We start from the raw sequence: 576,716 nt of genomic DNA on the forward strand, positions 1-576,716 counted from the left end.
CCTACAGGAAACACCATCGAAGATGATAGTACGGAAATGAAGAACGACTTAAGACAGTGGTCGTATTTGGTGTACTCAGCTCTTTATATAAGGTTAAATACATGACACTGCTCGTAACAAAGGAAAGCCCCACAACAGTACTTGATTTTAAGATCAGTGGTAATCTTATTGAAGCCTGTTCAAATATCCGTCGTTAATGAAATGAAGCGACGTGAATTGCCATAAATATTTGAAATCAGTAGGAGGTGAGGCGAATGTAGATTTAGACTTATGGGCAGCTTTCGGGAAGGTTCTGTTTACCAGACATGGAAACCGAACACAATAATAAAGAGAGACCTAATAATCTAGAGAGATATTTCTGGAGTTTCTTTGTCAGTGTTTGGAGTCTTTGTCAGATAAAGAAAATACCTAACAGAATCAGAGATGCGGTGTCAGAATCGTAAAGGGTCAGTACAGGTTAAGGAACTGAAATGATCTGTTTGTGCAGAAGGCTACGTAACAAGTCGACTACATCCATCACATTTTCCATATAGGGGCCATGAAAATAATCTAAGAGAGATTGTGGCACGTACATGGGCAAAGACACAACCCTTTTCCTTCGCATTTTACGTGTATGAAATACATAGTCAAAGTTGCTAATACCTCCATCATGCATTACATAGTGTATGAAAAACGTATGTTTATTCGAATATCACCTAACTGCACTAAGTGAATTTATCGGCGTGAAGTTAAACAATGCGACATACTGAATGATCATTTGCATATTACAGGTTAATTACTACGAACTTTATATTGACAATTATTTTCTTTTCCTGCCCTAGTGAACACAGTACTTTTCAAGATATAGCCATCTGGATTAAAATTAGAACTGACAGTATTCCAAAGTGGCCTACAGTCGACGAAATTTTAAACATATTTTCTGAAAATTAGTGGAAGTAGCATATTTTTATGCCATTGAACACATGATACGTTCACCACCAACTTCTGTGGGGCTGTATTTACATTTATCCCATGAAAATATAAAAACAATAGTGAAAAATTTGGCAAACCCAATTTATTCACTTTTTTGTGTCTTTTAAAACTGTATCCGTTCCATTAGCGGGTACCGACATAAAGTTAGGCTCAACTCGTCTCTAGAGAAACTGTGCTATAGACTGCAGCCATATTTCCTTTAATTTGTACCAATCTGCTCTTTTTACGAAGTGGGATACGTGCACTAATTGAAACAGAGTTATTAGTTGAGAATTTGTTTTATTAGACGATATGTCATCATGTTCTTGCGTTTGTTAGCGAATAAGACGACGTGTCACTGTTTAGTAGACTCTTCTATTCGTCATTCAACACAGGAAAATATACTTCAACTAAAAGCGGGGTTTAAGGAATTTCTACATTGCGTCATTCCGTGTAGGGTAATAAATGGACTAACGTCTACATTTCGAAACACATTAAAAATTCATTTAGCAGACTGAAAGCTATTTGTCTGTTCAGTATGCTCTAGCAAAAACACAGACGTACTACGAACTAATGTAAACACAGATAGATGTTCGCTTGGTTCCTGTTGGGATCTTGACTTACCACTGCATCACTTTTTATAGCCCAAGGTTTTATAGACAGTGTTTAAGAAACACAGTGAGCGTAAAATTCTTTCCATATGCTTTTTTTTTTTTTTTTCAAGAATAGCGTCAGCCAGAGATGGCTTAATCCAGAGATAACACTCGAACCGCATGTTTGATAAGCATGCTTGCGCAAATGTGCTTGTCAAGCATATAATTACACGTGTCGCCGTTTTTAACAGTTGAACAACTGGGAATGTATTCGCTGGATGAATCTTTTAAAAGAAGACGGAACAAACTAAGAAAAAATAAGCACAGAAGGTCCAGCTGACTAGACAACAACATACGAGAAAGTAACGCTGTAATAGCTTTTCCTGTCTTTTTCATCTTTTTTGTTCTCGTACATGCATCTCATTCCTAAATGAATTCATTCTTTTTTCCGTAAGCTACTCTCTCCATAGCTGCTTCTCACCCTTAAGCTTACATCATCTGATCACTGTCTTCAAGAGTCACATTAACGGCAATTTTTTTAAAAATCCAGAACAGTGCTACTAAAAAACTTAGTATTACATCAGAAGAAAGACTGATTCTACCAAGACGAGATTATATCAAGGATGATTTTATAATTCTTTACTCAATATGTTACTAAATTAAACACAAGAATATCCAGCTGTAGCATTTATTTCGGAATTTGTCTTTTACATTAATATTGGCTACAGCAATTGGAGGGATATGCAGTTCCGGCATTCGCCTTACAACCAAGGAAAACCTCCAAAAAACCTCGGTCGGAACTGAGAGTTCATTCTTGAGTTATAAACTACTTGATGTGCAGAGCTGCCGACGTCCTCGCCATGATGATCGATACTGTATGAACTTCACTTCCAGCAGATTCCATCTGTAGACTTGGAGATGTGTGGACTCACACATGTGTAGACTGAGAAGGCATGTGTGTACGAATCAGGCGTATGTGGACTAAGCAGGTGTGTGTGGACAAAGCTAGCATGTGTGAACTAAGCAGGTATGTGTGGACTAAGCAAGCATATTTGAACTAGGCAGGCATACATAGACTAAGAAGGCACATATGGACTGAGAAGGCATGTGTGGAATTAGCAGACACATGAAGACCAAGAAGGGATGTATAGACTAAGCAGACTTGTGTGAACTAAGCCAACATGTGTGTACTAAGCATAAATGTGTGTACTAAGCAGGCATGTCCAACCAAACAGGCATATGTGGACTAAGCAGGCATGTGTGGACTAAGCAAGCATATGTCGACTTAGCAGATATGTGTGGACTCAGCAGGCATATGAGTACTAAGCAGGCATATGTGTACTAACAGACTTGTGTGTACTAAGCAGGCATGTGTGGACTAAGCAGGCATGTTGGACTAAGCAGGCATGTGTGACTAAGCAGGTGTATGTGAACTATGCAGGCACATGTGGACTATGCAGGCACATGTGGACTATGCAGGCACATGTGGCCTATGCAGGCACATGTGGACTAAGCTGGCATGTTTGGATTAAGCAGGCATATGTGGACTAAGCAGGCATATGTCAACTAAGCAGGCATGTGTGATCTCCCCAGGCATGTGTGTACTAAGCAGGCATGTGTGGACTAAGCAGATATGTGTAGGCTAAGCAGACATGTATCGACTAAGCAGGCATGTTGGACAAAGCAGGCATGTGTGACTAAGCAGGTGTATGTGAACTATGCATGCATATGTGGACTAAGCAGGCATGTTTGGACTAAGCAGGCATATGTCAACTAAGCAGCCATGTGTGATCCTCCCAGGCATGTGTGTACTAAGCAGGCATGTGTGTACTAAGCAGGCATGTGTGGACTAAGCAGGCATGTTTGGACTAAGCAGGCATATGTGGACTAAGCAGGCATATGTCAACTAAGCAGGCATGTGTGATCTCACCAGGCATGTGTGTACTAAGCAGGCATGTGTAAAACATACCAGGTATATGTATACCAAGCAGGCATATGTGAACTAAGCAGGCATGTGTGGACTAAACAGGATGTGTGGACTAAGCAGGCATGTTTGGACTAAGAAGGCATGTGTGGACTAAGCAGGCATGTTTGGACTAAGCAGGCATATGTGGACTAAGCAGGCATATGTCAACTAAGCAGGCATGTGTGATCTTACCAGGCATGTGTGTACTAAGCAGACATGTGTAAAACATACCAGGTATATGTGTACTAAGCAGGCATATGTGTATTAAGCAGGCATGTGTGGACTAAGCAGGCATATGTGAACTAAGCAGGCATGTGTGGACTAAGCAGGCATGCGTGAACATACCAAGAATGTGTGTACTAAGCAGGCATGTGTGTACTAAGCAGGTATATGTAAACTAAGCAGTCATGTGTGGACTAAGCAGGCATGTGTGGACTAAGCAGCATGTGTGGACTAAGTAGGCATATGTGAACTAAGCAGGCATGTGTGGACTAAGCAGACATGTGTGGACTAAGCAGGCATGTGTAGAGTAAGCAGACATGTATGGACTAAGCAGACATGTATGGACTAAGCTGGCATGTTGGACTAAGCAGGCATGTGTGACAAAGCAGGTGTATGTGGACTAAGCAGGCACAGAAGGACTAAGCAGGCATGTTTGGACTAAGCAGGCATATGTGGACTAAGCAGGCATATGTCAACTAAGCAGGCATGTGTGATCTTACCAGGCATGTGTGTACTAAGCAGACATGTGTAAAACATACCAGGTATATGTGTACTAAGCAGGCATATGTGTATTAAGCAGGCATGTGTGGACTAAGCAGGCATATGTGAACTAAGCAGGCATGTGTGGACTAAGCAGGCATGTGTGAACATACCAAGAATGTGTGTACTAAGCAGGCATGTGTGTACTAAGCAGGCATATGTAAACTAAGCAGTCATGTGTGGACTAAGCAGGCATGTGTGGACTAAGCAGCATGTGTGGACTAAGTAGGCATATGTGAACTAAGCAGGCATGTGTGGACTAAGCAGGCATGTGTGGACTAAGCAGGCATGTGTAGAGTAAGCAGACATGTATGGACTAAGCAGACATGTATGGACTAAGCTGGCATGTTGGACTAAGCAGGCATGTGTGACAAAGCAGGTGTATGTGGACTAAGCAGGCACAGGTGGACTAAGCAGGCATGTTTGGACTAAGCAGGCATATGTGGACTAAGCAGGCATATGTCAACTAAGCAGGCATGTGTGATCTTACCAGGCATGTGTGTACTAAGCAGACATGTGTAAAACATACCAGGTATATGTGTACTAAGCAGGCATATGTGTATTAAGCAGGCATGTGTGGACTAAGCAGGCATATGTGAACTAAGCAGGCATGTGTGGACTAAGCAGGCATGTGTGAACATACCAAGAATGTGTGTACTAAGCAGGCATGTGTGTACTAAGCAGGCATATGTAAACTAAGCAGTCATGTGTGGACTAAGCAGGCATGTGTGGACTAAGCAGCATGTGTGGACTAAGTAGGCATATGTGAACTAAGCAGGCATGTGTGGACTAAGCAGGCATGTGTGGACTAAGCAGGCATGTGTAGAGTAAGCAGACATGTATGGACTAAGCAGACATGTATGGACTAAGCTGGCATGTTGGACTAAGCAGGCATGTGTGACAAAGCAGGTGTATGTGGACTAAGCAGGCACAGGTGGACTAAGCAGGCATGTTTGGACTAAGCAGGCATATGTGGACTAAGCAGGCATATGTCAACTAAGCAGGCATGTGTGATCTTACCAGGCATGTCTGTACTAAGCAGGAATGTGTGTACTAAGCAGGCATGTGTAGACTAAGCAGGTATGTGTGGACTAAGCAGGCATGTGTAGACTAAGCAGGCATGTGTGGACTAAGCAGGCATGTGTAGAGTATGCAGACATGTATGGACTAAGCAGGCATGTTGGACTAAGCAGCCATGTGTGATGAAGCAGGTGTATGTGGACTATGCAGGCACATGTGGAGTAAGCAGGCATGTTTGGATTAAGCAGGCATACGTGGACTAAGCAGGCATATGTCAACTAAGCAGGCAAGTGTGATCTTTCCAGGCATGTGTGTATAAGCAGGCATGTGCGGACTAAGCACACATGTGTAGACTAAGCAGGCATGTGTAGACTAAGCAGGCATGTGTGGACTAAGCAGTCATGTGTGGACTAAGCAGGCATGTGTGGACTAAGCAGCATGTGTGGACTAAGTAGGCATATGTGAACTAAGCAGGCATGTGTGGACTAAGCAGGCATGTGTGGACTAAGCAGGCACGTGTAGAGTAATCAGACATGTATGGACTAAGCAGACATGTATGGACTAAGCTGGCATGTTGGACTAAGCAGGCATGTGTGACAAAGCAGGTGTATGTGGACTAAGCAGGCACAGGTGGACTAAGCAGGCATGTTTGGACTAAGCAGGCATATGTGGACTAAGCAGTCATATTTGCACTAAGCAGGCATGTGTGGACTAAGCCACCATATGAGGATTAAGCAGGCATATGTGTACTAAGCAGGCATGTGTGGACTAAGCCAGCATATTTGGACTAAGCAGGCATGTGTTTACTATGCAGGCATATGTGGACTAAGCAGGCATGTATGAACTTACCAGGCATGTGCGTACTAAGTAGGCATGTCTGGACTAAGCAGACTTGTGTGGACCAAGCAGGCATGTGTAGACTCATGTGTGGGCTAAGCAGGCATGTGTAAACTAAGCAGGTGCATGTGGACTAAGCAAGCATATGTAAACTAAGCAAGCATGTCTGAGCTAGGCAAATTTGTGTGAGTGAGCAGGCATATGTGTGAGTGAGCAGGCCTATGTGTGACTAAGCAGGCATATGTGGACTAAGCATGCATGTGTGGACTAAGCATGCATGTGTGAACTAAGCAGGCATGTGTGAACTAAGCAGGCATGTGTGAATTAAGGAGGCATTTGTGAACAAATGAATCAAGTGTGAACTGAGCAGGTATGTGTGGGCTGAGCGCGTGTGTGTAGAGTAAGCAGGCATGTGCAGACCAAGCAGGCATGTGTAGACTAAGCTGGGATGTGTGGACTAAGCAGGCATATGTGGACTAAGCAGGCATGTGTGTACTAAGCAGGCACATATAATAGGGAGCTGTGTAGTTAGCAGGCATTTGTGATGTAAGCTGACACATATGGGCTGAGTCGGCATGTGTAGACTAAACAGGCATCTATAGACTAAGCAAGCATGTGTGAACTAAGCTGGCATGTTTTCACTAAGCACGTACATGTGTACTAAGCAGGCATGAAGACTAAGCATGACTGTGTGTACTAATGAGGTATGTGTGAACTAAGAAGGCATATGTGAACTACCAGGTATGTGTAGGCCAAGCAAACATATGTGGAATAAACAGGTACATGTGAACTAAGCGGGAATATGTGGACTAAGCCGGTATATTTGGACTAAGCAAGCATATGCGAACTACACAGACATATCTGAACTAATCAGGCATGTGTGGACTAAGCAGGCATGATTGGACTAAGCTGGCGTGTTAACACTCGCAGGTGCATCGACTCACCAACATGAGACAGGTATTTCTCTCTTCGCTAGACTGGTCTGAATTTAGTTCCCGCTGCAGTTCTTATATAACCTCTGTGCTCTGTTGAGATGTCATTTCCTAGGAAACCGAACAGTTTATTGTTGTCCCGCCAACCCTAAAATAATAATGGGCAGTACGTTCTGTATGTGTTCATACTACAATTCCTATTTGGTTACACTCTTTGTTATCAGTTCTGTGAACGGCGCTGTGAACTTCAGTCATGTTTTCAAGTAGTGAATGGCAAATGCAGAGTGACGACATACACGTTATCAAATGTTGGTATCGACTCATGTTAACATTACTAGTGCCGCGAAGTTGTCGACGATGAAGACATCTACATCCAAGTCTACAAGCATAATCCGCAATCCACCATATGGTAAATGGCGGAGGGTATCTTGTATCACTGCAAGTCATTACCTTTCCGCCTCCACTCGCAAGTAAAGCGAGGAAATAACAACTGTCTATATGATTCCGTACGATCCCTCATTTCTCTCATCTTGTCTTCGCTGTCCTTGCATGAAATCTATGTTGACGTTAGAAGTGTTCTGCGGCCTCGTGCCAATGCCCCTACTCTAAACTTTCTAAATAATGTTTCGTGAGAATCTCCCAATAAATCAAAGTCGACCATCGCGTTCCCTAAAACGGACCTTATGTGATCGTTACATTTCATATCGCTGTGCACGGATACACCCAAATATAAGTGGCAGTGTCATGCAGAACACAGCTCATACTGTGTTCAAAAATTACATGACTGTCTTCCCTACTCATCGATGTTATCTTACATTTTTCACGTTTCCGGCTAACTGCCATTCATCGCACGAAATAGAACTTCTGTGCAAGTCATCCTATACCCTCTTGCAGTCACCCAACGACGATGCTTTCCTGCACACTACAGCCTATGAGCAACTGTCCCATATTTCTGCTCACCCTATCCTACAGATCGTTGATTTAAATACAGAACAAGGTTGGTTTTATCACATTTCTGTGGACTCTGACGATACCTTTACTTCTGATAAACATTCGTCGTCCAGTACAACATACTGGGTCCCATGACTTAAAAGGTCTTCGAGCCACATATCTGGGAACATTTTACGTATGCTCGGAATTTCTTAACGGACTGTCGCGCGGCATTGTGTCAAACGGTACCCTGAAATTTAGGAATATGGAATCTACCTATTGCTTTTAATCCATCGCAGGATATGGTGCTAGAAAAGGGGAAGCTAGGTTTCTAACTCTGTTTTCATTAATGGACAGAAGCTTCTTTCTCTCAAGGAAGTTTATTATATTTGAATATAGTATATACCCAATAATTCTACAGCACACAGCCGCTAAGGATATTGATCCGTAGTTTTCTGGGTCCGTTCTTTCATCCTTCTTATATACTGAAGTCACCTGACTTTTTTTCCAGTCGCTTTGATACGTGCCTCATCTAAAACTCTTAGCCTTTTTGTGTTTTAAGTGAAAACTGAAGCTACATGAATAGATCAGTAATTTTCGTGATGAAATGCCTCGGTATTACTAAAACTGCTCACGTCTGCTTCAACGTTGTTACACTTGGAACTTGATACTACTTTTATGGTCACATGCATGTTGATATTTCGTTAAACAGCAATCTAACATACAGTATGCAGACACTTTCCTATTACAGGATTTCAGTGCGTGATTTGACGATCGAGTATTCAAAAGTTTACACTCTTATTATAAAATATTAAGGGCTTGACTCTACAATCGAAATCATCTCGTCCGAATCACGTGGAGGATAAGTAACATGGCATGGTATGGAGGGGAATGGAGGGATAGAAGATTTATATTACTTGACGAAGGGCAGAAGGTAATGGCTTCTTGGTAGCACAGTAGCGTTATAGAACGATGAGAATTGTCAGACAATCACTGACGTCTTCTGTATCTTTCGAAAGATGAGCGAAAGGCCCTAAAACCGGTAATGAACAATGTGGCGTTGGATGTCAGCACCTCACCAAAGAACATGGGTGACGTAATCTTGATCGTCGTAAAAGCAGAACAAGCGAGACTATCCAGTCGTATGGACCGCGGGTTAGAAGTAAAAGTCAAAACTATTTAGGATTTACCTGAGCAGATGAATCTGTTACGTCGCATTGATGGCAGCGTGAGAACACGCTGTCATCCCTGAGACAGGCAGTCGTACTTTTTGTATTCCTCAGAGTCGAAGTAGATATCTGGTAAAGGCATTTTGTATATATTATTCTATAAGGACGCCGCTATTTTTGAAGCTTTATATAACAGTCTTAAATTTAGGCTATAGCTGATTTCGGCTGCGTTGCTATTTTCAAGCGATCTGTAATTATATAGCGCTATTAGTACATACAATTTTTACGTTATATATCTCATTGGTTTGTAACAATTCGTCGAGTACAAAAACAAGTTAGTCTGTGCTAAAAATACAATACACAGAAGTATTTGACAGCTACAACGTCAACGATGAGATATGGAAGTAAGTACTCGACACACTACCGGCCGTGGTGGCCCAGCGGTTGTAGGCGCTACAGTCCGGAACCGCGCGTCCGCTACGGTCGCAGGTTCGAATCCTGCCTCGGGCATGGATGTGTGTGATGTCCTTAGGTTAGTCAGGTTTAAGTAGTTCTAAGTTCTAGGGGACTGATGACCTCAGAAGTTGAGTCCCATAGTGCTCAGAGCCATTTGAACCATTTACTCGACACACTGTTACAATCAGATCTAAAATGTAAAAATTGTACATACTAATAGTGCTATATAACGGAAGATCGCTTGAAAATGGCAATGCAGTAGAAATAAGCTTATCGCCTAGACGTACAATTGTTAAATAAAGCTTCAAAAAATAGCAGTCCCGTTAATGCAATATATATGCCTTTACAAGTTACTCGAACGTACCGAGCAAAATGGCGCATTCATAAGACGCTGAACTCGCATTCATGTGAATGGCGGGTCAAAGCGCCGTATAGACATCCAGATACAGTCAAAATGAATTTTCGCTCTGTAACGGAATGTGCTGGATTGAAACTTCCTGGCAGATTAGAGTTGTGTGGACGGATGGGACCTACAACCTAGCACCTTTGCCTTTCGTGGACAAGTGCTCTTAACCGAGTGGCAATCCAAGCACGACACACGACCCGCTCTCAAAGTTTCACTTCCAGCAGTAACTGTTTTCCTATCTTCTAAACTTCACAGAAGTTCTCTTGTATTCCTGGAAGAAAGATGATTCTCATCTGCAGAGAGAAATCATCTCCTCGGTTGTGGTTAAGCCACTTCTCCGCAGTATCCTTTCTTGTAGGAATGCTTGATCGGCATGGTATATAAGAACTTACGTGAAGTTTGGAGGCAGGATAAGAGGTACTGGTGGAAGTAAAGCCAAGAGGGCGGATAGTGAGTCAAGTTTTTGGTTATCTCAACAGGAGGGCAAGGGTCCCAGGTTCGAATTCCAGACCGACATATAGTTTTTATCTGCCAGAGAGTTTCAGGACTTTCTTTAGCATATCGGAGGTGAAAGCGGTTGAAGCAGATCATCATCTGGCTACAAGAAGCAGATTAAAATGAATGTGGGTGGCAATATTTATGCAGAGATAATGAGACTTCAGTCGGACAGATAACAGCTGCATCAAAGCAGTATTCTGACTGACTACCACAACAGCAACTACGGAAAAAAAACTTACGAGTTAAGGAGGGTTTGTTCCTCGGTATTTCCAAATACAGGTACAGTGCGTTTACCACAGCGCCAGAGTATCTGTTCTGTCCTGCATTGTAGCATGTAAAAAAAGGAAGAATACTCTTTTTATGCGATTCCACAGCCACATCAAATTTCCTGAAAGCAATCATTTTGCTGCTTGAAGATATTTTCTATTTGAAAAGAAAACTATGTTTAATTGGAAATTAGCTAAGTTCGATTTCTTGGGTATTAACAAGTAACATCAAGCACAGAAGTTTTGGATGTTAGCTAGACTCCTACCAAAATTATTAGATACAACAGAATATTTTAAGGTGTCACTGGTTGCTACATGCACCTTGATGATGAGCCCATCGTGGTTCTTAAAATTTTTGTTTTACTCTTTTGTTTGTTTTGTGAGCATGCAATGGCCCACACAGAAGTGGGGAAACATCAACATGTAATTGTGTCACTTATTCCCTTCGAATGGCTATACATAGTAAAATTTAAAGTTGTGACGTTCTTACGAAATAAACGCAGCCTATATTCCCATTTATCCACCGTAGCAATACACAAATTACAATAAAACAGGTCAGCGTAAGTCTTCAAATAACACGCATTACCCGTTTAGCATCTTACAGATTTATAAAAAAAAAAGACAGGCAGACAAACTGATAATACAAGGTAATTTTGTATAACGCTGCTTGATAATCTAAAGTAGGGACAGCTAATCCTTAATAAAATAAAGTGTTAGTTTCGTGTAAGAAACTGCACATTGCAAAAAATGATTTATTTCAAAAAATAATAATACATTTTTGGAAAATTCATTCGTCTAATATTCTATTCCGATTTTCCTAATTTTATATTGTTCTATCTGTTGTAATGAAAACAGATCAATTTACTTCTGTTCAACTTTGTAAATTACCTGCTCGTTTCTTAAATTCGGATTACGTGCAAATGGATAACCTTTAATATGCCCTGAATGAAAAGATTCCACGTTGCATGTGAAATGTAGACCCATGAATTTGTATGATAACGCTGAGTGACTGTACCTACACACACATATGACACAATAAGAGGTGACTGTTACTTTGCACTGTTTTTGAGTCATTATTCATCTGACTGGTTTGATGCCGCATGTCACGAATTCCTCTCCTGGGCCAACCTCTACATCTCAAAATAGCACTTGCAACGTACGTCCTCCATTATGTGCTGGATATATTCCAATCTCTGTTTTCCTCTGCAGTTGTTACGCTCTACAGCTCCCTCTAGTATCGTGGAAGTCATTCTGTGATGTCTTAACAGATGTAGTACTATCCTGTCCCTTCTTCTTGTCAGTGTTTTCCATATATTCCTTTCCTCGCCGGTTCTGCGGAGAACCTCCTCATTCCTTACCGTATCAGCCCACCTAACATTCAAAATTCCTCTGTAACACCACAATCAGATGATTCGATTCCCTTCTTTTCCGGTTTTCCCACGATCCATATTTAACTAACATACAATGCTGTGAAACTTCCTGGCAGATTAAAACCGTGTGCCCGACCGAGACTCGAACTCGGGACCTTTGACTTTCGCGGGTAAGTGCTCTACCATCTGAGCTACCGAAGCACGACTCACGCCCGGTACTCACAGCTTTACTTCTGCCAGTACCTCGTCTCCTACCTTCCAAACTTTACGGAAGCTCTCATGCGAACCTTGCAGAACTAGCACTCCTGAAAGAAGAGCTTCTGTAAAGTTTGGAAGGTAGGAGACGAGTTACTGGCAGAAGTAAAGCTGTGAGCACCGGGCGTGAGTCGTGCTTCGGTAGCTCAGATGGTAGAGCACTTGCCCGCGAAAGGCAAAGGTCCCGAGTTCGAGTCTCGGTCGGGCACACAGTTTTAATCTGCCAGGAAGGAAGTTTCGTATCAGCATACACTCCGCTGCAGAGTGAAAATCTCATTCTGGATACAATGCTGTGCTCCAAAAGTACATTCTCAGAGCTTTATTCCTTAAATTTAAGGCCTATATTTGATCCTAGTAGACTTCTCTTGGCCAGGAACGGCCTTTTTGCTAGTGCTAGTCTACTTTTTATGTCCTCATATTTCCATCTGTCATGGGGTACCTTACTGCCTAGGTAGCAGAACTCCTTAACTTCGTGTACTAAAAGTGGGAAAAAATAGACATTTGACTGAATTCTATACCGTATGAAGTATCGGCATTGATGTGCACATAGCCTAACTTTCAGAATGTCTAATACAGCTTATAGCAGAATCACGTGCTACGGGCGTGTCTGCCCAGTCTATTAGCATAGTCTTCCTATTTGGAAATCTGAATGTTCAAAGACACAAGTGAATATATGATTCATAGAACGATGGAACTACCAGCTCCTTCTGGAGCTCCGACTGTTGACTTCCATTTTATTCTGTAAAAATCACGCACAGGTAATATACAAAGCGTGTTGCTCACAGCTGTTTTTGAAGCACATGTTTTCTGGCACAGTGCTAATTCAGGAGAATTACTGTCTCTGCTGAACCAGAATAACCCTCACATAAAATATCTTAATGGCGGTTACAAGGTACAATTCGACCGTAAAGATACCAAAATTGTTAGTGACAAGGAATTATGAGTGAATTCGACAATCTGTTAGTAAGACACTTTATATTTGTATTTAAACCATGAATAAACCCACCCTAATGTACACCACACCCGTGTGCAAAAAATGTAATACAAAGAATCACTGCAGATGAAGTACAATCATAGGGAAACCGATATACATCGGAAAGTATTGAAAAAAATACTCTCTAAAAAGGAATGTGGCTAATTCAACCCTAATGTTCGGATGGATTGATACCGTGATTGTTTACCGTGGTTCGAGGTTCACAAATTTGACCAAGCCACGATGTATTGTCTCAATATAAAAAGCGCCCAGCAAGTTCAGAAATACTGGGAATATCACCACGCCAAGTCTTGCAATACGAATCAGGAAATACGCACGTATTTACAGCACGATATCTGCGAATGTATAACAGACTCTGGCTTCAGTTCCACATAAATTTTACTGAACTGTTCCCTATTGCATCAGCTTCGTGTATATAATTCAAGACTTGCTGAGATTTTTAACAAAATGGAGGTGTGTGACTATTTAACAGCAAACCACGACTTCTTTGTGCAAGAACAATGCTACCAGCGAAGCAGTAATGCTATTCACAATCCATAGGGCTATTGTAACAACAGTTGTAGAACTTTAATGTAACCATAGTTATAGGAGAGGGATGACACTACTTTTATGCACTTTAAGATTGGAAAGACAGAACAATCAGAGAAATGGTGTCAAGACAAAACTGCCGTAGTCCTGTTCCAGTAGGCCATACTGAACCAGAATTAGGCATATCGGGAAAAAAAATTAGCGGGGAAGCGCTGGAAACGATTTACAGGAAATATAAGTAAACCTGTGTCTATGCAATACAAAGCTGGCCGAAGCTGTAATATAGGTCTTTGCTGGGATTTTTTGCAAGTGGATATGTGGGCTGCCTAAAATTAAGCTACCACTTATGTGAGCAATAGGAAGGCTACCAGGGCCGTGGTAATGTTATTCGCAGTCCACACGCGTGTGGTTTAGTGTCTATAAGGGTTCTTTTTGACACTGAGCGCTGTGTGTTGGCGTAAGATTTTCTGGCTGGTGATTTAGTCCGGTTATTCTATATGCACATTAATTTGCATGATACTTTGGAACATGGAGAACATAGATATGAGTTGATAATTTACAGATGCTACACGGTTTACATTGCATTACAGATACAGTTTGTACGTAAAGTACACCAGCGGCATACCTTCACTGAGCGGTAGCAATGGTAATGTTACTAATGACAAGAGTCACTAAAGCAGTTTTCAGAAATTCTTTCACGAAAGAAGAGGAAGTAAATTTACCAGAAATTGAACCAAGACAACTACCAAAATGAGTCATTTACAAATAGATATCCTCGGTGTAGCGAGGTAGCTTACATCATTGAATAAAGGCAAGGCCTCTGGTGCAGATTCTATACCAATTGGGTTCCTTTCGGAGAATGCTGATACAGTAGTTCCATACTGAGCATCGCGTGCTATCGACAGGAGACCTAAAATTGATTTCATATTTTTATACTTCCAGAAGGCTCTTCGCACCGTTCCTCACAAGCGACTTCTAATCAAATTGCGTGCCTGTAGAGTATCGTCTCAGATGTGCGACTAATTTCGTGACTTCCTGTTGGAACGGTCACTGTTCGTAGTAACTGATGGGAAGTCATCGAGTAAAATAAAAGTAACATCTGGAGTTCCACAATGAGGTGTTATAGGCTCCCTGCTGTTCCTGATCTGCATAAATGATTTAGGAGACAAACTGAGCACCGTCTCAAATTGTTTGCCGATGATGTTGTCAGTTACCGCCTTGTAAAGTCATCAGGTGGTGAAAACCACTTGCAAATGATTAGACAGGATGTCTGTATGGTGCAAAACGTGGCAATTGATTCCAAATACTGAAAAGTTTAAGTCATCCACATGAGTACTAAAAGGAAACCTCTAAAATTCGGTTACTAAATAAATCACACAAATCTAAAGGCTGTGAATTTAACTAAATCCTTAGGGATCACAATTACGAATAACTTAAGCTGGAACAATTACCTGGATCATGCGGGCAAAGCGAACCAAAGACGACAATTTGTTGGCAGAGCACGTAGAAAATGTGACAGGTCTACTAAAGAGACTGCTTACACCACACTTGTCCGTCCTCTTGTGGAGTATCGCTGTACAGTGTGGGATCTGCGTTAGTTGAGACTGACGGAGGACTGGGTTGAAAGAAGGGCAGCTCGTTTTGTATTATAGTGAAATAGGGGAGAGAGTGCCACGGACATGATACGTGAACTGAAGTGGCAATCATTAAAGCAAAGGCGTTTTTCGTTGTGGTAGGATCTTCTTTTAAAATTTCAGTCACCAGCTTTCTCCTTCGAATACAGAAATATTTTTTTAGGGCCAACTTACTTATGGAGGAATGGTCATCATAATAAAAAAGAGAAATCAAAGTTCGCACAGGAAGATTTAGGTACTCGTTTTTCCAATGTGCTGTTCAAGAATAGAACGGTGGATAAATAGGTGATTTGCTGAAGCACTCCCCATTTACAGTATAAGCTGCATATCTGACACTACTGTCATTTTGCAAGTTTTTTCTGCTGTGGGGGAGGGGGGGGGGGGGTGTGTAATTCTTTGTCTAGTTATTGCTTCTTACATGTGATACATCTACAAACCAGGAGGAGGAGACTGTTAACAAAGATGACATAGTATAGATAACTGCTATAATAAAGCTCGAGAAAAATATTTTATTCAATCCAGGACATTCTTCTCCATAATACTGTCAAATATATATCTGAGGTTTGTTCATCATGGGGGATGATCCAGTTAATCACTAAACCTTGATTCACGTTATAAAGTAGATCTATTAGACGATAACTAAGCATCATAACGGTTTGTACATAAAGTATCATACGGTTGCAAGACATAGATGGTGACAGAATGGCTCTAATAAGTGTGGATAATTTGAAGTTGTTGATAAATTTGAACTCGGCTTACAAACAGCAGAAGAATTAACTTTTTTTCGTGTGATATAATTTTAAATTTATAATTTTCGGATTTTGTATAGTGAAACCTTCCTTCTTGCTAAATTTCCTCACTGTAGACAAAAGGGAAGTGCACTATGGGTTTTGATCAGTAACTTTGCGTGTATCGAAATACGTGACATAAATGGCTGTACCTTTTGATTACATTGACCTAGAAGCTAACATTCATTATACCAACAAGGGACCTTAGTATGTGACATAAATTTCAACTTGATATGTCTACCTGTTCCTGAGAAAAAAGGCGTCCTAACGTACGAACAGACATGGAGTCACATACCAAACGAGAAATTTTTTTTCGTGGGATATAATTTGAGATTAACAATTTTCAGATTTTTTCCTTTGGGTACAATGTGAAACCTCACTCACTGTCAAATTCCATGATTCTGCGTCGATGTAAAGTAGATTGTAGGTTTTGACGGCTGAGTTTGCGAATATCAAAGTATCTGTAAATGTATGTTATGAGACAAATAAAATACAAATACAAATGAGACCTAACTGGCCATATCTTTAGGTTGCATTGACTGACAAACTTACATTTACTATACTCCCAAGTGCCTATAGACCTTAGTATGTGATATAAATTTCAATTTAATGCATCTACCCATTCCTGAGCAAAAGGGTTTGAACACCCTGACAGACAGACACACAGATGGGTAACAAAGTGACCCTATAACGGTTCCGTTTTTACCAACTGAGGTGCAGAAACGTAAAAAGGGACAAAACCTCATATTTCAACATAGACACCTGTGTAAATGGAAGTGTCTACCATACATTGTTTACTACAGATATTGTGTCTTATTTTCAAAGGCAACAATTGGATCAAGTTTCAACCCCTTGGTTCCCTGTGTAAAAATAAATACTGTACAGCAATTGTAAGAAAGCAATAGAATATTTCGACAAGCACACAACAGATCAGTAGCTAAAAAATTACGTTCTTGATGCAGATCTATTTTTATCTACAAAGAAAGGGAACCTGAGACGTCTGTCAGCAACTTACTTGTAGGGAAAAATTAAGAAGATGCGTAGAAAATAGAATTTAATGCCTATAATTGAAGCTGTTATGTTTTATGCTGGGTAAGAACTTGCTTTAAGGGGAAGGAAGGATTATGGAATAATGCATTCTAAGGAACTACCGATCTATAATGAAGGAAACTTTTGGGCTGTAGTAAGATTTTGTGCAAATTCAGGCAATGAGTTAAAATCAGCTTTACAAATTTGTTGAAGAAGGAATAAGTACACAAGTCATACCATAAGAAATTGACTCATGTGATGTAATAATTCCTTAACTACTTTATGAAAATTAAATAAATCCCAGATCATTTCAGTATTTTTGACGAGACTGCTGATTTCAGTGGGATAGAAAAGGTTTCTTTGCATGACGACAAGGAATTATAATTGCTAAGGAAAGATTCATACAATAAATTCTCTTAGCAAATTTGTCAGGAAAAGTTCTTTGGAGTTTGAAAGGTAGGAGACGAGCCACTGGCAGGACTGAAGCTGTGAGAACGGGTCGTGAGTCGTTCTTGGGTAGCTCAGATGGTAGAGCATTTGCCCGCGAAAGGCAAAGGTCCCAAGATCGAGTCTCGGTCAGGCACACAGTTTTAATCTGCGAGGAAGTTTCAGCATCTTCTCTGTTAGAAAAGCTGAAATAAATTGGTGTAGATACCCCATATCTAAGAAGACAAGATTATGGTGGAAATCGACCTACATCAGGGAATCTGCAAGGAGTGTAAGCTGTAGTTAGAGCAACACATCCTACAGCACTCTACATCCACTGTTCAAACCACTGTCTTAATTAGGTAATATTTGCAGAAGCTGAAATTCAGGCTATTAGGAACTCTTTAGAGAGTAATGAGACAGCTCATTACTTTTTGGGTACTTGGATCGCATAGTGCAGAAACTCTGAAAAGTTTTGCGCAACTCAGACGACTGAAAGATCTGATGCTGTCACTGATTTCTTGTTGCTTCTGGAGCTCTTGATTGAAGCAGTGACTGTCATATCAGCTGGCCAAATGATTCTTTACACACAGCTACAGAGGCAAACTCTTTAATGTGTTCTATTCTGCAGTGTCAATTTGCCATCCTTCTCTTAGTGATAGCTGATGTATTTGCATTTGGTTGTATATTAAGCAAAGTTCTTCAGAAACCAATACCATTTTTGAGAGAAACCATGAAATCTGCTGAAGACACTAGAGAAGAATTGGAAGTTGTGTGGCATGATGCTACAAAAACCTTCGTGACTGTTTCTGAGAGAAGAGATGAAATCCGTCAAAAGGTTGATGTATCAGTCGTGGTTCCCCAAAGGATTAAGATCCAAAAGATCAAACTATTTGATGCAAGGTTCTTAAGAGTACTACAGAGTGGCACTCTTTATCCCATTTTAGATTGTTTTATAATAGAGTTAAGGCTTACAGAATATAAGGAAGCGGAATATAAGAAAGAGCTGTCTGGATTTTCTTCACTGCTCCTGGTTTCAACCAGTGAATTCCCCTTAAGTAGTGAAGAATGAGAAGACTTCAAGGTCTTAACTGAATTCCACATTGAAGATGTCCTTGCTGAATTTTTTTATGGAAAAGAAAGTTTATGAAAAGATTCCAGACCTTCATTTGCCATGGAAGCACTTCAACAAAGACATGTATCCAAATATTAACAAGCTTCTTAAGATACTGGCTGGACTTCCTTTAACTATAGCCACAGCAGAGAGGCCATTCTCCACTTTAAAGAGAGTCGAAATATAACTGTGAAACTCAAGAAGAGATGCTATTTTTTAAAGTTTATTGCCTCACATGAAGTCATATAACAATTACTAGGTCATCAATTATTAATTTTTACAAGTTCTAAAAATATGTAATGTACGCTGCTGTACCCGTTGAATTAAGTTCATGATTGTGTTTTGATCTATCAGAGAAGGCTAAATGGATTAGCACTATTGTCCATTCATCGTTCAGAATCTTTTACACCAATAGAGGTGACAGACAACCTCGTCAAAAGAAAGAAGAAACTGGTTATGTCATTGTGGGGAAAACGCTTCTTATTGCTGGTACCTTTGTTTTACTTTTAAGTATATTAGGCCATGATGTATTTACTTATTAATTCATCTGTATAACAATATACTTTGTATGGATGTCACCAATACTTCGTACTATGCTTCTTATATTTGGTGCTGAAACACTACTAGGAAGAACAGTTTTTAGAAACACTGATCCTCAGGCTGATTAAATATTTGCCCATTTATTCTTCTGCGTGTCACGTTTTGTGAACTGCGTTGTTTCCAGAGAAACTATTCTGAGAAATAAAGCATTTGAGTGGACTGTCATATAACACGCAGCTTATAAGTGTTAAATATCGCGATTTTCGTAAAAACTGATATGCGTCGCAACTTTTCTACTACAGTGTTTTCATTTCCATTCATTTTTATCATAATTTTCAGTAGATGTAACCTGTGTTCCAGTTCTGAATACTGGCAGTCTATGAAAATTCATCTGCTCATATTTTGAGATACTGATCTGAATAAACATCTTGTAATTGAACAGAATTGACCTCCCCTCATTATGTACATAAGTCGCTATCAGTAACTATTACTACTCAAAAGTACCGATGTTAAAATACTGATTTTGCTAAAAACCCGAATTTCTGGCGTCCACCACAGTTAGACCACAGACTGTGGTTAGACTGTGCGTCCACCATGAACATATCTACCGTCATTCATCTGTATACACAAAGTAAACGCTGGTGATATCTTTTCTGCTATTTGGCTTTGGACGTAAACTGTCAGTCTCAGCTGTTTTGTGTTTGTTGTTCGATTTCATCGCGTGGTGAAGCGGATTTAGTGAAACAATGAATGAAGAAATTGACGATCAAGATTTTCATTATGACTTTACGGCAGCATCGGAATGGGAGATGTTTATGTTTCGTTTAGAAGAAATCATTCGCGAATGGAAGATTCCACAACTCAAACGTGGACCTCTGTTAAAGAAGGGAGAACTCAGTACTGGTAAATGGGAAACGAAAACGGAAAACATTAATTTTGCAGGTAAATAACGTTTCACATTTCATTAGGTACAATTTCCAAGTGGTGACTGACTTGCTTATCATCTGAAACTGAATTTTCGATAAATTCACTATTGCTACATTATATTAACGTCCGTGTAAATATTAAACATAAGCTGTTAGAGAACTGTCATAAGCCTTGTGTTTCACAAAAGCTTAGGTACGTGTTTTTATGCAGTCTTATACCTTTCTTCGGAACCATCTCTAATCAAATTGCTTAAATTCGTCCATAGTGTTCCGTAGAGCCTATCAGGTGGAATGTTTAGGGATGTAAAACGATGAATGAAAGACAAGCAAATCATGGGAAATTAATCTGAACACAATATTGATAATGAAATATTACTGTACTCCTTAAGTAAATTAGCAAAAAAAAAAAAAAATGCTGCTACTTCCACAGTTAGTTCTAAAGAGTTGCTGTCTGTAGCCTGTTTGCAGTTTAATTTAATTGATTACACTGGTACTTTTCAATGAAAATAATTACTCCTATCTGTAAACACTGAGTACTGTCTGCGATACAGTGCTGTTTGTTTTGCAGCTTCATAGGGAACACTGCTACTTGCCATATGGCAAACATACCTCTTCTATCCTTGAATCTGCATATTAAAACGAGTTGCAGAAAAAGTGGCTAATGAGTTGTATTTTAATTTTCTTTTGCGTTGGTATGGCTTCGCAGTTTTGCGTCAAATACATTTGATGGTGTGCCTGCAGAACCAGTTAAAGTTTTGTATGAATAGCTACAGTTGACAATTCATGGGCTGCATCAACGAAAATTATTTCCATAATTTTTCTAGCATGCATCTTTTGTGGAAATTATAGAAAATTTGTCCATGATAATTTTGTTTTTGGGAAATCTATGACAGTTTCCAATCTGAAAGTATTAATTTTGTTACCTCTAAGCATTTTTATAATTTACAGATTATTTGAATAGATCATAGGGATGCACTTAAGCATAGCTGTCATAAACAGACAGTATTTTACCCTGTTGTATTCGAATGATCTACCTCAAAAGTATTAACTTTTAATTTTTGGTTAATGAAAGACTTTGTGTTCTTTGATTCAAAACGTTGCTAATTTTGCACAAATGTTTGAGTACTGAAATTGTTCAGTAAACTAAATTTAAAAAGCTGAAAGTTATGTCTTTCTTCTGTGAACAAACTTTTTTTTTATTTTATTTATTTTTTATATGAGGAAATAATCTGCAGATTACCCCCATTGTACACCATACTGTGTGCCACTGTTATGTCTATGTTCTTTTACTGAAATATGAATGCTACTCTCTGGAATAAATGTTTAAGAACACACAAAGACCTTATTTTACTTACACGTATTTTCTTTTTCTGATTTGGGTTTTGTGTGAAATGTTAATTACTTTTTTTCTTATCTCTTTCCATTCTACTTCTGACTCTTTGTCGTCTCTTACTTTTTCATGAGCCCTTTTAACATTTATCTTTTCCGACCACTCTTACTATTCACTTTTAATTTCATCCTTGTCTTGTGTCTTCTATTTCTATTTATGCTTCTTTAATCATGGTTTTTTCCATTTTTTACTCTTATCTGAAACTTACTTAATTATCATTTATTTTCTAATTTGTCCTTTATTGACTTTGTTCATATTCTCTCTTCTGTTCTTTATCCCAGTTTATACCTACTGCTTGTTCTCTGATGCCTGTATTCTGATACTGGTACCTACTGGTTGTCTTCTTTTTTGGGCATTATGAAAGCATCCGATTCCACCCGTAATGTCATTAAGATGGCCGACACCCATACTTTCAGCATGTACAGTATGGTGACTGTAACATCAGTTACATATATATGCTAACAAAAATAAAAAGACTTGAGAATATTTCACTACAGCACAGCAATAAAATGAAACTTAACAGGACAACCTCTGGAAGTAGAGGTTTCAGAACCGGGATGAGCTAAATATACAACAATACAAAAAACAGCATCATCACAGAACAAAAGCTATCCACAAAAAAACCAAAAAATTCGCAGCATATAACATAATGCTACAGATAAGAAAATCACTATATAGCACAAACAAAGCCCTTGATACTAAAAAAATTAGCACATGCAACTCCAAAATGGGTAATTGGAAAATTCCCTTCACTTATGTTGTTAAAACAAAGCCAGCGACTCCAAAACCACACACACAAAGTGAAAACTCAAAATCCCCAGATACATATGCACTTGGCCAATTAAAATAAAAAAAAGCTATACACCAAAACAAACAAATCATAAACAATGCATTAAAACTAATTAAACACACACATAAACCAGTCCTCAGAAAGCAAAAAAATATAACTCGTCGAAGATGTAGAGATGAATGATAACAGAAAAGGTGTGAGTAAAACAGTCTCCATGATGGCCACCTAGATCTTGAACCAGGCCCCCCCCCCATTGGATAGATCGCCAAATATTGTGAAGGTGACACCATCCTGAGTTCCTGGTCTGAGAAGATGGGACTGTAGTCAGCTGCATACTCCCATTACATATGAGACCTGATGTAGTCAGAAATCAGGGCAAACTGCTGAAAAACCTTATGGTCATCATCATATCATTCAACCAGTGCAACTCAGAATGAATAAATATTAAATTTTTCCATTATATCCATCTCTAACAAAAGAAAGCACTATTACATTTCAGTCCATAAAAAATCGCAACACTAATCATACCTATCACCGCACAGGAACCCCCGAAACAATAAATCAGCGTACCTCACTAGCGATATGGGACACTCTTCAACCACAAATTCACATAGTGATTGCACAAAGTGAAATGACTGAATACTGCACGTAAGACATTCATCTTCAGACATGACCATCCACCTTAAGAGTGCGCCACTAAATACAACAACATTCCACCTACAAACATGACCCAACCCAAAAACACAGCAGCACAGTGATGTCACAAAACACAACGTACTTACATCAGGGGTCAAGGCAGATGCGTGGTATCAGATGTTTCTTTTTTCTGCTAAGTGTTAGCAGTTTTCTTGGTGTTGGCTCTCTTCATTAAATCTTTTGATTCAGTTCTGGCCTCACCTTCTGAGTCTCTTGTCCCATTGTGTCTCCCTTGGCAACTTATATCGTCTTTGTGCTGTCTTATCCCCACTTCTTTGTAAAAGTTTCAGTAGCATTTTATGCCAAGCAGACAACTTTTATCTATCTGTGGTTTGATGGCAATAGTACCACTACTGATTAGAGCACATTTAACTATGAGATTAGTAATGTTACTTATTCATTACAGATGTTGAATTCAGACTTACAAGACACCGCCTGCTTGTCGACTCATCTGATGATATTTCCAGTCCATTGGATGAGGAAAATGAGGAATCTAAGTCACAGGTTCTAGAAGACATCATGAGATTTGAGCATGATTTCCCGCCACATTCAATGGATAATGGAACACCTCAACCACATCCTCTTGCTGTGTGGTATGGAATTAGGGATTTCCTCGTTCTTTCAGCTTGGAGTGGAATATCTTCATACTCAGAGAGTAAAGTGAAAATACTCTTGAGTTCCATATATGTGGCAGTAAATAACTCGAACTGGTAAGTTAGTAATTTTGATATAAATATCTTCTTAGGCACTGATAGTAGGACTTACAATTAAAAATATAAAGGAGGTTATGCCTGAACTAATATATTTAGCTTTCACTTCAAAAATACACAAGATACTGTAAATGAAAGAACAAATATTAAAGAAATGTAGTGAGGTGAAGAAAATTGTCAAAATAGGTGATTAAGACTCCAACATAAATAGTGAAAGATAAACGTGTTTCTAAAATATGTAGCAAAGCAGTTTCAGTAGTGATACTCTTTCGCATGTATAACAGTATTGAACATTGCTAGCTCACTAGTTAGAAGTCATGAAAAGTTTTGCTACACTACTTGAGTTGTGCAGGTGTGTGGGAACAGTCAAAATGGCTATCGAGCAACATTCACTCTGGGGTCAAAATTCTCCAGACATCCATGACTGGTCATCTCAAAGATACCAGATGTGTGACTAATAGCATGTGGAACTTAATTATACAGTGTTAACCTTTGGAGAACACCGAAGTTTCAGTTTTTACTAAACAGATTCAGAAAACTGAAGAAAGGTGAATAGTTATTGTCAGGTTCTCTGGTTAACTGATTTGCTGTGAGGACTTCTACGGAAATGAGGGGGTACACACAACCCTTGGCTGGGGACTGGTCAGTGCTGCCAGTCCTATGTAAATTCTAGGCGTATTTCAGTGTTCTCATTAGGCACAACAATGGAGTTGTGTGTGGCACACACGGAGCAGGGATTCTGAGTTGACCACAGAGGTCATGTGGTTGATACCAATCTCTTAAAAAAAAATCTCAACCTGAAGGTGAATTGAGTGTCAATGGAATGGATTGTGGTTGGGGTAGTCATTAGTGGATAGCCTCTGGAACATCTGTCAATCTCATTTGCAGTAGGTTTGTTTATGTTGGACTCTGTATAAGTCAACATGTATTTCCTGTGGTATCAGTGGACCTACTAATCAAAACAATAAAACTCGTTTTGGAGAGATTGAGTCACTGATGAGTAAAAACATACAACCAGTTAAGAGAACAAATCAAAGCTTGCCCGCGAAAGGCAAAGGTCCTGAGTTCGAGTCTCGGTCGGGCACACAGTTTTAATCTGCCAGGAAGTTTCAAATCAAAGCTGTTCCACTGAGAAGTCATCTTAAAAGGACTTTTAAGACTGGAATATGATGTCAGGTATCGTAAAATGTAGTTTAGTCGTAAAGAAACAGAATGGACCATTTGAAAAAGTTTTCACTTTTTCTGTCCAGAAAAATTAAGACAGGCTTGCTGAGAATTTAGGAAACACTTTTAGTTGAAATAACTGTGTATCAACAAACTACTGCCCTTCTTAAAAAGAAAATACTGTGGGAGTATCCTATTGTGTAGATCTACATACACTATGTAATCAAAAGTATCTGGACACCTGGCTGAAAATAATTTACAAGTTCATGGCGCTCTCCATCGATAATGCCGGAATTCAGTATGGTGTTGGCCCACCCTTAACCTTGATGACAGCTTCCACTCTCACAGGCATATGTTCAAACAGGTACTGGAAGGTTTCTTGGGGAATGGCAGCCCATTCTTTATGGAGTGCTGCACTGAGGAGAGGTATCGATGTCAGTTAGTGAGGCCTGGCATGAAGTCGGCATTGCAAAACATCCCCACGGTGTTCTATAGGATTCAGGTCAGGACTCTGTGCAGGCCAGTCCATTCCAAGGATGTTATTGTCATGTAACCACTCCACCACAGGCCATGCATTATGAGCAGGTGCTCGATCGTGTTGAATGATGCAGTCACCATCCCCGAGTTGCTCTTCAACAGTGGGAAGCAAGAAGGTGCTTAAAACATCAATGTAGGCCTGTGCTGCAATAGTGCCATGCAAAACAAGGTGTGTAAGCCCCCTCCATGAAAAACATGACCACACCATAACAGCACTGCCTCCTAATTTTACTGTTGGCACCACACTGCTGGCATATGACGTTCACCAGGCATTCGCCATACCCACACCCTGACATCAGATCGTCATGTTGTGTAGTGTGATTCATCACTCCACACAACATTTTTCCACTGTTCAATTGTCCAATGTTTATGGTCCTTACACCAGGTGAGACAGCATTTTGCATTTACTGGCATGATGTGTGGTTTATGAGTAGCTGCACGACCATGAAATCCAAGTTTTTTCACCTCCTCCCTCGGTAGCTGAGTGGTCAGTGCGACATAATGTCAAGCCTAAGGGCCCGGGTTCGATGCCCGGCTGGGTTGGAGATTTTCTCCACTCAGGGAGTGGGTGTTGTGTTGTCCTAATCATCATCATTTCATCCTCATCGACTCGCAAGTCGCCGAAGCGGCATGAAATTGAAAGGCTTGCACCTGGCAAACAGTCTACCTGACGGGAGGCCCTAGTCACATGACATTACATTTACACCTCCTGCCTAACTGTCATAGTGCTTGCAGTGGACACTGATGCAGTTAGGAATTCCTGTGTGATGGTCTGGATAGATGTTTGCCTATTACACATTACGACCCTCTTCAATTGTCGGTGGTCTAGTCAACAGACGAAGTTGGCCTGTATGCTTTTGTGCTGTATGTGTCTCTTCGCATTTCCACTTCACAATCACATCAGAAACAGTGGACTTAGGGATGTTTTGGAGTGTGGAAATCTCGCGTACAGACATATGACACAAGTGACACCCAATCACCTGACCACATTCGAAGTTTGTGAGTTCTGCGTAGCACCCCATTCTGCTCTCTCATGATGTCTTAATGACTGCTGAGATCGCTGTTATGGAGTACCTGGCAGCAGGTGGCAGCACAATGTACCTAATATGAAAAACATATGTTTTTGGAGTAATGGAAATGAGCGTTTGACGTCATTGGCTGGGAGGCTCCTTGCAGGGCAAGTCCGGCCGCCTTGGTGCAGGTCTTATCACATTTGACGCCACATTGGGCGACCTGGGTGCCAGATGGGGGTGAAATGATGATGAAGACAGTGCAACACCCAGTCCCTGAACAGAGAAAATTCCCGACCCAGCCCGGAATCGAACCCGGGCCTGTAGAACAGCAATCCGTCACACTGACCACTCAGCTATCACGGCGGACTGTTTTTGGAGTGACTGGATACTTTTGAGCACACAGTGTATCATCACCAGTTTTAACAAAGATGATGTATCACGCAAAGATTTTATACACAGCCCAACACCGGAATCCAAGGTGGAGCAGGAAGGAAAAGTAGAATCGGAGATGTGCAACATTACGAAATGAATGAGCAGGAAGAAACAGTGGCTTTCATGTCTATCTTAGACAGTGTAACATTGCCTGAGTACTTTAAAACAGGATTCATCAATTTAAGGATATATCCTGGATCCCATGAATTGCAACTGTTGGCAATGGTTTGGACACACGTCATTTCCACATGGAGACAAAGCTGTATGTGAAAAATGTGACTGATATGTACACAAGTTGTAAATGTTATGCACCTTCCTTCCACTTTCTATCAGTTACTCGGGTGATATGCACCTTCCTTCCACTTTCTGTCAGTTACTCTGGTGACCACACACAATGGGATGATAACTCTCCTGTGTTTACTAACGAGAGGAAAAATTCAAAATGTGAATGTTATCTAATGACAAGGAAACACTGAAGCGAGAAAGGCAGTTACGCAGCTCCCAGTGTTTGCTATATCAACCTGCACAGGCAGAGCAGTGTGCACAATTCTCAGTGAGAAGTTTCAGGTACCATCAGTAAAACAACAGACAGTGTGAAGTAACGATATGCACTCTAGTGACCACCTGCCAGTGGAAGTTAACCTGAAAAAGTAGTACCTGAAAGGAGACAATCCAACTGAATGCTGAGCAGAGATAATTTGACACTTTACACCCACCAGCATTGAGACAGCATACAGAAAATGATGGGTAACATTGTCAGTTGATTCACCAAACTATTGAAGCATTTCTGTCAATATAGTAGGATCACATAAAAAGGTAACCTGCCCTGTGGTGGCCTGAGGAATGCCTAACTGATTAACCTTTGCAAAATTTAAATTTACCCCATTAGCAAAAACTGTGGCACCATTTCTATTTACCATTATCAGACTTCTTGCCACTATAGCAGAACAAACCATACAAAAAATTATGTGCTATGGAGAGATCTTTAATGTGCTGTCATTGAAACTGCATATTTTTGGAATACACAAGTATATATACAAAATCCACCAAATATGGCATGATAGCTTCAGAAACTGTGAAAACGAGACTGCACTGCACGATGTTGTTTTGTTAACCAATCACGGCACAGCATATGTGATCTCGTCAGTCAGTCACAGCACAGAATCAGAGCACTTGACAGGTGATGTAATCAGCAAATCACATTGTCACTGTCTGAACACATGAATGACAAAGGAACATTAAGCATTAAACAGGAATAAAGTAGATGGCCTGAAGTAATGTACAAAGTGTACAGTAAAAATCAAAGTGATGCTATCACATGCCTTTAATGGTGAGGAAAGTGAAGGCACCAGTTTCTCCCTGAAAGGCACAGAATTGTAATTGCCAGTCATGCTTGCAGCAGTGTTTGAAAAAACTACTGTATTACATTTCCGCGGGGTGTGTAAAGTTTACCCACCTCAATTATGAAATATTTCTTTCAAGTGATATGCTTGGTGGAATATGTTTTGAGGTAGATAACCCACAAAATGTTTGATCTTTCTACCATATTATAGTATTGCATCTCTGACGTCCTGCCACATACTCTCCACATGGTTATGAACAGAATGATCTTTAGAATCTACAAATTTCACACTATGATTCACTGTAAGGTGCTGAAAACCTTTAGTACCTAGAGTGTTGTACAAGCTGAAGCAGTCACTAACCGGGAGGATCTTTTCTTTGATTTTTCTACTTAAGACTTCCTTAGTCCAAAATTAATTTTTTTTTTTTTACCTTTGCTGAATCCCACCAAGCACCCAGTTTCCACAGATTTTATGGCCTGTACTGTTTTTCCTGTACCCAAATTTTGCTTTGTCTATTTCAGCGACTTTTCCTGGTTCCCTAACTGTTGAGAATTGTTTATCACCCACTTGAGACATGTTTCGTGATAGAAGGACAAGAAGTCAGTTATCGTATGTGTAGACATACTGAAATTTGTTACAAGTCTCACCATCTTTGGAGAGCACATTGAGTCCCACATGGTACAGAAATTGGAGATTTTTCAAACTATCATTGGTGAATCACTGAACCAAGTACCGATCTCAGCACTCTGCTTGAACATGCATTGCACATTGATCATGTGACTACTCATCTCCTTCTATAAGTGCCAACAATGGAATGAATCCTGATTTGGCAAAAAAAATTGTTGGAACTTGGCATTTTGGGCAATCCACACTGCCTGGCAAAACATGAACCACCATCCATAACATGGCTTGATTCATTCTTTAAAATACCACCTCTTCCAGAAAACATCCATTGCACTCCATTCTCAGATTGAACTACAACTAGGTGAAAGATACTTACTTTCAAATGGGATCAAATTTCGCAATATGTCTCAGTGCTGATACGGTATCAACACTGGTTGAACAATAATATTACATATCAATCGTTAGAGGGAATGTTAAGGATATGCTAAAAACTAGCCACAACAAGCTGTAACTGCTTAAAAGTTGACAGTTTTGGGAAATTGGAAATTTATAATTAAGTTTGTAAGAAACAATTGGCTTCACTAACTGAAGCTGTGCTCCTGGTTTCCTGCCTGAACACACCCTCAGAGATAGTGATGCATTTGGGAAAATAGCTGAATATTGGTGACAAGCAGGCTTATACATTTCACTGCTGCATCCCAACTCACAACCAGGCTGTTGCCTTCCAACATAACCTAAACCTTGGGCTATGGTACAGATCAGTCTGTCACCACAACTAAATTTTTTGCTTTCACGTTGGTTGCCTTTGGAAGCCATGACCTAATTGGAGAACAATAGCCACATTCTTGTGATAATGAATAATATAAATATCACTGCTTTACTCACAGCAGTTTAAGTTGTGCTGTTACATCAAAGCTTAATTATACCCTCAGAAATCATGATTTTGAAATTGCGACTTATTCAGCAAACAGTCAAATATTTCTCACAATCAAGAGTAGAAATGTCGATCCTTCACTTGCAGCAATTTAACCTGTGCTCTTACATCCCTTTCTAACCATATCCATCACAAGAAAGATACAGCAGCATATATCTGTGACAACTAAAATTATATGTGAAGGCATAGTTCTGTTTATTCTTGTTCTACATGCGTATTAATGCATTTGGTGGTAATGAAAAAGCCTTATTGTAATTGGTTCACTAGATCATGTATAGTGAGGAGGGCTATGCGAGAGGCGTTCAATGAATTCGAAAGTAAAGTTCTATGTACTGACTTGGCAGAAAATCCTAAGAAATTTTGGTCTTACGTCAAAGCGGTAGGTGGATCAAAACAAAATGTCCAGACACACTGTGACCAAAATGGTACTGAAACAGAGGATGACAGACTAAAGGCCGAAATACTAAATGTCTTTTTCCAAAGCTGTTTCACAGAGGAAGACTGCACTGTAGTTCCTTCTCTAGATTGTCGCGCAGATGACAAAATGGTAGATATCGAAATAGACGACAGAGGGATAGAGAAACAATTAAAATCGCTCAAAAGAGGAAAGGCTGCTGGACCTGATGGGATACCAGTTCGATTTTACACAGAGTACATAAAGGAACTTGCCCCCCTTCTTGCAGCGGTGTACCGTAGGTCTCTAGAAGTGCGTAGCGTTCCAAAGGATTGGAAAAGGGCACTGGTCATCCAAGTTTTCAAGAAGGGACATCGAACAGATGTGCAGAACTACAGACCTATATCTCTAACGTCGATCAGTTGTAGAATTTTGGAACACGTATTATGTTCGAGTATAATGACTTCTGGAGACTAGAAATCTACTCTGTAGGAATCAACATGGGTTTTGAAAAAGACAGTCGTGTGAAACCCACGTCGCGCTATTCGTCCACGAGACTCAGAGGGCCATAGACACGGGTTCACAGGTAGATGCCGTGTTTCTTGACTTCCGCAAGGCGTTTGATACAGTTCCCCACAGTCGTTTAATGAACAAAGTAAGCGCATATGGACTATCAGACCAATTGTGTGATTGGATTGAAGAGTTCCTAGATAACAGAACACAGCATGTCATTCTCAATGGAGAGACGTCTTCCGAAGTAAGAGTGATTTCAGGTGTGCCGCAGGGGAGTGTCATAGGACCGTTGCTATTCACAATATACATAAATGACCTTGTGGATGACATCGGAAGTTCATTGATGCTTTTTGCAGATGATGCTGTGGTGTATCGAGAGGAGGTAACAATGGAAAATTGTACTGAAATGCAGGAGGATCTGCAGCGAATTGACGCATGGTGCAGGGAATGGCAATTCAATCTCAATGTAGACAAGTGTAAAGTGCTGCGAATACATAGAAAGATAGATCTCTTATCATTTAGCTACAAAATAGCAGGTCACCAACTGGAAACAGTTAATTCCATAAATTATCTGGGAGTACGCATTAGGAGTGATTTAAAATGGAATGATTATGTAAAGTTGATCGTCGGTAAAGCAGATGCCAGACTGAGATTCATTGGAAGAATCCTAAGGAAATGCAATCCGAAAACAAAGGAAGTAGGTTACAGTACGCTTGTTCGCCCACTGCTTGAATACTGCTCAGCAGTGTGGGATCCGTACCAGATAGGGTTGATAGAAGAGATAGAGAAGATCGAACAGAGAGCAGCATGCTTCATTACAGGATCATTTAGTAATCACAAAAGCATTACGGAGATGATAGATAAACTCCAGTGGAAGACTGTGCAGGAGAGACGCTCAGTAGCTCGGTATGGGCTTTTGTTAAAGTTTCGAGAACATACCTTCACCGAAGAGTCAAGCAGTATATTGCTCCCTCCTACGTACATCTCGTGAAGAAACCATGAGGATAAAATCAGAGAGATGAGAGCCCACACAGGAGCATACCGACAATCCTTCTTTCCACGAACAATACGAGACTGGAATAGAAGGGAGAACCGATAGAGGTACTCAGGGTACCCTCCGCCACACACTGTCAGGTGGCTTGCGGAGTATGGATGTAGATGTAGATGTATCCTGTGCACACAGTGATGGCTGACTGTAGCAAATGGAGCAACCATTATCCTAATTTCAGTGTTTCAGAAACTAACATGCTGTATTTGGTAGATACTGTATTTATGCTTGCATAGTCCAAAAATGTGCAGTTTCAATGACACAACACTCCAAAAATCTCACCAAAACCTGTTGTTTGCAATACAGTTTATTGTGCTACAGTAGCAGGCAGTCCAGCAACAGTATATAAAAATTTTATCAAAAGTTTCAGTCTGTTGAATTACAAGAGCAGAAGACCAATGTGTCAGAGGAAACAAGGAAGGTTTCACTCAGCTACAACAGACTGGCAATCAATAAACAGGATTTTTCATAAGTGAAGTACACTTCCTTTCTTGGCTATTTTGGGAAATAGTGTCTTGCTGGGTAACTTTGGAAATGTATATAATATTACCAGCCAAGAAAGATGAGTTGAGTTGCTTCTGCAACAATGAGGAACAACATAGTTACCCGTGTTCTGTGTGGAAGCTAGAATCTTCTCTACTATGGCTCAAGAAACTACTCCATGACCATACTAAATTCGTTCTGGCATGTTGGGCCACTTCTTCTGTGGCACTAAGGACGTACTCCCCTAAGGACTACTCCCCAATTATTTTAATGAAATCTAGTTTCACAAACCATATCCTAACACCTGGGAGGGTGAATAATGATTCCTCTAGGGATAAGCCTGTTAAGGATTGTACAGGTCCAAAAAAACTCTTGAGCATCATTCTCAACAGTTGCAAATGAAAGTTTCTTGAGCAGATGGCTTTGTATAAGTCCTCAAATCCCAAAAAAAAAAAAAAAAAAAAAAAAAAAAAAACCTCCTGAGCCACTTCTTTTGCATAGAGAAAGTTGTATATTGAGTCGTTATTCCACTCCTGATTACGTAATCCTACTGGTTGCACTTATAAAAAAATGTTCACTATTTCAGAGTTATTTAGCTGATATGTTCTTTACCTGGAAAAGGCAAAATCACTGGCTGCTATAACATCCCTTTACTGGGTCAGTATGCTGCTGCTGATTCTTATTCAGTGCTTCCTCGGTGAGCATTACTTCTACTACTGCATCAGAAATGTCCTATCATACAGTTGGTACTGCATACAAGTGCCCCACTTCTCCATTGTTTCACTAAACTGAGTGAAAATCTAAGAGTATTGCTCCCATTTAATTCTCACACCACTGCGCTAGTGTCATCAGTTGAAACTGATATAAAGCTCCATGCTCAAAGGAAGCCCTATCAGATTCATTACCAAATTTTCTGCTAAATTAGCCCCTCTTTTAACCATGACCTACTGTAGACCCTTTGAACAAAAACCATACCCAGTAGTTGGGAGAAAGCACAAGCTATGTCCACCTGCAAGAAGGGTAGCAGAAGTGATCCAAAAAACTACCATGTAGTCATCCTGGACATCTGTTTGTTGTAGAATCTTAGAACACAATCTGAGCTCAAATGTAATGAGGTATCTTGAACAGAATCATCTCCTCCATGCCACCAGTATGGATTCTAAAAATGTGTGAAACCCAACTTGCACATTTCAAGCATGACATGTGGAAGCTATGGGCCATAGTAGTCAGGTAGATGCAGCATTTCTTGATTTCCAAAAAGAATGACTCAGTACCACATCTGCACTTATTACTGGAAGTACAGTCTTCTGGGCTAGTGAGTGAATTTGTGACTATTGAGAATTTTTTGGTGAGGAGGCTGCAGCATATTATATTGGAAGTAGAGCATTTGACAGATGTTCTATGTTAATGATCTTGCCAACAATGCATGTATAGTAATCTCAGACTTTTTGGAGATGATAAAGTTATCCATAATCAAGTAATGTCTGAAAAATAATAGCGTATCTTGATAACATTTCAAAGTGGTGGAGGGTTTGGCATCTAGCTTTAAATGTTCATAAACACAAAATTCTGCACTTCACAAAATAAACATTGTATTCTGTGAGTACAGTACCAATGAGTCATAGCTTGATTCGGTCAACTCCTACAAATATCTTGATTTAACAATTTGTTGGGACTTAAAGTGGAACAATCACAAAGGCTGTCATGAGTAAACCAGGTAGCAGACTTTGGTTCATGGGTAGAATACTAGGGCAAATTGAGTCAGTCTATAAAGCAGATCGCTTACAAAATGCTTGTGCTCCCCATCTTACAATAATGCTCAAGTGTGTGGGACACATACTAAGTAGGACTAACAGGACATACTGAACATTAACAAAGAAGGGCAGTGTGAATAGTCACAGGTTTTCTTGACCGATGAGAGGCTGTCACAGAATTGATGAAGAAAATGAACTGGCAGGCACTTGAATACAGTTCCACACTAACCCAAAAGAGCCTGCTAACAAAGTTTCAACAACCAGCTTTAAGTGATACATTGCTAACTTGACCACAAAGTCAGTATAGAATCTGACTGGGACTCTGCACTTTGTTCAGTTTTAGTGATTTAACTTGTTTCTCAACATCAGTGATACTAACATCTGTATCACTAACCTTCAAAGTGGTGCAAGAATTAAATTATAGCAATACTCTTGAATCTGCCTTTGTAAAGGAATATTTGAAAATGGAGTTAAGCATTTCTGCTTCTGCTTTTGCATTGCTGCCATTGATTTCATTTCCCTTCTCCTCTATGACTGTCTGGAAACTAACATTAATGTCACTGACAGCTTTTGTATATTAACAGAATTTCTGTGGGTCATGTGAGAGATCTTTCAATAACGTTTTCCTGAGGTAGTTATTGAAGGCTTCATGCTTCGCCCTTTTGACAGCCAAACATGTTTCATTTAGCATACCTCTGTCTATAGTCCTATGCTTTGTCTTACACCCACTGTGCCGTAGTTGCTGGTACTTCAGAAATTTGTTTACAGTGATCGTGTACTGCTGAGGTGTCTCTTCTGTCATGAATTGTTTCACTAGGTACTTATCTACCAATGTTTAATCATCTATTTTTAAATACTTTCAGAAATAACCTTCCAACCCATAAGTTTATGTTAGATGTTCACAATCTTATCTTTTCCAGAAAAGTTTTTCTTCTTGTTGCAGGTTCACATTTTATGTGCTCTTCACTTCTGCCATTGTCATTCCCCAAATAGCAAAAATCATTTATTATTTTTAGTGCCTCATTTTTTAATCGAATTCCCTTGGCCTCTCTTGATTTAATTCATCTTCACTCAGTTGTTTTATTTTGTTGATATTCATTTTCTAACATCATTTTAAGATACTATCACTTCGTTTAACTGACCTTCATTTCTCTGGCGCACCTGATAGAATACGCAATGTCTTAGGAAAAACTCAAAAGATTTTATTTCTTCTATCTGAATTGTAATTACCATCCCAAATCTTTTGCTTTGTTTGCTCTACTACTCGTTTAGTGTACAAAATTATAAGATGGGTGATAAACTACTTCCTGTCTCATTCATCTCCTCACTGCTGCCTCCTTTTAACATCCTTTGAGTTGTATAACTGTAGTCTGGTTTCTGTAAAAGAGCTAGACAACCTCTCATTCCTTACTATCTGAACTTCTTATTCCCTACTATGTGTAGAATTTCAAAGGATGAACTTCAGTCAATATAGTAAAAATATTTCTCTAAATCTGCAATTGTTATAATGTAAATTTACCTTCTTTCAGGTTATTAGATGAGTTGTTCAGTGTATAAGTTTTGGGGGTCAATATTACGTCACATGTTCCCATATTAAGCGAATGTCATCTACTCCAGGTGCCTTGTTTCTGTTACATCCTACTTGAAATGGCTTTTAGTCTCCAATGTATTTAGTACTAAGTTTCATAAAAATAAGATTGGGGGGGGGGGGGGGGGGGACAGGTGTTGAGGAGGAGGACGAGATTTTTAATATGGCAAACATATTTTAGTCAAACAGTGGAAAGTCCAGGATAGAACGACAATATGGAAAGAATAGATTGCTAGACATCACATTTAACATGGCCTCTATGTGGTCAATAGAAACATATTTTAGTGTTGCAATCTGTAGTTTAATTGATATGTGTTTTGTATTTTAATCAGGTCCTTTTTTTCCAGCCCAATTCCATTATTCGTGCAAGTGCATGAAACTGCAGAACATTATTATCTTGGTGTATGTGAAGCTAGGGGTCTGCGCACTGAATTTGAGATGATTCACCTGAAGCGAACACCACCTCACTGCAAATATCTTACAGGCAAGAATGACCTTTTTTTTGTTCATTGCTTTTTAAAGTTGCAGAATTTTATTACTTTTTGTGTATTATCCATTGCATCTTAGTTGAAATGTATTTGACAGATATGAACTACCATTCAGAATAAAGTTCAGAGCATTGCCCCCAGCTAAGATTATTGAATTGAAGATCATAATGGTTTTTGAGTGTACATTAATTGATATGAATGCAAATGAATAGAATCTGTTGTTTGGTGTTATTAGTTTTAATATCTCCTTGTTTTCGAGGATGGAAACACTATTTAAAAATTAGGACAAGAGACCACTTGTGAAAATGTGAGTGGTGGTTTTTGCATGGATACACTTAAAGATTAAATAACCTAACTATCTTTTGGCATGATAGATGCCTCTTAGCAGCAGTGGCAAAAATCCAAATGCTCCTCTCTTACAAACTGTGTTCTTCTACTCTATCTAATTTGATTATTTTATTCTGCATTGATACAATGCAGGACTTTATATTCCTAGAATCTTTTGTGAAAACTGTGTTTCATAACTTAAGAGGCCCTTCACAAAATGTTTCATGTTTTTCATGAATCAGTCCGCTGGACTATGCTGTATCACTGCTTTTCTGTGCACTTTTTTACAGGATTGCCAGAATAGTGAAATGAGCATGATTCCTGTGGAGACCAGTAAGTGAACAGTAAATGTACAGGTAGTGAACGTGAAGTTTCATAAGAATATTTCTCATACAAAAACACACAGTCCACATTAAACTAAAACATCCTTCCTCCTCTGTCATTGCTCTTCCCAAGTCCTGTGAATTTCTTGATTTTCTCCTTTTGTTCTGCACTTTTTGTTGAAGTCTCTTTACTAAAAATACTACTTGCACCTTGTCTGAGTTTTGTGTTGATTTTTCACTTGCAAATGCAATTTTCATCTTCAGTTTTAACTGTGTAATTTTATCACTGATGGAGGAGCATGCAATGATAAGCATCTATAGATGTTGGAAAATTAATTTGTTTCTATATTATGAAATGATAATTAAATGGACACCCTAACTGCAAACAGGCATTGATGTACTTCATCGGGGACATGTTGAAAATGTGTGCCCCAACCGGGACTCGAACCCGGGATCTCCTGCTTACACGGCAGACGCTCTATCCATCTGAGCCACCGCGGGCACAGAGGATAGTGTGTCTGCAGGGACTTATCTCTTGCATGCTCCCCGTGAGATCCACATTTCCAAAATGTCCACACCACTACATTCATAGTGCGCCTAATAGATGTTTGCCCATCATACTCATTACTCGTGGCAGATTAATCTACCAAGTCCCGTACGAGTTCGGGCATAGCGTGTGCGTTCGCACAAGAAGGTCAATGGCTGGAAGCCATATTTTAACTATATATGATGGTAGTATCTGTTCCCGAAAGAACAGTTACCAAGGATGACCATGCAGCTTTGCTAGAAATGAAATGATAATTACATCATGGGTGATCACCAATAAGCCTGGGGAAACCCCATATGTGACTTCTCACTAGTCAGAATTATGTCTTCAGACTATATTGATTGAATTACTAAGTACAACTTTCTGCATACTTTTGGCTAGACATGACATTATTCATTGGTTGGCTATATCATCAATCCCATAAAACTTCAATATCCAGGAGAATACTATGATTCACACAGTCATGATAGATGGAAAAGGAGCTCTTTTTTTTTTTTTTTTTTTGCCCACCTCCTTGCCCCACAACCTCCTGACACTGTGCCTGTTGGCATTCTAGTACCTCCACACTCCACCAGACAGCGTTTGTTTCTCTCTCCCCACCCATACACCATTCCTTCCCCTTCCCTGCCCCCTACAGTGTGGCCCGAGCTCCCAGTTGGTGCACATCGACAGCGCAGAAAGATGCGTATATAGCTTCTTTTCTGTGTTTACTTCGTAGATTCTTACTTAAATTGCATGTGAGTTTTGTATAGGAGGTGTAATTTCGAGTTTTAGTTACTGTAATCGTAAATTCAGGCAGATCTTACATAAATTGCGTGAGAGTTTTGTACAGGAGGTGTAATTTCGAGTTTTAATTACTGTAATTGTAAATTCAGGCAGGTTGTAGCGCAGCCATTAGGCATTTGTTTTGTTTTGGTACGTCAGTGGCACTTGTCTGTCTAGTAGGCTCTCAGAGACCAGTGTGGCCTGAGCTCCCAGTTGGTGCACATCGACAGCGCAGAAAGATATGTATATAGCTTCTTTTCTGTGTTTACTATGTAGATTCTTAGTTAAATTGCGTGTGAGTTTTGTATAGCAGGTGTAATTTCGAGTTTTAGTTACTGTAATCATAAATTCAGGCAGATTGTAGCGCAGTCGTTAGGCATTTGTACAGGTTAGTTCATACATTCTTTGCGTGTTTACCTTGCGTTATCTAGGCACAGACTCATGTTTCAGTAACTGTTGTTCAACATCGATTGGAATGGACAGGGACTGTGATTGCTGTGTTCGGATGTGAGCTGAGTTGGCATCCTTTCGCTCAAAGCTGCAGTCGGTGCTGACTTTGGTCGCGCAGCTTGAGGCTGTTGCCAATGGGCACCACTGTGGGGAGCCGGACTTTGGTATCACGGGGATTTCAACCTCGTCCCGTCCATCCCCAGATCGGTCTGCTGTTGTGGTTGCCCCGGTTGCTGCCCGCAGTGGGGCTGAGCCCTCGCCTGTGGTTGATTGGGAGGTCGTTCCAAGGCATGGCAGGCAGCAAAAGACGTCCCCGGAGGCTGATCAGAAAGCCTCCCCGGTACGTCTGACAAACAGGTTTCAGGTACTGTCTCTGGCTGAGCTAGATGCAGCTGCCTGCCCTGTTTCAGAGGATGATTCTCAGCCTTCAAGGTCTGGGCAATCGCAGAGGGTGGGTTTATTGGTAGTTGGGAGCTCCAATGTTAGGCATGTAATGGGGCCCCTTAGGGATATGGCGGCTAAGGAGGGGAAGAAATCCAGTGTGCACTCCGTGTGGAGTCACTCCTGATGTGGAAAGGGTCCTTCCGGATGCCATGAAGAGCACAGGGTGCAGCCAGCTGCAGGTGGTGGCACATGTCGGCACTAATGATGTGTGTCGCTTTGGATCTGAGGAAATTCTCTCTGGATTCCAGCGGCTGTCTGATTTGATGAAGGCTGCCAGTCTTGCTTACAAGATGAAGACAGAGATCACCATCTGCAGCATCGTTGACAGAACCGACTGCGGACCTTTGGTGCAGAACCGGGTGGAGGGTCTGAATCGGAGGCTCAGACGGTTTTGCAACCGTGTTGGCTGCAGATTCCTTGACTTGCGCCATAGGGTGGTGGGGTTTCGGGTTCCGCTGAATAAGTCAGGAGTTCACTACACTCAGCTGGCGGCTACATGGGTAGCGGAGGCTGTGTGGTGTGGACTGGGCGGTTTTTTAGGTTAGAAGGTCTCGGGAAAGTACGGGGTGGACTGCAGTCTCAAAGGGTGCATGGCAAATACAGGACGTGCTTGGATCAAGGAACAGTTGGAATTGTAGTTGTAAATTGTTGTAGTTGTGCTGGGAAAGTCCCTGAGCTTCAAGCACTAATAGAAAGCACAGAAGCTGAAATCCTTATAGGTACAGAAAGCTGGCTAAAGCCTGAAATAAGTTCTGCAGAAATTTTTACGAAGTCTCAGACAGTGTTCAGGAAAGACAGATTAGGCAGAATTGGTGGTGGAGTGTTTGTGTCTGTCAGTAGTGGTTTATCTTGTAGTGAAGTCGAAGTAGATACTCCGTGCGAATTGGTATGGGTGGAGGTTATACTTAACAGCCGAACTAAGTAAATAATTGGCTCCTTCTACCGACCCTCAGACTCCGATGATATAGTTGCTGAACAGTTCAGAGAAAATTTGAGTCTCGTAACAAATAAATATCCCACTCAAACGGTTATAGTTGGTGGGTACTTCAACCTTCCCTCGATATGTTGGCAAAAATACTTGTTCAAAACCGGTGGTAGGCAGAAAACATCTTCCAAGATTGTCCTAAATACTTTCTCCAAAAATTATTTCGAGCAGTTAGTCCACAAACCCACGTGAATTGTAAATGGTTGCGAAAACACACTTGACCTCTTAGCCACAAACAATCGAGAGCTAATAGAGAGCATCATGACTGATACAGGGATTAGTGATCACAAGGTCGTTGTAGCTAGGCTCAATACCGTTTCTTCCAAATCCACCAGAAACAAACGCAAAATAATTTTATTTAAAAAAGCGGATAAAGTGTCACTAGAAGCCTTCCTAAGAGACAATCTCCATTCCTTCCGAACTGACTATGCAAATGTAGATGAGATGTGGCTCAAATTCAGAAATATAGTAGCAACAGCAATTGAGAGATTCATACCTCATAAATTGGTAAGAGATGGAACTGATCCCCCATGGTACACAAAATAGGTCCGAACGCTGTTGCACAGGTAACGGAAAAAGCATGTGAAGTTCAGAAGAACGTGAAATCCCAAAGATTGGCTAAAATTTACAGACGCGCGAAATTTGACACTGACTTCAACGCGAGATGCCTTTAATAGGTTCCACAACGAAACATTGTCTCGAAATTTGGTAGAAAATCTGAAGAAATTCTGGTCGTATGTAAAGTACACAAGTGGCAAGACGCAGTCAATACGTTCGCTGCGCAGTGCCGATGGTACTGTTACCGACGACTGTGCCCCTAAAGCGGAGTTATTTAATGTGGATTTCCGAAATTCCTTCACCAGGGAAGACGAATGGAATATTCCAGAATTTGAAACGCGAACAGCTGCTAGCATGAGTTTCTTAGAAGTAGATACCTTAGGGGTTGCGAAGAAACTGAAATCACTTTATACAGGCAAGTCTTCAGGTCGAGATTGTATACCGATTACGTTCCTTTCAGATTACGCTGATACAATAGCTCCCTACTTAGCAACCATATACAACCGCTCACTCACCGATAGATCTGTACCTACAGATTGGAAAATTGTGCAGGTCGCACCAGTGTTTAAGAAGGGTAGTAGGAGTAATCCATCGAACTACAGACCTATATCATTGACGTCAGTTTGCAGTAGGGTTTTGAAGCATATACTGTATTCAAACATTATGAATCACCTCAAAGGGAACGATCTATTGATACGTAATCAGCATGGTTTCAGAAAACATCATTCTTGTGCAACACAGCTAGCTCTTTATTCGCACGAAGTAATGGCTGCTATCTACAGGGGATCTCAAGTTGATTCCGTATTTCTAGATTACCAGAAAGCTTTTGACACCATCCCTCACAAGCGACTTCTAATCAAGCTGCGTGCCTATGGGGTATTGTCTCAGTTGTGCGACTGGATTCGTGATTTCCTGTCGGGAAGGTCACAGTTCATAGCAATAGACGGCAAATCATCGAGTAAAACATAAGTGATATCAGGTGTTCCCCAGGGAAACGTCCTGGGACCTCTGCTGTTCCTGATCTATATAAATGACCTGGGTTACAATCTGAGCAGTTCTCTTAGGTTGTTCGCAGATGATGCTGTAATTTACCGTCTAGTAAGGTCATCCGAAGACCAGTATCAGTTGCAAAGTGACTTAGAAAAGATTGCTGTATGGTGTGGCAGGTGGCAGTTGACGCTAAATAATGAAAAGTGTGAGGTGATCCATATGAGTTCCAAAAGAAATCTGTTGGAATTCGATTACTCGATAAATAGTACAATTCTCAGGGCTGTCAATTCAACTAAGTACCTGGCTGTTAAAATTACGAACAACTTCAGTTGGAAAGACCACATAGATAATATTGTGGGGAAAGTGAGCCAAAGGTTGCATTTCATTGGCAGGACACTTAGAAGATGCAACAAGTCCACTAAAGAGACAGCTTACACTACACTTGTTCGTCCTCTGTTAGAATATTGCTGCGTGGTGTGGGATCCTTACCAGGTGGGATTGACGGAGGACATCGAAAGGGTGCAAAAAAGGGCAGCTCGTTTTGTATTATCACGTAATAGGGGAGAGAGTGTGGCAGATATGATATGCGAGTTGGGATGGAAGTCATTAAAGCAAAGACGTTTTTTGTCGCGGCGAGATCTATTTACGAAATTTCAGTCACCAACTTTCTCTTCCGAATGCAAAAATATTTTGTTGAACCCAACCTACATAGGTAGGAATGATCATCAAAATAAAATGAGAGAAATCAGAGCTCGAACAGAAAGGTTTAGGTGTTCGTTTTTCCCGCGTGCTGTTCGGGAGTGGAATGGCAGAGAGATAGTATGATGTGGTTCGATGAACCCTCTGCCAAGCACTTAAATGTGAATTGCAAAGTAATCTTGTAGATGTAGATGTACAGATTCCTGCTTGCATCCTGTGTGACAGCTGCATTCCAGCTCAAGATGCTGGAGTTGGTGGTCCTGTATGAGTGAGGTGTGCTTGCTTGTGTGTGTGCCTCTCTCTTTTACTGAGGATGGCTCTGGCCGAAAGCTTTATGTAAGTGTCTTTTAATTGTGCCTGTGCAACTCGACATGTCTTCTTTATGGTAAGTAGCAATCTGTATTTTCCTGCATTTTATTTATGATGATCTTTATATTCCTGGTCTCAGATTGCTTTGCTTTTAAAAACAGCTAAACGAGGTGTCTGTTTAAAATTATCCCTTCTAGTTTTCACTCTTCAAATTATCTCTTAAGCTCATAACCGATACTTCCATCTGTGCATCATAATTTTTTTTATTGGTAATATAATGGGAAACTGCAGTCTGTCTATAAAGGAGATTGTTTAAAAAAACACTTGCATAACCCATCCTAGAATACTGTTCAAGTGCATGGAAACTGTATCATACAGAACCATTGGTAGATATTGAACATATACAAAGCAAGGTAGCACAAAAGGTCACAGGGTTATTTGGCCTATGGGAGAGTACCAAAGAAATGCCGAAAAAACTGAAATGGCAGGCACTCTATGATAGACGGCATCCCCTGAAAAACAGCTTCCAAAATTTCAAGGACCAACGTTGTTGTTGTGGTCTTCAGTCCTGAGACTGGTTTGATGCGGCTTTCCATGCTACTCTATCCCGTGCAAGCTTCTTCATCTCCCAGTACCTGCTGCAACGTACATCCTTCTGAATCTGCTTAGTGTATTCATCTCTTGGTCTCCCTCTACGATTTTTACCCTCCATGCTGCCCTCCAATACTAAATTGGTGATCCCTTGATGCCTCAGAACATGTCCTACCAACCGATCCCTTCTTCTAGTCAAGTTGTCCCACAAACTTCTCTTCTCCGCAGTCCTATTCAACACCTCCTCATTAGTTATGTGATCTACCCATCTAATCTTCAGCATTCTTCTGTAGCACCACATTTCGAAAGCTTCTATCACCCTTCTTGTCTAAACTATTTATCGTCCATGTTTCTCTTCCATACATGGCTACACTCCATACAAAAACTTTCAGAAACGACTTCCTGACACTTAAATCTATATTCAATGTTAACAAATTTCTCTTCTCAATATACAGATTGAATAACATCGGGGAGAGGTTACAACCCTGTCTCACTCCCTTCCCAACCACTGCTTCCCTTTCATGCCCCTCAACTCTTATAACTGCCATTTGGTTTCTATACAAATAGTAAATAGCCTTTCGCTCCCTATATTTTACCCCTGCCACCTTCAGAATTTGAAAGAGAGTATTCCAGTCAACATTGTCAAAAGCGTCCTCTAAGTCTACAAATGCTACAAACGTAGGTTTGCCTTTCCTTAGTCTAGCTTCTAAGATAAGTCGTAGGGTCAGTATTGCCTCATGTGTTCCAGTATTTCTACGGAATCCAAACTGATCTTCCTCTAGGTCGGCTTCTACTAGTTTTTCCATTTGTCTGTAAATAATTCGCGTTAGTATTTTGCAGCCGTGACTTATTAAACTGATAGTTCAGTAATTTTCACGTCTGTCAACTGCTGCTTTCTTTGGGATTGGAATTATTATATTCTTTTTGAAATCTGAGGGTATTTCGCCTGTCTCATACATCTTGCTCACCAGATGGTAGAGTTTTGTCATGACTGGCTCTCCCAAGGCCGCCAGTAGTTCCAATGGAATGTTGTCTGCTCCGGGGGCCTTGTTTCGACTCAGATCTTTCAGTGCTCTGTCAAACTCTTCACGCAGTATCGTATCTCCCATTTCACCTTCATCTACATCCTCTTTCATTTCCATAATATTGTCCTCAAGTACATCGCCCTTGTATAGACCCTCTGTATACTCCTTCCACCTTTCTGCTATCCCTTCTTTGCTTAGAACTGGGTTTCCATCTGAGCTCTTGATGTTCATACAAGTGGTTCTCTTATCTCCAAAGGTCTCTTTAATTTTCCTGTAGGCAGTATCTATCTTACCCCTAGTGAGATAAGCCTCTACATCCTTACATTTGTCCTCTAGCCATCCCTGCTTAGCCATTTTGCACTTCCTGTTGATCTCATTTTTGAGACGTTTGTATTCCTTTTTGCATACTTCATTTACTGCATTTTTATATTTTCTCCTTTCATCAATTAAATTCAATATTTCTTCTGTTACCCAAGGATTTCTACTAGCCCTCGTCTTTTTACCTACTTGATCCTCTGCTGCCTTCACTACTTCATCCCTCAAAGTTACCCATTCTTCTTCTACTGTATTTCTTCCCCCATTCCTGCCATTTGTTCCCTTACGCTCTCCCTGAAAGTCTGTACAACCTCTGGCGTAGTCAGTTTATCCAGATCCCATCTCCTTAAATTCCCACCTTTTTGCAGTTTCTTCAGTTTTAATCTACAGTTCATAACCAATAGATTGTGGTCATAGTCCACATCTGCCCCTGGAAATGTCTTACAATTTAAAACCTGGTTCCTAAATCTCTGTCTTACCATTATATAATCTATCTGAAATCTGTCAGTAAGGACCAATATTGAGTAATATGTCATGGCTCTCGTGAGTATCAGTCCTGTAGGAATTGTTCAGACAACATGGGGTAGTTACAGGGTGCGCAGCGATATTTAATTTGTCATTTTCTGCTTGCTCCATATCGGAAGGAATGAGGAAAAACAGTAATATGTGCTACAATTTGAAGTACCCTCTGTCAGAAACTTCAGAGTGGTTTGCACACTATTGATTTAGGTGTGTGATTTCTGAGAATGTGCATAAATGACCAACAGTTCTTTAAACAATGGCTAAGCTGGGGTGACCTTGAAACAATCACATCACTAGTTTCAGGACTGTTAATAATGGTCACTGATTGAAACACGAACTATTTTGATATCCTTGCTTGCCACAGTTTGTAGTGAACAGTATGATGAGCAACTATGCTGCTCACCAACTACCTGATACTGCTCAGTGGTCTTGTTTCATCATCACTGTTCTCTACAAGCGATATGCAAGCAGTGAGGCTGCATCATGAACATGACCCTAGTGGTGCTAATCTCATATATTTGATGGTAGAACTTCTGATTGCAGTGTTCAGAAATCGTAGGTAGGAATGTCAGTGACAATAAAAGATTGAGTAAGGCATGGAGACATGCTCAGGTAGCATAATCATTAAAGCAACTGCTCATGGAAAGCAGGAAATCTGGGTTCAAGTCCTGGTCTGTTGCAAATTTTCATTAGTTGTGCTATATTCATTTAATCATTTCCTCATTTTCAAGCTGAGGGGAGAGCTGGTGTGGAGTTTCATCAAGAAGACTTAAGGATTCTCATTCTGTTTGATGGTGTCTGATTTATATTCAATATCTCAAAAATCACAGCAGTGACAATATACCATATTTCTAGATTGTAATAAATTTCTCAGTTATTTTCACATGGACTGATTTTCTAAAAAAATAAGAAATTACTTTGTGTAATTCATAACTGAAACTGATGTTATGAATTCCTTTGCCAGGTTTGCTTAATGTCTTCAAATCTAAGATAACAAGTGCCATGTCAACAGAACCAGTGACAATATCAGTTCAGTTCACTTATATTCTGACTGATTGGACTAGTAACAAGTGGACACAAGAACCTCCTGATTTTGATTTCTTAAATGGTCAAACACTTGGTGTCAAGGAATTAGGAAAATTGCCATTTGGGGCAACTTTTGATCCTGTCAGGTAAGGGAAACCAAATTTTTAAGATCAACACATTTCTTTCACATTGTGATGGATTTATTTTATATAATGATTGTCTGTTTTCAGATACAGAAAATAATATTCACCTCTGCATCCTACTGAGTATGAGACTGAACTAATTATGGTTTCCCCTAAAATAAATTTAGTTGCTGACATGTATCTCAAGTTGTTATGGACAGCTCATATTTTTGCATCACTCTCAGTTACTTTCAGTGGTTTTAATTCCAATGTTCTCTTACACTGAAATGTTCTATGTGATCAAAGATTCATTATTATTCATATTCGCATTATTTCACCATCAGCAACATTATATGTATTCTGTACCATACATTTAGCTTAAGTTCTGTTTTCTGGTGAGATATGTTTCAAGTCAAAATACAGTTCTGACTAATCTTAGTGGTCTGAAAGAAAAGAAAAATAGAGAATAGCTATATTTTAATCCTACATGGAGATAATTATGTAACCGGGCAGTTATCCTAAAACGATTAGTTCCTGTGTAAGTCATTGTTCTGTCCAGGCACTCACTGATGACAATGGCACCAAAACAATGTATGATAAAATTAAAATAGAAATACCCAACTCTAACTTCAAATTAATTTCATTGAAGAGAAACACTGTATGTAATCTATTTTCAGTCATCTACATGGATGTAAAGCTGACAGATTTAGAAATAAGTAAGAGTGGAATTGAAAGCAGCAGATGTTGCTTAATGGAGGAAAGGCAGTCTAGAACCCAGACCAAGCTGGATTTACGTAAGGAGAAAGACAACATTCAAAGAAGATCTGTATGATTTGTTACTATGTGGTTTGGCCATCAAAAGAACAATGCAGAAATTCTCATCGAGTTCCTATGGGAGATGCCACAAAAATAACACTGAGTGTCATGGACAGTTTTGCCCTGAAACTTCCAAGAGCTGCTATCATTCCAATGTGACTTAGAAGTGTATTACTTTCTCTGGTTACACCTTACCTGTTATTGTGAGGGTAAAGTTTCATATAGTTGGTCTTCCACAGAGGGATACTGAGAAGTTTTCTTACCATGTACCATTCACAAATTAAGTAGGAAGGAGAAAAAAATTATGGTACATTATGTACCTTCACCACACAATACCAAGTTGTGTGGGATACAGATGTAAATTCATGAATTCATTTGATACATTACAGGAACCTTCAAATAAATTGTCTGTTCCTTTATCATAACTAGTGTTTATTTAGTTCATGATTACATTTATTTACACTTCCTTATTGAATTTAAAACAGTTACGAAAATATGCTTGTTGGTTAGAGGATGTAAAATTACTTTAATGTGCGTCTAACCATTACTCATTTCGTTTCATTTGGCAGTGAACTGCAGTTGTATGCTCGGTGGCCGCAGTTGGCTGAGGCAGCTGTAGTGGACAGTGAAAGCTATTCAGACCTGGAACCATGTCGAGCACCTGAGTGGTCTGTAGGAGTCCGCATGGTGGAACGTCCAAATTGTTTGCTGGGAGAGCACTTTGATGAATTCTTGCAGTTCTGTCTCTGCAAAAGCACAGCGAGAGACCTCTTGGGAGACATGATAGATGTTGCCACTGCAGGTACATTACAATGAATCTCTTTTATGTTGCTTGAATGTATAAACTAATGTAGAAACTAATATAAGCCTAATTCTGTGGTCCTGTTATTTCTTGTTGGCTTCTAGTGCAGTGCATGAAATGCTATGCAGAATGGGAATTTTATTTGTGTTGAATCTTGTCAAAATATATTTTCTGTCATGTTGTCCTTTTTTGCATAAATCTAGAATTATATTAGTGGTTATTAGTACTACTGTATATCATGTATGGAATGAACAAATTTCGTTCAACTGATTCGATCTTAATTCTTATTTTTTAGCTAGTCTAGTATTTGGTTTTATAGTTGTGCATTTTTATGGCCCTCTGTCTTTAAGAAAGTGGATGTTAAATTTCACAGCACACCTACACAGCATTATCACAAATAATTTCTTACTTGCGATGATAACCACTGATTTTTATGTGGAAACAAGCCCAAGGGCAGTTTATGTTGTTTTGATCTTTCCATTAATTCCATTTAGTTTTTAGAGGTATCCCCCCATTCACCCCATCTCCTCTCTGATGATGGCATCATATACAGGAGGAAAGGTACAGGCTGAGGGGTAATAATTTAAGTGATTCTGGACTAAAAACTTTATATGGACATATGCCCTATTGCGAATGGTTTTGTAGATAGAACGTTTGTAATAATACTTTGTTACTTATTTTCTGTGTTATTCAAACATCATTATTATCCACAACGTACGATGGTAGTGTAGAGGAAGCTGAGATGAGTTTGATATGGGACACTTGTGTTTCATCAGGTCGGGAAACTACTGCAAATTGGGCTACAAAGTGTACCTAAGCTACTGCACATCTTGTCATATTTTCAGTATCCTCACACTGTCTTTGCACAAACTGTAAATCCTAGAGAATCATGAATAGGTCCTTTTACTGTAGGAAACTGAATGTAGTTTAAATTTGTACTGTGACATTTTTTCACTGAAGGGTGCAGGTTTCGAGTGATTCCAGAAATCGTACAAAAGTGACATTACATGTGTTCTATCTCAGAAACCATTTACAATAGGACATATGTCCATATGACATTTTTTGTTGCAGTCTACAGTCCAAAGACTAGTTTGGTATAGTTTTGCATGATAGCTTGACCTGTGCAAGATTCTTTCTCTCTGAATAACAGCTGCAACCTACATCTGTTTCAACCTCTCTACTGTAGTCAAGCCTTGGTCCCTCTGCAGTTTTTACCCCACATGTGTACCTCCAATACTAAACTGCAAACTCCCCAACATCTTAGAATGTGTCCCATCAACCTATCCATTCTTTTAGTCATGTTCTGAGATAAATTTCTTTTCTGCCCAGTAACTCCTTGTCAGTCATCCAAACAACCCATCTAATCTTCAGCATTCTTCTGTATGCTCTTTTTGTCAGAACTGTTTTTCATCCATGCACCATTTTCATACACTGCACTTCAGACACCTTCAGAAAAGACTTCATAACACTTTCTGTTAGACATTAACATTTTCCTCTTTCTCAGAAATGCATTTCTTGCTTTTGCCAGCCTGCATTTCGTATCCTTTCTATTTCAGCTAATGTCAGTTTTTCTGCTGTCCAAGTATCAAAACTCTTGAATGCGTTTAGTGTCTCATTTCCTAGTCTGATTCCCATTTCATTGCCTGGCTGAGATTAAATTTCAGTACTCTAGTTTTACTTTTTTTCGTAGTCACCTTATAAACTCTTTTCAAGATTGATGATAAAATCACTAGTTCTGATGTTCCAAGTCCTTTGTGATCTCAGACAGTATTACACTGTCACTTGCAAATCTTGAGGTTTTCATTTCTTCTCCCTGAATTTTAATTCTCCTTCCAAATCTCTCTTTGATTTTCTCCACAAGTCAAATAATGTGGGAGATATGCCGCAATGCTGCTTCACTTCTTTCTCAATGCTTCCCTTTCATATTCTTCAGCTTTCGTAACTTAAGTCTGGTTTTATGTACTAATTGCTGATAACCTTTCACATCCAATGTTTTATCCCTGTTCCCTTCACAGTTTCAAAGAATGTTCTCTAGAAGTATTGTCAAAAGATTTCTGTAAATCTATGGATGCTATTAATGTATTTCTGCTTTACTTTGACCAATTTTCTAAGGTAAGTTGTAAGTTAAGTGTTGCCTCACATGTTACTACATTTGTGTGAAACCCAGACTGATCTTCCCCTAGGTGGCTTCTAGCAAATGTTCCATTCCTCTGTAAATAATTTGTGCCAGTATTTTGCTGTCTCACATATTAAACAGATAACATTGGATATATTCACATCTGTCAACATCTACCTACTTTGGAGTTCGAATTATTACATCCTTCTCGAGGGCTGAGGGAATTTTGGCTGTTGTTAGAGTTGTTGGATGTCCTCCTGAGGAATATCATGCCCTATTTTGTCCAATTGGCTCATTACATCATAAAAATCCTGATCTGGTTTGAAGACCCTGTCCAGAATGTGCCAAACATTCTCTGCTAGGGACAGACATAATTTCCAAGAATGTTTGCCTATTGAAGCCGCTTGCTTTATTGACATTGAATGAGCGATTCTGATTCGATCACGTGAGTGTGATGGCTAGTATTATTATCAGTGTTTGCAGTGGTCACTACAGCAATGACAAAAGAAGAGTGTTGACTAAAATACTTGTAATTACAAAGGAAATGACTCACCTCACTATTCGTAGACATTGTCATCATGAGAAAGTCCATTGATGTGTATGCTATGGGAAGCATTCCCTTCTTGCCATAACCTGGGTAGACTCTGCCTATGTGAAGCAAAAATAGGGGTAGAGTGTCACATGCATGAACTTTTCCTTGCAATCACAAGTTATGGAAATACAGATACTGAAATGAGTAGAGTTGGTCTCTTCCTCATGGATGCCCTCCTCTTTAATGGAAGATTTTGCTGACTTCCACAGCCACTCGATGTTATGCATGTGCCCACTGAATCATCGGAAGACACAAACTCTACACAGTGGTTCACAGACTTGTGGTTGAATCCTTTTGCTTTCAGTGTCTTGTAGGACTGAAAGCCATCTGTAATCACTTTGCTGCTGGGCAGTATAAAGTGCTTTAGCAAACCAACTAAAACCACCTTGACTCTGGAGAATACTCTAACCACAAAGCACTTCCCAGACTCTCGTTCTATACCACCTAATTCCCAGATATGTTTGATTTCATTCTTTAAAGGTTGTCCTCTCTTGTTTCTCCTTTTTTCCATGTGTGACTTGTCCACTTCAACAACTTTATTTGGTCCACTGATTGATACACTGTTGTTCAACACTATTACATAACACACTTCTCTGCAAAACCTGAAATAATCGCATATGGTTCTGCTAGATAAATCAGTTTCCGATGATGTTGCTTGCAGGATGTAGTCTGTAATCCAGCAAGATACAAGGATTATCCTGATCTGGATAGATAATTTTGAATAGTCAGACCATGTATTCTTCCTGATATTCATTCATGTACCACAGTTTCCACAATGAAATTGTAAAGATATTTCACTATCAGAACTCTTTTTATGAACTTTTATAGACTTCGCCACACCCCAGTCTACACAGTCTCTCCTTTTGTCATCTAGTATTAGTCCACATTTACAACAAAAGTTCAAACCATTTTCTACATTACATTAGTGTGGAATTAGATTCTTCCACTTGAGGCAATCGGCTGAAGAAACATCTACGACAGCAGACATCCCAACTCACTACCGACATAAATCATTTAGGTTTCCCTAGCAACTCACAAACAGTTTACCATAATGCCTGCCACCACAGTCGTGTGATCTATTTAGGATAAAACATTCAATATCGTTCGGAGTCTGCCGCTTCAATAGGCAAACATTCTTGGAAATTACTGAGATGGATCTGGTGACCTTGCTGCCAAAGTTAAGGTTTGGCAAGCATGAAGACAAGCAGTAGAAACTATCGCCACGTGTGGGTGGGCATAATCTGCCTGATATGTAAGGCTAGGATGTCTTGCCACTAAGGGAAAAAAAATAGGATTTAGAATATTATTGGTGTACCACTGTGCCGTATGGGTGCCACGGATGACAGCCAAAGGGGTCCTGCTATGAAATGAAATGGCACCCCAGACCATCACTACTGGTTGTCGGGCCATATGGCTGGTCACATTCGGGTGGCATCCAACCTTTGGAGTGTCTCCAGACACGTCTTTGATCTGGAATCTCATTGAGTGGAGTACAGTTGTCTTCATTGGCGAGTCCCAGTCTGAAATGAGCCCTCATAACCAGTGAAGATGCATCTGGAGACAACCTGGACAGTGATGTAGTACCAACCTGACTGTCACCCACCATACAACCTGACAACCAGAGTGATGATCTGTGTGCCATTTCGTTCCATAGCAGGACCACTTTGACTGCCATCCACAGCACAGCGGTACGTCAATGATATTGTACACCACATGTTTTTGCTCTTCTTGGCAAGTCACACTGCACTTAAATTTCAGCAAGATAATGCCCACCCACACATGGTGAGAGCCTCTATTGCTTGTCTTTATGCTTACCAAACCCTACCTTGGACAGCAAGGTTGTCAGATCTCTCCTCAGCATTATGAGCAGGGCCCTGAAGTCAGCTTAGGATTTGGACTGTTTGACACACCAATTGGACAGAATCTGGCATGATATCCCTCAGCAGGACATCAAGCAGCTCCATCAGTGAATGTCAAGGTGCACAACTGCTAGCATAAGCAATTTTTTTCCTTTTTATAGCCCTCCTATTTGTTCCTTTCAACTTTTCTTTACATAATACTGGCTTACCATCTGAGTTCTTAATATTCATACGAATGCTTCTGTTTTCTCCAAAGGTTCCAATGATGTTTCTATAGGTGGCACATACCTTTCTCACAGTCATGAATGTTTCTACAGTTTTTGTTTCTTCTCTAGCCATTCCTGCTTTGACATTTTGCATTTTCTATCAATTTCAAACTTACATGTCTGTTTTTCCCCCCTTTTTCTTCCTTCATTCCCTGTGCTTTATATTTCCTCCTTTTGTCAATTATATTTATTATCTCCACATAATTTCTGCTGAGCTTATTTGATCCTCTGCTGCTTTCTCTGTTTGGTTTTTCAAAGCTACTCCTTTCCTTTGTTTCAACTAATGCTGCTGAGCTGCATAGCTGTCTGTTTTCTGTGTTTTCCGATTAACTGAGGTAGTATAACATGTGCAGAAACCAACTGATGGTTTGGGTGGTCTGTACTTCTGCCTAAGTAGATCACTGTACAAATAAGTCACAGAAATACATTTTTGTGAAAATAAATTTTAATGAATGTCTCAAAACATGATACAGCTGATGGCCATTTTGTCATAGTTCCATTTTTATTCTCTTCTGAATAATTAGTGTGGTAATTGGGGCCTTACACAGAAATAATAAGTGATTTCCCTGTGTAGTAAAATTTTTATTCTCTATAATAACCGTTAACAGGTTCAGGCATGTGAACGAGAAATAACAATGTAGTATTTATATGAAATGGAAATGGTAAACTCGCTGTACTGTTGTTGTACTAGTTGTTGCTGCCTAAATGGAAAAATTCTTATTTTATTTGATTAATTTTTTGATTGCTTCATATGTATTTGGAAGTTTTTCTTTTTTATAAAGAAACAAACTGTATAACTTACTCTGTTCTGTATAGCATTTCTCCTGTATTTTCAGAAAATATCAATTTGAGCTCATCCCTGAGTGCAATAACAGAGTCAAGAGTTCCAACTATTTCTAAAGTAATCCGCAAAGCCAAGGTGCAACACCAACTATCAAAAGGGGGCAATAGGGATGCACCGTTGTCACATGACTACTTATTGCCCATTTTGTACTTCCTGTTTCCTGATGCAGACAGCAAATTGGTAAGAAATAAACAGAATCATCTTACATTCATTGATGTGTTTACACTCAGAATATGGGGTTTCAGCATTTGATTCTGGTCTGTGTGTTTAATGTGAGAGAGCAGGTGCTCCTCACATAACTTTTTGCTATCACTTTCAGTTTATATTTTATTCAATTGATGGATATTCAGATTTCATCCACATATTAATTAACATTGATTCCATTGTATCCCAAACTTGGTGTGGCTTTTTTTCAGTTGGTTTTTAATGTCTTCTGCTTGCATTATTGGTGTTACACAGGCTGGGCCCAATAATAAGTCTACAGTTTTTTTAATTCCGAGCCATCAGAATTCAAGTGTGAGATTTCTTCTTCTATTAAAGTTGGCTTCAATATGCTTGTTTCACCCTTCCAACTGCATGTTATCAAAAGATGTGGAAAGAAAATAATTTAAAATGGGTGTCAGGCACTGCTAAGCTACTCAGTCCATCCAAAAACTCCTGGGGTAAGTGAGAGGGGAACGCAGATCGTAGGGAAAAGCATTCGTAGGATTTCTCAGTGGAGATCTATGTGGCATAGAAGACGCAACAGTATCACCTTTTAGAGGTCTAGAAACATGATCTCTTGAAGGAGAAGACACTATTTAAGCATGGAAGTAGATATAATTACAGACATGAATTATGGCCTGTGCAACAAAAAGAGGAGTTCCATATCCATTTCTTCTTCTTCTTCTCCATCTGTGGTGGCACTCCACATAACGTGACAAAAAATATATTGAATAAATTTGCAAATATACTAAAACTGACTCAATTAATATGATCTGTGAATGTAATTGCAAACTCTGTTCCTTTTGAAAAAGGATTGCGCTCTTCCTTTTTGTTTCTTGGTAGTGTAAGAAGCCATTTTATGACGAGGCACGAAAACATGTAAGTTTCATGTAATATTTAGCCTGAATATAATCAAATATTACCTAAAAATGTCGCTAATGTTTTTCTATAATAACTCCCATATTGATGAAGTGATATATTTCAACACCTTATGCAAATTTTATAGGGAAACATTGGCACAGAGGTCAGTGCCATTGTTGTAAATGATAATGGCCCAGAGTCTTAACAGATATCTGAGTATTCGTTAATTTTGACAAATAAAAATAAATTTAAATGTAGGAGAATTCTCGTGATTAGTGGTTATTCCTTTGAAACAGTAAAAGTAATCAGTTTTTCCAATATTGAATCATATTTGAGTGAAGTGAGTTCAGTGAAATTTTTACAGTCCCCACTTAACAAAATTGTGAGAATCTCCTTAGCATTGCATTTTCATAAAAGTCAAAAAATAATTAACAGAAATCACCTCCAATAATAAATGCAGCTGTATATCTGGAATTTTGTGTGTTGGTGATGTCTTTTAATATAAAAACATCGTGTCAGGCAGACTAACTGCAAGAAGTACCACAACAGAGTTACTGACGTAAATAATTTTTCAGTTGTGAAGCAGCCAGAATGACACTAACTTCAGCTTTCATAACATATAAAAACCAATACATAAAAAGAAACACCACACCTCCTTCCCTCTGGCTACTGACTGGCTCTTCATTTTGTGCTTTTCATACTACAGCTGAAAAAGACTGTCAAATCCTAAATGCTAAAAGATGCCAACTTTGAAATTATTGTAGTCAGCAGACAAAACTGACAAAATATTTTCAGGTAGTTTATTAAGACCAACAGAAATTAAAGTAACTGATTGTCTGATTAGAGTTGTAGTTTATACGAGGGGATACAAAAAAAAGGCAGAATTATTTTTTAAAAGCTATATATTTTCAAATTATTTACAAAACAACTTAATTCTCTTCAAAATACTCTCCATTGCAACTAGTACATTTGTCCCACTGGTGTTTCCAGTGTTTAAAACATTTTTTGTAGTCGTCTTTAGAAATGGCTGATAGTTGCTCCCTCATTTTTTTCTTGACTTCTTCAGTGTTGTCAAATCGGTGTCCTTTCATGAATGGAAATAAGAAAAGGTCGCATGGAGCCAGGTCAGGTGAGTAAGGTACATGGAACCATTGCGGTGGCCCTGTGTAATGTTAAGCTCTCTCTATACAGCTTAAGTGTTTTCGTGGACTTACTTGTTGAAGAATGCTGGTTCTGCTTTCTTGCAGCGCTGATGTCTTCTGCTAGCACTGGACACTTCTCCGAAGATTTCACTGCTAGGAAGGGGAAATTTTCACTCTCTCGCGCTCTCTCTTCTTATTTAAAAAATACGCTACTCTTGGAATATCATTGAATGCACCACAACATATTTATTTCCACTTTGTACAAAAAAACAACTAAACTTTATGACGTAAGCCCACACATTACCGGGCACCCAGAATCAGTTAATTACACATTTTTGAACACAATCAATACATAAGCTTTTATCGTAGCTGACTATCCATGTCCAGTCCACGTACTCTCAACAGCAGTTCAACGTCTAATAAACAGTCACTATTTTGAGTCTCTCCATTTGTTTTTTAACAATACAATGCTACATTACTCTTTGCAGCCGGCCACGGAGCTTCCGCGCCGTATTTGCTTACTCTTGCCAGCGCCGACGAATTATCTCCCTTCCCCGTTTCACCTGCACAAGCAATAAATGGGTGCAGTATCCCATGCTCATTCTTACGCCCTACTTTAAAATAGCATGTGTTCGAAATGGCTGGAACACAAGTGTCTCCAGTCTTTTGTAAAATTCTGGGGGCACTGCATATCCCTCCCCTTAGCTCGAACACTCGTTATTTTACACACAACATATATTTATATATTTTAATAATTGTTTTTCTTGACACTTATCTTGTTACTTTGTACTACATAAAAGCATTAGGTACAAAAACTCTCTTCCATTTCCGGTATTTCATTAAGCTGTTGGTAATATCTTTCATAGACATAATAGTGTGTAGTACAACAAGTATTAGCTATTTCCAATAGATTTATCTACTCTTGCTTCTAGGATTGAGCCAAAATAAATCCCTCCCCTTAGCCAGTTTCAAAGTTCAGGCGTTATTCTGAGTAGAGTCTTTACTTTTTTTTTTAAGAAGCTGTTGCAATGATAACCACCGGTTTTCCGGGTCTGAAAAAAATTAGTTTTACTGGGGGTTTTCTCTTTTTTTCTATCTCCTCTTGCAGGACTTGTCCGTTATATTTTTAAAAAATTTAGAATTCAAATTTACCAGGGGAAACTTTCCACTTCAATCTCAGGTCATTGTACCACCCTTTCCCTTTGGGTTCCAATCTATGTAAGGGTTGATACTATGAAAACATATCCTTGGGTAGGTACACCCCTTCCATTTATACTAAACTATGGTACAGGTCAATCCCCTTCTTGGTGCCGCTGCCCACACAGTATAGGTCAGCCTCCTCTGGGTCTGCCTACCTGCCTCTCTTTCTCTCATTTCATCTATATCAGATGCGCCCTCCCTATCTTCTCTAACAATGATTCGTACTCCTGTGCACACTATTTTATTTAAAATTTCCTGGTAAAATTTCTATCTACCTCTCCTTTCCTCATCCTGAGTCCTTCAGCCTACCTGCTTAAATTCTTCGCTTATTCATTGCTTACAGCTCACTTATATAGCCTTAATAACTAAATATGTTTCATCCATGGTTGTAACTTTATTTCTTTTCTTCGGGCTATTTGGTCTGCACGATCCTATTATTCATCAGAAACTTATTTGATTCGATACCTCTGGCTTAATATCTATTTCGTTTTACCTCTATTCATATTACTTTGTGCTACTATAGCTATGAACACAGGTGGATATACACTTCGTCCCCCCTTGTTCCTGTAGCTTAAGCTTACTATACCATTTCACTTGAGATGTGCAACCGTTATTACTTAGCACACGTGTTCGAGCCCTTCCTGAGCACTACTTCCCCCCTTATCTGTGACGGTTGTTACAGCTCCCTGTGTATTACTTGTCTACGTCTTTGTATTTCATTGTTTGAGCGTGGAAGTGTGTTCGTGCGTCCTGATTCTTCGGCCCACTAAGGTTCTTAGTTGTAGATTTACAGAAATCACGGAAAAGAGAAGGACTTCAGAGATAGAAGTATATGAATGTGGACAGAGGGAAAGATAGATTGGTACTCTTAAGAGAAGTAAGAAAGGAAATAAAAGAATTGGTTGCTAAGATCGAAGGAAGAAAGAAGATAGCCCCAAAGACAGGAAACCCTTCCCACCCTCCTTTCCCAGGATCCCCACTTCGCCAGTACTTAAGTGAAAAGCCGGAGGAGGTATGATGTTCGGCGTCTCCTTCAGTACGGACATTCTCACCATTTGAAGTCCCTGAAGAAAAGATCTTAGCAACTCCTATGGAATGGCAAATGATGAAGAACCAGTCACACTTGTTTGCGAGGGTTATATGGAAGGCGTGGTGTGTAGGTCGTGTCTATGCCTATGCTACCCATCCCTTTCAAAATTAGATGTAAACCCTCCCCAATCATATCACACTTTACAAAAAATATAAAACATTCTATAAAAATAGAAATTATATACACAATAATCAAATAGTTATTCAGTTAGTCACTTCACTCTATATTTCATGCACATGTTCAGTTTATGTCATCTAGGTATCGCTCTTCCTAAACAGTACCATCATATTATATCTCCTGTTAGAATGTTACCCCGTTAGTTTTGTCTCATGCTTAGAGGTTACTATTTATTGGTGAAATAATCAAGATATCATCCACATAAATAACTGGTTCTTTCAATAACTCTTGTCCAATAGCCTTATCAAGTGCTCTTATAAATACTGTTACTGATATATTTAGTCCAAAAGGTAGTACATTAAAGTGGTAAGATTTTCCGTCAAACAAAAAAGCAGTATACTTTTTTGAATCTGGATGTAACCGGATTTGCCAGTACCCATCCGTCAGATCAACGGAGCTAAAATACTGGGCATCCTTAAATTTAGTTAATAATTCATCTATATTAACTGGACGATCTCTTTTGGTTTTAATATGACAGTTGAGAGTGCGTGCATCTAGCACCAATCTCACTACACCTGTAGCTTTTTTTCACTACTACTAAGGGATTATTATAGACACTCATACTCCTTTCTATTATATCTTTATCAATCATCTTATTAATCTCCTCCCTAACCGCTTCTTTAAGACTTATAGGTATAGGGTATGGTTTGCAAAAGACGGAGTCTCGTCTTTAATCTTAAATTTGCAAACATAATTGCTAACGGTAGCTGGATTCTCTGAAAATACTGAATGGTATTTAGTCAAAATTCTCACTAAATCCATTTGCTGTTCAATATTTAACACTTCAGATTCACTTATCTTTTTTGTGAAAGTCGCCTTGTGGACATGCAGTATTAATTAACTCTATCTCTGGAGACAACCGAGCTGACGCAGCTAATAGTAATCTTTGGTGTTCAGATGTTTGTTTATACACATTGCTGTCCATCACAAACTTAATGCAATGTTTATTCTTGGGTTCCCCCACATAAATACAGTTCTCGTCGAAATTTAGTATAGCATTAAAGTCGGTTAACCAGTCTAAACCAAACAATCCATCTCTATTTATGTCTTCCACTACTAGCAAAGGTTGTCGAAACGTCATATCACTTATATGGCAGTGTGCCAAGCTTTTGTATTTAACAACCTTACTCTGCTTTCCAGTTATACCATCTATGTATACCCCAGGTACTGGTAAAACAGGTAAATTACTTTTAGTTTTTAATATATTAAAGTATTCCTTAGAAATAAGTGATACTTCACTACCAGAATCGATGAATGTGTCTACTTTGTGGTTTTCTATCTCTCCTGTTATAATAGGTTGTGGTGACGTAGTTATTTTGTTCATTTCTTCCAGCAAGTGCCACTTCTTGGTAGGTACTTTATGCATAAAGGAAACCTGTACCCTCTTATTTAAGCCTCTCAGTGTATTTCGACAACTTGGGCCCCAGCCCTGGGTCCAGATCGCTCCACGTTTTCCTCATAGGTAGCAACCACGGGACGACTTCCAAACGTTGGAACTGCGTTACCCCCTGTTCCACAACTGTTGCTGGGCACAAATTCCTGCGTAGTTACCAGAGGTTGGACGTTAATGGTCCTCGTGAGCAACCCCCTCTATTTACGTTCCTGCTAGGTCGGTGGACTCGGGCAAGATTGGATTCATAATGCTTTGACTGATTATTATGATTCATATTATTCCACCTAAAATTCGGATTTTCTTGCGCATGCAAGTTCTCGTTCCTGTCTTTATTGATTGCATCAAGTGCATCTACAAAGGGTAACAGTTCCTCCACCATTTTCCACCCACTGCATAGAATATCTTTTCTAGCATAAGTAGGTAGACGTCTTATTAAAATTCTAACTAATCCCTCTTCTTCCATTGGTCGATCTAAATATTTCACCCTTGTCAAATGCCAGTCAAAATACTTGTGCATTGTACCCCAGGCATTACTATAGTATTTAGGATCCCACAAATCTGAGATCAACTTCTCATGTGCACTTGAAGACCAATATTTTTCCTTAAACTTTCTCTGAAAATCTTCCCAAGCTGTGAAGTTTTCAATGTTTACTGTGCCCCATTCAGAAGCTTCACACACCAAATAACCTACCACAGACTCTCTTTTCTTAGCATCCTCCCAACTTTTAGGTATGGCTTGGTTAAACCGTTTTAAGAAATTGGTGGGGTGTACTTCCCCGTCCAGTTTGAATTTAGGAAACTGTCTCGACAAGCCTGAATTTGATCCCCATTGCAAATCGGTTATCATGTCCTTATTTAATATAATATTTTGGGAAACTGTGCCTTTCTCTAGTTTCTCCTGCATAAGCTTGAATTCTTTCCTCAAAGTTTCTAAGTCTTTCTTGGTGTTATCTAAATTGGAAGTTACTATAGGCGAAGAGATATCAACACTTAGTTTCTCTTCAACCTTTCGTCCTATTAATTCTTCTACTTGTTCTTCTAAGCCAGTCAAATTTATAAGCTCTGCAGTCATTAACTTTTCTTTGAAGTTCTGTTCTACGGTTTCCACCCGTGATTTGACCCCTGAAATTTGCGCCTGTACTAGGGGGAGCAACTTATCTTGTTTCTGTACATTGGTTTTTAGCGTAGTTAATTCTCGTTCGACCACATCAAACATTACATACATTTTACATAGAGTCGTATTTTTCGTTAAATTGTGTTTCCAAATTACTACATTTACAGTCTACATCATATTCTGATTTTTGAACTAACCCTTTTAGATGAGCTTCATTTCTTTGTTCTAAATCCTTAAATAAAATACTTGTCTGTTCACACAGGGAATCGGATAATTCTTTTTTCTATTCTTGCATCTGATTACTTAGGATGTTAACTTGAGCTTCTAGTTTTGTGTTTTGCAAATCTAACTTAGAGTTTAATTCTGCCTTCAGTTAGTCCTGTTTTGTGTTCTGTGATTCAAACCGCACTTTGATAAACCTCATTAATTCGCCTAAATCTGGCCCCTGTTTTTCAATTCCCATAGCCCCAACAGGCTGTACAGATTGATGTTCTTTTTCCATTGTCTTTAATCTAGTTATCATTAAAGGTACACTCACTTATTTCCACAACCCCTCACATGTCACAAACAATCAGAGGTCAGTAGTAGCTCACCCGGCGTCGGTGGAAGTCGGCGTCGGCACCAGTGTATGGCGGCGTCAGCGTCGATGGATGGTGGCATCGGCGTAGATGGACGACTGCGTCGGCGTTGGTGTGATGCCGCGTCGGCATTGGTGTGTGGTGGCATGGGCATTGGTGTGCGGTGGCGGCCACATCAACACGATATTTCTGGATAAGTATCGTGGAATCGCTCTTCAGCCTCACTGTCATTGGTTGCTATGGCAACTCCCAACTCTTTTTTTTATAGCTTCTTCCTTAATATTTCCCCTTCTTTCTCAGGTCCTTTCTTTACGGTCACCACGTTCTTGCGGTGGCCCTGTGTAATGTTAAGCTCTCTCCATACAGCTTAAGTGTTTTCGTGGACTTACTTGTTGAAGAATGCTGGTTCTGCTTTCTTGCAGCGCTGATGTCTTCTGCTAGCACTGGACACTTCTCCGAAGATTTCACTGCTAGGAAGCGGAAATTTTCACTCTCTCGCACTCTCTCTTCTTATTTAAAAAATACGCTACTCTTGGAATATCATTGAATGCACCATAACATATTTATTTCCACTTTGTACAAAAAAACAACTAAACTTTATGACGTAAGCCCACACATTACCGGGCACCCAGAATCAGTTAATTACACATTTTTGAACACAATCAATACATAAGCTTTTATCGTAGCTGACTATCCATGTCCAGTCCACGTACTCTCAACAGCAGTTCAACGTCTAATAAACAGTCACTATTTTGAGTCTCTCCATTTGTTTTTTAACAATACAATGCTACATTACTCTTTGCAGTCGGCCACGGAGCTTCCGGGCCGTATTTGCTTATTCTTGCCAGCACCAACGAATTATCTCCCTTCCAGTTTCATCTGCACAAACAATAAATGGGTGCAGTATCCCATGCTCATCCTTACACCCTGCTTTAAAATAACACGTGTTCAAAACGGCTGGAACACAAGTGTCTCCAGACTTTCATAAAATTCTGAGGGCACTACACCATCCCATTTTTAGCCAAAAACTGTCTAATGGAGGTGGCTGTGTGTGCAGATGGCAGATGGTGACAACCCTTTTCATTCCCAAATCTTCTGTTAAAATTTGCTGAACCGAGCTCCATGATAATCCACTAATCTCTGACAGTTGATCAGTTGTCTGTCGGCAGTCTGTGAACACAAGTTCTCGAATTTTTTCAGTGTTTTCATCGATTTGGACAGTTGATGGACATCCAGATCGAGGTTTGTCATCAATTGACATGGCACAATTTTTAAATCCAGCAAACCACTCATACACTATGAGTTTTTCCCATAGTGTCATCTTGGTAAGCTGTTTTCATCATTAAAACAGTTTCAGCAGCATTTTTACCAAGTAGTAAACAAAATTTCAAAGCTGCATGCTATTCACTTAAACTTGCCAGCATAGTAAAAGAAACAAGCAAAAACAATCACTGCAGATGATCAGAACAAGCCAGGCGGCACTGAATTGGCAATGACATGCACTATACATGCTTAACGGCAGAAATGCGTACCACACAAGCACCACCCATGGCAATGTTGTTCTCGTTTTTTTTTGGGGTACCCCCTTGCATGTCAGTGCACAGATCGACATTCGTGACCCTCATAACTTATGCTGACTGAAAGATAGTCAGTTGACCTTTGTGTGAGATACTTCATTAATGGTGTACTTCTGGGTGTACAGTCATGTTGTTGTTTCCATTTTTGCACAATATTTCAATAACTGACCCAGTCTTCAGGTTCTGTGGTTTTGCTGTTATGTATGCTCATTGCCTCGACTCCAGCCAGCCTTGTTCTGCTATTTATAGCAAAGTTCAACTCACGACTCCAGCTCTGTGGAGATGTGATGGCCACCTTGAGCTTGATAAACTGAGTGTTGGACCCCAAGCCTTATTTAAACTGAAACCACCATCCCTCTTTATTATATTTTATGACATGTTTGGTTTGATAGGCTCCATAATTATACTGTCCTAGAAACTTGGCATTTGCACCACAATACTGGTCTTACCATATTTCATTTCTTGATTATAATATTTGAGGCAGTACCCAGTGATGGCTCGGTTGTGTGGTTGCTTTAGTGAGGTGTGTTATTGGTGTTCCTTTCTTCTCTCTTTGTCTATTCTAATAGTCTGCCCTATGTAAGACATGCAACATTTGCATGGAAGGCGGTACACACTCATCTTTCGGAGGCCGGATTCACTTTAACAAAACAAAGAACAGTTTTTATCTCAGTTGACAGAGGCAGATTATGTGGGATACCATGTCTTCTTAGGAATATACCAATCTTCCCAAATATTGGGACAGTGTAAGGCAGATAAGAAATCCTTGGCTTCCCGTTTTCTGTTCGTTACAACCCATTTCTCAGGTGTTCTTGACTTTGACTGCAATACCCGTTTGATTTGGTGATCTTGGGTACCCATTCCTTCAGAAAACTATTTGCAGATATTGTAATTCTTTGGAAAACTCTCCTTGGCGAATTTCCTATGTGATAAATGGTCACAGCTTGAGGCACCAAAGATAGTGTATGTGGATATCCTATGAACCTGTCACCCAGGTATCCATCAGGTTTTCTCTTAATGAACACACCAAGGGAAGGAAGCTGGTCATCTTTTTCAAGTGCCATCATGAATTTTATGTTCCAGTAGATAGAGCTTAAATGTTCCAGGAATTTTTTCAGTTTTCTCATCTCATGTGGCCACACAACAAATGTATTGTTGGCATATCAATACATGCTCTTCAGTTTGAAATTGGTGCATTCCAGAGGCCACTATGGGCAACAGCGGACTACCCATTGCCACACCACTGGTTTGTTCAAAAGGTTTTCCATCAAACGGCAAATAAATTGATCTCGGAATATGCCTAAAACGTTCAGTGGAACAATTGTCAAACTTTTCCATCATTAGTTCCATGATTCAGAAGTGGAAATCTCATAAGAAAGTTGAGTACATCAAAGCTGACCATAGTTGCAGTTGGGTGTAATGTTGTACAAAGTGATTGGAGTTGTAATGTAGTGTTTGCTTTTCCCCACACATTCACTGAGAATGTGTTTCAGGTATTTTTCCAGCTGGCATGTAGGTGCGCCTATCTTACTAACTATTGGTTTTGAATATAATACTATAACTATTGGTTTTAGTTTAGAGTACTGGCTGCATTATACGTACTAGAAACGCCATAATGTTGTGGTGATACAGCTGCTCATATTCTAAGATCATGAATAACATTACATGGCAATCCTATTCATGAGAAGAGTCATCATCTTCCTGTCAGTTTTATTCACAGTGTAATGCTTGATAGTTCTTAGTGTGTCCTATTTCAGCATCTATACTGTGTGAAGCATTACTTGTCAAAAAACTGTCTTGTCTTATTTGGTGCTCACAACAGTTATGGCTATTGTGCTTTGTCAGATTTAACATAATTACTAGATCCATTAATCTAATATCTGCTTGTTCAGAACAAAATATATCAGTGATGTAAAAATGTATCTCAAAGAGACAGCTGACCGCTTTGTATACCACTACATCTGTGAGCCCTAAACGTGGCCATAAAAAATCCTGACCCTCAGCAATTGGCCTCCCGTAACCTTAGAGACTTTCCTCTTCTATAGCTAACCCCTCCTGCTCTCTATTATCACACCCTCATCCACTGACTAGCCACAAAGTAAAATTTCTATGTCAAACCACTACCCCAAATCACCTGAGCTTCAAACACAATTTACAGAACAATACTGAATGTCGACCCATAACTTCACAGAAGCAGCAAAGACCACATATACAAGAATAAAAAAGGAAAATAATAAAATTTGCTTATTAATATTAATAATGAACTAGTACTGATAGACTCAATCTTATATGGCCCCGGCAGTAAATCACTATCATAATGTAATTAATTACATGAAAGTATATCACTATGGGCAACTTCTACGTAGTTCTAAAGTTAACATACTTGTGGGATTCACAGTACTGATTTCAGCAACATGATGTTGGGCACCTCAGTACCTGGTTTGATGATGTTCTTTGCTTAAAAGTTTGGAGGAAAATTTATAATAAATAATGTCATTGATTTTGAAGGCTTCAGGGAGCTTAACCATCTTAAGTACATTTTGAAGAAAGAGACAAATCCAACATGATTTCAGGCAGAAAGTATAAGCCCAGCAGACAGCAAACAATGAGGATGAGAAAACAGTGGTGCATCTGCTGTATGCCACAAAGTATCAAACAAAATAGGCAAAATCCTGGCTCAACATAACATTAACTATGTTTTCAGTCCAACCCCGAAAATGTAAGCCCTATTATGTATAGCGAAAGATGACTTGATGCTCTATAAACTAGACATTCACCATATTCAATGTCTATACAGTAAGGCATGTATTGGGCAGACTGTACGGTCAATCGAAGAAAGATTTGAGGAACACAGAAGACACATCAGACTTAAACAACCAACAAAATCTGCAGTTGCAGAACACTGCATGAAGTATGAAGAAACTGAAGTGCTAAGACAGACCTCATCATTTTGGGACTGTGTTCTGAAGGAGACTATTGAAATACGAGCAACTGGTGGCCTTATCGACACAGACACCGGGTTCACTCTCAGCATAGCTAGGGATCAAGCACTCAGCCAATTAAAATCACAGCTTTGGCAAAGAGCAAATTCTGTGTCTGACAGAGGCCGCAAGAATACTGAGAGCCCAGAGCTCACATTCAGCACAGGGCACAGTCACCCGCCCCCCTCACCGCCCCTCCCCCACCCCCACCACCCCACCGCCACTCCACCCATCGTTGCGTGTGACCAGCAGTGGAGAGGTGTGTGTGTGTGTGGGGGGGGGGGGCAGGCATAAAACTTCATCCGAAATTGTACTGAATGCTTTCTCAGAAAATTATTTTGATCAGTTAATTCATGAGCCCACTGGAAGCATAAATGGTTGTGAAAGCATACTTGAACTCTTAGCAACAAATAATCCTGGAAAAATAGGGAGTATCATGATGGATACAGGGTTAGCGACTACAAGGCAGTTGGTGCTAGGCTGAATACTGTAACACCCACAATCATCAAAAAGAAATGCAAAGTACATCTGTTTTAAAAAGCTGATAAAAATGCTCTTACTGCCTTTTTAAGAGACAGTCTCCACTCCTTCCAATCTGATAATGTAAGTGTAGAAAAGATGTGGAATTATTTCAGAGAGATATTATCGATGGCAATTGAGAGATATATACCACATAAATTAATAAATAATGGTACTGATCCCCCATGGTACACTAAATGGGCTGGATTGCTGTTGCAGAAGCATGCCAAATTTAAAAGAACACAAAATCTCCAAGATTTGCAAAGTTGTGCAGCAGTTTGAAATATAGTGCGTACTACAATGCGAGGTGCTTTTAATAATTTCTACAACAAAACTCTGTCTCGGAATCTGGCAGAAAACCCAGAGAGATTCTGGTCATATATAAAGCACACCAGTAGCAAGACTCAACCAATACCTTCTTTGCCCAAGACCTAAGTCAAAAAAAGGCCCCAAGAGTGGGCAACATTCCATTGGAACTACTGATAGCCTAGGGAGAGCCACCCATGACAAAACTCTACCATGTGGTGAGCAAGATGTTTGAGAAGGCAAAATACCCTCAGACCTTAAGAGGAATATAATAATTCCAATCCCAAAGAAAGCAGGTGTTGACGGGTGTGAACATTACCAATCTATTAGTTTAATAAGTCATGGCTGCAAAATACTAACATGAATTCTTTACAGACGAATGGAAAAACTGGTAGAAACTGACCTCGGGGAAGATCAGTTTGGATTCCATAGAAATGTTGGAACACATGAAGCAATACAGATCCTACGACTTACCTTAGAAGATAGATTGAGGAAAGGCAAACCTATGTTTCTAGCATTTGTAGACTTAGAGAAATACTGGAATACTCTCTTTCAAATTCTGAAGGTGGCAGGGGCAACAAACAGGGAGCGCATGGCTATTTACAACTTGTACAGAAACCAGATGGCAGTTATGAGAGTCGAGGATCATGAAAGGGAAGCAGTGGTTGAGAAGGGAGTAAGACAGGTTTTTAGCCTATCCCTGATGTTATTCAATCTGTATATTGAGCAAGTAGTAAAGGAAACAAAAGAAAAATTTTGAGTAGGAATTAAAATCCACAGAGAAGAAATAAAAACTTTGAAGTTTGGCAATGACATTGTAATCCTGTCAGAGACAGCTAAGGATCGGGAAGAGCAGTTGAACGGAATGGTCAGTGTCCTGAAAGGAGGATATAAGATGAACATTACCAAAAGGCAAAATGAGGATAATGGAATGTAGTCAAATTAAATCAGGTGATGCTGAGATGGAATTAGATTAGGAAATGAGACTCTTAAAGTAGTAGATGAGTTTTACTATTTGGGGAGCAAAATAACTGATGGTGGTTGAAGTAGAGAGTATATGAAATGTAGACTGGCTTTGGCATGGAAAGCTTTTCTGAAGAAGAGAAATTTGTTAACATTGAGTGTAGATATGAGTGTCAGGAAGTCTTTTCTGAAAGTCTTTGTATGGAGTGCAGCCACGTATGGAAGTGAAACATGGACGATAAATAGTGTAGACAAGAAGAGAATACAAGCATTTGAAATGTGGTGCACAGAAGAATTCTGAAAATTAGATGGGTAGATCACGTAACTTATGAGGAGGTACTGAATAGAATTGGGGAGAAGAGGAATTTGTAGCACAATATGACTAAAAGAATGGATCGGTTGGTAGGACACATTCTGAGGCACCAAGGAATTACCAATTTAGTATTGGAAGGAAGTGTGGAGGGGAAAAAATTGTAGAAGGAGACCAAGAGACGAATACACTAAGCAGATTCAGAAGGATGTGAGATGCAGTAGTTACTTGTAGATAAAGAAGCTTGCACAGGATAGGGTAGCATGGAGAGCTGCATCAAACCAATCTCTGGACTCAAGACCACAACAATAATTCACCCACTGATTGATTGCCAGTTGTTCAAACAATGACATGTCATTTATGCTGACTTATGCTCAGTATTTTTATGTTGATCCAGTCTCTGCAGCACACATTCATCCTTTTCATGTGTTCATACATTTTGCTACAGTTTTGTGGCCTATATCATATTGAGTGTAGATATGAGTGTCAGGACCAGCCTCACAGAGCTACTGTGACCCACCAAATCATTTATACATACAATGAACAGTAACGACCCTACAATACTCCCTTGCCTGTTTTTGAAAAATCAGTTTATAATTACTTTACTATACTGTCTATCTGTGCCACCTGCACTAAATCCATAGACATCCCAGTCTGTGATCGGTAGGTCAGTCACCTCCAACTAATATTGTGTGATTAGAGTACTTTCAGTTTACCGAGGTTAGACTTTCTTTGAATGATTCTAGAACTGTTACAGTGGAATTGGGTGGTTGGTAAAAATGTCTGATGATTAACTTGAGTTCACCTAGGGTAGTTACACAGTTGAGATAACTTCAGTCAGGCTCAATTTCGACCTTGATAGTCATAATACTTTTGCTGCCTGCAATGAACCCTCCACCTCCTATGGTGTCTAAACTATCTTTTCAATACATGTTCCATGCGTTGTTGAATGTTTCAGAGTTTTTTCTCCCCCTTTGAAATGTAGTGTGAGTTCTGTCCGCTAGTTCAGTGTTTTATAGTAGTTTGTATTTTTGACAAGTTTGGTAGTTCATATCCTTGTCTGAAAGATAACAAGGCTTGATTTTATTTATTTGATTTCATTTATTTCTTACCTGTTGCTTTCATTTGAAGCTTAGCAGAAGGGTGGATAAGGTGTGTGTGTGTGTGTGTGTGTGTGTGTGTGTGTGTGTGTGTGTGTGTGTGTGTGTGTGTGTGTAGATGCAGAAGGAGCTAGCTGCTGCTTGTGAATGGCTGAAGATGCTGTTGCCTCGGGGTGTAGTGATAGCAGGGAAATGAGCACATCACATGGGACACCTCAGGTATTACATGTTTGATCCCTGGGCTCTGTGGCAGGTGGATGTTCCAGTGCATCTGATGATGGCAGGAGGGAGAGGAAGGGGGCAGACCGCTTTCTCCTTATAGTGAATGGCCTGTTTTAACCTGTTCATATGAATCAAGGCAGAGTGTGAATGTGTCAACTGGCAATTCTGCCTTCTCCATTCACACTGCAAGTGGGCAAGTGTCTGCCTCTTCACCTGGTTCCTCACAGCCTCAGCATCGGCAGAACACTTAGAAGATTCAACAGATCTATTAAAGAGACTGCCTACACTATGGTTATCTGCCCTCTTTTGGAGTACTGGTGCATGGTGTGGTATCCTTACCAGATAGGATTAATGGAGCACATTAACAAAGTTCAAAGGAGGGTGCCATGCTTTTTTTTTATTATTGAGAAAGAGGGGGGAGAGTGTCACAAATGTGATACAGGATTTGGGGTAGACGTCATTAAAATCAAGACGTTTCTCTTTGCCACTGGATGTTCTCTTGAAATTTCAATGACCAACTTTGTCCTCTGAATTCGAAAATGTTTTGTTGAAGCTGACCTACATAAGGAGAAATGATCGTTATAATAAAATAAGGGAAATCAGAGCTTGCACAGAAAGATAGAGGTGTTCATTTTCTCCATGCACTGCTCATGAGTGGAACACCAGATAATTATTGTGAAGGTGGTTTGATGAATGCCCTGCCAGGTGCTTAATTGCGATTTGCAGGGTAACCATATAGATGTAGATTGTCCTCTGATGAATGCACACCAGTCAATATGCGAAGAGCAAAATTGGATATTGTACAAAGTAAAGATACTTTGAATGTCAAAATTTTAACAGTAAATTGCTGAGGCATTCATAACAAAATCCATGAATTTGCTGTCCTCTGGGAAAGCAGTCACATTCAAATTACACTGAAAACCAACAGCTGGAGGAAACATAGAGTGAAAAACTCCAAACTATTTAACAAGGCATGGAACATATGTTGAAAAAACAGTTTGGACACCATAGGAGGTGGAATATTCTTTGCAGTCAGCAAAAGTATTATGTGTGTCAAGGTTGAAATTGAGCCTGACTGTGAACTTATCTGGAGATGTGTAACTGGCCAAGGTGCCCTCCAGTTAATCATCAGACATTTCTACCAGCCATCTGAGTCCGCCATAAAAGTTGTAGAATCATTCAAAGAAAGTCTAACCTCAGTAAACCAGACGTATTCTAATGTTGCAATATCAGTTGAGGTTGACTGACCTACTGAACATAGACTGGGATGTCTATGGATTCATTGCAGATGGTACAGACAGACAGTCTTGTAAAGTAGCTCTCAACACATTTTCCAGAAACAGGTTTGAACAGCTGGTCAACAACCCACACTCAATGGCATTATTTTAAGCCTTGTAGCTACAAACAGGCCTGACACTATCGACAGCATCGGTAGAGAGGCAGGGATTAGTGATCATAATGTCATCATGGTGATTATGGTTGTTAAAGTTAATAAATCCTTCAAAAAGGCAGAGGGGGTTTGTATGTTAGAAAGAGCAGATAAGCAGTTACTAGCATCCTACTAAGAGAATAAATGGGCCTAATTTAGTTCCAGTATAATGGATGTAGAAGAATTATATGCAGAGTTTAAACTGTTTAAACTGATTGTAAATTGCACTCTGGAGAATTATGGTCTGAGTAAATAGATTAAGGACAGAAAACATCCACTTTGGAAAATGCTGCAGCAACAGAGATAGTGCACTCGTTGTCTAAAAAAGAGTGCAGAAATGTTGACAAGCAAATGTTAGTAGAAATTCATGTGTGTATAAAAAGCTGGATATGTGTAACAAACAAAAATTTCTTTGTCACTTGTTGCCAAAAGATCTTTCTGAGAATCTGAGAAAAAGTCTATATTTCAGTGCGTGTGTTAATTCGAATTACAATGCATGGACATGCATGCATGTCTGAAGGAACATGCACTGGGGTGACTAGAGCTATTATGAAATACAATAAAAAATATTCACAGTTGTGAATATGGATGGTCACCCATATTTGCAATTGTGAATACATTTAATTTATGATAAAAATCTGATCCTAAATAAAACCGCTAAGCTGGTTGAGGGCTTCTGTTCAGTCAGTAATTGACCAGTCTGGTGTGGCAATAAAAGACAGGAAAAGGAAAGCTGAAGTTGAAAATTTTGCATTTAAAGAATTGTTTTCTCAGGTGTATCATACAGACGTATCATTGATTGACTGCCACACAGACTCTCTTATGGAGGAAATAGAAGGAGACATCACTGGAATTGAGAAGGAACTGAAATAGTTGAAAACAAATAAGTCGCCAGGTCCTGGAGGAATCCCAGTTTGTTTTTAGAGATAGCACTCTTGTGCATTTCTCATGAATCTCTCATCTAGCAAAAACTCCCAAGTGACTGGAAAAAAATACAGATGGCTCCTGTATGTAAGAAGAATAAAACAATGGACCCACAAAATTGCAAAAGAATATCCTTAATGTTGGGTTGTTGCAGAGTTCTTTCAGCATATTGTAAGTTCAAATATAATAAATTTCCTTGATAACGAAGAGCTTCTGTCAACAAATCAGGGCAGATGTAGAAAGCATCGTTTATGCCAAACTCACCTTACCCTTTTCTCACACAATATTCTGTAAACCATGGATGAAGGACAACAGGTGGATTCCATTTTCATACATTTCCAAAAAGTGTTGGACATAGTGTAGACTGTTAATGAAGATCCAGACATATAGTATAGGTTCTCAGATATGTGAGTGGCTCAATGACTTTTTAAGAAATAAATCCCAGTACATTGTCCTGGATGACAAGCGTTCATCAGAGACAAATGTATTGTCAGGACTGCCCTAGGGAAATGTGATAGGTCGATTATTGTTCTCTGTATGCATAAACAACCTGATATATTGGGGGAATGACAATTTGTGACTGTTTGCTGATGATGTAGTGTGCAGGAAAGTGTTGTCATCGAATGACTGTAGAGGATACAGGAACATCTGTTTGATTTGATGGATGACAGCTTGTTCTAAATGTAGAAAAATGTAAGTTAATGCACAAGAGCAGAAAAAAAGACTCGTGTAATATTTAAATACAATACAGTCATGTCAATTAAATATTTAGGCGTAATATTGCAAAGCGATATGAAATGATACATGCACAAAGGGACAGATGTAGGGAAGGTGAGTGTTCAACTTAAGTTTATTGTGAGAATTTTAGGAAAGCATACTTTATCTATACAGACAACTGTGCACAGAACACTTTTATGACCCATTCTTGAGTACTGCTCGAGTGTTTGGGACCCACCAGGTTGGATTAAAGAAAGACATCTAAGCAGTTCAGAAGCATGCTGCTAGGTCTGTAACTGATAGGTCTGACCAGCATGTAAGTATGGAAATGCTTCATTAACTGAAATGAGAATTTGTGGAGGGAAGATGATATTCTTTTAGCAATGAACCATTGAGAAAGTTTAGAGAGCTGGTATTTGCAACTGACTGCAGAACCATTCCACTTCCATCAACATACATCTCGCTTAAGGTCCGTGAAGACAAAAGGAGAGAAATTCGGGCTTGTATCAAGGGATATAGCAGTCATATTTCCCTCATTCCATTTGCGAGTGGAACAGGAAATAGAATTACTAACAGTGATATGAGATACACTCTGCCATGCATTGTTTTTGAGTCGTTAGTCTTCTCACTGGTTTAATGCGACTCAACATGAATTCCTCTCCTATGACAACCTCTTCATCTCAGAGCAGCATTTGCTGCCTAAGTTGTCAATTATTTTCTGCGTGTATTCTAATCTCTTTGTCTTCATCTACAGTTTTTACCCTTTACAGCTCCATCTAGTACTATGGAAGTTATTACATGATGTCTTAACAGATGTCCTACCAACCTGTCCATTCTTCTTGTCAGTGTTTTTCATATATTACTTTCCTTTCTAATTCTGTGCAGAGGGTCCTCATTCCTATCGGTATCAGTCCACCTAATTTTCAACATTCATCTGTATCACCACATCTCAAATAATTCGATTCTCTTCTGTTCCGGTTTTCCCACAGTCCACGTTTCACTACCGTACTATGCTGTGCTTGACATGTACATTCTCGGAAATATCTTTCTCAAATTGAGGCCTATGTTTGATACTAGCAGACTTCCCTTGATCAGGAATGCCCTTTTTACCAGTTCTAGTCTGCTTTTAATGCCTTACTTACTCCATCCATCAAGGGTTATTTTACAGCTCAGGTAGCAGAATTCCTTAACTTTGTCTACTTTGTGACCATCAGTCCTAATGTTAAATTTCTTGCTGGTTCCATTTCTGCTACTTCTCATTACATTCATCTTTCTTTGGTTTACTCTCAATCCATATCCTATACCCATTAGACAGTTCATTCCATTCAGCAGATCTTTTCATTTACACTAAGGGTAGCAATGCCGTCAGCAAATCTCACCATTGATACCCATTCACCTGGAATTTTAATACCGATTGTGGACCTTTCTTTTATTTCCATCATTTCTTCTTCGATCAATAGTCTGAACAATAGGGGTGAAAGACTACATCCCTGTCTTGACCCATCTTTAATCCGAGCATTTCATTCTTGATCTTCCACTCATTATTCCCTCTTGGCTCTTGTACATGTTGAATTTCACCCATCTTTCTCTATATACTCCTATTTTCCTCAGAATTTGAAGATCTTGAACCATTTTACATTGTCAAATGCTTTTTCCATGTCGACAGATCCTATGAATGCGTCCTGATTTTTCTTCAATCTCACTTCCATTATCATCTGTTAACATCAGAACTGCCTCTCTGGTGCCTTTACCTTTCCTAAAGCCAAACTGCTCATCGTCTAACAGATCCTCGATTTTCTTTTCCATTATTTTGTGTATTATTCTTGTAAGCAACTTGGATGCATGAGTGGTTAAACTGATTGTGCGATAATTCTCACACTTATCAGCTTTTGCAGTCTTTGGAACTGTGTGGATGATACTTTTCTGAAAGTCGGATGCTATATCGCCAGACTCGTACATTCTGCACTCCAACCTGAATAGTCATTTTGTTGCTACTTCCTCCAATGATCTTAGAAATTCTGATAGACTGTTATCAGTCCCTTCTGCCTTATTTGATCTTAGGTCTTCCAGTGTTCTTTTAACTTCTAATTCAAACACTGGATCCACTATATCTTCCCTGTTGACTCTGGTTTCTTCTTTAATCACATTGGACTAATCTTCCTAGAGACCTTCAATGTACTCTTTCCACCCATCTGCTCCCTCCTCTGCATTTAATTTGTTGTTTTGACTTTTCTATATGCTGAGTCAGTCCTTCTGACAATTATTTCTTTCTCAATTATTTCACATTTTTCATGCAGCCATTTTGCTGTTGCTTACCTCCACTTAAAATTTACACTGAGGTACCAAAGAAACTGGTGTAGGCATGTGTATTCAAATACAGAGATACGTAAATAGGCAGAATACGGCGCTGTGGTCAGCAACACCTATGTAAGACAACAAGTGTCTGGCACAGTTGTTAGGTCAGTTACTGCTGCTACAGTACCGGATTATGAAGATTTGAGTGAGTTTGAATGTGATGTTATAATCAACACATGAGCAATGGTACACAGCATCTCTGAGGTAGCGATGAAGTGGGATTTTCTCATGTGACCACTTCACGAGTGTATTGTGAATATCAGGAATCTGGTTAAACGTCAAATCTCCGACATTGCTGTGGCCAAAAAAAGGACCTACTAGAATGAGATCAATTACAACTGAAGAGAGTCGTTCAGCATGACAGAAGTGCAACCCTTCCACAAACTGCTGCAGATTTCAATACTGGATCATCAGCAAGAGTCAGTGTGCGAACCATTCAGCAATACATCATCGATATGGGCTTTGGGAGCCAAAGGACCACTCGTGTACTGTTGATGACTGCAGGACACAAAGCTTTACACCTCATCTGGGCCCACCAACACCAACATTGGACTTTTGATAACTGGAAACATGCTGTGTAGTTGGATATGTTTCATTTCAAATTGTACCGAGTGGGTGGATGTGTATGGGTATGGAGACAGCCTCATGAATCCATAGACCTTGCTTGTCAGCAGGGGACTGTTCAAGATGGTGGAGGCCCTGTAATGGTGTGGGTTGTATGCAGTTAGAGTGATATGGGACCCCTGATATGTCTAGATGCGTCTCTGACAGGTGACATGTACATAAGCATGCTCTTTGATCGCCTGAATTGATTCAAGTCCATTGTTCATTCCGACAAACTTGGGCAATTCCAGCAGGACAGTGTGACATGCCACAAGTCCAGAATTGCTACAGAGTGGCTCCAGGAACACTCTTCTGGGTTTAAACACTTCCAGTGGCCACCAAACTCACCAGAGTGAATATTATTGAGCATGTCAGGGATCCTTTGCAACATTCTGTTCAGAAGAGCTCTCCACCCCCTCATACTCTTACAGATTTATGTACAGCTCTGCAGTATTCGTGGTATTAATTCCCTCCAGACTACTTCAGATATTAAGAGTCCACACTGCGTCGTATTGTGCCACTTCTGTGCACTTGCGTGGGCCTTATGTGATATTAGGCAGGTGTACCAGTTTCTCTGGCTCGTCAGTGTATTTCATTCCTAAGCAGCTTGTATTTCTGTATTCCTGAATTTTCATGAACGTGTATGTACTTCCTTCTTTCATTGATCGACTGAAGTATTTCTTCTGTTACCCTTGGTTTCTTCGCAGTTACCTTCTTTGCACCTATGTTTTTCTTCCCAACTTTGGTGAATGCCCTTTTTAGGGATGTCCATTCCTCATCCACTGAACATCCTACTGAGCTATTCCATATCACAGTATCTATAGCCTTAGAGAACGTCAAGCTTATCTCTTCCTTCCTTACTACTTCCATATTCCACTTCTTTATGTATTGATTCTTCGTGACTAGTCTCTTAAACTTCAGCTTAGTGTTCATCACTACTAAAATGTGATCTGAGTCTATATCTGCTCCTGGGTATGCCTTACAATCCCTTATCCATCTCTGTCTGATTGTGATGTAATCTAACTGAAATCTTCCCGTATCTCCTGGCCTTTTCCTCCTCTTGTGTTTCTTGAACAGAGTATTCACTATTATTTGCTGACATTTATTGCAGAACTCGATTAGTCTTTCTACCCTCTCATTCTTAGTTGTCATCATCATCATCATCATCATCACCATCATCATCATCATCTTGGACAGTTTCCAGCCTGTGGTCGGATCTGTTTAGAACATAGGCCTCTCCATCGTCTTCTGTCTTGCCACCATCTCTCCATCTTCAGCTTGGTCGAGTCTTCTCCTTTCTTCTGGATGCGTTCCTCCACTCCTTTCAGCCATCTGTCTCTTGGTCTTCCTCTTGATCTCTTTCCTTCCAGTTTCATCTCATGTATCCTCTATTTGCTTAACATGTCCATACCATCTCAGACTTGATTTCTCTCTCTCCTCCTGTAATGGTTCCACCTTTATTAACTCTCTGATCCTCTCATTTCTTAACCTGTCTGTTTTTGTCACTCCAGTACTGTTCATCAAGAATTTCATCTCACTAGCTTTTACTTTGCTTTTCTCTCTTCCTTTCATAACCCAGGTTTCAGATGCATATGTCAGAATTGGACATAGTATGACCAATATATAACCTTTTTACTGATTTGGGGTACATCCTTGCTCAATATCGGGCTTCCGACACTCTTCTGAAATGCTTCTGCTTTTCTGCCCCACTCAGTTATTTCTCTGTAATTTTTTCCATCTTCCTGTATCAGGCTTCCTAGATACTTGAAACTCTCCACTCTCTTCAATCATTCCCCACCAATTGTTATTCCAGTTGTTCCTCTGTCCTTTGTTCTTGTTGTGATAATCATCTCACTCTTACTTATGCTAAATTTCATTCCATATTCTTGTACTTTTTGTTACCATACATCCAACTGCTCTTGTACTTCCTCCTCCTTATTCCCTCAAATCATCAGATCATCTGCAAACACCATAGCTTTCATCTTTCCTGGTATTCATTATATCATCCATCACTACAATGAAGAGTAATGGTGAAAGTGCACCCCCCTGCCTCAAGCCATTCTTCTGTTCAACCCAAGCTGATCTCTCTTCTCCCACTTTGACACAGCTCACACTTCCATGGTACATTTTCCTAGCCAGTTCGTCATTGATTAAATCCCTCCTTTCTGAGTCCCGTTCTAGTCCTAGTACCAGGTCCATATTCCCCTGTAACCCTTTCTTTGACTCCTTCCGCTACAACCGCATTCCAGTCTCCCATGACTGTTAGATTTTCACCTCCCTTTATGTACTGCATTACTCATTCAACATCATCGTATACCTTACCTCTTCATCTTCAGCTTGCGACATCGGCATGTATACCTGAACAACTGTTGTCGGTATTGGTTTGAATCCAGGTCTCCTGCTCACCAGGCAGCAGCATGACCAGCCAACATTCCCCATTTTGTTCGATGCTGGAGTGCTATACCAGTACAATCAGAGAGCTTTTGCAGTGCTGTTCGAGCTTAGGGGGAATATCAAGTGGACTGACGAGTGAACGGGAATTTGGATCAAGGAAGGAGGCATGCTAAGGTAGTCCTAGCAGCTGTGCAAGACCATTGTGCCAGGGTGGCATAGTGCGTAAGTGTGTAGTGCATCCACATAGCGAGTAGGAGACCCAGGTTTGAATCCTGGCCTTGTACAACTTTTCATCCCTTGCTTGGGTCTGCATATATACATCATAAATTAATTAGGCTGACTGTTTCCTTAGTATCTGTGTGAAACTCCATCAGTCACCCATCCATGATCAATGTTAGCAGAATACACTCCAACAATGTTTGTTGGTGTCAGAGACAACCTCCAAGCCCAAGGAAGACACTGGGCCCTCTGAAAACTGTGCTGCAGCTCACAAAGTGATGCCAAATGGTCCATTTTTTTAGCACAGCCCACACATGGTGCCTACAATGAGCAGTCCTGCCTAATATGTACCAAATGATAATTGGTGTAGGACTGCCAACCTGCTCACTGAGAAGAAACAGTTGCAGAAAGAGAGCAACATCGAGAGCCTGAAAGACATTGCGAGAAGGCAGCACAACTCTTAGACTTACTTGCACCCACTGAGCTCTCCAAAGGTGAAGATGGACTGTGATGTGACACCATCACAGTCAAATCACAAATTTCACAGTGCCGCAGTGGACGGCAAAATCATCTGGCCAAACCTAGGCAGCACCAGGAGCTGCTTACCATGCATATCTAACTTCATCACATGCCAATTGTAGAAAAAAAACATCCCATGCCACAGCCGTACATTGATGTGATTCAGCAGTTGAGCAGCTTCAACTAAACAAGGGTCAGACAAGGCCAATGCATTAGTTTGGACCTAAGGGTCGGGTGCTAATGATACAATCACATCCCAAATTAGTGAGTCCATAAATTATGCAGCACAATGGGACATTCAGACCGGAATCTTGCACAAGAGAGCATGCTGGCCGACGATCCAGATGGCATACGACTACACAGCGTGCTTGTGTTGCTCGTTAAAATGTGCTCTGCCACCACTGGGTTTGGCATCCAAAACAATGCATAATCAACTGACATAGTTCCTCAAAGTTAAGTTTTTTGGGCTCATTAGTGGGTTTCCAATTTTGAACAATTCCATAAACCCCACACTGCTAGACAGTAACAAGGCAACCTTATCAATGATACACTTTGCCTGACAATGCAGCAAGAACCAGTGCAGGTAATTCTCCCACCTTTCTGCAGACTTTCAGAAATGGTGAATAGTATTGAGGGGAAGTGGGCCCATCGCCACTATACTGAGAGACCACTTCAATTTTGCGTCCTATTTGAGCAGCTCCTGCTGCAACTGATGCCACCTTCTGCTATTAGTGTCGCTTCTGGAGACATAACTGTTCCTGACGGCATTGCTTAAATATTGTGTTCATAATGGACACAAATTAACACTATGAAAAAAATAAAAGCACCACATGCATACGAATATCCTCTGTCACCACTTTTGTACCTGAACACGCGTGACAATGCTGCGAAACTGTTCTGTTGGCAAAAATGTCACTACTCTAGCCCATGGAGGGCACACAACCCAAAAGCCAAGGAGTTGGACCCAGGAATAAGGAAAATTTGTTGTACGAGTCACTCTATGGGGGAGCAAAGAGTCTCAACACCACAAAAAGGCTCACAGTCCGAAAAGCAAAAAGTCTGATCAACGAAAATAACAGGAACAGCTAGCACACACAAGTAAAAGTAAAAGCACAGCGTGATGTGAAGATGTAGTTCATGATAGTCAATCTCTGAGTAAGAACTGACCTGCGTGGCCTCTCACTGCTGGAAAGTAAACACTTGGGTCGGCAGTTCTGCGCATAAAATGCTCTGCATGCTCCGTCTATGATAACTGCTACATTGGCATCTACTTCTACATCGGTACTCTGCAAGCCACTGTATGGTGCATGGTGGAGGGTACTCTGTACCACTACTTGTCATTTCCTTTCCTATTTCACTTGCAAATAGAGAGAGGGAAAAGTGACACTCTATATTACTCTATATGAGCTGTAATTTCTCATAGATTATCTTCGTGGTCCTTACGCACAATCTATGTTGGTGGCAGTAGAATTGTTTGGCAGTCAGCTTCAAATTCCGGTTCTCTAAATTTTCTCAATAGTGTTTCTTGAAAAGAGTGTCCCCTTTCCTACAGGGATACCCATTTGAGTTCCCGAAGCATCTCTATAACACTTGCATGTTGTTTAAACCTACCGGTAGCAAATATAGTGGCCCGCCTCTGAACTGCTTTGACGTCTTTGTTCAATCTGACCTGGTATGGATCTCAAACACTCAAGCAGTATTCAAGAATAGTCCTATATTCGATCTGCTTTACAGGTGAACCACCTTTCCTAAAATTCTCCCACTAAAAGCAAAGTCGACCATTCGCCTTACCTACCACAGTTCTCACATGCTTGTTCCACCTCATAACTCTTTGCAGTGTTACACACAAATATTTAAATGACTTGACTGTGTCAAGCAGGACACCAGTAACACTGTTTCCGAACATTATAGGCCTGATCTTCCTGAAATTTTGACTAAGTTGTCTTGTATCTTCCTACAATCACTCAGCTTTGACACCTCACCATACATCACTGCATCACTAGCAAACAGCTGCAGGTTGCTGCCCACCATGCCCACCAAATCATTTATGTATATAGAGAACAACAGCAGTCCTATCACACTGGGGCAGTCCTGACGATACTCTTGTCACTGATGAATATTTGCCGTTGAAGGCAACATACTGCATTCTATTACTTAAGTAGTCCTCAAACCACTCATATATCTGTGAACTTATTCCATTGCTCGTACCTTCATTAACAGCCTCCAGTGGGGGACTGTGACAAATGCTTTCCATAAATGTAGAAATATGGAATCTGCCTGTGCCCTTCATCCATAGTTCTCAGTATATCATGTGAGAAAATGGCAAGCTGAATTTTGCAAAAGTGATGCTTTATAAAGCCATGGTGATTCATGGACATAAGCTTGTCAGTCTCAGGGAAGTTTATTATTTTCAAAATAAGAATATGTTCAAGGATTCTGTGCCGAACAGAAGTTAGGGATATTGGTCTGTAATTTTGCAGGTCTGTTCTTTTACCCTTCTTGTATACCCTGGAGTCACCTGCACTTTTTTCCACACATCTGTCACTCTCTTAACCGGCTTCACCAACATTCATCAAATTTGTGTGGTCTTTAGAATGTCAGTGGACTTGACTGTCTGTGGGCTTTTCAGTCCTTCAAGCAATGTGTATGCTTCACTTCCTGTTTGGCTTCTTTTATGTTTGGTAAGCTATTAATCCTGGCCACTGACATGTTCCAGTATGCTATTGGTGCCATCCTGTGGCAATGGAACCCAGACATCAATGAGCAGCCCATTACTTATGCATCGAAGATGCCTTCAGTAGCGCAAAACATTGATTCACAAGAGTGCTGGCTATCATTTTCACAATTAAAAACTTTTGTGGTGTTTTTTTGAACAAAGTTCCTCCTCATCACCGACCACAACCCACTGACTTTATTATTCGGCCCTAATTCTGATGTATCGGACAGGATGGCCTACTGATTGCAGAGGTGTAGGCACTGTTTCTCAGTACTTGCTGTGACTTTCGATACCAGTCCACCACCAAGTGTGCCAATGCACTATAGAGATTGCCAGCATGACCCAATCTACAGTTCTATTGACAGGAGGCTCTCATTTTCATATTGGATAGTACCTTGCAGCAGATATTGCTTGATTTTCCTTTGATGGTGTGGGAGATCACAGCCACTGACCCACTTTCCGGAAAACCATCACGGCAGTCCAGGTAGAAAAGGAATCTGCATGGTGTACATTTCTCCTACTCTGTGATGGACTCAATGCTGCCCAGGAGGTCCTAATGCTTGCCATAAAGGGCAAAGCTGTGATGTCATCATCCCTCCAGCATTGCATACTTACATACTTGCATACTCCAGCTGCTGGATGCATCGCATTGGGGCATAACTCCTCTGATGCCAGTCAGCAATTTTTGTCGGGGAATTAGAAAGTTTTTGTGTTTGAAGCAGTATCCAGTATCTGACTGCTGTCCCATTTCACCCATTTTCTATCTCAAAGGTGGGGCAGCATGTAATTTTCAAGACTCAGATGCTGAAGTTGACGTCGTCACTGTCCCATGATGATGCACATAATGTCTAGCTTTCTAGCTATATGTCAGGCAACATCAGTTAATGGATGAACTATGGCAGAATGTTTGTATGAGCCCCGGCCAAGGGGCTTTTGGATTTGTTACACCCCGAGTTTCATGTCCCAGAATGTTTTGGCCTCCTGTGTTTCCTTGTGCTTGAGTAGTATTCAAAGAACTGTGAGTGACAGTCGAACAACAGGGAACTGACATGCATTGTGACTAGAAAATAGTACACTGATAATGTGATAATGGCTAGGCACTAGCCAAAATCTGGATTTGCCAAATAAAATCTGAAAAAAAAGACAACTGTTTGCTGCTCTCTATAATTTATAAATCATATCACATTAGCTGAGTACACCCTCTTTCCTAATGGAAGGTAACCTGATGAAAAATAAAAGTGTCTAATGAGATAAATAAATTTTTGTGTATTGTCTTATCTTTTTAACCATACATATTGTTTTAAAATGAGATTTTAATTTTTTTTTTTTTTTTTTTTTTTTTTTTTTTAGGAAAATCCTTATGCAGAGAATATTGGCAGTCATTCCAGCAGTGACAACAGACAGGAAGTAAGTAAAAAACCTCATGTTTTGCTTGTTCTCATTATTCTGTGGAGCTTATGAAAGAATATCATTTGATATTTCTACATGATATGCCTACCTTGAGTAAATACTTTAAATTTGTCTTTTTAGATAATAAACTGACTTGGTAACATTCAACTTACGTAAACATTGGTGAATAATCTTTTTAGGAATGTCACTGCATACTGAAAAGTATGAAATATGACTTGCTGTAAGCATAACCAGCTTTGTATTGAAGTAGCTTAATAAGGCCAAAGAGTGCAAAAATAGCCAATTGCTAATTAATGAAATGTGGTGTTTATTTCCAAATAAAAGAGCAGCCTATGCAGGAAAATGACTTCCTTTAAGAAATATGGATACCGCCATGAGAAATAACGGGTGGAACAACAATAATTTAAGAGTAAAGATGACAATGCATGGCTTTCCAGGTGGAAAGGAGTGCCTGATCCCCGGCACAAATCTGCCCGGCGGACTTGTGTCGAGGTCTGGTGAGCCGGCTAGTCTGTGGGTGGTTGTTAGGTGATTCTCCATCTGCCACGGCGAATGTGGGCTGGTTCCCCTTATTCTGTCTCAGCTACACTATGTCGGTGATTGCTGCGCAAACAAGTTCTCCACGTAAGCGTACACCACCATTTCCCTACCACGCAAACATAGGGGTTACACTCATCTGGTGTGAGACATTCCCTGGGAGGTCAACCGGGGGTCGAACCCCACAATAACCCTGGGTTCGGTGTGGGGCGGCGGAGGTGTGAAGTGGCCTGTGGTAGTCGTCATGGGGTTGTGGACCACTGCAGCTGCGGCGGGGATGGAGCCTCTGTTGTTTCTAGGCCCCTGGTTAACATACAATACAAAGGTGACAAAATACTAAAATCTAAATAGTTGATGTGCGCTCTCTCTCTCTCTCTCTCTCTCTCTCTCTCTCTCTCTCTCACACACACACACACACACACACACACACACACACACACACACACACACACACACACACACACACACAGATTGGCAAGGGTTGAAAGGATGTGGAGGGTGTGGGGGCGTTGTGGAGGGCTGGGTGATGGAACAGCTGTGAGGGTGAGCAGCAGGTGTGTTTGATAGGAATGTGGCACCAGTGAACTTGTTGCAGCTGCAGGCAGAGAGTTGTGTGCATCACCTGAGGAGTGGGTTGGGAGGTGCATATAGGACAGAGAAAGAGGGAGATTGTGAAGAAGGTGGTGTGAGGACAGGACAAGTGAAGTTAGTGTAATGGGGCTGGGTTGGAGGTGGGTGTGGGGGCAAGGGCTAATTGAGGTTAAGGTTAGGAGAATTAAATGCTCAAAGGACATATTGCTAGAGCAGCTTCCATCTATGTAATCCAGAGAAGCTGGTGTAGGTGGCAAGGATCCAGATGGCACAATTTGGGAAGCAGCTTTTTAAATTGATCATGGCTTGCTCAGCAGGTTGTTCTCCCACAGGGTAATCAGCTGTTTTCTTAGTCAAAGTTTGGTGCTCAAAGTCTGAAGACATCAAATGTTGTCAACTAGTAGGTCAGTCCAGCAAGTTCACAGTGTTTACTTCTTATGTAGGTAGAAAACACACAACAACTGGCCATTGCTGGCCTAGAATCCCTCAGTGAGTAAGGGACATGACTTGGAATAAGTGATCCTTGCCACTGGGATGGTGGCAACACTGCCTTTGGCAACAATGTCAATCAATGGTGACATAATCTGAGAACTTCAGCTCTTTTTATTTATTTATGCTCATTACACATTACATTTGCATATACTGAGAGTGAGGTAGCAGTCTCCACTTCATGCATTGATCATCTACAACAGTTTTTGATCCCCCTGTACATTACTCTACAATTCACGAAAGTGCAAAAAAGTGTTTGTGCTTGTGGGGGGAGGGGGCAGGGGGAGGGTGGGCATGCATAGAAACATGAAGATTAATTGGCTCATAATGGATTCCTAGCATTATGGAACTATTGCCTTCCTGTTTTTGTTAATCGTATGTGCATCCATCTTCCCATTCATGTTTAATACCAGCAAGAGCTGTCAGTCCCCAAAGGAAAGCTTTCTCATCACTGATAGAATGCCCAGCACCATCTTACTGTGAATTTGTTCAGTTGTTGCTGTTACTCAGGAAGCAAACATTGGCCTCACCCACTGTGATCACAGAAAGGGGAAACTACTTTTCATACAGTTTTCAACAGTTTGCCCTGCCTTCAGCTATATTTTGTGATAACTGCACTTTTATGGTAGTTCTTACATTGCTCAGCTGTAGATGAATGTGGCACACAAGTATTGCAAATACGCTTCCTGGATTTTTGTTTGGCTAACATTGTGCAATTCCCAAAGTATTTCATCGAAACAGCTGGTAGACATCATCAGGTGGTGGCAGTTGCTGTCATCTCTGCTGCAAAATGTGACTGGTAATACATGGTGGCATTGAAATTTATGGGGGCACAAGCAGGAACTACACATGCATGAAGAAGCACTCACAATTGGACAAAAGTGGTGTACGTTATGCCCTCTTATCAAAGCTGGCAAGGGACCTTCTGCACATGCGCAGAGGACAATAGGTGTGTTGCCAGATGTTGCTGTAGTTAAGAGCTAAATTAACTCCCTGCAGTGCACTGCAGTGAGTCAGAAATCAGAGATTCTTGTTTCTCCCATTTTAATTTTATGGCAGCAAGTGCTGTATTCGAGAAATGCTTAGTTGAAATCTTACAACTCTGTTGATAAGATGGTCTGTCGTGCAGATATTTATGGTCTCCTTGATAATACAAGCCGAGAATGGTGATGCTGAGGGTAAGACTCTTCATCCTTGTCACAAGATGTGTACGATGAGGTAACAAAAGTCATGGGATATGTGACGCTCATACACAGATGGCTGTAGTATAGCATACTCAAGGTATAAAAGGGCAGTGTATTGGCAGAGCTATCATTTGTACCTAGATGATTCCTGTGAAAAGATATCCAATGTGATTGTGGCTGCACAAAAGGAATGAACAACCTTTGAATGTGAAATAGTGGTTGGAACTAGACATATTGAACTTGCCATTTCTGAAATTGTTAGGGATTCAGTATCTCCAAATCCACAGTGTCCAGAGTGTGCCGAGAATACCACATTTCAGGCATTACCTCTCACCATGGGCAACGCAGCAGCCGATGGCCTTCACTTAATGACCAAGAGCAGCAATATTTGCTTAGAGTTGTCAGTGCTAACAGACAAGCAACACTGCATGAAATAACTGCAGAAATCAGCGTGAGATATACAGTGAATGTATCTATTAGGACAGTGTGAATACTGATGTGAGTGCCTTTGCAAACAGCATGATATTGCCTACAGCAGCTCTCTTGGGCTTGTGACAAAATTGGTTGAACCCTAGGCTACTGGAAAACCTTTTTGAAAGGCGACTGTCAACAGCATTAAGTAATGTATAAAACACATATTTGAGCTATCAGCTGCTTTTATTTTAAACCCAAATACCAGCTGGTTTCAGTCTTATATGGTCTTCATGGATAAGGATTAAAATGGTTGCAGCCACCCTATTACATTAGTCATTACTTCAAATGTGTAGTGCATGCCATGAATGTCAATATCCGACACAGAACTGTTTAGAAGCAAACATAGAAATACTAAATATACACAGAGCAGTACTCATATGGTTGCTTCTAAAAATTGTGTGTTGTATATTGACGTTCATGGCATTAACTACACATTTTAAGTAATGACAAAAGTAATATGGGGTCTTAAACCATTTTAACCCTTATCGTGAAGATGATCCAAGACTGAAACCAGTCGATATTTGGGTTTAAAATAAAAGCAGCTGACGATTCAAATATGCATTTTATACGTACTGGAAACGTATGGCCTGGTCAGACAAGTCCCAATTTCAGCTGGTAAGAACTGATGGTAGGGCTCAAGTGTGGCACAGACACCAACAAGCCATGGACCAAAATTGTCAACAAGGCACTGTGCAAGTTGTTGGTGGCTGCATAATGGCATGGACTGTTTTTACATGGAATGGACTGGGTCATTAACTGAAAATGGTTATGTTTGGTTAGTTGGAGACTGTTTGTAGCCATTCATAGATTTTATCCCAAACAACAATGGAATTTTTATGGGTGACATTGCACCTTGTCCCTGATCCACAATTGTTGGCAACTAATTTGATGAACATGCTGGACAATTCGAGCAAATGATTTGGCCAACCAGATCACCCTACATGACTCACATCAAACATTTATTGGACATAATCAAGAGGTCAATTCAGGCACAAAATCTGGCAACACTTCCGCAATTATGAATGGTTGTAGAGGCAGCATAGCTCAACATTTCTGCAGGGAACTTCTAGTGACTTGTTGAGTCCATGCCACATCAAGTTGGTGCATTTCCCCAGGTGAAAGGAGGTCCAACATGATATTAGGAGGTATCCCATTTTTTGTCACCTCAGTGTATTGATGATTTATCAGATTGATTCAAGTGTGTGTGCGTGTGCGTGTGCGTGTGTGTGTGTGTGTGTGTGTGTGTGTGTGTGTGTGTGTGTGTTTGTTTGTATTTATAAACTGGGGCAAATAAATGCTTGGAAAAATGCCCAAAATTCATTTATGCACTTTAAAGATTAATTGATAAATAGCACTTATAAAAAATTAAAAAAATTAAGCTGATATTGTGTTTTTAGTGGTTGGGTATCCAAGCTGAAAAAGCTGCTTGAGACTTATTGATCTAAATAGACTGGACTGTAAACATAACTTTTTATATCTTTAGTGAGGTCAGTTCTTGGGGTAGTATCTAATAAAAAAAAAGAAAACACTCAAATTAAAAAATAATTTTTGAAATAAATATAGCTTATATTAAGTAGCTAGCTTGTAGGTAATATTTTTAATTATACTATACTACTGACAAAAATTAGAGTAAAAATGGTTTATACATAATAGTTTTGATTAGGTATATGTCATGTTCTGATTCTGATTCCACAATCCCAAGAATTGTCAATTCTCTAGGAGTTGGCTAGTATGAGAATCGAATGAGTTCAGCATCCTGGGCATCGATTCTATGTTATTAAATCTACTTTATGTTAATGTTCTCATTTTATCATCACAGCAGTACAGTCATATGGAAGTAGATAATAAAGCAGCAAAATATAAAACTGTAGTCTGTCTCAAATGTTGCTACATGTGACAAAGCAATTGTTTTTTCTCTGAAAACAGTTTCAACATTTAAGAATACATTTGTCATCAAGAAACATATGCCAGCTGATTAATACATTCAGTAATAATTTTGCTATCAGTAATCATTCTTGAATGATATTCAGAGATTTGATATAGATTATAAAGTGTGTTACATTACAAAGTGATGACCTAAGGGCAAATTTTGTGTGTGTGTGTGAGTAAAGAAAAAGGAAATTGTAAGTGATAAGCAGCTGTCAGCAACATATGCCTTTCCTTGGTACAGCAAGTTAGAATGCTAGTTAAAAAAAAAAAAAATCTTTCTTCTTTCGTTTCGTTCCTTGTAATAAAGGCAGTATATGACATACATATGTTTAAGTCTAAGCATTTACTAACTTTTAATATCGGGAGCATCATCCCATCCTTTTTTGTAAAGGGTAAATTACGTATTCTAACAGTAAAAACATTAAAAAGTACTTTTTTTTATATAAATGCCCAGATTTTGGGCATTTAAAACTGCTTTGGGCAAATTCCCAACCAGATGCCCATTTATAAATGTCCTGCCCACTGGGCATTTGCCCAACCTACATCACTATGCACCGTACAACATTTCTGCCCAATTTAAGATTTCTCACACTGGCATGGGATCTTTCATACACCACATTTTCTTAGACCAAGATCATTTTTGGCTGAACATAATAAATTCCTCAGTTTTGATGCTAGATGAAAAACACACTTTATATTATGTTTTTTTTTTTTTTAGAATCCTTTCTGTTCTTGAAGACATGCTGCCAAATGATGGCAAGAAGGAGTCCACTTCTTCTGTTACATTCCTACATTTAGCTTGCTTTGATTGGAATGTGTTACATGCATGTTTATCAGAATAGCTGTGTTGTTGGAACGCTGTTCTTAGATGTTGCAGTTTACCTGGCATGCTGTCATGTTTATTATAAATCTCTTCTGTTTCCTTCTTGTTAGCACAAGGTCCCACTTCTTTGCATTATGCCATATTCTTATACAGTTTATTCGCAAATGTCAAATGCCTTCCATACTTGTTCTTTCACACCATCAAATCACCAGCAAACCATGTTGCTGTCATCTTGTCTCCTATGCTCATGCCATTATACCACCCATCATTATTCTGAAGAGTAACAGAGATAGTACACTTCGTTAATTCAAACTGCTTCTCCCACTTCATAACAAGGAAACATCTGAACATTACAGTAACAGGCAGCTACAAACTGATTAACACACTCAGCCCTTTAACGCAATGCACCTAATATTTATCATAATCCCTTACCCCATAGAGGAGATCTTCTATAAAAAGTTTCTGATGGATGCCATGTACAACGCCCCCATCTGGAATACCAATAAGTATTTGGCATGTTCATCTTTCCTCAACAGAGAGACTTTTTCAGTGAAGATAGTATTGTTTCTCATGTGCTCATACAATTATTTCATTATTTTAGGTCTTTCATAATAGGTGTTTATCTGACAAAGATGCCCTTGGGACGTGAGTTTATGTGTAAATGAAATAAAACCATTTCACTCTTATACAAGAATAAATTTGAAACAGACAAATGTGAATGTATACACTGAAGAGCCAAAGAAACTGGTACACCTGCCTAATATTGCGTAGGGCACCAGCGAGCATGCAGAAGTGCCGCAATACGATGTGGCATGGACTTCACTAATGTTTGCAGTAGTGTTGGAGGGAATTAACACCATGAATCCTGCAGAGCTGTCCATAAACCCATATGAGTATGAGGGGGGTGGAGATTTCTTCTGAACAGCGTGTTCCAAGACATCGCTGATATGCTCAATAATGTTCCTGTCTGGCGAGTCTGGTGGCCAGCGGAAGTGTTTAAACTCAGAAGAGTGTTCCGGGAGCCACTCTGTAGCAACTATGGACATGTAGGGTATCGCATTGTCCTGCTGGAATTGCTCAAGTCTGTCAGAATGCACAATGGACATGAATGGATGCAGGTGATCATAAAGGATGCTTACGTACGTGTCACCTGTCAGAATCGTATCTAGACATATCAAGGGTCCCATATCACTCCAGCTGCACATGCTCCACACCATTACAGAGCCTCCACCAGCTTGAACAGTCCCCTGCTGACATGCAGGGTCCATGGATGCATGAGGTTGTCTTCATAGCCATACACATCTGTCTGTTTGATACAATTTGAAATGAGACTCTTCCGACCAGGGAACAAGTTTCCAGCCATCAACCGACCAATATCAGTGTTGGCGGGCCCAGGCGAGGGGTAAAGCTTTGGGTAGCGCAGTCATCAAGCATACAAGAGTGGGCCTATGGCTCCAAAAGCCCATATCGATGATGTTTCTTTGAGTGGTTCCCACACTGACTCCTGAGGGTCCAGCATTGAAATCTGCAGCAATTTGCGGAAGGGTTGCACTTCTGTCATGCTGAGCAATTCTCTTCAGTTGTCGTTGGCCCCATTCTTGCAGGGTCTTTTTCCAGCCACAGCAATGTTGGACATTTGATGTTGTACAATTTCCTAATATTCATGGTGCGCTCGTGAAATGGTCATATGGGAAAATCCCCACTTCATCGCTACCTTGGAGATGCTGTGTCCCATTGCTCGTGCGCCAACTATAACGCCAAGTTCAAACTCACTTAAGTCTTGATAACTTGCCACTGTAGCCACAGTAACTGATCTAACAACTGTGCCAGACACTTGTTGTCTTATGTAGGCATTGCCGACCACAGCCCCATATTCTGCCTGTTTCCATATCTCTGTATTTGAATGGCCATCCCTGTACCAGTTTCTCTGGCACTTCAGTGTATCTTTTCCTTGAATTTTGGTATATATTTGTGTGCTGTAGCAGTAAGCATAAAATACCACATTGAATGTCTATAATGCAAAACAGCTTATTATTTTTCATTGTTTGTTATCAGGAGCAGTTACTGAATATCAAATCAGCACCTGTTGACAGCTTGGTCTGGAGACTTGCAATTGTAATGTCACATGTTGTGCACACACTTGGTGGAATACGTGCAGCTGCTTATCTGTGGTTCGAATTCACACAGGAAATGCGTTATCGGTGGGATAAGTGCATCCTCATCCCAGGGTAAGTAACCAAATCTGGTAGTTTCCTACTATTTCTTCATTAAAGGTACCATCTTTCTGTCTATGTGGACTAACATTAATTTTAATGTAATATAACATTAATTTTAATGTTATCCATGTGTATGTTTCCATATCTTTCCATATCATGCTTTTATTGCTTTATGTAGCTGAAATGATGTTAAATGAAATTAAGTAAAACTTGATTTTGTTTTGTTCTACTTTGCGGTTACTGTTTAAAATTTCCTATTTCTGTCTCACTAAGCTTCAACTTGAAATTACTAATAAGAAAGAAGGCAGGCTTGTGTTATCCATATCTGGCAATAAAGTTGTGCAGTATGCTTACATTCTTTATATATTTTGTTCTTATATATTGGAAATGAGAAAGAAGAAACTACACGTGTAATGTATCCTATTAAAAGGCATTATGTCACTAGTTACGTTTATGAGTTCTTACAATTTTTATACATGCCTCCTTTCCCTACCTACCTAATCTTGTGTCATTACTTTTATTTCCCATAGATAGGTAGTGACTCCACTTAAGTACATCGTAGTGTTGTGGGAGGGCAGAAATATGAAAATGATAAGAAAGAAAAAATCTCACTGCTCCAGTTGTGCACAACTGAATAAAATGTGCACACTAAACTACCATACTGTAAACAAAAGAATATAAGGAAATCTATGTCACAGTTGAAGTTATCTCCTGATACATCAATGTGAATGTATACCTGTATAACACAAAGAAATTTTTTGGGGTGTTAATTCCAAAAGTATTTTCATGATGCCAGGAAAAGTGTATAAGTTATATGTTGCTGTAGAGGTAAGCAAAAAACTGAAAAGTGATTTTTGTTATCTTTTTTACTCGAATGGAATATGTTTCAGTGCCAGCCCTTTTAAAAGGTATGAGGGCTTTCAATAAAGAATGACCATAATTTTTTTTACAACACACCTTTACTCATGCTCATAATTGTGATAGTCCTTCTCAGAGTAGTCTCCCATGAATGCAATGCACTTGTACCAGCATTTCTGCCACTCTTCAAATACATGCTGCAAACAATTTTTTGAGAGGTCCTTCAAAATCACCTCCGCAGCATTCACCACTGCTTCTGTTGCTTGATAATGCCTCCCACAAAGGCGTTTCTTCATATTAGGGAATAGAAAAAAGTCACATGGGGGCTAAATCCCGACCATAGGGAGGGTGAGGGATGTACATCATGTTGATTTTTGCAAGATATTCAGCAACAACATTGGCAATACGCAGCCACGCATTATCGTGGTGCAGCATCCAGCCTGCTTCACAGAAATGTGGTCTTTTGCGCCTGATATGGACTTGCAATGTTTTCAGGATATCCCTGTAGTACGCTCCAGTTATTGATGTGTGTGTAGGTACAACATGCTGATAAACCATTCCATGAATATCAAAGAATGAGATGACCGTAACTTTCCCAGAAGAAACAACCACTTTTGCTTTTTTGGGGGTTGGTGATGGAGATTTCTACATTGAGCTTTGCTGTTTGCTCTCAGGATCAAAGTGATGTAGTCAAGTTTCATCAGCAGTGATTACATGTGAAAGAAACTCCGAATCTTCTTCTAACATCAACTTTAAGTGCATGCATAACTGCACGTGAATGTCCTTTTGTTTGGGACTCAACAGTCTTGGACCCCATCGTGCACAAACATGTGTCATGTGTAATTTTTGTGTCACCAATGTGTGAGTGGCACCCAGTGAAATGTTAGGTATTTCAGGAAGTGATCTTAAAGTAATTGATTGATTCTCTCTCACAATGACAGCAGCAGTGTTGATGTTTTCTTCTATAAGAGCAGTAACTGGAGCACCGGGTCCACCTTCCTTTGAAATTGATTGTCTCTCCTCTTTAAACACTTTAAACCACCTTCGAGCTGTGCTGTAGGGAAGAGCAGACTCCATAGACCTCCTGTAACATTGTATAGGCCTCAGCTGAAGATTTGTTGAGACGAAAGCAGAATTTCAAAGCTGCATATTGTTCCTCGTGTGTTACGTCCATTGCAGCAGTAGGCAATACTGAACATGTCTGACCTTGCCTGCCTCCCACAGGCGGGAACCAGAACTCACAACAGTGAAACTACTGCAGTGTGTTTATTGCACATTAAGCTAACAGAATATCGTAAGATTAAATTTTAGTGCGAGAAATTATGGCCATAAAAATTATGATCATTCTTTATTGAACAGCCCTCATAGTTATCAGAAACTAACAAGGAGCTATATGTTGACAGGAAAGCCCACTTTAATCAACTATACTAAAAAATGACAATTCCTTGCTGCAAGGACGTCCTAAGCATATCATTAAACTAATGTTGGGTACCCTGGGAGCATTGGAGGCATAACCACTGAATAGTAAACCATCCAGCTGTAAGATACATGTAATTTGTTTCGTGTGGCTAAGAGTACCTCCACATCATGATACATGCATATGCACACCTACAAATATTTGTAAAGAGGTAGATTGAGGTACACAAAAATGAGACACAAGAGGTGAAGTTCCATTAATGCCTCGTTGTTGTCTTGTTCACCTTCCAAACTCCATTAAGTGAAAATAAATCTTAAAATATTCTTCAGTTTTATTCATAAAGTCTATGATAGTGCCACAAATATGTACCATAGTTGCCTCTCCTGATACAAGACTCCAAGAGATTTGTCCTACTGTCTTTAAAATGGAAATCTGTTCTTAAGTGCTGCTACTTTTTCTTCCCAGTGAAAAAATTACTTGTAGGTCTTCAAAGAGGAACTCAAAACAGTTACCTCTTGTTGGGAGCATGTAGGGGAACTGTGGATCAAGTATAGGTGAATAGTTGACTAGGCACTGGATGCATGATGCTAGAAAGCATAGTAACACATCTCACTTTCCTTTTATTATATTGATGAAAGATGTAGATGTGAAAAATGTGACTTTTGTTAGCATTAGAGTAAAGAGCATCTACTATGCCTGGGTTTGTTGTAATTTATTTGAAGATAGGAGAAAGAAAAATGCAGGTACTGCAGAGAAAGCGACAGTGGATGTGTAATTAGGTCTGGCCAATGAGGGCACTTTCACTTGACCATTGTGCTTTGGGAGTGTTGTGGACTCGAAAGAAGAAAGGTGCCAAATGACAGTGGCCAAGCACAAAATAAAATGAATGCTGTTATATAGACTCCATGCCATGCTGTCTGGAGTTAAGTGTTTGGTTTTGGTTAAGCATTTATTTATTATAAGTAAGTTATTTAAATGTAGAAACTCTCTTATTTTATTTCCTCTCATCCGTGTCCTTCACTTAGGGCACCACATGAAGTGGTTTTTCTTATGGGTTGAAGCATCATGTATGTGCATATTGTCTGAAAAACCTTTTTTAGTTATCAGTTGTTGTGAGTTGATAACTTATTTGAATATTATTACAGAAACAGCGTTTTGTGATTTTGTAGAGAGTTATTTAAATGTAGAAACTCTCTTATTTTATTTCCTCTCATCCGTGTCCTTCACTTAGGGCACCACATGAAGTGGTTTTTCTTATGGGTTGACTTCAAGTGGTTGATATATTGTGAGATACCCAGTCTTTACTCGTTCCCATGTAGTAACAGTTACCTTCTTGCCTGTTGCCATCACCATCTTGTTTTTTCTTGATGTTGTGGTCCTGCTACACAATGTCATGTACTTAACCATGGACTTTGTTTCCAATTGCAGTGGGGCAAGAACTATGAGAGAGCTTCTACATTTGAATAACTTACTACAAAATCAAAAACATTGTTTCCATAACTCTTCCATATTCAAATAATTTATCAACTCACAACAACTGGTAATTAATAAAGCTTTTTAAATAATATGTTTATACATCATGCTTCAATGCTTCACCAAGCTCATACTTAACTTCAGATAGCATGGCACAGAGTCTATATAACAACATTAATTTTCCTGTAGTGCTTGACCATTGTCACCAGGTCCCCTTCTTCTTTGGAGTCCACAGCACCCTCAAAGCATGACTGCAAAGTGCAAATAACCCTCACTGGCCAGTCCAAATTACACGTCCATCGTCACCTTCTGCACTGTGCCCGCAATTCTCTTTCTCATATCTGCGCATAAATTCCAGCAAACCCAGGCACAGTAGATGCTCTGTACTCTACTACTACTAATTAAAGTCACGTTTTTCACATGCACATCTTTCATCGGTCTAGTAAGAGAAAAGTGAGGTGTGTTGCTAAGCTTTATAACAACATGTACCATTACAATACATATCTAGTAAACCAGTTCACTATGCGAGGGAACCTCCATGGTATACAGTCACTGTGAAGGAGACACTAAAGAAACAATAACTACTGGCATAATAGGGGTAAAACAAAAAATACGACTATAGATAGAGAGGTACTGAACTAAATACGTTTGGCTGTCAAGAGGAAAATGTGTGAAGCTGCCATAGCCAAAGAAATTTTGGTCCTAAGTAAAGACTGTCTGTGGCACTCATTTTACTGTCCAAACACTCATAGATGACACAGGAACTGAAACTGAAGGTAGCATAGCAGAAGTAAAAGTGCTGAACTTCATTTTAAAATGTTCATTCTGCCTTTCAGTTTACTTCTGGCACCACTACAAAGATGAGTGTTTTAGTTATTACAATGTACAGCCACACACAAATGTGGCACCTGTCAGAAGCCTGAATAACCATCTTTTGTGGTGCAGACTGGTACAAGACATATAGGGAGTCAGTGATGTTCTGGAAGGTACTGGCAGGGATATGGAGCATGCCAACTTGAGTGCTGTGGCTAGCTGCACTAGTTTTCTTGGTTGAGGATCCACGGCACGAAGAGCCCGATCAAGGGAGTATGGTAAACTCATCCTGGCACTCTTTGAACCACGTATGTGCACTATGAGCTTGTATCCTGCTGTTAGATTAGATTAGATTAATACTTGTTCCATAGATCATGAATACGACACTTCGTAATGATGTGGAACGTGTCAGGTTAATAAGGTGTCTGTTCAAGATATTACATTACACAAAATATTGCATGACACTAATGTTTAAGTTGTTGTTTTTTTTCCCTTAATTTATATCTAAAAAGTCAGCCAATGAGTAGAAGGAGTTGTCATCTAGAAATTCTTTTACTTTATTTTTAAATGTTAGTTGGCTATCTGTCAGGCTTTTGATGCTGTTTGGTAGGTGACCAAAGACTTTTGTGACAGCATAATTTACCCCTTTCTGTGCCAAAGTCAGATTTAACCCTGCATAGTGAAGATCATCCTTTCTCCTGGTGTTAGAGCTATGCACACTGCTATTACTTTTGAACTGGGTTGGATTATTAACAACAAATTTCATAAGTGAATATATATATACTGTGAGGTTACTGTGAGGATCCCTAGATCCTTAAATAGATGTCTGCAGGATGACCGTGGGTGGGCTCCAGCAATTATTCTGATTACACGTTTTTGAGCAATGAATACTTTTCTACTCAACGATGAATTACCCCAGAATATGATGCCATACAAAAGCAGTGAATGAAAGTAGGCATAGTAAGCTAATTTACTGAGATTCTTATCACCAAAATTTGCAATAACCCTAATAGCATACGTAGCTGAACTCAGATGTTTCAGCAGACCATCAATGTGTTGCTTCCAGTTTAACCTCTCATCAATGGACACATCTAAAAATTTTGAAAATTCTACCTTAGCTACAGACTTCTGTTCAAAGTCTATATTTATTACTGGAGTTGTGCCATTTACTGTACAGAGCTGTGTATACTGTGTTTTATCAAAATTTAAAGAGAATCCGTTTGCTGAGAACCACTTTATAATTTTGTAAAAAACATCGTTTACAATTACATCAGTTAGTTCTTGGTTTTTGGATGTTATTACTGTACTTGTATCATCAGCAAAAAGAACTAACTTTGCATCTTCATCAATGTGGAATGGTAAGTCATTAATGTATATTAGTATATTAGAGGCCACCATGTTGAGGAAAGACAGACTGCATGTAAGGGTGGACATGGTCCTCAAGCACTGATGCATACTTGTTTTGATCCACTGTGACTTCCACAACGATAAGGTCACCCACAGAATGCCCTCTGGCCTGGACCCTCCTGACAGTTGTTGCAGGGTATTTGCTTTCAGACGTTTTACACCATACTTGCAAGTGACAATCCGTCTGATGGAGCCTAAAACATGTTTCATATGATAAGGCCACTTGTGCTACTCAGTGGATGTCTAGTTGCAGTATTGGTGCACAAATTCTAGCCTTTGTCGCCGATGAACTGCAGTCAGCATGGGTGCACGAACCAGGCGCCTGCTGCAGAGGCCCATATGCTGCAATGTTTGCTGAACGGTCGTTGAGGAGGCACTGTTGGTAGCCCCTTGGTTCATGTGGGTGGTCAGTTGCTCAACAGTTGCATGTCTGTTCACCCATACACATCTCAACAACCATTGTGCATCCCTGTCATCTGTGACCCATTGTACATCATGGTTGCCTCAGGGTTGGGTTTGGATAGCAGCATTTTGCCATGTACAGTGTATTTTAACAATAGCAGCATACAAATAGTTTACAAATGTAGATTTTAGGAAAGATTCTACCATTGACATTGTTGTTGTTGTTGTCTTCAGTCCTGAGACTGGTTTGATGCAGCTCTCCATGCTACTCTGTCCTGTGCAAGCTTCTTCATCTCCCAGTACGTACTGCAACCTACATCCTTCTGAATCTGCTTAGTGTAGTCATCTCTTGGTCTCCCTCTGTGATTTTTACCCTCCACACTGCCCTCCAATGCTAAATTTGTGATCCCTTGATGCCTCAGAACATGTCCTACCAACCGGTCCCTTCTTATTGTCAAGTTGTGCCACAAACTCCTCTTCTCCCCAATTCTGTTCAATACCTCCTCATTAGTTATGTGATCTACCCATCTAATCTTCAGCATTCTTCTGTAGCACCACATTTCGAAAGCTTCTATTCTCTTCTTGTCCAAACTATTTATCGTCCATGTTTCACTTCCATACAGGGCTACACTCCATACAAATACTTTCAGAAACGACTTCCTGACACTTGGATCTATACTCGATGTTAACAAATTTCTCTTCTTCAGAAACGCTTTCCTTGCCATTGCCAGTCTACATTTTATATCCTCTCTACTTCGACCATCATCAGTTATTTTGCTCCCCAAATAGCAAAACTCCTTTACTACTTTAAGTGTCTCATTTCCTAATCTAATTCCCTCAGCATCACCCAACTTATTTCGACTACATTCCATTATCCTCGTTTTGCTTTTGTTAATGTTCATCTTATATCCTCCTTTCAAGACACTGTCCATTCCGTTCAACTGCTCTTCCAAGTCCTTTGCTGTCTCTGACAGAATTACAATGTCATCGGCGAACCTCAAAGTTTTTATTTCTTCTCCATGGATTTTAATACCTACTCCGAATTTTTCTTTTGTTTCCTTTACTGCTTGCTAAATATACAGATTGAATAACATTGGGGATAGGCTACAACTCGATCTCACTCCCTTCCCAACCACTGATTCGCTTTCATGCCCTACGACTCTTATAACTGCCATCTGGTTCTTGTACAAATTGTAAATAGCCTTTCGCTCCCTGTATTTGACCTCTGCCACCTTCAGAATTTGAAAGAGAGTATTCCAGTCAACATTGTCAAAAGCTTTCTCTAAGTCTACAAATGCTACAAACGTAGGTTTACCTTTCCTTAATCTATTTTCTAAGATAAGTCGCAGGGTCAGTTTTGTCTCGCGTGTTCCAACATTTCTACGGAACCAAACTGATCTTCCCCGAGGTTTCTACCAGTTTTTCCATTCGTCTGTAAAGAATTTGCGTTAGTATATTGCAGCTGTGACTTATTAAAATGATAGTTCGGTAATTTTCACATCTGTCAACACCTGCTTTCTTTGGGTTTGGAATTATTATATTCTTCTTGAAGTCTGAGGGAATTTTGCCTGTCTCATACATCTTGCTCAACAGATGGTAGAGTTTTGTCAGGACTGGCTCTCCCAAGGCCGTCAGTAGTTCCAATGGAATGTTGTCCACTCCCGGGGCCTTGTTTCGACTCAGGTCTTTCATTGACATTATAACCAATGAAAATGCCCTTTTGGATGTCAGATAAATTGCTCTGTTTCCACATTGTGACAACCATTGTACTGTTCTCCACATCTTGCTGACACACTATATACACTCCTGGAAATGGAAAAAAGAACACATTGACACCGGTGTGTCAGACCCACCATACTTGCTCCGGACACTGCGAGAGGGCTGTACAAGCAATGATCACACGCACGGCATAGCGGACACACCAGGAACCGCGGTGTTGGCCGTCGAATGGCGCTAGCTGCGCAGCATTTGTGCACCGCCGCTGTCAGTGTCAGCCAGTTTGCCGTGGCATACGGAGCTCCATCGCAGTCTTTAACACTGGTAGCATGCCGCGACAGCGTGGACGTGAACCGTATGTGCAGTTGACGGACTTTGAGCGAGGGCGTATAGTGGGCATGTGGGAGGCCGGGTGGACGTACCGCCGAATTGCTCAACACGTGGGGCGTGAGGTTTCCACAGTACATCGATGTTGTCGCCAGTGGTCGGCGGAAGGTGCACGTGCCCGTCGACCTGGGATCAGACCGCAGCGACGCACGGATGCACGCCAAGACCGTAGGATCCTACGCAGTGCCGTAGGGGACCGCACCGCCACTTCCCAGCAAATTAGGGACACTGTTGCTCCTGGGGTATCGGCGAGGACCATTCGCAACCGTCTCCATGAAGCTGGGCTACGGTCCCGCACACCGTTAGGCCGTCTTCCGCTCACGCCCCAACATCGTGCAGCCCGCCTCCAGTGGTGTCGCGACAGGCGTGAATGGAGGGGCGAATGGAGACGTGTCGTCTTCAGCGATGAGAGTCGCCTCTGCCTTGGTGCCAATGATGGTCGTATGCGTGTTTGGCGCCGTGCAGGTGAGCGCCACAATCAGGACTGCATACGACCGAGGCACACAGGGCCAACACCCGGCATCATGGTGTGGGGAGCGATCTCCTACACTGGCCGTACACCACTGGTGATCGTCGAGGGGACATTGAATAGTGCACGGTACATCCAAACCGTCATCGAACCCATCGTTCTACCATTCCTAGACCGGCAAGGGAACTTGCTGTTCCAACAGGACAATGCATGTCCGCATGTATCCCGTGCCACCCAACGTGCTATAGAAGGTGTAAGTCAACTACCCTGGCCAGCAAGATCTCCGGATCTGTCCCCCATTGAGCATGTTTGGGACTGGATGAAGCGTCGTCTCACGCGGTCTGCACGTCCAGCACGAACGCTGGTCCAACTGAGGTGCCAGGTGGAAATGGCATGGCAAGCCGTTCCACAGGACTACATCCAGCATCTCTACGATCGTCTCCATGGGAGAATAGCAGCCTGCATTGCTGCGAAAGGTGGATATACACTGTACTAGTGCCGACATTGTGCATGCTCTGTTGCCTGTGTCTATGTGCCTGTGGTTGTGTCAGTGTGATCATGTGATGTATCTGACCCCAGGAATGTGTCAATTAAGTTTCCCCTTCCTGGGACAATGAATTCACGGTGTTCTTATTTCAATTTCCAGGAGTGTATACTGTCCACTCCTAATGCCACCATCTGCTGTCTGTGAATGGTTATTACCCATTGATATCAAAGATAGGTGGTGACATTAATGTGACTGGACCATGTAGTTTTAGTGTCGTTGAGAGCCAGCTAAAATTCCTACAATTAAACAATGCTCTGGAGTCATATGGGCTTCCTGACAGTTTCTGTATAGAGTTGGCTCCCATTTAACCATAATGTACCATAGATCCCTTGAACACGAAATTGTACCCAGAGACTGGAAGGAAGCACAGACCACCATCTACAAGGGGGCAGCAGAAGTGAATCAAAAAACTGCCACTGAATCCCACTGACATTCATCTCTTGTAGAACCCTAGACCATATTCTGAGCTCAAACATATTGATGTACCTTGAACAGATTACCTCCTCCATGCCACCCAGTGTTAATTCAGGAAACATCAGTCATGCGAAACTCAACTTGCCCTAGTCTCATATGACATCCTGAGAGCCATGGATCGAAGAAATGAGATGGATACACTGACTTCAGGAAAGCGTTTGACTCACTACAAAACTGGTGTTACTAACAAAAGTATGATATATGACCATCAAACAAAATTTGGGGCTGGGTTGATTTTTGTCACAGAGTATGTAGCATGTTGTCATGGCTAGCGTGTTTCCAACAGAAGTAGAATTAACTTCAGATATGCCCCAGGAAAAAATGGTTTTGTTTGAAACTCATTAATCATAATATTAGTTTTTACAGCTCCTAGTTACTGTCCACTCTTATTATGAATCTTACATGTTGACACAATTCTTTTTTCCATGAGGCTTTTCCCCCTCAGGCATTTTTACCGCTTCCCTATACTTTTCCCTGGTTATTTTTTCCCAATGGGGAATTAATTTTTAAGCTGCTCTGATGAGTCAAGACTATTTAAATATTTGTGCTTGTTTTAGTCCTGCTCTTTTTGGTATTCTTTCTAAATTGTTAAAAAGTATCCTCCTTCTGTCTGTTGTAATTTACTCTGTGATAGACATCCACTTCTCTGTTTGTGAGTTGGCACAGCAAATTGATTCACAAGAACCATCATATCACACACTGAAACTCACATTTAAATATGTGTGGTTTGGTTTTTTGTAGAAAGTGTCACTGTCCTCTTGAAAGCACAAGATTGACGGACTGTTTGGACAGTGAAATAAAATTTCTTGTGAATGCAAAACCAAATTAATCTGTTGGTATTAATTTTAGTCCAGAGTACACTGTGCATGTTGAAAGTATGGCAGTTGTTAATGGAGAGGTCAGTTTGAACAAAGCAGTATTCGAGAAGCAAGGTTATTTTGGTGGTGGTGTGACATTGTGTTTGACTAGAGAACTGACTCGGCCATCCAGATTAATCATGGTATCTGAGGCTACTGTATCATGTTCTATTTCACGTACATAAAGCATTGGAATTAGTGGAAGTCAAATTAAAACCTAGGCCTGACTGCAAGTTTGACCACAAACCTTTGGATATGCAGTATGATACTTACCTTCTTAGCTACAAAGTCACTCTCCAGTATAATTGTATTACAAATGAAAGAATGTCTACAATATATTAGCAGTTACATAATGCTCTTATCAGTAACATATTATAAACCTAAGAAGGAATCATGGTGAAGAATAAATAAATTCTAGTGTAAAAAAGATCTAGCTGTTTTATTGTATTTATACCAAGTGATTTACAATTAAATTCAATGTAAAGAAAACAATTTGTGCTACTTTGTGGTCCGTGCTAAACAATATCTCTTCCTTAATCCTAGTGTAATAACAAAGATAATTTAGATACCAAAGAGGTTATTAAGAATGCCGTTTGATGCATGTAATTCATACTTCAGGCATGAAAAGTTAATATAATTATAAATTATGCCTCCATTGGAGGAAATGCAAGACTGCATTTTCCAGAAGATTGTCAGATGGTGCTCTGTCTTTCAGTGAGGGACATTAAACTAGACTGTCCTATTATTGAGTCACTACTGAAATGCACCATCATTATTGAAAACAGTCTTGAGCAAGTTGTATGCCTCTTAATTGTGGGTATGTCTAACATACCCTACATGAAGCAAGTCTCTATCCAGTTCAAGTAAAAACTATATACTTACTGAAACACTGTACAATAATATAAATACAAAGGACAAAACTCATTTCCTGAGGTAACAGTAAAAACTCAGACTTCACTTATTAAGCTACACACTTTTCACTTGTTGCTGACGTGTCTCACACTTCATAGTTTAATTATTTATTAATCATGCTCTATTAATCATGAAGACAGTGTCACCTTTGTCAGAAATATTAGGGATTATACTTTAATAAAATATAGAGTACAGCTTGTTTTTCATTGTTTAAAGAGCTGTATTTCGCTTGTAAATGGTTTTCTGACTTTTCCGCTACCAGATGCATTCAGATGTTTCTTACAATACCACGTATTATGTAAATGACAATATCTCTCTCTCTCACTCACTCTCTCACTCACACACACACACACACACACACACACACACACACATTTCATTAGTAGTTTCTCTTGCTGTGTCTCACTAAACTGAAGCGATTGTGACAAAAAAATACTGCGAAAGTAGTACTTTTCCATTCATCCTTGAAACCAAAATTCTTCAGAAAAGTACGTGGTTACAATACAATTATTAGTGCTCTGTAAAAGTGGCACAACATTTTCAGTGCAAATGCACATCATAAAGCTGATACCACTTTAGCTAGTGCTGCGAAGCAGTTTGAGTGTGACTGTCTTTTCATTCACTTGTTGGGGAAAACTTGCACTAGCTAACTCTCAGAATTTCATTCCTGTGAGAGTGATTAAACACAACACTGTCTTACTTCATCATTTACCTTCAGTTGCCCTTTTAGCATATATTTTTTAAATTTTCAGACTTTCATGATCAGCAATACAGAAACAGTCATTGTCACTGGTTTTTAGAATTGGGATTCCGACATCAGTTTCCCAGAACTGTGTGCCTTCGCTGACTGAAGGAAGCATTTAGAAGGAAGGACGTATCTTATTTAGTTGTGATGGTGTGAGCTCTTCCTCATGCCCAGCGAATTACTAAGTATTGACAGTTGCACTGTCCTGTCGGTGCTAGCGCATCAGAGACACCGTACCAATCTCCGTGCCACGAGCAATCGGAGTTGCAGTTCACAATAAGGAAATGGGGGTCAGCCCTAAAGCGGCACTAGGCCGCCGCGCGTGGTGGGGTTGCGCGCCATGTAGATGTCCATGTCGTGGTCGGTCCAGTTGTCCGACGGATCGGCGCAGTAGTTGCTGAGCGTGTGCGTCGAGCCGTAGCGGCTGCCGGGTCGCGATGCCGTCACGACGCCGGACCGGTCGCGGGAGCGCGTGCGCGGCCTGCTGGCCTGGCCGCGGTGCGCATGCGCGTGGCTGTGGCCGTGCATGTGCGCACCGGAGGCGCGATCTGACGTCATCGCCGTGGCTGCCAGCGACTGCCGCGATTGTCGTAGCTCTGCAAGACAGATATTTTGTTTTTATCAACACTGGGGAATAATTTCGCATTACAGTGTTGGATTTTGGTGACAGATATCTAATCTATGTCTACATGAAGTTTGGTATGTGTGCAAAAGTTCAATCGTATATAAATGAAGAAATGAGAAAACTACCTTGTTATACTTCTTTACTTACTTACAATTTACAAGTTGTAATAAGTTAGGCAACACCGCAAAGGAGTCATCACAGTACGAAAAAATACACCAAACGTTGAAACTTCCTGGCAGATTAAAAGTGTGTGCCGGACTGAGACACGAACTCGGGATCTTTACCTTTCGCGGGCAGGTGCTCTACCATCTGAGCTACCCTAGTACCACTCACGCCCCGTCCTCACAGCTTTACTTCCATCAGTACCCCGTCTCCTACCTTCCAAACTTCACAGAAGCTCTCCTGCGAACAGTCTGGAAACATCCGCCAGGCTGTGGCTAAGCCATGTCTCCGCAATATCCTTTCTTCCAGGAGTGCAAGTTCTGCAAGGTTCGCAGGAGAGCTTCTGTGAAGTTTGGAAAGTAGGAGACGAGGTACTGGCGGAAGTAAAGCTGTGAGGACGGGACGTGAGTCGTGCTTGGGTAGCTCAGATGGTAGAGCACTTGCCCGTGAAAGGCAAAGGTCCCGAGTTCGAGTCTCGGTCTGGCACACAGTTTTAATCTGCCAGGAAGTTTCATATCAGCGCAAACTCCGCTGCGGAGGGAAAATCTCATTCTGGACACCAAACGTTATTGTTACACAAATTAATGCTTCCGGAGTCAGACTAACACAATGACCTGCTCGTCAGATTATTGCTTCGTGGAGAGGAACGTGGCCAATGAACTGCAAGATTACGTTCTATGTCACCAGACGTCTTTGGTAAACGCCGTATTGAATTTTGTCATTTTCAGTTGAAGTCCATATTTGGTAGTTTTATATTATAACTCGAGCCTTATGAATACGAGTATTTGCTGCTTCAAAGTAACAACATATTTAGGATCTCTCGAAAACTAGTAAATATCCCCATATGACGGGATAAAGGCCAGGAAAGGGATTCGAAACAGGTTGTACAAGTTGTGTGTGGATAATCTTATGGTGTGTCATTTATGGACATAGTTTAGTAATTTATAGGTGCCACTAATGGCAGACGCAATGTGACGTAAATATTTTTTTCTTAATTTGTGTGCAAATAAGGCGAGCATCGGCATCTGCAGGATTTTCGGCTGACGAGGTCGAGCATCATGGATCTACCTGTGACGACTACTTAGACGTGATGAGTTTGGTTCTCTCTTCATGTGAGAAGAACTTTTATGAATTTGGCACGATTTATTATGTTACTGTAGGTACCGCTAGCAGGCAGCCTCCCCCCTCCCTCACCGCTCATCTCCCCCCCCCCCTCACCTACCCTCCCCTCCCCACCCCACAGGCAGATCGGACGGGAATGCTAGTGATGAAGAGAAAAGCCAAAGAATCTACGGCACAGGTTAGCTGACAGACTTAAATGTTTAATATTTTCCCGAAGCCGCTCGCTGAAAAAGGCTGCAGGAGTTGAGCGCTTGTTTACACAGAGATACTACTCAGCTTTGTTTCGTGGGTCTATGCGAGGCTGAAGACTCTAACCTAATAAAGGAAAAATTATGATTTTGACACATTCGTAACAAGCAGCTGCCGGCCGGAGTGGCCGAGCGGTTCTAGGCGCTACAGTCTGGAACCGCGGGACCGCTACGGTCGCAGGCTCGAATCCTGCCTCGGGCATTGATGTGTATGATGTCCTTAGGTTAGTTAGGTTTAAGTAGTTCTAAGTTCTAGGGGACTGATGACCACCGCTACGGTCGCAGGCTCGAATCCTGCCTCGGGCATTGATGTGTATGATGTCCTTAGGTTAGTTAGGTTTAAGTAGTTCTAAGTTCTAGGGGACTGATGACCACAGCAGTTAAGTCCCATAGTGCTCAGAGCCATTTGAACCATTAGTTCCTCTGCTCTTACTGTACTCAGTCATATATATATATCAATTCCCGCATGTATGAGTGATCATCACTTGAGAACGGCTCTACCGATTAGCATGATCTTTTTGTTGGGTTTTTAACTATCAGGACAAGGTCTGTATGAAAGAAAATTTTCCGAAAATCCATTGGAAAAGTTAGAAATTTGGATGATATTTTTGTAACGGTCGGTTTGATAGTTCTGCTGTCACATGTTTTTATAACAAACACGTGACGTTCAGTTTGACATTTCTGCTGTCGCATGTTTTCATAAGAAATAGAAATTGATCATTGAATATTGATATTTTGCGAAAAAGAATAGAATCCAAAGCGATATATCGGTGGTGAACACATCTTTGGTGTGCTGCAAAGATCGAATTGATGTCAGTTTGTGGTAATTTGGTGTGTTGCGAACACTCAATTGATTTCAGTTTTTGGTTTATTTCTTTGGAAAAAATGCCAGCAGCTAGGCGTCCAAATACCGGTTAGCGTACGCGCAAAGCCAACTACATTATCGTCGAGTCATTCAGGCTGACGAAGAACGTAGACAGCGTTTGGAGGCAAATGGAATAAGAATTTCTCAAACGCGGTCCATTTCGACTCTTGGAACAGCGAATGCAGTCGCGTTCGACTTGCTTAGTTAGATCTTACTCACAAAATACTGACTGACTGACAACGCACAGCCTAAACCGCTGGAGATATAGACATGTCATACAATAAACGGTTTCTATTAGACGGGTTCCTAGAAAGTGAGAAATAACAGGTTCAAATGGCTCTGAGCACTATGGGACTTAACATCTATGGTCATCAGTCCCCTAGAACTTAGAACTACTTAAACCTAACTAACCTAAGGACATCACATAACACCCAGTCATCACGAGGCAGAGAAAATCCCTGACCCCGCCGGGAATCGAACCCGGGCGCGGGAAGCGAGAACGAGAAATAACAGGCTAAGCTGTGATGTGAATATGTGCGGTTTGTTTTCCTTCCCGCAGTCAAAGCGCCAAAGCTGTGTTTATGTCTAACTTTACAGTCCTACCTGTTCGCAGATTAAAACCATGAGAAATATTGCCATTAAATGTACAATTTTCACAGATCTAGCAGCTGGAAAAGTCTCCCTCATACCACTTGTACTAATGACGCATTTAGACTTCCATTCCTATCAAGGTTCCAGTTGTAATAACAATAAATAAGGTCGGATATAGGAGCGGGGGGGGGGGGGGGGGAGAGGAGACGACAGTGAAGGGGGCAGGAAATGGATGTAAAGAAGGGGAAGGAGGATATGGAGAGAGATGAGAAAGGAGGAGATGGGTAGAGTGAGTGTGAAATAAGAGATGTACAGGGAGCGGAGGGAAGGTGAGCGGACGAGGAGATTGACAGGGGGAGGGGGAAGGGCGAGAGGGATAGAAAGAGGGAAGAGGAGGAGATATGGACGTATATCCAATTCACATACATATTTAGCAATTGCGAAGCACTGCCGGGTTCGCTAGTTTAAACTTAAAAACAATACAATGAAGTTTAATTGGAATTGTCCGAAAGACGCGATTGCACACAATTCCCCACGCTGTAGGGTAATTATCCGCTGTGATTCCGGAACTTTGCGCTTAATAAGGAAGTTTGTATGAACTACATGTGAGTGAAACTAATCGGTAAGTAAATTAACTGCCACTCGTTTACGAAATTATATCCGTAGCGGTGCATGGAAACAGGCGTGTGCTGCTGAAAGGCAACAGGCAAACTGAGTCGCCCGCCATCTAACGAAATCAATATCGCTACCGATATTCACCCATCATAGACTTCAATATAATTTCTGATGGCAAATGGAAGTGCAGTGACTTTGTGACGTCACCACGTCTTAATTCGACCTACAGAAAACACCTCGCGATGACGGAGGAAGTCGTCGAAAGCTTTGACGTGGAAAGAACTCCGTGAAGCATTTACTTAAGAATGTCGCCACGAAAACGTACATCTTCAGAATGTCATGTGAGCCACTGACCTTTCCTTACGATTCTTGTACTGGACCTTTGTGTAGCATCTATTTTTCCTGCAATTTGTCATAAGCAGTCATTACGCTTTAGGTCAGTCCCAGGAATGGCGGAAATGGGGCGTGTACGGAATTCCTCCCTTTTTATTAATATCAATACACCCATTACAATTGCTTATTAAGGTCAGTGACGGCAATTACATTCTAAGTATACAGCTACTCGCAAAAAATTACGAATGTCAGTATTTAATACGCCAGAGATTCACATCCACTTCCGTCAAATAACTTACAGTTAATTTCAAGGCTGCTATATTCCTTAGCGTTTTAATATTTTTTAGCTAGGGAATCTGCCTTTTTGCACGGCTTTCCCACTGTTTATTTTTGTGTGGAGCGTATTTGGAACTTCCCAAAATGATAATTATGGTTACGATGTCCATCGTATTCTGGGTATTCACTGCAGGAGCGAGAGTCTGTCATTCCAGTCCTGTAGAGATGCGAGGGAAAACATGTGTGTCCACACTTTCTTTCTTTTTTTAAATAATTGATATTGCATGTCTCTTAGGGAGAGTTTTCTGGCTGTACCACTGTCTTTTCTTGCTGAGATTTTTGGCTCTGCCATTGCCATTGCTCGCATGCTACTTTACCTGAAACGTGGAGAAGTCGGGATATGGAAGCTGTGTAAACATCTGGTCCACTGTTTTGATGCTGTGTTTTGCAAGACCATCTACTATTTCATTGTCCAGAATACCTGAATTCCCCTTCATTTGCATTTGTTGAATGGATGTACGATGGTCGTTCAATAAGTCTTTAGAAAATCCAAGAGATGGCACTCTTAGTATCGAGCTGGTATTAAGCGTCATATGTCGCTAGACGGCAGGTAAAGTGTATCACATGGTTACTAGGTTGAAACAATAAGCTCGTGTTTAGTTTGCGACATGAAAAAAAAGAAAAACTGAGTTTCGAGGCATGATTAAATACGTCAATTTAAAATGCTTAACAGATCAAAACTGAGTTGGATGAAGTTCACGGCACATGTGCTCATGTGTTTGGAAATATTTACAGTTGGGTAAATGAGTTTAGACAGGGCCACACATGCACAAAAGATAAACAGCGTTCGGGAGGTTCAGTGGAAGTGACCAACCGCGGAATGACTGACAAATTCCACGAATGGCATATTCGAAGGTACAGTGTTTTCAGTTTTGCAATTTTGCGGGAAAAACTGGATATGAAAAAAATGTCCAGATGTCAGACACTCAGATTGGCAGCAAACGTTCTGTGTCGATAGAGCATCAACCAAAACACCGATTTAGTTTGTGCTGTGTGCTGTCGTCCAGTAGAAGATGCATAAACGGTTCTGGTGTTACTTTTAATTACCGTTTACGCATCTTCCACTGGATGACAGCACAGAGCACGAACGAAATCGGTGTTTTGGTTGATACTCTATGGACACAGCGTCTGGTACCGTTCTGAGTGTCTGACACGTGGAGGTTTGGGTGTCAATGGTGAATAAAGGCAACTGTGTGGTCGATGCTGAGGCTGTGTTTTTGGCGAAATCCTGCCAGGTTTCTGCGTCGATACGTAACTGTGGTCGAAGCGTATATACACTAGTACACTCCAGTCAGAGAGGAACAATCAAAATAGCGGGCTTTTGAAGGCGAACGAGTTCCGGAGAAGATGAGGACGGTGAAATCGGCCGGCAAGGTGATTGCCACGTTTCTTTGGGATGCACACACAGTCATCTACGTCGATTACTTGAGAAAGGGGCAGACAATTACTGGAGAATAATATGCGTCGTTTTTGTACCGTTTGAGCGAAGGCGTTAGGGGAAAACGTCAAAATAAAATGAGAGAAATCAGAGCTCGAACAGAAACGTTTAGGTGTTCGTTTTTCCCGCGCGCTGTTCGGGAGTGGAATGGTAGAGAGATAGTATGATTGTGGTTCGATGAACCCTCTGCCAAGCACTTAAATGTGAATTGCAGAGTAGTCATGTAGATGTAGATGAGGATTATGTTGAAATATAGAAAAAAAATGCCGAAGTAATTTGTTTTTCTATCTTTTTGTAAAGACTTGTTGAACGACCCTCGTAGTTTCTTTGCTGTAAACACGTGGCGTCGCGCGCGGCTGTGTGTGGGGGGGGGGGGGGGGGGGGGGGGAACTCACCTGGCCGCGAGCTGACTAGCCCCGAGGAGTAGGCGGCGGGCGCGAGCGGGTAGCGGCTGGCCGAGTGATTGGAGAAGCTGTGCTGCGACTGGCCGTCGGCCACGGACCGCGACTTGCCGCCCTTGCCCGTGCTGAAGTGCGACGCGTGCGACCGCACCTCGTCCGTGGCGCAGCCCGCCGTCAGCGAGCCTGCAGACACACACACAGGGCGCACTCACTCTCACTGCAGCGGCCGAAAACCACCGAAGAGAAAACAAGCCAGCAACGCCTTGAACTAACTCGTCACTTGCGTTGTGCTGAAACTGAAACATGACGTCGAAATCGGCACCTAGTTTATCGAACTGTCGCCGGCCGTTCCATCTGTCACAGTCAGAAAATATCGAGAGGCCATACATTCAGAGAATAATGGCACTGATGTAGAAAAACAAATCAGTATCGAAGGGTGTAGAGCAGGGGCGGGCAGGAATCCTGCACGTGTGCGGTGCACTTGCACGCGTGCAGTTAAAGCTCGGTTTACACTATAGTTCAATTCTTTTATCTTGGCGGTTCGCGCATGCCCGCCCAGACGCGGGAGATTGCTGCGTTGCCAGTTGCACGCGCCAAGATAAGCAGCGCCATACTATAGTATAGTTCGCAAACTTACGTTTAGGGGGGAGCGCGCAGTTTATGAAGTAAAGCCACCACGGCCGCATTAGCCCTTTCGCTGCTACAGAGACGTGCTCCCCGCATTCCGCGATGTGGCAATTTTGTCATCACTGCACTGCCCGCCTGTGCAGACACATGGTGTTTCGACTGCTTTGACACACTTTATCATTCGATTTCACAAAAACTATTTGGCCCAAATATTTTATTTTTACACATCTTCATGACTGATACCTTCCCCCGTAAATGACTTGATTTTGTTTCGATGTTCAACGCAGTTATTGTGCAGCATTAGATGTAGTAAACCATTGCACGAAATTTTGAAGAATTTCCAGAGGTAAAAGTCCATAGCGTATACTTTCCGTATGGTCGATTTTAGTTGCCACTAGAAATTTCAAAAAATTACATTCAAACGAATAAAATGCATTAAGCAAGACGCTTCGATATTGTTTTTAAGTGAAGAAAATATTAAGCACCGACCCACGTTTCAACTCAGAACCTTTCACTTACCAGCCATACATTTTAACCATTACGCTAACGCAGCTCGTCATTCAATACATCTCCCGGAGGACTTCAAAATATCACGCAAAATACCGACAAACACTGTTGGTATGACTATGAATTACGTTTCGTCGAAGTACAATAGGAAATAAACAATTACCGCTGTTCTTTATTGTGAAAATGCGGTTAGTGAGAATGATATAAATACCTTTCCATGCTATCGCCTGAATTAGGACGCTTATTGCTAGTTTGGTTTAATTAATTAATAGAATATGAAGCAATTGGTATAAAGAATGGTTTTCCCAAACTTTCTATAAAAGAAAGTCTGCTATCAAGACATTGCCTTTGTTCAATTACTTTATTAATGACTGAACGTTTCTAAAACTGAAGACACTCGTCCGTGCTCTGCACTGCAGTCGCGCTCTGGCAACGTCATTCTCTGTTCATTGGCTGACTGTGTTTTGTGACGTCAGATGCGCAGAACGAACCTAAACTCGACCGCCGTCATAAATGACGCGCACTTTAGCAAGTTATTGCAGCAATTTACTTGGGCCGCGCGATTTGCGAGTCTAAACATATCCCCAAGTCGACTTGCGACCTAAGCAATTTATTGCGGAAGTGACTTGGTGCACGTTTTCCGCTTCCAGTGTGAACACGACGCAAGAAGTATCTGCAAGTAACTTGCAGCTTTTAGGGTGTGTTTCTATTTCCTGCAAGTAGGAAGCGCAAGTTATTGTAAGTGTGTCGTCTGCATAACACTCATATTTAACATTTTACTTAATGTGGTGACTTAATTTTATGCAACCATCTTACGTATTATATGCAAACAAATTTCAGAAATGGAAATGGATGAAGCAGGATACAGAACATTTTACTGAAGCCGTGGAGAGCTACCCCGAAATATGGAACGTGCATAACCGGCACTTTAAGGATAGAGTGAAGAAGATGAGCGCATTAAATGAAATCTCGTCGATATTCGACACATCTGTGAAAGAAGTACTGAGAAAGTAGCATAACTTGAAGACACAACCCCTTTGCCACCTGCATCCACTCGCTTGAGGTTTTAGGAGTCTAGAAAAAGACGATGTGTAATTATTACATGTTCTATTTAATTGGCTTGTCACTTTCCATTTTATGAACATTAAAAAAAACATTTTTATAAGCATATCATTCCGTAAAATGCAGTTTATTTCAGTAAAAATTTAATTTCATTGTTGTGTTTTCACATACCTTCAAATAATTTTCTCTTTTCAAGACGTCAAAAATGCCTCTACATACATCGGGTACGATCAGAGAAATCGTTCTGACGGGAATATGAAACAAGTACATTAGGGACTTGTATGAGTCTCCTACAACGAAAAGATTTCAAAATACAAGCTTTTTTGGATTGTATGTTTCACATAAATAAATGAAATGCCTATTTTATTCGTAGCTCACCTGTAGCTACAAATCGTAGAGTGGCTAGCAAACAGTCCTTTGCTGAAATAGCAGTACGGAACTTTGTGTCTCGTTTTGATATGACGGGCGCTATTAACATCAACAAATACTCCATATAATTTGAGGACATTCTGCAAAAGTTTTAAAAAGTATCCATGCTCTCGATACTAAGTTCTTGCAAAAGGTTATTATAGGCACCATTTTACGATCTTCTCATTACCCACTCTCTAACCCAAATACTTCTCTTTTTGTTTTTCACGTTTTTCATTACAATTACAAGAACTGCAGCATATCTCACCCGCCTATTTGTCATTTTATACTTCGGCTGACACTCGTAGTGGTACTGAAAGCATATGTAAACAGTATCAACAAGTTTCTTGCTAAAAAACTTGCGGAAGAAACTTGCTTAATTCTTGCGCTGTTGTGTAAACACAGCTGCAAGCGGCTCACAATAACTTGCAGCAATAACTTCTGCAAGCGACTTGCTAATGTAAACCCAGCCTAACAGGTGTTCTGCGTGCACACAGGGGCAAGCTGGCCACCCGCTTCTCTCCCCTCCCCACCATACCTTCTCTCCGCTTCTTCCTCTGTAAAGCGTTTTGTTTCCTAGCTTGCTTCATTGAATGAAGGAATAAGGTTAGTAGGAGTGCTTGAAAGAAATCATGGTTTGAAAGAGTACCTATTACCTACGACACGCTTTATTTCATTATCACAGGTGGAGTTTACAACACGTTTAATGTCTGGAACAAAATTTCTACATACAGACAAACGCAAACAGTTACGTAAATTTTCATCACTGATGTTTGCTCTTAACCGAGACTTATTAATTTTTATAACAGAAAAAATCTCTTACAAACGTATGTCGAACCAAACATTGACATTATCTTCGCAGCTTCACGATGGAGGCGAGGAAGCCGACCGAAGTGCCCGTGCGGTTCTAGGAGCTGCAGTCTGGAACCGCGAGACCGCTACGGTCGCAGGTTCGAATCCTGCCTCGGGCATGGATGTGTGTGATGTCCTTAGGTTAGTTAGGTTTAACTAGTTCTAAGTTCTAGGGGACTGATGACATGAGAAGTTGAGTCCCATAGTGCTCAGAGCCATTTGAACCATTTTTTTGAGGCGAGGAAACTCTTGCTGTGGAAAGTCGTGATAAAAGTCTCTTACACGTCGTGCCAAAAGGAAGTTGTCTCTCAGACGAGAATTACACTGTAGATCTATTAATTCATTTGCAAATTGAGATGAATATCATCTACAGAAACAGCAAATGGTCTCGAGAACCATTCAAAAACTTGGGATAAATATGATATATCCCCAAATCGCTTGAGAAATTCCTCTTTTATTGCACTAAGTACGGAAACATATTCTTTGCAATTCTGTTCTCGCACAGTAGACAGAGTAGGGAAATGCACTGCGTTCCCTGACGAGAGCTCTCGTTCCCACAGCTCAAGCTTGCTACTGAAAGCTTGCACCTTTTCAGCCATTTTCCATATTAGCTGATTTTCTCCTTGCAAACTTGTGTTCAGTGTATCCATGTGTCCGGTAATGTCCACTAAAAATGCAAGGTCGTCAACTCACTCTGGATCTTCTAACTTGGTATCGTACCTTCCTTTGTCCTTTAAAAACTGATTTATTCGCTCAGCTCAAAAAATGTTTTTAGTACATTACCGCGGCTAAGCCAGCGGACTTCACTGTGGTATGGTATGTCACCGTACTGTTCCCCAATTTCAGCGAGCAGCACACGTGCAGCGCTGTGCGCTCATGAGCCGCGTGTAACGTTTGCCCGCCCCTGGTGTAGAGGGTACCAGAAGTCTAAGGCTGCGCGACAATGGGCGTCAGACGCCGTCGCCAAATGTCGCCCGTTGACATTGGCCTACAGCGCAGACACATTCGACCGATCTCCGTCGTCAATTTTGTGTGGGGATCAAGGAGGTTAAGTTAGGTTAGGTTACAATCTATTCTTTGTATCAAGTAATGTAGGTTTTAATCTCTTAGGGTGGGTGGATACCACGAAGCTTCTGTGTTCTTGGAGACAAGTGCTGCATTGCAGCTTTTGCTGTTAAGAAAGAGGCCGAATGCATCTGAATGAGCTATACTTGTCTCGAAAAGAACATCACGAGTACTGTACACTCTGTCCCCAGTTACCTAAATAACAAGGCAAGTGTTACGGACATATATTGTGATGGGAGAAGCCTTCTGCACATACTCCAGATGATTTGTGGCGACATTGAAAAGCAAGATTACGGACACTCTGTTTCGCTACATTTCTTTACGTTTGCACACGTACATCAGTCAACCTTCAATGACGTGTTAAAGAGTAGCATAAAGTTCAGCATAAGATACTCCGAAACACTGAAAAATTGAAGTACATATCGTACATCACATTCGCAAACCACTTCATACGAATATAACAGAATCACCACCCTACTGGCATAAAAATGTTAGTAAGGAGGAATAATAATAATTTGTAGACAGCTAATGCCAAGCTCCCAGAAACCAAAAAGACGATCCACAACAGTAACTATAAACATAAGACACGCCAACATTATCACGTGAACAAATTATTATTATTTTTCTTTTTTGAGGTCATAATTTCCGCCTAAAATTTCGGATAAAGATTTTGCCTACTTGCGGTTTTCAATAAACCTACGACTTCAGCCTATAGATTCCGTATTTTACCTCGATTAAGGTATTTTCATCCTCAGGATGCCACAAACTCATTTTTCTGCGACTAAACTTATCATCCCTCACACTCCATATTTCGTGTCTGGGACATGTTAAGCCGATTTTACGGAAGAGAACAGGCTGAATTCAATTTCACTGACTGTCGGCCGAAGTCTTTACGTTCAGCCGACGAGGTTTGCTACAGTGTGACCGCGCACGTAGCATCGTAAGCATTGTAGTGTATTGGTTCAAGGTCACAATTAAAGAGTAACTAAAACAGTTTAAGACAAGCGCTTGCGCGGGTACTGCTTTGTTGTTTTCTCGCTTGCAGCGCTACGTACGGCACGTATGCAGAATGGTGACCACTTCAGCGCAATGCGTTCTATGTTCTGCAGTTTGGTAAGAGTAAATCGATAATTTCAGATTAACGTGCATTTCGTTTAAAGTTTAAATGTAATCCCCCATGTGGCAAAACCATCTACTAATAGTATTCGCAGTTCGAAGTGACCGGATGAGTGTGTAAAAGGAAAAACACTGGATGGCCAAAATTGAAGAAGATGTAGACCATTCACAGCGCCTTACCTTAGTGGTCGCTAGAAGTCTGTTCCAAAAACAAGTTTTGAATTTCATTTGCGAAAGATGTCAGTCTAGAAGGTCTTATCAATACGTTTACATATGTGGTGTCCATCGGGTTACAGTTGGCGCATACCATGCTTTAAAGCCAGGTGACTGTCCTGTGCTTTCAATCTTTTCGTCTAAGTGAGAAGGTAAATGTTGTGGGTTGGCAGGAGAGCCAACACCGGTATGAGAGGAAGCCGAAAGGCACGCGTTTTAGCTCACGCAGGCTGGCGTGAGGTCTGGAACAGGACAAGGGAATTAGACTTTAGCAAAAAAGGACGTAGCTGTGGAATACTTAACTTTAATCCATAAATGGTGAACGTCGCTCTTGACGGTACATGTTTTACAGTATCAATAGTAACTGGTAATGGCGCCTTGCTAGGTCGTAGCAAATGACGTAGCTGAAGGCTATGCTAACTATCGTCTCGACAAATGAGAGCGTAATTTGTCAGTGAACCATCGCTAGCAAAGTCGGTTGTACCACTGGGGCGAGTGCTAGGAAGTCTCTCTAGACGTGCCGTGTGGCGGCGCTCGGTCTGCAATCACTGATAGTGGCGACACGCGGGTACGACGTATACTAACGGACCGCGGCCGATTTAAAGGCTACCACCTAGCAAGTGTGGTGTCTGGCGGTGACACCACAGTAAACACCCATAATGTTCGTATCTGGCGGGGGGAACATCCTAATGAACCTATGCAACAGCAAAGAGATTCCCCAAGATTAATCGTTTTCTGAGTTGTATCCCAATGTCATGTGTACTGATCTTTTTTTTTCGCTAAAGCTAATTTAACAAACGTTTATTACCCGGGTATGTTACTTGAGTTGCTCTTTTCCCAATTGGGAGGTGAGGCTGAACTTAACTGTATTTGCCAACTAGATGGAGCCCATTCTCATTGGCATCTCTTGTGTGAGAGTGACTGAAGGTCGAAGTTGCTGACCGTTGGATTGGCCATAATGGTCAGAAAGACTGAGCTATTTTCCGTTGCAGTCCGCGATCACCTGACCTCACGCCATGCGATCTTTTCCTTTGGGGCTTTATAAAAGATCGTGTCTACGTTCCGGCACTTTGCCAGAGTTGATGCACAGGATTGAAAAGGGTTCTGCTTCCATTACTCCGGACTTGATGACCAAAGCGGAGCTTCAGATTTGGATCCTAGGTTTGAATTGTGCCGTATAACTAAAGGTGCAGAAAAAGAACATTTGTAAGGTAAACTAGGGTTAGTCTGCCCTCTATTTTACGTATCATTTGTTGTAAATAGTCTAAATTAAACTGTTGTAACAAGCTGTTGCAACTGGGACATTCATTTGTGGATACCCTCTATGGTTAGCTGCGAATTTCGATTGTTTCTCTATTACGCGTCAATACTGTGTACGTCGGTCAGTTATGCCGTTGAAATGTGCTCATTTCACCGTGACATCCGAGAACTATTTCTAGAACAAGTGAAATATTGTTGTTCGTGCCACAACGGCGTCTGTTGTAGTGTTTCCTTTCCTCGGGGTTCTGCCGTGAAAATACAAAATAGAAAATCTGATTGGGTTTTGAATTTTGATGGAATAAGTTACGGATAAGTAGGACTTCGTATTACTGATTGAGATAGTGCTGTAATTTGACCGTGAATGGCAGACCGGGTCGGGAACACTACAAAAAGCGACTGTAAGGAAATAGCTTCAGAAACAAGTTGAAATTTACCTTATAATTCTGTCAGAAACGTAGTATCAATTATAATGTAGTCTTCGTAGCTGCGTCTGGAATACTTCTTAATTTTATTGTAGGATGTCCTTTTTTTCAATGTTCGTTACTCCTCTTGTTCTCCGTGTGATGAAAATTTCTTGAAGTTGTCACTGTCTGGATTAATTTATAAATTTGGCGATGACCATTGAGAATCACTACTGAAATAACTTTGTTTCGTAATATAGTTTTAATTTCCACTTAAAAGCATATTTAACATAGCTCCGAAAAATTCACGTCTTGTATGTATGAAGACAAGAGAGTAATAAACTAGTTGTTAAAACAAACACCTACGCAAAAGTAAAAAAAAAAAGATCAAAATTATTTATAAAAATCTGTCGCTGGCGCAGCGCTCTTCTGCATGCGCGGTCGTAAATCATATCTTTGTATTGGCGGAGGCGCGGTAGTCAAAGTACCGTTACACTGTCCATTTCGTGAGATGACAGCAGCAAAGAAGAAGCTTTTTAAAAAAAATGCGTCACAACTGCCGGAGCTGCGGACTCACCTTGGCGGTCGAGGTGGTAGGCGCGCGGGCGCGGGATGCTACGGCCGCTGTAAACGGACCCCTGGTCCCACTCCTTGTGGCCGAAGACCGGTGGCGCGGCGGCGGGCGACGCGAGCGCCGCCAGCGAGGAGAGCGGCGGGTGCGGCAACTGCGGCGACGCGGGCCGGCCGGCCGCCTTGCCGCCGTGCAGCGTGCGCAGCTGGCGCGAGCGCCGCCGCGACGCCGCCACGAACACGACCAGTGCCACGACCACGGTGGCGCAGATGGCGGCGCTCGCCGCGATCGTGATCTTGTCCATGTTGCCCGGCAACGCGCCCGCCGCCGCCGTGCGCACCTCCCGGCACTGCGCCGCCGGCACCGTCTCCGGCGTCACCGTGACGTCAGACAGCGACACCACGCACACCACGATACACTCCTGCACAGAGCGGCCACCGGCACACCCGCCGTCCTCGTCAATGCTGCTTTTTCGACTCGTACTCACAAGGGGAAGGCCTCGGACGGGGCCCAGCGATTCGGCCCATGTTTGCCTGGTAGCGTATGTACCACGTGAAATGGAAGACTTCAAGTTGGCTCACTACCCCACGTATTAGAGAAAACAACGCACGAAGTTCGTGTCTCTCAATCGACGGAATCGATTGATAATGGAAAACTGAGCATTTTTTATCATCACAAATGAAGTCAACAAAATCTGGAAAAAAACTTTTACGACAGTCGCTTACGTAGGCCTACCTGTAAGGTTATAGCTCTTCTACGAAAGCGGCACTGGTCAAGTGATCAAGGCAACTGGCTGGGGAGCAGAAGACCTGTGTTGAATTCCTATGTGTATTCATTCCTACATGTATTCTGCAGCGTTATTTATTTTTCCCCGTGTACTCTCGAAGGTTAGTAAGGTGAACGAATCACTAAGGAACCATAACAAGGTAGATACATCACGTTTCTCAAACAACCTGGATTAGTGAAAAATAGGAATTTTAATCCTTGTTCTTTGCAAACAATTCCAAGGATTGTCCCAAATTCGTCACAAGGAACCATTGACAGCGTTATTTCGAGGTTTCATAATTACAATTCGCTTCTGAAAACAGCGAGAGTTGCACAACCTTGCAAACGCAGTAAGGATCCTTAGCATCAGCATTTGAGCACTGATTTTTCATGTGATTTCATCGAATACGTGATACGCATCAAAATTAATTCCCGAAAAATAAATAAGTGCCACTGCGTTTCTGGAAGCGATTTCCAGTTATAAAACCTCGAAATAGAGCTGTCCGTAGTCTCTCGTGAAGAATTCGGAGCAACCCTTCTCGAAGTGATTTTCATGAAACAAGAATTAAAATTTGAATTCTTCACTAGTACAAGTTGTTTGGCAAATGTATTTACCTATCTCGCTATATTCATTACTGGTTATTTCACCTTATTAACCCTTATATCTCCACAAATTTCGAGACAGAGAAAACTACTTTTGAAAAAAAAAAAAAGGCTGCAGGATACGTGTAGGAATCCGACACACGTCCTCTCTCCATAGCCAGTTGCCTTGATCAATCGGCCAATGCCACTTTTGTTGAAGGGCGTTAACCTAACGGGTAGATAAGTGGCAGTCGTAAAACCTCTCGATTTCTAGGAAAAATGCGTTTGCAGACCTCATGTATGATGATGAGAAATCTTCAATTTTCTATCGCTCCCGTCGATTTTGAGTCGATTGCATATAAGGATGAACTTTAGGGATTGTTTTCTCAAAAGCGGGGACGGTGAGGGGGATGAGGGCGTTGTGAACCAAAACATAGTCCTTCATTCTAGATGGTACATAACCGACCCGCCAAAGAACAGAGTCAATTGCTGTTGCTTGAGGCCCTCCCCTTGTCAGAAGTTCTCAGCTGTACGGCTGCACATATACAGACTATCGAATGAGGAGGCATAGTGGTTAAGAAACTCTTTAGGATCACCCCAGAAAAACTCCATCACCAACCTGAAAGTTGGTTTGAACGCAACAGTGTTTTACTGGCCATTGTCCTGTTGGAGATGGCCTGCCGGTGTCGTCCTCCTACCTTTGAGCTGACTTACCCAGCTAGTTGTGGGGGGCCTTCAGTTTAATGTGGACTCCAAATTCATACCCTTTTCTCTTTTTATTTTAACGTTGACAACTGGTGTCTTTTTAGCATGTCAGTAAGTTTGTTCAATTATCAATCCAGATTATTTAGTGCGAGTACTGTGGAACACATGTATCTATTGCCTGTGAAATTTCCCAACTTTAGTAGTTATTATTGGTTGCAGAAATTGCAGTTACGGAAAATAAAGTAAATAGTGCTGTCCATGGCGAAAATGTAGTCATTTACATTATTTGTATAGGTTGTTTTGGACTGGGAGACATAAATAGCGTTGGTACAAACTGACTCAGAATTTATGCGTAAATCATAGTCGCCAAATCAACATTCTTGGAGAGAGAGAGAGAGGTTGTAATAAGGACAGGTGTCCAACAGGCGTGCTCCATCTTTTCCATATTTGTTTACTTTGAATATAGAAAATACAATAGAAACAATAAAAAAATCTTTGAAGACAGAATTTATTGGCAGTTACATGCATTAGATTTGCAGAGTCAAAAAATGGACATCAGTTGACAATTTTAACTCATGGCCTAAACAACCATACTCAGAGAAAATTCCAAAGGCAACTAGATAAAAATGAAGCATAGGAAATAAAGTTCTAAAGCAATGAAACCATTTCTCGTAAATATGTAGTACAGTAAATAAAGCTATCAGAAATGTGATGGGTATTAAGAGAATGATGGTGAAACAAGTCTTCAGAAATAAATGTAATTTATTAAGAGACAGCATCATCAAAGGGCAATGTGGAAGTCGCGTATCGATAGGTTCAAATGATCCATCTGTATTGAGCTACAGCCGAATGATATAGATAGCAAGGGTTACGAAGAATGTTACGTCATCAAGTGGTGATTGTAGTCTTTTTATCTGAAGTAAATTTGTGTAGGTAACTGGAGTGTACAAGACGTCGATAAGTTTGTGTTTGGAAAGGTAAAGGCACCAGAACGGAGTTCTGACATTTCGCTTGAAAATGGAGGCAACAAAAATTGAGACATGTTAATAGGATTTGTCGAATGAGAAAAAGCATTGGACATTGTAAACTTACGCAAGGTGCTCTAAATCGTCAGGAAAATAGGTGAAAGCTGTAAGGAAAGATGGGTTATATACTTTACGTGCAAGGACCAAGATGGAACCATAAAAATCTAAGACCAAGAACGAAATGCTCGGGCAGAAATTACGTAAGACATGGATGTAATCTTTCACCTCTACTATTCAGTCTATACGTCGAAGAAGCAATGATGGAAATAAAAAACAGAATGAGGAGTGGGATGAAAATTTAGTTGAAAGTGTTAAGATTCTCGGTTAAAATGACGAAAAATTGCAGGACCTGTTGATGGAATGGACATTATAACAAGCACACAGTATGAATTGGGAGTAAACCGAAGAAAGACGTAAGTAATGAGGATTCGTCGAAATGAGATTAGCGGTAAACTTAAGGTCAAATGAACAGGAGTAAATGTGAAGGACTTGTACTACGTTGGAACCAAAATAGCACATGGCAAACACAACAAGATGGACACGAACAGTAGACTAGCACAATAAAGAGGGCGGTAGTCGCCAAATGGAGTCTACTATGAGTAACAGATATTTGGCCTTAATTTGGGGAATTGCTTGGAGCACTGCATTGTATGGAAATGAATCGAGGGCTGTGGGGAAGTCGGAAAATAAAAGAATCGAAACATTTTAGACGTGATATTATAGAAGGATGTTGAAAATTAAGCGGATTGATAAGAGCAGAGGGCATTCTCCGGAGAAATGGAACGAGCGGAACATGTGGACAACATGACAGAAAGGAAGGACAGAATGATGGGACGTGTGTTGAGACATCATGGTGCTAGGAGGAGCTGTAGTGGATAAAAGCTGTAGGGAAAGGTAGAGATTGCAATACACTACCGGATCAAAAGTGTTAGGGACACTTATTAGTGGTCATTAATATGAGGCATACCCATCCTTCGCCTTTATGAGATCTTGAACAGCGCTGGAGACACTGTCAGTGAGGGTGTGTGAATGTTTGTGGAGGAATGGCAACCCGTTAATCGTAAAGTGCCAAAACCAGAGACGTTAAAGATGTTGAACACTGGGATGTTGTGTCTGATCCCAATGGTGTTACATTGGGTACACGTCACGACCCTGGGCAGACCAATTCGTTTCAGGAATAATGTTATCCACAAACCATTGTCTCACAGATGCTGCTTTATGAGAGGGTGCATCGTCATGGTGATACCAACCATCACCTTCTCCGACCTGTTCCGCCACTGTAAAAAGTACGCAATGCTGTAAAATGTGTTCATATCCTTCAGCATGTAGCATTTTCGTGAACGCAATAAGGGGACCACAGTCTAACGACGGAAAACATCCTCCGTAGTTCAATGTTGCCATCACGCATGATAGTCCATAGCTCGTGGTCTTGCACGGGGTCCCGGGTTCGATTCCTGGCGGGGTCAGGGATTTTCACCTGCCTCGAGATGACTGGGTGCTTGTGGTGTTCTCATCCTTTCATCATCATTCATGAAAGTGACGAGATTGGACTGAGCAAAGGTTAAGCATTTGTACGGGGCTGATAATCGCGCAGTTGAGCGCCCCACAAACCAAACGTTATCTCATCACGCGTGATGGCAGGTAACGTTCTCTGAACATTCAGCGAACTCAAACCGTTGTATCTGATTGCCACAAGGTGTAGCGCAGTTCACCGCTCCGGGCAACCCGTTTCCCGACGTCGACTGTGTTGTGGCGTCGCTCTTTACACTACCTCAGGGCCAGTTAACACTGGCTACAGAGATGTATGGCTTTCGGGGAGCTGCTTGATCATTTGACGCCCCACGCAGTCGGTGTGCACGTTGGACTGCTGGTAACACTTTGGAACTCACGACTGATTCCTTCCGCTAATGTCATGCAATTTTACAGCTCCGTACCTCAGTCTGTAAAAATGGAACCATTATGCGATCACTTCATTATCCTCTCTCTCTCTCTCTCTCTCTCTCTCTCTCTCTCTCTCTCTCTCTCCGTGTGTGTGTGTGTGTGTGTGTGTGTGTGTGTGTGTGTGTGTGTTCGTGCGACTGTTCAAAACTCTTTTTCGAAACGGGTAGCCACATCAAGTTGAAATTTCTATCACATACTGAAGTTTTTAGTTCCTTGGTGGAGTAGAAACGTGAAGCTTCTAAGCGAATGCAGTCAAAACATACGGCCATCTATGTCACATATTTTGATACCCCCAAACCCACTCACTAAAAAGTTCTCCTTGACTTGGAATCATAAATTCTGACAGCAAAAAAGGTTTTGCAGTACAAGTAAACCAAAAAAATTGGAAAATTTGTTGATTTGTAATTATATCGATCGATAAAATATTTCATTTACATGTTACCGACTTGAAACGTAAAATTAAAACATTCTCGAAAGTCTTGGGATCATTGGGACCGATATCTTAGCGGCATCACTGTCGATAACAGGCAAAAATCTTTGGGATCCTCGATTTCTCGAGGGATGACCTAGCCATATGCATAATTTGGTTTGTAGGGAACGCTCAGGATGCGATTCTTGTCACACCTGACATTTTTGGGTATTTCGCGGAGGGAGTGCGATTGACGGGAATGTGGAGATGGCAGCGGAAATATTACCCGTAACGTGAGACACGAAACGTTTCCGTAGTCGGCTCAGTTACAAACGGAAATCACACACCGTGGATAACTTGATGACCCGTCTCCGTCAGTATATCAGGTCTGCCTGGTTTAGCTGTGGTTTTCCTTCACCTTTCCACTTCACAGTCACGTCACTCACAGTCGACGTGGTCAGTTTCTGAAGAACTCAATTGAAATGTCCCTGGTGATGATGATGTCGATTTGTGGGGCGTGCTCAACATCTTGGTCATCAGCGCCCTTACAAGTTGTAAATATTTCCATTTTCAGTCTCGGCACTTCCCGAATGATGATGAGATAATGAGGACAACACAAACGTCCAGTCCCCGGGCGGAGAAAATCCCCGAGCCGGCCGGCAGTCGAACCCAAGACCCCATGGTCTGGGGGCAGCAGCGCTAGCCACTAGACCACGAGCTGCGGGCATTGTCCCCGATGGATTTGTTACTCAGGTGACATCCGTTGCCCAGTCCAGGTTCGAAGTCACTGAGGCCTTCTGCTGTTAGCTGTTTTTCTACTGACAACACTGTAGCCCCCGCCTTCGTTTATACTGGCAGATCCACATCTGGTGACATTCAGTGGACAGTTCAGCGTTACATATACGTGTCTGGATACTTTTGATCAGATAGTGTGTAAAGAACAAACAATTGAGGATGTTGGGTACAAGTGTTACTGTGAGACATGAAGAGGTTGGCACAGAGAAGAGGAACCTGTGGTGGACCGCACCTAGAAGGCTGATGATAAATGGTTGTACAGCGGCGCTGAGTGGCCACGACCTACCTGCGGCGGCACGTTCTTGATCTTGAACTCGCGCTCGCTGAGCTCGAGCGGCGGGCCCTGCTTGAAGGCGCGGTCGCCGAACAGGCGGTAGACGACTCGGAAGCCGGGGATGTCGGCGGCGCGCGAGTCCCACGAGATGACGACGGCGCCGTCCTGGCGCGACGCCGAGCGCACCACCACTGCCGGCTCGGCCGGCGTCGTCGCCAGGATAAGCGGCGGATGGCGGCGCCACGACGGCGGCGGCGGCGTCGACGACCGCGTCACCACCACCGAGCCAGAGTGCTGCTGCTGCTGCTGCTGCTGCTGCGCCGGTGGCCGAGCGCGCGCCCGTGTCTGCAACACCACGATCGTGTCTGCAGCTGTCTCCAAAACACTACAGGCTGCACTAAAAACTCCTGACAACTCTGTAATAATTACTAGATACTGAAAAGCCTACACACAGTCACGTAAACGGAGGGTCTTGCACCGTGGACCACCAGTCCGACATCTGCCGAACTTAGGGAATATCTAAATCACATGTCGGGTTGTCGTATCGCCGACGTACTACGCTTGTACAGCCCTTCGTCTTCCATCTAGTGGACAAACTTCGACCCACTATTTATACTGAGGTGACAAAAGTCATGGGATACCTCCTAATATCGTATCGGAACTCTTTTTGCCCAGCATAGTGCAGCAACTCGACGTGTCATGGGCTCAACTAGTTCTTGGAAGTCCTCTGCAGAAATATTCAGCCATGATGCCCGTAGGGCCGTCCATAATTGCGAAAGTTTTGTAAGTGCAGGATTTTCTGCACGAACTGACCTTCCGATTATGCCCCATAAATGTTTGATGGGATTCATATCGATCTGGGTGGCCAGATCATTCACTCGAATTGCCCAGAATGTGCTTCAAACGTATCGCGAACAATTGTAGCCCAGTGACATGGCGCATTGTCATCCCTAAAGATTTCTTCTTTGTTCCGGAACATGAAATCTATGAATGGCTGCAAATAGTCTCCAAGTAGCCGATCATATCCATTTCCACTCAGTGATCGGTTCAGTTGGACGACAGGACTCAGTCCATCCCTTGTAAACACTACCCACACAGAACCTTGTTGACACTTTGCAGCCGGCCGTTGTCGCCGAGCGGCTCTAGTCGCTTCAGTCTGGAACGGCGCTGCTGCTATGGTCGCAGGTTTGAATCCTGCCTCGGGCATGGATGAGTGTGCTGTCCGTAGGTTAGTTAGGCTTAAGTAGTTCTAAGTTCTAGGGGACTGATGACCTCAGATGTTAAGTCCCATAGTGCTTCGAGCCATTTTTTACACTTTGGTGTTTGTGCCACACTCGAACCTTACCATCACCTCTTACCAACTGAAATTGGGACTCATCTTACTGGACCACGGTTTTACAGTCATATAGAGTCCAGGAGAGACGGTCCGCAGCTCGTGGTCGTGCGGTAGCGTTCTCGCTTCCCGCGCCCGGGTTCCCGGATTCGATTCCCGGCGGGGTCAGGGATTTTCTCTGCCTCGTGATGACTGGGTGTTGTGTGATGTCCTTATGTTAGTTAGGTTTAAGTAGTTTTAAGTTCTAGGGGACTGATGACCATAGATGTTAAGTCCCATAGTGCTCAGAGCCATTTGAACCAACCCAGGAGAGACGCTTCAGGCTATGTCGTGCCGTTATCAAAGGCACTTGCGTCGGTCATCTGCTGCCATGGCCCATTAATGCCAAATTTCGTCGCACTGTCGTAACTGATACGTTCGTCCTGCGTCCCAGGTCGATTTCTGCATTTATTTCGCCCAATCTTGCTTGTCTGTTAGCGCTGACAACTCTATGTTAACGCCACAGCTTTCGGTCGTTAAGAGAAGGTCGTCGGCCACTGCATTGTCCGTGGTGAGAGGTAATACCCGAAATTTGGTATTCCCGGCACACTCTTGACACTGTGTATCTCAGAATAATGAAAGTAGTCACCAGCGTTGTGTAGAACCCGCTGCCAGCGATGTGGAAGGCGTAGTATACCGTTAGCAGAGTCTGTTCTGTTGATGGTGCGAATGGAGCGGTCTACTGCCTGTAGAATATCTGGAACGGTTGGTTGATTTGGGGAAAGAGACCAAACTGCGAGGTTATCGGTCTCATCGGATTCGGGTAGGATGGGGAAGGAAGTCGGCCGTGCCCTTTCAAAGGAACCATACCGGCAGTTGCCTGAAGTGATTTAGGAAAATCACGGAATACTTAAATCAGGATATCCGGACGTGGGATTGAACCGTCGTCCTCCCGAATGCGAGTCCAGTGTGCTAATCACATCCCACCTCGCTCGCTAATCTCTCGATCGGTTCTGAAGCGAATGCCACGAAGTGGTTCCTTCCATCTTCGGAATCAAATCAAAGTCACAAGGACTTAAGTCCGGGGAGTATACTGGATCGTACAGTACTTCCCAGTCCCATCGACCCAACAGAGCAGCCACAGCTTGCGCTGTATGTTCCCGCGCATTGTCGTGCATAATGATGGGTGGGTTGCTCAGAAAGTGTCGCCTCTTCTTTCGCGAAGCTGGTCGCAGGTGATGGTGACTTTGATTTGATTCCGAAGTTGATGGAACCAGTTCGTGGCATTCGCTTCAGAATTGTTCCAGAGATTCGACAGGCAGTAGGTAGCTCCATTCGCACCATCAACAGAATAGGCTCTGCTAACGGTATACTACGCCTTCCACATCACTGGCAACGGGTTCTGCACAACGCTGGTGTCTGCTTTGAAGGACAGTAACAGGTGCAAACATGTAACTACTTTGTATCGGTTATGAGTAAATAGTTGCCACTTTTTACGTTCCAACACTCGTATTTCCGACATGGAATGTCCCACGTGTCTAGCTCGAAATACCATTCCGCGTTCAGAGTCTGTTAATTCCCTTCGTGCGGCCATATCACGTAGGAAACCTTTTCACGTAAATCAGCTGAGTTCAAATGACAACTCCGCCAGCGCGCTGCCCTTTTATGCATTGTGCATACCATACTACCACCTTCTGTATGTTTGCATATCACCATCTCATGATTTACGTCACCTCACTGTTTGACAGGCACTTGAGCGACATAGGTTTCGTACGTTACACGAACATCACTTTTACAGTTCCCAAGTGCAAGAACAGGGGCTTTTTAAAATTCAAGAACGATTTTAGCCGGAATCTCCTTCGCCGAACATGCACTGTAGCTTAAGAGGCTTTTGTAGGCCAATCTGAGTTTATTACCTGGTGTGGTAGACCACAAGTGTCTACATGAAATTGTTCGTCTAGGCTTCCCCTATACCACTATGATACATTGTAAACCACGAATGGCCAAGAACTCTGCATGCGTGCAGAGCTCTTACACTTGTGAGAATCTCTCTCATCTGGATGCATAGTTCCTCCTCTGCGATGTTTCATTGTCTCAGCGGGAAGCAGGGGAAACAACAACGCGTCGTATTATACGGCTATTCAGTTGTGCAAGAAACATGACGCGGCTTGCTTGTGGCTTTGTTTCATCTTTCCGAGGAACACAAATAGCAAACGAAACAATTTTTCACTATGAAGCACTTATTTTTATTCCGCTGAAGAAATGATAAAATTCATATCTGGCTCACGGATAGAGCCACAGTTTTTTAGACTTTCATCGCACAGGCTACCACTTAATCGTACTTATTTATTTTCATAAAGCCTGTCATACCCATTTCTTGATCTAAACATTGATATCACTTTTGCAGCCTCATTACGGTGACGTAGAAATTCTTCCCAAAGAAAACTTCCCATACCTCCTGCACAGTTTGAACGTAAAAGAATTTGTCTTTTCTACAGAAATTACAGTGCAGATCCAACAGGCCCATTTGCACAGGCAGATATATGCTATCATGAAATTAATAGTGCCCTAAAACCATTTAGAAAACTGTTCCTGTAATTCTTTCAGTGCCACAATGAATTCTTCAAAATCTGTTTTCTCTGACACCACATGTCGCAGAAAAATGGACTTTTTTTTTTGTCAGGAGCTGTCCCTTCCTCAATGCGATTTTCTTTCTAAATGTCTGAGATAGTACTTTGGTAAGCTGTGGCGAAAAGAATTGATTATGTACTAGTGGCTGCAGCTTAATTATATGGTTTCTCAAGTGGAGATTGACATCATCATCATTCAACAGAACTAGATCTGGAAATATTCTCGCAACGGTCTCCCAACGTCGGAAGCTGTATACGTACCACGCTTGTGCTTGTGCCGTCGAGTGCTTTGGAATCACCAGATGAACAGGTTTCTAGTCCTTGGGTATGATGATCAAAACGGTTTTTTCCACAGTGACCACCCGCCTTTTAATAGTTTAAAAGAAACTAATTGTGAGTTTGGACCGAGAATTCGAGAACCTCTTTCTGAAGACCCAAATGTCATTTTGATGCCATCAAAATCTATAAACGAATGTCCGACCAGGTCAAAAGATATTTGAAAGGGGTACAAAAATCTGTGTTGTTAGATTCTTAGGGCTGTCAGTATGAAAGAACCGTATAGAGCATCGTATCTGAAAACAAGGAATTTGTTCATGTAGTAACCCCAAAGGACTCGACGACACATATACAGTCGTGAGATATATACAGCTTTCGATATTGGAAGGACTTTGTGTATAGTTTATTTTCCTAAGTAGTGTTTCAGACTCCAGCTTTATTACATATGAATGTATGTAGCTTGAAAGCTTCTGTAATTGCAAGAAAAGCTTGCATTTTCAAAATTTATTAACTGTGGTGGGATATTTTGCAAACTTTCAAAAGTATTACGAAATTCGTTTGTACAGTTTAGAGAACACTAGTTACATATCAACTTTTTTATGATAAATATTTTTTGTATTTCATCGTTTAGAAGATATTCCCTCCAAACCGAATATGCCAAATTACCTTTCGGGGTGTGTTTTACCTAGGACCTTTGATATTCTTAAAATATCGGGAATCCGATATATCAATATTTAAAAGAATATCACTATCGTCATTTGATACATTGAAGACAATATCGGTATATTGATATATCGAAGAAAACGTATCGACTTACCGGCCTATAAAAATATCGGCTGCACATAGTAAATATACTGCTGGTTTTAGAGCTGTATATTTAAGTATTGATTTATTATTAGATATTCTGTACATCAACAAGCCAGGAGCCTGCTTATCCCACTTGTCAACCACTTTGCTAATTATGGTAAGTGGCACAATAAAAGGTGTTCGATGGGTCCGTCGGTTTCGTCACATATCGGATTTGTCCGGAACACTTCACGTCGACTTCCCTTTTTTTTTCCATTTCTGCAAACACCAGCGGCCTAGCAGTTTTAGTGTCAAAATTGCTTGGTGAAGTTAAACGTTGCAGTTTCTGTTGGTAGCACGTCAGCACTTCCGTCACACGTCTCCACCAACCGCAAAGGCGAATGTTGTCATTTAGATTTTCGTTCATCATTTTTACCAGCTGTTTTTGAAGAATGCCGATGTGAAGAAATAGCACACTAGTTGCGTTAAAATTGTTGTGTAACGCCACTGGTGTGACATGTCGGAAATCCTTTCACGCCGCCACCCCCTCCCCCCCCCCCCCTGACCAAGTGCAATCGGACTTCTTTGTGCCACCTATACTTGCTTCGCATAGTCAAGGAGAAATACTGGACGTGATGAAAGCTCCAAAAGTAGTAAGACTCCTTCACGCAATTGAAGTAAAATTAAGTTCTACTACAATTTCAAAGGAACATTTTCAAGTATTTACTGAAAATTGCAGAAAAATATATAATATAAAATAAAAATATCGGCACTCGATATGGTCGTTGTGGTATCGATTTATCAATATATCGGGCAACAAAATGTCGCCGATACATATATATACAATTTAGAAAAAATATCGATATCTTAGCAACAGCCTCAGTTTTACCCATTATAAGTGAATTTAGACACAAACAAAGAAATACGTATAGTCTTATCCCCCACCCCCCTTCACAACCGCCAAGTTTCATCAACGTAGTTTGACACTTCGAAATGTTCCCTTATTAGCTTCAGCATGACAATATAACATGTAACGGGCAACGAGATAAAATTTGTATCAAAAGGAAATGATTTCTGACAAACTGTGAAACAAGACGTAATATGAATTACGTATTTTTGGTGTTTTTTATCTCTTCCTATCTAAGTGCCGTGTAGGAGGAGGCATCCCGAGTTGGGGTACCGCAAAAAGTAAGTACGGCAGACCGAGTAACTTTTATTGAACACTGCACTACACATCATCGTGACTCAGATACATGACACTATTTTTGAACGTAGTCATCAAGTCTCTGTAGTGGACAGTCGGAACTTTCTACCAATCGTTCAGTGAGTTGACTGTAGAAATCCACTCCTTGGCGACAGAGCCATTCGAGAAGCGCTGTATGAACTTTCTGACTGTTCAGAAATCGCCGACTGCTGCGGATCAGTTCGCCAGTTGCCTGGAATATGTCGTCTGTGGTCTATATCGATGTCCTCCCTTCCCGATCAGCATCGTCCACGTCTATGCTGCCTTGGTCAAACTGTCGCCCCATTTCATTCCGGCTGGACGCGATATTGCATTTGGTCCTCATGCCGTCTGATATCGCGATGAATCTGTGTGGACGTTTTGTCCACAAGAATTCTACAGACCCCGGAGCTTGAACTTTGTAGTATGTTTCCAGTTGCCACGCGATTTCACTTCCACACTGTTATGCAAAAAAATGGCTCTGCACTATGAGACTTAATATCTGAGGTCATCAGTCCCCTAGAACTTAGAACTACTTAAACCTAACTAACCCAAGGACGTCACACACATCTATGCCCGACGCAGGATTCGAACCTGCGACCGTAGCGATCACGCGGTTCCAGACTGAAGCGCCTAGAAACGCTCGACCCTTCCGGCCGGCCACTGTTATGCACCCGTCAGCAGAAATGCGCCTGCAGGAAAACCAGAACATGTACTCATCTCTTACAATAAGCCACTCTTGTTGCCCAGTGTCTTAGCGTCTGACGAAATGTGTAACTTACTTTGTGGAGTCCTCTCGTATTTGCTACGCTTCACGTTACTTACCGTAGTAGTTGTAGGGCGCGGTGCGGTGGTAGTGGTGGTGGTGGTGCTGGTGGTTGTTGTTGTGCCTGTGGAAGTGCTCGTGGGCCGAATTGTGGCAGCGATGGTTGACGCCTTCGTGGAGGCGACAGTCTTGGGTTTGGTGGTCGAGCTCGGTTTGATGGTGGTGGTGGTGGTGGTGGTGGTGGTCGTCGTCGTCGTCGTCGTCGTGGTGGGGGCGGGCGGCCTCGGGGGCGACTCGGTGACGTCACCAGTGTCGGCGTCCAGTTCTCCGGACTTCACGGGCGTCGCCTCCCCCTCTCCCTCGCCGACCGCTTCCGCCTCCAACTCGTTGTCCTCGCTGCAGGTCAGCTCTGCAAGTGATGACGCAACCAGACCCGTTGTAATCTGTTGGTAACTGCAGCTGTTGTTTATTGCAAACGTTTGTCTTTGAATTAGTACTTAACTATTGCATAGCATTTTGCTTGACAGTGAGTTACTATGTTTAAAAGAGGGAAGGGGTGTTTCTATACCTAGTGTCGTGTCCACGATAAAATTATGATTTCCGGTCTCAGCTTGTCCCCGTAACACAACTTGGCACACACATCACTTTCAAGCTGGAAAAATTTACAATGACTAAGGTACCCAGTACATTTATGGCTGAGGAAAGGGCTGAGAAAGGTTGACGTCGGTATATAATTTAATTTCAAGCAAATTTCGTGTATACATGCTCAATATTTGTAAAAAGAAAATTAAAAAAAGCTACTGTGGGAGTAAGATACCCCAGGGGACGAGAGTGCAAATGAGAAGGCGTGACGTAAAAATGTTCGAAAACGACCTGTTGGTATGCCTTTGCTGCTTTTAGTTCACTTGGAATACTTTAAAAGTACTAAGTGTTATCTGTCTCTTATTTGTATTGTTCAGTGCTATAAAAGTTTTTTTAAAGGAGTGTGAATGAATGCGAAGAAATGAGATGAAATACTTACCATATTGCAAATGTAAAAAGTGTTTGCTCCACTTCTGCAGCTAAAAAGCTGAACCATTGTCCACACCTTTTTGTATACTTTTTACCCAGGAGGAATTACAAGCTTTCTAAGGATACAGATGAAACTACAGGGCCAAATTTGCTACTCATATGGATAAAATGTGTGTGAAATATATTAAATATATGTGAATTGTGTAAGGGTGTTTAACGTTTTTGGATCAAATTGAAACAAATGATAGTGGGTCCACACCTAATTATATTGAGACGGGGAATCAATAGTCAGAAATGCATATTTATTGTGTAATGGGCATACACATCAGACTCCACATTTCAACAACAAACTCGTAGTAATTGTTTAAAGTGATCACCACCAGTGTCAATGCATGCATGACGATGCCGCAAAATGTCCTTCTGCACGCTCTCAAAGATCCCTGGTGTCTGTTGTACCAGGAGACAGGCAGCCTGACCCAAGCAACCAGGTTTTCATCCATTTCTACAGGGTTTTTGTACACCAACGTCTTGACATAATCCCAGAGATTTAAGTCCAAGAGGTGTGAGATCTGGCAATTGCACTGGTATGGTACAGGACCTCCCTTTCCAAACCAATGATGAGGGCAAGTGTTCTTTCCAGGTGCTCGCAAACTTAAACGTTGACATGGGCTGGTGCACTGCCATTTTGAAACCACATCCTTTCGTGGACAACACGAGGTACAATCTCCAATGACATGGTGATTGTCTTCACTCGAGATGTGGCTATTGCAGCTGTTGAGAACACCATTACAGGTGAATGAGGCCTCATCTTTGAAAAACACAAACTGTACAAAGTTTGGCACTACAGCTCGGAGTGTATAATCCATTGACAGAAGTGAACACATGGCCCAAAATCCGTTGGTCCCAGTGGTTACAGATGTTCTTTATGATAGGGGTGTAATACCTGTTCCACCAGTACTCTCCATATTGTAGCCTGTTGACAGGTACTTATTGCTGGGTGGTTGGTCACATGATCCAACACCATCTCGTCAAAGTCTGGTGTTCAGATACGTCTTTGCAGGAACCTGGGCCAACTCTCTGTGGCATGAACAACCCTGCCTCTCGTAAGTTGGTATCCATGGAGATAAACTACTACTAGTTAGGATGACACTTGCTGGGAATGTGTTCTCCGAGCATTCCTGCTGTTTAAAGGCACTACATCGTGCTGCACCATACATTAAGTGCATGTTTCCTAACTCTCGTGATGAGTAACATTCCACGTTTGACTACGCATCATGCAACATACACAGTAACTCACCTCACCTTGGACACATCACAACTTACACCAGGGATAGTGATGTGCATGCATCAGAGGCTAATGCGCCAGTGTGGAACAAGCGGTCGTCACATGACACACGTGGTATGAGCTGAGTTGTGTACACTATATCTGTTTATCACCTGCTTCCTGTTCCAGGGTATAATACACACCCAGGATCTTCGCAAGAATGTGGCAGAACTTACGTGCTGTTGGACAGCCAGTCGTTGGTTTGAACAATTACTATGAGCTACGATGTTGTTATGTGGCGTATACTATGTATGTTTATAACAAAAAATTTGAATTTCTGATCACCGGTTCCCTATCCAGTATAATGCTTATTGACTCGCCATCACCTGTTTCAATTTGATCCAAAAGGTTTGAGACACCCTGTCTACTGTGTGTGTGTGTGTGTGTGTGTGTGTGTGTGTGTGTGTGTGTGAAATACGTGATATGCATGCACATGGGTGATGCCATGGGCCAAAAGCTAGTTGGACAATACGACGTGGTACCATTCCCAATAAAACGTTACATGAATTGGCTTAGGCCAAAGACATCTGCTCATATACAACTATAATTTGTCTTATGGTGCTTGTTTTGTACATATTAGATTTCGACAAGTGGTTTGTGCATGCCATTTTGAAGAGATGGTTGAATGAAGACGAGTGGTATCGGCAAGTTCAGTGTTTTTGAAAATTTGGAGTGATATGCTATCAGTGACTTACTACCTCAGAACTACAATCTGGATACCCAAGAAGCGCTTATGGGGCACATATTGGGTTTCGAGAGGTTTATGTGTGCCACCTTTTTTTTTGCAGGTGAAAGCGAACTAGCGCTGTCGGTTGTTTCACTACTTTCCTAAACTGGAAGTGGTATGTAGACAGTACGTGATTGCCTCAGAACGAGAAAAGGTGCCTCCGGAATGCTGGTTATGCGATGTATTTTACATATTTTAGATCTTGAAGAATAGTTTATCCACGCCATTTCAGTGAGTTGTCAGTGCAAAGTAGATGAGTGGTATCTATAGATTCATTGTTTTCTTAAATGTAGAATGTTATGCTGTCAGTGCTTGTCTGCTACAGAACTAGAATTTGAGTATTCTTGGATTGATTTATGTAAGCTGTAGTGATAAAGCCATGGAGCAAAACAGCCGAGAGGTATGGTAGGTTCAGTATATCCCTAAACTGGGAGAGACATGTTGCCAGTGCTGGAGTGGGTTGAGAATTTGCAGAATGGTAAGGCACACACCCCCACCCCCACCCTTACCCCCACCCACCCTCACCATCACCCTCACCCCCACCCTCACCCGCCCCCATCCCCACGTTTGGGCACACATTGGCAGATCGTGTGTGGGAGACCTACCCTCGGGCCGTATGTTGACGAAGCTGCGGTTGCGCAGCCGGTGCGGGCTGCCGCAGAACTGTGGGTCGCGCTCGCGGGAGGTGAGCTGCAGCTGCGCCGAGGAGCGCAGCCACCGCGCCAGCCATCGTAGGCGGCAGTCGCAGCGCAGCGCGCGCCCGCCCAGAGACAGCCCGCGCAGCGAGCCCGCCAGCGGCGCCAGCACGCGCTCCGCCACCTGCCGCAGCGGGTTGCCGTCCAGCGCCAGCAGCGTCAGCGCCGGCGTCCGGCTGAACGCGTCCGCCGGCAGCTCCGCCACCAGGTTGAAGCCCAGGTCCAGCACCTGCCGGGACACCATCTCATAAACAAACAAACGAACAAAAAACGCAGTCATAGCTTGATATTAGATGCAGGGGCGAAACTAGACTGGGGCATACTGGTATAGTGCCTCTGGACCCTGAGGAAAATGCTCCCCCTGGCGCACAAATAGTACCTCATACAACTGACTACAGCTAAGCAGAACTCCAGTATCTGGACACCAATCACTGGGCATTAATATGGCATGTGTCCACTTTTTGCCTTTATGGTGTCTTGAACTCGGCTGAGGACACTTTCAGTGTGGTTACTGAATGTCCGTGAAGGAGTGTCAGCCCTTTCTTCCTCAAGAGTGGAAAACACAGAAGGTGGTAATGTTGGACACTGTGGTCTGCAGCGAAGTCGACGTTTTAATTGATTTGGTTCAGGTCAGGACTCTGGGCAGACCAGCCAATTTCAGGAATACTCTTATTCCTGTCCGCACACTTTTGTGTCATAGGTGCTGATTTAAGACGGGGGTATTTTTCATATTACTATAGAAAATCATCGTCACCAAACTGTTCTTCTACTGTAAAAAGTGTTCACATCCTATCACATTTCGCTTTTTCCTATGCGCAAACAAGGGTGCCTCACAGTAACCACGAAAAACACCCGCATACCGTAACATCACCACCTCTGTACTTCACTGTTGGCATTCGCCAAACCCAAGCCCTTCCTCTGACTTGCCCCACGGTATACGGTTGTTCATCACTTCAAATCACTCATTTCCAGCGTCACCCTATACAGCACTTGAAGTGACACTTAGCAGTGAGTGAAGAAATGTGTGTAGATTATGAGGAGCTGCCACTGTAACGCGTTCTTTTTACCGCTCTGTGCACATTCATTGTGCTAACTGGACTGCTGGCAGCACTTTGCAACTCACGAGTCATTACTTACGCTGCTTTCGCGCAATTTGTTACAACCACCTTCCGCAATGCTTGCCGGTTCCTATCCATTGGTTTGCTAACTTCACTTCATAGTCTTCATAGTCTTATCACCAACAGTCCACTTGGGCAGTTTGGGAAGATCTCAAATGACCATGCTGGATTTGTTGCTCAGGTGGCATCCAATCACTAGTCCACGTTCGAAGCCACTCAGCTTTCGTGGCTGACTGCTGTCTACTGTCAACGCAATACGCCTCCCTCCCCTCCTTTTACACTAACAGGCCTGTTTCTCCTAAAGTTAGTGGTCATTTCCGCATTTCATAGAGGTATCTAGATACGTTTGATCACATAGTGTACCTCAGGTTCTTCCATTGGTTGGCAAGTACGCTTATGCTGTATATCACATCCAAAAATCAAGTGTACAAACTACGACGATAACAGTGGGAGAATGAATCGAGAAACATAAAGGTAATTATTGAAGACACGAAATGGAAATACGAGTTATAGCTGAACACTCTTCGCGACGGGGAAACCACTAAGCACAGTGAACTGAGATGATACGATGCCATCTGTGCATTTTCGCTTTAGAACACTAAAGGTGGAATTTTACATTGCTACTAAACCATTGTAAAGTTAACTACTCCTCATTGTGTTCAGTGGAAGTCATAATTTATAGGTTATGCATTAATTAATTACCATGCTATGTTACATACCAAATCAATGCCCTGTTTTATACCCTACCACAATCGTAAATTTTACGAGAGTGTAGTAATCTGGGGTTAGGTTTGTTGACGTTTTTAATGTTCCGACAAACATAATTCTCGTGATTAAGAAAGGGTCTGAAAGAACTGTGGAATTGAGTCCTGAAAAAAAAAATCCTACAATTTTGTTATACTTTCAGTAATTCCATTCAGAGTCGTACAAAAAATCAGTACAGCATCTCTTTCAGTTTAAGGGTGTCGTGGTATGGACTTTGTAACTACTGTATATAAGGCTTCTTAGGAACTACGCTTTCGGAACTAACTAGCATCAAATAATCATTCGACAGTCTCTCTGAGGTAGGTTTCAACAGTTGTCGAAGATGGGAGGTCAAGTATAAATTACATGAAGAAACAAATGAAAACAGTAAAGAAGCACTTCGACGAGCTTTGGGAGGGCTAAAGACAGTGCCTAGATGTAGAGTAACAGTTCTTTATTCACGACAAAACAGAGCTCTCAAGGAATGTAGTAAGTTATAGGTGCAGACAGAGTGACACAACCTTTATTCATATCTTCGATCTCCAGTGAAGAGCTCAAAGTTATAAACGAGGAGCTATGAGCCACGTTGTGGTGAGCTGGGGATCGGGGAGGGCGTCATGATTTACTTGCCCCGCGATGTGCATAACTGCAGTAAGGCCATAATCAGATGCGGTGATACTTATACAGCGTCGAAGAGCAAGCTAGACACCAGAAACAAAACTTGGTAATTTTGCAGACTGGCTGATGGGCCAGACGTGTTTTTCCACGGCGACAAGTGTAGCCGTATCGGTAGTTCCGTGGCTGCCTACCCTGAGTTCGCCCAGAGTGCTGATGGCGGCTGCGGGGAAGTCGGTGAGCAGGTTGTTGAGCAGGCTGAGCGAGGTGAGCGTGTCGTTGACGCCGGCGAAGGCGTCTGGCGCCACCTGCTGGATCAGGTTCCGCTCCAGGTTGAGCGCCGCCAGCGAGTCCAGCGTCGACAGCACGCCGCCTGCGAAACGAAAACATCCCCTACAGGCGTGTGGCGTAGTGGAGCAGGACAGACAACTGGCTCTTCTAGGAAAATCTTTCAGATAAAACTAGTGTCACTTGCTCTCCTAGCGTAGGTGCCCGCATCTCGTGGTCGTGCGGTAGCGTTCTCGCTTCCCACGCCCGGGTTCCCGGGTTCGATTCCCGGCGGGGTCAGGGATTTTCTCTGCCTCGTGATGGCTGGGTGTTGTATGATGTCCTTAGGTTAGTTAGGTTTAAGTAGTTCTAAGTTATAGGGGACTGATGACCATAGATGTTAAGTCCCATAGTGCTCAGAGCCATTTCCTAGCGTAGGTGATAGCGCTGGAGACTGCATAGCCTGTGGCACGGTTCCATCCTTACTACCGTCCCATGTCCAGTTTGTGAATACAAACAATAATAATATCATGTGAGTCAGTGGCTTGGTGCTGGACGCCGTTTCGGCTACTTGCGCGTCCCTAAGTGCAGGAAGGGGACCTACAGTTTAATGTCGAACCTGAACCACGTGTTGTTTCTGGGGACTCTTCATATCGTTGAGGTGAACGCTAGATTGAAACGACTCAAAATTCCGTGTTCCGACCGAGAATCGACCTACGGCCTCTCTGTTTCCAGGCACACACTTTACCAGTAGTCCACTAGGCTCGACATGTATATAGATAGTTAACCTGTAGTTTATTGGTGAGTTCGTGAGTATGAAAATAAGTGTCATACATGGTTATATCTTGATTGCATTGACATAGGAACTCAATTTTTTTACACCGCCAAGGGACCGTAGACCTTTGTGCCTGACAGAAATTTAAATTTATACATGTATCCATTTTTTGAGAAAAAGGAGTTGTGGTGTCACCGCCAGACACCACACTTGCCAGGTGGTAGCCTTTAAATCGGCCGCGGTCCGTTAGTATACGTCGGACCCGCGTGTCGCCACTATCAGTGATTGCAGACCGAGCGCCGCCACACGGCTGGTCTAGAGAGATTTCCTAGCACTCGCCCCAGTTGTACAGCCGACTTTGCTAGCGATGGTTCACTGACAAAATACGCTCTCATTTGCCGAGACGATAGTTAGCATAGCCTTCAGCTACGTCATTTGCTACGACCTAGCAAGACGCCATTATCAATTGCTATTTATCTTCTGATGCATGTACCATCAGACCGATGTTCACCAATTACGGATTAAAGTTAAGTATTCCAGAAGCTACGTACCTTTTTTGCTAGTCTCTATTCCTTTAACTGTTCCAGACCTCACGCCAGCCTGCGTGAGCTTAAACGCTTGCCTTCGGCTTCCTCTCATAGTGGCTTGGCTGTCTTGCCAAGTCACAACAGGAGTCTTAACTGTCGGACTGACAGACAACAAAGTGATCCTATAATGGTTCTGTTTTACCAGCTTAAGTACGGAAATCTAAAAATGATCTTCATTACCCCTTATTAAAGCTTTCAGTGGCTCCAAAAGGAGTTCAGTATGCAACAACAAAAACTTTTGATCATCTGCCCAATAACCCAAAATGTCTGATAGGCAACAAAGCAACTTTTAATCTGATATAAAACAAGAAAAAAGGGATTTTAAGTGTGATGAGTAGGACTTTTAAAATGTTTTCATTAATGTTAAAGCTAAACATGTGTACATATCCTGAAAGTGACTCATTCCCCATCATTGCAATACAAGAATCATTCAAATGTTCATTATTTTTGTAACGGGAAACAAGGCGACGCTTTGCGTCGACACTTGACGTTCCATGAAAAACATGGCGAGCTTTATCATCATTTTGTTTGGGCCTTTGTCCCACGTCAACGCAGGGTCGGCCTTGTTACTATGGATTTGGCGGTGTTAGTGTCAGAGGGTGGCCGGATGCCCTTCCTGTAACTGAGGCGGGACGTGGGGACTAGCCCGGTATTCACCTAGTGGGGTGTCCAAAACATGGCGAGCTCTATGTGTTTTGTAAATAGACACCACCTTTTCTTGCTGTAATGTATTTTATTTCTCCAAGACACGTCTGACCTTTTGCTTTAAGGCATCTTCAGTGGGATCTAGTCCGCCCCCGTTAGCTGAGTGGTCAGCGCGGCGGAATGCCACGCCAAGGGGCCCGAGATCGATTCCCGGCTGGGGCAGGAGATTTTCTCCGCTCAGGGACTGCGTGTTGTGTTGTCCTCATCATCATTTCATCCCCATCTCCGATGCGTAAGTCGCCCAATGTGGCGTCGGATGCAATAAGTACTAGCCCTCGGCGGCCGAACTTCCTCGAATGGGGGACAACCCGGCCTACAATGCCGTACGCTTATTTCCATTTTTAGTGCGACCTAGAATGATGCAGTTTTGTTTTTGATATGTGTCATGTGTGGATTACAAAACAGTTCACATCTCATTTTTTACAGATATTCGCGTTTTTGGTTGGCATCTATGTTTCTTCTTGTGTGCTAATTTGACTTACGAAACGTAAGGGGAACATGAAAACGTGGTTATGTTTCACAAGTGAAGTTACAGTGCGACCTCCAGCATGTGACCAGATGAGAGGAAACGCAGATGCCAGCTAAAACCGAGAAGATATGTAAGTGATCACTAATTTACGTAACAAACGAGACGCGAACTGTTTTATTCTCTACACGTCACATATCAGAACGAAAGTCTGTCATTCTAGACCCCACTGAAGACTCGTTAAGGTAAAATGCTAAACGCATCTGGGACAAATAAAATACATTGCAGCAAGAAAAGGTGGTTTCTATTTACAAAACGAATATTTCTATGCTTGCTGCGGATGATGGCCACGCTATGTTTGTCTGGGCTGACTCCAGCTACATAGCGCAAAATCTACACTACTGGCCATTAAAATTGCTACTCCAAGAAGAAATCCAGATGATAAACGGGTATTCATTGGACAAATATATTATACTAGAACTGACATGTAATTACATTTTAACGAAATTTGGGTGCATAGATCCTGAGAAATCAGTACCCAGAACGACCAGCTCTGGCCGTAATAACGGCGTTGATACGCCTGGGCATTGAATCAAACAGAGCTTGGATGACGTGTACAGGTACAGCTGCCCATGCAGCTTAAACACGATATCACAGTTCATCAAGAGTAGTGACTGGCGTATTGTGACGAACCAGTTGCACGGCCACCATTGACCAGACGTTTTCAGTTGGTGAGTGATGTGGAGAATGTGCTGGCCAGGGCAGCAGTCGAACATTTTCTGTATCCAGATAGGCCCGTACAGGACCTCCAACATGGGGTCGTGCATTATCGTGCTGAAATGTAGGTTTTCGGAGGGATCTAATGAGGGGTAGAGCCCGGATTGTAACACATCTGAAATGTAACGTCCACTGTTCAAAGTGCCGTCAATGCGAACAAGAGCTGACCGACACGTGTAACCAATGGCACCCCATACCATCACGCCGGGTGATACGCCAGTATGGCGATGACGAATACACGCTTCCAATGTGCGTTCACCGCGATGTCGCCAGACACGGATGCGACCATCATGATGCTGTCAACAGAACCTGGATTCATCCGAAAAAATGATGTTTTGCCATTCGTGCACCCAGGTTCGTCGTTGAGTGCACCATCGTTGGCGCTCCTGTCTGTGATGCAGCGTCAAGGGTAACCGCAGCCACGGTCTCCGAGCTGACAGTCCATGTTGCTGCAAACGTCGTCGAACTGTTCGCGCAGATGGTTGTTGTCTTGTAAACGTCCCCATCTGTTGACTCAGGGATCGAGACGTGGCTGCACGAGACGTTACAGCCATGCGGATAAGATGCCTGTCATCTCGACTGCTAGTGATACGAGGCCTTTGGGATCCAGCACGGCGTTCCGTATTACCCTCCTGAACCCACCGATTCCATATTCTGCTAACAGTCATTGGATCTGGACCAATGCGAGCAGCAATGACGCCATACGATAAACCGCAATCGGGATAGTCGGAAACATGATGGTACGCAATTCTCACCCTTACACGAGGCATGACAACAACGTTTCACCAGGCAACGCCGGTCAACTGCTGTTTGTGTATGAGAAATCGGTTGGAAACTTTCATCATGTCAGTACGTTGTAGGTGTCGCCACCGGCGCCAACCTTGTGTGAATGCTCTGAAAAGCTAATCATTTGCATATCGCATCATCTTATTCCTGTCGGTTAAATTTCTCGTCTGTAGCACGTCATCCTCGTGGTGTAGGAATTCTAATGGCCAGTAGTGTATATTACAGATGTCTGCCGAAAGATTGGATATAATGCGCTTGGGACTCAGAGGAGAGACACTCGATTTGTTGCGGGCGGCTAGCCTGCAGCATAGATATCCCTTGGCCCCCAGCCGAGACGAGACTCGTTCGCGCCGGCACTGACCTGGCGGCAGCTCGCGGATGGCGTTGTGCGAGAGGTCGAGGAAGGCGAGGCTGCGCAGCGGCGCGAGCGCGTCGGCCGGCAGGTGTCGCAGGCGCGCGCCGCGCAGGTTGAGGTTGCGCAGCGACGCTCCCAGGCCGCGCAGCGCGCCCGCCGCCAGCGTCACGTTGGCGTTGTCGGCCAGCCGCAGCGTCGCCAGCGACGACAGCGGCTCCAGCGCGCCCGCCGGCACGTGCGCCAGGCGGTTGCGCGACAGGTCCAGGTGCGTCAGCGCCGACAGCCGCGAGAGCGCCGCCGACGGCACCGCGCCCAGCTCGTTGTCCTGCCGAACACACATACACGCGTAGTGCAGTGCACAATACGTTGACACACTCGTGGCACGGACTCCAAACGACCGCGTGAAACCCAGCTCGCTCCGATCGTCCGGGGCACAAACAAAGCACTAAACACAGGCACGCGAGTAGCCACCGTGTTCCTAGACTCCCGAAAAGCGTTCGATCAGCTCATCTACATCAACATCGATACTCTGCAAATCACATTTAAGTGCCTAACCGAGGGTTCATCGAACCATCTTCAGAATGATAATGATGATGAGGTCCCAAATTCCGAGGAGCGTAGGGGACGATGCGGGAGACCCGCACCGCCAACAAGGCAAGCTTCTGACCCCGCCGGGATCGAACCCGGGACCCCGTGCGGGGGGAAGCAAGAACGCTACCGCAAGACGATGAGCTTCACAATAATTCTCTATTATTCCACTCTCGAAACCACGCGCAAAAGACGAACACCTATATCTCCCCGTGCGAGCGCTCATTTCCCTTATTTTATTATGATTATGGTTCTATTGTATTGTATGTGAACCGGGAACCTAGAAACGACGGAGAGGCTCCGTCCCCGCCGCAGCCGCAGTGGTCCACAACCCCACGACGACGACCCCAGTCCACTTCACCCCAACGCCGCCCCACACCGGACCCCGGGTTATTGTGCGGTTCGGTCCCCGGTGGACCCCCCAGCGAACGTCTCACACCAGACGAGTGTAACCCCTATGTTTGCGTGGTAGAGTAATGGTGGTGTACGCGTACGTGGAGAACTTGTTTGCGCAGCAATCGCCGACATAGTGTAACTGAGGCGGAATAAGGGGAACCAGCCTGCATTCGCCGAGGCAGATGGAAAAACTGCCTAAAAACCTTCTACAGACTGGCCGGCTCACTGGACCTCGACACAAATCCGCCGGACGGATTCGTGCCGGGGACCAGGCGCTCCTTCCCGCCCGGAAAGCCGTGCTTTAGACCGCACAGCCAACCGGGCGGGCATGATTATGGTTTCTCCCGATGCAGCTCGGCGTCAACCAAATATTTTCGCGCACTCGGAAGGGAAAGCTGGTGATCGAAATTTCGTGAGGAGATTCCGCCTCAACGAAAAACGTTTGTTTTAATGATGCCAACCCCAAACCCTGTATCATGTCAGTGACACTCTCTCTCCTATTTCTCGATATTACGAAACGTGCTGCCCTTCTTTGAACTTGCTCGGTGTATAGTGTCAATCACATCTAGTAACGATCCCAGACCGCCTAGCAGTACTCGAATAGAGGACGGACAAGCGCAGTGTAGGCAGCCTCTTTACTAGATCTCTTCCATCTTCGGAGACTTCTTCCAATAAAACGCAGTCTTTGGTTAGCCTTCCCCACAACATTTTCTGTGTGTCCCTTCCAATTTAAGCTCTTCGTAATTGTAATTCCTAGGTATTTGATTAAATTTACGGCCTTTAGATTTGAATAATTTATCGTGTAACCGAAGTTTAACGAGTTCCTTTTAGCACTCATGTGGATGACCTCATACTTTTTGTTATTTAAGGTGAACTGCCAATTTTCGCACCATTCCGATATCTCTTCTAAATCGTTTTGCAATTTCTTTTGATCTTCTGATGTCTTTACTAGTCGATAAACGACAGCGTCATCTGCAAACAACCTAAGACGACTGCTCAGATTGTCTCCCAAATCGTTTATGTAGGTAAGGAACAGCAAAGGGCCTATAACAGTGCCTTGAGAAACGCCAGAAATCACTTCTGTTTTACTCTATCACTTTCCGAACTGTCACCTTTCTGACAGAAAATCACGAATGCAGTCGCATAACTCAGAAGATATTCCATAAAATCGTCATCTGATTACAAGCCTTTTCTGAGGTAAGGTGTCAAAACCCTTCTGGAAATCTAGAAATGCAGAATCAGTTTGAAGTCACTTATCAGTAGCACGCAACACTTCGAATGAGTAAGGAGCTACTCGTGTTTGACAACAACGATATTTTTTAATTCCGTGTTGACTGTGTGTCAAGAGACCGTTCTGTTCCAGTTAATTCATAATGTTCCGACACAGTATATGTTCCAAAATCCCGCTGTATATCGACGGTAATGACACTGAGCATAATTTAGTGGACTACTCCGCACGGCTGCCCAATGAACATAATACGAGAGTATGGAATATCAGACCAGCAATGTAACTCTATTCAAGGGTTTCTAGCGAACACAATATAAGCATGTCATTTTGAAAGGAGAGAGCTCTTCAGTCGTAAAAATAGCTTTGAGCACGTCTCAGGCGATTTTTATAGCGCCGTTACTTGTCACAGTATTTGTAAATGACGAAGCAGCTAACGTTGGAGGTTCTATGGGGCTTTCAGCGGATGATGCTGTTGTATACAGTGAAGTCGCAACGCTAGAAAATTGAAGAAAAATGCAGGAAGACTTGCAGAGGATCGAGGCTATATGTACAGAGTCGCAGTGGACTCTCAAAATGAACAAATGCAACTTATTGCGGGTACAATAGCAGCAAAGGCACTATGTGATTGCAGAATAATCACTGGCAGCAGTAACCTCTATAAAATATCTAAGAGTATGCGTACGCAGACATTTGAAGCAGAACCACGACATAAATTTAGTTGTAAGGTAGATGTCAGGCTGAGACTCATTGGAAGAATCCTCAGGAAATGCAATCCATCATCACTGGAAGTATCTAGAATCAGATATTCACTCTGCATTGGAGTGTGCAGTGATATGAAACTTCCTTGCACATTATAACTGTTTGCCGGACCGAGACTCCAACTAGGAATGTCATCCTTTGACAGGCATCAACTGACTGAGCTACCCATGTATGATTCTCGACCCTTCCTCACAGCTCTGTTTCCACCAGAACCTCGTTTTCTGCCTTACAAACCTCTGCCACGAAGTTTCATATCAGCCCACAATCAGCTACAGAGTGAACATTTCGTTCTGGAAACTTCCCCCCAGGTTAAACCATCTCTCGGCAGTATCCATTCTTCCAGCAGAGGTAGTCTTAAAAGTTTCGTATGAAACTTCCTGTGAAGTTTGGAAGGTAGGAGATAAGCTACTGGGCTAAATAAGGCAGTGAGGTCGGGTCGTGAGCCGTGCTTGGGTAACTCAGTTGGTAGAGCACTTACCCGCGAAAGGCAAAGGTCCCGAGTTCGAGTCTTGCTCTGGCCCACAGTTCTGATCTGCCAAGAAGTTTCATCAATGAAAGTAGCTTACAAAATACTCGTTCGACCATTGCTTGAATAGTGCTCGTGAATATGGCGTGCTTGCCAGGTAAAATTGATAGAGGAAATAGAGAAGATTCAAAGAAGAGCAGCACGTTTCGTTACAGGTTCATTTAATAAGTGCGAAGACGTCACGGAAATAATCGGCCTTATATATATCTTGATAAAAGCTCACGAAGGTGAAATGAGAGAGATTCGCGCGCACACAGGGGCATACCAGCACTTGTTCTTCTGCAGTCCATACGCGACTGCAATAGAAAACGGGGAACTGACGCCGGTACACACAGTACCCTCCGCCACATACCGAAAACTGGTTTGTGGCTTATAGATGCAGATGTGCATGTTAAATACAGTGGTATCTCATTTATACGGCCGTCATTAATCTGGGTCTCCAGTTCATCCGCATCAGTCTCTCTTCAAGTAGAGTAACTGTATAGTTTTCGATAACCCGCAACTAATAATGGCAACAATCGTCAACACCAGTCGCTAAATTTAAAATTAGGCGACAGACATACGTGAACTCGCACAGCACCAGTTAAGACGTCAAGGACGCATTCAGACATGTGGGACTCTTCCGTCCGATGAAACCAGTCTCTGGGGACTGAGACTGCTTTTTTCGTTTGAACATCACCGCATGCGAACGATAGTATCAAGGCCAAAAAACAAAATTTGTCATTTTAGCGAAGTTTATTATACGTTCAGTGCAAATATTGGGTTACAAAAGGTAACCACCTGTTTACCTAACTTTCGCGTTGCATCGCTCCTGATTGTTTTTGTGTTTGTCTCGTAGCAGTTAGAAGAATATCTGTGCACTTTATGCGCCTTTCGTTCTTTTGTTTCCCAATGGTGTTTGCTTCTTCTTGTACCGACTTTCACTCGAGTTCCTTCATGTCCATTCCATGTGTGCGCGTCTGTCAGCGTTTTCCGAAATACTGTGATTTGCAGGTTCAATCCCGTCACATCGTGTATTACATATAACGCATTTACAGTAGCGGTGTTGAAAAAAAGATCGAATGCTAAGTTTCGATACCATTTTACTGCCTGTCTCAATGGGCTGCTATATGTAATCATCTGATTCACACAGGACCATAGTAGTTGCTCCCTTATTAGACTCAGTAAAGATTTTCGGTTTTCGATAAACCCTTGTTTTCGAATTTGCCTTCTTACCGTACCACACCCGTTTACACTCCAAATCAATAACCATCAAAGGGTGTACTTCCACTTTATTTGCTAACTCGGCTCGGCGCCAGTTGCCGAGGGATTATTTCTTTCCCGCGACTACGCCTGTGTGGCAGGTGGCGACTACTGCACGGCCGTCGGATGGGTTGCTGTTCGGCAGGCGCACCATTACGCTCACGTTTGTATTAGACGTACGTCAGCTGTCGCTGGCACGAGGGACTGCCGCCTCAACGGAAAGCCCAGTGAAATCGGCTGCGTACTCAACGTGTTGACAAGTGAACATTTTGCTGTACAGCACTTTATTGCCCCCATTTGTTGTGAGTGAAAAATTACATAAAAGAGAAAAGAGAGAGGAGAGAGAGAATAATTGTCGAAAAACATTGGCGCGGAATTTGTTGGTGAAAGTTCAGCAGTCTAAGATTCGAAGAATTATTAGTGGGCACCCATTTGTGAAGCCACTGACGCAATTTGGACACTGAATAAAGAAACTGGGGACAATGCCGACCCTTCGGAGTTCCACGAAGCATCAGCAAATATTTGGGGATGCTTAGACTTAGGTGTTAATTACGTAATCGACGGGCTGCCAAATGACGGCGTCGTTGGCTGTAGTGTGATGATATTATCGTCGTTCATGTGTCTGCAGATAATGACAATAGCGATAAGTCGCTAAGTGCTTTCATTCTCAAGTACCTGAGTGAATAGCCTGAATAATTTGTGCACTGTCAATTGGTATGCCTCAAGGCATATACGCAGTTTCTAATGTTTAGTGCTTGATTTACTGTGTTAAAGTTTTAACATAGGATTGATACCTCTTTGCGATTAGATTATGACAGCATTTTAAATTTTTAAATGTTGTCAGTGGTTATGTGAAATATTAAAAGTCAAAATTTTGTTGCTCCTAGAGGTGACTATGTGACAGTTTTTATCCATTTAGTAAGGATAATGGCCGAATGCGTTCGTTCCTACAGAGTCAATGAAGTATATTTTCATTCTTCCTATGTATCTCGTGAAAAGACCACAAAGGTAAAACTAGATCGATTTCAGGTCACACAGAGGCTTTAGCAGCACTCATGAAATGTATTCCCAAATTGCGAATACGGTACCACCACAGCTGTAGAGTTTACAAGAAACAAATGAAAATTTGTGCCGGAGAGGACTCGAACCCGAATTTTCTGCGTTATGCTAGCGATCATCTTAAATGCTTTGACTATCCAAGCACGCTTCCCTCCCGACCCAAGCCCTCATATGTCCCTTGTCTGCTACCCACAGTGCTCGCACAGTTATGTGATACACGCGCAGAATGAGACTTATGGGGGGGTTGTCCAGAAAGTAAGTCCCGATCGATGGCCAAATTGAAACCGCAGTGAAAATCAGAAATGTTTTATTTGCCCGTAGCAACTTTCCAGTACCCTCGTCATACAAGGCAGCTGCCTGTGCTTTCCGCCAATTCTCTACGCTGGTCTGCAACTCGTTGTCTGTTCCGAAATGTTGTCGTAATAGCCAGCAATTCATGTGGGCACAGATGAGAATCAGGGGGGAGGGAGGGGGGGGGAGGCAAGTCCGGGCTGTACGGTGGGTGGTTAAATACTTCCCAATAAAAATGCTGCAGGAGCATCTTAATTGCCCCTGCAGTGTGCGCTCGAGATTTGTCATGAAAAAGGAATTGAGCGACAGTCACGTTTCGTGGTGTTGCATGAAATCAAACGATATCTCTTGGCAGGCGCCCATACTTGGCGGAAACGCTATTTATCGGGGTTCTTTACGTCCTCACTGTGCGCTCAAAACTGGAAAGAGCGACGTGACGCGTTAGATGGGTGTACTAGGAACACTGCCTAAGACATCTGTGCGAAGCTTCATTGCATTTTCAATGTGACTTCCATTTCGCGGACGCTGGAACTTACTTTCTGGAAACCCCTCGTATTTAGTTTTCTCGTCAGATTCCTGTGGCTTTAGCGTATACACTAATGAGCCAAAACAATATGAGCACCTACTTAAAGGAATGTTGGTCCATCTCTGGATCGCATTTCAGCAGTGATTCTGCAAGCCATGGATTCGACAAGTACTTTGATAGATTTCCAGAGGTTTATGGTAGAGCTGGGCAAAGTCGTTCATCCTTGGAAACTATTTCACGGATGATCGCTCTTTTTTGGGAACCGTTCATTTTTACTCGTTCACCGTTCATTGTGCTTGGTATATGGCTCGTATGAAAGACTGAAAATTAGTAGCATAGGTGACCGAAGATGGAAGGCGCCAAGTGGGGGCACTTACCTCCCCCCTGGAGTACAGAGTTTTTATTCATAACAGAATATTCATACACTTGTAATTTTCGTGATTCTGCAAAACATCTCGTTTAGCCAACTGCAGCGTTGTGTGGTTGATCGCAGTGAAATAATACACTCATGGAAATTGAAATAAGAACACCGTGAATTCATTGTCCCAGGAACGGGAAACTTTATTGACACATTCCTGGGGTCAGATACATCACATGATCACACTGACAGAACCACAGGCACATAGACACAGGCAACAGAGCATGCACAATGTCGGCACTAGTACAGTGTATATCCACCTTTCGCAGCAATGCAGGCTGCTATTCTCCCATGGAGACGATCGTAGAGATGCTGGATGTAGTCCTGTGGAACGGCTTGCCATGCCATTTCCACCTGGCGCCTCAGTTGGACCAGCGTTCGTGCTGGACGTGCAGACCGCGTGAGACGACGCTTCATCCAGTCGCAAACATGCTCAATGGGGGACAGATCCGGAGATCTTGCTGGCCAGGGTAGTTGACTTACACCTTCTAGAGCACGTTGGGTGGCACGGGATACATGCGGACGTGCATTGTCCTGTTGGAACAGCAAGTTCCCTTGCCGGTCTAGGAATGGTAGAACGATGGGTTCGATGACGGTTTGGATGTACCGTGCACTATTCAGTGTCCCCTCGACGATCACCAGTGGTGTACGGCCAGTGTAGGAGATCGCTCCCCACACCATGATGCCGGGTGTTGGCCCTGTGTGCCTCGGTAGTATGCAGTCCTGATTGTGGCGCTCACCTGCACGGCGCCAAACACGCATACGACCATCATTGGCACCAAGGCAGAAGCGACTCTCATCGCTGAAGACGACACGTCTCCATTCGTCCCTCCATTCACGCACGCCTGTCGCGACACCACTGGAGGCGGGCTGCACGATGTTGGGGCGTGAGCGGAAGACGGCCTAACGGTGTGCGGGACCGTAGCCCAGCTTCATGGAGACGGTTGCGAATGGTCCTCGCCGATACCCCAGGAGCAACAGTGTCCCTAATTTGCTGGGAAGTGGCGGTGCGGTCCCCTACGGCACTGCGTAGGATCCTACGGTCTTGGCGTGCATCCGTGCGTCGCTGCGGTCCGGTCCCAGGTCGACGGGCACGTGCACCTTCCGCCGACCACTGGCGACAACATCGATGTACTGTGAAGACCTCACGCCCCACGTGTTGAGCAATTCGGCGGTACGTCCACCCGGCCTCCCGCATGCCCACTATACGCCCTCGCTCAAAGTCCGTCAACTGCACATACGGTTCACGTCCACGCTGTCGCGGCATGCTACCAGTGTTAAAGACTGCGATGGAGCTCCGTATGCCACGGCAAACTGGCTGACACTGACGGCGGCGGTGCACAAATGCTGCGCAGCTAGCGCCATTCGACGGCCAACACCGCGGTTCCTGGTGTGTCCGCTGTGCCGTGCGTGTGATCATTGCTTGTACAGCCCTCTCGCAGTGTCCGGAGCAAGTATGGTGGGTCTGACACACCGGTGTCAATGTGTTCTTTTTTCCATTTCCAGGAGTGTATAAGGTGGCGCACGAAAAACCGGCCCCGAGTACAGACTGCTCGCTAATTACTCACGATTTGTTGACCGCTACGTGCAGAATAGATAAACATGTGATAATTAGGCAGTGAACAAATAACAAATAAGCTAATGCAAACAACTTAGAAACAATACATGACGAATGGTAAGCGACAATGAGCTGTTTAGTACTCGGGGCCGATTTTTCGGGCGTCGCCCTGTAACACTGAAATAAAATTGTAGGAGTTACCGCATTCTCTTTACAGAATGTGACACTATACATTCGATTACGAAGCAAGGTCTTCATTCGGTTGTAAGTCGGTCTGCCGTCCATAACAATGAACATGATCTTTTACCTTGGATCAAATAAAGACGAAAAATGGCCTTTCGTGTGTGCCGTGCCGACGTCCTTTGAATGTCTAATAACAAAGAACCTTGCCTTTTTTTTCAAATATTTCTTCTGCTGAAACTTCCTGGCAGATTAAAACTGTGTGCCGGACCGAGACTCGAACTCGGGACCTTTGCAAAGTTTCATATCAGCGCACACTCCGCTGCAGAGTGAAAATCTCATTCTGGATTTCTTCTGCTGTTTATCGTATTAGTGAAGTAAGCTGATACACCGTTTTGTTCCCTGAAAAGATGTATGTATTACATACTACGTAATTGTTATATAATTTACGTAATTATAAAATACATTTTAATTGCCTTTCGTGGGCGCTGAATGGAATACGCAAAGGACCAGAAGTTCAGAGTTCAAAAAAGGTATGAAACAGATCTAGAATGGGCGTGCACAGCGAACGAAATGAACAACAACTCGTTACTGAACTATGAGCAGTCGGCAGTGGAACTGCGACGAGTGGCCACGCGAAGAAGGACGAATCCGGCCGAGCGAGACCGGGACAGAGGCTGGAACGAGACCGACCGTATCCCGTTCCCGGGAACTATAAGTAGGAAGCCGCGACCGAAGTGAACTATGAAAGAACGTTCCTTAGAATTCGTTCCTCGCTCGTTCCGTTCATCTTGGTGAACCGTTCCTTTGGACCTGTTAGTTCGTGAACGACCCATCTCTAGTTTGTGGCACCAGATGCCTATGCACAGGTCACACACTTCCCTAATTTACGGGCGCTTGGTTTGTGGGCGCAGAACTGGCGCCCTATAGCGTCCCAGTGTGTTTCATCGCATTCAGATAAGTCGAATTTGATGGCCAAGATGTCAACGTGCGTCCCTTTCATGCTCCTCAAACCATTGCAGCACGATCCTGGCGTTGTGGCAGGGACATTTATCCTGCTGGAAGATGCCACCCCTTCCGGCTTTCCGGGGAAGACAATAAGCATAAGGGATCTCAGGCTGTTCCTGATAATGTTCACGTAAGCCTTCGCTTACTACCACAGATCCCACGGAAGCCCAGGTGAATGTTCCTAATAATATAATACTCCTCCCACCGCCATGCGTCCGTGGCGAGCTGCGTGTTTCGAGCATCCGTTCGCCTGGTTGACGGCGTGTCTGGACACGACCTTCGACCTGGTTTAACAATGAAACGGGAGTTATCCGACCACGCGACACGATCACATTGATTCGCAGGTCGGTCTCGATTATCTCGTGCCCTCTGTAATCATAATTGACGGTATTATTGGATCAACATGGGAACATGTAGGCCTCCTCTGATACGGAATACTATGTTCAACACTGTGAGCTGAATGATGTGCTCCAAAACACTTGTGCCTACGCCAACCCTCTCCCATCGACATCGGGATCACTGGAGACGGAGCACTAGCTCGGAATGTCTCAAGCATGTGGAAGGAAATTGGCCGTGGCCTCTCAAAGGAACCATCCTGGAATTTGTCAGGAGCCATTTCGGGAAATTACGGAAAATATAAATCAGGATGTCCGGGCACGGATTTGAATCGTCGTCCTCCCGAATGCGAGTCCAGAGTGCTACCCACTGCGCCACCTCACTCGACAAATAAGGAAATTACTCTCCTTTGCTATACTTCTTAGAAGGTGCAGAGATACATCATTTATAAGTTTTTTATGTACGAGAATATGCATACCGCTGTATTTTTGCAAACTTAGTGACTTACAGTATCCCATCGAAACTGATTAATGCTATGTGGTCGTTTGCGTCTCTTAACGGAAAGGGGAAGTGTTTTTCCTGTTGTTTACACATTGTTTTTTTACTCATATTGTTCTACATGTTTTCTCAGGAAGGCTCATCGTTAAACAGCGTAACACATCCATGTGCTTGCAATGCATGTGAGCACTAGCCCACGTTAAAAAGCATATCTGCTGCCTCCTTTTCACACCGATTAAAAGCGAGTAATTTCTGTAGACTAAAAACTGCTTACAAAGGGAAACAGTAGATCACTCCATGGTGTCATGTGAATCATATGCGGTGTTCGTGTTGCCTTTGTGAAACTGACAACGTTCTCTTTTCTCGTCCTCTCGGGAAAGAATAATGTGAAAAGAAACGTTGTAGGGGAGCGAAGAATTTTGATAGAGTGAGAAGACTCTTCACTAAACACATCGATTAGAAGTATCAAGACAGATATTTTCGAATACCGATATACAAGTTTTCGTGCTTTTTTTCGTAAGTTATTTCCGGTTAGTGATGCAATACGCAGAATTCCTTCATGAGAATCAGAACCAGTTGCTTCCGTCTTATCTAATTCTACTCGTCAGTGCCGAAGCAGTTGGTCTCTTCCTTTCGTAAAAAAAGAGAAGATCTAAAGTTAGCTTTTTACTGGTGAGTCACATTTTGCAGTGTTCAGCACATATCTTCAAATGTTCCAATAATTGTCGTAATTCGTGGTGTGCGTACGCCTCTCACTCATATAGCATTCTAAAAAGGCTCCGGTGCACTTGCGAAATTTCTTGCAGGGCCTTCGACTGAGGTCACATGTATTCGCACTCGCTAGTGAAAGTGCGGGGGTCTATTAAGTGCAAGCTTGCAACATCAAACACTGCTCTGCAAAACAAGGGACTGTACAACTAATTAATAGTACAAATTTCCGGATGCTTTAGGAAGGACCCGTCCTTCAGCACATACGAGGACATAAGTAACATCAGTGTGCCTTATGCAAGTCGAATAGAGGTAACCCATACGTGAAAGGAAGAAGCTTGTGTAAGCTGCAACAGGGAACAGCAAATCTCTCTCAAGAAGCAGCCTTGCAATTTTCTTAGAAGCCGACCTCCGGCTCTGCCGGCTGCCGGCTGTCCACAGACTCTTTAACACTACAGCCTCGTGCATCTAGAAATTCCGTTTCCTTGTCGCTGCTGGTATTACTGACATTCATTTGTCATCGAGGCAGTGACACATCAGTCAGTTTGTGTGCGTGTCAGCACGCACACACATTGAAGAGCCAAAGAAACTGGTACACCTGCCTAATATCATGTAGGGCCGACGAGGCATGGACTCGACTAATGTCTGAAGTAGTGCTGGGGGAAATTAACTCTATGAATGCTTCAGGGGTGACCATAAATCCGTAGGAGTATGGGGATGTGAAGACCTCTTCTGAACACTACGTTGCAAGGCATTCCAGATATGCTCAATAATGTTATGTCTGGGGAGTTTGGTGGGCAGCGAAAGTCTTTAAACTCACAAGACTGTTCCTGGAGCCACTCTGTAGCAATTCTGGACGTGTGGGGTGTCGCATTGTCCTGCTGAAATTGCCCAAGTCCGCCGGAGTGCACAATGGACATGAATAGATGCAGGTGATCAGACAGATCGCTTACGTACGTTTCACCTGTCACAGTCGTATCTAGACGTATCAGGGGTCCCATGTAACTCCAACTGCGTACGTGCTATTGCATTACAGAGACTCCACCAGCTTGAATAGTCCCCTACTTACATGCAGGGTCCATGGATTCATGAGGTTGTCTCCATACCCGAACACTTCCATTCGCTCGATACAATTTGAAACGAGACTCGTCCGACCAGGCAACATGTTTCCAGTCATCAACAGCCCAATTTTGGTGTTGACGGTCCCAAGCGTGACGTGAAACTTGTTGTTGTGCAGTCATCAAGGGTACACTAGCGGGCCTTCGGGTCCGAAAGCCCATATCGATGATGTTTCGTTGAATGGTTCACAGAATGACAGTTTTTGATGGCCCAACATTGAAATTTGCAGCAATCTGCGGAAGGGTTTGCTCTTCTGTCACGTTGAACGATTCTCTTCAGTCGTCGTTGGGCCCATTCTTGTAGGATCTTTTTCCGGCTGCAGCATTTGATGCTTTCCCGGATTCGTGATTCACGGTACGCTAGTGAAATGTGTAAAGTGTGAAATCCACACTTCATCGCTACCTCGGAGATGCTGTGTCCCATCGCTCATGCGCCAACTATAACACCACATTCAAACTCATTTAAATCTTGATAACCTGCGATTGTAACAGCACTAATTGATCTAACAACTGCGGGAGAAACTTGTTGTCTTATATAGACGTTGCCAACCGCAGCGCCGTATTCTGCCTGTTTGCATATGTCGGTATTTGAATACCTATCCCTATACCAGTTTCTTTGGCGCCTCAGTATAGTTGCACGATGGCGTGTCTTCAGATATTTTGTTCAATTGAAATGTGAACAAAACATTTCCCCATTGATAACGTAATAAGTAATTTCTTCGGATATCTGCCAGCGTCTGTCGAACAGTTTATGTACTCGTTTAGATCGCATGATCGAGCTATGCTGAAGAGCCAAAACATTATTAGCACTTTCTCACCGCGAAACTTAATGTCGCCTGGTGAAGCTGCGGCCCGTGCTGCCGTAAGAAAAGTATCCAGGAAGAGCAGAGACGAACGGGGAATGATTCTATCGACGATACGGGTCGCAGATGTGGAAGACTAGTGGCGTACGCCTCTTTAACGAAGGACCGATTGTGATGACCCTAGAACTGGAAACGAGCATCGCGGAGGTGGCGAACTCGCTCTGTTTTTCACGTGCTGTTGTCGTGAGCAAGTAGGGAAAATGGTTGAAAGAATGTGCAATCACGAGGGGGCGACAAGGTGTTGCACGTCCACGCCTCGTCACAGAACGTGGAGGGGGGACGCTTACCTGCGCCGTAAAGCGTGACAGTCCGTCATGTGTGACAGATGTGACGGCAGCGTACAACGCTGGGGCAGACACTGGTCTTCTGAGCACGTAATTTAGTCACATTGTTGAACGAGGTGCTCGCAGTAGACGGCTCCTGTTCTGAACTTGATCCAACGAAGTCGTCAGTTAAGATTGAACGGACCATGGAACCACCTGGATTGGACCGTAGACCAATGTAAACGTGTCACCTGGTCGTTTGAATCATGAAAACGTTTTGCACCAGGTCTATGGCCGTGTCCTGATACGGCGTCATCCAGATGGACGGCCACTCGGAACATGCACCACGCTACGGACGCAGACACTCGGTCAGTTTTGTCAAAATGGGGCCGGGAACAAAGCGAAAATTGACAAAAGTCCATTCAGCACCCTCCATTTTTTACTTTCCGCAGAAGGACAAAAAAATCGCTGGTATTCAGTGCGCTGTAACGCCGATACCGCTTGTCAGAAAATCGAACCTATTACATTTTGTACGAAATTTTGTACACAGTGATCATTTCCGAAAAATGTGTAGTTTTTCGAGATATAAGTGAAAATCTGAAAAAAGTACCTAAGAAAATTTTGAGGCTTTGTCTTTTCCGTTGTGAAGCCGACCTCCTACAAAACAGCAAACTTGATATTCGAATTCAGCACTGCGAACATAATGTACAACTGTTGAGAAAAGAACTTCCCCAATTTTGTTGTGATTATGTCCCATAACTGTTCGATGGGATTCGTGGCGGGCGATCTGGGTGGCCAAATAATTCGCTCGGATTATCCACAATGTTCTTCAAACTAGTCGCGAACAGTTGTGACCCAGTGACATGGCACATGCCGTTCATAAAAACTCCATCATTGTTTGGGTATACGAAATCCATGAATGGTCCCCAAGCAGCCGAACGTAACCATTTCTAATCAATGATCCCTTCAGTTGGGCCAGAGGGCACAGCCATTTCATGTAAAGGCAGCTCACGCAAGAATGCAGCCACCATCAGCTTGGGCAGTGTCTTGTTGCCAATTTTGGTCCATGCCTTCTAGGGGCTTAACCACAGTCGTACCCTACCAACAGCGCGTACCAAATGAATCGGGACTCGTCTGACCAGGCCACGGTTTTCCAATAAGGCTCAAACGATATCGTCACGAGTCCAGGAGGAGCGCTGCAGGCGACGTCGTGCTGTTAGCAAAGGCACTCGCGTCGATCATGTTCTGCCATAGCCCGCACTGCCCTAACGGATACGGCATTGATTTCTGCAGTTATTTTACGCAGTGTTTCTTGCGTATTAGCACTGACAATTCAACACTACTGCCGCTGCTCTCGGTCGTTAAATAAAACCATCGGCCACTACATTGTCGATGGTAAGAGGTAATGCCTGAAATTTGGTATTCTCAGCACATTGTTGACGCTATGGGTCCTAAAATAAAGAATTCCCTAACGATTTCCGAAATGGAATGTCCCATGCTTTTAGCTCCAACTACCATTCCGCTACTACTGCTACTATCACCACCACCACCACCACCACCACCACCTTCGATGTCTGTTAATACCCGTCGTTCGGCGATAATGACGTCGGAAAAATTTTTCACGTGAGTCACCTAAGTTCAAGCGACAGCACCACCTATACACTGCCCTTTTTGTATCTTGTGTACGCAGTACTACCGCCATCTGTGCATGTGCATGTCGCTACCCTATGACTTTTGTATGAATGCGTGGTGTCTGTTCTTTTGGACGAGTCGGCAGCTCGCGGTCACGTTCTCGCTTACCGAGCACGGGGTCCCGGGTTCGATTCCCGGCGGGGTCAGGGATTTTCACCTGCCTCGAGATGACTGGGTGTTTGTGTTGTCCTCATCATTTCATCACCATTCATGAAAGTGGCGAGTTTGGACTGAGCAAAGTTTGGGAATTTGTACGGGTGCTGATAACTGCTAAGTTGAGCGCCCCACAAACCAAACATAATCATCATCATCATCATCATCATCTTTTGGACGTGTCGAAAAGAACAGGCACCACCCAGTCATATAATTTATTCGCCTAGATGGGCAGTGGATCCACCTTCTTCAGTGTGGGTGCTGAAGTACGTCAGACATCCTAGGCGAAACCTCAGAATAGCGAGCATGGACGAGATTGACAGGGACTGCTCGTTGGGAGTGTAGGTAGCCGGTGAGACGTGTCTAGGTAGCGCGAGCAGATGCTACAAACACTGTGTCCCCTGGGTGGCGCAGTGGTTAACTTACCTGTCTATCTGGAGACGCCGGTTTCAATTCCTGTCTGGTACACATTTTTACTCGTCGCCTCTGATTCTGCGTAATGTCCCGATGCAGCTGACATCAGTAATCCCTTTCCTTTCCTTTCTCCCCCCTCCCTCCCCCCCTCCCCTCCACCTTCAGTTTACCTATAACTTTTGTAAAACAGTGTAATGTTTAGGCGCATTTGTTATAGTGTAGCCTGGTAACTACAATACAAAATTTGAAGGCATCAGACCTTTGCGTCAGCCTGCAGACTTTGCCTTGTCGTAAAAAAAAAAATAAAAATTAAATTGAATGTAAAGAGAGGGAGGTGGGCGTCGCTACCTGTAGGTTGAGGTTGCGAAGCACGGTCTCGTGGCCGCGGAAGGCGTCCGGGGCGACGGTTCGCAGCCCGCAGCCGGAGATCTGCAGCGAGCGGACGGCGGACAGGGGAGCGAGCGCGCCGTCTTGCAGGGCGGCCACCGAGCTGTTGGTGACGTAGAGCAGGTCCAGCGGCTGCGCGCCGAGGCGCGACAGCGCTCGCACCAGCCGCGCCCAGTCCACGCCGTCGCACTGCACCGACAGCTCCTGCGCCGAGTTGAAGGCGCACACGCAGCCCGACGACAGGTCTGCGAACTGCTGGGCTGACCACGGGCACTGCGCGACGCACGGCCGCGCCTGCAGCAGGAGGCCGCAGCAGGCCACCAACAGCGGCCAGCGGAGCATCTGCAACAGGTGGACGCACCCCGACACTGTAGCCTCTTCAGGCGGCGCGGCGCGTGCTTAACGCTCAGGCTGTCTGGCCCGGCGGGCGGTGGTCCGATTATTTGCACTGCGTGAATACGAAGCCTCTGTGAGCAAACTGTCATACGCTTTTGGAGATTGTTGGCTCAGTGCTTTACTGTAAAGAACTTAACACAGACTAGGCATAGTGCCTTAAGCCGTCAGCACACGGACCGTGCATCCGAACGTTGAGCGTTCAGCGTGCCGAGTTTCTGACGTCACAGCGTACAATAGCACGTTCGGGAGTCTTTCCGAACGTGCAGAGCAATATCTGGCATGTCAGATATTCTGAGCGTGCGTCTGAGCGTTGACCAATGAGATGGCACAACGCCACCTACGTCACACGCACGCCGTCTCCCTTCAGTACAGAGTTATGAGGCGCCATATTGGCATTCATTTCAAACTTATATGTATATATGCCGTTTCTGAGCACCATCATATTCATGGCAAAAGAATTATTGTAACTTGCGTCTTATGCGAGTAGGCTATTTGAAGGTAGTGACACACGGAAGATCCACCCAAAACGCATTGTTCTTGGTACAATTTGTTATAATCAAATTTCAGTTAGTAACATAACTACGATAAGGTTTTCTGCAGCGGTTAACGTACTTTGATTACTTGCGACGTATGTTTGTGTGTCGTTGGGCTAGCGTAATGAGTAGCGTCACTGTCTCGTAATGATTTGATAGTTGGGGCGGAGGTTCGCGTCTTGACACTCCTAAATTTTATTTCCTAACATTAGCGTTTTTATTAGGTTCTGATACTTTATTATTAGTTTAATATAAGTATATAATATAATATTTGATGTTATGTAAATATAAGTTCACCTTTTTTTAGGGGTGACTTTGTTCGATTGGCTTAATGTACAGGACAGCTTGCGCTACTTGTATAAAGATATTTTGCTCCTTTTTCTTTTACACTTCGTAATTCACATGTTGCAAAGATTCTGGTATTGGGTAGGAACAGTGATTAAGTAAGACTGACCTTGCGATTTTAATAAAATGTGGGAATGATGAAATAATGTTTATCTTATGCGGAGAAGTATTCCAAATTTGTACCGCACTGTTTGTAATGGAACTTTTATATGTCTCTGTCCTTATTGATTGGACATGGTACTTTCCTTTTCGTGGACTATGGAGGAAATGTGCGTTTTAATAGAGCTAACGTGGGAATTTTACGCGCGCCCGTTGAGTAAACAGTGTGATTTACGAACTAGAAACATCCCTCAACTGCCGTTTGAGTACGTTGCGATCGCTTATACCACGTTGGGGCCCACATACCGTATGCACAAGTCGCATCATTCCTGAGCGTTCAGCAGCACGTTGAACTTGGCACGCTCAACGTTAACGTTCGACAGCACAGTCCGTGTGCCACCGGCTTTAGGCTGGGCACAGGAGCGGCCCGAGAACGTTTTTCCATGCAAGCGACTTATCATTTGAGGACATAGAAACGACGGAGAGGCTTCGTGCCCACCGTAGCCCTCTGTAGATCACGACCCCACAACAGGCTACAGCAGTCCACTCACCCCACCGCCGTCCCACACCGGACCCTGGGTTATTGTGTGGTTCAACCCCCAGTGGACACCCTCCTTCCCCCCCCCCCCCCCCTCCTGGGAACGTTTCATACCAGATGAGTATAACCCCAGATGTTTGCAATGTAGAGTAATGATGGTGTACATGTACATGCAGACATTGTGCAGCAATCGCCGACATAGTGTAACTGAGGCGGAATAAGGAGAACCAGCCCGCATTTGCCGAGGCAGATGTAAAACCGCCTTAAAAACCATCCACACACCGAACTTCGACACTAATCTGCCGGGAAGATTCATGCTGGGGACTGTCACGCTTTCCTGCTCGCGAAACAGTGCGTTACCCTGCATGGCTAACCGGGTGGGCTGTGATACACATTACTGACTGTGTGCTGGCATACGCTGTCACCAGCACACCAGGCGGCAAAGAGGTTGCGAGAAGATCGGTAGAGGCCCACGACAGATTCGCAAGAAACGCGCCGCCAGCGCTCTCTCAGCCGCCAGTATTTAGATCGCCGCCATGGACCGGAGGGCCCAGTGGGTTCCAATCAGTCATCCATTGAGACACCAATCCAGGGGCAGCCAAGAGGGAGTCGCAGTCGCAGTTAGCTCAGCCTCTAGCTCAGAGACAGGGAGTACATAGTGACCAGAGTAGTGTACATAGCGGACATGTACTTCACCAGGAGTGAGGCTAACGTGGTCTATTACAGAGAGCTTGTACAAAACCTGGACTATCTTGAGTTAAGTAATTTGCTATTCTTATGAATCAAGAACCCAGCTAATATATGCGTGCAGTTCGTGTTATAGAAAGAGGATACTGGCCACCAACTAACATCCTCTCCTTGCTTCCCCTGGTACAAACCTACAGTGACAATGAGAGGACGCAGAACACTGTATGCAAGGCTTACGCTTGGACATCCTCTCAGCTTGGCATCCCAAGCAGACTCTACTAATTGTGATACATCCTGCAGAGATATCTTGCAGTAGTAATGCTTCTGGCTTAAACCAACCCTGAGAGTGCGCGCACAAAGGGAGCATGTTACCTGCATACTGAATGCCCATTTGAAGTAGCTAAAAGAAATATCCCCTTGTTATCTGAATAAGGGATGGCACACACTGACAGCGCCGACTTCAGTGAACAGGAGCTGGCCAGCTACCAGGAATGAACAAAACATTGTTTGCACACTTCAGTGCAGCCTGTGAGAGTGGACACACACACATGCCTTTCTCTAATGATAGTAGAGAAATTATTCAGTACTGTGCTGGCGTAAGCTGTCGCCAGCACACCAGTCGGTAAAGAGGTTGCGAGAAGATCGATAGTACGTGCTGAAGCAAGCGCGCCTTTCAGGAGAGAGGCCAAAGACAGCCTCACAAGCAATGCTCCGCCAATGCCCTCTACACCGCCGGAATTTAGATCGCCGCCGCGGATCGGAGGGCCCTACAGTCACAGTATCTAGCTCAGAGCCAGTCGCGGTCAGCTCAGTTACTAGCTCAGTCACTATTCTAGTTGGCGTCTGTCATTCCACAGCACCAGCGACGTGAGTGTAGTGTTGTAACGGGACTTGCACTTCTCCAGCAGTGAGGCTGTTGTGGACTATTACGGAAGTGCTTGTACCGCGAAGGCTTACTCAAAGCGCCATCTATCACAAAGCGAAAAAAGTGGTCCAACTAAAACATTCATATTTCTTTACGTACTACACGAATTGAAATAAAAAATGGGGGTTCCTATTTAAGAAAACGCAGTTGATATCCGTTTGACCTATGGCAGCGCCATCTAGTTGGCCAACCACAGCGGCATCTGGCTTCCCCCCTTCAAGCTAGACAAGTTTCGTTCTTTGTAGTTTTTTCGTTTGATGCTTATTTCGTGAGATATTTGGCCCGGTCACAATCAGTGGACCACACTATATAAGGAGGATGAATAACCAATGTACAGAGTTACAGTGAATGTCCTTGGTACATTTGTTGGATGATTCTAGAGCATATTCCGAGCTGAAACGTTACAAACTTTCTTGAGACAAGAATATGCACAGATTCAGGAAACGTGACTCGTGTCAATACATCTACTTTAGTCACAAATGCTGTCATGCAAGTAACTGTTTCAGATGAGTACACAGTTTCTGTCTTCCGAGGGTTGCTAAAAGTTCCTGACACTGCACCACGTTTGTCAGTTGCTGAACGAGAGGTCATCCATCATATGGAGTATGTCTCCAAATGTGATTACGTCAAGGTAGTTTTGTTTCATAGAATCCAGTTAACTACATTGCACTACTAACGTTCAACAAATACGAGAGTAACAACGCGATGGTATTGCTAGTGTTGTGAATTTAAAAGACGATTTATTAGATAGGGTCTGCAGGACTCGCAGGTTGCTTGCTGGCGATTTTTTTTTACATGAAAGTGGCCCGTTGGCAGGTTGCCTAATAATGTAAGCGCACCGGTCACCTTAGCTAGGAGCGGCGTGCCCTTTCGTTCGCCGTCGGCTTGCTTTCAGCTGCAGCGCGGCTAGCGCGGTCGATAGACATTGAGTTAGTAATGTGTGGAATCTGTCGTGCCTGAAGCCGGAATGTGGACGCGAGGCACCTGGTTGCTTTTAAGTGGGATATAACACTGCTAGTTGACGGGGAAGAGGCTGGACGATGTCGGGAGTGACTTACGCGCAATATATCTTACGTTGATTTTTCATGTAATTCTAATAATTGTCGCTGGTAGCACAGTTAATGAAAGGTACAATTGTGATAAGAGTGCGTGTAAAAGCTAGGAATCATAGTGACTGGTATATAATGATGTATTCCAAAACGATCGTGAACTTGAACTGTTGGTATTTAAAACTTTCCCATTTAGTAACGACACTTAGTGAGAATGACTTTGCCGGCCCGAGTGGCCGAGCGGTTCTAGGCACTACAGTCTTGAACCGCGCGACCGCTACGGTCACAGGTTGGAATCCAGCCTCGGGCATGGATGTGTGTGATGTCCTTAGGTTAGTTAGGTTTAAGTAGTTCTAAGTTCTAGGGGACTGATGACCTCAGCAGTTAAGTCCCATAGAGCTCAGAGCCATTTTCTGGGAACGACTTTAACCGTGATCGTATTGGTTAGTGCGCAAGGAATTACTCGAAGGAAATATAGCCAACTAATATGAGCTGCACTACTAATTAATTCAATTCAACTAACAATTTATTGCCGTAACAGTTTACTACTAGGGAGATTATTATTTGCAGAATGGTACGCCACCTTATAAGTAAATAAGGTCAATACAATTCGTATGAACGAGAGGGAAAATCCGATGGTATCTTACTAAAATGTTATTGGCAACCTTGTGGTTCTCGTCATATCGTGTTAATACCTAGAGATAATACTTTAATACCTAGGGGTAATGCCATGAAGCGATATGAAATAAAACGTACAGTTTTAAGCATCAGTAGGGAAGGTCAAATAACGATGTCGTCGGAAGAATTCAGGTATAGTGTACTACACCTGTTAAGGAAGCAGCAGACAATAATCAAGTGGGATTTATCAAGCAGTATTTGTGGTCCTTGTCCGTACTGACGGAAGACGTCGAAAAAAGTCAGGGAGATACTTCATGCACCGTACAGCCCATAAAAAAGTGAAGGGGATTCTCAGAGAATCTGAATGTGAACCATTAAAAGTCGTATTTTTAGAAGAAAAAAAACGGTTGAATGGATAGGGGAAACTGGTATTCGAAATGGAGTGTGTAGCAGTTCTAAATGGTTAAAATGGCTCTGAGCACTATGGGACTCAACTGCTGTGGTCATAAGTCCCCTAGAACTTAGAACTACTTAAACCTAACTAACCTAAGGACAGCACACAACACCCAGCCATCACGAGGCAGAGAAAATCCCTGACCCCGCCGGGAATCGAACCCGGGAACCCGGGCGTGGGAAGCGAGAACGCTACCGCACGACCACGAGATACGGGCTGTAGCAGTTCTGTTTCTGGCATAGTGACCATGAGAAGGGGTAACCAGATGCTGGTGTGTAGGGACGCATACATCCACTCATTTTCCTTCTCGATATACGTGAAAGGAATAAAAGAGGAGTGTGGCAAATATTGCTGCAAGGTTCCTTGCGCTCTGCACTTTAAACTGGCTCCCGAAGTATACTGTTTGGTGTATTCGTATTAGCTTGGTGCACAAGTTCGTAGCGTTTTTGTTTTGCATGTTGGTATTACGGTTGATATGGGTTTTTGTTTGTAGTTCACCGCTGATATCCGAGTTCCCATATTGTCATCTGGAGATAGTTCAAATGGCTCTGAGCACTATGGGACTTAACTTCTGAGGTCATCAGTCCCCTAGAACTTAGAACGACTTAAACCTAACTGACCTAAGGACATCACACACATCCATGCCCGAGGCAGGATTCGAACCTGCGACCGTAGCGGTCGCGCGGTTCCAGACTGTAGCGCCTAGAAGCGCTTGGCCACCCTCGGCCGGCTCTGCAGATAGTGAATGGAGCTTTGGACGCTAGGAAATGGAGGGCGAAGTGAAGAAATCTGAACATTTCCGACGTATTTTTCTGTTCAATAGACAGGGCGACAGCAACGGTGGCAGCCAGAGACGTTTGCGCCGTATTAGGGGATAACGCCATTGAACAGAGTTCGGCAAGAAAATGGTTTTCTCGTTTCAACGAGGATCGTTTGACATTAGCGACCCTCCACGTTCAGGAAGACCTTTGGGATTTGATGAAGATCGTTTAAACGCATTAATCCACAATGGTCAACGTCAGTGTGCTTGAGAACTAACAAACGGGATGGACTGTGATCATTCCACTATCGTTCGACATTTGCATGCAATAGGGAAAGTTCAGAAATCGGTTGTATGCTTACCTCATGCTCTAAGCCAAGATCACAAAAATCGGGAGGTGGCTTGCTCGTCGTCAGGTGGCTCGTGAGCAACACCGACCATACCTATCCCGCATCGGTACAGGTGATGAGAAATGATGTCTTTGTGCTAAGACAAGGAAAAGAAAGGAATGGCTGAGCTCAAACAAAGCAGCAACTCGCCGTACGAAGACGTGCCCGCGTCCCCAAGAAATAATGTTGTGCATGTCGTGGAAAAGCGACAGTGTGGGGGTATTACGAATTGCTTCCCCGAGGTGTAACCATCACTGCTGGCATTTACTGTCAACAACTGGAGACGTCTTGCAGATGCAGTCCAACAAGGACGGCCAGGAAGACTGCGTCAAGCCATGTTACTTCACGGTAACGCTCATCCGTATTCTGCTAGAAGAGCACTACACGGGAGTCGGGTTGGGAAGTCATTCGGCACCCATGATCTTGCATCCTCAGATTTTCACCTTTTCCGCTCTCTATCGAACATCCTTCAAGGAACATTCTTTCGGAATGAAAGGGCGTTTCGAACATCGCTAGATGAGTTCTTCGGCTCAAAACCACGTGATTTCTAGCGTCGCGGAATCGAAAACCCCAGAGTTGGCAGACTGTTGCAAATAGGGAAGGAGAACATTTCAAATAAGACAAAAGTTTCTGTTACGTGTATCTGTTGTTTATTAAACTTATGGAAAACATTTTTTGACGTTGCTGAACAACAGTCTTACAATAGATTTTAAGTGGAGACACCACCATTTGACTGTGTTGTTGTTTATTTAATGACTGCTCAGGTTTATATCTTTAGTGCCATTTTCAAGTGATTGAGTTTATGTCGTTAACATATATTGCAGGACATCAAGCTCAAAATTAGCCATAAATTAAGAAAAATATTCGCTTCTCACGAAATGCTGCTGTAAAATCATCATCTTGTAAAAAGATCAATAAACAATAGTGGGAGCACGTCAGATTTAATAAAAGCAGCTTTACTTTGGCATATGAAAGATGAGTGCATGTCCTTGAAATCGCCATCATTACGACTCAAGGACATGCGTTCATCTCTTACACGCCAAAGTAAACCTGTTTCTATTAAATATGATGTTCTCCCACTGTTATTTATTGTTATTTTTACAAGATGATGATTTTACATCTGGCATTTTGTCGGAGGGGGGGGGGGGGGGTGCGAATATTTTTCTTAATTTATGGCCAATTTTGAGCTTGATATCCTGTAATATATGTTAATGACATAAACTCAATCACTTGAAATTGGCGTGAAAGACCGAAACCTGGGTAGTAATTAATATAACAACAAAACACTAAAATGGCGGTGTGTTCATTAAAAAAAAAAAAAAAAAAGAAAACGGAATAGCGCTAAGAACTAATGCACCAACCCGTTACATTGGCCTGTGGAAAGCCTGCAGGAACGATCGGAATGTGACTCAGGTAACTATTACACTAGCGTGGTTTGTTGCTGTGGAAACTGCGGCGTTACACAATCGACTGTAATAGCGATAGTATAACAGAATACAGTAGCGGCGGTGGCACGGCATCCCATAGGGCACGTAGAATTTGGGAATCGTTCGTGTATAGCTAACTTCGCATTTTGAGCTCTCTGCTGTATATTTTTCAGTTACTTAGTTGGTAGCTGTGTAATATGAAAACTGATTTTCAGTTTCGTAAGTACTTCGGACCTCATGTGTCTGGAGCATCACCTGCGACCAGCTTTGCGAAAGAAACGGCGACACTTTCTGCGCAACCCACCCACCATTTTGTACGACAATGCGCGGGCGCATACAGCGCGAGCTGTGGCTTCTCTGTTCGGGACGAAGGAACCACCTTGTGGCATTCGCTTCAGAATTGTTCCAGAGATTCGACAGGCAGTAGACCGCACCATTCGCACCATCAACAGAACAGGCTCTGCTAACGATATACTACGCCTTCCACATCGCTGGCAACGGGTTCTACACAACGCTGGTTACTAGTTCGAAGGACAGTAAGAGGTGCAAACATGTTACTCTTTTGTATCGGTTGTGAATAAATAGTTCCCACTATTTAAGTTCCAACCTACGTATTTTTCAGTTACTTAGTTGGCAGCTCTGTAATCTGAAAACTGATTTTCAGTTTCGTAAGTACTTCTGACCACATATGTCACTTTTTATAGTTGGTTTTAAAGTTCCTTATCTGCAGGTGGTTGGCGCAGTGACGAAAGAAGTTTGTTTCCAGTCTTTGCGTTAAACACTCTGCCTTGTACAGCATCGCACTGCGGACTGCGGACCGTAGGCGGTCAGAGTGGAGAGAACAGCTGGTCTTTCTCAACATCGCGTACATAATAAGCAGTTGCGAAAAGTAATTGCGAGGCCGCTGGATTACGCGCGGTGCGATAACGGTTAACTGCCGACGCACGCCCCGCCACAGAGGGGACCTTTTCGGTACTTTCTGCGATGGCCGACATAGTACTGCAGAAGGCCACTCGGTCGCCGGCTGGAGATGACACGAGTTGAGGGGAACCGCAGACCTGCGCGAAACTGTAATCACCTTTTGTAATGCTGTACTGCCGACCGGAGTACTGTCTTGTAATGGGCTCAAGGGACTAGGTCACCTGCGCGGCGCATCTGACACAACAAAGAGATGTTAACGTGACGTGTTTGTCGGTTATGCTGCTGTTAATAATATGCGAGCGTCTAGATACCCAAGTTGGGTAACAGTAGTTCTTTCCTTCGTCTGGGGATTTCGTATCTCTGTACTGTCGCACCTGCAGAGTAATAGGCGAGCGATAAGTGGATGCCCTCTTTCTTTTGTCTCTTAACTAGCGACCTGTCGCGGATTGGCAGTGGTGACACCAAGTTTCCGAGAGCGGACGCTTTTTTTCGCGTAACGGTAATTTAATTTTTAATTTAATCGTATGGCTAGGGCCCCCCGTCGGGCAGGCCGTACGCCGGGTGCCGCTGTTTCAATTTGACGCCACTGCGGGGACTTGCAGTCGGTGAGGATGATAGGATGCGGATGAGGACAGCACAACACCCAGTCCCTGGGCGGAGAAAATTCCCTGACCCAGCCGGTAATCGAACCCGGGCCCAGAGGATTGACAATCCGCCACGCCGACCATTCAGCTACCGGGGGCGGACATGAAGGTAATAAATTACACTGATAAGCCAAAACATTAGACCAGTCCCCACCGCTACGTCGGATGCAGCATGGTGGCGTTGCGTGCACGTGACGCGGTAACTAAAGTGCATAAGCAGAGCTGACACGGACGGGAGATCACCCTAGCGAAGATATGGGTTACAAATGGGAAAATCCGGTGAGGTAAGCTACTTTGACAAAAGGCGGATTATTATTATGCAGGGCCTTTGGACGAGCATATCGAAAACGGTGAGGCTCGTCGAATGTTCCCGTGCTGCTGTCCTGAGCATGTACTGACAGAGGTAGAAGAACAGTGAAACAAACACTAGGCGCTAAATGGTTGGACGCCCGCAACTCTTCACAGAACGTGCGTTTCGGAGTCTTGTTTGCTCTTTAAAGTAGGATTTGTGTTAATATGTGGCATCTCTGCCGAAATAGCACAATGCTGGTGCACGCACAAGTGTTTCGGAGCACACCGTTCACCGTACATTGTTGAACGTGGTGCTCCGCAGCAGACCACCCCTATGTGTTCACATGTCGACTGGACGACACCCGACACCGTTAATTACGATTGTAGTCCGTGCGAGACCATCGGGATTCGACGGTCTATCTTTGGAGGCATGTCGGGTCTTCGGTTGAATAACATTTTTGCTACACTAGGCCGATGGTAGTCTCCACACACGTCGTCATCTAGGTGAAAGGTGGCTCGAAACGTGCAGCGCGCCACGGACTTAGGCTGGTGGGAGCAGGATTATGCTATGAAAGACATTCTCCTGCGCTAGCATGAGACCTGTGGTAGCAATCGAAGACACGCTGACAGTTGCAAACCACATGTATCCGTTCAGGCCTGATGTCTTCCCCGACGGCGATGTCATCTTTGAGCAGTGTAATTGTCCGTGTCTCGGAGTCAGAACCGTGCTACAGTGGGTTTGAGGAGCATCATAACTGAGCTCACGTTGACGCCTGTGCGACCAAATTCGTGTGACGTAAATCCTGTGGAACCCATCTGGGTCGGTATCGGGCGCCATCGCCGCGTACGCAAATCAGCGGCCCGTTATTTACGCGAATTACATGACCTGTGCATACCTCCACAGACCTGCCAGCAAACTGTCGGATCCTTGATAGCCGGCCGGTGTGGCCGAGCGGTTCTAGGTGCTTCAGTCTGGAACCGCGCGACCGCTACGGTCGCAGTTTCGAATCCTGCCTCGGGCATGGATATGTGTGATGTCCTTATGTTAGTTAGGTTCAATTAGTTCTAAGTTCTAGGGGACTGATGACCTCAGATGTTAAGTCCCATAGTGCCAAGAGCCATTTGGATCCGTGATACGCAGAATCAGTAGTGTATTTCGTTCCAAAGACGGACAAACAAGGTATTAAGCAGGTGGTCATTACGTTTTGGTTCATCGGTATATATGCACAACAATTCGAGATATTACGCAAGCAGAACACCATTGGCTGGTATTAAGGAAACAGTGGTGGTGCTCAGTAATCAACCGTGTTTGGTCCTCTTTCAATGTCAACAATAATTCATTGAAAATCCATTGGGAGCAGCCATCAGTAGTCAAAAAACATCTAACTGAGAACCCTTCTATTCGGATACAAGGATTCGATTATCCATACGTCAGTGGGAGGATCATGAACCAGGTTCAGACCGGAAAACGCGGATGTGGTTGTCTGGTGCACAAATGGGGATGGGATGATTCTGCACGTTGTGACTGTGGTGCCTTCTCACATTCGATCCTCCGTATCGTTGCTCATTCTCCTCTTCGAGCATACAAAGGAACAATAATGGATATTTATCACGTATCGGATGAAGCGATCAAATGGATCGGGGAACTACTAGATCTGGAGAGGTAAGACTGTGCGAGTTCGTGATTATGTTCATTTGTCCACAAATATTCCAGATATACATTTGTTTTCATCATACATTAAATAAAGAAATAAATAAATATACACAAACGTTCCGTGTCAGTGAGACTGTTTGTTATTGAAAACCGTACCAAAATTCGTACAGTAGTTCCTTATATTAGCAGACAGAAAAGTAGCAGGGACTTCAATTTACTAATATGTGGATATGTGAAACTGTGCTGCCATGCTGTTCCACCATCGTCAGTGGGTGTTTACTTTTATTGCTAACTTATGATGTTGCTGTCGTCGTCGTCGTCATCGTCGTCGTCGTCGTTGTTGTTGTTGTTGTTTGGTCTGCGGTCAGAAGACTGGTTTGTTGAACCACTCCACGCTTGTCTATCCTCTGTGAGCCTCTTTATCTCTGCATAACTTCTGCAACCCTCATTCGTTTGAAGCTGATTTTACTGTATCTATTCCTTGGGTCCCTCTCCAAATTTTTACTCCCAACACTTCCCTCCAGTTCCAAACTGACAGTTCATTCATGCCTCGTGACAATTATCAACCGATCTCTTTCTTTACTCGCGTTATGCCGTAAATTCCTTGTCTTTGCAGTTCTATTCACAATCTCTTCATTAGTTGCTCGATCCACCCACTTAATCTTTAACATTCTTTTGTGATACCACATTTCCAAAGCTTCTATTCTCTCCTTGTCTAAACTGTTTATCGTCCATGTTTCACTTCTGTCCACGGTTGTGCCCCATACAAATACCTTCACGAAGCCTTTTTAATTTAAATTTATATTCGATCTCAACAAATTTCTCTTTCAGAAACATTTCTTGTCATAGCTAGTTTGCATTTCATATTCTCTCTGCTTTCCCCATCGTCAATTATTTTTCTGCCGGAACAGTAAAACGCATCTAATAGTTTCAGTGACTCGTCTCCTAATATAATTCCCCACCCTAGCATGATTTAATTCCACTACACTCCATTACACTACTTCTTCTTTCGTTGACACATACTACAGCTTCTATTAATTTCGTGGCTCTGTTCTTTCGTGTCGCAGATCTGGTTGACTGATCCAGTTAACTGACGAGTAACTCGTAGTTTCCGAGGAGTGCACTCCCTCTAGTTTTCTCTGGGGCTGCCTTAGGGTGCCATAAGCAACTATCCTGAGTACCTAAAAAATCGTAAATGACGAAGCACTCCTTTGTATCTAAAAGGTAGCGCAACGCTCTTCGAATTAAGGTAGATTCCCAGATCAAAAATGAAATAACTGGTTAAAACTCTGTTACTTGTAACGGCTGGTGTCGTTTTGGGATAAATTTTATTAAGGTGTTTCTGTTTAAGTCGTCTGGACCAGTTATTTAAACCCATACTGAGCGATAAACGACCGTGATTGTTTTAAAAACATCAAGCGTTATTTGAGAAAGCGCGATCAGTCACAAATTTTTGATGACTTACGTAAATTATTTGATAAAACAACAGGTTTCGAGGCATAAACCTCATCTTAACACTACAATAACGATACAAAAAACATTTGTTAAAACTGCATCTAGACATTAAAGTTGTGTTTTACAGTCGTGGCATGTACTGTGGCCTTCCTGCGAAGAAGAGGATAACGTAATATGAGGGAATATTTACTTTGTTTCTGTTGGGTCTGCGGTCCACATAAAAATGTTTTTCAAATAATCACTGATTTTGTTCATATGAAATAACTGTGCCGACCGCTGTGGCCGAGCGTTTGTAGGCGCTTCAGTCCGGAACCGCGCGACTGCAAAAGTCGCAGATTCGAATACTGCCTCGGGCATGGATGTGTGTGATGTCCTTGGGTTAGTTAGGTTTAAGCAGTTCTAAGCTCTAGGGGACTGATGACCTCAGATGTTAAGTCCCATAGTGTTAGGAGCCATATTTTTAATCATGTTAACCACCGTTACATTAACTTGCAAAGAGCGTTTAAAACACGTCATCACAATTACCTCCAATGTGCACATTTAATCGAAGAGCCGGAAAATCGACATGTTCAAGGAAATGGAAATATTCATCCGCGGCCAAACGTGGATGAAGGAGATCCTAAACGAAATTAAAGATTTCAAGAACACACATTTCTTTGCAAACTTCAGTTCAGTATTGTTAAAGCAGAAAATACATAACGATTAAGAATATAAATGCGCATGTTCAAATGGCTCTGAACACTATGGGACTTAACTACTGTGGTCATCAGTCCCCTAGAACTTAGAACTACGTAAACCTAACTAACCTAAGGACATCACACACATCCATGCCCGAGGCAGGATTCGAACCTGCGACCGTAGCAGTCGCGCGGTTCCGGACTGCGCGCCTAGAACCGCTAGACCACCGCAGCCGGCAAATGCACATGTGTTCCAGTAGCAATATGCTTGTAATTCTTAAAGTTAATTTTTATACTGTCGTTATTAACGTCAAATTGTGACAGTTTCTCTTATTGAAATATATATTTCGTCGACTAATACGAGAGATGCGTCAGCAAGGTGTGCGGAAGACATTGTAAGTGATAGATAACAATAGGATCACCATGTCGATAGTTAAGTCGAAGCAAGCCTTCTTCCGACAGCCACCTTCTTTCTGCCGCACAATAGAGTTGGTTGTGGTGACGTGTATTAACTGTCCTGTATAAATTTGTAAACAGTAACAAGATTCGAGGAGCCATAGCAATGGAGGTAAGTGAACACATCATAAGATGACAGCCGTTTCATATGAACATATAGAGTGATGAAAAAATTTTTTTATGTGAACAGCAAACCAACAAACGAAGTAAATATTCCCTCATATTAGATTATTCTTATCTCTATCCTCAGGATGGCTACAGTAAATGACAAGGCTTACAAAGAAAAACTTTAGTATCTATGTGAACTTTTAACAAATGTTATTCCTATTGCCTCTGTACTCTCAAGATGTTTTTAGTACCCCGAAACATGTTCCTGTGTTAAGGAATTCAAGTATGTCAACAAAAATTTATGACTGGTAGCTATCTCTGAAAAATCTTCTCCTATTTCGAAGCTAATTTTTAAGCTTAGTCTTATTCTTTACGCTACTGATTACGCAAATGAATGCCTCTGGCGAAGCAAAAATAGTTCGAAAAAACTTTAAAATTGTGCGCACAGAGCAGAAAAACATGGGCAAAATAACTATCTTTCTCGATTTTACAACAGTGTTCGTGGTTATTTCGTTAATGAGCATATTAAAATCTCACCGAGCAAGCAGTTGCAGATTAAATCCATAAAAAATGAAGAACTTTTGACGCACGTTGTCAGTTACGTCATAATTTCACGCTGTAGGCTACTTATGTACCTCTGAAGAACAATCACCCTTCCCGAAACGATGACGCGCTTGTCCCAGAAAATGAAACACCACACGTAAGAAGTCAAAGAAAGCAACTACCACGCGGTGATTCCTATCATCTGTTTTTGTTTCAGCGCGTAACACAGCAATTGGGGTAAAGCGTCTTCGCTTTGACGTAACAAAATGTCGTAATAGGTTAGAAGAGCGTTAAACATGATAAACTTAAATTATTTTTGTAGCTAGTAATGAAACGTTGTTGAAGATACCGGATTTTTAGACAGTTTAACAATACTTTAACTGTCTGGCAGTTAGCCTGTGAAAAACATTCCATACTTATTTCGTTAACTTCATAGAGATGACGGAAAATTTCGCGGAGTGCGCACTGGCTGTTGCAGCAACTGTGCGCCACGACTACTTCATTGCGAAAAGATTAATGTTCCCATCGTTCCATCACGCTTGATGTCTGTTCGTTGAGGATACAAATAGCTAATAGCTACTGCATTCTACTTAATACGCAACGAATGTTGATAAACAGCGGTGAATAAGCACCAGAAGACTTTCCGCAAATTGCTGAGTTCTTATTTCTCAGATTGTTGGATCTTTTTCAAGATGTCGTAACAAAAATAAAGTCACCACACTACTTCTGTTATTCGTTCGGGTCAGTTTAATATGGTTTTTTTAGCAGTTTTGCCACAGCAGTTACTTTCTTTGCATACAATTTTACTGCTTCCTTATTTTCAGTACAGTTTTCGTTAATGCGTATCACACTCAGTATTACTGAAACAATGGATTGAAAGCAGTTTGTTCAGAACCAACACGTTTTTTTCATCCCGTAGTACCGTGACAGTATTTAGTAATGCCTTTCACGATAGATGCAGCTTTAGAAACGTATGTGTACCAAAATTACAAACGTCGACTCTCAGTGAATGTATTGTTGTTAATGCTGTTGTCGTCTTCAGTCCGAAGGCTGGTTTCATGGAGTTCTCCATGCTGTCTGCCCCGTGCAAGCCTCTTCATCTCTGCACAACGATTGCAATCTACACCCGGGTTCCCGGGTTCGATTCCCGGCGGGGTCAGGGATTTTCTCTGCCTCGTGATGACTGGGTGTTGTGTGATGTCCTTAGGTTAGTTAGGTTTAAGTAGTTCTAAGTTCTAGGGGACTGATGACCATAGATGTTAAGTCCCATAGTGCTCAGAGCCATTTGAACCATTTGCAATCTACATCCATTTCAACTTCTTTTATTAAAGCCGTGGTCTCCCTCTATAATTTTTACTTCCCCACACTTCTTTCCATTGTCAAATTAACGATTCCCAGATGCTTCAGGATGGGACCTATCAACCGATATCTATGTCATAACTTATTTTATCTCTAATTTGATTCAGTAAGTCTTAATAAGTTATTCGTTCTCCCCATCTAATCTTTAGCATTCTTCTGTAGCACTTCATTTCGATAATTCTTGTTGCAACTGTTTATCGTCCGTCCATGTTTGACTTCAGTACTAAGCTAGAGTCCACGTAAATAACTTCTGAAAAGACAGCTTCACACATTTACATTCGAAGTTAACAAATTTCCCTGTTTCGGGAACGGTTTTATTGCTATTGCCAACCCGCATTTTATATCCTGTCTATTTCGAGCATGGTCAGTTATTTTTCTGCCCAAACAACAAAACTCTTCTTCTGATTTAGTGTCTCGTCTCCTAATCTTATTTCCAGAGCTTCACCTGATTTGATTTGACTACATTCCAGTACCCTTGTCTTACTTTTATTGAGGTTCGTCATATAACCTCTTTCCGAAACTGTCCATTCCGTTCAGTGCTCTTACTAGTCCTGTGCCATTTCTGATAAAATTACGATGTCAACAGCAAACTTAAGAGTTTTTATTTATTCTTCCTGAACTTTAATTACCTTTCCCGACTTCTCCTTGATTTCGTTTGCTACTTGGTGAATATACAGTTTGAATAACATCGGGAAGAGGCTACAAATCTGTCTCATTCCCTTCTTAACTACTTCTTCCCTTTCATGTACTTCGACTCTTATAACTGTAGTCTAGTTTTTGTACTAGTCAAAGACAACCTCCTTTTGCTTCCTGTACTTTATCCCGGCTACCTTTGGAATTTCATAGACTGTATTCCAGTGAACGTTGTTAAACACTGTATCTAAAGCTACGAATGCTAGCTGTTTTTCTCAATCTGTCTTCTAAGGTAAGTCATAGGCTCATTATTTCCTTACGTCGATTGATCATTCACTTGCTCTTAATTGAGTACGTAATGCAAGAGAACCATCGAAAACTAATCGGAAGCCTCACAGTATTGCAAACGAGTTTGCCGAATTAAACGGAACAGTCACCAGTTTGACGCGAGTTGTTGTAAGAGGTGATGAAGGGATTTTTAGCGCTTTGGCACTGGTGTATTTACAAGCGATAAAAACACACACACCAAAAAAAGCTTTCACATATTTGGAGCCATTTTAGCACTCTTATCGTCGGATAAAGTGGAAAGTCGGTTCAGATTTTGGAAAGGCAGTCGTGAAAGGGCTATTCGTAGACGGAGATGCGAGATTATGAATTCATCCTGTACCTGTGAGCGGGAGGAGGAACATCACGACTAGCTCTATGTTTACATCATCTTCACTTTGTTGTCCCTCCAGCTCTTCTTCCGCATATTGTTTGAATCCCTGGATCAACATGGAGGGAAATTGCACTCTCTTCAGCCTTTACAGTCCTCCTTTGCCGTTGTACCAGCTTAAGGAGAATGCCTTAATCACACGGTCCCTAGTTCCTAGCCATATCCTGCTCTTGCTGTTGAGGCACATAAGGGAAACGCTTAATTTCTTCAGCTGTTTCTTCTGCCGGGTGTATCTTGGTGATCGTCCTAAAGAGAACCGGAGCAGGTGAGAAACTATTTGCTGGCTTGAGTGGCCGAGCGGTTCTAGGCGCTACAGTCTGGAACCGCGCGACCGCTACGGTCGCAGGTTCGAATCCTGCCTCGGGAATGGATATGTGCGATTGTGATGTCCTTAGGTTGGTTAGGTTTAAGTAGTTCTAAGTTCTAGGGGACTGATGACCTCAGAAGTTAAGTCCCATAGTGCTCAAGGCCATTTGAACTTTTTTTTCCGATTGTGCCTCAACTGTGACGTGCTTTAGGGTCATGTATACCTCAAACCTGGTAGGCGGAACCAAATGACATATCCAGAAAAAGCCACTGTGCAGTCAAGGGCGTTCACCTGTTTTGTATTTGATGAAAAAATGCAAAGCTCGTGTAATGTATATAAAATGAAATGATCGTACGGCGTTGATGGCCTGTAATCCCCATCTGGGGAAGTTCGAGCGTCGTGCTGCAAGTCTTTTCAGTTAACGCCACATTGGTCGACTGGCGTCTCGATGATTATGAATTGATGATGAGGAGAACACAACGTCCAGACCGCGAACGGAGAAAATCTCCGACTCGGCGGGGAATCGAATCCGGGCATGCCGCATGGCAGTTAGACGCGCCAACCAATCAGCTAAGGGGGCAGACTTAATATATTTAGAATCGGAGATGTAAATTAATCACATTTTGAGTTCTTCCCTCTCCTAAAATTCGTCTAATATTAAAGAAAAGGCGTGTTGGATGTCAGAAGAAGGAAACTTCGAAGTTTTCGTGAAACATTAATATTTGCCCTCTTATTTCTGATAGGCTGTTCTTTGCACTAATTTCAGATGGTTTTGTTGCTTCCGGTATATAACTGAAATGTCGCCTCATGGGTGGAGGAGCAACGGTATTGTATGCCGTCGCCCACGGTATGGAATATATTTTGTATTCTTGCCACATGATGGAGATATTACCGTTTTTCGAATGTTGAGCTAGTTACCCTTTTTTCACCATGACACTTGTGTTAGTGTACAAACAAACAGATAAAAAAAAAGGTAGATCTGATGCACAGGTGTTGTGCTCTCAGTGTGGGGGGAAAAGGGAGGATGCGATGTTAAGAGGGAATTACGGTGATATGCGCTACTGACAAATGACGTAATGAGGGAGAGTTTATGACAGCGTCTTCACACAAGAAAACGAAGTTAAGTGCGAGTCGACGCAAAGCACTACTTTCGAAGACTCCGCTTCGCAATGAGAGAAGGAAGATTACAGTTTAATCTCTCGCAGAACAGTTTAATCTCTCGCAGACGTCAGACATCAAAGGATCCCTGTGTCTCTAGGCAAGTAAACTGTAGTCTTCTTGAAGAGACCGTTTCACATTCGTTTGGTCTAAGGAATTCGCTGACGATATAAACCGCAACGACTGGATCCGGATTTGAAGACCGAATCCAGTCTATCATTTTGCTAGACTTCTGCTTGTTAACTGTCACGGGTCGAAGCATACGTTAACTGTAAACATTACGGGGCACTACTTCATGCCCTAATGCGGAAATGAAAGCAGCTGGAGTTGACTATAGTGTTTCAGAATAATGGTGCAAAGTTGGAAGGCCAGAACTGAATGAGATTTTAAAAAATACAAATGATGACCTTAAGAAATATAATAGAGTATAATTAACAGTAAAAATTACCTTTCAGCTTTAGCGTCACCAATGATATCTAACTAGCGTAAATAAATCTACTGTTTATTGAGTGTTCGGGGGTCATTACATTGTAGGAAGGAATTTAAGAGTATAGCTATTGAATTTTTTGTTGTATTCCTCCGCAATTTCCTTATTGTTGCCGTGGACTAACGTGTAGGATTCCCGTCTTACTTTCTCCTCTTTGCGTGCAGAATCTTGGAGTTCTCAGAATGCATTCTCGCGATGAGAATTTCCGTGAGAATTTTCCGCCGCGCATCACGCATCAGAGCACCATAATTGCAAAAGCAACTAAATATATCGTACTCTGCCCACATCGCTGACTTTCTCCTCGTTTTCTTTTATGCGGAAGCTCTACGCTAGAGGAGATGCTGTTTCCACCCAGCTGTGCATTTCGGCTGCCAAAAGAAACTGGAATGTCACGTGGTCCTTAAAGGAAACGCTTGCACTGCAAATGTTGAAGCGTAGGAAGAGCGCCAGTGTAAAATTGTAGCAATGAGTTGCGTTTCTCGTTACCGTAGCGGTCATGCGTGGCTGCCAGGGAGTCCTCGTAAATCAACCAAATGCAGATTTGGTCATAGTGTGAAGACTTCGGGAGAAGTCTTGGGACAGTTAAGACACAGAAAAAGGAAGGTTTTTTTCTGTAAACAAGAGAGTAAAATCCGCGCGAACGATACTGTGCCTCATGTTGTTTCAGAAAAATATTTCGTAGAACTGTTCACGGTACAGTAGTAGTATCTCTTTCATACACAGGATGAAGCAGAATTCCACCGACAAACTTTCAGAGGTTATTCAGGTATACTTACTGAGTATTTTGGTACCCGCCAGGTTAACCGAGAGCGCTGTCCGCCCCCGGTAGCTGAGTGATCAGCGCGACAGAACGTCAATCCTAAGGGCCCGGGTTCGACTTCCGGCTAGGGTCGGGTTTTTCTCCGCTCAGGTACTGGGTGTTGTGTTGTCCTAATCATCATCACTTCATCGCCGTCAACGCGCAAGTCGCCGAAGTGGCGCCAAATCAAAAGATTTGCACCCGGCAAACGGTCTACCCGACGGGAGACCCTAGTCACACGACATTTACAGCCGAGAGCGCTAATGCGCAGCTTCCTGGACTCGAGCAGGCCGCCGGCCCCGGATCTAATCCGGCCAGCGGATTAGCGACGAGGGCCGGTGTGCTGGCCAGTCTAGATGTGGTTTTGGGCGGTTTTCCACATCCGGCTAGGTGAATGCCGGGCTGGTCCCCACGTTCCGCCTCAGTTACACGACCCGCAGACATCTGAACACGTTCGCACTATTCCATGGATTACACTAGACGCAGACAGCTGGGGGTACACTGATTCCGTCCTGGGAGGTACGAGGTGGCGACAGGAAGGGTATCCGGCCACCACTCTGCCACTAACAACGCCAGATCCATAGTAACAAGGCCGACCCAGCGCTGAAGCTGGACAAAGGCATAAGGAAATGATGATGACCTTCTGAGTGCTTTGGTACACCTACGCTCTCTGACGGCTCGTTAAAGAGCTATTACATCTGCATCTGGACCGACGGCAGCCACAACACACTATTTTTGGTAATTTTTGAGAACATTTCTCGCGGAGAACAGCGGTTTGTTTTAGTACCTTAAACTGAACGTAAACTGTTTCGACCGCTAGAAACCTTTATTAGCAGGCCGGGTTGGCCGAGCAGTTCTAGGCGCTACAGTCTGGAACCGCGCGACCTCTACGGTCGCAGGTTCGAATCCTGCCTCGGACATGGATGTTTGTGATGTCCTTAGGTTAGTTAGGTTTAAGTAGTTCTAAGTTCTAGGGGACTGATGACCACAGCAGTTAAGTCCCATAGTGCTCAGAGCCATTTGAGCCAAACCTTTATTTTTGTGGTCAACTGCAACTGACGTTCGTGGAATTTGTAACGCCTACTCCGATCTTCGCCACCGCCTACCGTCATGGTATTAGGTCTGAAGACGGTCAGTAACTGACCGAAGCCCGTAACCCCAAAAAGGTAGGTTTCTTGCGGCCGAAACTATTTATGTTCATTGTACAGTATTTTTTCGGTTAAGGGTTCATCTGTTACTCTTTTTTGTGCGTCGTACGTTTTGGTTACCGCATGTAACAGGATTCTTCACTGCTGTAAAGGTATTTTCACAGAAACAAGATTGATTACCGTAACAGACTGATTAAATCATAATCACATTATTACTCTCTAACGAGCCGCCGGAGGCGGTGGGTCTCTCATACATAATAACTCAAAAAGTATCCCTGATTAACACATGCAAGTTTGTCGGTGGAGTCCTGGTGCATCGCCGGCCGCGGTGGTCTCGCGGTTCTAGGCGCGCAGTCGGGAACCGCGCGACTGCTACGGTCGCAGGTTCGAATCCTGCCTCGGGCATGGATGTGTGTGATGTCATTAGGTTAGTTAGGTTTAAGTAGTTCTAAGTTCTAGGGGACTGATGACCACAGCTCTTAAGTCCCATGGTGCTCAGAGCCATTTTTTTTCATGGTGCATCCTGTGTTAACATCTACATGATTACTCTGCAGTTCATAATTAAGGGCCCAGCAGAGGGTTCATCGAACTACTTTTAAGCTACGTCTCTACCGTTCCACTCTCGAACAGCGCTCGGGAAAAACGAACACTTAAATATTACCGTGCGACCTCAGATTTCTCTTATTTTATTGTGATGATCATTTCTCCTTATGTTGGCGTAGATTAGTGTCAACGTTTTATCAGTGCTTCTTGCCTTAATGTTACTATGCCACCTTATTCAAGAGAACGTTACGGAATAAGTGAGGTAGAGCAAAGGGAAGATGTGACCTGCCCCAGAGAAGCGTAATAACATGTCTGATGTTTCCAATATATATGAATGATTTAGAAGACAGGGTCAGCAGCAATTACAAATGGTTCAAATGGCTCTGAGCACTATGGGACTCAACTACTGAGGTCATTAGTCCCCTAGAACTTAGAACTAGTTAAACCTAACTAACCTAAGGACATCACTCACATCCATGCCCGAGGCAGGATTCGAACCTGCGACCGTAGCGGTCTCGCGGTTCCAGACTGCAGCGCCTAGAACCGCACGGCCACTTCGGCCGGCCAGCAGCAATTACAGATATTTACCTGCCGATAGTAAGGAAATACGAAAAGATGTAGATAAAATTTCTAGTGTGTGTGATGAATAGCAGCTGTCTTTTAATATAGATAAATGCAAGATATTACCTCAAGTAAAGAGAGAGAACTTGGTAGTATCTGGTAACAAGGTAAGCTGCGAACGTCTGGAACGCGTAACACCATTTTAGTATTTATAGGTAATGCAAAGAAGCTATGTGGATAGAGGGCAACATATAATATCAGAAGTAGAGGAGACGAATGATAGAGTACAATTTGTTAGCAGGGTTGCGACGAAGTACACCGCATCCGCACTGCCCGGCAAAAAATGTTAAGCTCCCAGGGGGAGAGGGAAATGAAACTTTCTCGGTTTCTACATCTACGTCCATACTCCGCAAGCCACCTGACGGTGTGTAGCGGAGGGTACTTTGAGTACCTCTATCGGTTCTCCCTTCTATTCCAGTCTCGTATTGTTCTTGGAAAGAAAGATTGTCTGTATGCCTCCGTGTGGATTTTATCATCATGGCCTCTTCGCGAGATATACGTAGGAGGGAGCAATATACTGCTTGACTCTTCGGTGAAGGTATGTTCTCGAAACTTCAACAAAAGCCCGTAACGAGCTTCTGAGTGTCTCTCTTGCAGAGTCTTCCACTGGAGTTTATCTATCATCTCCGTAACGCTTTCGCGATTACTAAATGATCCTGTAACGAAGCGCGCTGCTCTCCGTTGGATCTTCTCTGCCTCTTCTATCAACCCTATCTGGTACGGATCCCACACTGCTGAGCTGTATTGGGCGAACAAGCGTACTGTAACCTACTTCCTTTGTTTTCGGATTGCATTTCCTTAGGATTCTTCCAGTGAATTTCAATCTGGCATCCGCTTTACCGACGATCAACTTTATATGATCATTCCATTTTAAATCATTCCTAATGCCTACCCCAGACTGACTGGGTCTGTGATGTTATTTCAGTGATAACAAAATCGAGTCACATTTATGAAGAATTTGTCAGCATGAGCCCATTTCTCACTGTGACGCACCATCTCTCTGGCCTGGATGCATGCACTGGTGAGGTTGGGTTAGGTTTCATAAAGCCACTGTATCGCCTGCTGAGGGAGATGGTTCACAATTGCTGTAACTGCTACTAGATATGCTGTCTAATGGCTCTGGGATGTAGTTGACGCCCGAGCTGGTGCCATGTACGCTCTATCTGGGACGGATCTACAGATCCGGCTGTCCACGGGAGTACCTCAACGTCACGCGGACACTTCATAAACACACGTTCTATGCGTGGCCGAGCATTGCCCTCTTGAAAAAAGGCACCAAGATACTGTCGCAGTGGAGGCAACGCATGAGGATCACGATGTCCGTGACGTACTGTTGTGCCGTTATGGTTCTCTCTGTCGGCACCAGCCGTGACCTTGAAGTCATACCCGATGGAGCCCCAGATCGACACCATGACGGCAGAAGTAACAGTGCTGTGCCTCTCCGAAACATTGGAAGAACGGGATCTGTCCCCAGGTCTCCACCATGATGGCCGACGATGATCATCCCAGGCTCGTAAAGAATAGCGACCCATCGCTGAACACAATGCGGCGACATTCATCAGCAGTACGTGCTTCACGGTGACGGTACTACTCCAGACACAGCCGTTCGTGTTGTGCTGTCAACGACAGCCTACGAATGGGACGGTAGTTCCCTAATCCGGCTGCTGGTTGTCTACGACCAATAGTGCGGAATGACAAAGAATGTTGCAGGGAGTCCCTTGCTTGTTCTCGGAGAGCAGACGCTTATGTCAAAGGGCTACAGTGCCCGTGGTACACAATACAGCGATCCTTCCTTGTGGTCGTTAGACTTGGTCGACTAGAATTTCGACTGCAAGTCTGCCTGCCCTCGCGTTCCCATGCAGTCCAACATCAATGAATCGTCACATCAGAATGCTCCACACACCTGGATATTTTCCATGACTCGAGTGGCCGCCCAAATTGACACCCCACGATGGCGCCCGTTTGAAACTATATCAGGTGCTGGTAACACTGTCTCACAGGAATGCGCATGGTAGAGCACTTGCCCGCGAAAGGCAATGGTCCCGAGTTCGAGTCTCGGTCCGGCAGACAGTTTTAATCTGCCAGGAAGTTTCAAGTTTCATTTCGTTTCTTTTTCGGTTTCCTCATGCGGACGCTGCCATCACTGTTTCTTAAAACTGTACATACCGCGATTCATATGCCCCCCTGTGTGTTGTTTCAAATAATTAAGGGTAAAAGTGTGAGCCCTAATAGCTGACTTTTTTTTTAGGCAAGCGCAGTTTACAATACCAACGGCTTCGCCACATTGGTAACACCGATTCCCGTCAGATCACCGAAGTTAAGCGCTGTCGGGCTGGGCTAGCACTTGGAGGGGTGACCATCCGGTCTAGCCGAGCGCTGTTGGCAAGCGGGGTGCACTCAGCCCTTGTGAGGAAAACTGAGGAGCTGCTTGATTGAGAAGTAGTGGATCCGGTCTCTTAAACTGACATACGGCCGGGAGAGCGGTGTGCTGACCACATGCCCCTCCATATCCTCATCAAGTGACGCCTATCGGCTGAGGATGACACGGCGGCCGGTCGGTACCGTTGGACCTTCATGGTCTGTTCGAGAGGAGTTTGTTTGTTTTTGCAGTTCACAATAGAAAATTATTTCTTCTCCCTATCTGGATACAAAATTAACGTGATCACTTAAATGCGGCCACGGATTTTCAGCAGTTGTAGAGCTAGTATCCGATTCCATGATCTAGCTTCCACAGTCAATCCACTAACAAATAGGAGTACTTAACGCGCACTCAGTAAACAAAGAAAAGTAAACAGCCATACCTAGTTATTCTCGCTCACGCTCGACGACTGTTTACATCAATCACGCGCAACCCTACGTCGGAACATGCCTACATGACCCGAACTTGTCAGAACATGATTTCCGCGGGTGGTGCGGCGTAATTTTTGCCATAAAAACTAGATACCTAATTAACGGTTAACGGACGTTGAAAAGTCCGGTAACGTCTTTTTAAAATTAACTTAAAAGTTAATCAAAAAATGTTCAAATGTGTGTGAAATCTTATGGGACTTAACTGCTAAGGTCATCAGTCCCTAAGCTTACACAGTACTTAACCTAAATTATCCTAAGGACAAACACACACACCCATGCCCGAGGGACCTCCGCCGGGACCAGCCGCACAGTCCATGATAAAAGTTAATCCATTACTCGAAAAGTTAACTTTGTTAATTAACTATTAACGGTCTTGTGTCCAGCTATTCTCACATGTTAAAAAAAAAGGGAAAACTACCATAGTCAAAAAGAACCTTAGAGGCATGAGGTTGCAGGCGGGTATAGGAACATAGCAGCAGTTGGGCGTAGCAAGGTCGACGAGTACGCCGGACACATGGATTACTCAGTCCTGATATGCATTGATTAACTGGAACGGGTTTTCAGGTTTTTTTAGTTTGGTGCGTTAAAGATATCGCAAGGTAAAGCATATTGGCGTGTCTGGGCGCACGCCCTTGGCCTGCCAAGGCGAAATATCGTTACTCAACGCTTACATAATGAACGGCTGCTTTCAGCCAAGCCTTGTTCCGTAATCTTATACTAATCGTTATTAGAGAATGTCCGCTAATGGTGTTCTTCCCGTTGAACGGTGGTGTCTGATACCAGTTGAAAGATGACTTCTGGTGGACGACGTGCACAAAAACATGACAGATATAGCCTCCTAACGTTCGGACGGAAGTGCTTCTACGAGTAGAGTATTTGTTTTCATGCCGTTGTTTTAGGCGACTTCTATGTACTGTAACTGGGATAAATTATAAATTTATTAGAATAAATAAAACAGAAATGTCTGTGAGAGTTGTAGACGAATAGGAGTTCCAAACGCTCCTTAAAGCCACTTCTTAAAACTAAACAACAACAGAAAGAAAAAGATAGTTGAGGCGACGCCAGTGGAGTGACAGTGTCGCTTTAGGAACGGACGATCTTGTAGTGCCAGTGCTACTGTCGTACGCCAGTTAATTGAAAACTAGTAAGTGTCGACTAAGTGAAAAAAGTGGAGTACAGATGCATAACAGGAAAAAAGACATATCAACAGACTTAGGGAAGAAAGATTAGTTAAACAAATAATTAATTGTGATGAAATAGTCTTTAACGTTCTGCCGCCGTTAAATTCAGAATTCAGCCATTTTCTGTGGATCAGTGTCACAGTCTGGTGTGATTCACAAATCCTGCTGTTCGAGATTCTCTGGCGGAAAAAAAAGACGGCAGTTAACTCCTTTCACTCAACTGTCTGCACGCGATCATCCAATGAGAGAGGTCAGTACAGTTACGCGAAGCTGGGATAATCTTGCGTGAAACGTCGAAATTCAGATGAAGATTCCGCCCGACAATGTCGTTGTCTACTTTCGCTGATGAGAGCAAATGTTGTCATCAACCAGAAGATTTGTTTCTGAACACCATAGTGCTTTACTGGGCTTTGTTAAATTGGAAGTGATATGCCGTTGATTTCCACCGACCTGTGGACTGAGTTATCCAGCCAGACGTGGGAGGATCTGTAGTTCGAAGTTGACTCCAAATCACGGAGAAACTCGGCATTTTTCACATCAGCAATCATTGCCAGCAGTAAAAGAAGTGATAAGTAGCAGATAAAAATCCTAGGTTGCACGGGGTATCAAACCAGTGACTGAGACCAGCTTATTACATATCAACAGTCGCAACAGGTATCCAGTCAGTACAGTGACTGAGACCATCTTGTTGTACATCAGCAGTAACACCGGTTATCGAACCAGTACAGTGACTGATGCCAACTTATTATACATCGACCATTCATGGATAAGTATTTATTTCACCAGGATCGATTTTAATGAATGAATATAAAGTTCGACGCTTACTACTGTAATGGACCTCGGGAAGAATCCCTGGTTATACAGTTATTAACGTGATTGTATCTTCATGCATTCTGTGGGAAGCATACGTATCGATCGAGAACATTCGTTGACTTCTTTCTTAAAACAGGTTCCTGGAATTTTAGAAGATCTACGGCTTCTCTCTCTGAGTATCTCTCAGATCTGATTTTTCAGTATGTCTCTTACCTTGAGTCGAACAAGTCAGTGACCGTCCCATCGCCATTTTCTTCGTAAGTTCAGTGTTTCTCTTTAGTTCAGCCTGATTGATTACACGCACTTATGCAGTATTCCATTGTGGCCACTGGATTCACATTCGGCATCCTTTGAGAGCAAGTGGTCTCTTTCATTCTCCATCCTTACATAACGCGAGCTTGTGCTCCCTCTCTAATGATTTCGTTGTCGACGGGACGTTAAACCCCTATCTTCCTTTCTTCCAGCATGTGTAACAAACATGTTTTATAAACAGTCTCGTTTGTAGACAAACATGATAGCGGATGTCCTGTGTTGTATTATGCTGACGTATTATTCACTTGTGTTTTCATGTAGAGTAACATTTGTTTAACTTCTTAGTGGAAGAGATTAGGAAATAGCAGGTCGACAGAGAGAAAAGCTCGTATTACATCCTTGTCAAAGGTCTTTTACAAGACCTTTGTCGGTGTATTGAAGCAACTTCTATGAAGTTGTTGTTGTTGTTTGTTGTTGTTGTTGTTGTTGTCTTTACTCCGAAGACTGGTTTGATGCAATTTCCCTAGCTAGTTCATCCTGCGCAAGCGTTTTAGTCTCTAACTACAGCAAGCTACGTGCATTTGAACCTGGTTTGTTTAGCCAGTGTTTGGTGTCCCTCTACAATATTTACCCCCATTCTTCCCATCATTACCAAAGTGAAGATTCCTTCTGCTTCAGACTCTGTCCTCTCAAAAGATCGCCTTTTTTAGTGACATTGTGCCATAATTTTTTTGTCCCCTCTTCGATTCATTACCACCCCATTAGATTCCCGATGAGTGTGTATAAAATGCCTTTAAATTAATCGCATAAATTGTGATAAGTCTACAAGAATTGTTATGAAATAAGTTATTATCTGCACTCATTATGTACATACAGGATGACAATTAATGGACAACATGAAATAAAATCATCGTAACGTCTGAACAGTTGCGTTAGGACGTTGAAACTGCACGGTTGGCCGCGGGGCGTGATGGGAATTTGTATGCGCAGTATGGTTTCGTTTAGCGACGAAATCCTCTTTCATTTGGGGGACTGAGAATCTGCATTTCGCGATGGAGAAATCTCTTTACCCTCAGCGAGTGACTGTGTAGTGTGCAATGTCCAGTCACGCATTAATCGGTCTGGATATTCCTTGATGCCCGCATCTCGTGGTCGTGCGGTAGCGTTCTCGCTTCCCACGCCCGGGTTCCCGGGTTCGATTCCCGGCGGGGTCAGGGATTTTCTCTGCCTCGTGATGGCTGGGTGTTGTGTGCTGTCCTTAGGTTAGTTAGGTTTAAGTAGTTCTAAGTTCTAGGGGACTTATGACCACAGCAGTTGAGTCCCATAGTGCTCAGAGCCATTTTTTGATATTCCTTGATGGCATGGTGACTACCGAACGGTACGTGAAGGCTTTGGAAGACGATTTCATCCCCATTATCCAAAGTGGCCGTGATTTCGTCAAGATGTAGATCATGCAAGAAGGAGCTCGACACCATCGAAGCAGGAGGGTGCTTGATGTCCTGGAGGAGCACTTTTGGGACCGCATTCTGGCTATGGGGTAACCAGAGGCCACTGGCCTAGGCCTCGATTAGCCGCCATATTCTGCTGTTCTGAATACATGCGACTCCTTTTGTTGGTCTATATTAAAGGCAAAGTGTACAGCAATAACCCGAAAACCATTGCTGACCTGAAAACAGCCATTGAGGAGGTCGTCGACAGCATTGACGTCCCGAGACATCAGCGGGTCATGCAGAATTTCGCTATTCGTCTGCGCTACATCATCGCCATGATGGCAGGCCTATCGGACATGTCATAACCTAAATACGAATATCTGTAGTGGCGTTTACATGTTGAAGGAATTATGTGCAAGCTGTAGTTTGTAACTAATTTACGTTTTTTTTTCATATAGTTCGATAACTGTCACCCTGTACCTGATAATTCCCTTAACCCAACCTTAGAGGTCTTATATATTTCGAGCTTCAGCTGTGTTGTAGTGGCGTAGTTACATATTTACGTGTTAACAATAGCATCTTTGTTATTTCAAATTGTATCTGTGCAAAGCAAAATGGCTCTGAGCACTATAGGACTCAATGTGCAAAGCAGAAACGTTGTTTTGTAAACTGTCGGTTACATTTGAACCTGATTTTGATCCGCGAATTTTCGCTGGTGAAAGTTGAGCCTAGTGGACGGCGATATAATTTGGGATTAATCCATCATTTTGATTTGCAGCTCCTTGTATTGGCCGCGTTTGCAGTTAAAATTGTTGGCTGTGAGATCCTCCAGTTATGCAAAACACCCTTTTTCTCAATACCCAAACATGTTTTCTCATCAACATCGTTTGGTTGCAGATGACAAACTACCTGTAGTAATTAACACACAAGTGATCCAGAAAATTCATGCACACCAAATGTAAAGGTATTTACAAAAAGAAACGATCTATTGTTTGAATTAAAGATACACATAATTTTATAATCATTTAACAGAAATGTTCACATTACAGAATAAATAAAAACCAAAACACACTGACGATGGTGTAGTGGTGCCGAAACATGTTTGGGTACTGTGAAAAACGGTGTTTTGCATAACTGGCGGACCTCACATCCAACAATCTGGGATTAATGTGTAAACAACGCAGATTTCCGAGTTAAGCTTGATCTGAGGTCATTTTCTGTGTTAATCTAAGGTCCTGTGCTTTCCATACAATCGGCCCTCACAGTGCTTTGACAATGGTAACTGCAGCGAGGGTCAACGGTAGGAGCCGTCGAGTAGGTCTGGTACGTGGAAGAACTCCGACTGCGCTCAGCCGATGAATGTGGCGGTGAGACAACGATTTCCGGCGACAGCGCCTGAGCCGCACAGTAACGGCTTAACGGGCCGGCCGGCTAGCAGGGTGTAGGCGCGGCTGGCTGGCCGGCCACACGGCTACACACGCTGTGCCGCGGCGCGGTATGCGTGCCGGCGCGGCGGCCGTAACGGGACGGCTGCTGCTCGCTGTCTGGGTCAAGGCCTCGCCAGGTGGCGCGACCGCGGTGCTTCGCCGTGCCCGCCACCTGCCTGCCTCAGTACTTCGTATACACGGTGTCCCAGGGGGAACGGTCAGTATTCAGTAATACGGCAGGAATGCTCGTTTGACGCAAAAATCTCGTATGTACGAGGGTAATCCCAAAAGTAAGGTCTCCTATTTTTTTATAAGTACGTAGACCTGTTTATTTCTACAATGATTTACATCAGTTCACAGCTTGAACATTTAGCTATTTTTCGACATAATCACCATTTCTGTCGATGCATTTTTGTAGACGCCGTCGCAGTTTTTGTGTACCCATGTCGTACCAGCTCGCCGCCATGCTTTTCAGAAAGTTATGAACCTCTTCTTTCACCTCGTCGTCGGAGCTGAATCGCTGGGACCACAATTAACGCTGACAGATACTTTGAGACTCTGAAAAATCTCAAACGGGCAATTCAGAACCGGAGAAAAGGAATGTTAAGCAAGGGCGTACAGGAACATAATCACCCACCCACCCTATAGTCCTGACTTGGCGCCGAGTGACTATCACCTGTTCCCCAGGTGAAAAGAACATTTGGCCGGAAAGCGATTCAGCTCCGACAACGAGGTGAAAGAAAGAGGTTCGTAACTTTCTGAACAGCATGGCAGCGAGCTGGTATGGCATGGGCATACAAAAACTGCCACAGCGTCTACAAAAATGCATCGACAGAAATGGTGATTATGTCGAAAAATAGCGAAATGTTCGAGCTGTAAACTGATGTAAACCATTGTAGAAATAAACAGCTCTATGTACTTATAAACAAAAACAGGGGACCTTACTTTTGGGATTTCCCTCATATATATGCCCTATTCCGATTCGTTCCCGAGATAGAAAACATTTAATGTAAATTTATTTTTGGGTTACTGAAACTCATGAATATGTTGTATCCGTCTAACCGCTTTGATGTTTTGTTCTAGCCCAGCCTACCTAGTTTCTTTCAACCTCTTTGCGCGGGGTGCCATACTGACATAGCAACAGGAGCGCACGCAAAATTGAACCCAGTGGGACTACTTTGTAATTTCTCCCGTCACTAAAATGTTCTATCTGTACAACATTGTTTGAACTATTGATCTGATTGCATCATATTTTCTTGGAGACATACTCAGTCTCAACTGTATCTTCGATAAGGATAGAGGCTGAAGTAATGAATTAAAATTTATGTCAAGGCTGGGGCTTGAACCTGGGTCTCCTGCTTATTAGGCAGATGCGTTAGGCAGTACACCACCCTGGCATTGTGGCTAACACAGCTACATGGATTACTCTTGTCCAATGCCTTTCCATGCTGATGTGTGAATTGAAGTTTGTGTTAGGGAGGGCATTGGACTAGCGTATCTGTCTAGCTGTGTTAGCCACAATGCCAGGATAGTGGAATGTACATTAAATGTGCTCTATCTTGTAAACCATTTGGAAAAGGGCATGTGTCGATATGGTTTTTTGCTTCAAATGAACATTCATGTCATATCCCTGAATGTTGATCATTCCTCCTCGGACACTATGTACACAGATCAGCTGTTTGTCGTAACATTATGGGAAACGTTGATGGCGAATTTATCAGAGACAGAACACCATCTCGGACGTGACAAGGATGTCGTAGATCAGAGGGCCCTTGCTCGCATCGACCATAAGTGATTTATCACAACTTACAACAGTTAGTTCGGCAGGTGTTTGAATCCCACTAATACATAGAGGAGACATTAGTTAATTAATTAATGTGTTTACACAACTATTTCCATTGAACCAAACTGAGCGCCCAACCTCCATGCTCATGGTAGGAGTCAACACATGAAATTAACATCCAGAAAAGGTAATAACAAATAAAAGTTTGCACTAATTCTATGCAGACAATAAGCTGCTGAGTATATATTAGCATAATCAACAATATAACACATAATTTGCGTAATTTTTTTCCAATAAATCCTCGACAGTATAGAAGGAGTGAGCCATGAGAAAATTGTTCAATTTAAACTTGAAAGTGCGAAGTTTACTGCTAAGATTTTTTTCAGGTCTTATGGCAGTTCATGGAAAATGGATGCAGCAGAATACTGTACGCCTTTCACTCGAGAGTCAAAGAGGTGCCATCCAAATGCAGATTGAATTTGTGCCTAATGTTAGTTAAGGATGTGAAAACTGCTAATTGCTAGGAATAAGCTCATATTGTTAACAACAAATCGACATTAAGAGGTCAATGTCAGGATTCCCAGACTACTGAGCAGGAGTCGACAGAGGTTCGCGAACTTAAATCACATGTTGCTCGAACTGTGCGTTTCTGAACCAAAACAAACCCCCTGTGAATCGGAAGAGTTACCCCAGAATATAATGGCGTAGGTCATAAGCGAATGAAAATAAGCAAAGAAGACTAATATTCACGTTGGGTTATCAGTTAGTGCAGATACTGTTCTAATGGTACATATAGCAGCATCCAGTTTTTCAGCAATATTTTCAACATGATCTTTTCATGACAATACGTATAGGTTTGCGCAGGCTCGCTAATCATTCTGTGTAATCATAATGGCAGATTTATCCTAATTTGGTTAGAAACGAGTCTTACTGTGATTTAGCATCCATTTATTTTCTAGAGAGAAAACTTCGGTCTGGAGCTGCACTGTTTGATCCACTGCGTGAATTGCACTCAATGTTCTTCACTACCAGCAGATAGAAAAACTTTAGAACCACCTGTCATATTAGACGGCATATCTATACATACAACAAACAGCGGTGGTCTCAATATTGACCACTGAGCCCCCCCCCCCCCCCTTTCCTGTTTATCCCTGCCCACATCAGACGCCACTCACAGCCGTTCTCATTACTGTGGAGAATGGCCTTTAGCTGTCTATTCTTGAAGTATAAGGGGAACCGATTTTGAGCTACTCATGCTGTTTAATGGGCCAACTTGTGCAGTAATATTTTACGATCAATACAAATAACACCTTAGTTCAGTGAAAGAAGACGCCTTATCTTTTCTGTTTAATCCGTCCTATGCCTCACAAAGAAAGGAAAATGTAGCATTTTAGTTGTTAAACCACTTCTAAAACCAAAATATGAGTTTGACTGCAAATTATGGGAACCGAAATGATCAAATAAGTTTATGTGGACAGCCTTTCCAGTAACTTTTGCAAACACCAAGGACATAGAAAAAGGTCGAAAGTTGTTGATATTATGCCTTTGTCCTTTTTTTGTAAAGCGAATACTTTAATCATTCAGAAGAGTACCCATTGGCATACTAATACGTGGAGTAAGTGTTGCAGTGCTGGGTGTGTCTGGAAGACTGCAGTGTGGCTTATGAAACAAACCGCGTAGGCAGAGTCCGGTTCCAGGCCCTTCCATCACGCAACACGCTGACTCAGTTGCCTGAAATCTTGTTCCTCCTTCGGCTGAGTCATACCTCGGTGGTACTGTAATCTGCAGTGCTGCGATTTTCATCGTCTAATCTCACCTGACGCTCGTTGACAAATTTACTGGTGCACTAAGGTTAAGAGGCGAGCCAGTGAAAGAGTGGATAGCTCTATTCGTGCTTTATATATGACATCATATTTCGAAAACGTATGAACTATATTACGTACTTCAAAGCTGCAAAATGAATGCGCACGGTTACATATGTGTTCAGTCAGTGTAAACATACATCATCTCATTCCAGCACACTTAAAAACATTCTTATGACGTCCAATATTTAGTTGGATGTTCTGTATCGCCTTTCGGTTAAGGATGTTCGATCATCATCGATATTTACAAAATATGGGCGTTGAGAATTTAAACACCGATGTTTTAACATCGACACTTGAAGTCTTTGAGACATCGTAACATCGATGTTAAACCAAAAAATCGACCTTCGATGTTTACAAAAAGCCGAGCTACGTATTACGACTATCATTAATGTTATCGTCGTTTAAATGAATATTCTGTCATAACGTCATTATTACAGTGGTTGAAGGAATAGCAACAGCATTTGGAAGAAGAAATATAATTTGTTTTACCGACAGAGCCAATTTGATAGGAAAAAATCTATTTAAAAGACTGACAAATGTCCTGTATTGATAACTGCTGTGAAAAGAGTTGTAATGTGGTTCAAAGGCTAGTAGCAAGTAATGAGATCAGGAAAGAATCGGGCCTCAAACTAATTCAAGAAGACTCAAATTCTATATGACTCAATGATTTTTGGAGCTGCATCCAATGGTTAATAATATCGCTAACTGCTATGCTAGTGCTCCACCATACCGAACATATGGTTGTAACATTCTACGACCTGTAGAAGTGGCTATTCGTGAGATTTGCGTAGAAAAGTACTTTACATACAGTCTAGTGATTCCAATAAATAGCAGACTATGTTGAATAAAAAACTGGCAGCCAACGAGTACAGACTATTTGGAGAGAATCTGGAGTGTAGCCTTGTATGGAAGTGAAATATTTACAATAAACAGTTCAGACAAGAAGAGAATAGCATCTTTTGAAATTTGATGCTACAGAAGAATGCTGAAGATTAGATGGCAAAATCGAATAACAGATGATGAGGTACTGCATCTACTAATTGGGGGTAAAAGGTATTGATGGCACAGGTTGACTAAAAGACGGGATTGGTTGACGGACACATCATGAGGCATCAAGGGTTTAGTACTGGAGGGTAGTGGTGGTGGTGGTGGTGGTGGTGGGGGTGGGGTGGGGGGGGGGGGGGAAAGCTGTATAGGGAGAGAAAGACTTGAAAATAGTAAAGTGGTTTAAGGGGGTGTAGGCTGAGGCTGTTATGCAGATATCAACAGGCTTGCTCAGCGTGGAGTGTTGCACAAAGCCAGTCTTCGGACTGCAGATCACAACAATAGAAATATAGAATCACGTCAGCAGACTACATATCAAAAGCTACAAAAATTTCACTAATTTATCTCAGCTATATAGGCACATTGTCCATCTCTGAAACACTGTTCTCAAAAGAAGGAAATTCTCTTTATTAACAGATTTACGGGCTAACGTCTTTCAAAACTACTAATTTTACATTCTGTTGTCGAGACATTGTAGAATAAGATGTTTCAATTATTGCTGTGCCGGCCGCTGTGAACGAGCGATTGTAGGCGCTTCAGTCCGGAACCGCGCTGCTGCTACGGTCGCTGGTTCGAATCCTGCCTCGGACATGGATGTGTGTGATGTCCTTAGATTAAGTTAGCTTTAAGTAGTTCTAAGTCTAGGCGACTGATGACCTCAGATATTAAGTCCCATAGTGCTTAGAGCCATTTGAACCAATTATTGCCGTATTTATTGGTTAATACATATATTATGTGTATTTGTATGTTGCTTTTTACGCCATTCAATAAATTTATCATTATTTCGATATTTTGACGCCGATTATTATCTCCCGTCGATAGAATATAGTCTGGTCTGCAGTCGGATCGTACAATCAGTTTCATTGTATGATCCGGCTGCACATACGGCATGTACAATTGACAGTCAGAGGAAAACGAGACAAATGGAGAAAAAGTAAGTAAACTGTTTATTATTTCAAAAAGTAATCGTCTTTAACTGTTAACACATTTGTCCGACTGTCAGACAAGATGGTCAATGCCTTTATGGACAAATGTTTGCAGCTGCATACGGAACCATGAATGTGCCCAGGTGTGCACCTCTTCGTCCGAAGCAAATCGATATGGCCACGAATGTCTCTGTTCAGAGCTCCAGGAATATGGGAATCACATGAGAAGAGATCGGGAGTGTATGGAGGATGTGTGAGGGGTACCCAGCGAAACTTCTGCTGCATAGTCAAAACGGCTTCATTCTGTTGCAGGGTAATGCCCGCCCAAATGTTGGGAAGGTTGTTTCGACTACTCGCTGGGAAGCCCTTACACATTCTCTGCCCTCACGATTTCCATATTTTTGGAGCCTGAAGACAGACACGCGTTGCCGACGATTTGCCGCGGACGGATAGATGCACGCCTGGGAACAATCGTGGTTCCGAAGGCAACCGCATTTCTATGAAGGCACTCTCCGTCTTGTCTTACAGTGGGTTAAATTATTTAACAGTTAACGGCAACTACTTTTGAAATAATAAATAGTTTACTTACTGTTTTCCATCTGTGTCTTTTTCATTTGATGGCCCCTGTATTGTCAGTTGAAAAGCCGAAAAAATTTACGTAGTGACATCAGCTATCGATGTTTAGAGGTCGATAAGGATATCCAAACCAGCATGGATGATATACCAACTTCGCAAATCCCTATTTCCTAGATCTGTTCAGATGCGCACATTAGGGGTTTTTCAGTTGAATGAACCTTAATCTTAATAACAGAAGTAAACACCTTTCTTCCTCTCCTATGCAGGAAGGAATTAACCAGTCTTTACAAAGCGCTCTGGAAGTGAGACACAGAGGCCCAGAAAAAACTTGCAGCGATCAGGAATTCAGCCACGTGTATGTGAGCCGGCAAAATTGCATATTGCTGATAATATATCCTGACAGTATTGTCGGGCAACATTACAGCTACATGTACTACAACATGACCCGTGACTGTTGCCAGGCAATTTAGGCGGCAATGCGTTTCCGGACCAGAAGTGTGCGTTTGTCCTCAAGATTGCCACACAAAATGGACGAACGCGAACTAGTGAAAAGTGCAATATTGCAGTGCGTGTGTTATTCTGATTACGACGCAAAGTTGCATGCATGTCCGAAGGAACTTCGCTTCGTAAGCGAAATAACACAGGCACTGCAATAACGTATTTATATGCTGATACTGGGCTAGCAACTTTCAAGCACAACGTCTAAACTAGACGGGAACATACATAATGGATGTACGAGTACAGGCCGTAGACGCACTGTTGACGACATGTGGAAGTTTGGGTTTGGCCGTAAGTCGTGCTCGGATAGCCGAGGCCGCCACGGCAGCTCAGCGTGTTCGGTCAGAAGGTTAGCTACCCTCTGAAATTATAAACTCAGTGAACGGATCAACGAAGAACCTGAACGGGTGTCATCGGACGTCCTCCCCGAACAAATTCAACGAACAACATAGAACAAAATTAGATTTTAAAAAAAGCAGTAAGGCGACCGCTCGGATTAGCGGGAAATCCGGGTTCGAGTACCTGTCCGGCAAAATTCACTGTCATTCCATTCTACAGCTGATGGTAGTCTTTATGCGCAATTGCGAATTCATTTGTTGTGTAATAATAAGTGAGTACGGCTCTACTGCCGTGACATCACACAAGGAATAAAATTAGGAAAAACAAGACGATGAGTACTTTATTAAGGAAGTGAAATGCTTCAGGAAATGTACCTCCTGAACTGATGCTAATACATGTCTTTCTCGAGATTGTTACCAGGTTGACGAAATACGATTTCGTCTATCTGGAACAAATAGTTGCTCGTACAATTGTCAAAATCGATACAAATATTAAAGTGTACATCAACCCGACTGCGGATTACCCTTCGGTTTTTAGCTACAGGTGATTCATACAGAAGTTTAATGTATGTCTACGTCTTTAAAGTGCACTATTCATCAGTAACCTTCGTGGTCCCATAAATATGCAATGCTTTGGAACAAGGAGATAAAGTTTACATTAAAATTATGTTTGAAATCAGAATACAATTTTTATTTATATTTTATCTTTGGTGACCAGCATTCACATCAGTTCTTACACTACCAATCCCTACGCACGTTCTGAAATAGTAGGAAATTCGTGGCATCAATTGCAAAACACGTTGATGAAGAGCGATATTCGCTTCCACTCTTCCTACGCAACATTTTTGCCTCGCATTTAGTATTGGTTCGAAGATTAGGGAATTCCTTGTATGCTGCATCAAGCGTGATTCCTAGCACATCGGCAGCAGCTTGCTAACTGTCAACTTTTCAGATTGCGAGCTTTGTATTCATTACTTTCGACGCCACACAGCTTTAACCGTGGATGACTCGGATTTATGAAATTCATAGTTCTCCCGTTTGTCCAAGTCTCCATCGCTGTACACAACAACGAACAAGTGATGAAACAGGTGGTTGTATGTTCGGTTGCTAACTTGCGAACCATATTTTCGCTCGGACACGTGACTCCATCGCTGTCGTTGAGAGAAGTAGGAAACATAGGTGCGGACGAGAGGATAATGACAGAGATATATATTGCCCTGCCGTGCGAAACATTCTACACCCTTGGTGAACAATACAGGCAAACTTCGGCAATACGTCGGCAACAGCCTGCAACTTGAGCAATATTGCCCGGCCGTACTGCAGAGATGACCTGTATTGCAGCTACGATGCAGCAGTGTTGAGGGCAGTGCAATTGCGGCCAAATATTGTCGTAAAATATGGCCGATGTAAACGCACTTTTAGTCACGTCCACCATAAAACTCGCTTGTTTCTGATATCGCGTTCTGACGCAGGATGATTCGCCGTCGGCGTCTAGTCCCGAAGGGCACCTTGGCGCTGGGAGGCTGCATCCACGAGGTGACCCGACTTAATCACCCTTGCAGGTAACGGGTCGCGCACCAGGCAGGTAGGCGCGCCACCCCTGACCCAAATACCGGGGGGATCGGATCCGGGACGCCTTGGGAACCTTCAGCGTCCAGGAACTGGGGAGTGATGGAAATTCCCGGAATCTGACGCTGATCTGTGCGGGTGGCGAGAGAGACGTAAGACGGGGGAGGGGAGGAGGTGGGTTTCAGCGGTCTGACTTTTCCACAGCTTGTTATTGTTGTACGGTTTTTCTACATGTCGTAGCATCCATGAAAAGAGTCGCGGGGTTCGTTGCACAATCTTGTTTTATCTAATTTCAAACCTTCTTCTTTCTACTAAAATTACTATGGTGTTTGGGAATCTCTGTTGCTTCTCTATTCATGCGTGCGCAATGAAGCGATGTCTTTGGTGCAACGCTCTTGTCAGAATTTTATTTCGTGGTTTCGATGTCGAAAAACAAGTGCCGCTACGGACGTTACGAAACAGTTTTATACATCGACCATGGCCTCTCAGCCCGGAAGTTTTAACTGAAGAATAAGCCGCCCGTGGAGGCCTACATTCTACGAATCATTCGTTGTGTTTGACTCCGTTTATTTGTTTTACTTCTGCAACTTTGTCACATTTCCTGCTTTGATGAGTAGGGTTCTTATTCGGTAAGGCCTCCGCATACCTACTTGACCAGACTTAATTGTATTACATATTACCTTTGCGTAAAGGCAGCAGTATACTTTATTTTCAAAATAGATAAAGAAATCCCAATCTAAATAACAATGAAATGAACACCCTTAGCTGCTTACAGGCGTTGACATACGTCAACGGGGACAGACGAAAATGTGTGCCCCGACCGGGATTCGAACCCGGGATCTCCTGATTACATGGCAGACGCTGTATCCACCTGAGCCACCGAGGACACAGAGGATAGCTCGACTGCAGGGATTTATCTCGTTGAGAATGTGGGTTTCGCGGGAGGCGTGCCAGAGATAAATCCCTGCAGTCGCGCTATCCTCTGTGTCCTCGGTGGCTCAGATGGATAGAGCGTCTGCCATGTAAGCAGGAGATCCCGGGTTCGAGCCCCGGTCGGGGCACACATTTTCCATTGTCCCCGTTGACGTATGTGAACGCCTGTAAGCAGCTAAGGGTGTTCATTTCATTGTAATTTCATTCTAACGAGCTGCATGGTCAGCGATAGTATCTGTTCTTTCGGACATGTCCGAAAGAACAGATACCATCTTAGTATACCAATCTAAATTATTTCATACACTTCTGCATACTCGTATTTCTGAAATTATGAATTTGAAAGCTTTGTAAAATAAACTAAGCACGTGTTTCCTTAATGTAAAAATGTAGAACTAAACTAAACTCCGCGCGAACAGGCCATGAAGGCCCAACGGTACCGACTGGCCACCGTCTCATCCTAAGCCCACAGACATCACTGGATGGTGATATGGAGGGGTATGTGGTCAGCACACCGCTCTCCCGGCCGTATGTCAGTTTACGAGACCGAATATAAAAATATAGTTATATCGAGTAACGCAAAAACAATTAGTTTACTTGAAAAAGAGCTGTGTTGCATTACTGGCTGGGAGGTACCGAGAGGAAGTTCAACCGCCTAATGGGAAAGTTTCTTTATTCCTGCGCACACAGTGCCCCCTTTCTACGCGTTGGTGTGAGAGTTGTGTCTGGAGTGTATCTGTTGAGTGTGGGTGACTACAATCGACGTTTGTTGTAGTGTAGCGTTATGTTTGTGTTTCAAGTTGATAAGGGGGAGAATGCATCCGGTGCTGGCGAATAGCACTAAGACGGCTGAGGTCAGTGGCCCCTTCCGACGTACTGATTACCATCAACAGTGTCGCACGCCCTGACTGTATGAGACATTGGAGAGAAGTGTAGTTCGCTGGTGTTAACGTTAGTGATCAGGAACGTTACGTCACCATCCGTCCTCACCTTGCCTGTAGTGAAAATTTTTATCCACCGCCAGCATTTCATTATCGCACATGGGTGCGTTAGCGACCGTGGCTACGATTGTCGGTTTCTCTGTCATCTTCAACTTTGTAATAAACTCTTTGAGCCAGAAAACGCAAAATATCTACAGCATCTTTGATGCAGTTTCTAAATCGTAAAATGGTTTTGTTATCACAGAGATCGTGATCTAAATTTTTAGAATGTTCGAGATCGTTAATTAGGCTGAGAGCAGTGATGCAGAGCTATAAACGTAAATTGTCACCTGATGACAAAACGAAGCCTCCGAAACACGTCGTAATCAATAAGTATTAAAATGTTGTGACTTCCAAAGAATTGTTCACTTAAATTTTAAGTATACAGTCACGAAAGTCCTATCTAGAAACTTCCTCATTTTCAGCATCTTGACTATTACATAACGCATGACACAGATCACGATATCGATCAAACACTGAATAAATATGAAGCAAGATGTGGCAAAATCCGAATAACATTATGTCCCAAAAACCCAAAAATAAACGAGAATTAATTTTTATAATGTGGTGATTGTGCCCATTTTTCTATACGCCTCAGATTCACGAGTGACAGTTGTTAAGCATCTTAATAAAGTAAAGGGATTAGAAATTAGATTTCTGTGACCCTTGAAAGGTTGTCCGGGCTGTTCAGATTAGAAACGACAATGTAAGGAGAAAACGGAATACTTTCGAAGCAGGAGGTAGACCAGCGAAAGTAAAGGAAAATGGCACTCACACTTGAACAGAACAGGGAAGATTACCAAAAGAAGTTTTATTATACAGGCCGAATGGTAAAACAGAAATTGGAAGACCAAGGAGACGTTGGCACCAACTTCCTCCGTCACGGAATCATGCGAATCGTATACATATATTTATGTGTAATGCCAAATGAAGATAGCATCGCTGTTTAATATGGGCCCATAGTATTTTGTTCTTCGAAGATTTTTATTTCATAATTCAAAGATTTCATTACAATCACAGAACGCAACGCGTATCCTTTGCAGCCCCTGTACGTCGTTAGTGGAGTCTGCTTTCCACTGTGATTGTGCTTTTCCCTTTTTGTTGCATTTGTTTTAAAATTTGGTAACTTAATACGTTATTGTTATTGTTAAGAATCTTGCAAAGTTTTCGTCGTATTTATGATGTTTCTGTATTTGATTACGTTCCGTAATAATGTACTACCAGTAATACCCCATGATTTTCCTGTTTCTCCGCGGATTCACGTGGTATGTATAATTGACCAGTACACAACAGCGCACGTTTTTTCCCCCATTTTCGCGTCCGGTATCTTCTCCGGAAGGAGTCTATATTCTGTGGTTATTATGTAGGGCGATGTTCCCGTTGTAACAGCCCACTTTCTGTCGTCCATTTCCATACCGTCGAGATGTTTCACAACTTATTACTCTGGGCAGTGTTGGGTGTTGCAAGTTACATCACGTGTACATGGGTGTGGTACTACTCTTAGTGCGCCCTCGTGCTATAGATCACAAAAGAGAGAGGCGGAGCGTCTAATTCAGACAGTGAATCAACTTTGAAGACGCGAGCACGTATTTTCCAGCGCTCGTTGGCTAGACTGGCGGCCCGAGGGAGCGGCCGCCATTTTTGTATACACGTCGTACTCTTAAAAGCCTGCGTGGTAGTCGAGGGAGTAACCGGTATCCTTGCGACGACGGCCTTCCGCGGTGCCAGCTAGTGAGTCACCGTTTGGAGTCCGATCAGAACCCACCTTCTTGGCCGAGGTCACTAAATAACGGTTAGTCAGTGGCGCTCCCCTTGTTAGTCCAGACCTAAGGTTCATGGGACTCAAGTGAGAAGCATCGGGAAAGATGGTGGTGGTCTTCTCACCAAAGCCGTGTCTGTGCAGCCGCAGCTTGCTGTCTTCACCAGCCCCCTTCATATCTGTGTACGAAGATCATCACATGTCACTTATCATATTTTTTAAATAGGGCCTGCCGTTGTGGCCAAGCGGCTCTAGGCGCTTCAGTCTGGAACCGTGCTGCTGCTACGGTCGCGGGTTCGAATCCTGCCTTGGGCATGGATGTGTGTGATGTCCTTAGGTTAGTTAGGTTTAAGTAGTTCAAAGTCTAGGGGACTGATGACCGCAGATGTTAAGTCATATAGTGCTTAGAGCGATTTGAACCATTTTTTAAATAGGATGTTGTCGGTCGTCCCCTCGTTTGCTTCTCTAAAATCTTGCCTTCGAAGATGTTTTGTAGCAGAATATCATGTCTGATTAAGTGTCCAACAAGTTTTTCTTTTCGTTGGCTTGTAACTTTCAGTGGCTCTTTCTTCTCTCCTATTTCCGATAGAATCGTCTCATTCGTAAGTGTAATCAATAGTTATTTTATTGGAAATCTCATTCCAGCGTGTCCTGTTCTACGCATTCGAGCGAAACATTGCTTTTGGAAACACAGTGGACTACGGTGTAACCGTTCTCCGTCATATCCGTTCTCCCGCTATGTAGGCGACCCTCTGTATGGGGGTTTCGAAAGCTGGAGGAAACTGAAGTCGAAATTCTTGGCCGAGCTGTGAAGCATGCTCCAACAACTTGGAAATAGCGATTTACGCGAAGGGCAGATGTCTAGCTTCGAATCTTGGCCCACTGCAAAGTCCAGTTTTCCTTTTGGATCTGTATTTCATGTTGGTTTGCTTAAGGATCAGAAGATGAAGATAAGGGATTTTTTTTGGGGGGGGGGGAGGGAAAGGGAGAGGGAGGCGGTGTTAGGGCACGTGCAGAGAATACACACAAGCATTGTTCCTTTTTTCCTTATGGTAATCTTATAAGAACTGGCTTCTAGTTCTAGTTCTGGTACTGAGTCATTCTGCCATGCTCTGTTCACTGCCCTATGTACGGCAACTGACACTAGGTCACTGAGTAGTGTGCACTAAGTGGGTGAGACAGCTGTCGCCGTCTGAGAAAACTGTGAGCTACACTTTTCGCAAACCAGCAATGGCATTCTTTCCATTCTCTCACTTGCCAGTTGAGTTTCAAGCAGCTATGAAAGTAGTTGTGCGTTCTGGGCCTCTAGAACTTCAACAGCGTTAGGCGATAAAATTTTGCGCTCGCCTGAACGAAAATGCTTCTTCGACCAATGACGAATTGAAGACAGCTTTGTGCCGTCAAGCCTCTTTCCATTGGCCGAAGGCATTTCAAGCCGGACGGGAAAGTTGCGATTTGCAAGGAGGAGAAGAGGCGCCCATCTCATGGCGTTGACAGAACAACTATCAGTAGTGGTGCCGCCACTGCTCGATGTGATACCTGTCTCAGTACAAGACAACTTGCACGACGACTGGAGACATCAATTGAAAGTGCCTACACTCTTCTAAAGGAACGTTTGCCGTGTCTAAAGTGTGTGGAAGCTGGATACCGCGACCGCTTACTGCAGAGCAAGAGCAGAATCTGTTGATGTGTGCTGCTATTGGAAACAGTGGGTTGAGTGTGACAACACGGTGACAGAACGTCATCACTGCACAGATGATACTTAGGAGGTATTGTAATGACCAAGGAATGAAACGGAGTAACACAGGTTAGGTGACCCCTCTCGCTCCCCTCCCACTTCTCCTTGATTTTATCTCTGTCGTATTGTATCTTGCTTACAATCGGGCTTCCCACGATTTGCCTTTTGTATCCTTCTTCTGAGGTTTATTTGTGGTTCGATAGGTGTAGGATGAAAAGACTGATGATCTCGCAGTTCGGTCCCTTCAACCCCAAAACCAACCAACCAGCCGACTGGATGCAACATGGCCAACCACTCCCTGACAGGACACCTATACATAAGACCATGGTCATCACATTCTTCGACTACAAATATACGGTGTACATTCATACCGTTCCAAGTGACAGCAGCATTCAGCAGACAGGCCCTCGATCTAATCATCAAGGATCACATTCCAGAGACGAGGAGAGAATTTGTTAGGTGGTAGAGGTTTCATTAAAATAATGTCAGGTCTTCAAGTTTCCCAAACCATGATAGAGAAGGCGGATGTGGTACCGTGTGGCTTTTTCCTCTAAAGAACTTAAGGGATGGTGGTTTGATTGTGTCACTCATTCTGCTGTATCAAATAACAATTCGTACCAAGCGTACTGACTTTTTTTCGTCTCCGTCTTTACATGTAAGAAAGGACGATTGGGAACATTTTAGCCAGCAGAGAAAAGCGAAAGCGTAGTAGAATCAAAGACTTAGTACAAAATGAGAAAAATACTACAGATGATAGGAGCTCAGATTAAAAGTTAAACGTACCGTCCCGCCAAGTTCATTAGTGACGAAGCACGAGCTCAGTAGGAGAAGGATGTGGGAAAGAATCAGCCGTGGCCTTATTGGTGACTTTACTTAAATTTATCTTCACTCGTCGCCGGACTGTCCCCCGATTTGTAACTTACAGGTAGGTTAAAACCGTGTGCCGGTCCGGGATTCGAACGAGTGACCTTTGCTTTTCGTAGGTAAGTGTTCCACTTACTGAGTTATTAACATTATTCACAACCGGCCTTCGCAGCTTCAATTCCGCCATTTTATCTTCTCCTACCTTACGAACGTCAAGGAAGTGATCCCTCGCACGGAAATGCTGGTACTGAGTCGCGGTTGGATAACTCAGTGGGTAGAGCACTTGCCCGCCATAGGCGAAGGTCCAAGGTTCGAGTCCCTATCAGCTACGAGGTTTCAGTGTGGCATTAGATTCGAATGATTTATGGAAATGTCGGAAAAGTGAAAGTTTGGGTAGCCGGACGGGAATTTTAATCATGCTCCTCTCGAACGTAATTCGTAGTGTCTTAAAACACTGCGCTCACTACTGTTATTCGTGATTGTTCCCTACATCGTCCACTGCTTTGCGTTAGACGCACCTTCCAATGACTTTGTGGCCAGGCAACACAATTTGTGGCCATATAATGGGAGGGAACTGAGAATAGGTTGTATGAAATCGGGAATTTTTAATGTAGATGAACGCAGCCAAGAACTTCCCAAGTTGAGCCAGCCTAGAATAGGACGACCCCGTAGTAGAACCTGTCTTCCACAGTAGGGTTAACTCTGCCTAGCAATGATTACAGAAGTGACTGCCATTTCTTCTTTCCAACCTCTTTCAGGAAAGCTCTTGCTTCTACCAGCGACTTAGGATTTTCGAGAGGAATGTATGGCATACCAACGGCCAGTTATAGATCCTGTACTACTCGCACAGCATTAATTGTTTATGGTAGCTTTCATTATAGCATAAACAGTTGTGTCAGATACTGCGTCAAAATTTACCTGTTTCTATTTTTTTAATACGTAGTCCCTAAGCACGCTCTGTAAGTACCGGGCAGATTCTCGTGTACTGCAAAGTTTAAATTCGGTGTTCCTTCTGTCAATAAGTCCTGGCCCCTGTCTAACCCATTTTCGGCGATATCTTTCCCCCCGGGATGCTAGGTTTTTAACGGAATTTCTGTGGAATTTTGAAACTAGGATACTGACAGTGACAGCACTGGAACTGTTATGACTGACTGTGGGTCGTTACGGGGTAGCTCTGCCGATGTAAGAGCGCAGTCCACGGAAGACAAGGGTCCATGTTCCACTTCTGAACTAGGCGTCGGAAGTTTGAAGTGTGAAGACACCATTCCAATACTGTAAAATGTCATGCCTCGTCGCATAGCTGCAGATTGACATGATACTACTAATACAGATATCTGGATTTTGTGAAACGAAACAAAGAATCGTTCCTGTGTGGATGACAAATGTACCCTAAGTTGTGTTACGGGCTTGCAGACTGTGAGTAGAGATGACATTAGAGAAAGGTGTTACACTTTCTGAGCCCACTACTTTGCAACTATAAACTAACGATTTATTGTTGCCCGCCTAGCGAGGATGCGGCGCTCTTGGGCAGTTCGGTGCTCAAGTTCATCCACCTAAGGATCATAGCTTCTCAAAATACACACTCACCTTCCGCTGTCGGCGTGGCTGAAGATGGTCCCAGAGGAGAGGACTATTTGGTGTTGGACAGGCACTCACCTGAAACACAGAAAGCAGTCAGTGGTCAGCAAGGTAGACACATTCTTCAAACGCCACGTAACGTCCATTAAGCCAAAAGTCTCACGTCTATCAAAGGAGCACAAAAAATATCGTAAAAGCTTTGACATATCTTTAAAGCTAAAGGTACATTTTTCTGCCCTTCCCAACCCTCCTCTCCTAATTGTATTGTATATTTTGCACAATGCCACACATTTAGATTCGTCAATCATAAAATTTTCTAGGGAGCCTGTGAATAATTTTGAGTGCCCATTAATATCTGCTAACAGTAAACAGATTATATTAAAACAAAAATTAGAGAAAACACATTTAGCACTGAGGATAGAGTGTACATTATTTCGGTCCTAGCACCTGGAGTCACTGATAAAGCCTAAATATGGACGGAGACTTAAAGTCTCTCATGTAGGTAAGGAGACAACTGTTCTAATCAAGGCGCAATTTATCTCCGAGCACGGGTTCAGAACAGTGTCTGTTCCTGCCTGATGTACGGAATTCGGTCACTAATATGCACGTTACTGAAAAAGCAGCTACTGCAGTATTCGAAAACATCAACAGATGGTTCGAAGCAACTGATTTACCAGTGAATTTTGACAAGAACACACAGTTCAGCATTTCTAACAGAACTCCACAAGCTATAAAAACAGATTTCTCAAACAACAGAATGCAAGAAGTAGAAAATGTTATGCTTTTCGAACTACCGATAGATCACAACCATAAATGGAAAATCGACTGCCTAGACTTACTGAAGTACCTTCGTTCAGCTGTGTTTGTAGTGCGCATGATTACTGCTATCGGGAATTTAAAAATGAAGAAACTAGTTTATCCTGCATATTTCTATTCACTAATGAGTTAAGGAATCATATTGTGGGTTAGTTCAAGTTACAGGGATAGTATTTTCAGAAAACAGAAGCTATTATAAGAATTCCATTTGGTGTTAGTTCTAGAACATCCAGTAGATTCTTCTTCAGAAAACTTGGTATTTGGGTAACTACTTCGCAATATGTATATTCATTAATGTTCTTAGTCTTAACAAGTGATAAGCATACCTATAACAGCAAGACCAAAAACAGCCTGTAGAAAGATTACCTGCGGTTACCATTAGCACATACTGTAGTCAGATAAATGGGTACAGATGTATTCCATAACCTACCAGAGCCCATTACATGACCCATAACGTAGTGGAGTTAAAGAGAGAGTTAAAGGATTTTCTGTTGGGCAACTTCTACTCCATTCAATAGTGTCTTAACAGAAACTCTGTAGTGTAATGTGTAACGTTAATTTAGAATTGAAAACCTCAGCTGTAAACAGTGATAAGGGCAGGTTGGTTGTTTTGAGAAATTGCTTAGTCAGGTTTCAATAAAATCTCGTAAATAAGATGTTTCAAGAACATAGATTGTAATTTTTTATTCAGATAAGTGGTTGTCTTCAAATATTTGTAGAGGTTCGAAATGTTTTTAAAACCGTGGATTCTCTCTCGCAGCTTTTTCTTAAAAACACATCAATATAAATTTAACATCGCGTCGTTCTTCCTTTGCAAATTGAGTGTGCTACATTCTGAATCATTATTGTGTAATTTTTCTAAATTGTGAATTTGAGAGTTCGGAGTTGTGTGGGTTTATGGTGCTAAAATCAGTTACGCATTGTTACAGTAAAGTACAAAAACTGCGAAAATTAATGTGTGATTCTGCTGAATATAAAATTCGCTATATTGGTGCCTTACTACAGCACGAAAAGTATGTTAAGTATGGCCGTTGACATACTATACGCTGTCACGTAAACAAGGTACGGGACAAAAAATTCCCTACTTCTTTGAATAATTATTCAAATTTACCCGATTAGCGACAGCTTTGAAGCGCATTTGCGTTCAGGAACATAATAGGGATTTTCGTCGCTTCCAGGATATTCGTGGTTATCAATACCATCTTCGGATTCGTACAAATCGTCCCTGAACAGCAGTTTCCTGACACGAACGCGGTCCATGTTACTACTACAGCCAGCTATACTTTTGTCAGTTACCACTGTTTACATGCACACCTCCTCAGAAACTTGCCATTAGTGAGAATCTGAAATAAGAAACAGAGCTGCCGCTCCACGGTTTATCGTGAATCTAAGAACACCAAGTCACGTGCCTTGTTTTACATGCAAGAACGAAACAGCTCTTTCCATTTTTTACAGCCGAGGTCTTAAATTGGAATTAGGATTTTAATGCAGCAATGTAAAGTCTTTTCACTGTATTGCATTTCAATTAAATAATACGTACTTCATCAAATCTGTTCCACATCACAGGCACTACTGTCCATCGGATCCACGGAAAGTGACCAACGCAATCATAAGAAACTGAACACTTAAGTCGAATGTGAGGTCATCGTTGGGAAATACTTGTAAGATATTAAAATGTTGACTGAAAAACTTAAGTTTAATAAATCCCCGTGTGACTTTTGATTGTACAGAGTCCGGCAAAAAGACGTCCCGTATTTCAAAAGGTAGTTAAAAGCAAACAAAGATACAGAGAAAATACTTTTATTTTTGGACAAGATATATTATGCTACTTTATATTAGTGGGTTTTAAAAATTTTTGTCTCCTAAATGCCTCCTCCATTGCTGACACATTGACGAAGTCTTACCTGGAAGTTGTCCATAGTCCTTCGTGTCATTTTCTTTGGAATGGTAGCAACTACGTGGGTAACTGTCTCCTGGGGTTGCGGGGCGATGTTTTTACACTTGAGCGTTTAAGTGTTCCCAAGGGGGAAAAAAAGTGATAAACCGGGTGGCCTTGGGGGAACAGGCGATGTCTCCTCATGAAGAAAGAAGACGTACAGGAAACAACTCTCTTAAAATTTCTAGAGAACGACGAGAGGTGTGAACTGGGCAGTGTATTGTTGGGACCCTCTTCGTGGTCCCCAAGAAACTGGTTTAGCTCAGGTCGGAGGAAGGTCTCTCTTATATGACAGTAGCGAACGATATCCTCTTCAAACAAATATGGACTCCACACACTGAATTAGCAACGACGCACTAAACAGTCACACGACGGCTGTGAAGTGGTCATTAGTTAAGTTTCTGAGGGTTTTCTGCTGTCCGGTAGCGGAAATTTTGTTCATTTACTTTATCTGACAACTGGAAGTCGGCTTCATCAGAAAAATAAAAACAGTTCCAGGGAGAATGTTCTGAAGAATTCCCTCATACACAGCTTTGTGAGTTCCAAAATCTCTGCCACTTCATTCTTGGGCTACCATCGTTTTTTGGGGTTGAATGTGAAGATCTCCGTGCAGTTGGTCCTATCAGACAGTCCCAGGGCAGCTGCGTGTGTAGTGCTGAGCGCTTTGGCGATTGCTGGACGGACGCTCTCACACGCGCCACTTTTTGCAGCGTTGCCACAGTCCGAGGTTAGCCAGTAGATCTTCTATTCGGTGTAGAGGCTGGTGGTTTCAAGTTTGATACCCAAATTGGAATAGTTTTTCTGTCAGGAGCAAAATCACGTCGACCGAGTTCTAACAGAATGCGAAATGCTCGCTGAGTATAAACCACAGGTGACCACCATTACGAACATAATCCTCCGCAAGAAACGCACGATGCTCACCTAGCCAAGCCATTGCGCGTGCTGAAAACGGCGCGTACACCGCTATCGATCGGTACCGCCTCCACATCTGTAACACCACTGCAACTCACACAGTGGCCTCTTTTTGTTGGACCGCATATCTCGAATTTTTTGTGATGGAGCCAAAATTTTAATAAACGTCGTGTGTAGTTGATGAAGTATAAAAATGTACTGCTCCTCCGAAATACGAGTAAGTGATATGTGTCACTCAGCAAGCACAAAGTGGTCCAAGCAAAATATCCGCTCTGTCACGTCTGTAGCGCGTCCTTGAGCTCTCGGTCAGTGTTGAGCCATCGGAGCAGCAGCAATTTTGTCAGCGGGCGTGGCGTCTCGCAATACCGGCAGCGGCGCCCCAGTAGCGCGAGTGAAGGGGAGCGAGCGGGCTCCGGATGGCCAGAGACTGAGAGACTGCCCGCGCGCCGAATGTGGAGCGCGCGCGCTTTGTCTTGCGTTCCGCAACACGGCTGCAGAGTGGCTGCCGTAACACAGGGTCCACTGTGTACCGAGTGTCACAGCGAGGCAATAGCGCTCTGTAGCGACGGCTGCAATAACACCACAACAGACTTCACATCGCTCTTGATTTATTATATTTCTTGAGGAGAGCGACAATAATACCTTCCGTGGGGACCAATAAGAGATTCAAAAACAACGATCGTGTGAAACGCGGCTCGCTCTGTTCATCCACCTGACCCAGAAAGCTGTAGATACCGGGGCCCAGATCAATGCCGTTTTCCTTGGCTTCTGGTGGGCAGTCGACACAGGTCCGCATTGCCGCCTAATGGAGGAAAGTCGTAGCGTACGGAATATCGGATCAGCTGTGTGACGCGATCGAACAGTAGCACGTAGAACACAACATGTAAGTCTTAACGGAGACGACTCTCCAGACGTAAAACTGTCTTCGGGCGTGCCCCAAAGGAGTGTTATAAGACCATTACTTTCCACAATGTACACAAGGTGTTCCCGTAAGAGCGTGCAAAAATGCAACGGGGCAGAGAGAATGCTCCATTGCACAATTAGAGGTAGGAAACCCGGGGTCGGAGAAGCCAGCTTAAGGAGACATGGAAGTAAACTTGTCTACCGATTTGTAACCATTACTGTTTTCCAGCTTATTTACAACTAACATGTCTGCAAGTTTACGCGTACTGTGCTTATTATCTGCTTGTGTATTCTTTGTTTCGTGCAGGGAAACAAGGAGGACGAGCTTGATTGCTAGGAAGCCATGAGACAGGTTTTGTTTACTTTACTTGTCCATAAGAGGGCTCTGTTGTATCGTATTTACATTGCCCCATGACAGAACGTGCTATGAATCAACGACAGACCCATTCATTACTCAGTGCTGTTCAGAGACGTATAGTACGATGCGATGGAGCAGCAGGGGTACAGTTTCGCAGAACTCACTGACATGCACCTTGTGTATGTGGAAGTAGGTTGCAATGGTCTCGTTGCTGAAAGGCTGTACAGGGAACGATTTCCTAATAGGCGTCATTCGTCACCACGAATGTTTATTCCTCTCGATCGAGGAATGCGGGAGATTGGTTCATTGGAAAGAGGAAACGAAGGACCTGTCAAAAATGGTTCAAATGGCTTTGAGCACTATGGGACTTAACAGCAGAGGCCATCAGTCCCCTAGAACTTAGAACTACTTAAATCTAACTAACCTAAGGACATCACACACATCCATGTCCGAGGCAGGATTCGAACCTGCGACCGTAGCGGTCGCGCGGTTCCGGACTAAAGCGTCTAGAACCGCTCGGCCGCCCCGGCCGGCGGACCTGGCAACATGAGGACCACTCACACACCCGATTATGCAGAGGAGATGCTAGAACGTGTTGTAGCGGACCCCAACACAAGCAGTCGTCGTATTGCACGTGAAATGGGCGCTGCACATACTAGCTTGTGGGGAGTATTCCACGAACAACAATTACACCAATATCACCCACAGCGAGACCATCCAGTGCTTGTGACTGACGTTGCATCAAGGGTAGCAATGTGTCCAGTGGTTGCTCCAACGACAGATTGACCAACCAGATTTTCTCCAAATGGTGCTGTTTACTGACGAGGCCTCATTTGACCGTGATGGTATTTCGAACAGTGATAGGTAACATTCCATCATAATTTATAAGATCATTGGGGAAAGTGGCAACAAAACGACTATTCACGTTGGTCTGTAGAATGTATGAGTCTGGCGACATACCATTTGACTTTCGGAAAAGCATCATCGACACAACTCCGAAGACGGCAAGAGCTGACAAGTGTGAGAATTGTCGCACAATCAGCTTAACAGCTCTATATATAAGTTGCTTACAAGAATAATATACAGAAGAATGGAAAAGAAAATTGAGGGTGCGCTAGACGACGATCAGTTTGACTTAAGGAAAGGTAAAGGCACGGGAGAGGAAATTCTGACGTTGCGGTTAATAATGGAAGCAAGAATAAAGAAAACTCACGACACGTTCAAAATGGTGCAAGATGTTCAAAATTCTGAAAAAAAGTAGGGGGTAAGCTATAGGGAGAGATGGGTCATATTCAATATGTAAACCAACCAAGAGGGAATAATAAGAGTGGACAATCAAGAACGAAGTGCTCGTATTAAAAAGAGTGTAAGACAAGGATCTAGCCTTTCGCCCCTACTGTTCAATCTGTACATCGAGGAAGTAATGATGAAAATAAAGGTTCAGGAATGGAATTAATATTCAAGGTGAAAATATATCAATGATACGACTCGCTGATGACATGGCTATCTTGAGTGAAAGTGAAGAAGAATTACATGATCTGCTGAACGGAATGAACAGTCTAATGAGTACAGAGTATGGATTGAGAGTAAATCGAAGAAAGACGAAGGTAATGAGAAGTAACAGAAACGAGAACAGCGAGAAACTTAACATCAGGAATGAGGGTCACGGCGTAGATGAAGTTAAGGAATTCTGCTACCTAGGCGGTAAAATAACCAATAACTGACGGGGCAAGGAGGACATACGAAGCAACTATCAATGTCAAAAAGGGGATTTCTGGCCAAGAGAAGTCTACTAATATCAAATATCGGCCTTAATTGAGGAAGAAAACTCTGATAATGTACGCCTGGAGTACAGCATTGTGTGGTAGTGAAACATGGACTGTGGGAAAACCGGAACAGAAGAGAATCTAAGCATTTGAGATGTGTTGCTACAGACGAATGTTGAAAATTAGGTGGACTGATAAGGTAAGAAATGAGGACGTTCTGCGCAGAATCGGAGAGGAAAGGGACATGTGGAAAAGACTGATATGAAGAAGGGACGGGAGATAGGACATCTCTTAAGACATGAGGGAATGACTTCCATGGTACTACAGGGAGCTGTAGAGGGCAAAAACTGTAGAGGAAGACAGAGATCGGAATACATCCAGTAAGTAATTGAGGACGTAGACTGCAAGAACTATTCTAAAAAAAAGAAACTAGCCGTAAAAGGTGAAATTCACCGACACAGGCTATTCTGACAAAGGACACATTGTTATGGTCCGGCACCTGGGAACGAGCGTCTCGGAAAAGGCGAAACTGGCCGGCTGTTGTCATGTTCCTGTCGTCAGTACCCATGGAAAGTGATTGAAGGACGGTGAAGCCACGAGTGCGCGACAAGGTGTTGCTAATTCTCGTATCGTGACAGAAAATGACAATAGGAGGCTACGCCACTCTGTAAAGCGGGATAGAAGCTGATCGTTGGAACATCTGCAGACACAAGTGTTTCGGAGCACACCGTTCAGGACACGTTGTTGAACATAGGGCTCCAAGCCAGGGAAACCCAAGATGTAGAGACGTTGACGCAACTGCGTTGTCAGTTATGATTGTAGTGAGCTCGGGAGCATAAACATTGAATCGTGGATAAGTGGAAACGTGTAACCTGGTCAGATAAATCGGGTGTCTTGTTACGTCAGATCGCTTCTGTTTATCCCTTCAGCGATGAGAACGGCCGCTCGAAACAATCACTGACTCAAATGCGCCACTGACACAGACTGTTTGGTGCAGAATTATTCTATGGTAGACATACACCTGGACTGTCTTTGGCAGTAATAGAAGGGAGCGTGACAGGTGTGGACTACGTGGACATTGTTGCGGTGCGGACCACCTACATGCCTTGATGCTTGATGTTTTTTCAGACGACGATGCCTCTTCCAGCAGGGTAAGTGTCCAAGTCGGAAGGTCAGAATCGTGGTACAGTGGCTTGAGGAGCATGATGGTGAACTCACGTTGCCGCATCTACAAAATTCTCCTGGTCTGAACCCGATGGAACACCTCTGGGACTCTATCGGGCGCCAACACAGCGCCAACAAACCACAGTCGCTAATTACGGGGATTGCTTGACCTTTACAGTTAGATATGTAGTGGCACATACCTGCGGAAGCTCGTGGTCTACGGTAGCGTTCTCGCTTCCCGCGCACGGGGTCCCGGGTTCGATTCCGGTCGGGGTCAAGCATTTTCCCTGCCTCGAGATGACTGGGTGTTGTGTCGTCTTCATCATTATCATTCATCCCCATTACGGTCGGAGGAAGGCAATGGCAAACCACCTCCGCTAGAACCTTGCCTAATCGGCGGTGCGGGTCTCCCAAATCGTCCCCTACGTTCCTCGGAGTATGGGACCTCATCATCATCATCATCACCTGCGGAAATCTGCTGGAGACCTGTCGAATCGGTGACACCTAGGATAGCGGCTGCATTGGGTTCCAAGAATGCACCAACACCCCGTCAAGCAGGTGGTCATAATGTTTTGGGTGAAGAGCGCAATTACTACAACCGTGGGAAATACGAGCATAATCGCTGACCTGTTCTGTCTATGCTTCCGTTATTAAAAGTGTTTAAAACATGTTTCTGTAAACGTTGTTTGTTCAGAGTGTGTCTGGTGTGTTTGAAGGCAGCAAGCAGAGTGGCCAGGTGGACGAGAGGACACTTTTGGGCAGTAACGGGAGCAGGTAGAGCGCCGCTGCCCCCGTTTCCCACGCGAGCACCCGCCTCGCTCCAGTCTCGTTCCGCCGTCTTGCCCAGCGAGAAGCCAGGGACGGTAACGGGGCCCAACGAAGCTCGCGGTGCCGTGTCAGACAGATTTACGGAGCCGCTGAGAACTCGGGCCGCGTTGCGACACTGTGCGCCGTGTGTATGTATGTGTGTGTGTGTGTGTGTGTGTGTGTGTGTGTGTTTCAGTCATTTCCCTGCTGCGTGCAGAGTTGCGAGAGCGCGTGCGAACCGGAAGCTGCGTTGGCCAACAGCAACGCCGTTCTCCGCCGGCAGCCAAGGGCGCAGAGTCCACCCACGCCCCGGCCCGGCTGGACAGCGCGACAGCCGCACGTGTACTTACAGCAGAACACTGTGTTCCAACCTGAGCGAGCACTTTCCACCTCTAACGACTACTGCAGTCGTACGTAGTCCGTAGACTACGCAATTGTCTTCCGAAATTGTAGAAGTTTATTAACCCACGACGTTTATTCTTTTTTACGATTACCTGTTACAAGGGGAGGAACTGCAAACAGAAAAGGAGCTGAGAAATGGATAACAGAGACTTTAGTAATCAATAATACACACATCAAAAAAAGCTTTGCATCATCTCGGTTCCGAGAGTTCCGGAACCTGTTCAGAAAATTGGATTAGAGATCAACATAAACATCATTTCTGCCCTTTTTATTGCTCATGAAAACCACACATTGCATGTTGTCCCACCATACAGCGAGACCTTCAGAGGTGGTGGTCCAGATTGCTGTACAGACCGGTACCTCTAGTACCCAGTAGCACGTCCTCTTGTCCTCTTGCACTGATGGATGCCTGTATTCGTCGTGGCATACTATCCACAAGTTCATCATGGCACTGTTGGTCCAGACTGTCCCGCTCCTCAACGTCGATTCCGCGTAGATCCCTCAGAGTGGTTGCTGGGTCACTTCGTCCATAAACAGCCCTTTCCAATCTGTCCCAGGCATGTTAGATAGGGTTCATGTCTGGAGAACATGCTGGCCACTCTAGTCGAGCGATGGCGTTATCCTGAAGGAAGTCATTCACAAGATGTGCACGACGGGTACGCGAATTGTTGTCCATGAAGACGAATGCCTCGCCAATATGCTGCCGATATGGTTGCACTGTCGGTCGGAGGATGGCATTCACGTATTGTGCAGCCGTTACGGCGCCTTCTGTCCCACATAATGGCACCCCCAAACAGCAGGGAACCTCCACCTTACTGCACTCGCTGGATGGTGTGTCTAAGGCGTTCAGCCTGACCGGGTTACCTCCAAACACGTCTCCGGCGATTGTCTGGTTGAAGGTATATGCGACACTCATCGGTGAAGAGAACGTGATGCCAATCCTGAGCGGTCCATTCGGCATGTTGTTGGGCCCATCTGTACCGCGCTGCATGGTGTTGTGGTTGCAAATATGGACCTCACCATGGACGTCGGGAGTGAAATTGTACATCATGCAGCCTACTGCGCACAGTTTGAGTCGTAACACGACGTCCTGTCGCTGCGCGAAAAGCATTATTCAATATGGTGGCTTTGTTGTCAGGGTTCCTCCGAGCCATAATCCGTAGGTAGCGGTTATCCACTGCAGTAGTAGCGCTTGGACGGCCTGAGCGAAGCGTGTCATCAACAGTTTCTGTCTCTCTGTATCTCCTCCATGTCCGTACAACATCGCTTTGGTTCACTCCGACACGCCTGGACACTTCCCTTGTTGAGAGCCCTTCCTGGCACAGAGTAACAATGCGGACGCGATCGAACCGCGGTATTGACCGTCTAGGCATGGTTGAACTACAGACAACACAAGCCGTGTAATTCCTTCCTGGTGGAATGACTGGAACTGATCAGCTGTCGGACCCCCTTCGTCTAAAGGCGCTGCTCATGCATGGTTGTTTACGTGTTTGGGCGGGTTCAGTGACGTATCTGAACAGTCAAAGGGATTGTGCCTGTGATACAATATCCACAGTCAACGTCATCTTCAGGAGTTCTGGGAACCGGGGTGATGCAAAATTTTTTTGATGTATGTGTATTCTCCTTCCATATTTACTACAGTCTGCCGGCGCTGGGATAACTTTTCGAGTCCGCAGCTGTTGAAATAACGTGGTTTTAAAGCGAAGAAATCGTCGAGCTATGTTCGGAGCGCATTTTTATCCGGAAAGGAAGTTCCTCAAAATGGCTGGTTCAAATGGCTCTGAGCACTATGGGACTTAACTGCTGTGGTCATCAGTCCCCTAGCACTTAGAACTACTTAAACCTAACTAACCTAAGGACATCACACACATCCATGCCCGAGGCAGGATTCGAACCTGGGACCGTAGCGGTCGCGCGGTTCCAGACTGTAGCGCCTAGAACCGCTCGGCCACTCCGGCCGGCGGAAGTTCCTCGAAGGCTATTCGATAGAGAGCGGAAAAGGTGAACATCTGAGGGCGCAAGATTAGGCGAATAATGTGGGTGCGGAAGGAGTTCGCAACTCCTCTCCTGGTTAGTAGTTTTGGTCAGTCTAGCAGAATGCGAGCGGGTGTTATCGTGGAGTAGCCAATTTCACGCAGTATTGGTGGTCGTTGTTCTTGGACTGCGTCTGCAAGACGTCTCAATTGTTAATAATAAATGACAACAGTAATGGTTACACCAGGGAGAAGCAATTCGTAGGACATGATATCGTCGCTGTTCCACCAGATGCGTAATATTATCTTTTGTGGATACGCTCTGTTGTTTGTATAGGGAGTTGACGTTTTGTTCGGGCTCAACCGTTCCTTTCTTTTCTTTATGGTTCAAATGGCTCTGAGCACTATGGGACTCAACTGCTGAGGTCATTAGTCCCCTAGAACTTAGAACTAGTTAAACCTAACTAACCTAAGGACATCACAAACATCCATGCCCGAGGCAGGATTCGAACCTGCGACCGTAGCGGTCTTGCGGTTCCAGACTGCAGCGCCTTTAACCGCACGGCCACTTCGGCCGGCTTTTCTTTTCTTTACCTTAGTATGAACGCATCATTTGTCGTCATCAGTAACGATACATGATAGAAATAGTGGGTGCTGTTTACGAGCCAGCTGATGACAAGCAAGCAGACATGCACATATGGCTATCAGCTCATCTTTGTGCTTTTAACTTATAGCACGCGGTACCCAGACATTGGATTTTTGAACCTTCCCCATTGCCTGCAAATGTCGCACGTAAGTGGAATGATCACAGTTCATCACATCTGCCAGTTCTCGAGTACACTGATGTGGATCATTATGGATTAATGCGTTTAAACGATCTTCATAAAAACCCCGAAGGTCTTCCTGTACGTGGAGAGCCACTAATGTCAAAACAATTCTCCTTAAAAAGAGAAAACCATTTTCTTGCCGTTCTCTACCCAGTAACATTTCCTCATAAACGGCGGAAATGTTTCTGTCTGCCTTCGCTGCTGTCACCTCTCTACTGAACTCAAGCAGAAGAGCATATCGGAAACGAGTCGATTTCTCCACTTGGCACCCCATTTTCTAGAGTCCACAGCTCCACTCACTGTCACCAAATGACAAAATGACAGTATACAGGCAAGGCGTCATGCTTGATGAGCTGAGTGTAGAAATAGTGACGGTAACAGGGGAGCTGGGGCTACAATGGCTTTATCGAGTGATGAAAATTGTGTGGTAAGAGGGAGGACCCCAGACGACTGAAAGAACGAAATAATTGTCCCGATCTTGAAGAAACGTAATAGAAAAGATTGGGAAAGCTATCGGGGAAACACACTGACGAGCCGTTATGCAAAGAGCTTTGAGAAACCTTTGCAAATAGGAGTTCGGACAGAAATATAGTGTAGGACGAGAGAAGACCAACATGGGTTCAGAGAAGAAAGGTACGCTGTAGATCAAAATTTCGCTGTAACAGAACTGTAGAAACATCACTATGAATATAGATACACTGATGACCTTCTTGGAGAATGAAAAAGCTTATGATAGCCTATGTAGAAACAAGCAGTGGAAGCACCTCGAGAACCGAGGGTTAGAAAAGCAGACTATTTGAAGGATAAGGGAAATGTTCAACGGGAGTGTGAGTTGTGAGAAAGTGGGAGGAGAGAGATCAGATTGGCTGGGATTGGTGAATGGCGTGAGGCAGGGAAGTGCACTTTCAGTATTCCTCTTCATTGTAGTGATGGGTGAGATAATGACCAGAATGGCCCAATTAATTGATGAAAGATAGATGAAAGCAAATGTGTTAGCAGACGATGTGGTTATTTGGGGAAACAAGGAGGAGGAAGTGCAGGAGCAGATCATGACCAGGAAGAAGCAGGAAGTCACAAATGGAATAACACTTGGGAAACGACTGAGGAAGATGGGGAGTTTCAAGTAACTGGGAAGCTTAATGGAAGAAATGATACGGGAATAAATGAGCGAGAGAGACAAGCAGAAATGTTCCAGAAAAGTTTTAGAAACTTGATACGGAGATCAAAACAACAAAAGGGTCACATATCTGGCGTATTATTTTTCAATCCTCTTCCTAACGGAAGGAAGAGGGAGCGCAAGATACGAGCTAGCGAGATGAGATTCGTAGGAAATAATACTGGAGTGACAAGGATAGTTACGTTAAGGAATGAGAGGATCAGAAAATTACTGAAAGAGGAACCATTACAAGTTAGGATAGAGGAATCGAGGCTTAGATGATACGGATATATTAAAGAATGGATAGAGGCAGTGGATGAGATGGGGATGCCCAGAAAGATACACGAGTGGAAAGGGAAGGGGAAAAGACGAAGAGAAAGACCAATTAACAGACGCCTAAAAGGAGTGAAGGACTGCGTGCTTAAGACTGGAATTAGGTGGAGATATGGTAAGAAGACGGAAGATAATGCAGAGGCTTGTATACCAAACGTATCCTGTGAGTGGCTGGAAAATGATAATTACGATAATGATTTGTTACAATAGTGCTCTGTTTTCTAGAATACCAGTAACTGACCTACCACTTCCAAACAACACTACTAGTTTCACAATTTTGTTTGCAGTAATCTAGCATCACGATTTGACAGTTGATTCACTCTTGATGTTTCTTTTACAATTTCCGGCTGCGTACCAATCTCTGCCAAGCACGGTCAGTACCCATACCTAGCCGACAAGGGGGCGCATGGGGTCACTTCCTTGCGAGACCTCTGCCTTTATCGATAACGTTATTACACTGTAACTTTATCTCCGTACAGGAGTTAATATGCACTGCTAATAATTACTTCTCTACATGTACCCTACATCCCACTACCGATAACACTTCAATTTATAAACTCAACCACTGTGAAGAGAGCAGCTTTCACCTTAACCCAGTCCTATTGACTACTGTTAGCCCATTTCACAATAACCAGGAAAGTCAACCTGCTCATCCGTTCTTTACCTCTGATACTTTCCCAACCAGTGTGATGGTTGTAGAGTGTCTCCAGGCGGCGGCCAGTGTCGGCGTTGGTACCTGGAGTAGCACTCTGTGTCTTGAGTGTGAGTAGGGCTGTTCTTTGCTACCTGTATATGCCATCGTGATTGGGAACAAACGGTTTTTCTCTCCTTTCGCGCTGCAGTAAATTTCTCTCATAATCTAGCTGCGTATGACAGAACGTTTTCCCTGTTATTATTTGTAACCGGTCCATTGTTCTTCGTCTCGAATTATTTGTTTTATATCTTCTGTGGAGAAAGTGTGCCTCTCTAAAGTGGCAACCTGTGCGTAAGACGGGTACTGGATTATAATATGTTCCGGGATGCCCACCTCATACCTACATTCACAATATAAGCTAGCCTTTTCTCTGTTATGTGCAGATAAGCTGAATGAAGTTCATGGACTGATAAGAAATGCCCAAGTCCTTTATTTGGTGGAATACGTTCCACCTTTAGTTCTCTGTTACTTATGGAAATATGAAACGAATTCTACCCACCTGTTGTAGAATCACTCCTTTCCTGTTGCCGTACTTGCATCGTATGTTCTTCAATTTCTTTAATACCAATACGTTACAGGTTCACCCTACAGAAGCAGCAAATTCTTTTCAAAATTGTTTTTCTCATGCTAGTAACCTTGTTTCATCGTCATGGTTTAAAAGTAATTTAACGGCAGCTCAATCAAGGAAAGAAGGAAAACTTAACTACTGTTCTTTCGGCCCCTGTATCGTGTGATATTTAGTATGTTGAAGTGGTGCCAGCAAGATGATCTGATCGCAGCGAGTAATTAAAAAGTTACGTGCAGCGCTGAGGGACTCAGCATCAGCACAAGACGTCTAATTGGGAATAAATTGGGCAGCGCAGCTGATAGTTTCGTGTTTAACTTTACTGTAAACCACATACTCAGCAATTACTGTTGCTTACTAAGGAATTTCCCGTGAGGAAGCCTTAACGACAATGTGTCATGAACCGCTACCATGCACAGAAAGATTTAAGTGTTTGTTTTCCCCGCGCGCTTTTCGAGAGTGGGACGGGAGGGAAATAGCTTGAAGCTAGTTTGCATGAACCCCACTACCAGCCACTTAATTGTCAGTTGCAGAGTAATTATGTGGATGTAGATGCGGATGTAGATGTAGCGCCTTTGTGGCCAACCACCTTATTGCTACAGTGGCGACATCGCCCGCCTCGTGACCTCGGCGATGATGAGTCCCTTGAGGACCTTATCGTGATTTGACCGAGGAGGACAACGGATGCCGTGTTCCGCACGTAAAACGACGTTTCATGGAGACAAAAAAAGCAGCCTAGGGGACACTGGCGTGTCGCAGGCGCGACGCGATTGTCTTTCAGAGTTATTGTCGAGCTCTGCAGTCTTTATTTGACGTCTCCTACATTTTCCTGCCACCATTATACTCACTTTTTCGAGGGTCAGACATCTTCCATTCCCAACTCGTGAGAGGAGAGTGGGCTACTGTATAACTTTGTCCATCTCGACCAAATATCGCAGCGGGCTGGGGGTGGGACATAGGGAGCCCAAGAGGGAATGTTTGGGAGATGATTTCCGGTTCTGACATTCGCCTGATGACCAAGGGATTCCTTCCATAAACCGTGGTCGGACTTAGGGGATTGTAACTATTTTAATTTATTTCTGGGTCAATGATGTCCATTGTCCCAGAGAGAGAGAGCGCTAATTTCTCGCGTCTGAATGTTTTTGCTGCCGTAAGAACGTCGCTGCACTCCGAGACCTAATGGAATAAGAGGTTCGTCATCGTGGCACATCGTCTACCCTGCAGGAAACCAATCACCGTTCACCTACAGTGATGGTTCTTTTCAGAAGGTCACATCGATTTTCTTCCCCTTGTTGTCTACCTCTAACGACTTCTTCGGCGGCGGATCTCTGACTACTAACCTCCCTCCCTCCCCCCTTCCAGCTAAGCAGACAGACAAGGGTCTCATCAGGAGTCCACCGGGGATGTGCTATGGGACCACTCTACACACGTAAATGAACTGAATGCTAGGGTGAGCAGCAGTTTGCGACTGTTTGCCGATTGTGGGAAAGTATCGTAGATGAGTGGCTGTAGGAGTATATAGGATGACTATTTCTGTTTGGTATGACGAACGACGCCTTCTTCTAGATGTAGGAACATAAACATGAAAGTTCATACAGATGAGAATGGAAGACCATACCGTAATGTTCTAAAGTCTTGTTAGTGGTGTGCTGCTTGACATAGTCAAGTCGATTAAATACCTAAGAATAACGTTGCAAAGCGACACAAAACGAAGCGAGCACGTAAGGTCGTTTATAGGGAAGGCGAATGGTCAACTCCGATCTATTGGGAGGATTCGACAAATATGTAGCTCATCTATAAAGGAGACGGTATAAAGAACATATGTGCAACACATTCTCAAGTACTGCTACATTGTTTATGTTTGCAACCAGTTCGAATTGAAGGAGGACGTCGAAGCAGTTCAGAGGTCTGCTGCTCGATTTCTTAACGGTAGGTTCGATCAGTATGTGAGTATTGCGGAAACGCTCCGTGATGTCAATTGGGAATCCTTGGCGGGAAGACGACGTTCTTTTTCTCGCAACGCTATTGAATTTCTCGTGTCTGGAGTTCACAGTCATGTAGAAGTTTTTGAAAGACATCATTTTCGTCATTGACTGTAGAAATTATTTTATTTTCACCATTGCAATTATCAAGTGGTGTACTGCAAAAGACTGTGCTGTAGCACATGACGCCGCGCGGGATTAGCCGAACGGTCTAGGGCGCTGCAGTCATGGACTGTGCGGCTGGTCCCGGCGGAAGTTCGAGTCCTCTCTCGGGCATGGGTGTGTGTGTTTGTCCTTAGGATAATTTAGGTTAAGTAGTGTGTAAGCTTAGGGACTGATGACCTTAGCAGTTAAATCCCATAAGATTTCACACACACTTGAACATTTTGTAGCCGGCCGCGGTGGTCTAGCGGTTCAGGCGCTCAGTCCGGAACCGCGGGACTGCTACGGTCGCAGGTTCGAATCCTGCCTTGGGCATGGATGTGTGTGATGTCCTTAGGTTAGTTAGGTTTAAGTAGTTCTAAGTTCTAGGGGACTGATGACCACAGATGTTAAGTCCCATAGTGCTCAGAGCCATTTTTTTTGAACATTTTGTAGCACATGGCAAACTTCAGAACTCTTCCGACTTGTACATATGTCATCTCCGTACGTGAGCCTTTTGACAGTGTTAACATAATTAACGCATATCTCACTATTCCACTGTTCTTGTATCCCGTTTATAAATGAAGTGAGGCAGTTGGCAGAAAGATGTATTCACAAGTCGTATCTTCGTTCCAGGTGCCTCAGTTCACATGTAAACAGTGTAAAAGAACAGTGATATATTGGGGGGTTCGTTTTAAGGATGTTAACACTGTTAAAAGTCTCTGATAGGATGATTACATGTGTATGTGTCGGAAGGATTTTAAAGTTTGACAAGTGCTGAAGCATAGCCTTTCGCAGTTCACTACTTGATAATGGCTCTAATGCCGAAATTGCAGTGCTGAAAATAAATTAATGGTTGAAATGACGTCTTTCAAGAAGTATTGAGAAAATTTATAATACCGGCACTTGCGGCTGATGGCAGATCGATTTGCCCGCTGCCAACGTACACTGCGCTTAAAGCCCCTGAAGACAAGGTAAGAGAACTTACGGTTTACGCGGAAGCATATAGACTGTCGCTTCGTCTCGCACCGTTTGCGAGTGGGAAAGACAGAGAATGACTAGTAATGGTGGCTGGTACTCTCCGGCATGCAACCATTGGTGGCTTGCGGAGAAAGGATGTAGATGTTCATAAATCATAACAAGACGCTATGCTGTTGGAATATACGAGTAGAGCAAAAAATGCGGCTCAGGTGGGAAATGAATTGACCTGCGTACCTACGTTCGCTGTTTACACTTTCTATACGAGGGTTGGAACTTGTACGAGCTGTAAATAAATAGTTGCCACTATTAAAGTTCCAACCCTCGTACTCTTACTACCTGAGTAACTGGCATTGCCGGGGTATGCACTCGTATTTATTTCAATCCTCTGTTAGCCGACCTCCTGCTCCCTGCCGTTCTGCCTGTCCATCTTCTCCTGTCCATTTCTTCCTCCCCATCTTCTATCTATTTGCTCCTCCCTCTCTGTCCATTTTCTCTCCCCCCCCCCCCCCGCCTCCCCCCTCAAAGTTCATCTTCTCACTCCCTCTAAGTCAATCTCCTCCTCTCCCTCGCGTGCTTCATTATATCCTCTTCCTTTTCTTTGTCTATTTACTTCTCCCCTCTCTTTGTGCACCTCCTCCTTGTGCGTCCATCAGCTCCTCCCCCCCCCCCCCACCCTTACAGCGATTCTTTCGAAACACTAAGTGGTACTTGTACTAAGATTGATTGAAATCGATGCAGTGGTTTATGAGGAGATTTGGAATATACAAACACTTTTATAATATGTATGGATCTGCTCCGTTTGCGTATTGTAGGCTACTAATGATATTTATCTGACTCGTACAATAAATGACCTACATTACTGTAAGTTCGTTAATGTGTGTCTGCATTGAACCGTCTGTGTTTGGGCTCGTTTGGTGGAAAATAACTATTATGATGTAGTACTCGTAGTTCATATATATTTTAATACGCATTAGCAGGAAGGCAAAGTCATTTGGAGATTTAATCTCCACTTGGACGCTTCGCGAGTAGACGTTCATGCACCTTAGGTCCGGGTTACTGAGCTAATTTCCAGGTTGTTGGCTGCAACGTTGTCGCTTTTGTGTTTAAAGGCTATTCTTCCGTTGTGGATCTTCCCAGAACAGTTTGGGACAACTTTTAACTGCGAGTGCTTCCGAAACGACTCTCACGCCTTTCTTCTTTTTGCAAGGGATGTGCTTAGACTGCTTCCCTGGAAAACACACACGAACTCGTGTTTTAGAAAGCAGCCCATCTCACGTCAGACAGACGACACAACAAAACATCAGGAGAAAACAGCTCTTTGGATACCAACAGAATTATTTTTTAGTTATTCTCAAATAGCTGAGCAGCAGAGGATCCTTACTAATCTTAATACTTACATCCTGCTTTTCGTTTTTTTTGTCAGAGTCACCAGCTTTTTGGTGTTACGGCTGCTGTGTCATTTAGACATACGGCGGAATTCCACAAGTTATGCTGAGTAATCCTCGATAATGGTGGCAACGATGTGTGAAAGGCGGGGACAGCTGCCTTGGGATATGGCTTTGTGTCTGGAGTACACGTAACGTTTTTCGTGTTCAGCCTGGATAAATCCGGTAGTTAGACATTAACGTTATGGCTACCGGCTGCAGCTGTAACTGCAGCACGTTTTCAGTTTTCTTCTTGATCTGCTTCTTTAATCACCTGACTGTGTTGTGATCGCCATATGTTGGTCGATTGCAATCTCCGCTTCACGAGGCGTGTACGTTTACGTCTATCTTCTGCAAAGCATCGTGACATGCATTGGGTAGAGTACTCTTGTTATACCTTATACTAGGGTTTAGTCCTGTTCCATTCATATATGAAGCATGGGAAAAAGTCCATAATTATACTCTGCTTATCACTTATAATAGTCTTCGCATATATTTTTTTTGAATCTCTGTTGCCTGCGACAGATTTCATGTTTTTATCCACAATTGTTTGTAAAGATAATTTATAGTGTTCCACATACGTCACTGTGAAAACATAGTGTTCGAAAGTGTCTGTGACAACTACCATAGTGTGCTAGTCTCTTAAACTAGACCCGTAATCACAATATCGTTTCGCTGTTTTTATAGATTCGAATTTCTTTTGGAAGATATCATCCATCTTAGTAGATATTGAAAGCGGTCACTTACGAAGAACCGTTCTAGCGGAAAAAAATTTAAAGAAGTGTAAGATACACAAGGGAAATATCTCAGGCATTTGGTATGCTGTACAGCTGCCTACCCACGTTATCGTCTGATTCATCTGTGACTGCAATCGCTCGATCTGAATCTAATTGACTGCTTCAGGCGTAAGACTCTTTGCTCATCATATCCTAAATTGTCACGTAATGAACACCGGCCCTGATTAACGTAAAAAGCACTTCGGTTACAACATGAGGAATAGCCAACATCCAGGCATACGACAGGATCGATCATCTGAAGCAAAGAAAATATAAAAAAATTGATGTAGACGTATGTCCTATTCCGAATGGTTTCCGAGGTAGAACGCGTTTAATGTAGAGTGTTATTAATTTTCTGTATTATTCAGTACACTGTCAGGTTGATAGAAGTACGCCGGGCGTTGTGACCGAGCGGTTCTAGGCGCTTCAGTCCGGAACCGCGCTGCTGCTGCTGCGGTCGCAGGTTCGGATCCTGCCTCGGGCATGGACGTTTGTGATGTCCCTAGGTTAGTTAGGTTTAAGTAGTTCTAAGTTCTAGGGAACTGATGACCTCAGATGTTATGTCCCATAGTGCTTAGAGCCATTTGAACCATTTGATAGAAGTATAGATGTACAACTATTAGTAAACATTACAATATGCGTTTTCGCAGGTATCAGTTGAAAAATACAGATTTTTAACAGATTAACCTCTTATCATTATCGTACATGCAGCTCTTGTACAATTCACAATAGAAGTTGATATGTCTCGCCATAACTTCAGTGCATTCGCCGGCCGCGGTGGTCTAGCGGTTCTAGGCGCTCAGTCCGGAACCGCGCGACTGCTACAGTCGCAGGTTCGAATCCTGCCTCGGGCATGGATGTGTGTGATGTCCTTAGGTTAGTTAGGTTTAAGTAGTTCTAAGTTCTAGGGGACTGATGACCACAGCTGTTAAGTCCCATAGTGCTCAGAGCCATTTGAACCATTTTTTTCAGTGCATTCGTGCACTCTTGGAAGAACATGCCTTGCTGCTTGCCTGAGTGCCTCTGCACTTTCCATAATGAGGGCGGCTGCGTTCATGATGCGAGCAAGCAGTTCATCTCGCGTTTTCACCTTTTGTTCGTACACCTCAGTCGTAACCCAACCGCACAAATAAAAATTTAATGGCGTAACATCTCGCGACTTCGGTGAGCAGTTAATTGGACTACCACGACCAATCCAGCGAATAGGGTAATCGCGGTTGAGATGTTCCCCTCATTCCGTTCTATCTCGGAATCCATTCGAAATAAAATATATATCCATATGAAGTCTTTCGGTTCGAATCATCGTTCCTATATATCGCCGAATATTGACTGTTGCTCATGGGACACCCTGTATATAGTGTTTGAACTCTCATCGCATGGATTCAAGTTTTTACTGTTGGTCTCATTTAGAAATCGTCCCCAACATTACTAGCCCTTATTGGAAGTCGAAAGCAACTCTTATTCGCAGTGACATAACAGATTATGTGGGGGATAGCTTCAGTGAACAAATCCTAGCAAACTTGATACAAGCTGGCCGGTGTGGCCGAGCGGTTCTTGGCGCTTCAGTCTGGAACCGCGCGACCTCTACGATCGCAGGTTCGAATCCTGCCTCGGGCATAGATCTGTGTGATGTCCTTAGATTAGTTAGGTTTAAGTAGTTCCAAGTTCTACGGGACTGATGAACACAGATGTTTAAGTCCCATAGTGCTCAGAGCCATTTGAACCATTTCAAACTTGATACAAGCCTTCTTTTTGACTGATTTCTTTGATATTTAAAAAAAAACGTTTGGAAGGAATCGTATTTCAGTGTTCAGTACGAGGTTAAAATAGCTCGATATATTGGTAAATTGTTCCGTTAACGAGGCGCTGTTTGTAGTACGAGCGGACAGCACGCTGGGAGGCAGTCACTGGCCAGTGGGCACTCTGTCCAACCACCACCTCCTTGATCTACTACTCGCCTGGCACCTGCGAGGTTCGCCGCAGCATTTTCGCTTCCCACGGCTGGCTTCCGTCATAAATTGCAGGGCGCGGCGTGCTTCCTGCTCGCGTTTACTCCCGGGAAATTAGCCGCAGCAGCCGCGGGAAATTCTCGCCATTGTTTTGGCTGCTGCTCCTGCAAACCGAAAGAGTTTCCCCAACTGCTGTGCAGTCCCGTGACAGACAGACAGTCAGACAGCTGGGCGCGCGCCTTTTTCCTTAATGTGGCGCGGAACCTACAATCTCCCCTCCCAGCGCCTACCTGCTCCCGTCTCAGCCCAGGGAGTGTGGCTGGTTTCGTATTACCTACGTTTACGATCACTGTATTAGATTAGATGTACTGTCTGCTCAGTAAATCCACAGCGAAGAAATCTTTAGAAATGTGGGACGTGTCATCCAAATAATTAAACAGGTAAAACAGTCGCTCAGTGCCAGTTGTATGTTGCCTATCTAACGCATCACGAGGACAACAAAAATTTCAGTTTCAGTATTTCAAATAATTGTGTTTTCAGGAGGTGGCGCTGCACAGCGCTTACATTTGAAAAGAGCCATATTACTGGCATGAATTGCTGATAGAATACTTCATTTATTGCACAAGCAGTTTTAGTCGTCTGACCATCATCAGGTGCATAAAAGTATTCACAACATCATGTTAGGCGAAATAGAAAATCATTATCTTCAGTTGATAAAATAACAGTATACAGGTCAGTGTTTCATCATCTCTCCATAATGATTTTATGTTTCGCCTAACACGATGCTGTGAACGCTTTCACATAATTATTGGACGAATTTGAAGAAATTAAAACGCTGTCGTAGTGTACTCATCAACAGGCATAATCTTACGTTAAAAGTTTAACACAAGAAGTCAAGACGGAGCGAAGTGGCGCAATGGTTAGCACATTGCACTCGCATTCGGGAGGACGACGGTTGGAACTCGTGTCCAGCCATCCTCATTTAGGTTTTGCGTGATTTCCCTAAATCGCTTCAGGCAAATACCGGTACGATTCTTTTGAAACGGCACGGCCGACTTCCTTCCCCATGCTTCCCTAATCCGACGGGACCGGTGACCTCGCTGCTTGGTCCCTTCCCCCCAAGTCAACCAACCAACAAGAAGTCAAGGATGAAACTGTGTATATGTCTTGGGGCAGCGTAACTCAGGGCGCTCAAATTACCCGGACTATATTCAACGACTATTTGAGAGTGGGAGCACTTGCCGCCTTCCGACAAACTTCACCCACAGCTTCAAAGATTTACGAAACGTTTCCGCGCTGACATTCTCCACGAAATAGCCAAGGAAAACAAGTGTATCATTTACTACATTGTCGCTGTTCATGTAGTGAAACTGAGGCATCAGGCATGATCTTTTAATTTATATCTTCTTTAATACTAACTATTCGCAATACACTTCTCAGGCAGAGTTCGGGTGTTGTGGCTTCTAACGCTTCGCCCGTTATTTACGCATAAGGAGAGCACACGGAAATCGGATGTTTAATTCGATGCAACGCTCAAAAACTCTCGAGGAAATCGACTTTGAAGTTTTTCGAACGCATTTAATATCCAAACATAAAGTAGATTGTTCAACAGGCAGCGTGGCACAGTAATAGAACGCTCGCCAGCAATGTAGAGGAGCTTGAGTTTTAGTTCCGGCCGCAGTAAATATTTAAATAAAGATTTATGTTCTAGGATCATTTCCGTGAAGCAGAAGCAAAATTTAATTTGTAATTTTGAAGAACGGTATTTTTCTAGCAGACTGTGTATGAAAATTTTTATTTTTCACACTACCGGTCCCGGTCATTCCCCATTATGAAGTGTATCTGTAGGAACATATGTAGCTGCATCGTCGTCATTAATTTAAAAATTGCGTGCAGTACGTAAATGTGCAAAGCACAGTCGTTACGGAATAATTCCAACGAAACACACTGCATACACTCACTCAATTAACTTTGACATGCGCAAAATAGCGTTCCATGCTCAGATAGGCAAAGCACAGTTGTTAAACGTCCAAATCTTGCGCAATATTTTCTAAGAAACATACTGCATACACTCACTGAACGATCTCTTACACGTGCAATTTGCGCAAGTCAGAGTTCGTTGAGTGAGTGTATGCCGTGTGTTTCTTAGAAAATATTTCAAGATTAGGACGTCTAATGACTGTGCTTTGCACATTTACTCATCGCACACGATTTTTAAATTAATTACGGTAATGTAGCCATATATTTTACTAGAGACACACTGAGAATGGACAATGACCGAAACTGGTGGTCTGAAATTAAAAAAAAAAAAAAAAAAAAAAAAAAAAAAAAAATTGTACACGGTCTACTGGAAAAATATATTTCTTCACATTTATTGAGGCTGTGGGGCCAACGTAGAAAAAAAATGATTAATTTATAATTTTTTAAAAATTTAAACAGTCTGTGTTAACCCTCATTTATAGGAGGTTGGAAACTAAGAATTTATATTTGCAGTGAAAACTGGAATTTAGTGAGCGATGCTTAGTTGGAAACAAGAACAAGTACATTTTTCATAAAAATGACGTATTAATTACATATATTTAATTAATTTTATATTTAAATGAAGTAGGTATTGTAACTAAACGAAAACGAATTGAAAAAATTACTAAAACGAGACTGGCACCAGGGACACGGCAAATAACAGACTCGAGCGCAACCAATTTTTTTCCATCTTTATGTATCGTAGGCTTACCGGAAATGCTAGTCGAATATCGTCATTTTTAAAAAAGAATTGCATCTGCCAGGTATCGATCTCAGCCCCCCCCCCCCCCCCCTCCCCTCACCCTCTCCAACGACGATCACCACCACCACGTTGCAGGCAAGCGTTCTGCGACAGAGCGACGCAGCTCTAGAAAAATCGAGCTTACGCCTTTAGTGGATTGGAGACATTCGGAAAACTTCGGTGTCGATTTTGTTTAGAATTGTTGAGAGTTGCATCTTACTGCTGTGGCAGATTGATATCTGAGTTCTGAAGTTGACGTACCGTAATAAAAAAAAAAAAAGTCGACTGCAGCGTGGTGTCGTCGTCAGTGGGAGCGCACGGCGGGGTAACGCACGGACACTACGGAATGCAACGCACGGACACTACGGAATGCAGCGCCTGGCGCCGCGCCGGCTCAGGCAGTGCCTAGGCGCAGTGGTCGCCGCCGGGTGTGGTGCCCGCATACTCGCACCTCCACGCACGAAGCCGCGTGGTGCGTACCCGCATATCGGCGCCGGTCCTAGGCGGGAGCCCGGGACGCGCGCCGGGTTCGTTCACCTATAACGGGACCGCAGGTGCTTCTAACGCCGCCAGCGGTCCGACTCGCACGTGCCGACACTACGGAAACACGGAGATCGACCCGGGGAACAAGTGTCTCTCGTCAACACGGGCTTCAGAGGGAGGTTCCCCGCCTGCCCAGTTCGCTACACATCGGTTGCTGACAAGGGAAACTCCCCATCACCCCCTCCCCCCCCCACCCCTCCGCCGGTCGGTATGGCCGAGCGGTTCTAGGCGCTACAGTCTGGCGCCGCGCGACCGCTACGGTCGCAGGTTCGAATCCTGCCTCGGGCATGGATGCGCGTGATGTCCTTAGGTTAGTTAGGTTTAAGTAGTTCTAAGTTCTAGGGGACTGATGACCTCAGCAGTTAAGTCCCATAGTGCTCAGAGCCATTTGAACCATTTTTGTAGCGACTAGAACCGCTCGGTCACCCCGGACGGCGGAGCGGCCCTAGCTCAAGATGGGCAGAACTGGGCGCATTTACACTGAAACGCCAAAGAAACTGGTATAGGCATGCGTATTCAAATACAGAGATATGTACACAGGCAGAATACGGCGGTGCGGACCGAGGCTCGAACTCGGTACCTTTGCCTTCCTCGGACAAGTGGTCTACAATGCGGCACACAGTTTTAATCTGCCAGGAAGTTTCATATCAGCGCACACTCAGCTGCAGAGTGAAAATCTCATTCTGGAAACATCCCCCAGGTTGTGGCTAGTCCATGTCTTCGCAACATCCTTTCTTCCAGGAGTGGTAGTTCTGCAAAGTTCGCAGAAGAGCTTCTGTAAAGTTTGGAGGGTGGGAGACGTACTGGCAGAATTGAAGTTGTGAGGACGGGCAGTGGTTGGTTGGTTGGTTGGTTGGTTTTGGGGAAGGAGACCAGACACCGTGGTCATCGGTCTCATCGGATTAGGGAAGGATGGGGAAGGAAGTCGGCCGTGCCCTTTCAGAGGAACCATCCCGGCATTTGCCTGGAGTGATTTAGGGAAATCACGGAAAACCCAAATCAGGACGGCCGGACGCGGTATTGAACCGTCGTCCTCCCGAATGCGAGTCCAGTGTCTAACCACTGCGCCACCTCGCCCGGTGACGGGCAGTGAATCGTGCTTGGGTAGCTCAGATGGTAGAGCACTTGCCCGCCAAAGGCAAAGTTTCCGAGTTCGAGTCTCCGTCCGGCACACAGTTTTAATCTGCCACGAAGTTTCATATCAGCGCAAACTCCGCTGCAGAGTGGAAACCCATTCTGGAAAGAGAATATCAGTTTGTGCTTGACACTCTCTTGTTTGTCGAAAACCTGCAGCCGTGGCTAGCATTTGCATTTATGTTCAAGTATGCACCTCTCGTTGTGTTTACAAATCCTTGCCCTACCCCCGTACCTCGATAGAGAGATTGTTTGACTGTCACCCTGGACAGTCCGTCCTCCAGATCTCTCACCCGCTGGATATATCTGGTCAAGGGATGGCGAGAAACCGGTACGCCACCCTCGCCAGCTGGTGTGATTGAAAAATTTTGACATAGACTTGCAACAACATGAAATGATGTAGCCGTGTCTCTTTTGGATGCTCAGTAGTTTAGAACCTTCGTTGCTGTCAGAACTGGCAGCGTTGTGTACACAATTCCGCGCCATATGGAAACCCAAACAGTCCAAAAATACAATTATGGATTTTTCTTGGTGTACAGCTTATATCAAATAAGTAAAATTTCGTTATTTCACATCTTGCCGGTTTTGCAGTTTTAATGGGCAGCAGTGAATTATATACCTCGAACAAGCCATCGGGTAGCCTTAGTCACGAAGAAAGAAAGGTGCTGTAGAAAAGCTGATCATATCCATAGTCCGCCTTCGTAATTATTTGATCGTGCAAGTCCTAGGCCACCAAGAAAACATCAAAAGAAAAAACTGACCCGTAGGTAAGGGCAGAAATGCTGACTCAGCCAGCAGAAAAAACTAATACAAAATGAGGTGCTGTTAGACTTGTGTGTGTCCCATCTCTCAAGCGGATTTCTCTTTGTAGAAGGCAGTGACACCGGTGGTTAATTAGTGATTGCGGTACTGTGTCGAAGTGGCAGCCAATTAGATCCCGATAGCTTTCCTGCTGGGAACGTAACTGCTCCAAAAGCTACGGTCAGAGATGTACGCCTTAACGAACAAGGCTACCGTTACGCGAACGCAAACGTCATTAAATTTGTCTGAGTGCTGCTAACGGAACGATGAGAAGCGGTTGAGAAACAAGATTCCTTTGGCAGGCCGCAGTGCTTGCGGTCGAGAGAGAACAGATTTTTATTTCCCAAGTGTCGCCTTGTTACCGACATTACTCTTGTGTAATAAACTTCTTTATAGTCTGCGTTAGTAGACTGCTTACTGAGTAGGTTCAATAGTTCCGTGGTACTGTACCGAATATATAGAATTGTGCGCATTCGTGAGAGAGCGAGAACAATGAAGTTACAGCAACTACAAGACAGGAGGGTTCATGCATCGTGTGCCTACAGTGCCAGTTTCGCCACCAACACTTTCCTGCATAATGTCAAGCGAAATACGCAAACCATTAGCCAAATCAGACGTTGCTACAGACGTGTTGCCTTCCACTGAAGTAGGTTGCCGATTACGAAAGCCAGAAAAGAACCTGAAATTCTCTGAGGCACTGTGTCAGCCTCTTAAGCGCTTTGTAAGAAGGTTAACTTGGTATTATTGTCTCTGTGACCGGACGTAATAGTCACTTTTTCCCACTCAGAGCATTTGATGTACTCTATGGTCATGATAAACGATGAAACGAATCACATAAGAGAGATCAGTGTACGATTAATTTTAAAGGCGAATTAGACCGAGAGAGGGACACTCTCAGATCATTAATGGTCCCAAAATTAAATTTTGAGACTCAGGACCCACGTACATAGATAAACTGGATGTACTGTGATTTATCTTCTCCCCTGCTGCTGAGTGAAATGTGTGACGATGAGACTAAATCATAGATTCAGTGTGGCTCCGTTCCTAGTTCGGATTTGATGATCAAGAAATTCCCTGTTCACACACACTTGCTGTCAAGATCGCCCATCCTTAATTTCAACAACAAAGGAGATATCCAAGTACCTTCAGCTGGGAATAAATAATAAAACGAAGAGTTGTACTTTTTATTTTCTGGACTTGTCTGTGGCAGAAAAGGTCAGTCGTTTTCAGAATTTAAGCTAAAAACAGTTGTTGTGGAACAACACCATTGAGACTCTGGAAGAAATTGTTTTGATGTATTTTGATGTGCATTAATGGAATAAACGACGAAGAAACCAGTAGGAAGTTAATAATTTTATTCTGTAACTGTGGTCTACTTTTCTCTACCAGTTTTTCAATGTTTCATCAACTTTGAAGGCAGTGGGCGACGTAAAGACATGTTGTCCCTTTTTTAAAGCCTCCTTTTTCTGCTACCCTGTAACACAGTTTATGTGCTGCCTTTTGTAAGTGTGATAAAAGTCTTACTTAGACGTAAAGCGTTTCGCATTATTTCAATGCAACTGCGGTGATCACTGTAACAACGCAGTTCTTCTTACAAATCTGCTTGCCAAGATCGTAAACGGTTCTCATGTTATATAGTACTAGTATTAAGCAGTATTAAATTAAAATTATTATTAACGATTTTTTGGTTTCTACTTCACTTCTAATGCTCTACCACACAAAAAGGTGCTCGATTTTTAGAACGTTGCTCTTCACCGACTCTGGCTATAGTTCATTTTCATGCACACGTATGTCATGGAAGTTGATTAATTCAAATAATATTTTAACAGTTTTTATGTGGTTCTAATACATAACGCTATGAGTCTGACATTCGGTCGATGACGAGTTGAAAAATATTAAAAATTATCGTAAAATGCGACTTTTGTAAATTTTCGCAGAATTTAGAGCGCATGTACGATCGGAACATTCGAATAGATTTCTATTTTTCTTCACTTCCCTAAATCGCACCTTTTCCACAGCATTACGATTTGAGGAAAGGAATTTGAAGTACTTTGGCCCACCCTACTGTACATTAGCAAGGTACAGAACCAATGTAGGTGGAGTATGTAGCAGAGAGCAGGGACGGTTCATGCATTGCGTTCGGCCTGCCTTTAGTCGCAGTTTTGCCACCGACGCTTTCTTACGTAAAGCCAAATGACACACGTGAGACTGATAACCATAGATGTTAAGTCCCATAGTGCTCAGAGCCATTTTGACACACGTGAACTATAAGCTGCAACAGTCGTTGCCTCAGACTTGTTGCGATACACTGAAGTAGGTTAGCGATTCCAAAAGCCAGTAACGAATCCAACATTCTATGGCACACATTGTCAGTCTCTTACCTGTTCTTCTTCTTCTTCTTCTTTAAAAAATAGTAGGAAAACGTAAAAATCTTAATTTGAGTTAGACCACCACACTGCTTTAGTGATAGGCATCGTTCCAATTTAGGTGGTATGCCGTTTACTTCCTCTGAATGTAGAACTGACTTACCGCTTGAACCTCTGTTGTTTGACATGAACTACGAACTGCAATAACAATCAACATTTTTTACAATAATTAACACCGAGGGAGGCGAAAGATAAGATGACAAAAATCTTCTGAGTGACCGCGGATCGAATCCAAAACTTTTGTATCCACATTGTTGCACTTTGCAACTGACAATGAGCCTCCGGTGCCGCACTTCCAATCACAAAGTTATGGAACCTTTAAGTTTAGTTTCAAAACGTGGATCATCATGCCCCATCATGTGGCCAGATTTTGTATTTTCAAACTGTTTCAGTTTTGGACAGTTTTCTTCCACACGAGAGCTCTTTCAATACATACGATTTTGTGCCCCTCTCCTTCAAAATAGGCTCCTGTATAAACTTTGTACAGCAAATGTTTTGAAGCTAGACGAAGATGTTTCTCCGAATTAAACGAACTGTGTACTTTCTACGGCTGCTGAGAGTATTCAGTTATGCACGATGTGATGTCGGAATTCCCTTCGAATAAACACGTGTGGATGCTTTAGCTTGGCGCATCCATTGATACAAGGTATGCGCCAAACATGGATGAGAAACAACTATCGGCTAGCGCACCCGTCATGTATACCGGCACTGATGCTCTCCTCCTCAGTTGAATACACACACCCATGCTAAACAGTTACCCAGTAGCTCCTTTACCGCATTTCTTCGGGCAAGGCTTGTAGTGGTCCGTTATGACACGGTCCAGATAATGAAGTGCTTTTCCCCCTTTTTGCAGACACCTCCGCCCTCTGTAGGCATGCAAGACGGGTAGGAGTTCTCTTTTAGGGTCGCCAGTTCGAAAGCCAGTGCCCTATGGGCACTTGTGAACAGCCGCTACGCCTCACGCCGACTGAATGAACACGCCAGCGCGGCCCCCTCTGATGCTTTTGAAGCGCTCCGCCCATTGTGTTCCATCTCCTAGCTGGTCCGGGGTCGTTGCCACCTCCTGCACAAACGCTTGGATGCTCGCTGGAAACCGGCCTTCAGCTAACTACGTTATGCCGGAGCGTAATAGGGATACCGCGTTTTTACTAACTCACTTGAGGTGAATGGTGGGATGTTTCCTGTGTAACACAACCGTTTCCAGACTGGAGTTGTCTCCTGAAATCAGCAGTTCACATAATATGCAAAAAACTGGTGATTTCTCAAACTGGGGAACAATCAAGAATGGGGTGCCGCAAGGTTCGGTCTTGGGTCCTCTGCTGTTCTTAATATACAGGGTGTTACAAAAAGGTACGGCCAAACTTTCAGGAAACATTCCTCACACACAAAGAAAGAAAATATGTTATGTGGACATGTGTCCGGAAACGCTTACTTTCCATGTTAGAGCTCATTTTATTACTTCTCTTCAAATCACATTAATCATGGAATGGAAACACACAGCAACAGAACGTACCAGCGTGACTTCAAACACTTTGTTACAGGAAATGTACAAAATGTCCTCCGTTAGCGGGGATACATGTATCCACCGTCCGTCGCATGGAATCCCTGATGCGCTGATGCAGCCCTGGAGAATGGCGAATTGTATCACAGACGTCCACAATACGAGCACGAAGAGTCTCTACATTTGGTACCGGGGTTGCGTAGACAAGAGCTTTCAAATGCCCCCATAAATGAAAGTCAAGAGGGTTGAGGTCAGGAGAGCGTGGAGACCATGGAATTGGTCCACCTCTACCAATCCATCGGTCACCGAATCTGTTGTTGAGAAGCGTACGAACACTTCGACTGAAATGTGCAGGAGCTCCATCGTGCATGAACCACATGATGTGTCGTACTTGTAAAGGCACATGTTCTAGCAGCACAGGTAGAGTATCCCGTATGAAATCATGATAACGTGCTCCATAGAGCGTAGGTGGAAGAACATGGGGCCCAATCAAGACATCACCAACAATGCCTGCCCAAACGTTCACAGAAAATCTGTGTTGATGACGTGATTGCACAATTGCATGCGGATTCTCGTCAGCCCACACATGTTGATTGTGAAAATTTACAATTTGATCACGTTGGAATGAAGCCTCATCCGTAAAGAGAACATTTGCACTGAAATGAGGATTGACACATCGTTGGATGAACCATTCGCAGAAGTGTACCCGTGGAGGCCAATCAGCTGCTGATAGTGCCTGCACACGATGTACATGGTGCGGAAACAACTGGTTCTCCCGTAGCACTCTCCCTACAGTGACGTGGTCAACGTTACCTTGTGCAGCAGCAACTTCTCTGACGCTGACATTAGGGTTATCGTCAACTGCACGAAGAATTGCCTCGGCCATTGCAGGTGTCCTCGTCGTTCTAGGTCTTCCCCAGTCGCGAGTCATAGGCTGGAATGTTCCGTGCTCCTTAAGACGCCGATCAATTGCTTCGAACGTCTTCCTGTCGGGACACCTTCGTTCTGGAAATCTGTCTCGATACAAACGTACCGCGCCACGGCTATTGCCCCGTGCTAATCCATACATCAAATGGGCATCTGCCAACTCCGCATTTGTAAACATTGCACTGACTGCAAAACCACGTTCGTGATGAACACTAACCTGTTGATGCTACGTACTGATGTGCTTGATGCTAGTACTGTAGAACAATGAGTCGCATGTCAACACAAGCACCGAAGTCAACATTACCTTCCTTCAATTGGGCCAACTGGCGATGAATCGAGGAAGTACAGTACATACTGACGAAACTAAAATGAGCTCTAACATGGAAATTAAGCATTTCCGGACACATGTCCACATAACATCTTTTCTTTATTTGTGTGTGAGGAATGTTTCATGAAAGTTTGACCGTACCTTTCTGTAACACCCTGTATATTAATGACTTGCCATTCTATATTCACGAAGATGCAAAGCTGGTACTTTTTGCCGATGATACAAGTGTAGCTATCACACCCAACAGATGAGAATTAACTCTCATTAAACTTTGACAAAACACAGTACATACAGTTCCACACAGTAAATGGAATGACACCATTAATAAATATAGACTTCGATCAGAAATCGATAGCTAAGGTAGAATATTCAAACTTTCTACCTATATGCATTGATGAGGGGTTGAACTGGAAAAAACACACTCAAGATCTGCTGAAACGTTTGAGTTCAGCTACTTATGCTGTTAGGGTCATTGCAAATCTTGGCGATATACATCTCAGTAAATTAGCTTACCACCTATTTTCATTCTCTGCTTTCGTATGGCATCATATTCTGGGGTAATTCATCATTGAGTAAAAGAGTGTTCATTGCACAAAAGCGTGTAATCAGAATAATTGCTGGAGCTCATCCAAGATCATCGTGCAGACACTTATTTGAAGAGCTAGATATCTTCACTGTAGCCTGTCAACATACATATTCACTTACGAAATTTGTTATTAACAATCCGAACGAATTCAAAAGTAATAGCAGTGTACATGGCTACAACACTAGGAGAAAGGATGATCTTCACTACTCAAGGTTAAATGTAACTTTGGCTCAGAAGGGGGTAAATTATACTGCCACAAAAGTCTTTGGTCACTTACCTAATAGCATCAAAAGTCTGACAGATAGCCATATAGCATTTAAAAGAAAATTAAAAGATTTTCTTAATGGCAACTCCTTCTACTCATTAGATGAATTCTTGGATATAGTAAGTGGGTAATTTCCCCAACCCCCACGCAAAAAAAAGAAATTAAAAATATTGTCATGTAATATTTTCTGTAATGTAATATCTTGTATAGACACCTATTATTAACCTGACACGTTCCACGTCATTACGAAGTGTCGTATTCATGATCTATGGAACAAGTACTAATCTAATCTAATCTCTAATGATGTCGACTGAGTTACGTACAACAGTATATAAGAGACTGGAATCGAGGATTGCCACTCGATTCTCCGTACAGATGTCCAGATGTTTTTTCCGTGCTCTCCTTAGACGTAGCTGCTATAAATGAGTGATCCGTTTTCAAAGTTCTTTTATTTCGCAAAGTATTGCTTATACAGATGTGATTCATACGTAGAGTTGCCATATCTAGCTGAGATATCGTCGGAACGCTCTGAGATGGGGGTGTTGAAATGAAGTAAAAATTTTATTCAATATAATTACTGCTTATTTAGGACACAGTTGCATGGAACTTTTTGCGGCAGTGGCTGGTACACCATATTTTTCGGAAGATTTCACCTTTTTCAGCAAATCTTGCTTCCCTTTCGCATATTTAAAAAACGCCACCTAAGTCAGCTTCTTGGTGAACTGGCGCTGTTGATCCACAGTCCGTGGGCAGCAGTCGATATTTATATCAGTCCACTGGGCCGACGTGACCGAAAACACTCTTTCCGCAGTGACGTTGTGTGCCGGAGTAGGAAACAAATACTCTCATTGTTTTAGCATTTGGCATTTGCATTCAGGATTTTCGGTTTCCTTAAGAAAGTAATTCCACCTTTCTTCCACGGAGTGTGGCGACTCCCCTTCTTCCGAATCACCCTTAGTATCTAAAAAGCTATCAGACACACATATTCCAGAAAACAATTGTCGCCTGAAATGTTCACACCACTTTTAATAAGATATATATTAGTGGTTTCAATCATCACCCGATTTGGCGTTTCAGATGGCGTCATCCAACTAAATACTCGATATTGATTAAAAGAAGTAGCCCATTTTCTAAGTGTGTGTGTGTGTGTGTGTGTGTGTGTGTGTGTGTGTGTGTGTGTGAAATCTTATGGGACTGAACTGCTAACGTCATCAGTCCCTAAGCTTACACACTACTTAACCTAAATTATCGCCCGCATCTCGTGGTCGTGCGGTAGCGTTCTCGCTTCCCACGCCCGGGTTCCCGGGTTCGATTCCCGGCGGGGTCAGGGATTTTCTCTGCCTCGTGATGGCTGGGTGTTGTGTGCTGTCCTTAGGTTAGTTAGGTTTAAGTAGTTCTAAGTTCTAGGGGACTAATGACCATAGATGTTAAGTCCCATAGTGCTCAGAGCCATTTTGAACCTAAATTATCCTAAGGACAAACACACACACCCATGCCCGAGGGAGGACTGGAACCTCCGCCGGGACCAGCCGCACCCCGTTTCTAAGTAATCAAATGCTACGGGATACAAAGCCACTGTCTCTTTCTCAGATTTAGAAATCAAATCAATTATCCGCGTGTAGGGCGCCTTGTCACGGTCCGCGCGGCTACCCCCGTCGGAGGTTCGAGTCTTCCCTTGGGCATGGGTGTGTGTGTTGTCCTTAGCGTAAGTTAGTTTAAGTTAGATTAAATAGTGGGTAAGCTTAGGGACGGATGACCTCAGCAGTTCGGTCCCATAAGAAATTACCACAAATTCCCGATTTTTTTTTTTCCAAATTAAGTATTTCTTGATTAGGGTTCTCATTCTTGAATCTGCTCAGATTGATGTTGGTTTGTGTGCTAATAAGTCAAGTCTTCCTTTCACTCAGACATTTTTCATTATCGATTAATATGTTTCTTATTTCAGCTATCGAACATTATTCTTCTCCAGGATTTTTATAGTTTTTCAGAGCCAAGTTTGAATGCAGAAACATGAAATAAATGTAACCGATCGGGCTACTGAAAGAATTTGAAATTATTTTAGGTGGTCTGTCTTCGATCTCAAAAAATTGTTTTAATAGAATTCAAAGCTTAAGAAATCTCTGAATTGCTGGCATTAACGATACTTATGTTGTTTTTAAGTGAGATAAAAGAGTCTGATGATTGTCATCAACGTAAAAGCAAAACTCTTTCAGCTTCTCTGTCTTTTCCGTGTATAATGAAAAATAATTAAATATTTTCGTGACAATTATTTCAATGTCGACAGTTAAGACTCCATCAGTCCTTGAGAATATGGGCAGGGCATTCAATTCCCACTACATTTTTTCCTAGTTCTTCTTTAATTTGGTGCAACATATTTCGCTGGCCGCGCCGATGAAGCCCTCCGAAGGTGGTATTGGTGTTGTCGCCACAAAAGGCGATTGGTTTATCTAATGGTACTCGTAGTTGCCTTAAAGTGTCTAGATAAAACTTTGTAGTTGTCTCCGCTGTTTCGTGGTTCAGCAAATCAAACTTCAGCAGCTTTTGTAGGATTCCGTCGGTTTCAGTAAAGTGTTGAACAACTAAAGGAAACATCTTTTCAGCCTTATGGTTCGATGCGTCGGTGCCTATGTCGTAAAATGAAACTTCATGCAATTGTCTTACGTATTCGGACAGTGTGTGGTGCGAGAGCATTTTTAACAATCGCTGTGGCCTTGGTCCCGGATGTAGATTGCTTTGCGGCGACTTCGGAGTTGGGATACACTGCGGCATTTAGCTTTGCGGTACAGTAAAGAGAACTGAAAGGATTGATGATATTTGACGACTTTATAAGCTGTTAGTTCTGCTGCAGCATCGAGGAATTCTTCCTGGTTATCTTCTTCAATCATGAATGTAGAAACAGGCTTTGATGTCGATGCTACCGCGAATCTATTTATATGATTCTTCGTACAAATGTGATGCCTCACATCTGTCTGTCGTGCACGAGTTATTGAGATGAAACTGCTACAAATCTCGCACAATGTTTTTTTATCCCTACGTCCTTTCTTGACAGAAGACTACTGTTCTGCGTAATCATTTGAAAAGTGACAATTTCTCTTTCCATCCTTAGGCATTTTCGTTAGCTACGATAATATGAGTTTATTAGGCGGCAAGCAGTCGACAGTAACACTTTCGCTTTCGAAATACGCGTCACTGTACACTTCACGCCCTATATACCCGCAGTAAACACTTCAAGCATTACCACCTTGCACTCGTTCGTATTACGTTTAGAAAGAACCGTTTCATCATATCGCTATTCAAATGGGAAGTGCCCGATTCTTCCTCGTGGCGCTGTTAAATAGCTCTAGCCCCGTACTGCTGGAGAAGCCTAGTATTTTATCGAATCATGGCGCTAGATCTAGAAGTTGCTTGCATCGTCACAACGTGCAAACATCTGTGAGAAGACCTTGGCAACATAAACTTGTTTACTTAAGTGAAACTAATTGAAGCTGCATTTACATGTTGCGCTTGAGCCAAGATGGTTACAGTAGTTTGCAAAATCGGGACAAAATTGGGTCTTGTCGGGATGTCGGAACTAGAAGTCCCATAACGGTAATAGTCCCGTTGTATCGGGACGGGTTTCAGCTCTATTTATCAAGGAAAGAACCGCAAACCCACAAAGTTCATAGTGTCGCCAATATTTGCCGCTAAGAGCGCAGTGCCTTGACAAAATGGCGACAAAGCAACAAAAGGGTCCGTGTATTTTCCATTGTTGGAATAAGCGAGATTATATCCGTTACAACAAAGCAGCGTTCAGTTTGTTGAAAAGAACTCCCATGTAAACTGATGGTTGTGCGATAGGGTCGGTAATTTACGGGTACTGGTTCTCTCTGTAAACAGAAAATTACCGGTCGATCAGGTGTGCCAGATACAAACTGTAGAGACGGTGAGGAAAAATTTCGTAGGCAGTTCAAACCGACCGTCTGCAGTTCATCTCGTGCTACTATTAAAACTGAAGGTTATGGCCGGCGCCTTCAATTTTTGTATCACAATGCAGGAGGCACTTGAGGATGAACTTTTCGCTTTCAAGCTGATACCCAGCGACGAAGCAACTTTCCATTTATTTGGAAAGGTTAATCGGCACTATGTGACAATGTGGAGCACAGAAAATTATCATGAAAATGTCGCGCATGAACGAGATTCGCCAAAGGCATTTGTTTTCTGTGCGATGTCTCAGACGAAGGTGTATGGGCCGCTTTCGTTCTCCACTTCGACGTGTTACAGGGAGGGGGGGCGCGGGGATTGTGTCTACATCTGACTGCTGATTCCGAGAAATTCATCTTCCAACAAGACAGAGCATCCTACATCGCTGGATTGGGCGTGTTGGTGAAGATGATGTGGCTCTGTGCTTTTACTCCTACATTAAGAACTACGTTTACGTACCCCGCATGAAGAACATTTAGTGCATGAACTGATCTCCCGTAAGTGTTCGATGAGATTTATGTCGGGCGATCTGCCGGGCCAAATCATTCTCACGAATTGTACAGAATGTTCTTCAAACCACCCGCGAACAATTCTGGCTCGGTGACATAGCGCATAGTCATCCATAAAAATTACATTGTTGTTTGGGAAAAATGAGTCTGTGAATGGCTGCAAATGTTCTCCCAGTAGTCGAAGATAAACATTTCCAGTCAGTGACGGGTTCAGATGAACCAGAGGACCCAGTCCATTGCATTAAACACAGTCCACACCGTTATGAAGCCACTACCAGCTTGCACAGTGCCTTGTTGATAACTTTGGTCCATGGCTTCGTGGGGTCTGCGCCACACACGAACTCTATCATCAGTCTTACCATCTGAAATAGGGACTTACCTGATTATTGCATGGTTTTCTAGTCGTCTAGGATTGAACCTGTATGGTCAAAAGCCCAGGAGAGGCGCTGCAGGCGATGTTCTGCTGTTTAGCAAAGGTTCTCTCGTCGGTCGTCTGCTGCCGTACCCCATTAACGCAGAATTTCGCTGCATTGCCCTAACGCATACGTTTGTCATACGTCCAACACTGATCTCTACGGCTATGTCACGCAGTGCTGATTGTATGTTAGCACTGACAACTCTACGCAAACGCCGCTGCTTTCGGTCGTTAAGTGAAGGCCGTCGGCCACTGCGTTGTCCGTATTTCCTGAAATTAGATATTGTCGGCACACTCTTGACTATGTGGATCTCGGAATACTGAATTACCTAACGTCTTCCGAAATGGATGTCCCAAGCGTACAGTTCCAACTACCGTTCCGTGTTCAGTTTGTTAATCCACGTTATGGAGCGACAATGGCTCTGAGCACTATGGGACTAAACTGCTGAGGTTATTAGTCCCCTAGAACTTAGAACTAGTTAAACCTAACTAATCTAAGGACATCACAAACATCCATGCCCGAGGCAGGATTCGAACCTGCGACCGTAGCGGTCTTGCGGTTCCAGACTGCAGCGCCTTTAACCGCACGGCCACTTCGGCCGGCTAAGGAGCGACAATCACGGGCATCTTTTACACATGAAACGCCTGAATGCAAATGACAGCTATGTCAATGCACTGCCCTTTTATACCTTGTGTACGCCATACAGCCGCCATCTGTATATGTGCGTATCGCTATCCCATGACTTTTATCACACCATTTTATGATGCTGCTACTCTTATAACACACTCGAGTTACTTCACACCTTTAGTGTGCAAAATGCAGACCTGGTGAACTTGGCGGTTCCTTTCACACATCAGTGATGTTTGTCCGGGTTGGGCAAATAAAAGTAACCTGGAGGGCAGAGTTCCAAGGTACAAAGAAACAGAGCATACGAAAGGAGATATATTACTAACCGAACTACAGCAGATGTTGAAAGTGACCACCATTCATGTGTTGGCATTTCCGCGCTCAGGTCAGGAAGGTAATGAAGGCGGATCGAATCTGGACTGCTGCAATTGCTGCATTCTAATCTGAAATGTTGTGCTGCAGTTCTTGAAGACTATGAGGGTTACTGCGGTACACCTTAGACTCGAGCGCTCCCCATACATAGTTATCGGACAGCGAGCGATGACCTCACTGTTTGGTCCCCTCCCCAGATCAACAAACCAACCAACCGAGAGATTTGGTGACCTGGGTGTCCAGTTAGGGCCGCGATGGCCGACTTCTGCTAACAACGCTGTCAGGCATGAAGATTGTGTAAATGTGCTCCAAGGTTCGGCCGGCTGAATGGGCAATTGTTCCACCCTGCTGCAAGTAACTGTAGGTCTTCTTCTGCTCCGTCAATGCTGATGCAAATGGTTACAAATGGCTGGAGCGCTTTTATTTGCCCCATCCTGTATACGTAATGCACTGGGAAATACAGAACTTTTAAAATGAATGAATGAGTTATAATAGCCCTGTATATCTCCAGACTAGGACGTTCCCTGCGAGAAGAGCATGGGGTGTTTCCTTCCCCATTCTCTCCATTTGTATTTCCCAAGTCACGTGACAGAGTATACACTGTGTGCCCCAATCATTAATCTCCACCCCTCTCTCCCCATACCCTTCCCTCTTCCAGTCGGCAATGATGCTTTCGATGATCGACTGATGGTAATCCTCGGTATAAGCTCGAATGTCTCTAACTTTATCTTGCTTAATTGCTGAATGCTGCTGCCAGGGCGGTGCTGGGCGTGGGCGACGATGAGAAGGGGAACCCCTGGAGGAATGCCATTCGTGGTGGGAGCGGAGTGGGGGGAAGGAGCGGCGACCAGCCACTGACCTCAGCGATTCGACGCGCATTGCAAATCCGTTTCGCGGAGCGCTTCCCGTTGCCCACTCACTGTGGCCGCGCGACCATTTCGGCTGCACGGCAGCGCTAGGGAAACGACTTGCCCTTCTGAGCAGTTCTCTTAGGTTGTTCGCAGATGATGCTGTAATTTACCGTCTAGTAAGGTCATCCGAAGACCAGTATCAGTTGCAAAGCGATTTAGAAAAGTTTGCTGTATGGTGTGGCAGGTGGCAGTTGACGCTAAACAACGAAAAGTGTGAGGTGATCCACATGAGTTCCAAAAGAAATCCGTTGGAATTCGATTACTCGATAAATAGTACAATTCTCAAGGCTGTCAATTCAACTAAGTACCTGGGTGTAAAAATTACGAACAACTTCAGTTGGAAAGACCACATAGATAATATTGTGGGGATGGCGAGCCAAAGGTTGCGTTGCATTGGCAGGACACTTAGAGGATGCAACAAGTCCACTAAAGAGACAGCTTACACTACACTCGTTCGTCCTCTGTTAGAATATTGCTGCGCGGTGTGGGATCCTTGCCAGGTGGGATTGACGGAGGACATCGAAAGGGTGCAAAAAAGGGCAGCTCGTTTTGTATTATCGCGTAACAGGGGAGAGAGTGTGGCAGATATGATACGCGAGTTGGGATGGAAGTCATTAAAGCAAAGACGTTTTTCGTCGCGGCGAGATCTATTTACGAAATTTCAGTCACCAACTTTCTTTTCCGAATGCGAAAATATTTTGGTGAGCCCAACCTACATAGGTAGGAATGTTCATCAAAATAAAATAAGAGAAATCAGAGCTCGAACAGAAAGGTTTAGGTGTTCGTTTTTCCCGCGCGCTGTTCGGGAGTGGAATGGTAGGGAGATAGTATGATTGTGGTTCGATGAACCCTCTGCCAAGCACTTAAATGTGAATTGCAGAGTAATCATGTAGATGTAGATGTAGATCTCCTGACGCTCCATTACGGTACAGCTACTCCGCTCCATTACGATACAGCTGCTTGTATATACAATATGAGACCTTCACAGAACTCCTGAGTTTCCTTTCCAGAGGGGCGTGTGGAACTTGCATCCTGGTCACCATGCACCTGTGTTTGCCATGCACACAAGAAGCAGCATGGTGTAAGCGCATCCCTCTTTCACCACATGTGAGCATGCATCATTCCGCTCACACCCAGGTATAAGACGCACGCTGTTCTAGTCATAACTACGTCGGCTTTTGTAGCAGTGCCTGTCGTCGTCGCAAGCGGTGTATTTTGGGCCACAGACGAAATTGCAGAAAGAAGAGCAAATACTGGGTTAATATTTGCGTAATGAATAAGTGAGCTTGGTAGAGGAGGTAAGAATGGCAAAGGAGTGCTCTGTTTGATAACTGTACTCGTTATTTCGAAGTAATACTTGATCGTATTGGGGCACTGAGAGCGAAGGAAAATAATAATAATAATAATAATAATAAATACAGAGAAGCTATACCTCTGGCCGCTAGGTTAAAAAAATGGCTCTGAGCACTAAGGGACTTAACTTCTCAGGTCATCAGTCCTCTAGAACTTAGAACTAATTAAACGTAACTAACCTAAGGACATCACACACATCAATGTCCGAGGCAGGATTCGAACCTGCGACCGTAGCAGTCGCGCAGTTCCAGACTGTAGCCCCTAGAACCGCTCGGCCACTCTGGCCGGCGGCACAATGTTAGTTGTTACGCTTCGAAATCTTGGTACCAGGGACAGTTACACCAGTCTGAAGTTCCAGTTCACTGTATGTACTGTGTATAGAACCAATATCGTTCCGGACGTTTTCCAGGTTCTGGTGAAATCCCTGGAAAACTACATTACGCCAAGCTGATGACTACTTATCGTTTCTTTCCGTGGCAAACGGAACACATATTTGACGCTTAACCCTAGCAGTACTAAGTAATTTTTCATAATGTGCTTTACCGAAGATGAGGAAGCACTTTATTCCACCCTAAAAAAATTAAAAAAGCAAACTTCGCTAACTGTTGTTGAACTATATTAACAACACACTTTTCAAAGATGTGCTGATGTGTTGGTCCAGAACCTAAAAATACCTTTTAGCACAGTCTTTGCCGTATCAATAAACAGTACTGCTCACTTTGCGATCACCACAAAAAACTTTAAAAAAAGCAAGTTTCGTTCGTTGTTGTTGACTTTTACTCTCAACATACATGTTAAAGAGATACTGACGTGTAAGTAAGGTCCTGAAACTGCGAATACTGAATACGACATTCATTGGAGAAAGTGATATCTACTACGGAAACTTAAATTTTTGGATTAAATTTGACAGAAAAATTAAAAACATGTGTGGAAGCCAATAGAAGAATTAATTAAAAACAGTAAATATTTGTTTAATATTTTAAAATATAAAGTATCTAACAAGATTACGATCGATGTTTTCAAAAGGTAGGTTAAAGTACCACTCCCCCCACCCGCTTGACAATGCGAGAGTTAACGTTTGCAGTCATTGGACCAGGAATTCGGAAACATGTATTTAATTATAAAATGCAATGCTGTAGAGGTATATGGAATAGAAGCGCTTGGAGGATACGACGATAATAAAAGTACGAAATACCGAGTCTGCAAGGATGATAGATGTTATGGAACCATACTAATTAAATAAATTCAAGGATAATTAACTCATTTTGACAAATATTTCTCGCAAAAAAAGTCGTTTCGAGAAGTGGCACTTTACGCTAAAAAAAGTGATTAATTCACCAAAGCATTTAAAAAGTTTTATCTTATATGCTCTCTGTTCACGTCGCCTCAGCATTTACCGAAAAAGAATTATCGGTGATGGGTGAAACACCAGCGGGAAGAGAGGGAGACAGATTAGGTAAGTTTAGTTAGGACGAATTCCGAATTCCAAACGTCAGCTCTAGTAACCGTCGTATACTTAAACGATTCATTATATCGGGAGTCTGAGTGGAAACATTCATACAAGCGATGCGTCAGCACGAACTCGTTTCGTTCGATTGTTTCATTTGATTCAGAGAAACAGACTGAACGAAAAAAAAAGAGCGACTGGCCAGTCGGTCGTGAAAACTAGTCGATTCCCCCTTAGCGCACCTGATTCAAGCGTTCCGTGATTTTGCTTGGACACCTTTCCATGCGAACAGCGAGTTGTTTCTTTTAACAGGAAAAGGCGATTCTTTCCTATTCCTCTGTTAAGTCCGAGTCTATACTACATTTCTAACAATGTCGATGTCTTTGAGAGAGTAAAAGCCAATATTTCTTTCGTTCTGAAACTATCATCTAAACCGAAAACAGCTATTATTCGCCATATTGACGGGTGGCAGTTGGGGTCTGGCAAGTCTACATCGAACACGGTTGCCCACTTCCACTTAACGACAAGATTCTGCAGATTCTGAATTTCACAAACAGCTTGAATTTCGAATATGCTCATGTCGAAAAGTGCAATATATTGCACGACTAAGCGTACAGTAGCGTAGCACGAATTAGCTTGGCCACGTATATTTACCTACATCTGCGTTGCAGTTGAAAGTTGTGCGGGTCGTTTCCTCATAGTGCAACCGTGGAAAGAATGGTGGAAAAAGCCGCGAAGGCTGGCTGTTCAGGTTATGAAATTAACCGAAGATGAGAAGCAGTAAAGAGTGACACTGCTGACAAAAACTGTGACGAAGCAGGCAAGGAAAATATTACAGTCGAGTAAGTGGATGGTTTAGAAATTACGGCAGGTTAGGCACGACGCTGAGCGCTGTGGAATTCAGGTATCTGCTGAAAGGGGAAGAACAGAAGTTTCCACAGTCAGTGACCCATTGACGGTAATGGATAAAATTGTTACTAGGCAGCGATTTCTGTGACAGTATGAACAAGACAAAGAAATAACAACTTTGCGAATACAGATTTTGGGAGGGACAAGTAACTGGACTTGAAGAATTATTCTGTGTGAGGAATTTGCAGCCCCCTCCCTCCATTGTATGTAATTTTTAGGCGGTTTTCTGCCGGGCTGTTACCTACATTCCGTGCCAGATACACGCTACCCAACCATTCAGAAAACTGTCTCATACCTGCTCACAGAATTTAACCTAGGCGCCTACAGATGGGGCACATTGATTCTTTCCTGCGGGTGAATACGAGACTGATGACCTTAGACATTTAAATCCATTAACTGCAATACGGGATTTAGTTTTAGAATGTCCCACAATAAACGAGTCGTCACTTGCGCGAACGAGAGGGCGGAATTTCAAAACAGGGCAGATTTCATTCAAATTTTACGAAGTAATTAAGCGGCTACAGTTTAGAGACGGAACGCGGATTCATACACATCACATATCGAAGAAATAATAGTAAATGTTCAGTTACTATGTAGGGCGTGGCTTACAGGCGTGTAGTGTGTGACAACGCTCCACTTATAAGGAGATTCCGAAGGGTTCACTGCTACTGCCTCCCATCCCTGCTATTGAAGCATAAACACGATGGTGCTGCCGCCGTCGCGAGGTAACGAGTTCGCATTGCCGAGTAACGCATGGTTCGACGTGTTCTCAGCTTCCACCTAAGGCGAGCGTCCTAATGTCCGATCAGCAGATCGTTTAGTTTGTAGAATCACGGTACGTTGTGGTTGCACGCTACTCATAACAAAAAGTGACGAGAGATGGGGAGAAGACGAAATGAAAAGGATATAAGGAGAAATGAAACTAGAGGACGGAGTGGTATAAGTAGAGAATGACGAAGGAGAAAAACGGGTGTATGGAAAAATGTGAGAAGTAAGTTGATGAGGAAGAAGAGGAACAAGAAAAATTTTCCTGTACAGGAAAGCTATTAAAGCCTGACTTGGTGCTTTATAGCTAGTCACAGCGTGAGCACGTGGCGACAAGAACCTTTCACTTGCCACAGTGGTAGGTCACGTAGCTAGCTGCCCGCGTGGGATGCAGGGCGAAGGGGAATGGGGGAGGGAGCAGCGGTCTCCCTTCACTGTGGCCGACGCAACGCGACTGCCCGATTTGTCTGTGTGTTCTGTGAGAACGGACGGCTGTCTCCGTCCGCCTTGTTAACGACCACATACCAAAGCCTCTCTCCTCTTCTCCCAAGCCTCAAGTGATCTTCCCTGCCCCCATACCCGAAGCTCTGCCTGCGTCGCACGACTGGTTGTTTTCTCTGCTACCCGGCAGCAACCAGGACTCATTCCACCGTTTCCCAACTGATATACGTCTCCAACGCTGGGGAAGGTGCCCATATGTCTCGTTCATCCAAAATCTCAAGTGTAATTTGGAGGAGTTTTTCTCGACAGTCACTGTAACATCTTTCACTTGAGCTGTATTCGTTAAGACCTCTTCTTAGTGGGACAACCAGTCTCGGCTCAGAAAGACATTTTCGAATGTTATATCTACATCGACACTCCGCAAGCTAGAAAATAGCCTGTATCACTACTAGTCATTTCTTTTCCTGTTCCACTAGCAAATAGAGCGAGGGAGAAAGACTGTCTTTATGCCTCCGTATGAGCCCTAATTTCTCGTATCTTATCCTTATGGTCCTTACTCGCAGTGTATGTTGGCGACAGCAGAATCTTCTGGCAGTCAGCTTCAAATGCCGGTTCTCTAAATTTTTTTCAATAGTGTTTCTCAAAAAGAACGTCGCTTTCTCTCCAGGTATTCCCATTTGAGTTCATCAAGCATCTCCGTAACACTTACGTGTTGTTCAAACCTACCGGTAACAAATGTACTAGCCCGCCTCTGAACTGCTTCGGCATCTTCCTTCAATCCGACCTGGTACGGATCCAGAACACCATAGCAGTACTCAAGAATAGGTCGCACCAGGATTCTATATGCGATCTCCTTTACAGGTGAACCATTCTTTCCTAAAATTCTCCCAATAAACCGAAGTCGATCATTCGCCTTCCCTACCACAGTTCTCACATACTCGTTCCGCCTCACGTCGCTTTGCATCGTTAGCCCAGATATTTTAACGACTTGACTTTGTCAAGCAGGACACTAGTAATACTGTATCCGAACGTTACAGGCTTGATCTTCCTACTCACCCGCATTAACTCACATTTTTCCAGATTAAGGGCTAGCTGTCATTCATCACACCAACTGGAAACTTTGTCTGAGTCGTCTCGTATCTTCCCGCAGTCACTCAACTTCGACACCTTACCATACACCACGGCATCATCAGCGAACAACCGCTGGAATTACCCAAGTCCGTAAGAATGCACAGTGGACATCAATGGAGCAAGCGATCAGACAGTATGCTTACGTGCGTGTCACGTGTCAGAGTCGTAACAAGACACATCAAGGGTCCCATATCACTCCAGCTGCACACGCCCCACACCATTACAGAGCCTCCACTAGTTGAACAGTCCCCTGCTGAAAGGCAGGGTCCACGAATTCATGAGGAGGTCCCCATACCCGTACACGTCAGTCCGCTCGATGCAATTTGAAACGAGACTCGTCCGACCAGACAATATATTTCCAGTCTTCAACAGTCCAATGTCGGTGTTCACGGTCCGAGGCAAGGCGTAAAGCTTTGTGTCGTGCAATCATCAAAGGTACACCAGTGGGCTTTCGGCTCTGAAAGCCCATACCGGTGTTTCGTTAAATGGTTCGCACGCTGCTGACATTTGTTGATGGCCGAGCATTGAAATCTGCAGCAATTTGCGGAAGGATTGAGCTTCTGTCACGTTGAACGATTCTCTTCAGTCGTCGTTGGTCTCGATCTTGCTGGATCTTTTTCTGGTCGTAGCAATGTCGGAGATTTGACGTTTCACCGGATTCCTGATATTCACGGTACGCTCGTGAAATGATCGTTCGGGAAAATCCCCACTACATCGCTACCTCAGAGCTGCATTGTATTATGTATGTAGTAGTAGTAAATCATGTTAACAACAACCATTGGTAATACGAGTGTTGGAACTTTAATAGTGGCAACTATTTATTTACAGTTCGTAAAAATAGATGCGCGTTTTAAAGTTTTACTGACCTTCAAAGTAGTCACCAGCATTGTGTATAATCCGTTGCCAGCGTTGTGGAAGTCATAGGATACTCTTAGCAGTGCCAGTTGTGTTGACAGTTCGATTGTCTCTATGCTGTTCATTTTTGGAACACAACCTACGACCAGCTTAGAGACAGGAGTGATGACACTTTCTGCAGAATCTGACCATCATTTTGCAGGACAATGCTCAAGCACGTACAGTGCAAGCTGTTACTGATTTGTTTGACTGATGGGGCTGCAGTGCTATACCACCTACTGCACTCCCCTGACTTAAGCCCATGTGAGTTCAACTCGATTTCTAAACTAAAGGAAACACTTCAAGTTTCGCTTCAGAACTGCTATAAATTCGTCGGTCAATAGCCCGCGCCGCTCGTACTGTCAACACAACTGGCATTGCCAAGAGTATCCAACGACTTCCACATCGCTGGCAACGGGTTATACATAATGCTGGTGACTACTTTGAAGGTCAGTAAAACTTTGAAACACCCATCTATTCTGTACGAGCTGTAAGTAAATAGTTGCCACTATAAAGTTCCAACCCTCGTATAATATAGAAGTAAAACAGAGCACTTGAAGAATCAATGGAAAAAGACATAAAATAAAGGGAATTAACTCAAGTTCCAGGTAAATAACTTCCATCTTGCATTACTGGATATGTTACTGGCAGCCTCGGAAGAACTCAACGTTTGCAGACTAACTATAACTCCACCAACTTCTAAAGCTATTGTTGCTACATTATTCTAAATTATCCACACTGGTATGTCCATACCTCAGCAATCCTTGTGTTTACACCTACCCGTGGGGCTGACCATAGCATTCTTTCTTTTCTTCTCCAGTCTTTTCCTTTTTTTCTCATTGATATATACTATGTATTTGTAGTTTCTCTTAATTAAATGTATAAGTACGTGTCATTATCTATAATTGGGGAAACGCTTCTTGTGTCCTGTTGACGCTATTTTGCTACTTAGAGCGTCCACTTGACCTTATAGACTGAAAGTTAAGCAGTTGCCTTTTAGATATGCGATGTGATATCATATTGACTTTAGTCCACAAGATTTGGTCACTTAAAATTGTTTCCAGATTGGAGTCTAATTGTCTGCAGTCATTCTTTACCAGGAAGAAGGGGGCATCTGAGAACGACGTGATCAGCGAAACCTTCCTCGCCACATTCACAGACTGATGTGTTTCTACACCTCACTCGACGCAAATGTTTGGAATTTGGATCTTAACCTGTTAATAGGTGTGCCATACCTCGAGTAGGAGCAATGTGTCGCAGTTTGAGCCTGTTCATGGTGGTTGGGAATGTGCTGTAAAAACACGCCTTGCAGTGCTCCTAGTGTCCCAGTCACACTGCCGACATTTAACTTCCAGACTTGTAAATGTCTTTTATCAATAATACGCGTTCCTGTGATCTCGCACACGATCTCGTTGCTCACGCCCCAAGCAGTACAACGCTGCCCTGTAACGTACCGCCATATCCATCGGACATATTCCGAGGATTATCAGTAAACCCTCTACAGGTGTAGTGCGAAAAGCACCGGCGAGCCTCAGAAGTACATTCCGTTGAATTAGTCACGGTATTCTACGAGGGCAGTTCAATAAGTAATGCAACACATTTTTTTTTCTGAAACAGGGGTTGTTTTATTCAGCATTGAAATACACCAGGTTATTCCCCAATCTTTTAGCTACACAACACTATTTTTCAACGTAATCTCCATTCAATGCTACGGCCTTACGCCGCCTTGAAATGAGGGCCTGTATGCCTGCACGGTACCATTCCACTGGTCGATGTCGGAGCCAACGTCGTACTGCATCAATAACTTCTTAATCATACGCGTAGTGCCTCCCACGGATTGCGTCCTTCATTGGGCCAAACATATGGAAATCCGACGGTGCGAGATCGGGGCTGTAGGGTGCATGAGGAAGAACAGTCCACTGAAGTTTTGTAAGCTCCTCTCGGGTGCAAAGACTTGTGTGAGGTCTTGCGTTGTCATGAAGAAGGAGAAGTTCGTTCAGATTTTTGTGCCTACGAACACGCTGAAGTCGTTTCTTCAATTTCTGAAGAGTAGCACAATACACTTCAGAGTTGATCGTTTGACCATGGGGAAGGACATCGAACAGAATAACCCCTTCAGTCCCAGAAGACTGTAACCATGACTTTACCGGCTGAGGGTATGGCTTTAAACTTTTTCTTGGTAGGGGAGTGGGTGTGGCGCCACTCCATTGATTGCCGTTTTGTTTCAGGTTCGAAGTGATGAACCCATGTTTCATCGCCTGTAACAATCTTTGACAAGAAATTGTCACCCTCAGCCACATGACGAGCAAGCAATTCCGCTCAGATGGTTCTCCTTTGCTCTTTATGGTGTTCGGTTAGACAACGAGGGACCCAGCGGGAACAAACCTTTGAATATCCCAACTGGTGAACAATTGTGACAGCACTACCAACAGAGATGTCAAGTTGAGCACTGAGTTGTTTGATGGTGATCCGTCGATCATCTCGAACGAGTGTGTTCGCACGCTCCGCCATTGCAGGAGTCACAGCTGTGCACGGCCGGCCCGCACGCGGGAGATCAGACAGTCTTGCTTGACCTTGCGGCGATGGCGACACACGCTTTGCCCAACGACTCACCGTGCTTTTGTCCACTGCCAGATCACCGTAGACATTCTGCAAGCGCCTATGAATATCTGAGATGCCCTGGTTTTCCGCCAAAAGAAACTCGATCACTGCCCGTTGTTTGCAACGCACATCCGTTACAGACGCCATTTTAACAGCTCCGTACAGCGCTGCCACCTGTCGGAAGTCAATGAAACTATATGAGACGAAGCGGGAATGTTTGAAAATATTCCACAAGAAATTTCCGGTTTTTTCAACCAAAATTGGCCGAGAAAAAAAATGTGTTGCATTACTTATTGAATTGCCCTCGTACTTTCCTAAAATTCTCCGAATAAGGAGAAGTCGACCTTCGCCTTTCTTACTATCGCGGTTACGTGCTAGCTCCATTTCAAATTTTTTTGCAACGCTACGCCTAAATATTTAATCGACGCGCCTGTGCGAAGTAGCACACGTCCAGTGCTGTACTCCAACATTACGGGAATTTGTTCCTGCGCATCTGCATTAATTTACATTACACAAATCTGTCATTCCTCACGCCACATGGAAATGCTGTTCGGGTCATCCTATGTCCCTCTACAGCTACTCAGGAACACAGTTCCTCGTACAAAAACGCGTCATCTGAAACTGTAGCGGAATATAAAGAACGAGAGCGTTCTGTCACACACTTGCCTCGGGCACTCCAAACAATACGCTTGTCTCTGATGACTGATGGTAGGACGAATGCGCCGAAACACGTTTCGGGACTTATATGAACGATTGTTTGCGTAATAGGCAGACGTGAAATCCCGTTATTTAGTCACATCACAAACCATGTTTTGCAGGGAAACACTGTTCATTCAAGTCTAGTGCACAACATGGCACACATGTAGAGTATACTGAGAAAGCTACGCGTCTGTAAGCCGAGTACGTCGACGTAAGCAGATTTATTGTCTACATATACCGTCGGCCGTTGACTTCACACGTGGTTGCTGTTTGCGCGTGGGATGCAGATCCGGTCGGCGACGCGAAGTAATTAAGACGGCTTCCAGTGGAACTGGGAACATGACGGCTACATCATAAATTGTCAACCGTGCACTCCAACCGGCACAGTCAACAGGTGTGCGCTTTTCTCGCCTTGCTGTCGGTGTTAGGACTTCATCTTTCGCGCATAACCCGTTTCCCAAGCAAAACTCGTTCGTACACGCGAAGCTTTTCGTTGCTTTCTGCAAAGGTACCCCTGTTGTGGTTAGCCGGCTGGAGTGGCCGAGCGGTTCTAGAAGCTTCGGTCTGAAACCGCGCGACCGCTACGGTCGCAGGTTCGAATCATGCCTCCGACGTGGGTGTGTGTGATGTCTTAGGTTGGTTACGTTTAAGTAGTTCTGAGTTCTAGGGGACTGATGACCTCAGATGTTAAGTTCCATAGTGCTCAGAGCCATTTGAACCATTTGTTGTGGTTATCGATTTACTGTTCACTTTTTGTTGTGGTCTTAAGTCCAGAGAATGTTTTGCTGCACCTTTCAGCGCTAGTCTGTACCGTGCATGCTAATGATAGGAAAAACTGACCGTTAAAACCGATACCGCTTGTTAGTTCTGAATAACTGATATTTTTCGGTATTGAGTTGATGTCGGTTATAACAGGTAATTTCATTTTTTACTGATGACCTGTTGCAGAACCGGTATATCAACGTGCGTAGCAGTGGTGTTAAAGTTTTTGGTTTTTAAATCTATGTTTTTTAAAAAAACTAGTTTAGTAGTGCGGTCTGTGGCTTCTGACAGATTGGTATCGTCTTTGAATGATAATGATGAAGTCAACAAACGGACCAATACATTATAGAACTAGTATTTATGAACAGATTGGACAGTAAATATTGCCCAGTGGATTAATTAATTATTGAAATATTGACTACTGTCGTGTAATTTTTCCTAGAAAATGTTATAATTTTTCCTAGAAAATGTTCTAATTTGTGTACTATCTAAATTGTACGTTTGAATTTTTTGAAAATAAAAAAATAAGTTGCATTAAAATTTCCACTAAAAATAAAGATACATATTTGACTAAAAAACAGGTTATTCGAAATAATTAAAGAAAAGAAAAAGAACGCTGCAAATTTTACACAAAAAGATTATAATTTTTCTGTCATTTCTATGAAATAATAAAAGAGAAAGGAAGTTGCGTCAACAGTAATAATTTAAAAACTGAACAAACCATTCAAAGTTAACTGCAGAAATAGAAACTGTCGATCTGCTCTCTGTGTCAACATAATATGCCTTTGTCTGCTTATAGCGCTTCGTAAAGGGTAACTGCACCCAAAAACTAGGGTTCTCCAACCTTAGTTTTTACCGTCTAGCGCTCACTGTTCGTAGTTCCAAAATAGTGACGGTGTGAGCTTCGATTACAACACGATTTCTCAGCAGAGATTAAAAAAAAAAATTAGAATCAGTAGGAGAAAACTGTTGAATTTTTTATAGTATTCAACCCCTCATTACTTTTCGAGAAAATAAGCGAACAGTGGACAGACTAATTTTTCTTTTATTTACCTATTTTATTTGATATATTGATTCTATGTTCTTGGACTACAAAAGACTGAGGGAGTCATAGAATTTTTCAGTCTTTGTTCGATGTCTACGTTTATTGCTCGAAATAACAGCAATAAGAAACCGAAAATCGGTTATTTCAGATATCAGGTATTGTGAGCGGTTTAAAGTGTCAGGATAAACTAGAGATGGAGAACCGATTGTTTCAGTGAGAACCGCCATCCATAGCGGAAACCTCATCATCTCTGCATTATTACCGAAAGCTGCATCCTTTGAACAAGAAACTCTTATTGTCAAAATGGCTCTGAACACTATGGGACTTAACATCGGAGGTCATCAGTCCCCTAGAACTTAGAACTACTTAAACCTATCTAACCTAAGGACATGACACACATCCATGCCCGAGGCAGGACTCGAACCTGCGGTCGTAGCGGTCGCACGGTTCCGTACTGAAGCGCCTAGAACCGCTCGGCCACTCCGGCCGGCTCTTATTGTCCTTCTACGGTTTTTACCCCCCCCCCCCCCCCCACACACACACACACACTTTAGTGTCCTATAACGCCCCAATCAAACGCGAACAGTTGTGGCCCGGTGACATGGTGCATTGTCATCGATTAAAACTCCATCGTTGTTTGGGAACATGAAGTCCATGAAATACTGCAAATAGTCCCCAAGTAGCCGAAAATAACCATTTTGAGTCAATGATCGGTTCAGTTGGACGAGAGGACCTAGTCCATTCCATGTAAACACAGCCCAAACCATTATGGAGCCACCACAACCTTGTGCAATGCCTTGTTACAACCTGTGTCCATGGCTTCGATGGGTCTGCGCCGCACTCGATCCCTTCCATCAGCTCTTACCAGCTGAAATCGGGACTGATCTGGCCAGGGCACAGTTTTTCATTCGTCTAGGGTCCAACCGATATGGTCACGAGCCGAGGAGAGGCGCTGCAGGGGATGTCGTGCTGTTAGCGAACGCACTTGCGTCGGTGGTCTGCTGCCGTGAACCATTAACGCCAAATAGCGCCGCACTTTTCTAACGGAAACGTTCCTCGTACGTCCCAAATTGATTTCTGCGCTTATTTGTCGCAGCGTTGCTTGTCTGTTAGCACGAACAACTCTATGCAAGCGCCACATCTGTCGGTCGTTAAGTGAAGGCCGTGGGCCACTGCGTTGTCCGTGGTGGGGATAATGCGTGAAATTTCGTATTCTCGGCACACTCTTGACACTGTGGATCTCGACTGTTGAATTCGCAAACAAGTTGTGAAATGGAATGTCCCATGCGTCTAGTTCGAACTACCATTCCACGTTCAGAGTCTGTTAATTCCGTCGTACGGCCATAATCACGTCGGAAACCTTTTCATATAATCTCCTGAATGCAAAAGACAGCAGCCCCAGTGCACAGCCCTTTTATACATGTGCACGCGATATTGCCGCCATCTGTGTATGGACATGTCGCTGTCTCATGACTTTTGGCACCTCAGTGTATATGCGGAGGAGAGACGAATGGGGAATTGTTCCAGGGACGATGCGAGTCGGAAATGGAGAAATCCACTGACGTAAGTGACTTTGAGAAGCGGTCGATTGTTACAGACTGCTTGTGGAAACGAGCATGTCGGATACAGCAAAGTTGGTCAGCCGTTTGCGCGATACTGTTGTGAGCATCAATGCAAAGTGGTTGACGGACGGTGAAACCATCAGTAGGCGACAAGGTGTAGACATCCACGCCACACCACAATATGTGGAGATCAGAAGCTCTGTAAAGCAGGATAGACGACTTTTTGTGGCAGATCTGATGATAGCGTACAACGTGGGTGCGGTCACAAGTGCTCTGAAGCCCACCGTTCAGTGCAAAGTGTTGAACATGGGTCTACACATCAGGTGACACCTACATGTTCCCAACATCGTCAGTTATGACTGAAGTGGGCACAGGATCATTGAGACAGGACCGGGGATAAACTAAAACGTGTCGTCTTGGCGGATGAACCATGTTTCGTGTTCCACTAGGTCAGTGGTAAAGTCTGAATACTCCGTCATTTAGACGAATGGCTGCCCGAAGCATTGCACTACGACACGGGCGCAGGCTGCGGTAGAAAGTAATATGTTACGAGGGACATTTGGTAGTAATCTAAGGTACCACGACAGCTATGGATTACGTTAACATTACTGTGGATCACCTGCATCCCTTCACACTTGATGTCTTCTCTGATGGCGATGGCATCTTCCAGTAGCATAACTCTCGGTGTCACGAGGCCAGAATCGTGCTACATAGTAGTTTGAGAAGCATGGTAGTGAACTCAGTAGGATGTCTTGGCCACCAGATTTGCCTGTTCTAAATCCGTTGGAACACAATGGAGACGTTTACCTCCAGTCCACAGAACACATGTCGGTAGTTTACAGAAGTTGTGTGACCTTTCTGTTGACATTTGGGGCCACATACCCCTGGAAACAGAGCAACAACTTGTTGAATCAGTGACACGCAGAATGGCTGGTGTGTTGTGTTCCGAAGGCGGACCAACATGGTATTAACCTTTGACTCATCAGTATACAGTGGAACTTCTGTAAAAGGCGGTAGACACTACATTCGCGCAACGTCCTCCAGTTGAACTAGTGCTCCTACTATAATGCTTTAAATCGTCTTCTCGTAGGAAGTTTATGCCTGATGAACCCCGTCGACGGAAGAGGCATGGATGGAGCCTATCTGTTGTACTTCATGTTCCTCGCTTAGAGAAACGAAGTGTAACTAGCGGATGAATGTCAAAGCGGAACGACGGAGACTGCGACAATTAGGGAAAGGCTGCGTGAGAAAGCTGTATCCTTGCTGGCCTTGGTTTCTTATTTTACGGGCGGTGGGCAAGGGAGTCCGCGGCGGTTTTTACGCTCTGGATGGCGCACGAACCGGGCCAGGGGCGGACTCGGCTGCCCTGGAAATCGTTCTGTGGTCAGCGATCCCCCTGCGGAGCTTATTTCATGTCGCGTCCACCGTGGATACACAGTGGACGGCGAAATCCCATCACAGGTCCAACCACAAGCAACTTGTTAAAACTAACTCTCTCTCTCTCTTTCTCTCTCTCTCTCTCTCTCTCTCTCTCTCTCTCTCTCTCTCTCTCTCTCTCACACACACACACACACACACACACACACACACACACACACACACACACACACACACACATTATTTCAACTTTATCTCTACAGCAACATACTGGCGTGAATCACATTTCAGTTTCCGAAACATTCTCCCTATAATTTCCGCAGACGAGCCGAACAACACTTGTACTACAAAAACTTGTAACTTTCATCGAATTCGCTCGTTATATCGTTCCCATTACTGGTTCCCACCATTTGTTGACACACCGTGAGAGAATGCGGATCGCCCGGTGCGTCGCATGAAGGACACGTGCAGATATTGGGATTGTTAGCAAGAATTTCTCGTCACTTGAATTCAAGATCCTGATAAAATAGATGGTTCAGAACGCCCTTATGTGCAACAAACATTATTAACATTCGTTGAATATACCTTCATTTTACATTTTTCTCGACGTTTTGTCCTCATATTTTAAGATGTTTGAGTAAACTGTGTTTGTGTGTTTTTATTTCAAGACATACAGTAATGAGCCAAACCTTTAAGGCCATCTGCTTAAGAGCATGTTTCTCGACCTTCAGAATATAAACAGCGTCGATTTTGCGTAGCTTGGATTCGACAAGTCCTTGGTAGGTGTCCAGTAGTGTGTGGCACCAGATGCCCTCGGACACATTATTCCGATAACGTAAGGGCCGGTGGTTTGTGAGTGCGGAATGACGCGCGACACCTTCTCAAATGTAGTCCATCGGATTGAGATCAGTCGAGTCTGATGACCAAGACATCAACGTGAGATCACTATCTGCAGCAGGATTCTACGCTTGTGACGCGGAAAGTTATCCTGCTAGACAATGCCATCGCCGTCGCGAAATACATCGATCAAGAAAGGATGAAGGTGGTCCTAAATGCTGTCATAATGAGTTCTGTTACTACCGCAAGGTCCCAAGGAAGCCCAAGTGACTTTCCCCCATAATATAATACTGTTCCCATCGGCTGCGTCCGTGACGAGCTACATGTTTCGATCAGCCGTTTCCTCTGGATGACGGCGTACCGTGACACGACCATCCACCTGGTGTAACAAGAGACGTGATTCATCTGATGAGGCGACAGCGTTGCCACTGATTCACGGTTCAAGATCTAGTCACCTAGTCATATTTTCCCCGTCCTGCGTCAACTTTGCGTAGGTGCTCACTATAGCAGCAAGCGAACAGCCGACAAGCATCTCTTTTTCCTATACTGCGCAACAATTTGTTTAGGCCTGTCATTTTCTCCCCTTGAGGTACAGAGGTTGAAATTTGACTCCAACGTGGCTACAATCTTTCCCTGTAATGGTGCGAAGGTTTGGCTCCCTGCAGCGCCTCCCTCCGGCTCGGCGACGCTTTCAAACAGTAAGATGTCACGCACAAAGAAAAGACCAGAGCTCAGGAGTTCATATGAGGTGTGTGTCACCACAGTTCTGCCCAACACCACGTGGACGAGTCACACGATGAAAAGGTCGGCACAGCTCGCCTTACCCACATTTCACCCCTTCTCTTGAAGCGTCTGCAACGGAGGTCAGAACCGCGACATTGAAATCACACAGTTTGCTTATGGGTGGCCGAGGAAAACATTTCCGACCATCGCTGCTCGAATCGATACGAAAAGACTTCATGAGGCGAGAGGCGAGAATGAAACCACCCCTTCCCTTGCGATATTCATTTTCACAACACATTTCGTGCTCGGAAAACGACAGTTTGCACTGCGATGTGCAATAAGACGACTTTCCTGACAACCTTTGATGCTGCTGACACACCTCCAGACGATTCAACGACTCTATAAGAACACTGCGGGACTGCAACCCCACCGAACGTAATCTCACCCCTTTGGAGAATAGTGAGAGCACAATTTTTGCTCTCGTATACAGAATGGGGTCACTAAGGACCGTTCCAAACCATTCGACAAAATTTGAGCGTTATCCGGAGCAGAAAAGGATGTTTATGCTTTTTTCACTCCTCCTTTTACCCGCCCCTCTGTGACGTGTACTAGGGGGGGTTATGGGACGGGGGGGTGGGCGATGGGAGGAGATAGGGCGTGATACACCCTTTAAATTTCGCAAGTAGACAGCAGGCACTTGTGTCGAGAGGGCTACCTCTCTCGCCGGCGGATAGAGACCGATGGATATATATCTCTGTACAGCGACATTTTTAAAGTGCCAACAAATGTGTGCGGGTGGCAACTAGGACGTTGCCGAACTGAGGAGGAGGAGGAGGAGGAGGAGGAGGAGGAGGAGAAGAAGAAGGAGAAGGTGAAGGGAGGGAGGTGGGACGCAGCCCTTACAGAGTGCCTTGTCGTTTCATTCACGTCTGTGTCTATGCTGCAACGGAACTCAAATGCCCATCCGATCGCCCGAACTTAGGTTATCAGTGGTTTTCTCAAATCCCTTCAGGAGAATGCAGTGGTAATCACTGTGAATATCCCACGGCCGGTTCCCTTGCGGACGCTTATCCATTTCAGCTAAGTAATTGTCCCGTGTGTTTCTTCCGAGTGAAAATATTGTTTTGCTTTTTTTGTGTTTGTTGCCGCCGCCGTCTTTAATCCGAGATTGTTTTGAAGTAACACTCTACGCTGGTCTATACTGTGTAAATCGCTTTATCTCCGCATAACTAATGCGACATATAGCCTTTGAATTGTTTATTGTACTGAAGCCTTGGTCTCCTCCTGCAATGTTTACACCTCACACTTTCCCCCATTACGAATCATCATTCCTTGATGCTTTCGAATGTGTCTCGTTAACCTGTCCCTACATTATTTAAGTTCTGCCTAAAGCTCGTTACTCCACAATTCGATGTACTTCAATAATGACTGGAATACGAGATCACTCTAGCGACGATGTGGGCTGCAAATGGGAAAATCCGTTGAGATAAGCACCTTTGACGAAGGGTAGATTATTATTACGCAGATCCTATGAACGAGTATCTCAAAAAAGGGCGAAGCTGGTCGAATGTTCACGTGCTACTGCCGTGATCATCTACGGATAGAAGTAGAAAGGCTAAATTGTTGCATGCCCACGACTCTGCACAGAACGTAGCGTTCGGAGGCTTGTCTGCTCTGTAAAATAGGATAGATGGTGATCCGTGGCAGCTCTGCAGAAAGAGCACAATGCTAGTGCACGCACAAGCGTTTCGGAGCACACTGCTCATCATACATTGTTGAACATGGGAGTTTCGCAGTAGACCACACCTACGTGTTCACATGTTGACCCAACGACATCATCAATTACGATTGCAATGGCCACGGGACCATCGGGATGCGACCGTCGATCACTGGAAACGTGTCTGCTCTTCTGTTGAATCACATTTTTGCTACGCTAGGTCGATGGCCATCCCCACTAACGCCGTCGTGGAGGTGAACGGCGGCTCGAAACGTGCAGCGCGCCGCGGACGCAGGCTAATGAGAGCAGTAGTATGCTGTCGGAGACATTCTCCTGCGCTTGCATCGGATCTGTGGTAGTAATCGAAGACACGCTGACAGCTGCGAACCACCTACATCCCTTCGTGCTTGATGTCTTCCCCCACTGCGTCGTCATTTTTCGGCAGTATGATTGTAATTGTCTCGAAGCCAGAATCGTGTTACAGTGCTTTTAGGAACACTGTAATAAACTCACGTCGATGTCTAGGCGACCAAATTCGCCTTATGTGAATCCTGTGGAACCCATGTGGGTCGTTATCGGGCGCCTACACACCGTACGCAAATCAGCGATCCGGTATTTAAGCGAATTATATGATCTGTGCGTAGACATCTAATGCCACATACCTCCACAGCCTGCCAAGAAACTGTCCAACCTCTGATACGCAGAATCACTGATTTATTTTGTTACAAAGACGGACGAACAAGGTCTTAAGCAGATGGTCACAATGTTTTGGCTCGTCAGCGTAAGTCGTAGGGTCATTTATGCCGCACGTGCTACGACACTTCGCGGAACCCAAACTGATGTTCCTCCAGTCAGACTTTCACAAGTTATTGCAACCTTCTGTGTCTAAAAGTTGCTTTCACATATAAAAGCAAGCTGAGTCATGGACGGAAACAAATGTAATCAACTTTCCTTCCACACTTAAATTATTTTGTAAAAATATTATTACAGTTAGGAGTAACAATTTTTTCAGCTGTTAATTTCTTCCTGTCTGAATGATGCTGCTGATACATTGTTTAGTTAATGAAGAGCCGCTTCAGCTGCTTCTTTTAGAACTTTATTAAGTTCACATGACCGGTTTCGGTCTCTATATTACACTCATGCTCATAAATTAAGGATGATGCTGATACATGGTGAAACAACGCTCTGGTGGGCGATTTGCGGGTTTAAATCACCTCGGGGTATGACCATGCGGTGCATTTGATACGCGGTATTCGCACGGTGGCGCTGGCAGCAGTCCACATACGCAGAGGTGTGTTGGTGCATGTCAGAGTACGGTGCAGCGAGTAAGTGTGCAGACGTTTTCAGACTTGCTAATGGTGACTGTGTGTTGAAAATGGCTCAAAGAACACACATTGATGACGTTATGAGGGGTAGAATACTAGGGCGACTGGAGGCTGGTCAAACACAGCAGGTCGTAGCACGGGCCCTCCGTGTGCCATAAAATGTGATCTCAAGATCGATTCAAGCAGACAGGAAACATGCCCAGGCGGTACAGTGCGGGACTTCCAAGTGTACAACACCACAAGAAGACCGATATCTCACCATCAGTGCCCGCAGACGGCCACCGAGTACTGCAGGTAGCCTTGCTCGGGACCTTACTGCAGCCACTGGAACAGATGTCTCCAGACACACAGTCTACAGACGACTGAACAGACATAGTTTATTCGCCCGGAGACCTGCAAGGTGCATTCCACTGACCCCTGGTCACAGGAGAGACCATAAAGCCTAGTGTCAAGAATACAGTACATGGTCATTGGAACAGTGGTCCCAGCTTATGTTCATGGACGAGTCCAGGTATAGTCTGAACAGTGATTCTCGCCGGGTATTCATCTGGCGTGAACCAGGAACCAGACACCAACCCCTTAATGTCCTTGAAAGGGACCTGTATGGAGGTCGTGGTTTGATGGTGTGGGGTGGGATTATGATTGGTGCACGTACACCCCTGCATGTCTTTGACAGAGCAATTTTAACAGGTCAGGTGTATCGGGACGTCATTTTGCACCAGTATGTCCGCCTTTTCGGGGGTGCAGTGGGTCCCACGTTCCTCCTGATGGATGATAACGCACGGCCCCACTGAGCTGCCATCGAGAAGGAGTACCTTGAAACAGAAGACATCAGGCGAATGGAGTGGCCTGGCTGTGATCCAGACCTAAACCTTGCCGCGCACGTCTGGGATGCTCTCGGTTGACGTATCGCTGCACGTCTTCAAACCCCTAGACACTTCAGGAGCTCCGATAGGCACTGGTGCAAGAATGGGAGGCTATACCCCAGCAGCTGCTCGATCATCTGATTCAGAGTATGCCAACCCGTTGTGCGGCCTGTGCACGTGTGCACGGTGATCATATCCCATATTGATGGCTGGGTACATGCGCAGGAAACAGTGGCGTTTTGTAGCACATGTGTTTCGGGACGAGTTTTCTCAACTTATCACCAATACCGTGGACTTACAGATCTGTGTCGTGTGTGTTCCCTATGTGCCTATGCTATTAGCGCCAGTTTTGTGTAGTGCCACGTTGTGTGGCACCACATTCTGCAACTATCCTTAATTTATGAGCATGGGTATAGATCATTATTTAGTGTATCTGAAAGTTGTGGTGCAACGGCAAATGATGATTTGACCTTGCTCTTTACAACGTGACTTTCAGATACTTATGATAACGGCCTGATAAAAAAAGGCCGAAACTGCCCTTTTGAACTGAATAAAGTTCTACATAAAAAAAAGCAACTGGAGCAGCTTTGCATTAATTTTCTGCGATCATTGTACAAGTGAGAGTGATCGCTTCGTCTCGGAGCACCCGTCGACTTGTCGAGATATTTCATGTTTTCGTGCAGCATTTGAACCGGTAACTGTAGAGTCAGTGGAGTTCCGTGTATCAGTACTCACCTTCCGCTGTAACCGTGCAGAGTTGATTGGTCCCCGAGAGAGAATCAACTATTGCGACGGGATCTGTGACTAACCTGAAACATACAGAACAGTACGTTATTAGTATGGTAGGTGAGGTCGAGGAGATAAATATTGATACCTAGAGCGGTGTATCTGATATTGAAACTGGCACAGAAAAAAAGGGGACAATAGAGGGAGAGACAAACATAAGGGGGACAGAGAGAGAGAGAGAGAGAGAGAGAGAGAGAGAGGGGGGGGGGGATAACAGAGAACAGTCTAATAGCCTACTGGCGCTATGGTTATTAGAGATGGAGGTCTGGTTTATAAAGGACGAAGAAGGGGAAGGAATTTTAAAGGGATCATACCGACATTTGCCGAATATAATTTAGCGTAACGAAGGAAAATCTTAATCTTGACAGCTAAAGGGAGATTTAAGCCCAGTTACTCCAGAACACGAGCTAGGATGTCAATAATACGTCGCCTAACTGTGAGGACAGTAGGAGAGCTGGGTGCGTGTGGGCGAGGTTTACGTTAAAGACATTCCTCTTTGAAAGTAAAATGTGGTCGTCTATGGAATAAGACGTGAGCTATAAGAAGTAAATGTGTACAAAGACGAGTGGAAATTGTGTCTGCTAGCATTGTCTATACCTGCTATTTTTGCCACCCGCCTGGGTGTGGGATAGTGTTTACACTTCGCCAGTGGCGTAGAAAGAAAATGGGACTGGGAAGCAGTCATTGTAACAAAAAACAGTCGGTGGGACTGGGTGGTCAGTGTTTGCGTTGTTGATAGTTCTTTCAGCTACTTCCAGACAAAAGCGGACGTGAGTTTGGTGTCCTAAATATTTATTCGATGATGCGTGACAGCTGGAACGTATTCTTGATTAAAATGACGTTTAGATCAGCAGTTAGTTTAAAATGAGATGGGAACAGTTAAAAAAATATTCAAGTGCGAAAATACGTTTAAATACAGTCTTGTAAGATTTACGATCAGTTTGGTTTTAGGGCATTTCTGACGTTGCGGTTAATAAGGGAAGCACGAGTCAGGAAAAATCAAGACAGGTTCATAGGATTTTGTCGACCTGGAAAAAGTGTTCGACAATGTAAAATGGTGCAAGATGTTTGAAATTCTGAGAAAAATAGGGGTAAGCTAAAGGGAGAGACGGGTAATACACAATATGTACAAGAACCAAGAGGAAATAATAAGAGTGGACGACCAAGAACGAAGTGCTCGGTTTAAAAAGGGTGCAAAACGGGGATTTAGTCTTTCGCCCCTACTGTTCAATCTGCACATCGAAGAAGCAATGATGAAAATAAAAGAAAGGTTCAGGAGTGGAATTGAAATTCAATGATACGATTCGCTGATGACATTGCTATCCTGAATGAAAGCGAAGAAGAATTATATGATCTGCTGAACGGAATGAACAGTCTAATGAGTACAGAGTATGGATTGAGAGTAAATCGAAGAAAGACGAAAGTAACGAGAAGTAGCAGAAATGGTAACAGCGAGAAACTGAACATTAGGATTGATGGTCACGAAGTAGATGAAGTTAAGGAATTCTGCTACCGTGGCAGCAAAATAACCAGTGACGGGCGGAGCAAGGAGACGTCAAAAGCGGACTAGCAGTGGTAAAAAGGCCATTTCTGTCCATGAGAAGTCTACTAGTATCAAATATAGGCCTTAATTTGAGGAAGGAATTTGTGAGAATACGTTTAGAGTAAAGCATTGTATGGTAGTGAAGCATGGACTGTGGAAAAACAGGAACAGAACAGAACTGAAGTATTTGAGATGTGTTGCTACAGACGAATGTTGAAAATTAGGTGGACTGATAAGGTAAGGACTGAGGAGGTTCTGCACAGAATCGGAGAGGAAAGGAATATTTGGAAAAAACTGGGAAGGAGAAGGGACAGGACATCTTTTAACACATGAGGGAATGACTTCAGTGGTACTAGAGGGAGCTGTAGAGGGCAAAAACTGTAGAGGAAGACAGAGATTGGAATACATCCAGCAGATAACTGAGGACATAGGTTGCAAGTGCTACTCTGAGATGAAGGGATTGGCACAGGAGAGGAATTCGTCGCTGGCCGCATCAAACCAGTCAGGAGACTGATGACTCAAAAAAGAGAAAAAGATTTAATACAGGCCTATGTAATGTGAGCTGGGGGTCTCTCTTGAATTCTCTGTCCAGATTGGACGAACTCAGACTGTAACAGTCCTCACACGGGATGTGTTTATCGCCATTAGGCATGCGAGGCGTGGTTTACATCGTACTTAACGAAAATGGACGCGCGTAAAATTGCTGCGGTATGTCTATTAAAATACACATTTCACCAACAGTCCATATACTGCCCATGTATTTCTTTCTGTAATATATGCAAATAATAACTGCAATATTGAAAGTCCATGTCTGGTCAGTAAAGATATTAGAATTTAAAACTTGCATTACAAATAGTGCAATGCAAAGTTACAATAGTCTTCCACATGAGGTAAAAATTCTTTCGCTATTCTCACTATTTAGTGAAACCGTAAGGTCATTGTTAACGGCCACTGATACTATTCAATAACAGAATTTTTGGTACATGTGAGATACAAGACTTTAAAAAAGAAAGTACAAAATATCCTATTGGAAGTTGTGCAAGGTGTATTGCGGATAAAGAAATAAATAAATAAAATGAAAAGTATCACTTATTTACTGAATAATTACTGTTAAAATTTTCTGTGCTTCGTGTAGTATAAATACATTGTGTGTGTGTGTGTGTTTTCGATGAGTAAATGAATGCTGAATTACTTTTTAATCAGGCAATGACGTAGATAGCAATCTTGCAATAGGTTGATGCATATTCCTTGGCATATTCAAACTCACTGCTGACATAGAGCGCTCTTACATGTATATGGTATCGAATATAAAAACATACCTCAGAATCTTTAGGGTGCGGGAAAGTGAATAAAAAAAGTATTAGAATATAGCACAACGTGAACGAAGTGCTTTTGACTCCATATTTCTGTGCCTCTGTCCACTACACTATGTTAATATTGTCTTTTATCTTGCGTTACCTGAAGGCTTTAACAGCCCATATGTCATTAACTGACATTAACTACAATAAATAGTATTAAGAAAGACGTGCTTTTTTTTCTTTTTCTAATCTTCAGTGCGTCCTTGACTTGGTACAGTATATCTTCAGAACACGCAAGTTGTTATTAAAAAAAAAAAGCATACGAAAATTCTTTAATCAGCAATATGGGTTTTGCGTTATTTTATTACCTCCAGTCTTTCCAATAGTGACCTGATCCTCTGTGTACTGCTGTTTTGAAAGAACATATGTTCGTAGGATGAAAGTTGTGATATGACACCCATCAATGTGGGCTTGAACTGAAACGGCTATTTCCATTATGGTGTTTTCCAGCTTCTGGTTGTTACGTAAAACTTTATCTTGTATCTCATTGGCCACGTTCCTGTCCAGGAAGCAAAAATCTTATTCAGTCTTTCACGTTGCGGAATGCTGTCGAACGTGAAATTCGACGTCGTGACGTCACAGAACTCGACCAGCGAGTAGCCCGCGGACGCTTTCTCGGCCCGTCTCCGGGGTTGGTTTTAAGGGACAGCTCCGAAAAGGGAATTCCACGAAGTGACTCGGTACTGAGCACCCCGTTAGAAGCAGAGGAGCGCCAGTGTACGCGTAGACTTCCGAAGCTAGCGGGTGTTGAGCGTTTCTCCTTCGATATTGTGTATGTGTATATGTTTGTTATTCGATAGAAACCAATGAAAATCTGTGTGTTGTAGTCAGTGATGTAACTAGTGCGTTTTGGAAAATGGCTGAGAAAGGAAGTCCGGCCAGCATTCGAATGAATCCTTGAAATACATGTACGAGTTCTTCCCATCGCCTGCAAATGGATAACTACCATTGTATCTAATTTGTTGAAAAGACAAGTGAGCTTATGAATCCTTGCAAACTAAGTGATCATCTTTATAAATTCTTACATTTTTCCAGCTATGATTTCGAAATAGTACGCACGTAACAGTCTGGTGGAATGATTTCCGCAAGTAGTGTAGCGCTGCTAGCTATGTTCGTATCAGTAACGCTTGGTATCCACAGAAACAGCAAATGTTGAGAGATATTTAAGCGAACTTCATCAACGACATTTAGCTGCCTTTTAATAAGCGCACTAAATTGTCCCATTTTCTGTAAAAATCGTTCGCGTTTACTGAAAATACAGACTTTAGAGAACAAATTACATCACGGACGGGTGAAACATTGGAAAGACTCGTAGTGTGAATTTGTAAACTTTCACAATTCTGAATTTACCTTCTCTTATTTTTCGACATTCATAGTGCTGTATTCGGGACCACTGACCTTTTTTCCGTTATTTACGTTGTTTGTATTAATGTTTACAGAGGCTGACACGTCATTAAGGTAACAACCTGCAGAATTAGGCATCGGTGTTAACGGGATGAGAAATTGAAAGCTGCTACCGCAGTACGTTCGTGGAAATGGCGACCCTGCTGATGAGTCTTTAATGTGGCCACAGAACGTCAGGCCGTAATGAATCGATTACTGCACCGCACCGAAGAGATGAGTGGCCATAACTTAGGCAAGAGTTATATTACGCCGGATTGAGGTAATCAGAGGAGTGAAGGTAGCGACGCAGCAGACTGTAGCTCAAACTGCTGCTGTAAAGGTTGAGCGTAAGATTGAGACAGCAGTGAATAGTTCTCACCAGTTGCCGTTGGCGTCATATTTACCCTGTTTATTAACTGCGACTTAAATGCCTTTGCAGGCAAATACTTGCAATTCGCGTATCCCAGTAGCTAACAACAGAGATTCGCCAGTTCGAACTGCTGGGACGTAATAAAAATGAATTTAAAATACGGAGACATGTATGTCTCACCACTTGTCAAGGTCATTTATTTCTGCAACTTTGTGTTTGTATGCAGTCGACGTATGAAGTTTAATCTAAATGTAGCAGAAGCACGTGTCGCAGAAGAAACAGCACAGTTAACAGAGAATTATGCCCACCGGATTCACAATTGTGGTGTGGTTTGGCAAAAAAGCTAAACATTTGTATGATCCAGTGTGTTAATTCACGCAGTACTGCCAGTGTCACGTTTCCCAAAAAAGAAGTTGATGTTGTGTCATAGGTCCTTCTCTTATTCGTCATAATATAGTTTTCCAGTGAAATGATTGAAGTACTCGTGAACACAGCTTGATTTGTTCACAAATGATATCTTGCGGATAGTACATGCATGTGAATAGATAGATTCTGTCTTCCGACAGCCGAAACTATGCCACATTCTTTCTCCAAGGAGGACCGATGTTAATGTTGAACGAGACATTCGAGTTTGCGTGTAACGATAGAAGGCTTGTCATAAGGAACAATCTACCGAAATGTCAGAAATGTTTGATCAGAAATTCTCTCAATGAAAGTTAAAAATGAGTGATTTTTTACTTGAAGTTGAAAAAGATCTTCAGGAAATAGACTTTATAAACAAAATCTTACAGGTTAGAGCTGCATTCAAAACTTTAATTGGGAATTATCAGTTAAAATTTAAACCAAATGTTACAGAATAGGGACAGAAGAACTTAAGAAAGGCCAGTGAGAAGAGAGGTGGAAGCGAGCACTTCAATGAAATAAATTCAGTCGAGCTCCATAGGTGGACGTAAACTTTTCTCAAAATACGAGGGGCGGTTGAAAAGTCCGTGCAAAGTCCGAGAGATGGCACTACCGGCGCATATACAGGTCATGTTTAGTTAGTAGCATCTTTGGAAAGAACGCACACCAAATTTCAGCCATATTGGTTCATTTCTTTGTGTTTTGCATTCGTCTGAATCAAGGAAGTCGAGTGATTGTCAAAAATGGACGAAAAAGAATTTCGTGTGGTGATTAAACATTACTGTATGAAAGACAAAACGCCTTAGGAGACTAAAGAGAAGCCTGATAAACGTTACGGTGACTCTGCACCTTCGTTTAGAACAGTTTATAAGTGATTTCAAAATTTTCAGGATGGCCATATGGGCACAAGTGATGCCGAACATTCTGGACACCCTGTGGAGGATACGACTCCAGAAATCATTGATAAAATCCATGATGTAGTGATGGATGGCAGAAGAGTTAAGGTGCGCGAGACTGCTAGTGCTGTGGGCATCTCGAATGAACGGGTACATAATATTTTGCATAAATATTTGGACATGTGACGGCTATCCGCAAGATGGGTTCCGCGATTGACAAAAAACGGAATCGTATGGAGTGCTGCAAGGATGGTTTGCAGCTGTTCAGGAGGAATCAGCAGGACTTTAAGTGTCGTTTCGTCACTGTGGATGAAACACGGATACATCACTATACTCCTGAGACCGAACAACAATCTAAACAACGGGTTATCAAGATAGAATCTGCACCAAAATAAGCGAAGACCATTCCTTCGTCCGGAAAGGTTATGGCGACTGTCTTTTGGGATTCGCAATGGATAATCCTCATTGACTATCTGGAAAAGGGTAAAACTATTACAGGTGCATATTATTCATCGTTATTGGACCGTTTGAAAACCGAGCTGCAAGAAAAACGCCTGCGATTGGACAGCAAAAAATTCCTTTTCCATCACGACAATGCACCAGCACACACCTCAGCAATTGTGGTTGCAAAATTAGTTGAAATAGGATTCCAACTCGTTTCCCATCCTCCCTTTCTCCAGACTTGGCTCCCTCGGACTACTATTTGTTCTCCAATTTAAAGAAATGGCTGGCGGGACAAAGATTTTATTCAAACGAGGAGGTAATTTGCAGCAGCTAATAGCTATTAGGCAGACTTGGGACATTTCCTGTTATTCGGAAGGGATCAGCAAACTGGAACAGCATTGGACAAAGTGTATAAGTCTAAAAGGAGACTATGTCGAAAAATAGTTTTAATTTTGCACAGACTTTTCAAACGCCCCTCGTACGTGTCATATCTAAAAATACACGATGATTGTTGAATTTATTGCAACTGGGACGTATAGGTCCCACGTCAAAATACCGGTAGGGCACATACGTCTCACATCTTCCCGCGTTGGAGAGCAAATTGGCGGGAAATGTTTTTTGTGTTGTTTATTTTGAGTAAGACTTTCATTAAAGTTCAATATCTTTCACCCGGAAAAGAAACTGGTAGTGAAAGGGTTAAAGGTGTTCAGAAGTTCTTTGTTTGAGGCGCGTGACGAAATGTCCCGTGGAAGGAGAGGCGCCACCCAGGCGAAACGTCCACCGTCGCCCCATGTACGGCAGTGCCGCACGCCGCGGTTGCTGACACACCGAGACCGTATCTACGTCACGGTCCGGTAGCCACAGGGACGCTACTTCTGGGAGAGGCAAGCGCCGACATGAACTTACAGTGGTGCTCACCACGGCGGCTACAATCATACAGCTCAGATCAAGAACTGTAACGGTTACGGCAACAGTCACAGTAGACGGCTAGTGACTGCATGCAGGGTCTCCGTCTCAAATTCCCCATTGTGTGGGATCCACCGACGGCGACTGTCCTCAATTTTCACCTCAGGTTTTATCATCTGTCTACTCCAGTAGGTCGCTGGTTTACGTCGTCATTTTGGTGTCATTTTCGTTTTTATTTTCGTTGGTGTACCTCTCGTACGCCTGGAAAGTAATCGTTAGTCGCAGGAACCAAGGGGAGTGCAAAGTCAGTCTCGGACTAGTTCCGTGTAATTCGCATCTGGGTCAGACTGTGTGCTCAGTCATTGGTGGATCCTAGACGACGCGAAGAGCGCACGTGATCGCGACGAGACGGCCGGAATCCGTGTCTGATTTCTTCTGGGCTCGCGGCTAAAACGTAGCTGTCTGGAGATCCGGCCGCCAACAGCAGTGGAGCGCGACCAACCGCGTGAGACAGCTTGTTCACGGTGAGAAAGCATCAGAGGCTCTCGGCAGTTACCTGGAGACCAAGCTGGTCCAGTGTTGATAGGGTGATGATGTTGGACGCTGGAGAGAAATCGACGTTCTAGCTCATCTCGAAGGTGTTCCTTCGGGTTCAGGTCGAGACTGTGGGCATGCCAGTTCATTTCAGGAGTGTTAACTGTCCAGAAACCGTTTCTCACAGATGCAACTTTCATAACAGGATGCATTGTTATGCTGGTACACACCATCATCGTCTCCCAACTGTTCCTCTCCTGTGTGCGGTTCGTAATGGTGTAAAACTGTTCATACCTTTCCCCATTTTGCGTTTTCATAAGCCCAATAAGGGTCCACACTCTAACCACGTAAAACACCTCCACCTCCTCCGTACTTCTCTGTTTATATTAGATGTTATGGCAGGTAACGTTCTTGAGGAATTCCTCGAACCCAACCCCTTCCAGCGCACTGCTTCACGGTATAGCATGATGCATCACTCGAAACCACTCGCTTCCAGTTATCCTTTGTCCAGTAGCGTCTCTCCCTGTAACGCCTTAAGGAATGTGTGGCTCATGAGGAGCTGATCTATCATTGTAGCTTACTCTTTATTACTCCATGCGGATAGTCATTGTTCCAGCTGGAATTATGGTCCAGTTTTTGAAGAACTAACATGTCTGTGATCGACGTGTTATTCAGATAACATACGGTGAATAGTCGGCGTTCGAGGTCGCTGAGTAATTCTGACCGACCATCCTACTGTTACTGCCACTCCACTGGCAACGCAATACACCCTGCCTCCTTTTATCCTGGCAGGTCCATTTTTCGTGAGATATAGTAATCACTATCACATTGCATAGTGGTTTCTCCATACTTTTGACCAGCTTACGTACATCTCCTTTTGTTGTTGTTGTTGTTGTTGTTGTGGTCTTCAGTCCTGAGACTGGTTCGATGCAGCTCTCCATGCTACTCTATCCTGTGCAAGCTTCTTCATCTCCCAGTACCTACTGCAACGTACATCCTTCTGAATCTGCTTAGTGTATTGATCTCTTGGTCTCCCTCTACGATTTTTACCCTCCATGCTGCCCTCCAGTACCAAATTGGTGATCCCTTGATGCCTCAGAACATGTCCTACCAACCGATCCCTTCTTCTAGTCAAGTTGTGCCACAAACTCCTCTTCTCCCCAATTCTATTCAATACCTCCTCATTAGTTATGTGATCTACCCATCTAATCTTCAGCATTCTTCTGTATCATCACATTTCGAAAGCTTCTATTCTCTTCTTGTCTAAACTATTTATCTTCCATGTTTCACTTCCATACATGGCTACACTCCATACAAATACTTTCAGAAACGACTTCCTGACACTTAAATCTATACTCGATGTTAACAAATTTCTCTTCTTCAGAAACGCCTTCCTTGCCATTGCCAGTCTACATTTTATATCCTCCTTACTTCGACCATCATCAGTTATTTTGCTCTTCAAATAACAAAACTCCTTTACTACTTTAAGTGTCTCATTTCCTAATCTAATTCCCTCAGCATCACCCGACTTAATTCGACTACATTCCATTATCCTCGTTTTGCTTTTGTTGATGTTCATCTTATACCCTCCTTTCAAGACACTGTCCATTCCGTTCAACTGCTCTTCCAAGTCCTCTGCTGTCTCTGACAGAATTACAATGTCATCGGCGAACCTCAAAGTTTTTATTTCTTCTCCATGGATTTTAATACCTACTCCGAACTTTTCTTTTGTTTCCTTTAGTGCTTGCTCAATATACAGATTGAATAGCATCTTATTAACTCTCATAAATGCAGCTGATGGAGACTTGCCGGCCGCGGTGGTCTCGCGGTTTTAGGCGAGCAGTCCGGAACCGTGCGACTGCTACGGTCGCAGGTTCGAATCCTGCCTCGGGCATGGATGTGAGTGATGTCCTTAGGTTAGTTAGGTTTAAGTAGTTCGAAGTTCTAGGGGACTGATAACCACAGCAGTTGCGTCCCATAGTGCTCAGAGCCATTTTTTTGATGGAGACTCAAACCTCTGAAATGTGTACTCGAAGTAAAATAGTTTGCGACTGGGAATAGTAAACCTGTGATTAAAACAACTGTGGAGATCGCAATAACATTTGTTTATTATTGCCGGTTTCGGCTTATGTTAAAGCCATTCTCAGATTTTTTAGGCCCTTCAAGGGTAGGAACAGCAAAGTTACACACAAATACTACTATATATGGCGTCAAAAGAAAATAGAGAAATGCTGTAGCGTTTACCCCTATGGCTGGTGCTGCCGGCTCGTCGGTTCTACATGCGATACCACAATCGTACACTGTGACTAATGGCTGTGGAGCCACGGGTTAAATAGTGTGTGACGGAATTCATAGTCGGCGCGGGAATTGCACACTAACCCGTGGCTCCACAGCCATTAGTCACAGTGAACGATCACGTGAAGAACCGAGGAGCCACCAGTACCAGCCATAGGGGTAAACGCTGCAGCATTGCTCTATTTTCTTTTGACGCCATATATAGTAGTATCTGTGTGTAACTTTGCTGTTCCTATCCTTGCAGGGCCTAAAAAATCTGACGATGGCTTTTACATAAGCCGAAACCGGTAATAATAAACAAATGTTATTCCGATATTGACCATTGTTTCAATCAAAGTTAGCACCAGATGGCTGCGCTCCATCGACAATGTTGTCGAAATTTATGAACAGTAAGCCTGTATTTTCAAGTGGTATCAATAACACTCACGATAAAACCCAACCTAATATGTGATGGTATTAAGTATCATAGAACCACCTCTGGTCTGAACTACACTTTGCATTGCGCTGTCGATGACCTTAGCGCTTTGGATAATTTGAGAAGAAGAAAATAGCGACTCGTCGGACCGCACTACACGCCTACAGTCAGATACTGTTCAGTTTCTGTGTTGTTTGGCCCACTGTGCCGCTGTGAGCCACAGCCTTTTGCGAGGCACTCGACTAAAAAAAAAAAAAAATGATCGTGTGCTCCTCCGCAGTGTTTGCTGGGAAACTGGTTGACGTGGACCAGAATTCACTGACAGCTGCAATTCCAGTCAGGGTTGAAACCCGCTGTCGTTGACAAGACGTGAAACTCGTCCCCGGTCACAATCGGTTAGGATCATGTAACGACCGCTGCTGTTTCGCCTTGTTCAGTTGGCTGCAGTTCCTACACCGTTACTTGTAGACACGTTGTGTAGTCCTCATTGGTACAGCTACAGATCAGGCAGGTTCTGTCACGGTGTTCTGACGGACACCTCGAAACACAATAGGTCATTTCTGTCACGCCTCCAGGTGGGTCATTTCCGCCATTCTGACACGTTTCTAGGTCTGTCTATCTTACGGCACTGATTCCATCCAACCGACTGGCACATTCTCATAACTTCACTTCGGCGTAGATCCAAATGACGACCTGGTTTTACGCCGCCTACAAAGTTGAGTAGCGATCAGCGTGTTCTTTCACGGGCTCGACTAATATTTTTCTTCACGATGAGCTTACGTTGCACTGAGCTTAAATGGATATTGAGATTGCAGAAGGTCGGCCGATAGTTGCCTTGCGCTGCACCTCCCATGCGTTTTGTGTTACAATTAATCGACCGCTGCTACAGACGGTAGGGTCAAAGAGGGTACGCACAGCTGAAGTGTTGTGCTAGTGCTGTCGCGACGTGCTGATCAGCGCTTCGACAGAAACATCATTAAGACTGCCCTGACGAAGAGAAATCAGAGATACCCAGAATCCTGGATTGTGTCCGTGTGTGTCCACTGGCTGGAAGTAAATATATGTTCCAACGAGTGTATTTGCTACGAGTTGGCAAGCATATCACCAATGGTCAACAGAGATGGTGTTTTTTTTTTAGTCATCAGGCTTCTGACTACTGAGAAGCTGCTAGCCTGCGCCAATCTCTTTAAGTTCATAGTAGCATTTGCAGCCTCTGTCGCTCAATTACTTGCAGGATGTATTCAAATCTCTGTCGTCCCTTACAGATTTTACACCCGCCTCTCTCTCCTCTCCTCCTGTCCCCAGCCGCCGGCCGAAGTGGCCGTGCGGTTAAAGGCGCTGCAGTCTGGAACCGCAACACCGCTACGGTCGCAGGTTCGAATCCTGCCTCGGGCATGGATGTTTGTGATGTCCTTAGGTTAGTTAGGTTTAACTAGTTCTAAGTTCTAGGGGACTAATGACCTCAGCAGTCGAGTCCCATAGTGCTCAGAGCCATTTTTTTTTGTCCCCAGCCCCCCCCCCCCCCCCCCTCCTTCATTTCCATCTAGTACCATGGAAGTTACTCACTGACGTCTTAACACATGTCTTATCATCCTATCCCTTCTTGTTGCCAGTGTTTTCCATATATTGCTTTCTTCTTCAATTGTTTATAGGACCTCGTCATGCCTTATTTTAGCAGCCCGACAAGTTTTCAACGTTTATCTGTAACACGAACACCAGTTTTCCCCGCAGTCCATATTTCACTACCGAACGATGCTGTGTTCCACACACACATTCTCAGAAATTTGTTCCTCAAGAGCCTGTGTTTTACCAGTAGGTTTCTCTTGGACAAGAATACCCTCTGCCTATGCTAGTCCGCTGTTCATGTCTTTCTTGCTCATCTGACATGGCTTATTTTGCTTCGTAGGTAGCAGAATTCCTTAAGTCCGTCTACTCTGTGACCAACAACTTTGATGTTAACTTTCTTGTTATTCCATATCTGCTGCTTCTCATTACTTTTGTGTGTTTTTGGTTCAACCTCAATCCTTATTCTGTACTCATTAGACTTTTCGTTCCATTCAAAAGATTTTGCAGTTCTTTTTCACCATCACTGTGGACAAAAATTTCATCGGCGAATCGTATCACTGATGCCGTTTCACTCTGAATTTCATTTCCACTCTTGAACCTTTCTTTTATTTCCATCATTGCTTCCTCATTGTACAGATTGAACAATAGGGGCGAAAGACTCCATCCCTGTCTTACACCCTTTTAAATCCGAGCACTTCGTTCTTGGTCGTCCACTCTTATTGTTGCCTCTTGGCTCTTGTATATATTGTATATTACCCGTCACTCCCTGTAGCTTACCCCTATTTTTCTCAGAATTTCGAACGCCTTGCACCATTTTACAGAGCCCAATGCTTTTTTCAGGCCGACAAATCCTGTGAACGTGACTTGATTTTTCTTTAGTGTTGTTTCCATTATCAACCGCAACGTCAGAATTGCCTCTCTGCTGTCTTTACCCTTCCTAAAGTCAAAGTGATCATCATCTAACATATCTTCAAATTCTTTTCCATTCTTCTGTATATTATTCTTGTAAGCATCTTGGATGCATGAGCTGTTAAGCGGATTGTACGATAGTTTTCGCACCTAGCTGGCCTTGCTGTCTCGGAACCGTTTGGGTGATATTTTCCTGACAGTCTGATGGAACATCGCCAGCTTCATACAGTTTACACACCAAATTGAATAGTCCTTTGATTGCCATTTCCCCTTGATTTTAGACATTCCAATAGAATTTTATTCATTCCTTTCGTTGCAGGCATGGGTAGGAGACGTAAATTGAAAAATTGGAAATTTGTGGTAAGTTCCTATGGGACCAAACTGCTGAGATCATCGATCCCTAGGCTTACACACAACGTAATCTAACTTACGCTGAGGACAACACACATACCCATGCCCGAGGGAGGACCCGAACCTCCGACGGGGGGAGCTGCGCGAACCGTGGCAAGGCGCCTAAGATCGCGCGGCTACCCCGAACGGCGACGCAAATGGAGGTCGGTGATTTTACGGGTAACTCATATTCATCTTAGAAAAAGTGACGGTCTTGGTCGTGCTTCTAGAGTTACCGTGAGTGTGTATATTTGCCGAATAGGAACTTTTGAGAGAATTTCAGGGTGCTACTCTTGATGGAAGCAAGAATAAAAACATTCGCATGAAGACGTGTACGGAAATCCGTGTTTTCCATGATAGATAACCGTACTACTGTCACTTAAAAAAAAAAGAGGTTAAGTCCAAATTCGAAAGCAGGGACGTCAAAGAAGTACACCGCTTAACAATGAAAGCGCGCTTATTACGGACACTAACGTACAGACAGATAGAATTGCCTTGTGGACAAGTGCTAGTATTCATGCAAACAGTGACTATTCCAAAATACGCAAATATGATAAACAAGAAATTTCGAGAACTTTTTATAAATGATAAATACTGAATATGATTTGAACTGGCGACCCGCACCTCATTGACCAGCGTCGCTAACCGCTACTCCAGTCTGCATGCAGCACTCTACAGTGTTGTTAACCTTCTAAGATTCAGTGTTGGTGCAGATTAGCATTGAACTGCCAGGCGCAACGGCACAGTGGTATGGTCGTCAAATCAACAACTACGTGTGATGATATTGGAATGCAGTCGAGTGAATAAAAGTTTTTGGAGGCAGTAAATATGTACCGGTAACATTACTCAACAGAAATTCCGTTCCGGTTCATAAAACATTTACAGTTATACTGAGGTAACTGTGCGATAGTGTGTTCTTTAATAAAATAGTTCAGCGTTTAGCGCGACCGCTTCAAGGTACTACACGGAAGCTGGATGGACAGGTTCTCAAAGACCTGTGGTAAAACCCGATCATTAGTACGGAACAAAGAAAATAACCTTGTCGTTTTTCCTACTTGGAAACCACCGCCTTACTACTACCTACAGTGTGTACAAGAATTATAGCGAACAAATTTCCCTCCACGGAAGAGGTGTTGCCGATATATGTTTTTGCAACAAATCGACAGCATTTCACTAAGGAACCACTTTAGTTAGAGACGTCATGATCATCCAGCACGACTGAGATACGAGAGTTACAGAGGATCTATGGGTAGTGTTTTTCGTACCACTGATAAGGTATTCTCATGCAATTCAGGGTAAGTGCGTTTGGAAGGCGAATTTGTCCATAAGTTTACCTCTCTTAAATAAGGAAAGGGAGATTAAAAAGCAGAGCGGTGTTAAGTAATTGATAATGAAGTACTGAGCTGTTTTTTGGAAACCTTTTATGTTACCGGCCAGAGGACTGACACAGGCGTCGTCCGCTGTTTCAGAGTCGTATAACGACATTAAGAAGTGTGCAGGGTTCAGTATCATGCTGAAATCGAGGCCTGTGGAAATACGTGACTGACTCAACAAAGAACTGGCTGAGATCTTCCGACTCAAGCGGCCATGTACCTAAAGTAATTTGATATTGAAAATATATGTAACTGTCCGGTAAAGCTACTAAACGTAGTTCTCGCAATCATCATTCGTTATCTCAAAGGCTGCCCTAACTTTCTCGGATACGGCATTGTTGTCATGCCTTGCTGAGTCACGCAGACCTTAGATATCTCATATGGTTCAAATGGCTCTGAGCACTATGGGACTTAACAGCTGAGGTCATCAGTCCCCTAGAACTTAGAACTACTTAAACCTAACTAACCTAAGGACATCACACACATCCATGCCCGAGGCAGGATTCGAACCCGCGACCGTAGCGGTCACGCGGTGCCAGACTGAAGCGCCTAGAACCGCACGGCCACACTGGCCGGCTATCTCATATGGTATCTCCCAACAAGAGTACATTCTCTATTCACGAACCGGCAACAGCACGTTCCTAGTGGTGATAACGGGGTCGGCTTGTTCGCGTTACCTTCTACAAGATGTGAACGCGTCAAACAAGCCCGCCGTAAAATACATGTCTTTAGCGAGGATGTCACAAACTACCGAGATAGGGTAAATAATGCGTTTATGAATATTACTCCTTCAATTTTTCGAAGAGCAGTTTTTGTATCGGTGAGTTGGAAGACGCCCAATCCGACTTACAAGTCGTCCGAAGTGTTTGTATATAGGAGGCGTTCGTCATATTTTGTTGATTCTCAGAGCAAAACCTATGATCTAAGGATTAGAACTACAGGGCGGACAAATAGAACACGTCACAGTAATAAGAATAAGCGTCCGTTGAACTGAAACGTGCCATTATATATCTTTGAGTGGAGAATCTGCTGTTTTCTGGTTCTCATAAAGAAGAAGAAAACCTAGGCTATGGATGAGCCATTTTTCCACAGTGTATTTTCTTCCATGAGGGCTAGTCGCAGGTATGCAGGAGAATTCCGTTGTGAAATATGGAAGATAGGATAGAGGCACAGTCGCAAGTAAAACGATGAGGGCAGCTCGTGTGTCATGCCTGGATAGCTAAAAGGGTAAGAACATTGCAAGCAAAAAGCAATGTTCCTCGTTCGAGGCTGTGCCCGTAACAGAGTTGTATTGTGCTAGGAAGTTTCAAAACAGCGCGTAGCTGAGTAGGCACAGTGTGTTCCAAAACGTTAGTTTTTTGAGGATTACTGAGACTCCAGTAGATTTTAGTGTGGTAGGTTTCTAGAATGCCTGAGAAAAAGTGAAGCACTCAGAAGAAATCATCGGATGTGATTGTAACTACGGACAAGTACACTCCGTCGGGGGTTATGTATTTGCATTTTTCCATGACAGGTAGAACGACGACCAGAGTGCGTTAGTGTTGTTTGTGTTTAGTGTTGTTACCAGGCCTGGTGGGTATATAAGGTTCGCGAACAGCCTCAGACGTTGAGTGATCGCTGTGAACGCTACGAAATTGCTGTGTACTCCTGTGAGACAGGTTACCAGCACCCGACAGAATTTGAAAGGAACCGCATTTAGCAGGCTGTTCGAATCATGCTGTATCTAGATCTGTGGGGCATTCACATCTTACAGACTCCACTGTGCTGGACTGCTTGGGACGTTAGGGCAGACATACTCGTCGAGGTTACGGTGTACCACCTCCGACCACCATAAGGGAGGGTCGCCATGTACTGTACCTACCAAGCACATCAGAACCTCTTCGCACGTGCGCCTGCCATCCGAGAACGAGTAATGGACTCCGTGCAATATGCTGTGTCATCACGCCGGTAGTCGGAGACCAGCACGAACCGGACTAGGGAAATACCGACCCGACTTTAGGCGGCCATCAATATCACTACACAGCCGGCTGCGTTTGGAGTAGTGCCGTGACCCGGAAGCATGGATTGCTGATAAATACCGTTGCTTTGTGTCCAGCAGTGAGACGCGATTCTTCACTACCCTGGATGACCACTGTCAGGAAATATGGTGGCGACGTAGGAAGAGGTCTCATTCTTCTAACGTTTTGGAGAAGTAGAGCGGCGATGCTCTTGGGCTCATGGTGCGGGAAACCATCGTGTGTGACTTGAGGTCACGTTTGATAGTGACTGAGGCAGCTTTGACGTCACAGCTGTATGTCACAGACATCGTGCGCCCTCAAGTGTCACCTTTCATATAAAAGACTCGTGGTACTTTTTTTTCAGCAGGAAAATGCTCTCTCATACGTGTCTACGAACTGTCTGCGTGATGATGAGGTTCTCTCGTAGCCAGCAAGTTCCGAGGTCTGTCGCAGATACCGGGTGGTTGTAATTAAATTTTCCCTATTTAACACGTTATAACACGGAAACTAATAACCGTGCGAGTACCAACTTGCTAGCATTAATGTAAAGGACATGGGGAAGCGATATAATGCAGAATCAGTTCAACTGAAATACTTTTAATGTGCTGTTGCAGCACATCATACCATTACACATCGGTACCATTACTGTTACGAAATGGGATCAATACGGTGCTCATCGGTGTGCAGAAGAGTCTGAAAGCGCAGGATTGCGTTCTGCACAGCAGAACGAAGCATGTCCGTAGGTATGTTGCCTACTCCTCTTGATAGGCTGCGCTTCAGATGAGCACATGTGTGGATGTTCCCTTCTAAATCAAGCCTGTCCTTTAGGCAGCCCCACAATCAGGAATCACAGGGAGTGAAATCAGGTAATCGTGCCGGCCAAAAATTTCAAAACGATCGGCTGATAATTTGGTCGTTTCCAAATGTGTTTCGGAGAAGCAGGTGAACTTCACGAGCTATGTGCGATGGGGCCCCATCTTGCATGAAAACTGTTGAGTCCAATCCGTATTTCTCCTGTAGAGCAGGTATGACAAGCTGGCTAAATATAGCGCTGTAACGCTAGCCACTCACACTGCACGTCTTTGGTCCTTGAGTGCCAACCTTTTCAAATAGGAATGGGCCAATGAGGAACTTAGCCGTGAAGCCACACCATACGATGACACATTCAACGTACAGAGCAACTTCATGCACAGTGTTCACCTCTCCCGTCAGAGAAAAATGAACTTCGTCTCTCCATAGGATGTTCCAGGGCCAGCCCTCGTGAACTTCAATCCTTGCGACAAAGTGGAGAGCGAAGTCACAATGTCGTTATGCGTGCTGTGGTGGAAGCTGCAGTACGTATGGATCTTGTACAGATACCATTTGAGAATGGTTCCAGGCACCTTCGATACAGTGGGCCACGGGATGTTCAACTGTCGTGACACAGCACGCGCACTGCCTGACAAACGGTAATTGTGCGCAGCGTTGTCTGCCATAGCAACAGCGATTTCATCAACCACTTGTGGTGCAACCGCTCGTCGGCCTCTTCCCGGAGCGACGCCCAGTTCTCCAGTTCATTCGAACTTTGTCATTATTCTCCGCACGGCAGGTAGAGAAGGAGGACCCTTCCGTAATCCTTTCAGCCGGCGATATTCTCGAAGTGCAGCTGCAGCATTACTGTTGTTTCGATAATAGAGCTTCCCCAGTAATGCCGTCCTCCTTTTGTCCAAGCTCATGTTGACAAGTCAAAAAGTGCAGTACGACTGGTCAGGTGTGTGAGACTATGAATCACGATGACTGATCATGGCACCTAGTGGCCATAGTTGGAACTGGACAGTGGCTCTGTGAATCACGGAAATCGAGCACCCCATAGCCTGGACATTAATGCTACCGAGTTTGGTATTCGTACGGTAATTAGTTTTCGTGTTACAACGTGTTAAATAGAGAAAGTGTAATTATAACCAGCCAGTATAGCATGCGTGGGACCAACTCGGGCGTCAGCTCCATCGTATTGCCAGTATCGAGGATATCAGTGAACAGTTACAACATTTTTGGGACACCTTGCGTCAAGGCAGGATACAACAGCATAATGACATCCTTCCCATCTGAATCAGTGCATATGGGGGTGCCGCGTGCTTTGTGTATTTGATTCTACACTCATGCTCATAAATTAAGGATGATGCTGATCATGGTGAAACAGCGCTCTGGTGGGCGATTTGCGGGTTTAAATCACATTGGGGTATGACGATGCGGTGCATTTGATACGCGGTATTCGCACGCTGGCGTTGGCAGCAGTCCACGTACGCAGAGGTGTGTTGGTGCATGTCAGAGTATGGTACAGCGAGTAAGTGTGCAGACGTTTTCAGACGTGCTGATATTGACTGTGTGTTGAAAATGGCTCAAAGAACAGATGTTTATGACGTTATGAGGGGTAGAATACCAGGGCGACTGGAGGCTGGTCAAACACAGCAGGTCGTAGCATGGGCCCTCCGTGTGCCACAAATTGTGATCTCAAGATTATGGCAACGATTCAAGCAGAAAGGAAACGTGTCCAGGCGCTACAGTACGGGACGTCCACAGTGTACAACACCACAAGAAGACCGATATCTCACCAACAGTGCCCGCAGATGACCACGGAATACTGCAGGTAGCCTTGCTCGGGGCCATACCGCAGCCACTGGAACAGATGTCTCCAGACACACAGTCTACAGACGACTGAACAGACTTGATTTATTCACCTGGAGACCCACAAGGTGCATTCCACTGACCCCTGGTCACAGGAGAGCCCATAAAGCCAGGTGTCAAGAATACAGTACATGGCCATTGCAACAGTGGTCCCAGCTTATGTTCATGGACGAGTCCAGGTATAGTCTGAACAGTGATTCTCGCCGGGTATTCATCTGGCGTGAACCAGGAACCAGACACCAACCCCTTAATGTCCTTGAAAGGGACCTGTATGGAGGTCGTGGTTTGATGGTGTGGGGTGGGATTATGATTGGTGCACGTACACCCCTGCATGCCTTTGACAGAGGAATTTTAACAGGTCAGGTGTATCGGGACGTCATTTTGCACCAGTATGTCCGCCTTTTCGGGGGTGCAGTGGGTCCCACCTTCCTCCTGATGGATGATAACGCACGACCCCACTGAGCTGCCATCGAGGAGGAGTACCTTGAAACAGAAGACATCAGGCGAATGGAGTGGCCTGGCTGTGATCCAGGCCTAAACCTTGTCGCGCACGTCTGGGATGCTCTCGGTTGACGTATCGCTGCACGTCTTCAAACCCCTAGACACTTCAGGAGCTCCGATAGGCACTGGTGCAAGAATGGGAGGCTATACCCCAGCAGCTGCTCGACCACCCGATTCAGAGTATGCCAACCCGTTGTGCGGCCTGTGTACGTGTGCACGGTGATCATATCCCATATTGATGGCTGGGTACATGCGCAGGAAACAGTGGCGTTTTGTGGGACATTTGTTTCGGGACGGTTTTCTCAACTTATCGCCAATACCGTGGACTTACAGATCTGTGTCGTGTGTGTTCCCTATGTGCCTATGCTATTAGCGCCAGTTTTGTGTAGTGCTACGTTGTGTGGCACCACATTCTGCAATTATTCTTAATTATGAGCATGAGTGTATTTTGTAATCACTGGAGGAAGGTCCCCCATATCCTCTGAAGCAGTTAAGATTCGTTTTGTTTCCCCTTCCCCTCCTGACCCCTTCAATCTTTTTGTCAGGCAGTGTATATTTTACGATGGAAGACGTTGGTGAAAAATACAAGCACTAATCTGTAAACAACAATTTGATCATCATGCTGTAGAGGGAGGTACAAAAATAGCATCATTTATTTCAGCATCCGTTGAAGTCCATCTCCTCGCTTTCGAGAGATAAAATGCTCGTTGAATTCAGCTGCAGTAGTCGCTGAAAAAGAAACGCGCGGAATGAAAACGAAGTGCAAACGGCAGATTCTGGTGCTGAAGGTCACGCATGTCACGCACGGCTCGGCGCTGACTGCCATACACAACTCCCATTATGGGTCGCCGTGCGTTTCGCCCACGCCGCGCCCGATTCTGTCAAGGTCGCCAGCTGCGTAATTAATGACCACAAGGCGGCTAAGCCGGATTACAATGGACTGTAACATAGCACGTATTTGGATTGTATCTTGGTGACTGGCTGTTCCATTTCCAGGGTCCCGGTGACTGGCTGTAGATCCTGTTTTCCTGCTGTATCTGCGTAAGTTCTTCCGATATTTGCAGCATTACTCCACGATTTTGCATATGTTGTTATAATGTTGATCACTCCCACTCCGATCAACTCGGATCGATATCATAATGTACGAAGACAGATCGCGTAGTAAATTAAGAGCGCCCCATTTCAGCAATCTGTAACTCGCTGCTGCTTGTAGCTTCTCCTGAGGGCCTACCAGACAGTTGGATACCCGAATTTGTTCATACTGAAATGTGGGGTAGCGTTAATGTGCTTTCACTGCTCATATGACCGTCGTGCACGGGCATTGCGTCGGATAGGACCTTATCTAGTATAGCACCAAATGACCAGAGTTTTCTGTAGCAAAATAATTAACAAATGGCTGGTTCTAGAATTGCCTTAAGGACGATCAAAAAAATATTTTTGCTTCTCCTTGTAGTATTTATGAGTATTACCTTCTTTCACGCGGAATAGAATTGATAACACAGTGTGGGCATGGGTTGTCGATATAATAAGGTTATCTGCCACAAAAGTTTCTTGTGAAGCCAGTGAGTTATCCTAGAAATATTTTGCCATGGGAGATGAATGAATGGAAACAAACATAGATAATAGTTGATTTAATTTCCCACCGGATAAGCGTACCTTGGACGTATAATTCCCAGATTTTTCTAATGTATATTCTGGAATATAACGTCTCTCTTATTTGATAAAGCTTTCTGCCTCTATAAAACAAAGTGGCGGTAAGTATTCAGACTCCACGATACAACTGGCTGAGCAATCCAGTTTACAAATTGGAGGAAGGTAGCGGCATATAATGGCATCAGTGCGACTTAACTACAGTTCAAATTGGTAACTAGTTTACTTTCTTAATAACTTGTTTATTTGTCCCACTGTTGCGTGTTACGAAAATAACGAGCAACCCAAGTTATAATGCATCCCTTAAACTTTGTTTGTTGTGTGAAACCACAAATTTGGAAGACTTGCTTGTACTAACTGCCTTTGCCATGTGGAGATGAATACGCTACTTTTACTGGAGACCCCATATCCACCCAATCTCAAGAATTGCACCACAAAAAAAAATTATTTGTCTGTAGAACATTCTATGTTTGAATCAATAACTGAATACGCGTGTGGCCGAGCAGTTGTAGGCGCTTCAGTCTGGAACCGCGCGACCGCTACGGTCACAGGTTCGAATCCTGCCTCGGGCATGGATGTGGGTGATGTCTTTAGGTTAGCACACTGGACTCGCATTCGGGAGGACGACGGTTCAATCCCGCGTCCGGCCATCCTGGTTTAGATTTTCCGTGATTTCCCTAAATCGCTCCAGGCAAATGCCGGGATGGTTCCTTTGAAAGGGCACGGCCGACTTCCTTCCCCGTCCTTCCCTAATCCGATGAGACCGATGACCTCGCTGTTTGGTCTCTTCCCCCAAACAATCCAATCCAATGTCCTTAGGTTAGTTAGGTTTAAGTAGTTATAAGTTCTAGGGGACTGATTACCTTAAATGTTAAGTCCCATAGTGCTCAGAGCCAGTTTTTGAATACGGTTAGAGTTTCTGCAGCTCTGTGTAAGTAATTAATGAGTCAGCGTTATTATTGGTTTATTATAAGTTAAGAACTTGTTCTGAACACACTGACATGATCATTATTGAGCATATCTGGGATGCCTTGCAACGTTCTCTTCAGAAGAGATCTCCACCCCATCGTATTCCTAGGGATTTATGGCCAGCCCTGCAGGATCTATGGTGTCAGTTCCCTCCAGTACTACTTCAGACGTTGTGTGGAGTGGTTGCGCCGTTAGAGGCCCTATGTCACTGACTGCGCGGCCCCTCTCGCCGGACGTTCGAGTCCTCCTCCGGGCATGGGTGTGTGTCGTTCTCAGCATAAGTTAGTGTAAGTAGTGTGTAAGTCTACGGACCGATGACCTCAGCAATTTCCTTCCTTGGGAATTCACAGACATTTGAACATTTTAGAACTGCTAGACATTAGTCTAGTAGTCCATGCCACGTTGTGTTGCGGCACTTCTGTGTGCTCGCGGGGGCCCTACACGATATTAGGCAGGTGTACCAGTTTCTTTGGCTCTTCAGTGTACCGGGTGATCAAAAAGTCAGTATAAATTTGAAAACTTAATAAACCACGGAATAATGTAGATAGAGAGGTAAAAATTGACACACATGCTTGGAATGACATGGGGTTTTATTAGAACCAGGCGCTCCACCCCATATTGCTAGACGCGTAAAAGATCTCTTGCGCGCGTCGTTTGGTGATGATCGTGTGCTCAGCCGCCACTTTCGTCATGCTTGGCCTCCCAGGTCCCCAGACCTCAGTCCGTGCGATTGTCGACTTTGGGGGATACCTGAGGTCGCAAGTGTATCGTGATCGACCGACATCTCTAGGGATACTGAAAGACAACATCCGACGCCAATGCCTCACCATAACTCCGGACATTGAACTTTTGTATTTTTTTGGTTCTAATAAAACCCCATGTCATTCCAAGCATGTGTGTCAATTTGTACCTCTCAATCTACATTATTCCGTGATTTATTCAGTTTTCAAATTTATACTGACTTTTTGATCACCCGGTATATACTCAGTTCCGAGCCCTCTCAAGGAACACATCGGCTGGTATTCTCCCTGCTGGTAGTATATGTCAATCTTGGCAACAACTCAGACTATGTTGGCAGCTCTGTGACCGATGAGTTAGTTCCTGGTTGTAAAATTATCATACTAAATTTCCTCAGTAAACTACTAATTGTCTCTCTAAGCAGCCTAATCTCTCTCTTCGTACTACCATGATTTATCCTCCAGAAATACAAAGGTGGCAGCATAATTCTGGGACAGGTTTTCTAAATTTACCCAACACAGTTCCGGGAGAACTACCTGGTACTACTGAATGGGACACCGTGTGTGTGTGTGTGTGTGTGTGTGTGTGTGTGGGTATGGGAATGTGTGGTGTGTAATTACCCTGACTTCGCGGCCAGTGCCCAGTAGCGGCGGCCACCGTGACATTGGCGCCTGACGTTCCGGCTTCGCTCTCTTTGGGAGAGTGGGCTCACCTCGGCCTGTGTTTACTACCTGCGCCGACACGCGTGCCCGGCCGGCGCACATGTGTGGCCGAGGCGAGGCGCGGCTGGCCGTGTGTGGAAAGCGTGGCGGCCCGCCCCGCGGCAGACGCGCCTCCCCTGCTCGTCGTCGTTCCGTGTGTCTGAGCCAGGGGCTCGCGGTTTTCCCGCGCCAATTTCTACGCGACACCGATCCCAGCGCCAGTTTTCTCGTCGTCAACAGCCGCCTGTGAGAGATTTTCACGGTACGCGGACACGTACTTGCAGGCTTTTGCGCTGGAGTAGCGGTTTCCGCGGAGAATTACTGTGACATGTAGGCGAGACGAAACAAGCCAAACGCTGAGAGATAGTCCAGTGTGGGCAGAGGGTGAGAAAGGGGCTAATGATGAGGGGGGATGCCAGTCAACCGTTGCTTCTCTGTCCGCTTAAAGCCCTATTCATATGAAAAGTAAGCACAAACATGCACATATAAAATGACGCCTTTTGTGACAACACAGCCTGGAAATTCACTTTGTTCACCGTTCAGTTCCGATCAGGAACAGGCCAGTGAATTACAGCTTCGTTGCAACAGAGTCCACGGCTGAAATAATATTTGTTAATGACGATAAACGGCAGCATTTTTGTGGTAACTTTTGTTAGAATATCTTTTAGTTTTGCCTTTTTCTTTACTGTACAGTTTCGGTGCAGTGTTGACGGGAATAAGATTTCAAGGTAGTGCGGATTAGTTACAGAGAGCAAAAGGTTATTTACATCTTGTACACAAACAAACAGTTTTAGGAGTCGACGGATATAAAAAAAATGGCTCTGAGCACTATGGGACTTAACTTCTGAGGTCATCAGTCCCCCAGAACTTAGAACTACTTAAACCTATCTAACCTAAGGACATCACACACATCCATGCCCGAGGCAGGATTCGAACCTGCGACCGTATCGGTCGCGCAGTTCCAGACTGTAGCGCCTAGAACCGCTCGGCCACCCCGGCCGGCGACGGATATAAAAGGCAAGCAGTGTTTGAGAAGGGGATGCGACAAGGTTGTAGCCTATCTCTGATGTTATTCCTCCTGTGTATTGAAAAAGCAGTAAAGGAAATCAAGAGAAATTTGGAGAGAAAATTATTGAGGCAGAAGAAATAAAAACTTTGTGGTTTACTGATTACATTGCGGTTCTGTCAGAGACAGCAGTTGAGTAAAATGGATAGCGTCTTGCAAAGACGTTACAAGATGGACACCAAGAAAAGTAAGACAAGGATAATATAATGTGGTCGAATTAAATCAGGCGATGGTTAGGGAATTAGATTAGAAAATGAGAAAAATGAGACACTAAAAGTAGAAGTTAAGTTTCTCTGCTTGCAGAAACGATATAAAATTCAGACTGACAATAGAAAGTATAGCATTTCTGAAAAAAAAAAAACATACGACATACATTTATATTACGAAGTATTTCCTCAAGGTATTTGTTTGGAGTGCAGCCTTGTTCTGAAGTGAATCATGGGCGATAAGTAGTTCAGACAATAAGAGAATAGCAGTTTTGGGAATGTAGGGCCACAGAAGAATACTGAAGATTAGGTGGTTAGATCGAGTAACGAGTAACTAATGAGAAGGTAATCGAATTAGACAGCTCGAAGGAAGTGTGTGTGTGTGTGTGTGTGTGTGTGTGTGTGTGTGTGTGTGTGTGTGTGTGGAGGGGGGGTTGTCCTGGGAGACGAGGCGTTGAATACAGTTAGTTACACGTTCCACACATCATTTGAATGATTCTTTTATCGAAATGGCGTCGAACGACTCAGTTTACAGGGTATGTACAAATGATTAGTGTTAAAATTAATGAACACACAGCGCTACTAATGCAACTACACGAAGTGGCCTTGCGGTTCTAGGCGCAGCAGTCTGGAACCGCGATACCGCTACGGTCGCAGGTTCGAATCCTGCCTCGGGCATGGATGTGTGTGATGTCCTTAGGTTAGTTAGGTGTAACTAGTTCTAAGTTCTAGGGGACTAGTGACCTCAGAAGTTGAGTCCCATAGTTCTCAGAGCCATTTGAACCATTTTAAAAACATTTTGTTCACTGTCTACCGTTTTTAAGTACAAATTGGTGAATGCATTAAAAGGAGTCGTCTAAAAGAAATGATTTTAAGTTAGAGATTTAAAATTTGTTTCGTTACTTGTCAGGCATCTTATGATATTGGGCAAATGATAAAACATTTTTCTTCTTGCATATTGAACTCTTTTTATGATCCACTGACGCCCCTAACCATGGATAATAAAGATCTTTTTCCCTGTAACGTTGTAACAGGCTGTAATGGATGAGGGTTGCAGCAGTTATTTGGACATGACGACGCTGAGCTGAATAGAGTAGCTTGGAGAGCTGCATTTTCAAGTGTGTGCTAACATCATCATCATTTCATGAATTAGCCTGTTGCCTCCTCCGAACTCATAAACAAAATTGTTCCGTTCTTTTTCGAGGTCTTCCAATATCTCTTTTCCCATTCGGCTCGTAGTTCAGGATCTTCTGGCGAGTTCTGTGACCTGGCAGTGTCATGAGGTGTTATCTCCAACCTTCACAGTATTTATGAATTTTTTCATTTATGATGAAAATATTTAATTCTGTTCTAAGATCTTCATATCTAACCATATCTCTTGTCTCTTCTTGTGCAGCCCTTCGTCTTCCTTAGGAACCTCATGTGTGCTGTTTGATTTTCCTTTAACGCAGCATTTGCTTCCATAGGATAACACAGGAACCGCCATTATTTTTATAGAATTTCGTGATGGTCTCTCTTTGTACCTTATGGCCCTGTGTTCTGCTAATGGTACCACAAACAGTTTGGAATTTGTGTATTTTCAATATCAGAGTCAAAATCAAAACTTATAGCCCAACCTAAATAACAGATATGAGACACTTGTTCTGAAACTGAATTATCCAGGACAATTTTTGACGTTACTGGATATTTTACTTGGAATGTCGTTATTTTCGTTGTATTGCTAGAAATTTTGAAATTGTACGTCTTGCAACTTTCGGTCAGCTAGTATGGTGATTTATGGAGTCCATCTTCGTTCTTTTGAATAATAACGATTTCATCAGCAAACAAAAGTACATTCAGGTGTTGTTCATTCGTTATCTTAATTCCTTTGTTTACGTTACATTTCCATTTGCGAAGAATGAAGTCAATGTAAATGTTAAAAATGGTAGGTGATAGTCCACGCCGTTGTTTAACGTCTTGGTTGTTAATTATTTCTTCTAGTTGGTTCCTATTTGTGTTTATTGGAATTCTTGTAGATTTGTAAACACTTTTCACTACCTCTATTAGAAGATGGGGATATCCACATTAAGACATCTTCTGTAGGCTATCTCAGCTCACACGATCAAAAACCGGCTAGGTGTCGCTAAACACCATATTTCTGTATTAAATTCCGGGTGTTTTTCTATAATATTTTTAAATATAAACACATTTTCTGTGTATGAACGACCTGATCTAAATCCCTTTCGTTCCTCAGATCTCGTAACTCTGTCAGGGGATTATAATATTAATGGCAAACTCACAAATAGCCTCGGATGCAGGACTGGATCAACTAAAGTGTTCTTTACAATTGGTCAAACGGGCGTATTTTGGTACAGTGAAATTTTGGTTGGTCGTACATACTAAAGGGCCAACGGACTTGCCGCTGTGGTACCACCGGTTCCCGTAAGATCATCGAAGTTACGCGCTGTCAGACTTAGCCAGCACTTACATGGGTGACCGTTCGGTCTGCCGAGCGCTGCTGACACGCGGAATGCAATCAGCCCTCGTGACGCAAATTACTGAGCTGCTTGACTGGGAAGTAGCGGCTCCTGTCACGAACACTGACAACGGGCGGGAGAGCGGTGTACTGACCCCACGCCCCTTTGTATCCTCAGCCAGTGACGCCAATAGGCTGAGGATGATACGGCGGTCGGTCAGTGCCGTTAGGGTCTTCAGGGACCTGTTCGGACGGAGTTAAGGTTAGTTTAGCTCATACATTCTTAGAATCAGTTGGATGACAGGACTTACATGGCACCAACTGGTTACTGAATATCAGTTATACAGCCTATCGTCCGACTGCTTAGGTGAGTGGTAACGTGTTTGCTACCGTGCTCCGGGCCCAGGTTCGATTGCCGGCCGCGTTGGAGATTTTCTCCGCTTGTGGACGGGCTGCTGGGCTGTCTTCATCGTCATCTCAGTATCACCGGCACGTACGTCACCTGAAATAAGACTTGAAACCTGGCGGCCGAACTTCCCGTAAGGGACATCCTGGCCGACAATTCCCCACGATCGTTTCATTTCATGTAAGCTAATTGTTACAAGTTGGGTTTTCACGGGTAGTAAATGGTTGTGAGAGTGGCGCCTTTGCCACGGGTGGGACCAGAGCGGGAAGTGACCAGTCCACCCGCCGTGGAACATACACTACTGGCCATTAAAATTGCTACACCACGAAGATGACGTGCTGCAGACGCGAAAGGAAGAAGATTCTGTGATATGCAAATGATTAGCTTTTCAGAGCATTCACACAAGGTTGGCGCCGGTGTCGACACCTACAACGTGCTGAAATAAGGAAAGTTTCCAACCGATTTCTCATACACAAACAGTAGTTGACCGGCGTTGCCTGGTGAAACAGGCCGGCCGCTGTGGCCGAGTGGTTCTAGGCGCTTCAGTCTGGAACCGCGAGACCGCTACGGTCGCAGGTTCGAATCCTGCCTCGGGCATGGATGTGTGTGATGTCCTTAGGTTAGTTAGGTTTACGTAGTACTAAGTTCTAGGGGACTGATGCTCAGAGCCATCTGAACCATCTGGTGAAACGTTGTTGTGATGCCTCGTGTGAGGAGGAGAAATGCGTACCATCACGTTTCCGAGTTTTGATAAAGATCGGAATGTAGCCTATCGCGATTGCGGTTTATAGTATCGCAACATTGCTGCTCGCGTTGGTCAAAATCCAATGACTGTTAGCAGAATATGGAATCGGTGGGTGGGTTCAGGAGGCTAATGCGGAACGCCGTGCTGGATCCCAACGGCCTCGTATCACTAACAGTCGAGATGACAGCCATCTTATCTGCATGGCTGTAATGGATCGTGCAGCCACGTCTCGATCCCTGAGTCAACAGATGGGGACGTTTGCAAGACAACAACCATCTGCACGAACAGTTCGACGACGTCTGCAGCAGCATGGACTATCAGTTCGGAGACCATGGCTGCGGTTACCCTTGACGCTGCATCACAGACAGGAGCACCTGCGATGGTGTACTCAACGACGAAACTGGGTGCACGAATGGAAAAACGTCGTTTTTTTTTGGATGAATCGAGGTTCTGTTTACAGCATCATGATGGTCGCATCCGTGTTTGGCGACATCGCTGTGACGGCACATTGGAAGCGTCTATTCGTCATCGCCATACTGGCGTATCACCGGGCGTGATGGTATGGGGTGCCATTGGTTACAGGTCTCGGTCACCTCTTGTTCGCATTGATGGCACTTTGAACAGTGGACGTTACATTTCAGATGTGTTACTGCCAGTGGCTCTAACCTTCATTAGATCCCTTCGAAACCCTACATTTCAGCAGGATAATGCAGGACCGCACGTTGCAGGTCGTGTACGGGCCTTTCTGGATACAGAAAATGTTCGACTGCTGCCGTGGCCAGCACGTTCTCCAGATCTCTCGCCAATTGAAAACGTCTGGTCAATGGTGGCCGAGCAACTGGCTCGTCACAATACGCCAGTCACTAATGTTGATGAACTGTGGTATCGTGTTGAAGCTGCATTGGCAGCTGTACCTGTACACGCCATCCAGTCCCTGTTTGACTCAATACCCAGGCGTATCAGGGCCGTTATTACGGCCAGAGGTGGTTGTTCTGGGTACTGATTTCTCGGGATGTATGCACCCAAATTGCGTGAAAATGTAATCACATGTCTGTTCTAATATAATATATTTTTCCAATGAATACCCATTTATCATCTGCTTTTCTTTTTGGTGCAGCAATTTTAATGGTCAGTAGTGTACATTCAGACCAATGTAGGGGATTCAGCGTTGTCATCCGACCTGTTCTCTGAGAACTCGCGTTCGCCTAAGACTGTGCAGCGCCCTCCGTCGACCAGTGCACAGGCGTCGTGGTTATGGAGAAAGGCGTGCCGCCGCCCTTGCCCTTGGTGCCGCACGGCCCAGGCGAGGGAGCCCGCGGCCAGGAAAGCCGGACCAGACCGGACGAGACCCGCCCCTCCCCTCCCCTCTACTCGGCCCTGGACCAGAAAACGCTCCCCGGCCGGCCACGCCGCCGCCAGCGGCCGAGCGAAAGTCTTGCGCAGGCCGAGGCTCACGCCGCGGACGGGACGCCAATGGGACCGACGCGACGCTCCGCTGCTGCCAACACGCTTCGAACCATTGTGAAGCGGTATGGCAGGGGTATTGTGTATTCAACAGTGGACCTAGAAACGACGGAGGGGATTCGCCGCGCCGTAGCCCTCAATGGTTCACAACATGGCAGGGGGTACTTCCCAGTGTATCACACACTGAGCATCCATCCCATTTCATTAGGGTACCGGTATAAAACACTTGTTAAATGCTGATCTGCGTCCTCTGATTACTCCACCAATATGTTTGCGGTCCCTGTGGGAGCGACGGGCCATCCTAACCTTAGACAATATAAGTCTGCATGCTTTCGTGGTCCTTGTCATCGATGGTATTACACCGCGTTATACACTGATGAACCAAATCATTATGACCACCTACTTAATAGTTTGTTTGTCCGTCTGTGGAACGAAATGCGTCCCTGATTCTGCGTATTAGGAATCCGAAAATTTGTTGGTAGGTTTGTGGAGGTATGTGGCATTAGACTTGTACGCACAGGTCATTTAATTCGCGTAAATAACAGGCCGCTGATTTGCGTACGCGGTGATGACACCCAATAGCGACCCAGATGGGTTTCATAGGATTTACATCAGGCGAATTTGCTCGTCAAGACATGAAGTGAGTTCACTATAATGCTCCTCAAACCACTGTAACAAGGTTGTGGCTCCGAGACACTCACTATTGTACTGCTGAAATATGTCATCGCCGTCGGGGAAGACATCAAGCATAAAGAGATGCAAGTTGTTCGAAGCTGTAATCGTGTCTTCCATTACTACCAAAGGTTTCGTGCATGCGCAGGAGAATGTCTCCCATAGTACAGTACTGCTCCAACCAGCCCGCGTCCGTGGCGCGGTGCACGTTTCGAGCCGGCGTTCACCTCGGTGACGGCGTTTATGCAGACGACCACCGACCTGGTGTGGCAAAAATGTTATTTACCGAAAGAGACAACATGTGTACATTGATCGACGGTCGCATACCGACGGTCCCGTGCCCACTGCAATCGTTACTGATGATGTCACTGGGTCGACAAGTGAACACGTAGGGTGTGGTCTGCTGTGGAGCTCCATATTCAACGGTGTACGATGAAGGGGTGCTCTGAAACACTTGTGCACGCACTAGCATTGCGCTCTCTCGGCAGAGATGCCACAAATCAAAGCAGACAACCCTCCAAATCCCACGTTCTGGAAGAGTTGTGCAGGTCCAGCCATTTAGCGCCCAGTAGTAGTTTCACTGTCCTTCTACCTCTTCCTGTAGACGCTCACGACAGTAGCACCTGAATATTCGACCAGCTTCTCCGTTTTCGAGATATTCATTCACAGGCTCTGCGTAATAATAACCCACGATTGTCAAAGTCGCCTATCTCAAGGGATTTCGCGATTTGTAGCCCGTATCTTCGCTACGGTTATCTTCCGTCCGTGTATCCTCTGCTTACATACTTTCGTTACCGCGTCACGTGCCCTGCCATAATGTTTTAGCTGATCAGTGAATCTTCTTCAAAGTTCTTCCGTGATCGACTTTTCGATCCCTGTGGATCTCGTCAGAAAATCCGCTGGTGTCCCTGGATGGCTGAAAACTGTCGACAGACAATGTCGGGTTTACTTATAAAATGCTATTTTCCCCGCGCTTTTATGGAGCTGTTATTGCGCACCTATCACTGAACCGAAATTTGCTGTCTGCTTCGCGTTTGACCGAATCTGTGTGACCATTCAGTTTAACATTTCTGAAAAGACAACATTTGCGCTTTCGACTGTAATTATTGTTTATTTTCCACTGTTGGTCATTGTCGGCTATTACGCCATTTTCAAGCGGTAACTAAAAAATGCCCCTGAGCACTATGGGACTTAACTTCTGAGGTCATCAGTCCCCTAGAACTTAAAACTACTTAAACCTAACTAACCTAAGGACATCACACACATCCATGCCCCAGGCAGGATTGGAACCTGCCACCGTAGCGGTCGTGCGGTTCCAGACTGTAGCGCCTAGAACAGCTCGGCCACCTCGGCCGGCTCGAGCGGTAACAGGAGTGCATGAGACGAACATGTCCTGCCACCAGCACATGGCGGTCAGTCATAACGACAGGCAATCATGTGTAAAATTAACATATAAACTGGAACGAATACAGCGATCTTTAGTCAGGAACAATCTGAATTTCATTGCATGTCGAGTTCAGCTATAGAACAGTTGTCATCAGCGCGTAATACACCTCGTGTTATCACACTGACTTGGTGTACAGTTGTGCACACTGAAACACACACAGCAGTGATTACAAAAGGTACAGCCAGTGGAATCACAGTGATCAAAGTCTAATACAAACAGCTTTCAGTTTTGTATTACACTTCCAACACTGTGGTTCCGCTGGCTGTACCTTTTATAATGACTGCTGTGTGTGTTTCGGTATCGAAATGCCGGCCGAAGTGGCCGTGCGGTTAAAGGCGCTGCAGTCTGGAACCGCAAGACCGCTACGGTCGCAGGTTCGAATCCTGCCTCGGGCATGGATGTTTGTGATGTCCTTAGGTTAGTTAGGTTTAACTAGTTCTAAGTTCTAGGGGACTAATGACCTCAGCAGTTGAGTCCCATAGTGCTCAGAGCCATTTGAACCATTTTTTGGTATCGAAATTATGGTTTACATGTACCTGAACTTCATGTCTGTGTGACCACACCAGGTGTATTACACACAGATGGTGACTGTTCTGTAATTAAAATCGATCTGCAATAAAGTTCAGATTGGTCGAAATCGCTGTTCTTTCTTCGTGAAAACGCGACTGTCGCTCCACAACGTAATCTTATGGATTCCAGCACACGAGTGAATAACAAATAAATAGTTTACAAGTACTTAAAGAAAAGAGGAGACAGCCTAGCGGGAGTGATCTGTAAGGAAATAAAATGTCGCAGCGACGGCAGTAGTGAAGGAGGTAATAACATCTGCAAATGCGTGTACATTAAAGCCTTGGTATCGTTCGTGTCAACACCAAGACTGCCTTTATTTTAATAATCAGTCAAAGTTAATTTCATTCGCATAGGTTTCTCTTTTTATGATGATTCCTGCACAATGAGGCATTGTTAATGTATCTGTGAGATATGCTTTCCAGCGAACTGGCGGACGATATACGCTGAGGGGTTGTATATATGGCACAACATTTTACGTGCAAACAGACTAATTCGTTATGGCTACAAAATCAATCGTGGTTAACAGACCGCCTCGGATAAAATTCCAAGCTTTAGGTGACTGCCGCCATCACAGTCTTTGCCAAATCCGACTGTCGTGAATCTGGATAGTTGCACGTCAGACCTAGTCCCTAACGACTAGTCACATAAAGCTTGGGATTATATACGAATTTGACGCGGCAAGTCAACCAAGATTTTTTTATTCAAGAGTAATCGGTTCCTTTTTAGACATATTATCTTCTCCAATGATTATTTCTCCGAATAAGGCATATAAAAAAGCGATTTGCATATAAACTTAAGGGGAGGTACTGGCGAAATGTCAACCCTGGCGTAAGAAAATGCCAGGCGGCTGAAAATTTGTTTCATAACATATCTTGGCATGCTGAATTCTGTGGGTAAATCAAGTTTGCTAAACAAAATTTTTTCATACTATTTGATTTTTGAGCTTTGAAAAATCAATAGTTTTTCAAAACTTTACGTGGTGTTTTTTGATGTCACGGAATGTATTCGCAAAAAAGATTGTAGCCAAAAATGTTCAGAATTGACGGAGAAGTAACATTTTTTATTGTGGCCATTTTGATTATTTCAAAAAAGTTGAAGTATAGTTAGTTTTTATCAACAGATAGATACACACGGTGCTGGAATTTAATTGAAACATTAATTTTTTATGAATATGTCTGTATATCTACATCTACATTTATACTCCGCAAGCCACCCAACGGTGTGTGGCGGAGGGCACTTTACGTGCCACTGTCATTACCTCCTTTTCCTGCTCCAGTCGCGTACGGTTCGCGGGAAGAACGACTGCCGGAAAGCCTCCGTGCGCGCTCGAATGTGCATAATATGTACAACCGTCCGTAATCAAAATCTATATGTACATCCGAGACCAACGTAAATAAATAAGTCTAACTGTTATTTACATTTTTTTAAGTTTCCAGAGATGTGGATTTACGTTCGCGCCGGACTCAATTGTGAAGAGAAAAGTAAATATTTGTAAAAGTTTCTGGTCCAGTATGGGTGGCGGCGGAGTGTGAGGTTCTTAGGGCAAGCAAGTAATCATCACTACAACGCAGTCCAGTTCGTTTACATAACTTTATTCATACCACGATATATATATACATACATACATAGATAAATACACTGTAGCGGTAACGCCCCTGCAGTCTACCAACTTTAACGGGACGATTGATGACAACACGACGCCTAGCGGCCAGAAAAGACTCACTTTTATTCCAGGTGGCCACCCGCGGCGGAAGGCCCACGCGTGCGGACGTAGCGGAGACGGGAAAATGCGATTTAATACGTAAATTAAAAGTAAAAAATATAATTTTCAAACATATCAAATCGTCTTTTATTTATTTTTGCATCATACTAGGGCAAACATTGCATAATGTCGTAGTACTTTTATTTTACCCCAAATTCTTCTTATTCATTATAAATACAGAATTTTTATAAATTCTTTACACTTTTCGTATGTGTATATTGTTAAAAACGTCACTATACTTCAATTTGTTGGAAAAAGATCACAATAGCCGAAACGAAAAAAAAATGCTACCCTTACGTCAATTTTAAAAATTTTTGGCCCAAAACATTTTTGAATGATATCCAAAAACTGCACCTATGGGCTTGATAAAATATTGGTTTTCAAAACTCAAAAATTCGATAGTACGGAATTAATGTTGACCAAAGTATGTTATGGATCAAATTTTCAGTCCCATGCAACTGAAATTTCGGCGGTAGCTCCGCCCTTAAGTGAGGTGTTTTCTGTCTCGCTTCGTTGGTTGGTAACGTGTTCTGTTCATAACCTAAATTCTGTTCACGTTATATCGCTTTTCCTTCTGTATACAACGGAAGATACGCCTTCCATCGATGAAGAAATTTCCTCCTATTCCTAATGTAGTGTTCGCCCGTAATACAGGCACAGTTTAGTACCTCCCTGTCCTACTGACTATTACCAGTACTTGCCAGCTAGTCTGTGGGGCACCGCCCAGCTCGCGGGAGAGCTGTTTTCTGGAAGACAGGCACCTGGACGGGTCTGCCCACGGAGGGGAAAGCAACGACAGACAGGTGAATCCGGCTACCGATTACCGCCAGCTAACGTCGTTAACTGCCTGTCGTGCGGCGCCGACCTTGATACGGGGCGGGCGCTGGCGAAAGTGCTGGATGGCCAGAGCAGCACAGGCACCGCCATTATACCGTCTCGCTGTTGGAGTTAATCGTACAATCAATATTTCTGAAACATTTAGTCCTCCATCTCCAGCAAGGATGCCATAGCTTTTTTTTCGCACTGCATATTTCATCCGCTGCTAAGTTTCGATTTGTTATCAGGACATCTTAAGGTGATCGGTTTAAAACGGCATCTCTCCTCTGTGTATTATATTTTTGCCTTTTACCGTTGTAGGGTTAATGTTTATGCCGGCTCTAACTTGTCTGATAGTAACTAGACTTACCAGTCTTCCATATTGGGTGTTTAGTATAGAGTCGCGACCACCAGCTATTGTTTTAGCAGTCGCGGATCGCGTCTGCAGGTGGGCATCATCTATTCTACTTGTCCACGTCTAGCTTATCTCCACCAGTAAGTGCCGCACGGGGTAGCCGTGCGGTCTAAAAGGCGCCTTTCCACGGTTCGCGCGGCTCCCCCCGTCGGAGGTTCGAGTCCTCCCTTGGGCTTAGGTGTGTGTGTTGTCCGTATCGTAAGTTAGTTTAAGTTAGATGAAGTAGTGTTTAAGCCTAGTAACTGATGACCTCAGTAGTTTGGTCCAATAGAACTTACCACAAATTTCAAATTTTCCACCAGTAAGTCACAAACTTTTTGCTAGTTTTTTTCCCCTTTGAGGAGGCTATCTATCACACCCTAGTTTATGTTGCAAATTTTCCTAGCCATAGACAAGGGTTGTACAAAAATATCGGAACATCATGAGAAATGCATGGCTGAACATAAATGACAAGGCTGCAGTTTGCGCTGTTGTATTTGACCACGAAAGCCGCCTGTGTAATGTCCTCAGTACGTTGCAAGCTATAGGGGTCTAATTGGCTGCTACTTCGACACAGTGCCGCAGTCACTAATTAAAAACACCGGTATCACTGCTTTCTGTAAAAATAAAACCGCATGTGAGACGGGACATACCCAAGCCCAACAGTAACTTATTTTAAGTTTTTTCTATTGAATTTATCAGCATTTTTACCCTTCCCTGTGGGCTGTTTTCATTCTGTTTTGCTGTCCTTTTGGCGACCTATGACTTCCACGAGAAGTAATTACGAAGGCGGACAATGGAAACGAACTGCATTTCTGTTACACCTTTTTTTATTCGTGACTGGAGCTACCCGACGACTTTCTCGTGGTTGGTAATACACGGCTAGCCATTAAAATTCCAATAGTGGGAATTCAGCAAATGAAGAAATTTCACTTATTCCATGCAGACTGTATACCGCTAATAAGAAGAATCCATAATTAAATTTTTAGGTGGTTTGGGGGCAACAGAGGATGCGGTAGTTGGTACACAGAGTTCGTCAATCATATTCGCTGCCATATTTTGGTCTGCCAGTCTCTCGCCAACCCATGACCAGATGTTTGCTGTGGAACACAGATATGGAAGACGCACTACCCAGGGTAACACTCGAGCACCTCTGTATCGATTATACAGGGGCGGGACAGAAACATCGAAACACCGGCAGAAATGCATGCTTCAACATAAATGCTGGTGCCAGCCAAGCCTACAGGCGACGCTGTTGTATTTGACCACGGGCGGCACCTGTGCAATGCCCTCAGTCCGTTACAAGTGCCAGTAGTGGTCAGAACACTGTTCTGTGTAGTTGTGAGTGCATGACGTCGGAGCCAAGTGAATCCGAACATGGACAGACTGTTGGTGCTCTTATGGTGGGAGCTTGCATGACCAAGGTAGCCGCAGTGTTTGGTGTTTCAAGTGACACAGAATCGAAGATTTATACCACATACAGGGAAAGCGGAAATACATCGTCAGCAAAGTCACAACTTGGACTGAAGTGTGTGTTGAGTGAGAGTGACAGACGGTCATTGAAGAATATTGCGACGAAAAATGAGAGGACAGCAGCTGCAAAAGCCACTCAGAACTGAATGTAGAACTCGCGAACCCTGTCAGTACCAAAATAACACGAATGGAGCACCATAAGCAGCAAATTGCTGGGCGACCTGGAATTCCAAAACCGTTCAACAGTGACGCCAACGCCCATAACAGGAAAACGTGGTGGCGAGGCCATAAAACTTGGGCTATGCAGCAGTGGAAGAAAATCATTTGGCTGGATGAATCTTGTGCAGTGATGATATGGGCAGCCATATCGTGGTATTCCACGGGTCCTATGGTTATTCTGCAAGGTAGCACTAATGCCAACCATTGGGTGACTATTTTGCGTGATCAGGTCCAAGCCATGGCACAGTGTTTGTTCCCCAGTGGTGATGCTACGTTCCAAGACAACAGGACCTCTGCTCCACACAGCTCGCATCGTAGAGGACTGGTGTTGCGAGCATGAAAATCAACTGTTTCATCTCCGCTGGTCACCATAATCATCAGATCTCAATATTATTGAGCCTTTGTAGTTTACTTTGCAGAGAAGAGGTGCTTGATTGCTGTCCAACTCCATCATCATTACCTGAACTTTCTACTATTCTGCAGGAAGAATGGTATAAGATTCCCTTGAAAACAAATACAGGACCTTTATTTGTCCATTCCTAGACGACTGGAAGTTGTTTTGAATGCCAACGCTTTTCCTACATCGTGTTAGGCACGATAAAGAGTCAAGTTTTTGGTGTTTCCATATTTTTGTACACCCCTCTGCAGGTGCGATTTACGAGTTGCGAAACACTATTACACAGCCAACTGTGGCCTTCAGTTCTAGCAATCAGAGGGCAGATATGTTTTTGCACTGTGAACATCTCTCGTAACTTCCTCAGTTGAGGAGAGGAGTTACTATGTAAAATATTTCAGTGTGCGTGATTCTCAGTCCTCGTTTCTTTAATTTTTAATTTAGTTTCCTGGTAGCCTTTTCTTAACAGCTTGACTAATGATAACATTTCACAGATGCAAGCCAAATAACTTACATTGAATGCTGCACTATTCTTCAAACTGACACAGCTACATGACACTATTTTCCATCGTAGTGCCAGATCTCTGTATACAACGGTCGCAACGCTCTTCCAATCGTTCAGATCCTCGGCTATAGATATCCGCTTCTTGTTCTCGGACCCATTCGACAACGTGAATGTCCTCATCCTTGGAAAATCTGCGACTGCTGCGGATGAGTTTCTCCACTGCTTCGACGTTATCGTCTGCACTCACTGTCGGTGGACTTGCTTCCTGATCGTTACCACCCACGTCTGTGCAGCCTAAATCGAACACGGTAATGACATGTGTCCAGATATATAATGTAATAATAATAGAATTACAAAATGGTTGCTGACTTGCCCAAGGTAGTATGATTCTATAATTTCATACTTGATTAGTTGATGCTTTAGAATGTGGGAGAGTTACTCGAGCAAATTTTGATATTATCCCTGATTTCAAGAAACCCCGTCGTTGACTACAGACAAATTTCTTTGTTTTCCCCGTGACATAACAGATGTGAGAGGGATATAACCATTTATGAAGCATTTATGTCGCAAGCGAGCATTCCCCTGGTATTTTTCTTTTTAATTTTCAATGTTTATTACACACTGGAGTCCAGAGCTAAAGCAACAAAAGGAAGATTTGCAAGGTTGCGTTTATTTTGCCACAAAACAGTGTAAACAAGTGATGATAGAGTATAAACAGTATAACGAATATAGAACGCAAACGACTGCAACATGCATTACGAGAGACAAAAATGTTCTTCGTTTTTTCCAGCTTCACGAATTTGTACACACATTCCGAAAACTGGTTTATGTCATCACTCATCAGTATGGGATGTAACCACCTCTAACAGCAAAAAAGGCCTGACAACGATGGCGCATTGTGTGAATGACGCCATCAGCCTCATTTTGAGGCAGTAATGCCCATTCTTCCTGCAGAGCTGCTCGCAGCCTTGGAGAGTGGTTGGTGGATGCTGACGTGATGCAACCCGTCTTCCTAGTGCATCCCAGATATGCTCTATGGGATTCACTCAGATCATGCCATGCGTGCAATATCTTCCGTTTCCAAGAAAACATCAACCACACGTGCTGTATGAGGTCGAGCATTATCTTCCATCAATACCACGTGTGGGCCCACAGCATCTCGCAACAATCTTAGAGGAGGTTCCAAGATCTCGTCACATTACCTGACAGAAGTTAAACGTTGCCGATTCAGCCGTACAGTTTCGCGAAGAGGTATTCGGTGGTAAACATATTCCCTGCAGACTCCATTAGGGATCCTCCACGATCTCGGTCCCTTTCCACGATATTTGGATCCTGAAATCGTGTTCCACCTTCCCTCCAGATGCGAATCCATCGAGAATTACTCTCCAGACTAGATCGGGACTCGTCTATGGAAACAACATTGGCCGACTATTCGATGGTCCAGGTGACATGTTGATGACTCCACTCTGTAAAGACGCATCAGAGGTAAAAATACAGTATGTCTCTGACAATCAAGGCCACTGTGCCGAAGCCTTCTGCACTGCGTTTGCCTCGATACAACACGTCCAGTGGATGCTGCGAGGTCATGCGCCAGCTGCCGTGAACTACTGAGGCAATAATGTCGTGCCCTTACAGCCAAATAACGGTCCCCTCTTCTGAAGTCACACGTGGTTCGCCCCGCCGTGCCCTAGTCTTCGGAATACAATTTCCGTCTCTATCAACCATCGCCACATCCGAGAAACAACAGAAAGATTCACATTTCCCAGTTTGCGACTGCCGTGCTTCCTATTTTTCTATGGCCTTCCATCGCAGAGAGTCTGGTAGGCATCTTCTCTGTGCCATACTGCACTGTCTGTGACTGTGTACACAGCGATTGTGGATGTGGGACTACCCGACAAACACTACCTCATTTCATAGGTTGCCATGGTTGTCCGTTGACCGGAATGCCATCTTCCCTGCATAACACGATCGTACGGAGATCTGGTTGACAGGTTGTATGATTGTATCGTGACTCTGGCCACTCTGCCGAAGCGTTCTGCACTGCATTTGCCTCGATACAACACTTCCAGTGGGTCCTGCGAGCTCACGTGCCAGTGGGGGAAATAGCAGTTTGTTTCTTTAATTTTGGACACCAGTGTACATCAATCTTAAGAAGCCGTATTCTATGCATAAGGAAGCAGATGAAGTAGAGCATTAAAGAAAATCTTTCACTGTTTATAGAGACCGAAACTGTATCCCGCAGACTAAGGCAGTGCAGGGCCGACCACGTGTGACTTCAGAAGAGAGGACCTTTTATTTGGCTGTAAGAGCACGACATTACCGCCTTAGTACTGCACGGCAATTGGCACGTGAGCTCGCAGCATCCACTGGACATGTTGTATCGAGGCAAACTCTGTGCAGAGGGAATGGGACAGGAGAAGAGGTAGAGAGGGGAGGGGGACACTTAGTAGTAGCAGAAATACCCTCCGCCACACACTACGAGGTGCCTTGCAGATTATAGATGTAGGTCCGTTATGCCTTAGCTGGTGCTTTGGGTTTTACAGGGAATGTGCAACGTTAGGTTAGGAAGATTCTAGTTCTACTTGTAGTCAGCGTTGGTCGTTAACAGATGGAGCATTTTCCCAGCTGGAAATGAATTGGAACGTTATGGCCGGTGACATTGTCTATGGAACCGCTCTGTATCAGTAGTAATTCATTTAAGAGCTGAAATCGCGATGGCCAACGGGGAGGGTATTCGAACTTTACTACTCGTGATATGTTTGCTCTTGCCCCTGCCAGAGTTCGCTGGCTTTCGGCGTTAATTCTTAAATTTTTCGTTACACTTAAAGATTATGAATTCGCCGTGGCTATAAGGATCTTTTTGAAATTAAAATTTATCTGATCGTTACAATTGGCCAGTTTCGTCCCCAGAGGCTACTGCGATGCAAGACCATCGCCACGACTGGGGTCACGTGTTTAGTCCTGATACACAAGTGTATGCCAGCTGTGATATTTGGCAACACTGATGCGAACAAAGAGGCACGCACTGTGTCCTGTTTGGTAGCAGTGCCACAGCTGATGCGCTTCGCTGCGTCCGAGTATCACCTGACAGTGGCCACCGACGCCCAGGTGGGCCAGTCGTGATTACTAAATAAATTTTAGTTTTTCAGAAAAACAGTTGCAGTGGAAACTTGGTTTTATTGCTAGCTGTTGTTGGACCTAAAGTAAAGAAATTTCACATGTTTTTGGGTTGTAGCCTAGTGTGATTTCTTCTTTACGCGATATTTCGTCAACGTCCTCTTAGTAAATTAGCCTGCAGTTTTTCTCGAGGTCCAAACGGGCTCTTATTATCTGTTGTCTGTGTATTTTTTCATATTTACTGTGGGTGTTTTCTGATATCATCAATTCTGGGGAATTTATAGCTGTCACACTATGCGATAAGCGCAGAAGCCATTTCAGTGGAGCTCCATGTTGTGTCAACGAGGGTTTTGGCACGTTTGTCTTCCTCTTTACTGCTGACCCGTGCTTTTTATCCCCCACTGTACAGAGATTAAGTTGCTGTTAAAGGTGTTGCTTATCAGCAACCGCGCTGTGCCTACAGCTGCCGACGTGTGTTCCTGGACTTCCGTCTACGACGGCATCAATGTCGCTAGAGTGTCACGTCCGGGGTTATCAGCCGGCCGCTGTGACCGAGCGGTTCTAGGCGCTTCAGTCCGGAACCGCGCTGCTGCAACGGTCGCAAGTTCAAATCGTGCCTCGGGCATGGATGTGTGTGATGTCTTTAGGTCAGTTAGGTTTAAGTATTTCTACGTCTAGGGGACTGATGACCTCAGCTGTTAAGTGCCGTAGTCCTTAGAGCCATTTGAACCGGGGTTCTCGGATCAAACGTGTTAAAGCGAGAAACTTTATCGAGTGACATTTTGGAAGTATTCATCAGTGTTAATAAGAGATCTAGAAGCATCTTCTTTCGTAGCTAATGTCTTGAATTTCAGTGGTGATTGCCTGGACGAGGTGAAACACTTCAATTCGCAAAACAAGTTCGCAGTCGTTGATTTCTATGAATACGTTGTCTTACCACTTTACCGTGGGGTTATTTAAGTGGTATTTGTTAGTCGAATGAATGTGGTAACCTCTAAAAGTGTTAATTCGACCTCTTCCACAATAGCAAACAGTATTAAATTAAATAAACCTCTATCTCACTCTAAATTCGAGAACTAATGAACACGTCTTATGCCATTTCCGAAAAGAAGTTTAATGAAATATTCCAATTGGAAGCGGATGAAGCTGGTGCAAGTCAATACTTGTAACAAATTGTTTTTACGTCGCCATCCCCTGCAGCAAGGAGAGAAATATTTGTTTTGTAAATAAAAACAGTCGTTTCTTGCTGCGCTGTTGTTTATTTCTCCCAGAAGCGTTTCGCCTTTTTACTTTAAGGCATCTTCAGTTGGATCTAGAATGATAGTTTTGTTTTGATATGTGTTATTCGTAGATTTTAAAGCAGTTCACGTGTCGTTCTTTATCTAAATAAGTGATTACGCGAAGAACTGTAAGTAACGGGGTACTTACATAAAAAGACGTGAACTGTTTTGTAATTTACAAGTAACACATATCAAAACAAAACTTTATCATTCTAGATGCTACTGAATATGCCTTAAAATAAATGGGCGAAATGCATCTGGGAGAAATACTACACAGTGCAGCAAGGAAAGGCGGTTTTTTTTCTGCAAAACGAACAATACTTACAAAATCGAGTTGCGAAATAAGCAAACTGCATATGCGAGTTACTTCCACGATTACTCGATTAGTTAGTCACGTGGTACATATTTCTATTCACTCCAGGCCCCATAAAATGAAAACTGTTTATCACAGAATGTAATCAGTAACGGTATTTTCCTAATTTGCTTCTTAAATTCCGTGCGGTTCTAGGCGCTACAGTCTGGAGCCGCGTGACCGCTACGGTCGCATGTTCGAATCCTGCCTAGGGCATGGATGTGTGTGATGTCTTTAGGTTAGTTAGATTTAAGTAGTTCTAAGTTCTAGGGGACTGATGACCACAGCAGTTAAGTCCCATTGTGCTCAGAGCCATTTGAACCATTTTTTGAACCTTCTTAAATTAAGTTTCTTTAGTTTAATCTCCACTAGCCACCTACTTTAGAACGACTGAAAATTCACCCGTGAAATGAGAGATTTCTTGTTGAAAACACATTTACGTGGATAATAAGTTGGAATTTAATAGACACTAGTAAACACTGACATAGACGCCTGCAAGGGAGTTTGGGCGTGGGGGGGGGGGGGGGGGAGGTGATGGGGTACTTGTCCGGTCCTCACTGGAATCTGGGCACGAATTCTATTCATTGCATACCTTTCGAAGATTATTCCCGCTACACCTCTCGTTTTTAGTTTGTTTTATCCGTACAGGACTGATTGCAGTGGGACAGTACTATGGCTTTAGCAACTGCTGTATAACTTATGTTTGTTTGGCAGTTTTAGAGTACAGAACCAGTATACTATCCGTCTTTAGCTATACTTTATACCTTTTTTCTTGAGAATTTGTAACATCTTGCACAATTTTACTTTGTCGAACGCCTTTTCTAGATCGACAAATCATGTGGGGAAGTGAATAACATTCAGTAATACACAGAAACGAGTGCAGTGTTCCATTCACGTGGCAGCCAGTGCAGAAGGGGTGAATCCAGCACGGAGTGAGGCAGTCGCCTGCTCCCGGCCTATCTGCCACGTAATAGCCTATTTCCTGCCGACGCGCCACGCTCAGCAGATAAAGGCCATAAACACACACATACACACACACACACGCACGAGCGCCAGCTGGCCTTGCCACGGTCAGTCACGACCCCGCAGCTTGTGCAAGGCCGGTCTCCAACTGCGACCTCCGACGACGTTAAATATTTTCTGTACGCCTCTGTCGCGCGCTTACCTTTTACATGCCTAATTACCAGAACCAAATACTGCTTAGAAGCTATACCGCTTCACACAGGTCGCTTCTATAGACTTATTCTCAAAGCTTGTGCACTACTCTGTATCTTTGACATCTACGAGGTCTCATAAAAGAGAAAAGAAAAATGGCCACGTACGAGTAAGACTCGCGCAGTGAGAGTTCAGTACGAACTCAATTACATATGTAGATAGTTTATACATTCCGGGAATCGAAGATACTGGCGATTTTGCCTTTATCGACATTGATATTGGCAAGATATCGGTCCTAGGAATTCAAAGACTTTCGAGAATTTTCTAAATTCAAGTTTGAGGTCGCATAACGAATGACAAAGAAATGCGTTTTCCGTGTGATGTAACTAAAAATTAACATTCTCGGATTCTTCCCTTTTATTGTGAAACCTTGCTTCTTGTCAAATATCATGATTCTAGTTCAACGCGAAGCACCTTATAGGGTTTGATGAGTGTGTTTTCGATAGTCAAAATATGTGACATAAATAGCCGTATCTTTCTACTGAATTGACTTAGAAACTTAAAACTATTATACCGCCTAGGTAACACAGGCAATAATTTTGATCTCGATACACCTACCTGCTCAAAAGAAAAAGGTTCTTAACAGACGGATGGAAATGACAAAGAATAATATGTTTTAGTATTATATAATCGAATGAGGAGGTTCTACGCAGAATCGGAGAGGAAAGGAATATGTGGAAAACACTGATAAGGAGAAGGGACAGGATGATAGGACATCTGCTAAGAAATGAGGGAATGACTTCCATGGTACTAGAGGGAGCTGTAGAGGGCAAAAACTGTAGAGGAAGACAGAGATTGGAATACGTCAAGAAAATAATTGAGGACGCAGGTTGCAAGTGCTACTCTGAGATGAAGAGGTTAGCACAGGAAAGGAATTCGTGGCGGGCCGCATCAAACCAGTCAGTAGACTGATGACAAAAAAAATTATATAATTACAGATTAACAGTTATTGGATTTTTCTTTACTTGTACTGTGGATCCTTGCTTTGTGCCAAATTTCATGATGCTAGGTGAATGGAAAGTACACTTCAGGTTTTAATGAGTTTTCAAGTATCAAAATTTGTGACATAAATGACTGTTTCTTTCGACTGAATTGACTTAGAAGCTTAACATTTTTAAACTTCCAAGGGGGCATAGACGTTAATATGTAACATAAATTTTGAACTTAATACGTATACTCTTTCCTAACAAAAAGGGTTTTCAGCAGTCGGATCGACAGACAGACAACAAATTTTCACAGATTGGGGCACAGAACGCTAAAAAAGGAAATTTCTATATTTTGGAAAGAATTTTACAACAATGTTCAAATGGTTCAAATGGCTCTGAGCACTATGGGACTTAACTACTGTGGTCATCAGTCCCCTAGAACTTACAACTACTTAAACCTAACTAACCTAAGGACATCACACACATCCATGCCCGAGGCAGGATTCGAACCTGCGACCGTAGCAGTCGCGCGGTTCCGGACTGCGCGCCTAGAACCGCTAGACCACCGCGGCCGGCTACAACAATGTTATCCCCATCACATTTCATACGTTTACGCCAACGAACTCCCGAAAGACATCTGGAGCTCAGTCTCTGGGATTACTTTATCCCTCTCATAAATATGTTTTAATCTTATATATGTCTGTAAAAAGACGGCTCCATAAGGTTTTCTGTATTTTTGGGGTACAGGAAAAAAGTCATATGCGGCAGCGTCTGACGGATGTGAGGGCTGCGCCATCATTACACTATTGTTTATGCAAACAAATTCACAAACAAACAGCGTAATGTGAGCAGGTGCAGTATCTTGATCCAAAAGTGATGAATTCTTCCGCTACAAATGGAGGCCATTTCTTTTTTTGATTCCTCCACGCAAACGGCGATGAATGTGTAAGTAGTACACCTTATTGATCGTTGGGTCTTGTGGGTGAACTCCTGATACGCTGTGCCGCTAAACTCGAAGAAACTGAGCATAACTGTCGACCGTACTAGTTAAGCTCTTTTCGGTCTTCACTATCTAGAATGCTTCCACTGGGATGAACCGTAGTTTCGACGTCTTATCAGTAAACTCTTGTTTTAACACCTGATATGAGAAGTTTCAGTAATTTTGCAACGTTATTCATACATCGACTCCTGAGCGTCATGCCTTCGCCGCTGTGAAATTCAACAGTTTATGAACAGATTTCACTGTCACAGTTTTATAAAACACCGAAAATTCCTTGACATGAGCCAACTGATATACTAAAATCGTACATGGCTTCTCTGATTGCGTTTGGGCGATTGTTCATAATAATTTCTTTTAATTTTTTCTACAATTTCGTCGGTCGGAGTGTGCTGGGGCGGTCAGAGCCTTCTTCATAGCCTTCTTCGGAACGCTTATACCGATCGCAAACCCTTGCTTTCCTCACACCAATCTCAACGAAAGCAATAGTTAACGTTTCTAAAACTACGCTCAATTGATTCCGTTCGTGCAGCGAAATTTAAAAACAAAGTCTGTAACCCACTTTTGTAAAGAGTGGATAATCTACGATAATGCGAATACACATGTAAATTGTCAGTAGACGGACGAAATATCTGATACTGCTATTAGATTGCACAGATACATTTAACAATTGATTACCAACACAACAACGAAAAAAATAGCTTCAGTACAACACCCGAAATCACAATACACTCCGTACTTTTTCAACACACCTCGTACACTAGAGTCTCCACTGACTTTCATTAAAATAGATGTGATTGCAAGGTAGTTTTACCGAGATACGTAAATAAACAATCAGTGGCTCCGAAAGTAAGTGAATTCAGGACTCTGTAGACCACTTCGTAGATAAGTGGTCGTTCAATAATGTGCCGGACTACGAACTCAAAAGGACGGGATTGGACTGCCGGCGACACCTAATATTATTATGTCACACACCATTTCTTTGCCCCATGGCAATACTTGTTAATGTGGAAAACGCCGACCTGTTGCGCGGTTCGGAGTTTACATTCAACTATAGGTCCTCTTATAACTAAGACACTGAAAGGTCGGCGGAAGACATTCAGTACCACCTGTACCACGTCTAGTGAAGCACAGGTATTCATATTAACTTTCGGGTTGAGGACGGATTTACTTTTTTCGTACTGTCTGCATATACAGTGTGATTTTCTGTTGTGTGTATGTGCGACCATGAAACGTTGTAAATAAAGGGTGACTACATGAAATAATATCGTCATAACTTCTGAACGGTTTGCGTTAGGACGTTCAAACTGCACGGTTGGCCGCGGGGCATTATGGGAGTTACTATGCGCATATATGCTTTGGTTTAGCGACGAAGCCCACTTTCATTTGGATGGCTTCGTTGATAAGCAAAACTGGCATCTTTGGGGGACTGAGAATCCGCATTTCGCGATCGAGAAGTCTCTTCACCACCAACAGGTGACTGCGTGGTGTGCAGTGTCCAGTCACGGAATATTGGGAGCAATATTCCTCGATGGCACGGTGACTACCGAACGATACGTGAATGTTTTGGAAGGTTATTTCATCCCTGTTATCCAAAGTGACCCTGATTTCGACTAGATGTGGTTCATTCAAGATGGAGCTCGACCCCATCGAAGCAGGAGAGTGTTCTGGGGGAGTACTTTGGGGACCGCATTCTGGCTCTGGGGTACTCAGCGGCCACTGGCATGGGCCTCGATTGCCAGCAATATTCTCCGGATCTGAACGCGTGCGACTCCTTTTTTTTGGGGGGCAATATTAAATACAAAGTATACAGCAATAACCCCAAAACCATTGCTGAACTGAAAACAGCCATTTAGGATGTCATCAACATCATCGATGTTCCAATACTTCGGCGGGCCAAGCAGTTTCTTCTGCACCACATCATCGCCAATGATGGTAGGCATATCGAACATGTCATAATCTAAATCCAAATATCTGTAGTGACGTTTACATGTTGAATAAAGTGTGTGACGCCATAGTTTGTAACTAATTTACTTTTTTTTTTACTATAGTTCAATAATTGTCATCCTGTCACCGCAGCTGAAACCGGACTCCCCACCTGTACGAGTACTTTTAGCTCTCGCGCGATGTCAAACAACAAAGACAGAGGCCCCAATTAATTAAAATCTGATTCATATATCTTCGGAATATTGATTCTCAAGTTACAGCTAACTCTTTGGTGCCGGCCACTGTGGCCGTGCGGTTCTAGGCGACTGGGGGACTGATGACCTACGATGTTAAGTCCCATAGTGCCCAGAGCCATTCGATCCATTTAACTCTATGGTGTTTCATTCTGTAATTTTTGTTTTGTTTAGACATGACTTAACGTGTAGGTTTCCCCCTCGAAGAAAAAATCGGAGAGTAATCGTGCCCATAATTCTTACACAGTAAAGGGCAGTATCACGGAATCTGATATTTGATACAGTCATCAAGAGAGAACGTAACAAAATGGTGACAACAGGTATAATTCACTGAAAATCCTCTTTCAAAGTGGCGCTTTGGCACACAAAACTTCATGCCTTGGCACGTAGGCAGAATGGCGAAGCTCTATCAGCTTTCTACACTGGTGTGAAAAACTTGAGCACGGAAATAATTTCCTCATCATCTGTCACTAGCAAGAAACATAGCTCGTTGAAACTTGATAGAAAAAACTGCTACTATGCAGTGTGAATCAGGAAGAGATACAAAGATTTTAATATTTTATTCTACAAGTAAAACTGAAGAAAAAATTTCATTTAAACATAGGTCCGCAAATGTTTGGTTACGGAGTTACGGCTAATAAAAGATTATGCCTGTAATTTAGCAACTTCGCTAATATGAAGCCATCGCAAAATTGTACGGGATTAAAGTAAAGTACGATTTCAATTTATTTTGTTGTTATTGATCTAGTGAATCTAAAGAAACATCTCCCAAACGTGTATCTGCAGTAGTTTTCCAGAACATCCAGAGAAGCAAAGACGGCGACACCTAATATTACATTGTCCAATTTGTTTTTTAAATTCCAGACAATTGCTCAAAGTTTTCAACAGAAGTTGTAGAGAATTTAGTTTTCGAAAAATGGTGGTTAACTGAAACTGTATGAATGTATCAGATAATCTGCCTTTATTAATACCATAGTACTCGTGAATTCATGTGAAACCTGAAAAAAAAACCTCAGTGTTAAGGAAATTGTACAGTGTACTTACAATTTCACAATACATTCACAATAAATGTTCAGAAATGCCTCCACCTAGTTCGATGCATTTAGTTGGACGTGTATGAACAGATTTTGTTGCTCGTTTCAGTTTCACAGGGTTGTTCTTAATTTGGTATATTGCATTCATAATGCGAGCAAGTAATGCCTCACGTGTATTGACTTTGCCCTAATAAACTATGTCTTTCATCCATCACCATACACAAAACTCCATTTGTGTTAAATCGGGTGGTCTGGGTGGCCACAGACGTGTAGCGCCACGATCAATGCATTTCTAAGGGAAACGTTCATTTAAACGTGTAGTAATGGCGTTGGTGAAATGGTTTGCTTCAGAGCATACGTGCTCGTTATGTAAATTGTTTATACCCTCTCGAGTAAACTGTGCCTCACCAGTAAATAAATGTATTTGTGTAACCGCAAATTTGTATTTAAACAGTTGCACAATAGCAAGTGAAGGGCTGGATCTCCGAGATGTAAATGATGCACTTTTTGTTTATGGTAAAGGTACAGATTATTGTACTTCAGTGTCCTCCGTACATTAGATGTTGAAATGCTTACTTGTTGAGTGATAAGTCGAGTACTGGTTCCCGGGCTACGTTGAACAGCATTCATAATATCCTCATCATCGTCTTCACTAATCGAGCGCTCGCACTGATTATGAACGCTGAGTAGAGAACCTGTCTCCCGTAACATTCGAAACTCTCCACTAATGGTTCGTGCATTCAGATAACGTACGCGATATTCGTTAACTGGCCGCGCAGGGTAACCGCGTAGTCTAGGGTTGCCTTGCCACGGTTCGCGCGGCTCCCCCCGTCGGAGTTTCCAGTCCTACGTCGGGCGTGTGTGTGTGTGTGTGTGTGTGTGTGTGTGTGTGTCTGTTTTCCTTAGCGTACGTTAGTTTGAGTTAGATTAAATAGTGTGTAAGCCTAGGGACCGATGACCTCAGCAGTTTGGTCCCATAGGAACTTACCACAAACTTCCATTCCTTAACTGCAGCTGTAGCATTACCACCACATTTGCCGTAAATAAACACCATATCGGCGTATTCCTTTGTGGTAAATTTGAAAGGCATCCCGTTAGGAAAGGCATCACGTCAGGAAACGACTGAAACGACTCATTAACGGTTGCCAACAATGACATAAACGTGTCTACATTCTTAATGGAAAGTAAACAAATTTACTATTATAATAATCTTCGCTTCTCTGGATGTTCTGGAAAACTACTGCAGATACACGTCTGGGACATGTTTTATTAGATTAACCAGAGCAATAACAACAAAATGACTGGAAATCGTGCTTTACTTTAACCCCGTACAGTTTTGCGATGGCTTCGTACTATCGAAGTCACCAAGTTTAGGCAAAATCTTTTATTAGCCGTAACTAAACATTTGGGGACCTATGTTTATATGAACTTTTTTCTTCACTTTTGCTTTAAAATAACAAATTAAAATATTTGCATATCTTCGTGAATCATCCTGTACAGTGCAGAAGATCGGAAAGAAATACGCAATGAGGCGAAGAGAAATGAGACCTTCATTCAAACACAATAATTACAATGTGGTCACTGTGATTTATGATGATCGCCTGGTGATCACGAAAGGCGGGTCATAATCGTCAATAGGGTGTGATGATCACGACGGACAGCACTACATGCCCTTTAAGGTGCTCATATGCTAGCCACAAGGCTGGTACGTGGTTGTTGTGATAGGGAGTTCCATTCCTCCTCCAGCGCGGTTGACAACTGCCGAATGGTCGCTGGTGCATGTGCGCGTGTTGCAATACGTGTCCCCAACGTGTCTTGCACGTACTCGATGGGAGAACGGGCACGCCAGTCCAATCACCGGATATCCTCCCGTTCCAAGAGCTGCTGCTCCTGCGCAGGTGGATGCGACCAGGCATTGTTAGCCATAAGAGAACCGAATGCATCTTCGAGAGACACAGATGAGGAGAGAGTCTAATGTTACAATAAGTTGACCAGTGAGTGCAGCGTGTTCAAAGATTTGGAAGTCAGTACGCCCATGCGACATGATGCCTTCTCACTCCGTAACAACTGGACCACCAAAACCGACATATCCGACAACATTCCTGGACGTTACATCCCTTCAAGTGGCGAGAAGTGGGAACACGTCCGCGGTTGCACATTCGGAAGACGACAACAATCGCTTTCGTTTCCAGGTAGTTACTGCCTAGGCTCTCGTTGCCGTTTTACTGTTCAGTACCTCGGACAGACGCGCTTTATGACACCTGCGGATAATAGCACAACCGTTGCAACTTGGCGCGAGCAGCTGTTCCGGGCAGGCGTTATGGCAGCCGTCTGCATACTTCCTTCGTCATTGCCTTATGCTAAGAAGACGTCGCAGCCACCTCCTTTGTCGGCTTGACTCAGCTCTCATGAGTGCAATGACCTCTCTGATTTATCTAGAAATGTTTCCTCCGACAGTATCTGCGGTGTAGATGTTTAATTTAGCTTCTAGAGTAACGACACTTGGCAACCGCTCAGTAACGACTACTTGCTTAGTACTTCATTAACAGTATATGTTTCCGTTTGAGTTTCACTATTTTGCTTATGGTTGTCTGAAGTGAACTCTTGTTTGCAAAGGTGATTTTCTGAAGGCTGTTCTTGTCAGAGTGAAAACACATTTAATAAATATTTTAATGACAACCTTTTTCTTCATGTGTTGTAACGCATATCCACGATATGAATTTATTAAATAATCAGTTATGAAGAACCTGCAAGCAGGGACGAGACGTATTTAATTGCTTTTCGCGGTCAAAACTGAGACCGAAAATCGTAAACAGTTTTGCTTTGGACAGGAGGGCTCGAGTTGAACACTCTTCTCGTAACCATTTCACTACAAGTTTGACGTATGTGCCCTCGATAGGTTGTCAGAGAATCAGAAGCAATTCCCTGCGTACCAGAATGAAATTTTCACTCTGCAGCGGAGTGTGCGCCGATATGAAACTTCAACTTCCTGGCAGATTAAAACTGTGTGCCGGACCGAGTCTCTCTGGTAGAGCACTTGCCCGCGCAAGGCAAACATCCCGAGTTCGAGTTTTAATCTGCCAGGAAGTTTCAGCTCCTTGCATGTTATTGCTCTGTGTCAATGTTCTATTAATAATGGTTGTGCGGTCTTCACGTTTCATTGTAAACACTCTGCTTCACTTCGCTCCGCTCAGTTTCGCCGCATCGAATTAATTGGCACTTGCAGTTAGGCAACCCAATTAAAAAATTTGCAAAGTGAGCTGCTGTCGCGTCTTCCCGTACAATTCATGTGAATGAATTGCACGCACGAATTTTTCCACATCACGAAAGTTGTCCCCATTGAGGACCTATAATGTGAGTTACATAGACAGATGTTCTGCCCACTGATATGTGCCTGGTTTTTTGTATGTCTCGTAGTTTTCCCGCGGTCGTCTCGACAAATCCCAAAGGTGGCCCTCCCCGCAATTGAAAATAAAACAGCGGTAAATATTTTTTTCTTATTGTTACTCTTATGACATTAATTAAAATAAGCATACATTAGTGTTTTCACTCCAAAACAATGACAATGGAAGGGTTAACAAGGGGCTATCCTGTAGGAAGGGAGAAGCTATAAATCGTTTATTGGGTTGGTTGGGTTGATACATAAGTCTGTAGCGTTTCTCCAAAAGTTTAATAACCGCAACAGATACTCGTACAACAGAGACTTTCGTTATCAGTAATATATTCTCCTTCACTATTTAGAGCGGTCTGCCAACGTTAGTGAGATACAAATTTCGCACGATGGTGGAACGATGATAGTTCACCACATTTTCAAAAAAAAAAAAATGTTCAAATGTGTGTGAAATCTTACGGGACTTAACTGCTAAGGTCATCAGTCCCTAAGCTTACACACTACTTAGCCTAAATTATCCTAAGGACAAACACACACACCCATGCCCGAGGGAGGACTCGAACCTCCACCGGGACCAGCCGCACAGTTCGTGATTGTAGCGCCGCAGACCGCTCGGCTAATCCCGCGCGGCAGGATATGTCGGAAATGTTCCCATTTCTCCACTTTACACTCCATTTTGTAGCGTCCACAGCTCCACTCACTACCTCAAAATGACAATATGTCAACTCAAATAAGCAACAGTGAGCTACAAAATAAAAAATGCCAATCGCTAAATAAATCCACAGCATCTGGAATATCTACACTCCTGGAAATGGAAAAAAGAACACATTGACACCGGTGTGTCAGACCCACCATACTTGCTCCGGACACTGCGAGAGGGCTGTACAAGCAATGATCACACGCACGCCACAGCGGACAAACCAGGAACCGCGGTGTTGGCCGTCGAATGGCGCTAGCTGCGCAGCATTTGTGCACCGCCGCCGTCAGTGTCAGCCAGTTTGCCGTGGCATACGGAGCTCCATCGCAGTCTTTAACACTGGTAGCATGCCGCGACAGCGTGGACGTGAACCGTATGTGCAGTTGACGGACTTTGAGCGAGGGCGTATAGTGGGCATGCGGGAGGCCGGGTGGACGTACCGCCGAATTGCTCAACACGTGGGGCGTGAGGTCTCCACAGTACATCGATGTTGTCGCCAGTGGTCGGCGGAAGGTGCACGTGCCCGTCGACCTGGGACCGGACCGCAGCGACGCACGGATGCACGCCAAGACCGTAGGATCCTACGCAGTGCCGTAGGGGACCGCACCGCCACTTCCCAGCAAATTAGGGACACTGTTGCTCCTGGGGTATCGGCGAGGACCATTCGCAACCGTCTCCATGAAGCTGGGCTACGGTCCCGCACACCGTTAGGCCGTCTTCCGCTCACGCCCCAACATCGTGCAGCCCGCCTCCAGTGGTGTCGCGACAGGCGTGAATGGAGGGACGAATGGAGACGTGTCGTCTTCAGCGATGAGAGTCGCATCTGCCTTGGTGCCAATGATGGTCGTATGCGTGTTTGGCGCCGTGCAGGTGAGCGCCACAATCAGGACTGCATACGACCGAGGCATCATGGTGTGGGGAGCGATCTCCTACACTGGCCGTACACCACTGGTGATCGTCGAGGGGACACTGAATAGTGCACGGTACATCCAAACCGTCATCGAACCCATCGTTCTACCATTCCTAGACCGGCAAGGGAACTTGCTGTTCCAACAGGACAATGCACGTCCGCATGTATCCCGTGCCACCCAACGTGCTCTAGAAGGTGTAAGTCAACTACCCTGGCCAGCAAGATCTCCGGATCTGTCCCCCATTGAGCATGTTTGGGACTGGATGAAGCGTCGTCTCACGCGGTCTGCACGTCCAGCACGAACGCTGGTCCAACTGAGGCGCCAGGTGAAAATGGCATAGCAAGCCGTTCCACAGGACTACATCCAGCATCTCTACGGTCGTCTCCATGGGAGAATAGCAGCCTGCATTGCTGCGAAAGGTGGATATACACTGTACTAGTGCCGACATTGTGCATGCTCTGTTGCCTGTGTCTATGTGCCTATGGTTCTGTCAGTGTGATCATGTGATGTATCTGACCCCAGGAATGTGTCAATAAAGTTTCCCCTTCCTGGGACAATGAATTCACGGTGTTCTTATTTCAATTTCCAGGAGTGTATATGACCGGGGGTGGGGGGGGGGGGACACTGCGAAGTTAAGGACCAACCTGGCGGTATTAGCCGCAAAGGATTTAGAGAAACTACGGGCAACCTAATACTGGTCGGCACCTAGGCAATGGTGTGTGTTCCAGTGGGATGCGCGAGTCCATCATGGTTGCACTGCAGCGCAGACTTCAACTGTAAGGTGGCTACGGAATGAGGAGTCAACGGAGGACGGAATGGTGGTGATGAAGAGATGGGTGAGTGTGGAATGGTGCGAACGACAAGTTAGAGGTGCGCAACAGTACAGCGATACCATCCGAACGTAGTTAGTGTTGTGGGGCCGCGTAAAGTTGTAACGACACTCTCACTTAGATGGATAAAACCGTCTTTCGAACGCGGTTACAGTGGCTTTCCTCTGACTTTACTAGAGGAGAAACGACGGTTTTATCCGCCTAGTGAGAGTTGTGTTGCAACATCACGCGGCTGTAAACGCGTAAAATTTTCCTGTCAACTGATTCCACCCGTAGAAGTGTACGCATTTACACTAGCTGGCGTTATTTTGATTCGATGGGCATTTTGATGGTAATCGAAATTCGCTGGAGTAACTTGAAAAGTTCTTCTGTGCATATTTCATGTTGTGAGGCCTGGTGGTCTAGCGGCAAAGCGCATGCCTGGATACCGAGAGGTGGTGGACTCCAATCCCGCTCGGACAATGGAAATTTTCAGTCTACTGGTACTGTAGCCGTCACCTCTCAACGATGTGAGGAGTCGGCAGGAACGACGCGTGGTTCGGATACCGCGTTAAACTGTAGGTCCCGTTTCTCCAGTTGCAGAAATGGGTAGATTAGGCATGCACAAGTCTCCGTAGTGGCGTCCAATTGAAAGGCTCGCACTCACCCACTGAGCCAAACGAAATTAATTATTACGTTCCTGTTGTTGGAAGTATGGAATTACGTACTCGTTCATTAATCAGTAACCGGCCTGTAGTGACGAATGTCGGCGAACAGCGCACAGTGTTTTTACTTCGTGGCAGCGGCCGCCTCTTTGAAAAGGCTGCCGGCCGCAGAGAGGCAGTTTACACTTGGGCGGCTTCAGTAGGCCCACTCCGGGGCTTCCCCTGTTTCCGGGTGCAGCTGCAGCGGGGTCTTTGCAGACCAGCGCCCGCGGCGAGTGGAGAAGGAAGTATTTTGTCGTGTTTATTGACTCGCTGCTGAATATCACGTTAAAGCCCCTTTTCCAAGCAAAATGTTAAGAGTCCATGAGAACTGCGCTACTTTATCAAAACAGTCAAGGACAATCTAAATGTTCATCAACAACTTTCGGATGTTGTAGCTCTTCTGTTTTTCGTTGCTTGTTAAGAAAACTTGAAGAAAATGTCCCGAGCAACTTGACTACTTGTACAGACCGAACTATATGCCCGTGCCATTTCATGCATTTTACACCGGAAATGCATCGGGAGATTGTGAAGATAACACTTTAAAATTTAGAAACATGTTTTTTTTCTTTACACTAACATTTGTTGGCAACATATATTTTCCTTGCTGCAGTCATATGTATATATGCGAGATACCGTTTTATAGTTTTGCTACTACCCAAACAAACGTAAGGTGTTGTTTTAAGTGGGATATTTTATTTTATTTCTGAAAGAAAAGGTATTAGATGTTAACATCGTGTGTAGATTGTATGAAGATCTCGGAGGAGTTCACATCTACCAGTTAATTTGTAATGCTGTCAGTCTGTATGTCTGGGCCATCATGTAGGAATTCTAGACTCAGTTTTACGGAACATCTCAGAACGTTAAAAGTAATAGCTCCCAGTCAACATTAGCTGGTGCAAAAGCGCCACTGGAGGAACATTGAAAGTGATTTAAAAGCTCTTAAAACTAGATACGGGTTCTACCAAAAATTATCAATAGAAGAAGAGAATTATCGTCCAAAAATCAATAGTCCAAGGAAAGAAAGTACTAAATGAAAACACGTCATTGCGTAATAAAACACCATCTGCCACAATAGAGCTGTATAAATGACGCCCCCTCATTCCCGAACAGCGTATGGTTACCCTGTAAATTGAATTATTCTCTCCATCCTCCATACGATTCACTATACCTACGCCCCCTCTCTCTCCCCCCCTCTCCCTCCCTCCCTCTCCCTCCCTACCCCCTATCCCTCCCCCCCTCCCTCATTCCTCCCTTTTCTTTCTGTAATAACGGATACACCAAACCGAGTAGTTGTATTTTAATCTTTCAGAGAGTTATTTACTGTGCTGATTACTGTTTTCTCGTGTTTCAGGTAAGTGACAGAACCTGTCTAAATAGTTCATTCCCTCACGGAGACAAATCCAGTCTCCGCTGTTACAGCGAAAGGTGAGTGCTGATGTACTGTATGGGGAATATCATTGATCCTTACGTTATCGGTTCAAATGCTGCACGAAAATATGAAAGACGTAATGCAATTGACAGGAAGACACTGTGGCGAAACCGATCATTTTCATTTGCATTGAAATAGCTAAAAAATTGGTAGAACTGTTAGTAATAACAGTTCTACAAAACAATATTTAAGTGTGCAACAAAGGTTTGTTACTTTTGTCTTCAAAAAAGGATGCGGCTTGGTTTCATATGTGGAAAGCAGTTTTTATCAGCAGAAAAATGCTCTCTCTCTCTCTCTCTCTCTCTCTCTCTCTCTCTCTCTCTCTCTCTCTCTCTCTCTCTCTCACACACACACACACACACACACACACACACACACACACACACACACACACACAAGCCAAGCTTTTCAAACGTCAAAAACACACTGAAATCGCGCGACAGTCCCCGACACAAAACGAAACGAGTAAACATCTTATAGCTGTAACAACACGTGGAGTGGCGACATAAACCTTGTCCTTTGCTGCTAAATTATATCAAATACTTGTGTAACAGCAGCAAAATGGTAACAGCAAAAGACATAAGTGCTCTAACACGTCATAAAGTTCATTGGTTGATTTGGGGGGAGGGAACTAAACAACAAGGTCAAGGTCGAATCGGTTTAGGGAAGGATGGGGAAGGAAGTCGGCCGTGTCCTGTCAAAGGAACGATCCCGCTATTTGCCTTAAGCGATTTAGGGAAATCACGGAGAACCTAAATCAGGATGACCGAACGCGGGTTTGACCCGTCCTCCTCCCGAATGCGAGTCCAGTGTGAATATGTGATAAACCAGCGAAGCAAGACGCCTAACATAAAACGCTAAATAACGCGTTGTAAGTATAGGGGTTCCTTGTTTGCTGGTGACATGCTGTAGAATATACTGTATGTTAAATATAAGGGGCGATCAAAAAGTCGATCGGTGTTTGTCCTTCGGCAGCCAAGGCAAGAATAGCATGTTTGTCCTGTTTGGACGCTTTCGATGGTAACGTCATAGTTAAAGTTTCCACGTTTACGACACGTACATACAAATGCCACACTAATCCCTAGCATACATGTCGTTGCTTATATAACCGCACTGGAGACGCGCTATGTTGCGTATACGCTGCAGCAACACCGTCAGAAGGGAACTTTTTGATCGCCCCCTTATATGAAACTACTAGCAAACACAAATGAGCCGTTCGGGATGGCCGAGCGGTTCTAGGCGGTACAGTCTGGAACCACGAGACCGCAACGTCGCAGATTCGAATCCTGCCTCGGGCATGGATGTGTGTGATGTCCTTCGGTTAGTTCGGTTTAAGCACTTCTAAGTTCTAGGAGACTTATGACCTCAGCAGTCAAGTCCCATAGTGCTCAGAGCCATTTGAAACACAAATGATAGCGTCGTCTGAGGTATATGGAACCGTATTATTTCCAAACTTAACATCCTACACCAAAATCTTAAAGCACAGCGTAAGGGGAAAACATGTCATGCCTCAGCTCTGTGAAATACTTCTTAAATCTGTACCGTATGTAAACTGAGGTAAAATATTTGAAACCTAATGCTTTGTGCTGTGTACATGTAAATACCGTTGAGCCAGAAGCTCATATAACGTACACAGGAAGTCAACAAGTAATAATTTTTCAGAAAGAAAACGAAGAAAAAATCCTTCTGAGGATAGCACATAAAGTGCTGAAACATGTTTGGGTAATAACAAAACTATAAAAAGGTGTCTTCTCTACAGTTTCCTGTTCATTATTTACTCATCGCGACCTCCGTATTTAAGTGTTAACGTTTCCACAGTAGCAGCTAACGGGAGGAAAAAATGATTGCAGTGATAAATCTGTAGAACAGGAAGCAAAAGCAGGTTTATAAATGGATCAAAACACACACACAAACACACAAGCGCGCGCGCCCGTGGCATGATGACGTAACATGGAACTTTGGTTACCGATAGCAAACAGTAACACGTGTAACGTATCCTAGTATAAAGAAACATAGCCAGTGAAACGACAAAAAAAGTGCTGTTTCTTTACGATTCTCGATAAAAATTGCAACTCTCCATCCATATGTTAGTATTTAATTCAACAAATAGAAACAAATAAACGTTTAGCTGTTTCTTGTGAATTAAAGCTAAACTGCCTCTTAAATTGGCAGACACGCGTATTATTGTGAATTGCTGTTGTATAAGGAACAGGTTTTTCAAAAATATGTTATAAGTCGACAATACCAGGCTGTGATGCCGCTATTTCGTTACAGATTAATTTGACCCGGCAGGTTGGTGGTTGCTGACGCAGTTTTGCGAGCCTTAGTGAAAATAGGGTCGCTGGGGAGCAAGCTTATGCCCACATTTCCTGCCACAGAATCTGAATTAGCAATAACAGTGAAAAGCCTCATGACCAGAGGGGAGGAAATGGACGAAGGAAACGTGTGTAAGGAAGGAAGAGATGGACAGAAAAGGGAGCACGAGGAGATGGACTCCTCAAAGATGGGGAGATAGAGTGCGCTGGAGAAGATAGATAGATAGATAGATAGATAGATAGATAGAGGGGGGCGGGGACATGGACAGGAAGAAAGGGAGGAAGTGATTGGCAGAGGGAGGGGGAGGAAGTGATGGACAAAGAAAGGGAGAGATGGACAGAGACAGTGGAGAGAAGGATAGTAGGAAGTACTATAGCCAATTCCCATACATATTAGAGACGTGTGCTTTCTCTTTTCCATTTAAGCAGATCGAGCCGCACCAAAGCGCGACCGAGTGTAGCTAGTTTCTTGATAACAATAAGACGTACTGGTCAGTGTATCTAGAAAAATCACTCATTTTCTGTCTGTAGGTCGCTGCTTTATTATCTCAGAATTACCAGTTTCGTGCAACGGCGCCCTTCGTTACATCATTTTCTTAGTTACAGAGAAACACTACCAGGGTCGTGGTCATACACTAGTATATGACCGTGAAACTGATAGGGTTTCCGTTAAGACTGGTTACTCTGTAATATGAAGTGCAGGTGAACGATCTTGCACGAAACCTGTAATTTTGGGATAATAAAACAGCGATTACAGACGGAGAATAACTGTATTTTCTATAAATTATTTAGTTAAAAGTTTTAGTGTGCTGAGGCACATAACTGTCTAAAGTGTCGTGTGAAGGCATTACGCTTTGCACGTCATCCCACGGGACGTGTTTCTCATCGTTAAGGACGCCACAGGTCGTTTTCATCGTGGTTGCTGTACGCTTTATAAACGAGTTTGTGTTTCATGCATAACGTGCTCATCATCATGATTTGCGACTGTAACGCTCTCCTGCAGCAGCTGTCCGCTCTATCTTGCTCACAAATCACACAGTTTGTTGTTTCCGAAAACGGGCAGCATTAAATTCCTGCATTAGCTCTATTAAAACGCACATGGTCGATATGCTAGCCGTGTTGTTCTGTCTGTAGAATATATTAATAAAAAATTCAGTATCCATGAACATGTTGTAATGCAAAGAGGAAAGGTCCATGTCCATGCAGTAAAGATGTCAGCTTATAAAAGTCCCATTACAAATAGTGCGATACAAATTTACAATAGTCTTCTGCATAAGATAAAAATTATTTCATCATTTGTACTAGATAACTGCTGCTACGTAGTAGCAGAACTTTCAGAACATGTGATATTCTATTCTTGAGGCAAGAATGTGCAACGAATTCCTTATGTCAAAATCTTACACTTTTGTTTTTGACAAATAAATACTGAACGCCATCGAATCATATAGTGACACAGTGACCAATGTTGCTTTTCGTTGTCCCAAGTTCCTTGGCATGTTCGCAAATTCGAACAAACACACTCCTGAGAGAGAATACACTTGTATGTAACACCGAGTATTACAGATCGTATTTCTATTAAATTAATAAGTAAGTTCCAGAATCTTTTAGAAAAGACGAAGGTGAACAAAATAATTTATTGATCACCAGGATGCGAACCACCAACACTTTTAACCCCACTTCGCAACACCGCACCTCTATCCATTACACTGCCCAGAATTTGCATGCAACCATGTCTTTTATGTTACGTTCTGAAATCTTTAATGGTTGATTTGTTATTAACTGTCATTTAATTATAAAAGTGTGAAACAAGAAAAAATTGTTTTCGATTGATATTCAGCCTTGAAAGACATACTTTTATAATATGCAAGTTGTAATACGAAACCAACAAAATATGAAAACCCCTTAAGCACCACTATTAGGTTTCCCAACATTTTACCATTACAAACTGTGCCAGTAACGACGCCTTTTCAAGAAATCCTCAGTGTGCTGATGCCTTGAAACAGAATATATTAATGGGACGTAAGTAATAATATCAAACCAACTGAATATAAGCTTGAACTGAAAACGACGAAATCCAGTATGACGTCTCACATGTTCTGCTTGTGACGTAGAACGTGATCTTGCATCTCACAAAGCAAAAACGTGACTTGACTTATTCTGTCTTCCACACTATGGATTGTTGTGGAACGCGACATTACAAAGTGTGACGTCACAAAAACTGACCTGCTCCTCGTCCACCAAAGCTTTCTCGTCCTGTGTAAGGACTCCTTTTGCAACCTAAAACGTGTTAAATATATAGCTTTGAAAGTTAATATTTTTATAAAAGGTTTTTAAGAAACTCATTTCAGTATACAGGGAATGACAGCCATGTAGTTTATCTGTGCTCAATTAAAAAAAAAAAAAATTATTCACGAAACTATTCTCTACACGCGTCATGCAAGAACTAGTAATGTCGTTGCACTGTGGCGATGTTACTCGTTACTAAAACGTCAGGTGATATTAAGTTTATGAGCAGTCGCCGAAGCAGAGTCAAGATTGAGAAAGTAATTAAGAAAAAGATAAAGACATCCAGTCCGAACCAGCTGCTTGATGTGGTGTTCTGGTTCTGCTGGACGGAGTAGTTGCCAGTGGCATCAAGGCCGTAACTCTGGTTTCTTATCTGGTTCCTGTAGCCATATCTTTTGGAATTAAGAGCTGTGTTGACAGCGAGAAGAGTTTGGCTTGAGCAATGATCATTTCTTTTACTCTAATAAAGTCGCTGCTCGTCTCCCGTACGCCAAAGCCAGCGCTATGCTTCAGACTTGGTGCTATTGATACGTGCTTTAGACATCTTAGTGCAAACAATGGTACTTTTGCTTAACTCGATATGTGGTGTAACTATGGCTGGTGGGAATCTCGATTTTCTCGTGAAAACTGGTATTACAGCTACATCAATACTCCGCAGTCCACCGTACGGTGCATGGCGGACGGTGCCCCGTACCACTACTAATCATTTCCTTTCCCGTTCCACTCGCAAATCGAACGAGGGAAGAACGATTGCCTGTATGCCTTCGTAAGAGCGCTAATTTCTCGATTCTTATCTACGTGGTCGTTACGCGAAATGTATGTTGGAGACAGTAGAATCTTTCTACAGTCAGCATCAAATGCCGGTTCTCGAAGTTTTCTCTGTTCTGTTCCTTGAAAAGAATGTCGCCTTATCTCCAGGAATCCCCATTTGAGTTTCCGAAGCATGTCCGTAACACTTTTGTTCGAACTTTCTGGTAACAAATCTAGCAGCCCGCCTCTGATTTACTTCGACGTCTTCCTTCAACCCGACATAGTACGGACCCCAAACACTCGAACAGCACCCAACAATAGGTCGCACTAGCGTCCTATATGCGGTCTCCTTTACAGATGAACCACAACCTTCCCTACCATCAGTGACCATGCAGCTTTTCTAGAATGAAATGATAATTAAATCACGACCCTAAGCTGTCGACAGGCGTTGATATACATCAACGGGGACAGTTGAAAATGTGAGCTCTGACCGGGACTCGAATCCGGGATATCCTGCTTACATGGCAGACGCTCTATCCATCTGAGCCACCGAGGGCACAGAGGATAGTGCGACTGCAGGAATTTATCCTTTGCACGCTCCCCGTTAGACCCACATTCCCAACTTAATGTCTACACACTACATTCGTAGTCCTCTGCCCATTACACTCATTACTTATGGCAGGCAATCTTACCGAGTCCCGTAAGAGTTCGGGCAATGCGTGTGCATCCAGCACAGAAGAAGAAGGTCAATGGCCTGTTAGCCTTAACTATATGAAGATGGTATCTGTTTAAATATCCCGAACTCATACGGGACTCGGTAAGATTGTCTGTCGCGAGTAATGAGTGTAATGGGCAGGGGCACTACGAATGTAGTGTGTGGACATTAAGTTGGGAATGTGGGTCTCACGGAGAGCGCGCAAGGAATAAGTCCCTGCAGTCGCCCTATCCTCTGTGCCCTCTGTGGCTCAGATGGATAGAACATCTCTATTATAAGCAGGAGATCCCGGGTTCGAGTTCCGATTGGGGCACACATTTTTAACTGTCCCCGTTGATGTATATCAACGCCTGTCGACAGCTTAGGGTCGTGATTTAATTATCATTTCATTCCCTACCATAAACGTTACATGCTCGTTCCACTTCATATCGCTTTGCCACGTTACGCCCAGATATTTAAACGACATGAGTGTGTCAGGCAGGACGTCACCAATGCTGTATCCAAACATTATGGGTTTCTTTTTCCTACCCATCCGCATTAACTTACAAGTACATTCTTCTACATTTAGCGCTAGCTACCGTTCATCACTTCAACTAGAAATTTTGTCTAGGACATCTTGGATCAACCTACAGCCAATCAATAACAACGCCTTGTCGTACACCAAAGCATCATTCAAACAACCGCAGATTGCTGCCCATCCTGTCCGCCAAATTATTTATGTATATAGAAAATAGGAACGGTCCTGTCACACTTGCTGGGAACATTCCTGCCGATACAGCCACCAGCACAACCCTCTCCACAAGACCGGCAAAGATCTGTCGCTAAAAACGTCATGGTTCAAGCGTCGATGTGAAATGTAGTGCCTCATCAACTAAATTCAAATAGTTCTCAATCATTATAACGACAGTGAAGATGTTTCACGGGCGTATTTTGTGTTGTACAGAACAGACATGAAAATTTCATGGTCCGGAGACCGCGAACAGGCAAGCGAATTTCGTGGTCCTCAGTTCAGTGCCTGAAAATCACCAGTCCATTATAAGTAGGCTGCAGGAAACTAATTTCGTCTCATGAACTGCTGTGATGAACTTTAACGGACATGTATTTAAAGTAAAATAACAGTTACCACGACAAAGCTGCACACACAGAGCACGTAAAAGAAAATGGCCTTTAACGTATGACGCGGAATACACGAGTGTCTCACGTACGACCACCAAAACTCGTATACCGGTGCTTGCGCATTAGCCGACGACCAGTGGAGACATTACACAGCTTCACGGCTAAAGCTCCGTTCGCCACCACCAATTACGTCGCTGGCGAAGTACTCCAGGCTAATTTAGGTGCAGTCGCGATCGTTGCGTGGGATGCCAAGAATGACTGCTGTGTCCTAACTGTAGCTGGTGGGCTTGATGGCGGCGGGTGTTCAGGGTCTCATTGCGAAATTCGCCAGGGCGCACCGAACTTGGGCAGCCCAGGCAGCTCTTGAGACTAAGCAACCAGGATGCATCGTTTTATCATGTCACGGGAGTATTCATTGACGAAAGAAAAACGCCAAACAATATCGTAGTGCCTCCACATTATTCGTGACGCACTGCACAGTTGATTGCCTCGCTGCTTACTGATTTTCCGATTTTAATGGAAGGGACGCATTGTCTTTTTTATACCTTTGAAAGTTGCGTAGCTACTTGCACGCCAAGGGAGGACTCGGACAGGGGGAAAGGAGGGCAGCTCGGACCCTCCGCCCCTCCCATATAGACCCCATACCACCAACTTACCCAGAAAAATATACCTTCGATTGGTTGGTTGGTTTGGGGGAGGGGACCAAATGGTGATATCATCGGTCCCATCGGATTAGGGAAGGACGGGAAAGGAAGTCGGCCGTGCCCTTTCAAAGGAACCATCCCATCATTTGCCTGAAGTGATGTAGGGAAATCACAGGTCTGGCCAAGGGTCATGCACAGATAGCCAAATGGTAAGGCTACCGCTCGCGATAAGTGGGGCCACCGGACGTCGTAGCCTGGGCAGACTGATAAAACAATACAGGCGCCGAACTGTGGCGGACAGATTAAAAATGTGTCTGAACACGCAGTGCACCGAACAGTTCTGACGATGGGCCTCCGCAGCTGACGACCCATGCATGTGCCAATATAAACAGCACGACATCGGCAGCTACGACCGAAATGGCCACGTGACTACCGGCACTGGACGACGGCACTGTGGCAAAGCGTTGCATGGTCTGATGAATCTCTATATCTTGTTCGTCATGCCGTTGAGTGCGCGCGGTCCTGTCGTCTTTCAGGGGAGCAGCTCCTTGACAGGTGTACTGCGGGTCGGAGACAAACTGGCGGCTTCTCCATTATGCTCTGGGGAACATTCACGTGGACATCCGTGGGTGCAGTGGAGCTCGTGCAAGGCACCATGACGGCCAAGGAGCATCCTACACGGTAGCAGACCACATACACCCCTTCATGACGATCATGTTTCCCGACGCGCTGGCATTTTTCAACAAGAAAACGTGCCATGTTACAAGGCCAGGAGTCTGATGGAATGGTTCGAGGAAAACTGTGGCCAGTTCCAGTTGATGTGCTGGCCTCCCAGCTTGCCTGATCTGAAACATCTGGGATGTGACTGAATGTGGAGCCAGAGCTCATGGCCGCCCACCTCAGAATTTCAGAGAATTAGGTGACTTGTGTGTACAGATGTGTTGCGAACTCCCTCCAGCGACCTACCAAGGCCTCACTGCTTTCATGCCACTACATGTCACCGCTGTTATCCGTGCCAGGGGTGGACATACCCGCTATTAGGTGTTCATAATGTTCTGGGTTCAGTGTATCTTCAGACCTTAATGCACGGAGTGTTTAAAGGAGGCCTTAATGTAACTGCGCAACGGCCTTGCCGCAGTGGATACACCGGTTCTCGTCGGATCACCGAAGTTAAGCGCTGGCGGGCGTGGCCGGCATTTGGATGGGTGACCATCCGGGCCGCCATGCGCTGTTGTCATTTTTCGGGGTGCACTCAGCCTCGTGATACCAACTGAGGAGTTACTCGACCGAACAGTAGCGGCTCCAGTCAAAGAAAACCATCATAACGACCGGGACAGCGGTGTGATGACCACACGCCTCTCCTATCCGCATCCTCAGCTGAGGATGACACGGCGGTTGGATGGTCCCGATGGGCTACTTGTGACCTGAAGACGGAGTGCTTTTAGTCTAACTGCGGAAGGCAACTGGCTGATGGTGCTGATGATGTTGAGGAGGATGAGGAGAACACTGTGCTTGCCAGCAAGGTGAAGCACCACATACGGAGCCATTTAAGGTGTGTCGTCGCCTATGTTCGTGTTCCGTGCACTACCAGTGAGACCTACTGCCATGCTGTGCGCAGAATGCCTCCCCTTAAGAGTCCGTGAGAAACGGGACAAGAGGTAGCGGTGGTGGCGCGGCCGACCTGCGCTACGCTGGGTCACGGGACCCGCGCTCACAGACAGTGTCAAGGACAACGAGAGCCGCTCTGGCAGAGCGCACAGCTTAGCCGAGCGGAAAGTCCCGCGGATTTCAACTGCCGGATGCAGCCGCTACAGTCGAAAGGAAGAAAAAAGGTGTCTGCAGGAATGTGGCAGCTGCAAGATAACCACTACTGTGTTATTCAAGCGCAAAAAGAGACCTAGGGTAAAAAAACTACCTCTAGGAATGTGGACAGATAGACGAGGCTGACGGCAATTCTGTTTTATGTAAGTGTGAAGACTTTAGTGGCCGTTGTCAGTGAAGGTACAATCTTCTGTATTGTTGGACCGCGTCATATTTCTTCTATACGATCGACATTTCGACTCCGCTGCTGAGATTTTCTTCAGGATCTTGCCGTGTCCACGTCTGGATGAACAATAAGTGTTTAGTGAACAGTGGACATTACAAGATCCTGAAGAAGATCCGAACAGAGGGGTCGAAACGTCGATTGTAGAGAAGTAATATGACGCGGTGTAACAGTTCATAAGATTTTAGCTTCAGCAGTTCTGTTCTTAACTGCAAGATCATCATCATCTTCTTCTTCTTCTTCTTCTTCACCATGAATACTTAACAATCCACTGCACAGTACATGGTGGAGGGTACATTGTATTAATGTTATCAGTTTTATTTCCTATTCCATTCTACCGTTGAGCCAGAGGGAAACGACGGCCTGTATCGCTCTGTACGTGACCCAACCTCTCTCACCTTATTCTCATGATCGGTACACAACGTACATGTCGGCACAGACGCGGATAAAATTGGCGGAGTAGAGGGGATGTCAAGACGCCACCTCCCCCCCACCCACTCAAAGAACATTTTACTCATAGCGTTAATATTTTTTCATGTGTCAGTTCTCAAGGTTTGAAGCTAATATTTTAAAATTATGTACATGGCTGGAGCAGGAAGCATAAGGTGAAATCTTCTTGAAGAAATAATCAACAGCCAATCAGTTGTAAAATGGAAGGTCTGCTTAAACCCCTTGAACATGGTTTCAACGTTTGCAAAAACGTCTTCTTCGGAAGGAAATAGTGACAACCCGTTCTAAGAATTTTCAACGAAATGTCCATATATGTATAAACAGCCATTGAGATCTGGACAGGCAAAAATATTAAAAGATTCCATCTTACGGTTGCTACTCCAGCAATGTAACAAATTTAAAATTTGTCCCTGCGCAGGTCTCAAAGGCTGATTCTACATATATGGACATTCCGTAGGAAATTTTCAAAACGGGTTGCCACTATTTCCTTCTGAAGAAGACGTTTTTTTGTACGTTGTAACCAATGTCAAGGGGTTCAAATAAACCTTCAGTTTTCATCTGGCTGGCTGTTTCTTATTTCTTCAAGAATATTGCTCAGCTAACTTTAGAAAAGTGAAGTAACACGAAAATTAAGACTCTCGAAAACGACAAGGAATTCGAGAAAATTATCAGCTCTGATTAAGGCAGGTTACTTCTCAGTCGCTTGGCCGCGACTTTGCTTATGTGGACGCACATGCGTCCTGACCTGCTGCAGAGAACATTCGAGCCAGGAAAAAGCGTCGATTCACAGACTGTGAGGACACCAGCTACCAGCAACAAACTCGACACGTTACGTGAGTCGACAGGTAGAGCCAGCAAAACGCAGGAAGCAGAGTAAAGCAAAACAGGAGGAGAGATATACATAAACATTTTATGTATTCTATGGTCATCATTATTAAAATCCTGGTCTTCTGCGGTGTCGGTTTAAAAGTAATGGTGACAACTAGTTGCATTAGATGGCGGTGGGGGTAGACGTAGACGTGGGGGGGGGGGGGGGGAGAGAAGGAGGGCAAAGTAAAAAAACTGAGCCCCTTCTCATAGAACCTAACTCTGTCAGCTGCTGAGATGCTAGCGGAATAATGATCACACGGTTATATTCAGATAACGGTTCTCTAAATTAACCGAACAGGTTTTTGTGAGAATTACGGCTCTCAATTTGTTACATTCCTCTTGTCATGCATGCTTCATAACGACTGCAATCGATCTAAAAATGCTTTAAAATAGGTCGCAATACCGTCTCGTATGCGTATTTTCCAGACTTCTAACAACTTATATTCCATCGGCCTTCCGAAATATTCATCATGCGTAGCGGAGCCATTTCGTGTGGCTTTTCAGTATTATTCCTAAATACTTACATGTGAGTCGTGCAAGATATTCACCACAGATGTTGTAATGTGATTGTACCTGCATGTGATGAGCAAAGATAACAAGTTACTCGTCAGCTGCACAATAACCCTTCATTTGGTTCCCTTTAACGGTTTCAGCGGTTAAAACTGTCATCTTCAGAGGTGAAATAGAAAATCATTAGCAAGCCGACGTCAAAATAGGAATCGAACGGTTGTGTCCTTTGTTACTGAATCAATAAATAGGCACATGAATGCAATGTCGCTCTGTTTACTGATTGTGTAACAAAAGACCCTACCGTCCGAGTTTTATTTTGACGTTGGTTTAACAGTGATTTGAGTCTATGACAGTTTAAAACATTGAAACTGGTAAAGTGCACAAAATAAAGGGTTTTTGTGCAGCTGACGTGACTTTTTATCTTTGGTAAAATGCTCTTCAGGTGCTGAATTACAGCTGTGGACAGAAACGTGTACATAAGCTAACAAGCTAAGTCAGTATAACCACCTGCTTAATTGCATGTTGTACTTTCTTGCACTCCGTGTGGTTCTTTAGTGGATACGGCAGCGAGGAACAGATGCCGTTCGTGAACAGAGAATTCAGATATTAATTTATTCTACGTCTGATACCAAATACACTACTGGCTATTAAAATTGCCACACCAAGAAGAAATGCAGATGATAAACGGGTGTTCATGGGACAAATATATTATATTACAACTGACATGTGAATACATTTTCGCGCAATTTGGGTGCATAGATCTTGAGAAAGCAGTACCCAGAATAACCACCTCTGGCCGTAATAACGACCATGAAATGCCTGGGCATTGAGTCAAACAGAGCTTGGATGGCGTGTACAGATACAGCTGCCCATGCAGCTTCAACACGATACCACAGTTCAAGAATAGTGACTGGCGTATTGTGACGAGCCAGTTGCTCGGCCACTATTGACCAGACGTTTTCAATTGGTGAGAGATCTACATCTACATACATACTCTGCATTCCACCATACGGTGCGTGGCGGAGGGTACCTAGTACCACAACTAGCATCTTCTCTCCCTGTTCCACTCCCAAACAGAACGAGGGAAAAATGACTGCCTATATGATCTGGAGAATGTGCTGGCCATGGCAGCAGTCGAACATTTTCTGTATCCAGTAAGGCCAGTACACGACCTGCAACATGCGGTTATGCATTATCCTGCTGAAATGTAGAGTTTCTCAGGGATGGAATGAATGGTAGAGCCACGGGTCATGACACATCTGAAATGTAACGTCCACTGTTCAAAGTGCCGTCAATGCGAACAAGAGGTGACCGACACGTGTAACCAATGGCACCCCATACCATCACGCCGGGTGATACGCCAGTATGACTGTAACGAATACACGCTTCAATGTGCGTTTACCGCGATGTCGCCAAACACGGATGCGACCATCATGATGCTGTAAACAGAACCTGGATTCATCCGAAAAAATGACGTTTTGCCGTTCGTGCACCCAGGTTTATCGTTGAGTACACCATCGCAGGCGCTCCTGTCTGTGATCCAGCGTCAAGGGTAACCGCAGCCATGGTCTCCGAGCTGATAGTCCATGCTGCTGCAAACGTCGTCGAACTGTTCGTGCAGATGGTTGTTGTCTAGCAAACGTCCCCATGTGTTGACTCAGGGATCGAGACGTGGCTGCACGATCCGTTACAGCCATGCGGATAAGATGCCTGTCATCTCGACTGCTAGTGATACGAGGCCGTTGGGATCCAGCACGGCGTTCCGTATTACCCTCCTGAACCCACCGATTCCATATTCTGCTAACAGTCATTGGATGTCGACCAACGCGAGCAGCAATATCGCGATACGATAAACTGCAATCGCGATAGGCTACAATCCGACTTTTATCAAAGTCGGAAACGTGATGGTACGCTATTCTCCTCCTTACACGAGGCATCACAACAACGTTTCACCAGGCAACGCCGGTCAACTGCTGTTTGTGTATGAGTAATCGGATGGAAACTTTCCTCATGTCAGCACGTTGTTGGCGTCGCCACCGGTCCGAACCTTGTGTGAATGCTCTGAAAAGCTAATCATTTGCATATCACAGCATCATCTTCCCGTCGGTTAAATTTCGCGTCTGTAGTACGTCATATTCGTGGTGTAACAATTTTAATGGCCAGTAGTGTAGTAAAAATAATATATAACTTTGTTGCGGCATTTGCAGCGCCAGTTGCTAAAAGTAGGTTTCAATGTAGAAATATACACAGTTGCAAAAGGTTTATAAATCCGTCACTCTTCAATACAACGTCTATTCAGATGTCGAGCCCTGCTGATTATGAATGTTTGCAAATTTTGCGCAACTGGCAAAGACACAAAAAGGGGCCAGTGCATGAATCCTCCAGCTTTCGTACACCCACCGCTGGAGCTCCGGAGAGGGAATGCTTGCAACTCATTGTCAGCGGCGTAACTGTTCGTGGCAGCGACCTCGTGCCAAGGTGGCGGCTGTAGGAAACGCGCGGCGTAACTGGCGCCACGCGAATTTGGAAGTGCGGCCGACCTGATAGTGGTCGATACCACAGCATGTTGACCCACCTTTTACCTTTCGAACGCAACAGCTGCGATTCTTCGTCGCATGGACTCGACAAGTCGTTGATCTGTTTCTGGAGGCATGTGGCACGTGATGTCTATGCAAAGGTCAGGCACACCTTTACATTAGGGGCGGTAGGCAGTAGGCGCCAGGTAGCGTCGCCAAGTGTGTTCCATCGAGTTCAGATGAGGTGGTGAATTTGATGGTCAAGGCATCTTTGTGAGTTCACTATCATGCTCCTCAAGCCACCGTAGCTCGAATCTGGCTTGTGATGTATACAAATATCTTGCTGGAAGGTGCCATTGGCGTAAAGGTAGGCATTAGTCATGAAGGGGTGCACATGCTCTGCACTAATAGTTAAGTAATCCTAATGTGTGACCAGCTTCCATTACTACCGTAGCTTCCCCATGGAATCCCAGATGAATACACCGCTCCCCCCCCCCTCCTCCTCCCCTCTCCACCGCCATAACACAGTACTGACCACAAAGGACTGCATCTGTGATGTGGTGCATGTTTCGAGTAGCCTTTGACCTGGATGGTGGCTTACCCGGACACGACCATCCACTTGCTATAGCTAGAAACATCATTCATCCGACCAGGTCACACCGATATTCAAGTAAGCAGTATGTGTAATCCACTATATTACAGGCCCACGCCTTTATCGTCGATATGCAGCAGGATTTTGGAAGATATATTGTGCGAACATTATGAATGAACTCGAAGAGAGCGGTCTGTTGACACACAGTCTATGCGAATTTAGAAAACATCGTTCTTGCGAAACACAACTAGCTCCTTACACACACGAAGTGTCACGTGCTACTGACAAGGGATCTCAAATCCATTCCGTATTTCTAGATTTCCAGAAGATTTTTGACACTGTATCACACAAGTGGCTTATAGTAAAATTGCGTGCTTTTGGTATATCGTCACAGCTATGTGAGTGGTGGATTCGTGATTTCCTGTGAAGAAATCACAGTTGGTAGTAACTGACGGAAAGCCATCGAGTACAACAGAAGTGATTTCTGGCGTTCCGCAAGCTAGTGTTATAGACCCTCTGAACTTCCTTATGTATATAAAAGATTCAGGAGGCAATCTGAGCAGCCGTGAGGTTATTGCCGTTTATTGTCTAATAAAATTATCAGAAGATCGAAACAAATTGAAAAACGATTTAGAAAAGATATCCGGATGGTGCAAAAACTGGCAATTGACCCTAAATAACGAAAAGTGTGAGGTCATCCACATGCGTGGTAAAAGAAATCCGTTAAACTTTGGTTACACGATAAATCAGTCAAATCTAAAGGCCCTAAGTTCAACTAAATACCTAGGATTTACGATGACGAACAGCTTAAGTTGGAGGGAACACACAGAAAATGTTGTGGGGAAGGCTAACCAAAGACTGCGTTGTACTGGCAGGACACTTATAAAATGTAACAGATCTACTAAGGAGACTGCCTACACTACGCTTGTCCGTTCTCTTTTAGAATACTGCTGCGAGGTGCGGGATCCTTACCAGATAGGACTGACGGAGTACATCGAAACAGTTCAAAGAAGGGCAGCACGTTTTGTATTATAGCGAAATATGGGAGAGAGTGTCACTAAAATGATACAGGATTTGGGCGGGACATAATTAAAGCAAACCCGGTTTTTGTGTGTGTGTGTTGGGGTTTATGGGCGCTCAACATCGAGGTCATCAGCGCCCTCCCGGTTTTTGTCGCGGCAGAATCTTCTCATGAAATTCCAATCACCAACTTTCTCCTCCGAATGCGAAAATATTTTTTTTATACTGACCTACATAGGGAGTAACGATCACCACGATAAAATAAGGGAAATCAGAGCTCGTACGGAAAGATGTGTGTGTTCATTCCTTCCGCGCGCTATACGAGATTGGAATAATAGAGAATTGTGAAGGTGGTTCGATGAACCCTCTGCCAGGCACTTAAATGTGATTTGCAGAATATCGATGTAGATGTAGAAACTGTCGTCTTCAGAGGTGAAATAGAAAATCATTAAATCGAGATTGGAATAACAGATAATTATCGTGAATGTGGTTCGATGAACTCTCTGCTAGGTACTCATGTGTGATTTGCAGAGTATCCATGTAGATATAGATGTAGGCGACACTTTTCGATTCAACCACGATCCAAACTCAGCGATCCCGTGCTCACTGGAATTCAGTTGACAGTGTCGTTGGTTCAACATGAGAATATGAGGGGCCCGTGTGCTGCATAGCCCCATGTTCGGCATTGAGAGCTGAATGGAATGATCGGATGCAATTGTGCTTGTACCGGCACTGTACTCCCTGTTGTCAGCTCTGCCACAGGTCGCCTGCAATCCTGCTCTACAGAGCGGGGTAACCCCTAGTCCCTATGGTCTCTAACGAGACGAGGACGTCCAGCTCTTGGTCATCTACTCGTGGTTTCATTGTTCTCCAGTCCCTTTCCATTCCTCGATCTCGCTGCTCTACTTACATGCTTTCCTCGCTGCTGGCTTACAGCTTCCCCAAGCACCCCATATTGGGCGTGAACCAAACTATTATAGCTCGAATTAACGGACCAAAGGTCGCCCTGGCTCAGAGACCGCGGCACTAGATGGCAATCTCGCTGTGGTTACTGGTTACAGTGCTTTGGCTCGTCACTATGTGATCACGCACGCAACAGGGGAAATACCGTTTCGCAAACCGCTTGCAGGCATTGAAAGGAGACTTCTAGCGGGGAGTTGAGGGGGTCGCGGCCGCACAGTGGCGGCGGCAGCAGTAGCCGCAGGCCCGCGTCACGTGCTCGCTCACGCTGTTGAGGCTCGGCAGGACTCACGTGTGGGCCCACACGTCGCGGGGAGACGCACGGCCTCGACCCCTGACCCTGCGCGGCGCCTCTGCCACAGCGAGCGCCTGCGGTCGCCCTCACGTCGCCGTACACGCGACCCGCCACCTAGCGGAGCGCCTGATGAGCTCACGGGCCGTGTGCGCATTACCTACCCAGCCCATCCCGTTAACGCGTTAATAGCCAGCACGCCATTTCAGCGGCCTGTGGAGGCCTTGTCATTCCGCTGTCCTCCCTCAACTCATCTCCAACCGTCCCCATCTCCGACCAAATGACGTGTTAACCGTTGTCTCGTGTCAGGCTCCGGCCTCTGAGGTAGGCTGACCTTTGGTTCGTTATTTCCAACGATAATAGTTGGTCCACGTCCAATATGGAGGTATTTGGGATGAGGCGGGGGTGGGGGCAGTGGGGGGGGGGGGGGGGAGTAGACACGCAACGCGCAGCAGGCCACATCCATTTGGGAGGGCCTACTATGATAGTGGACTGCCGGCGAACAATGGAAAATTGTACTGAATTGCGGGAGGATCTGAAACGAATTGACGCATGGTGCAGGGAATGGCAATTGAATCTCAATGTAGACAAGTGTAATGTGCTGCGAATACATAGAAAGAGAGATCCTTTATCATTTAGCTAAAATATAGCAGGTCAGCAACTGGAAGCAGTTAATTCCATAAATTATCAGGGAGTAGGCATTAGGCGTGGTTTGAAATGGAATGATCATATAAAGTTGATCGTCGGTAAAGCAGATGCCAGGCTGAGATTCACTGGAAGAATCCTAAGGAAATGCAATCCGAAAACAAAGGAAGTAGGTTACAGTACACTCGTTCGCCCACTGCTTGAATATTGCTCACCATTGTGGGATCCGTACCAGATAGGGTTGATAGAAGAGATAGAGAAGATCCACCGGAGACCAGCATGCTTCGTTACAGGATCATTTAGTAATCGCGAAAGCGTTACGGAGATGATAGATAAACTACAGTGGAAGACTCTGCAGGGGAGACGCTCAGTAGCTCGGTACGGACTTTTGTTGAAGTCCGAGCGGTCTAAGGCGCTGCAGTCATGGACTGTGTGGCTGGTCCCGGCGGAGGTTCGAGTCCTCCCTCGGGCATGGATGTGTGTGTTTGTCCTTACGATAATTTAGGTTAAGTAGTGTGTAAGCTTAGGGACTGACGACCTTAGCGGTTAAGTCCCATAAGATTTCACACACACATTTTTTGTTGAAGTTTCGAGAACATACCTTCACCTAGGAGTCAAGCAGTATATTGCTTCCTCCTACGTATATCTCGCGAAGAGACCATGAGGATAATATCAGAGAGATTAGAGCCCACACAGAGACATATCGACAATCTTTCTTTCCACGAACAATACGGGACTGGAATAGAAGGGAGAACCGATAGAGGCACTCAAGCTACCCTCCGCCACACACTTTCAGGTGGCTTGCGGAGTATGGATGTAGATGTAGAAGTAGCTACAAATAGGCCGATCCTTATCGACAATGTCAGTATAGAAACGGGGATTAGCGATCACGATGTCATTATAGCAACTATCATTACGAAAGTTAATAAATCTCTCAAGAAGGCTAGGCGTGTGTTTCTGCTAGATAGAGCAGATAAGCAGTTATTAACATCTCACTTAGACAGTGAATTGCCATCATTTAGTTCCAGCAAGATGGATGTAGAGGAATTATGGCCAAAGTTTGAGCAGATTAGAAATCGTGATCTGGAAAGTTACGTGCCTAGTAAATGGATAAAGGATGGGAAAGACCCACTATGGTTTGATAACGAAATTCTGAGGATGCTGAAGAAGCAGAGGCTGTTGCACTTTCGATTCAAAAGGAAACTCACTAATGATGACAACCGAAGGTTAGTAGAGATTCTGGCGTCTGTGAAAAGATCCATGCGCGAAGCATACAACAAAAACTACCACCGTCACACCTTAGCAAAAGATCTGGCAGAGAACCCGAGGAAATTCTGGTCTTCTGTAAAATTGCTAAGCGGGCCTAAGGCTTCCGTTCAGTCCCTTGTTGACCAATCTGGTCTGGCAGTTGAAGATAGCAAAACGAAAGCGTCAGTAGTATCGTTGGTGTGTGTAATCGTTACGTGTTGATATGAACGTTTATGTTTAGTTCCTTTGTTCGTTTGTTTCACTGTTAAAATGGTAATCATTGAAGAACGTGAGTTTTTAGTCGAACAAGTGTTCAAAGCTGGCATAAAGTTTCAGTTCGTCAAACATTTAATTCAGTTTTCCCGGAGACAACACTCCCACATCGCGATACTGTGCGAGATTTGATTAACAAATTTCGAAGTACGGGTTCAGTGACAGATGCACCGAGAAGTAGTCGTACAAGCGTTTTGTCTGAGGATAAACTACTCGGTATTTCCGATAAAATTCCATGAGTCCGAACAAGTCAGTAAGGAAACTCTCCCAGGAAATCGATGTTAGTGTCGGAACGGCCCACACAGCTGTAAGGAAAAAATTAGAACTTTTCGCATACAAAGTGACAGTCGTGCAAGAACTGAAAAATACTGATCATGGCAACAGACTGCATTATTGTCAATGGTTCAAAAATTTCGTTCAACAAAATGGAAGGGATATTCTTAATGAAACGTTTTTCGCTGATGAGGCGCGGTTTCATTTATCCGGGTACATAAACTAGCAAAATTCTCGGATGTGGAGTACTGCAAATCCATTGTATATATGAGGAACCACTTCATTCTGTGAAAATAGGAGTTTGGATTGCAATTTCTAGACGTCGGATTGTGGGTCCCCTATTTTTCAACGAAACAATAAACACACAACGATACTGCAGTGATATTCTGTAACCATTCATAGAAGAACTTGTGTTAAGTGAAATACTGAACGGTTATTTTCAACAAGACGGTGCAACCGCGCATACAGCTCGCGTTTCAATGTCACTGCTTGCTGATGTTTTTAGTGATCGCATAATTTCACGTGGACTTTGGCCTGCACGATCGCCTGACCTAACACCACCTGACTTTTTCTTCTGGGATGCAGCGAAAGCAACTGTCTATAAAAACCGTCCAAAATCCATCGATGAATTGAAAACTGCAATATCCACTTTCACTGCATCTGTCACAGAAGAAATGTTACAGGTTGTGTTTGGAAACATGATTAGACGGATTGAATTGTGTATTCAACAACAGGGGGACACTTTCAACATTTAATGTGAAAATTTGTAAGTAAAATTGAATATTCGATACATTAATAACTTGTCTTTCACCGAGTTTTATTTCGGTATTTTCACTGCGGCATACGGCACGGGCGGCCAACAATCATACGGCACTGCGGAGAGACTTTTTGAACACCCTGTATTTTTGCTAACAGATAAGTAGAGCTCTATTCATTCTCTTATCATGTTGTTAAGCAAATAATTTCACCTTTCTGTTGTGGTGGGGTGTATTCGTGTGTGCTTTTTCATGTTCGACGATTTCCCGAAGGCTTCAGTTTTTTGAGACAGATTTTGCACCTCACATCCTTATTATTCAGCTTCACTTTTTGAAGGTGCTCAGCAGTCTTCTAATGTTCAGTGGTCAGTACATGCTGGCGAGTAGGAAAGCGTGGCGAAAGGATGTACGCAGAACTGCAGCCGTAGCAGCCAAGTCGGCCTGTATCCGCCTTTGTAAGTCCCGACAGCGGTACAACACATGTCGACATGTCGGACCGCCGCCCACACATCGCGTGTCCGTGCACGTGGGACAGGCGCTTTCAAGCCGGCCGGTAAATGTTAATGACAGACGTTCCCCACAAGGCCGAGAGCCAAGTGTATGGCGTCATCACAACCTATGTACCACTTCTCTCTCTGTCTCTACCCCCCTCCGTCCTTTTTTCTCTTTGCTCTGACGCGTGCGTGCCATCCAACCCCAGCCCCGAGACGCGCGTGCACTCTCGCACGTAAAGAAGCGGCAGAGTGTACGTGTGCAACATAGCTTCAGCGGGAATACTAGTTTCTCAGCGATTGTGGAAAACGAGCAGATATTCAGTGCGTAATATTACAAGTGATTGGAAAAATACATGTGTGGAAAATTCTTACCAAATGGTGGAGCTGGTAGACGAGAGACTCCGTGTACCGAAGAAGAGAGCAGTAGAGAGAAAGAAGGTTGTGAGAGTGCGATGGAGATTGTGAAAATTCCCTCTCGTTCTCACGTCGGAGGCTCTACGATGTGCCAGCCGCTGTGGCCGAGCGGTTCTAGGCAATTCAGTCCGGAACCGCGCTGCTGCTACGGACGCAGGTTCCAATCCTTCCTCGGGCATGGATGTGTCTGATGTCCTTAGGTTAGTTAGGTTTAAGTAGTTGTAAGTCTAGGGGACTGATGACCACAGATGTTAAGTCCCATAGTGCTTAGAGCCATTTGAACCATCTTCTGCGGCGTCACACTGGCAACCGCGGCCAAAATCCGCCGTACACTGTGTGACGTTCGGCGCGAAGCCAATGACGCGACATACTGCTCGGCAGATCACTAGGGAACGTTTGCTGGCTCATCTGGATTAATTCCTTGCACTGCTACACATCTACCATCAGTCTAAAGAAAGGTCGCTTTGACACGCGAGACTGGGTTGTGCTTCTCAATATTACAAAGTCAATAATTAAAGCCCTCTAGCTAGCGAACTAGTTTCAGGCAGGATTCGGAGACCCGACCACTGGGCTGGGGTATGTTCACCGTTAACAGTTAAGTACGCCGTATCCTACCGGTTACTAGCAGCCTCCCGCCGAAAACCACAACAGCAACAAAAACGGGAATACAGTTCAAAGTTAGTAGGGAAAAGTCACACACCATACTTATACATGCACTGAAACAGATGCTATTTATTTGTTTCATTTACCTGTAGCCAAATCCGTCACTTTTGTCCAACACTATTTCCAGCAAGTTAATGGTCCCACGCTCTGGTCCGGAGCGTCTTTCTATCGAACATGTACAAACTCACAAAACCGCAACACTCGCTGGGAAAAGCTGGAAACTGTTTAAGCTGAAATCCAAGACCATGCATAGGAATGAACTTTGGAACGCTTTGTAGGATTCTGTATTGAAAAACTACCCTCGTTGATCTCAGAGAGTCACAGAACCCAGATCTCCGAGATGATGACCACTTTGAAACACAAATTCTGCCGCCAGCGGGCACGCGATTTTCCACCTCAACCCCACGAGAGATGCCGGGCGTCTCTTCAATTTCGTGAGCTCCAAACTGCTCCATAGACTTGCATAAAAGCTGTGTACCAAGCGAGAGGAACACAACAGATGCTGTGAGAGGTCGCCACCGCACAGGCACAACACTTGCCCCGCATCCCTGTGCGGTGCAGAAGCCTCGAGATGCCGCTCATAAAGCCAGACCTCTTCCTGCTTCCGTGCCACTTACCCCAGCGCTGACAGTGTTGACAGCTGCTGTAGGGAGCGACGTCTAGTGCGGGCTACATCTCTTCCGCCTTGTGCTGGGGTATGTGGAAATCCTTCTGCCGACAGGCCCGGAAAACTCGACGCTGCATTTGTGACGTAAAATCGCGAATGAGATGTGTGCACATTTTGATATTAGATAGGAGTATGGGAATAGCTGTTATGGGCGCCATGATAATAGTGAAATAACCGCAGATATACTTGTTTTGCAAATCAAACTGCCTTTTCCTGCTGTTATTTATTTTATTTATTCCATACGCGTTTCGCCTTCTCCTGTTCTAAGGCATCATCAGTGTGATCTATAATGCTACAGTTTTGTTAGTTATAGATTATCACACACACAAACAAACTTGTTAACCGCAGGTATTTTTGTGACCACTCCTTTAATGATGCGTTTCGAATATATCGTCATCAGATTCAACATGGCGCGTCTCAAGTTGACTCAGTACATTACGTGGTGTCAGTTCCCTTAACAAAATCTAATGATTTTTTCGAAACACGCCATTACAAAGAGTGGTCACAAAAATTCCTGTGGCTATTTCACTATTATCAGAGCGTCCATAATAGCTATCCCCATACTCTTATCTAAAACTCGACCCGCCGCAGACATACAGTTACGATTCAACCATAGACAGTTCAGTTCATTGTCCGCAGCCAGCTGAGTTCAGGAGCCTGAAGACTACATTCCTACGTCGCAGTCGCAATTTTATGGAGAACTAGAACCAGCAACAGAATGTCTACAACGTTATATTCAGTTACAGCGAAAAGATCATAAAGTCCCAAAAGTTAGCAACAGAGTCAGTTATATTTTACACTTGTTATATCTTACTGTGTTGCCACATTTCGTTTATAGATTGACCTGTCAAACAAGTGTTACGCAGCAAGTGTGCGATGGCTGTCTTTTATGGACTATAGCAGTTTTCTGCTGCTGTGGATGTTTGCGCTACATTCAGTGCTGTAGCATTTGAAACTTCCCCTTAGAAAAATTTATTAATGATTGAGAAACCCCTTACGTTATTTGATTTTCAAACAGCTGAGCAGAACTGAACGTACTCAGACATTTCGCTCTTTACTTATTCTGATCAAGACTAAACTGACACACAATATTTTTAGCGAAACGCAATATGTTTTTCGATAATCTCTACAAAAGAATGGCTCTGACTAACAATAACCTATACCTTTCATGAATCACTTACCTCACAAAAATCTTCGTTACTCGAACTACTGCAATACAGCAAGCGCCAATACTGCCAGCTAAACAAAAGGTTCTAACTACTGAAGGCACTAACTACTGATAGGTATACTTAGCAAATGAAAGATTTTTGATAGAGAACAAACGATGTATTTATTCTGGCAGACACATGTCCAGATCGACCGCTCTTAAAATTCTGCCATAACTCTCCCCACATCCACCACTGCTGGCGGCTCATCTCCAACTGCGCAACGCTACGCGCTGTTCACATCCAACTGCCCAACACTACAATGGCGAATATTCCAACAATGCCAAGCAGCCACAGACTGCACACAGCACAGCCAGCGATTTTCATACAGAGCGCTAGGTGACGTTACCAACATTAGGACCTAAACAGCCTACATACACATTCCGTTACTACATTCACAACATTTAAGGCTTTCAGCCAATCAGAATCACAAGCATAATGTAGGGCATTTCCACTGACCCTTTCCAGATCCTTGTTACAGCGCTTCTCTGAGTTGCTGTTCCCTGATACGAACTTTTTCTCTGTGAGGAGTTGGAAAACATCCGCATCCTGGGGAAATAATTCACCCCTGAGCCAGTATCTTATGCCCAGAGCAGTATCCGTTTACGAGATTAAGGGAAGATTGGCGCTTCAGCTCCAGGCTGAAGAAAGCCTGCTATTCCCCAAATATCGACACTGTCGCGGACAATAGCCAGAAGAAGAGCACAGAGGTATGACCAGAAGATAAAATGGTCGACCAGCATCTAGGAACAAAGAGATTCGCACGTGATGGGAAAAAAAGTGAATGATATTGTCGAGGAAGTCGAAATTGGGCGGCGACAAATTTGTAAACACCAGAAATATAACACATTACCATGCCTAATACGGAGTAGGAAACCCGTTGGCGTTCAAAATAGCTTCCGGTGGTCTCAGAGTGGATGACACAGATCCTGTACGGTTTTCAAGGAAAACTTATACCGTTATCCCTGAAAAACAGTGGCAAGTTCAGGTAACGACGATGGAGTTGGATGGCGATCATGCACCCTCCTCTCCAAAGTAGACCACAAAGGCGCAGTAGTATTGAATCTGATGATTGTGGTGGCGAGGGGAGACGCCACATAACCAATCCTAGACGATGCGAGCTGTGTGATGAGGAGCCCTGTCTTCTTCGAATACAGCATCACCTTGGAGAACAACCATTATAACATGGTAATTGTCAATATTAATGAAATTCTGCAACAGCCGCACAACTAAAATGTTATTTTATTTTATTTTATTTTATTTTGACGACATCCAGTTTCGGTATTCCACTATGCTATCTTCAGGCCCCATATGCATCTCTCAGGATAAATGATAATGCCATAGAGTGCCATACATCCGTTTCACAAGTGCCTCACTCGAAGCCTTGACAGCAACCAAGTCTTCGAGTAGAGCACATGTAAAACGGCTTGAATTCACGAAACTGAGGGCTATATAGCACTTTATGGCATTATCGTTTATTTTGAGAGATGTGTACGGGGCCTGAAGATGGCACAGTGGAATGCCGAAACCGGTTGTCGTCAAAATAAAATAAAGTAACATTTTAGTTACATGGCTGTTGGAGAATTTCATTAATATTGACAGTTATTTAATCAGATGATGTCCCCGGTCCATGATGTATCAACAGAGATTATAACAAGGGGTGGACCTGATCAGCCAGGAAGGTCACGTTATCCTTGGCAGTAATGCAAACTTCCAGAGTAGCTTGGGGTCCGTGGAATACAACCACATGGCTGCCCAAATCATTAGCGAACCATCGCCATGTTTCACCCTTGGGAGAGTGGTTGGAAACAATGTGAATCAAGGCTCATGCGACCAAATGACATTCCTCCAGTGTTCCGTAGTCCAGATTTTATGGCTTCGGTACCACGTTTTCCAGTTACGGTCATTTGCATCATTGATGTGTCATTTTGGAATTCCAGCTCGTGCTTCATTTCCCTGCTCATGGACCTCCCTTCGTGATGTTTTGCTGCTGACAGCATTTGGCAGTGCGACGATCAATTCTGCAGTGGCTTTTACAGCTGTCATCCCCTTATTTTTCATCATAATCCTCTTCAGTGACGGGCTGTACCGGTCACTCAACATACACTTTGTTGTCCGCGGTGTGAGTTGGCGGGTGATATTGTTTTCGTTTTTCCAGAGTGCGATATAAATCTTTTATGCCTCTTGAAACATCAAACACTTCGGCCTCATTGCTTACCGTAGTACCCGTCACATCGGCACCGACAGTTTTCCCGCGTTCAAATTGTCTTAGCTCCGACGTAATGTGTTCACGAGTATCCAGGACACGGTTCTGACCACAACTGACACTTGCAACGTATTTCTGACACATACAGTTCGTGCTCAAATACAACAGCGCAACGTGCAATTTTGGCTAGCCTCTGCGTTTTTGCTCAAGAATGGATTTTTTTTCATCCAGCCCATTACATCTTTAAAAATAGATAAATAAATAGCAATTGTTCTGTCGGCGGTTTACACTGTGTGATGTCTGATGGGAAATTATAGACTATAGTTTTCGTCGTAGTATGTACTGCAACTTTACGTCCGTGTCAAGTACACTATAAACACACTGTTTTAACTGCAGAAAGTACCTTAGCTTACAGGTTCCACGCTATTTCACGGCTAGTAAAAGGCAGTCACTGGACACGCCAACTGATATATCCGAGAAACAAGCAATTCCTCGAGAGTTGTTTCTGTTTAAGCTGGTACTTGGATAAGTTGGCCGTACGCTTCACTGGCAATGCATTAGAAACAAGAAATTCTCTAAAGAACTTTACGATTCTTGCAAAAATAGCGTGAACTACTTGTTATTCCGCATAGCTGCGATAGTGATGGTATGGGCAAGAGAAATATGAGAGGAACGCAATAGGATTGAATGAAACAATGAGCATACACATTCAGTTACTGATTTCTATTTTTCGCAGAAATATTGGTTCGTCCATAAACCTTGTTGTCTTTATGCGAAGATGCTCGTTACGAAGATGTAGTGTAACTTTCATATGTAGCATCTCTCCGTAGATATCTTCTGTCTGTGCCCATCACGAAATAAAAAAGATAGGCGGAAGCATATGTACCCTTCGGATGTAATACAAGAATTAATTTAAATACTAAATGAATGTGTTGCTATAACCATTGCAGCGCGAAAACAGAGCGTGGTGTTGCAGGGGAGGAGGGCGGTTCAAACCCATGTGCGGATATCCTGTATTAGGTTTTGCATGCTTTACCTAAATCAAAGCCGCAGGGATGTTCCATTGTGCAGGACATTGCCTATTTCCTTCCCCATATTTCTCCACTGCCCGCCACACTATAATTCCTGCAGTATGTATCTGATGAGTGAGCACTTACAAGGGAACCTCCCCATCGCACCCCCCCTCAGATTTAGTTATATGTTGGCACAGTGGATAGGCCTTGAAAAACTGAACACAGATCAATCGAAAAAACAGGAAGAAGTTGTGTGGAACTATGAAAAAAATAAACAAAATATACAAACTGCGTAGTCCATGCGTAAGATATGCAACATCTAGGGGAACTTAAGCTGATGTGCGCCGTGGTCTCGTGGTTAGAGTGAGCAGCTGCGGAACGAGAGGTCGTTGCTTCAAATCTTCCCTCGAGTGAAGATTTTAATTTTTTATTTTCAGTTTATGTGACAAACTCTTGTGTTTTCGTCACTTTTTTGGGAGTGATTATCACATCCACAAGATAACTTAAATCGGGCAAGGTAGAAGAATCTTTTTACCGTTCGCCAAGTGTACAAGTTAGGTGGGTCGACAACATATCCCTGTCATGAGACGCACATGCCGTCACCAGTGTCGTATAGAATATATCAGACGTGTTTTCCTGTGGAGGAATCGGTTGACCTATGACCTTGCGATCAAATGTTTTCGGTTCCCATTGGAGACGCACGTCCTTTCGTCTACTAATCGCACGGTTTTGCGGGGCGGTCGCAAAACACAGACACAAAACTTATTACAGTGAACAGAGACGTCAATGAATGAACGGACAGATCATAACTGTGCGAAAATAAAGAAAGTAAACTTTTCACTCGAGGGAAGACTTGAACCCACGACCTCTCGTTCCGCAACTGCTCACGCTAACCACTCCTTTTTTTTTTTTTTTTTTTTTTTTTTTTTTTTTTTTTTTTTTTTTTTTTTGTTGTGTTTAGTCATTGCGGACGTCACATGACATCCGTTGAAGTTCGTTTGTTGATCGTTCCACTCGTTCCACTCGCTGAGCTACCGTGCCGGCGAAATTTTCAGTCGGGGGAAGGCCACGGGACCACGGCGCTCCTGAGCTCACGCTACCCTAGATGTTGCTTATGCTACGCATGGACTGCTCCGTTTGTATATTTTGCTTATTTTTTTCATAGTTCCACACAACTTCTTCCTGTTTTCTCGATTGATCTGTGTTCAGTTTTTCAAGGCCTATCCACTGTGCCAACTTATAACTAAATCTGAGGGGGGTGCGATGGGGAGGTTCCCTTGTTAGTAATTCGGATTATCGCCCATGTCGTTTTGGACCTCGCCTAATCGTACCCTGTTAGCGTGGGGTACCGCGACTCGTGACTCCAGCTGGCCCTTTTCCAAGCTTCGAGCCTTCAGTAGCAGTGTCCCTATGTAGATGTTTCTGTCTATCCGCGGTGGTGTGCCACAAGCTGAGCTATGCTTACGGAGAAGTGTGTGATTTTGTACATGCTCACTCAGATGTTTTCGCTGCTGCTGCTGCTATTGTTGTTGTTGTTGTTGTTGTTGTTGGGGACGTCCCACTTGGCGGTACTTATGAACGTTCATGGTATAATTCAGAGTCCCAGTATTCACGCACCCTCGGCCGGATAAGGCGCGCGAGTCAAATAGCGCGACGTACTCTTCCAGAGATCTGATCGTAAACGTTTATTGATGGACCTGAATTAATTCTATGCTGTGTTACACATGGGAAGTCAGTCTAAAGATGGTTCACCAACATCACTTTGACCTGCGAGACACGTTTAATGTTTTCACCACCCCAAAGTTAATAATTAAGAGTCCATGATCCGACCGCTGCGCTGGAACGTTTACACCGCTAACAGTTCAGTACACCGCCTCCAAATGTCTGCGGACAATTTCTGCCGATAATCTCCATAACAGCCAAGCAGAATGAAAGTACAGTTCAGTGTCAGTAAAGGAAAAATCTCACATAAACACAGCACGGAAACAAATATAACTGAGTGCCTCCTGCTAAACCTCGCCAAGACCGTACCGTTCACTAAAACGTCACCGTCCAGCTACCTCGTGGCCCCGCGATCCGCTCTAAAGACTCTGCCTTTGGGGGTTTGGCAGTACCCTTACAGGTAACACTCACCTCGGAAACCAATGTGTCCAAGTAGAATTCCACGCTGCCTCACAAGAACATACTTCCAATCATTGTGGACCTTCAGTACTGGAGAAATATGATAGATCACTCAGGGTTACTAACTCTCTGACTTTAGAAACAACGCTTTAGACCACTGGCTCCGCCCCAGAGGGCACACGACACCATGGAGACCTGAGAGGGCTACAGGGGCCAACTGCTCGATTCCACGATGTAACTAACCTGTTTCCACGGGTTATTACGTTAAGGTTCGGGTCGCCACCGACTCTAACCATATAACTAATCAAAGGTTTGGCCGAGTCGGAAAATAAATTAATTTGATCACAGACCAAAACTCGTAAAAATGCATACGTCGTGATATCACTCATAGGGGATGCGATGTAATTAATAGTATTACCCGTGCACTGTTCACGAGAATCAAACATTTAAAATAAAACGGGAAATGCATGAACACTGTGCATAAGAACAGCTCCCAGCAACACACCTGAAAATAAGACTTAATCTAAAGCATTTGTTTTAAAATAAAAGGCGAAACTAATCACTGGACCTGTGCGTAAGGAAACGCGTTGGATGTGCTAACGGGAAAGCTACGAGGTGAGTGGTTTAGGTGCAGAAACGTAACCTCGGATTACAAGACAAAATTGTGGATAACATCATTTATTCCTAAGATATGGATGTTAGGCATGTACACAAGTCCTGATAACATTAATTCCTAAAACATTAAAGAAAAGCATCGATACATTCACCGTTATAATCTACATTTAAAATCATTGGTGTGAATCATTCGTACAACTGCTGTTGCCTGATAACTGATCGCAATAACTAGTGAAACGGTACACGTTTCGCAGTACACCCGCGTGCCCACGTGGTTTCTGGAGACGCAATTTCTAGGTATCGTGGCCAAGTTGCAACAATATCACATCACACAATTATGAACAGTTAACATTCTTTAAAACAAACATGAGATCGGACAGTTAGTGATGACGGTAGCCCAACAAACTCTAATGTTCAACCACGTGGTTGGCTCCCCACGGACGAAAGATACATAAAGCAAGGAAATTTTACGAGAAGGCGAAGCTATTAATATTTAGGAAAATAAAAGCTTATACAGGCACAGCTGAAGGCAGACAGACATTCATACAGGAGCGAGTGCTCACTTCTTATCGACACCTTTGTGTGGCGCTCTTCTGGCGGATCCAAGTCTGCTATAGAAATATTCTAAAAGAAAAATCTGCCAAAGTTTTGTATTCCTTTCTGCGACAAGGCAAAGCAGCGTTTCAGAGTTGAAAAGCGAGACCAAAAGCTAACAGCTCTCCCCTCGCCAAGTAACAACGCGCCACGCGGTCAGTCTAACTCACCCTTCTTCGACTGGAGTGCAGCTGTGGACGCTTCCCGTACCGCCGGCAGACTGCCTCCCTTTTTCTTCTCCAGCCTCTTCCACGCTCTGCGTAGCCCGGAAAACCCAAAGATGCCATTTCCGCCACCAAGCTAACGCAGGTGGATTTCTCACAAGTAGCGCAAACCTCTTTGCCTACTTGACCACTACCAGAGTTGGCTATTCTGTACAACTGCTGCTGAACCTGTATGGCTATCGCAGACTTTCTGCAGCATTCTACGCCATCGTCTAGCAACGTGACACACAACCACATTCATTCAATCACACCACTATGAGAGTTATGAGAAAAGAGAAACAAGGAAAAGAAAGAGAAATTGTAGTGAAAATGGGCTACAGGATCATTTCAGCGAGCTCCCTAAACGGTCCACGAAAGCGTTTTAACATTTAGGCCTTCCGGCAAATCGGTGTCAGGAGCAGAATGTAGCAGACAATTTCATTAACCATTTACTGGTTACACTTATCGCGCTTCTGTAATGTGCTGCTTATTATTTGGACTTCTGGTCGCGCAATCGTGGTTGGAAAACACATACCGTCGTGAGTAAGTTACTCGGCCTTGACATCAGTCTCATGTCCTCCGATTTAGGAGGATTAGGGAAAGACAGACTCACCGCCCTCAGGCCGAACAAACGGCCCCTCCCCTGCAACCGGAAACTGGCTCTCCGCGACCACGATACTGGACAATACTAGCGTAATGGCTTGGTAGGAAATACGACGCTCGCCATCAGCACGTTGTTTCGAACGCCAACTGGGCAGTCATCTGCAGGCCCACGTGCTGCGGCTGGCGGCGCGAAAGTGCTTCGCTGCGGCGGTTTCGCAGAGCACGTATCGCGCGTTACGGTGATTGTTGTTTCCGCCGCACCTCCTTGGAGGTCGGAGGTCAAGAGCGCGCCGGTAATTCAGCGTGAGGCAGTAGGCACGGCTGCGGCCGGCGCCGCACGTGGCAGCGCACGCTGAGCGGAGCTGGGCCGAGGTGTGACGCCGGCCGACCGCGGCCAATCCCAGCCGCCCGCACCGCTGCCCGGTCACGTGTAGCTCACGCGTTACCACTCTCCTCTATTACTGTAGAGCTCCTCCACAGCAGCCGCATTTGTGTTCACCTTTCTCAAGTTCTTACTGGGTGGATGACGCACGTCCACACCACAGGATCGTCCAGCCTTCGTTTTTTCGCTGTCCAATTGTTTTTCTTCCGTTTGGAGTGAGATTGTTACGAACAGGAACTTGTATTGTGTAAGCGTTCAGACTTCCGTGGCCGTTGTCACTGAAGGTGAAATCTTCTGTATTTTTGGGCCGCCTCATATTTCTTGGTACGATCGGTGTTTCGACCCATCTGACGGAATCTTCTTCAGGATCTTGTGGTGCCGACGGATAATGGCACACTGTCACAGACCCGTGCCGTGTTCTCTTATGAAAAGGGAGTTGTGCTGGAGAAGTACTGCTATTGGATGAAATTTCTGTCGCTGCCAATGTTGAACCATCGTCATTGGATTGTAAGTGAAGTTTCCCCCGCTAATCTACATCTAAATACATATTCCGCAAGCCACAGCATGGCGCGCAGCGGAGGGTACCCTGTGCCACTACTTGTCATTTCCTTTACTGTTCCACTCACAAACACAGCGAGGGAAAAAAAGACTGTCTATCTAATCTTATCTTCACGGTCTTTACGCAAAGTGTACGTTGGCGGGAGTAGAACTGTTCTGCAGTCAGCTTTAGTTGTAGGTTCTCCAAATTTTTTCAGTAGTGCTCCTCGAAACGAACGTCGCCTTCCCTCGAGGGATTCGTACTTAAGTTCCCGAAGCATCTCTGTAATACTTGCTTGTTGCTGAAGAAGTGGGGTTACCGGCTAAAATACTTTTGGCTACCATTTAGAGTCCATCGTAATTGGATAGAAAGGGATTTTCCCGCATTATGCTGAAGAGGAGTATTGGGGGCCTCCCTCATTGGTTTGAAGCGAAGCGGAGACAGCAAGAGAGGCAGAAATATGTATACAGTGTGGTCCATTGATAGTGACCGGGCCAAATATCTCACGAAATACGCATCAAACGAAATAACTACAAAGAACGAAACTCGTCTAGCTTGAAGGGGGAAACCAGATGGCGCTATGGTTGGCCCGCTAGATGGCGCTGCCATACGTCAAACGGATATCAACTGCGTTTTTTTTTAAAAAATAGGAATACCCATTTTTATTACATATTCGTGTAGTACGTAAAGAAATATGAATGTTTTAGTTAGACCACTTTTTTCGCTTTGAGATACATGACGCTGTAATAGTCACAAACGTGTAAGTACGTGGTATAAGGTAACATTCCGCCAGTGCGGACGCTATTTGCTTCGTGATACGTTACCCGTGTTAAAATGGACCGTTTACCAATTGCGGAAAAGGTCGATATCGTGTTGATGTATGGCTATTGTGATCAAAATGCCCAACGGGCGTGTGCTATGTATGCTGCTCGGTATCCTGGACGACATCATCCAAGTGTCCGGACCATTCGCCGTATAGTTGCGTTATTTAGGGAAACAGGAAGTGTTCAGCCACATGTAAAACGTCAACCACGACCTGCAGCAAATGATGATGCCCAAGTAGGTGTTTTAGCTGCGGTCGCGGCTAATCCACACATCAGTAGCAAATTGCGCGAGAATCGGGAATCTCAAAAACGTCGGTGTCGAGAATACTACATCAACATCGATTGCACCCGTACCATATTTCTATACACCAGGAATTGCATGGCGACGACTCTGAACGTCGTGTACAGTTCTGCCACTGGGCACAAGAGAAATTACGGGACCATGACAGATTTTTTGCACGCGTTCTATTTAGCGACGAAGCGTCATTCACCAACAGCGGTAACGTAAACCGGCATAATATGCACTATTGGGCAACGGAAAATCCACGATGGCTGCGACAAGTGGAACATCAGCGACCTTGGCGGGTTAATGTATGGTGCGGCATTATGGGAGGAAGGATAATTGGCCCCCATTCTATCGATGGCAATCTAAATGGTGCAATGTATGCTGATTTCCTACGTAATGTTCTACCGATGTTACTGCAAGATGTTTCACTACATGACAGAATGGCGATGTACTTCCAACATGATGGATGTCCGGCACATAGCTCGCATGCGGTTGATGTGGTATTGAAGACAGGTGGATTCGTCGTCGAAGCACCATACCATGGCCCGCACGTTCACCGGATCTGACGTTCCCGGATTTCTTTCTGTGGGGAAAGTTGAAGGATATTTACCGTCGTGAGCCACCGACAACGCCTGACAACATGCGTCAGTGCATTGTCAATGCATGTGCGAACATTACGGAAGGCGAACTACTCGCTGTTGAGAGGAATGTCGTTACACGTATCACCAAATGCATTGAGGTTGACAGACATCATTTTGAGCATTCATTACATTAATGCGGTATTTACAGGTAATCGCGCTATAACAGCATGCGTTCTCAGAAATGATAAGTTCACAAAGCTACATGTATCACATTGGAACAACCGAAATAAAATGTTCAAACGTACCTACGTTCTGCATTTTAATTTAAGAAACCTACCTGTTACCAACTGATGATCTAAAATTGTGAGCCATATATTTGTGACTATTGCAGCGCCATCTATCACAAAGCGAAAAAAGTGGTCCAACTAAAACATTCATATTTATTTACGTACTACACCAATATGTAATAGAAATGGGGGTTCCTATTAAAGTAAACGCAGTTGATATCCGTTTGACCTATGGCAGTGCCATCTAGCGGGCCTACCATAACGTCATCTGGTTTCCCCCTTCAAGCTAGACAAGTTTCGTTCTTTGTAGTTTTTTCGTTTGACGCTTATTTCTTGAGATATTTGGCCCGATCACGATCAATGGACCACCCTGTATAATCCTGGTCTGTTACACATTTTCGCTCGCCGCCGCTGATCCCGCTTAATGTCCTGCTGCAGCTGACAGCAGTCATCCCCCTTCAGTTTACATATACCGGGTGATCAAAAAGTCAGTACAAATTTGAAAACTGGATACATCACGCAATAATGTAGATATAGAGGCACAAGTTGATACACATGCTTGGAATGACATAGGGTTTTATTAGAACCAAAAAAATACAAAAGTTCAAAAAATGTCCGACAGATGGTGCTTCATCTGATGAGAATAGCAATAATTAGCATAGCAAAGAAAGACAAAGCAAAGATGATGTTGTTTACAGGAAATGCTCAATATGTCCACCATCATTCCTCAACAATAGCTGTAGTCGAGGAATAATGTTGTGATCAGCACTGTAAAGCATGTCCGGAGTTATGGTGAGTCATTGGCGTCGGATGTTGTCTTTCAGCATCCCTAGAGATGTCGGTCGATCACGATACACTTGCGACTTCAGGTAACCCCAAAGCCAATAATCGCACGGACTGAGGTCTGGGGACCTGGGAGGCCAAGCATGACGAAAGTGGCGGCTGAGCACACGATCATCACCAAACGACGCGCGCAAGGGATCTTTCACGCGTCTAGCAATATGGGGTGGAGTGCCATCCTGCGTAAACATCGTACGTCCTAACAGGTGTTTATCAGCCAGGATGGGGATGATGCGATTCTGTAACATATCGGCGTACCTCTCACCCGTCACGGTAGCAGTTTTGCTATCCAGCGCCATCTGTCGGACATTTTGTTAACTTGTTTTTGTTTATTGTTTCTTTTTTTTTGTTCTAATAAAACCCCATTTCATTCCAAGCATGTGTGTCAATCTGTACCTCTCTATCTACGTTATTCCGTGATTCATGCAGTTTTCAAATTTACAGTGACTTTTTGACCACCCGGTATTTACAGGGTGAGTCACCTAACGTTACCGCTGGATATATTTCGTAAACCACATCAAATACTGACGAATCGATTCCACAGACCGAACGTGAGGAGAGGGGCCAGTGTAATTGTTTAATACAAACCATACAAAAATGCACGGAAATATGTTTTTAACACAAACCTACGTTTTTTTAAATGGAACCACGTTAGTTTTGTTAGCACATCTGAACAAATAAACAAATACGTAATCAGTGCCGTTTGTTGCATTGTAAAATGTTAATTACATCCGGAGATATTGTAACCTAAAGTTGACGCTTGAAACCTCCGACGTTCAGTTGCGTGTTGTAACAAACACGGGCCACGGTCGGCGAGCAGCATCTGCAGGGACATGTTTACGATGACGACCGTGTTTACGGGTGTGGCTCTAGTGCACTGTTGTGGTTTGGTCTAGCTGTCGCAGTGTCCGCATGTAGCGCTTGCTGCTATTGTTATTCTGCATTCGTCTCCGCACGCAGACCAACTGTAGTACACCGTGTTACCAGACGTCTGTGGTAGTGTAGTGTTCTAGGAACTGTGACCATGGTGTATTTGAACTCTGAAAAGGCGGAGATGATACTCATCTATGGTGAGTGTCGACGAAATGCAGCTGAAGCCTGCAGGGTGTATGCAGAACGGTACCCGGACAGAGAGCATCCAACGTGCCGCACATTGCAAAACATCTACCGCCAACTGTATGCAACAGGTATGGTCGTAGCACGCAAACGGGTCCGTAACAGGCCCGTCACAGGAGAAGCGGGTGCAGTTGGTGTGTTAGCTGCTGTTGCCATGAACCCACACATGAGTACACGGGATATTGCGAGAGGCTGTGGACTGAGTCAAAGTAGTGTCATGCGCATACTGCATCGTCACCGCTTTCACCCGTTTCATGTGTCGCTACATCACCAATTACATGGTGATGACTTTAATCATCGAGTGCAATTCTGTCAATGGGCATTAAGAGAGAATGCGTTGCAGTTCTACCTGTTTACCGATGAAGCGGGTTTCACAAACCACGGGGCAGTGAATCTACGGAACATGCATTACTGGTCCGTGGACAATCCTCGCTGGCTCAGACAGGTAGAGCGACAGCGACCGTGGACTGCAAATGTATGGTGCGGAATCATTGGCGACCACCTCATTGGTCTTCACTTCATTGCAGGGGCCCAAACAGCTGCAACATACATCGCGTTTCTACAGAATGATCTGCCAACGTTGCTCGAAAATGTCCCTCTGGAAACGCGTCGACGTATGTGGTATCAGCATGATGGTGCACCTGCACATTCCGCAATTAACACTAGGCTGACCCTTGAGAGGATGTTCGACGGGCGTTTCATAGGACGTGGAGGACGCATAAATTGGCCAGCCCGTTCTCCTGATCTTACACCTCTGGACGTTCTTTCTGTGGGGTACGTTAAAGGAGAATGTGTACCGTGATGTGCCTACAACCCCAGAGGATATGAAACAACGTATTGTGGCAGCCTGCGGCGACATTACACCAGATGTACTGCGGCGTGTACGACATTCATTACGCCAGAGATTGCAATTGTGTGCAGCAAATGATGGCCACCACATTGAACATCTATTGGCCTGACATGTCGGGACACACTCTATTCCACTCTGTAATTGAAAACGGAAACCACGTGTGTACGTGTACCTCACCCCTCATGGTAATGTACATGTGCGTCAGTGAAAAAGACCAATAAAAAGGTGTTAGCTTGTGGACGTAATGTGCTGTTCCAGTCTCTTCTGTACCTAAGGTCCATCACCGTTCCCTTTGGATTCCTACGTAATTCGGTGCTCTCCGATACACACGATCGAACAGCGGAGGAGTGGTACTCAAGCGTCAACTTTAGGTTACAATATCTCCGGATGTAATTAACATTTTACAATGCAACAAACGGCACTGATTACGTATTTGTTTATATGTTCAGATGTGCTAACAAAACTAACGGGGTTCCATTTAAAAAAACGTAGGTTTGTGTTAAAAAACATACTTCCGTGCATTTTTTTATGGTTTGTAAAACCAATTACACTAGCCCCTCTCCTCACGTTCGGTCAGTGGAATCGGTTCGTCAGTATTTGATGTGGTTTACGAAATACATCCAGCGGTAATGTTAGGTGACTCACCCTGTATAATTCAGGCGAGGACGGCTAATGATCTCTTTAGAGCGGATGGACATCAGCCTCGAACTCTTACAGGAATCGGCGGAATGCCGCGAGGAATGAGAATAATGGGCAATGGGCTCTACATTATTAGTGTGTGGATAAGTTGAAAAATTGGGTCTGACGGGAGGCGTGCTAGGGTAGTCCGTATATGTGAGGTCACTACAGTGTCCGGATGGCTTAGTGGTCAGAGCATCTTCCAAGTAAGCAGGAGACCCGGGTTCGGATCCCGGTCCGGCACAAATTTTCAACTTTCCCCATTGATTTAAATCAATACCCAGTCGAAACCATTGTCTTAAAAATATTGTTGTCCGCAGGGGTGGCCTGCTAGACGTTGATTGTGTTACGCGCGCACCACGGCCGCATATTCACTTTTTTTTATGGCAGGGAGCCACGAAGCCGGAAGCCTGTAACCGTCGTGTGTGTTGAAGTTAAATTCGGTCTTAGGCATTTCAATCGCTTCTCAGACTTTACTTTTATAAATGCTGGTTTTCTTTGCAAATCTGCGGGAAAAATCCGTTTCTATCCAATGACGATGGCCTTTCAGTGGTAGCCATGCGTATTTCAGGCAATAACCGTGCTGCCTCTGCATTAGCGCGCGGAACTTCGCGTACTATCCAGTGACATTTGTGTGTGTGCATGTTGCAGCTGTTTGTGTGTGTGTGTGTGTGTGTGTGTGTGTGTGTTGTGTTACGATTTTTTGGCGGAACTTGTGGCACTGCCTAGTGGAGAAACAAGACACTATTTCAGAACATGGTTTTGGATTTCTTCTGACAAAAAATTAAACTGATATCTGATGGAAACATAAAATAAGTAAACTAGAGTACCTCCAGTGGACACAGGTTCTTTTCGCTGTCACAACACAGTGAAAGGAACCTGTGACCACTGGAGGTACTGTAGTTTACTTATTTTATGTTTCCATCAGATATCAGTTTAATTTTTTGTCAGAAGAAATCCAAAACCATGTTCTGAAATAGTGTCTTGTTTCTCCACTAGGCAGTGCCACAAGTTCCGCCAAAAAATCGTAACACAACACAACACACAAATGTCATACTAACTAATGTAAATCCACGCGATGATGGTGGTTTAAACCTTTGAAACGTGTCCTGGAAATTTGTTGTTTCATTTAATGTCAATAACAGTCACGGTAAAGCCTAACCTAAAAATGTTCGCATTTTAAGTACTGATATTAGTTCTGTTACTTCCTGTGGAACAGTGCTGGGCGAACTCGTAGTGCGATCTGGCGCTTGGCGTTGCTGCGCATGTGCGCCGAGCCGGGAGACATGCGGGCCTGCGTGGGCAGACGCGGTCAGGCAGTGCGCCTGCGCGGACAACAGGTGTGCGTCTTCCCGTTAGGCGGTGGACGCCGTAGTCTCGGCGTAACGGGACGGACGGTGCGGACGGAGGGGGGGGGGGGGGGGGGGGACACGTCACAGCTGCCAGGCCAGACGCTTCTACCTGCTGTGCACGAGACGCGACCGTCCCGTCCCTCACAGCCTGTGCCAGCGCCGGCCGCCGGAACTGGGCCAGATAGCGCGGCGCACACGCCCACCACCGTGTCGCGGAATGCGCCAACGACTCGCACGCACTACGAATAATTCACACTTTCTGATGACGATAATAATCAGTGCAGATTGCAAGCAGCATGCAAGGTCGATTAGAAAAGGATGGGGGTGGCGGTCTTCATGGGTGTCATGACATCCCCCCCCCCCCCCCCCACCGACCTGAAATAAGAAAATCAGCTGATTGATATGGATATTTATAAATGTGAAAATATATACGCTTTTACTAAATTGTTCTTTGAAAGGTGCCGTAGATGTCGTGAACCCATTACTCCCTATCACCGAGGAACATTTTAGTAAAAGCATTTAAATTTTTAGATAAACAAAGTTCCAACTCTCTGAGCTAATTTTCAGAGAGTAAAATAGCCTGAAAATTAAGAATGTCGAAAATGACAAGAACCTTAACAAAATTGCAAGCTACACAACTGGCCATTAAAATTGCTACACTACAAAGATGACGTGCTACAGACGCGAAATTTAACCGACAGGAAAAAGATGCCGTGATATGCAAATGGTAACTTTTCAGAGCATTCACACAAGGTTGGCGCCGGTGGCGGCACCTACAACGTGCTGATATGATGAAGGTTTCCAACCCATTTCTCATACACAAACAGCAGTTGAGTTGACCGGCGTTGCCTGGTGAAACGTTGTTGTGATGCCTCGTGTAAGGAGCAGAGTGCGTACCTTCACGTTTCCGACTTTGATAAAGGGCGGATTGTAGCCTATCGCGATTGCGGTTTATCGTATCGCAACATTGTTGCTCGCGTTGGTTGAGATCCAATGACTGTTAGCAGAATATGGAATCGATGGGTTCAGGAGGGTAATACGGAACGCCGTGCTGTATCCCAACGGCCTCGTATCACTAGCAGTCGAGATGACAGGCATCTTATCCGCATGGCTGTAACGGATCGTGCAGCCACGTCTCGATCCCTGAGTCAACACATGGGGACGTTTGCAAGACAACAACCATATGCACGAACAGTTCGACGACGTTTGCAGCAGCATGGACTATCAGCTCGAAGACCATGGCTGTGGTTACCCTTGACGCTGCACCACGGATAGGAGCGCCTGCGGTGGTGTACTCAGTGACGAACCTTGGTGCACGAATGCAAGACGTCATTTTTTCGGATGAATCTAGGTTCTGTTTACAGCATCATGATGGTCGCATCCGTGTTTGGCGTCATCGCGGTGAACGCAATTTGGAAGCGTGTATTCCTCATCGCCATACTGGCGTATCACCCGGCGTGATGGTATGGGGTGGCATTGGTTACACGTCTCGATCACCTCTTGTTCGCAGTGACGATACTTTGAACAGTGGACGTTACATTTCAGATGTGTTATGACCCGTGGCTCTACCCTTCATTCGATCCCTGCAGGATAATGCATGACCGCATGTTTCAGGTCCTGTATGGGCCTTACTGGATACAGAAAATGTTCGACTGCCGCCCTGGCCAGCACATTCTCGAGATCTCTCACCAATTGAAAAGTCTAGTCAATGGTGGCCGAGCAACTGGCTCGTCACAATACGCCAGTCACTACTCTTGATGAATTGTGGTATTGTGTTGAAGCTGCATGGGCAGCTGTACATGTACACGCCATCCAAGCTCTGTTTGACTCAATGCCCAGGCGTATCAAGGCCGTTACTACGGCCAGAGGTGGTTGTTCTGGATACTGATTTCTCGGGATCTAAGCACCCAAATTGCGTGAGAATGTAATCTCATGTCAGTTCTAGTATAATATATTTGTCCAATGAATATAAGTTTATCATCTGCATTTCTCCTTGGTGTAGCAATTTTAATGGCCAGTAGTGTATCTTCCAGTGTCTCTTTCATACGAGTGGATCCCCTCTAACAAAATACTCTCCATCAGTCGCGTGGGGAATCCGCTGTAATGCATCTTTGAGACGTACTCATATGCCTCAACAACACTGTCCACGCAAGAATAAAGTTCGTATTGAGTAATAATTTAAAAAAAAGTAACAATCCCTAAAATCCTGCAAAGCAGCAAATTAGACAAAATCTTCTTCCAGCGTCATTTTCACCCATACGAGGAATATTGTAATCAGCGATTACTTCATGAGTTAAACGATTTGATGTTGTACGTTTTGGAAATTGCTTGACAGTAGCTCCTTGGTAGCTGCCGTATTCTCGTAACCAATAGAGTTCAGGTGAAATCTCGGCCGCAAGGTTGGAACGATTCCCGGAGACAAACGTAACGTCTGCCAGAAACATGGACACAAATGGGGCCATGTTGCTCTGCTACTTGGCGGAGACAGCTTCCGGTTACTACTTGCCAACATTCCGCACAACCGAACATACCCTTTTTTCCTGTTAGGCAATTTGTTCATGCAGACTGTTATCTTTCTACGTTACGAGTGGAAAATTTCACATATTGTTCCTCACATTTCTGTTTAGTTACTGTTGTGCTAATGAAACACTGTTACGTTATGACTTAGTTATTTTTTTTTTGCTTCCTATCTTACACTCGCCACGTTTACATACGACACAACTAGCGGAAAATCGAATTTCGGAAACAGGCGTATTTATATTTTATACGTGAATCGATTTTGTTCGCCTGATAAAATTCTTCTTTTCCGAGCGTCAATTATTTTCAGACGAATGGTATGTGGTAAATCAGCTGTGGTAAGTTAACGCTGAGGATATTAGTAAATTTTAACAAAAATAATGTTCGATTTTGGTATAGATATCACTCAAGATGTAAGTAGAATTAAGGGGAATTGTTCAAGAAGAAACGTTTAAAATCCATTCCAGTTAATTTGCGTGAATCTGACTTAGTACATCCCCTTAGGTTAAACGCGCTTTGGACAAGTGGAAAGTGAGCAGTGATGGACGTTATTGTATTGTAACTTTTTCTTAAAATATTGGAAAGATTAAGAAATTTCGGAATGAGTGAAGGCATATACCTGTTGGTGTGTACAGAAGTAGCGTATGTTTTGTCACGAGCCATTGTGTACGAGAATCCTTACCGAGTGGGTATCGCAATTTAGTTGTCATCTATGCGGGTACAGGATTGTTGCCAAGCAGTTCGATTTTGCTACTGCAGGAAATAAGCAGATTGGACAAAAAAATTCGTCGGTCCCCAGAAGATATTTAACTAAAGCCGTATAACACCGTCTCTCGCTTTGCTATAGGCCTCAGTTCGACCATGATTGTGTAAACGTAACACTGTAAATAAACAACAGTCTAATGGCGGTACTGACATTAAAGAGATATATTATGACTGTGGCCCCACATACGCAGTCCATGGTACTCATTGATGGCTACATCCTGTAGGGCTACCCAATTGGTGGTATGTTGGTTTGCCAAGTTATACCCGCTTTTCCAAATAGTGCCAGACATTTTCTGTGGGATTGACATCGAGTGGTACAGGGGCCAGCCGAGGTGCGATATCTACTGAAGTGACGTAAGTCATGGGATAGCGATATGAACATATCCAGAAGGCGGTAGAAGCGCGTAACAAGGTATAAAAGAACATTGCATTGGCGGAGCTGTCATTTGTACTCAAGTGATTCAAGTCGGAAAGTATCCGATGTGATTGTGGCCGCACGACAGGAATTCTCAGAATTTGAAAGCGGAATGGTTGTTGGAGCTATCGCATGGTACATTACATTTCGGAAAAGTTAGGGAATTCAATATTCTAAGATTCACAGTGTCAGGAGTGTGCCGGGAACAACAAATTTCAGGCATTACCTCTCATCGCGGACAAAACAGTAACAGACGTCCTTCACTTACCGACCGAGGGCAGTGGCGTCTATGTAGAATTGTCAATGCTAACAGAGAAGTAACACTGCTAATAACTTTTTCATAATGTGGGGCCACAGTCATAATGTATCTCTTTAATGTCAGTACCGCCATTAGACTGTTGTTTATTTACAGTGTTACGTTTACACAATCATGATTTCGGCTTCAGAGTGTCATTATCAAGTGTTTTAAGTGTTATAAATTGCCTAAAATGGCATTCTGTCGCATTACAATCTTAGGCAGTTTATAACACTTAAAACATTTGATAATGGCACTTTGAAGCCGAAATCATGATTGTGTAAGTGTAAATGTAACACTGTAAATAAACAAGTCTAATGGCGGTACTGACTTTAAAGAAGTAACACTGCGTCGAATAACTGCAAAAATCAATGTGGGACGTACGACGAACGTATCCGTTACCATGGCGCGGCGAAATTGGGCGTTAATGGGCTACGACCGACGCGAATGGCTTTGCTAACAGCAAACACAACACACATCACACACATCCATGCCCGAGAAAGGATTCGAACCTGCGACCGTAGCAGCAGCGCGGTTCCGGACTGAAGCGCCTAGAACCGCTGGGCCACAGTAGCCGGCACCGATTTTCACTGAGGAGACGTGACACGCGCCTCCGGACCATGTGTCAGTCAGTTTTGCTTTACGGCCACTCGTCTTAGGCCGTGCTACGTCGCTGCAACTGATACACCATTTCGTTGTTGGCACGTTGGAAAGTTTGCGTTGATACACCAACAAATCGCGCGGCTTTATTCGTGGTGTTGTCACGGACACGTCCAAATGTCTACAATTCAACCACGACTCAAATGCGGACAGTGAAATCCGGAGGCCAAACGGACATTTCTACAATCGGTATTAGAGTGTTTACGACACACCAACCGGAAATGCCATTTTGAGTCCTACGGATACGGGATTTGGCAGCCCAAGTGAATATATATATATATATGTCAAAGACAGACCTCACAGTTTCGGTCATGGCATGTAATCTCTCTCACCGTGCTGTTTGTATACCTCGATGAGGACGACAAAGTGATTGACAGTCGAGCGTGGGAGGGGCCGATATTTCCCGTTTCCGTTCTTCTGCGCACACACTTTGGCTGCAGCAACTATACCTGGCATTTCCGTTCTGGATGCATTCACACGCTGCCCCTTAACGTGCAGTCCCGGGTTTGCTTATGAGGGACGCACTAGTCTTCACACTTTATTGCACACTTTCGCAACTATGTCCACCGGAGAATATATCATTCAACCTTATGAGCCCGGACAGATGAATCATTAAGGCGCTAGCGACCATTGTGACACATTTGTTTCTATCGGACGTAGTAGGAAAACATGGATAACTGCAAGGACGTGACAGAGTGGCAAAAAGGGGCAATGGTGTTTGGCCGCGCCCATCGCCAGATGACCATGTGGTGTGTGAAATGCTGGATTTGTTGGCGTTTCGCGGCAGACTGTTCAACGAGTCGTTTAATAGGTGCCCTGATGTCATCGTTGGCGTGATTGTCCGAAGAACGGAATGGCATCTCCTGTGCAGAACACGAAGGTACGGAATGTATTGACAGTTTGTTGATTATATCGTGAATTAGACGCAGGACGGCAAATAGCGGTTTCTTAAAAGACATCATAGTCGCCGTTGACTGTATGAAATATTTATTACTACGATTGCAATTTCGGCCTTAGGGCCATTTTCAAACAACACCGCAAAAGTTACCTAAACACAAAAAAAAAAACACAAAAATGAAGCACAGGGTGTATATACACAATTAAACAAACTTTTCATTAAGATAGTAGCCTAATTATAAAAATCGGTGAGAAACATAAATAACTTACATTCTGTCAGAATATAAGACTATCTGACATGAATACATTTCGTCGTCAAAATGTAGCCTTTTGACTGCGAGAGTCCCCCAAGATCCGATGAGTAAGACACTTATTACATCGTAAAATGTTGTTAAATATGTGCTGTATTGTCAATCTACATCTACATTTATACTCCGCAAGCCACCCAACGGTGTGTGGCGGAGGGCACTTTACGTGCCACTGTCATTACCTCCCTTTCCTGTTCCAGTCGCGTATGGTTCGCGGGAAGAACGACTGTCTGAAAGCCTCCGTGCGCGCTCTAATCTCTCTAATTTTACATTCGTGATCTCCTCGGGAGGTATAAGTAGGGGGAAGCAATATATTCGATACCTCATCCAGAAACGCACCCTCTCAAAACCTGGCGAGCAAGCTACACCGCGATGCAGAGCGCCTCTCTTGCAGAGTCTGCCACTTGAGTTTATTAAACATCTCCGTAACGCTATCACGGTTACCAAATAACCCTGTGACGAAACGTGCCGCTTTTCTTTGGATCTTCTCTATCTCCTCCGTCAGACCGATCTGGTACGGATCCCACACTGATGAGCAATACTCAAGTATAGGTCGAACGAGTGTTTTGTAAGCCACCTCCTTTGTTGATGGACTACATTTTCTAAGCACTCTCCCAATGAATCTCAACCTGGTACCCGCGTTACCAACAATTAATTTTATATGATCATTCCACTTCAAATCGTTCCACACGCATACTCCCAGATATTTTACAGAAGTAACTGCAACCAGTGTTTGTTCCGCTATCATATAATCATACAATAAAGGATCCTTCTTTCTATGTATTCGCAATACATTACATTTGTCTATATTAAGGGTCAGTTGCCACTCCCTGCACCAAGTGCCTATCCCCTGCAGATCTTCCTGCATTTCGCTACAATTTTCTAATGCTGCAACTTCTCTGTATACTACAGCATCATCCGCGAAAAGCCGCATGGAACTTCCGACACTATCAATGTTACCATCGTTATAATAATCTATCACAAATAAAAGCTCAGGTGCACTGACAACATGTGGAGCTAAGTCTGTTGGCGCGAAAATACATTTACTTAAGATACTGCCTGTGCACGTAGCAAAGATAGTGTACACCAAGGATACAAACTATAAGCTTTATATCGTAAAGTCTTTTCGTCTGTCGACATCACGCAGCTTCCTAAATAGTGCTGTGATTGTAAGGGGCAGTAGGACAGGATGGGAATATTTATTTGTAACATAATAGAGGATAATACATGTGTTATCTGTTAAAAAGCTCTCACATTGACTTAAGTGCTCGTAAGTGAGATAAAGACAGAGCTCTGATGTATAATAGTTTCTGCGCGTATACATTTTACGACAGGCTGCACAGGCAGTATCCCAACCAATGAGAAGTTAATCAAATAGCGGTTTGTTGCTTTAATTTTGGACACCAGTGTGGTTCCTGGGGGTACACTGACTGGCTAACGGTGAACATAGTCTAGTGGTAGGATTTCGGTATCTTAGGCCGAAAGTAGTTAGCTGCATGGCTTTAATGATTGACGTTGGGGTTGTCAGAATTTCATCCTGTGCCGCTGGCGAAAGCGAGGTTGATGAGCCTTAATTATATTATTTTATAGCGTAACCAGTGTCAATAAACGTTTCCGATAAAGTCTGTCGACCAGGACATTTTATTTTTATTTATTTCATTAACAGTACAGAGTAACCCACCGTCTTCAAATGTAAGGTGGGTCGGATGCTTCTGAATCGAATAGCAAAGACTTCTCATTGTTACTATCTTATTGGTTTACAGTTGTTAATGCTTTCTTAAAAATAATATAAAGAACATAATAAGACACCACGTAGTTTCTCTCTCATGCGCTGCCCGTCGCCAAGAGTAGTGTAGATTCTGCACGCGACCGCTAGTGTGATTCCACGCGACGCCACGGAAGTTCCGAGGGACGGGCGAAACGAACGTATCGAGTTGTCCTGTAACTGTCAGTCACTTTGTTATTCTGATCAAGACGCAGTTATCGACTGTAACACTTGCGTTCCTGTTTTAAACATAGTCGTTAAGAACCAGTTGCGGAGATGTAAACACCCACTCCGGAATAAATGTGGAGCGCAGAAATCGCTCAGTGGCACAGTTGGGGGCGGACATTGTTTGCTCAGATTTGTAACGGGCGTGTCCCCCGCGACGAGAGCCGGCCGGTGACACACTTCGCTGCTTCCGGCGCGACCGACGGCCGGTATACAGGAACGAGGCGCCGTTTCCGCATTCCGCCTTTTGTGTGCCCGCGCCCCTGCCACGGCCGTGACTGGGTCAGCGCGGAAGGTCGCCAGCCAGCACCGGTGTGGCTCGCGCGTGCGCCGACTCAGGATGAATGGGCTGTCGCGAAACAGGAGCACCGGGGCGTGCCGCACGCGATACGTCGGCTGCGGCGGCGCAGCCAGGAGGTGCTTGCGTAGGCACAGTGGCGGCGCGCGGTGCAAAGTGTTTGCTTGACCGGGGCTTCTGGGCGGACGGGGGGTTGGTGTTAAAGCGGTTCTCACACAGAACATTCCTCCCACACACCCACTTGGATGGTGCCTTGACCACGGATTAGGAACGACCTATTCCACGGCTCTAAGGTCTCTGTCGCCTGTATGCTCTTTCGGCGTCTTATACGTTCCATCCTTCCAGAGTTCCAGGATGCTACCTTCTTCTACACTGATGGCTCTAAGACGATAGACAAGAGGGATACGCTTTCTCGTCTCCTACTGGTTTAGAACACCTTTTATTGCCGGGATCATGCGTGTTCACAGCTGAGCTGCTAGCCATTAATAGGACCCTGCAGTCTGTTACTCAGGCGTCCCTCCTCAGTGTTTTAATATGTACCGACTCGATGAGCAGGCGGCACGCTATCGACCGATGCTACTGTCGTCACCCTTTCGTCTCTAGTATCTATGACCTCCTCTCTGCCCTTGGCCATGCCGCCTGCTCAGTTGTCTTCTCTGGATTCCAAGTCATGTGGGCGTCCCAGGGAATGAACTGGCTGACCGTTTGGCTAGAGAGGCAGGTAGTTAACCCCCATTGCGTCTCATGATCCCAGCCCAGAAGTGGAAGACATCTAGTGCGCCACTCCTATCAGTAATAAACTCCGCACCATCAAGGAGACTATTGCGGTTTGACGCTCTTCCTTCTGCTCCTCCCGGAACGAATCGACTGTTTTATGCCGTCTACGCATTGGTCATACCAAGCTCACCGTTGTTTCCTCTTGCGTAACGAACCACCCGCACGACGTGGTTGTGGAACCAGACTGACGGTGTAGCATATATTGGTGGAATGTCCGCTACTTTTGGCTCTTCGTACTAAGCAGAGTCTTCCAGAATCCTTAACTTTAATATTAGCAGACGATTCACGGATAGTTGAAGTGGTCCTCAGTTTCCTCCGTGAAAGTGGTTTTTATTTTCAGATATAAGGTTTTGCATTATTCTTGGAGCAGGGGAAAGGTGGATGTGGTTGGGGCCTCTCTTCATGTTTTCTCGGTCTGGGACCCACGACCACTCCCCTCTGGAAGACTGCTCTTTTACTCCTCTGTTTTTCCAGGTTTTAGATTTGGGCTACCCTGTTATGCCTTCTCCCGTGTGTGTTTTAACTTCCTCGTTTTATAGTTTGACTCCTCTGACTGGATCTTTCCACGTTGAGCGGACCCTCTCTCTTCTGTGATTAACTTCGAAATCGCAGTACTGATTACCTCGCCCTCACGTAACTCCCTCAATTAATCGATCAGTCAATCACACGGGACGCGAAAATAACCATGGAGGTGGACCTGAAGGAATTTTGTGACGAAACATAAAATATCACGGTGCATAGCACACCCAAGCGTGTTACTCAGGTCCTGATGCGTCTGATTTTTGCTATGTGAAGTGGAAGGTCTTCATCTACACTACTTTAGCCATTAAAATTGCTACACCAAGAAGAAATGCAGATGATAAACGGGTATTCATTGGACAAATATATTATACTAGAACTGACATGTGATTACATTTTTACGCAATTTGGGTGCATACATCCTGAGACATCAGTACCCAGAACAACCACGTCTGGCCGTAATAACGGCCTTTATACGCCTGGGCATTGAGTCAAACACAGCTTGGATGGCTTGTACAGGTACAGCTGCCCATGCAGTATCAACACTATACCACAGTTCACCAAGAGTAGTGACTAGCGTATTGTGACGAGCCAGTTGCTCGGCCGCCATTGACCAGACGTTTTCAATTGGTGAGAGATCTGGAGAATATGCTGGCCAGGGCAGCAGTCGAACATTTTCTGTATCCAGAAAGGCCCGTACAGGAGCTGAAACATGCGGTCGTGCATTATCCTGCTGAAATGCAGGGTTTCGCAGGGATCGAATGAAGTGTAGAGCCACGGGTCGTAACACATCTGAAATGTAACGTCCATTGTTCAAAGTGCCGTTAATGCGAACAAGAGGTGACCGACACGTGTAACAAATGGCACCACAAACCATCACGCCGGGTGATATGCCAGTATGGCTATGACGAATACACGCTTCCAATGTGTCGCCAAACACGGATGCGACCATCATGATGCTGTAAACAGAACCTGGATTCATCCGAAAAAATGACGTTTTGCCATTCGTGCACCCAGGTTCGTCGTTGAGTACATCATCGCAGGCGCTCCTGTCTCTGATGCAGCGTCAAGGGTAACCGCAGCCATGGTCTCCGAGCTGATAGTCCATGCTGCTGCAAAAGTCGTCGAACTGTTCGAGCAGATGGTTGTTGTCTTGCAAACGTCCTCATCTGTTGACTCAGGGATCGATACGTGGCTGCACGATCCGTTACAGCCATGCGGATAAGATGCCTGTCATCTCGATTGCTAGAGATAAGAGGCTGTTGGGATCCAGTACGGCGTTCCGTATTACCCTCCTGAACCCACCGATTCCATATTCTGCCAACAGTCATTGGATTTCGACCAACGCGAGCAGCAATGTCGCGATACGATAAACCGCAATCGCGATAGGCTACAATCCGACCTTTCTCAAAGTCGGAAACGTGATGGTACGCATTTCTCCTCCTTTCACGAGGCATCACAACAACGTTTCACCAGGCAACGCCGGTCAACTGCTGTTTGTGTATGAGAAATGGGTTGGAAACTTTCCTCATGTCAGCACGTTGTAGGTGTCGCCACGGGCGCCAACCTTGTGGGAATGCTCTGAGAAGCTAATCATTTGCATATCGCAGCATCTCCTTCCTGTCGGCTAAATTTCGCGTCTGTAGCACGTCATCTTCGTGGTGTAGCAATTTTAATGGCCAGTAGTGTACATATACGGCGTGTTCCAGAAATGATGCGACAAACTTCGAATGGTTGTAGAGGGTGTCTTGAGGAACAGATCCAGATTGGCAACCCTTGTCCGGGAACGTCATCCAACGACGCTGCAGTGCGTCGAATTTATAGGCGTCGTTGCCCATCACAAGGCCGTCACACCGTGACTTTGTACGCTGACGGACCGCAGGCGGCAAGTCTCGCAATGTTTTTTGTTATTCAGTGATCGCGACTGATTGCCACAATCGCCAGTGGAGAAGATGAAGCTAGTTGGTGCGTAGAAAGGCCTTGTCTCCTATGAATGCTCTGCTGTGTTGGCTCTGTGGATGACGGTTTCGGACACGGGTTTCCATCCTCAGTTTGTTTCTCTTCTGGTACCCTCTAAAATCTCCAGTGTTTTTCGGTAAACGGAACGCAAATAAATTGCAGATGGAAACCCGTGTCCGAAAGCTTCATCCACCGAGGCAACAGAGCACCGCATTCATAGGAGACAAGGTCGGTCGGCGCAGGAGCTAGTTCCGTCTTCTCCACTGGCGGTCGGGACAATCAGTCACGATCAATGAATAACAAACGACGTTTCGAAGGGTTCCACCTGGGTCCGTCAGCGTAAAAAGTCACGTTTGCTGCCAGAGCGGTGGCGTAGTAACAGGCGCTGGTGCCTATTACTTCGACGCTCTATGGCGTCACTGGCTGACATTTCCCGACAGGCGTTGCTATCCTCCATTAGTTCTTCAAGACACCTTCTACAACCACTGGAAGTTGATTGTAACATTTCTGGGACACCATGTGTACTCTGTACCCATAGTACAGTACATGGCGGAGGGTGCTTCTTATCATCGGTTTCTTTTCCCGATTCAGTCGCTTACTGAGCGAGGGAAAAAATAACTTCTTTTTCCGTCTGTAGCTATCATAACGTGTCTCGTCCTGTTGTCACGACCCTCACACGATGTATTAGATGGTGGCAGAATATTCGGCGCACAGTCTTGTTCGAATACATGTGTTCTTATTGCACGCAACAGGATGTCGCAGGAACTTCGATCTTCTATCTTCCAAGGTGTGCTGTTGAAATTCCCCGATGACTGGTAATGATGAGGAAGGAAAGTGGCCATGGCCTGCTCAAGGAAACCTCGAAAAGCTAAATTTTGATGGCTCGTGGACGTTTTCTGTTTTCCCTTCAACCTAGAAGCTGACATGCGGAACACCGTGCATATCATTTCAGCGTTGGGAATAACCGCAACCACAAGAAAAAAACAACTAATTTTATTGACGAAGAACATGTAATTTAAAACTATTCTTCGTGACATTAACATCTACACGTTTTCTGTACTGTGAAAGAAATTTTGAAAATCCTTATCAATACGACTACCAGTTTGTAATACTACCATTTCAGACCATAAGATATATAGTAGTTTGGTGGGACAGAATTCTTGTCCAGATGATTGAAATATGAATTTTCATTCTTTCATTATTTATGGTCAAAGATTGTCTCTTTTGGACTTCAGCTAAGGAGATAACGAGGCACCTATCACTTTACCATCAAAAGGTGGTAAGTTCTTTTCTCCTAGCGACTCCACTGCCACCAGTCGTTAAATGCCAAGCAAAAGACACTTTATTATTTTCAATTAAGTGCTAGTTCTCTGCTATTTGCTTTAAACTTACGTTGAAGATAAAGACATCTGAGTGCTTTCCGCTAGTCAGAAGCAGACTTTTAAGAACAGTTACGAGTCCACACTTCGCGAGAATCTGATTTTCTTTGCTCTTAAATTTCAGCTTTTGCTTAGTAAACTGTGTGCGTTCAAATTATCAGGAGTATAACGAAGACTGAAAAAAAGTTTATATTTTATTACGTAGTTATTTTTTAATCCGTTGACTGTTTGTATTTCTTCCAAATCCACGGGGATTATTATTTCATAAGTAGAGTATTACGTTATTAAAATGCGGTGTGAAATAACCCATTATACTTACTGTATTTAGAGTATCTGTGTTCCTTGCCCTTACTAATCGCACTGCGATGCCAAGTGGTTTAGCTTGCAGTTACCTGACAACTTTCCAGTTCTGTAAAAGGGAACTTTTATGCGATACTGGATTGTGGGTAATGAACTTATATGCAAAGGATTGTATTGGGAGTTACACTATCGTGTGGTCAATACCGATCTCGTACGTCCTAACTGTGTGTCTCTGACTTCGTTCCGTGTCTATTGTCACGCTTATTTTATAAGAGCTCTAATCATTGGAACAATATTCTAGATTTGCTAGTAATGTTGTCTTCTGTGCGATTTTCTTTACAAATGCATTACAGAACGCATCTAACACATCTAAGCATTCCATTCACCTTCCGTAATACTGATTTTATGTGACTGTGGCACTTCATATAGCTTCTTAGTATTACTCTTAAAAGCTTAGGCGGTGTGGTGACGCGTTCGTCGCTGATCTTGTAATTGTGTACTGTCCTACTCTGTGTGACAGGCACTGTCTTATAGCTTTATGTACGTTTAAAGAAAGCTGTCATTCATTACAGCAACTGAAAAATTTTATCCACGTCTTTCTATAGTTCCTTGCGATCGTACCATGAGGATACCTTGCTGCAGACCTCAACGAATTTAGCAATCAATCTTACACTGCTGCCAACCATATCTGGTAAATCGTTAATGTGTACCCAGAACATCGGGTCATGTGTAACTGCTGTGTCCTATTTGTCAAATATTCGTAATAGACTGCATCCAATCGCTGCTCAGCTCGTGTTGTGGGCGTTGGAGGTAAGCCCTCGTCCATAACACACATTAAAATTTCTCGAAAAACAAATGTGGAAGAGGTCCCCGGCAATGCGGACATGATCGTTGCAATTCATTGTGGTGTATTAATTGCAGGTATAGCTGCATTGAATTTTATTTCCAGTAACCGAACTGATATATAGAGCAGCGGGAGCTACAAACAATTGACCAGGCAACAGACATAAAGGTAACAGTAGTTCAACTTGGGTGCAAGTAGAATCACATCTGGGCATATGTAAAAACAAAAAAGTATGTGAATATCAAATTACTTCCACGTGTGTTACACGTTCCGTACAGTAATCCTGTTTCCAACTCGGCTAAATACAGCTTAGAGTTAAGAACCCCTTATTTTTTAGATCGCTCCTGCAATTCATTGCTTAGTTAAAATTTCCTTACCAGGCAAGAGGTAACGTGAGATGTACCTGTTACATTGGCGTCTTCCTTTTTTGTCGGTAATATCTGCAGTACAGTCTTGCAGTAGGTGTTCAAACGAATGCGGTGCACCCCCTGTGTACAGTCACATTTATTGTATGCGCATCACTTTTCGACCACACTTCCTTTGTATCTGACGACGGTGTAACAGCCGAAAACCGGTCCGTGTAATAAATGATAAATATTGTAGAATATTTCGCCAGTGTTGTGTGTGTGTGTGTGTGTGTGTGTGTGTGTGTGTGTGTGTGGTTCATTGGTAACACTGTATACAGTTACAAAATTTCTGTTTTACTATATTTTGAGCAAGAAGAGAGATATACATATTAGTTTCTTCTCCATGAGGATTCATTGATTCATACCAACTGATATTTTTTAAGGTAGAGGAAAACCGAATGTTTCTGTTCCAGTGTTAAAAATACACGTCACGTAATTACATAAAGCCGGCCGCGGTGGTCTCGCGGTTCTAGGCGCGCAGTCCGGAACCGTGCGACTGCTACGGTCGCAGGCTCGAATCCTGCCTCGGGCATGGATGTGTGTGATGTCCTTAGGTTAGTTAGGTTTAAGTAGTTCTAAGTTCTAGGGGACTTATGACCACAGCTGTTAAGTCCCATAGTGCTCAGAGCCATTTGAACCATTTTTTTAATTACATAAGTATTGCGTTCACGAGGAAACACACACACACACACACACACACACACACACACACACAATATGTTTATGGAACGATGGTTTCATCCAAGCATCGATACAAGCGATATCTGAGCACTTTGCGATCGAAAGCGCCACGAATCCAGCATTGCTCCAGGCACAGTGGCAACGGACGGAGAAACCAACGCCCGCTTTCGCTTCTTCCTGTGGGCGCATGTTCTCTGTCTGCGCAGAGCAGCCCAGTCGATGTAGTCACATCCTACGAGCGATCTGCGTGCGGATGCAGTGCGAAGTCTCCGGCACACTACGAGTGCCACACCCAGGCAAAGGTCACACTCTCAGGTCCATCGACTTCTCGAAATCAAACTCCCCAGCCGGTTTGCTACCGTGTGATAGAACGCTTTAGTTCTATATCAGGTACTGTCTCGTCGTAACCGCACTAAAGTCCACATCCGAAAGCAGAGGCGTCAGTAAAGTTCAACACTTAGAACTGAAAGTATGTTTGTTACGAACACTAACATACAGTTGGAACTGAACTGAACTCCTCGACGGAGACTGTTGATATTCATAAAATATCGAATGTTCCAGAAAATATAAAAGTTCGAAACGTAAGGAATTTCTAGAACCTTCCAGAAACGATAAATTCTAAATAACAAATAATTGCTGGTAGTCGAATTTGAAGTAGCGACCCGCAGCACGGCAGGCGGCGATCCTAACCGCTACGTCACACAGCATGCGCCACTTTTCGCGTTAGACTTTCAGTATAAATCAAATAATCAAACTGGCCTGATGCTTGCTGGTAATGGACGTACACCTATGTGTGTAATAGAGTTTCATTTCACGTGTGACTTTCCAGGGATATCTAAGGCATTGCAAGGAGCCATCGAAGAAGACTTCAGTGACAGTAACGTCTGTGGAGCTTGATCAATAGTAACACCATTTCTGTTCGACTACCCGTTAACACCGGAAGATCCCAAAGATCCCAGCTGAGGACTCGAAACGTCGATCGTGTACAAGATACTTGAGGAGGAACACGACGCGGTCAGACAGCCTAAAAGATGCAAACTTCAGTCACAACGGCCACGAAAGCATACAAACTTCCATCCGTTATGAAGTTTGATGATGTTGACATTAATAGACTTCATAATTTCTAGTTCTAGCACTAGCATCATGGATGCTTTCTATGACCTTACTGTCGATGTTCCATACTGTGCTAAAGACGTCCCTCCAAGGGACGTGAAAACGTTCGTAGACTGGGAGCTGGTGACGTCACGCCCTAGAATTCTACTTTCTACTACATTCCGTCGTGTCAAATTTTTACGACGTGGGGAAGAACGTGACCGCTGAGAGGCTCAAATCGGTTTTACGTCATAACAAGGATTATAGATCATCATTTTGAATTAAGTCGAACTCTGTATTTAGTTGTTCTTATATTATAATGCACTGGCTGTGAATGTGCTGTTTTAAAGCACCACCACATTGAGCATATATTGAAAACGTGGACTGGACAGGAAACGACATACCGGTAGTTAAGGGCTTCTTGCATTTGATGCTTTATCTATTGTAACTTGCCTCCTGTGAAAGTGGTACAGCACAATAACGATTTATCAAAAGCTCTCCCTTTTTGGTACAGTTAGTTGTAGTTAAAAACCAAATAATGATATCTGTGGTTACAACCTGTAGAGCACTTTTAGAAATTATATATGACGTAACTTAGGCGCTGATGACGTATTCAAACCGTAGCCTCATCGGTAACGTTATGAACTATGAAGGAAAAGGTGGCAGATTCGCTCCCGGCTACCAAACCTACGTACGTTTCCTAAGATATCCTGGGATTTTCTTGTTAATTTACTACAAGTATGATTTGCGATACTTACTATTCTTATTATAAATTATGTATCTGCTGCATTTCTTGTTGCATACGCAAATGGTTGATATGTTTCTCCAGTGGCCAGAAAGTTTAATGTGACTACTACTCTGTGCCAGAAAGTAAACACAAGTTGCAAAGTGGATGTTTTTGTTGTTACGAAACCTTATGTAATACCTATATACCCATCGCTTGGTTTTATGGAGTGCCTCATGTTTGTATATTTCCAGTAAATGTCTTTTTCGGTGATGCTTTGAAAAAATCTCCAGCTCCATTCGAATGAAATTATGAAACAAATGTCGATCTAAAAATCTGTATGATGAAGTTTGTTACTTCATAGTGACGGTTCTTAGCAAAACGTCGAGCGTATGGGTATTACGTATGCGGATACCGACATTAGACACTTCAGCGATATTCAGTTTCAAACCAAAAATATATCGGAGATTTAGTTGATTTAACGAATAACCTCTACTTGTACGAATCTCAGATCGTTGTGCTGCAGTCGTAGTGTATCTTCACCGGAAATTATCCGTTGAAGCCAACGAGGAATCCAGAATCTTCTTCGCGATTTCCTCCGTTCTTCTTCGACAATTGCCAACAGAGGTAACAAAACTATTTTACGCGTGTCCGTTTTCGTAAACATACTATGCAATTAGCGCACCGGGTGCAGCCAGCTGCGACTGGAGAGCTCTGGTGTCGCAAATGTCGATGATGATCACGTTGCGTGAGATGTAGCAGATCGTTTCAGAGCGCGCAGCGACCGTGACGTATACCACGTGTGACGTGCTTCCCGGTGAGAAACACGTCTCGTGCTAGGACGGCTTAAGCGATATGGCGTGGTGTTGACGTTCCGTCAAGCGTGAATCCTCCACCATTTGACGTTGAGATTTCGTACTCTTATGTTGACACGTACTGTGAATCGGCGTTAATACTTGTTACGATGTAAGTATCCCGTTTCATACTCTTCACAGTGGTCTGCAGAATACATTGGAGTGGCAAAAGTCACGAGATACCTCCTAATACCGCGTCGGACCTCGTTTTGCCCAGCACAGTACAGCAATTCGACGTGACATGGCCTCAACGAGTCGTTTGAAGTCCCGTGTAGAAATATTGGGCCACGCTGCTTCTATACCCGTCGCTAACAGCGAGTGTGTTGCTGGCGCAGGGCTACGTGCACCAACTGACCTTTTGATTATGTCCCATAAATGTTCGTTGGTATTCATGTCGGGCGATCGCAGTGGCCAGATCATTCACTCGAATTTTCCAGACTGTTCTTCAAAGCAGTCGCGAACTATTGTGGTCCGGTAACATGGCGCGTTGTCATCTATAAAAATTCAGTCGGTGATTGGAAACATTAAATCCATGAATGGTTGCAAATGAGGTCTCCCACGTAGCTGAACATAACCATTTCCAGTCAATGATCCGTTCAGTTGGATCAGAGGACCCAGTCCATTCCACGTAAACACAGCCCACACCTCTATGGAACCACCACCAGCTTGCACAGTGCCATGTTGACAACTTGGGTCCATGGCTTCGCGGGGTCTGCGCCGCACTCGAACCTTACCGTCAGCTGTTACCAAGTAAAATGGGGCCTCACCTGAACAGGCCACGGTTTTCCAGTCTCTAGGGTCGAACCGATATGGCCACGAGCCCAGGAGAGGCGCTGCAGGCGATGTCGTGCTCTTGGCAAAGGCACTTCCGTCGGTCGCTTACTGTCATAGCCCATTAACGCCAAATTTCACCGCACCGTCCTAACGGATATATTTGTCGTACGTCCCAAATTGATTTTTGCGGTTATTTCACTCAGTGTTGCTTGTTAGCACTGACAACTGTACGCAAACTTCGTTGCTGTCGGTCGTTAAGTGAAGGCCGTGGGACAGCTGAGTTGTGCGTGGCGAGAGGTAATGCCTGAAGTTTGGTACTCTCGGCACATTCTTGGCACTGTGGATCTCGGAATATTTAATTCCCTAACGATTTCCGGAATGGTATGTCCCACTCGTGTGGCTCCAACTACCCTTCCGCATTCAAAGTGTGGCCATAAACATGTGCGAAACCTTTTCACATGAACCACCTGAGTGCGAATGACACCTCGGCCAATGTATTGCCCTATTCTACCTTGTGTACACGATATTACCACCATTTGTGTATGTCCATGCCGCTAGCCCATAACTTTTGTCACCTCAGTCGGCAGTAATGCGCCGTACAATGTAGATATTCTCTGCTATGCCCTTCACAGTGGTCTGCAGAGTATGTGGATGTAGAGGCAAGTGACTTGAGCCCTCACAGTGAGAGTGAGTGGTTCCTGTGGAACGTGTTCGCTTCGCCGTGGCACCCAGCGCAGACGGGCTTTGTTTGGCAAGTGGCGCAACGGTGACCATAGCCTGACGTTGCCCAGTGGCACACTTCAACACGCCGGGGTGGCTGCTACCTGCCGACCGCTTCCTTCTGGCTTGGCTGCACTCCCGCAACTAATTGCCGGATGCTGAGGTGCCCTTCACGAGCTGCACCCATATCCCACATTTTTCCCGCCGGAGGTGTGAGAAAATATGTCATTGCGCGTCGCTTCTATCTCCTATTCACTACCCTTTGGATCGCCATGAAGCGTTAAGCGAAAGGTATTTTCTACAAATAAGAGAATCTGACAATAGTCAAATTTACAAAAATTTGGTAGGTTGGAAATGCACCGTTGTGGAGGTTGTCGTGTAAACTGCGCTCTGTGAAATCTGTACCAAGTGAAGGTGGATGGTGAAAAGGTCCTCTAGTACCCCCTGTCCGAATTCCACAGTTTGCCCGACCAAGTTGGAGAGCCGAGGCTGTTACGAGGTGATTTATTTTGCAATAACTGCGGATGAAGACAACTGCTGATGCCCGGAACAAGAACTGAAATGCCAAAATTTTTACAATCGAAACTGATCGCAAGCTATTTTATTTTCTTTCATTCATGGCTCTAAGCACTATGGAACTAAACACCTGAGGTCATCAGTCTCCTATACCACCTAAACCTAACTAACCTAAGGACATCACACACATCCAAGCCCGAGGCAGGATTCGAACCTGCGACCGTAGCAGCCGCGTGGTTCCCGACCGAAGCCCCTAGAACCGCTCGTCCATCGCGGCCGGCTTATTTTCTTTCCCACATACTCAAGATTATTTTACGATACGAGACCAAAGATGCCGCAGTGTTTCATTTATTGTTTACCATTGTAGGCCTTTTTCGGCGTGATTGCCACATTCGGGTTATATCAGACGGTCTTGATATTCATATGACATCGATGTCTCAGTTGCTGTCACATTATTGTATAAGTTTGCTCCTTTGATTCTGTTGGCGTTATAGTACACACTTTTAGAGATTTCCAATTCACTCAAAATTTACTGTTGCAACAGTGCATGTCGTGTACATGAAATTATTACATTTACAGTTCAGTAGCACAAGCGGTTCTGAGGTACCAGGTATCGACTCATGCTGAAACACCCCTATTGATACGTGGTGTAGCCTCTAGAGCGACAGTGCAGCAGTTGACTCTGGCTACTAGCTGATTGTACAGATGGCGTATACTGTCCTGGGATACTTTATGCCGCGCCTGCTCGACCTGTTCACGTAGTTCTGTAAGACTAGTTGACTGATGAGTCGCGTCTCTGTTCTCCTCGCGTCATATCCAACACGCGCTCTATTGGAGACAAGTCCAGAGATGCTGCTGGCCATGGAAGTTGCTGTGCGTCTTGCAGAGCACGTTGAGTTTCACGGACAGTGTGTGGGCGAGTATTATATGCTGCTGGGACAGAGCATCACCTTCTTGTTGCAAGAAGAGCAAAACGGGTATTACAACACTCTACTCGTACCGAGCGCTGGTTAGCATCTGCTGCAGAAACACCAGAGGTGGATGTGAGTTGTAGCTTATCGCACCCCTGATCATTAGGCCTGTGGTAGGGCCACTGTGTCTACGGCACAGCGCTCACCAGTTCTATGCCGTACGCGCAAATGACCATCACTTGCGTGCAGGTAGAATCTGCTTTCATCTCTGAAGACCACGTCGTGCCATTCCATCTTCCAAGTGATCCTGTGACGACAGCAGTCGAGCCGTGCACGTCGATACTGTGGCATGAGTGGAAGACGGGCAAGAGATATCCTTCCCGTAGTCGCACTGCTAATAAACAGTAAGTGTTGTGTGTGTTCACGAACCATCTTATCTGATCTGTGCTAGCTGTACGATCTTCCACTGGTGCCCTTACAATACGACGATCCAGGCGGGCGTCCGCGCTGCATGAACGTCCAGAACCTCATCTACGGCTGTGAGAATGTTCACGTGAACGATGCCAGCATCGTTGCGCAACTGATGCAGTACGTCCAACATGTGTGGCAGTTCTCCGAAAGGACCATCCCGCCACTGGAAGGCCATAATTTGACCCCTTTCAAACTTGCTCATTTGGCTGTAAAAAGCACGAGTGCGTCTCCATGGCATGGTTGCCTGCTTGTTTCACATATCTGCATCACAATTAGCCTTCTGGCTGTGAGCGTCCCATATTAAAGGATAGACGCTGATGGCGCTTAGTAACTGTGCCACTATACTATTTGTTGGCGGACGTTGTTGTAACCATTATCAGTACATCTACTATATTCCAGATGGCATATGCCGTCATAAGATCAAAATTTACGTCATCTTTCCAAGCGTATTAATTTTTTCTCGCAATGTAGATGTTAAAATTTTCGTTGGAGCACTTGCTTAAGTAATTGTGGTATCATGAAAGCTTATTTCACAATGGCGTTTTGTGAAACATCATTATGAAATAAACTTTCATAATTCGACAACCACATAAATAACTGGCCCAAAAAAAATTAAACATCTACTGTAGCACCAACAGCTAAGGAATAAATTTATGCTGTGGTGCGACAGCAACTGAGACGTCGATATCATATGGGTATCAAGACCACCTGATACAGCCTAAAGATGGCAATCACGCAAACATGGGCCTGGAGTAGTAAACAATGGAATCAAACACAACGGCGTCTATGGTCTCAAGCCATAATATAACAATACCCTTATATGACATATATGACACAGCGAGCCCATATGAGCACACAAAATAATCAATTTTCGGCCGGCCGGAGTGCCCGTGCGGTTCTAGGCGCTACAGTCTGGAACCGAGCGACCGCTCCGGTCGCAGGTTCGAATCCTGCCTCGGGCATGGTTGTGTGTGATGTCCTTAGTTTAGTTAGGTTTAATTAGTTCTATGTTCTAGGCGACTGATGACCTCAGAAGTTAAGTCGCATAGTGCTCAGAGCCATTTGAACCATTAATCAGTTTTCTTACTTATGATCGAATCTTCAGAAACTAAAATGGAAAGAATAAAAACCAAACCACTAACACGTAATTTGTAAATCATCTCTCTTCTAAGTGACAGAGGATACTTAAAAAAGATATGGCGTATACCTATGGACTTGCATATTGAACATGTAATGTACGTAAGAGGCTTTCTCATGTTAAAAAGTGTGGTTTCCGATCATAACTTTCCGGACAGATTTGGTCATTAAATGTCTCGGGAGGCGGACTCACCAGTGTAACAGGATGCAGAGGGTATTGTGTTGTCAGCACAGAAGAGGTACCCGGAGAGTGGGTCAGTCCAGGGGAGGTCAGTGGCTTCGAAAATCTACCAGTGATGGGATGTCACCTGAAGAATAAATCCATCAGGGACATTTCGAGTCATCTAAATCTTCCCGAGGCGATGTCGGTGATGTGACTGTGAAGTGCAAACACGAAGGAACAACGGCAGATAAAACAAGACCGGACAGACCTCGCGTGCTGACAGATAGGGACTGTCGAGCATTGTTGAGGATTGTTCTAAAAAGTCGCATGAAATCGGCGGAAGGAATCACTTGTCAGTTCCAGAGTGCTGTCAGCAGCCCAGCTAGCTCAGTGACTGTACCTGCCTCATCAAGCTGTTCACAGTTAATACTAAGCGATCCTTGAGTTTGTGTAAAGGGCGGCGCGACTAGCTAGTGGATGACTGGAAACGAGTGATCTGGAGTGGTGAATCACGGCTGTACCTTGTACCAGTCCAATGGAAGGCTTTCGTTTTGGCGAATTCTCGTAGAGCGTGAGCTGCCATCATGTACAGTGCCAGCCGTGAATTACGGAGAAGGTCGTGCTACGGTACTGGGGGTGTTTATCGGGCTAGGTTGTGGTACCCTTATGACAGTTACAAAAACGCTCAATGCGGAAGGATGTGAGCATAAATTATAGCATTGTGTATTGCGTGGAGTAGAGGAGCAGTTCGGGGATGATGATTGTTCTGTCAGCGTGACAATATAACCTGCAGCTCCTGAGAGAAAATAGTTTGCCTTCAGTAGAATTCCTGAAATGGACTGGCCTGCCCCGAGCACCGACGTGGACCTAATGTAGGTCAACTGAAGTACAGGATAGAAATTTTTACTTTTGTTTCGTTTTTTGCCTTCGCTAGTATTAGTATCCTATTCTTCAGCTGACCTATATAGGTCAACTGAAGTACATGATACAAATTTTACGTTTTTCGCTTTCGCTAGTACTAGTATCCTGTTCTTCGGGTATATTAGTACTAGCGAAGGCGAAAATACCGACATTCGTAAAATTTGTGTATATGTCAGCTGCTGTACTCCATGCCATTCGCTTTTTTTTTTATTTCGCTAGCACTAGTATCCTATACTTCAGTTGACTTGTATAGGTCAAGTGAAGAATAGGATACTAGACTTTTCTACTGTCAGTAAAGTAATACGTAACATTTCGTTCGAAATATGGATGTATGTGATACATGTTCACGACTTGTTTTCTCTTTACTACAGTCGTTTGTTCCTCGACATCCGTCTATGCTTTTAAATCTTTGCATTGCATCATATGCGGTAAATTGTGAGGTCTCTGGTCAAAGCCGACCGGTTGTGTCCCGTTCTTCAGTATTCCCAAATCGAGAGAGTTAGCAGGTCACACCGTGAGTTCCGTTAAAAATCAACCGCCCGTGCTCCATGAACTCGAGCATTATCGTCCATCAGTACGAAGTCAGGGCCCAGAGTACCTCGCAACAATCCCCTATATGAGGTCCCAAGATCTCGTCACGTCACCTGACAAGGCAAAAAAATGGTTCAAATGGCTCTGAGCACTATGCGACTTAACTTCGGAGGTCATCAGTCGCCTAGAACTTAGAACTACGTAAACCTAACTAATCTAAGGACATCACACACATCCATGCCCGAGGCAGGATTCGAACCTGCGACCGTAGCAGTCGCTCGGTTCCAGACTGTAGCGCCTAGAACCGCACGGCCACTCCGGCCGACCCTGACAAGGCAGTTAAACCCTATCGATTGACCCGTACAATTTCGTGAAGAAGTGTTTGAGTGGTCAACGTAGTTCCTGCCAACGCCATTACGGATCCCCCTCGATATCTGTCTCTTTCCGCAACGTTTGGGTCCCGAAATCGTGTTCCACGCGTCCTCCAGATGGGAATCCGTCGAGAAACACTCTCCAGACCAAATCGGGACTCATCTTTGAAAGGAACATTGGCCCACCGTCCGACCGTCCAGGTGGCATGTTGACGGCTCCACCCTAGGCGTTCCTTTCTGTGAAGACTCGCCAAAGGTAAAAGACAGCATGTCTCCAACAATAACGGGCGCTGACGACCGCACCGTTGAGGGCCCCACAAACCAAACACTATCCAACAATGAAGGCCACTTTGCTGAAGCCGTCTGTACACAGTTTGCCTCGATACAACACGTTCAGGGGATGCCGAGAGGTCAGATGCCAGTTGCCGTGCGGTACTAAGACGGTACCGTCGTGCCCTTAAAGCCAAATAACAGTCCACTCCCTCTGTTGTCACACGTCGTCGGCCCTGTTCTGGTTTCCGGGATACAGTTTCGGTGTCTAGAAACTGTCGCCTCATCCGAGAAACGACAGAGCGATTCACAGTAAGTCGTCGGGCCACATCAGTTTGCAACTGTCCTGCTTCCATTCTTCCTATGGCCCTCCACAACAGAGTCTGGTGGGCGTCTACTCTGTGCCATACACCACCGTCTGTAGCTGACAAGGGAACCTCCCCATCGCACCCCCCTCAGATTTAGTTATAAGTTGGCACAGTGGATAGGCCTTGAAAAACTGAACACAGATCAATCGAGAAAACAGGAAGAAGTTGTGTGGAACTATGAAAAAAATAAGCAAAATATACAAACTGAGTAGTCTTTGCGCAAGATAGGCAACATCAAGGATAGTGTGAGTTCAGGAGCGCCGTGGTCCCGTGGTTAGCGTGAGCAGCTGCGGAACGACAGGTCCTTGGTTCAAGTCTTCCCTCGAGTGAAAAGTTTATTTTCTTTATTTTCGCAAAAATCTGAGGGGGGTGCGATGGGGAGGTTCCCTCGTGAGTAAACAGCGATTTAGGATCTGGGACTACCCTGCAAACACCATCTAACTGGATAGATGTCTTGACGTCATTTCTGTCGTGGTTGTCCTTTGATCGAAATGCCCTCTTCCGTACAGAATGCGATCGTAAGGACATCTGTTAACAGTCTGAATGATTATATCGTGAATTAGACACAGGACAGGAAAATACCAGTTTCTTGTTTTAATTTTGGACTCTAGTGTATATATTCAACACCGTGCTTTAAGCAAAAAGGGAAGGATTTTTTAAAGAATTTTACTCCTTTGCAAATCTCGGGAAATTTATTCCGTCCATTGCTTAGTCAAAGGGGCGCGAGTCTTACAAATGTTCGGTATTGCTTTGGCTGACGAAACGGATTGCCTGTCAGAGGCTACACGAAATATTCGTACGTGGAGTCCGTGCTCTAACTTGCTCGATAACTTACAGATTTCAGTTCGTCGGGACACCAAGGGCAACTACGCAAACAGCCAATGCCACAGACCGTTAAGCTCACAAACGCCACCGCTAGACTGCCGCGCCGGCGAGCACGGCGAGACGATAATCCGCGCTTTGCGACCCTGTTTGTCGAGCCGCCATAACCAACACCGCAACTCTTGCCCACATTTTCAGCTCTCTTTCAATCTTTCTTATTTTCCATATACTCATACTACTTTTGGTAGTGCAAGAAGGGAAGAGAAAGAGTACGGGTCAACGTCTCGTCTACGTCGACGTCATTAGCGCTGGAGCACAATCGTGGTCTGGAGAAGGTTCATGGTAACCAAGGATAACCTTAATCTGGATGGCTCGAGGACGATTTTTTTTCCTTCCACCACACTATCTCTTGCCTGGTACAGTTATCTGGATGAAATAAAAGACACTATTATAAATATATGTTTACATGACAATACATGTTATTACCAATTGCACAATTGCCTAATAGTTAATTCAATCGCCACCATGATCGATTATAGCTTGGTACCTTTTTGGAATGCTTTTCATGAGATTTTCAGCGTATTCTCTCGATAACGATCTCCATATTTTGTATGACAGCTGCTTCAAAGTGTGTACTGGCTTTCCTCTATGCTTCATCTTAATATACGACTAAACATTCTCGATCGAATTTGTATCCGGAGACATTGCAGGCCAGTTCATCGTGGACACCCCATTGTCTTGTTTCCACGCTGTCAAGAGACGGCTGCTACGTTTCGGATCATTATCCTCTTGAAGCACCCAGTTTGCCTCGTTCCAAGCAAATATCTTCTTAACGACCTGAGAATGCTCTTTTGTTAAATATTGCACATTTTTTTCAGCGTTTAAATTGGCTGTAAATGAGTGCAAATAGCCACGTCGCGCACGTTATCATCCACGTTACCAACCTCTAAATATCGTTTGAAACACTTCGAAACGAATGTTTTCGACCTTATAAGAATTTTAGCAGCAGCTCCATACGAAAGCTTTGGTCCCTTTGACTGATTTACAAGGAACACTGCCTCGCGACGCTTCAGACTTTTTGCACTCATTTTAAACTGAAACCGACAAATGAAAACATTCAACTCTCACGCTGTTTATCTGTACATTGTACAAAAGCGCATTGATTGCAGATTCGAGACCACTACCAGAGATGTCAGTGAGGACGTTACGTTTAAAATTATGACGTACACTTTCTCGTAAAACTCACTGTCAGTATAAGCAAAAGCAGTTCATTACATGGACGAAGGAGATATTCTTTCAAAAACATTTTTATGCGTAAATAAAAGACACACATTTTCATTCATCTTAAAGAAAGCTTCAAAACTCTCATTAATGCTATTTACGTTTTTTACGACGATCATTTTAGACCAGAAGTAACACAATAATTAAAGACCCGGAATACTTGCCCACATAGCTGTGATTTGTTCAGTATTTCAATGTTCGTTGCTTGCGATTGTCTCTGCTAAACTTCAATTAACATGATAACGAAAACCTATCACATACCATATAAAGGTGGTAAGTTGTCGTTCTAGTCACTTCAGTGCCATCAGCTGTCAAACACCAAACTAAGTAGACATTATAATTTTTGACCAAATACTGGTTCACTGTTGTTTAAATTAACATTGTCGACGAAGACTTGTGCGTTCGTTCTGCTAGTCAGGAGCGGACTTTTGAGAACATTTAAAAAGGATATCGTTACGACATACTTACCTGTTGAGGGCGAATTTATACACTTGGTGAGAGTCTAATTTACTTTGGTGTAAAATATTTGCGAAATGAGTCATGCACGTATTATTGTTAAGTAGCATAACGAAGTCTCAGAAGAATGCCATATTTTATTAAATAGTTAATGTTTAATCAGGTAATTGTTTGTCTTTCTTACAACCCTGTGGAGTAAAACAGTTTTCAGAAGTCGGGAAAGAACAGTGTGTTACGACAGTGAAATGCAATCTGAAATATCCGATTACGCATACTGCGTGTAGAGTAGCTCTACCGCCTCCTCACACCAAGCTGCATTGACATGACAAACACTTAGGTTACAATTCATGGAAACACTAGTCTGAAAAGGAACTGAATTGTTATACTGGATCATGGGTACCGATCTTGTCTACCTAGACCGCTCAAACTTCGATGAAAGTATTGTAGAACTTAACGTTGACAATTGCCTTCCAAATTGATGACGGTGACCTACACATTTTCCTTTCAGCTCCTGTAATTCATAATTCGGTAATTTGTGGTAAGTTCCTATGGGACCAAACTGCTGAGGCCATCGATCCCTAAGCTTACACGCTACTTAATCTAAAACTTAAACTAACTTACGCTAAGACAACACACACACACACACACACACACACACACACACACACACACACACACACACACACACACACCCTCTTCCTCGAGGGAGGACTCGAACCTCCGACGGGGGGAAGCCGCGCGAACAGTGACAAGGTGCCGCAGACCGTGCGGATATTTATAATTCCATTTATAATTCGCACATTACCAGTCCCATTATTCTGTACGATCCTACTGGACTTAAAATTATAAACAAAAAATGAATAAAGGCCAAAGCAAAAAAAAGTATGTAGCTGAATTTGCACACACACACACACTTTGGAAGCACTTTGTTCCGCACTTGTTGATGCAATAGAAGCTCCTCCTTCCGTCTACCAGTTACCAACTGCCGCAACGTGATGCGCCAGAATGGCGGTACCTCGAGTCTCACAGCTCTTCAAAAGCAAGCCATCGAACAGAAGGTAATTCCCATTATGGCATTTTAATGGGTATTTAAGACAGATCTTTCCACTGGGAGGAACGTCTAGATGAATATTCTTAGTTCCTTACAAAAAACGTAAAGCTACATTTTGTGCCGAAACACAATAATTCGTCACAATTCAGAAATTGCTGCAAAAGCTGGTACAGCTACGTCGTTCGTTGCTGAGGGGAACCGAAAGTCATGGCAATCTATTTTATCCTGTAACAGATTCATCGCATTGTATGAAAGTTGTGTATTTTAGTATCGACCGCAAGGTACCTTACTCGGACCTTTTTTCTAAACGTATGTTAGGTATTTGTCATGGGAATTATCACTTCTGTAGGGGGGACAATTTTTAAGGTAATTTTCAAGCATCCACGTCTCTTGATTTGTGCTTGTTAACAGACTTAATCAACGCGATAAACTAAAAATTGTGCAGTTATTATGTCTTATTTACCAGTAAAACTCTGTTCATTGCGACCCCTTCCTTTTGAAGAAGTCCTATGATGTGAATAGTATTGAGATTAGTATGGGATTTTCAGCGGTGTAACTCATTTTGACTTTTTAGATTGTCTAGTCACTGACGTCATTTAGTGGAAGAATTTAAAGGTTGAGGTCATAGATGATAGTACAGGGTTGTGGCTGCCATCCAGGAAGACGGTTGTGAAGCACCATACCTTGTAGACTTTGAAAGTGCTCTAATGGAGTTTGCTACGGAGCTGCAGAGGACGCAGGAAACTAGATGATAACGCCCCTGACATTTTCTGTGGAGGTTCGTTTTGCGTTCATTAGCTCTAGCTTTTCAACGCTTGGCTCATATCTCCCAAGAAATTATGAGGTGGGTGAGAAGCGTAATGATTCGCAGATGCATGAGTCCTGTATCATCAAATAATATGTACTTCCTATGTAATTGTAAAGAAAGGAGAGGGATAGCAGATGAGAATGCCATTTTATGAAAATGCCAGGATTTCATAGTTATAAAAATATGTGTGTTGCTGATATGATGGTCACTGTGAAAAGTTATTTTTTTCTGTTGTACAACGCGAATTTCATCTTAAATTGAAGGACTCGTGACTAAACGAAACTTTTTTCTCTCAAGATGAAGTAATGGCATATGGTTTTTTGCTTTCACAAGACATGTGTAAACAGACAGAAGACTATTAAATAAGCAGTAGTTTTGAAGGGAACATACTTTCAGCAGTTGGTGACTGGGGAATGCCATCAGTGTAGAGTTCGTGAAATATCGATCGCCAAGAACTGTGTTGTTTGAAATTTTTCGTGTTGAGAAATGGGAAGGAGCGATCTGTTTTACTTGATAAAAAAACTTTTTATAGCCAAGATCGCATAAATACTTCTTTATTTTCGGAGGCCGGTTTCGACAGGCTTTGCTGTCAATTTATGCTCTTCATTGTGAGCTGGAACCTCGTGCCAAGTTCTCTTTTTAGTTGGTAAAATGTAGCACATTATGCTAAGGTTTTACAGAAATAAAACATTAACAATTAAAAAGCACCTTATGCCCACTGCCATGTCCGTACATCCGTACATGTGGCGCTCACAGATGATTCTCAACTCTTAAAAAACACAATATACAATGAAATGTACAGTAACAAGTTTCTGACAAACCTCTGCATAACGTGCTACATTTTACCGACTAACAAGAGAACTTGGCACGAGGTTCCAACTCACAATGAACACCTTTTCTATGACAGCATTGCCTGCCGAATATAAATAAGTATTTATGCGATCTTGGCTATAAATTTTTTTTGCCAGCTATGTTGTTGTTTCAGCATTTGATTTAGGTCAGTAAACAATGTTAGTTCATACGAGCTGACTTACCTTGTTTGTAATATCCACGTGAAGGCTGGCTGCGAACAGAAAACGGGCGCTGTGGCGATCTGGGTTAGAACCTGTGGTGACACATGTCCTGTGATTGTCACTTTTCCGCTTGAGCAGAACACTACGTTCGTGTACGCACACACACTTTTCGACTGTCCGCAGGCTTTTACCGGCTCGGTCACACTTCCACTCAAAAAGTTTGCTGGTCGGTGGCTCGGGAGCGCGTAGTCCGTGTAACAGTGCTGTCAATCGTCACCGGTGGGTCTCGCCCGCTGCGACGTCGCTGCTCCTACTCTGCGACCCACTTCCCGCAGGCGGAGAGTCTTTCTGTTTGCCGTCGCCTATTTGTTCACCGCAATTTTGCTGCCAAGTGAGCCGAATTCGGATGCGAAATGTAACGTGTAGGCGTTGGCGTAGGTAGTCACTTGTCGTAGATGAACTGTAGATTGGTAGGTCAGCACCTTTGTCTTTAGCACTTCTGCTGAGCCCAAAGTACTTAAATTGCTCTGAGGCACCCCGCAGCTTTGGAAACTTCACTGAGTCTCTTTAAGAACTATCCTCGTTGGCCGTTGACTCTCATCACGTGTAGTACCGGTCCATCCGTGCTCAGTCACTAGCTAACCCAGGCGCTCTTAGAGGGTATTGCTGTGCTTGAAAACTCGACACCTGTTGTTGACACTATGACAGCGACTTCAACACTTGTGGTAGTCCAAAGTCTTGATGTCACAGACTGCGTTGCTGGCACCTTGTGCTCTCCCTCTCGACTGGTAGCTGGCTGGGCTGGGGTCGTTCCGGAACCAGCAGCGCGCTCCACGGCCTCCTGCGGCTGAGTGTGGATCGTCTGGTGCGTGGCGTGGTGGCGGCTGGAGCTCCGGCGGCGGACTGCGGGTCATCGCCCGGCTGAGGTAGCAGCGGCGGCGGCCAGGTAGCGGCCGCGTCCCGTTGCCTGGAGGCCGACCGCCCCCACCACCTGCCACCGAACACCAGCCGTCGAGTCGCACCTAGAGCCGCGCGCCACGCCCACCTTCCGTTTTCAATGCCACTCTGTGCGCGCGTACTGGTATTTGTTTTTATTCGTCATCGCCGTCATCATCTTGTTCACTTTACGACCACGGGCAGGACCTCCTTGGAACACAAGCATCTTCCCTGGTCTTTCCGCCACCTTTTTGTTGCTGTTACACCCACAGGGCGCGGGATGGCGGGGACGGGGGACGGGTGGGGAGGCGGTAATTGGGTGCCATCACCATTTCTCTAAAAAAAGTGGTTGCTACGGGAGCAAAGGGAACTTCACAGCAAACATAAACATAGCCAAAGCCTTGCAGACAAACAAAAATTACACGAAGCGAAATGTAGTGTGAGGAGGGCTATGCGAGAGGCGTTCAACGAATTCGAAAGTAAAGTTCTGTGTACTGACTTGGCAGAAAAACCTAAGAAATTTTGGTCTTATGTCAAAGCGGTAGGTGGATCAAAACAAAATGTCCAGACACTCTGTGACCAAAATGGTACTGAAACAGAGGATGACAGACTAAAGGCCGAAATACTAAATGTCTTTTTCCAAAGCTGTTTCACAGAGGAAGACTGCACTGTAGTTCCTTCTCTAGATTGTCGCACAGATGACAAAATGGTAGATATCGAAATAAATTACAGAGGGATAGAAAAACAATAAAATCGCTCAAAAGAGGAAAGGCCGCTGGACCTAATGGGATACTAGTTCGATTTTACGCAGAGTACGCGAAGGAACTTGCCTCCCTTCTTGCAGCGGTGTACCGTGGGTCTCTAGAAGAGTGTAGCGTTCCAAAGGATTGGAAAAGGGCACAGGTCATCCCCGTTTTCAAGAAGGGACGTCGAACAGATGTGCAGAATTATAGACCTATATCTCTAACGTCGATCAGTTGTAGAATTTTGGAACACGTATTATGTTCGAGTATAACGACTTTTCTGGAGACTAGAAATCTACTCTGTAGGAATCAGTATGGGTTTCAAAAAAAGACGATCGTATGAAACCGAGCTAGCGCTATTCCTCCACGAGACTCAGAGGGCCATAGACACGGGTTCCCAGGTAGATGCCGTGTTTCTTGACTTCCACAAGGCGTTTGATACAGTTCTGCACAGTCGTTTAATGAACAAAGTAAGAGCATTTAGACTATCAGACTAATTGTGTGATTGGATGGAAGAGTTCCTAGATAACATATCGCAGCATGTCATTCTCAATGGAGAGAAGTCTTCCGAAGTAAGAGTGAATTCAGGTGTGCCGCAGGGGAGTGTCGTAGGACCGTCGCTATTCACAATATATATAAATGACCTTGTGGATAACATCGGAAGTTCACTGAGGCTTTTTGCGGATGATGCTGTAGTATATCGAGAGGTTGTAACAACGGAAAATTGTACTGAAATGCAGAAGGATCTGCAACGAATTGACGCATGGTGCAGGGAATGGCAATTGAATCTCAATGTAGACAAGTGTAATGTGCTGCGAATACATAGAAAGTAAGATCCTGTATCATTTAGCTACAATATAGCAGGTCAGCAACTGCAAGCAGTTAATTCCATAAATTATCTGGGAGTAGGCATTAGGAGTGATTTAAAATGGAATGACCATATAAAACTAATCGTCAGTAAAGCAGATGCCAGACTGAGATTCATTGGAAGAATGCTAAGGAAATGCAATCCGAAAACAAAGGAAGTAGGTTACAGTACGCTTGTTCGCCCACAGCTTGAATACCGCTCAGCAGTGTGCGATCCGTACCAGATAGGGTTCATAGAAGAGATAGAGAAGATCCAACGGAGAGCAGCGCGCTTCGTTATAGGATCATTTAGTAATCGCGAAAGCGTTACGGAGATGATAGATAAACTCCAGTGGAAGACTCTGCAAGAGAGACGCTCAGTCGCTCGGTACGGGCTTTTGTTGAAGTTTCGAGAACATGCCTTCACAGAGGAGTGAAGCGGTATATTGCTCCCTCCTACGTATATCTCGCGAAGAGTCCATGAGGATAAAATCAGAGAGATTAGAGTCCACACAGAGGCATACCGACAATCTTTCTTTCCACGAACAGTACGAGACTGGAATAGAAGGGAGAACTGATAGAGGTACTCAAGGTACCCTCCGCCACACACCGTCAGATGGCTTGCGGAGTATGGATGTAGATGTAGAAGCGCTTATTTCCTTACAAATGCAACTTTCCATGTTTCTCAGATAACTCTCGCAAACTAAAGTAACATGAATACTAAGAGTCTCGAAAATGACAAGGAAGTTGGACTGTGCCAGTGTGGATGACACGAACTTAGCGAGTGACCCACGGTTCGTCAACCAAGGAATCCACTGTTGAACACTGTTATATCAAGCGAGCCACGTATTTACTGGGTTCGGTACCAGTACTAAAGGTTTAAGGCTTAATGTAACCGATAACACTTTAGGATCCAAACCAGGTTAGGTAGTTTTATACTGAACGACTTGCGCAGATTAACATCAGCTAACGATATTAAACATGAAGCCTTCATTCGCGTTTCACTAGTCGTCATTGGGCATGAGGTAGCTAGGCGTTACTGCTTCCCCTCCAGTATACGACTGGTAGGTGGAGGTTACTCATTATTTACTAGTTAGGGGAAAACCCATTATTGCTATTGTTTGGGATTATTGTGTATAGAATTACAATTCTCTTTTAAGGTGCCACTAAGTAATCAACACTAGCAAGACCTACGGTTCAGTATGTCACGCCAAAATTAATTAATCACACAGTGGCTTCCCTACAACCATTTCTTCTACGTTGGCAGCAAGTGATCTTATAACCAATAAATTAGAAATTTCTTCATTAATAAAGCTAAAAATCACTAATGTACTGAAAAAAACACTCGTCAATAGATTCTTGTATCGCTCAAGCAAAGTTCAAACAATCAAACATTTATGTTACCCTAAATCCATGCTAACAAGTTAGATTCCACCAATATTTCACCAGTCAGGTATCAGTGGACCATACAAAACCGTTTGATAGTATTTACGCAGAGTTCTTTAAAAATTTTACAACGCAAAGTGCGTGTACAAATTCCATTCTTTTGTCTACTTACGTTTAATCAAAGGCCATTACTAACAATCGTCTGTGATATTACACCATTTGTCAAAATAATGTCAATATCTACACTATATAATCAAAAGCATCAGGACACCTGTCTAAAAATGACTTATAAGTTCGTGGCGCCCTCCATCGATAATGCTGGAATTCAGTATGGTGTTGGCCCACCCTTTGCCTTGATTACAGCTTCCACTCTCGCAGGCATACGTTCAGTCAGGTTTCTTGGGGAATGGCAGCCCATTCTTCACGGAGTGCTCCACTGAGGAGAGGTATCGATGTCGGTCGGCGAGGGTTGGCGGGAAGTCGGCATTCCAAAACATCCCGCAGGTGTTCTATAGGATTCCAGTCAGGACTCTGTGCGGGACAGTCCATTACAGGGATGCTATTGAGCGCCACCCAAAACAACAAGGGTGCAAGCCCCCTCCATAAGAATACTACCACATCATAACACAACCGCCTCCGAATTTTATTGTTGACACTACACACGCTGGCACATAACGTTCACCTGGCATTCGCCATACCTACACCCTGCCATCAGAGGTGTGCTTGCTAGTAGTCCTACTGCTAATTACTGGTTCAAGCCAGTTCGTGTTGAAATGTGGGCTCACGAGCCCTCTTTTTGCTGTGGTAGCCGTACGATCTACCTCAGCTGCTCTTACAATACGACGATCCTGGCGGGCGTTTGTGCTGCATGGACGTCCAGAGCCTCGTCTACAGGGGTGAGAATGTTCACGTGACCACTGACACCAGCATCGATGCACAACTGACGGAGTACGTCTAGCTTGTGTGGCAATTTCCCGAGAGGGTCACTCCCACCCCTAGCCGTGCGGGATTAGCCGAGCGGTCTTGGGCGCTGCAGTCATGGACTGTGCGGCTGGTCCCGGCGGAGGTTCGAGTCCTCCCTCGGGCATGGGTGTGTGTGTTTGCCCTTAGGATAATTTAGGTTAAGTAGTGTGTAAGCTTAGGGACTGATGACCTTAGCAGTTAAGTCCCATAAGATTTGATAGACATTTGAACATTTGAACTCCCACCCCCACTCGTAAGGCCACGATTTGATCCCTTTCAAACTCGCTCACTTGCTTGTAGGAAGCACGAGTGCATCTCATGGCATGATTGCCTGCTTGCTTCACACTTTTGCACCATACTGAGCATTCCGGCTGTGTGCATTCCCTCTTATAGGGTAGAGGCAGAGGGCGGTCTGATAGCTATTTCTCACCGCTGTATGGTGGCGGACAAATTTGAAACTATTATTTGTACATCTCCTATCCCCCAGGTGACATATGCTGCCATCAGATCAAAATCACGTCATCTTTCCAGATGTACTATTTTTTTACGACAGTTTATACGCAATGTTAACAAATTTCTCTTTTTCAGAAACTCTTTTTTTGTCATTGCCATTGCACATTTTATATTCTCTCTACTTCAATCTTCATAATTTATTTTGCTGCTCAAATAGCAAAACTCATCTACTTCTTCGTCCCGTTTCGTAATCGAATTCGCTTATCATCATTTGCTTCAATTCTACTACATTGTATTATCCTTGTTTTGATTTTGTTGATATTCGTGTTATATCACCATTTGAAAACCTTGTCCATTCCGGTCAACTGCTCATTCAAGTCCTTTGCTGTCTCTGCCAGAATTACGTCCACTCTGAACTTTAATTCCTATCTACTGCTTGTGGAATCTACAGAGTGGATACAATCGGTGACAGGCTGCAACCCTGTCTCATTCCCTTTTCAACCACTGCTTCCTTTTCATATCCCCTCGATTCTTATTACTGCTGTCTGTTTTCTATACAAGTGGTAAATAGTCTTTCAAAAATGCCTCAAATGGCTTTAAGCATTATCGGACTTAATATCTGAGGTCATCAGTCCCCTAGACTTAGAACTACTTAAACCTAACTAACCTAAGGACATCACACACATCCATGCTCGAGACAGGATTCGAACCTGCGACCATAGCGGTCACGCGGTTCCAGACTGAAGTGTCTAGAACCGCTCGGCTACACCAGCTGGCAAATAGCATTTAGGGCCCCCTATTTTACCCATGGCATTTTTAGAATTTCAAAGATAGTATTCCAGTCAGCTGTCAAAAGTTTTCTCAAGGTTTTGCTTTCCTTAACCTATCTTTTAAGATAAGTCGTAGGGATCAGTATTGCCTCGCGTGTGCTCACATTTCTCTGGAATCGAAATTGATCTTCCCCAAGGTCGGCTTCGAAAAGTTTTTCCGTTTTCCTGTAATTCATTCGCCTTAGTATTTTGCAGCTATGTCTTATTAAACTGATAGTTCGGTTATATTCACACCTGTCAGCACCTGCTTTCTTTTTATTTGTATTATTACATTCTTGTTGAAGTCTGGAGATATTTCGTTTCTTCATATATCTTGCACGCAAGGTGTAAGTTTTTTGTCACGGGTGGCTCTCCCAAGGCTATCAGTAGTTCTGAGGGAATGTCGTGTACTCCCACGGCCTTGTTTCAGCTTAGGTCTTTCATTACTGTGTCAAATTCTTCTCGCAGTGTCATTAGATATTTGTATTCGAATCACCTAAAACTTAAATTGCAAATATTGCGGAAACGGAAGTGCTATTGACGTGCTGTTTCCAAAGAATGGTCATGGGCTTGTATTGTTAGCCAATCAACAGATTGTAATAATAGCTAGAAAGTGTATTTTTTGTGTAAACATAGACTTTTTTTAAAATGAATCAATGCTTATTGACATTAACAGACTAAAAGTAGGGTAAATTAGAATTTCAGTGGTTTTTGTTGCAGGATTCTAGAGCGAGAGATCGTTTTTTGAAAAGTTCCCACACCGACTCTTGTACAATACCTGTGGTAGTATACACTAAAGAGCAACACACGTGCATATACTAGTTACGTGAATTCTGACCAGTATCGAGACAACTGACCATCACAGGATGTGTTCAAAATGACCACCGCTAGCGGCAACACACGTTTCCAGTTGGTATGAAACGACTGCTGTACACGTGCTAGCATTTCAGCGGAGCTGCCCGACCAGGCTGCAATAATACGTCGTTGCATATGATGGGCTGTTGTTGGTATGTGCTTTTAGACAGCGCCTTTCGGCTTTCCCCACAGAAAAAAAAGTTTATAGGCGTCAAGTCCGGGGAACTGGTCGGCGAAGTTATACGTCCTCTGCATCCAATCCAACGATCTGGAAACGATTCGTGAAGACATGCTGTACTATTTGGTGCACTATCAGCAGGACAGACATCATGCTGGTATAGCAGATTCCTCCTAGTCCGCAGAGGAATGGCTTCTAGCATCCTTGGAAGTTAGTCTGTTAGGAGGCTGCGATAGTTGTGTTCGTTCAGTGTTCTTTCTATGAAAAACGGCCCTATGAGCTGATCGTTCACTAGCCCACACCACACGCGCTTACGCTCCGTGGACTGTGACGTTCCACCTGACGAAGCCAGCGGGGATTGGCAGCAGACCAGTAGTGCATGTTACGGCGGTTTACCTGGCCATGATTGGTAAATGTGGCTTCATCAGTCTGGAGTGTCCTGTCTTAATGCCCATACACAGGAGTTGACACGATACTCTAATAGTTTCGAAGCAGCTCTTATTGGAGAGAGATGTGATAGCGATGGAACCTATGTCGACGGATAATGCGTAGGACACTTGCCTGACCCATGCCACATCCTCGTGCGATTGTGCGGGAACTACTCTGCGGGTCAAGTGCAACAGCAACTAGAACATTAATTTCCCTCTCTACTGTCGTCAGTGGTTTCCTTCTGTTACGTTGTCTAGGAGTTACGCTACCACTTTCACGTAACTGGTTGAAGAGACTGACAAATAACTGTCGAGATGGCTTACGTCTATTGAAATATCTTGCCGCGTACGATAACGAACTGCATTTTTCGTACACTCTCCATACACCATGACGATGTCGGCTTTTTCTGCACTGATAAATCCCATCGTCCACTCATGACCTATTGCTTGGACTGTCACACATGAACTGACTAGCATGCACTCAAGGAACACATAAGCAGACCATAAACAAACATAACATCATCGTACCTAGCAACTACGCTGTTTGAATGGCACAAACAAGGGTCGGTATGGAAAATTTCCAAAATACAGTATCTCGTAAACAACTCGCACTAGGATCTTGCAACAATTGACGTTCTAATTTACGCTACTTTTAGTTTGTTAATGTCAAGAAGCATAGTTCCATGTATGTTTGTACAAAAAACACTCTTTCGATGTATTGTTAAAATCTGTTGATTGGCCAACAATACGAGCCCCTGACAATCATCCCATTCCTTGAAAACCGCACATCATTAGCACTTTCCATACACCCCATTCAAATTATATCAGTGTAATACTAATACTTCATTGATGTCAGTTTTTGATTCACATCTTCATCACAAAGTCGAAGAACTTGCAATTCAGAGAAACAAATCGTTCGAAACGCATTCTTACGAAAATTTGAGAAGTAAAGATATATAAATACTAATATCTAATGCCACTGCGAGAACGATTTGTAAGAGCACTGAAAGACCTAAGTCGAAACAAGGCCGTGGGAGTTTCCTCAGAACTACTGCTAGCCTTGGGAGAGACAGGCGTAACAAAACTCTTACATCTGATGTGAAAAACGTATGCTACAGGCTTCAAAGTTCAACAGGAATCTAATAATTCCAATTCCAAGGAATGTAGGTGCTGACAAGTGTGAATATAACCGAACTATCAGTTTAATAATTAATGGTTGCAAAATTCTAACGCGAATTACTTACAGAAGAAAGGAAAACTTGCAGAAGGCGCTCTCGGGGAAGATCAGTTTCGATTTCGCAGAAATAGGGGAACACGTGAGGCAATACTGACCCTATGACTTATAATACAGGTGAAGAAAAAGCAAATACACGTTTATACCATTTGTAGGCCTATTGTATTTGTCTTATTATTAGAACCAAGGTATCTGTATGCGGAAAAGGCTGAAACCCACTCAGATCCCTCTCAGATCTGAGCCTTCGATTCAGTCTTGCGCTACTGTGGTCCTTCTCTTAATTCTCTTGTATTCCCTTCGTGTGGCACACGTTCCTCTGTATCCTTACTCGTTATCTTCATACCTATATCACTAATTTTTCCTTCAGTCTGCAGTTGTGGGAGTTCATGGTGTGTCTAAGATTTTCATTTCTCATCTTTCCCATTTTGATTATTCTGATCCGACTTCCCAAAAACTTGATTTCGGTTTCTCGTACCGTACTTATTTTCCTTTCCTGCATGACTTAGGTTTTTGCAGAATACAAAGAATTGGTGTATAATACATTTGGTACATTACATTCATCCTTCTTTGTTCCATATAATTCCTCTCACACTCCTAATAAAGCTGTCAGCTTACCTCACGTGTTCACTTCTGTCCCGGTCTTCAGTTTTCTTGTACTATACTCCCCTTGTACTTGAAGCTGCTTTATGTAAGTCTAAAAATGACACAGTGGTCGAGAGTTCAAGTACTGTAACATGTCATTTCCGGACCTGTTGTACATCTTCGTTATTACTTCGCAATTCGTATTAAACCGCTTGGTGGAGGATTCATAGAAGCACTTTGACTATTAATCGATCGGGAGTAATGAACACCTAATCTGTGCGGGCGCTAATTTCTCTTATCTTACTGTGATGCTCATTTCTCCCTATGTGGATGGGCGTCAACAAACTTGAAACTTCGTGAGAAGATCTCACCATGGCAAGAAACGCTTTCGTTTTAATCATTAGCACAAATTCACGTCACATTTGGAAATCATTACTGCCATTCATGCTACAGTTTCAATTTCTTATGGGCGTTTCCATCGATAGACTTGTTTTTCAGCGTTTCCCAGCGTCGCGAGGACTGTTGCGAGAGTTGCGTGACCCTTTAGCAGAGAAAGTGCTGGCCTGAACGCCAGAAGAGACAACTGCTAGAGGCAATGTAGACAACGAGCTAGCCAGCTAAAAAAGGTGTCCGCTCAAAAGAGGGTGCCTTGCATAATACATGCTATATACGTCACGTTTCACCCAGAACAGAGGAAAGGAGGCGACCCACAACTTTCTGAGAGAGCAGCGCCAGAGTCACGCGGCCTTACGAGGACTTTAGGGCAGCCGCGAGTCACGCTCTCTGCACGTGTAGCACACGTGGTGCTCAACGGAGAGAAGGGGTGCGCTTGCGCTCCACATTCCTAATCCCTGTTGCCTGGCAGATAAAATCGTGAATGCCGACCGCAACGCCACGGCGAACACTTATAATTGGCGCGGCATCCTCAGTCTGGTTGTTTTCACGCCTCGCTGTACTTTATGGCGCTGCTCTCCGCGTAGCGGCCTTCACTGTCACAGTGACGCGCGGTATATATTTTCCTTACTGCCTTCACGAAGGTTTCAAGCAACGTTTGTCCGATGTGGAATGTAACATTCATCCTGGTAAGCAAGGATTCTCGTATACAGTTCCTATATCTGACCAGCTAGACCAAGATATGCCGAAATTCCACGTCTAATCTGCAAACTATTGTGAAGTGCATGGCGGAGGATACTTACCGTTATACCAGTTATTAAGATATCCATGTATGGAGCGTGGGATCCTTGCATGTATTCCAATCTCTGTCTCCCCTACAGTTTTACCCACTACAGCTCCCTCTATTACTACGGAAGCTATTACCTGATATCGTAACACAAGTCCTGCCATCGTGTCCCTTCATCTTAACAGTGTTTTTCATACGTTCCTTTCATCGCAGATTCTGCGGAGAACCCCCTCATTTCGTACCTCATCTAGTCTGCTTAATATTCAATATCCTTTTAAAGTTTTCCCACAGTCCATCATTCAATTACCATACATTGTTGTCCTCTAAATGTAAATTCTTAAAAAATTTCTTTCTCAAACCAAGACGCATGTTTGAGACTAGCAGACTTCTATTGGCCAGGAATGCCCCCTTTTACTGCGCTAATCCGCTTTTTATACCTTCCTTGCTTCGTCCCTCTTCTGTTATTTTCCTTCCAAGGTGGCACAAATACTTCGTCTACTTGGCGACCCAAGTTTTGACAAGTTTATCAGTAATCACATTTCTGCTGTTCCTAATCGCTTTCGCTTTCTCTCAGTCCAAATTCTGTAGTCATTAGCCTGGTCATTCCGCTCAACACGTCCTGTAATCGTCCTTCACTTTCACTGAAGATAGCAATGTCGTCAGCAAATCTTACCATTTATATTTCACCTTGAATATTAATCTCACTTCTCCATCTTTCTTTTATTTCCGTCGTAGCTTCTTCGATGTACAGATCGAACGGTAAGACGTATTCGGGAGGACCACGGTTCAAACACGCGTCCGGCAATCGAGATTTAGGTTTTCCGTGATTTGCTTCAGGCAAATGCCGGGATAGTTCTGTGAAAGGGCACAGCCGATTTTCCTTCCCCATCCTTCCCCAAACCAAGCTTGTGCTCCCTCTCTGATGACCTCGTTGCCGAAGGGACGTTAAACACAAAGCTCCGCCGCCTCCTCCGCGAATAGTAAGCACGGAAGATAACATCCCTGCCTTTTACGTTTACTATTTCGAGCACTTTGTTCTTGGTCTTCCATTCTTAAGTATGCTACCTGCCTTTACATATACCGTGCACATATGTCCTTGAGAATTCCGCACATCTTGCACCATTTTATAGTCCCCACATTTTTCTAGTTCGAGAAATGTTTCTTCTGTTATCAGTCTCACCGTTAGAACTGCCTCTCTTGCGCCATTACTGTCCAGAAAGCCAAACTGACTGGCATCGAACATATCATTCATTTTGTTTTCCATTATTCTGTATACAGCGTCATTACAACCAAGTTCAAGTTCCAAAACCCCATAAAAAAAAAGAACCGTTGCTCAGAATGACGTCTGATTTCAAGGGAATATTATTGACTTAAGTGGAAACGTTATTGGAAAAAAAAGCAACGAAAATTTTCCCACTAGATGATGCTATAAGGTCCAGCTACAGATGAAAGATCAGTCGCAATACGACAGCTATGATGCGAGTTATACACATTAGCGATTCGTACTGCCGGCCGGAGTGGCCGAGCGGTTCTAGGCCCTTCAGTCTGGAACCACGCTGCTGCTACGGTCGCAGGTTCGAATCCTGCCTCGGGCATGGGTGTGTGTGATGTCCTTAGGTTAGTTAGGTTTAAGTAGTTCTAAGTTATAGGGGACTGATGACCTCAGATGTTAAGTCCCATAGTGCTCAGAGCCATTTGAACCATTTGAATCGTACTGTGCAATGTGAATTACCGCACGAGTTTGACATTCAACAGTTTTGGCACAGTTAGTTAGGTAGGCCCATTCATCACAAACCGCATAGACAGCAACAATCCGTTTTTAACTGTCGTGAAACTGGCTGAAGACGTGTTCAATATACTGTCCACCGTTTCCTGCCACAAGCTGAAATTGAGAAACAGCGTGTTCCACAACAGATCGGAGTTCAGAATGCGTTATGCAATGCGTGCTTTCAAGTCAGCTACGTTTGTATTCTGAGTACTGAATACAGAATCCTTCAGATAACGCAATGGCCAGAAGTCACACAGATCAAAATTAGGTGATGTGGACGGGGAAGTCCATAGCGAAATGGCGGCTGATATCTCTAGCGTTTCCAAAATGCCTGTGCAGCAGCCGCTTCACTGGCTGTGCAGTGTGCGGAGGAGTGCCATCTTGCGTAAAACTGATCCTACCCACACATCAACGCTGTTGAAGGGTTATGATGACATTGGTGCGCAAAAGACTCATAGAATTTACCAGTTACTGTACAGCTATCAGGAAGAGCAGGGCCCATCTGCTCCAAAGAATAACAACCTGCGATAAACGATACCGGCAACCCGCACCACAAATTCACCTTTGCAGTATGAAATGCTACCTGTTGATGTGCGAGAGGATTTTCCGACGCCCATATTCGGCAGTTCCGTGTACTGACATATCCTTAGAGCTGGAAATGGACATCGTCTGTCCACAGAATGTTCCATTGACATTCATTGTTCAGGTCCATGCAAGCAAAAAATTCTGTAGCAAACTTTTGTCTTACCGACAGGTCACTATGAAACAACTCCTGAACTTGAGTTATTGTGTATGCATAGCAATCCAGGATGTTTCGTAGCACCGTGCTCGCAGGCATGCTCAAAGCTCGGGTGATTCCCCGGGCACTGCATGTTTGCACACCACCGCACGATGAATCCTGCAGTGCTGTAGCACCATCTTATACTGACGTCAGATCAAGTTTTTTCCTCCCTCAACCACATTGCGCTTCGGAAGAACCTACCTTTTCGAATTTAGCAATTATTTTTCTTTAGACCTTTGGAAGACATCGGACCAACGGTTATTTTCATATCTTTGAGAGTCCGAAACTTGTGCAGAGCTACTGGTGCACAATCACTGTTCTTGTAAAAGAGCTGTACCAGCAGCGCGCAATCCTGCATTGAGACAGTCATGCCGAATGTCCCAGCCGCAAACTGAGGAACGGCCATGTACCCTGCCTCTTTTACTTTGTATATTCTGCCGCTTACAGCGCCATTTTCATTGGAGTTTGCCCGCATCTCGTGGTCGTGCGGTAGCGTTCTCGCTTCCCACGCCCGGGTTCCCGGGTTCGATTCCCGGCGGGGTCAGCGATTTTCTCTGCCTCGTGATGGCTGGGTGTTGTGTGATGTCCTTAGGTTAGTTAGGTTTAAGTAGTTCTAAGTTCTAGGGGACTGATGACCATAGATGTTAAGTCCCATAGTGCTCAGAGCCATTTCAACCATCATTGGAGTTTTTTATTTTCCTAACATATTTCCTTTCGTCGATGATATTCCATTCGAATTTGACGTCATTCTGCGCGGCGGTTTGGTTTTTACAGCATTTTGAACGTAGAACTTTAATTACGAGGGATATTACGAAAGTAAGGTCCGATCGGTCGCGAAATGGGAACTACAGTGAAATCAAAAGTGTTTTATTTTCAATTGTTAGCCACACCTTCCAGCAACATCTCTACATAGTCGCCGGTCTCTGAGACTTTTCTCGTAGCGTTGTACCAACTTTCCAATACCCTCGTCATAGAAGGCAGCTGCCTGCATTTTTCGCCGATTCTCTACGCTGTTCTCCAGTTCGTTGTCTGTTCCAAAGTGTTGACCTCACACCCAGCGGTCCAAGTCAGCAGAGATGAAAATCAGAGGGAGCAAAGTCCGGCCTGTATGGAGGACGATCAAACACTTCCCACCGAAAACGCTGTAGGGGCGTCCTCATTGGCCTTGCAGAGTGCGGCCGAAAACAGTCATGAAGAAGGAAATGCGTGACAGTTATGTTGTGTGGGCTGCATCAAATCAGGCGAAATCTCTCACGGACACTCATACTTGGCGGGAGACACTGTTTTCTAGGCATCCTTACGTGCTCACTGTGCGCTCAGAACTGAAAAGACAGACGTGACGCGACCAACCGTCATACTAGAGACACTGTCCAACACACCTATGAAAAGCTTTATCGGATATTCGCTGTGATTGCCATTTCGCGATCGATCGGACCTTACGGTCGGAATACGCCCCGTATAATCAATATTTATTATTCTTGTCAGAGGTAGATCTCACTGTGTGCCAAAAGCTGCGCTGCTGCTGCTAGGCGCTTCGGACCTTGCAGTGCCTGAAGACTGCCTCAGCGGTGGATTCGAAACGAGTGAGGAGCGGTGCTGGTGCAGCCACGGTGCCGGCGCACGCGCCTTCCCGACTCGTCGACCTGCTGGAGGGTCCTCGTCTCCCAGGAGGGGCGGTGGAGCGCGGGCGACGTTTCTGTGCCAAGGAGCGCCGGCGTCTTCGGGAGGAAACAGCTCGGCACGTAGCCCCGGCTACTGCTGTTGGTTAACGAGGCGGATACACTCGCGCAGGACCTCCGCTTCCTGTCCCCGCAAGGTCCCCTCCGGTATCATCCGGGAGCGGTGTTCTTGTCCTTCAGCTCGGTCCGGGGCTCGGTTTGTAAACTTGTCGACGAAGCGAAAAAACTGCGCACACTCTGAAACAAAAGCGATATTTATTTCTACTGAACCATGCTCACTTCAGACACCCTATAGAAATTACCAGTAGCTCCACCCCAATGAAGGGAGATGGCGCAGTGGACAGCACACTATTGTGGCATTCACCAGTTCAGATCTCCGTCCGGCCATCCACATTTAGATTTTCGATGATTTCCCTCAATGGCTCTAGGCAATTGCCAAGGTGGTTCCTTTGAAAAGGGCACTCCTTCCCTGTCCTCCTCTCGTAATGCGAGCTTGTGCTCCGCCTCTAATGACCTCACAAGCGAAACTCCCGATCGCATCCCCTCAGATTTACTGGTAAGAGGGCCTAGTGGACAGCTCGTCAAAAACTGAACACAGATCAAGCATGAAAACATGAAGAAGGCGTAATGCACTGTTAAAATAAAGCAAAATAGAAACAGTGAACGGTCCAAGTACAAGAAGTGCAATATAGAGCAGCTTGAAACAGCGACGGCGTTGTGGATAAGTGATCGGTGTCGGACTAGGGAGCGGGCGTGCCGTGTTCAAACCTCTCTCGTGCCTTTGTTCCGTTGTTCGATGTATTCAAATTTGTGTCTGTGGAGTGATTAATGCCAGTTTGCAACAACGAGGTGTAAGGTAGGAACCTATAATGACAGTTGATTGTGCACAACTACTCTATTAGCAAGCGAAAGGCAGCGGCTTTCGAATGGGAACCACAAACGTTTGACGACAAGGCACGAAGTCAACCGAATCCTCCACGGAAAAACACGGCTGGTGTGTCATACACGGCATTAGTGACAGAACGTGTGTCATGATAGGAATCTCTTATCGACGCTCCTAATTTGTACGCCTGGCGAGTGAGTGAGAAATGCCTCTTTGCCCGATTTAGGTGTTCATATGAATATGATCACTACCGAGGAAATGATGAAAACAATTTGTCGCAGTAGCTGCAACAAATGAGCACAACGGTTTCACTGTGCTATGTCAAAAGATGTGTTTTTAACGTTGCCTTCCGTTTTGGAGGTTTTGACACTTGAAATGCTTTATTGTAACATAGTTCACATCCGTTTACTTGTTGATTTCGGTTCTGTGAGACCTCTATGTGGTATCTCGCTTGCTTTCACTATTCATCACATTTACTTGCGACGGTAATGTACTGTTACCACATGACTTAAATTCTATAGCCAATGTATGGTATGACAGCTGCCAAGACTACATAAAGAGAACAAACATTTCAATGACCGGACAGTTCATAAAGTTGTGAAAAAAAATTAAATAGCACGAGGGGTTTTAGAACCGCGCCCGCCCGCTTCACATTCCAAGACCGTGACCACTTAACCATGGCGCCGCGGCTGTTAAAATTATCTCGGTATTGCAGTTGTTGAACCTGGACCGTTCGCAGTTTCCATTTTGCATTTTTCTCACAGTTTCATGCTGGATCTGTGTTCTGTTTCTGACGGGCTGTGCATTGGGCCATCTTACTACTAAATCTGAGGGGGACACGATGGGGTGTTTCCCTTGTCAGTGTCGACGGGAATCTTAATCCTTCTTCCTTTCATGAGTCTTTAAAGAATCGAACTCCCACGTATGAGAATCCGTTTAACGCATATTGATGTTTTTGATGTCGTATCTTCTGAACTGTGTGTCGTACAACGTTATAACTTTCGAGGTACATTCAGTACTGTATGTTGGTACAGTCTACGAAATGTGTTACGAGGGGAGTCAGTAGTAAAGAAGTAAAAGATTAAAACGTCATGTCCCATGTGCTGAGGTTTTACTGTATGAACAGCGAAAATGTAGTGAGCGATAAACGTTTTTCCTTTCTTTCTTTTCGTGAGACGCATCAGCGAGAAAAAGATTTGATTTCATGTGTAAAGTTTGCGGGAAGTCGCTTTGTGCTGTCATTGGCAAATAATGTATGAATTTATTCTGGGCTATCTGCGCTTCGCGAGCTGTACTGCTGTTAGAATATGCACAGTTTCTAACTGTAATACTTCTGGTATTGCTTTAAAACTCTGAAGTAAGATTGTACTTCTCAATGAGTAGATAATGGCAGCATATTGAAAATCACATTTTTTCCTCTATGGAAGACGTTATATAGGGAACCTGCAACTAGGATCGTGCCCCGGCTTAGCCGTTTATTAATGTTGCTGGTACAAAATGTACTTAAAAAAGCGAAAAATAAAATAGACACATTTGCGATTGAAACGATAGAACATAACTGATGTGACTTAGTTAATTCATGTCTTGTAACGTCTCCCACAGAAGGAAAACTCTTAGAAATGTTAATATGTTCGGCCTTGACATTCATTAAATGTGTTTTTTTAGAATAGCGATTCGGTCGTTGTGCCATTCTCAAGTGACACCTATAACAACATAAAATACTTAAAGATGTCAAGAAGACATTATATTATCGAAACGTTATTTTTTTAAAGAAATTATATCACTATAAGCAGCGTCAGTGCATAGTCGTTCCTTGTAAGAGAACACTGTGGTCTTATACAACCATGTTTACATATTCCATGTGCATAATAAGACACCGTTCCTGTCATTTACAGAAACCTAGCTTTTCTCTAATATGAGAACGTAATGTCAAACAAGGTGTCTAAGCATGCGTTCACTCAATGTATTGTAAACACACTACCTGGTTTAATAATTACTGTTGAATTCGTGACATGTGCACACTTAATTTTCAGTGTGCGGTCACCAGATGTGACATTAACAGTTGAAGTTCTACAAGCGTGCTGAGTGTTGCTATAAATCTGCAATATCAGAGATAAGAGTACATTCTACGTAAATTCTGTTATGTGTTAGATTATTTAAATATAACTTAATTTTTTCCTTTAAAAGTGTCTAATTTCTAGGAGGGAGCAGCGTGAAAGATCTTCGTTTATTAAAAGATATATATTGTAAAAAACTGATAGCGCTAAAGACATTTGATGACACAACTGTTCGTATATATTCTTGTATGCAGCACCATTTGGCGTCTTGTTTGAGACATTACATGTCAACCTCATGGTCATGTTATTATTGTTGATGTTGTTGTCACAATGTAGGCTTTCCCGGCGTATTAATATATCAAATTCTTGTTGGGTTTCCAGCCGGATCAAACCGTCTTCTGAACACACTATTTCAGCGGTCCACCTGGTCGTCATCATCAGGTGAGAAAAACTACGCTGCTCTCGCCGATAACTGATTCCACTCGCAAATGACTGTAACTTTATATGCATCGGAAGTACAAGAGCGCATGCGCTAATTACAGTGCGCACGCGCTCAATCATTCCTGCTGCCCCGTGGGGCAAAAAGAATTGTAACGCCTCAATTGCGAGTGGAATCAGTTATCGGTGAGAGCAGCGTAGCTTTTCTCACCTGATGATGGCGACCTGGTGGACCACTGAAATATTGTGTTCAGATGACAGTTTGATCCGGCTGGAAACCCGACAAGAATTTGATGTTGTTGTTGTTGTTGTCTTCACTCCAAAGACTAGTTTGATGCAGGTCTCCAAGATGAGAAACTGTCTCTGTTAAATGCAAACAATTCTTACCAAGTCCAGTCAGATTAATTTTACTACACGTCGAAAGCCTGAATAACCAAAATTTTGCAGCGCGTACCGCTGCGAGACGTGCAGGAAAGAGAGTGTCAGTGAAGATCTGTAGGATAACGATAAGGGTGTGGAGCCATGCTGACTCCATTGCCGTGGCCAGGCGCTATAGGTTTCTCGGGTGGAGGATCCATGGCACGAGCAGGCTGCCCAGAGATTCTCGATTGGGTTTTAATACGGGGATTTTGTTGGAAAAGGAAGTACGGTAAACTTAACCTGGTGCTCTTCGAACTGCTCACGTACACTGCAAGCTGTGTGGCTCGTTGCGTTGTCCAGCTAGTAGATGTCATTGTGCCGAGGAAAAACCAAGTGCTTGTAGGGGATGGACATGGTCCCCAAGGATAGATGCAAACTTGTGTCGATCGATTTTGGCTTCCAGAATGATGAAATCACCCAGGGAATGCTACGAAAACATTCCCCAGACCGTAAGTCTCCCGGCTCCGGCCTGGACCCTTCTGACGATCGTTGCAGGGTGTTTACTGTCTGTCAGATGGAACATAAAGCGTGATTCACCTGAAGAGACCACCTGTCGCCACTCAGTGCACGTCCAGTTGTTGAATTGGCGTGAAAATTCCAGCCTTCGTCACCTGCAAAGAACAATCAGCGTGGGTGCATGAATCAGGCTCCTGCTGTCGAGGCCCGCAAACGACAACGTTCTCTGAACGCTCGTTGAGGAGACACTTTTGGTAGCCCTTGGGTTCATTTGGCCGGTCAGTTGCTCAACAGTTGCACTCTATTTGCCCGTAAATATATCCGCAGCCGTCTACATCGACATCTACATCTACATTGATACTCCTCAAGCCACCCAACGGTGTGTGGCGGAGGGCACTTTACGTGCCACTGTCATTACCTCCCTTTCCTGGTCCAGTCGCGTATGGTTCGCGGGAAGAACGACTGCCGGAAAGTCTCCGTGCGCGCTCGAATCTCTCTAATTTTACATTCGTGATCTCCTCGGGAGGTATAAGTAGGGGGAAGCAATATATTCGATACCTCATCCAGAAACGCACCCTCTCGAAACCTGGACAACACGCTACACCGCGATGCAGAGCGCCTCTCTTGCAGAGTCTGCCACTTCAGTTTGCTAAGCATCTCCGTAACGCTATCACGCTTACCAAATAACCGTGTGACGAAACGCGCTGCTCTCCTCTATCTCCTGTCAACCCGACCTGGTACGGATCCCACACTGATGAGCAATACTCAAATATAGGTCGAACGAGTGTTTTGAGCCACCACATTTGTTGATGGACTACATTTTCTAAGGACTGTCCCAATGAATCACAACCTGGCACCTGCCTTACCAACAATTAATTTAAATGATCATTCCACTTCAAATCGTTCCATACGCATACTCCTAGATATTTTACAGAAGTAACTGCTACCAGTGTTTGTTCCGCTATCATATAATCATACAACAAAGGATCCTTCTTTCTATGTATTCGCAATACATTACATTTGTCTATGTTAAGGGTCAGTTGCCACTCCATGCACCAAGTGCCTATCCGCTGCAGATCTTCCTGCATTTCGCTGCAATTTTCTAATGCTGCAACTTCTCTATATACTACAGCATCATCCGCGAAAAGCCACATGGAACTTCCGACACTATCTACTAGGTCATTTATATATATTGTGAAAAGCAATGGTCCCACAACACTCCCCTGTGGCACGCCAGAGGTTACTTTAACGTCTGTAGACGTCTCTCCATTGAGAACAACATGCTGTCTTCTGTTTGCTAAAAACTCTTCAATCCAGCCACACAGCTGGTCTGATATTCCGCAGGCTCTTACTTTGTTTATCAGGCGACAGGGCGGAACTGTATCAAACGCCTTCCGGAAGTCGTTCACCCCTGTAACTTTAACCACGGCGGCACGCAAACAGATTACAAGTTTGCCGTTTCGGAAATGCTTCCGTGCGACAGGAATCCAGTGATCGTACCCTTTTGGACGTCTAGTAAATTGCTCCGTTTCCGCACTAAGAAAACGACTGCACTGTCTTCCGCGTTCCCCGACACGCTTTATATACCCTCCACTGCTAGTGCTACCACCTGCCATCAGTCACTGGTTGTTGCACTTGACATGGAACATAGGCGGCGGTCACATTAATGTGACTGGACTTTCTATATAGCAGTTAAACCGTTGTTAAAACACTAACATAAGATATTGTATGAGTTGTATGCATCTATGTAGTTTACACTTATTTCTTTGACAGCTTACATAAGTGAATCCCCATATGTGGTGTTCACTTCTAAAGTTATAATCTTAACATTACTTACCAGCGTCTATCTCTTTAAATACATAATTAAAATTATCTAACAACCTTTTCTTACTCAGTTACATTAGTTTAAAAAGTGTGTCTAACTGATTCTTCATCTGATCGTATTTTTTTTATTTCCTCTAGAATGTTCATCGTTTTACATTTCGTTGCTATAAGAAGGATCGTAACTTGGTGTTCTGTCTTTTACAAATAGACTGCAAGTATACAGAAAATAACTAGGAAACTCTTGTAATGAATGCGTCAAGATTTATTTTACGGCCATGTATCTTAGGGCTGAATTCATATTGTTCTAAGGCAGAAATGTGTACGCCGAAACACAATTTCGTCGTAAGTGCTCATCGTAGTCGCATCCTTCAGATGCCGATAGGTGCCCCATAGTGTTAGATTTCCCTACATGCTCATATGTTGTGCAGAACAGCAGACTGTTAGGCGCTTTCCAGTTATGGGAGGAAATGAGAGAGTGCTCCTGAGGAAAGCAACCGATAATCGAGATTTTGAATAAACACGTACCGTACCAGAAAATTTGACATTGCATCTCTGTTAGTTATGACACAGATGTTTGGAAAAGCGTAACGTTAACTGGAGTCTGCTACGATTTTCGAAAACTAAGAGGAGGCCTTCTTTCTCGTTTTTGTGTGATCGTGGAGGGTATTGTAAACATCCGCTTTATACGTCGGTGATTCGTGGAGTACGCACAAAACAAATGGTGGTTTGGCCTGTCATATGCTCTCTAGTTCCTTAGTTAGTAGCGAGGTGTCGGAAGTAGCGGATTTCCAGACACAGGACACTGAAATATACCCAGTTTCCACAATCATATTATACAGGGCAATTACTTAATGGAGGTATTTTAGAGAAGATTGCCTGTGTTCCGCACTTAGAATTGATTTGGAGAGAAGTACATTCAATTAATGAATGCGCATACTTAACTTCGGCACCGTCGTCTCGACGATGATTTTTTTCTGTTGACCTGATGTTCATGACGGTCTGAGTTTTTATGAGTTGCACGAATAAAAGGCAAGCTTCCTTTTTGGCAGTTTATTTAATCTAAGAAAAATGTCTTCGTCTACTTTTGATATAGACGATAGACTCCATTTTCATCACAATAACTGTGAATTCAAACTTTCTTCTTGGTAATCCAAATAACCAACAACTGTACACAGCAGATAATCAACTGGTTCCGAGTTCCAAGAACACTAACGCATTTCCTTGCTCTCACTTCGCTGTATACACGTCGACTAACCCACGCTTCCAAAGCCAAAAGTACACATGTGCCAAAGGCAGGCTTCCAAGAATTTACACTGATATGAAAATACAAACTGTGACATAAATTTATCCCTTATTTCAAATATATGATTTGTATTAATATATTCAACTGATGATTGTATTAAAATCTGTTTTTAAATCCGACGCAAAGTACCTGGATCGTATTCTTCTCTGAGCTACTGCGTTTGCATCTTCTGAACACACACAAAAAAGCTCCCCTGCCAAAACCGAAAGACACGTAAGTCCACAAAAAACAGTACCACAATCTTCGCTTTATGAACCACGCATTGATATGTTCAGTCCTGGTCACAGAGAATCATCCTATTGCGTTATAACCCGTAATTCTCGAATAACAAGGATGTGGTTAGTAGCATCTAAGGTAGCATTCGAGATTCGATATTCGCCGACTTGAGGAAAAGTTCATGAACTGAAATTAATAATAATAATAATAATCCTCATCCTCAAACCAGTATACCGCGATTCCGACCTTGCCATGGGAAATCGTACGGTTGTTATTAATATAGTCTATCGCTTTGACGGTGCCTTCTGCAGTAATTGGAGGTCAAAAGTAGGACTAGACACATGTCTCTTTACCAGAACCTACATGTGTGCGACTGTACAACGAAATTATCGAATGCATGCATACTCTGAAGGAATATGCAAAATGGACGTACGTGTGCGGGTAATAGACATGGGTTGACGACATGTGGGGGCTTGGGTCTGGCCTGATGGTAAGGCGACCACACACGATACGATAAGCGGGAAATATGGGTTCGAGTCGTGGTCTGGCACAAATTTTCATTGTCGTTCTTCCATTATACAGCTTATGGAGGCCGATATTTGCAACTGCGAATGTATTTCATCTCTTTAAAAGTGTATTTCAGTGAAAAGAAAAATCTGCCTTCAAATTATCAGTTATGCACGTAGTAAAGATGGCCATAAGTGCTACGAATAAACTTAGCTTACTCGAGGTACAGGCATATATGACATTAACAGTATAAACTGTGCAAGAAGAACAAAACTTTTATGTATATGGCCGACTAAACTGAAGTTCTCGCCCTTGAAAACATCGTCTGCCCATAAAGTACAGAATGTGTGAAAGTGGTTCAAGCTTTTGTAACTGAAATGTTCTGTCAGTCTCATAACAGACACATGAAACGTTTCGCAACAGAGATCATACGTACTTATTGTTATTATTTTAGACATCTAATTTCTTTTCTCCCTAAGTCGCTCCAGAGCCTGTTCATTTGTCATATTTTCGTGTAACGTTCAATATTCTTGTGTGGCATCAGATTTCAGAAATTTCTATTTCTCTCTTCTCTGAACTGTTTATCATCCACGTTACCCTTCCGGACGCGGCTACATTACAGGGAAATACCTTCAGAAACGACTTTATAGCTTATAAATTTATATGTTGGATGTTAACAAATTTCTCTTCTTCAGAAAAGCTTTTCCCGTTATTGCTAGTTTGCATTTTTATATCCCCTTTATCCTGCTCATCGTCGTGTTTTTTACTGCCCAAATAATAAAGTGGATGTTTTACTGCTTGGGAAACAAAATAACTGACCATGCCCAGGGTATAACGGATATAAAAATACAAACTAAAATTTTTGTACTTCCAACATTGCAGCACAGTCAGCAATCGTGATAATCTACTATACAAGAAACTATCAGCTTCGATTGCGGTAATGAAACCAACCTTTACCTAGGTTTCAGCCCAAAGAATTGAGCCTTCTTCAGAAGATATACCTGAATCCATAATTTGTCTAAGAGGGAATGGTCTAGAAATAAATTATTTTGGCTGAAACCTACGTAAAGGTTGGTTCCATTACCGCAATCGAGGCTGACAGTTTCTTATATACAAACTAAAATAGCGGGAAAAAGTTTCTGAAGAAGAGAAATTTGTTAACATCGAATATAAATTTAAGAGTTAGAAGAGTTAGGCAATCCTTTCAGTAGGTATCTGTCTATAGCACGTATACGAGTACATATACAGTGCGTCCTAAGAGGAATGGTCGTTATTTAGGGATATGATAGGACCGATCATACAAAACAAAGAAGCCTAGGAAATATGGGTCTAAAAAATATAAATCAAGAGCTGTGCGCCCTTCATCTTCTATACTGTGTAACAAATCTCTTCTACTGCAAGATCTTTGCTTGTCGTATTTTGTGCGGTGGTAGTATTGAACAAACCAAGGGGGAAAAAGAGGACATGGGCAGTGTCTGATTTCCTAACCTAAGAGTCCCTCAGCGTCAGCTGATTTTATTCGGCTGAAATCATCACCTTTCTGTCCAGTCTCTTGATATTCGTCTTATAACCTCTTTTCATAACAATATCCGTAGCGCTCAAGTGCTGTTCCATTGTCTTTGCCACCTCTGGCACGACTGCTGTGCCACGGCAAACCTGTTAGTTTTTATTTCATCTCCGTGAACTTTAATTACCTTTTCACTTTTCTCCTTTACTGCTGGGTCAGTTTTCAGACTGAATAGCATCAGAGACGGGCTGTTCCCTGCCTCACTTCCTTCTGAACTACTGCATCTGTTTCTTGTTTATTTTATTCTTACAACTGCGTTGTGGTTTCTGTACAAGTTACAGATAAATTTTCGCTCCCTGCATTTCATCAACGCTACGTTCCTAACTTCAAAGAGTGTATTCCAGTCGAAATTGCCAAAAACTTACTTTAAATCTACTAACACCTTGAGCCTACGTATATCTTCCTTCAGTCTGTGCCAGAGGTGTCAAATCTTTTAACTTACCTGGGTCGCACTGAAAGAAGATGAGTATTTGTGGGCCGCATCTAATATGCTAAACACTAACAATAACCGCTGCGCAAAAAAAGAGGGACTGTTGGAGGTACACTATGTGATCAAAAGTATCCGGACACCTGACTGGAAATGACTTACAAATTCGTGGCGTCCTCCATCGGTAATGCTGGAATTCAATATGGTGTTGGCCCACCCTTAGCCTTGATTACAGCTTCCACTCTCGCAGGCATACGTTTAATCAGGTGCTGGAGGGTTTCTTGGGGAATGGCAGCCCATTCTTCACGCATTGCTGCACTGAGAAGAGATATCGATGTCGATCGGTGAGGCCTGGCACGAATTCGGCGTTCCAGAACACCCCAAAGTTGTTCTATGGGATTAAGGTGAGGACTCTGTGCAGGCCAGTCCATTACAGGGATGTTAGTGTCGTGTAACCACTCTGCCATAGGCCTTGTATTATGAACAGGTACTCGATCGTGTAGAAAGATGCAATCGCCATCCCCCAATTGCTTTTCGTCAGTGGGAAACAAGAAGATGCTTAGAACATCAATGTAGGCCTGTGCTGTGATAGTGCCACTTAAAACAACAAGGGTTGCAAGCCACTTCCATGAAAAACACGAGCACACCATAACACAACCGCCTCCGAATTTTATTCTTGGCACTATACACGCTGGCAAATGACTTTCACCGGACATGCGCCATACCCACACCCTGCCATCGGATTTCCACATTGTGTACCGTGATTCGTCACTCCACACCACTTTCTTTCCACTGTTCAGTCGTCCAATGTTTACGCTCCTTACACCAAGCGAGGCGTCGTTTGGCATTTACCTGCATGAATTGTGGCTTATGAGCAGCCGCTCGACCATGAAATACAAGTTTTCTCACCTCCCGCCTAACTGTCACAGTACTTGCAGTGGATCTTGATGCAGTTTGGAATACCTTTGTGATGGTCTGGATAGATTCCTGCCTACTACCCATTTACGACCCTGTTCAACTGTCGGCAGTCTCCGTCAGTCAACAGACGAGGTCGACCTGTACGCTTTTGTGCTGTAAGTGTCCCATCACGTTTCAACTTCGCTATCACATCGGGAACAGTGGGCCTAGGGGTGTTTAGGAGTGTGGTAATCTCGCGTACAGACGTATGACACAAGTGACACCCTGTCACCTGACCACGTTCGAAGTCCGTGAGTTCCGCGGAGCATCCCATTCTGCTCTCTGACGATGTCTAATGACTACTAAGGTCGCTGATATGGAGTACCTGGCAGTAGGTGGTAGCACAATGCTCCTAATATGATAAAAGTATGTTTTTGGGACTGTCCGGATACTTTTGATCTCATAGTGTATATAGTTCACGCATCTAAGTAATTGAAAAATAATTAGTTTCTGATTATTTATCTTAAAAAAGGAAGTTGAAATTAAAATGAAGTTTGATGTACGAGATGTCATTAATAATTTTATGTGTAAGCAATTACAAATAATAGAATTAATGTGACATTTGACTCAATTAGGGAAACCAATGTATCATTATGATGTTTGCTCGAAGTGGTTGCAATTCTAATGGTGTTCTCAAAGTGTTCATCTGAGATTTTGATTCTTTACTCATTTTGATTATTTTTTAGAAAATCCTAAAATCGGTTTTCAGATTGTTGCATCAAATCTAAAAGTATGGCTGCATATTTGATCCCGTCTGTATGATTGTATTTGTCCAATGTACTGAAATGAAGAAAATTGTTTGCATATACTTGTACCTGCCATAATTTCACTTTAAGTTGAACGCATTTGTTGTTTGAGACATTCTGCTGTACATAGGTTTCTACCTTGAAGACACTTGTTTAAGTCAGGTAAATGAGCAATCAAATCTGTCGCAAATACTAAATCTGCCACCGAGTTGGCATCAACGAGTTCCGGCACATTTTTTGCCTTTGATATCATGAACGATTTGGTTTCATTAATTATGCTATAAAATCTTTTTAACACCTGGCCTCTGCTGAGCAACCTTATTTCTTTAAAATGTGTCACCTTACTCAGCATCAAAATTTCTGAGGAATACCTTGATTTGAAGATTATTATATCCCACAGGAAGCTAGGCCGAGAGCTGCTGTCGAATGAAGAAACTGAATTGAATTAATGCTCATCACTTTGTACCCATCATCTGCTATGGTAGAAATTGCACACGAAAGTAAGAAGCCCATTATTGAGACATTAATGTTCAAATGTGGTTCTTATTTGTAGCAATGCATATGATATCAAATCTGTTACAACAGAATTACAGTTCCGTTAGATAGCAGACATTGGCTGTAATTACAATCCTCATGAAGCTTTATAATTTCTTTCGACTTATGGCGATCAGAACTAGCGGTAATTAATCTCACTATACGTCTCTAAATCTCTAGTTTCTCAGTTGCAGTAGAAGTAGCCCAAAAGTAAAAGGTCATGGCGTGTGACGGATTGGCTGTCATAAGAACGAGACTCTGGGCGGTTCAGGTCTAGCGTGAGCGTCAATGTTGAGAGCTGGATGATCCAGTGAGAGTATAGAATCGTGTGGCTCGATTATCAAGTTGAAAATATTTAGTTTATCAAAAAAATTTTATGGAAATTTTTTACCCATCGTGTGATATATGGTCACTTCTTGAGCCGTATTCATACTTGTTTTGGGCGGTATGCGGCCCGCGGGTTGGACACCCCTCTCTTCTGTACAGCTGGAAACACTATTCAGTTGCGTTGACGGTAACGCCTGGCTGCTTATGCAACCCTTCGTGCTTCGGCGTGTTGCAGAGTTGCGCCAGGGGACCCCGACCTGCGCACGTGCCTGCTGCACCAGAAGCTGCAGATGCTCAACAGGTGCATCGAGCGGCGGCTGGCGCGCGAGCGGGAGGCGAGGGCCACGTCCGTCGACACCGAGGACACCGACACGGGTAAGCGATCCAGAGGACTCGTCCTTACTGCGTCGGTTGTTGGTTGCTAGAATTAGAGTACAAGTTGCTTCAAAAATGTTCATCCGGTTTCTCCGTAAATGAAGATAAATCTTAACTTTCCCACACAACCTCAAAATTTTCATTTTCGTAAAAACCATCAGATTCTACAACGCTATATGTTTTACGTGCATGCACATAATAATAATAATAATAATAATAATAATAATAATAATAATACACAATAAAGGATGGCAGCCAAAAACAGTTGCAGGATAGAATTTTTTTTTTTTTTTATTAAAATTCTTGACCAAGGTTTCGGTACATATAAATATACCTTCATCAGAAGTACATTTCCTGAATAGAAAGACACATTCATTAGAAAAGCCATATCAACGAAAGTGAGAAACAGAAGCTTAAATAACGGTGAAATTGCTAAAGTAATACAGGCACACAATCTTTAGTACTTACTAAAATTACATCATGCACTGGAGAATAATGAAACAATTATGCCAAAAGGCGTCGTCAGTAATTAAAATATCATCTCCATTTGTACGACATGTGTAATGGGTACAGGATCAAAGCGAACAGTTTAACAATGTTACTTCGCCTATGAACTGTTGAGACACGAGTGTGATGGCACCAAGGTAGATTGTTTCGCCGAGAGAGGGCACTTGCATGTGCCAGACTCGCGCATATTACAATCCATAAATACATACATAAGCGCATCAAAATTATTAAAGGTTTTGTTAATTCAAACTTTGTCTTAATAAATAAAGCGTATCACGCCAATTAAAGACATTTATGTAAACTATAAATATAGAACCAAATTTATCTGTGTCCTAGTGTCAAACGGATAAAGCTTGCGCTTGGAACATCTAACGAGAGAGGGCACTACTGTAATGCGCGAGAGTCTCACGTAATGTAGGCAGTGAAATACATACTAGCGAAACAACCAAAATGTTATAATAAAACGAAACCATCTGTCTGTATGAATAAAACATAGTAGTCATTTAACCACACATGCACATTGAAATTCATAATTAACAAACATCACAATATGTAGATCCCAACAAGATAGGAAAAGCGCATTTAACCGGCATCAACAAGCAAGAAAATAACTCCTAGTCAGCCAGACTATATTACATTAAGGCAATGAGGGGTTTGAAACTGTCTAAAAAATTTTTGTTTCGAAGCTGCACCTGTTCATTAAGAACAAAACCATCTTTTAGAGACAGATGCTTGAAAATCTCTAATTCTTCGAGCAATTATTAAGACAAAGTTTGAATTAACAAAACCTTTAATAATTTTGATGCGCTTATGTATGTATTTATGGATTGTAATATGCGCGAGTCTGGCACATGCAAGTGCCCTCTCTCGGCGAAACAATCTACCTTAGTGCCATCACACTCGTGTCTCAACAGTTCATAGGCGAAGTAACATTGTTAAACTGTTCGCTTTGATCCTGTACCCATTACACATGTCGTACAAATGGAGATGATATTTTAATTACTGACGACGCCTTTTGGCATAATTGTTTCATTATTCTCCAGTGCATGATGTAATTTTAGTAAGTACTAAAGATTGTGTGCCTGTATTACTTTAGCAATTTCACCGTTATTTAAGCTTCTGTTTCTCACTTTCGTTGATATGGCTTTTCTAATGAATGTGTCTTTCTATTCAGGAAATGTAATTCTGATGAAGGTATATTTATATGTACCGAAACCTTGGTCAAGAATTTTAATAAAAAAAAAAATTCTATCCTGCAACTGTTTTTGGCTGCCATCCTTTATTGTGAAGAATTTTAACAGTTGCTGCTGCAGCCATGTTTAAAATCTTGATAATAATAATAATAATGTCGTGTGACTAGGGCCTCCCGTCGGGTAGACCGTTCGCCTGGGGCAAGTCTTTCGATTTGACGCCACTTCGGCGACTTGCTCGTCGATGGGGACGAAATGAGGATGATTAGGACAACACAACACCCAGTCCCTGAGCGGAGAAAATCTCCGATCCAGCCGGGAATCGAACCGGGGCCCTTAGGATTGACATTCTGTCGCGCTGACCACTCAACTACCGGATGCATGCACATATAAACAAGTGAATTTTTATTATAAGGTTCGTCCAGAAGCTCATAGCGTTTTTGTCGTGCGTATTGGTATTCCTGTTGCTATGAGTTTATTTATCAATTGTCATTTTTTTTTAGTTAAGTTTTGGCATTTGAGTTAAAATATGTCATTTTGTAATTCGGAGTGGAGCTGTTGAAGCTAGAAAATGGAGTGCCAAGTGGAGGAATTGGAACATTTCTGACATATTCTTCCATTTGAGTTCAGTAGAGGGGTGACAGCAGCGGAGGCAGCCAGAAACATTCGCACCGTGTGTGGGGATAATGATACTGGACAGAGTACGGCAAGAAAATGGTTTCCTCGTTTTAAAGAGGATCGTTTTGACTTTAGTGACTCCCCACGTTCAGGAAGACATTCGAGGTCTGATGAAGATCTTTAAACGCATTAATGCACAATTATCCACGTGTACTCGAGAATTGGCCAATGTTATGAACTGTGTTCATTGCACCATCGATGTGATCTATGAGGAAGATTCAGAAATCTGGTATGGGTACAGCCGGCCGGTGTGGCCGTGCGGTTCTAAGCGCGTCAGTTTGGAACCGCGTGACCGCTACGTTCGCAGGTTCGAATCCTGCCTCGGGCATGGATGTGTGTGATGTCCTTAGGTTAGTTAGGTTTAAGTAGTTCTAGGTTCTAGGGGACTGATGACCTCAGTCGTTAAGTCCCAATAGTGCTCAGAGCCATTGGTATGGGTACAGCATGCTCTAAGCCAAAATCATAAAAATCTGCCGGTGGCCATATATTACCCAAGCGTTGGCAGAATGTTGTAAATAGTGTTTGTTAAATTTATGGAAAGACGCTACGAAGTTATGCACCAACCCAATACAGTCACCTACCTTTCACAGCTGTTCAATGTGCCCTCTACGGAACCCACGAGAAACGCCGAAATGATTGTCAAACTCGCCTCATGCTTTTGCGAGCATGTCTGGTGCTATTGCAATCACTGTTGTGTGATGTTCCGTTTCATCCATTGTTATAAAGGGGGCATGTGCACGACATCTTTCACAAATTCCCATAGAGAAAATGTGAAATCAGGTTATCTTGGAGGCATTTGGTGCAGTGCGACATGCATACGCCCCATACGGATCATCCATCGTCGAGGCAACCAACCAAGATTATGCGCCATGTACAAGGCTGGGAGTGTGATGGATGTGATGGTGTGGTTCGAGAAACATAGTGTGGAGTTCCTGTTGATGTGGCTGCCCCCCCCCCCCCCCCCCCTCCCCCGCAACTCACCAGATCTGAAGCCGATCGAACACATGTGGGATGTGATTAAACGTTGCGTCAGAGTTCATCCTTTCCGCCTCCCAATCCCTCCCATGAATTTACGGGAATTTGGTAACTTGTGTCTGAAGATGTGGTGCCAACTCCCTCCAGCGACCTAACGAGGCTTCATTGGTTCCATGCCACGACGCTTCGCTGCTGTTATCTGTGCCAAAGGTGGACATACCAGCTATTACATAGGTGTTCATAATGTTCTGGATGATCTGTGTATCGGTGTGTTACAGTGTCACGTTCATTCCTTGGTCAGCCATGTGTGTTCGCCCTGTTTCATTTTGTAGCTGCCTCGGCCAGTTACCACTCGCAAATGGGAGAGGTCTGGCGTCTCTCCATTGCTACTGAATCGTTGTGGTTAGAGCTTACATTTAGGGCATGGCGAGAAATTTCCCCATGATGTTGGCTGCATAAAGGGTTCTTACTGTTTTGCCAGGTGACAGCAACTGATATACGTGCTAAAATGACGAGCATCAGAACGTAATTTTAATCGCCCTGCACATCATAGAGATAAGGGCATTTATGAAACGTTATACCAGAGAGGCCAAGTGAAAGTACAAGCGGGGAAATGTTATGTGCTAATGTAGGTGAAAAAATGTTACAGAAGAGTATTTATTGTGACAAGCCACCCATTATGCAGAGGCTCTGGGTAAGATGAAATCATGTGGTACCGCATTACGACAACAACGGCGGCAGGACGACGATTCCAGGAGTCAAAGAACACCACTGCTGCTGAACACCTAATTATGTTCGTTCAGTCGTTGTGTTGTATTCTCTGTAGACTGACATGGATCACTCATTTTGCGTCAGGTCAGTTTAGTTAAATTAAAGTTGCATTTGAATTACTGAGAGATTTGCTTCTCAGTTTGTTACTGTGACGTGTAAAATAAATAACTGAAGTAACTAGGGACATATGACGTGCAATACCTATATTGTTTTATGGAAAAAATATCAGACCTCAATTACATCAGTGTATTGGTTTTTCTTAGTAGCTTGAAGTGATTGATTGCATGGTGTATGACAACTGTGACTTTAATTTATTGGTTAATGTTCTTCAAAGTAATTGATTTTACTTGAAAATAATTGCGAACGGTGGAAGAGACTTTACCTTCGGAACTCGTAAATATTATTAGAAAATGGACAATTTTACGTTTCGCGCCTAGTGACGAATTTTAATTGCTCACGTTAATTGCTGGACATTTTAGACGGGGAAATCATCTTAATTTACCATTGGGCATTTTCTGGCAATTTGTTTTAGGCCTCTAATCCGGTGGATCTCACGTGGACCGGACTTACGGTTCTGTGCTCGTCCAACCTCGGGGGCTGCGGGGTAAGCGCGGCGTATTACTGACCGAAGGGGCTCATCTTCGATTCCTGGCCGGATCGGTGATTTTCTCCGCTCGGGGACTGGGTGTTATATTGTTCTCACGTTCATATTTTCGTACTTGACATTCCACAGTTGAGATGGCTCTTCCCGAAAGGCAATAAACTAAAAGAAAAGAAATGGAGAGCGTACGAAAGTAGCCAGCCAGTGTAAGGACATTCAATGCTGACTGTACGATTGGCAGTCCTCCACACTTTTTTCATGGAAGCGCAGAAAGAATGTCAAGACCGAACCTATTTTTTCAGTTTTGTGAGCAGTGCTTATCCACTTTGGTAACCACCATGCACAAACTTTGTGGCATCCCAACGTCTGTGTGAAAACGTAAAAGAAGGTTGTCCTTGAAATCTGAGGGACATGTTCAGGAAGTTCGGTGATTGTGCAGTGACGTCTTGTACACACAATTTCATGCACATATCGAACAAGATCATGTGTCACATCTAAATGTAGTCCTCGCGTACTTTCATGAAGCACGTCCGTGCGTCCAGCCTCGAATTTTCTGCACCACCCCCACACAGCAGCGTTACTCATAACGACACACCCATACGCACGATACAGCGTGTACGAAGGGTCTCGGCGGCATTGACTGCGTCTTCTTTCAGGAAGCTAATCAAAGACTGCTTTGCAACAGGTGGGAGAAGCAATAACACGGTCTGTGTGAATCGTTCCCTACTTACTCACTAAATAACGCAACAGAGAGCTGACTGACGCAAAGCGACCTCCGAAGTCTTCCGACCACGCAAGCGCCATTAAGTTAGAAGCATTTGTTTATTTTTAATAGCCTATCGTAAGTTAATTTATCAGTAGCTCACGTACGTAAATAAATATGTTGCGCAACACAATTAAAGGACCGCTTCTTCGAAACCACTTAATTCTCTCCCATGGCGACGCAGAAGTTTCAAATTTGGCCTAAAAGTCCCTTAAAACTTCCTCTGTAATGGTGCAAAAGGATGCTGTCGTGAGTGGGCACCCTCGAATTCGGTGGCGATTCAAACACCAAGGTATCGACACTTGCGAATAAGGTGCCAGAACTCAGTTCATATCAGCTGTAAGGTGTGTTAATGATGTCACAATGGCACCAAATTTCACCACAGCTCTGCCCAGTGCTATCGTGGACGTGTCACACGACGCGAAGATCGCCATATGGGATCCTGGCCACTTTTGTCTTATGGGCTGCCTAGGAAACTGTTTTCTCGAATAGCTAGATAACATACAAGCATACCTCATTAATGGAGTATATTACAGTAATACAAATGTCAATACTTAACTTGCGTATGTACAAGGTGGTGTCGCAAGCAATTGGCGACATGCAAATAATCAATGTCCTTCGATAGAAATAATTTCGATGCAAACTAATCACACAAGCTCGTAAGTCACGGCTCGTCTAGTGCGGCCGAGGCTAGCCGGCGCGTCACGTAGATGTCCCTCCTGTCGTGGTGACGTCCCAGTCAGCGTGGTGTCGGTTGACGTCGTCTCACAGCCCTCTCTACTATATCGTTCCTGACCTTCGTGCCGGCGCTCGTTGTTACGCCGGAACATTCCTTCCCCACAAACTGGCGGATTGTCATCATGTAGGAAGCGCGACAACGGCGGGGAAGGCAGGAGTGTGGACGCAGTGCTGGACCGGAAGCTGTGGCTGCAGGGGACGTCAAGCTTCCGGCCTTTGCTCTGGTGGGAACGTCCCCCGGGAAACGACCAGAAGAGTACGCGTCCACCTCCTGATCCTATGAACCAGATGAAGAAGGCGGCGACAGCCGCGGTGTGGGCGGGTCCAGCTCCATCGGTCAGACGAGAGGAGGCGGAGGAGGCGAAGGCTCCGTCTCCATGGGGTGTCTCGCGGTGTCGTGATGACACCCTCTTGCGGCTACTGTGTCCCCGCTATCCTAGGGTTCCGTGAATTTGGGAGAAGAGACTCTGAAAGATCATTGTGCACATGACAGAGGCTAAGTTGATTTTGATGTCGGCGCTGCAAGTCATCTGGACCTCAAATAAGATACATGCAAGCACCAAGTCGACGGACGATCTCGCCTCGCGCCCACCGTCTGCTGCCACTAAACACCCTGTAAAAGACAATATAATGCGGCGCGAAACGGTACTTGCGGCCTTCCTTCGGCGCCGGGTGCTGAGGAGGTTGATGGAGCAGTGTCCGATGGAGGCGGCCGTGAAGCAATTCCGCCGGCGATGGTCCGTCTCGAGGGTGCGAAAAAATGGTTCAAATGGCTCTAAGCACTATGGAACTTAACATCTGAGGTCATCAGTCCCCTAGACTTAGAAATACTTAAACCGAACTATCCTAAGGACATCACACACATCCATTCCCGAGGCAGGATTCGAACTTGCGACCGTAGCAGCCGCATGGTTCCGGACTGAAACGCCTAGAACTGCTCGGCCACCGCGCCGGCTGGTGCGAAAAATAGGATGCGACAAACATTTGCAGTGCTTGATCTCTGGTGTGTGCGCAGCGAAGTTTGGCCATCTGCTGCTTGAAGGTCCTGACAACCGTTTGTCTATGGATGGAACGGTGCACTAGTTGGATGCTGTATGCAATTGCGTTCACAGAATGTTTCAGATTCATCTGACTTGAACTGAGGGCCGTTGTCGGACACTATGAATTCAGGTAAACCTTAGAGGCAAAAAATAGAGGACAACACGTGAATTGCGCTACGTGACGTTGTCTAGTTCATTGGTACAGCAAAAGGAAACTTGCTATGCGAGTCAACCACAATCAACCATCGAGTGTTCCAGAAGGTCCCGCAAAGTCTGTGTGCACACTTTGCCATGGCGCCTGCGACTTAGGCCACGCAGAGAATTTTTGTGGCGGAGCGGACTGATTTTCCGCACATGCATGACGCTGTCACGTCATCTGTTCTATTTGGGTGTCCATAGCCTACCGAGTACAGTGTCGAAGCGCTAACTGTTTCATACGATAATCCCCCAGTGTCCTTGGTAAAGTAACTGCAGCACTTATTTTTGCAAAGCTTTAGGGATCAACGCACGTGACTGTCCACTGTCATTTTGAGGCTCTGCCGATTTGCAGAGTATCGGCGAACTACAGAGTTCTTTATGCTATGCAAAGAACGAGGCCAAGATGTGCGAATGTATGTTAGCAAAATGTTCAAATCTGAATCAGCTTCCGTGCTTGTGTAATTTTCCTGTAGTTTAGCGGAAACGATTGAAGCAATTCAGAATCCTGAGCATCGATGTGACAACAAGATGCAGCAGATGCGTAAAAGTCTGTATCGGGGCCAATCGTAATACGTGAAAGTGCGTCCGCATTACCATGTTGAGCTGCCGGACGATACACAATCTCTTATTGGTATTGAGACAACAACAAAGCCCCATCTTTGCAATTTTTGGGCAGTTCATACAGGAACCTGTTTTGTCGGATGAAAAAAGGTCTGCAAAGGCTTGTGATCTGTTACTAAGTAGAATTTTCTGCCATAGAAATAGTGGTGGAATTTGGTGTCACCATACACAGTAGCCAGAGCCCCTTTCTCAATTTGTGAATAGCTACACTGTGCTTTGGACAACACTTTTGATGCGAAAGTAATAGGCCTGTCTTTGTCACCAATTGTGTCCGAAAGCACTGCGATTCCATCAGAGGAGCGTCAGCTTGCAATACAACTGGTTTGTCAGGCTCAAAGTGAACTAAGTACCGATCACTGAGCAAAGCATGTTTAAGTTTTTGAAAAGCTACTTGGCACTCATCTGTCCAAACAAAGGGGACATTCTTTCGAGGCAAGCAATGCAATGGAGCCGCGATTTGCGCAGCATTCAGTATGAACCGAATATAATAGTTCATTTTCCCTAAGACTGACTGCAATTCTGTGACATTGCGAGGAACTGGCGGGTCACATAAGGCTAACTAATATGACTGAAGAGAATGTACACCGTGACTGTTTGACATGACCAAGATCCTGCAACTCAGGTTTAAAAAAAACACTCTTGTCAAATCTACACTTAAGTCCTGCATCAGATAACACACGAAGCAAAGCACGCAAATTTTCAGTATGTTCTCAGGTGTACGGCCTGCTACGACAATATCATCCAAATAATGTGAACAGTTTGGCATTTGTGCAGTCAGGTGTTACAAATACCATTGGGAAATGGAGGGTGTGGAAGCACTGCTAAAAGGTAAACTCAGATATTTAAACAAGCCCAAATGAGTATTTACTACACACTTTTTGAGATCCTTCATCGAATAGTATTTGAAGATCCGCGTCGCGCAAATCAATTTTTGAAAAGTAGCGTCCAGTGCCTAATTTGTCCATGAGATCTTCTGGCTGTGACAATGGGTAAGTATCAATCACAGTTTGTGGGTTGATTGTAGACTTAAAGTCAACACAGAGGCGAATGTGACCTGAAGGATTTGGAAGCAAAACCAGTAGACTTGCTCACTGAATAGCTTGTATGGGCGCAATAGCTCTGCTATCTTGCAGCGACTTTGTCCCGTAATGCAATGGGAACAGTTCTGGCCCGGCAAAATTTCGACTGAGCATTATCTTCCATAGTAATGTGTGCAACAAAATTCTTAGCCTTGCCTAAACCTTCAGAAAAGAGTTCCGGGAATTCTTTTAGCAAGCTATCTACTCTGTCTTTTGCATTGAATGCAGACACTGACAACACATTGTCCAGTATGTTAAAGCCAAACAAATAAAATGAATCAAGACCGAATATGTTCTCACAATCGTGTAATCGTGGCATAGTAAAAGTCACTGTTCGCGTATGCGAGCGATACACAGCAGGCAAAGTACACTTTCTGAGAACGGGAATGTCTTGTCCATTACAAGCTGTCAGTTACGTGCTAGTTTTAGACAGGCGTGGTGGGGAGCCTAACAGTTCATATGTGTGACGGGATAGCAATGTGACAGAGGCACCCGTGTTCATCTGACATTTCACACGTTTCCCACACAGAAGTAAGTGAACAAAACGTTTGTTGGGGTGATGTATCACTGAAGAAATTGCACGCTTGCTAGATTTGCTTATGCCTGTTGCAGACTTTGTGGCTGGCTTTTTGTGAGTGGGCTGATTTCTTATGTTTCTCCTGTTGCAAACATACGGATTGCACATGTCCTTTCCTACCACAAGCATAGTATGTTTAGCGAACTGCTTATGCAGCGTGAAATGTTGTTTACTCGGCGTGGTGAGCGCAAGCTGCCGCTGAATGGCCCGATCGCAAACAAGGGACTCAACCCGGTAAATTGCCGGCTGCTCATACAGGGTGAAAAGTATTTAAACCGTCAAACTCTGGGGGGTTGTAGGGGACATCAAAACAAATATTTTTCCCTAATGTCATTTTCTCCTATGAGGAGTATTTATACCGGCAGCGGAAGATTTCTCTGGAAGCAAATTAATTAAACCAACAAACACTTTTCCATTTATTTTATGACCAAGACAGAACACATTAAGACAACCCAATTTCAATTACAGCAGATTTTCAATAATGCCTCCGCTGACACGTAAACAAAGGCTACACCGTCGGATCATGTTCTGTCTGACACGGGCAAAAACCCCAGGAGTATCCTGAATTGTTCCTGCTGCTGCTACTATCCGGGCAACCAGATCCTCTTCTGGTGCAATAGGAGTTACGTAAACAATGTTGCGCATCTCTCCTCACACAAAAAAGTGCAGAGGGGACATATCTGGGGATCGAGCAGGCCATGGTACAGGACCATCTCTGCCAATCCACTTCTCTGGGAACCGTCGGTCCAGGAATCGACGCACACGACGACTGAAATGTGCCGGCGCTCCGTCATGTTGGAACCACATGCGTTGTCTTGTAGGGAGCAGGACGTCTTCCAGCAATTCTGGCAGTGCTCTGTCGACAAAATTGAAATAGTGCCTGCCATTTAATGGCCTAGGTAGCAGATACGGCCCAATTAAACAGTCCCCAACAACACCGACACACACATTAACGAAGAGCCGCACTTGATAAGCGCTAGTAACTGTGGCTTGTGGGTTATCCTCACTCCAAACTTGCGAACCGTGCATATTGAAGACTCCATCACGCACGAATGTTGCTTCATCGGTAAACAACACAGAGGATGGAAATGTAGGATGCATTTCACACTGTTCCAGGTACCACTGCGAAAACTGTGCTCTGGGTGGATAATAAACTGGTTCCAGGTTGTCGACACGCTGTAAGTGAAATGGACGTAACAGTTGCTCTCGAAGGACTGTTCTTACATTCGTGTGATTCGTCCCGACGTTACGTGCAATTGTACGAGTGCTGATTGAAGGATTCCGCTCCACATGCTGCGAGACAGCTTCCTCAAATTGCAGCGTTCTTACCGTGCGACGGCGTCCCTGTCCAGGTAATCTGCTAAATGACCCGGTCTCACGCAGACGTTGGTACACAGCAGCAAAGGTCGTATGATGCGGGATACGGTGATCAGGATATTGCTGTTGATAAACTAGCTGTGCAGCTCGTCCGTTGTCGTGTGCTAAATAGTACGCACCAACCATATCAGTGTACTCACACCAGATGTATCGCTCCATTAGTAAACAGAGACAATGCACTATTACACTGGTGGACAGCAGTTGCCTACAACTGAAGAGCGTAATACGGTCTCCACCGGTTTAAATTATCCTTATAGGAAAAAATGACATTAGGGAAAAATATTTGTTTTGATGTCCCCTACAACCTCCCAGAGTTTGTCGGCTTAAATACTTTTCACCCTGTATTTGTTGGCTAACAGGGCACCTGAATCGTACTGATCTAGTATTTGCACTACCTGCTGCAATGGAGGATCGTACTGTTTCAAAATTTGTTCTCTTAGTTTGACGTCAGGTACATTGTACACGATCGAATCACACAACATAACATCAGAGTATAAAGCGCTGCGAGGACATTTGCGTTTCCTTGTCATACCCGCAAATCTGTTACCCACTCACGATAAGTTTGCTCTGACCGTTTTTTGCAGTTGAGTAACTGATACCTAGCTGCTACCACATTCACTTGTTGACCATAATAGTTAACGAAGAGATAAGACTATCATATGCAAGTTCACTCGGAGTGGCGTTAGGAAAGAGTTTTTGAATTAATCTGAACACCGCACTTCGTGTAGATGCCCCTCCTGTCGTGGTGACGTCCCAGTCAGCGTGCTATCGGCTGACGTCGTCTCCCAGCCCTCTCTGCAGTTACGCTCTTGATCCTCGTGCCGGCGCTCGTCCTTACGCCGGAACACGTCACACCAACTCTTGCCCCACAATTCGCCCCTTCATTTGATGCCTGTGAAGTGGAGGTGGGAACCGGGATACACAGCGTTGAAATCAGGCGCATTTCTAACAGACACGCCGCTTCTCAGAATCGACACGCAGAGGTCTCAGGGGCTGACGGAAAGGGCGTCAGTGAAACCAACTGCTTTCGTTGAGGCGTTGATTCTTACACGTTTAGCGATCGAAAAAGACAGTTTGCATGCGATGAGCAGCAGAACGTTCTTGACAAAACACAATGTCAAATCAAACACCTTTCAGCGGTCTGTTTCGACACTTATTTTATTGGGCTACCAGTTTTTGTGATTTATTACGCCATCTTCAGGCCCCCTGACGGACGCGTAGGAAGATTCCAACCTCAAAATACGGGCAAGCGTTTGATGTTTGTAGATTTCTCCTTGATACAGCGATCACTTCAGACGTCATGTCTGATGGACATACACGGTTCTTGACAAAGTTCGACACAGCTGACGCCCCCGGACGATTCAGCAATCCTCTTAAAGACATCGTCAGGCTGCAATCGCATTTAACGAGATCTGACCCCTTTAAAACGCTGTGCGATTGCAATTTTCGCCCTGGTATACATGATGGTAGGGCAACGACCTTGCCGCAGTGGTAACACCGGTCCTTGTCAGATCACCGAAGTTAAGCGCTGTCGGGCTAGGCTAGCAGTTGGATGGGTGACCATCCGGTCTGCCAAACGCTATTGGCAAGCGACTTGCACTCCGTCCTTGTGAGGCAAACTGAGGAGCTACTTGACTGAGAAGTAGTGGCTCCGGTCACGAAAACTGACACCGGTTGGGAGAGCGGAGTGTTGACCTCACCCCCTTCCATATCCACATCCGATGACGCCTGTAGGATGAGGATGACACGGCAGTCGGTCAGTATCGTTAGGGCTTCCGAGATCTGTTCGGACAGTAAGCTTTAGTTTAGTTAATACAGAGTGGAACCAATAGGGATTGTTCAAAACCATAGGACGAAATTTGAACGTGATCCGAGGCAGCACAGGGTACTTACACTTTTCAGCCTTCCATTCGCGTCAAGGATTGAAGGATTGACGAAAACGACATCCTGTTGCACATCGTATTGCGAACTATCGTTTTCGATCGCGAAACGTGTGGGAATCAAAGCCCACAGGAAAGGCGGTGTTTCATTGGCGCCCTTTATGCCAAACCTAAGGCCTTTCTGGTCGATTCTGAGTGGCGGTGTGTCTGAATTGTTTTCATCGGCCTCAATTAAGAAAAGCGCGTGTTTCCAACGCTGTGCGTCGCTGTTCTTACCTCCGTCGCAGGGAAGTCGGAACAAGTGGTTAAATATGTAAGAAAGAGTGTGGCGACCCTCCCATCGCGCGACTCATTCACCGTGGCCTTTGGCAGTAATTTGGTGAAATTTGGTGCTAGTGTGACATCATTAACGCACCTTACACGAGACATGGCATTTTTCACATATGTGGACACCTTGCTGTTTAAAGTGAAGTCGAGCCCGACGGTGAGGCATTTGCACCACTAGAGACGAAATTCGTAATAGCGAGGTGAAAAACCGACCGGGTAAGGGGAGGTTTACTATCTTTGGCCCAAATAAAGCATGTTCGTTGAGATTTTTTTCTCGGGATGTGTTATAGATATCAATGCCAAATTTGGTCAAAATGTTTATTGATATTTCCTCTACAAATAGGAATTTTTTCGACCGGAAATGTCGAAGAGCAAAGGCGGAGGTGCGGTCGGAACGAAACACAATTTTTATTTAGACCTCCATGCGCGGTATGTCACAGGTCAGCCGGCTCGTCTGAAATCAAAATTGAGTTGACGTTAGCGAAGTATATAAGATTCTTTAGGAGTTGTACCTCGCTAAAGTTATTTGGACCATAGGAAACAAAATGACGGCCATTTGAAAAATATAGGTTCTTTTCTTCGATTTTTGACTTCGTCGGCCAAGTATAGTTGATGGATCGGAATAAAAGTGGTACATCTCCTAGACAATTTAGTTAGCTTCGTCGGAAAGAAAGAATCATGCCAATCGGTTCAGTAGATTTGAAGTTACCATACCGCGCGATTAAAAAAAAAAGTCATTTCGAGAAAAACGCGTTTGAAGTTTCGACTAAATATAAATGCATTATTATGCAACGTACGTTCAATCTGCTATTCCGTGTCCATAAACTAGTCCTTCCTCGTAGAGGGCGTTCTGCTCGATCTGGGCTATCCTGCGCTGCTCCAGAGCCGCTCGTACGGCCGGTGACAAGCGGTTTTCGGCCGCTTGAATCCGGTGGTCGTCCGAATGCTTGGCGAACTGCCTCGAATAAAGTCCCAGGGTGACGTCCGTCGTTGTCATGGTCTTCATAATTGCTGAATACCCTTCGTTGAAGCTGCTCACTGCCATGAAAGTTGCCATGTCCACAGCCTTCGCACCAGAATGCAAATGCTTGGGGGGTAACTTTCAAACACATGCATTCAAACTTTCATTTGAATTTTGTGTGTTTCCTCCCAAGAAACAATAACTCGTCCTCCGAAAGAAAAAAACTGGTGCGTGAAAAAGCAGGTACATTTTTTTGTTCAACCGCGAATAACAAACATTTCCGTTCCGTATTCGGAAAACAGTTTCAAGGATGGATTCTGAGCACTTTTATGGATGCAAAAGTGCAATTTAAAAAAAAATCGATTTTTTGAACCAAAAGGAAGTAAACCTCCCATTAGACGCGGTACTGGTGTTTCAGTTCTGAATAACCGGTACTTTGATGAACTTCTGTGGTTTCGGTTATAACAGGTGCTTTTTTTATTTTTTTTACTAATAACCGAGTAAAAAATGGAAATAGCAATTAGCCGTAGCAGCAGTGGTAAAAATTTTCGTTTGTAAATAAACTTTTTTTTAAAAAAGGAGTAATTTTTACTGAAAAAATTGACATCGATTTGAAATATTGCGTTATTATAGAAAAGGGAAACTCGATCGGTGCTATTTTAACAACGACGCGAATGGGTACAAGCAACAGACACATGGCATAAGAACTGGTACCGCTTAGCTTGAGATACTAATGTTGCTGTTTCTGTGTGTTGTGGCTTAAGGTATGCGTGTACGTGCAGTGTGTGAGACTTGCCCCCACCTGGTCTATACTGTAGTGTCTCGCTATCGCCTCCGGACATCCGTTGTACTGCAGAATGGCAACAGTCGTAGTCTGGAAATATTTTTACGAACTCACGTAGCAACGAAGTACAACGCTTCTTGGTTTAAAACATTAAAGGTTTGAGCGTCATTTGTATGAAACAGAAGAGAGGAAAGAAAGAATATTAACAGGAATACATAAAAATTTAACAACAATCATTCACAGTAGGCGATAAAAACAGAAAGTATCTCAGTTGCTGCCTGCGTGTGCATGCTATGCCTTTATCCGTTTGTAGTCCTCGTTCGACGTGACATTTCACCCTTCAGCGATGACTATTCTTAATGCCCAAATAGTGTTGTGATCCCCGTTTGCAGCATGATTTTTGAACAGAGTTTCAAAGAATTAGAATCAGTAGAACAATACTGTAAATTTCTTGTAATATTCCGCCAGTTGGCGCTTTTCGAGAAAACCAGAGGACGGTGAATGGTCTAACTTTTTTAAATTTTTTTTCTTTGCCTGTATAATGTGATGTTTTATTATTTGTGTCTCGATACTGTGTGTGTCAAAATTTTTCAATCTTTGTTAGATTTCTATGTTTAATCCAGTGAATAACAGGAATAAAAAACTGAAAATAGCTTATATCAGAAACCAGTTATTTTGAGCGGTTTTAACAATCAGGAAAAATTGGTGTGGGAAATCACACAGGTTGTTTCAGCGATTTTCTAATAGGGGTGTTGACAAAATATGGATATATGGATAGTTTTTCCAAAAACAAATCTGTATATATTGGCGATATTTTCCCGATGCATCGATATCGAAATGGCGGTATCGATTCCCGGTATTTTCATTTTAAATTATATCTTTTTCACAGTAATCGTTAAATATTTGAAGTTGTTCTTTTGAAATTCGAGTAGAACGTAATTTTGCTTTCACTGTGTGAAGGAGTCTTACTTCTTTTTGAGCTTTGATCACGTCCAGTGTTTCTGTTTGACTGTGTGAGGCCTCTGATATATCTACACTACTGGCCATTAAAATTGTTGCACCAAGAAGAAATGCAGATGATAAACGGGTATTCATTGGACAAATATATTATACAAGAACTGACATATGATTACATTTTCACGCAATTTGGGTGCATAGATTCAGAGCAATCACTACCCAGAACAACCATCTCTGGCCGTAATAAACGGCCTTGATACGCCTGGACATTGAGTCAAACAGAGCTTACATGACGTGTACAGGTACAGCTACCCATGCAGCTTCAACACGATACCACAGTTCATCAAGAGTAGTGACTGGAGTATTGTGACGAGCCAGTTGCTCGGCCACCATTGACCAGACGTTTTCAGTTGGTGAGAGAGCTGGAGAATGTGCTGGCCAGGGCAGCAGTCGAACATTTTCTGTATCCAGAAAGGCTCGTGCATTATCATGCTGAAATGTAGGGTTTCGCAGGGATCGAATGAAGGGTCGAGCCACGGGTCGTAACACATCTGAAATGTAACAACGTCCACTGTTCAAAGTGTCGTCAATGCGAACAAGACGTGACTGGAACGTGTAACCAATGGCACCCCATACCATCACGCCGGGTGATACGCCAGTATGGCGATGACGGATACACGCTTCCAATGTGCGTTCACGGCGATGTCGCCAAACACGGATGCGACCATGATGATACTGTAAACATAACCTGGATTCGTCTGAAAAAACGACGTTTTACCATTCGTGCAGCCAGGTTCGTCGTTGAGTACACCACCGCAGGCGCTCCAGTCAAGGGCAACCGCAGCCTCGGTCTCCGAGCTGATAGTCCATGCTGCTGCAAAAGTCGTCGAACTGTTGGTGCAGATGGTTGTTGTCTTGCAAACGTCCCCGTCTGTTGACTCAGGGATCGAGACGTGGCTGCACGACCTGTTACAGCCATGCGGATAAGATGCCTGTCATCTCGACTGCTAGTGATACGAGACCGTTGGGATCCAGCACGGCGTTCCGTATTAGCCTCCTGAAGCCAGTCATTGGATCTCGACCAGCGCGAGCAGCAAAGTCGCGATACGATAAACCGCAATCGCGATAGGCTACAATCCGACCTCTACCAAAGTCGGCAACGTGATGGTACGCATTTCTGCTCCTTACACGAGGCATCACAAGAACGTTTCACAAGGCAACGCCGGTCATCTGCTGTTTGTGTATGAGAAATCGGTTGGAAACTTCCACGTTGTAGGTGTCGCCACCGGCGCCAGCCTTGTGTGAATTCTCTGAAAAGCTAATCATCTGCATACCACAGCATCTTCTTCCTGTCGATTAAATTTCGCGTCTGTAGCACGTCATCTTCGTGGTGTAGCAATTTTAACGGTCAGTAGTGTACAATGTGCAGCCGATATTTTTACAGGCCAGTACGTCAATATTATTCCCGTCGATATATCGATAATTCTTTTCGATACATCGAGGGCTGATAAAGAAATCTTTCTAAATATAGATATATCGGGGACCCGATATTTATAAAAAAAAAAAAAAAAACATGGACAGTCCTTGTTCGTAGGCAGCTTTGAGCATAATTTCAGACTTGTGTGTCGCGATAGGAGACAGTTATGGGATTTTGCAAAAGTGACCCTTTAACTGTGTTGTGCAGTGTACATTTTTTGTGGCGTGTATCGCACGGGTGCGCTGTGTCGGTTCTCTTTCAGAGTCGGACGAGGAGTTCTTCGACTGCTCGGCGGACGCGCCGGCGGGCGCCGGGGGCGGCGGCGACCGGCCGCGCCACTCGCTGTGGAACCGGCCCGCGGGCCGGCTGTCGCGCCACCCGCAGCTGCGGCTGCTGCGCACGGGCGAGCCGCTGTACGTGCCGGTGACGCAGCAGCACACGCCCAAGACGGAGGACCAGCAGCAGGAGGACGAGGACGTGCTCGTCCAGCTGGGCACCGACGAGCGCGCCGCCCAGCTGCGCGCGCGCATCATGAGCGCCGCCCTGCTCTCCGACATGGAGTGCTTCAAGGTGGGGCCCGCGTGATGCAGGTGGCGCCCCGCAGCTCGTAAATGTTCCAGGATCCTCCTGATTTACCGCCAAGACCTGCTGATGAAACTTCTCTATGGGAGAACGAGTTCCGGTCACAGACCATCATCAGGTTCATAAAAACGTTTACACCGCCACACTAAGGGATATGAAATCAGTTAGACAATAAAATCCATGAATTTGTCACTGTTGTAACTTAATATTATTAATTACACCGTCAGTCATAAAATTTGCAGACACTGCACTCCTTCGTGCTAGTCCGAGGCTCGTGGTCGTGCGGTAGCGTTCTCGCTTCCCGCGCCCGGGTTCCCGGGTTCGATTTCCGGGGGGGTCAGGGATTTTCTCTGCCTCGTGATGACTGGCTGTTGTGTGATGTCCTTAGGTTAGTTAGGTTTACGTAGTTCTAAGTTCTAGGGGACTGATGGCCATAGCTGTTAAGTCCCATACTGCTCAGAACCATTTGAACCATTTTTTGAGCCTTCGTGATATACCAACGTACAGAATTAGCGCTACCAACGGAGACAATCTACATACTCTGCAAGTATTCTACAGAATTTACAATACTCCACTTCATAATGGTAGTTTTCAACTTCGGTATAGCATCAGTGAGTGCAGTGTCTGCACATTCTTTTATTTATTCATTTGTCGTATGGTTTTTTAAGCATAGTCTCTATATACAGATCAGACATTTAAAACTGTTTGTCGGAATATTTGGCGAAATACACATCGCATTACAAAAAAAGTGGTATTAAACGTTGTTCACCTCGAAGACGGACATCCACTAACATAACGCTCTACTCCGCTGTACCACACTTGGGGAAGAGAGGGGGCAGTGGCTTCGAAATGCCGGCCGCGGTGGGCGAGCGGTTCTACGCGCTTCAGTCTGCAACCGCTCGACTGCTACGGTCGCAGGTTCGAATCCTGCCTCGGGCATGGATGTGTGTGATGTCCTTAGGTTAATTAGGTTTAAGTAGTTCTAAGTTCTAGGGGACTGATCACCTCAGATGTTAAGTCCCATAGTGCTCAGAGCCATTTAAACCATTTTTTACTTCGAAATCTTAAATAGGAACCCCTATTTTTTACTGCAGGTTTGGATTCTCCGTGAAAAAATATGTAACTTTTGTATGAAACATTTCTTTCGTTTCATAATAGATGGTGCTGTAATCGACAAATACGGAAATGAGGTGACAATTGTTGCAAAACGGTACTATCTCAAACAAATACACAACCGATTGCGACACTCGAAGTAGTTTTTTTCATATTTTTGATAATGCTTTCAAGTGACGCCTCCTACAATCGAATGACGCACAGACTGCGATCATGCGCTCAGTCCGTCGTCAGACTGTACATGTGACTTAAATGATCCGAACTGTTAACATCTCGTCCCAGTTGTTCCACGATGTTAACTACTGCAGAGAGGGTCGACATCATTTCCGCGTACTTTGAGGCTCATAGAAATGTTGACGAAGTTCGTCAAAGGTCTCTGCTCCCAGATAGGGGCGAAAATAACGCAGTGACTGCTTCAGCTGCGGTTGCTACAAATGCTCACATTGGTTCTCGGTAAACTGCGCGGGGTTCAGGAATTTCGCAAAGAAGTGCTCTACGCGTACTACATGGACACCAATGGCATCCATTCCATTTATCGATGCATCAAGAACTGCATGGTGACGATTTTCTCAATCGCCTTAATTTGTGCAACTGGATACAGGATCAACTGCCAGTCAATGATAATTTCATTTCACGGAGACTTTCCTCTGATGAATCAAATTCACGAACCGTGGTCAACTGAGTCGACATAATATCCATTATTGGTCAGTGGAGAATCCCCGTTGGGTAAAGCAAGTTGAACATCAACGCTCATGGATTTTCAGCGTTTGGTTCGGTATTTTAGGTACGCAGGTAATTGTCACATTCTTCATAGAAGGTAATATACACTCCTGGAAATTGAAATAAGAATACCGTGAATTCATTGTCCCAGGAAGGGGAAACTTTATTGACACATTCCTGGGGTCAGATACATCACATGATCACACTGACAGAACCACAGGCACATAGACACAGGCAACAGCATGCACAATGTCGGCACTAGTACAGTGTATATCCACCTTTCGCAGCAATGCAGGCTGCTATTCTCCCATGGAGACGATCGTAGAGATGCTGGATGTAGTCCTGTGGAACGGCTTGCCATGCCATTTCCACCTGGCGCCTCAGTTGGACCAGCGTTCGTGCTGGACGTGCAGACCGCGTGAGACGACGCTTCATCCAGTCCCAAACATGCTCAATGGGGGACAGATCCAGAGATCTTGCTGGCCAGGGTAGTTGACGTACACCTTCTAGAGCACGTTGGGTGGCACGGGATACATGCGGACGTGCATTGTCCTGTTGGAACAGCAAGTTCCCTTGCCGGTCTAGGAATGGTAGAACGATGGGTTCGATGACGGTTTGGATGTACCGTGCGCTATTCAGTGTCCCCTCGACGATCACCAGTGGTGTACGGCCAGTGTAGGAGATCGCTCCCCACACCATGATGCCGGGTGTTGGCCCTGTGTGCCTCGGTCGTATGCAGTCCTGATTGTGGCGCTCACCTGCACGGCGCCAAACACGCATACGACCATCATTGGCACCAAGGCAGAAGCGACTCTCATCGCTGAAGACGACACGTCTCCATTCGTCCCTCCATTCACGCCTGTCGCGACACCACTGGAGGCGGGCTGCACGATGCTGGGGCGTGAGCGGAAGACGGCCTAACGGTGTGCGGGACCGTAGCCCACCTTCATGGAGACGGTTGCGAATGGTCCTCGCCGATACCCCAGGAGCAACAGTGTCCCTAATTTGCTGGGAAGTGGCGGTGCGGTCCCCTACGGCACTGCGTAGGATCCTACGGTCTTGGCGTGCATCCGTGCGTCGCTGCGGTCCGGTCCCAGGTCGACGGGCACGTGCACCTTCCGCCGACCACTGGCGACAACATCGATGTACTGTGGAGACCTCACGCCCCACGTGTTGAGCTATTCGGCGGTACGTCCACCCGGCCTCCCGCATGCCCACTATACGCCCTCGCTCAAAGTCCGTCAACTGCACATACGGTTCACGTCCACGCTGTCGCGGCATGCTACCAGTGTTAAAGACTGCGGTGGAGCTCCGTATGCCACGACAAACTGGCTGACACTGACGGCGGCGGTGCACAAATGCTGCGCAGCTAGCGCCATTCGACGGCCAACACCGCGGTTCCTGGTGTGTCCGCTGTGCCGTGCGTGTGATCATTGCTTGTACAGCCCTCTCGCAGTGTCCGGAGCAAGTATGGTGGGTCTGACACACCGGTGTCAATGTGTTCTTTTTTCCATTTCCAGGAGTGTATTTGGTCAAATGTACGGCGACATTGTGGATAATGTTTTACCCGTACTAATGGACGACGTTCCACTTCAGATGAGACTGGATAAATGGTTTCAGCACGATGGATGCCGAGCGCATTATTCACCACTAGCTCGAGAAGTTTTGAATCGAAACTATCCGGGTGGATGCATTGCACGAGGAGGTCCTTAAACGTGGCCCGCACGTTCATCCGATTTGATTTCTGTCAATTTTTTCATGTGGCGATGGATAAAAGTGAGAGTTTACATGGATGTACGAACAACCCCCGAAGATACGCAGCAGAAAATTTGCAACGAATGTGCAAACATTACCACAGAGGCACTAATACATGTCAATTGTCATTCAGACACACAGTTCCAATTTACATTAGAAACAACAGACAACATTTCGAACATCTGCTGCGCTGAAACAATTGTGAGAGGCAGGGGAACTCTCAGTAATCAAGCAGCCCCAGATAGAGCGAGGCAAGGGGGCTCACCAAAATCAAGCATCCCGAAGGGAACACATTACTACTACCTCCACGTCGTTGTTTCTGGGTAACGCCAAATGTAGTCTATGAATGCATTGCGCGAGGGTGGAAGGTGTCACAAGATAGCATTTTCCCAAATATCAAATAATGTACATTGATTTTCCAATCGGATGGGTATTTTTGTGAGGTGTTACCATCTTCCAACAATTGTTACATTGAATTCATGTCTGCCGATTATGGCGCCATCTATCATGAAATGAAAGAAATGTTCCATACAAAAGTTACATATTTTCTCATGGAGAATCCAAATCTGCAATAAAAAAATAGGGTTTCGTATTTAAGATTTCAAAGCCATCCCACGTCCAGGCCCCGTGGGTGGTGCAGGGGGTCGAGCGTTATGTTAATGAATGTCCCTCTTGGAGGAGAACAACCTTTATGGCCGCTTTTTTTTAATCCCATTTATTTCTCCAAATATTCCGACAAACAGTTTTAAATGTCTCACCCTGTATAAAAGGCAATGTCCTGACTGACACTCAAAATCTCCCAGCCCAAACCGATAAAGACAGAAACTTGAAGTTTGGTGAATAGGGGTGTGTGTGGGTCTTACACTGTAGGCATAGTGTAAGAAAGGACTGTCCGAAATCCCACAGCTAAGGGGGTGCATTCCATCTCAACACTGTCAAAAGCTTTCTCCAAGTTTACGAAGTCTATAAATGTAGATTTGCCTTTCCTTAACCATCATCTAAGATAAGTCGTAGGGTCAGTATCGCCTCGCATGTGTCTGCAGAACCCAAACTGATCTTCACTGAGGTCGGATTCTACCATTTTTTCATTCTTCTGTAAATAATTCGTGTCAGTATTTCGCAACCATGACTTACTAAACTAATTGTTCGGTAATGTTCATACCTATAAAGCACCTGCTTTCTTTGGAATTGGAATTATTACATTCTTCTTACAGTCTGGGACTATTTCCCGTGACTAATACATCTTACATACCAGTTGGAATATTTCTGCTACCGCTCTATCTCCCAAGGCCTTTAGTAGCTCTACTATTGCATTTCTTTCTCCTGTTTCTGTCAATCTTTGCCTAATGCTTCCTGTGAAACTCTAAACAAGCTGTGGTTCTTTCAACTTATCCAGGTCCCATCTCCTAAATTTCTTACCGTTTTACAAACTACTCAGTTTTAATGTACAATTCATAACCACTAAATTGTGGGCAGAGTCCACATCAGCCCCTGGAAGTGCCTTAAAGCTTAAATACTGGTTTAGAAATCTCTGTCTTGCCGTTACACATGCAATCTCAAACCTTCCAGTGTCTCCAGGTCTCTTCCACATTTACAGTCTTTTTCATAATTCTTAAAGCAAGTGTTAACGATGATTAAATTATGCTCTGTGAAAAATCTGCCAGGAGGCTTCCTCTTTCAATCCTTTCCAGCCGTTCATAATCTGCTATTTTTCTTTTTGTTCCTATTATTAGTACCGAATTCCAGTCACCCCTCAAAATTAAATTTTTCTCTCCCTTAACTATCTGAATAATTCGTTTTATCTCATCGTACATTCTTTCAGTCTCTTCATCATCTGCGGAGGTGGCTGACATACACTGAAGCGCCAAAGAAACTGGTATAGGAATGCGTATTCAAATACTGAGGTGTGTAAACAGGCATACGACGTTGCGGTCGCCAACACCTATGTAAGACAAGTTTCTGGCGCAGTTGTTAGATCGGTTACTGCTGCTACAATGGCAGGTTATCAAGATTTAAGAGAGTTTGAACGTGGTGTTATAGTCAGCGCAGGAGCGGTGGGACACAGCATCTCCGAGGTAGCGATGAAGTGGGATTTTCCCGTAAGACCATTTCACGAGTGTACCGTGAATATCAGGAACCTGGTAAAACATCGAATCTCTGACATCGCTGCGGTCGGGAAAAGGTCCTGAAAGATCGGGACCAACGACGACTGAAGAGAATCGTTCAACGTGACAGAAGTGCAACACTGCCGGAAATTGCTGCAGATTTCAATGCTGGGCCATCAGCAAGTGAGAGCGTGCGAACCGTTCAATGAAACATCATCGATATGGGCTTTCGGAGGCGAATACTCACTCGCGTAACCTTGATGACTGCACGGCACAAAGATTTACTCCTCGTCTGGGCCTGTCAACACCAACACCAACCGTTGATGACTGGAAACATGTTGCCTGGTCGGACGAGTCTCGTTTCAAATTCTATCGAGGGGATGGACGTGCACGAGTATGGTTGCAACCTTATGAATCCATGGACCCTGCTTGTCAGCAGGGGACTGTTCAAGCCGGTGGAGGCTGTGTAATGGTGTGAGGCGTGTGTAGCTGTGGTGATATCGGACTGCTGGTACGACTCTGACAGGTTACACGTACCTAAGCACCCTGTCTGATCACCTGCATCCAGTCATATCCATTGCACATTCCGATGAAATTGGGCAGTTCCAGCAGGACAGTGCGACACCCCACACGTCCAGAATTGCTACAGAGTGGCTCCAGGAACACTCTTCTGCCCACCAAAGTCTCCAGACATGAACATTTTTGAGGCATATGTGGGATGCCTTGAAACGTGCTGTTCAGAAGAGATCTCCACCCTCTCGTACTCTTATGGATTTATGGACAGCCCTGCAGGATTCATGGTGTCATTTCCCTCCAGCGCTACTTCAGACATTAGTCGAGTCCATGTCACTTCTTTTGTAGCACTTCTGCGTGCTCGCGGGGTACCTATTCGATATTAGGCAGGCGTGCCAGTTCTTTAGGTCTTCAGTGTATTATCTTTTACTACCGTGGTGGGTGTTTGCTTAATGCCTGTCTTGGCTGCAGTAATGCATTTATTGTGATGCTCATAGTGGCTTACCCGCATTCCTATTTTCTTATTCATTATAAGACATGCTTCTGCATTACCTCTGTTGGCTTTTATATTTATTATCATGTACTCACCTGACGAAAAGCCTTATTCGTCATGCCACCGAACTTCGCTAACCCATAGTATATCTAACTTCCAAACTAATCTTTATTTCCCTTTTTAAATTTTCTACCCTACCTGCGCTATTAAGGGGGTAGGACGTCAAACGGGCCGACTTGGGGCAGGAGAGGTACCACAGGACATTTTAATTTCCACTGTCTATACTTTCACAAATAAATTCATAAAACTTTGTCAGCATGACCAGGAAGGATTCAGAATTCACACTTATAGCAGTGGAAGTTCGAAAACATAACGAAGTAATATTTTTTACACGTGAAATTTCATCATTTTTTTCACTTACTAATGGCAGCATTTGTTGCTATAGGTACACTTTTCTTCATAAGTAAGAGAGATGGTTCGATGAATTTTGTACAGCATACAGACCATACTTAAAGGTGTGTGAAACTCTAGAATTTTCCAAATCTATTAAAAACTGTGGTAAAAATTGAGGTAATTAACTACAAAATTTGTGGTTTTTTTTAACATGAAGTTTAAAATACAACAGATCATTCGTTTTTTCATAAATTAAATAAATTCTAGAGTTTCATACACCTATAAGTATGGTATATATGCTGTGCAAAATTCATCGAAGAATCTCTCTAACGTATGAAGAAAAGTGTACCTATAGCAACAAATGCAGCCATTAGTAAGTGAAAAAATGATGAAATTTCACACGTAAAAAAAATTATTTTGTTGTGTTTTCGAACTTCCACTGCAATGAGTGTGAATCCTGAATCCTTCCTGGTGATGCTGACAAAGTTTTATGAATTTATTTGTAAAAGTATAGACACTGGAAATTAAAATGTCCTGTGTTGCCTCTCGTGCTCTAAGTCGGCCCGTTTGACGTCCTACCCCCCTTAATGGATCTAAAAATTCACTCTCCGAGCTGGAGAACACCGATTTTGTTTTTCCTGATGACATTCTCCTGAGTAGTCCACGAGTGTAGATCCGAATGGGTACCTGTTTTACCTCCAGAATATTTCACCCGAGAAGAAGAGCTGCATACAGAAGAGCTGCATGTGCTTCGGAAAAGTAAGGGATGTAGTTTCCCATGCTTTACCCGTTCCCAGGATCAGCACAGCGAGGCCATTTTAGTTGATTTTACGAGGCCAGATCACTTAATAATACAGATTGTTGCCCAGGCAACTTCTGAAAAGGCTGCTGCATCTTCTGAGGAGCCACAGGTTTGTCTGCACAGGTGCCCTCTGTTGTGGATGCCGTTACGGTACGGATGGCTGTGTCGTTGAGGCGCGCAAGACACCCCACCAGGCCAAGGTCCATGGTTCATGTATCAGTCCATTATTTGAAATAACGCTGATCACAGGTCTATGTAATCGGAAAGCGCATTCACAAGTGATGTCTTCATAGCCTTGAGTTTGGCGATCTGACACCAGCAGCTCCCTACCTGCTGCGATATCGTTCACCGCAAATTTTTATAGGAGAAAGTCTGCAGTGGGGGCCGACTTGGAAGTTTACGGTGACTTAGGGATGTAATAATTCAAATGTCCAAAGGTCTTTTCTGAATGATGTATTCTGAACGAACATGGTAGCTTATGCGTATGTGCTGAAATGTCCTTCCAGCAAGTCTTAAAAAGCAGACGGCAGCCGTATGTGCTTTTGGAGCTAGTACCTATAAAATAGTTGCAGCATAGGAGTTACAAAAAAGGTCTCTCTTTGGTCTTACCTCTCAGGTTTTCCACCAATGAAAGGCTTCTTATGTGATCTAGGTGACGACCGCATCGCTGTGTCTTTCTCTACTGCGTAAAAGACTGGAAGGTGCCCATGTTTGTACCCTTGAACAGTGTTGGACAATATTTGATAACTTTGAGAAAACGAAGAGTATATCAAAATGCAGCATGACCGTTACAGATGGGAGAAAGGAACGTCCCATGTGGGCACCTGTTTATGGGAACCTTACGATGTATAGTCTACGAAACCCTTTTACTGCATTTCTGAAGACGGCTTAAAGTGAAACACGTGAAGATGTATAGCTTTAAAAAAAATGAATATGGTGAAAATTGAAAATCGAATTAAGAAAGTTTTGGGCAAATGAATACTATGTGCCAGTCAACCGTAAGACTGGTTTGATGTAGCTCTCCCTACTAATATGTGTGTGCAAGCCTCTTCATTTCCGACTAACTGCCAGAACTGACTTTCTTCTGAATCTGCGTATTGTATTCATCTCCTGGTCTTCCTCGGCAGTGTATACATTTACACTTCCCTCCAGTAGTAAAATGGCGATCCCTTGATGTCTCAGAATGTGTCCTATGAATCGATCCTTCTTCTACTCAAGCTATAGCATAAACTAGTTTTCGCCCTAATTCTGCTCAGTAGCTCCTCATTAGTTACGTGATCTACCCGTCTAATCTTCAGCATTCTTCTGTAGCACCACATTTCAAAAGCTTCCATTCTCCTCTCGAAACAGTTTATCGTCTATATTTCTCTGCCAGACGTGGTACACACCATACAAATACTTTCAAAAAAGTCTTACAGATGTAACACTTAAATCTACGCTCAGTGTTAACGAATTCCTCTTCTTCAAAAGCGCTTTTCTTGCTGTTGGCAGCTCCACTTTTTATATCGTCTCTACTTCTGCGATCATCAGTTATTTTACTGCCCAAATAACAGAACTCATCAACTACTTCAAGTCTCTCGCTTTTTAATTTAATTCTCTCAGCATTACCTAATTTCATTCGACTACATTCCATTATCCTTGTTTTGCTTTTGTTGATGTTTATCTAATGTCCTCCTTTAAAGACGTTGTACATTCCGTTCAACTGATCTTGCAAGTCTTTTGCTGTCTCGGCAAACCTCAAAGCTTTTATTTCTTCTCCCTGAACTGTAATTTCTACTCCAAAATTTTCTTGGTTTCCTTTACTGCTTGCCCATCTATAGATTGAATAATATCGGCGATAGACTGCAACCCTATTTCACTCTCTTCTCAACCATTGCTTCCCTCTTTTGCTCCTAGACCCTTGTAACTGCCGTCTGGTTTCTTTCAAGTTGTAAGTACCACATCGCTCCCTTTGTTTTACCCCTGCTACCTTGGGAATTTCAAAGAGAGTATTCCAGTCAAAAATGTCAAAAGCTTTCTCTAAATCTACAACTGCTATAAACGTAGCTTTGCATTTCCTTACCCTAACGTCTAAGATGAGTCGTAGGATCAGTATTGACTGGCGTGTTCCTATATACCTCCGGAATCCAAACTGATCTTCCCCGAGGTCGGCTTCCACCAGTTTTTCCATTCTGCTGTACGGCAAATAATTCGTGTTAGCATTTTGCAAGCATGATTTATTTAACCGATGTTTCGGTAATATTCACACATGACAGCACCAGCTTTCTTCGGAAATGGAATTATATTATTCTTCTGTGGGTATTTCGTCCGTCTCATACATCTTACACACCAGGTGGAAAAATTTTGTCGGTTTTCCGAAGGCTGTCAGTAGTTCTGACTGAATGTCATTACTCCTGGAGCCTTGTTTCGACTTAGATCTTTCAGTGCTCTGTCAAATTCTTCTCGTAGTATCATATCTCCCATCTCATCTTCGTCTACGTTCTCTTCCATTTCTACAATATTGCCTTCAAGTTCATCTCCCCCTTTTATAGACCCTCTACATACTCCTTCCACCTTTCAGCTTTCCCTTCTTTGCTTAGGACTGGTTTACCAGCTGAGCTATTGACACTGACACAGCTGCTTGTCTTTTCTCCGAAGGCCTCGTTAATTTTTCTGTAGACGGTATTTATCTTACCCCTAGTGATATATGCTTCTAAATCCATATATTTGTTCTCTGGCCATTCCTGCTTAGCCACATTGCACACCCGTCATTCTCATTTTTTAGACATTTTTATTGCATTTCGCCAGCTTTTTTTGCCTCATCTTTATATTTTCTCCTATCATCAGTTAAATTCAATATCTCCTGTGTAACCCAAGGATTTCAAGTAGCTCCCGTCTTTTTACCTACTCGATCCTCTGCTGCTTTCACTATTTCATCTCTCAAAGCTAACCATTAGTCTTCCACTGTATACATTTCTCCTATTCTAGCCATTCGTTGGTTAATGTTCCCTCTGAAACTCTCAGCAACGTCTGGTTCTTTCAGCCCATCCAGGTCCCATTTCCTTGATCATATAGTACATAATTCCACTGACTGTCTGTTTTTGCATTGCTTCAGGCAGCCAATCCTGGAGCTGTCCTGGAGGACTTCATCCGCTGGTACTCGCCTCCAGACTGGAAGGAAGAAGACGGTGTGGATGAATTTGGTCAGAAGAAAGGTAAGCTGCTTCAGAAACCGCGTTTTGTTCTGCGAGTAATCGCGTTTGCTGTGCAGAACACACTGCTTTATCTTTAATTCAAATTTTCAAATCTGTATGAATTCCCAAGGGACCAAACTGCTGAGGTCATTGGTCCCTAGACTTACACACTACTTTAACTTATGCTAAGAACAATACATGCACACACACACACACACACACACACACACACACACACACACACACACACACACCCACACCCATGGCCGAGGGAGGACTCGAATCTCCGGCAGGAGCGGACGCGCAATGGGTGACATGGCGTCTCAAACCGCGCGGCCACTATGCGCGGCTGCTATATGTTTGAATGTAAGCATTATAACGTAGAGCAACTCGTAGAGGAAGGTTAAGGTTTCCACATGTAGTTGAGATGCAGTATAAAATTTCTTCGGTGTTCAAGGCCGATTATTTGTGAGTTAAAATTCACGTTTTCAAAGATATTCACCATCTTCATCGTCAGCAGCTAACCAACTGCCGGATCTTTTACTGTTTTCTTTATCCTTATTTCATTGTCTCGCCTGTCAGGACAAAAGTGATCTGGCGCGGTGCACTGCTGCCGTTCAACCGCGAAAATTATTAAAATACACAAACATTGTTTCTAAAATAAAATTTGCGGTGATGATTCAAATGAAAATCTTAAAAGTCCATTTGCCAGTTGGCAGAAGTTACCCTTCTGTTTCCAGAACTGAGCAGCAGTTGGCAGCCTGTGGATGCGGCACGGAAAGAATAAGAACTCTTGCCAATTAATATGTCTTCCTCGCTGTGGACCTACACCGTGTTGCAGCAGCAATCTGTGATACGTTTTGTGAGCAGTGAGCCTGTTAAACCTGTGGAACTGCATTGCTGGATGAAAGCACAGTTTAATGTTTGTCCTTGCAAGCAAGTGTACGCTTGGTGCAGAAAGGATAAAAAAAGAATCGTAACTTTTGTGGAAGACGCTCCGAACGAGCACCTCGCGATGATAAACAAAAATGCTGCCGCATTGAAAGAGGCTGGAAAGGAAAACAGGCGTATTAATGTAGTCGAAATAGCCACAGTTTTAGCTGTTAGTCTTGGTTCAGAAGACAATATTCTCCATGATGGCTGAGAGTCAGTAATGTGTGTGGAAGATGGTTGCCACGTCAGGTGACTTCTGAACTGAGACATCGTCACGTCGATGATTGTGGGATCTTTTGTGCCACTTCCAGGTCGAAGATAATGGATTTATGGACAGAATTGTTGCAGAATTTGAAACCTGGTCGTACCGTCACTAACCTATAATGAAAAGCTCGAGCAGGTAAAGGCGACATAGCTCTCTGTCAAAACTAAAAAATCCGCCTTAACAATCGGCAGGAAAAGCCGTGCTCACTCTCTTTGTAGATGGGAAATCGGTAATTTTAGATCATTACATGGAAGTAATTTAGTAGCTTGCTAGATACCCCATCACATCCATGAGGATCATTGGTCTTCAGCGCTTTAATTGTTGTTCCAGACTCCCTTGCGTCACTATCACCAACGTTACTTCACATAGCAGTCCTGGAAAGTCATTTTCTATGAGCGTTGTTAGAAACTGTGTTTTTTATTTAATTAACCTGTTATATGCAGACAGTGACTGTTAAAATACTGACTAATTAGTAACAAAAAATTTGTACTACATATTGACTTCATGGCTTAGACCTTGTGCTGCTGGCCAAATACTTCTTTCAGGACTGATCATGATGATTTAATTTTATCCTGAGTATTGGCTATTCTATTTGTATACCACATGCATTTTCTCCCTCCGAATGACATTTTTAAACATTTACAGTACTTATACGAATGCGACAAACAGTTTCCGGGTTGCGCAGTTTCGAGTCTCTTTCCGAACACGACTTTAAAATGGGAGTACACCACATATATAATTGAAATGAAATGAAGTGTAGTGTGGCGAGGCATTCCTGGCAGGTAGACCTGATCGCCTGGTGCAAGTCTTTTGAGGTGACGCCACTTGTGCGTCGATGAGGATGAAATAATGATGATAAAGACGAGACAAACACTCCGTCCCTGGGCTGAGTAAATCTCCAACCCAGTCGGGAATGAAACCCTGCCCCCCCCCCCCCCCCCCCCCCCCCCGCCCACGGCATAACAAGCTACGGTGGCGGACAAATATATATCATTTAAACTAATTTTTAACTAAACAGATTACTTATTTAGGTAAACTGACAATATGAGGATCATTAGACCCTGTCTTACAAGTAACCATCCGTTCGGTGGGCTGGGCACTCATATGGTAAGGTACCTTTGAGGTTCACAAATTGGCATTGTGGGCTTACGTATCTTTAATTTATTAACCCCTTGCTCCATGCAGAGCCATTCGCAATTGGTTCATAGGTTAGGTTAGGCTGTCAGTGTGTTTTTATTTGTTGTTACACGCAAATGTCGTTTCGGTTAGGCCCCGTTGACTAGGTGCAGTACTAATTGACTCAGAGAACCTTTTCATGCCTCACCCGCACGGGATCTTGAATCCTAATTGATAACCGAGCGAGGTGGCGCAGTGGTTAGACACTGGACTCGCATTCGGGAGGACGACGGTTCAATCCCGCGTCCGGCCATCCCGATTTAGGTTTTCCGTGATTTCCCTAAATCGCTCCAGGAAAATGCCGGGATGGTTCCTTTCAAAGGGCACGGCCGACTTCCTTCCCCGTCCTTCACTAATCCGATGAGACCGATGACCTCGCTGTCTGGTCTCCTTCCCCAAACAAACCAACCAACCTAATTGATACATTCGCTGGTACGTCTTTCTAGTGCGCTATCAAGGTATAACCCGATGTTCACGTTTTTATGGGCCCTTTCAATGTTAATTAATTTAGTGAAGAATACATCTTAGTTTTCCTTTTTTTGAAATGGATGGGATTTACATCCTGAAACCTGGGTCGTGTGTACGATTTTGTCAGAATAAAGAATTAGTCAAGTACAACTGGAGCGGATTTATTCATCACGAAAAATATTTTACATTGGATTAATTATGATGAACGTATTGTACGTTACACCTGATATACAACATTATACGACATTCAGAAATTACCACAGTATAGAAAGAAGAGACAAACACAGTTCGTGAGAAGTACAACAAGAGAGGCTAATTACGAGCAGATGGATTTAAATGGGAGCATAGTGGATATGAGAGAACGGATGGAAGTAAGTTGATAAGAGGAACGTCATGAAAAACAGTTAATGAAGATAGGGAAAAGAAGATGAAGTATCCGACTGAGAAATGAAAAGAGAAAGATGCGTAACTGAGATGAAAATGGAAGCATTTGGAATAGTGTTTGACAGAGGGAGAAACTGGTCGTCTACGTTAAGTTTGTGGAAACATTATGAGGATGTCAGAATAAAGTGTTTCGGCCTCTGCTTAAAACCCATAGGGCATTGAACTGTACGGAGGGTGTAGGATAGTTTGTTATAGAGACCGACAGCAGCGGCAGAGAAGGGCTTCGCGAATGTTTTTGTCTCGTGGATGAGCACAGTCAGGGCAGTGGATAAGTGAGACCTTGTGTTTCAGGTATGATGAGATGACAACTGCTTAATCTCTGATGCGGTAAATGCTAGGGTGCATGTACAATGAGGAGGCGATGAAATAGACGAAGCACGTCGTAGTCGTGTAACTTGACCGGCCGCAGCCACTGTACTGTGTATGCGGAACAGTGACATGGCCAAATAGACAGGTGATTTAGGTGTAATGCACGGACGCATTCACGGTTAGTTCTAAACGTTTAGTGTTTTCACTACTCGTGCGTCGTTGGGTTACACCGCAATAGTGAATATTCGCTTGAGCGAGTGATCGTACAAGTTTACGTTTCGCTTCGTGTGGAAATACGTTCCAAAACTTTTGGAGGGCACAGGGGCAAGCGGAAGTTTTCCTAGGTGTGGCGACAATATTTTTTATCCAGTCGAGATGATCATCCAAAGCTGCATCCAAATTGATCACTGATTTTTTAATGAGGTGTTGGAATATCGTCGAGAAGAATACAGAAAATTGTTCGCGGATTTATTACTTTCTGACGGGATACTAACACCGCTTTGAGAGTTCTTTGTATTTAATTAAAGTTACAGGTTTGGCAAGCATCTTATCCCTGAAGACAGATCTTCATTCATCACCACGATTGCACTATTGATTTTTTTAGGCCTGACACTGAGGTAAAGGCGCACGTCGTCGGCATAGAAACGATATTCGTGCAAGAGAACAGAACCGACGAGGAAAGCAATAGTGGACACGGTATTGACCCCTGGGGCACTTATGAGAGAACATGCTTCCAAGGCGACTTTTTATTCCTACAGAGAAGACCTTGGTGTCTGTATTTCAAGTAGCTTTCGAAGCACAGTTTCTCAGAATTTTAACTGTCTCATTTTTTTCTGAGCGGTATGTCAAAGCTGGCGTTGTCAATGCTTTGCATAAGTTCATTACTATTCGTATTGTAGGCTGAGTGGTGTCATATTTAATTAAAAATGTGATGATAATTGTGTCCTTGGAGACTGTTGTGTTGGCATGCCTCAATAAAATCTGCACGATTTTCTAGCCACATCACTTCAGACAAAGCACTCGAGATTTCGACCTCTGCATCCGCTATCGTTTTCAGGAGTAAAATCCACCTGTCGCAGTAGGAGTACTTTAGGACTCAACTTTTGCATCCTGTTTATTTATTGTGTGTATGAATTATCTGCCCACAATATTGCCTTGTTAAAGTCAGTTGTTTTCGCTCCTGCTGACCGCGGTGGAGGCAAGTTTTGGAAACTCGAATGTTTATTCAAAATGACGCGGCTTGAAAATCGATAAAATATTATTTATGATAATAATTATTACACTATATTGTAATGTTAGTTTGGCCACATGGCCTTCGTCTGTCTATCTTATTTTCCTGGGCATCCTCATGTGTTATCAGCGCAACTTTGTCATCTTATGGTTTGCAATTTGCTCGTCGTTGAGACCACTACCTTGTTGCTCTAAAAATAAATGAAACCTTGGTAACAAATGCATTTTGTGTTGCAAACCATTTAAACAAGTATTTTGTTTCTGTTACTGATAGCATGGGGTTGTCAGGTTCAGTAAATAATGCAATGGGATATCTGAGACCAGTACACACAAGCAAACTCAGTAAAATGGAATTGACACTTACTTCACCCAAAGAAATAGAATCCATCATAACGTCCTTGAAATCAAAGCATTCTAATGGTTATGATAACATATCAACAAAGTTAATAGAAGAGTGTTCATGTGAGCTTAGTCATATCTTAAGTTATTTGTGTAATCAACCACTTGTCACAGGAACATTCCCGGACTGGCTTAAATACGCTGAAGCTATACCTCTCCACAAGAAAGAGGACAAAGAAATGCCATCAAATTACCGACCTATCTCACTTTTACCAGCTTTTTCCAAAATCTTTGAAAAGGTTATGTTCAAGCGTCTACTTAAGCACCTCAGTGAAAATAACATACTGTCACAGTTTGGGTTTCTTAAGGGTTCTGATACTGAGAATGCTATTTACACCTACAGCGAAAATGCCCTTAATTCATTGGACAACAAACTGGAGGCAACTGGCATATTCTGTGATCTGTCAAAGGCGTTTGACTGTGTGAATCACAGCATTCTTTTAAGTAAATTAAAATATTGTGGCGTCACTGGTGGTGCTGCAATGTGGTTTCAGTCATACCATACTAATAGAAAACAAAGGGTGTCATTACGTAACACATCAACAGTAGTCAATCAGACATCATCTGACTGGGAAGAGATTACATCTGGTGTTCCCCAAGGTTTCATACTAGGTCCACTACTGTTGCTTGTGTATATTAATGACCTTACACTACCAGATGCCAAGTTTGTCTTATTTGCAGATGATACAAACATTGCAATAAATACGATATCAAATATAAATTTCGAAAGGGCACCTAATCAAATTTTTACCGACATTAATAAGTAGTTCATAGCCAATTCACTGTCATCAAACTTTCAAAAGACCCACTATATGCAGTTCAGAACTTCCAAGAGATTTCCTTCTGGTGTGTGTAGAAAATATGATGACATGGAAATAGGAGAAGTTGAGAGTGTAAAATTCTTGGGATTACAAGTTGATAATAAATTCAGTTGGGAGCAACATACTAACGAACTGCTAAAGCGCCTAAACAAGTCTGTGTTTGCAATGCGAGTGATGTCAGACATAGGAGATATAAATATAAAAGAAGTGGCATATTTTGCTTATTTTCACTCCATTATGTCATATGGTATCATATTTTGGGGTAACTCCACAAACAGAAAAAATTTTTAGTGTACAGAAGCGTATAATAAGAGTAATGTGTAGTGTAAATCCAAGAACATCATGTCGAAACCTATTCAAAGGATTGGGCATATTAACCACAGCTTCTCAGTATATTTATTCCTTAATGAAGTTTGTTGTAAATAATATAGCCGGCCGCAGTGGTCTAGCGGTTCTAGGCGCGCAGTCCGGAACCCCGCGACTGCTAGGGTCGCAGGTTCGAATCCTGCCTTGGGCATGGATGTGTGTGATATCCTTAGGTTAGTTAGGTTTAAGTAGTTCTAAGTTCTAGGGGACTGATGACCACAGTAGTTAAGTCCCATAGTGCTCAGAGCCATTTTTTGTAAATGATACACCTCTTTTTCCAACTGACTGCTTAGTACACAGTATCAGTACTAGGAATAGGAACAATATACATAAAGATTTAAAATCACTTACTCTTGCCCAGAAAGGAGTCCAGTATTCAGCAACGCCTATTTTCAGTAAGTTACCAGCAACCATTAAGAGTTTAGTTTCAGACAAGGCACAATTTAAACATAATTTAAAAGAATTTTTGTTGGCCAACTCCTTTTATTCCATCCATAAGTTTCTCAACAAGTGCAGTAGACTATTTTAAAGAAAATTTATTATACTTTAATTTTTGACAACACTTGGTTGTAACAGCCAAGTAACTACCTACTGTGTGAATGATGGATGTATGGAAAGCATATGTAAGTCTTAAGTCTGTAAATAGTGGAAGTTTAATTTTAAATCTTGTACGTAATCTGACTGTTCTTAACTGAGTATCACTGAAATGAATAATTTACTTTAATTTTTGATAATACTTGGATGTAATAGCCAAGAAACTAGCAAATGTCTGAATGATGGATTTAATGAAAGCAGATGTAAGTATTAAACGTGTAAATATTAGAAGTTTAAATTTAATTCATGTACATAATTTTACTGTTTACTGACTGAGGATCATTAAAATTAATGAAACTGAAGTTTTTCTAATTACATTTTTGTAATGTGTTTATCTGACATGTTCCACACCCAGGAGCATCCCCTCTTTTATGGGTTTATGGAATGAATAATTAATCTTGTCTAATCTGTTGTTGTGGCCAGGCTGCCTGAGCGTGCGCATGCAGCTGAAGGGCAACCCGTGGGTGGAGGCGTGGGAGGCGGCCAAGCCGGTGCCGGCGCGCCGGCAGAAGCGGCTGTTCGACGACACGCGCGAGGCGGAGAAGGTGCTGCACTGGCTGGAGGCGGCGCGGCCCGCCGACGTGGGGCGGCTGCTGCTGGCGCCGCTGTCGCACGCCGCCGCCGTGGCGCTGCTGTCGCGCGCCGCCCAGCAGCCGCCGCTGCCGCGCCTGCCGCCGCTGCTCGCCTCGCTGGGGCGGCGCGCCGAGCGCCTGTCGCGCGCGCCGCACGTCGACGTCCGCGACTACGAGGTCCGTACACTACAGACTGTTGCGCGTGCCACACGCTGCTCTAAAACGCATTGCTTTTGCTAGATTGCCATTTAGGTTACATACTGGAGTAAGGCCTCCGCTCAGGTTCTACCAGTAACAAAACGATTGCCTCAGGGTTCAGTTCTTGGTCCCTTTTTATTCATTATAAACTGAAAAAAAGATAAGCCTCTAGAAGTGGAGCAGGTATCGAAATGGAGCTTCACCAACTAACAAGTGTGTGGTATTGTTTCAGTGATTACAAAATCGAGCCAAATTTACAAAGAACTTGGCGCTATGAGTCCATTTATTAGTATGAAAATCAACCACCTCGGTCTAGACGCACGCGCTGATTTGGTTGGGAAGGATGTCATAAAGCTGTTGTATTTACTCCTGTGTCTTTATGGTCCACAACTGTTGTAAATGGTCCGTGACATCATGGACATTAGCACTGGCACAGAGTTGGCATCGAAGTTGGTCTCACGCATGTTCCTTTGGGGCCAGAATAACGGATGTTGCGGGCCATGGAAGTGCATCAGCACTATGTAGATAGTAAGTAAACACTATTGGCATATGTGGATAAGCGTTGTTTTGTTAAAAACACTATTGTTGCATGAGAGGTAATTCATGAGGGTACAGCATGTCCATGACACTGTTCTGCCAGCAGAGTCCCGTCAATCATTATTACCCGTGACTTGATGTCATACTGCATGACTCTATACAACGTGATGCTAGAAATAAAACCGCTGTTCCTCTCCACAACATTGGAAGTATAGGACCTCTTTCCATGTTGACAATAGTCACCCAGGATAGTGCAGAACCACTGAACACAATGCCTTCATCAACAGTCCATGCTTTGCTGTCATGGCACCACTCCAGGTCTGGCCGTTTGTCCTGTGGTGTTAATGTCCTACACGTGGGATGCTAATTTCCCAGTATGGCTGCTGCTGCTGTCCGGCTAAGGTGTGTCAATAGACTTAATATTGCTGAGAGACCATCATTTGTTCTCGAACGAAAGGTGCGGACCTGAAGATAAGCTTGGTACACAATACAGCGATCCTCCCTTCGGCATGGTCAGACGTGGTTGACCACAACCTAGATGATGATTATGCCTATCATGTTCCCGTCTTGTTCAGCACTGGGCAGCTGTCACATCCAAATGACCCAAAAGTCTGGATATAAAATGATTTGACCAGCTGGCCAAATGGAGACTCACAATGACTTCCATTCAGATTTCTGTAAAGTGCTGATAATGCTGACTCAGACGAGTACGTCTTATCACTTTGTCCTTCACAGTGCTCACTCAACATCTGACACTGTTCACAACCTTTATGTACTCTCCCAGGCTTGGTAACAACACTAATGTACTCTGCTCGCCATTCTGCCTATCACAGACAATTGCAACGCTAATTATTTACAAACCAATTTATGGTGTGAACGTGTACGCAGCTACATTGACGTCAAACCACCAGCCGCTGTCTCAGCGCTCCCACCCAGACTGTGTGCCACAGCACAGCGTCACTTTGCGACAGTTAGAGATCGACAGCCAGCGACACCTGCAGGACACGGACATCGTGGATGAACGCCAGGCTGTGCCGGCAGACGAGGGTTCATATCTGTTGGAACAGCAAAGAATTTACACATGGACGACGTATGTTTTTCTGCAGCTCCCTTATTCTACCGGTGGTCTCCTCAATGCCAAAGTGGGAGAGCCAAAAGCCATCCTGACAACAAGAAGAACGACTCCCCAACCCTCCATGGCGATCACCGCACATGAGGCTACTTCAGTTTGGGGACGTAAAATAAGTCTGAACATTAGATGGCATCCAAATTCCCGCATCATAGTACGCACACCAACTGATAAGAGAGCGTCGTCGCCAGTCACTGTTATGATTGTGACATCATTTTTTTCTGACTGTAGCAACAACTCCGAGTAGCTGCTGTGTTCGAAACTAGAAGGGTTGAATTTGGTGCTGCATAGATGTGCCGCACTCTCTGAAGAGGATTTTCTTCGTCACGTAGAAGAAAACCCAATGATGAGTATAATAATCGTTGTCTCCTGTAGAGCACTCAGATCAGAACTCATTGCCTAACTGTGTATGTAACATGAAACGTGAGAGCTGAAAGTGATAGGAGTTTCATACTTACTTTACTTCCAAACGGTACATTTCTGGACATGGATTCCTCATGAAAACTTTATTTATGAATCCTGTAATATAAATTGTGAAATACGCCGTGTAATTAACTGAAGTCCTGTCCTGGGTGTTATAGATCCTTATTTTTTCCGCACATACTAATCTATAGGGCATTTCCGTAAGAGCATGCAAAAATTTAACAGGACATAGAGGATGCTCCACTGAACAATTTGCGGTAGGGAACGTGGGGTTGGAGAAACCAGCTTAAGGAGATAATAGTTTGTGCGATTGGTCCTCCTGTCATGCTCCTCCCTCGTTTCTTGTCTCCAATGAACCAGTCTCTAGCATTCACCGATCGAGGGAAATAAACACTTGTCGTGACGGATGATGCCTGTCAGGAAATCGTTCCCTGTACGGCCTGTAAGCAGCGAGAACATTGCAGTGTATTGCCCCATACACAATGTGCATGTCATTAGTTCTGCGAAAATGTACCAGTACTGCTCAATCGTATTGAACTGTACGTCTTTGAATAGTACTGACTAATGAATGGGTCTGTCATTGATTCATAGCAAGTTTTGTCATGACAATGTAAATACGATACAACAGACCCATCTTATGGACAAGTAAAGTAAATAAAACCTGCAACATGACTTCCTAGTTATCAGGCACGTCCTCCTAGTTTCCTTGCAGAAAATAAAGAATGTAAACGTAAATTAACAGCACAGTACGTGTAAACTTGTGTAAATAAGTTCGAAAGCACTAATGCTAGACAAAGCGGTAGACACCAGGTTCTCTACCTCAGATTGTGCAGTGGAGCATTCTCTATGTTCTGTTACATTTTTGTCCGTTCTTACGGAAACACCCTGAATAAAGGTACTATGGGTAATGGCAACTACACAGTTAACATCAAAATTGGTCATTGGTTTCGGTACTCCTGACGAACATCGGCTCCTATACCTAAACAAATTTAAGTAAATATAGTTTTGAAAAACAAGTAGAATGGTAGTATGTGATAAGAAATCAGCATAGCAGTGTTAATGAAGAGTAATGATTTAAGTAAACATAATTTGGGTAACAGCAGGTATAATGTGATCTCGACATCTATCTTGGCGAACTAAACTAATATGAAGACTTCTGTTTTCCCACCGAAACGTTGTACCATTTGGACGAACTGATTCGACTGAGAACTCTAAAACTTTGTTAGTCAGTATACTAGGAATGTTTCACAATAAACCAGCAAAGAAATCTGCAAATACATAATTTTTTATAAGTTTAAATCGTTAACTGCTAATGATATTAATGGGGACTGATTAAACTTAATAAAATGCAGATCACACCCAAAGTAATTGTTCCAGCGAAGAACCAAGCAAACTACGTCCATAATCCCACGTAGACGTTTTTATTAATACGGAATGTCTATGACACAGTGTTTAACATATTTATAAATAGGCCATATGGCGTATACCATTGGCATAATATCTGTGAAATAGTATCTTCCACTAAACGTGTTAACAGAAACTGCTGAATGTAACCTGCACATGGCATGTGGGCGGGTGTTTTACTATGATGCGCTACCGTACCAATGACGCTAGTTGGAAGGTTTTATCCACATGTATGACGTCTGCACTCAAAAGTAATAAGCTAAGTGGCGTGCTCCGTGAATAGCACACACAACAGACTGGTATGGGATTATCTTTCACCAAAAAATGGCGAAACGGTCATCGAATATGTGTACTAAATTGTTACACATGACACAAACTGTCTTCCGTGAAATCTCTACTTTTGACTGCAACGTCTTCACTCCCCAGACGAACACTAACTTCCATATGCCACGCTTTCTACATCCTTATATCGTAGTGCACCGAGTTCATAACAACATTGGTCTCGATTCCTCTTATTCCGATTGTGTCTGTTGCAGGAACCCAAGTAACTTGCAAGCATTACTGATGAATTCAGTAGACAGTCAGCCAGGTCACACGACTACAAAGAAATAGCAAACCTTCGTAGGAAATGCTCGAGTGCCGAACACACGGCCGCTAGCAAGGCAGGCCAACGTGGCAAGAAACCCCCAACACGGAATCGCCTGCAACTTAGTTGGTGCTGTAATGAAACGCTAAACAAATGCCTCACTGATTTACACTACACCTGAACGTTATTGTTTAACCACGACTAGCCTTATAGAACCTTTCCAGTAAGGTCATACGCCTTAGGAAATAAGCTTCGCTAAAAATGTAAGGTGTAAAAGAGAACTACTCAAAGGGAGATGTAAATTCTTCCAGGCATGAACATAAATAACTCGCTAAGATCTTACCATTAGCTGGAGGTCATAATACACAACTTAAAGGGCTGGATAATACGAGGAGGCCGGCCGTGGTGGCCGAGCGGTTCTAGGCGCTACAGTCTGGAACCGCGGGACCCTACGGTCGCAGGTTCGAATCCTGCCTCGGGCATGGATGTGTGTGATGTCCTTAGGTTAGTTAGGTTTAACTAGTTCTAAGTTCTAGGGGACTGATGACCTGAGAAGTTGAGTCCCATAGTGCTCAGAGCCATTTGAACCATTTGATAATACGAGGGTAATCCCACAAGTAAGGTTTCCTTTTTTTTATATATAAGTACAGAACTCTGTGTGGCAGTTGGTCACACTGCTATGAAGAGTCCTTCACGTGCTGTGTGTAAACATGCGCACGTCGCGCTGAGGCGCTCAGTCTTGGCTTGGCAACCATTGAGAAATGGAGCTCCCGTTGTATGGTACCGCCAAGTGCGAATTGCGCGCAGTTATTCGGTTTTTGAACGCAAAGGGCACTGCGCCGATTGAAATCCGTCGCCAATTGACGGAAGTGTATGGTGAGTCGTGCATGGGTGTCAAAAATGTTCGTAAGTGGTGTAGAGAGTTTGCAGTCTGGCGGTAAAGTCATGACAACCGTTTTTTTTGGGATCGGAAAGGGGTACTGTTGGTCGACTTTATGCCCACTGGGACCACAATTAACGCTGACAGGTACTGTGAGACTCTGAAAAAACTCAAACGGGCAATTCAGAACCGGAGAAGAGGAATGTTGTGCAAGGGCATACACATTGTCCATGACGACGCTCGCCCACACATAGCTCGGCAAACCGTTGCTCTCCTGCAACAGTTTCAGTGGAACATAATCACCCACCCACCCTATAGTTCTGACTTGGCGCCCAGTGACTATCACCTGTTCAGTAGGTTAAAAGAACATTGGGCCGGAAAGCGATTCAGCTCCGACGACGAGGAGAAAAAAGAGGTTCGTAGCTTTCTGAACAGCATGGCGGCGAGCTGGTATGACATGGGCATACAAAAACTGCCACAGCGTCTACAAAAATACATCGACAGAAATGGTTAAAAATGTTCAAATGTATGTGGATTCCTATGGGACCAAACTGCTGAGATCATCGGTCCCTAGACTTACACACTACTTAAACTAACTTACGCTAAGGACAACACACACCCATGCCCGAGGGAGGACTCGAACCTCCGGCGGGGAGGCCGCCCGATTCGTGACATTGCACCTCTAATGGTGATTATGTCGAAAAATAGCTAAATGTTCAAGCTGTAAACTGAAGTAAACCATTGTAGAAATAAACATGTCTATGTACTTATAAAAATTAGGAGACCTTACTTTTGGAATTACCCTGGTAATAATACCAGAAAGCACATCAGCTACTAAAACATAGTGAAAAAAATATTAAAATTCAGAAACTGTTTGTTCTCTCGCATAAACCAATTTGAAAACAGTGCAAAATTTAAAAAAAAGGAACTAGATAATTCATAAGCCGGCGATGCAATTATGCGTGAAAGCTGGGCATATTACATTGTAATATGGTAACGCAAATAGTCCTAACAACATTGTCCGCAGCTCGTGGTCGTGCGGTAGCGTTCTCGCTTCCCACGCCCGGTTTTCCGGGTTCGATTCCCGGCGGGGTCAGGGATTTTCTCTGCCTCGTGATGACTGGGTGTTGTGTGCTGTCCTTAGGTTAGTTATTTTTAAGCAGTTCTAAGTTCTAGGGGACTGATGACCATAGATGTTAAGTCCCATAGTGCTCAGAGCCATTTAAACCTAACAACATTAAGCATGGAAAATTTTTAGAGGGAACCCTTGCCAGCAGATTTTTACTTTAAAAAACACACGGAGCACATGTGGCAATACATTTGTCCTAGAATCAGATAGTCAAACAACAAAAATGTGACGACTCGATGAATAAAAACACGAACATCTACTCAAACAGCTTGCGAAGAGGCAAATCGGTGCACAGAGCTGAACAACCAGATATGCACCGCATAGATGAACGAAACCTTTTGCCTCTTAACCAGTCCTGGCGAAGAAGGGTGAACGACGACCCGGAAAAAGACGTCGTGCCGATGTGCACCCCGTGTCCGTTGCTCCACACAGAGCCGCTGGCTCGAGCTACACGCTGCACGAAGAGCACTCGTAAACTCCCTGCACTGCGGAGTTCGAAGGTGTCCCCTACGCCGCTGTAGTGTCCACTTTTGAAGCCTAGCCGAGGCAGCGATAACCGCACAAGGGAATAATACAGGACACCTGGTGAGACGCCAGCTACAAGCTACTGATAGTGGGAAGATGAAATGAGCCGCCGTGGCGCAGATAGGAGCAGTAGTGATTAGCGAGCAGTTTACATAGTAAGCAGAAGATTTACTCGTATTTCTCCAAACGCACGAAGTCTTGTTACAAATCATGCGACAAGAAGCAGAGTCCAGCTCATACAATAGCAATTACTACGAAGCTACCTGTCCTCAGCACGAACCCGAGGCCTACGAGAAAGACAGGCTGCGGAGCGTACGTCACGAAGGTAGTCCCGCGCTCGCTCTCTCAAATCAGCAGACAAACCACGTTTCTACACCTGTTAACTCGGAACTAGGCGTGTCCGTACAAACGAAAACTGAATCTTCTACAGGAATCAGCTACTGTGGAATCTTACTGTTATTAGTCCTACAATGATGGGAAGTCCATGGGCCTACTTGTTGTTGTTGTTGTTGTTGTGGTCTTCAGTCCTGAGACTGGTTTGATGCAGCTCTCCATGCTACTCTATCCTGTGCAAGCTTTTTCATCTCCCAGTACCTACTGCAACCTACATCCTTCTGAATCTGCTTAGTGTATTCATCTCTTGGTCTCCCTCTACGATTTTTACCCTCCACGCTGCCCTCCAATACTAAATTGGTGATCCCTTGTTGCCTCAGAACATGTCCTACCAACCGATCCCTTCTTCTGGTCAAGTTGTGCCACAAACTTCTCTTCTCCCCAATCCTATTCAATACTTCCTCATTAGTTATGTGATCTACCCATCTAATCTTCAGCATTCTTCTGTAGCACCACATTTTGGGCCTACTTATAATTTGTTATGGCTGTACTCGTGTGCAATAAAATCAAATCATGCTAAAATGATTATCACTTGCATAAGGCACCACTTCCAGCATGTAATGAGTACTGTGAAGGAGAAGAGACTAAATGCTATAGCCGGCCGGAGTGGTCGAGCGGTTCTAGTTGCTTGAGTCTGGAACCGCGCGACCGCTAAGGTCGCACGTTCGAATCCTGCCTCGGGCATGGATGTGTGTGATGTCCTTAGGTTAGTTAGGTTTAAAGTAGTTCTAAGTTCTAGGGGACTGATGACCTCAGAGCCATTTGAACCATTTTGAACTAAATGCTATAAGCAAGCCGTTATACCATTTATATCGCGTATTGATCTTAAATTAAATTTTGCAATTGAAAGAAAACAGCCCTCGGTCACTATTTTTAACGAATTAACCGGATTTCAACACTGCCAGGAGTGTCTTTCTCAGAATTTAAATCAAAGAATGGTCTATAACATGGTCACGGAAATATGACTAAAATCGTATGATACAGAGTATAAGTACAGAATCATCGTGAAAGACTGGCAGCACTTATATGTCATTTATAAAATAATAAATATGCCAAAAGGGCGTTAGTCACAAAGATATTCAAGATAAAAAATTGTGATGGCGAGCCACTAAGGGCTGCTCGTTACTTACGCGGTTACAGGTTGCAAACGGACTGAGATGCCCGCGTTAACAAATGCGGCCAGGTGTACATGGCACTGCAACGGGCGCGCCATCTAGTAGCAGTAGATACAATTAGGCTACTTCACATTGAAATATAGGCAGAAATGATTAAAAATGAACAGTATTTGGTACATAATGGAAAGCAATGTTTGTTTAATATTAGCATACAACATATCATTTTGCCTACATCGAAGCTTATAACAGTAAGATAAAACATGAAAACGTCATTATGAAAATGTAGATAGGACTGAATGACAACTTGTACAAAGCAATATTGGCGTGAAATACAGCCAAGAAACATTTGATATTTAGAAACCATAGGACTACCTTAAAAGGAAAAGGACATTTCGGCAACCTGCACAAGGAGACCCGAAGTCAGATATCGAGTAACGGCTTTATACCGTTGAAAAAAATTTTGTTACGTAGCTGTAGCTGTGCGTTAAGGATGAAGCTATCCTTTCGAGCAAGATGTTTGAAGATCTCTAGTTCTTTTATAATATCTAGTCTACGCCCTTTCTTTTCTGTGTGCAAAATGTTGCTATCGCAGATGGCTTTAGGTATATGACCTGTAATTAGAATATGGTCGGCAAAAGACGAATTTTGCTGTAGTACTGTTAATCAGTAAGAATTCATAATAGCAGATTCCAGTGGAAGATGCAATTCTCGTTAGTACTTACAAGTCCAGCGGAGAGTTAACAGGTTTAGATACGAATTTTGTCTGCTGACAAGGGAACCTCCCCATCGCACCCCCCTCAGATTTAGTTATAAGTTGGCACATTGGATAGGCCTTGATAAACGGAACACAGATCAATCGAGAAAACAGGAAGTAGTTGTGTGGAACTATGAAAAAAATAAGCAAAATATACAAACTGAGTAGTGCATGCGCAAGATAGTCAACATCAAGGATAATGTGAGCTCAGGAGCGCCGTGGTCCCGTGGTTAGCGCGAGCAGCTGCGGAACGAGAGGTCCTTGGTTCAAGTCTTCCCTTACGTGAAAATTTTACTTTCTTTATTTTCGCAAAGTTATTATCTGTCCGTTCGTTCATTGACGTCTCTGTGCACTGTAATACGTTTAGTGTCTGTGAAAGGACGTGCCTCTCCAATGGGAACCGAAAACATTTGATTGCAATGTCATAGGTCAACCGATTCCTCCACAGGAAAACACGTCTGATATATTCTATACGACACTGGTCACGGCATGTGCGTCACATGACAGGAATATGTTGTCGACCCACCTAACTTGTACACTTGGCGAATGGGTGAAAAGATTCTTCTACATTGCCCGATTTAGGTTTTCTTGTGAATGTGATAATCACTCCCAAAGAAAGTGAAGAAAACATAACGGACGGACAGATAATAATTGTCTCAAAATAAAAAATTAAACCTTTCACTCGAGGGTAGACTCGAACCAAGGACCTCTCGTTCCGCAGCTGCTCACGCTAACCACGGGACCACGGCGCTCCTGAGCTCACATTATCCTTGATGTTGCCTATCTTGGGCATGGACTACTCAGTTTGTATATTTTGCTTATTTTTTTCATAGTTCCACACGACTTCTTCCTGTTTTCTCGATTGATCTGTGTTCAGTTTTTCAAGGCCTATCCACTGTGTCAACTTATAACTAAATCTGAGGGGGGGAGGGGCGATGGGGAGGTTCCCTTGTGAGATGAGCGAGCGATCGAGTTCAGGACCACTTTCGTGACGTACGCGCCGCGGCCTGTCTTTCTCGTGTGCCTCGGCACGAACCGTGATGATGAACCGGGGTAGCAACACGTGGTGAAGTGGCTCTGAATAGCTGCCGCCAGGCCTCCTTAGGTATCGTGGCAGTAGAGCTGCTGGACGTGGGGCGCAGTGGGCGGGTTCCATTGGGTCGCGCACGACTGCTGTGGGCGTTCAACAGAAACTTGCAATTCCGTTGCACCAACTCAACATCTGAAGTGTGGTATCGATACGTGATACCACACCTGTTTCTCTGAATCACTGTGTAGGTAAATAAACCAGAAATTGTGTAGTACGTTTTTTGTTACGTGTAGTTCCCTATCCGATGTAAGAGGTCAGTGGAAGTGTTACACAAAGGAGCCTCAGACCTTACTCTGTGTGTGTGCGCGTTTGTATTGTTATTGCAGAAGTTGAGCCACGAGATCGCGTCTGCGGAGGCGCTGATGGCACAGGCGCGCTCGCTGATGGCCAAGTTCTGCGGCGAGGACGGCGGCGGCGGCGACGGCGACGCCGGCCCCTCGACTAGCTCCGGCTCCGGCCCTGACCCGGGCTCCAGCACTGGTTCCAGCTCCAGCGCCGCCAGCGAGGAGGCGCGCCGCTTCGTGTACGCGCTGCTGCAGGCGCCCAGGGCGGACCTCCCCGGCGGGCCGCGCGGGCTGCTGGCGACGCGCGTCCGGGCCTTCTTCGCCGAGGCGCACAAGGTGTGTGGCACGGGTCTAGTGCAGTTCTGTTGTCTAAAACCCCTCCCTCTCCTCTGCTGTACTCCACAGTTTAACTCTTCTGTATCTGTATGCTATCCGATGGAACCCCACCAGATGAACAAAGATTATTATAATCTATAGTAGCTCCTTCCTTCGGTCGAAAAACCGTGCCTAGTAGTTCGATGAAAGTGCATCTACATCTACATGATTACTCTGCAATTCACATTTAAGGGCTTGGCAGAGGGTTCATCGAACCACAATCATACTATCTCTCTACCATTCCACTCCCGAACAGCGCGCGGGAAAAACGAACACCTAAACCTTTCTGTTCGAGCTCTGATTTCTCTTATTTTATTTTGATGATAATTCCTACCAATGGAGGATGGGCTCAACAATATATTTTCGCATTCGGAAGAGAAAGTTGGTGACTGAAATTTCGTAAATACATCTCGCCGCGACGAAAAGCGTTTTTGCTTTAATGACTTCCATCCCAACTCGCGTATCATATCTGCCACACTCTCTCCCTTATTACTTGATTATACAAAACGAGCTGCCCTTTTTTGCACCCTTTCGATGTCCTCCGTCAATCTCACCTGGTAAGGCTCCCACACCGCGCAGCAATATTCTAACAGAGGACGAACGAGTGTAGTGTAAGCTGTCTCTTTAGTGGACTTTTTGCATCTTCTAAGTGTCCTGCCAATGAAACGCAACCGTTGGCTCGCCTTCCCCACAATACTATGTATGTGGTCTTTCCAACTGAAGTTGTTCGTAATTTTAACACCCAGGTACGTAGTTGAATTGACAGCCTTGAGAATTGTACTATTTATCGAGTAATCGAATTCCAACGGATTTCTTTTGGAACTCATGTGGATCACCTCACACTTTTCGTTATTTAGCGTCAACTACCACCTGCCACACCATACAGCAATCTTTTCTAAATCGCTTTGCAACTGACACTGGTCTTCGGATGACCTTACTAGACGGTAAATTACAGCATCATCTGCGAACAACCTAAGAGAACTGCTCAAATTGTCACCCAGGTCATTTATATAGATCAGGAACAGCAGAGGTCCCAGGACGCTTCCCTGGGGAACACCTGATATCACTTGAATTTTACTCGATGATTTTCCGTCTATTACTACGAACTGCGACCTTCCTGACAGGAAATCACGAATCCAGTCGCACAACTGAGACGATACCCTGTAGGCCCGCAGCTTGATTAGAAGTCGCTTGTGAGGAACGGTGTCAAAAGCTTTCCGGAAATCTAGAAATACGGAATCAACTTGAGGTCCCCTGACGATAGCGCCCATCACTTCGTACGAATAAAGAGCTAGCTGCTTTGCACAAGAACGATGTTTTCTGAAACCATGCTGATTACGTATCAATAGATGGTTCCCTTCGAGGTGATTCATAATGTTATATTCGTCCACATGACGGTAGCGGAAGCAAAACACAAAACTACCATTACGGAATACAGGGAATAGCTCACAAATGGTTCAACTCTTACTTTAGTAACAGGCAACAAAAGGTCATTAGTCACAATGTTCATGTGGCTATGATGTGGGATCTGAGTGGGGTACTGTCAAGTGGAGGGTGCCCCAGGGATCAGTGTTGGGGCCACTGCTGGTCCTTATTTATATAAATGATGTGCCCTCTAGTATTACGGGTAACTCTAAAACATTTCTGTTTGCTGATGACACTAGCTTGTTAGTAAAGGATGTTGTGTGCAACATTGGCTCGGTTTCAAATAGTGCAGTACATGACCTCAGTTCATGGCTTGTAGAAAATAAACTAAAATTAAATCACAGTAAGACTCAGTTTTTACCGTTTCTAACACACAATTCAAAAAAACCTGACGTTTTAATTTCACAGAACAGGCATATGATTAGTGAAACTGAACAGTTCAAATTTCTACGTGTTCAGGGAGATAGTAAGCTGTCGTGGAAAACCCACGTTCAGGATCTTGTTCAAAGACTTAATACTGCCATTTTTACTATTCGAACGGTATCTGAAGTAAGTGATACTTCGACACAAAAATTAGTCTACTTTGCTTATTTTCATTCGCTTATGTTGTATGGTATTATATTTTGGGGTAACTCTTCCCATTCTAGAAGGATATTTTTCGCTCAGAAACGGGCGGCTCGGTCAATAAGTGGTGTGAGTTCACGAACCTCTTGTCGACCTCTGGTCACGAGTCTGGGTATTTTGACATTGGCCGCTCAATATGTATATTCCTTATTGTCGTTTCTTGTTACCAGTATTAGTTTATTCCCAAGAATAAGCAGCTTTCACTCGGTTAATACTCGGCAGAAATCAAATCTGCTTTTGGATCGGACGTCCTTAATTCTTGTGCAAAAAGGTGTGCAGCATACTGCTGCATCTATTTTCAGTAAGTTGCCACTCGAATTAAAAAATCTTAGCAGTAATCCATGCGCTTTCAAATCGAAACTGAAGAGTTTCGTCATGGGTCACTCCTTCTATTCTGTTGAGGAGTTTCTTGAAAAATTAAGCTGATTATTATTGTATAGCGTTTACTTAAACTTATGGACTGACTTTTTTCAGGTTCATGAACATTTATTTGTATCTGTTATTACTTTTATGTTGTAATTTCATGTATTGACGCGTTCCATGACCTTGGAGATTTGCTCCTCAATTTAGTCCTACGGAAAAAAAATGGTTCAAATGGCTCTGAGAACTATGGGACTTAACATCTATGGTCATCAGTCCTCTAGAACTTAGAACTACTTAAACCTAAGGACATCACACAACACCCAGTCATCACGAGGCAGAGAAAATCCCTGACCCCGCCGGGAATCGAACCCGGGACCCCGGGCGTGGGAAGCGAGAACGCTACCGCACGACCACGAGCTGCGGACAGTCCTACGGAACTTGACGTGTAAATAAATAAATAAATAAATTTTATATCGAATTTACGGGTGAGTGGGATCCTCTTTTAACTAAGAGTATAATCTATCGTAGCTTCTTCCTTCGGACGAAAAACGGTGCCTAGTAGTTCGATGATAGTTAATGTTATATTCGTCTACAAGGTGGTAGCGGAGGTAATCCACAAAACTACCGACTGACGTCCATTTCTTATAGAATTTTAGAATTTATACTGAGCTCAAATGTAATGAAGTATCTCGAACAGAATGAGCTCGTCCATGGCAACTCCGACCACCTCCTTCCTTCCAAACACTGAGAGAAACCAAAGACCCTCGGACCTGCAAACAAAAGTGCTCAACTGGTCGGGCGCTAATTATCGACCTCGCACCGCACCTCAGCCTCCCCCAGGGAAGCAGGTCAATAAGGGAAACACAAACATGTCCGATATTATTAGCAGATTTAATCTGACTCACGTGTATCTTTTGCACATGGTCGGATGACTCATCCTTCACTCGCAGCGTGAACAGTGGGGATCTCAGGGACTCACCACGGACACACAAAACGTGACATAAACTTACTCGATGCTTTGCCCACTTTGTCACGAGCTCCGAGGTTGTGAACGTAGACCATGTTCCCTACCTTGAAATTAGCAGACCCTCGTCTATGGTTGTAGCGCGCCGCTTCTCTTTCATGAGACCTCACAATGTTCGTTCGCGCCCTACGCCAATTATCCAAAAAAACTTAGGAGTCGCCTCATCAGGAATCAAGTCCGCTATTTCCCTTAAGTTGGACAGCGGCGAATGTACAGGATGGGCGTACATTGAGGACGTCGGTACAGGTTCATGAGCTTCGTGCCTCGCTACGTTAAAAGCAAAATTCAGCCGCGGTAGGGAACTGTCCCACTTCGACTGCGCCTCTGAAAGGTAAGCGCAGCTTTCAAGTTCCTATCAACATTCTCCGCGAAAGACGGTTGAGTGTAATAGGGGGTAGTATTTACGTGATGGGTCCCATTCCAAAAACAAAACATAAGGAACCCCCGAGCCACGAAGACTGGGCGTTATCACTGAGGAGAGTGACAGGAAGACCAAATAGCGAGATAATTTTACTAAAATGTTTAGCAGTGGCCCCCAAGGTTTTCCTCTCTCCTGCTCGACATCAACCATACAAGACGCGAGGCGTCCACTGCAAAGAAAATACAACAGTAACCTTCCAAAGTCCGGGGAAGGGGAGCGACATAGTCAATGAAAATATGTTTCATAGGACGTTCGGGACAGGTGCAGTACAGCAATCCGCTCTTTACCAACTTACAGTTCTCGGCATTGCCCAACCATCGACCATTATATCCTTATAGAGCGGGGGCCAAGTCATATGTTGCTTGATCTTGTGTATGACTTTATAAATGCCTAAGAATACAGCTGACAACGACTGATGGTAATGTTTAAAGACGGCGGGAAAGAGATCACGAGGCAAACAAATTTTCCACTGACCATCGCCCTTTGTATGTAAACACAAAATTCCCTTTTTAAGTTGGTACCTGGACACTTCCTATCCAGATTGAAGATGCTGTTTAATATGCGAGAAGGCTGGGTCGGAATCTTGTTGCTGAGGAAGATCAAACAACTCAGGCACCTCAGCCGAGAGTGCACTAATAGTGGCTCCCTGGTCGGACATTCGCGGAAGTTTCCTCATCGCCAGACTCGAACATACGGCGTAGCGCATCAGCGACGTCGTTTTCGCTGCACCTTATATGCTTTACTGAAAACCTGAATGCAGAAATACGACCACCTCACAATACGCCCCGTCTTATGGGGACGGGCTAGGTTCTATACTAAACTGACAGTTTTTAATCTCTTCCCTCCTTCCTGATTCCAGCTATTATCCACAATAAGCAAAGTCTCGTATGAAAAATTTGAGAGAAGCGAAGATTACAATAAACTTTCTAGTTTGCTTAGCTTTTCGTGTAGAGTTGGCTCCAGTTCTTCTTGTCTAGGGGTCTGATTCTTGAAGCTGAAATTCTCACATTTTAGGTCCTCAGGGTTGAATTGATGTAAATAAATTTGAAGATTATTGTTGCAGAATTTTTGTTGTTACGTTAATATATTTTGTCACATTTTAGTATATCACACAGTCCTTTGTATTTGCACATAAACAAAGCCGAAATTACGTTGTTCACCCAAAATACAGAAATACGTCCGATCACATCAGAGGCATGCTTACTACTACTTAAGTTTCTATTATTTTCGATTATTATTTCATAACTGAATCCAGAAATAAACATAGTAAATAGTACTAGATTCCGTAATTAATAGTAGAAATTTTTTAAGTGTGCCAAATAATTTCAATTTCAAATACACTACTGGCCATTAAAATTGCTACACCACGAAGATGACGTGCTACAGACGCGAAATTTAACCGACAGGGAGGAGATGCTGTGATATGCAAATGATTAGCTTTTCAGAGCATTCACACAAGGTTGGCGCCGGTGGCGACACCTACAACGTGCTGACATGAGGGAAGTTTCCAACCGATTTCTCATACTCAAACAGCAGTTGACCGGCGTTTCCTGGTGAAACGCTGTCGTGATGCCTCGTGTAAGGAGGAGAAATGCGTACCATCACGTTTCCGACTTTCATAAAGGTCGGATTGTAGCCTATCGCGATTGCGATTTATCGTATCGCGACATTGCTGCTCGCGTTGGTCGAGACCCAATGACTGTTACCAAAATATCGAATCGGTGCGTTCAGGAGGGTAATACGAAACGCCGTGCTGGATCCCAATGGCCTCGTATCACTAGCAGTCGAGATGACAGGCATCTTATCCGCATGGCTGTAACGGATCGTGCAGCCACGTCTCGATCCCTGAGTCAACAGATGGGGACGTTTGCAAGGCAACAACCATCTGCACGAAGTTCGACGACGTTTGCAGCAGCATGCACCATCAGTTCGGAGACCATGGCTGCGGTTACCCTTGACGCTGCATCACAGACAGGAGCGCCTGCGATGGTGTAGTCAACGACGAACCTGGATGCACGAATGGCAAAACGTAATTTTTTTGATGAATCCAGGTTCTGTTTACAGCATCATGATGATCGCATCCGTGTTTGGCAACATCGCGGTGAACGCACATTGGAAGCGTGTATTCGTCATCACCATACTGGCGTATCACCCGGCGTGATGGTATGGCGTGCCATTGGTTAAACGTCTCGATCACCTCTTGTTCGCATTGACGGCACTTTGAACAGTGGACGTTACATTTCAGATGTGTTACGAGCCGTGGCTCTACCCTTCATTCGTTCCCTGCGAAACCCTACATTTCAGCAGGATAATGCACGACCGCATGTTGTAGGTCCTGTACGGGCCTTTCTGGATACAGGAAATGTTCGACTGCTGCCATAGCCAGCTCATTCTCCAGATATCTCACCAACTGAAAACGTCTGGTCAATGGCGGCCGAGCAACTGGCTCGTCACAATTCGTCAGTCACTACTCTTGATGAACTGTGGTATCGTGTTTAAGCTGCATGGGCAGCTGTAGCTGTACACGCCATCCAAGCTCTGTTTGTCTCAATGGCCAAGAGTCTCAAGGCCGGTATTACGGCCAGAGGTGGTTGTTCTGGGTACTGATTTCTCAGGATCTATACACCCAAATTGTGTGAAAATGTAATCACATGTCAGTTCTAGTATATTTGCCCAATGCATACCCGTTTATCATCTGCTTTTCGTCTTGGTGTAGCAATTTTAATGGCCAGTAGTGTATTTCAAAAAAATAAATTTTAACGGTACATTCAGAGCTAGTACTTACCGATTGTAGCATCGAAAATAAAGTAATTCTTTTTCATAAATTTTAGCTTGAAATATAACATAGTGTGGGCTAGTAAAGAAAAACTGTAAAAGATGGGGAAGACTAATTGTGCAAATAGAGCACTGAATCTAGAATGGCCAAAACTTGAAGACGACGTATTGAAATGGATTCTGAGATAATATTGACGCGTCAAAAATTTGAAAAATAATACTGATATCGACAATACTATTGAGGAAGAGTAGTGCTAGACGAGGATGTCCCGTTACAAGTTCTCTAACTAAAACTTGAATTTTGCAGTCCCAAATAGGACAGCGAGGGCCTGAACCCCCTGCGGTCGTTAAAGCGCGGGACCCGTAAGCAATAGGGCGACGTTCTCCGTCATGTTCGTGCAGCAACAGGCGTGCTATTCCCGAATTTGAAGCAGCAGTTTATGAAATGGAGGGCAACTCAAAATTCGGGACAGCTAATACCGGGGTACTACTGAGCGTCAAAGGCTGTTTGTCGACTTTCTGTCCATGTGAATTCTTGCCCTTTCCTACTCAATAAATTCAATGGAGGCGTCAACGGGGCGCACTTATGTGCGAACTTGTTTACATGCAAAGAAAAGCATACCTGTATACTGATCTATTTCCTTTTTGGTTCCAGGAGGACGAAAATTGTGAATAATCTGAGTCCGCAAATGGTTCACAGGAACCCTTTATGCCGAAACTAAATGATCCAGGAAGGAGATCTCGGACCGCTGTAACCTTTGAGAGTTTCACAGTTAACCCCGCCTCCCCCCGACCTCCTCATTACCTGGGAGAGGTGCTCCAATGTCCAGGAAAGGTCTTGCTGTAAGTGATGACGTCATACGTCATCCAGCTGATTATAACTGAATTAAACTTGACATCACGTAAAACAGAATCGAGCAAACGGGAAAGGATTGCTGCTCTAGGGGACAATCCGAAAGGGACACGGATAAATTTGTCTAGGTTCCGGTCTGCAACAAACGCCGTCACAACTTCCGATTTCTCCTCCAGGGGAATCTGTTAATAGGCTTGGCTGAGGTCCAGGACGGTAAAACATCTTGCCCCGGAAAAGCATGGGAAACAATGGTGCAGGTCGGGCAAGGGGAGCGATTCAAGTACTATCTTGTCATTCAAAACACGATAATCAACAAGAAGTCCAAACCCACCTCCATTGGGCTTCTTCACAAGAAAAACGGGGGAAGCACAAGGTGAAATGGGTGGTCGGATGACACAGTCGACCAATATTTTGCCTATTTCCTGGGGCAACGCCTTTATTTTCGGAGGTGCCAGGCGGTAGGGAGATTGCCTAATGCGAACGTGATCTGTCAGATCGATCCGATATTCGATCTTATTCGTCATACCTAATTCATCAGTAAGTACATGAGGAAATTGCCCCATTACCGCCCACACTTGCTGTGTCTCCTCAACCAAGGAGTGTTGCAAATCGAACTTCCCATACTCGGGCACCACCGAATGGGCGTGCCGGCAAAATGTAAGTTTTATGCAGGGCACAAACTTGTAATGGATATGCCCTTGGCCATAATCCAAGACACATACTATAGTTTAATTCTTTTATCTTGGCGGCTCGCGCATGCCCACCCAGACGCGGGAGATTGCTGCGTTGCCAGTTGCACACGACGCACGCGCCAGTAGAAGCAGCGCCATAGTATAGCATAGTTCGCAAGCTTACGTGTAGGGGGGGGGGGGGGGGGGGGGGAGCGCGCAGTTCATGAAGTAAAGCCACCACGTCCGCATTAACCCTTTCGCTGCTACAAAGATGTGCTCCCTGCATTCCGCGCTGTGCGCGATTTTGTCACTGCACTGCTCGCCTGTGCAGACACATCGTGTTCCGACTGCTTTGACACTCTTATCAATCGATTTCACAAAAACTATTTGGCCCAAAAATTAGATTTTTACACATCTTCTTGACTGATACTTTCCCCCAATAAATGACTTAATTTTGTTTCGATGTTCAACGCAGTTATTATGCAGCATTAAATATTGTAAACCATTGCACGAAATTTTGAAGAGTTTGCAGAGGTAAAACTCCATAGAGTATACTTTCCGTATACTCGATTTTAGTTGCCACAATGTTGAGAATGAAATGTGGACAAGATACCTAAATTTCATATAAAATTTACTGTATAACAATAGCTCATTTAAGTACCACATAGGTATCGTATGTAATATTGAGAAATATTCCGTCTTTCGCGACTGTAACAAAAGTTTTATTTACACTGAGCACGTTTGGCTTTATTTTAAAGCACTTCAATCAATCAAAAGGAAGTAGACAAAATACATTAAACAAAACTGTGGACTTACAAAAACATTAGGACTTGAATATACCGTCTATCAGTGAAGTGCTCTGAGCTATGTCAAATATAATTTTTGTGTGTGGCACACACAAACATCATTTATTTGCTAAAACACTGATCTGCCAACACAAACGTTGAATATTGTGTTACCGCAGCACAAAACTACGAAAGGTGACTTGGCAATGGAGGAGACAAAATCCTGTCCACTGAAGATGCTTCAAAAGAGAGAAACGCGTCTGGTCTAAATAAGTCCCTTATTACAGTTGCAGAAGAGGAATATATTTCAGTACCATTGGTAAAACTGCGACTGTGGAACAAAAACGAGAGAGAGAACATGAGTACCATTGTGTATGTGCTTTAAAATAAAGCCAAACGCGTCCGGTGTAAATAATACTTTTATTACAGTCGCGAAAGACGGAATATTTCTCAATATTACATACGACACCTATGTCGTACTTAAATTAAATGAGATATTGTCATACAGTAAATTTTATATGAAATTTAGGTATCTTGTCCACATTTCATTCTCAACATTATGGCAACTAAAATCGACCATACGGAAAGCATACGCTATGGACTTCTGCCTCTGCAAACTCTTCAAGATTTCGTGCAATGGTTTACTACATTTACTGCTGCATAATAACTGCGTTGAACATCGACACAAAATTGAGTCATTTATGGGGGGAAGGTATCAGTCAAGAAGACGTGTAAAAATCCAATTTTTTGGCCAAATAGTTTTTGTGAAATCGAGTGATAAGTGTGTCAAAGCAGTGGGAACACAATGTGTCTGCACAGGCGAGCAGTGCAGTGATGACAAAATCGCGCACAGCGCGGAATGCGGGGAGCACGTGTCTGCAGCAGCGAAAGGGTTAATGAGGAGACAAAGCACTAGAAATTTCAAAAAATTACATTCAAACGAATATAATTCGTGAAGTAAGGCACTTCGATATTATTTTTAAATAATGAAAATATTAAGCATCACATAAGGTTCGAACTCATAACCTTTCGCATAGCAGCCCAACACCTTAACCGTTACGCTAACGCACCTCATCTGACTACAAAACGCCATGAGGAGTATAACACGTCACGCAAAATACTGACAAACACTGTTGGTATGACTATGAATTACTCACGCTTCGTCGAAGTACAATAGGAAATAAACAATTACCGCTGTCGTCTATTGCGAAAAAGCGGTTCGTGAGAGTGATACAAACACCTTTCCTTGCCATCGCCTGAATTTGGAGTCTTATTGCTTGTTTGGTTTAATTAATTAATAGAATATGAAGCAATTGGTATAAAGAATGCTTTTTCCAAACTTTTTATAAAAGAATGTCTGCTATCAAGACATTGCTTTTGTTCTATTACTTTATTTATGACTGAACGTTTCTAAAACTGAAGACATTCGTCCATGCTCTGCACTGCAGTCGAGATGTGGCAACGTAGTTCTCTGTTCATTGGCTGACTGTGTTTTGTGACGTCAGATGCGCAGAACGAACCTAAACTCGGCCGCCAACATTAATGACGCGCACTTTAATAAAATTACAGCCAAGCATCGACACTCAGACCGTTGACGACTGTGATATGAAGAGGCCAGGAAACATCGCCTATGGCACAATAAACGCGCAATGAACCAAGGCTGTCGTTGTGCTGCCCGAAAACCGTGCGACAACCGGTAACCACGGGTTGTAAATGCCCGAAAATTAGAAATAACATGATGACTGAGATAACATTTGTAGCTCAGTAAGGACACCGAACTACCAGAATAAAGTTCTACGGCAAACGCCCGCCCTCGATGCTCGCACCAGAAAATCCATGTTTCAGAGATACTGGTCAGTTGCACCCCAAGAAGCGCGTACTCTCCGACGGACTCCCATTTCTCACTTCCGCCAGGTTCGACCACCTCATTCCTTCCTACCACAGAGAGAGACACCAAAGACTCTCGAACCGGCAAAGAAAGTGCTGAGCTCGCTGGGCGCGAGCTATCGACCACGCAGCTCGGCTCAGAATGTATTACAAATCCCTGCCTATCGCTCTCGTGGGGACCGTGAGGACAAGATCAGACTGGTCACAGCGCTTACAGAGGCGTCTAAGCAGCCATCCTTCCCGTGCTCCGTGCATGAATGGAACGGGAAAACGCCCTAATAACTGGCACTGTGGGACATACCATCTGCAGTGTAGTTAACAGTGTTTGGGAGAGATTGCATATAGATGTAAAACTAGGTTTTTATTTTCACACGAACAGAAATCGCACAACACGAAAAGATTTTACTTGTCGGACAAACCAGTATACCTTCTTTCTGTAGTTGCGACAACAGTAAGACTTCTTAATTCATTTCTTTCGTTACACTGTACAAAACAACTCGTGACAGTTCCCTACCTCAGTGGAATAGATATAGCCTTCATCCAAGTGTTAATGTTGTCAATGAAGTTTAATTTTGTCTCAATCATTCAACTTTTGTAAACCACAACCTTCAAGCAAAAAATCCCCTCTAAAAATTATTTTAACGCCAAACCATTTTACCATAAATGTTCATCTGACCACCATATTGAGAATATTCCGTCACTGGGCGGACTCCTTAAAAGCGACTGAACTAAAAAGATAAAATTACAAAGAATAACGATTGCCCCAGATTGGAATCGTAAATTGTGATTTTTTCACTTTCAAATTCTACCACTAACAAAAGCCTCAAATGTTACAAACGCCAATTTCCCATTATTTCACTTTCGTTGATAGATAAAGGAGCTACGAAGTTAAACATCTAATAAATTTCCCTTTTTAAAAATACTACCACTCATTGTCTTACCTGAACTGCAGAAAGTGAAGAAATAAATCAAATATTGGGTTAGCCTGGCGCCACCCAAAACTATCAACCTTATTTGTATCTAAAGCAATGTGTGATTCATTTACAATGGTACGTTAATTGCGTCTTCTCAGAAAAAAAAGTCTGCTGGTTGTAGAGGATGCCCAGTCGTATTGTGTGACTATTTTTCGCGACTTCCGTTGCACCTACATCAATTTACTCGGGATACTCAGTTCCCTATTATGCGACGCCGGACAACGGTTCAGAGGGCCTTTGCCAGCCAGCAACGTGTGAAACATTTTTAAATACACTCATTAACAAAAGTTATAAAAGAAATTTCCCTACTTGTTCCCCTTTTCCGAGCTCTCAACAAAGAACTCACTTTTCATATAGCCTCTTTCAATTTAATTTCATACTTCAGACGAAATTTAAAAGCGGACATAAGTGGACTGTTACGAACAGTAGAAACCATTCTTTAGTATGCTGCCGCTTTTCTCGTGGTACTATCATTGCCAAAATCTACAGTCCATTTTAAATTAGTGAGTAGGGTATCGATATTAGTAACTTTTGTGCCAAAATATTTTCGTGTTCTCTTTTTTTAAAATACAGTTGCTTTTATCCCTTAACAGCGATGGTGGAGAATCCATACGAAAAGCAAGCTGTTGTTACGCTTAAAGTGAAGATGACAAACATCGTTCGAAAACAGAAATGTGCAAGCAGGTCATCATTAACGCCTCTGTGTGCGATAATTAAAAAGAAACTAAACTACAAAAATACATGAGCGCAGTACGCTCGAGCCAGAGAAAAATCTCATGCAAACGGCTAAACATGAAGATGTGGAGACTACGTTACTTATTTGGTTCAAACGAGTTCTGTCTCAGAATGTCACTATATCTCGGTCTTTATTGGTGTAAAGAGCTGATGAACTCGCAAAAGAAATGGATATTAATCTTTTGGGGATGTCCAGGCTGGTTGGAAAGTTCCAAAAAACGGAAATGCATAGTGTTAAAACAACGTTTGCGGCGAAGCTAAGCAAGTTTTACCGACTATGCTTACGGATTAGTTACAGTCTAATTCTCTTCAACAGCTGAAGAAAATTATATGAAATACAGGCTCTCCATAAAGGTATACTCTGATGAGAGAACAGTGTAACTCTTTATTGCATACAGTAAATAAAACATGCATTATACCACATATTCCTGTACTCATTAAGTTTTGAACCTTCCGTAAACATTCTCCTGCAAACATGTAAAATATATCAACCCAGTATTCAATGTCTTGACACACATTCTGTAGCATGTCTGGTATGATTGTGCCAATGGCATCTCTGATGCGTTGCTACAATGTCACAAAGTCAGGAACTGTTTGTTTTGTACACAATATCTTTCACATAGTTCCAAAGAAAGAAATCTAAGGCGGTGACCTCAGGTGATCTCGGTGGCCATGGAATTGATCTGTCTTTGCCAGTCCATTTGTTGGGGAAGCTTTCATAAAGAAAATCGCGGACTTCTGAGTCCAATGAAGATGAGCGCCATCTTGCTGAAAGACAATAGTGTCTTGCATATCTTGCAGCTGGGTAACGGGATAATTCACCAACATGTCTAGGTAAAGATATCCATTTACATTGCTTTCAAGGAAGAAAAGTGGGCCAATCTCTCAATCACACATTAACCCACACCTCATTTGAGCGGTCCCGAATGATCTCTGGTACGAGATGAGGATTTTCCGTTTACCAGATCCGGACATCATGGCGGTTAAGTGAGCCAAAAACATGAAATGTAGTCTCATCAGAAAACACACACACACACACACACACACACACACACACACACACACACACACACACACACACACACACACACACGCGCGCGCGCGCGCGTGCTTCAAGAAATCATTGTCCTCATCCAAAAGGTTGAACTTGTCCATTGCAAATTGTTCACGTTTTTAGCGATCATCTGGTTGTAGTGCCTGAATAATTTGAGCCATGTATGCCTACAGTTTAAAACGTTTCGAGCCATTTTATGCACTATACTCTGTGACACTTGAAGCTCCCGCGAACCTCGTCTAATTGACTTCTGTCGCGCCCTCGTGAATGCTATTTGAACTGGCTGGACGTATCCTCCGAGAGAGATGGTCTGCCGCTGCTTATCCATTTCTGAACCAATTCCGTCGCTAAAAAGGTTTTCATCCATGTTTTTGTTAACTTGACATCAGGTGCTTTCTTTTCATAATGAGACGCAAACTTTAACTCCACAGTAGTCTGTTATTTGGTTGTCGCTAGCTACACAAGACACTGAGCTTTCTGCTGTGGGGAAGCCATTTTTACGATACAGCTCACACAGGGGCCCCCCTATGGTTAAACTGTTGAATGAAACACAGCTGTACAGAAACTCCAGGGTTCCCTAGTAGACCTGTAGCAAAGAACCGTTACCATCATAAATATAATTAATATTTAATCCTGAGATCAGGGCAAACATTTATGGACAGCCTGTAGGTGTTGAACGCCGAATGTACTGGCATATTTTATCGCTGCTTGCCCAATAAAACATCGTTTAAGGGACAGTCCCGATCAGGGAAGAAAAATCTGTAAGGAAAGAGTTGTGGTAATGGTAATATGCAGTTCGGATTGATACACTTTTCCGACGTCTTAAAATCTCGCCAAGCTAGTTGCAACAATCAAAGTGTTGTCCGCCCCTGGTAGCTGAGTGGTCAACGCGACGGAATGTCATACCTAACGGCCCGGGTTCGATTCCTGACTGGGCCGGAGATTTTCTCCGCTCAGGGATTGGGTGTTGTGTTGTCCTTATCATCGTTTTTTCATCCCCATCGACACGCTAGTCAAATGTTCAAATGTGTGTGAAATCTTATGGGACTTAACTGCTAAGGTCATCAGTCCCTAAGCTTACACACTACTTATCTTAAATTATCCTAAGAACAAACACACAAACCCATGCCCGAGGGAGGACTCGAACCTCCGCCGGTACCAGCCGCGACACGCTAGCCGCCGAAGACTTGCACCAGGCGAACGGTCTACCCGACGGGAGGCCCTAGCCACACTTCATTTCCATTTCCATCAAAGTGTTGAATAAGAATTGTATCTGGGTTTGTGTACACCGGCCGTAACTTACTCAGCAAATAAAAATTAATGCACTGTACCGGACTACTGTATTATAAAGAGTGGAGCCGGTGAGCACAGGGCGTCAGGTTTGAGGCTCTGCTGTGTCCACCGGCGTCCACGTGTCAGTCCAAAGCCTTCTAGATGCAGGGCCTACGCACAGCGGCCATATTGGCACATGACGTCACAAACTGTTGGCCATCTTATCTGTAGTCGGCAGTCCTGTTGGCGTGTATGATGTGTTGAAAGGGTGTGCCACGTGAAAGTGATATATATTTCATAAAGTATTCGCCTATAGTTCTTCGAAGTATGGGATACAAGTATTGCATTCCCTTTTGCCAGGGAAATTATAAATTTCAAAAAGGCATGAAAGTGCACATGTTTCGATTTCCGAAATGTGTGAAGTTGAGAAATCCCTGGATTGCAGCTATTCCCAGACAGGAATTTGTGTCTACGCATCATTCAAGGGTAAGTAAATGACAAAAAATTTATAGCGTATTATTTGTTTCCATTGCACCACATTTGCCAATTATTTTAAAAGAAGTTATGTATCATGTACCAGTATAATTTGTTTCTTAATTCTGGACCATTGCTGCGAGGTTAATACGAAGCAACCATTGTCACACAGAATAGTTATATTAATTAGTGTGGCTCGAAAATGTTTAGAATTCCTTATCGTTCCTACCAGACTATTGAGTTTCCAGTAGTTTTATTTGGAAGACCTACAGAATGATTTTGTTCAGTTTTACATATACAGCTATTCGGAAATAATTTCAATTTGAGTAAACTACTTTAGAAAATTGCTTTAATGAATTCAGTGTTTTCGACAGATTAAGCAGTATGGAAAGCAGAATTTCGATGTAAGTACATTGTGCTTAAATTAACAGCACTCTGTGACACGAATTTCAGTCAAGGATTAAGGTTCTAAAGTTCTGGAGAAACAGGGAAATAAAATATTTTTTCAGTTTTTTTTATTTATTAAACATTACGTCAGGATGTGCTCCATTTCGTCGAATGATTTGAGTTTCGTGTGAGGTCAGCAAATTTTGAAGTGGAGAGGAAAATTTACGAAAATAATCAGGGAAACAAATTCTTAAATTCTGTAGGAGCTCCAGCTGCTTTATTTAAAATCGAAAACGTCTGCTTGTTATTGCATGTTGCCGATTTTTTACTGCAAAAACACACAGCTCCTGAGGTAAAAGACAAAATTTAAAATTACAGTTTGTATTCGAGCCTAGAAACGCGTATTTAAGGCAAATCGTCAAAATAATTTTACTTCTTGAAATATCATAGGGCAGTTTTGTTCAGTTAGTTTACGCAATGATATAAATTTCCATACTTTCATTACAAGGACATGTAGAAGAGGAAAGCACGAGAATCCCTATGCGGTCTCAGCTCTAAAACTGGTCAAGTTCGTATAGCTGCAGAGTGCTTAGCGGGAGCGTTCCGATACAGACCCAGCCATCAGTATGTGACGTCACAAGTGTGCGCGCAGGGCTGTAGTCTAGGTGGTGTTGGTCAGTCACTGTTAAGACAGCTGCGACCGCCGATTTGCGCCTGTGCGTTAGGCAGCCAATCGTTTGCTGACGCAGCGCGGGGTTGCCTTGTGTGCAGGCGTCGCACATGCTGGCGGACCCGGAGGTGCTGGACGAGGGGGACGAGCCGTGGTCGGGCAGCGGCGGGCCCTCCGCCTTCCCGCAGCCCGCGCGACGCGAGTTCATCCTGCGCGCCGTGGCGCCCAGGCCGTCGCCCTGCTCGCAGCCGGCGCCGCACAAGATGTGCGCCGTGCTGCAGCGACACGACTTCCGCATCGCCGCCTGCTTCACGCTCGACACGACCTTCCACTAGCCGCGGGCCGGCTGCCGACCTGGCGAAACTGGATGCTGTTCACTCTATTCGCATATTTTATCGCTGTTATTTTACTAGCAAAGAGACAAATAAATAAATGCTTATTGCCTGTTGCCACTGCATGTATCCGAGTTCTTGCTTTCAACTCCCTCTCCCAATGTTTCCCGAAAAATAAAGTACAATATCCTGTAAAACTTTAACAAAACTGGTAGAATTAATCAATAGCTGCTCATCATTTTAAAGACACTTCAGCAAACAATTAAAAAAAAACAGCAGAACAAATTGTTCAAGTCAGGAGCTGCTTCAAATGGCTCTAAGCACTATGGGACTTAACATCAGAGATTATCAGTCCCCTTGACTTAGAACTACTTAAACCCAACCAACCTAAGGACATCACACACAGCCATGCCCGAGGCAGGATTCGAACCTGCGACCGTAGCAGCAGCGCGGTTGCGGACTGAAGCGCCTAGAACCGCTCGGTCACAGAGGCCTGCTCCTGGACCACAACCTAGAGGCCAAAAGTTTAACAAATTTCACTCTTTATTGCAAAGCCAAAGACATTGTAATTCTGTCAGAGACAGCCAAGGACTTGGAAGAGCAGTTGAACGGAATGGACAGTGTCTTGAAAGGAGGGTATATGATGAACATCAATAAAAGCAAAACGAGGATAATGGAATGTAGTCGAATTAAGTCGGGTGATGCTGAGGGAATTAGATTAGGAAATGAGACACTTAAAGTAGTAAAGGAGTTTTGCTATTTGGGGAGCAAAATAACTGATGATGGTAGAAGTAGAGAGGATGTAAAATGTAGACTGACAGTGGCAAGGAAAGCGTTTCTGAAGAAGAGAAATTTGTTAACATCGAGAATAGATTTAAACGTCAGGAAGTCGTTTCTGAAAGTATTTGTACGGAGTGTAGCCATGTATGGAAGTGAAACGTGGACGATAAATAGCTTAGACAAGAAGAGAATAGAAGCTTTCGAAATGCTACAGAAGAGTGCTGAAGATTAGATGGGTAGATCACATAACTAATGAGGAGGTATTGAATAGAATTGGGGAGAAGAGGAGTTTGTGGCACAACTTGACTAGAAGAAGGGATCGGTTGATAGGACATGTTCTGAGACATCGAGGGATCACCAATTTAGTATTGGAGGGCAGCGTGGAGGGTAAAAATCGTAGAGGAAGACCAAGGGATGAATACACTAAGCAGATTCAGAAGGATGTAGGCTGCAGTACGTACTGGGAGATGAAGAAGCTTGCACAGGATAGAGTAACATGGAGAGATGCATCAAACCAGTCTCAGGACTGAAGACCACCACAAAAACAACAACAACAACAACATTACACAGTTATAGTAAAATTAACAGCCAGTCCACATTCACATGCATGTAAGAATTAAATTTCAAAATCATGTGCTTCTTTTGTTACAAACGGGCGCAACATGCCCCAGTGTCCAGATAACTTCAACAGTGGCCGCCTTTAGACAAATAACATTGAAAAACAGTAACCAGTTGCCTATGTAAAACAGAACAAACAGAACTTTAACACCCAAAACATTATAAAACACTTACACTGAACCTACGCCATGCACGAGGTAACGTTAAGAAGTATTTTTTTTTTTTTTAAAGAAAGATACTTCAAAACCTTAAACCTTTAAACAACAGCAACAAGACAGCTGGAACGTCAATCAAATCAATGAATGTTTCATGTTTGTGACTGTGAAACAGAAATCAAATTTACGCAGTACAACTGCAGATTAGATGTAGGTAACAGTAATTCACTTGAAAACTGCAAAGGACTACCAAGCTTAGAAAGCTCGGTTAAAACAATTCATGTTTCATATTTGTAATCGTACAACAGAAAACAAATATACGCAGTAGCGCAATCTGGTGCTCAGGTTTAGATAGCAGGTATTCACTTAACAACTGCAATGGCCCACCAAGTTTAAACACTCTGAGCTAAAAATTTAAGAACACTTAAAGCCTTGAAACATCAAAATTAACAGCATTAACGACCACTTAATATGAGCACTCAAACAGGAGCTACCAAAATACTACCGGCGCCTGATACTTTCATTCTATCAGTATGCAAGGACAGGTGCTCACAATGATCGATCGTGCTGTGAAGTGTAACTCAAATGATTTCACTAATCTCGCTTTCCATCCATCCTGAAACCAAGATGAAGTGGATACAGTGCCGTAATCTCCGCAGAAAAGCACTTTTTCTGCTGCACAGCGGTATGGCCGTCCCAGTTAAGCAGACTGCGATCTTTACTTCCGTACAAATGCACGGACTCCAGACAGGACCGAACCAGCAGCCGAGGTCGCTTTTGTTTACAAGAGGTACACTGCAACACGTTCACGTAATTTCACTAGCACTATCACGTTCCACATGGCATATTCTACAGCATGTATCGCCATAGGACGAGTACTACACCAGAAAAATCACCTTCAGTCCCGTTTGACGGCCCAGGCACAAACCGAATCGGGACGGTCTGTGAGCGATGTTCAAACTTCTACGCCTCACCCCGCCCCCCAATCGACGACGCAACCCTCGCGTGTAAGGGAACTATCGCTGCCATCGACCACAGCCCGCCTCAGTAGTGATATGCAGTAGTATCGCGTACACAGGGTACAAAAGGGCAGGCCTTTGGCGGAGATGTCATTTGTACTCAGGTGAAAAGGTTTTCGACATGGTTGTAGCTGCACGACGGGAGTCAACGTAGTTGGAGCTAGACGCATGGGACATTCCACTTCGTAAATCGTTAAGGAATTCAATATTCCAAGATCCACGTTGTCAAGCGTGTGCCGAGTGAACCACATTTCAGGCATTACCTCTCACCACGGACAACACTGTGGCCAACGGCCTCCACCGAGAGCGGTTCAAATGGTTCAAATGGCTCTGAGCACTATAGGACTTAACATCTGAGGTCATCAGTCCCCTAGACTTAGAACTGCTGAAACCTAACTAACCTAAGGACATCACACACATCCATGCCCGAGGCAGCATTCGAACCTGCGACCGTAGCAGTCACGCGGTTCCGGACTGAGGCAACTAGAACCACTCGCGCACACCGGCCGGCACCGAGAGCGGCGACGCTTGCGTAGAGGAGGAGGCAATTGGTGTTTAACGTCCCATTGACAACGAGCTTTCTGGAGACGGAGCACAAGCTCGGATTTGGGTAGGATGGAGAAGAAAAGCGGACTTTCGAAGGAACCATTCAGGCATTTGCCTTAAGTGATCTAGGGAAATCAAGGAAAACCAAACGCGGGTTTGAGACCTCGGCCATCCGAATGCCATTCCAATGAGCTAACCACTGTACTACCCGCTCGGTGTTTGCGTAGAACTGTCAGTTCTGACAGACAAGCAACACTGCTTGAAATAACCGTAGTAATCAACTTGGGACGTACGACGAACGTATCCGTTAGGACAGTGAGGTGAAATTCGGCGTTAATGGGCTCTGGCAACAGACGATTGATGCGAGTGCCTTAGTACGACATCGCCTCTTCTGGGTTCGTGACCATATCGATTGGCCCCTAGGCAAGTGGAAAACAGTGGCCCCGTCAGATGAATCCCAATTTCAGTTGGAAAAAGCTGATGGTAGGGTTAGTGTGTGGCGCGTATCCCACTAAGCCATGGCCCTAAGTTGTCAACAAGCCACTGTGCGTGGTTGTTATGTCTCCATAATGGTGTGGGCTGCTTCAACATGGAATGGACTGGGTCCTTGGTCCAACAGAAGCGATTATTGACTGGAAAATGTTTATGTTTGGCTATTTGGAGACCATTTGCAGCCATTAATGGTCTTCATTTTATGGATGACAATGCGCCATGTTGCCGGGTCACTATTGTTCACGATTTGTTTGAGGAACATTGTGCACAATTCAAGCGACTGATTTGGCCACCCAGATCGCCCGACATGAATCGAATCTAACATTTATGGGACATAATCGAGAGGTCAGTTCGTGCACAAAATCCTGCACCGGCAACACTTTCGCAATTATTGACGACTGTAGAGGCAGTATGGTTCAGTATTTATGTAGGGGACTTTCAACGGCTTGTTGTGTGCATGCATCGCTGATCTACTGCACTACGCCGGACAAAAGGAGATCCGACACGATATTAGGAGGTGTCGCATGACTTGCAACATCACTTCATGAATAAAAGAAAAACTCCTAATTCCACTTCACACAGAAACCACCGGCAGAACTCAACAAACGAAAATTCGTCTGGGCACTTGATCTCATGCACAGCAGTAAACTTTTAAGGATACAGGTCCAGATCCTATTCGATAATGTTTCGACACGACGATCTCTTAATTCTCAAGTGCACAGAGAAACTGTGTCGAGGTTTCGTCGAATTTTCTTGACACTGTGAATTTCCTTCACTTGAGCCATGTTTCCTGCTGTTCGAACTCTTTTCGGATAGTTACGTATTCTGTTCGTTGCAGCTTTCGTTTCGTGCTATTTTGCCATCAAATCTTGTATTACAGAGTTTGCTGGGGGTTTTACCAAAACATTTCCAGTGTTAAAGTGTTATACAAACAGTTCACACGTGTTCCACGAATTGTGTTTCGGATAAAACTCGACATGAACACCCGCTCTGTTATTGTGAGCACCATTTTGTGTTACACTCAACTGGTCGTTGTACACCTCTGCTCCCGCTTCTCTCACCGACATGTAATGACACAACGAAGTACTTAAGACAGATCGTTCGGGAGAGGCGCATTTGCTGACATGTGACAGAAACCAATTGGTGCACCGAAATCATGATTTCCAGTATTTTCTCTGATGGGAGTTTCTCTTGTTCATTAACAATGGTCAGCTGCGCATCTGTCTTATTATATTTTTCAGATCAAGTTTTAGTCTATCCAACGTGCATAAGGTTACGTACGTCATAGAACATGGATGACATAAATGAAAGGAACAAATTATCAACCAGAGGTAATGTCATCACAGTGTGAAGAGTTTGTCATAAATATATGTCGCAAATTTCATTACGCAATATGCTACAAAATAAATCCAACGATATGCTAAACACACAGCTGACGATCAAATTAGTTAGCGCCGCACGAACATGCTATGCAAATGAAGCTGAAATTGTGTGTCTTTTTCCTGTCGAGAAAACCGCAGAGGGATGTGGCTCAACTGATATTGCAGACTGTATTTAGAAGTTATATATGTCGAAACCATAAATAACGACGTCGAAGGGACCGAAGGTTTACGGCAGTTACAGTATACAGTCGCACAAACCGGGTTTTTCCTTTTTTTATAAAAAAAGCCTATATATAAATTTTAGGCTGCCATTGAGTTAATACTTCAAAAAGTAGAAGAAATACAGTAGTCCTAGCGTATATGTGGAGAGGAACTGAAGAGGAATTTTTCTTATGTTTATACAGTACTCGCAACAATAAAATGTCAGCAAAATGTAAAAACCTTTAAGTGAAAAAAGGAATAGCAGCACTGTAAATTATTCAATAACGTCGAAAGCGGTTTTGGAGAATGAACGAGATAAATTGTTGACCTTGTTTAAAACTTACTGTAAGTACTGTGTAGTATAACAGTCGTGAATGACACACCTTCGTTCCATTTAGAATATTACAAAAATTAATCAACAGTAGCAGAATGGAAAGACATGTTCTACACATAAATTACACGAAGGGCTACACTTTCTCCTATGAATCTCTCTATATTTTCTACAAATATGATGTACTGTTCCTAACGCATTGCAGATACGTAACACACAGAACCGCAAAACATGAATAACAAATACAATATATAACACTGCAACAGCATTTATGTAGCTTGTACTATGAAATACCAAATTTGGTTTATTACGTAGTATGTCCCAACAGAACAAATAGTCCTGTCACGGAAAAGCCACGTATAACACTTCCTGTCAGCTACTATTACTATACCATAACCTTAAAGTAGGAGTCAGTTTGCAAAACAGAATTATTTTGTTATAGCAATTATGGTATAAAGCAACAGAGCAGTGTTACCCTCTGAGAGGAATTTTGTTGTGTTGACCGTGTTGTACCTAACGGAGATGGCTTATCGGAAGTGAAAGTCAGAATTACGTAAATATTCGAAAAGTAACAAACATTATTTTGCCTGTCTGCACTGTTTAATTGATAAAGAAAACGGTCGCCAGCCTAACTAGGCAAGAGAATGATAAACATTCTCGTTCAAGAAAATAGTTATTAGTAACTCTAATGGGTAAACACAACCTATACTTGGTCCCACGCGAGTGCAGTGAACTATTACACATAGATAGGTTTACGTTAAGATTGGAACTAACAGAGCAGCAGAAACAATTTGCAAAATTATAACAGCTACCGAAACACACTATTACTTTCAGAGCTTACATAAAGTGAATGGTCTTTATAACATTACTATTAATATGCACTTCTAATATACAAGAGAGACAAACACTTAGCAAACACGAGCATATAATTTCCTACTATGCAGTTTTCCACTTTTACTACCGTGAGACATAAAATTAACATTTATATAAGATACTGATTCACTTTCTGCGATTAACAACAGGCAGTAATGTGATCATTTACTAATCAAAACTTTATAAGCCTCAGTCTGGAGAAATTTTAATTTGAAGTTGGCAACAACACATTAATAAGTAGTTTTACTAGGAAAATTATTTCAGCAAGCATCATTAACTTTAACTCACTCTCTTGCCACATTAACTTTAACTTTCTCTTTACTATGTTCAAGGGGCATTAATAAGAAAACTGGGTTTTAATGTACTTTCAGTAAGGACACTCGGTAATCACTTTAGTTCAAACGGAGAGGACCCTGAGAGGTGTTATGATGAGGAGAAAAATCAAGGTAAGTACATAAATTCAGATAAAATTTACCTTATATTTGAGCACACTAACACATCCATTAATCTGATCCTTCACTGTACATCATTATAGCATTACGATGCAATGATTGCGCAATGTGGTGGCAACTGCACGTTGGTAGGTGGAATTGCAGGTAGAACTACTGGACTCAGTCATTTCTTGGTGGCGATGATAGATACAAATTCCAGAATATTTCCAGCTATTTATCCATCCGTCCGAGGCCTTGGAAAGAAGCAGGAAAAGCTTCTCTCGCAATCAGCACAATATGCATCTTTTACATGGCAGTGCACGGACTGCTGGCTCATCCCCGACTCGTAGCTCGTCCCCGACTGACTATCAGTTCCACCTTTTCCACCTAGGCCAATCACAGTTTGCGCGCGCTGCACAGTTCCGTTCCCGAGGGGAACCACTACGCCATTTACATACAAACTAACTAAGAACCTTAAGTGAGGATCAGCAATTTACATAACAGCAACCAAATGCATCAAATAAATCAAAATATCTACACATATTGACATCTCTACAAAAAATTATTCACACAAAATTACAATTATATATAGTAAGTTTTGTTCCCTCCAAATGGGACAAAGAATATAAATTGCAGATACACTACTTTGCATTGAACCAAAACATGACGTCAAAGTTTGTGCAAAGGAAACAGCATAGAATTTTATGTTATCGATTCAATCACACACATTTACAGAAGCACAGCAATGTGATATTAAATGAAACAAAAGCAAAATAAATCAGTACAGCATTAGAGCTGTGGTGTTACAAATACTATTCCATTTCTGTACTTAGAAAAAATAACCCATATGGAATTTAATTTTCTGGTTACCTGCAGTCAGAGCAAAGACAGTGTCTTCTAGTATTTCAACTAGTTGCTTTTTTATAAAATGCGATGCAGTAACGTAGATATACTGTCCTACTTAAGATAATCAGTTATCTTTGTTTGCTTTTTGGATTTAAGATGCGCGTACGCATTTTCTGTTTGACGAAGCATTCGTTTTAACGCCCAACTTCAAAACAACAATCTGCTGAAAACAAGAATTTGAAAATGAGCGTTACATTGTTGTTAGTGTGTGTGACTGGGGGCTCCCGTCGGGTAGACCGGTCGCCGGGTGCAAGTCTTTCGATTTGACTCCACTTCGGCGACTTGCGCGTCGATGGGGATGAAATGAAGATGATGAGGACAACACAATATCCACTCCCTGAGCGGATAAGATCTCCGACCCAGCCGGGAATCGAACCCGGGTCCTTAGGATTGACATTCTGTCGCGCTGACCACTCAGTTACCGGGGGCGGACATTGTTGTTAGTAACCTCCAAATAACGTGACAAACAAAAATGGACATAGGACCTTATAGCCAATGTATTTCTCCAAAAAAGAAATTAGAATAAATCGTTTACAAGATAAATCGCAATAAGCGATGTCGTACCAGGCGATTTTTCAAATATAGCCTTTCCTTAGGAGTTAGACGGGATCGTTACATTTCACTATTACAGCCAATAGTCGTTGTAAACGGTATCGACTGTCTTACAGTAGACAATAATTCAAGTTTATAAATCTGTATCATTCTCCTTTTGCAATGTTATCGTTCAATAATATAATGCTGTAATACGTTTCCATTCTTTATAAAATGACAAGGAGCAAGTCGTCGACTTATCTCAGATAGGAAAATTTTATAAGTGCGATGTCTAAAGGTTGCTATAACGGATACTCCGACTTGTGTTTCTTGGAAATAGCGCTCACTTAGCTGCTCAAAACAATGCACTTTGTACAGACAAGATGCCAATCTGTAATCTGCAATCTGTCTGTAATCTCCTTACAGGCTGTTGATCGGAAGAAAATTACACAACACTCGGCCATTTTCTCATTTCTCTAAATCGACTGCACAGATTGAGGGTAATCTCAGACAGCAGATAATGCGACAAACGGCGGCCTTAGAAAGTACAGACCATTATCGCTGTTACATACATGCGTGACTGTATCTGTCCACCAATAAACTGCTGAAATTATCTAGACTCGACAGTGATATCTCCTTTTGACTTATGATACCATCGTGTCGTGCTGGTACCAACTTTACTGCTGAAACAATGACATTTCCATCAATCTGTTCAGTGATTGTAAATCATACAACTGGACAATGTCGTGCACTCCTTCAGGTACATTATTCGCTATGATAAGGATAGAGCAGGCAATCACATCATGAAGCTTTCTGGGTAGTAGTAGTGAAAACCCATGTTCCCTTTACCACTTCGTATCGCTTTGATGCTTCTGAGAGAACCAAGTAAATCGTAACGTTCGCTAATGCAAGGCACAAAGGTAACTAAAGTCATGGGGTAGCGATATGCATGTATACAGATGGTGTAAGCAATGCGTGCATAAGGTATAAAAGGGCAGTGCACTGGCGGAGCTGTTTATGACCTCATTCTTTTCCCCCATATGCTCCTACTCCTCGAACACATCTGCATCCTCTACACCTCCCGCCGCCTTGATTACCCTCACCCCCTGGTTGCTCCTCTCCTCTCCTATCCCCGCCCCCTGCCACATCTTCACCCCTGTGTCCCCCATGCCCTCCATCTCTACACCCTTCATCTCCTTTCCCAAGGTGGCTTCCATTAACTCCCCCTCCCGGATGATGCCCTCTCTCCCTCCATTTATCCCTCCTATCAACTCTGATCCTCCCTCCCCCTCCTTTCCTCCGTCCTTTTCCTGGGCTCCCTCTCCCCCCCTTCCATCCTCTTTTTTCCCCACCTCCCCTCTCTCTGCCCCCTTCTCTCCCCCGAGTCCTTTTGCATGTCCCTCCTCTGCCTCTTCTCATTCCTTCTCGCGTCTGCCCTGCCCCCCCTTATGAGTCCTCTCCCTCCTTGTTTCCCCCCCCCCTTTTCGTTTTTTCCTCTCCTCCCTTCTTGTTTTTCCCCCTCCTCCAGGTCCCCAGGCCCCCCTCCCCCCTTCCCCCCTCCCTCGTCTGCCTTTGGCCCGGGAGTGTCATATTTGTGCCGCCATTTTCGTGCAGTGTTTTACAGTGAGTGTTCCGTGTTGGGTCTTTTGGGAAGTGTAGGGTACAGCCATCATACTGTCGCTGGGTGTGATTTTTTATCTCTTGCGAACAGAAACGAGACTGTCGCCATGTTTTTAAATTGTGTGTCTACTATGTTACTTGTCTGATTCCTGTGTATTTTATCAACATCGCCAACCCCCTTTTGCTTTCTGTTTTAACTTTCCGCATTTTTCCGCCATTTTACACTTTAAGTCACCGTTTTATCGCCTGTTTTTGTTGTTTCTTTCTTCTTCCTTTTTTAAAAAAAGTCTGTAGGCTGTAGAGCAGCGTACTAAGCTGCTACCAGCCCGCCCCCTTCGGGGGGAATTGAAAATCAATAAAGAAAAAAAAAGCGGAGCTATTATTTGTTCCCCTAGTGATTTATATGAAGAAGTTGCCGACGTGATTATGGCAGCACGACGGGAGTTAACAGACTGTGAACGCGGAGTGGTAGTTGGAGCTACAAGCATGGACATTCTATTTCGGAAATCGCTAAGGAATTCAATATTCCGAGATCCATAGCAGTAAGAGTATGGCGAGAATACCAAATTTCAGGCATCACCTCTCACCACAGACAAAGTAGTAGCCGACGGTCTTTACTTAACGACCACGAGCAGCAGTGTTTTCTTAGAGTTGTCAGTGCTAAAAGACAATCAACACTGCTTGAAATAAGCGCAAAAATCAATGTGGGACGTACAACAAATGTATCCGTTAGGTCACTGCCGATGAAATTTGGCGTTAATGGGCTATGGCAGCAGGCGACCGACGCGAGTGCTTCTGTTAATAGCACGACATCGCCTGCACCGCCTCTTCTGAACTCGTTACCACATCGGTTTTCTTGCGGCAGGGTATCGCTTTTTTCAGCTTGATTATGAGTCCGTCTAGCCAGATGGTATCATAGGCGGCCGAGAGGTCCACAAAAGCCTCACAGGTTTTTTGGGCCCTTTGAAAGCCTGACTCAATGTACGAGGTTAAGGCAACCTTCAACCTTTAACGTCTTAACCAATATTATGCGAAATGGAGGATCTGCCCAAATCCAAATAAAACTGAGATAAGCGTATTCCACCTGAACAATCATGAGGCAAGCCGAGAGTTACAAGTAACATTCTGCAATGAGCGATTGACGCACAACAGCCATCCAAAATACCTAGGAATCACTCTTGACCGATCACTAACCTGTAAAAAACACCTAGAAATAACCAGTCAAAAGATAAAAATCGAAATAACATATTAAGAAAACTGACTAGAACCTCCTGGGGGGCTCAAGCTAACACCCTACGCACCACAGCACAATCTTTTGTTTACTCGGTGGCAGAACACTGCACCCCAGTCTGGTACAAGAGCACACACACGAAGAAAATAGATGTCCAGCTTAATACCACCATGAGAATTGTCTCAGGAACTCTGCAATCAACTCCACTTCCCTGGCTTCATGCCCTTTGCAATATAGCTCCTCCCTCCCTCAGAAGCCAACAAGCAGCTGAACGAGAATGGAAGAAAATGAATTATCCCTCTGTCTCTGAAGATATACCTATCCAAAAAATACTGGACCATGTACCAACTACCCGCCTAAAATCCAGGAAACCAATATGGGAAGACGAAGTCCTCAAATTCCCATAAAGACACGACATAGCAAGGGAATGGAGGCAATACTGGTCGCTGAATAATCACTGATTTTGATCCTTCGATACCGGTGGAAGGAATGCAAATGCCGAGGAGAACTTGGTGCAGACTTAACCGTGTGAGGACTAACCATGGCAGGTGTAAGGCCATTCTCCACAAATGGAAACTCACTGATGACCCACGATGCGACTGTGGTGCAACAGAACAAACAATCCCTCACCTGATCTTCGAATGTCCTGCAAGGAGGTTTGAAGGGGAATGGAGGGTTCAGTGGTTGACCTGCTTAGATGTGGACTTGTAATAGCTGCAGTGGAGGTCTCCCTAATCTTTCGCATATTGTTGTTTGCAATCAACCATTTAATAATATATTTGTAATTAGTTTATTACATTAATTAATAATATGTGTGCAATTTTACTCTGTAGATGCCATAAGCTAAATAAATAAATAAAATAAACTACATCGGCGGACCATAGATGACTGGAAAATCGTGGCTTGGTCAGATGAGTCCCTGTGTGAGCTGGTAACAGCTGATGGTAGAGTGTGGCGCAGACCCCACGTACCCATGGACCCAAGTTGTCAACAAATCACTGTGCAAGATGGTGGTGGCTCCATAATTGTGTGGGTCCAACTCAACCGATTATTGACTTTAAGTGATTACGTTGAAGGACTTTATATTCCCAAACAACGATATAATTTTTTTGGATGACAACGCGCCATGTCACCGGGCCACAAATGTTCTCGATTGACGAACTTTCTGCACAACTGGAACGAATGATGTGGCCACCCAAATTAGCCCCACAAGAACCCCATCGCACATTTATGGGATATAATCAAGCGACCAGTTCCTGCACAAAATCCTGCCCAGGCAACACTTCCGCAGTTATGGATGGGTGTAGAGGCAGCATGTCTCAATATTTGTACAGGCGTCTGGCAACCTTCTGCCTGCTTCTTTCTCACAAAGGACCCACTCTCGTGTCTCTTTCACCAATGTGCTCCCCCTATAAAGAAACGCTCTCATTGGTCGTCTTTCACCCTCTTTAGTTTAGTCAATTCTTTAAATCCTTACGTGACTTAGAACAATAAAATATTTAGTAGATGTTCTCTTTGTCCAAAATAAAACTGTAATATCACCAGATTGGTAAGAAGTTCTTGTTGTAGAGCGGGCCATTCGTCCACCAACGCGATCGGCCGCTGCTCGATAGTACCAAGTGCGCTGAGGCGTGAATGGGAATTTCGACTGAGGAGGGAGGCGTTGTACAGTCACCTGGATAAATTCTGTTAAATATGTGTCCCGTGAACAAATTGTAAGAATGAAAGAGAAAGAAAACCTGTATGTTAATATTAAACTGCAGGTTACCTACAGTTGTAAATAAATTTGAAACTGCGGAGAGTAACAGAACGCTTAAATTTGGTTAGTACTTTGTATGGAAAAATATGTGTAATTACGTGTCACAGAGAACTGTCTCTCTTGTGCTAAAAAAGAATGAAATTACATTTGCTTTTGCTCTGGAAGCGAAAAGCTAGTGACGTATTTTCTTTTAGAGGTCGATGTATGTAAGTATCTTTTCACAATATATATGTTAAACGTAATTGTGTGTGCCTTCATTTCATCTCCCTCCATATGAAGTAATTAAGAAGATAATAACACAAGAAATCATATGGAAATTCTTTTGGACATCTACCTTTCGTTTGTTGTAACGGCGCGCAGGCAGACGTTACTTAAAAGTAGGTAACACTGATTATTTAAGAGCTTCACCCGACAAGATAACCAGAGGAAATAAACAGTTCCACTGAATATATGAAAATCATTACATTAAAGTCAGGTTGATTGTTGTTGGCCGGCCGGTGTGGCCGAGCGGTTCTAGCCGCTTCAGTCTGGAACTGTGCGACCGCTACGGTCGCAGGTTCGAATCCTGCCTTGGGCATAGATGTGTGTGATGTCCTTAGGTTAGTTAGGTTTAAGTAGTTCTAAGTTTTAGGGGACTGATGACCTCAGATGTTAAGTCCCATAGTGCTCAGAGCTATTTGAACCATTTTTTATTGTTGTTGTTGTTGTCTTCAGTCCAGAGACTGGTTTGATGCAGCTCTCCATGCTACTCTATCCTCTGCAAGCTTCTTCATCTCCGAGTAACTACTGCAACCTTCTGAATCTTCTTTTTTTTTTTTTTGTTATCAGACTACTAACTGGTTTGATGCGGCCCGCCACGAATTCCTTTCCTGTGCTAACCTCTTCATCTCAGAGTAGCACTTGCAACCTACGTCCTCAATTATTTGCTTGACGTATTCCAATCTCCGTCTTCCACTACAGTTTTTGCCCTCTACAGCTCCCTCTAGTACCATGGAAGTCATTCCCTCATGTCTTAGCAGATGTCCTATCATGCTGTCCCTTCTCCTTATCAGTGTTTTCCACATATTCCTTTCCTCTCCGATTCCGCGTAGAACCTCCTCATTCCCTACCTTATCAGTCCACCTAATTTTCAACATTCGTCTATAGCACCACATCTCAAATGCTTCGATTCTCTTCTGTTCCGGTTTTCCCACAGTCCATGTTTCACTACCATACAATGCTGTACTCCAGACGTACATCCTCAGAAATTTCTTCCTCAAATTAAGGCCGGTATTTGATATTAGTAGACTTATCTTGGCCAGAAATGCCTTTTTTGCCATAGCGAGTCTTCTTTTGATGTCTTCCTTGCTCCGTCCGTCATTGGTTATTTTACTGCCTAGGTAGCAGAATTCCTTAACTTCATTGACTTCGTGACCATCAATCCTAATGTTAAGTTTCTCGCTGTTCTCATTTCTACTACTTCTCAGTACCTTCGTCTTTCTCCGATTTACTCTCAAACCATTCTGTGTACTCATTAGACTGTTCATTCCGTTCAGCAGATCATTGAATTCTTCTTCACTTTCACTCAGAATAGCAATGTCATCAGCGAATCGTATCATTGATATCCTTTCACCTTGTATTTTAATTCCACTCCTGAACCTTTCTTTTATTTCCATTATTGCTTCCTCGATGTACAGATTGAAGAGTAGGAGCGAAAGGCTACAGCCTTGTCTTACACCCTTCTTAATACGAGCACTTCGTTCTTGATCGTCCACTCTTATTATTCCCTCTTGGTTGTTGTACATTTGTATATGACCCGTCTCTCCCTATAGCTTACCCCTACTTTTTTCAGAATCTCGAACAGCTTGCACCATTTTATATTGTCGAACGTTTTTTCCAGGTCGACAAATCCTATGAAAGTGTCTTGATTTTTCTTTAGCCTTGCTTCCATTATTAACCGTAACGTCAGAATTGCCTCTCTGGTCCCTTTACTTTTCCTAAAGCCAAACTGATCGTCACCTAGCGCATTCTCAATTTTCTTTTCCATTCTTCTGTGTATTATTCTTGTAAGCAGCTTCGATGCATGAGCTGTTAAGCTGTTTGTTCGACAATTCTCGTACTTGTCAGCTCTTGCCGTCTTCGGAATTGTGTGGATGATGCTTTTCCGAAAGTCAGATGGTATGTCGCCAGACTCATACATTCTACACACCAACCTGAATAGTCGTTTTGTTGCCACTTCCCCCAATGATTTTAGAAATTCTGATGGAATGTTATCCATCCCTTCTGCCTTATTTAACCGTAAGTCCTCGAAAGCTCTTTTAAATTCCGATTCTAATACTGGATTCCCTATCTCTTCTAAATCGACTCCTGTTTCTTCCTCTATTACATCAGACAAATCTTCACCCTCATAGAGGCTTTCAATGTATTCTTTCCACCTATCTTCACATTTTTCCTGCAGCCATTTCGTCTTAGCTTCCCTGCACTTCCTATTTATTTCATTCCTCAGCGACTTGTATTTCTGTACTCCTGATTTTCCCGGAACATGTTTGTACTTCCTCCTTTCATCAATCAACTGAAGTATTTCTTCTGTTACCCATGGTTTCTTCGCAGCTACCTTCTTTGTACCTATGTTTTCCTTCCCAACTTCTGTGATGGCCCTTTTTAGAGATGTCCATTCCTCTTCAACTGTACTGCCTACTGCGCAATTCCTTATTGCTGTATCTATAGCGTTAGAGAACTTCAAACGTATCTCGTCATTCCTTAGTACTTCTGTATCCCACTTCTTTGCGTATTGATTCTTCCTGACTAATGTCTTGAACTTCAGCCTACTCTTCATCACTACTATATTGTGATCTGAGTCTATATCTGCTCCTGGGTACGCCTTACAATCCAGTATCTGATTTCGGAATCTCTGTCTGACCATGATGTAATCTAATTGAAATCTTCCCGTATATCCCGGCCTTTTCCAAGTATACCTCCTCCTCTTGTGATTCTTGAACAGGGTATTCGCTATTACTAACTGAAAATTGTTACAGGACTCAATTAGTATTTCTCCTCTTTCATTCCTCGTCCCAAGCCCATATTCTCCTGTAACCTTTTCTTCTACTCCTTCCCCTACAACTGCATTCCAGTCGCCCATGACTATTAGATTTTCGTCCCCCTTTACATACTGCATTACCCTTTCAATATCCTCATACACTTTCTCTATCTGTTCATCTTCAGCTTGCGACGTCGGCATGTATACCTGAGCTATCGTTGTCGGTGTTGGTCTGCTGCCGATTCTGATTAGAACAACCCGGTCACTGAACTGTTCACAGTAACACACCCTCTGCCCTACCTTCCTATTCATAACGAATCCTACACCTGTTATACCATTTTCTGCTGCTGTTGATATTACCCGATACTCATCTGACCAGAAATCCTTGTCTTCCTTCCACTTCACTTCACTGACCCCTACTATATCTAGATTGAGCCTTTGCATTTCCCTCTTCAGATTTTCTAGTTGCCCTACCACGTTCAAGCTTCTGACATTCCACGCCCCGACTCGTAGAACGTTATCCTTTCGTTGATTATTCAATCTTTTTCTCATGGATAACCTCCCCCTTGGCAGTCCCCTCCGGAGATCCGAATTGGGGGACTATTCCGGAATCTTTTGCCAATGGAGAGATCATCGTGACGCTTCTTCAATTACAGGCCACATGTATCCTGTGGATACACGTTACGTGTCTTTAATGCAGTGGTTTCCATTGCCTTCTGCATCCTCATGTCGTTGATCATTGCTGATTCTTCCGCCTTTAGGGGCAATTTCCCACCCCTAGGACAAGAGAGTGCCCTGAACCTCTATCCGCTCCTCCGCCCTCTTTGACAAGGCCGTTGGCAGAATGAGGCTGACTTCTTATGCCGGAAGTCTTCAGCCACCAATGCTGATTATTTATCAAAATTTAGGCAGTGGCGGGGATCGAACCCGGGACCGAAGACGTTTTGATTATGAATCAAAGACGCTACCCCTAGACCACGAGGTCTTAGTGGTTTCATCTCTAGGTCTACCTTTACGATTTTTACCCTCCACGATTCCCTCCAGTACTAAACTGGTGATCCCTGGGTGCCTCAGAACGTGTCCTACCAACCTGTCCCTTGTTTTAGTCAGGTTATGCCACAAATTCCTCTTCTCCCCAAAACTATTCATTACCTCCTCATTAGTTACGTGATCTATCCAGCTAATCTTCAGAATTCTGCGGTAGCACCACATTTCGAAAGCTTCTATTCTCTTCTTGTCTAAACTAGTCATTGTCCATGTTTCACTTCCATACATGGCTACAGTCCATACAAGTACTTTCAGAAAAGTCTTCCTGACCCTTGAATCTATACTCGATGTTAACAAATTTCTCTTCTTCAGAAACGCTTTACTTGCCATTGCCAGTCTTCATTTTATATCTTTTCTACTTCGAACATAATCAGTTATTTTGCTCCCCAAATAGCAAAATTCATCTACTACTTTAAGCGTCTCATTCCTACTCTAATTCCCTCAGCATCACCTGATTACAATTTGAATTTAAGTGGGAATAACTCTCAAAGCTCTATCGTATATCAACATTAACATCTTTGGTCGACAAAATTGAGATAACATCTTCCATTAAAAAGTGAAAGTAATTTTTATTAAGTTACCTGAAAGCATTCCACCGTTAAAATCAGGTCGTAAAAAGGACTTTGCTATTATCATTGCAACAATATAGCTACGTAGGTGGTTGTATCGTCCCTCTCCATAGCATCGGTTTATTTAAATTTTTTTTGACACTAGCTATGTAAATGGCATATGCTGGGAGCGTATTTTTATTAGGAAGAGAAATTTTGCAAAGCACAAATTCAATCTTTTTTGCCTATATGGTGAATTTCAGCGCTGTCAGTATATAAAACTAACCATTTATATGAACGTACGAAAACCCACGCGAAAAATAGTCACTTTTACATAAAGAAGAGAGGCACGATATAGGGTAGTCTGTATAGTTGTGTCAGGATGGCGTAGTGGTTCAAATGGTTCAAATGCCTCTGAGCACTATGGGACTTAACTTCGGAGGTCATCAGTCCCCCAGAATTTAGAACTACATAAACCTAACTAACCTAAGGAAATCGCAGACATCCATGCCCGAGGCAGGATTCGAACCTGGCATAGTGGTTAGCGCATCTGTCTAGTGAGCAGGAGACCCTGGCACGCGTCCGGGCTTTGTTACAAATTGTCATTCGTCGCTTCAGTTTCCTTATAAACGTCGTATATGTTTGAGACTTGAAGAGGGCTCTGGAACCATAAATTTCGATTGCTGGATAACCGCTGGTGCATTTGTACATGCTATAATACGTCTCCCAAACGGGTCCCGCAGTGCCCGATGGGATTTGATTCGGGGTAAAGGATAGGCGAGTCCATTCGCCGCATATCCTCTTGTTCCAAGAGCTTCCCCACCCGCAAAATTCGATGCGGTCGCGCATTGTCATTCGTAAAAATGAAGTCAGGCCTGAAGGCACCTGTGAATACAAGTACAAGAGGAACGAGTACAGTATCACAATAACATTGAGTGGTGATTGTACAGTGTTCAAATATTTGGTGGTCAGTGCGCCCCTGCAATTATTTATGTCTCCCCACACCATAATACCTTGGCCACCAAAATGACGAAGTTCGACAATATTTCTCTCGCTATACGCCGATACGTCCTGAATCACTGACGAGACTCAGTCTTGCTCTCGTCCGAGAATAGCACGTGATCCTCGTTGGTCCAGTCCCTATGTCCTTGCCACGACCACAGACGATGCCGCCGGCACGCGGGTGTCAACAGGACACAACATACTGGTCGTCGGGCAAGGAGGCCATCCCCAGCCAGTTGCCGTGCCGCTGTGGAGCGCGAGACTGCGTGCCTTGCAGTCCTGTTAAATGCGTTTGATGTGGGTTCGTTCATGCCTGTTCCACAATGTAGCGGTCATTGCTGCTGTAGCTGATATGGAAGACAACCTCCTCTCCATCGGGTAGCAGTGCCCATGCACGAGAAACAGCGCTGTGAGGAATATCTAACTCCTGGGATACACTCGTTGCACTTCGTACTTCTTCCAGTTTCCCGATGAGTCTTCCCAGAGTAAAGTCAGCCGAAAGTTGCCTTCGAGCTATACTGTTACGATAAACACCAGCACAGTGGACCGTAACTCCTCGCTGATTGACGGACGCTGTCTTTTCCTCTTCTTTCAATTGTCTTGTGTTGCTGGGCGGACCCATTTAGCGCTATAACCACGCTCCAATGTGACGTCCAGCTTTCTGTGGACGACTGGGAGACCTCTGGGAAAAATGCTCCCGCAATGTCATTCATTTGCACCGAATTTGTGATATGTTACCTCATTTTACGTATCTCGTTCTTAAGTTTTGCAGATCAGTGTAGAATGAGGTTACAAAAGGCATGAGATAGCGACATGTAGTACCGCTTGCACAAGCTACATAACGGCAGTGCATTGGCGGAGCTGTCATTTGTGCTCAGGTGATTCGTGCGAAAAAATTTTCGACGTGACTGTGGCCTCACGAAAGGAATTAACATACTTTGGACGCGGAATGGTGTAGATAGACGCGTGGCACATTCAGTTTCGGAAATCGTTAGGTAATTCAATATTTCGAGATCAACAGTGCCAAGAGTGTGCCGACAATAGTAAATTTCAGCCATTACTTCTCACCACAGGCGAAGCGGTGGTTGACGGCCTTCACTTAACGACCGAAAGGACCGGCATTTGCGTAGAGTTGTCAGTGCTAACAGACAAGCAACAATCCGTGAAATAACTGCAGAAATCAAAGTGAGTCGCACGACGAACGCATCAGTTAGGACAGTGTGGCGAAATGTGGCGTTCATGGGCTATGGCAACAGACAACCGACGTGAGTGCCTTTACTAACAGCACGACATCGCCTGCAGCGCCTCGCCTGGGCTCGTCACCATATCGGTTGGACCCTAGACGGCTGGAAACCGTGATCTGGTCAGATGAGTCCCGATTTCAGTTAGTAGGAGCTGATGGTAAGATTCGAGTGTGGCGCAGACCCCACGAGGCCATGGTGCTGTCAACAAGGAACTCTGGAAGCTGGTGATGGCACCATAATAGTGTGGGCTGTGTTATACGGAGTGGACTGCGTCCTCTGGCCCAATTGAAACGATCATTGACTGGAAATGGTTATGTTCCGCTACTTGGACACCATTTGCGGCCATTCACGGGCTTCATGTTCCCAAACATGCCACTGGGCCGCAGTTGCTCGCGACTAGTTTGAAGAACATTCTGGACAATTGAAGCGAGTGATTTTTTTCACGCAGATCGTCCGACGTGATCCCATCGAAAATTTATGGGAGATGGTCAAGAGATCAGTGCATGCACAAAATCCTGCACCGGCAACACTTTCGCAGTTATGCACGGCTACAAAGGTGTAAGGCTAAATATTTCTTCATGGGTCTTGTCGCGTCCATGCTACGTCGAGTTGCTGCACTACGCCGGGCAAAAGCAGGTCCGACATCATATTAAGAGCTATCCATTGACTTCCGTCGCCTCAGTGTACATTGCTTCAGGGCAGGTCGTGGTTCTAAGATAGCTCATGGTGGTAGGTGAGTAAACTCAAACATACAGACTGACCCTGCGCCTCACAATCTACCTCTACATCTATACTTTTCAAGCCACTTTACAGCTGCATGGCGGAAGGTACATCATGCAAACACGATCGATTCCAATTCCATTCGCGTACTTAGTGAGGGAAAAATGACTATCCGTATGCCGCTCTACGAGCCTTAATCCCTCTTATGTTATTCTCATTAGCCTATGCGAGATATGTGTTGGCGGCAGCGTAATGGTCACATAGTCTTCTTCGAATTCAGGTTCCCAACTTTACCCAAAAGGGTTTCGCCATGCCGTCTTTCTTCCAAGAAATCCTATTCAGATTCTCATAGCACTTCTTTTAACTTTCGTGTGGGTTGTACGGGCGTTTTCATAGCAACACGTCTCTGAATTCATTCGAGGTCTGTTTGCTATGCCTACATGATGAGGACCCCAAACACTGGAACAATTCTGTAGAATTGGTCACACTGGCGTCTTGTAAGCGAATTCCTTTACAGACGAATTGCATTTTCCCAAAAGCCTTGCAACAAACCTAAGTATTCTATTAGACTTCCACAATATTTGTTTTGCGTATTCTTCGAGTTTCAAATCGCTTCTTGGTATTACCCCTAAATTTTTATACAATGTGACTTCCTCAAGATATTCGCCACTAGTCTTGTAATCAGATACTGTGCGGTTTTCTTTCTCTCTTTTATAGCCGTTGTCTTCACTTTTATCTACATTGTAAGAGTGCGGCAATTTAGTGCACCAAAGCAGAAATTTTTTCCAAGTCTTCCTGCAGTTTCTTCACGCAACAGCATTGTCCTTCTGATGACCATAGCTTCTTAGATTTCGCCATATTGTTCCTGCAGGCATTTAGCTTCTTAATTGACTTATTGTGCTGTTTTCTCTTCGTTGAATTTTTGTGCTTTCTTCTTTCGTCGATCAGTTGCAGTGTATCTGCCGTTTCCAAGATTCCTTCGGCTGGCCTATTTGAGGCCTGTCCATTCCTCTTCAACTGAACTTCCTACTTTGGGATTCATTATTGTAATATCTAGAGCTTCAGAGAACTTCAAACGCAAATAATGTTTCCTCTGTACTTCAGTATTCGACTTCTTTATACGCTAATTCCTCCTGGCGATAATCTTAAACTTCAGCCTACTTCTTATCATCAGTAAACGCACGTGTAAAAGAAGGAGAGACGCTTTATCCTCTTGTTTATTAATTCTATCTTGGCGCATATTTTGTTGATAGAGGCAAATTCACTATTTACGGTTTTTGATCATCTTTCTTCCGTATTGGCTCTGTGCTTTACACATGAAGGCCGAACTGTTTGTTAAAAGTACCTGTTCTGGTGAAAAGTGATGTAAGTGTTTAGAATTCTAAATGGTTCATGCTGTAGTGGCTAATGCCCTCAATAACACTTTCATGACAATTGGGTTTTTAAAAACGCACGCAAACTTAACAGTAAACACCAGAACCAAAAGATCTTTACGAATGCGAAATATTAGTGCCTATGAAACTAAGGAATACGATTCGGTGTTCTGCATCGTACTTATTAATAACACGGGGACAGCTGTTTCGTATTTGTTTGCCAATACCAGACCGCTGACTCTAAATAGATATGTCCTTCCTGGACTGGAATGTACGTGACGGACGAGTGCATGTTGTGACACGTGGATGACGACATACGAAAGGTTGCATTTAAAGCATTCGAAATTGCGAATATGGACGACCGTCAGCTGTAGAATGGATTTACGACAGCGAAAATATGTGCCAGACCGAGACTCGAACCCGGATTTCCCGCTTATCGCGAACGGTCGCTTTACCATTTGCCCATCCGTGCACGACTCACGGCCAGATCCAAACCTCCAAATACCGAGCCTATGCGGACGACTTGGCCCTCGTTGTACGATCAGCGGCCGACGTACAAGCTGCGATGCTGTGGCTTACCCGTTACAGTGCAGGGGCAGGGAGCGCTATGAACGTCGCAAAATCTTGCGCCATGAAGATTGGCCGCAGCCTGCCCACAGACTGCGTAGTCCCCTTTCAACTGGTGGACACCCTTCGCTGTCTCGGGCTGATGTACACCAGAGACAATCGCCGCACCTCGGCGATCAATTTTCGGGCGCTACTGCTGCAACGCATCCGGGCCAACATACAAAATCACCTACTACACCCGCTGAATATGTGCTAGAGAGTCACCTTCGTCAATACCCATCAGGCAGCCCGGGTACCCCATATCGTGCAGATTCTGCCCATCACTGCGACAATGGCAGCCAGACTACAGGCGGGTTTCGGGTATTTTATATGTTCTGGACACATCTTCAGAGTCCAGTATGAAGCACTCACCTTACCGAAGCGGGATGGTGGCCTCGATGTAGTTAATGTGAGAGCCAGGACTACGGCACTTTACACCAATACTATGCTCTGGTTATGGAAATGCCAAAATGCTAGTTCTACTGGAATGTTGACCGCCGAGCTCGCACCTGTTTCGTGATGCCCACCGGCGTCTTTGGCACACATCCCGCCTCGGATGTCCAACATCGGCCGTATCTTTTTGGAATACAGCTACATGTGCACCGAGCTCCCCAGGATCACGAAGACGACCACCCGCGACATCTACCGCCTTCTTCGAGAGTCCCCACCCCGAAACTCTGTCGAAGCACGTCATCCCCAGGTTTCATGGCCTACACGTTGGAAAACGATCCACCAACTATACCACACCACCGACACCACGGTGACGTGGTACCTTTACGTCAACGGCAAATATATTACAAGACAGAAACTGCATCGCATCGTGCTGGTGGACTCAACCCTGTGCCTCAAGTGCATTGTTGAAGACACAGATTTACATCGTTTTGAGTATGGGCCAGCAGCAGCTGTCTGGAGCCTCATACAGAAGATTGTGGCTTTCTATCTCCGAGTACCACTACATCACGTTTCTCCTACCATGATGATATATCCCGAGACAACCTGCTTTCCATCGGCTAAGTGGCACGCCATCACATGTATCAGTGGCATGGCTTTAAATTACCTCTTCCGGGACGACATCGTCGATCCGGCGGACTTTTGGCAACGCCTCCAAGTACATCACCACACCCTTCGCCGACATCGACACTATCTGGCCACTTTCGCGAACTATTTACAGAGTATTTTCACCAATCCGCCTCGGAGCTGGAATCTCAACGAAACGTGCCAGCCAAGACTGGGCCGTAGTAAGTACACCGATGACAGGCAACATGAGTAGATAACCATTGAGGTAAAGCCTAAATAGTTCAATTTCAGGTCATAACTATTGCAAATGAATGAACCAAAGAAAAAAATTTTTAACTTGCTGTGATTGTTACGTTGTTACGTTCATGGAACATTAACACTTCATGTAATCGATAATATTTGTTATGCAGCAGAAATGTCTTTTTCTGTGACTTTATTATCTTTCCCATGCAACTTGAAGTTTTGATAGGATGGTAAAAAGATCATCATCATTTCATTTGGGCCTTTGTCCCGCCGTAACGCGGGGTCAGCCTTGTTACTATGGCTGTGGCAATGTTAGTTGCAGAGGGTCGCTGGATGACCTTCCTGTCACAGGCCCGAAGCCCCCGGGATGGAAGTAGCGTACCTCACCTGTCTGCGTCTAGTGTAAGCCATGAAATAGTGCGAACGTTTTTCAAATGTCTGCGAGTTATGTAACTGTGGCGGAACTTGGGGACCAGCCCAGTATTCACCTAGTGGGATGTGGAAAACTGCCTGAAAACCACATCCAGGCTGGCCGATATACCGGCCCTCGACGGTAATCCGTCGGGCGGATTCGATCTGGCACCAGCGTGCCTACCCGAGTCCAGGAAGCAGCGCATCAGCGCTCTTGGCTACCCTGGCGGGTTATAAGATGGTAAAAACGTATATATATAATAAGCACTTAAGATGGCATTTATTTTACTCATGAGTACGAACATTCCACTGTTTGTGCGTAGAATTATCTCAGTCGTCGATAAAGTAGCAACGAGACAGGTTTTCTGTGTACCATAGCTAAATAAATTTACTATTTGTCGTGATAACGATATAATGATGAGCTTCTCGTGAGCCATGGACCTTGCCGTTGGTGGGGAGGCTTGCGTGCCTCAGCGATACAGATGGCCGTACCGTAGGTGCAACCACAATGGAGGGGTATCTGTTGAGAGGCCAGACAAACATGTGGTTCCTGAAGAGGGGCAGCAGCCTTTTCAGTAGTTGCAGGGGCAACAGTCTGGATGATTGACTGATCTGGCCTTGTAACATTAACCAAAACGGCCTTGCTATGCTGGTACTGCGAACAGCTGAAAGCAAGGGGAAACTACAGCCGTAAATTTTCCCGAGGACATGCAGCTTTACTGTATGATTAAATGATGATGGCGTCCTCTTGGGTAAAATATTCCGGAGGTAAGATAGTCCCCCATTCGGATCTCCGGGCGGGGTCTACTCAAGAGGACGTCGTTATCAGGAGAAAGAAAACTGGCGTTCTACGGATCGGAGCATGGAATGTCAGATCCCTTAATCGGGCAGGTAGGTTAGAAAATTTAAAAAGCGAAATGGATAGGTTAAAGTTAGATATAGTGGGAATTAGTGAAGTTCGGTGGCAGGAGGAACAAGACTTTTGGTCAGGTGATTACAGGGTTATAAATACAAAATCAAATAGGGGCAATGCAGGAGTAGGTTTAATAATGAATAAAAAAATAGGAGTGCGGGTTAGCTACTACAAACAGCATAGTGAACGCATTATTGTGGCCAAGATAGACACAAAGCCCATGCCTACTACAGTAGTACAAGTTTATATGCCAACTAGCTCTGCAGATGATGAAGAAATTGATGAAATGTATGATGAGATAAAAGAAATTATTCAGGTAGTGAAGGGAGACGAAAATTTAATAGTCATGGGTGACTGGAATTCGTCAGTAGGAAAAGGGAGAGAAGGAAACATAGTAGGTGAATATGGATTGGGGGGAAGAAATGAAAGAGGTAGCCGCCTTGTAGAATTTTGCACAGAGCATAACTTAATCATAGCTAACACTTGGTTCAAGAATCAAAAAAGAAGGTTGTATACCTGGAAGAATCCTGGAGATACTAAAAGGTATCACATAGATTATATAATGGTAAGACAGAGATTTAGGAACCAGGTTTTAAATTGTAAGACATTTCCAGGGGCAGATGTGGATTCTGACCACAATCTATTGGTTATGAACTGCAGATTGAAACTGAAGAAACTGCAAAAAGGTGGGAATTTAAGGAGATGGGACCTGGATAAACTGAAAGAACCAGAGGTTGTAGAGAGTTTCAGGGAGAGCATAAGGGAACAATTGACAGGAATGGGGGAAAGAAATACAGTAGAAGAAGAATGGGTAGCTCTGAGGGATGAAGTAGTGAAGGCATCAGAGGATCAAGTAGGTAAAAAGACGAGGGCTAATAGAAATCCTTGGGTAACAGAAGAAATATTGAATTTAATTGATGAAAGGAGAAAATATAAAAATGCAGTAAATGAAGCAGGCAAAAAGGAATACAAACGTCTCAAAAATGAGATCGACAGGAAGTGCAAAATGGCTAAGCAGGGATGGCTAGAGGACAAATGTAAGGATGTAGAGGCTTGTCTCACTAGGGGTAAGATAGATACTGCCTACAGGAAAATTAAAGAGACCTTTGGAGAAAAGAGAGCCACTTGTATGAATATCAAGAGCTCAGATGGAAACCCAGTTCTAAGCAAAGAAGGGAAGGCAGAAAGGTGGAAGGAGTATATAGAGGGTTTATACAAGGGCGATGTACTTGAGGACAATATTATGGAAATGGAAGAGGATGTAGATGAAGATGAAATGGGAGATAAGATACTGCGTGAAGAGTTTGACAGAGCACTGAAAGACCTAAGTCGAAACAAGGCCCCGGGAGTAGACAACATTCCATTAGAACTACTGATGGCCTTGGGAGAGCCAGTCATGACAAAACTCTACCATCTGGTGAGCAAGATGTATGAGACAGGCGAAATACCCACAGCTTTCTAGAAGAATATAATAATTCCAATCCCAAAGAAAGCATGTGTTGACAGATGAGAAAATTACCGAACTATCAGTTTAATAAGTCACAGCTGCAAAATACTAACGCGAATTCTTTACAGACGAATGGAAAAACTGGTAGAAGCGGACCTCGGGGAAGATCAGTTTGGATTCCGTAGAAACGTTGGAACACGTGAGGCAATACTAACCTTACGACTTATCTTAGAAGAAAGATTAAGAAAAGGCAAACCTACGTTTCTAGCATTTGTAGACTTAGAGAAAGCTTTTGACAACGTTAACTGGAATACTCTCTTTCAAATTCTGAAGGTGGCAGGGGTAAAATACCGGGAGCGAAAGGCTATTTACAATTTGTACAGAAACCAGATGGCAGTTATAAGAGTCGAGGGGCATGAAAGGGAAGCAGTGGTTGGGAAAGGAGTGAGACAGGGTTGTAGCCTCTCCCCGATGTCATTCAATCTGTATATTGAGCAAGCAGTAAAGGAAACAAAAGAAAAATTTGGAGTAGGTATTAAAATCCATGGAGAAGAAATAAAAACTTTGAGGTTCGCCGATGACATTGTAATTCTGTCAGAGACAGCAAAGGACTTGGAAGAGCAGTTGAACGGAATGGACAGTGTCTTGAAAGGAGGGTATATGATGAACATCAACAAAAGCAAAAGGAGGATAATGGAATGTAGTCAAATTAAATCGGGTGATGCTGAGGGGATTAGATTAGGAAATGAGACACTTAAAGTAGTAAAGGAGTTTTGCTATTTAGGGAGTAAAACAACTGATGATGGTCGAAGTAGAGAGGATATAAAATGTAGACTGGCAATGACAAGGAAATCGTTTCTGAAGAAGAGAAATTTATTAACATCGAGTATAGATTTAAGTGTCAGGAAGTCGTTTCTGAAAGTATTTGTATGGTGTGTAGCCATGTATGGAAGTGAAACATGGACGATAACCAGTTTGGACAAGAAGAGAATAGAAGCTTTCGAAATGTGGTGCTACAGAAGAATGCTGAAGATTAGATGGGTAGATCACATAACTAATGAGGAGGTATTGAATAGAATTGGGGAGAAGAGGAGCTTGTGGCACAACTTGACTAGAAGAAGGGATCGGTTGGTAGGACATGTTTTGAGGCATCAAGGGATCACAAATTTAGCATTGGAGGGCAGCGTGGTGGGTAAAAACCGTAGAGGGAGACCAAGAGATGAATACACTAAGCAGATTCAGAAGGATGTAGGTTGCAGTAGGTACTGGGAGATGAAGAAACTTGCACAGGATAGAGTAGCATGGAGAGCTGCATCAAACCAGTCTCAGGACTGAAGACCACAACAACAACACAACAAAAACGTATATATGTAATAAGCACTTAAGATAGCATATATTTTACGCATGAGTACGAACATTCCACTGTTTGTGCGTAGAATTATCACAGTCGTCGATAAAGTAGCAACGAGACAGGTTTTCTGTGTACCATAGCTAAGTAAATTTACTATTTGTCGTGATAACGATATAATGATGAGCTTCTCGTGAAATTTCCTGAAGCTGGAATGACAGCATTTCTCCGTGAATAGTCTTACGTACAACCAGTGCCTCAAACGCTTTCTGTTGAACTTTCTTTTCAATGTAGGAGATAATTATTCACTTATTACCACAACGCTGAGAGACTTCGTAGATGCGGTACTGAATGCTAGCTGCAGTCTTAAGTATGCATTTAAGAAATAACAGTAAGAAATGTTTAAAAACGACATAAGTCACTACTGATATACACTGAGGCGACGAAAGTCATGGAACAGCGATTGCACATATACATGTGGCGGTACTATCGGTGTACGCAAGGCATAAAAGGGCAGTGCATCGGATGAGTTGTCATTTGTACTCAGATGATTAATGTTAAAGGTTTCCGAAGTGATTGTGGCCGCACGACGAGAATTAACACACTTTGAACGGGGGGTGGTAGTTGGAGCTAGACTATGGGACATTACATTTCGGAAATCGTTAGGGAATTCAGTACTCCGAGATACATAGTGTCAAGAGTGTGCCGATAATACACAAATTTGAGGCATTACCTCTCACGACGGACAACGCAGTGCCGGTGGCCTTCACATGACGACTTAGATGAGCGGCGTTTGCGTACAGTTGCCAGTGCTAACATACACGTAACACCGCGTGAAATAACCGCAGAAATCAACGTGGGGCGTACGACGAAAGTATCCGTTAGGACAGTGAGGCGAAATCTGGCGTTAACGAGCTATGGCAGCAGACGACCGACGCGAGTGCCTTTAGTAACAGAACATCACCTGCAGCGCCTCTCCAGGGCTCGTGACCTTGTTGGTTCGACATTATCGATGGAAAACCGTGGCCTAGTCGGGTGAGTCCCGATTCCAGTTGGTAGGAGATGTTGGTAGGGTTCGAGCATGGCCCAGACCCCACGAAGCAGTGGACCCAAGTTGTTAACAAGGCACTGTGCAAGCAGGTGGTGGCTCCACAATGGTGTCGGCTGTCTTTACATGGAATGGTCCAAGTGAACTGATAAATGGTTGGAAACGGTTATGTTCGGATACCTGGTGACCATTTTCTGCCATTCATGGAATTAATGTTCCCAAACAATGACGGAATTTTTATGGATGACAATGCACCGTGTCGCCGGGACACACATGTTCAATATTGGTTTGAAGAAGATTCTGTACGATTTGAGCGCCCGACATGAATCCCATTGAACGTTTGTGGAACATAATCGAGAGGTTAGTTCGTGCACAAAATCCTCCACCAGCAACACTTTCGCAGTTATGGACGTCTATACAGGCAGCATTGTTATTTCTGCAGGGGAATCACAACTACTTGTTGAGTCCACGCCACGTCGAGCTGCCGCACTACGCCGGGAAAAAGGAGATTCGACACAATATTAGGAGGTATCCCATGACTTTTTTCACCTCAGTGTATAACATATGATGTCGGCATCATTTCCGATCATTTTGACAAGTAACTGTCGGTACTGGGATTCAGTTAAAAACTGATTACATACCTTAGGCGCGTACTGTCCTCCCACCTTTTACGCGATATTTGAACACTTAAGTAGCGCACGGAGCTTTTAGTATGATTTCTGGCACTTTCGTCGGAGCTGCGCATTGTCGCCGTTCCGGACTGGGGTAGTGAGCATGTGCCGGAAGAGCGTGAGCAGCTAGACATTGCCGTATCGTGATGTAAATGGCGTTATGCGGACAGTGGAAATGTTTTTACTAAGGCGTTGTTGCAATGATGTTTGAATACAGAGAAGAAGTGGACGAAAGTTTTTTATAGAATTGTTCTGAACTCGCTATCGAATTGGCGTGTAACATAACCATTTTTGACAAACTGCCTATTGGGTCCTGTGTCGGGTTCTTCGGCCGACGTTCATGTAATGATTTTACTGACGTTTCACCAGCACGAGTGGCTGGCATTGTCAAAGCTTCACCCTCCACTGCCGGTGGTGAACTGGAGCCGAGCTTGCGGGCGCAGACTATATGTACCTGGCGTGCCAACGTCCGAGGGCTTCTCCGCGGTCATTTCCGGTACGGTTCTCCTCTTGCTACCTGCGACGGTCGTTCGCTGCAGTACGGGAAGCCATATTCCATTTACCTTAAGGCTTTCCTCTTTCTTGTTGAAACTGTTCTCGTGTTTTTGTATTTCTACAGCTTCTCTGATCAAGCGCGTGTGATAGTGCTTCTCTACAGCCAAAACTTCCGTGTCGGCTAATATTATTACGTGGTCGGTCTCACTCAGTGCGTGCTCTCCCACGGCCGATTTCTCCACCCGCCCCAAACTGCACTGTCGCTTAAGCTCTTTGATCCAGTTATTCCGACATAAACTTTTCCGAATGTGCATGGTATACGGAATATTCCCGACATAGCAAGTGGGTCCCTTTTATCCTTCGCAGATCTAAGACACTCTTTGATCTTCTTTGTCAGTTTGAAAATCGACTTTACGCCTTGTTTGCGCAATATACGAGCGATTCTGTCCGTCACTCTGAGAATGTATGGCAGAAAGGCCGTACCCGACATTTCTTTTTCTGATTCCTTACTTCACCGAGTGCTTGGCTCTGTTACACTTCTATTATAATTTGTGGAGTACCCATTGTTTCTCAGAAGATCGGCGAAGGAGAAAAGGGACCCACTTGATATGTCTGGAATATACCGTATACCATGCACGTGCGGAAAAGTTTGTCAGAATGACTGGACGATCGATTAACACCAGGATCAAAGAGCGTAAGCGGCATTGCAGGTTGGGGCAGGTGGAGAAATCGGCCGTGGCAGAGCACGCACTGAGTGAGATCGACCACGTAATAAAATTCGCCGACACGGAAGTTTTGGTTCAAATAGTTCAAATGGCTCTGAACACTATGGGACTTAACATCTATGGTCATCAGTCCCCTAGAACTTAGAACTACTTGAACCTAACTAACCTAAGAACAGCACACAACACCCAGTCATCACGGGAAGTTTTGGCTGTAGAGAATCACTATCACACGCGCTTGTTCAGAGAAGCTGTAGAAATACAAAAACACGAGAACAGCTTCAACAAAAAAGAGGAAATCCTTAAGGTAAACGGTCCTGGCTTCCCGTACTGCAGCGGATGACCGTCGCAGGTAGCAAGAGGAGAACCGCACCGGAAATGACCGCGGAGAAGCCCTCGGACGTTGGCGCGCCAGGTATATATAGTCTGCCGCCGCGAGCTCGGCTCCAGTCCCCTCCGGCAATGGAGGGCGAAACTTTGACAATGCCGGCCACTCGTGCTGGTGAAACGTCAGAAAAATCATTAGATAAACGTCGGCCGAATAACCCGGGACAGGAGCCAATAGGCAGTATGTCAACAAGTGGTCACGAAAGCCTTAACAATTTTGTATAACCATTTTTCTCCACCAGAATATTTCAGAGTATGGCATGCAAATTCCCTTGACCAAGTAGTGGTTTAGTTATACCAACGTGTAACTGCAGTGGGTGTTGTTCGTTTCTTTGTTTGTTGACTTGTGCAGTCTGACATACCTACTGAAGCCTCGTTTCAGGGTCTGATAACTGAAAGAAATTTAAAGCTTTTCAGGGAGGAGAAAATAGAAAACAACAAGGAAAACGACCATAAATACACTTCCTGACAAAACGTGAAGCTTTTGTGTGTCCATCCTTCTGATTAGAGGTTTGAATGACTTCGGTCTTTCACTTAGGTAATAAAATGGATCACCTACAGCCGCCCTTACGATGTTATTTATTACATGGGTACCAGTTTTGGTGCATCAGTACACCAACCTCAGGCCTTAATGGACGCCGAGGGGCTTAACTCCAATCGTATACACGATCCTATCAGCAGCTAACATCTATGATCTAGTTTTCGCAGACTACCTCTAACAACGATGTTGTGTCTTGTGTGTTTGTTACACTTCGTTGTTACAGCATCGTTGTTGCAGATAGTCTGCGAAAACCAGTTCAGAGATGTTGGCCATCGTTGGAAACATGTATTCGATTGGAATTAACACCCTCAGTATCAATTAACGCTTGGAGATGGTGTACTGAATCACCTTAACTGGTAGCCACATAATTAATAACATCGTAAGGACGGCCGTAGGTGTTCCATTTTATTACATAAAAAGTGAAGCGTCGAGAAGGAAGGGGAGTAGAATGAAAGTTTGCGGTTGAGAGGACTGAGAGGTTCAAATGGCTCTGAGCACTATGGGACTTAACTTCTTAGGTCATCAGTCCCCTAGAACTTAGAACTACTTAAACCTAACTAACCTAAGGACATCACACACATCCATGCCCGAGGCAGGATTCGCGCCTGCCACCGTAGTGGACGCGCGGTTCCGGACTGTAGCGCCTAGAACCGCTCGGCCACTCCGGCCGGCGGACTGAGAGGGTATGTCATGTTATTGCAGTGATTAGAGACCATGGTAGTATAGGACCACTTATCAGTATGACGTTGCCCCATTTTTGTCCATGATGTACGCACTCATCAGATTAGGAAGGGCGCCATAAAGGCGTTGTATACTCTCCTGAGGCAAGCTGTCCCACAACTGTTGTAACTACACTCCTGGAAATTGAAATAAGAACACCGTGAATTCATTGTCCCAGGAAGGGGAAACTTTATTGACACATTTCTGGGGTCAGATACATCACATGATCACACTGACAGAACCACAGGCACATAGACACAGGCAACAGAGCATGCACAATGTCGGCACTAGTACAGTGTATATCCACCTTTCACAGCAATGCAGGCTGCTATTCTCCCATGGAGACGATCGTAGAGATGCTGGATGTAGTCCTGTGGAACGGCTTGCCATGCCATTTCCACCTGGCGCCTCAGTTGGACCAGCCTTCGTGCTGGACGTGCAGACCGCGTGAGACGACGCTTCATCCAGTCCCAAACATGCTCAATGGGGGGCAGATCCGGAGATCTTGTTGGCCAGGGTAGTTGACTTACACCTTCTAGAGCACGTTGGGTGGCACGGGATACATGCGGACGTGCATTGTCCTGTTGGAACAGCAAGTTCCCTTGCCGGTCTAGGAATGGTAGAACGATGGGTTCGATGACGGTTTGGATGTACCGTGCACTATTCAGTGTCCCCTCGACGATCACCAGTGGTGTACGGCCAGTGTAGGAGATCGCTCCCCACACCATGATGCCGGGTGTTGGCCCTGTGTGCCTCGGTCGTATGCAGTCCTGATTGTGGCGCTCACCTGCACGGCGCCAAACACGCATACGACCATCATTGGCACCAAGGCAGAAGCGACTCTCATCGCTGAAGACGACACGTCTCCATTCGTCCCTCCATTCACGCCTGTCGCGACACCACTGGAGGCGGGCTGCACGATGTTGGGGCGTGAGCGGAAGACGGCCTAACGGTGTGCGGGACCGTAGCCCAGCTTCATGGAGACGGTTGCGAATGGTCCTCGCCGATACCCCAGGAGCAACAGTGTCCGTAATTTGCTGGGAAGTGGCGGTGCGGTCCCCTACGGCACTGCGTAGGATCCTACGGTCTTGGCGTGCATCCGTGCGTCGCTGCGGTCCGGTTCCAGGTCGACGGGCACGTGCACCTTCCGCCGACCACTGGCGACAACATCGATGTACTGTGGAGACCTCACGCCCCACGTGTTGAGCAATTCGGCGGTACGTCCACTCGGCCTCCCGCATGCCCACTACACGCCCTCGCTCAAAGTCCGTCAACTGCACATACGGTTCACGTCCACGCTGTCGCGGCATGCTACCAGTGTTAAAGACTGCGATGGAGCTCCGTATGCCACGGCAAACTGGCTGACACTGACGGCGGCGGTGCACAAATGCTGCGCAGCTAGCGCCATTCGACGGCCAACACCGCGGTTCCTGGTGTGTCCGCTGTGCCGTGCGTGTGATCATTGCTTGTACAGCCCTCTCGCAGTGTCCGGAGCAAGTATGGTGGGTCTGACACACCGGTGTCAATGTGTTCTTTTTTCCATTTCCAGGAGTGTATACAAGAAAATGAAACACTTAGAGCCGACCTTATAGTGTCACAAATTGTGTGGCTACCAGTTTCGGTGCATCAGTGCAGCATCTTCAGGCCTTAGTTAACCCCCTTAGCATCAGCTAAGGCCTGCAGATGGTGTACTGATGCACCGAAACTGTCAGCCACACAATAAATGGCATTATAAGGACGGCTCTAGGTGTTTCAGTTTCTTACATAAACGAGCGAGTAAAGCCCTCAAGACCTCCAGTCACAAGGATGGACATACAAAACCTGTTGTAACTGGTCCTTAACATCCTCGGTACTGGCAGTGGGACGAAGTTGACGTCCGAGCTGCTCTCACACATGTTCTGTAGGCGACAGATCTGTGGTTGTTGCTGGCCACAGGAATACTTCAACATCACGCAGACGGTGCATAGACGTCTGCCATGTGTGGGTGAGCACTGTTCTGTTCAAAAATCGCACCACGATACTGTTGCATGAGGACGCTGGGTGTCGGTGACGTAGCGTACCGTCAGAGTGGCCTCAGTCACTGCCAGCACTGTGACCTGAAGATATACCCGATGGTTCCCCACGTCATGACGTCAGGAGTACCACCGCTGTGCCTTTCCAAAACACTGGAGGAACAGGAGATCTCCACAGATCGCCGCCATACTCGCATGCAGTGCAGAGCCACAATTCATCGCTGAATGCGCTGCCGTTTACTAGCAGTCCATGCTTCCCAGTCACGGCACCACTCCAACCTTTGTGTTGTGGTGTTACTGGCAGCGTATGCATGCGATGGTAATTCCTTCTCCGTCTGCTGCCTGTCTCCGTCGATAGCGCTGGACGACACAGGACGTTGCAGGGAGCCCATTGATTATCCTCGGATGGCAGGCACAGATGTGAAGGCGTTACGATGCCTGCTTGGAGCACATTGTGAGGGTCCTCCCTCGTGGTAGTCATGGGTGGTCGACTGGAACCTTGACGACGAGCACTGCCTGCTCCCAAGTTCCCATGCAGTCGAAAGTCGAGCCACTGACACATTCAAATGCCTTGCAAATGCAGCTCTTACACGATTCTACTAACAGTCCAGATGGAGCCCACATTGGGCTCCCTTCCTGTAGTGCTGATAAGGCTGCCTCGTAATTACGCAGTGCCACCGTGTCCTTCACAGTGATCGCTTAACATCTGGCGCTGTTCAAAGTGTTATTTATCTTCTATGGGTTGTTTACCAATTGTCATTTTTTATTTGTAATTCACTGTTGCTATATGAGTTCACGTTTTGTCATTTGTAGGTAGTGAGTGGAGCTGTGGACGCTAGAAAACGGAGTGCAAAGTAGAGAAATCCGAACATTTGTGACACATTCTGTTTGAGTTCAATAGATGGGTGACAGCAGCGGAGGCAGCCAGAAGCATTTCCGCCATGTTGGGGGATAATGCGACTGGACAGAATACTGCAACAAAGTGGTTTTCTCGTTTTAAGGAAGACGGTTTTGATATTCGTGACTCTTCACTTTCAGAAGAACCTTCGAGATTTGATAAAGATCGTTTATACGTATAAATTCTCAATTATCCATATCAGTGTACTAGACAACTGGTAACTGTAATGAACTGTGACCATCCTACCATCGTGCGATATTTGCATACAATTTAGAACGTTCAAAAATCGTGTCTGTGGGTACCGCATGCTCTAAGCTCAAATCACGAGAATCACCTGGTGGCCATATCTGCGTCTCTGTTTGCTCGTCATCAATTGCTCGTGAACAACATCGACCATTTCTAATCTGTATAGTTACTGCTGACGAGAAAGGGTGTCTTTATGCTAAGGAAAATAAGGGAATGGATGAGCTCAAACGGAGCAGCAACTACCGTACGAAGAACAACGTACAGCCACAAAAAAACTGTTAGGTATCTAGTTCACATTCATAGGACTTGTCAACCTGGAAAAAGCATTCCACAGTGTAAAATGTTCGAAATTATGAGAAAAATAGGGGTAAGCTACAGGCAAAGACTGGTGATACTCAATATTTATAAGTGTCAAGAGCGAAAAATAAGAGTGGACCACCAAGAACAAAGTGCTGGGATTAGAAATGAAGTAAGACAGGGATGTAATCTTTCACCCCTATTATTGAGTCTGTACATCGCAGAAGCAATGATGGAAATAAAAGAAGATTCAGGAGTGGAATTAAAATTCAAGGTGACAGAATATCAGTGATACGACTCGCTGATGATGTTGCTATTCTGGGTAAAAGTGAAGAAGAATTACGTGATCTCCTGAATGGACTGAAAAGTCTAATGACTACAGAATAAGGACTGGTTGGTTGATTTAGGGGAGGGGACCAAACAGCGAGGTCATCGGTCCCATCGGATTAGGGAGGGATGAGGAAGGAAGTCAGCCATGCCTTTGAAAGGAACGATTTAGGGAAATCACGGAAAGTCTATATCAGGATGGCAGAACCGGGTCTGAACGATCGTCCACAAAATATGGACTGAGAGTAAACCGAAGAAAGACGGAAGTAATGAGAAATAGCAGAAACGAGAACAGCGAGAAACTAGACATCGGGACTGATGATCATGAAGTAGATGAAGTTGAGGAATTCTACAACCTAGGCAGCAAAATAACCAATGACGGACGGAGCAAGGAGAACATCAAAAGGTAACTAGCACTGGCAAAAAGGGTATACCCGATCAAGAGAAGTCTACCAGTATCAAACAAAGACCTTAATTTGAGGAAGAAATTTCTGATAATGTAGTTTTGGAGCACAGCATTGTATGGTAGTGAAACATGGACGGTGTGAAAACCCGAACAAAAGAGAATCGACGCATTTGAGATGTGGTGCTACAGATGAATGTTGAAAATTAGGTGGATTCATAAGGTAAGGAACGAGAAGGTTCTGCGCAGAAACGGAGAGGAAGGGAGTATGTGCAAAACACTAAGAAGAAGAAGAGACAGGACACTGACAAGGACCAGGGATAGGATTACATGACATCTATTAAGACATCAGGTAAAGACTACCATGGTACTAGAGGGAGCTGTACAGGAAGACAGAGATTGGAATACATCCGACAAGTAATTGAGGGCTTAGGTAGCAAGTGCTACTCTGAGATGAAGAGGTTGTCACAGGAGAGGAATTAGTGGCAGGCCGCATCAATCCAGTCAGAAGACTAATGATTCAGAAAAAAAAAGCTGGTGAAAGGGCGATGGTGTGGTTTACTGCGAATTGCTTCCCTGAGATGTATGTTGTGGTCTTCAGTCCTGAGACTGGTTTGATGCAGCTCTCCATGCTGCTCTATCCTGTGCAAGCTTCTTCATCTCCCAGTACTTACTGCAACCTACATCCTTCTGAATCTGCTTAGTGTATTCATCTCTTAGTCTCCCTCTACGGTTTCTACCCTCCACGCTGCCCTCCAATGCTAAATTTGTGATCCCTTGATACCTCAAAACATGTCCTACCAACCGGTCCCTTCTTTTTGTCAAGTTGTGCCACAAACTCCTCTTCTCCCCAGTTCTATTCAATACCTCCTCATTAGTTATGTGATCTACCCATCTAATCTTCAGCATTCTTCTGTAGCACCACATTTCGAAAGCTTTATTCTCTTCTTGTCCAAACTATTTATCGTCCATATTTCACTTCCATACATGGCTACACTCCATACAAACACTTTCAGAAATGACTTCCTGACACTTAAATCTATACTCGATGTTAACAAATTTCTCTTCTTCAGAAACGCTTTCCTTGCCATTGCCAGTCTTCATTTAATATCCTCTCTACTTCGACCATCATCAGTTATTTTACTCCCTAAAAAGCAAAACTCCTTTACTACTTTAAGTGCCTCATTTCCTAATCTAATTCCCTCAGCATCACTCGATTTAATTTGACTACATTCCATTATCCTCGTTTTGCTTTTGTTGATGTTCATCTTATATCCTCCTTTCAAGACACTGTCCATTCCGTTCAACTGCTATTCCAAGGCCTTTGCTGTCACTGACAGAATCACAATGTCATCGGCGAATCTCAAAGTTCTTATTTCTTCTCCATGAATTTTAATACCTACTCCGAATTTTTCTTTTGTTTCCTTTACTGCTTGCTCAATATACAGATTGAATAACATCGGGGAGAGGCTACAACCCTGTCTCACTCCCTTCCCAACCGTTGCTTCCCTTTCAGCCCCTCGACTCTTATAACTGCCATCTGGTTTCTGTACAAAGTGTAAATAGCCTTTCGCTCCCTGTATTTTACGCCTGCCACCTTCAGAATTTGGAAGAGAGTATTCCAGTTAACATTGTCAAAAGCTTTCTCTACGTCTACAAATTCCTAGAAACGTAGGTTTGCCTTTTCTTAATCTTTCTTCTAAGATAAGTCGTAAGGTGAGTATTGCCGAAGTGTTCCAGTGTTTCTACGGAATCCAAACTGATCTTCCCCGAGGTCGGCTTCTACTAGTTTTTCCATTCGTTTGTAAAGAATTCGTGTTAGTATTTTGCAGCTGTGACTTATTAAACTGATAGTTCGGTGATTTTCACATCTGTCAACACCTGCTTTCTTTGGGATTGGAATTATTATATTCTTCTTGAAGTCTGAGGGTATTTCGCCTGTCTCATACATCTTGCTCACCAGATGGTTGAGTTTTGTCAGGACTGGCTCTCCCAAGGCCATCAGTAGTTCTAATGGAATGTTGTCTACTCCCGGGGCCTTGTTTCGACTTAGGTCTTTCAGTGCTCTGTCAAACTCTTCACGCAGTATCTTATCTCCCATTTCGTCTTCATCTACATCCTCTTCCATTTCCATAATATTGTCCTCAAGTACATCGCCCTTGTATAAACCCTCTATATGCTCCTTCCACCTTTCTGCCTTCCCTTCTTTGCTTAGAACTGGGTTTCCATCTGAGCTCTTGATATTCATACAAGTGGCTCTCTTTTCTCCAAAGGTCTCTTTAATTTTACTGTAGGCAGTATCTATCTTACCCCTCGTGAGATAAGCCTCTACATCCTTACATTTGTCCTCGAATCATCCCCGCTAAACCATATTGCATTTCCTGTCGATCTCATTTTTTTTTTTGTATTCCTTTTTGCCTGTTTCATTTACTGCTTTTTTATATTTTCTCCTTTCATCAATTAAATTCAATATTTCTTCTGTTACCCAAGGATTTCTAGTAGCCCTCGTCCTTTTGCCTACTTGATCGTCTGCTGCCTTCACTACTTCATCCCTCAGAGACCCCCATTCTTCTTCTACTGTATTTCTTTCCCCCATTCCTGTCAATTGAGCCCTTATGCTCTCCCTCAAACTCTGTACAACCTCTGGTTTAGTCAGTTTATCCAGGTCCCATCTCCTTAAATTAGCACCTTTTTGTAGTTTCTTCAATTTTAATCTACAGCTCATAACCAATAGAATGTGGTCAGAGTCCACATCTGCCCCTGGAAATGTCTTACAATTTAAAACCTGGTACCTAAATCTCTGTCTTACCATTATATAATCTATCTGATACCTTTTAGTATCAGCTGAGATGTAACCATCACTAAAAACTGAAAAACTAAACTCGTCCGAACATGTACCGACTGATCGCCGTGTGATCCTTAGCCCATTGCGTCACAAGTTGCGAGTATGGAGGGGCATACGGCCAGCAGACAGCTAACCATAACGTTATGTTTTCGTGGCCGGGGCCGTGACATCTCTTGAAGTGGCATCACAAGAGCTGGGTGCACCCCACTTGCCAAGATAGTTCGGAAGACTTGCACGGCCACCCGTCCTAGTGCTAGCTAGCCATGCCCACTTAACTTCGGTGACCTTATGCCACCTGGCGTTACCATTGCGGCTAGGCTGAAGGCCTGTAACCATCACCGCTGACATTCATTGTCAACAACTGAGATATCTTGTAGATAGGAAGACTGGGTGAACTGATGCACGGTCACCCATCCTAGTGCTAGCCAAGGCCACTTAACTTCGGTGACCTTACGCCAACTGGCGTTACCTTCGCGGCTAGGCTGCTGGCCTGTAACCATCACTGCTGACATTCATTGTCAACAACTGAGATGTCTTGCAGACAGGAAGACTGTGTGAACTGATGCACAGTCACCCATCCTAGTGCTAGCCAAGGCCACTTAACTTCGGTGACCTTACGCCAACTGGCGTTACCTTTGCGGCTAGGCTGCTGGCCTGTAACCATCACTGCTGACATTCATTGTCAACAACTGAGATGTCTTGCAGACAGGAAGACTGTGTGAACTGATGCACGGTCACCCATCCTAGTGCTAGCCAAGGCCACTTAACTTCTGTGACCTTATGCCAACTGGCGTTACCTTTGCGGCTAGGCTGCTGGCCTGTAACCATCACTGCTGACATTCATTGTCAACAACTGAGATGTCTTGCAGACAGGAAGACTGTGTGAACTGATGCACGGTCACCCATCCTAGTGCTAGCCAGGGCTGCTTAACTTCGGTGACCTTACGCCAACTGGCGTTACCTATGTGGTTAGGCTGCTGGCCTGTAACCATCACTGCTGACATTCATTGTCAACAACTGAGATGCCTTGCAGACAGGAAGACTGTGTGAACTGATGCACGGTCACCCATCCTAGTGCTAGCCAAGGCTGCTTAACTTCGGTGACCTTACGCCAACTGTCATTACCATTACGGCTAGGCTGCTGGCCTATACCCATCACTGCTGACATTTATTGTCAACAACTGAGATGTCTTGCAGACAGGAAGACTGTGTGAACTGATGCACGGTCACCCATCCTAGTGCAAGCCAAGCCCATTAACTTCGGTGACCTTACGCCAACTGGCGTTACCTTTGTGGCTAGGCTGCTGGCCTGTAACCGTCACTGCTGACATTCATTGTCAACAAGTGAGATGTCTTGCAGACAGGAAGACTGTGTGAACTGATGCAGGGTCACCCATCCTAGTGCAAGCCAAGCCCATTAACTTCGGTGACCTTAAGCCAACTGGCGTTACCTTTGTGGCTCGGCTGCTGGCCTGTAACCGTCACTGCTGACATTCATTGTCAACAAGTGAGATGTCTTGCAGACAGGAAGACTGTGTGAACTGATGCACGGTCACCCATCCTAGTGCTAGCCAAGCCCATTAACTTCGGTGACTTTACGCCAACTGGCGTTCCCATTGCGGCTAGGCTTAAGGCCTGTAACCATCACTGCTGACATTCATTGTCAACAACTGAGATGTGTTGTAGACAGGAAGAGTGTGAACTGATGCACGGACACCCATCCTAGTGCTAGCCAAGGCCACTTAACTTCGGAGACCTTACGCCAACTGGCGTTACCTTTGCGGCTAGGCTGCTGGCCTGTAACCATCACTGCTGACATTCATTGTCAACAACTGAGATGTCTTGCAGACAGGAAGACTGTGTAAACTGATTCACGGTCACCCATCCTAGTGCTAGCCAAGCCCATTAAATTCGGTGACCTTACGCTAACAGTCATTACGATTGCGGCTAGGCTGCTGGCCTGTAACCATCACTCCTGACATTTATTGTCAACAACTGAGATGTCTTGCAGACAGGAAGACTGTGTGAACTGTTGCATGGTCACCCATCCTAGTGCTAGCCAAGCCCATTAACTTCGGTGACCTTATGCCAACTGGCGTTACCTTTGCGGTTAGGCTGCTGGCCTGTAACCATCACTGCTGACATTCATTGTCAGCAACTGAGATGTCTTGCAGACAGGAAGACTGTGTGAACTGATGCACGGTCACCCATCGTAGTGCTAGCCAAGCCCATTAACTTTGGTGACCTTACGCCAACTGGCCTTACCTTTGCGGCTAGGCTGCTGGCCTGTAACCATCACTGCTGACATTTATTGTCAACAACTGAGATGTCTTGCAGTCAGGAAGACTGTGTGAACTAATGCACGGTCACCCATCCTAGTGCTAGCCAAACCTATTAACTTCGGTGACCTTACGCCAACTGGAGTTACCTTTGGAGCTAGTCTTAAGACCTGTAACCATCACTGCTGACGTTCATTGTCAACAACTGAGATGTCTTGCAGACAGGAAGACTGTGTGAACTGATTCACGGTCACCCATCCTAGCGCTAGCCAAGCCCATTAACTTCGGTGACCTTATGCCAACAGTCATTACGATTGCGGCTAGGCTGCTGGCCTTTAACCATCACTGCTGACATTTATTGTCGACAACTGAGATGTCTTGCAGATAGGAAGACTGTGTGAACTGTTGCACGGTCACCCATCATAGTGCTAGCCAAGGCTGCTTAACATCGGTGTCCTTACGCCAACTGTCATTACCATTACAGCTAGGCTTAAGGCCTGTAACCATCACTGCTGACATTTATTGTCAACAACTGAGATGTCTTGCAGACAGGAAGACTGTGTGAACTGATGCACGGTCACCCATCCTAGTGCAAGCCAATCCCATTAACTTCGGTCACCTTACGCCAACTGGCGTTACCTTTATGGCTATTCTGCTGGCCTGTAACCATCACTGCTGACATTCATTGTCAACAACTGAGATGTCTTGCAGACAGGAAGACTGTGTGAACTGATGCACGGTCACCCATCCTAGTGCTAGCCAAGCCCATTAACTTCGGTGACTTTACGCCAACTGGCGTTCCCATTGCGGCTAGGCTTAAGGCCTGTAACCATCACTGCTGACATTCATTGTCAACAACTGAGATGTGTTGTAGACAGGAAGAGTGTGAACTGATGCACGGACACCCATCCTAGTGCTAGCCAAGGCTGCTTAACTTCGGTGACCTTACGCCAACTGTCATTACCATTACGGCTAGGCTGCTGGCCTATACCCATCACTGCTGACATTTATTGTCAACACTGAGATGTCTTGCAGACAGGAAGACTGTGTGAACTGATGCACGGTCACCCATCCTAGTGCAAGCCAAGCCCATTAACTTCGGTGACCTTACGCCAACTGGCGTTACCTTTGTGGCTAGGCTGCTGGCCTGTAACCGTCACTGCTGACATTCATTGTCAACAAGTGAGATGTCTTGCAGACAGGAAGACTGTGTGAACTGATGCAGGGTCACCCATCCTAGTGCAAGCCAAGCCCATTAACTTCGGTGACCTTAAGCCAACTGGCGTTACCTTTGTGGCTAGGCTGCTGACCTGTAACCGTCACTGCTGACATTCATTGTCAACAAGTGAGATGTCTTGCAGACAGGAAGACTGTGTGAACTGATGCACGGTCACCCATCCTAGTGCTAGCCAAGCCCATTAACTTCGGTGACTTTACGCCAACTGGCGTTCCCATTGCGGCTAGGCTTAAGGCCTGTAACCATCACTGCTGACATTCATTGTCAACAACTGAGATGTGTTGTAGACAGGAAGAGTGTGAACTGATGCACGGACACCCATCCTAGTGCTAGCCAAGGCCACTTAACTTCGGAGACCTTACGCCAACTGGCGTTACCTTTGCGGCTAGGCTGCTGGCCTGTAACCATCACTGCTGACATTCATTGTCAACAACTGAGATGTCTTGCAGACAGGAAGACTGTGTAAACTGATTCACGGTCACCCATCCTAGTGCTAGCCAAGCCCATTAAATTCGGTGACCTTACGCTAACAGTCATTACGATTGCGGCTAGGCTGCTGGCCTGTAACCATCACTCCTGACATTTATTGTCAACAACTGAGATGTCTTGCAGACAGGAAGACTGTGTGAACTGTTGCATGGTCACCCATCCTAGTGCTAGCCAAGCCCATTAACTTCGGTGACCTTATGCCAACTGGCGTTACCTTTGCGGTTAGGCTGCTGGCCTGTAACCATCACTGCTGACATTCATTGTCAGCAACTGAGATGTCTTGCAGACAGGAAGACTGTGTGAACTGATGCACGGTCACCCATCGTAGTGCTAGCCAAGCCCATTAACTTTGGTGACCTTACGCCAACTGGCCTTACCTTTGCGGCTAGGCTGCTGGCCTGTAACCATCACTGCTGACATTTATTGTCAACAACTGAGATGTCTTGCAGTCAGGAAGACTGTGTGAACTAATGCACGGTCACCCATCCTAGTGCTAGCCAAACCTATTAACTTCGGTGACCTTACGCCAACTGGAGTTACCTTTGGAGCTAGTCTTAAGACCTGTAACCATCACTGCTGACGTTCATTGTCAACAACTGAGATGTCTTGCAGACAGGAAGACTGTGTGAACTGATTCACGGTCACCCATCCTAGCGCTAGCCAAGCCCATTAACTTCGGTGACCTTATGCCAACAGTCATTACGATTGCGGCTAGGCTGCTGGCCTTTAACCATCACTGCTGACATTTATTGTCGACAACTGAGATGTCTTGCAGATAGGAAGACTGTGTGAACTGTTGCACGGTCACCCATCATAGTGCTAGCCAAGGCTGCTTAACATCGGTGTCCTTACGCCAACTGTCATTACCATTACAGCTAGGCTTAAGGCCTGTAACCATCACTGCTGACATTTATTGTCAACAACTGAGATGTCTTGCAGACAGGAAGACTGTGTGAACTGATGCACGGTCACCCATCCTAGTGCTAGCCAAGCCCATTAACTTCGGTGACCTTACGCCAACTGGCGTTCCCATTGTGGCTAGGCTTGAGGCGTGTAACCATCACTGCTGACATTCATTGTCAACAACTGAGATGTCTTGTAGACGGGAAGAGTATGAACTGATGCACGTTCACCCATCCTAGTGCTAGCCAAGGCCACTTAACTTCGGGTACCCTATGCCAACTGGCATTACCTTTGCGGCTAGACTGCTGGCCTGTAACCATCACTACTGGCATTCATTGTCAACAACAGAGATGTCTTGCATACAGGAAGACTGTGTAAACTGATTCACGGTCACCCATCCTAGTGCTAGCCAACCCCATTAACTTCGGTGACCTTACGCCAACTGGCGTTACCTTTGTGGCTAGGCTGCTGGCCTGTAACCGTCACTGCTGACATTCATTGTCAACAAGTGAGATGTCTTGCAGACAGGAAGACTGTGTGAACTGATGCACGGTCACCCATCCTAGTGCTAGCCAAGGCTGCTTAACTTCGGTGACCTTACGCCAACTGTCATTACCATTACGGCTAGGCTGCTGGCCTATACCCATCACTGCTGACATTTATTGTCAACAACTGAGATGTCTTGCAGACAGGAAGACTGTGTGAACTGATGCACGGTCACCCATCCTAGTGCAAGCCAAGCCCATTAACTTCGGTGACCTTACGCCAACTGGCGTTACCTTTGTGGCTAGGCTGCTGGCCTGTAACCGTCACTGCTGACATTTATTGTCGACAACTGAGATGCCTTGCAGACAGGAAGACTGTGTGAACTGATGCACGGTCACCCATCCTAGTGCTAGCCAAGGCTGCTTAACTTCGGTGACCTTACGCCAACTGTCATTACCATTACGGCTAGGCTGCTGGCCTATACCCATCACTGCTGACATTTATTGTCAACAACTGAGATGTCTTGCAGACAGGAAGACTGTGTGAACTGATGCACGGTCACCCATCCTAGTGCAAGCCAAGCCCATTAACTTCGGTGACCTTACGCCAACTGGCGTTACCTTTGTGGCTAGGCTGCTGGCCTGTAACCGTCACTGCTGACATTCATTGTCAACAAGTGAGATGTCTTGCAGACAGGAAGACTGTGTGAACTGATGCAGGGTCACCCATCCTAGTGCAAGCCAAGCCCATTAACTTCGGTGACCTTAAGCCAACTGGCGTTACCTTTGTGGCTAGGCTGCTGGCCTGTAACCATCACTGCTGACATTCATTGTCAACAACTGAGATGTCTTGCAGACAGGAAGACTGTGTAAACTGATTCACGGTCACCCATCCTAGTGCTAGCCAAGCCCATTAAATTCGGTGACCTTACGCTAACAGTCATTACGATTGCGGCTAGGCTGCTGGCCTGTAACCATCACTCCTGACATTTATTGTCAACAACTGAGATGTCTTGCAGACAGGAAGACTGTGTGAACTGTTGCATGGTCACCCATCCTAGTGCTAGCCAAGCCCATTAACTTCGGTGACCTTATGCCAACTGGCGTTACCTTTGCGGTTAGGCTGCTGGCCTGTAACCATCACTGCTGACATTCATTGTCAGCAACTGAGATGTCTTGCAGACAGGAAGACTGTGTGAACTGATGCACGGTCACCCATCGTAGTGCTAGCCAAGCCCATTAACTTTGGTGACCTTACGCCAACTGGCCTTACCTTTGCGGCTAGGCTGCTGGCCTGTAACCATCACTGCTGACATTTATTGTCAACAACTGAGATGTCTTGCAGTCAGGAAGACTGTGTGAACTAATGCACGGTCACCCATCCTAGTGCTAGCCAAACCTATTAACTTCGGTGACCTTACGCCAACTGGAGTTACCTTTGGAGCTAGTCTTAAGACCTGTAACCATCACTGCTGACGTTCATTGTCAACAACTGAGATGTCTTGCAGACAGGAAGACTGTGTGAACTGATTCACGGTCACCCATCCTAGCGCTAGCCAAGCCCATTAACTTCGGTGACCTTATGCCAACAGTCATTACGATTGCGGCTAGGCTGCTGGCCTTTAACCATCACTGCTGACATTTATTGTCGACAACTGAGATGTCTTGCAGATAGGAAGACTGTGTGAACTGTTGCACGGTCACCCATCATAGTGCTAGCCAAGGCTGCTTAACATCGGTGTCCTTACGCCAACTGTCATTACCATTACAGCTAGGCTTAAGGCCTGTAACCATCACTGCTGACATTTATTGTCAGCAACTGAGATGTCTTGCAGACAGGAAGACTGTGTGAACTGATGCACGGTCACCCATCCTAGTGCTAGCCAAGCCCATTAACTTCGGTGACCTTACGCCAACTGGCGTTCCCATTGTGGCTAGGCTTGAGGCGTGTAACCATCACTGCTGACATTCATTGTCAACAACTGAGATGTCTTGTAGACGGGAAGAGTATGAACTGATGCACGTTCACCCATCCTAGTGCTAGCCAAGGCCACTTAACTTCGGTGACCCTATGCCAACTGGCATTACCTTTGCGGCTAGACTGCTGGCCTGTAACCATCACTACTGGCATTCATTGTCAACAACAGAGATGTCTTGCATACAGGAAGACTGTGTAAACTGATTCACGGTCACCCATCCTAGTGCTAGCCAAGCCCATTAACTTCGGTGACCTTACGCCAACTGGCGTTACCTTTGTGGCTAGGCTGCTGGCCTGTAACCGTCACTGCTGACATTCATTGTCAACAAGTGAGATGTCTTGCAGACAGGAAGACTGTGTGAACTGATGCACGGTCACCCATCCTAGTGCTAGCCAAGCCCATTAACTTCGGTGACTTTACGCCAACTGGCGTTCCCATTGCGGCTAGGCTTAAGGCCTGTAACCATCACTGCTGACATTCATTGTGAACAACTGAGATGTGTTGTAGACAGGAAGAGTGTGAACTGATGCACGGACACCCATCCTAGTGCTAGCCAAGGCCACTTATCTACGGTGACCTTACGCCAACTGGCGTTACCTTTGTGGCTAGGCTGCTGGCCTGTAACCATCACTGCTGACATTCATTGTCAACAACTGAGATGTCTTGCAGACAGGAAGACTGTGTAAACTGATTCACGGTCACCCATCCTAGTGCTAGCCAAGCCCATTAACTTCGGTGACCTTACGCTAACAGTCATTACGATTGCGGCTAGGCTGCTGGCCTGTAACCATCACTGCTGACATTTATTGTCAACAACTGAGATGTCTTGCAGACAGGAAGACTGTGTGAACTGTTGCATGGTCACCCATCCTAGTGCTAGCCAAGCCCATTAACTTCGGTGACCTTATGCCAACTGGCGTTACCTTTGCGGTTAGGCTGCTGGCCTGTAACCATCACTGCTGACATTTATTGTCAGCAACTGAGATGTCTTGCAGACAGGAAGACTGTGTGAACTAATGCACGGTCACCCATCCTAGTGCTAGCCAAACCTATTAACTTCGGTGACCTTACGCCAACTGGAGTTACCTTTGGAGCTAGTCTTAAGGCCTGTAACCATCACTGCTGACGTTCATTGTCAACAACTGAGATGTCTTGCAGACAGGAAGACTGTGTGAACTGATTCACGGTCACCCATCCTAGTGCTAGCCAAGCCCATTAACTTCGGTGACTTTATGCCAACAGTCATTACGATTGCGCCTAGGCTGCTGGCCTGTAACCATCACTGCTGACGTTCATTGTCAACAACTGAGATGTCTTGCAGACAGGAAGACTGTGTGAACTGATTCACGGTCACCCATCCTAGTGCTAGCCAAGCCCATTAACTTCGGTGACTTTATGCCAACAGTCATTACGATTGCGCCTAGGCTGCTGGCCTGTAACCAACACTGATGACATTTATTGTCAACAACTGAGATGTCTTGCAGACAGGAAGACTGTGTGAACTGATTCACGGTCACCCATCCTAGTGCTAGCCAAGCCCATTAACTTCGGTGACTTTATGCCAACAGTCATTACGATTGCGCCTAGGCTGCTGGCCTGTAACCAACACTGCTGACATTTATTGTCAACAACTGAGATGTCTTGCAGACAGGAAGACTGTGTGAACTGATGCACGGTCACCCATCCTAGTGCTAGGCAAGGCTGGTTAACTTCGGTGACCTTACGCCAACTGTCATTACCATTGGGGCTAGGCTTAAGGCCTGTAACCATCACTGCTGACATTTATTGTCAACAAGTGAGACGTCTTGCAGACGCTACTCCACGATAACGCCCGCCGGCATTCTTCCAAGCTGACAAAAGGCACTATACGTGTGTTGGGCTGGGAAGCTATTTGACACCCACATGTTTCACGTGGTCTTGCGCCCTCAGATTTTCGTCTTTTCCTCTCTCTATCGAAAAACCTTCAAGGTGCTTCTTTTCCGAATGAAAATGCGCTCCGAACGTGGCTCGACGAGTTTTTCGCCTCAAAACCATGTGATTTCTACAGTCGCTGAATCGGAAAGTTACCCCAGTGTTGGCGTGTTATTGTAAATAGTGAAGAAGACTATGTTATTGATGACTAAAAGCTTTGTTAGGTGTATCTGTTGTGTTTATTAGACTTAAGGGAAAAACTACGAAGTGATGCACGGTGCAGACGGGTACGAAGTTACACTGAAATCCATCTGTGTCTTTGGGTGCTTCACTTTTTTTCTCTGGCAGTGTATAAGAAAATTTCAAAGTTTTCTTCTAACATTAATACTACGCAAACTGTCATTTTAACAGAATGACTAGAAAATATTTACTTTCCAGATGGTAATTACATCCTTAAAAACGTATCACAGTTACATACGTCCTAAAGACCAATGTAAGGCCCTGGCGAAATGAACTGATGTCGTAACCGCTGCACGAAACCAGTGCGTGATATCGGAAGAGGCCGTTAACGACTTTCGTTCAAAAGTCGTGATAAGACTAGCCAGTGAATAAGAGTTACTGTGGCCGCGCAATAAACAGCACCGAGGAGAAAAAAAAGATCAAAACAGTCGCATAGGAACAAGGACCACTGCATCACATGACTGCGATAAAGCGTCGTGTTAAAAAGCTCCGCACTCTTCAATGATATCTAACCGGCTGTTCTGCAAGTCAGCAGCTGTTGCCGGTGACCCGATGTAAGAGGGCAACTGCGAGATCTTGCCCGGACGGAAATGGAGCCACTCACGCAGAAATATATTAGAATACCAGAGCAGAACGACTTTCAGAGGCGCTATGAAATACCACAACTGCTGTCTGCGGGTATGAGTGGCGCAGCAACATGATAATTAAAAACTAGCAACGAATAACAGTCGTAAATATTGCGTACATTAAAGCAACTGCGAATAAGGACTACCATTAGCTGTAGTATGGAATGACGACAATGAAAATTCGTGCCCGACCGGGACTCGAACCCGTATCTCTCACTTACCGCGAGCGGTCGCCTTACCATTTTTTTTTTTTTTTTTTGTTGATCTCATTTTGTTCTATATTGATCGTGGAATTTGTTCAGGGCGGGTGACTGATGACACCCGTTCAGGTTCTTCGTTGGTCCATTCATTCAGTTTTTTTTATTACAGAGGATAGCTAACCCTCTGACCGAAGTCGCTGAGCTACCGCGCCGGCTGCGACCTCTCTCGATAAGATTGAATTCCTGATTTGAGTCCCGTTCCGGCACAAGTTTTCGCTGTCGTCATTCCGTTCCACAGCTGACGGTTGTCCATATTCGCAGGTGCGAATACATTAAATGTATTTCATAACGGCTGTAGTCGCCGCATTGCCTGTTCCTTTGCTCATGCGCGCATGTCCAAAGGAACTTTGCATCGTAATCAGAATAACACAGGCCTCCAACATCGTACTCAGAGAGGATGGGTGCCTCTTTCCTCCGCTCTCCCGTCCCCGTCTCAGCCCCTAAGAAAAAATATTTTCGACAATAACTGAAGTCGCATTCTGCAACCCGCTCCCCTCCCCCTCCCGAAACGGACAGACATATCAGAACGTTTTCTGTTGATTGGGCTTCACAACTTTCATTGTTGTTGTTGTTGCGGTCTTCAGTCCTGAGACTGGTTTGATGCAGCTCTCCATGCTACTCTATCCTGTGCAAGATTCTTCATCTCCCAGTACCTACTGCAGCCAGTTTTCTTTCTCCTGATAACGACGTCCTCTTGAGTTGTCCCCGCCCGGAGATCCGAATGGGGGACTATTTTACCTCCGGAATATTTTACCGAAGAGGACGCCATCATCATTTAATCATACAGTAAAGCTGCATGCCCTCGGGAAAAATGACGGCTGTAGTTTCCCCTTGCCTTCAGCCGTTCGCAGTACCACAACAGCAAGGCAGTTTTGGTTAGTGTTACAAGGCCAGATCAGTCAATCATCCAGACTGTTGCCCCTGCAACCACTGAAAAGGCTGCTGCCCCTCTTCAGGAATTACACGTTTGTCTGGCCTCTCAACAGATACCCCTTCGTTATGGTTGCACCTACGGTACGGCTATCTGTATCGTTGAGGCACGCAAGCCTCCCCACCGACGGCAAGGTCCATGGTTCATGGGGGAGGGGGGGGATTACTTTCATAAACTTTAGAAATGGGGTAAAGTAACGTTGTAAACGTATTTTTAAGTATTTACGAAAGAGAAGTACAATAGTGTGTATGTTCTGCAGTACTAATTTATTTACAAATCCATCATCCGATCTTAACTGACTATCGTCGTCAAAGATGATACAACATCCGTGTACAACATTGGGAAAGATGCTACACTTCGAGAGTGAGGTTTGAACACAGAGTAAATGTCGTCTTTGACAGTGCAGTGTTAATCTGGTTACAAATTAAAAAGTACTGCGCAAATAATGTAGATGTAGATAATGGACAGCCAACGGCCTTGCCGCAGTGGTACCACAGGTTTCCGTCAGATCACCGAAGTTAAGCGCTGTCGAGCAGGGCTAGCACTTGGATGGGTGACCATCCCGTTTGCCGAGCGTTGTTGGCAAGCGGAGTGCACTCAGACCTTGTGAGGCAAACTGAAGAGCTATTTGATTGAGAAGTAGCGGCTCCGGTCTCGGAAACTGACATACGGCCGGGAGAGCGGTGTGCTGACCACATGCCCCTCCATATCCGCATCCAGTGACGCTTGTGGTTTGAGAATGACATGGCGGCCGGTCGGTACCTTTGGGCCTTCATCGCCTGTGCGGGAGGAGAGATAATGGACAGGTCGCCCCATGAAAAGTCATCAGTTGGTGAACAAATCACTTTACGAATATTATAAGACGTTTCGGGTTTACCCACCATCAGATATTCTGAAAATACCAATAGTATCGTTATACCGTGTGGCTCTTACAATAGATATTTGCATATTTATCAATAAATGAAGAAAAATTCTTTGACTCTGTGAAACTTCCTGATAGATTAGAACTATGTGCCGGACTGAGACTCGAACTCGTCCTGACAGATGTACGTTATTTCTCTTCAGTTGAATACGTATATATTTAAAATTTTTATTTAAATTTCCATCATTGTACTTTGGTTCGCTATTTGACACTGAGGGCGCCTGCTTGGGCAAACTGGTGCCCCTACCGGTAGTTTTTGCTTCATGGTGATGTCACCTTACCAGCATCTCCAATCTGCCTCTGACAGTTACGAAGTCAGCACGTATTTTCAGTTCACCTGAACAATCTGATGTATTTAGTGCATGTTCAATATAGTTGTAACCAATATTTATTCTTCTTCCTACGGTATGTCATTGCTGTACAAACGTTTTATTTCATGGCACTGTATGCATTATTTTCAGAATATCTGACGATAGGTAAATCCGTAACGCCGTATAATAAATTCATTGGTTTACCACTGATGACATTTCAATGAATGACCTTTCCAGCATTTGTGCAATACTGTTAAACTTACATATTATGGTCGCGTGCTTCCTACACGACTTGCTGACGCACCTTCAACTGATTAGAAATGTTAAACAGTAAACAGATATAAAGTCAATACACCAGAAAAGACATTAATACTAGATATAAAAAAACGGTGCCTGTGTAACAATTCACATTAAATTAACAGTCACAATAAAGTGGAATTAATTACAAACAGGAGTACTGAAGAACAGTTTGAAAAGGTATTAATACAGAAGATGGATCAATTTCTCTTAATGTAGGGAAGATGTACCTATTATGAAACAACGGAATACTTGGAGTACTTATGAAATCATAATAAAATACATAAATATAAAAAAATGGAGGATTGAAAAGGAACGGACAGTTTGGGAAGCATTGGAAAACTGCAAGAACTAAACGAAATTTGGAAGAGGGGAAGAATTTAGCTGTGTTTGGTCAGTTCATATTAAATCAGGACTGTGGGTTACACCTTTGTAGATTAAGGTTTGGCCTGTGTTTGGTAAGTAGAGGACAAGGGATCATTGCTCACTAGTTACGGACCTCACTCAAGCAAATTTGGGGGCAACATTCTGCAGCCTCCAGCTGCGTTTATGTTCAGCCAACCTAGTTTCTGTGTCTCTGCCTGACTGGCCACTATAAAAATAATCACGAGTAACTTCGTACTGTTGGCTAGTAATTCTGTCTTATTTTTACTGCTGAAAATAAACTGGATGATGTTTCGGTTAGCAAAATAAATTAATACCGTCGAGCACACACAATATTGCTTTTTTCATCTATAACTATGAAATCATTCTACCAAGACTAAGTTAACTTGATATTCTATAATGAGCGACCAGTTTCGGTCCGAGTCCATTTTCCAGCCCCTGTAGTACAAACATAATGAGAATAGATAATGCAGGTGAAAAAATATGTCTCAAAATTGTAGCAAAAATACAAACAATATTTACAGCTTGGATTAATAGCAGGAGTTATATTGAAATACAATGACGCCAAAAATGATCACAGTGTCAATCATTTGGCTGAAAGCTAGTCCGGGAAAGAAATACTAGCAGACAGAAGATGGAATAGACACTGCCGGAATAAAATGCAACACCATAGAAGACTGTTTTCAGCAGAATATGCAGGGTGGGGCAAAGGTCACTGGACAATTGGTTAAAGGAAAACAAAGTAACAGCAAGACTTAGTACAGTAAGAAGTTTTAACCGGTTAAGTTGTTATTACCAAATGGTGATAATTACGCCTTGTCAAGTTGGCATACAATGTAATGACAAACGAAACAAACACAATAAGCAAACTAGTGAATTGTTGAACTCGTGATTAGTGAGATGTGTTTACAGCTGTAGTTTTCCGAATTGTCGCAATGTTAACGAAAGAAGAAAGGATTTTCGCGTTAAAAACATTATATAATAGAGATGTTAAGGCAGTTGTTAGTGGATGGGGAAGACACTGTAGATCAAAATCACTGTCTAGACAAACAGTGTACAACATACGAGATAGATTTGAAGAACATGGATTTGTTATGGATGGTCCTAGATCTGGCCGCCTAGCAACAGTCAGAACTGAAGAAAATGAATCGCTGGTGTGTTTAGCTGTGACTCAAAGTCCACGAAAATCATTCTGACGATTAGTAACTGAGCTGGATTTATCTCGATGGTCAGTGCAAAGAACGTTACACAAACAAAAGTTTAAAGTTTAAATTCTACGTTTACGACATGAGATACTTGAAGATGATCCCGATCGACGTCTTCAGTTTTGTGAATTGGTGCTTGGCCAAAAGAAACATGATCCTTACCTATTAAATAAAACACTGTGGTCTGACGACGCCAACGTTAAGTTAAGCTGACAAGTTAACAGACATAACTACACTTACTGGTGTACTGACAAAAAAAAGCTTTTGTTAGAACAGCCAGTAAATCAACTTGGTTTGAGTGTTTGGGGAGCAGTATCATAATTTGGACCATATTTTTTGAAGGAACAGTGATGGGAGGTAACTATTTGGATATGCTTCAGAATTACATGGTATCAGGACTTACGACGTGTGCTGAAAACTTTCAAAAAATTTACTTTCAACACGATGGTGCTCCATCGCACAGTGCCACTGCCGTCCCCAATTGTTTAAACAAAACTTTCCACAAGAAAGTGATTGGTTGGAGGGCAGATACTGACATGCGTCCACGTTCACCAGGTGCCACGGCCTTGGTTTTTTTCCTATGGGGTGTCGTCAAGGACGCTGTTTACTCTCAAAAGCCTCGGACAATTGTTGAACTAAAAGACTACATACACGACGCATTTCATGATTTGAACAGTGATACCACACTATGCCAGGTAATGCAGGTATGCAGGTAATTAACCCCTCAGGGGTTGGTTGGTTGGCTGGTTCGGGGGAGATTATCGAACAACGACGTCATCGGTCCCATCGGATTAGGGAAGGATGGGGAAGGAAGTCGGCCGTGTCCTTTAATAGGAACCATCCCGGCATTTACCTGAAGCGATTTGGGGAACTCACGGAAATCCTAAATCAGGATGGGCGGACGCGGGTTTGAACCGTCGTCCTCCCGAATGCGAGTCCAGTGTGTTAACCACTGCGCCACTTCGCTCGGTCCTGAGGGGAAAAATGAAATTTTCCTCACATAGTCCACTCAAAAATGGTTCAAATGGCTCTCAGCACTATGGGACTTAACTTCTAAGGTCATCAGTCCCCTAGAACTTAGAACTACTTAAACCTAACTAACCTAAGGACATCACACACATCCATGCCCGAGGCAGGATTCGAACCTGCGACCGCAGCGGTTGCGCGGTTCCAGACTGTAGCGCCTAGAACCGCTCGGCCACTCTGGCCGGCTAGTCCACTCACTGTACACATATATTGTGCTTTGTCCCGTACATAGATGATGATATAAGTGAGACATATACGTAACAAATGCTATATATCTCAAGAAAAGTTGCAGTGGTTCATAAATTTGTTGATTACTCTCTTCATAAAAGATAAATTGGCAATGCGATACTACTATAGTGCTGTACACAGTTTTATTATTATTATTATTATTATTATGAGAGTAGTTGGACACAAAGCATTAACAGCCTGAAGTCGTCCAATTACTCCCAGTTCAGAAGTAAGGCGTGCAAAATGGTTCAAATGGCTCTGAGCACTATGGGACTTAACATCTGAGGTCATCATTCCCCTAGAACTTAGAACTACTTAAATCTAACTAACCTAAGGACATCACACACATCTATGCCCGAGGCAGGACTCGAACCTGCGACCGTAGCGGTTGCGCGGTTCCAGACTGCAGCGCCTAGAACCGCTTAAGGAGTGCAGCAATGAACTAACTTACGAACAGTAAGTCCAATGCACACATCTGAACTTGTTTGATTTTATGTGGGGTTACAGTGTGCAGGTCAGGCAAGTGCCGCACTGGAAAGGAGTAGTGCAGGGGAAACATATTTTGTAACAGTTATCTGCCCTCACTGTGGATAGTTAGCTTTCTTTTCTGAGAAGGAGTTGTGGGTAGCACTTTCAGTGCACGACGAATTCCTTCGTCATTCATTCTAACACACACAGAAAGTAAATATCATTCATCTTTCACCATTTTGAAAATAAAAGTGTTCCAAGAAAATTCTTTCATTCTACAGTTTAGTTATATACTAAAGTTGGTGATCATTCGGGGGGAGAGAGGGCGGGGGAGGGGCGCTACAGATGGCAGCGTGGGAGTGAGCGAGTGTACTAGATAATGTCTGATTGCCATAGACTATGTAAAAGTGTTCGAAAACAGTTTGAACATAAAAAAATATTGTAAGCATTGTTTATATTTGTAGTGAAACATAAATTCAATCTTTTGTTTAAACTAGTGACTAGTAGCTAGTAACTTTTGCGCCACCCTGTATGTGCATATTGACGGGCTCTGCTGTAATCATTCATTTGTCACTGTCTTTGGCGGTCAGATACCTGTAAACCCTCTTTTTTGACTCAGCAGGCTGGAACTGTGCAGAATTTAGAGGTGAACACTGCATCCTTCGTTCTAGGTTAGAACCATGGCCCACCAACGAGAACGTACTCCTATTGAACGGTTTCAGCCATCTGAATGGGGCCACACTGTGGGCGTGCAAGAAGCTGGATGGACGGTTTGCTGCACGTGTTAATGTGTCCGTGGTATGTCGTTGCTTTCAGTAGTTGACTGTGGAACATCCCACACCCAAGTTCTGGAGGTGCGTGTAGTACAGGCGCGCGTCGAGATTAACGTATCGTGCGAGAAGCGGTGGCCGACCGAAAACCATCCAGGGACGAAATTCGAGCATTTGTTGGCGCCTGCTGAGTTATCGGGGACTATTAGGAACCACTTGCTTGCAGCAGGACTAAGATCACGTGTGACTCTGACATCACAACACCGCCAGGCATGTCTACTCTGGTGCAGTGAAAGAGTCGACTGGAGAGTGTTACGGCGCTGCGTTTCGTCAGTTATGAGAATAGGTTCTGACGGTATTCGAATGACAGACGTACACATGTATGACATGGACCTGGTGATCTATCTGTTCCGGAGCGCATTCGCCCACGACACGCGGGTCCCTCCCGAGGTTTCATCAGTTGCAACTCCCGGTCACATTTGGTGTTCTGCAGCCTAAAGTACCCGATGCCCGCTACTTTGCACGAACTGTTATCCCGTGCTACAGCCATTTGTTCGACAGAAACATGATGTGCTTTTTCAGCAGGACAGTACACGTCAACACACGGCTGCTGCGACGCACCGTGCACTTTGTGGTGTAAAACAATTGGCCTGACCATCCCGTTCACGAGATCTCTCTCCGACTGAATGTGTATGGGACATGATGACGAGGGAAATTACTCGTTCTCTAGAGCCTGAAAGAACAACTGCCGTATTGTGACAAAAGACACAAGATGATTGGGACAGTCTATTGCAGGATGTCATTCTGCACCTTTACGATCATTTGCATGTGAGAATACACGCCTGCTATGCTGCTAGACTGTGTACTCATGCGACTATTTGGCCACCCTTTACTGTGACATGTGAGTTTCATTTGATCTGAATTTCTTGTCATACACTCCTACACTGATCATCATTTGTCAACAGGATGACCTTGTCCTTGAAGGTGTTGCATTTTTAATTTGTCCGGCAGTGTCAAACATAGGCCATAATTTGAGGAAGAAATTTCTGAGGATTTGCGTTTGAAGCACTGCATTGTATGGTAGTGAAGCATGGACTGTGGGAAAATAGGAACAGAAGAGAATCGAAGCATTTGAGATTTGCTGCTACAGACGAAAATTAGGTGGACTGATGAATTGGAGAGGGAAGGAATATGAGAAAGACACTGACAAGGGCTAGGGATGGGATGACATGGCATCTGTTAAGATATCTGGGAGTGACATCCACGGTTCTAGAGGGTACTGTAGAGATTGGAATACATTCAGCAAATAATTGAGAACGTAGGTTGCAAGCTCTACTTTGGCATGAAGAAGCTGGCACAGGAGAGGAAATAGTGGCAGACGGCATCAAACCAGTGAGAAGACTGATGACTAAAAAACAAGAACAAAAAATGAAATATGCTGTAATTAAACATATTAAATTACTTGTATATGGAGAAAACAAACTTCAATGCTACAGGATACGTAAATTAAACACAATGTAACAGCTGACGCAGTTTAAAACATTTCAGAAACATATACGTGAACACTGGTGCTACACACTTTGTATCATACTGGTTGGAGCGCATGAGACGCTGCCTTCTCCGTTTGCCTCGCGTCATACATCGCCTTGAAAAGGCGACTCACCGGGGCGTTACTCGCGCAATAACTTTGAGTTTGACTGCTACTTTCTAAAAGCTGCGGTTTACTTTGTGGTCGACGCCAATTGCCAAGACTCAGTTTTCTTGTCAATTCCAGCTCCAGCACATCACTTCCTCGGGAACTATATCCGGCTGTCTCCACTCTCGTGCCATCCCATGTGGTCAAACCTGAAACTACTTCATTAACGAAGAAACTTCGGTTATAGACTAGGAGCAGTCTTTCTTTTCCTCTTCGCCCCCATATGAGCAGCGGTGAGCTGTTCGAGGAACAGATATACCTGGTTGTGAACTTTTAACATTACAGCGCGTCAGCAATCGTGAGTAATTTAATGATTATAAAGAATCCGCCTCGATTGCAAACAGAAACAGGTTTCGGCGCGGATAGCCACGCCTTCTTCGGAACACACTACAACTACAAACTGCCTAAAGAGACATGGTCCGACATTAATACAGAATGCCCAAAAGGGCAAAAGACTCGCATAAAATGTAAAATAAACGCTACGTGTGCACCATGTCAATAGCTGTGCTTAGCTCAAACGTCAGAAGCGTGCTTCCTCACCCCAGTCGACGTTCGGTGGGCCATGGGCTCTCAGGTAAACTGAGGTGGCGCTGGCAGCCAGGCTGTGAGAATGTCGGAAAGGAACGCGCATGCGCAGATTGAGAAACCGTCTTCTTCCATGTGATCGGCAGAAAATGTGTTAGCCGGCCGCGGTGGCCGTGCGGTTCTAGGCGCTGCATTCCGGAACCGCGCTGCTGCTACGGTCGCAGGTTCGAATCCTGCCTCGGGCATGGATGTGTGTGAAGTCCTTAGGTTAGTTAGGTTTAAGTAGTTCTAAGTTCTAGGGGACTGATGACCTCAGATGTTAAGTCCCATAGTGCTCAGCGCCATTTGAACCCACATTCTCAGCCGGCCGCGGTGGTCTAGCGGTTCTAAGCGCTCAGTCCGGAGCCGCGCGACTGCTACGGTCGCAGGTTCGAATCCTGCCTCGGGCATGGATGTGTGTGATGTCCTTAGGTTAGTTAGGTTTAAGTAGTTCTAAGTTCTAGGGGACTGATGACCATAGATGTTAAGTCCCATAGTGCTCAGAGCCATTTGAACCATTTTTGAACCCACGTTCTCACAGCCTGGCTGTCGGCGCCACCTCAGTTTACCTGAGAGCCCGCGGCCCACCGAACGTCGGCTGGGGTGAGGAAGCACGCTTCTGACGTTTGAGCTAAGCACAGCTATTGACATGGTACACACGTACCGTTTATTTTACATTTTATGCGAGTCTTTTGCCCTTTTGGGCATTCTGTATTAATGTCGGACCATGTCTCTTTAGGCAGTTTGTAGTTGTAGTGTGTTCCGAAGAAGGCGTGGTTATCCGCGCCGAAACCTTGGTCAACATCCGGTTTCCATTTGCAGTCGAGGCGGATTCTTTATAATCGTTAAATTATGCCTGGTTGTCAGCATAATGGTTTGAAAGTAGATAAAATCAGTGTGGTATAAAGGTTAAACATATACACGTGTTCTTGGAATTATTAAAATATGATTTTCATTGGTTGTATTACAAACATAATTGTAGTTTGTTCTTGTTTTTAAGCTAAATAAATAAATAAATAAATAAAAATAAAATGTTAATGGATGAGGGTGGCAGATCTTAAAATTAAACCCTGCGTATGCACGGAAATTGGTAAGACCGATAGTGGGAGAGCTTAGAAAACGAGAGGAAGGATTAGAGGTTATATTGGATTGTACGCTGTGGGTATAAACAAAGTGGACCACTAGGCTATAGTGTGAACAAGTAAGTGGGGTGGGCGGAGTGGATGGTAGGTGACAGAAAATGGATAGGGGAGTGCAGTGTGCAACGTATCACGGTATAAAGAGCATATGATATAGAGAAAGACTGAGAGCCGAGAAGGAGCTTTGATGTGCAAAAGGATAGAAGTATTAAGTCATAAAGGAGATATAAAAATCGGGCAAAATTTAATTGTCTGAAAGAGGGAGTCAGCTGAACATTCTCTGGGAGAGGCGAAGGAATTTGTGTCGGTGTAGCATTACTGGGGTAGAGGGCAAAAACTGTAGGCGCGGCGGTTTACCAGGACTGAGTATTAAAGGGGAAACGATAGTATTGTTGCACTCGAGTTTGAAGATTAGGGATGGGAAAAACTGGCCAGTTAGAACCGATACCAGTATTTAGTTCTGAATAACCGTTATTTTTCGGCATGTGTTTGGTCTCGGTTTTAATAGCTTTTTTCATTTTTTCATCAATAACCTGCTAAAAAGCAGGCCGTTGCCACAGTGCTAAAATGTTTGATTTTTCAGTAAAACTATTTTTAAAAACGAGTAATTCAAAAATTGGGTTATTATGGGAAATGGGAAACGCGATCAGTGCTGTTTTACGAACAACACCTACGGTTAGAAACTAGCAACAAACACATGACACAAGGATCGGCACAGCACAGCAGAGACAGTAATGTGCCAGTTACCATGAGGAGTGGTCTGTTGGGTGTTGGGCGCTACGTGTGCACGTGGAGTCTGCAACACTTGCCCGAGCCTGGCCTACGCGGCCGTTTCTCGCTTTCGCCCTCGAGCACGGGCATCAGTTGTATTGCAGAATGGCACCGCGTCTCGTTTGGAAATACACTCCTGGAAATTGAAATAAGAACACCGTGAATTCATTGTCCCAGGAAGGGGAAACTTTATTGACACATTCCTGGGGTCAGATACATCACATGATCACACTGACAGAACCACAGGCACATAGACACAGGCAACAGAGCATGCACAATGTCGGCACTACTACAGTGTATATCCACCTTTCGCAGCAATGCAGGCTGCTATTCTCCCATGGAGACGATCGTAGAGATGCTGGATGTAGTCCTGTGGAACGGCTTGCCATGCCATTTCCACCTGGCGCCTCAGTTGGACCAGCGTTCGTGCTGGACGTGCAGACCGCGTGAGACGACGCTTCATCCAGTCCCAAACATGCTCAATGGGGGACAGATCCCGAGATCTTGCTGGCCAGGGTAGTTGACTTACACCTTCTAGAGCACGTTGGGTGGCACGGGATACATGCGGACGTGCATTGTCCTGTTGGGACAGCAAGTTCCCTTGCCGGTCTAGGAATGGTAGAACGATGGGTTCGATGACGGTTTGGATGTACCGTGCACTATTCAGTGTCCCCTCGACGATCACCAGTGGTGTACGGCCAGTGTAGGAGATCGCTGCCCACACCATGATGCCGGGTGTTGGCCCTGTGTGCCTCGGTCGTATGCAGTCCTGATTGTGGCGCTCACCTGCACGGCGCCAAACACGCATACGACCATCATTGGCACCAAGGCAGAAGCGACTCTCATCGCTGAAGACGACACGTCGCCATTCGTCCCTCCATTCACGCCTGTCGCGACACCACTGGAGGCGGGCTGCACGATGTTGGGGCGTGAGCGGAAAACGGCCTAACGGTGTGCGGGACCGTACCCCAGCTTCATGGAGACGGTTGCGAATGGTCCTCGCCGATACCCCAGGAGCAACAGTGTCCCTAATTTGCTGGGAAGTGGCGGTGCGGTCCCCTACGGCACTGCGTAGGATCCTACGGTCTTGGCGTGCTTCCGCGCGTCGCTGCGGTCCGGTCCCAGGTCGACGGGCACGTGCACCTTCCGCCGACCACTGGCGACAACATCGATGTACTGTAGAGACCTCACGCCCCACGTGTTGAGCAATTCGGTGGTACGTCCACCCGGCCTCCCGCATGCCCACTATACGCCCTCGCTCAAAGTCCGTCAACTGCACATACGGTTCACGTCCACGCTGTCGCGGCATGCTACCAGTGTTAAAGACTGCGATGGAGCTCCGTATGCCACGGCAAACAGGCTGACACTGACGGCGGCGGTGCACAAATGCTGCGCAGCTAGCGCCATTCGACGGCCAACACCGCGGTTCCTGGTGTGTCCGCTGTGCCGTGCGTGTGATCATTGCTTGTACAGCCCTCTCGCAGTGTCCGGAGCAAGTATGGTGGGTCTGACACACCGGTGTCAATGTGTTCTTTTTTCCATTTCCAGGAGTGTATTTTACAAAATGCGGTAGCAGCTCCATTTGGTGCTATAGTCACGACAATCTCACACCATTATGACATCGATCATTCTGAGCATAACTTTGAGACATATGGCAAGATGCTTCCGCATTTTCACTCATTTCCACAGAATTATTAATGTATTATATTGCTTCATCTAACTCGTGTCTAGGTGTTACTGAGCAGTACATTTGAAAGACTCATCAATGGATGGCCCCAGGCGCACTTTCAAGCTGCCTCGAAGTGACGTGGGGGATTGTGTAACCACAGTTAAAATGTTGGGTGAATACCTTTCATCAGTTGCTGTTCTTTTCCGTCCACGTATTTTACTCTCATTTACAGCTTACTGAATTTTTTCGTAATGTTTGCAAAGACAAATCGTGACGGTTTCAATGATTATGATTTCATTTCAGCATCGCTGCTGTAATATTATGGCGACATTCGCGATCAACGAACACCATACCCTCTTTTTCTACAGTCGCATACTCTCTGAAAGTCTGAATAGCTTCGCAAGCAAGCACAGCACAGCACAGACTGGTGGGCTTCCTATGAACACCTTAGCATGCGAAACGTACCTGAGTTACGTGTTTGCTTACAGTTGGCACTTCGTGTGACCTCTTCTCCTGACGAAGGGACTGTCGTTTGCGGTCCTGTTATCCTGTTACTGTTTCATCAAGTTCCACCTATTTTATGTCGCTGTAACAGTTTTCATAAATATGTACATTTCGTCATTAGAAAAAAAATTCATAATTTAGTAGTCAATAGTGCCAAAAATACGTTTTATAATTTACAACCTTATACATGTACATAATGTAACGCAGTGACATTGTAACAACTCTGACGGCGTACAAACTCTTTGTGAAGCCATAGAGTCGTAATATCTTTGTAGCATGTTTCGTAAACAAACAATGTAAGTGACGATTGGCGTGTGTGTGATATTCTGTGTAACGGAGGAGGCACAGCACTTGTAGGTAGTGAAGCAAAAGTACCATTTCTAGCATTAGCATTAATAAACACTCAATGAACAATTTTTTCCCATTTTTCGACTGCAGTCTAGCTTCAAAAAGACGCGAGAGACGCAGAAAATTACACATGCAAATATCAACAAACATATTCAAGTAAACAAATGCACAAACGCACTTGAAAATGAGAATAAATTCTCGAAACGCGTTCTACTAAGCATAAAAAAATGAGTAACTGGTGCAGTTTTCATAATTTCAATCATGAATGACGTAGCTGCAGGCTATGATGAACGAAATCAAGAACAGATTACTTATTACATTGGGTCTTAAGTAGCGGAGAGTGTTGTACGTGGAGGATAGTGAACCTAGGTACACAGTATGTTCCCTCGTCGGTGTTTCGATCTAGTGACCGATTTAAGCATCACAAGAGGGAATGCGCACTATGCATTTTCTATTGCTTCTGTTGTCGTAAGACATGACGCTGTGTTTTGTGCGGCTTTATAATTAGTACAAGCTCTACATACACTACTGGCCATTAAAACTGCTACACCACGAAGATGACGTGCTGCAGACGCAAAATTTAACCGACAGGAAGAAGATGCAGTGATAGGCAAATGATTAGCTTTTCAGAGCATTCACACAAGGTTGGCGCCGGTGGCGAAACCTATAACGTGCTGACATGAGGAAAGTTTCCAACCGATTTCTCATACACAAACAGCAGTTGACCGGCGTTGCCTGGTGAAACGTTGTTGTGATGCCTCGTGTAATGAGGAGAAATGAGTACCATCACGTTTCCGACTTTGATAAAGGTCGGACTGTAGCCTATCGCGATTGCGGTTTATCGTATCGCGACATTTCTGCTGGCGTTGGTCGAGATCCAATGACCGTTAGCAGAATATGGAATCGGTGGGTTCAGGAGGGAAATACGGAACGTCGTACTGCATCCCAACTGCCTTGTTTCACTAGCAGTCGAGATGACAGGCATCTTATCCATATGGATGTAACGGATCGTGCATCCACGTCTCGATCCCTGAGTCAACAGAGGGGGACGTTTGCAAGACAACAGCCACCTGCACAAACAGTTCGACTACGTTTGCAGCAGCATGGACTATCAGCTCGGAGACCATGGCTGCGGTTACCCTCGACCACAGACAGGAGCTCCTGCGATGGTGTACTCAACGACGAACCTGGGTGAACAAATGGCAAAACGTCATTTTTTCGGATGAATCTAGGTTCTGTTTACAGCATCATGATGGTCGCATCCGTGTTTGGCGACATCGCGGTGAACGCACATTGGAAGCGTGTATTCGTCATCGCCATACTGGCATATCACCCGGCGTGATGATATGGGGTGCCATTGGTTACACGTCTCGGTCACCTCTTGTTCGCATTGACGGCACTTTGAACAGTGGACGTTACATTTAAAATGTTTTACGACCCGTTGCTCTACCCCTCATTCGATCCCTGCGAAACCATACATTTCAGCAGGATAATGCACGACCGCATGTTGCAGGTCCTGTACGGGCCTTTCTGGATACAGAAAATGGTCGACTGCTGCCCTGGGCAGTACATTCTCCAGATCTCTCACCAATTGAAAACGTCTGGTCAATGGTGGCCGAGCAACTGGCTCTTCATGAACTGTGGTATCGTGTTGAAGCTGCATGGGCAGCTGTATCTGTACAAGCCATCCAAGGTCTTTTTGACTCAATGCCCAGGCGTATCAAGGCCGTTATTACGGCCAGAGGTGGTTGTTCTGGGTACTGATTTCTCAGGATCTATGCACCCAAATTGCGTGAAAATGTAATCACATGTCAGTTCTAGTATAATATATTTGTCCAATGAATACCAGTTTATCATCTGCATTTCTTCTTGGTGTAGCAATTTTAATGGGCAGTAGTGTATTTAAGTGATGTATAATACAATATAAGACGAAGGAAACGACACACCATGAAGGAATTATCCGCTTGTAATGGAAGTCGGTCGATGTACATCTACAGACAAACAAATGATTATAATTTCAGTAAAATTGAATTATTTATCCAATAGAAAGAGCTCCACAAACTGAGTAAGTTATAAGTGCGTTGGTCTATCTCTGGCCCTTGTGTAAGCAGTTATTCGGCTTGGCATTAATAGACAGAGTTGTTGGAAGTCCACTTGAGGAATATCATGCCAAATTGTGTCCAATTGGCGCGTGAGACGGTCAAAATATGTAACTCCTTTGGGGGCCCTGCCCATAATGCTCGGAATGTTCTCAAGTGGAGAGAAATCCGGTAGCGTTGCAGGCCAAGGTGGGGTTTGACAAGCACAAAGACAAACTGTAGGAACCCTCGCCGTGGGCAGGCGGATTTTATCTTGCTGAAATCTTGCTGCCTTGAAGGACAGCCAAACAGGGCGTTGAATGTCGTCGACGGACCGGTGTATTGTAAGGGTGCCGTGGATGACAACAAAAGGGGTCCTGCTTTGAAATGAAATGACACCCCAGACCATCAGTCCCGACTGTCGGGCATTTGGCGATCGACAGTCAGGTTGGTATAACACCGTTGTCCGCGGTGTCTCCAGACGCGTTTTCACCGATCATCGGGACTCGGTTCAAAGAGGAACTCATCGCTAAAGACAGTTCTAATCCATTGAGATTCCAGATCGAAGACGTGTCTGGAGACGCCCAGGCCAGAGGTGGGATACGAATCTGACTGTGGTCCGCCATACTGACTGACAACCAGGACTGATGCTCTAGGCTGCCATTTCATTTCATAGCAGGACCCCTTCGGTTGTCACCCGCAGCACTCTTTCAGCACAGCGGTACGTCAACGATATTCAACGTTCTGTTGCCCTTCATGAGAAGCCATCCTGAGCTTACGTTTCAGAAAGATAATGCCCATCATGACACAAAGAGAGTTTCTAATGCTTGTCTTCGTGCTTGCCAAACCCCACCTGGGTCTGTAAGGACGCCTGATCTCTTCCGAATTGAGGACGTTTGGAGAATTATGGGCAGAGCCCTACAACCCCACAATCATCTCGGGATTTTCACGATCTAACCCAGCAACTGGACAGAATTTGGCACGATATCCCTCAGGAGGAAATGCGACGATTCTCTTAGTCAATGCCAAACAGAGTAACTGCTTGAATGAGGGCCAGAGATGGGCCAACACGTTACTGACTTGCTCAATTTGTGGAAATCTTTCTCTTGAATAAATCATCCAGTTTTCTAGAAACTTTAATCATTTGTATGTCTGATCATGAAGGTTAATCTCCGATAACTTAACACATGTCCTATCATACTGCCCCTTAATCCGTCAGTGTTTTCCATACATTCCTCTCTTCGCCGATTCTGCGGAAGACTTCCTCACTCCCTATCTGACCGGTGCATCTGATTTTCAACACCCACCTCTAGTACCACATCTCAGACGCATCGATTCTCTTTTCTCCCGGTTTTCCCACTGTCCATGATTCACCACCATACAATACTGAGCTGCAAACTTACATTCCCAGAAATTTCTTCCTCAAATTAAGCCTTATGTTTGGCATCAGTAAACTTGTCTTGGCCAGAAATGCCCTCTTTGTCTGTGTAAGTCTACATTTGATGTTCTTCTTGCTTTGTGCGACATAGGTTATTTTGCTTCCAAGGTAGCAAAATTCCTTAACTTCATCTACTTCGTAACCAACAATTTTGATGTTAAGTTTCTCGCTATTCTCATTTCTGCACTTCTCATTACCTTAGTCTTTTTCCGGTTTACTGTCAATTCACAGTCTTTACTCTTTAAACTCTTCACTACATTCAAGAGCTCATGCTACAACTTTCGGGTAAACAATGATCGTTTTGCAGATATAATTACTCCTTTAGATACTTACTCTACTACTGTTATCAAAGTCTATTAACGTAACATTGTAATGACGGCAGTTCGAAGCATATCTCTGCGAGGATTCATCAAACGCTGACAAACATTACAATCTTATGTATGCCTTTGACAGTTTACGGACGACACAAACAGCAGACCTTCCAAGGGCAACAGGAAAGGAGCGAGTCTCTGTACCTAGTTAATGACAAATGTTTATCTGAAAATCTGGCTTACAGATTTTTGCTCCGTCTCTGTTATATCAACAATTTTATCAGCTGAAATTTAAAAAAAGATCCTGCAACGGAATTAAAGCAACTACCATATTAGTTTGAGAAACGTTTTTCGCAAAACGTTATTTGGCATGTTTTTTGCATTCTTCCAAGTGCACGTTCTCAATATTATTCACTCTTTCAACCTTACAGTGTATATACTTTTGTATACTGCTTGCTTTGTTTTCTTTATTTCAAGCGATATTGTCTTTTTATTCAGATAAACCTTTAGTTCCGTGCGTATCTTATTTTATATCAAATCGGATTCGTAAGCATTCGTTTGCAGATTAAAAGTCTGGCAAGGTAGAGATCTGACGTGAAGACATTTCAGACCAAACACCGGACACATACCTCGATGACAACCTACGCAGTTTCCATAGGAGAAAGATCGAACAGCTGTTGGAGGAAGTAAGGGCGGCAAGAGGAAAAATAATACTGTAACTCAGGAAAGCGAAGAAAGCGTCCAACGTGGCATAAATGTTGCTTGTCACGATGTCCATAACGGTCCTGTACGAAATTTTGAAAGATGAGCGCAAGTTATAAGCGCTGAGAAGCGTAAAAAGAAAGCTTAGCGATAAATAAACTTTCTGATATCATCTATTGACTCTATCAACTGGGTCGCGCATATCTGAAATATCATTTCGTTTGAGCACAGACACTATCTTGAGTTGGCGTCCATGATAAGGCATGGATGGAAATACACTGGCAAAGTAAACAATTAACTTCGTTTCAGAAAAGTACATGGCAGTCTTATCTACCAGCTCCACTAAATACGGTTACAGAATTTCTTATGTTATGTGGGGGCTGATAACCGCGAAGTTCAACGTCCTAAAATAACCGCTTACTATTGCATTGCTGATACAGTAATCGTCAAATCCAGTCTTCACAAATTCACCGCACATATTGTTAGCCCTAGTTCCTAGAACCTAGTGACATGATAGCCTCCAACTGGAGAGTAACTAGTAGAAATTCTCACAGTGTAAAATTTTACAGCATGGGAATCTGCAGACAGGAGAAGGAGTACAGTGACTGAAATTATGTTCCTAACCTCTCTGCAGTGTTCTGTGTAATTAGGGACTTAGGCACATGCGTCTGTCAAATATGTAGATTGTTTCACTGATCATTCATCCAAAACGACAAACAGGGTTAGCCTAAACAAACTTGTATTGAAGCGTCCAAATACAAACAAGTGCCTGGCTTGTTTGTGTTTTCTATGATATAAGGAAATTAAACTACTTCCCAGTACAACTCAGTATCGCCTGACCCGGCTGAAATACAAATTCTTCAATAATTATTCCATATGGGGCCCTAAATAAAGTTTCATTAACACCAAGTGTCTCCAAAAGATTCTTCCAATTTCAAATAGCACTATCTTCCACGCGAATGATGATAGCAACTTGGGCTATGTATTAAGTTATGCATAGGATTGTATAGTATATTACTGCATTCACTGCTGTTGCTGTGTAACGTCACTCCTTACCCGAAGTTATAGGCGGGGGAGGTACATATAGGAGTCTTTCACAAACCTCAACAAAAAAATGTCACACATACCGTGAACTTAAGCGATCTTGGAGACCAACGCTGCAATATGACATCCATGCGATCCTTGCGGTCGATCCATTGTTCATACAGCTAATTGTTAAGAAGTGCTGTTAAATGCAGTGACAACTGTAGGGATGGCGGTTATCGCTGAAGCAATTCGTTTTCGGTTAGTTTAACCTGAGCTTTAAAATCGCTCGAAATAACGGGTTTCTGAAATAACCGACATTCGGATTTTTAGTGCTGGTATTTCCAGCAAAAAACATAGATGTCGAACAAAGTATAATAAATCCTAAGAGTTCCTTAGACTCTTGCGTTCTACATTTCAAGATATACAGAACCATAGTATAAAATAAAATAGATAAATAAAAGAAAGTTTAGTCCGTCCATCCTTCGCCGCTTTTTTCGAAAAGTAATGAGGGGTGGAATACTAGAAAAAAATTCACCAGTATTCTCCTATTGACTGCAAGTTTTGAAATCTCCATTGAAAAATCATGTTGTAATCGAGGATCATACCACTGTTTGGCCATTACGAGTAGTCAGTCATAATGGATGAAAACTGATGGAGAATTCTATTTTTCTTTTTAAGTTGTCGGTTTCGCGGACTACAAGCAGATGCAGGCATATGCTCGTAATGTATACACAGGAAGTAGAATAACTAATTTCTCTTTTGATTGTCAAGTATTAATGAATTGGTAAGTTTATAATTTGTTGTTATTGGCATAACTTCCTAGCTCTGTTATTTTTTTCATATAAATTACAGTCAAATGGTAAGCTTTTGTGTAAAATTTGTTGTTTTCTATTTCCTTAATTATTAAAAATGAAAACTCCATTTTTTCGGCAGTTATATCTTTTCCCTTTTTAATGGGAATTTTAATGCAATTGATTTTTTACTGACAAAATCAAAACTGCTCTTTCAAAGCATTCAACTGTAGATAGTAGCAAAATATAATATATACCAGGAACAACTACACGACGATAGTTAAAATTTCAGTAATGAATTAATCTATTGGCCAATATTTATTTTGCAGTCTGTCCATAAATACTAGTTTTATACGTGTTGATTTGTAAGTTGACTTCTTTTATCAGAGACATCATCATTCAAAGACGATTGAAATCTTTCAAAAGCCACACAGCCTCCTACCAATTCATTTTTAAAAGAAAATTCTGTTTCAGAGCCAAAAATTTTTAGCACCACTACTATAGCAAATTAATACATCTGTTTAAAAAAAATGGTTCAAATGGCTCTGAGCACTATGGGACTTAACATCTGAGGTCATCAGTCCCCTAGAACGTAGAACTACTTAAACCTAACTAAGCTAAGGACATCACACACATCCACGCCCGAGGCAGGATTCGAACCTGCGACCGTAGCGGTCGCGCGGCTCCGGACTGAAGCGCCTAGAATCGCTCGGCCACAGCGGCCGGCACATCTGTTTCCTATCTGGTTATCAGTAAACAATAAAAATACCTGTTATAGCTCAGAGCAAACAAATACCGTAAAATTCTGGTTATTAAAAACTAAAATACTGGCATCGCTTTTATCCCGTTGGTTTTTCTCATTGCTAAGCCATTGACGTCGTGATCCGACATGCTGAATAATGACATTTTCAGTGTGTTCTCGAAGTTGTGGAATAACCCAGACTTCCAAAATATTCAGGTAAACGAATCTTGGAACAGTTTTTTTCCACAAAAAAGGAAAAGGCCATGCAACTTTTGTCGTTCAACGGCGCAAATAAATGTAACCTTGAATGCTACCATATGCAGCTGCTCTGTTCGCCATATTCGTATACTGTGGCGGTTCACTTCGTTACTTAATTGGAAGTTAAGCCTCATCATTGAACGCTAAACGTTGAAAGGAAATTGTAATCATCGAACTCCACGCCAGAATGAATTCACATAAATCTACTCGTTGTTGTTCATTGCAGTCATGAAACGCTTATAGCAACTGAAGCCAGCATGTTTTGAAAAACTAACGTTGCCACAAAACATAGCAGACATACACATGACAAATGGGTAATGTTTAAGGAGATATGTGAAAGGAAACATTAGAAAACTCCTTTACGTTGTACTGCTCAATGCATTTGGATAATACAGATTCACGTTATAGGCATAATTATGCGATGGTCAGTTCTGTGATTTGCTGCGTAAACAAGGGGTTTCAAAAAAACTTGAGTGCAAAAGTTGCAGTTATGCGCGGAAAAACATAAGTGGAATACAAGTATACTCTAATTACTTTTATTCGTATAAAATCATTGCTATACGCCACACCTGATTTTTTTCCAATATGGTTACTCATCTCAGAACATTGCAATGCTACATAAAGTACTTTTGCAAAATTTAAGAGCTTAAGACTTTTGCACAGTAATTTCATATAAATATTGCTGATTCTATTTATTTTGTTAGGGTCAGGTTTCAAAGGAGAATATTTTTAGCTTCGAGGAAGAGTCATATTTTGTGCGCCCTAGGGCACTGTACTATTGGCGTCCTGCGCAAAATCAGTGCTCAGTTTTCTAATCTCACACAGAAGTGAACACAGTAGTCTTCAACGCACAATCTAACTATGAAGTCTCTGTGTCTCTCTTTCCCCTTTAACTTTAGCAAATATTGCGCAGGGTGTGCCGTTCCTCCAACGTTTCCACGTGCTGCCTGTCATAATATTGAAATCATTCTCACTTCTTCCTTGAATATAAAATATTCCTCTTAGAAAGTATCTTACAGCGATAACCCATTCAACTTAAGCCTTTCGCCAGTATCAACACCCATCAAAAATTAATGTCATAAAATTTATGACAGAACTTTTGTGTGCCACTTGCTGCACTGTGAGCGCCTGTTTGGTTCTGTATCTGATCTATATTTGCAACAACAAATGTCCGGTAGAGAAGTTCCTCTCACACTGTTCAGCAACATTTACTGTACAGAGCAATCATTATGTCAACACAAGCCACGTAGATCAGGAGTGTCCAACCTGAGGCCCGCGGGCCGCAAGCGGCCCGCAGCAATGTGGTGCAGGTAAGCTGAAAGACTGGACGCCCCTGATGTAGACGATGTTTATTATACTCTGCCACGGGAAAGTGCGTGTCATGTTTTGGACATATGATGCGTTGCTGAAAGAATATAACAAATGACAGGACACAGAGCAGACCTGTTTCCGGCATGTGATACGTTATGGAAGATATATGGTACAGAGTGGTCAGAAACAGTCTGAAAATTTTGTAAGGGTGTTGCAGAGTAGGCTGTGCTGAAAAATGGTTGTTAAGGACAAAATTCGATACGTTGCGCCGTTTCCGAGTTAATTAGCGTTGACGTTAACCAATCAGGGCGCTGCGCACGAAAATTTCCCGCCAGAGACGGTGTCGCGAAATATGTTCCTTTGGTTTCCTAAAACCAAACAAGAGAGTGCTACGAAAATTAGACATGGGGCGGTAGTAAAGGCTGCTTGAATATGTGAGCGAAACGGCCTGATTGACTAACTTCAATGCTAATTAACTCGGAAACGGAGAAACGTATCGAATTTTATTCTTAACAATTATTTCTCAGCACAAGCTACCCTGTAACACTCTTACCAGCGTTTCAGACTGTTTCTAACCTACCTGCAAAACAGTCTCCACAGACTTTATTAGTTTCAGCTCTGTGCCCAGAGATTAAAAACGTTATTGATTTATGCAGCTTTGACCGAAGTCAGGGATAGCATGTTCTGTTTATGCAGGAACGTTTCTCCACTATGCAGACCTCTTCAGCGCAGTGAGACAGTTTACTCGGTAAAAATAATTATTGTCCTATCTTAAAAGGAGAGGCCACGACATTTGGAATGCAGATTTACTGCTAACTTCGTACACTCGTAGTACTCCACGAGGACAACAAAATGTGTAAGCAGTAGCGCGTACTTCTCAAGCGTTATTGAGAAAATCGCAAGATATGTACCTGTGCGTCGCCGTTATTATCACAAAGCGTTATTAACACGAAGCAGCGGCAGCTGAGTGGTTGCCGGCACGGTAGCTCAGCGCGTTCGGTCAGAGAGCTGGTTGGCCTCTGTAATAAAAAAAAATGAGTGGAAGGATCAACAAACGAGCTTCAACGGATGTCATGTGACGTCCACATCGATCCAAAAAAAAAAAAAAAAAAAAAAAAAGGTTAGCGTCCAAGCCCCGTAATCGTAGGTAGATGGTCGCTGGGTCGAGTCCCGTTCGTTACCTTTCTTTTTTTTTTTTTTTTTTACAGCACAGTCATATTCTTTACTATTTATATTACAATTGATATAACGGGAAAAATACCTGTAATCAGATGAACTTTTATTAAATTTACAATGTTATTTGGCAGTCTACAAATTTTTACTGTCACAAATAATATAACATTCATAACTACCGACTAGTAAACGACAAAACGCATAAGTAGTAGTAGCATGGTATTCTGCCTTACGGCAGGTCTTGTCATGGGTTAAGCCTCTTCCACTTTTGTCTGTCCATAGCCAGTCTTTTCATTTCTGAATATTTGTCTCCTTTGATATTGCCCAGCATTTGATATTTTCTTCTTCCTCTTCCCCTTTTTCCCTCCACCATTCCTTCTATTCCTTCCTTCAATAAACAGTCCCTCCTCAAACAATGTCCAATCCAGTTCTGTTTTCTCTTTCTGATAACTTTCAGTATGTTTCTTTCTTCTCCAACCCTTCTTAATACTTCTTCATTCCTTACTCAGTCTTCCCATTTCACTTTTTCCAGTCTTCTTCATATCCACATCTCTGGTGCCTCCAATCTTCTTTCATCTTCCTTCCTTAATGTCCAGGTCTCCGCAACATATAAACCATACAAACGGATAAAGTGATACTGAAAATGTTTGCTTGTCCGTGATTTGAGAAATCCCTTATACCTGGAAGGAGCCCGAAACTACTTGTTACCTGCAAGTTTTGACTGCCACAGACAGCTTTCGAAAGATGTAAAACTAATCGTCACTTTCAACATTACGACTACAAGCTGCAGGATGGTATTTTTCGTAAAAACATGAAAAACATAATGTTAAACAGTATCAGCTGCATTGAATAAACGCTATGTTTCCACATACGCAAGGTCTGTTGAGGTTTTCTATGGAAAAACAAACCTCGCTCTCTTTCATGCGATAATTTGGAAGCAAACCATGTATAACACAGCATTTCCTTAAATATCGGCGCTGATAATTGGTCATGTAGTATCGATTGTATTTTAATAGCGTCTTCATGAGAAGCCATTTCGCGTTCCCTTTCGATTAATTAAGAACAATTATGAAGACGCTTAATGAAATGTTTAAGTTGCCTGTAAAAATAAACATCGCACGGTTGGCTAATTGGCGTGCGTTTCGGAGGTACGACTTTAATCGTACATGTTCCAAGTCCTTCGTCATCGGTGAAAATTTCGTCGTACAAACCAGGATTCGTCTGACCCCCCCCCCCCCCCCCCCCCCGGAATCTATTATTAATAAGAATTTTTCTTTCTTCACGTAGGGAAGCATGACGCTAGATAAAAATGAACAATATAATTGCGTGGTAAGTTTCTCGGATTTCGAACTCGTTACGACGACATTCGGAAGATCTTTCATTAATTTGTCAACGGTGTTCTGAACCTTTGGTCCAAAGTTCCTCGTGGCTTCTCGCAAACAAAGAAACACGTGTGGCAATATTTCGCCACACAATATTATCGCATTTGTGCTGTGTACGAGTGCGTCATCTTATTCATGTCGCGCCTTCTGACAAACACGGTCTTCGAATTTCTTTCGGCGAGAGTTCTGTTGTATGTGGACTGGTACTGGCAAACTGTCTGGTCTGTATTGATAACAACTTTTTTTTTCGAAATTCCGGATGACTGTCCTCGTCTGCAATTGATATTTTCTCGTGGCTTCCAGCGTTTCTTCCGCAGACACACATTCCCTCAAACTCACATACTGCGTGATCTTCCTCTGCTGAATTCTGTGCCGTAGTTTGAATTTTTTTATCCATGAAAGCGATGCTTTGAAGATGAAGTCCTCCGACTGAAATTGGCCTGCAGCAGCCAAAGCCCACTGCTGTAGGTTTCTGGTTGTCACCTAAAAAGTAAAATCAAAGTTTCATTTTATTAATATAATTATTTCTTCGAATGAGGTTGTTGAAAATATAGAAAATTAGATGTAGAGTGATAAAAATGAACACTGACTTGCTGATAATTTTGGCGAGACTCCACGAAACGGTCATAGGTCCACGAATCAATTACCGAATACACTCCTGGAAATGGAAAAAAGAACACATTGACACCGGTGTGTCAGACCCACCATACTTGCTCCGGACACTGCGAGAGGGCTGTACAAGCAATGATCACACGCACGGCACAGCGGACACACCAGGAACCGCGGTGTTGGCCGTCGAATGGCGCTAGCTGCGCAGCATTTGTGCACCGCCGCCGTCAGTGTCAGCCAGTTTGCCGTGACATACGGAGCTCCATCGCAGTCTTTAACACTGGTAGCATGCCGCGACAGCGTGGACGTGAACCGTATGTGCAGTTGACGGACTTTGAGCGAGGGCGTATAGTGGGCATGCGGGAGGCCGGGTGGACGTACCGCCGAATTGCTCAACACGTGGGGCGTGAGGTCTCCACAGTACATCGATGTTGTCGCCAGTGGTAGGCGGAAGGTGCACGTGCCCGTCGACCTGGGACCGGACCGCAGCGACGCGCGGATGCACGCCAAGACCGTAGGATCCTACGCAGTGCCGTAGGGGACCGCACCGCCACTTCCCAGCAAATTAGGGACACTGTTGCTCCTGGGGTATCGGCGAGGACCATTCGCAACCGTCTCCATGAAGCTGGGCTACGGTCCCGCACACCGTTAGGCCGTCTTCCGCTCACGCCCCAACATCGTGCAGCCCGCCTCCAGTGGTGTCGCGACAGGCGTGAATGGAGGGACGAATGGAGACGTGTCGTCTTCAGCGATGAGAGTCGCTTCTGCCTTGGTCCCAATGATGGTCGTATGCGTGTTTGGCGCCGTGCAGGTGAGCACCACAATCAGGACTGCATACGACCGAGGCACACAGGGCCAACACCCGGCATCATGGTGTGGGGAGCGATCTCCTACACTGGCCGTACACCACTGGTGATCGTCGAGGGGACACTGAATAGTGCACGGTACATCCAAACCGTCATCGAACCCATCGTTCTACCATTCCTAGACCGGCAAGGGAACTTGCTGTTCCAACAGGACAATGCACGTCCGCATGTATCCCGTGCCACCCAACGTGCTCTAGAAGGTGTAAGTCAACTACCCTGGCCAGCAAGATCTCCGGATCTGTCCCCCATTGAGCATGTTTGGGACTGGATGAAGCGTCGTCTCACGCGGTCTGCACGTCCAGCACGAACGCTGGTCCAACTGAGGCGCCAGGTGGAAATGGCATGGCAAGCCGTTCCACAGGACTACATCCAGCATCTCTACGATCGTCTCCATGGGAGAATAGCAGCCTGCATTGCTGCGAAAGGTGGATATACACTGTACTAGTGCCGACATTGTGCATGCACTGTTGCCTGTGTCTATGTGCCTGTGGTTCTGTCAGTGTGATCATGTGATTTATCTGACCCCAGGAATGTGTCAATAAAGTTTCCCCTTCCTGGGACAATGAATTCACGGTGTTCTTATTTCAATTTCCAGGAGTGTATAAATAGTTTTTTTTGTTGGTCTCTTTTTTGTTCGTTGTATTTGCTCGGTGCGGACGTCGCAAGACACCCGTTTCAGTTCGTCGTTGATCCATTAACTCAGTTTTTTTTTTATTACAGAGGGCATCTAACCCTCTGACCGAACACGCTGAGTTACCGTGCCGGCTGGGCTTGGACGCTAACAACTCAGCCGCCGCCTATTCGTAATAAAAACGGCCGCCGCTTTGTGATACTAACGGCCACGCACAGGTACATATTTGACTACCGAAATTATCTTGCGATTTTCTCAATAACGCTTGAGAAGTTCGCGCTGCTGCTTACACATTTTGTTGTCCTCGTGGAGTACTACGAGTGTACGAATTTTGCAGTAAATCTGCGTTCCAAACGCCGTGCCTCCCCTTGTTAGTATATCATATCTTTCAAGCATTGTTAAGCATGAATCATAAACGATTTTCTTAATGAAAACTGCACTAGTAACTGTTTTTTCATTCTCAACACACCGCGTTTCCAGAATTTATTCTCATTTGGAAGTGCAGTTGAATACGTAAATTATTTTTTACATTTGCGTCTGTGAGTTTCTGCCTCTTTCGCTATGTAGTTGTCTTTTTCAGGTTATACTGCTATCGGAAAATCGGACAAAATGAATCTTGGAATGTTTTTATATGCTAATGTTGGAGACGGTTTTTGTTTGTCTACTTCCAGGTATTGTGCCTCCTCCGTTTCACAGCAGAATATCACACACAAGCAGGTGATCACTTACACTATTTGTTTTTGTAGTCAAAATCGCCCAGCTACAGAGATATTATAATACTATGGTTTCACAAAGAGTTTGCAGTCAGAGATGCTACATTTGTGTGTATTACATTTCATATACGAGTATATATATATATATATATATATAGTGTCATTATTTTTTATATGTATAATGCAATCCACAAAAAATATAATATCTCCCAATATGTACAAACTCCTGATGAGCTATGTGTGTGTGATATTCTGCGCAATGGAGGAGGCACTACATCTGTAAATAGACAAACGTAAATGCAATTTCTAATATTAGCATATAAAAAAATATTTCAAGAATTATTTTGTCCGCGTTTCTGATTCCAGTATAATAAGACAACTACATTGCAACAGAGCAGGAAATCACACACGTTAAACGGCAAAAGATAAAGAAATTTTAAACAAATGTAGTTGGAAATAAGGATAAACTCTCGAAAGGCGTTGGGGCGAAGCATGCAAAAAGAAGTAACTGGCGCAGATTTTCATTACACAAATCGTGAATGACACAATTGTAGGCTGTTCTAAAATACCGAGTAAGATGAATGAAATTAAATAAATCGGAAACTTTTTCAAAAACGTAGCCGCTGTAAGGGGCTAGTGCTCGCACCGGGACTATATTTCAAGGTCGTCATCCAAAGATGCATGTAAATTATCGTATATATGACACTTTAATTCAATTACCACTGCGTGCATGTTGTAGGACAGGGTGGAACAGGAATGCTTATTTATTACAACAAATACGGTTCTGGGTTCCTACCGCTACACGAGCCAGGCACCGACAGAAAACTCCGCGGGCGGACGAAGCTCATCATTACGGGCCACGAACAATATCACTTCGGATGCTCTATGCCGCTGAGCCGCCACCCACAGAAAGCACATGCGGACCGTCGCCACATCTGTCTCACTCAGAGATCCGGTGTGGAGTGGCTCTCGGCATCACACATGAATAAAAACATTAAGAGCCCCACCACGCGCCAGGAGCAGGTGTTCGAGCCGTCGTGACAACCTGAGGCAGCTGTAAGCCTACGAGAAGTGATCTGTAGGGTATGTGGTCTTCTTTTAATCCCGACTTTCCCTTTATGATCAGCAGCATCTGTTCTATGAATACTCCCTGTCTTGCGCGAAACGCATTCTATTAGTTGGTCGTCGGCTGAGGCGAATTTTCTGCTCTCTCCAAGCTTAGAAACGAAGGGCTAAACCAGCGGGAAGCACCGAATAATAAGAGGAGCGGGGCGGGAGGGGGGGGGGGGGGGGAGGGGGTGAAATCGAAGAACAAGGAGATAGATGGTGGAGATGACCACAGCTCTCTCTGTCTTGGCGTACATAACTTGGAGCACGTAGGTGGAACGATCTTTCCCTCCGAATTCGTGGGAAAGTGTTTCCACTGGTTGCCGGAAATTAGCGGCAGAAGTTTCGAGGTCTTTCGAGAGAGTCTGTATGTTAAAACGGGTGAACAAGGAATCCATAGCGCGCACTTGCGACGCTAATTGGGTCTTGGTATTGCGCCCGAAAGCAAGAGCTGCGAGTGGCCGGGTGGTGCACTGAAAAGAGTGTCCTCTCGCAGGTGTAGCAGAGCGATCGTGGCAGTTGAAGACGGGACGGCCGGCCGCGGTGACCGAGCGGTTCTAGGCGCTTCAGTCCGGAACCGCGCAACTGCTACGGTCGCAGGCTCGAATCCTGCCTCGGGAATGGATGTGTGTGATGTCCTTAGGTTAGTTAGGTTTAAGTAGTTCTAATTTCTAGGGGATTGATGACCTCAGACGTTAAGTCCCATAGTGCTCAGAACCATTTGAACCTATTGAAGTCGGGACGAGCTACAGGTTGGACGCGTTGGCCATGGTTTTGGCGGGTGACACTCTGTACAGCTGTGCCACGAGGCAGTGATGGTGAGACGTAAAGTAACTGCTTACTGGCGTACTCTTAGATACGTTGTGTCGAGAGCTAGTCAGTAGTCCAATTCTTTGCACCAAATTCTTCCCGAATTTCTGAAGTCTTTGTCACGTATGCTGTAAGTTAAATTCTTTACACCGCCCTGTTATGGATTGAACAGTATGTTCGTTCTCTTGTTTCAGTGACGATAATTAGCATCAATTTCTTTTCTCTTGTCACGCACTTGTTCTGTGAAAATCGGTTAATGAAGTTTTAAGTTTATCAGCACCGCGAATTTCTGTGAAAGGGTTGTTCTTTGTCTTTAGCGAAGCTTATCCTTGATGCAGCATGTTGGATCACGCACAAGCTTATAAAATCCTTTACCTTGTTCCCATAAATGTTTCCATGCTGTTCACTTAGTCTGCTAAGTTACTGCCGAGTCTGTATCTCGTAAGTGACAGCAGCAATTAAAAACATTATTTGGTTCACTTCCTCCAAGTAAAAAAAACAAACGAGTAACTGTATTGAAACCACAGGTTTAAATTTAGTCTTTTATTTCAAGCCTTCCAGGTCATTTTCAGATACATCAGGCTACGGATAAAGAAGTAACTGAGGTACGGCTAAGCATTTGGTTCAGCTCCATTAGGCCATAATGTGCTGCTTGTTTCTGTTGCGTCAGGGTAAAGCAATTGTTTTACTTGTTTTCAGAGCAGAAATTCCTCCTACTTTAATTAAGCACAGTATGGCCATTGCACCTCTGGAGTACGACACCTTCATCAGTGGCTGCGATGAAAGGAGAATAGGATTTAGTAGTTTTGAGCATTTTTGGCCATAAACACTAGTTTGCCAACAGATCACTCCGTGCTGCCACACATATAAACACAGCAGGTTCCTTTGACTTTTATACTCTGCGTGAACGTAAAGACGATTGATGTTATGTCCAGACTTTGTTCAAACACAGCACAGCCAATAACAGTTGCTGCAGAAACTTAAATATTACAATCACTGGACTGCATGGCGTCCGTCTCGCCTCATGTTTTTACCCAGAGAGACATTTTTTGTTCAGTTGCAATAGCACTATAATTTCTTATTTCCGTAGGTAGGTATAGCATATAACTCCAGCCACTTGGGCAGTGCGCATGCACAGACTTCCTGCCTTAGTAACAAAGAGTCCACTGTGTGACCTACAGTAGGCATGCTCTATCTGATCAAAAATATCTGGATACCTACAAGTGGATATTAAAATCGAGAAGTGTCTAGCAGTCGAAACACACACTGTATTTAAAAAGAGAATCATGACTGGCGATAAAAAAAGTTATTTTACAAACAAACTGATTAGTTACTTTTCATTCTGAAGATAGAACAAACTCTCACAGGGTAACAAACTGCAGATTAGGGTCTCTAGGAACAGCTGAGATCTGATTAAAATATCATGTGGTTAGCTTAACATAGTTTCCTTCCTTTCCGTGCTTAATAAAGCGGTTATCAGGTGACGCTATTGTCAATGCGAAGTCTGTACTGAAAATCAGATGTGTAACACCAGCATGCCACTTCATAGCGCGTGGTGGAGAGTACTTCTCGTACATCCAACATTTACCCCCTGACTCTGTTCCATTCATGAATGTCGCATGGAAAGAATGATTGTCGGTAAACCTCCACATTAGCTCAAACTCCTCGGATTCTCGTGTTGTGGTCATTTCGCGAGACGTATGTGGGAGTAAGAAATATGTCACCCATTTTTTTTCACAAACATACTCTCTCAGATTGTCAACAGTGAACCTCTCTGTTAAAATCTCCCTTCTATCGTTTGTTTAGCATAGCCGTAATGGGCTCGCACCAACTAATGGACTGCCTGCACGCCCCTTTGTGATGGACCTTGTCTACCTCTTTTATTAATGTGACTTGCAATAGATACGACCAACTGTCAGAGTTGAGTGGAGAGGAGCCTCGTGTAGCTGTAGATGTAGGGAACTTGCAGCAGTCCTCAGCAATTAGGAGGCCTAGGTTAGTTGCAAAGTCTAGCAGAAAGAAGGTTCTGCTGCTAGGTAGTTTCCATGGTAGAGGTGTGGGCCAGCAGTTGCAAAAGTATTGGGGAGTGAGTACCAGGTCGCCAGCATTGTGGAGCCTAGTGCAGGGTTGGCTCAGGTGACTGAAAGCATAGGGGAGTTATGTACGAAATTTACGAAGGAGGCTCAGGTAGTGATAGTGGGTGGAGCAGCGAGCAGTCTCGATAGGGCCGGGGAATATGCCAGTGGTGACTTGGCTAAGATAGGAGCTCAAACTGGTGGCACAAATGGGCATTTCGTGCAACTGTTTCAGCGTCATGATCGGCCTCACCTTAATGCGGCTGTTAGGCGCGTTAATGTGGGGCTGGGGAGGGCACTGATGGCGGAGGGCATGGATCACATCTCAGTGGTGCCAGTTGGGTCTATCAGCAGATGGGGTTTCACTAGGCATGGCCTGCACCTCAATAGGTATGGGAAGGGGAGGCTGGCTAAGCTTATAGGTGACAGTGTAGTGGGTGCTGGTGGTGGTAGTGGTATCACTCATGGAAAAATTCCTGAGTAGTTGGTGTTATAGCTGCACCTTTTGTAGACTGAAGTCAGGTGATAGTTATACCTGCTTAAAGTAAGTGCCTCTAAGGGCTCACCTCCAGAGGATGTAATGTTTCCAAGTAGAGAAGGAATTAGCATATTTCATCAAAATATAAGAGGTATTAGAGATAAAGTTAGTGAACTGCTAATAGATGTTAACTCTGAAATTATTGGTATATCAGAGCACCACTTAAATAATTTGATAATTCAGAGGCTTCCTGTACCAGGCTACAGATTAGCTGGCTGTTTCTCAAGGAATTCCTTGCGGGGTGGGGGAGTGGCTCTGTACGTAAAAAACAATATTTCATTTGAGTACATAGACGTATCACGACACAACACTGAACAGATATTTGAAAGTTGTGCAGCATTAGTTGAATTTAGTGAAACTAAACTTCTAATTGTTGTTGTTTATAGGTCCCCTAACTCCAACTTCAGAGCATTTTTGCTTAAGCTAGAGAGGGTTCTTGATTCACTTTGTAGGAAGTACCAGAAAGTAGTTATACGTGGTGACTTCAATATTAATTTTGTATATGATTGTGCAAGAAAAAGGATGTTGGTAGATCTCCTAAATTCATATGATCTGATGCAAAGTGTGTTTTTCCAACTAGGGTGCAGGGTAACAGTAGCACAGTCAAAGACAATATTTTTATTCATTCTTCATTACTAGATGGGCATTCTGTTAGTACAAGGGTGAATGGCCTTTCAGACCGTGATGCACAAATTTTAACACAAAAAGGCTTTTGTACTCAAACCAGTGTCATATTTAATTACAAACTATGTAGGAAAGTTAATCCAACAGCAATAGAGAGTTTTTTAAAACTTGTCAAGGAACAAGAATGGCAAGATGTTTATAGTGTCGATAACATGGATGATAAATACAATGCTTTCCATAACACATTTCTCATGCTCTTTGAGAGTTGCTTTCCATTAGAAAATTCTAAACGGAGTACTAGCAGTAATGGACACCCCAGCTGGCTGACTAGTGGGATAAGGATATCATGTAGAACTAAGTGGGAATTATATCAAAATGTTAGAAGTAGTCACAATCAAGCTACAGTAGCCCATTACAAACAGTTTTGTAAGGTGCTTGAAAATGTTAGTAGCAAAGCAAAGAGTATGTGGTATGCAAACAGAATAGCTAATTCACAGGATAAAATTAAAGCCATATGGTCAGTTGTGAAAGAAGTGTCTGGTCAGCAGCACAAGGTCGATGATATAATGTCAGTTCGCAATAATAATATTTCTGTTACTGATAAATCAGATATATATACAGTATTTAACAATCATTTTCTGTGCATTGCTGGTGAATTAAATAAAAATTTAGTTTCTACAGGAAATCATATAAATTTCTTAGCAAATGCCTTTCCGAGATTGATGTCTGAAATACTCCTCTGTGATACAGACAAGAGGGAGATTGAGTCAATAATTAAATCACTGAAGACTAAGGACTCTCTTGGTTATGATGGAGTGTCTAGCAGAATATTAAAGTACTGTGCTGCACATGTTAGCCCTGTATTTAGCCATATTTGTAATTTTTCCTTTAGGGATGGTCAGTTTCCAAAGCGATTAAGTACTCAGCAGTAAAACCGCTTTATAAAAAGGTAGAAAGGGATTATGCAGATAATTTTAGACTTATTTCTATGCCATCAGTATTTGCAAAAGTTATCGAAAAGGCTGTGTATGTAAGGTTAATTGATCATTTTATATCACACGATTTGCTATCAAATGTACAGTTCGGCTTTAGAAGTCGTTTAACAACTGAAAAAGCTATATTCTCTTTTCTCTGTGAGGTAATGGATGGGCTAAACAAAAAGTTTCGAACGCTTGGCGTTTTTTTTTCTATTTAACTGAGGCATTTGACTGTTTTGATCTCACAATATTGCTCCAGAAGTTGGACCATTATGGAATAAGGGGAGTAGCTCACAATTGGTTCACCTCTTACTTTAGCAACAGGCAGCAAAAAGTCATTATTCACAATGTTGATAACAGCTGTGATGTGGGAACTGAGTGGGATACTGTCAAGTGGGGAGTGCCCCACGGATCAGTGTTGGGGCCACTCCTGTTCCTTATGTATTATGGGTAACTAAAATATTTCTGTTTGCTGATGACACTATCTTGGTAGTAAGGATGTTGTGTGCAACATTGACTCGGTTGCAATTAGTGCAATACATGACCTCAGTTCATGGCTTGTAGAAAATAAACTAACATTAAATCACAGTAAGACTCAGTTTTTACAGTTTCTAACACACATGGACGATAAATAGTATGGACAAGAAGAGAATAGAAGCTTTCGAAATGTGGTGCTACAGAAGAATGCTGAAGATTAGATGGGTAGATCACATAACTAATGAGGAGGTATTGAATAGAATTGGAGAGAAGAGGAGTTTGTGGCACAACTTGACAAGAAGAAGGGATCGGTTGGTAGGACATGTTCTGAGGCATCAAGGGATCACAAATTTAGTATTGGAGGGCAGCGTGGAGGCTAAAAATCGTATAGGGACACCCAGAGATGAATACGCTAAGCAGATCCAGTAGGATGTAAGTTGCAGTAAATACTGGGAGATGAAGAAGCTTGCACAGGATAGAGTAGCATGGAGAGCTGCATCAAACCATTCTCAGGACTGAAGACCACAACAACAACAACACACAATTCAACAAAACCTGACGTTTTAATCTCACAGAACGGGCATATGATTAGTGAAACTGAACAGATCAAATTTCTAGGTGTTCAGATAGATAGTAAGCTGTCATGGAAAGCCCACGTTCAGGATCTTGTTCAAAGATTTAATACTGTCATTTTTACTATTCGGACGGTATCAAAAGTGTGGGATACTTCGACGCGAAAATTAGTCTACTTTGCTTATTTTCATTCACTTATGTCGTATGGTATTATGTTTTGGGGTAACTCTTCCCATTCTAGAAGGATATTTTTGGCTCATAAACGGGCGGTTCGGGCAATAAGTGGTGTGAGTTCACGAACTTCTTGTCGACCTCTGTTCACGAGCGTGGGTGTTTTGACATTGGCCTCTCAATATGTATACTCCTTATTGTCGAGCCCGCATCTCGTGGTCGTGCGGTAGCGTTCTCGCTTCCCACGCCCGGGTTCTCGGGTTCGATTCCCGGCGGGGTCAGGGATTTTCTCTGCCTCGTGATGGCTGGGTGTTGTGTGCTGTCCTTAGGTTAGTTTGGTTTAAGTAGTTCTGAGTTCTAGGGGACTGATGACCATAGATGTTAAGTCCCATAGTGCTCGGAGCCATTTGAACCTTATTGTCGTTTCCTGTTACCAATATTAGTTTATGCCCAAGAATAAGCAGCTTTCACTCGGTTAATACTCGGCAGAAATGAAACCTCCATTTGGATCGGACTTCCTTAACTTTGTGCAAAAAGGTGTGCAGTATACTGCTGCATCCATTTTCAATAAGCTGCTACTCGAATTCAAAAATCTTAGCAGTAAACCACGCGCTTACAAATCGAAACTGAAGAGTTTCCTTGTGGGTCACTCCATCTATTCTGTCGAGGAGTTCCCTGAAAACTTAGCTGATTCTTATTGTGTTGCTGATAGCGTTTACTTAAACTTATGGACAGACTTTTTTTCAGGTTCATGAACATTTATTTTTATGTGTTATTACTTTTATGTTGTAAGTTCACGTACTGACCCGTTCCATGACCTTGGAGATTTGCTCTTCAATTTGGTCCTACGGAACTTGACGTGTAAATAAATGAATGAATAAATAAAGAGTCCGAGACTGATGAGCATTATTAAAAAACTGGTCGAAGAATTGTTTTGTAAGCCTCTTCGTTCGTAACGAATTGCATTTCCCTCAGATTATTCCCACGAATATGACTCTCTCATCTGCTTTCCCTTGCATTTTGTTTCGTGTGATTATTCCACTTTAGGTAGCCCCAATAGGTTATCCCATCATATTTTACGAGTGTTACTCTTTCTGGTGATTTTCCATCAAGAGTGTAATCGTACAGCACAGCATATTTTGGCCTATTTACGTGTACTGCGTTTCATTTACCCACATTAAGTGTCAACGCCCAATCCCGCACTAATCATGGACCCACTGCAGGCCTTCCTGTAAGAACCAAGTCAAATTACAAAGTATTACATAAAGTGTCCCTCCAATACAGGAATCATCTGGCTGAGAAAGTGTCCCCTGGATGGTGCACGTAGTACAAGACGCGTGCTGTCTGGAGTTTTGGCTCAGAGGTCGGTGTCCTGGACTACGTAGCACAGTAAAAAAAGTGCACTGTAGAATGTTCTTCCGTTACAAGAATCTAAGTAATCTTTATTATTTATGGGCATTGCCAGTCTGCCCCTGAAGCCATTTGTTTATAAAGGCGGCAGTGACTCCACTTTTTAAAAAAAGAAATAGGGTAATTCTGAGTTACAGGTGCTCGAACCAAGATTTTACTACCAAAATGTATGAAAATTGCAGAACTGTCAGATAGCCGGTGACAGGTGTCAGCGGAGGTACTTGGACATAATGCCGGTGCTTGTCGGTGTTTGACAGTGTTTAACACATGTAGACAGTCTTGCAAAGGGTTAAAAAAAACACTATCCTTCCGTATTTTTACTTCCTGCAGAGTAATATTGTTAAAGCATTTACACCAGCACTACACAGTTCAATATCATTGCATACCTTGCACTTTAAGATAGTCAAATAGGTCAGGGGGGATAGTGCCTTAGGAGTGTTTTGCCACAGACAGAATATATCAATTAACGGATCGTGCTAAAAACGCATTCAGTGACATGGGCGAATATGTAATGCGACATAAAATTCATGTGGGTTCAATTGGCTCTGAGCACTATGGGACTTAACTTCTGAGGTCATTAATCCCCTAGAACTTAGAACTACTTAAACCTAACTAACCTAAGGACATCACACACATCCATGCCCGAGAAAGAATTCGAATCTGCGACCGTAGCGGTCGCGCGGTTCTAGAGTGAACCGCCTAGAACCGCTCGGCCACTCCGGCCGGCAATTCATGTGGGTGTCTCAGTGGATGACTGCATAGCTACATGTGAACAAGACCACATACATTGCGAATTATATATGCACAATAGACAATTATTTGATAAATATTGCCATGTGCAAATGGTTGTGATGAAAGAAGAGTAACCACGTATTAATACATTTGTGTGTATGACAGTAACAAGATAAATAATTTTTAAGAAGTTGTTACATTTATATAATATCCAGTCATACATATTACTCCACATTATTATTACAGTATGAGAAATGTGTAAAAGTTTTCTGACTTAAAGCATGAAGCCCCGAGAATAGCTGTATTCAGTGTTAACGCCAATGTATGGTACAAAGATCAAACTAAGCTCGTCGACAAGTGCTGCTTAACATGTAAGTTACATCATTAGTGCCAATATGTGACCCATGTGCATTTTTTTGCAGCTATAACACAATTAAGTTACAAAAATAGTGCTACATGTATGTTTTATCCCTAAAATATTACATATTCTCTGATAAATAAGACAAATAATTTTTAATTTTGGGTACTTAATGTTCGTGATCAGAGATGTATAACCATACTTGCGTATTACAGCAAGAATCAGGGGTGTGATTTCATATGGATAGCATTAATCTAGAAACCAAAATGTCTACATAGGAAGAAAATTTAGTAGTTTTCATTTATTAAAGTACCAACCTCAATGTCTTTATAATGCAAGATGTCACACAAAAGTGCAGAAAGAAACCAAGGTAATTCCAACCAACTGATACGCCCAAAGTTACCCTAGCATGGGGGGGGGGGGGGGGCACTATAATGTATCAATGACTCTGATATTGAAGAAATTACATATTATAATGCATGAAGAAGCTGTATAATTCATTTTTAATTGTACAACCAATTTTGGTCAGAGAACATTTTCCAATACAAATTTTTGGTAGTAGCAGGTGTTGCATGTATATCGTAAAACAAATGACAAAATGTGAGGTTAATAAGTATTACTTTGTCAAGCAAAGGTAAATGCAAGCTTTAAGGAGCATGGAACAGGAGAAATCTGTGTTAAGGATATCATACGATGGTTTAATCACATCTTGGTTGCATCCTAGAGGGCCTAACATGCAGTTGATTAGCAAGCAAGAATTTGTTCCATCCTCAGAACGAAATGTATGTAACGAGTTTGTGCATAACATAATTTTGTTTCTATTGACAGTCACGTTTTTTTTTTTTTTTTAATGTGATGGTGGTAAGTTCCTATGGGTCATTGGTCCCGAGGCTTATGCACTACTTAATCAAACTAATCTACTAACTTACGCTAAGGACAGCACACACACACCCATGCCCAAGGGAGGAATCGAACCTCCAATGGGGGAAGCTGCAGGAACCACGGCAAGGTGCCTAGACCGTGCAGCTACCCTACACGGCTTGAAATGTGGTGTACATTTGAACAGTTGGACACAAAAAATGGCTCCGAACACTATGCGACTTAACTTCTGAGGTCATCAGTCGCCTAGAACGTAGAACTAATTAAACCTAATTAACCTAAGGACATCACACACATCCATGCATGAGGCAGGATTCGAACTTGCGACCGCAGTGGTCGCTCGGTTCCAGACTGTAGCGCCCAGAACTGCACAGCCACTCCGGCCGGCAGTTGGACACATCCCCACATTAATGTCCAGTAGTATGTCTCCAGATACCTGTGCTCGGGTAATGTATGCATAATGTAGGGTACACAGCACAATCCAAGCACCTAACAGAATTAGCAAGTTCCTGCATGCACACCCGAAGTGTTATCTACATGCTATCCCCAGCTGAAAACCAAAATAAAAACTCTGATGTTATCACAGTTTAAAAAAATTTGTTTCTGCTCTTGTACATAAAAATAAGAGATGACAGTGATGCCATGATACTGCTATTTGTAACCCCTAAATTTGCACAGCAACTCATGTGGACTGTACACGTTTAAACAAAGTGTAGACATAGCATCTAACCTTTATATGAGCATGTAGCTACAACAAAACAACGTCACTCACAGAACATTGCAACATGCCATACAGTGGTCAGGCTGGACACTTCCTCAACACTGTGGTCATGACGGCCTGAAGACACTTACCCACTACTTGGATGGTGTGGCAACGACCGGTCTACCTAATGGGAGGCCCTAACCACACAACATTTCCATTTTTACTTAATGTACTTATTCACATGCACTGCCAGGAGCTGCTGTGTGGGGTACCCGTGTGATGTCAGGCACCTTGTCACAGTTTGCATGGCTCCCCTTAGTCAGAGGTTCGAGTCCTCTCTGGGGCATGGGTGTTGTAAGGCATATGGATTTTGATGGACCTTACATGAACTTTATCCATAACGACAGTACGATACAGTATGAGATCCTCAGAAGATAATAATTACATTATACCACCAACAGGCAATTGCAGTTAATCTCATGTACCTGAAAATTAACAAAACAATCTCTACCAATATATGGACAGTGATGGACATTGGCATGAAACAAACAAGTTAAAGCAAAACTAATTTTGGAGACGAACAGGTGGCTAATGACACCGTAGAACTCCTATTAGCAAGAGAATGGCGAGCTTCAGTGCAGAAAGGGATAAGGCCAGAACAATACATTACTCCCTTTAGCGGAAAGAAGGCCAGGACTGAGGGTAGGTGGCTGCACATCATTAACAGGGCTAGGCCACGACCCAGAAAGAAAAATAAAAAATAAAAACGTTTATTTAGCTCTAGCGAGACGGTGATTGGCTGAAGTCACACTTGGTGACACAGACGTGACACAGTGTGGAGATCCCCATTATATAAAAGTATTTTGAGACCTAAAATTGAGGCTCTCTGTCTGTCTGTCTCTCTCTCTCTCTCTCTCTCTCTCTCTCTCTCTCTCATCTCATCTCACGGTGGACCGTACAAGTGTGTGGAAATAAGCGAAGGTGTTGAGAGTTTGCTTTCTGCAAAGTGAGGACGATATGCTTCACGTATTGCGGCGACAGATAACAAAGCAGTAGTTAAATATTCCTGCGGGAATTTTTGTGGGCAAAGAAATTGTACACATCGCTCCAACCCACAGCGAGTGTGCAATAGCCATTGTTTCGACTAAGGAAAGATTAACGTTCTACGGAACGCAGGGAAGTTGCAACTGAGTGAAATTAGGCAAGGCCAGAGTAGAGAATTAGTGTTTAAGATCCAGCACAGAGACAATGCTGTTGCAGATGCCACTTGGTAAAGTTCCATTGTGTCTTAGGCCACAGTAAATGTTGAGTCTAGAGATTTGTCACTCCAACCTGCATACACTATGACCATTGAATATCAAATACTAGGAAACTAACCTGCCCTCACATTAAGTACAAGAGAGTTTTTCATTGGTTCAAAAAATAAATTTATTCTCCACTAACTCAGTACATTGACCAGCTACAACAACGTAGATTTAAATGAGCTGATGAGGATTCTTAATATTCATTCTTTTCTGTGATAAAATATCTTCATGTGTAGAGATAACGATTTTAATAAGCGTCATTTCAGTGTGACCAAGAATTAAATATATTGTTATTGATTATCAAAAGTAATTCAACATGACTGTAGTTTATCACTTGACCCCTGAAAGCAACATTTGATAAATTATATGCAGAATAAAAAAGGGAATAACTGTTTTGTCTTTGTAGAATAGACCCCAAACTTTCACTTTTGTTAATTCATCACTTGACCCCTGAAAGCAACATTTCATAAATTATATGTAGAATAAAAAAGGGAATAACTGTTTCGTCTTTGTAGAATAGACCCCAAACTTTCACTTTTATTAATTCATGCATTCTAGGTACTTGACAGCAGCATTACCAATGATTTTTGTTACAATCCACACTGATATTGGCTGCCTCACAGGGCCAGGGTCATATTTATTTAGAATGTCTGTTTGACAATCTGGGCTTGAGACAACAGTTCAGAGGTTTTGTCCACTTGCATGCTAAGTAGTAAGATAAGTTTGCACACATTAGTACACTCACTGTGCAGATACAAATGTCAGATGTACAACAAAATGGCGACCCTGCCAGGATGCCTAATTACAGTATTCTGATAGATTGAGGGTTTCCTTTTGATACATACAAAATACATAATCCTCCCAAACAATAAGCTGACGCAAATTGGAGCAAAAAATATGTAAACGTAAATGTGAATCAGCTGTGTAG

General features: G+C 43.8%; 2 protein-coding genes and 2 non-coding genes across 4 annotated transcripts; 2 read left to right on the forward strand and 2 right to left on the reverse strand.

The window, feature by feature from the left end:
* Positions 1–20,089: 20,089 nt before the first annotated feature.
* Positions 20,090–486,080, forward strand: LOC124594919 (rab3 GTPase-activating protein catalytic subunit). The gene is made up of 14 exons (XM_047133411.1): positions 20,090–20,406; positions 23,673–23,976; positions 36,151–36,287; positions 46,106–46,313; positions 47,675–47,907; positions 53,577–53,764; positions 82,548–82,604; positions 90,690–90,862; positions 421,541–421,680; positions 439,444–439,751; positions 450,752–450,851; positions 458,259–458,584; positions 468,897–469,190; positions 485,725–486,080. The coding sequence occupies exons 1-14, from the start codon at positions 20,211–20,213 to the stop codon at positions 485,956–485,958; spliced, it is 2,898 nt and encodes a 965-aa protein (XP_046989367.1). The 5' UTR covers positions 20,090–20,210; the 3' UTR covers positions 485,959–486,080.
* Trnat-ugu lies at positions 37,369–37,443 on the reverse strand. The gene has a single exon. It is a non-coding gene; the product is annotated as a tRNA-Thr (tRNA).
* LOC124594920 (vasorin) lies at positions 102,113–394,709 on the reverse strand. Its single transcript, XM_047133412.1, has 10 exons — positions 393,844–394,709; positions 158,758–159,138; positions 142,592–142,910; positions 138,062–138,240; positions 135,301–135,619; positions 131,693–132,042; positions 124,654–124,935; positions 118,152–118,566; positions 110,058–110,246; positions 102,113–103,923 (listed from the first exon to the last, which is right to left on the reverse strand). The coding sequence occupies exons 2-10, from the start codon at positions 159,136–159,138 to the stop codon at positions 103,625–103,627; spliced, it is 2,733 nt and encodes a 910-aa protein (XP_046989368.1). The 5' UTR covers positions 393,844–394,709; the 3' UTR covers positions 102,113–103,624.
* On the forward strand, positions 199,075–199,148 carry Trnat-ugu. The gene has a single exon. It is a non-coding gene; the product is annotated as a tRNA-Thr (tRNA).
* Positions 486,081–576,716: the final 90,636 nt, after the last annotated feature.

Source organism: Schistocerca americana, chromosome 2, assembly GCF_021461395.2.
Source record: "Schistocerca americana isolate TAMUIC-IGC-003095 chromosome 2, iqSchAmer2.1, whole genome shotgun sequence".
NCBI classification, from domain to species: Eukaryota; Metazoa; Arthropoda; class Insecta; order Orthoptera; family Acrididae; genus Schistocerca; species Schistocerca americana.

Coding starts and splice junctions, on each gene's coding strand:
- LOC124594919 (XM_047133411.1), top strand. CDS start 20,211: ATGAATGAAGAAATTGACGATCAAGATTTTCATTATGACTTTACGGCA. Junction 20,407..23,672: donor GGAAAACATTAATTTTGCAG/GTAAATAACGTT, acceptor TATTCATTACAG/ATGTTGAATTCAGACTTACA. Junction 469,191..485,724: donor TCTTCGCCGAGGCGCACAAG/GTGTGTGGCACG, acceptor CCTTGTGTGCAG/GCGTCGCACATGCTGGCGGA.
- LOC124594920 (XM_047133412.1), bottom strand. CDS start 159,138: ATGCTCCGCTGGCCGCTGTTGGTGGCCTGCTGCGGCCTCCTGCTGCAG. Junction 135,620..138,061: donor GCACTCTGGGCGAACTCAGG/GTAGGCAGCCAC, acceptor GTGTCCCGGCAG/GTGCTGGACCTGGGCTTCAA. Junction 132,043..135,300: donor CGTCAACATACGGCCCGAGG/GTAGGTCTCCCA, acceptor CATCACTTGCAG/AGCTGACCTGCAGCGAGGAC.